General features: G+C 40.6%; 1 protein-coding gene across 3 annotated transcripts; it reads left to right on the plus strand.

Moving 5' to 3' along the window:
- Positions 1–41,547: 41,547 nt before the first annotated feature.
- Positions 41,548–343,828, plus strand: MED13L (mediator complex subunit 13L). Of its 3 annotated transcripts, none has more exons than XM_041728660.1 (31): positions 41,548–41,762; positions 75,434–75,671; positions 191,524–191,608; positions 205,442–205,525; positions 282,654–282,799; positions 285,642–285,836; positions 286,231–286,419; positions 290,051–290,216; positions 292,094–292,198; positions 296,087–296,815; positions 297,809–298,034; positions 299,032–299,137; positions 299,448–299,572; positions 302,605–302,704; positions 307,817–308,037; positions 308,321–308,526; positions 312,019–312,956; positions 317,026–317,205; positions 317,821–318,044; positions 319,948–320,140; positions 320,810–321,236; positions 322,003–322,222; positions 323,421–323,609; positions 327,526–327,749; positions 327,943–328,085; positions 331,448–331,606; positions 332,931–333,107; positions 334,906–335,063; positions 337,490–337,651; positions 339,808–339,920; positions 340,945–343,828. In XM_041728660.1, the coding sequence occupies exons 1-31, from the start codon at positions 41,691–41,693 to the stop codon at positions 341,075–341,077; spliced, it is 6,633 nt and encodes a 2,210-aa protein (XP_041584594.1). In that variant the 5' UTR covers positions 41,548–41,690; the 3' UTR covers positions 341,078–343,828. The 3 variants fall into 3 exon arrangements, with proteins under 3 accessions (XP_041584594.1, XP_041584595.1, XP_041584596.1); XM_041728661.1 differs by having other exon boundaries at positions 307,820–308,037; XM_041728662.1 differs by lacking the exons at positions 41,548–41,762; positions 75,434–75,671; positions 191,524–191,608; positions 205,442–205,525 and adding an exon at positions 261,574–261,692.
- The last annotated feature ends 232,888 nt before the right edge of the window (positions 343,829–576,716 follow it).

Below are 576,716 nucleotides of genomic sequence, written 5' to 3' on the forward strand. Positions count from 1 at the left end.
CCCTACATTGGGCTTCACACTGGATATGGAGCCTACTTAAAAAAAAAATTAATAAATAAGTCCTACTGAGAAAAAAATTTTAATTAAAAAGAAAAAAGGAATTAGACAACTTAAAATGCCAGTAGTGCTGAGGTTGAGAAACCTTGCTATCAGGGAACTATCAAATCCACACTTAGAACTGAGAGATGAGTGGAGTCCTCTAGAATGTTTCTGCTTATCCTGGGGGTTTAATGAGTTGCCATATGTAGGAGCCCTTAGTACAGGTCCTGGCACATAGTAGGTGCTTAATAAATGTTTCTTTCTTTCTTTCTTTTGATTTTATTTATTTATTCATGAGAGACACACAGAGAGAGGCAGAGACATAGGCAGAGGGAGAAAAGGCTCCCTGTGGGGAGCCCGATGTGGGACTTGATCCCAGGACCCTAGGATCATGACCTGAGCCAAAGGCAAGTGCTCAACCACTGAGCCCAACCCAGGTGCCCCTGTTTGCTTGTTTTAAAGTTAGATCTTGCTTGATGGGGCCACCACATACACTCTGTTTCTGAGAAGCAGTGGAGAAGAGCTCTGCCACCTGCTTCCTGTCCTTCCAAGCTGGCACTTCCTGTTTTCTGCCCCATTCATCAGTGATGCATCTCCTGGTGGTATCTTCCATGACCCGGAAGCTCTAAAGCCAACGTCAAATTCAGGTTGTAACTCCACTCTATCAATATTACCAACACTTTATAATTTGAATTCAAAATTAATGACTTCTCAACTCTACATAGAAAGCCTTCCTTTGCAACCATGTGATTTAAAAAAGGAGCTCTCATAAACTCAGGCTCCAAATCCCCCTCCTAAATAAGCTGGATCTGAAATAGGAGTCCATGAGTTCAAAGCAAAGGAGGGGGAAGGTGGTTGGCACTTACATGCTAGGAAACTCTCAAGGACCACAAAGGCAAGAAAATTGCTTTTAAATGAAAGAAATATTTCCATTTCATTTCAACCCCTAATGTATCATATAACTCTAATATCATTCCCTGTCCAACTGAAATATTTGAATCCAAATAATTCTTAAGTCATTTGGACTCTATTCAAATGTGAATTCATCTCCTTAATCATCTCTGCCCTTATTTTTGAAATACAGACTAATATTGAAACTTAAGAGTCTACTCATGGATTTTTTTTTTTTAACTTTAAGAGGAGTGTTTTATTTATTTATTTATTTATTTATTTAGTCACTGTTGCTTTCTTTCCCATCATTACTTATTCATCTTGAAGATCCTAAGTTTGTCTTTTTTCTATTTTTCATTTTCCTTCATTTAAATATTGTGGACAGCAAACAGACTGAATAATGATGAATATGATTAATACTCAGACTTAATAAGTCTTCTGAAAAAGACCTTTTTATTCCAAGGAGGAAGTATTATTTCAGCAGCATATGGTGTCGCAGTGACAGAGTCGAATGGAGGGTAACCAGATGGAAGGACATGGCATTTTCTGGCCAGGCTGACTCTGAGAGGGAGTCACTCATTTGGTATCCTATTCCAATAAGTCCAGTGTAGGAAGAGAAATTTCCCTCCAAAGTGTGTTTCTGTGTCATGTCTGTCTTGAGACCTTTCTTGAATCTAAATGCTATCTTGGAGTATCAGTGTGAAATGGAGTGAGAGGTGTTATGCTCAGATGTGCCCCGCCTTCCTGATGTTCTCCTTTTGCCTAGAACACTTACCATAGAAGACCATACCAGCAAACACACACTCTTCACTCCTGGGCCTGGGGCAGACATTATCAATCGATCATAGCGCTTTTTTTCCCCCCAAAGCCATGTATACAGCCCCTACCAATTGATTGCAGAGTAGACATGCAAGATTAAAAAAAAAAAAAAAAAGATTTTCTGCCTCTACTAGGTAAAAAAAGATATGCTTAGAAGAGCTTTGGAATGTCACCACCATTGTATCCTTTTCCAGAAACCTCTTCAGCTCTCCAAATCCCATTTGCCCAAAGGTTGGAATAGAAGAGGGACAAGTTGGCTTTGCTTTACATAGCAATTTGGTTTGAAAATTTGTCTCTGAGTCTCTGAGTGTGCAGAAACAAACAAATTGAATGAATTCCCCTTCTTTCTTAATAGAACCCAAGGCCGTGGCTTTTAAGCAAGGTATAGCTTTATTTATTTGCAATTTATGTCCTGAAACCATGTAAAATTACATGTCTCCCCTCTTTCTCGCCCCCCCCCCCAAAAAAACCCTTACAGCTACTGTTTTTTCTTCAAGTTCCTGGTGTTATTACTATGGGGACTTTTTTTTCTTTTTTTCAAATAACTCCCTGATGCTACTTTATCCACAAGGCCTCAGCCTGAGATAGAATTTTAGAAACAATCTAGAACCAAAATTAATTCTACCATTTTATAATTTGCCCAGTCAGATGCAAAAAAAAAAAAAAAAGTATATGATTTTCAAGTACTTTCTACACTTAAGACTAAAAACAGCAGTTTTTTTTTTTTTTTCTTTAAGCAAATGCAATTCTCTAGGTACTTACTGTAAGAGGATTTTAGTCATTGGAGACATTTAAAAAAAGATCTCAAGCAAGAATCTTTCTTCACATTTTTTTTCAAAAGGATATTTACTTTGGAAAATGCTACATTTAGAAAAATTGTGCCTTGGATGACAACTGGCCCACTAAGTTTTACTGTTTTTTTGAGGGGGAGAGTGGGGCGGAGGAGGTTGGAGGCTGTGTGAAGGCGGTTCTAGTCACCCACCAGCCAAGCACGGTTTTGGAGTTCATTTTCATTCATTTATTTCAATTCATTCATTCATTCATTCAATCCACAAACATGTTGAGGGTTTGCCATATACAGAACACTGTGCTAGACAATGGGATTCTAGCCAGGAGCAGAACACTTTCTTTGACCTCCCACCCTTCCCAACTGGGTACTGCCAGAGAATGACTCCTGATGTCAAGGCAGGAGTTCTCTTTAGGGGAATGTTGTCTCCCTAGACACTTGGGACAATGTCCAGAGACATTTTTGGTTGTCACAACTAGGGGGAGGGTGGTGCTGGCATTTAGTGGTAGGAGCCAGGGATGCTGCTAACCATCCTACAGTGAATGCACAGGACAGCCCCCACCACAAAGCCTCATCCAAGCCCAAATGTCAAGGGTATGGAGGTCAGGAAACCTTGCCCTAAGGCATCCGAGATATGTAAAGAATTAACTTCTAGTTACTGGTTCTCATTAAGTACCATCCTTAGGGGAACTAAGAAAATAGTAGCTCAACTCATTTATTGTCAGGCTTTCTTCTCTCATGGAACCCTGACTGGGAACAGTTGGTACGATTGCTCTCAGGGTGCCGGCCATGAACCAGCAGCATCAGCATCACCTTGGGGGCTTGTTAGAAATGCAGAGTCTCAGGGTTTATACCAGATGAGTTGAATCAGCATCTGTATGTTATGATCACTGGTGATTTGTGTGCACAGTACAGTTGGAGAATTGCTATTCTAATCAGATGTCAAACAGAAGTTTTAAGTGACGTTTTTTTATAAGTGCTACTGTTAAGGGTGTCCCCCAAAATTCATGTGCAGAAATGCTAACCCATAATGTGAGGATATTTGGAGGGGAGGCTTTGGGGAGGTAATGAGGTCATAGGGTGGAGCCCTCAGGAATGGGATCAGTGCCCTTATAAAAGTGTCCCCAGAAGCTTCCTCACCCATCTACCATGTGAAGACAGAGCATCAAGACAGCTGTCTGAGAATCAGGAAGCAAGCCCTCACCAGACACAGAATCCTTGATCTTGGACTTCCTAGCCTCTACAACTGTGAGAAATAAATGTTTGCTGTCTGAGCCACCCAGTCTATGATATTTCTGTTATGGAAGCTGGAATGGACTAAGATAGCTAGGAAAGGAACCCAGTCCAAGGGGTCAGGGAAAACTTACATGAAAAATTGGCCTGTAAGTTGAGTCCTGGTTGAGAAGCAGCAATTGGCCGGGAAAAGATTGTTCCTGGCAGGGGGAACAGCATGAGGAAAGGCTCAGAAGCAGGAGGGAACTTGGTCAACTGGAGGGTCTGAAGGAAGATGTTTTGTGTCTAGAACCCAGTGAGTGAAGGGTACGTGGCAATGAGAGTGGAGAGAGGAGCATGGCACGTGGGACTCGAGTCTAGGAGCAAGTGGGGAATGGTCAGCTGGGTTTGATTCCCAGACCCTTGGCTGGTGTGACCCTGGTAGGGATGCCATCCATGGCCATGGGACGGGATGTGGCTGATTCCACAGCCCTTCAGCGCCGTTTTCTAGGCAGTGGAGCCAACTGGTCAGACCAGGGTCTGAATCCTGTGAATGATCATTGTCCCCAGTGACCCAAGTCCACCATGAGACAGAGTGAGAACAATGCTGCTGGGGACAGAGTACTCCCTGACCCCTCTGACTTAAAGCTCCAGAGCCATTATGTCGATATATTTTTGTACAGATTTTGTAGTTTATTACACATTCTGGCAACGTTTAGATGCGATTTCAATGAGCCAGAATGTAGTACTGTAAACCTAAAACTGGATATCCCTTCAAGCTGTTAGAATCTGGCAGGAGAACTGCTCCCAATTACAAGCACAGTTTCCAACCTCACTGTTCCCGTCCTGAAAGCATTGAAAACAAAATCCATTTTTAATGAGGGACTACTAAACACTTTGCATTCTATTAATGTCCCCTTTGGGCTTCTAGGCTCCAGTATACCTTACACACAAGAAATGACCGCCACCGATTGCCAGGGCCCCGGGGTGTGCAAACATGGTGACCAAGTGAACACGAATTAAGTCTTTCCTGCTCTCATCCTGTTTGATCCCTGTCAGCATGTGGACAGCCTATCAGGCTGGGTGGGGAATCAGGATGAGAGAAGTCATTTTATCACGTAGACATATACATTTGGCTGCCTGACTCCTCATCTCTAGCATATTACTAATCTTACAAGCCATCCATTATCCACTCGGTAACTGGCAAACGTGAACTTGGCTAACGTCAAAGCCGGATGATGAGATCCAAGTCAGAAGAAGTGGGAGAAAGAGAGAAAGTACAAAGATGAGCCAGACGGTTTTCCAACCTGTAAGAACATGCTGTATTTACCAGGCCGGGTACGCAATCCAAACTCTGTTCCCGTTGTTTGTCTTCTGCTCTGGGCCTGGGTTATGTTTGGTGCAAACAGGTCAGTGCCCCCCCCTTTCCCTTACTTCCATCTGATGATTGGCGTATTGTTTAGAGACGATGAGGGATGATCTTGTGCTCTGGAGGAAGTTGGCAAGAAAGTTTAATTCTATAAAAAGAAACGCGCGGTCAGGATACGGTTTCCTATTCTGAGTCAAGGCAGAGAAGAGAGTCAGAAATTCCAACCCAGAGGGTCAGGACCAGCTCCAGGACCTCTTGAATCACATCTGAAACATGTTCCCCATGCTCCTTTCTCCTCCCTGTTCTTACAACCAGCCAACTAGGATTACACAACTTGCACTAATTTTATTCCACATGTGGCTGTTTCTTATTAGAAGCCTGTACCTTATCTTTTCCTGTGCCATGTCATCTCTCCTGATTCAGGTGAATAATTCCATTTCTTAACAGGGGGATTCTGTTCACACTCTTGGCTGGATTTAAGGGGGAAAAAAAAAAAGAAAGTACACTTAAACTTTTTCTTGCGCGGAGAGCCTTTCTTTATCTGTAACCCTGGGATCTTCCTTTCTCTGTCCGGACGGAGTCTTTCCTTCTCCATTCTGAAGGGCTCTACTCATCAGGACCCAATGGAAAAGCGAATGTTCGAGCCAATCAGTGGAAGGTCTCAGGTCACCCAATACCCAACAACTGTTTCTGGAGGGTTTTGTTTTCTCCCCCACCGGACCGGTACATTTTCTTTTTTAACTCAATTCACCAGATGTTTTGGCAGTGCAGAAACCTGGCTTTGCCGTCTTCCAAGTGGATGAAATAGGATCCAGATCACAGCACGTTGCCTCGGCTTCTCCCAACCAAGTGCTTACTGGTTCTGGAGAATAATGTAAAGATCGAGTTCAGTTTTCTTTAGGCCCTGGGACTCTGGGATCCAGGTGTTGGCATTTTCTGGCCTTCCAGGCCTTAGAAGGTTTCCAGGGAAACCCCAGATTCATGAGTGTGCGTAGAGTTCCCCTCCTTTCTCCGTCACTTTTATTTTTCTGGCCGCGTATCAGAAATGGTAAAACTGCGCCCCCCGAGCCCCCGTGCAGGGGGGAAATGCAGGAGTGGCACGCACGTGATTCAGGCACATCTGGAGAAAACCAGCTAGGCGATCCCCCTTTGGTGTTTGCAACTCCATGAACCCCCCCCCCCAACCTGGCCCCCAACAAAGGGGAAGGAGAGCTCCTTCGTCAGGCTCCCATCTCCCTCTGCCTCGTGCCCTGTTTTGCTTAGAACAAGCCCGAGCATGCCATGCCACCTCGCCAGGCCTTGCCAAAATCCACGAATGGCACAGAACACACATTAAACAGACGGAATGCAACATACATGTAAAGAAATAAGAGCTCTGCCAGGAAAGTTGGCAGCAGCTCTGGAATGCTTTAAACAGTGTGTGTGTGGGTAGAGCGAGCCCAGAGTCGGCTAGGGTGCCTCATTCTCAAGAGCTGTTTCTTTTACAGCCATGACCTGTTTTGCCAGTCAAAATAAATACAGTGTTAAATGCCCCCTTTTACTGGCTCCTGATACCTTGGCAATGCAGTTTGAAATATGACCTGCTCTCATTGGAAAAATGTCCTTTTAACTGAGTAGAAAGGATGTGCCCCTTCGAGGCAGTAAGTAGGGGGTTCATGGATGGTGGAGCCTCTGAACACAGACACACTCAAGAGGTAGGAGCGCAACAGCCGCGGAGTCGGTACTGCTTGTTCGTAAGTCACTGCCTCTAGAAGCTTCGTCGCAGGCACAGAGTGACTTTCAAGGTTCTCGATCACCTTGCCTTCAGCTAGGGACAGTAAAGTGGCAGCCCAGGATGGCTGCCTATTCCATAGGGACCCTCGAGGCAGCCAGGCCATTTCCTTCAGAAGGAAAAGAATAGTGATAACAAGGCACTGTCACAGGTTTACCCCACTTGGGCCATTTAGCTTTGTGGGTTCCCCATGGCCACAGGCCACTCCGTAAGCCCACCAGCATCCTGGCACGCGTGTAAGAAGCTAGATGGATTTGCCCAGGAGAGAAATCACAGCAGCCGCTAATCAAGCATTTTCTGTAGACCAGGCACATCAGACATATCTTCTGAAGCATCCCCTTCTCTCAAGGGCTGAGATACCCCCTGCTTTGTACATGTGAAGAAACTGAAGCTTAGTGAGATCAGAGACCACATGGCTAGTCCAGGACAGCACAGCTGTGAAAGGGGAAGCTGGAATTTGAACCCAGGCTCGTCTGCTCTCAGCAATCAGGCTGTAAGGGCCCCGTGCCAGCTTCTACTGGGTAGCACAATCACCTCCTTCATCCTCAGAACTGGTCAGTGGAGGCAAGGGGCTACATGCCCCACTCAAGATGTCACAGGATGGGTCAGTTTTTTGGGGGTAACTACAAATTCACAAACTGAGTGGCTTCAAACAACAGAAATTTATTCTCACACAATCCTGGGAAGGCCAGAAGTGTGAAAGCAGGGTGTTGGCAGGCCTGTGCAACCTCCAAAAACTCTAGAAGAGGATCCTTCCTTGTCTCTTCCAGCTCCGGTGGTTGCTGGCTTCCCTGGCTTGGGCCATATCCCTCCTGTCTCTGCCTCTGTCTTCACATGGCCTTCTTCCCTCTGTGTCCTCTCCCCTTCTCAGCTCTTCCAAGACACTTGTATTGGACATGGGGGCCCATTATAATTCAGGACAATCTTGTCCCAAGATCCTTAACTTCATTACGTCTTCAAAGATCCTCTTCCCAATAAGGTCACATACACCAGTTCCAGGGATTTGACTCTGAATATTTGCAGGGAGAAGGAGTGCATTTCTCAACCCACCACTTAGGGAGATGATGAAGCAATTTATTCAATAAGGGTCTTTACTATTTTGCAGGCCTGCAAGATTTAGTATATAAAATTTTGAAATATTTTTTCCACCCCATGTCTTCTTTCTTTTTTAATTGAACTTCGATTTGCCAACATATAGTATAACACCCAGTGCTCATCCAATCAAGTGCCCCCCTCAGTGCCCATCACTCCCATGTCTTCTTTTTAAAACAATGAGTATAGGGGCGCTTGGCTGGCTCATTCGGTAGAGCACATGACTCTTAATCACAAGATCTCGAGCTCAAGCCCCACACTGGGCATGAAGCCTCCTTAAAAATAAATAAATAAATAAATAAATAAATAAATAAATAAATAAATAAATAAAACCATGATATGAACAATAACAACCAATGTCTAGTAAACTCTTACCAAAGTTCTGGCACTTAGTGACATTGAGTGCTCACAGATATTCTGTAGTAGAGACACTGCTCTTTCTTTGCTGGACATGGTGGAAAAATAAAACTCTAAGGGGTTAAGGGATCTCACAGATCTCCAAAGTCTCCCAGCCAGGAACCGGTAAGGGTAGGATTGGAACTCCAATCTGCCTGACTCTGGAGTCTGAGCTATTAGGTGGGATGCAAAACTGCTTTTTCTTGGAAATTTCGGACTTGGTTAAGAGGCTGTGGTTTGGAAGGAGGTGGAGGTATGGGGCGGTGGGACAATTTATGCCATGTTTAGCCAAGAGTTATTCTGGGGAAGCACATCCAGAAAGGCTGAAAACAGGCATTCTGATTGGGAAGGCAAACAACGAGATGGCTGATTGAGGACTACTGTCTTTTCTCTCTCATGCCTGAGACTGGAGTCTTCCTGCAGAGACACAGGAAGTTGGAAGCAAATGAGAAAAGGCCTATTTTTATTGTTTTCCAGATTCTGGTTCAGTAACATCTGCCAATAGTTATATTCTTATTGCAGGGAAATGTTCACTTCTGTTGAGCAGCCGTATGACCCAGGAGACTGGGTAGAGCATGGAAGGCAAAATCAGCGCTGCTGGCTTGAGGATGGCTGGCTGTGAGTGGCAGGCGACTTCTGTTCCTGTAGTCTGGTGACCACATCTACTGATCCAGGCTCCCTGCCACACGGGTTCCAGTTGCCTCACCAGTCAGAGCCGCTGGTGGCTAGGTGGTGCAGGCATTGTCTCATCTGAGTTTCTCAACAATCCTGTGAAGCCAGATCAGTAATGACCTGATCAGACATTCAGGGAGGTGGAAGTCACTCCCCTGAATATGGCAAGTGGCAAGTACTGGGGTATCTCCAGGTTGCCTGAGTCCAGAATCTAAGATAGTTGCTGCTGCGCTATTTTCTCTCCAAACCCATATACCAAAAATGCCTTTTCCACCGCCTGATGGAAAGGAAACGTACATAAGGTAAAGAAGATGTTCACTCATTCATTTGTTCACCTATTCATTCATCCATCTGTACATGTGTATCTCTGTCGGCACCACGTGCCAAGAAAGCTAGGAAACTCCCTTCCTGCACATATGTGCATCGGGTCCCTATGGCCAGCAGCTTGCTGGACTATGGGAATATGAAGTCACAGCCTCAGCCTCAAAGAGATGGAAAAGACAGGAAAGTGTAACAACCCATCCAGGAGAGTGTGGTAAACTATTATAGAGATCTGGAAGGAGAGATCAAGAGAGAAGTGGAGGTCAGGAAGGCTTCCTGGAGGAGGAGACCCTTGAGTTGAGATCTGAAGGAGGAGGAGGATGGTGTCAGCGAGAGAAGGAAGGGCTGGCCCAAATTTTAGGCACTGCACAGACTCATGGTTATGCCAGGTACAATATATGATTACCTTCATATGGATTGGTAAATAGCCAGTGGCAGGAGCCCACCCAGCGTCCCTCCTCTTGACCCTCACTTCCCCATAATGCAGAGATGAAAGAGTTAGGGTACAGCAGGAAGTGCCAGGACTCAGCCTCATTCCCACTGTTCAGTCCTTTTCAGTCAGTGCTGGTGCCACACTCGTTGTTACTTCTTGATTTTTCACCACTGGGCCGGGGAGCAGTTGAGTTAGGAAGCCAGTACCACTAGAAAATAGGGAGCCACAGAAGTGCTGGAGGTAAGGATGGGAAACAGAACAGGCCCTCAGGGAAGGACCTTGTGTGACACATGACAAAAATAGACTTTAACTTGAAGGTAATATGAAGCCCTTGGTTTTTTTTTTTTTTTTAGGCTTGTTATTTTTTTTTTATTAATGTGTTTATACATAGTGTAATGCATTCTTCTGAAGTCTACAGTTGAATGAGGGTTTTAAATTTTTATTGATTGATTGATTGATTGATTGATTGATTTGAGAGAGACAGAGATAACAACAGAGATAGAGAGAGAGAGCAGGAGCCGGTAGGAGAGGGAGAAGCAGATTCCCCACTGAGCAGGGACCCTCCCCCACAATGCCAGGCTCTAGCCCAGGACCCTGGGATCATGACCTGAGCCTGGGATCATGACACTTAACTGACTGAGCCACCCAGGTGCCCCTACAGTTTGATGAGTTTTCACAAATGTTTACGCTCACGGGACCACCACTCCTACATTGATATAGAACATATCCGTTCCTCCAGAAAGCTCCTCTGTCCCAGCTATAGGAGGATTTTAGATAGGGGAGTTACATGGTTACACTTTGCATCTTTCAATCTTGGATTAAGAAAAGGAGGGGCACCTGGGTGGCTCAGTTGGTTAAGCGTCTGCCTTTGGCTCAGGTCGTGATCCTGGGGTCCTGGGATGGAGCCCGGAATCATGCTCCCTGCTCAGCAGAGAGCTTTCTTCTCCCTCCCCCTCTCCCTCTGCTGCTCCCCCTGCTTGTGCACCCTCTCTCTCAAATGAATCGATGGATGAATAAATAAATACATAAATAAATATTTTAAAAAGAAAACTCTTTTGCTCATTTCCGGAGCCCTTTTTGTGGTGCACACTGTTCTGGCCGTAGAGAAGAGGGATGGGTACATTTGGGTAAAGAAAGGCAAAAGACAGTGGCATGTAGAGCTGGTTTCGCAGGTGCTCAACCTATGCAGTCACTGGGGCTTGACATTTGGTTGAATGTTCTGCTGTTGCTACCTTGAAATTCTTAATTTTTGAACAAGGGAATCCATATTTTTATTTTGCGCCAGACTCCCCAAATAATGCAGTTGTGCCTGATGGATAAAGGGAATTAACAGGAAGCCCTGAGAGAGGGTATAGTGGGGGGGGGGGAGGGTTGGGGGGGGGAGAGTCTTAACAATCCTACAAAGAAGATCTTGGGAGTGTGGTAAGAAGCCAGGCGGGTAAAGAGTGAATGTCACAAGAAGGATCCGAACCCCCAAAGTTCTCTTTCGAGGGATAAGCACACCATGGTGGAGACATTTCCTATCTGCTGTTGTTCCTATAACTCTACCCACAGCACCAGTAAATGTATATGGGCCCAATTAATTACCATGACTAACACATCTGACAAGCCAAATATTAGCTCGAGAGAACTGAACACACTTACAAGTATTAAGTACAGATACAAATAATTAACAATAAGCTCACTGGCATTATTATCTTCTAATTAACCATAAAAAAAAATCACACCTTAATCCAGAACAAAATGAAAACAAAAGGAAAGTGAGACCCCTGCCAGTTCTAGAAAAGCAGGTGATATAAGGAAGAGAGATATGGCTTGGTGGATTTTAATTTGCACTAATGATGAATTTCATCAGCCTTCCTTGGCTGATAACAGAGCCAAAATAAGTGCCTTGGTCCCTGTTTCTCCCTGCTGAGGCCAGATGTCCGATGGGAAGGGTTTGGCAGAGGGCTTACAGGAGGCATCATTACCAGAGGTGGGAGGAGCGACATTGGCATTCCCCTGGAAAAATCCATCTTCATCAACCTCAGAAACGACCTCTCCTCTCGTCTCTAGGATTTGGAGCAAAGAGAAGGTGAGTTGAAAGGAGTCCATTGTCTCTCTGTGATTGGTTCTTCCTGAGAGAGGTTCTAGGTTGAGGGGTTCAGTCCAAGACCCAAAAATTAATACCTAGGCTGCAATGACAAACCCAGACAAGTATTTCCCAAACCAGGGAATCTAGAAACAAACATCTTTCCGACTGATGATCCTTTCCAGACCCTATGAGGAAGAGGCTCCTGCAATTATATGGAACACTCGGCCCTAAAAATCTCTATTTTGGTCTAAATGATGTGGCTTTGCTGCTGTGGGCTTCCCGGTTCTCTGGAAGATGCAGACATCCTTGTCTCCATTGTATTAAAGGCTCATTGCCTTTGGTGGCCTTAAAACTCATTGCGAATCACACAAGAACCCTAACAGCTTCTCTCTTGTTCACTTTCTTTCTAGCTCCTGATCAGTGCCTGCAGGGGAACATGCTATACTCACTTTATAATAATTGTGGCCATCATTACTCTGTACTAACTACCTGCAGGCTCTGTGATAAGAGCTTTTGCCACATTATCTTATTTAATACTCCCAATAGGAAATTGTGTTGGCTGTACCTTCAGAACACATTCAGAACCCAAGCATTTCTCTCCACCTCTATGCTACCACCCTGGTCCAAGGCCCCAACTCCTCTCACGTGGATTGCTGCAGCCTGCTCCCAACTGGTCTCCCTGCTGTTGCCCTTGTCTGTCTGTGGTCTATTTTCAACACAGCAGATTGAATGATGCTTTTGAAATATAAGTCAGCTCAGGTGAAAAACCGACAAGGGCTCCTTATCTCTCTCAGAATAAAATCTAGAGTCCTCACTGTGGCCCACAAAATCAGCCCCCCTATTTGCCCTCACATGCACTCTGGTCCAGGCACACTAGTCTCTTTGCTTCTATGTGAAGACTCCTGCCCCAGGGCCTTTGCACTACCTCTTCCTCCCAGATAGCCACATGACTTCTCTTTCTTCCTTTAAGTCTTTGTTCAGATGTCACCTTTTAGTGAGGGTTATGTTGACCACGTCATTTAAAATGCAGGCCTGCCTTCAGCCTTCCTCTTCCACATTAAACTCATCATTATCTACTTACCTTATTATTACTTATTAGTATTGTTTATTGTCCATCTCTCCCGGCAAGGGCTAGGATTCTTGTCTGTTTTTGCCAGGGCTAAAGTATTTATGTTAGGTGTATAATGAATATTTGTTGAATGAATAAATGATCCATGAACTATGCCCTATAATCAGTCCCATACTACAGAGGAAGAACGTGAGGGTCTTAGAAAGGTTAAGTGATTTTTCCAAGATAAGTTAGACCATGGCAGAGTTGGGACTTTAGCCCAAATCTTACTGCCCAGACTTAAAAGACATTATGCAGAAACTCAGCGGAGGTTTACCCTACGCATTTCATGTCCTCTATCATCCATCCGGAGACTAGCTTCCTGGGGTGTTAAAAGCAAATCTTGATAAACAAATAATTACCATATAATCCCACAGCTCCACTCCTATGTATATGCCCCAAAGAAGTGAAAACAGTTGTTCAAAGAAAAATGTGTACAGGAACATTCATAGCAGCATTATTCATAAATCTAAAGGATTAAGCATCCAAACTGTCCATCAACTGATGAATGGATAAACAAGTTGTGGCATGTCCTTATGTTAGAATATTCTACAGCCATAAAGAGGACTGCAGTACTGCTTACAAGCTATAGCATGGATGAACCTTGGACATGTGATGATAAGTGAAAGAAGCCAGTCTCAGAGGGCCATGCTATGGTTCCATGTATACAAAATGTCTAGAATAGGCAAATCTACAGAGACAGAAAAATTAGTGGTTTCCAGGGGTTGAGGGGGAAAGAAGGGATAGTAGTGCTAATACACACCAGATTTCCTTTTAGGGTGGATGCACTGATGGTTGCCTAACACTGTAAATACACCCCAATGCCACTGAATAGTATGTTTTTAAAATGATTAAAATGGTACATTTTATGTGAACATATTTTACTGCAATTTTTTAAAAAACTAAATCTTTCTCTCTTTTGTAAAGATTTATTTATTTGAGAGAGGGAGAGAGAGGGAGAGGAAGTGAGCCCAAGTTGGGGGTGGAGGACGGACAGAAAGAGAGGGAGAAGCAGGCTCCTCGCTGGGCAGGGAGCTCTACATGGGGCTCCATCCCAGGACCCTGGGATCATGACCTGAGCTGAAGGCATCCACTCAACTGACTGAGCTGCCCACGCACCCCCAGAAAGTAAGTCTTTCAGTTCCAGCCTTGGTGAAACAATGTTTTGGTTTGGTTCTGGTTTGGTAGGCAGGCAAGTACCTAAGGATGAAACCCCTCTGTGGCAACTCTAGACTAGGAGGAGCTATGACTTATCAGTTTAAACTATGTAACAGGGGCAGCCCTGGTGGTGCAGCGGTTTAGTGCCGCCTGCAGCCTGGGATGTGATCCTGGAGACCCTGGATCGAGTCCTACGTCAGGCTCTCTGCATGGAGCCTGCTTCTCCCTCTGCCTGTGTCTCTGCCTCTCATTCTCTCTCTGTGTCTCTATGAATAAATAAATAAAATCTTAAAAAAAAAGATAAATAAACTACGTAACAGACTTGCATCTGTGGCTTGATTAGATCGTTCAGACCATAGACTTGAACCCTGATCTTCTGCATCCTACAAAATAGTGACAAGCCTAGCATGGTGCTTTTCAGATGAGTCAGGAAGCCAAGTCTTTATGTCCTTTTGCATTATCAAAGCCATATACCCTTGTTGTTAAAAAAAAAAAATCTAAATAATAAGAAGGTAAGTTTTCCCTTTTATTGCTATGGTTTCCACTCTGGGTGTAGCCACCACCATCTACAACCTGGCATGGATCAACTTTCTCTACTCATGTACAAACATCTATATATAAATTAAATATGTGCATCTTTGTTGAAGGTGTTTTTTGCTGTTTTTTTGTTTTTGTTTTTTTACAAAAATGAACTCCTACTATATATATTGGCCGTTTTTCACTCAATACCATATCTTAAGAATCTTTCCATATGAATATATACAGATTTATCTCTTTCTTCATGGCTACAGAGCATGGAGACCATTGACACAATTAGTCTCCTCTTGCCTCCAATTTCTCACCATCACAAACCAGGTTGTGAGGAACATCCTGTTCATATATTCTTGCATACTTGGGGGAGTTTTTCTAGGGGAGAGATTTCTGGAAGTGAAATGGTTGGGTCAAAGCAAAAGCCTTTCTGTTCTGTGACTTTTTAGGAGCACATCAATTTGGAACACAAATGTGTATTGTCTCTGGCCTTAGGACAAAAAAAGCTAGAACTTCGAGCTTGAGGTCAGGCTTTGCTTAGCTCGGCTTCCCACCCTGCATCTTGTACTCGTAGCTATTCTCATTCGTTTTATAGGCTTACTGTCTCCAGATTGACTCCAGCAGAGGGAAAAGAAATCAGGTCCTTCTGTGCCATTCTTCAAACATTTAGAGGAAATTGATTTTCCACATGGGCTGTAGCCAAGCGAGGGATGCGCCGGCACAGAAGTCCCTGCGACAGGCCATTACTATTAGCACTTGCAACAATTAGACTCAACCCAACTTGAGATATTTTATTAGCAAGTGTAATTCCTCATCAGGCTAATATTACAGATTGCCAAAAGCAGCAGCAATTCTAAAATAGGATTTACTTCGTAATCCCTTTTAAAGGGAAGAACTTGCAGAGACTTGAAGTGTCTGGAGAAAGAAAGCTTTTATTCTCCTGAGCAAGGACAAAAGGCAGTTGGTCCAAGAAGCTCATTGCTTGCCTTTCCTTTCTGCTCTTAACCTTTGTTATGTTTTCTCCCATGGCATCAGCTGGGATGCTTTCACCTGCAAAGAAAGAAATGCAGTTCAGACTGGCCTCAATAATACAGCAATGTCATAGACCCTTAAACCAGAAGTCCCGAGGTGAGGCAGGTTTAGGGTTGGTTGACTCCGCGTGTCAACAATGTCATCAGGAATCGGAGTTCTTTCCCAAAGCGGTTAAGAGCTCTGGCTCTGGAACCAGACTGTTTGGTAGTGAATCTCAAGTCCACCTTTTAAGAGCTGCGTGACCTTGGACAGATTACTTAACCTCTGGAAGCCTCAGTTTCCTCATCTGTGAAAAACAGGAGAATAATAGTAAAACCAACTCGCAGGGTTGTTGTGAGTGGGGAAACTTTCTCTATAAAGGACCCAATAGTAAATATTTTAGGCTTCGCTCTTGGCAAAGTAGTTGGCAGTCTCTTCAAATACTCTACTTGGCTGTTGTAGAATGAAAGCAGCCACAGACAATAGGTAAATGAGTAGGCATGGTTGTGTTCCAATAAAATTTTATTTATGGACTCTGAAAGTTGAATTTCATATAATTTTCTGTGTCCGGAAATATTACTGTTCTTTTGATTTTTATTCAACTGTTAGAAATGTAAAAACCATTCTTAGTTCATGGGCCACCCAAATGGGTGGGGTCACCCCACTGAGCTAAAAGCATATAATACATTTAGAATAGGAGTTGGCGAGCTCTAAAGGTTCAATAAATGTTTGCCACTGTTATTGCTGTAGTTATGACCATCATCCTCTCCCCACTCATCCCCTCTCCATGTTGGCTTCACTCCCAGTGTAGTAGCAAGACCGCTGCCTCAGTTCACTCAGCGGGAGGGAGTTCTCCAGAAGGAGAAGAAAGAACATGCCTTCCTATGATGATTTGTTAGGAGCAAGGTCTCTCCCCACCTGTCTCACAGGTCCCCACAGGTAGCAGTGGACAGAATGGGGTCACATGCCCTCTGCCCAACCAATCACCGGCCAGGGGAGGGGTTATTCTTCAACAATCAGGCCCACTTCTGGAACTGGGGGTGGAGTCAGTTTGCCCTGAGTCACACACTGCACAGAGATTGGGTCAATGCCTGACCCAGACAGGGCTTCTGTTAGGAGGTAGGGCTTGGATGCTGAGTAGGCAACCAGCCAAGCTTGCTACACCCACTCTTTCAAATCCCCGTGAATTTATCACAAGCAGAGGACCCGCTAATCCAGTTTATATATATCGTCTTATAACAAGAGCCAGCCTTTTGAAGATTTGGGCTGGAGAACATTGGCTCTGGTGACCTTTAAGTCTTTTTAAATAGCCACTGCGGTCATAACTCATTGGATCGTAAGAATTCCAAACAACTTTATAGCACTTTTGAGTTTACTACACACCCTCCCTGTCTGATGCCTCATTTGACCTTCACAGTTCTCTGAGGCAAGGATCATCGTGTTCATTTCACAGGAAAGAGGAGGAGTGACATGTCCAAGAGCACGTCGGTAAGCCTAGAAACTGGACTTCGAACTTCCCAGATTCCTGGCTCTTTTCCACCCTACCTCTTTGGGGTACTCCAAAAAATGTAGGTGATAAGGCAACCGAAGGGATTTTACTGAGAGTCAATACAGCCCTAAAACCTGTGAAGACTTTTAGGTAAAATTTCATGATTTTCTTTGGAATGTCCACAACTCCTATATACTATGGAATCTCAGGAGATAATAATATCATAGCAATAATTATTCTTTTTTTTAAATTTTTTTTAAATTTTTTTTTATTATTTATTTATGATAGTCATACAGAGAGAGAGAGAGAGGCAGAGACATAGGCAGAGGGAGAAGCAGGCTCCATGCACCGGGAGCCCGACGTGGGATTCGATCCCGGGTCTCCAGGATCGCGCCCTGGGCCAAAGGCAGGCGCCAAACCGCTGCGCCACCCAGGGATCCCCTTTTTTTTTTTTAATTTTTATTTATTTATGATAGTCACATAGAGAGAGAGAGGCAGAGACACAGGCAGAGGGAGAAGCAGGCTCCATGCACCGGGAGCCCGACGTGGGATTCAATCCCGGGTCTCCAGGATCGCGCCCTAGGCCAAAGGCAGGCGCTAAACCGCTGTGCCACCCAGGGTTCCCAGCAATAATTATTCTGATGGAATACAAACATGCCTTTTTTTTTTTTTTTTTTTTCTGATCTCAAAAGGGAAATGTCACAGTTCATGCGTCTCTTTATATTTAGGTCGTAATTGTAGGTGTGCCTTCTTACATTTAAGTCCTCGTTTTGGCTTGCTGACCTGCAAGATGAGAAGAGGGACTCCCCAAACAAAAGAAATTTGGTTGAGTGAACTGGCTTTATCCAAGTGAAGGAACATTATGCTTTAATGCTTACGGAAAAATTTTAATGTCTTGAGAGCCATCTTTGTTTTAAAGATTTTATTTTACTTTTTAAGTAATCTCTACCCCCAATGCGGAGCTCGAACTCATAGCCCTGAGATCAAGACTCACATGCTTCACCAACTGAGCCAGCCAGGCATCCCCTTGAGAACAATCTTAAGATGTTGTTAAGGGATAAAATTAGGACACGAAATGACATACAGAGACAATATCAACTCTGTGTTAAAGATGATAGAAAAGATTGGCAATAAAGAAACCAAAGCATTAACTGAGTTGCCTTTGGGCAACGAAGTCATGAGTAGTTTTTTTTCCTCCCAGCTTCTTTATATATTTTTCTATACTTTCCAGTCTTCCTACAATACTCATTTTTATGACCAAAGAAAAACATAAAGTAAAAGCCAGAGGAAGACTGGGTAGTTTTGCAGGCTAGGGTTTCTCATTATACAGACAGATCCTGGCAATGAGGGACTAAGTGAGGCAAACCAGGGCCATTTGCAGAGTGAAGGGATGAAAACTCTATCATGAAGGATGCTCCTCTTCCTGAGGTGACTGTGCAATCCCAGCAGAGCTGGCCAGCAGGAGAAAATGGACAGAATCCTTCAGATTTGTAGGGAGAAACTAACAGGCTGTGTGGCTTTGAGCAAATTAACCCCTCTGACCTTCAGTTTCTTCATCTGTTATAGGAGAATAATAATGCTTAGTACTTCCATTTCAAATTCTTTCAATCATTTAATACATTTTTTATTGAATACCTACTGTCTTAGGGTGTAGGGATGTAACAGTGACCAAAGAGACAACGTTCATGCCCTCCAGCATGTAGTAAAGGGTTAGGGCTGGGAGTTGAGGTGCTTATTAGGGGAATAGCAAGTGCAAAGGTCCTGGGGTATCCAAAGCTTGGCCCTTTATACCAGAGAGTAGTCTTACGTATCTGGAGTTTGGTGAGTAGATGGAGAATGGGAGCAGATGGGGAGAGGTGGCAGGGCCTAAGCCTTGGAGACCAGGACAAGAAACTTTGATTTCACGCTAAGTGTAATGGGAAGCCACTTAAGGGTTTTAGCCACAGACTAGCATGATCTGATTTAGAGTTTAGATCTTAAAAAGGCCACTTTGCTGCCATATAGAGGATGGATTGTAGGATTGTGTGAGACGATCAATACACAAAAGCACTTAACATTGGGTCTGGAACAAAGTAAGTGTCTTAATAAGTGGTAACTGTTTTTCATTATTATCATCGTTATCCTTATTATTACTACTACTCTTTTGTCTGCCTAGAGCTGGCTCACAATTCTTGGACATTTGACTTCATGTAAAATTGACAAAGCATTCCAATGAGCCCATGAATTTTTCAGATTTGTTTTCCAGGTGTTTTCACATCCTCAGAGGGATGATGGTTGAAAGCCAAACTCAAGCTGATACCTGCAGCAGAAAAAAACAAACCAGTGGACACATTCCTGAATCCATGATTCTTTCATCCTTCAGGGGTAAGCTTTGGTTATCTTGTAGCTTAAAGAAGACCCTGGGTCTTGATTATAGGTTTCAATCTCTGCCAAAGTACTGGCTGTCCACAGGCCCTGTTGTGAAATCCAGTACATTTGGGTGTATTTAAAAATACCTCCCCTCCTGCCAACAGCCCCTTCCTTAAGACTCGGCTCAGAGATGACTTTTTCTGGGAAGTCACTGGTGACCTTGCTTGGTCACACCCCACACCAAGGCTGTGTTCTCCTGTCTGTACTCTTGGAGCTTGGGCGAAGCCATAAATAGCATAACACTTAACCCCTCGACTGATGTGAATTTCTTCATCAAGGCTCTAAATCCCTGAAGCTGTGTGGGTTAATTCAATAGTCACTGGCCACGTGCAGCTCTTTAGATGTAGTTGAATTTAATGCAAATCAGATAAATTTTCAAATCTAGTCTCTCAGTTGCACTGGTCATATTTCAAGTCCTCAGTAGTATCGTATTGGGCAGTGCAGACAGCGAATATTTCTCTCATTGAAGAAGGTTCTAGTGGACAGCACTGCCTCGAGAGGGGGACAGGAATCATGTGTTATTTTTTCATTTAGGACTAGCAGGGTGCTTAAGACACAGTCTTGAGAGGCAAGCAGACGCTAGTTCGAATCCCAGCTCCTAATCATACTAGCTGTGTGATCTCGGCCAAGTCCAATTTCTCAACGCTTACCCCATGGTATGGTGGTGAAGCTTATATAAGTTGGTACCTAGGAAGGGCTTAAAACAGAGCCTAAGCCCATCGTAACCCCCAAGGAAGTGTTAGCTACCCTCATCGCCATCCACAGTAAAACAGCCAGCACGTAGTAGGCCCTATTAAATGTTCACTGATTGTCTGAGTAAATGGATAAAAGAACAGCGGAATGAATGAATGAAGGGACCCTATTTCTCACTTCAATGAAAGCAGAATTGCCCTTGTGAAACCAGTAAGATGGCACTTACTGCGTACCGGGCTCTGTTCTAAGTGCTTCACATAGTCCCCCAACAGCCCCGTGAGCAGGATAGTATTAAAAATGACCTCTTGGTGGGGGAGACTGAGGCTTCGAGGTATGAAGTAAAAGCACACGAGGGGATGAGGATTTGAAGCAGCCCCCCTCTGCCTTGGTGGAGATACTGCTTCTAGATTGCTGGCTGCCATGGTTGCTTCTAGTTCTGCTCTCTGGGAGGGGTGGGGGCCGGGGTAAGGTGAGCCGGGGGTGGCCACGGGCGCAGCATCTTCCTTGCCCCTTGGGGATGGCCGTGGCTCCCCATTAGGAGAACACACCTGCAGGGCGGAGGGCAGCCTGCTCGGGTTTCTCTCCTGTCCACAGAAAGGCCCTTGACCCTGGTTTCTCAGCTTCTTTTCTTCCCCCATCCATCCCCAGGGTACCCGCCCTCCGGCCATGCCCACCCCTCCCCACAACCCCACGCGCACCCCCGAGCCATGGCAAAGCAGCAGACAAGGGCGCCTTTCTTCAAAGCGGTTCCCCTTCATCTCATAAACTCTCAGCCCTGGCCTGATTGGCTGTGCCGAAAAGGAGCCAGGCCCCCGCTCCAGTCCTCAGATACAAAGTGAGTTGTGTGCAGCTTGCCCACGTGAGACCGATCACAGGGGCCTGCCCTTCTTGGAAATCCCAGAGGACAAAATATCAGAGAGCCCCCAACCCAGGGACTGCCTGGTCACAGGATCGAAATTCTCTATGGCAAGACAAAGGAAAGCAGAGAGTTGGGCAAACCAAGACAATGAAGAGGCAGTGTGCACAAGATCACTTCTACCCCCGGAAGACTTGAAACACATTTAACCCTTTCTCCCTGAACCTTTTCCACTTCCAGCCCAACAGAGTCCGTGCACAGATGGGGCATGGAGCCCAGACGTGGAGAGAACGGTCCCCGTTGCAACCATTCCTGATGGTTCCTTTTGCCACTTTCGAGATCCTGCCTTTCCCATGAAGCATGATTCCAATGTTTCCCATTTTTAGGCACTAAAATTAGTCCAACTGTGCCTTCTAATTCTGTAGACACAACCCAGCTTTTGCAAATGTCCCTCTCTTCCATTTCTGGGTGAATTTTTGCATAGTACAGACTGCCAATTTTGTCGAGCAGTCTTGGGGGAAGATAGAAGTTTAAAATCATCTCACTGCTAACCATGAAACAAATGCTGTGAAGCCCAAAGTTCTGATTTAGAGAGAACACTGCACGTAGCAGCACTCTCAGGAAAAGAAAAAACACCAATGTCCTACATGGATCCCGGTGCTGACGGGCTCAGTAAGAATAAGGATGGTAATTTACTGAGCACTCACTAGGGAGTGAAGCAATCCCCCCGGGGCTCTCATTTATTTGCCAGAATGTTACTTTCCTCTGAGGTGGATACAGATTAACCCCATTTTACAGATGAGCCAATTCAGGCCCAATGAGATTAAGTAACCTGCCTGAAGATGCAGCTAGAAATTGACCACGCGGAGATTTGCGTGGGTTCGAACCCAGATCCCTCCGGCTACAGAGGCTGAATTCTCAACCTGAGGGCCCAGTGAGTGGTAGTCAGCAGTAGTTTTGTCGTAAAATACAATGCATGGTTCTGCAGGAACAGAAAGATGCTTACAACCTACGAATGAAAACACAGGCAACAAAGATTACATACTGTTTGTGGTTGTATTAAAAAAGGCTACATAGATGCTAGATGGATAGGAGGTGGAATACTAGAACAATCTTTGCCAAAAGCTTGAGAGATTTCTCTTAGGAAATCTCCCCATTGGTGCTTTGCTTTGCTTTTCACATGTTCTTCGTGAAGCACGTATAACTTTTGCCATTAGGAAAGAAGTCTGTGTGTATGTGTGTGTGAGAGAGAGAGAGAAAAAGAGAGAGAGAGAGAGCTTTAAAAGCAAGAAGGAAAGAAGTTGGCAAAGTAGGCCAAGGAAGCTGGAATCTCAGTTATTTAAATCCTGTCCAAAATTGCAATTCGGAGAGTTCATAGTTACCCCAAAATGATGAATCAAAAGTCTTAAGCCACCTGCCCCCTGGACCAAGTGCAGCCAGGTGACAGTGACATTGAACCATATGCTTTGAGGTAGTGGGCGTTGAATTGAAGAGAAGGTGGAGGAGCTCACCGAAGCAAAGCTGAAGATTTTCTTCGTCACAGGCCCTCCCAAACCCTTGCTTGTGTTCGCAGCTCCTGAGCTCCAACGTTATCAAGAAATACCAGAGTCGTCGGGAGAAGGGGCAGAAAAACCTTCCGCCTGGCCCCGAGGACAAATCCCTCCGAGTCTGGCAGGAGGCAGCCTCGCTGATTCCAGGCCTATATTTTTCATTTCTTGTTTTAACAGTCATAAACGCCTTCCGATGCCAAAGCAGAACACGACTTTAATCCAGATAAAATAAAATTCCTAAACTCTGCAAACTACACAGAGATTTACAAGCCAATTTTAAAAAGCAAGAGCCTCGGTTCCAAGAGTGGCACATTCCACGTGGCCGGTGCCGCTGGGGCGGCCCTGTGGGCCCTGCCTCCTGGGGACCAGGGGCCAGGCCACGCCGCTCGGCCCCGAAATCCACAGTCCCTTGGCAAAGAGAATGCAGGCAAACACTGCGCTTAATGTGGACTCTTCTCAGATCCCTGGGCTCTGGGGTCTCCTGGCTTTCAGGCGTCCTAATATGTTCCAGCTCCCCTCTCTCCGCCTCCCCCTCCACCCCCAGCTGTTGCAGAAAACCACAGTCAACCTCCCCTTCCCCTCAGCAGCCAAGTTTTCTCTAAGTAAACACAGAATGTAGCAGAAGATCAGCTCTGTTCCCTTCCCGACACTGTTAGGTTGGGTCAAGGCTGGCCTGGTACCAACCTGGAGAACTCAGGCTAGGGTGGGCTCCAGGCTAACCACCGGCTGGCTGCTGCTTGCTGAGCAAAGCCTTACTATGCGCTAAATGTTCAATGAATCCTTTAGATTCTATGAGGAGGGACCCTCTTATTCTGGATTTCACCTCCTTGTCTTCCAGCAGGTCCACTTGCCTTCAGGTGGGCTGCATCAGTGGGCTCCCATGTACTCTGGCCTCTGATTAGGTTTGTCCAAGAAGAGAAGAGGCCCTGGCAGGAGATCTGGGGAAAGACAATGGGGTTGAGATATTAATCCCCCAAGCTTCCCCTTGCCTGTGCTGTGGGCTGGCTGTGCATCTTCCAAAAACCACTGCCCCTGATGGGTGATTTGCTCCAACAGCTCCCCTTTCCTGGTTCCAGGATTTTTTTTTTAATTTTTTTTTTTTTTATTTATGATAGTCACAGAGAGAGAGAGAGAGAGAGAGGCAGAGACACAGGCAGAGGGAGAAGCAGGCTCCATGCACCGGGAGCCCGATGTGGGATTCGATCCCGGGTCTCCAGGATCGCGCCCTGGGCCAAAGACAGGCACCAAACCGCTGCGCCACCCAGGGATCCCTGGTTCCAGGATTAACACATTCTTGCTCCTGCAGGCTCAGGGTCCAAGCAGCGCCTCCCTTTGCTAGACTCCGGGACTGCACTTTACCCTGCTGATCTTCCTAAACCCTGTTAATACCAATACATATAATCTCTAAATTAAACTCTGCTCAGATTGCCTAGGCTCAACGTGCCTTGTTTCCTGCCAGGCTCCCGACCCGTGCAATTTGAATCATCTCTGATTTATAGAGGAGGAAACCGAAGCTCAGAAAAAGTAAGTTACTTGTCCAGGAGCAGTTATCTGGGATCTGAATTTGGGTCAGCCTGTCTTCAGAGTCCAAGCCCTTAACCTCTTCATGACTATATAAAAAATAAAATAAAACTAGCTTTTACTCAGTGTCTGCTGTGTGCCACACAGTGTCCTAAACACGTTATGCCTTTATTTCATGAGTCCTCACAAAGACCGCTGTAGGTAATACTTGCTATCCCTCTTTTACAGATGAGAAAACGGAGGCTCAGCTAGAGAATGTCACCTGCCCACAGCCACGAAGTCAGAGAGAGGCAGAGCTGGGGCATGAACCCAGGTCTGTTCCAGTCTTGTAACTGACCTCAGGTAACCTGCCTCCTGCAGAGGCTATGGACATGTTGGAAGCTGCAAGAGGGAATGAACCCACCATGTCCAAAGAGGAGCTTCGATGGTAGGGCTGGAGAAGCAGATTTGTTCATTAGACCCAGGAGACAGGCTTGAGTGGAAGAAAGCAGGTGGAGCCAGGGTCTGGGGGATTGTAGAATGGAGGTGTGGTGCCAGGCCTGAGTGGAAAGGAGGTCCAGGCCTTTGCCAAGAGGAGGATGGGAAGCCTAGGATGCCTATGTGTCAGTGGTGGCTGGATGGAGCTTCAGTGAGGTCTGCTTACTGAGTGCCTACTATGTGCCAGGCACAGTGCTGGGCTCTGGGGCAATCTAGGTGGGGGCAGAAGGGCCATAAATAGGCCCACCCTGAGGATGGAAACTAGTTTGGTTTGGGGCTCAGGTGTGAGACCATTTGCCCAGCCCATTTATCATTCCTAGACACCTTATTATCAGAACTACACCCCTCACCACCGCTCCCCAACAAATCCCACTTCTCTGTGCTCTGGTATCCCACTAGAGTCCTTATGATACTTGACTCTTCACCTTTCTCCCCAGGCTCCAGCCCAGCAACCCATAAACAGGTCTCTGCTTGGTATCTGTTCTCTTGTTCATTTTAAAATACAGCCCTCAACTCTCTATCATCACCTCCTTTATAGCTTTATTAAGTTATAATTGATACACCATAATCTGCACATATTTAAACTGTGCAATTTGATAAGTTTTGACATACGTATAGACCCCTGAAACTGTCGCCACAATCGAGATCATGAATATAGGATCATTCCCAAAGGTTTCCTCATCCTCCCCCTTTATCATCCCCCTTCCTGACCCAGGCAACTGCAGACCTGCTTTCTGTCTCATTTATATATAAATGGAAACTTACAGAAGTCTGTCTTCTTTCACACAGCATAATTAATTTTAGATTCATCCAAGTTGTCCATCAATATTTCATTCCTTTGTATTGTTGAGTAGTAGTCTATTGTACGGATGTACCACAGTTTGTTGTTTCCTTCCTTCCTTCCTTCCTCCCTTCCTTTCTCCCTTCCATTTATCTATCCAACTATGTATGTATCTATCTATATATCTATCATCTACATATTGTTCATATATCTATTCACTTCTTTAGAAGTGAATCAATTTGTAAAGATGTTAGCGTGGCATTTACATTTAATGACAAAAAGCATTTATATCGACCTACATGCCTGACTATAGAGAGGGATTAAATAAAGTGTGGTATACCCACACCATCATGGAAAAGAATGAGATCCTTCTACATAGTATCAGACCATACCTACCATATGGTGGCTGGTCTCAATGTGATGTCACCTTCCAAAGAATCACAAGTCCCCAAACCCCATGGCGTTAGGAAATAACTGACTCTTTAATAATTGAAGTCTTTTGAGAAATCCTTAAGATCCAAAGGTTTCCTCATAAGTCATAGCAGCTACTTTCCCAATACTTCCCCTTGCTTCCTCTAGACCTCAGCCTGGGTTATCTCTTGTCTCCAGGCATTCCTTACTTCTTAATCCCACTTCTCCCATTTAGCCCACTCTGTTCTACCCAGGGCGGCTTCAGGTCCACCCTGATGGAAGGGTGATGATGCTTAGTAATTTGGTGGTGGGGAGGCCAGAGGGAGAGAGAGAGAATCTTAAGTAGGCTCCACACCTAGCACAGAGCCTACTTTAGGGCTCAATCTCACAACCCTGAGAATATGATCTGAGCCAAAATCAAGAGTTGGACGCTCAACCAACTGAGCCACCCAGGTGCCCCTTTAATAATATAATTTATCCCACATATATAAAAAATATATATGTCATGGGAAAATGGCTATGCCATTCATTGCTGAGTGCAAAGAACAAGTTACAAAATCCTCATCACATTTGTAATAAGTCATCTAATTTGTTTCTTCTAAGTAGATTATGAAGTCCCTAAGTTCGGAGACTACAACTGTATTTTGTCCCTTGTATCTCCAATGCATGGTAGGTATCCTTTAAATAGATTGTTTTTACTGCTTAATTAGAGACTTGCCAACATGTTAGCAGTGGATATCACTGAGTGATGGGATCATACATCATTTTCACTTGCTCATTAATATTCATCTATATTGTTTGAATTTTTTATGAAGAGCTGTGTTTCTTTTCCTTTCCCTCTATTATTTTATTTGTTTATTTTTTTGGTATCATTTTTATAATCGGATAAAGCAGTAAAGGTTTAAAATTTTTAATGTAAATGGAATGGTGGGAACTTGAAGCATTTCCTTCTGGTAAGGAGGGGGACTTTTGATACCCAATAAATGACATCTGGATAATGCTATGGTGGAAAAACCAAACTTAAACATCATGCAATCACACCAATCCCTCAAGTTAGCAGGACCTTGATATTTACTTGGCACACACAGCCACAACACCAGGCCTTCCTGTAGCCTGCCTAGCAGACTGGTACCTAGTATGCTTGGGTTCCTCTCATTGGTTCCCACTGGCTTCCTTGGGATCTCATCAAAAGAGCCCCAAAATACAGAATCTAAGCTGGCTTGCTGTGATTGTCAGGAGGGCTGTGTCATTCTTGGTTCATGGCTAATTTTCTTTAAAAAAAAAAAGATTTTATTTATTTATTCATGAGAGACACACACAGAGAGAAATAGAGACACAGGCAGAGGAAGAAGCAGGCTCCATGCAGAGAGCCCGATGTGGGACTTGATCCCAGGACCCTGGGATCACGCCCTGAGCCAGTCAGACACTCAACCACTGAGCCACCCAGGTGTCCCCATGGCTAACTTTCTAATGTGCCCTGACACAGTTCTTGATTGGGTGGAGAGAAAAAGCATTCCTAGCACCTGGCTAGCATGGCCAAAGTGCCACCTCTTCCTGTTTCTTTCTATCTATCCATCCATCCCCCTATCCATCTACTACCTATCTATCCATCCACCTACTCATCCACCTATCTATTTGGCCATCCGTCCATCTACCTGCCCCCTTATATCTATCTAATCTTCCATCACCTATTAATCTATTGCTTTATTTATGATATTTTCCTCCTTTTTCTTTGACCATCCTTTATCTGTCCATTGATACCAGTGAAGCCAGCAGATGTTAATTTCCTTCTAGAACTGGAAGAAGACACAGATGACTTTAATAGTAAGTGTGACCATCTATTAAAAACCTGTTGGTTACCAGACACCGTGTAAAGAAATCAGAAAGTGCTTAGCACATGGCCTGACACATACAAGTGCCATGGAAAAAACATTATTTTGAGTTCTTTCCTTTGTTAGTGGTTGTAATTACCGATCGTTGCTACTGCTTCAATAAAACCTCATTCATTCATGACAACTGGTACGAAGGGCAGGTTAAGAGATCTGTCTGTTAAAGGAACTGTTTAGAATCTTTAAACAAAATGAACTTTTATTTCTTTTGAGTACAGAGGAGAATTTGACAAAGAAAGGGTTCCTAAGCAGTATTACTTCCTGTCTGCTCCAATCAACATTTAAAACTCATCTGGATTCCACAGGAATTTATTTGGCTAAGAGTGAGGTGCTAAAAGCCTTAAAAGAGTTTATTCTTTTAAAGACATGAAATATTTCTTGCACAATCTTCTTTATGGTCACTCTGGTAAACTTGCCTTCACAGGTAGAGCAAAGGTAAACTGCAGCTCAGGCCAGGTTGAATTATAACAAATTCCATTATTAGCACAGTTCAAATTAATGAGATTTTCCTTTGCTTTGGTTTCAAAAGAGGCTCACAGCCACTTAGTAACTTGAGACCTCTTGTGAACTCATTACTAGAATAGTTTTTAAAACACAGTTTGGTCTTTGGTTACCATAGGAAATTGCAAAGGCCCAATGACCGTGTTCCATTTTGGATTCAAGTTTTATGTCGGGCAATTCATTTAAGCTTTGATGATTTTTTAATTTAAAAAATTCCCTACCAATAGTAAAAAAAAAAAAAAAAAATCTATTAGCACACAGCGAACACATAAAAGGAATACTGACCAGTCGGGTTTATTATCTGAATTCTGTGCAAAAAAAAAAAAAAAAAAAAAAAAAAGAATGAAAGTAAACAAAATTTCCCAACTTTACAATATTTATCTTTAAGCTCATAGCAGCCACAGATGCAAAAGTTTGTCCTTGTGTTTTACGTCTGGCAACCTCCTAAATTAAGTTGGATTTGTCCCAAGGACCAAATAAGAAAATTAATTCATGAACTAGAGCCCTCCAGAATGTTCTTTCCTTTCATTTGGTTTAGTCACTTTTATAGTCCTTTCTTTCTTCGAAGTAATTTGGATTTGATTGCTTCTTTGTGAAATTCTAATGTCAAGACTGTGTCTAATTTCTGTTTTATGAAGAAATCTGGAAACTATACAAAGCAATGAATTGAGATGCAGAGTCAAATAAAATCTGTAATGTGATAACTCTATCAACTCTGCCTGGAAAGATGCTGTATTTCAATTAGATCTTGAGACATGTTCTTACATAAACTGACAGCATCGGATTGACAGTGTTCATCTTCCCAGAAAACACAATTTACAAGGACAGAGTGGTGAATTCCACTTCGGTTCGGTATTCCAAAGATACATTGGGTGGCTTGGCCCACCCCAGCCTGAATCCAGATAGCATTTCAGAGACAGGCTCCCTTTTGGTATTAAATAAGAATCACAAACATATTAAAAATTCCCACCAAAAAAAAAAGGCATTTAAAATTTTAAGTCATAATAATAATACTTAGCATTTAAACAGTACTTTACATCTTCAAAGCACTCCATAAACATTGGTTCCAATTCTCCAGGCTTGTAGTAGTCTTTGATGTGGAGAAGAGCTCTGTGCACAGTGGAAGAGATAAAGCTCCATCCAGAAGAGCTGGGCCCAATTAGCTAATTGTAACACTTTCATTTCTTCCCCATTCGGTTTCATTTTTTTCCAACTACCTTCTGTTGTTCTCATTTAGAGTCCTCTCAGGGTCACCTATGCAGGTCTGCTGGTAGTATTCAGGCTTGCATCCAAACCCAGCCATAAGACCCTGCTGTATCCTCTACCCCAACTCACAGTGAAATACAAAAAACGAGACCAAATGTATTACATGTAGATTTACTTTGTTCTCAGAGTTTGCCTTTTCCATTTTTTAATGGAGTGAAATATCCTTTTGCTTATAAGACTGTAGGAAGTACTGTTTTTTAGATAGTAGGTTTTAGTCTTTTTTTTTTTTTTTTGGTTCTTTCTTAGCAAAACAAGAGGTTGGCAGTCCTGTGTCAGTGTCCACCATTCTTTCTGGAGATCGTTTATGAAATCCAAACATCAGGGCAGCCCTGGTTTTGCAGATCCTAAGACCTCAGGCAAGGTGGGTTTAACATTTATCCCAACTAGTAATATTTAGTGCAGGGAATGCTGTGGTGAGACGGGCAATGTCCTGAAGCAGGTTATTTCCTCCATTCCACTCTTGGTGGAAGTATAACTTAGTATCACCTTCTGCAATATTGATGAAAGTTAGGAACTTTTGTCTTCTTTGACCAAGCAATTCTACTTCCAGAATTTTGTTTTAATGGAAAATTCACGCAAGTTTGCAAAATAATATGCAAGCCCTTTGATGTACAGTATAGTGGAAATCTGTAGAGTACCAGAGGCCCACAGTAAGGGAATGGTGGAAAAGTGTGAGAAACACCAGACAACATAATACATGCCACTCTCAGGCTAATGACATGGATCCCCGTGTCCTCCCATGGAGGGAGGTCTGTCAGGCTCATTCATTCAACACCCATTTCTTGAGCACCTACTATGTGCCAGGCACTGTTCTGGGCAGAGAATGCAATAGTGAACAAAGGAGACAGTATCCGTGCCCTCATAGAGCTTACATTCTGATGGGAAAGTTTTCACAAACAAATAAATACATATTATCGGGTAACAACATTGTTGTGAGGTTAGAAAAAAAAAAGCAAGGTGTATGGAAAAATTGCTTTGGCAATTTCTTATGAAGCTAAATATGTGTTTACCATATGGCCCAGCCATCCCACTCCTGGGATGTTACCCAAGAGAAATGAAAACTTACATTCACACCAAAACTTGTATGTGAATGTTTATAGTGCCTGGATTTGTAATCGCCCCAAACTGGAAACGACCTTAACATCCTTCAGCTGATGAATGGATAAACAGACCATAGTATATCCATACGAAGAAATATTATACAATAATCAAAAGGAACGAACCACAGATTCATGCAACAACATGGAGGAAACTCAGATGCGTTATTATGCCTAACGAAGGAAACCAGACACAGAAGGCTATATACCCTATAATACCAGGTGTAGGACCTCCTGGAAAAGAAAAAGCATGTGGACAGGGAATAGATTAATCATTGCCAGGAACTGGCCCTGAAGGAAGGGGCTTTGGAAAGCTGGTGGAACTTGTAGATATTTACAATGGCAAAGCTCACACAGTTGTACGTAGTATAAAATCTATTGTCAGAACTCAAAGAATTCCACTGAAAATGCTCAATTTTATGATACACAAACTGTACCTCAATCAACCTGATTAAAGAAAAAAATCAAGGTGCAAGAGCTATATATGGATCGATCTCATTTTTGTAAGTAATCAATAGGCTTGGGAAAAAAAAATTCTAGATAAATATCCAGGATGCCACATCGTTAACAGTAAGTTGTCTGGGTTGGGGAAAGGGGGGGAGGTTTCATTTTCTAAATTACACATTTCTTTGATGTTTGAATATTTTATAGGGCACGTGTTACTTTCAAAATTAGAGGGAAAACCAAATTATGGTACAAAATATAGTCCTCTGTGCTGTCCAGGCTGCTGGGGAGAGGCGCAGAACTCACCTGAGAGACACTTGGGCTCTATGTTTAGGCCCTAATGCTGGCTCCGGGAGGCGGTTATCCGCTCACGCTGCTGGAGATGTGCTCTGACTTTGCAGAGCCCTTGAGAAGGCTGGGAGAGGGATCCCTGGGTGGCACAGCGGTTTAGCGCCTGCCTTTGGCCCAGGGCATGATCCTGGAGACCCGGGATTGAATCCCACGTCGGGCTCCCGGGGCATGGAGCCTGCTTCTCCCTCTGCCTGTGTCTCTGCCTCTCTCTCTCTCTCTCTGTGTGTGACTATCATTAATAAATAAAATTAAAAAAAAAAAAAGAGAAGGCTGGGAGATTCCTTTCTCTTTGGCATGGGGCTTACTCCTCCTACAGATAAGGAAGTGCTACTGTCCCCTCTAGGCTGCTGCTGGGGGAACCTGCCTTCCAGGTCCCACAGGACAGATTTTTCTGGATGAGGTTGAATGAGGCTCAGAGCTAACATGGCCTTGATCCTCTTGCCCAGGAGAAGAGTGGCCTGTGGCCCACCGTGATTTCACGCCTCTGATCCTAACAATTGATGCTTATGGACACTTGGACGGGGCCAGGCACTGGCCAGGGATTTACTACCTAGAATTATTTTGTAATTCCTTCATTTAACAAATATTTGACACCTGCCAACAATGTTCTAGGTTCCTGGGGATCCTGTAGTAAACAAACGGAAAAAGAAAACTAACCTTGTCCTCATGGGGCTTTTATTCTAAATGGGGAAGGGGAGACGGCAGAAATGAATGAAAACAAATACATGTCAGGAGATTTTCTTCTCTTCTCTTTTCTTCTTTCTTTCTTTCTTTCTTTCTTTCTTTCTTTCTTTCTTTCTTTCTTTCTTTCTTTCTTTCTTTCTTTCAAGTAGGTTCCATGCTGGATACAGAGTCCAACACAAAGCTCAAACTCACAACAGTGAGATCAAGACCTGAGTCGAGATCAAGAGTTGGACACTTAACTGACTGAGCCACCCAGGCACTCCTCTGCCAGGGGGTATTAGTTAAGAGACACTTAAATAGAGTGAGCAATGCATGAGAGATGGAGAGGAGCATATGGTTTAGGTGCAGTGGTCCTGAGAAGGCCTTTTTAATTTGGGGATATCTTTTTTTTTTTTAAGATTTTATTTATTTATTCATGAGAGATACAGAGAGAGAGAGAGAGAGAGAGAGAGGCAGAGACACAGGCAGAGACACAGGCAGAGGGAGAAGCAGGCTCCATGCAGGAAGCCTGATGCGCGACTTGATCCCGGGCCCAGGATCATGCCCTGAGCCAAAGGCAGATGCTCAACCACTGAGCCACCCAGGCTTCCCAATTTGGGGATATCTGACCTAATGAGAGAGCCCCTGCAGCTGAGTGTACATGGAGAATGCTGGCAGGAGAGCAAGAAGCCAGGTCACACAGGCCTGCAGATGGGGGCAAAGTGTTTGGCTTTGAGTTTGAATGAGATTGCAGCTACGGGAAGGCTGAGGGCAGAGGTGTGATGGACTCAGCTCAGGTTTGACTAGGACCCCTCTGACTGCTGTGTAGAAAAAAGGACATAGGGGGTCGGGACAAAGTGATGACAGCAACAAAGGACACAGGCTTAGGCTTGGGTGGTAGCACATTCTGATATTTCTATGTCATTCCTCACTTTCCCCATCTGCAAAATAGGATAATAATAGTATCATATCTCCCTCATAGGGCTGTCAGAAGGATTAAAAATAAGCATGGTATAAGGTCATCTGGGTGTCATATTTGGTTAAGCATCCAGCTGTTAGTTTCAGCTTGGATCATGATCTCAGGGTTAGGAGATGGACCCCCATGTCAGGATGGAGACTGCTTCAGTGTCTTTCTCTCTCTCTCTGCCCCTCCTGCTCGTGCTCTCTCTCTAAATTAAATGTCTTTAAAAAATGTTTTTTAATAAAAATGAGCATAATATAAATTACCTGGTCCAATGCCTGGCACATGGGAAGAGCCCGATAAATATGTCCAGGCTTGTTGTTATTATTACCCGCCTCCCTGTGAGGCCAATTTAATTATACCCATGCCATGGATGAGAAGACTGAGTCTCAGAGGGGTGAGGCCACTTATGCAAGAGCAGATGGCTGGGAAGTGTCAGAGCTGTGTTGTTCCAGGCCCCCCCAGGAACACTGGTGGGGAGGCATAATTGGCCAGTGAAAAAGACAGGAAGCTCAGAATAAGGGACAGAGGATATCTGAAGCATGGAGGAGCTCTGTAGCCTACTCTACAGGAGGAGGTAGTGACTGAGGTTCAAATCCTGCCTTGCCTTTCCAAGCTGTGTGACCTCAGGAAAGTCACTTCATCTCTCCAGGCCTCAATTGTCTCATCTGTGAAATGGGGCTGAGGCAAGATCCACCTCAAAAGAGAGTTGTGATGATTAGATGTCTGGCATAAAAGGAGGTCAATAAACACTCAGAAAACAGCATCCTCCTGAAAAGGTGGTGCGGGAAGGAGATGGGGTAACCAAGGATGTGGTTGGGGCATGTCTTGTCTGGCCTCCTTTGGATTGCACCACACAGCTCTGGTAGGAGATACAAGAAGAAAGCCTTTCTTCTGTTGGGATTTTGAGTGACTGATTAGATTATAATGAGCAGGCTCATCAGGGAGTGCATGCTATGTAAACAGTGACCTCTTCATAAAACCACAAATAGAAAACAATGCAAAATGTGCTTTGAGTTACTGCATGGTTAATGTGAAATAAAGTCTGCTCATTGGAAAATCATTTTAAAGATCTATTATTATTATTATTATTTTGAGCAAGGGGAATATTTACCCAGGTATTTTTGGTAGAATAAAGAAGGGGCTTCTCTGTTCAGTATCCGTTGTGAAATGCCGGTAGCAAATCCCCATAACACAACTCGCTAACATTTACAGAGGCTGTTGTGATTAAGTGGGAACCAAGCTACCGAAAAATCTACAACAAGAAGTCAGCAAAGTAAGATCAAGAGACTATAAAGTAAACAATATATAGAGAATGAAATGTAATTTATTTCCTTGGGGAAGCGATCTGTACTGGCAGCAGCAAGAGAGTGACTGTAGACGCACTCTATTTCCAGCCACGATAGACTATTGCAGTCAGCACATTTGAAAATTGAGAAATTGTGTACGCAATTTAAAAAACCAATTGATTACAACCCACCAGCATCATAAGAAGTGGGCAGCCCATTTGAAAAAGAAAAAAACTGAGACTCAAGCAGGAGAGGTGAGTGGCTTGCTTCATCCTTGTTGAGAATCCACAACCCAGGCAACTGGAGAAACCCAGGGAGCCTGTCACTGGGGCCAAGTGGAGACAAAGGATGACTCAAATTTCACATGTGGCTTTTTTTTTTTTTTTTTTTTGCCTCCAAATTGTCGTTTGAGAAGGACTGTGCTCTTTCCAAGGGTTGTTTCAAATAAAATGACCTGTTGCAGAAAGCAAGATTTGGCCCCAGGACAGAGACCCAGCAACAGGGGGACAGTACACTTGTGCTTGGGACTTCAAAGTGCCACAAAGTTTGGAAGGATGGGGTATGGTCCCTGGAGGACTGTGGCTCTTGTCTCATATGCCAGGACCTGGCTGTCAGTTCTCAAAAAGAGGTGTCACACAGGTGGGGTGGCCAGATTAGTTGCTGTCTCACTTACTTGGACCTCGGCTGGAGTCCCTGATTTAGGCCACAAGTGAAAAGACATTTGTCTTTCTTATAAAACCCCTAGACACTTGGGTCTGGCCCAGAGCTCAGAAAACAGAGAGGGTGAAATGCTGCTGGCAGAGTTGCCAGAGAAGTTGGCACCTCCCCTTCCAGAGCCCAGCCTGGTTCTGGGCCATCTGAGCAGCCTGCTTCTATCGTGAACGTCCGGTCACGTTGGCACATCCCTGGAGAGAAAGGGTTCTAGAATCCACCTCAAGAACACACTCTTCTCTTTACAGTGGTTTTGTTCACTCTCCAACCGGAGTTGGCTGTTATATGGTGAGGCTGTTCGGATTTCAAGAGTATGCTGATATGTGTGTCCAGCCGGAGGAAATAGAATTTAATTTCATGTGATCTATGGCACCACCTGCCATGGCTGTAGCCTACAACATGCAGGAAGCTTAGCGGAAGCCGGAAAGGTCGTGAATATGGTCACCTGTCTTGGGTCAAGTGGCAGGATCATCAAAGAAGAATACCAGAGGACGTTGTTCACATACTTCTTTATCGTTGGCTATTTGAAAGCAACTTATTATGGGCTGCTAAACTGATTCAAAAAATCGGAGTCACCAGAAGCAAGAGTCCTTCCCGTGTGTGCAAAAGGTGTGGGTAAAATGCCACTGAATGCACTTCATTTAAGCTCGTTAATATTTTTAACGACTCACATCATTGCTTAAATGATTCCTTTGGTGGGGCTCCTTGGAGTTGTCTCCTCCCACATTTCACAAAAGGGGCTCTGGACCTGAAGGATCCCCTGGGAGCTTTGGGTCTTAGTTAAGAGTAGCAGAAATTTCCTGACCAAGTCTGTGTCCAGCAGGTACCTCATGCTTTGTGTGTGTGGGCTCTTCAAATGCTACCCATGACTCTGAGAAGCAGATATGAGTGTGACCCTGCTTTAGGGATGAGGAGGCTGAGGCAGAGAGAGGTTAAATCCTAGCCTCGGAGGTCAAGAGGGTCAGGGATAGAGCTAGGATTTGGACCAGGTTTTGTCCAACTATAAGATCCTTGGCCTCACTCACACCTCCAGCTGTGTTCCAAGCCAGCGACAGCTTTCACTTTATCCTCTGCCCTGTCTTAAGGGAGAGGTTGGAACAATTAGGAAATCCTTGGTGGTTATGAGCAAAGCTGTTATTGCCCAAGGCAGCTCAGCTTGATTGGTATAAGACCATTCTCTCAGAGGGAACTTAAAACCCCAAGTTAAAAATTGAATTATCAAAGCAAAGGAATGAAAAGGATAGACCTGCCACACAGAAGTGTCCAGAAAGATCTTTATGGAATGATGCCATGCATTGCCTCGTCCATACCAGGCGACAGTGGCCAAAGGCTGGCATTTGTCATCGAGCCAAGCCCCTTACAGGTTCTCCCTGGGCAGATTCAGTTCTTTTTCCTTTGAAGCTGCTGACTTAGTAGTCAGCACTCAAGAGGAAATGCAAGTGACCAAGACATCAAGCAGAAGAGCTACCTCACCAGAGTTTGGGGAAAGCAAATTCAAACAACAATGGCTCCATTTTTCACCATCAGGTTGGCAAAAATTGAAAAGGGTGGTCAGTGTCCAAATGCTGGCAAGATGGGGAGGAAGTAGACACTCTTCCCGTCTTGCTTGAGGGAGTGTGAATTGCCACAACCTTTTGGGGAAAGTCTTCCGTCTGTATTTATTAACAATAAAAATACGCATTTATTAACAATAAAAAAGCAATCTATTGTGGGGACTTTATTCTACAGAAATAAAAGTGTCAGTGCCTAAGGATATATGGATAAAGATATTTGCTCTGCCCTTATTCAGAGTAGGAAATCACTGGAAACCACCTGAATGTTTAGGAATAGGGGAATAATTGGATAAATTATGGTACAGGTGTTCTATGAAACATTATACAACTAATAAAAGAATGAGTTAGAGCTAGATATATAGGCCTGGAGGTATATTTGTGATACATTGTTAAGTGAAAAAAAGCAGATTGCAAAGTAATATATGTGACAATCCCATTTTCATAAAAAAATAAAAAAAAATCCCTTAAGAAAAGTGTTTAAACTGTATGATTTGTTATGGGCATGGAGGAAGGACAGGAGGGATTCACAAAAATTTGGTAACTTTGGCCACCTCACTGGGGTAGAGAGGAGTATTCCCTTTTTCTCCATAAGCTCAAGTATTGTTTGACTTGCTCTAGCTAGCATTCTGGTACTTTTGTTATTTACAATAAAATAAATCCAACAAAGCTCATGTGCTCTCCTTTGTACAAGGATGGACAAGTGACTATAATTGTTATAATTTATTGATCATTGCCTATGGGGCCATGCACTGTGCTAAGAACTTTCTCTGTGTGATCACCCTGGGAGGTCAATGCAGGAGAAGAAATGGGGGTCACAGGGGGTTAAATGACCTGCTCAAGGCTGCACAGCTTGAGAACAGGGACTGGAACCCAGGTGTGTGTTACTCTGAAGCCACATTCTTAACTCCTACAAAATGCTCCCACCCTGCAGCTGTGGCAGCTTCCTGTGGTCTTTCTAATAGATGGTTCCTCCTCTGGTCATATTTTTGCTTCCATTTTCTCTCTGCCATTACATTTGGTAACCCTGAAAGGGAACTAACCTGTCATTCTCAGAGTAAGACCTGAGACTTGTATAGAGGGGAACATCTGGTTCCTGCCTGGGCCACAGGCATTGTCACCAACGGGGAAACTAAGTCATGAGAATGCCTCCGGTGAGCTCCCCACAGAGGGAACTGGGCTTAGCAGTCCGAGCACCAGGTGCCTTGTTGCTGCCTCCTTGTAGGTTGATAGGTCTTATAGGGCTGCTCAGTGGTGTATCTGAGGCTAGAACCTAGCTCCCCGGGGTTCTCATTCTGTAGTCATGCTACCGGGGCAATCACACACTACAATTCTGGCCTTCTCCCTTCCACTCTGGGACCTGGCTTTGACAGCCAAAGAAACCTCGGATGAAGTAGTTCTCCTTTGTCTCGTGTTATTTGCTTTTTTAATGTACTTTTATGGTGCCATTTGATTATCCTGTTTTCAATTTTATTGATTGATGTTTTTAACTTTTTGCACTGAATACGTAATAATATATGTTGAGTCAAAAAAAAAAAAAAAAAAGAAATTGTAAGCAGTACAACATGAACAGGAATTCCTCTCCTCACCCTAACTCCTCTTCCCTAGAGGCAACTGATGTTACTAATGTCTCATGGAACCTTTCAGGAATATCTCAGTTAATAATCTGTTTTTAAAAATTTTTATTTATTTTTAAGTAATCTCTCGAACTCACAACCCTGAGATCAAGTTGCACACTCTTCTGTGTTCAGACTATGAGTAGTATTGCCATGCCTGAGCCAGCCAGGTGCTCCAATAATCTATTTTTGAGATTATTCTATCACACATAGTGCTAACTCATTATTTTTAATGGCTGCATGGGATTTACATTATATTGGTAACAACTCCCCAAATGATGGACATGTAGATTGCTTCCAGTTTTTGCCCTGCAAACAGTAGTATAGTTCATGTCCTTGCACTACAGGTCTTTAAATATTTGTACAAGTATCTTTGTAGGATGAACTCCTAGACTTTCTAGGTCAAAGTGTATGTACATTATAATTTCGATAGTCTCTAAATTGACCCCAATGTTGTGGTGCTAATTTAGGTCTCCAGTGACATCGTGTAAGAGTTTTGGTTCCCTCCGTGTTCGCCTAAGCTTTTAAATTATTGTCAATATTGTTTTTAATTTCTGCTTTTCTTATGATGAGTGTTGTCATCTGCTTGGGCTGCTATTACAAATTACCATTCTGGCATAAGCAACAGAAATTTCTCACAGCGCTGGAGGCTGGGAAGTCCAAAATCAGGGGGGCCAGCAGATTTGGTTCCTGATAAGAGCCCTCTTCCCCATTATGTCTTCACATGGCAGAGATAGATACAGAAAGACAGACGGAACAGTCTCCTTCATGTCTCTTTTTATAAGGGCACTAACCTCATCGTGAAGGCTTCATCCTCATGACCTAATTACCTGTCAAAGGTTCCATCTTCCAGATACCATCACATGGGGGATTAGATTTTCAACATATGTATTTTAGGGTGATACAAACATTCAGCCCATAGCAACGATGCTCATAGTCTGAACATCTTTTTACATATTTAAAAGCCATATGTCTTTCCTATTCTCTAAACTGCATGTCCTTTGCTCATTTTTCTATTAGGTTGCTCTGGGAGACTTTGTAAGAAGTTAAACCTACATTTGTTGAAGAATGAGAATTTGGTGACCAAGTGTGTAGGATGAAGGCCTCCTGGGACGGAAATACATCTGGATGTGATGGACAATCTCACCATCTGCCTGCTCAGGCCCAAGTAACACCCTGCATGTTGATAAAGTGCTTTGGTTTTCTTTTTTTTCCCCCCTAACCATTTTCATCAAGAGTATCTTAATAGAAATGCACAACATTGGCCTGAGGTCAGTGGGTCAGCAATTAGGATCTCTTTTTGACAGATTAGGAAAAGAGGTTCAGAGAATTAAACTATGTTGGTCAAGGTAACACAACCGAGGATGCCAAGGCCAATGGCAGGCATCTGCTCATGGGACCTTCAGGTTTCAGGCTGGCGCTCTGGAGCCAAATAGACTGGGGTGTAACTGGAGACCTTGGAGATGTCACCGCACTTCTGAGCCTTGGCTTATTAGACTAAGGATAGTAATAGTATCTTCTTTTCTGTGTTTGTTCTAAGGATTATATGAAATAATGTATGCACATTTATTATAACATGGTGTGTCAGTGGGTTTTAAGGTAGTGCCGGGCCACGGTAATACATGTTAGGCTGCTCATGGCTTTTGCTTTTAGCATTTTTTTGTGGTAGTTCCAAAGCTCAATTCACATGTCTAAGACTTGTCTCTCGTATTTCAGGCCATCTTTGCCCTGTTTTCGTCCGTCGGATCCGGCTGAAACAGCTGGCTCTTCCAGGTTTGGGGGCCTGTGAGTGAGGAGTTGCTCTCCTCCCCACCTCTGCAGGGAGCAAACGCCTTGAGGGTTGGGAGCAGGCCTCCTCCTCAGACTGGCACTCCTCAGGGCTCCCAGACCATATGCTCCCAGGAAATGTTCCTTATTGAATGAGTGAGGGAGGGTCTGCTCCCGACACAGCCCTAGTACAGCGCCTGGCAGTCACATTCCAGCACATGGCAAGAGGTCAGGAAACATTTACGCGTTGAATGAATAAACACACACAGCGCCTCGGAGTAAGGGCTCAGAAGGCATTTCTGGATTCGCTGCGCAGCGCCTGGTGCACGGAAAGCGCTAAGTGGCAGCCGTGGAGCTCCCTGGGCGAGGCTTGCAAAGCCCAGTGCGAGAGCTCGGATGCACGGTGCTCGGGTGCGGGGGTTCGAGTTCCGCCGCCGCTTCTTCCCCGCCGGGCGACCTCGGGCAAGTGACTCGATCTCTTCGACTTGATGCCTTTGTGCTTCAGTTTTCTCATCTGCAAAACGCGGACGCCCGAGCGCGACCTCGCCGGGGCACTCCCGCAGCCCGGGGGACCGGCAGGCGAGCCCACCGCAGAGCCCCGCCAGGCCGCCCCGCCTGCGCGGCCCCGGGGCGCCCCCGGCGGGGACCACGGGCGTTCCCGGGGCCCCGCGGTCGCGCCCCGCCGATCCGCGCCTCCAGGGGGGCGGGGCACGGCGCCCACGCGGGGGCAGCCCACGGCAGCGGAGCCGCGCCGCCCGCGCTTCTTTCTCTCCGTCTCGCTGTCCCTCCCTCTCCCGGACGGAGGCTCCGGCCGCGCTCGGCTCAGCAGCGCCGCCCGCGAGCCGCCCTCCAGCCGCCGCCGCCGCCGCCGCCGCCGCGGCTGCAGCTCCAGCTCCGGGCCCCTCCCCCGCCCTCCCCCGCCCCCGCCCCCCCGCGCGGCCGGCGCCCGTCACGTGACGCGGCGCCAGCCAATGGCGGGCCGAGCCGCGGTCGGCGGCCGCCATTGCTGTCAGAGCGAGCGAGCCCGGGGAGGGAGGAGAAGCGAGGCTGACTGGGGAGGAGGGGGGGGTGGGGGAGGAAGAGGAAGGAGGGGACGTCGCTCGGCTGCCGGGGTCGCCCGCTGGCTTCGTCCGCACCCCCCCCTTCGCGAGTTCGCGCTCCGCGGCGGCGGCGGCTCCGAGGCGGCGGCGGCGGCTCCGGGGCTCGCCTCCCCTCACGCGCCGGCGGGGGCCGAGGGGGAGTCGGTGGCTGGAGATAAACAAGGCGGCGGCGGCGGCGGCGGCGGCGGCGGCGGCGGAGGCACAGGGAAGGCGGAGGCGGCGGCCGGCCGGGAGGCAGCGGCGGCCCTGAGAGGCGGGGAGGGCGCCGGGCCGCGCGGACAGCGCCCCCCGCCGCCGCCGGAGCCGCGCGAGCCGCCGCGGGAGCCGCCGCGGGAGCCGCCGCCGCCGCCGCCCGAGCAGGAAGGAGCCGCGCGGCCGCCGCGGACCCCCCCGCCGGCCCGGGCCCGGGCCCGCCGCCCCCGGCGCGGCGTCGCCGCGGCGCCTCCCGCCCGCCCGCCCGCCCGTCCCCGCCGGCCCCCGCGCCCTCCTCCCCCGGCGGCGGCGGCCCGGCCGCCCCGCGCTCCCCGGCGAGGCGCCGCCGCCCGGCCCGGCCCGGCCTCGCCTCGGACGCCTCGCTCCGACATGCCCCGCTCTGGCGGCCGGGCTCGCGGAGGATCATGACTGCGGCAGCGAACTGGGTGGCGAACGGGGCGAGCCTGGAGGATTGTCACTCCAACCTCTTCTCGCTGGTGAGTAGCCGGGCGGCGGGGAGGGGGGCTGCGGCGGGGGGGCCCGACCTGCGCCGCCGACCAACTTTCTCCTCCCGCCGCCGGGACGTCGCCCCTCCCTCGCCGCTCCCCGCCGCCCGCCGCCCGCCGCCCGCCGCCCGCCGCCCGCTTCTCCCCCTCTTGGATCGTCTCTCCCTCGCCTTGGATCCCATCCAGTGTTTATTTGGCTCTTTAAAAATCATTTGTGAGCGCGGCGCTCGGCGTGGAATTTGCATGTGGAAGTCTCAGAGCTGCGGATTCTGGGTCGCACTTCGAACGCCCACCCTCTGTTGCCATCACACCCCCTTCCCCTCCCCTTTCTCCCTTTCTCCCCCCCCCCCTTTTTTTTTCACCCCTAAATGTGGGAGGCTTTGCCTTGTGCTGCCCGCGCCCGCGATAAGCAGCCTTTTCTCCCCCCCCCCCCGCCCGCCCCCCTTGCGGGATCGGCTGCCCGCCCGCCTTTTGAAAAAAATTTTTTTTTTTTTTAAAATTCCGTAATGACACCTGCAATTTCGCCCGAAAACAGTTGATTGAATGCGATGGTGTCAGTAAAGGACTCTTGCACCCGAAGCTGCTGCGATTGTAAACAGCGACGGCCGCCTGCCTCTCGGGGCTCCCCGCGCCGGAGAGCCGGAAAGCCATTGCACCGAGCCGACGGAAGGTGGAGGAGCCTTTTTCTTCCCTCTCTCCTCCTGTGTCTTTTAAAAACTGTTTTCTCTATCCTAACAACGAATCCACACACACACACAAAAGCAACAAGCTGGGCGGTTTGATAACATCGCTTTTATCTGCCTTCGCCTTTCTCGCGCTCTCTCTCTCTGATAATTGACAACTTTTCCCTCGGATTTGAATCGCCTGCCTTAATCTTGAAGCAGTTAGGGTGTCAATTGTTCTCCTGGAAGCCTGGCACCCGACGACGACGTCTAGATGCATCGAAATTAAAAATGTGTAGGGCTCCGGCAACTCTTTCCTGGCGGTGGCACTGACGTTTGGTGGTAAATGCCATCTTTGCTTTTTTATTGGGTCGTATTACCTAGCTCTGAAAACATTCACCTTGTTAAACCTGGCGTTTAGGCTAATAATTGCGGTGCGTGGTCTTTAAATATGTGCTTTGTGCATGAGTTACTGTATGTATAGCTATGTGCCCGGGAGACTACGAATTTGTTTAAATATTGAGCAAAGATTTGTAAACAGATGTAAGGCAATTATGTTTCAAGCGTAGAATATAATTGGAAAATTGGCTGAACGGTTTGTTTAATTTAGCTTTTAAAAAAACCCAACTTAAGTCATGTACCCTTTTTGAGGGGACTGCCTTTGGAGAGCATGCATTTTGGAAACTGTTTTCTGTAACCCCTGCAGTAGATAGAAGCATCATTTCCTTTTAATCCTTGTTTACAATTACACTGGATAAATAATTTAGTGTTCAAATTGTAATTAGTTACATTTAATTATGGGTAGGCATAGATGCTTTTTTTTTTTCTCTTTGAGACTAGTGGAGAAATACACATTCTTGCCAACTTTTCAAATGGAAGTGTTATTTTATTAAATATTTCCTTATACAGATAAAAAAACATCAAGACACGTGATTTTTACCTACAAAAAGACAGTGACATAATATCTGTACTTTGAAGTATAGATCAGGTCAGTCTTTTTTTTTTTTTTTTTTTTTTTGTCTTCCAGCATTTTTATTTAGGTATTCAGTCTTAAAATTCAATTACAAGTTTCAATTCTTCCTCTTCGTACTGTGATAATTTTCCCTTGATCTTTCGACATATAGGAATAGAATTCATTTTGCCACCTCTTTTCTCTCTCCCAGTATATCATTTAGTATCAGTCAGATTCAGAGACTTTAATAGATTAGCAAACATATTGATTAAAGGGTATTTAAAATGGTTTTTGTTTGGTGGCTGGTGACCACATTGACACTTTAACAGGTAATTAAAATAACCAAGTAGACTAATATTAGTGAGGAGAGAGGCCCGAAATTACCATATATCATTCAGACTGGTAATGGCTTGTGTATATGTGGCTAATTTCTATACAGTAGATTTTGCAGACCAATGAAATTATATGTGTAGCCAGACTTTAGGATATATCATTTTTTTTTTTTTAAACTCAAGGATGATAATGTTAAAGAGATAAGATGTTTGAGATTCTTTTGGATAAACAAGCAATTTTATAGGAGAGGATTTTGTGTTTTATGACTGACTAAAGGTTTGTACTTTGGGTATTTCTCTCCTCAGCCTTTTTAAACCAGGAATTGAGGGTTGTTGTGTGTGTGTGTGTGTGTGTGTGTGTGTGTGTGTAGTATTACTTATTAGGTGGCAACTTTGAAATACAGAACTGAGGAAATGCATGGGTTGACCTTTTGTTTTTTTATTTAACAACTGTAGAGTGTCTACATTCTTTTGTATATGAAGGGTGGATAAGTTGCTAATTTTTTTTTAATTGAGAATCTTAAAAAGCTGATGATACTGTGAATTTTTGCTCATTCCAAATGAAGAGTTTTCCTCGAAAAGCAAATACAGCAGGAGCCTAGAATTTTAAAAATATGTTGTCTGAAGTACATTGTATAGAATAGTTAATTCCAAGGGAGATAAAATCATCTTCTGTTTAAAATAAAGCATGTATTACAAGGACTCTTATGTGCTTAATGATAGCATGTATTTTTCTTTTTGGCCTGCAATTTTCTGAGCAAAGTATTGTTTATAGAGAATTTACTTATATACTCATATTAATGTGCATTGAAATATAAACTAGAGGTTAAACTACAGATCATTAGTTGGTACCACACTAATGATCCACCCACTTTCTATTACCTTGAAGGGTTCATTATGGCTTAACAAAAGTTGATTGTGCAATCAACTACCTTAAGATTTTTGTTCTTGTTTTGCTTTCTGATTTTCTACTGCATGGCATCAGATTTCCCAAATTGTTACCCCCCCACCCCCATTTCCTAACGTGAAGAATGCCATTGTGTATGTATGATATGGGTGATTGTATGTTTCTTACTCTTGCTGCTGCTGCATTAAATGCATGCTTTGCTATTACCTTTGTGAATCAAAACTGTTTTTTCATGCAGTCCATCACATTTCTGGGAAGACTCTTGTTACATATTCCATCAGTTATGATTCAGTTAAGTGTGTTAAATCTGTCTTTTTGGAAAGTGTAACAGTGCACCCTATGGTGTGTCAGCTCACCCTTGAGGGAAGACATAGTTTCCAGATAAAAATATATTTTAGTTTTGTTTCTTTAGTCTTGTTTCTCTACTGTGATCATATGGAGGAAAGTGATTTTGTGTTCTTTAGCTAGATTTAAGTATATACTCTTTAAGGTGGGTTGGTCTAATTCTTAGGTATGTGTCTTCCAGGTTTAGGTTGTTTTGTTAGAATCTTCCTGACTATGGGATAATTGGGTGATGGTATCGAATTCTCCTCCCTGAATTGAAACACACATAGACATATAGTGCATACTTCCTATGAAGGACTGGACCATTAATTCTGTATATGAAGCTTTCAGGGAATCTGTTGGTGACCTTTCTTTTTTTCTGAAGAGACTTTTTTTTTTGGCAGAGAGAGAAGATAGCTGTAAATATAGAAACTTTGAAATCTATTCTTTTAAGCTAGAACCAAATGGGGATGGCTATGAGTTGAAAATGAGGCAAAGGGAAGGATTTCTCTCATTTTCTCAAGTGCCAAAATATATGCACAGAGTGTTTTTTCATTCCAATTGACAATTTTAGTATTTAAACTTCAAGCCTCTTTTTTTTCATGGTGGTTTATTTTCTTTAATGAAAATATTCATAATTTGCTAATGTATGTTTTCTGTTTAGCATTTTGTTGTTAGTAGCACATGGTGTTACAGTATTTATATATTTTTAATAGCAATAATTGCCACCCGGTAATAGTTGCCATATTAACCTCCAATTGCTAGTAAATATTTTTAAGTACATAATAGACAGCAATTTAAGGCACAGTGTAGCAGTTTACTGGACCGTTTTAAAGAGCCATTTGTACGTGTGATGAGTTCATAATTTTAAAGAGAAAATAATGTACCTAAGACTTCCATGGTGCAAAATAATGTTGCTGTGTTACTGCTCGAAGTGCTCATTGAGAGGAAGTTAGGTTGGGACTCTTTCTTCTTTGTGAGAATAAAGGCCTGGGGTTGCCTTTAGGACTATAAGTGTTTATTGAGTTTATCCCAGGGGCTTATATAGCTTAGCATTTTCTTTGGAATGTTTTGCTCATGTTTTCATGGTTGTATTAGGTATTTATTTGGGGAAAAAAATCTAAGGCATTCCTTTAAATAACATTAAGTTATAGTAGTGGATTATATTAGTTAGATATGTAAGAATGGATTCATCTTTTTTGTTCACTGGCTAATGTAGCCTTGTTAATTGTGAGTTAATTGTATTTATCAAACACTTTCGGAGATCTCCTCTACTCTTGAGATTAACAAAGAGGATACTCTGTCACCAGTTTGTATTATATGCTATAAATTGAGACAACCTTTTGCAAAAGATAAGTACATTCTATAGTTATGTTTGCCAAGTTATTTAAAATTGAGTTGAAAAAAAAATTGAGTTGAAACTCAATGTAAATAGTAAAAAGATTGCTTATCTGGATTTTTTTTTTTTTTTTTTAAGTATGTGTGCTGCCGAAGTGAGCACTATCTGGATTTTTTTAATGAATAGTTAATACAGCTGTCAAAAGTTTGATTCAGGGATAGACTAGATATTTTTTCTGAAATGATTTGGCTTATTTTTGATAGAAGAGAATAATAATAATGTTCCCTCTTTCAGTAGTAGAAGGTACCGATGTGTTTGTGTGTTTTTTTTCCTGAAAGTGGATATTGTTTATTTTTCATAGAAACTAGCCAGTGAAACTAGCCAGTGAGAGCGATTAAAGTTTAAGAAAATTAATAATATGATTGAGTATTGGGTATTATTATTACTGAAGTGTGCTCTGCAGCTATATATTAAATTGAGAAAAAGAATTTCTGCAACATTGTTATTAGTGCCGTTTGTTTAGAATGTATTGTGTGCTCATCTGCTCCAGAAGCTATTTGTGTTCTGTAGTGTTGGCCACCAGAATTTCTATTTTGTGTGTTTTTTTTTAAAAAAACATTTGTATTTTGAGAAATAATACCTAATGCATTGCAAAGTGAGGTGGTTAGGTAGCCTAAAAATGTGCTGTGGGGTATAGTTAAAAAAAATTCTCTCTCTCACACACACATTTGTTTCGTAGGACTTGCTTAGAATTTTGGAATTAATGAATCAATATTTGTAATGTGTTCTTGGAGTTTAGAACTTTTTTTCCCTCTTGAATCATTTAACTTCTTTCTGATCCTGTTCAGATAATTTCCTTTTATAGTATGTGCTTTTATTGTTTATTTGAAAGATTTGAAGGTGTTAGCTTTGTTCTGTTGTGGGAATTCACTTCATTACATAGGGGAGACGATTTTCCATTAATCTCGGTAAATATTAACATAAACGAGGAATAGTAAATTCAGACTCATTTGCATGAATGAAATATGTATGCTTGCCCAATTTTTGTTTAGTATAAAGTCACTTATGTACATTGACATAGTTTTCTCTCTCTCCTTTAGTTGTTATAAAAGTTTTAAATTCAATTAAAATGTTGCGGTTGATGTTATTTCTGACAGTTCCCCCTACTCTATTGTGATGTTTTATTCTTTAATTTAAAAAATCATTTGTGGTATAGATTAGATTTTATTCCCATAAATTGGCTCTCATAGTCTTCTTTTAAGAGTGCCTGTTTTGCTTGCATTTATGTTAGCATGCTTTTATGTTTGTTGGAATAGAGTTGTTTTCCTTTTTTGAACTAAGAAAATGTCTTTCAGAGTACATTTGGATTGTATTCTGGAAAAAAAGAAGAAAGATGACTTTTTATTTTTCTTTCTTTCTAGATGAGAATTAGGAGAATCAGTTGTGTCCAAGGGAAAATGTTATGTCATTGACCTCTCCATACTCTGGTTTATTATGTATATTTCTGAATGTTTATTTTCTTATTCTTGGTGAATTGTGGTAAAATCCCATTAAAACTGTAGTTTTACTACTGTGAAATAGCGCAGAGCCCTGGTTGACAGCTTTCTACATTTTGTTACTTTTTCCAGTGTGGTGAAATTCCATTACTGTTGAAGGAGCCTCCTGGGTTGATTGTATTAAAATTTCATTTGTGTCTTTATTTTGCATAGTTTAGATTTGTAACTTTAACTTAAAAAAATGGAAAGGGAAAAAAATGGCAAGGGAAGATAAAGAGAATTAGGTAAACTTGCAGGTAAATATTCTTTTCTTATTTAATCATCGGATCTCTTTATTATAATAAAGTCATAATTTGTCCTAAATCACTGCATCAATTGGATATATTTTAAGACATTTGATATTTAAATTTGAGGAAATGTTTTGTTTCAAATAAAATATAGGATTAGTTGTGAATAAAACTTTTATAATATTGAGTGGAAATTTCAAAGATTGATCATCTAAAACGGTATATTGCGTGAAAACTGTTGTGGATTTTTTTTTTTTCTCTCAAAGAGCATTGATAAGTTTCTGAGGAAGTATTTTTGTGTAAGACACATGAAGCTTCCTCACAGAGTTCTACATTATTTCATTAAATAGGAAAGATGATTAAATCCATCTGGGTTTAATTTGAGAGCTAATAAGTAAAGTATTCAAAAGAGTATAATTGGTGTGAAAAAAACATTTTGTGTTGGCAATTCTTAATGATTGAATTTTAATGTCCTAAAGAGAAATAAGGAAAAACATATGGATATGTAACTCGGGAACCAGATCCTAGTTTATTTTTTAAAATTATTTTTTATTTTTTTTGCATGTGTATATTTGTTTGGCACAATCCTACTCATCTTTTAAGTAGGTCAAATATCACCTCCTCCATGAAGCTTTCCCTAACTCTCACTGGCAGAACTAGTCACTCTTGCTCTGTAAATGTACCTTCTTTGTACCTGTGATAAGCACATGAGCTTCTGTAGGGCAGTGACCCTGCTACATCATCTTTGCCTTCTGTTTAATAGTTAGGCCCTCATTAACTATTTGTTAAATGAATGAATTACTGAACAACTATTCTCTATTTCCCAAGGGAGTTCTCATTGCTCTTTTAGGTCCTGACCACAATTATGTTATTTTTCTTTGAATTTATTTAAATTTTTAGCTCTGTATTCTGAATATATATTTTCTAGCCTATATGTACTGTGGCTTGGTAATATTTTAGGTGAGTTCTAACCTTTTTTTTTTTTAAAGAAACTCACAACTGATCAAGAAATGTGTGCTTATCATACATCAAAGGAATAGGAATTCAGTTAGTTATTTCGTTTTCTGTAGTATAATAGGCAACCTATAGATTTTGGAACCTGTTAGAGATTTTATTTGGGGCTTGATCCAGAAGTCCTTCATTTTCATTCTTTAAGCTGTATGGTAGGGCTTTTGTTCAACCTTTAGTTTAGGATTACTTTTCATGAGCCCAGCATAATGGGCAGTAATGGGGAAAATTGAGTGGTATTCATATTTTTTATTAGTAACTAGTCAAATCGGGTTGGTTGCGTTGTGGTTATGTGCCTCAGTTTCTCCTAAAATAAACTTGATGGAAATATGGAGGGCAAGAAATATGAAAGATCATTTTGGATACCTTTTAAGGGGAGACCAGAGAATGTTCTTTAGTGACTTAACAAATTACAGCTCAAGTCAGAGAGTAGCCCTAGGCGGTTCACTAGGAAGTTGCAATGGCAAAATTAGTTGTTTTAAGTATGGCACTTTTGTTGTATTTGTACTTGTTTTAGGGGGAGCAGAAGATTAAGTTCTGTGTCTTTTGTCATAAATAAGCCATCATTGAGAAGAAAAACTCGAATTTTATCTTTGGATGTTCAAATTTTCATTTGTATATGTGATTCACAGTTGTGTGGTTTATCTTTAATATGCTGAGTGATTTTGCTGTACCAACCCTAAGTTATGACTGGCTGAGCCTGGAAATTGAACTGTGGCTCTTCCTTGGGAGTTTAAGCGATTAATTCCTTGGCAGCTCCAGAGTGCTCTTTGAACTTTAAATAGTAGTTCTATTAACATTTTGAGATTTGTCTCAGGGAATGTCAGAAATAGTACTTAATAAATATCTTTTTCTTCTTAAAGACTAAATCATGTTTTAGTCTGACACACATGTCACAACCCTTACTATGTTTTTGAACAAAGTATATATTCTCAACTACTGGCTAATTTCTGTTTTCCATTTAATAATGCAACAGCATCTAAAATTATTTTTAGATATTGTTGAAGGAATGAATTCCCCCACCCCCAACTGTAGGTTTTGCAATAGTCAGTGGAAAACTGAGTGGCCTAAGTTTTTATCCAGAGGTGTAGAATTTTACATATAGGTGTTGTTCAGTATTCTAAAATATTTTTTAAAAAGTTAATTTCTCAGTTTTTTCTCCCATGTAGAAAGTTATCCTTTGTTGCTACAAATGATGGTTAGCTTATTTTTGTTGTGTTGTACTTGATTACTTGTATTATTTATGGTAGCATTTTTATGGGAATGAACTTAAATTTATTGTCCCTGTTTAAAAATGTCAGGAACACCTATCCTCTGACTGTGTAGTGTTGGCAATCAGAGCAGGCCCTCCAAAAACCCTTCTTGGCCCCAGGCAGAAGAAGTGAGGACAGCCTGGCACCTAGGCACTTTTCTAGGCATTGGAGAGAGGATTGGTATCAAAAGAGTGTTGAGAGGTGCAGATGTGTGTCCCATCCCCCGCCCCCCCACCCTGTGTCCCCTTCCCCCATGGGGAGAATTTTCCCTTTTTCCCTTCCTTCCCCCCCCCCCTTTCCCTTCCTGTTGGGATCAACTGCTGCTTCCTCTTTGATACACTTTAATCAAAACTTTGAGAATAGTGGCAGGTCCTGTGATGTCATCAGGAAAAGATTTTTTTATTTCTTTGTCTTTTAGCTCTTCCCTTACCTTTTTTCCTTCACTTAGACCAGAGAGAAGCTTTCTACTTGCTATTCTGTGTGGTAAATGAGGACTTCTGAGCCATAGTGAAATGAAAAAGGGAATTGCGGGTGAGATTGGATGGAGTAGCCAATAAACTGGTATTTTAAAAGTGTTAATTTCTTATATGTTATGTTTGAGAAATTTAGGACTTACAGATTTCATTTTTGAATAATGTATATACATCAGTAGTGATTAAAATCTGGCTTGAACTTATAAAAGGGCTAATGCTTTGATGTGTGGGGAAAAAAGATCTACATGTATTATTTAATTTCTAAGATGCCATGTGCTGAGTGCAGGGGAGGAGCACCACTGACAGGTAGCATAGGACCTTGTAGCCAGAAACACTCAGAAGGGGAGTTTTAAACTGGATCTTGAAAGAGTTACTAGAGAGGAATGGAAAGGACATTCTTTGGAAGCTCAGTTGATAAGTCTGTCCTTGAGAATATTTACTGAGTGGTATCTAGGAGAGCACTTCTGTTTTATGGTCTTGGTTCTTGGTTTCCTTTTAAAAAATTACAAAACATGTTGAAATCTGGGGTGCCTGGGTGGCTCAGTCCGGTAAGCATCTGCCTTTGGCTCGGATCATGATCTCTGGGTCCTGGGATCGAGGCGCCTCTCCTCTCCCCGTTGGGTTCCCTTCTCTTTCTCCCTCTGTCTCCTGCTCCCCCTGCTTATGCTCTCTCTGCTCACTCATGTGTGTGTGCGCGCGCGCGTACGTGTGCTTTCTTTCTCTCAAATAAAATCTTAGAAAAAAGCTTATTGAAATCTAATTTTTGTTAGGTGGAAAATTTGAAGTGTGGGCAGGCCAATTTGGATTAAGAAATGGTGATGTTAAAATAATCAGTTTTCTAAAATAATTCAGTTCTGAACTTTAAAAAAAAAACAGTGCTGTATTACGCAAAATGCTAATGACTAAAGTGACAAATATTTCAGAAACTGGACAGACGTGAATCTTAAATGAGCAGATGGGATATGAAACTAAAAGCAGGAGATAATCCAAGACTATATAGAAACTATTATGAGAACTGAATTGAGGAAAAACAAGTGTGTTAAATGGTATTACATTTAATAATGTGTTTAAAAGCCTTTCTAGGATTGCTCTCTTACATAGACAAACTAGAATTGTTGAACTATGTAACCCATCCTTTAAATTTTGTGCATTTAAAACAAATTAGATTTCAGTCCAGGATTACTTTTCATGAAGACTAGACATTTAAGTCATGAATATATGTTATATGTGCTTTCAGTCGACTATAATTTGCTTTCTCTGCAATAAAGATAAAGAGGATAATCATGATTTTCGGAGGCAGTCATAGTGGACCTTAAAAAGAAGAGGTGTAAGGAGTGAAAGATGAGGAAATTTGCTATTTGGATGGCTGGGTACTTAATTGAAATCGTTATATTTGACTGTTGAGGGTAGACTCTGGATTTTGGTGGGTTGCAAAATGAATGAATGGTACACTTTCAGCTGGAGAAGCTTGATCCAGGAAGCAAGCAGGGATTTGGGAGTGGGGAAGGTAAGAGATTGAAAGGTAGATTGAAGGAAATTTTTTAGAATGCAAGAGCCTCATTTGTGTTTGTGGGCTTTAGGAGCAACAGTAGTGGAGGAGCATAAGGAAAGATGCAAGATAGAAGAAAAGTTGTTAGTTGATGAAAGGAGTCTGGCAAGAGTTGGTAGCAAGAACCCAGGCCATGGCTGGGGCTAGTGCTAGAAAAGAGTAAGACCCCTCAAATCAAAGATATAAGGATATAAGATATGAGTAAGTGTGAAGGAAAGGGGGGGGGGCAGTCTCAGTTGTAGCCTGAGTGTTTTCAAATTCAGAGATTAAATATATTGAGCTTGAGCCTAAATAAATTTAAAAGAAGTAGCTAAAAATTTTGCATTTTACTTGATGTGCTTGTTGTAATTAGTTTTTATTTTTTTATTTTCCGCTAATGGTCATTTTAAGTAGGTCAGATGTCATCTTCCTAAGTGTACACTTCAAAATTATAAAGCTAATTCTGAGCTAGTCATACTAGAATCGACATACATCTGCCCAAATGAGAAGGACTCCTAGTAAGCCTCCTCGAAACATATCAAATACCAGTGCCATTTCCATATATTTCTGGTCCTTTTCCTTTGAAATTGCTTTTAGAGTTTAGTCAGCCACTTTAGAAAATCTTATTTTAAAGGATGCTTCTTTGGTCAGTGTCTCCTCTTCTCTCTTTGTAATTTACTATGTTCTGCTTTTTGTTCCAAGTTGTTGCCAGTTTAGTACCTTATGATGGGGTTCTTACTGATGATGAGCAAAAACCCTAGGAAGAACTCTGCTTTTGGCTATATGGCATTCATATGTTGTAGATGTGTGCTAAGAATTCCTGTCCTGCTTGTATACATCTGCCTTCCAGGTCCTGAGTCTGGTGGTTCAATGTATTTTGTTTTCAGACAGTTTCAATGAAAATGAATTTAGTTGGTACTACATTAATTGGTAAGACTGGATATTGGGACAAATTAAGTAGACGTGAGATTTTTGCTTTTGGGGGATCAAAGCAAATTATCATAAGTGGGGAGTAGACTTGAGTAGAATTGTAAAGTTAAATCTTGTCTGTCTAGCAAACATCAGATACCATCCTGAGGTCCATTTTTAGTGAGACTGAGGTAATCATTAAGAAAAGCCTTAGGATAAATACAAAAATATCCTGTTGAGATAATCTCTTACAATTTTAGCAGAAAGTTGGAGACCAAAGTTTTATACTGTTGGTCTACTCATTTGAGACTGCCTAGTACGCTATCTTGTATCCCATAAATGCACTTTAGCAATTCTTCCACTGGTGAAGATTAGGGTAAATGGCACTTACATATATTTAGAATTTCAGTGTATTGTGGTCTGCCTTAGGATTTAGTGGAGTGGAGCTGTAGAGGATATTTTAACTATAATAGTCATGCCTATATTATTTAAATTACAAGTTGGAGTGGCAAGTATTTTCTGGTTTTGGATTCGGGAATATAATGAATTTTTTCTCAGCTTTGTTTTTATGTTCTTCAGAGTACATGGATGAGTTTATTTATCATTCTCTTTGTAAGTTCTTTTCGCATTAAAAAAAGGAATTGAGGGGTGCCTTGGTGACTGGGTTAAGCATATGACTCTTGATTTCAGCTCAGGTTATAATCTCAGGTTTGTGAGATCAAGCCCCATATTGGGCTCCATGCTGGGTGTGGACCTACTTAAATTTCTTTCCCTCTCCTTTTGTCCCTCCCTCTTCCCTCTAAAAAGAAAAAAAAAAAAAAAAAAAGAGAAAGAAAGGAATTGAAATTCTATCAAAAAATATGGTGTTATAATCCTAGATATTTTAGGAACATTTACTTTCATGATAATTATTCTCAACAACAGGCACATTTTAATTTTACAGATTTATAAAGCACCTGAGCAATATAACATTTAGAAGTTATATCAGCATAAATCTACATCCCAGCTGCTGAAGGCCATAAATATTTATTTTTTGAAATACAAGTTCTTAACTAAACTTCAGTTACTAAAAACATTTTTTTTTTTACTAAAAACATTTTTAAAAGTATGTTGGTTTACATACAAAGTGTAACAATTTGTGTGGATTGAGTCAAGTGTCCTGATTTCAAATAGATTAAACTCATTAGTTGTCTATAACTTACTTGAAAGAGATATGTACAAAATGATATTTTGTTGCTCTTTGGTGATACCATGGTAAAATTGAGTTTTGTAACCCAGACAGATGGTGCTATTCTTGAATCTGTGTGCAAGATCCTATAACATTTAATTCAACAGTGGAATAATTCTCATGAGAACTCATACTTTGATATGTATAAGCTAATAAACTGGCTTCTTTAATAAATTTATAAATTTGTTCTGAAAAAGAAGTATTTACTTAGGCAAGTTTCTACTGGATCTGTTAAGATAAATAGCATGTTTTGGTAGTTTATCTGTTAATCTCAAGGAATATCTAAGATGGAAAATGAATGAAACTCACTAAGGTAGGCAGGCACTTGTCTTCTAAAGGAGCTTTGATTTTGTTGCCAAACTTTCTCATGTGGTAGGTGTGATACACTGTTAAGAACCCAAAGAGCTGACTTGAACATTTCTCAGAAACTGAGAAATTTGGCAATCTGTGTTAGAATTCATTTTAGAAAATTGCTATTGATTTAGGTTCTTTGTGATCCACCTTACCTTTTTAGTATTGGAATTGAAAATAGAGGGCTCCTTGGTGGTTCAGTCAGTTAAGCATCTGTCTTTGGCTCAGGTCATGATCCCAGGGTCCTGGTTTCGAATCCTATATTGGGCTCCCTGCTAAGAGCCTGCTTCTCCCTCTCCCTCTGCCTGCCATCCTGCCTACTTGTGCGTGCTCTCTCTGTCAAATAAGTAAATACTGTAAAAAAAGAAAGTAGCAGTGTTTTAAACTGCTTAACCCAGTGTTAATAAATTATGTGGATAGAACTTTTATTTTGTAAAAGTTTGTTTTCAGTGGTAACTAAAATGAGATGAATAAGTTTGTCAGTTACATAAATAATAATACATAAGTTGTCCCAACATTTCTGGACATCCTTGTCAATTATTCTTTCATTAGGTATACTTTTTATTTAATACTTAGTCTTTTTTTTTTTTAATTTTTATTTATTTATGATAGTCAACACAGAGAGAGAGAGAGGCAGAGACACAGGCAGAGGGAGAAGCAAGCTCCATGCACCGGGAGCCCGATGTGGGATTCGATCCCGGGTCTCCAGGATCGCGCCCTGGGCCAAAGGCAGGCGCCAAACCGCTGCGCCACCCAGGGATCCCTACTTAGTCTTTAATAGATGGGAGACAAGACTGAAAGGTGATGTTTGATGCCAGATTGGATGACATGAAGAATCTGGAAAGTTTATTCCATATGCTCTGGGAGAATGCCTGAATGGTTTTAAGGAGGATAATGACATGATCAGATTTATGTTTCAGAGGGAAAACTCCTGTGGGCTCTGAGGTGTATAGATTGCAATAGGGAGAAACAAACGGCAGAGAGAAGGCTCGTAGAGTAGGCTGGATGTGAGAAACCATTCAGGGATAGTAGGAGTGGAGAGAGAAATGACCAAGTGATACTTAGGAAGTACAACTGATAGGACTTGGTGACCAATATATGAGGAAACACATGGCAACAGATGTGTTCTTTCTTGGTTTTATGACATTTGCATTCTTGTGTATGTAAAGCCAGGAGGAAGAGTGGGCAGCATCCATATGATATAGTTGTTAGCAGGAGACTTAGGCTTCGATCACAGGAGTGCATATGTGAAAGTATTCACTGAGCCTGGGTCCTTGCTGTTAAGTCCTACAGAACTCAAAAACAAATTTTTTTTTTTTATTAAGATTTTATTTATTCCTGAGAGAGACAGAGAGGCAGAGACACAGGCAGAGACTGTGTCTCCCTGCGGGGAACCCAATTCAGGACTTGATCCCAGGACCCCGGGATCACACCCTGAGCCGAAGGCAGACGCTCAACTGCTGAGCCACCCAGGCGACGCTCAAAAGAAGTTTTAAAGTTAATTATGGACAGGATCTTGGGGTAAAATGGCAGGAAATAGTGAAAATAAAATAAAAACAAACATTGACATCTATAATCTGCTTGTTTTCAGAAAAGATTTGAGGGCAACCCGGGTGGCTCCAGTGGTTTGGTGCCTGCCTTTAGCCCGGGGCGTGATTTTGGAGTCCCGGGATCGAGTCCCACGTCAGGCTCCCTGCACGGAGCCTGCTTCTCCCTCTGCCTATGTTTCTGCCTGCCTCTCTCTCTCTCTCTCTCTCTCTCTCTCCCTCTGTCTCTCATGAATAAATAAATATGTAAAAAAAAAGATTTGAGGTGTGGGAAGAAGAAAGGAGAAGGCAAGGCCAGTGGGGTGGATGGAAAAGGGCCTTTGGAGAGGTATGGATGGTGATGATGGTGGTTGGAGGTGGAATTGGTATTTTGGAGGAGAAAAAGCTCATGAAACTTTGATGATCAGAAATGGGCATGAGAAACCCTGATAGGAAGAAAGAAAATGGAGGTGGAGGTACCCTAACAGCAGTGCGCTTATTACATAGCCCTTATTACATTAAGCCTTTGCTTCTAATAGTGGTAAGCTCGGGAAGCAGATTACATATTTTCCCTGCAAATCTGTTTTAGGATGTTTTCATTGAGTTTTTTATTTAAAGGTTTTGATTGCATCTCATACTGGTGATATTTTTGGTAGGAGGAGGAAATAGACTTTTAACCCTGTTTTTCTTGCCTTTGTGGAAATTGCCAATTTGTATAATGGATAGAATAGAGAAGATACTTGTAAAGACTCCAAACAGTGTGTGTCTTTGGTGCCTCTTCCTCATTCTAACTTTGAGTTCCTTTAAATTTTTATTCCAGTCATTCTATTTTTGTTCCCTCAGCACTTGGCTTTCTGATTGTACAATATTTTTATAGGTATTGAGACTGTGATTGTTATGTCATATCTTTACCTCACATTTTGGGAAAAAATTTCCCTTCCTCTGTCCTTCTCTGCCTGTCCCTCCATATCCCTCTCCTTTTTCAGCACATTCCTGGGCTCCCTGAGCTCTGGAGCCATCTGTGCCCATGCTGCACTTTTACTTGGCAGTGCCAGTTCTCAGTGAAAGCGCTAAAATGTACATATGCACTTCAGAACTCTTTGATGTAATCTCCTTGGTGTGGTGGGGATCCTCTCCTGTTGTTTTGAGTGCACTTAACTGGCACAGCGTGTGCTATCCATTGTCAATTGGTTGTAATTCATTCAGCCTTCCCATGTGGGTAGATTTTTCACTTGGCTACCCTGAAGGTGGAGAGTTGGCTTTCTTGCGGTGTCATTTTTCTTTAATTTCTCTCCAAGTGAGGTAGTAACTAATGAAACACGAAATATTTCCAAGAAATGTAACTTCCAAGAAACTAAAACTATAAAAAATGAAAACAGCTAGTCCATTAGATCAGATTTACCCCAGCTCTTCCATTCTTGTTAATGTTCCCTTTTTGTGTACATAGAGGTAATCACGGTATAAATATAGTTCTTCATTCAGCTGAATTCACTAACACATTTTCCATGTGGTTACAGTTTTGTAGTTATAATTTTAAAAGAAAAGTTATTTATTTTGTAAATTTAATAAAAAGTTACGTAATTAGTTTCAAATTCAAACAACATTCAAGCAATAAAACCTATGAAGGTTCTCTGCCCCCATGGGGAGGTAACTACCAGTAATTTAATTTTTGTCATTACAGATTTTGTGTTTTGCATATGTTTGTGTGTGTATATACATAAACAGTTTTGAAATTTTTTATTAAATATGAGTACGTAAAAGTAGAATATATAAATCACCTATAAGGTGGTAGAATTGTGATACAGTGAACACCCATGTGCCTAATACCCAGAGTAAGAAAAAGGACATTTTATCATTTGCATAGTCTTATGGTGCCCTTTCCTTTCCATTCTTTCTTCTCTTAAAGATTATCCTAAATTTTATGTTTATCTTTCTGTATTTTTTTAATTATTAATTAGGCTCCATGCCCAGCATGATGCTGAATGCAGGACTTTAATTCACGACTCTGAGATAGAGACCTGTGCTGAGATCAAGAGTCAGATGTTTACCAGACTGAGCCACCCAGGCACCCCTATCTTTCTGTTCTTCTTTTCTTTTCTTTTCTTTTCTTTTCTTTTCTTTTCTTTTCTTTTCTTTTCTTTTCTTTTCTTTTCTTTTCTTTTCTTTTCTTTCTTTCTTTTCTTTTCTTTTCTTTTTTCTTTTCTTTTCTTTTCTTTCGATTTTACTTATTTATTTGAGAGAGAAAGAGAACATGAGAGCGAGCAGGGAGTGGGGGTAGGGTTGAACCCCTTTTCCCCACTGCAGGAGAGGGAGAGGCAGAGGCAGAGTTTCTACTGAGCAGGGAGCCTGATTGTGGGGCTCAGTCCCAGGACCCTCTTATCATGAGTCAAAGGCAGATGCTTAACTGACTGAGCCACCCAGATGCGCCCTTTGGATTTTTAAAAGGTTTTAATTATATATGTTTAGGATATGTGTCTATATATAGTTTTACATGTTTTTGAGCTTTTTGTAAGTAAAATATACTATTCTTTTGCAACTTTTAAAGTTTAATATTATGTTATAACAATGTAGTAGTACTTATAAGTAGTACTTATAGTTCACTCTTATGCTCATTTATGCATTCTGTTGATGATGGGTATATTTGTAGTTAAAAACTCATGAGGGATAATTCTCCAGCTTCTCCTGTACCATGCTTTTTCTGCTTAACATTGTCTGAAGATATTTTAAAGTAAGCAAATTTAGATATATCTCATTTTTTTCTATGTGTGTTTTTTAAAACAGTTGGTATTCTGCATTATAGGATGGATGCACTATTGTTAGACCATCAGCTGTGAGAAACATTGGTTCACTTTTTTCCTGTAATAGTATAGTTACACTTTAAATTTTGATAGTTATAGCCATAAAATCTTAAAAAACGTCAGTTTGCATTCCTATGGGCAATGTATAAATGTCCATTTCTTCTGACCTTGCCTCTAATGAAACTTAAATTTTTTCTATTTTGTTTAAGAAATATCTCAGTGGGGATCCCTGGGTGGCGCAGCGGTTTGGCGCCTGCCTTTGGCCCGGGGCGCGATCCTGGAGACCCGGGATCGAATCCCACATCGGGCTCCCGGTGCATGGAGCCTGCTTGTCCCTCTGCCTGTGTCTCTGCCTCTCTCTCTCTCTATCATAAATAAAAATTAAAAAAAAAAAAAAAAAAAGAAATATCTCAGTGTTTTAATTTTCAGTTATTTCTAATGAAGTTATGAGCATTTTTTTCATACGTATGGATATGCATATTCTGTGATTTTTTTTCTTATTTTTTGAAGCATTTAATCTCTAAAAGCCCTTTTGTTTTTCTATTTAAATTTCTAGTCATTCACTAATAGGAATCTATATTTCATGTCAGATCTTTACATGTTATACACATTGTTAGAGCTTTTGCTGTTTCTAAAACTTCTTTTTAAATGCCTGAAACTGTCTAGCTGCTTGCCAGCTACATGCATTTTCTCATCAAGGTCCTGATGAGGTAGTACTATTCCTGTTTTTCATTAAAAAAAAAAAAAGTGAGGGAAGAATGTTAAGTAATGTAACCAGTGTCACAGAGCCAGCAGGTGATGGAGTTGTTATTGACTTCAGAGCCTAAACACACTTAACCAGTATGTGTGTATTGTACGCTCTTCTTTCTTTTATCTATATTGCTGTAGGACTTCTATGAAGCTCCTCTTAGCTATTCTAAGCATTATTGGTTCTTTTCTGAGCCTTTTAAAAATTAACAGTTTAGACCATATAATATAGAGCAAGCATGAAGTTAGAAATCACTGGAGCATATAGATTTGCCTGAGATTAATGGAGTGATAATACAGTTTACTTTTTTTTTAAAGTTTCATCGGAGATTAATGGAGTAATAATACAGCTTAAAATTTCTCCCCACAGATAGGGAGATAGCTTTTTTTCCTCTTAGACTGCTTTATTCCAAATTGAGGAATAATTTGGCAAATGAAAAAAGATAGTATATTGTTTTGATTGATGACTGGGGCAAGGTTTTAAAAACCAAGGTAACTGTGTAGTCTCAAAAAACAAACAAACAAACAAACAAACAAAAAACCAGACAACCTTATTGGGTCACTTGTGTGGCTCAGTAGGTTAGACATCCACCTCTTGATTTAGACTCTAGTCATGATCTTAGGGTGGTAAGATGAAACCCACCTTGGCTGCACGCTGAGTGGGGAGTCTGCTGGAGATTCTGACTGCCCTCCCATGTGCGTTTTCTCTCTTTCAAATAAATCTTTTACAAAATGTGTCACCTCACTAAAAGTCTTCTACTTTTTAAGAATAAAAAAGCTAGTTGCTGAAATGCTCATATCAAAAATGGCTTACTTTAGTACCATAATCACATGTTTGTTAAAAAACAGACAAATAGCTTAGACAAGATAGAATTAATTTCTTTTTTATATGCAAGCAGTTTGGAGGCAGGCATTTAAGAACTGGTTTGGTTGCTTCTTAGTCACCGAGTGTCCCAGGCTTTTTCTTGTTAATCCATCATCCTTAGTTTATCATAAGTAATAGCATATTGTCTAAGATGATTGTTCAAACTCTAGTTATCATGGTGGCATTCTAGATTGGAAGGAGTTGGAAAGATTGAAAAGACACACCCCTCCTTTTTAAGGAAATTTCTTCAAAGTTCCTTATAACACTTCTGTCCATACTCAGGGAACTTTGAAGTGAGCACGTTGTTTGCTTTAGTAATACAGACTGTATGTTACTTCAGAGAAAGGAGCCATTTATTTTTGAGTAGCCAACTAAAAATGTCTGCTATATAGAGAAAATGATAGAGATTTCTGTTTATAGTCTGTTATTGCAGTTGGGCAAGAAATCATCCTAATGTCACTAATGAACTTCATTAAATAGTTCAGTTCCGGGGATCCCTGGGTGGCTCCGCGGTTTAGCGCCTGCCTTTGGCCCAGGGTGTGATCCTGGAGGATCGAGTCCCACATCGGGCTCCGGGTATGGAGCCTGCCTCTCCCTCCTCCTGTGTCTCTGCCTCTCTCTCTCTCTCTCTCTCTCTCTCTCTCTATGTCTATCATAAATAAATACATCTTAAAAAAAAATAGTTCAGTTCCCAGAAATTTCCTAAGAGTTCTCTTAGTTAAGGTTAATACATCATTAACCAGTGATCTGATGTACTTAGGCATAAGAGTAATTTTTTCAAAAACATTGCTTACTTTCTAAAAGAGATTCATAGTTTAAGAGATGCACAAGATGGTAAGATGGCATTTTGGCTATATTAAAAATAGATTTTTTGAGTTTTTTTCGTGAATTCTGCCATTAATACATAAATTTTTGGTTATCTTTATAGAGGTATGATTTATATACCACGAAAATCCATTTTAACTAACTAAATACAGTTTCATGAGTTTTGAGAAGTGTATACCTATATGAAACCACTACTTAAATCAGAATAGAAAACATCTGTGATGTACCCCCATCTCCAGATAATCATTGTTCTTTTACTATAGATTCATTTTGCCTTTTTTAGATTTTTTTAATCAATGGAATCATATAGAATACAGTGTTCTGTGCCAGGCTTCCTTTTGTTGCTTAAGTGGGGTATTTTTAATTTTTTAATTTTAATTTTTTAAAAAGATTTATTTATTTATTCATAGAGAGAGACAGAGACACAGGCAGAGGGAGAAGGAAGCTCCATGCGGGGAGCCCGATGTGGGACTCGATCCCGGGTCTCTAGGATCACACCCTGGGCTGCAGGCAGCACTAAACTGCTGTGCCACCCGGGCTTCCCGGTTATTCTTTTTTAATGCTGAGTTGTAATCTCTTATGTTGATAACCACAGTTTGCTTACTCATTCATTTATTGGTGATTATGAACATTTATGTACTGGTTTTTTATGGAGCATATGTTTTTATTTCTGTGAATAGGAGCACAGTTGCTGAATCAATGTGGAAAACATAGAGTTTATAAAGAACTGTTGAATTTTTGAAATATGATTGTATCATTTTATATCTCCACTAGTTATATGAGATTTCTAATTGTGATTCTGAGGTAACATTGATTTTTCTCTCATGACCTCTTCCAGAAATTTTATAGTTTTAATTGTTAGGTTTAGGTCCATGATCCAGTGATCCATTTTGAGTTATTTTTCTTTTGTGCAATATCAGGAAGGGTGGTGTGTAGATACCTGGTTGTTCTAGCATCATTTGTTGAAAAGACTGCTTTTCTCATTGAATTACCTTGGCATCTCTGTCAAAAATCATTTGGATATATTGGATGTAAGTGCCTATGTTTATGCTTTATCTCTGGATTTTCTATTCTGTTCCTTTGATCTTTATGCCTCTTATGCCAATATTACACTATTAAGATTAGTGAAATTTTATAGTATGTCTTGAAGTCTGGGCAAATTCTCCAACTTTGTTCTTTTTCAAAATTATTTTGGCTCTTCTAGGTACTTTCATTTCAATAGAAGTTTTAGAATCAGCCTGTCAATTTTTCAGAAAGGAGCCTGCAGGGACTTTATTGTGATTTCATTCAACCTATAGATCAAATTGGGAAGAATTGACATAGTAACAATTTTAGGTTTTCCAGTTCGTGAACATGGTCTTGCTTCCATTTTTTTTTTTTTTAGATCTTTAATTTCTGACAAGATTATTTTATACCAGAGAAGAGAGAGAGAGGCAGAGAACCACAGGCAGAGAGAGCAGGCTCCATGCACCGGGAGCCTGACGTGGGATTCGATCCCGGGTCTCCAGGATCACGCCCTGGGCCAAAGGCAGGCGCCGAACCGCTGCGCCACCCAGGGATCCCAGTTCATATTTTTCAATGCTGTTTTAAGTGGCATTGTTTTAAAATACCATTTTCTACTTTTTCATGCTAATGTGTAGAAATCCAGTTAAGTGTTGAATACTTATTGACATACTCAACTTTCCTAAACTCAGTTATTAGTTGTGATAGCTTTTTTGTAAAGTCTTTAAAATTTTGTAAATGTGCATGATGATGATGTCTGTGAATAAAGATGGTTTTATATTTTCCTTTCCATTTCTATGCCTTCTACTTATTTTTCTTGCTTTATTGCATTGGCTAGTGCCTATAGTGCAAAGTTGAATAGCACAGTATACTTCCTTGCTTTGTTATTGATCCTAGATGGGAAGTATTCAGTCTTCCATTGTTAGTTGTGATGTTAGCTGTAGTTTTTGAACCTATTTTTAATCTGGTTGATGAAATTCCCTTTAATTCCTGGTTTACTTAGTTTTACCATGACTAGGTGTTGGTTTTGTTAAATTTTTTTTCTCTATTGTGATGGTTATAGGTTTTGTTCTCTTAATATCGAGGATTATATTAATGGATTTTTAAACTGGTTCAAGTTACATTGATGGGCTTTTGAACTCATTCAGCTAAGCTTGAATTTCCAAGATATACCCCGTGTGTGTTAACCATTTTATGCATTGTTGGATTTGATTTGCTAATATTTTGTTAATGTTTTAAAAATCTATGTTCATGAAAAATTAGCATGTGGATTTCTTTTCTTGCAATATCTTTGTCTTGGGTTGTAATGTTAGTCTCATAAATGATTTGAGAATTAGCTCCTCCCTCCTTTGTTTTCTGAAAGAATTTGTGCAGGATTGGTGGTATTTATAGAATTCACTAGTAAAGCCATATTGCCTTGGAGAATACTTTGTAGGATGGTTTTAAATTATGAACTCCATTTCTTTAATAGATTTAGGGCTATTCATATTTTTAACTTTTTTGTTTTAGTTTGGTAATTCTTTCAAAGAATATGTCCATTTAATGAGTAGCTGTATTTATTGGCATAAGGTTGTTTATAATAATTCCATTATCTTTTCATTGTCTTTAAGATATGAAATAATTTTTGTTTTCATTCCTGATATTAGTAATTTGTCTATTTTTCTCTTTTCTTAATCAATAAAATAAATTTCTTAAGGTTAATCAAAACAACAACAGGGGGCATCTGGGTGGCTTAGTTGGTTAAATGTCTGCCTTTGGCTCAGGTCATGATCCTAAGGTCCTGGGATCCTGTTCAGTGAGGAGTCTGTTTCTCCCTCTGCCACTCCCCTCTGCTTGGGCACTGTCTCTCAAATAAAGTCTTAAAAAAAACACAAACAAAAACAAAAAACTCTCCAAACAAAAACAATAGCTTTTTACTTTATTGGTTTTCTCTATTGTTAGTATCTTTTATATTTTGTTCATTTCTTCTCTTTTCATTATTTTTTTTCTCAGTTTACATTTGGTTTAATTTATACTTTAGCTTCTGAAGGAAGAAGTTTGGAGCAATTTTATACCTTTCTAATGTAAATATGTAAAGCTACAGATTTCTCTTTGAGCGCTGTTTTATTTGTACCCTGTATTTTTTCTGTGTATTTTGTTTTCATAATCCATCAGTTTAAAATCTTTTCTACTTTCCCTTGTGATTTCCTTTTTTGTCTTACGTGTTGTTGAAAGGTATTTAATTTCCATATTTTTGTGGAGAAGAGGAAGTGTTCTAGATATTTTGTGACTTTCTAATTTTGTTCAGAAATTTTAATTTTAAAAAATATATTGGGGCAGCTCAGTCAGTTAAGTGCCTGCTTTCAGCTCAGGTCATGATCTCATAGTCCTGAGATCGTGCCCCAAATCGGGGTGGGGTGGGGGCCCTGCTCAGTGGGGAGTCTGCTTCTCCCTCTCCCGCTGCTACTCCCCCTGCTTGTGCTCTCATTTTCTCTCAAATGAATAAAATCTTAAAAAAACGAAAAAACTGTATCAGTATTTATTTTATGGCACAGCATATGTTTTCTCTTGGTGACTGTTTCATGTGCATTTGAAAAACTTGTGTATTCTGTTGAGTGTGTTAGTATAATTTTCTTGGTAAATGTCAGATTGGTTATGTTGGTTGATGGTGCTTATGTTTTCTATGTACCTTATTCATTTTGTTTACTTTTTCTATCAGTTGATGAGAGGAAGCCTGCTGAATTATAATTCTGGATTTGTCTGTTTCTCCTTTTAGATATATCAGTTTTTGCTTCATATATTTTGAAGCCTGGTTGTTAGATGCCTGCACATTTGGGATATATGCCTTCTTGAAGAATTGACACTTCATTACAAAATTTCCCTCTTTATTCCTTTATAGTTCTCTTGGAGTCTACTTTGTTATTAATCTACCTATTTTAGCTCTCTTATTGTTTGTATTAGAATTTGTTTTATAGTTAAAGTGCATTTCTTGTGGACAGTATATAGTTGGGCCTTTTAAAACTTTACTTATTCTGAGAATTGATGTTTTTTACTTATAATAGACTATTTGTGTTTGATATAATTCTATTGATGATTGTGTTTAAGTCTATTATCTTGGTATTTTTCTCTATCCCATCTATTTTTGTTCCCTTTTTTCCCCTCTTATCTTGCCTGTTCTTGGATTATTTGATTTTTTTCTTATGATTCACTTTTATTTTCAATGTTGGCATCTTAAATATAATCTGTTTTACTTTTTAGGGACTGGTCAGGGATTTATAATATGCATCTTTTAAATTTTCACAGTTTTTAAGTATTATTAAATTTCATTTGTAATGTAAAAAACCTTAGAGCAGTATACCTCCATTTTTCTCTTTCTGGGTTTTGTGCTACTGTTGTCATATTTTTTTCTATATTTGTATTCAATCTATGATGCATTATTTTTGTTGTAAAGAGTTAATTTGTCTTAAGGAAATTAAAAAATGAGAAAATAACTATTTTATATTTATATATTATCTACCTCAGGTACTCATTCTTCTGTATGGATCCAGATTTCCATCTGATATTTTCCTTGTATCTGAAGACTTTTCTCAAAAGCATTCTAGTTGTATTTTTTATTTATTTTTTATTTATTTATGATAGTCACACAGAGAGAGGGAGAGAGAGGCAGAGACATAGGCAGAGGGAGAAGCAGGCTCCATGCACCGGGAGCCCGACGTGGGATTCGATCCCGGGTCTCCAAGATCGCGCGCCCTGGGCCAAAGGCAGGCGCCAAACCGCTGTGCCACCCAGGGATCCCTCTAGTTGTATTTCTTATGGTGCAATTCCATTGGTTTCTGTTCATCTAAAAAGAAGTCTGTATTTTACCTTCACTTTTGAAGGATTGTGTTTGATCTAGAATTCTAAATATGGACCTACCCCCCCCCCCCTTCAGCATGTTCTGTTGTTTTCCTGGCTTGCATATTTTCTGTTGAGAAGTCTGTTGTAAATATTGTGTTTGTTTTCCCTTATTAAATGTGTCTTTTTTCCTTCTTGACAGCTTTTAAGATATTTTTTTTATCACTGATGATCAGAAATTTAATTTAGATTTTTTTTTGTTTTGTTTTTTGTTTTGGGTTCACAGAATTCTTTGGATCTAAGATGTAGTATTGTTCTCATGACATTTGGAGACAATTTGGCTATTTTTCAAAAACTTTTTTTTTTTTTTTTATTCTCCCTTCTGCCTTTGGATACTGGGACCCTGATTACCTGCATATTAGAGTGCTTGATAGTATTCTGCTTTTGACTTTATTAATTATTTCAATTTAAAAACCTCTCTGTTCTTCAACTTGTATAATTATATTGTATGTTGTCAAGTTTCCTAACTTTTTTTTTTTTTTTTTTTGGACTGTGCCTAATATTTACTGTCAGACTTATTTAGTGAGTTTTTAATTTTGTGTTTGGAAATTTTTATGCTTTTATATTTTTCATTTTTTAAGTTTGGTTTTTCCTTTAAATTCTTGACCATACTTAAAATAGCTGTTGTAAAATGATTTTTGATATCATCATCACTTTCATGTCTGGGTTTCTTTTCACTGGTTTTTCTCCTATCTATCTACATCTTTGAATGTCTGGTATTTTTTTATTGGCTGTTGGATTTGTGATTATTATGTTGTTGAAAGTCTGGATTTCGGGATCCCTGGGTGGCGCAGCGGTTTAGCGCCTGCCTTTGGCCCAGGGCGCGATCCTGGAGGCCCGGGATTGAATCCCACGTCGGGCTCTGGGTGCATGGAGCCTGCTTCTCCCTCTGCCTGTGTCTCTGCCTCTCTCTCTCTCTCTGTGACTATCATAAATAAAAAAAAAAAAAAAAAAAAAAAAAAGAAAGTCTGGATTTATTTCCTGAAAGAGCTGAATTTTGTTTTGGGTGGCAATTAAGTTACTTCTAGATGAAGTGATGGTGATAGTGATGATCATATTTTTGAGACTTGATTATTTTGGTTGGGTTAGAGCAGTTTTGATGCTAGCATATGCCTAGTTTCTTACTTTTGAGGCATGGCCCTTCTGTGGTCTCTATTGCCAAAGATGTTTTAACAGTGTTTTCACCCTGACTGTTTAGAACTAGACTGTCTCCCAGCTTAATGTGAGCTGTTAGAGTGATAGGTCTCTTACTAGAGATATCTTAACTATGAGATATCTGGAGTTATTTTTCCATAGAGCCTTTTTGATGATCTGTTCTCATAAATTCCAGATGCCTCAGCCATTGCGGGCCTACTTCATTTGTTTTCCTAGCTCTGTGCTACCTTTTTTGTCCAGTGTTTGAAAGTAGTAGTTTCATATTTTTTGTCTAGTTGTTTATGGTAGAACAACATTTATGGTGCTGCTTATATTTTAAATGTCAAATTTGTTTGTGTGTATTATCCTAGTATCCTAGTTCAGGGGTCAGCGGACTTTTTTTTTTTTTTTTTAGGATCAGAGTAGTTATTTCAGGTTTGTGGGTTGTATTGTCTCAGTTGCAGCTACTCAGCTCTAACTAGTTGTAATGTGGAAAGAACAACAGACAACATGTAAATAAATGGACAAAGTTGTTTTACTTTACAATAAAGTTTTGCTTTATTCATAAGAACAGTTGGCCAACCCATGGGGTATAGTTTTTCAGCCCCTTGAACTACTTGACTGAAATACAAATGATATTAGGGGCAAAAAATCTTATAATTGGAAGGAAAGAGTCTGAGATTCATATTTAAGGTTTGAAAGGAATCTTACAAATCCTGTTGTTCAGACAACCCTTTGATGTTTGAAACCACATCCAGTATTAACAGCTTCTCCTTAACACCTCATATCTTCTGCTTCTCAGGGATCTCAGCCAGGGTGCCTTTCTTGAGAAACCTCTCACTGTTGTTTTAATCATCAGTTCTCTGCTATCACTTGGGTCAGTGCTGAACAAATCTAATCCACCTTCCACATAGGAGTCTTTCATATAAATGAAGACTTTACAGATTTATTCAGAGTGTTAACTCCATATTAAATTCATTCAGCTTAATTGTGCCTTTATTTTATTTTTTGCTACCATGTTTATTTGCTTGAAAGGTTTGAACATGAAGCCATATAACCTTCTAGCCATATGACATGTTTCCATTTCCTCACCAACCTTGACCTTCATATGTTAATTTGTTGTAGTTTATCTAGATTCTCTCAAACTGGAGCTGGGAGCTGAAAGCAATATTGATTAGTGACTTGCTATGTAAGATCTGTTGTGTAGGATCTGCATACTCTGTTTATATTAATGTAGCTTAAGACGGCAGTAACTTTAAAGTAGTTATTTCACATTGTTTAATTATATTAAACTTAAATGTCAAAATCTTTGAGCTTTTTTCACTCATACTTTTGCTAAACCAGCTTCCCATTTTTTATCTTTATGTTTTTGAGTTAGTATTGGTAAACAGGGCTATAAGGAAATTACAATTTAGGAAAAAAGTTATTATGAATCATCAAAAATATACACGTTAGAGGACATCTTTGATATACAGCTTTATTGTATGGAGAGTTATGTTGCATTTCTCACAATGTGGAAATAATATGTTAGATGGGAGTGACATGGGAGGCACAGTGTCCTGTTGCCCTCAGCCCTTTTGCAGAGGAAATGAATCCTTGGCAAGCTGCTTAGGTATGGGTAGGAAGAATTGGGCAGACCTAGGTGAGAGGGAGCATGTAACGGGAAGTATGTCTTTGCTTAATTGAAGATTTTTTATTTTTGTTTATGCTTTGTCTTAGAGAAGGAGAGGGGGAGGGATGAGAGGGGAGGGGGAAAAAAAGGAGAATATTAAGCGTGGAGCTCAATGTGGGGGCTCAATCTCATAATTGTAAGATCATGACCTGAGCCAAAATCAAGGGTCAGATGACCCTTTATTGAAGTTTTAGTATTCTAACAATGGAGAAAAGAAACAGCACCACAATATTGTTAAGATGTGGCAAATAACCTTTTGACTTTTGCAACACAATTTATGGGATACTGAATTATTCTTAAGCTTAGAAATTTTGTAGAATCAATCTGTAAAATGGTACAAGTGGATTTTTAAAAAAGATTTTATTTATTTTTCATGAGAAACACAGAGAGAGAGAGAGAGAGAGGGAGAAGCAGGCTCCCTCTGGGGTGCCCAGTGCGGCGCTGGATCCTGATCCCCGGACTCCAGTATCATGCTAGGATCATGCCCAGAGCCGAAGGCAGATGCTTAACTGCTGATCCACACAGGCATCCCCAGAAGTGAATTCTTAATAAATATTAGTGACTTATTGGTGCACTAAATATATTTTATTATTACATTTTGGTAATTGTTTTTTTAAATTAGAAATGTATTCTTACATAGTTAAGAGTGCAAATGGTTCTACAAGGCTTATATGAATAATATTCCTCTGCTCCTGGTCCCTATTTTACCTTTTCTAAAGGCAAACATTTTCATCCCCTTTTGTTGATTATCTGAATTCTTACTTATTAAATGTTTCTAAATACTAAGCTTATAGTTACTTTTAAGGTTTTCAAAATCTGGACCTTTTGCTTTTTTTTTTTTTTAAAGATTTATTTATTTACTCATGAGAGACATGGACTGAGAGGGAGAGGCAGAGACATAGGCAGAGGGAGAACCACACTCCTCCCAGGGAGCCTGATGTGGGACTCGATCCCGGATCCGGGGAAGATCATGACTTGAGCGAAGGCAGGCGCCCAACTATTGAGCCACCCAGGTGTCCTGTAAATTGGGTTTTATCTCTCCTTTCTCCATAGCTAGGATTCAGTTTTTTAGGTTTTATAAATTTCTTTATCTCTTGGGCATCAGCTTCTTAGCCCTCAAAATCTTGGTGCTCTCATCTCCTCTTGTACCTACCATTCTGGTTTTATGATTTAAGGGAAAAACAAAACAATTTCTTTACTGATGTTTTAGAGGGATTTAAGACAGAGCAAAAGCAGATGTGTGTGTTTACCCTGGTGTCTTTACCTGGAGCTGATTAGTTATGTTTTAACAGAAGTTTTCTATTATCCCTGACTTTTTTCCTTTCTGTGACTCAAGTTGAGGGATGATTTAATATGTTTGCTGTATTTCCCTGTTGTACTAGCATAGTAACCCTATCACAGGAGGTTGTGAGGTGAGGCAGATTTGGAATTTCCTAGTGCCCTTAGGTTAGTCCCTGATGATCACAGCCGTCTTTTCTGCACACCTTCCTAGAATCCTTCTCAGGATTGATATTAAGGTAGTTGTTCTCATGTTTGAGAAGTCTTTCGCTTACCTATTTCTTGAAAATCCAAATCTTCTGGCAGCTCTCCTATTCCTGCTGATAATTCTAAGGCATATAATTAAGAGTTCAGTCTCATTTACAAGTTGCCTTTGTGAGTGGGATGTAATTAGCCTGGGCCAGGAGACTTGAACTCATTTATAATATCTAGGTCAGCCATATCACTTTACAGGTCAGGAAGCTATGATTCCTGAGATGGAGTAGATTTCCTAATACCATAAGGTATTAGGATAAGTAGTTGAAAAAGTGGGACTTGAACCTAGATCTTCTGCCCTCCAGCCAGTGTTCTTTCTATGGTACTACACCCTGAGTTCATTCATATCAAGGCCTGTTACTTTTGCTCTGTTTGATAACCACTAAATATAGTTTTAACTCTGAGGAGCCACACTGCAGGTATATACTGTTGGTTGTGTGGGTTCTGATTGTGATGGGTCAGTGCAAATAAATGACTTCCATTGGGAGAATTTATCAGCCCATTTCCTATGTATTGTGCTTAAAGAATAGCACCTTAAGAAACAGTATAAATTTTCTTTAAATACATTCCTGCTGTTAGAAAGTGTATTTATCCTGATTCTGTTGTAATCTTTTAAATTCCAACCGTTCTGAGCTATAGCCGCCTTCTCTTTAGGCCAGGGGAGTCTCTACCAATTAAGTTCAATTTTCTGAGGATCTTGACTACTTATACAATAGATGCTAGCCATTGATGAGAAAATTTCCCTGCAATCCTGCAATCTTTCTTGCTTTTATTAGAATTGTTTTTTTTTCTTGGTTTGTTATACATATCCTCTAAAAATTAGCTTGTGTAGATAGTCTTATAGTTATAGTGGTAATATGTAAAAGAAGGCATATAATTATCTGAGTGAAATTTAAAAAGTCTCTTCTATTCATGGGATGGTGTGTGGGCACTCTTGTACTAGTTTTCTTAATACCTCAGGAAGACTAAAGAAAGATTCATGAACTTTCTTAAATTAGAAAGTATGGCCATGAGCTCTTGCCATTGCTAAATTGAGTTGATGACAGTTTCTTTGTACTATTTTATAATCCTCTAGGGCTAATTTTTACCATTAGCCTTATGAAGCAGCATGGCAGAGTGGGAAGGAATTTATGCTTTAAATGCAGTTATGCTTTTAATCCAGTTATATTTGGGATCTGCCATTTGCTGCCTTTGTAGGTAGGGGAGAATTATTTAACCTTTCTGCGTCCTAATTTCTTTAGCTGTCTATGAAGATTAGAAATTATATGTGAAGATCTTGGTATATTGTTTAATGTTAGAAATTACATACTGTTTGTAAATAGGTGATGGTTGTGGTTGTTACTACATATATCTATCTCTCTATATATGATTGTTACTATGTATATGTGCATGCTGGATTTATTCCTTGTATATTTTAATTTCATCCTTTTGAGTTTATATTTTATTTCTTTTTAGATTTTGTTTATTTGACAGAAAGACCGTGTGTGCGCACAAGTAGGCAGAGCAGGCAGGCAGAGAGGGAGAAGCAGACTCCCTGCTGAGCAGACAGCCCCACATGGGGCTCCATCCCAGGGCCCTGGGATCATGACCTGAGCCAAAGGCAGACACTTAACTGACCAAGCCACTCAGGTGCCCCTGATTTTATATTTTAAAAACTGATTTTATATTTAAGTGTTATTTTAAACTTAAATATAATTATGGATTGTCTTTGGCAGTGAGAAATAACTGCATTTTGGGATAACTTGCATCTAGAAATACTTTAAAGAGTTTCTTCATAATTTTGAAATTAAAGAATTTTAAGTCTTGGAAGATCTATGCTTTTGTCAGAAATTGGTCCATAGAAGTTTGTGTGGAGGGACACCTGGGTGGCTCAGTGGTTGAGTGTCAGTCTTTGGCCCAGGTTGCGATCCTGGGGTCCTGGGATCGAGTCCCACATTGGGCTCCCTGCAGGGAGCCTGCTTCTCCCTCTGCCTATGTCTCTGCCTCTCCCTGTGTCTCTCATGAATAAATAAATAAAATCTTTGGGAAAAAAAGAAGTTTGTGTGGAATTGCTTCTTAACTATGAACATGATCATGGTATATGAGGACATATATTAGTCTAAGTGAATATACGTCCAATATAGGGATTTCTTTTTTTTTTGGACAGTATTTCGGTATCACTACGTTGTCTTTGGTCTTATCAAACAATAATTCGAAGTTTAAAGCGAAGTCTTTGAACATTCACTTTATGCTTAGTTATCTCTGTTAGGCTTAAATGGTGTTTCATTGTTAATTTTCCAGTGAAGACTGGTATAATGATATTTAATTTTAGCTTTAAGGTAAAGGAACTAAATTGCTTTAAAATAATTGGACATTTTCCAGTTTTTCCAACTGAATTAGTTATGAAGTGATTAAGTTTGTAGGCTTGTTATGTCCCTTCTGAATTCTGTCACTTGCTAGAACAACTCCATAAAGAATATAGAGCAGATGGCCATGGCTTCCCTTTATCAAAACTGAGACCAGGGAAGCACTGATAGGAAGTTAGTGCTAGGATTAGGAAACCATTCTTCTGAATCAAAGCCAAATATTTTGTTTGCTGAACCATCCTGGATGTTACAGGTAAAAGTATTCTAGTGAGTAAATTGCTGTGCATAGATTTCTTGGGGACTGGCTCATCTGATGTTTAAATTTCTGATAGATCATAATTTTCTAACCTTTCAAATATAGTTAATGTAAATATTAGTAATTTATATTTATTGGTATCTTTCATATCTTTCAAAGTTATTAGTCTTCTACCTTTCTGATTTCAACTGCCCCCTTTTAGTCTTTTTATTTAGTTTGTTTCTTTGACATTTATTTAAAAATTGAAGGTAGGTTTTCTGTTTAAAACACAGACATACATATACATTACTTTTGTTTAAAGAAATAAAGGAACTTGTGTGGTAGAAAAATGCAAAAGGGGTATGAACAAAGAGAAATGTACTATCATTACTAGTAATGATAGCAGTATCACTTATATTTTTTGCCATGTGCCAGGCGTCATTATAAGTATTTTAAATACGTACTTGTTTAATCAACTCTGTAAATACTGTTATTCTCATTTTCGTGGTGAGGTGACAGAGGGACAAAAGTTAAGGTAACTTACTAAGTACTTGCTACTTATAGTTAGTAAATATGGAGCTGGTGTTCAAACCTGAAGGCTGGCCCCAGGTTATACTTGGGATGAAATAGATGATAATGGTTTCCTTTAAGCTGAGAAAGGGCTGCATATTAGTACAGGGTCATGCCATACTATTAAGTTGGCAGTTATTTAAACAACTATTGACAGAAATTGACTTGGGTGGGATGGGGAGGGGAAGATGAGTAAGGATCCAGTGCCAGGGGACACATGGACTGTTTCATCCAGAATTATGTTATGAATCCATTTTATTGTCACTTTTGAATACATAGTTGTAGTTTATAGCTATTTAAATAAGGAATTCATCTTTTGTGTTGAAACACCTTTGAATTTTAGTTCCTTAGACCTCTTAAGATTTAAGAAAATTTAAAATATAAACGTAGGTAATAGAATGAAGATCCAGGTTCTGCTCTCAGCTGGTTTAGTGTCTTTGTTTTATTTTATTTTTTTTATTTTTAAAGATTATATTTATTTGTTCATGAGAGACACATAGGCAGAGACATAGGCAGAGGGAGAAGCAGGCTCCATGCGGGGAGCCTGATGTGGGACTCAATCCCGGGACTCCAGGATCACGCCCTGGGCCAAAGGCAGTTGCTCAACCGCTGAGCCACCCAGGTGTCTCTAGTATCTATGCCTTAAAATGTGTTTAGAAAACAAGACAAAACTACATTAAGGAATTGTTCTAGAAGCAAAGCTTTTCTGTGTGTAACATGCTAAAGAACATGCAGAAATTGCTGATAACTTGTGTCAGTTTCATTAGTAGCTTGCTTTGGTGTTAATAATGAAACACTATGAAGCTGTGTGCTCACCACTTTCCTGATTAAAGAAGATTCAGATTGTAGCTTCTGCATGGGAAGAAATTGAGATCCTTTGAAAGAAGTTCTTTCACTTTTACAAACTTATTTTTTAAACTCTTAACCTGATTTCTAAATATAATTTATGAATCAAATAAGGATGAACAGCAAATAGTTTTATATGATGGACTTGATAGTAAATTTTTGGTAAAAATAGTTCAACTGGAAATAATCATCTGTAGTAATTTGGTATTTAATATAAAGAGCTATGTAGTAATCTTAATAGAAAGAAATGAGTTTTTTCTCCCTTTAAAAATCAAGGAAGAGGGCAGCCTGGGTGGCTCAGTGGTTTAGGGCTGCCTTCGGCCCAGAGCCTGATCCTGGAGACCTGGGATCGAGTCCCATGTCCGGCTCCCTACATGGAGCCTGCTTTTCCCTCTGCCTGTGTCTCTGCCGCCCCCCCCCCCCCCCCCCCCCCCCCCCCGTCCCCTCTCTGTGTCTCTCATGAATAAATAAATAAAATCTTTTAAAAAAAATCAAGGAAGATTGACAAATATTTTTCACTGAGAGAAATCTTATGTGCAGTAATGTAAATATTGCAAATTTGCTTATCTGTATGGAAGCTTGTTTTTTGTGTTCTGTAAGAAGAAATATCAAAACCATTGTAATTTTCTTGTTTTTTTCCAGGCTGAACTCACGGGAATCAAATGGCGTAGGTACAATTTTGGAGGGCACGGGGACTGTGGACCCATAATTTCAGCCCCAGCCCAAGATGATCCAATCCTGTTAAGTTTCATCCGCTGTCTGCAAGCCAACTTGCTGTGTGTATGGCGTCGAGATGTCAAACCAGATTGCAAAGAATTATGGATATTCTGGTGGGGTGATGAACCCAACCTAGTGGGTGTAATACATCATGAACTGCAGGGTAAGTGTTTTGTTTTTTCTTAAAAACTGTTAGCGTCATATATATATATATATATATATATATATATATATATATATATATATATTTATATTAATTTGTAATATATATATATATAAATAATAGTAAATTTCAAAAAGAATTTATTAAGACTTGCTGAGAAAAATCCAGGTGTTCAATGGCTGTCTCAAAAGGAACATCCTCACTCTTACTCTCTTCTTTCTACTCCCATATTTTCCCCCCCAAATTGTCTTGTTCTTTTTTTTTTTTTTTTTTTTTGTCTTGTTCTTTTCCAGTCATGCTAGGAACCAGAATCTGTGAACCACTGTTACTAAAGGAAATACTGTGCCTCCTGGGTGTTTTGGGGTGGAAATAAGGCAAGATCTACTGTTTTAAAATGATAGTGCATTGTGAGTAATAAGCAAGTCAATGAAATGAGCAGAATTGTTTTTTCTTGAACTGTGGCTGTTCTGGTTCATTACCAGCTGAACTCTGGTGGAAAATTATAAAGTGATAACAAAATTTGTGTAAGCGTTATTGGACAAAATTATGAGATGACATTGGATAGTATTTTGAAGAAAGATTAATATAAAGAATCTGGTCTAATTTTGATATGGCAAGTTTTCCTCTGTTTTGTTCCTGTTTTTTATATAATTAGGTGATTCCAGGAGATACTTGCTCCAGTGTTACCTAATTTTTAACTACAGATTACATCTGATATCTGGAAACTTTGAATTAATGTAAGATTTCATAATTCTAAGCTACTTTTTATATTTACTACAGATTTATAACAAGAGGAAATTTTATGAATATTCTTTGGATGTCTGGTCAGAATTTTTCACTTCTTTCCATCTAGTATGCTAAGAATTTTTCTAAATCAAAATTAATTACAATCTTTAATTAGGGTGGTGCATTAACTCTTTGATATCTGTCTCCTAGAGCCAACTTTTATTATGTCCAAACTACTCTATATTTTGTTAGTTTGTGGCTGAAAAAGTTCAGATAGTGTTTGAAATGTTTTGTTAGTTGATATATTTAATATTTTTTTTAAAGGAAGGAGGAAAACTAACTTTCATATTTGAGGGTCTGTTCTAAGGTGTGTGAAAATGCCTAAAGGATTTCCTTTCAACTTTTGCTTGATACCTTCCTAGCTTTCCTTTGCAGCCATTTTATATCTGTGATATCCCTTGCCACAACAGCCAGAGGGCAGTAAACCACAGTGGACTAATTGAGCTGTTTACCTTATGGTCTATTTGTCTGTTCAAAGCAAACGTTCCCCCCATAGTTTGTAGAGTACTTGGTTTATAAATATAAGAACCCAGTCTGGGTAAGACTGCTTCCTTAGCTGGTTAGTCAGCAGAATCTCAGAACATATATATTTATTAGCAAAGCTTATTTCATGTAGGTTAGTAGTAAATTGAGGTAAAATGAATTTAACCACATCTGGATTCCATTTATCAGGATTTTAAAAATAAGATAACCCCAGAAGATAATTATAACATTTGTATTTGTCCATTTAAGTATCAAAACATATATTTTGTTCTAAAGTTTTTTCCCATGTAGAAGAGGGAATATAGCATATTTGTTTGTTCATTGTTTATTTTTTAAGATTATTTCTGATTCTTTTTTTTTTTTTTTTAAGATTTTATTTATTTATTCATGAGAGAGACAGAAGGAGAGAGGCAGAGACTTAGGCAGAGGGAGAGGCAGGCTCCACACAGGGAGCCCAATGCGGGACTCGATCCCAGAACCCCAGGAGGCAGTCACTCAACTGCTGAGCCACCTAGGTGTCCCAGATTATTTCTGATTCTTAATCTTCCATTTCTCTACCCCATATTGATACCTTATGTCTTAACTTTTTGGTCTGGTCTTTATTTTTTAGCAGCATAAATTACCACTTTATAATAATGATGAAACCAAGCCCAACTATTAATTAGACTTATTTACCTGGTGTGGGGGGTAAAGTTATTTGTCCATACCAACAAAGAAAATGATCAATGTTATTAGAAATAATTTATCTTATTATTTTATTATTTTAAAAATTTTTATTTATTTATGATAGTCACAGAGAGAGAGAGAGAGAGAGAGAGGCAGAGACACAGGCAGAGGGAGAAGCAGGCTCCATGCACTGGGAGCCCGACGTGTGGGATTCGATCCCGGGTCTCCAGGATCGCGCCCTGGGCCAAAGACAGGCGCCAAACAGCTGCGGCACCCAGGGATCCCTAGAAATAATTTATTAAGTTACTGTGTTACTTCTCATGGACTGTGTTATCGAGTCAACAAAAAGATGTAGGCTATAAAATTTTTATAGTTGCTTTAGATTGTACATATATTTCATTGATATATTAAGTATCCTTTTGGTAAAGAATAAGGAAAGAGTGACTTTTTTCTGAACTGTTTTTACAAATCACAGAAACACTACATTTTAATGAGAAAAGTAGAAAAACAGAACTGCCAAATGAAGAGAATAAAAATCCTGAAGTCTGAAACAGAATTTTAATATTTGGTATTTTTATGTGTAAGTGGAGTTGGTATCATACTGTTTTGCAGCAGTCATTTTCACTTAATATATTGTGAATGTTTTCTCATGAGAATGATTATTTTTTATTTTTAATTTCTTTCCTATTGAGTCTGAAAACAGTGTAAGCTGTTTGTTGTTCTCTTGTGTGCTACCAGGAAACTATTCCAGTGATGGAACAGTCATAACTTTGTTAAATATGTCTATTCTTTTTGATATGTCAGATTGGGGAATGTTACTGGATCAAAGCGTGTGAAGTATCCATCACTTAGTAAGAGTGGTTGAAAAGGGTAATTTTATGTGGTTCAACTTAATATTAGAAAGTACTTGAACTTATTTAGAAAAATGAATGGCGTAAGGACAACTTTATTTCAAGTGAGGGAGAATATGTATGACAGGTAGAGTGATCACGAGAAAAAGATACAAAGGAAGTCTTTTAATTGGTAGTTATACAAATTGAGGGTATCTTGGAATCTGTTTTGGTCTTTAAGTAAGAGTCATTTCATTTTAGGTAAAATAAATTTTAACAGAGCCCTGTAAACATTAAGCATGAAGATACCATTATTGTAACATTTTTTTGTGGGAACATCTTGCTATTTCTTAAAATGCTTTTTAATTATGTTATTTGGTAGTTCCCTTTGTCTTTACGATGTACCCAAAATAGCATTCTACTAAGAAACCTCACAGTGCAATACAATACCAGAGCAACCGTCTTTGATTTAATATGTAAAGTATCCTCATAGAGAATAATCCTGCAGGTTAGACCCACAGTTTAGTTTTAAATTACTAGATTTTTTTGTTTAAATACTTAAAGTATCTATAAAATTGAACACTAAAATACATTTATAGGCTATCCACATCACATGGATAAACATATTTGGGCCCGTGTCGGAGAATTGCTATTTATCTTGTCTGGCATAGTAGTTCAGAGCATGGATGGGTTTGAATCCCTGCTTAGTTGCTTGCTGGCTGTGTATCGTTGATCAAGTAACTTATCCTTGCCTCACTTTCCTCACTGTAAACTTGGTATAAGGATAACAAAGGTTAAAGTTCTTAGAACAGCACAGAGAATAGTTTCTTGTCCTTGTCAGGAATTAGCCTGTACAAAGGACCTGTTGGCAGTGAACAAATAGTGTGAAGAACAGGTTTGTCTGGAGCTTAGGCTGTTAGTGAAATAGTCAGGAGAGACTGAAAGACTGGGAAGGTGGGCCATAATGAGTGCGCTGACGTAAGGATGAGGAATTTGCACTGAATTTGATTTTTGAGGAATTGTCATAGGTTTCTGATCAGGAAAGAAACATAATTAGGAAGATAATATACAAGATGAACATGAACAGGAAGGCAGTAATATTAAAATAAATCATTTTATTCTAAATGGAGCTAGGAACTTAGACATTCTATTTAAGGTACAGATATAGTTAAATTAAAAAATAGCGATGATTACGTACTGAGCTTAATAGTCTTGCCAATTTTATTATACATTTGCTCTTTTTGCTTGACTAAATTCTTTTGCACATTTTCAATTTGAATTTTAGAGATTAACATAATACACTAAACTGGCTTTTCCTCATCTACCAAACAAAATTATTTTACAAACAGAATCTTCTGGCCATTTTATCACTTATAGTCAGTGGTGGGAAAGGCATGCTGTCTTAAAGCCCCAAAATGGTCAAGTACAGACTTCTAGGAACTGAAGATGGCTTGATCCAAAACCTTAGAAGCCCCTGGCCCAGAAGGACAAGTATTACATATAGCCTAGTATGTGCTTAGTGATGCTTGTTGAATGAATGAATGAATGAATGAAGCCCATCTTATATAGTTCTAACAGCATAGCATTGTACTCTCAGAAGGTTAACTTCTTTTTTTTTTAGAAGGTTAACTTCTAATGAATACACTTAAAACTTTAACTTGATATTGTGAGGAGATTGAAACCTAATTAAAAGTAAGGCATTAAATATCCATTTTATTTTGTATATGTTTTATAAAGAAACCTAGCTGTAAATATGCGTTGTCTATATTTTTAATTTTAAAATTTATAATTTATCTATAATTTTAAAATTTATCTATAATTTGTCTATAGTTTTAATATTTATCTGTACTATCCCTTCTGCTTTTGGCTATTACAAATAGACATATGTAAATTGTAATAGGGATACATCTGTCTACCTCTAAAAAATGATTGCCCCAATATTGTACTGGAAGCCTTAGGAATTGCCTTTACTGTCATTGTAGTGGCGGATTGGCAGTTAATACCCTTCATTGTTGCATTTGTAGTCATAAGTATTGCTTTTTTATTTTTCAGAGTACTGCCACCTATGCCAGGAGGTATGGGCAATTGCAAAAACAGCATTAGATATTAGAGAGCTAGGAAAAAGGGATCTGGTTTTCTAATAGTGACCAGTGTAAGATAATTAAGATACTCTATTACTGTTATTTAAACAGTCGAACTGATTACAAGCCTCTGGATAAAGAAGTGGGCATTTTGTAAGGATGGAAGAAGGCTGAGGAGAAGAGAGTGGAGAGCCAGTTGCTAGTATTGTAATCTGTATATATAGATTAAAATGTACAATCTGAAATGATGGGATTGATATAAACTTTGTTTAGCTGTTTCCAAGGTAGAACCGAATTTCCCCTTCTTTTTTATTTCAAAAATTTTTTACAGTTATACATACACTTAACTTTTTTTCTGGTTAAACCATTTGAAGGTAATTTCTAGACTTCATGAATCTTTACCCCTAAATACTTTATCATGTAACATCTGTGACAATGTAGGACATTTTTCAATGATACTGATATAATTTGTTGTCCTGTCAAATTTTTCATATTCTGAATTTGTTTCCTCATGATTAGATTCAGGTTAAACATTTTTGGCAAGATAATTGAGTAGGTGATATGTACGTCTGTGGCATCTTATCAGAGGCACATCATGTCAGTTTGCCCCAATATTGATACTACTAAGTTTGATTACTTTGGTTTAAGGTAGTGACCACCAGATTTTCCCTGTGTAAAGATACACTTTTCTTTTTTGTAATTTTTAGGTAAATTTGGGGCAAAACTTTGAGAGGGTGAATATTATTTTTTTAAAAAAGATTTTTAAATTCATTTGAGAGAGAGCATCAGCATGATGGTGGGGGGTGAAAGTGGGGGGAGAAGGAGAAGCCGACTCACTGCTAAGTAGGAAGTCCAAGGTGGGGCTCGATTCCTGGATTCTAGGATCATTACCTGAGCTTGAAGGCAAATGCTTAACTGACTGAGCCACCCAGGTGCCCCAAGACAGTGACTATTCTTTTCCCTAGCCCACTTTTCACTCTGGCTTGAGGAAGAATCTAACTTTTCAGCTATTTAAAAACAATAGAGATCAAATGAAGACAAAATTCTTGAGTAACAGGAAAGGTAGGTAGGGGGTAGAGGAGAGAAGAAGGAAGAAAAGCACAGGCGATCTAATCAAGTCAGATATGACAGTAAAGTCAAACTGAAAATTAATAGCCTTAAGCTGAACACATTAAAAAGAAAAGTGTTGACCCTGAATTTTCTCGAATCATAATTAAGTATATAGGAATATACTACTATATCTTTCAGTCTGTGACTTTTCACTTGGATTTTGATTTATGGTTCTCTTTGACAAAATGAAAGGAAATGATTTCAGTCAACATTGTGAATGGCTTTATCCTCAATTGAAAAAAATTGCTTTTTGTGAAAGTAGTGATACTTTTACATGTAAAATTGACAGGAATGAAATTATTTCTAAGTAAAATGCTGTTCAGTTTCAAAATTTCTTCTAAAGAGATTATCTGATTTCTTGACTTTTCTCCCCTGGTTAATTTTACATATATATATTTTCATTATTGGTGGTCAGTTTATGATTCATTGAAATTAATCTCTGATTAAATTGGAAAGTAATTTTTTTTGGATTTATTGTTTGGGTTTATTTTTCAAGTATAAGATTCTGCTGGTTTTGAAAGCAGGTGAATTTTTCTTCAGCATTCTAGATTTGTAGTATTTTACCTATCAACATTTATATGGCGATTTTATTATATGGCATATGGTAATTCTTGAGATTAATGTCACATTACTGTGTTTCATACTTGTTATTTTATATTTGTTATGGATATATAGTATTTTCATATTTGTTTTTATGTATATAGTAATAGAAGAGTACATTTGTATTTCATGAGAACAAACACTTTTAGGGAAAACTCCTCATACTCAGTGGAAAATGGTAGCTAGTTCTAAATAGTTTATGAACTAAGTACTACTGGTTTTCACTGGATCTAAATTATTTAAGTCTTGATACAAAATTTCTGACTTTTAAAATAGTTACAGCGTGTTCTGTTTCCTCAGGTGTAGTTTTAAAAGAATTGGTTTGCTAAAGCATAAAATAGTAATAGTTTTCATTGATGATTATCCAGATGATTCCAGAGCATATTTAACTGAAGTAATAGATTTAATAGAAAATCATAAGTTATATCCTTAAAAGAGAAAGTGGAATACTTATTAGTAGTTTTGTAAGCAATACATTTGTATTGTAAAGTTATGGTACAATTCGGAATTCTTTTATATGAAAAATAGAAAAAGATCTAATGGATTAGACAGAATTATTAAGCTAGACGTGCTTGCAATTGAGAGAACAAGCTAAAGTCTAACTGTGGAATGTAAATAAAATCGATGTGTTACCACAGGCAACTTGCTGAACCGTGTAATTAGCTTTTTCTATGAAAAATGAGACATTTATACTGAGATTGTGGTAAAATAGCATGTAAAGGGCTTATGTTCTAATGATATGAAAATTAAACAGTTGGTAAAAAATTATGATTTAAAGATTGCTTCTTCAGGGTAAAGTTTAATCAGTTGTTTTTTTTTGGGGGGGGGGTTTATGTTTTGGTAAGTAAAGGCATTGCAGTCCAATATTTTTGTATTGAAAAGAAGTCCCCTACTTGTATAAAGTAAACCTGAGTAAAACCTCTGCTAATGAGGGATTAAAGTCACCACTGGAACAAGTAGGATTGAAAATTAACCTGAAGTTAGAGAAACTATTATTTGGTGTATTAGTTTTTTACTCCCTTTATTTGTAAGTAATTTTAGTGATGAATATATTGTGACCGATACAAAAGTATTTAGTAATTTTAAGGATAGCTTGTTTGATACCCACCTCCTTTGTATACATTTTATTTCAAAATCTTGTTTTTTAATAGAAAACTTAAACATTCAGAAGAGGTTCTTGTACATTAAAGTGGTATAAAGATTTCTTTGCCTTGTAATACAGTTGTTTCTTCTTTTTTTTAAAGATTTTATTTATTTATTCATGAAAGACAGAGAGGCAGAGACATAGAGGGAGAAACTGGCTCCTCGCAGGAAGGCTGATGTGTGGAACTCAATCCCTGAATTGAGATCACAACCTGAGCCAAAGGCAGCTGCTCAACCACTGAGCCACCCAGGGTCCCTACAATTTCTTTGTTTATCTCTTTTTTTAGGGAGGTTGACATAAGAATATAAATGTGGCAAATTGGAGAAAAAGTTTAACTCCTGGTAGAATTTAATAGCCTAATTAATTTCAGAAAAAATTACATATTTGAACATTAAACTTGAATGAAGTAGAGATATAAAATTATATATTCAGAGAACACCACCTTTTGCTGCAGAATTTACAAGCAAATTCATGACTGACATGAATTTACAAGCAATTTCATTGCTGACATTCAGGAAGCATCACGTCAGTTTTAAAGTTTACAGTATTTTATATAGGAGATGAAGTAGAAAGTCCCTCCAGTGAAATCGGGCTTCTAAGGAAGGAAGAAGGTGAGAATGGATCTCCTAGGTCATCACCTAGAGGACTCCGAGAATATCCTTTTCCATTTATGCTGTTGAATTAGCATAGGCAGAGGGAAGCTGAAGCTTAGAAAAAGCCTGTGACTCCATCATATCCTTAGTTATAATGTAACGCAGACTCATATTTTGTATCTTTTAAAATAAAAACTGTTACTTGGTTGCAAAACTGTATTGCAACATGAAACTGTGTTGATTGTGCCATATAAAATGAGTCAATCAAATTTCCCAAACCATTTATTTATCATTTTTTAATAGGATTTTATTTTTTTTAAGGATTTTATTTATTTATTCATGAGAAACAGAGAGAGGCAGAGACATAAGCAGAGGGAGAAGCAGGCTTCCTGTGGTGAGTCTGATGTAGGATTCGATCCCAGGACCACAGGATCATGCCCTGAGCCAAAGGCCGATCTCAACTACTAAGCCACCCAGGGGCCCCTCCCAAACCATTTAAAATAAGATCCACATAACTATTTCAGTTTTGTTTATCTCAAGTCAGATCTATTTCCTGTACTTACAGAAAGAATGCTGGCTTGCATAATACTAGACAGAGGACTTTTTTTATTTTTAAATATTTTCTGTGAAACTTGGCAAATGTTGGGTTCCAGTAATGTCAGCTCATAAACATTTAGTGTAGGTGTTCTTAACTGAGCATACACTACAGATAAAGGGAAAATAAGAATAGTTTGATAGTCATTAAAACTTGATGTGCATATATACCATTTGAATATTTAGACTTTATTATGAGATTAGCATTTGCTGTTATAAAATATCTTATTGAAGTAACTGAAAAGCTACAATTATGTTATCTGTTGCCATTAAGACGTCTTTCCCCTCCTTTTTTTTATAGAACTCTTATAGGTATGTATTTTGAAAAATCAGAAATCTACAGTAAAAGAATAGGTTAGTTATTAGGGGAAGCAAGAGGTGGTTGGTGAGGCTGCCATTTAGTTAAGTTACATGGTTTCTGGTCCTGTTTAAAGTATGGTAGACTAAGCCAACTTATAGGTGTCTGTGCTTACCATTCATGAATAATTGTTTGAAAAAGTATTTATCTACAAATGGTTTCTGTTTTGTTTTATGATGTTTGAGCAAATGGCAGCTGGAACTTGGTATAGATTTACTCAGCCATGAGTACACTGGAGCTAAGATTTTTTTTCTTTTAAAAAAATATTGTAATGGTAGAAATAATCCATAAATATGCTGCTCCCCTATCCCAAAAGTTCCCAACAGCTTGGAAATCTGTTATAAGTATAAAGAATTATGAAATTAGAATCTGTTGCTCTGAGTATTTGTGACTGATGCTGTCCTGATACTACCTGAAGAGACACTCATTGAATATCATTATGGCTAGCAAGTGTTCGATAATTTCCTTTTAAGCTCCATCTGTGTAAATATTTTTGAACAATTTTCTACAAGTACTGGGTCACATACCTATTTCTTATAAACCCGACATTGATAAAATACACTCTTTGTATAATTGGGTCTTGTTTTGATACTGGTTCTTTCATATTGTGATTTGGCAGTGAGTTCAACAGAATAAGCATTATCCTCTTGAGGCCCATCTAGGATTGAACTAAAGGGCTTCTACAACATCCACATGATCATACAATTAGTTCTTCTTCTTCTTCTTTTTTTTTTTTTTCTTGGTGTAACTGAATATCAGCTGGTTGCCAGGGTATTGTGGTAGAATAAATATCCTGCAGTTTGTAGTTAATCATGCAGCAGAACTGCCTTGATTAAAAAATAATAAGATAAAAATTGGATGAAGACAAGGTATCTTTGTTTTGAAAAAGATTACATGTATACAATGGTAAAGTGAAGGTTAGAGCACTCACAAATCTGTTATTAGAAACTTCGTCTTCCTATTTAATATAGTATCAGATGCAAAATATCTTCCATTAAAAAAATACTTTTACTTACGGCTTTGCTACCCTTGGGGGAGGTAAAACTTCTTGCTAATCTTGAAGGCTTACTTTTGATGCCATTAGGAAATCTACAAGTATCTGTGGAATGACTCCCTGAATCAGGAAGTGATAAGAAAGAACCTTGTCAAAATGAAGTTTCTTCATTGAGATTGTTCTATTTTTTTCACAGGTAATCGTGGACTTACTTAAAATAAGCAATTTTAATGTTTGCTCTTTATAAGAGGGCATGTTATTTACATTGAAATATATTTAGACTAAATTAGAAAGATTTAGATACCCTCAGGTCAGTTTCAGGTACTATATTTTTAACTTACTTTAAAAATTGCCTAATAATGGAATGGATGCCTGCCTTGACATCCTTGGAAAACCTATATACAACTCTGATTATTTAGGGGAGAAATAACATTTGTTGACAGTGACTCTATTATGGAAAGATCATGCCATTTACTGGTTTCATGAGGAGTATAACAAAGAGGGGCTCTTGATTTGAATAGCAGACATGGCTGGGACAATTACCCCATTGCTAAAGCAAAGGCTTCATTAACCAGAACTCAGTTATCCAGAGCCCTCAAACACATTTCAGTGTACATCCCCCACCCCCACCCCAACCCATCCTCAGTAAGCACACCATTTTATAAAAAAAAAAAAAGGTTAAATGACTTAACCATAGTATTATCAGTGATTAGTCCAGATATGCATAAGATGGCAGTTTGATTCCCAGTATGGTTGAGGCAGTGAGCTAGAAGATCCTCAGGGGGCAAAAGCATTTTCATGGGATGTCCTGAAGCCACTACTAATTCAGCTCAGTCGCCCACACATTCTAATTTATAGTATTATGTAACAATGATAAAACAATATATGAGAGGATATTTTAAAATCATTCTTTGAGCTTTATAAACATAAAGTGTTATTACTAATCTTTAAATTTACAGTTAGCACCATGTATTTATTCAACAGATTTTTATTGAGCCTGCATTCTGTTAGATGCTGTGCAAAATACAGAAACATGCTCTGTTTTTTAGAAGCTGACAAATAGGGGAAATAACATTTGTACATAGAATATTAGTACAGTTGTCCTAAGAGGGACCACACAATATTTTTTCAGTTATACAGGAAGCAGGGCCTAGAGGAAGAGTTGATTCTTGAGCTGATCCTTAAAGAATGGGGTAGACTTTTGGTGTTTGGACATATGGCTATGTTAGGGCAAACACACTTCATGTATATAGAATTGTAAGAATATTGAGTAGGAAAGTTTGAGATATCTGTTTGAGAAGAGTTAAAGATGAGAAGTTGATTGAAAATGGTGTTTTTATGCTTGATAGTGATGGAGCTTAAATCCTAGGGCAAGGAGTTTGGACTTCATAGGTAGTTGGTTTTTTTTGAGTTTTTGAATAGGGCTAGAGGGAAGGCTCTCTGTAGGCTGCATGGCAGGCAGGACCTGCATCTGACTGTTGCTTACCATTGTAGTTCCAGGACCAGCATAATTCCTGGCCTGTATTTGTGAAGAAATTAATGAGTAAATGAATGAATGCAGTGGAAGTTTGTATAAAGATTATCTGAAGTCCTATTTTGGATCACAGAGGAAAACAAGCTGTTGTTTGGAAGACTGTTTTAAAGAACACATATGATTGCATTTGAAACATTTTTTTTGATGCATTAGTTTCTTTTTAACTGTATATTTCAATGACAGTGATAGTTTTCTTCCTTTTTTGCAGTTGCTTATTTTTTATAGCCTACAGTTTAGTTTTAAAATTTTTATTAAAAATAATTGAGGAGGGGATCCCTGGGTGGCTCAGCGGTTTCGCGCCTGCCTTTGGCCCAGGGCGCGATCCTGGAGTCCCGAGATCGAGTCCTGCGTTGGGCTCCTGGCATGGAGCCTGCTTCTCCCTCTGCCTCTCTCTCGCTCTCTGTGTCTATCATAAATGGATAAAAATGGATCTTTAGAAAGGAAAAAAAAAAAAAAGAGAAAAAAAAATAATTGAGGAGCACCTGAGTGTTCAGTGGTTGAGCGTCTGTCTTTGGCTCAGGTTGTGATCCCAGAGTCCTGGGATCAAGTCCTGCATTGGGCTCACACAGGGAACTTGCTTCTCCCTTTGCCTTTGTCTCTGCCTCTCTCTTTCTGTTTCTCATGAATAACTAAAATCTCAAAAAAAATTGCATAATTTTCCATAAATTATTTCCATTAGTGTCATAGATAGCAAGTAGTTTGGGGAGTTGGCAAAAAGCTTGTGTTCTAATTGTCTTGTAGAACAGAGGCTATGGGAGAATACTATGTATTGGGTAAAAGTGCTTAATGGTATTTATGTGTGAGAAGCCCTGTTAACTTATAAATACATGGCTTGAATGACCTTGGGTGTCCTACATATGTTATAAATTGCTAGCTCAACACTAGAGTTGATATTTGCTACATAGAAAAGATTAGATAACATTGCTTTGCTGAGGCTCTCTCTGGGAACTGCCTGCTTTGCTTATAGAATCCAGTTGACAGAAAACTTTCATTGAGCTTTCTTTCTCTCATCCTAAAATCCTGAATTAATTGCTAACTTTTTACGATATCATGACTATAGACTACATGGTAAAATGAGACATAAAATGATTTGAGCAACCACTTTCAATGAGATCCTTAATACACACTTTTTAGTGTTAGTATATATCTTTTCTACTGTTTAAATATAGCCTTTTGATTTCATCAAATACTCTAAGATAGCAAGTTAGTACTTGACAAGTTCTGTAATTTTAAATGGCATTTTTCTAGGACTATAAACAAAATCGATCTATCTCCTCCAAAGATACTTGCAAATACACACATATACCTGCAGTAGCTTAAATTTCCTGTATTGGTTGAAACTTCCATTTGACAACACATGGAATGTAGCCATGTCTCCCAGAGGATGCTTGAAGAGTCTTTCCATCAGTAGTGAATCACACTTTCTGTCAGGAACCATCTATCATTCTCTTTTTCCATTTGTGACTTTAGTTGGCATTCAGTGGAAGTATAGGTCATGGATTGTGGATAGGAGGGCCTGCCTATTCACCCTCACTCACATATCCAAAATGGAACAGAGGTCAGGAAGAATTTTACTACTCTTTCTTTATAGTCTACCTTTGAGAGGTAGAGACCATAAGAATGATAAATTAGCTAAAAATAAGATTGAATGTTTATACCATGCCTCCTCCTGTAATACATGTCATTATAGATAGTTCATTTAAATTTGCTCATCTTTTATTCTCATCTCTCATATGGGAATTATAGCTTTATTTTATGATACAGCATGAAGTGAATATGAAAAGCTCATATATTTAAATGCTGTGTAGATGCATTTCATAGTCATACTTTTTCTTTAATAAACCTCACTGTCAAACTATTTAAATCTTCATGAATTTATTTTACAATTAAGTTTTGGTCATAATTTCTACCTGTGGAAAAAAATTGAATTCTTTTTCACCTGGCATTGTCAATATTAATTAAATCATATATAGGCATTTGATTTTTAAAAAAGTAGTGTCTTGTAACTGATCATTTTCTGGCTTTGGTTGCACAAGGATGGTTGATAATATGTATGCCTTTGCTCCTAAAGGGATTTTAGAATAAAAAATTACAATTATGTCGCTTGTTATTTTGTAGGATTGTGGTCTAATCCTTGAAAATTATAGTGAGTATATGGTATGTGTTAATTATCAATGGACCAGAGTGTTTTGGACTTTTTATTGATTATTACATATACAGAATTATTAAGAATATTGGATTAACAAGGATTACTACTCCCATTCACGTTGCTTGCCATAATAAGCCCATTTCCTGTTCTACATTTGTTTTTTTTTAATTGCAGAATAGTTTTTATTTATGCTTAAATTGTGCCTAATTTTATAGTACTAATAAACAGGGAATAAATGATAGCTTGAAATAGTTATATGTTGAAAATGGGAACCAGACAATAATCAAATATTTATAGTTCATTTGGTATGTGTTAGGCATCATGCTGGGTGCTTGATGATCAGTCTTGGAGTTGAAAGTAGTTTTGAATTTATTCTTTCTGAATCTCAACTTGAATGATTTACAAGGAAAAATTTCAGATTCTGCTGATTTCATTTTTGCACCTTGTTTTGCGTTTATTAAATTCATTTTCATATAGTATGTAGAACAGATTTAGCAGTTATGAAATATCAGCCTTTGCCATATTGAGACTGTTAATTTAACTAGTTGAACACTAGAGGGACTGCAGACTAATCACTGGCTTTTTAGTTCAATAGTCTATTAGTTGGGATGCTTTATTTAAATAGTGGATCTACAGAGTTTTTCCAGCTTTTCAGTTTTCCCAAGGTTGGGTAATATGTCTCCAGCTTTACCTGGTCGCTTATTTGGTTAATTTTCAAGTGTATGGACTATAAATAACCTCTGCCTATCTACGTATATCAACACAAAAAACCTTTGGTTGGTTATGGGCTCTTTTTAGGCCTACTTATGTATTTAGATGGCCTGCTCAAAGAAGTGGGAAAGCTGGGAGTAAGCTGTATAAATGATGAGTTCCCAGCCTTCTCTTAGAAATCTCTGAGTAGGGGAACAGAGCATTTGAGTGAAGTGAATGTTCATTGGAACCATATTTCAGATTATTTCATGGAGATTTTTTCAATGTTTTTGTGATTTTTGGTAATGAATTTTGTGAAAAGATTTATTAGTTTATAATAGCACTAGAAGGTAAAATAAGCTATACAATATAGTTTTAGTCTAGGTAGGTAGGGTTACAGATAATTTTGCTATTACACACAAAAGCTGTTTGGCAACTCCAGTTAATTGAATAAGAACTTTCTGGAATTAGGTCTTTAGGCATTAAAAAAGGTTGAACATTTCTTGAAAAAGAACATTTTACTCCCAAGAAGTATTTTTGCCTGGAAATGGTGTAAATTTTAAATTACAAAAATTTAAGTTAATATGTATGCAATAGATGAGTGCTTCTGGAAGTTTGGTTTGGTGGTTATCTGGGGATTTTAATTGAGGTTACATTAGGAACATAAAAAAAAAAATATGAGTCAATCTTTATATACCTCTTTGTAAAGAAGTCCCAAAGATCACTTAGAGATACATAGAATGAATGAAATGGATAGGGAAATCTTTATTTTCTTCTGAAATAAATTTATTTCTTCATTTTTATATATTGTAATATTAATCTATCTTAAGTTTGCCCCCTAAGTAGTTTGTCATACTACTAGAACACTGGTAAAAATGACATCTGCCTTTACCTTTGTTTGCTAGATTTTTAAAACTATGGCAGAAATGTTATTACATAAAGGTAATTTAAATTTAATTCTTCATGTTTATGAGTAGGCACCTTCCACTTTATTTCATTCTCTTCGATTATATATTTCTAAAACTCAGTATAAATTAAAATAAGTTCAATTATATATAGGAAAAGAAAAATTTAAATGCTCATCTCTTTATTATTGTTACTCTATCTGCTTCCAGAATATTTTGAACTAAAATCATTTGTGGAATTGGCTTTTATAATTTAAGTATCAGTTCACACTAACTTGTAAGAAATATGATGATAAAGTATATATTTGGTTAGATCACTTAAAAATTGCATACATATCCAGTTCATTTGTGTTCCTGTTAGAGTTAAAAAGTCTTTAAACTCGTCCTTTGTTGGTTTTGGATTTGAAACTAGTGAAGAAAATGTAGGTTACCACCAAGTTATAAATATAGTCAATTCTTTGGAAAAACCATCAGTCAGGTATTTTACTGCTAGTCTTAAATGCTTTGCATTATGCTAATAAGTCCTCTGTTAAGTTACAGATTTTGTGTTGGATTATTTGGAGGCGAAATTTGAAATTCGAGAGTGTTTTACAGCTTCATTCTTTTCTCAAAAGTATGGTCTCGATGTCACAAAAGACAAAATGCTGATGTGTTAAGTATGAAACTGTTTTCTGAAGATTGAATTTCTGGAAAATGCCAAAAAGTACACGGAGTACTGAACTGTGAATTCCAGAGTTAGGATAAAGGCATGTTGGATATAAAAAGCATGTTTTTGTTGTAAATGTTGGCTAGTTGACATGATTATAATTGGCATTGCAGGAGTCATCTTCAGTTGTTTTGAATAGAGTAGAAACTGATCCTCACTTTGTTATATTTAAGGGGGAGTGGGCAGTAATTGCTCAGTGTTTTAGACAATAGACTTAAAGAGTTTTTACTTTATAGAGCTAGATAAAAGGTAAGGTTACTAGTAAGGAAAGTTAGGAAAAATAAAAAGCTTTTATTCTGTGTTAACACTTTTTACAAGTATTCTTTGAAGTCAGTTTGATCACTGAATACCTTTGGGTTAGAATAAAATTCAAAACAACCTGACAAAGGTTTAATCAGAAAAAGGCTACTTAGTAGATAGCTAAGCTATTGCATCTCTGTGTGTTAAGGAATGCCTTCTATAACTTGGAAGAAGGAAGCATGGAATTCAGTTCAGCAGCATTCGCTGAGTGCTGTGCACTGGCTGGGAATGAATGGTCACTGCCTTCTGGGAGCTAGAAGTATGTAATTAGTTGTTCAGTTTCCCAGAAATTTAATTAATGAAAATCTCAATTTAGGGCACCTTATTAGGATGCCTGGGTGGCTCAGTGGTTGAGCGTCTGACTTCAGCTCAGGGCATGATCCCAGAGTTCCAGGATCGAGTCCCATGTCAGGCTCCCTGCATGGAGCCTGCTTCTCTCTGTCTCTGTCTCTGTCTCTCTCTCTCTCTCTCTCATAAATAAATAAAAAAGAATTTAGGGCACCTTATTTTAGTAGAATTCTCAGGGTGCTTGTTCCAGTGGGTTCTTTTTACTCTTGCTGTGTCTTTTTGTCAGTTCAGTCTTCAGGTATTATTTATTGTGCTTTGGACATGGGCCAGATGATGTGCTGGGTATTTGGCGTTCACTGATAAACTGGACAGCTCAGTTCTTAATCTCTCAGTTTGTCCTTTAGTGGGACATGTAGATAAGTAAACAGGTAGGTACAAAACAGGGTGATAAATGCTCTGATAGGGGTAGTACTTTTCCTCTGTTAATGTTGGTTCCTTCTCCAGGTTGTTGTTCCTATTGTGACATCAGGGATTTGTTTCTTTAAAATGTTAAGCTAAGGTTTTCTTGAGTTTTGTCTTTTGTAAGATGCCAGTACTTTGGGATGATAGAAAGATGAGCTAGATAAGTAAGGCATGCTTTAATGCTGATAAGTAAGACATGTTGGATATAAAAAGAGTTTGTTTATTGGGTGGGAGAAGGATGATGGGACTTCATTAACCTTATATTTGAAACTCAAGGGGAACATGTTACTGTTCAAGACAGTTAAATTTGTACAAAGTTTAAAAACAATTGCTTACTAATTTATCTCTTCCTGCATCCCAAGGTAAACTTTTTCTGTGTTGCACCCTTAATATCATAAGACAGTTGCTTATACAAGCTCAACTTTTCTCACTGGGCTCCTGCTTCTAATCCCAGTTTGTCACCTGCATCCAGGTAGGTGGGTGCCTAAGCAGTGTCTTAGTACTGTTCATATGCTTCCCTGTCTTTCCTGGACAGTTATAGCGTTATAGGATAGAGCAGGCACTTCAACACGATTGAATATAGGTCTTCAATTAATATTCTATCAAGCTAAAGGGAAAGACTTCCCAACTTATCAGTTTTGTAAGAAAAAAAAAGTATTAAAATTTTCTTTATTGAGGGGAAGACAGTGGATTTTGCCCAAAGTGTTCTGTCCTTAATATTAACTTTGCTGTCATATATTTTTATGGCATGCTTTTACATATTCCATATAGCAGACCTCCTTGCTAGTTAGATACATCTTGGTTGGGTATTTTCATCGTCAAACAATAAGAGCATGTTGGTCTTTGCTACAATTACCATCTTTAAAAAACTAAATTTTTCTTGACCTGGCTGTAACCCTTATATTGAGTAGGATGTTTGTGAACATGGAACATAAGAGGAGGAATGAGCATGCATGGCTCCACGCTTCTTATATTGGCCAGTAAAGTGACGTTTCATAATTTTGTCCCCAGTATTTACTTCACCAATAAGTACGTGTTTAAACTGGATGTGCTTGAAGCAGTTTTTGCTATAGTTTTTATTTTTTCCAACTGCTTTGAGACCTTCCTTTACATAGCTTCCTTCTGGAAGCATCTATGTCGCCTTCTTCCCTGAGTTAAACATTGATTCTTGAAGATCTTAGATGCCAGTGGAGTGATTACTATTAGTAACAATAATGCACTCTATCATGTCATCAGAACCATAGTGGAGATAGAGATAAAGTACTTTGGGAGCTTTATGAGTAGAGATGACCTGCAGCTGTTGGGATGAGGTAACTCTCATGGAGGAAGTAACATTTACAATGTTGCTTTAGAGAGCTGAACTAGGACATGTGGGCTTCAGGGGCAGGAAGGAGAAAAGGTGGTCTAGTAAAAAAGTAACAGTAGAGAAGTACTGGTCACAGCTAAAATTTCAGCTTGGCTGTGGTGAAGGGTGTGATAAAGAGAAGAGGAAAAAGTCAATTTGGAAAGGTAGTTTTAATCAGATTTTATGGGGGAGCTTGAATACTGAATTTAGGTGTTACCACTATTCAGTAGAGCATTAGTCTGGGCTACAACTGTTAAATAAATTGGAACAAGGGAGTTGGTGAAAAGGAGAATATTAGGAGTCTGTTTCACCATTCTAGATGAGATACAGTGAAGACTATTAAACAGCTGTTTTGTGTATTTTTAATCACATCTATTTTTTTTAAAAAAGATTTTATTTATTTTAGAGAGAAGTGCACTAGAGCATGCACAAGTGTAAGTGGCGGGGAGGGGCAGAAGGAGAGGGAGTGAAACTCAAGCCGACTCCCAGCTAAGCACAGAGCCCCACTGGGGGCTCCATCTCAGGACCCTGAGATGATGACCTGAACTGAAATCAACCCTTGGGCGCATAACGGACTGAGCCAACCAGATGCCCCTCCATTTGGTTTTTCTTTTCAAGATTTTATTTATTTTTTCATGAGAGACCTAGAGAGAGGCAGAGACATAGGCAGAGGGAGAAGCAGGCTCCCCACAGAGAGCCTGATGTGGGACTCGATCCCAGGACCCCAGGATCAGGACCTGAGCCAAAGGCAGATCCTCAACCATGGAGCCACCAAGGCGTCCCTGGTTTTTTGATTCTTAAACTTTTGTGTGGAAGAATTAAATCCATTAAGTGTACTTGGAACAATTACTCTTTTCTACTTTCCTTATATACTAGGTATGGAAGATAAGATAACCTTTGATATTTTAATATAGATTTTGATAATTTGTAAAATTAAGGGTGTCTTGAAAACATTATTATATACTATTTAAAAGTGGTCACATAAGGCCAGATTGGTGAACTTGCTTACATTTTCAAGTCTGAATTTAGTTTATCAGTCCAATAAAAACATACATCTTTGGTGGTCCCTGGGTGGCTCAGTCGATTTAGTGTCTGACTTCTTGGGGTCCTGGGATTGAGCCCCATGTCTATCTCCTGGCTCAGCAGGGAGTGTGCTTCTCTCTCTCCGTTTGACCCTCTCCCTCTCATACTTTCACTCTCTCTTTTTCTTTCTTTCAAACAAATCTTAAAACAACATACCTCTGTGGGGAAAAAAGGTTAATTTTGTATGAGGATTTCTTTTTTATTTTATTTTATTTTATTTTATTTTATTTTATTTTATTTTATTTTATTTTATTTATTTTATTTTATTTTTTTGAGGATTTCTTTTTTAGCAATAAAGTAGTACAGAGGTAACCAAATACAATTTGGTCACTTGGTAGAAATTGCAGTGAGATAGATAAAAGACATTTAGTGATAATATGGACTGAACTTTTTATTTACTTTTAAGCAGGTTGAATGAAATGATTTTAAGCTAACCATTTTAGTCATTCTATCTAAGTTGTTTGAAGGAGACCAAGAGAATGAAGCTGATGTTGAAAATCATATTTTCCTTCGATATTGTTGGTGCTTAAATAGGGAGAAATTTTAGTGTTACTTAAATTTCATCCACATTTAGGATGGATATAAATATGATATTGAAATTCTGATTTTGTGTGAATTAGCTTTTTAGTATTTTGAAAATATTTGATGTAGCCTCACACCTTTGAAATAGAGTTGCAAAACTGTGTTTCCTCTTTCTTTTTTCTTTTCTCCCTTTCCCACTCCCCCCCTCCCCCCTTTTTAAGGCTTTTTACAGTCTAAGGGAAGATAAGGTAGATGCTTTCTTGGTAAGTAATTCCAGTTTCATTAAATGGCTCTTGATTCCCAGTACTGAGTTATTGCTTAACAAGATGAATCAGATGGTCCCAGAAACCATTTTTTTCCCCTGGTTAACCATGATTACAACATATTGGCAGGATTTTTATTATATTTTGTAGTTGTTATTTAACCTGATCTGTTGATTAAAAAAAAGTATCAGAACTTTGTGTCCAGTGGAGTGGTTTATATCACTAAGGAATCCTATACTTTGCTGTGTGACTTAATTGTACTTCTTTATTTTTTTTAAAGATTTATTTATTTATTCATGAGAGACAAGACTAAGAGAGAGAGAGGCAGGCAGAGGGAAAAGCAGGCTCCTCGCAGGGACCCCGATGCAGGACTCGATCCTGGATCCCAGGATCACGACCCCGAGCTGAAGACAGGCAGGCGCCCAACTGCTGAGACACCCAGGCGTCCCTTAATTGTTCTTTTGAAGATACCTCAGGTTTTTTTTTTTTTTTTTCTTGCAAGGGCTTTGTGTGTGAGGGGGTTGTTAGGAAGGGATTCTATACATGTTGGATGTAATTCTGTTTTGTTAGATTTGAACTTTAAATTCTGGGCTTATTAGCAAAGATTTCAGAAAGCATTTCTTGGCTTTTCTAACTTGTAACTAAATTAACTCTCCACCAAAAATATGTTCCTTGAAATAAAAGGATCTCTTATTTGCTAGTGATCATTATGTGTAGGTAAATCAGAAACATCAAACTTAGGAATTTGGAAGAATAAGTTATAAAATGTTAGAAAAGTAACTTTTGTACTCTAGGAAAAACTTGCAAATAATTTTAGTGTTTTTACTTCTTTTAACTTCCAAATATTTGCTCCTCCATACTTGCTTTTGCTTTTGTTTTGGAAGCAGTTCAAAGGTACAAACCCCTGGTTTGTTTTTATATAGCTGGGAGGTCTCCCCTCCCTCCCTTCCTGTTCTGCTTCCTGTCCTCTTTCCCACTCATCTGTTAGCCCATTGGTCCTCCATCCTTGTGAAAAGGAATTGGTGGGAAGACATCCTCCTTGGTTTATTGAAGGAGAGTGGGAACTGAAGTTTATACTATAAAAATTCATCAGGCCATGCAAATGATGGGAGCAGTAGACTTTATGCTTCATTTATAAAGTGGTTTTTCTACTAGCATTGGATTAGTTTTTAGTATTGAGACTATTATTGACAATAATAGTAGCTTCTCTTCTTTTTAGGATAGCCATCTCTGATTGCCATAGCAACATCCCAGAAGACAGTCTGCTTGATCTAATGGCAACATGTCAAGGAGTTACCTTGAGCATAACTCTACTTTCTGAGATTGTACTGGGAGTTTTAGTTTCAGAAGGAAGGTGATAACATATGTGATAATTCTATGTCCTTTCAGCTGTGTTTTGTTGTCTGTAAGGACTATGTATTTTTAGGAATCTCTTGAAATCCCTGATATTATTTAGAGGTCATTGTTTTGTGTAAATAGATTATTAGGGTGGAGCATATTTGATTTTGTTTTTTATTTATGTGTTTTGCTCAGAATGTTAGGTTAAAGGCTTTGTGTGTGTGTGTGTGTGTGTGTGTGTGATATGAGCTGCAGGAGTTTAAGTTTGAAATGCTATATTTTATATTGGAGTAGATTTTATTTAACTTCCTCCATATGTACTATATTTGTGGAAGAATTTTAACTATTTATAGTTGTTTGACCTTAAAAAAACCTTCCAGTAGAAAGGTGAACTTACAAGAAATATTGTCATAGTATACTTGGATGAAAAGAAAAAAGAAAATGATGGGATTGAATTTTCTGAAACTGAAGTTTTGATGATTTTACATGAGAGAGAACCTATTATTCTTGAGTTATGTGTTTTCAAATAAAAATAATGGTATCGGGATCCCTGGGTGGTGCAGCGGTTTGGCGCCTGCCTTTGGCCCAGGGCGCGATCCTGGAGACCTGGGATAGAGTCCCACATCAGGCTCCCGGTGCATGGAGCCTGCTTCTCCCTCTGCCTGTGTCTCTGCCTCTCTCTCTCTCTCTCTGACTATCATAAATAAATAAATTAAAAAAAATAATGGTATCAATTATAATAATTTATACAAAGTACCTTAAACATTTGAGACTATTATTAAACATTTAAACACGGCTTATATTAAACACGGCTAATATTTAGAGATTTAGTTTAAGTTTTTTTTTTTCCCCCTTCTGTAAGTTCACGCCTTCCCTTACCCTGTGTAGCTCTAAACATATTAAACAATCACCAGCTTAATTTCATGGGTTTCTAAGAGGATGTTATTTGGAAACTTTATAATTTAATTATAGAGGTATAATAAGATTATCTGGTAGATTTGATCTCCTCAGAGAAAATGTTATATATACATATAACTTAAACACTTGAAAAATGTTGTTTTTCATCACTGCAACTTATTTCAGTAGTTCAGTCTTACGAATATGGTTGCAAAATTGTTGGAGTTTATAAACTATAATGAAAGATTAAAATATATGTGCAGTAGTATAATTGAGAAGGAAATTTTATGTTAGGGATGTTGGGATTGGCAGTTTGAGACCTTTGAGTGTTTTTATTTTTTTAAATTTTAGTATTATTTAAGATTTTTATTTTTAACAGTCTACACCCAGTGTAGGGCTCAAACTCACAACCCTGAGATCAGGAGTCACATGTTCCACCAGAGCCAGCCAAGCAATCTAGTAATTTTATTTGTTAAAAAAGTTAAATGGAGCCAAATCTTGGAACTTTTTAGATTTCTTTTTGTATTCTATTCTTTTGTCACTTATCTTTCTGGATTATCATACTTTTTTTTTCATAAAAATTATTTCTAATTCCCAAATTTAACTGTCTCAGAGTATGAATCAGTTTTAGGGTATGCCTCTATAAAGATTTATTTATTTTAGAGAGGGCAGGTAGAGAGAGGGCGAATGGGAGGGGCAGAGGGAGAGGGAGAGAATCTCAAGCAGACTCCACATTGAACTTGGAGCCCATTGTGGGGCTTGATCTTAAGATCCATGAGATCATGACCTGAGCCAAAACCAAGAATTGGACATTTACCTGTACCACCCAGGCACTCCTACATGGCTAATATTTAGAGATTTAGTTTAAGTTTTTTTTTTTTTCCCCTTCTGGAAGTTCACGCCTTCCCTTACCCTGTGTAGCTCTTTAAGTTTTACCTGATAAAATGATACGTTGAGATCCTCAGTCACATGACATGTTTCAGGTACTCAGTAGCCATATATGGCTAAGGGCTACCCTGATGGACAGTGCAGATAAAAACATTTCCGTCACCATAGAAAGTTCTATTGAACAGGACTAGCTAGTGTAGAGACAGAACCAGCAATGGCTAGAAATGGAAGGAAGGCCATTTTGGTGACATTGAGGCACTGAAAGTGTTTAACAGAAGACCATTGAGCCAGGAATGTAGTAGGATGTTTTCTTCATCTGGCTGGGGGCTTAAAAAGGGTATCATGACATTTTCTCCTAGTCCTCCATTAGCCCTTTCTCCCTTCTTCCTTCCTTCTCTTCCTTGTCTTTTTTCCTTCTTCCTTTTTTACATGGCAGTGAATTTATTGATTATATTAGGAAAGTAGTTTTATCGATGGTTTCCTTAAGTTTTTCAAGTTGACAGCTTCATGTGGTAAACCTGAGAGTGCTTTTCAACATCTACTTTTCACAAGATTTATCTTGATCTCCTGATGACTTTCACTTATAAATGCCATTCCACTTCCGTTAGCTTTATTTAGAGGTTTCTGTATTCATGATCTTGCCAGTTTACATTTTTTCTAAACTCAGGCAGGACTTGCAGATGCTTATTTGTATAGTTCTGCTTGTATACTAAAATAAATGTGATAGATTAATTGTACCAATTTTCGATTTTACAGTATTGGGTGGTTTTTTTAGTGTATTTGTGCAGTGAATGAATGTTAGCTGTTCTACAGAACACCGGCATTTTCCTTGAAGGACATGTGGTTGGATTTTAGGCCTCTAAGATATAATTATAGAAACATGTGTGTATATGTTAGTTACCTTGTAAGATTGATTTTGGGCTGTTTAGTTTGTTACGGGATGATGTTGAGGAATTTTAGGAGATATGATACATATTCTATGAAATAAGGCAGTCCATTCAATAAACATTTATTAAATTGTCTCAGAGGTTTGGAGGAAGTAAGAATATTATTCATACCATTTGCTTAGTGGTTTTTGTGATTTCTTTTAGGAATGTAAATGTGGTATCATTTCAAAGCTGTCTACTTGAAAGTAGTTGAAGTTCCAAATATGCAATCCAAGTTAAACTCTATTCTGAAATGATTTCACCGAAGATTCTGATCTTTTGAATATACTTTAGAGAATGTGTGCTGTTGCGGTGATTGGAAATCGTTTTGAGGTGCTTTTGCTAACTAACCATGCTACGAGATTTGTTCTTTAGACTCAGCCTACCTGCCTTAATGCTGTATTTCATGGAATGTAGAAGTTGCCACAGGAGGGGAAGATCTGGGAGTCTGACTTCAGTCAAATTGGCTTAGTATAGTTTGTGGCATTCGACTATATATAATGTTAGAAAAATTTAGGAGGGAAATGGTTAACTTTCTTAGAGCTTTTAGAAGAGTATTTCAGGAGCAAGGTTAATTTTAGTTTTAGCCATGGTTAAATGTTGTTATTATTGAGAGCCTAGATTATAGTTGAACCGTTTGGAAATTTTCTGGGTTTACCACAGTTTAAGGACCCTGTATCATTTGAGGAAGTATTGTCTTGGCTTTACTTTGGCCTTGGGACCATGTGAGTGGGTTTGGAACAAATCTCACTGTGGTAGGTTGGCTGTAGTAGTTATCTGACCATTCCTTCAGCAGTGGATAGGAAGCAGTGAGGAGTAGGAAGAAAAATACTTAAGAAGAAGAGCATAGCAGAGAATAGTTGAATTAAAATATGTAAACTGGGTGAAGAACAGTGATTTTTTAATTTTTTATTTATAAGAGCAGTGATTTTTGAGTGTTTTAAAAAAGTGGGGTCATGGTTAGCTGGACAAGGCATCAGAAAAGAACAGAGACGGATAATGTGGCAGAGTTGTAGTAGTAAATCTTTTTTTTTTTTTCTTTTTAAACAAAGCTATGAGTTTCTTTTTTTTTTTATTTTTTAATTTTTTTTTTTAATTTATTTATGATAGTCACAGAGAGAGAGAGAGAGAGAGAGAGGCAGAGACACAGGCGGAGGGAGAAGCAGGCTCCATGCACCGGGAGCCTGATGTGGGATTCGATCCCGGGTCTCCAGGATCGCGCCCTGGGCCAAAGGCAGGCGCCAAACCGCTGCGCCACCCAGGGATCCCAAAGCTATGAGTTTCTAAAGGAAATAACCTGGCCTATATGATTTTTCAGTGGGTGGCTTAAAAATATTTCCTCACCGTGGCCTTAGAGTTCTTATTTAAACCAAAGTAGAAGTTTTTATTTATTTTTATTTTTATTTTTATTTTTAATATTTATTTATTCATGAGAGACACACAGAGAGAGAGAGATAGAGGCAGAGACACACAGGCAGAGGGAGAAGCAGGCCCTGCGCAGGGAGCCTGACATGGGACTCGATTCCCGGCCTCCAGGATCACACCCTGGGCCAAAGGTGGCACCAAACCGTTGAGCCACCAGGGCTGCCCAAAGTAGAAGTGTTTAAAGGATGTTGAATGTTGAGGTATATCTCCTTTGTTTATAATTTTTCCTCAGGAATCAGAAACTTTAAAGCCTGTCCTCTCTGTAGTTATATACTTTCAGTATTTAAAGTCTATTGTGAATGAATACCTAAAATGTTGACGGTTTAAAAAATCATTAGGTTCTGAGCACTTCCTGTAAACATTGATAGTTCCTGCATAGGTACGTTTTATGAACATGTAAATATATACACACACGTATGTATTTATACACGTATTTATAGTTATATTAACTAGAATAGACAAAATACATTATGTGTTTTTTGGTAGGAGATTGACATTTCCATTTTTTGTATCACACTTTTACCAGATAACTATTATTATTATTATTTTCTGATGCTTTATTCTTCATATAGACTGTATGAATTAGTTTTGTTCCTTTTCCCTTATAATTAGAACATTTGAATTGAGGTATTATTGAAATGACAGGTGTGATATGACAAGTATTTGAAGAAAGTTTTCCAAAGACCTTTATATATGTTAACTTTACTGTATAGAGTGATAGTTAACTGTTCTCTAAAGATGACCTGCGAGTTTAAATTTTTGAATATTATTGTGAACTCATGGATTTTATCACATTGTTTCAATGGATTATCGTTGTCCTTCTTAATGTTTAAATTATCTGATCCTTGGGCCAGTGGAAGCCTATTTAAGATGGCTTCTGAGTCCTTTTGACATGACTGAAGCAGTCTTTGAGGTCTTCCTTGTTTTTTGGCACAATGGGGTATTCCAAACTTATCTTGAACATTTTCTGCTCCAGATCTGTCATCAGCCATTTTGCCACACAATTCTGGTTCCTTTAAGTGGTTTGTAGCATTTAGAGACCATAATCTGAGTACTGGGGATTCTCTTTGCTATTTCTTAAACATTGTTTCCAGACATTTTCAGTGAACAGATCTAGATACATGTCCTATCCCCCCCATTTTTAAAGATAATACAGTAATTCATATTAATACTTAGTTCAGGTTCATAATCCCAGGGCTTTTACTTAATGCCATCTTTCTTCTATCTGTATCTTCTTTTTCCTGTGCCGCTGCTGCTGTGCACTCTAGTCTCTCACTGGCTTTATCCCACATTATAAATACAGCAGTCCTAGAATAGCAACACTACTATCAACATCCTGAGTAAAAACAGGTCTTTTTGTGGTTAGGGTCTCTTATTGGAATAGATGTATTTTTACGGATTTTTTTGGGTTGTTCTCTGTATATATCCTATTTATAGTCACTCAGAATAATTCCTCTCTGTGTAGTTTTGTCACCAGCTGGTTACATAGTGAGGTGCATTTGTTTAATTTTACTTTTGATTTTTTAAGGGGTTATATAAAAAGTTTGATCTTGTTTTATAATTATGTAAAATGTGATTCCAAAGTTAAATGTACAAAACAAGGCATATTCAAAGAAGTCCAGCAAGAAATAATTTTCTTTTTTAATTTGGTTAATAGTGAGTTGTATAGAGGATGCTGATTTATTTTTGTTTTATATTTTTTGGAATATTTAAATAGGGACACATACACAGTTGTGCATCAGTACTTTTGAAATAACTTCCTTATTCTCTAGGTCTCCAGGTAATTAATAATAAAGAGAGGAATGTAAGTTAAAAAAAAAGGACAGGCTGTCCTTGATAGCCCTTGACTTACCTAATTTTGCATCTCAGTATAATTTTTTCCCTTTCTGTAAGTTATATTCATCCCTCTTCAGTGATAGACGTTCATTCCTTAGACTGTTAAGTCTTGAATGTTTTGGTATCAGTGATTTCTGTCTCCCTTAAGAAGTATAATTCCTTTTCTGCTCATTACAAGTAGTAGAGCTTGGTTCTGTTAGTTTGAGCTTAAGGTAAGTTTTTAGCTGTTCTGATGCTTTGGGAACTTTGGAAATATAATAATACCCAATGTGGCTAGATCTGCTGAAGGTAATACCCTAAAGGTTGGTGGCTTTCTTAATTTTCTCCAGCTTACCATTGCCCTTTTAAGTTTCATGTTTTCTTTCTGCAACCAAAAAACCCCACAAAAATGAAACAAAAAGCCCTGAGTTTTTAGGTTATGCAGTATATTTTAAAAGCTTCAAGGAAGAAAACATTGTATATGTACTAAATATATTTTTGAGGGGGGTATTTAATGTGTATGGTTGTGATTATCCCAGTGATAAAGCTTATATTTTCTTAATGTTAGTGCTTTTTCAGATTCCAGGATGGCAGAAGATAGATTTGAGTTATGAAAGGACAAGATAGGAAAATAATTGGGGTCAGTCTCAAATGGATTAGATCTGTGGCCATTTATCAAAACATACCTGTTTTTATAATTCTGTCTGTAACCCAGTTGCTTCTTAATGGAATTCCTAGTTCAGAGTTTCCTCCCTCCTTTGGCTAGAGAAAGTAGGGAAGGGGAGGGGGGTGCCAGAGTGGGTATGGCAAGTTAAAGGAGCTCTTCTTAAAAGACCTTTCTTTGTTTTGGCGGATTTGTTGAGAAGGTGGTTATTTTGCGAGGTGGGTGGGGAGTGGCCATTTGTGCTTTTGTGGGTGGCATGAAGGAATCTAGTAATAGCCTATGCTAAATAACTGATGAGAAGAGGCCTAGTCCTATCTGAGTGTCACTAAGTGAAAAGAAACTAGGGAAAAAGAAGAAAAGAATGACTTGGGGAAACATTTTTTACAGCACATTCTTTTGAAGTGCCGTCTCCTTTTCCATGCATTATTGGAATACACATTAATTGACATTTGAAGTGCTTGTGAGGCTGGAACTCTAGAACAAACTGATGAAGGTAAAGCCTGACTTCTTTCTTCCTTTGCTGGTATCTTTGCTATCTTCCATTACTGATTTTTCAGTTTTTTAAAAAAAATATTTATTAATTTATTTGGCAGAGAGAGCACCAGCAGGGGAAGTGGCAGGGAGAGGGAAAAGCCGGCTGAGCAGAGAACCCGATGTGGGGCTCAATGTGGGGCTCCATCCTAGGGTGTGGGGCTAGATCCCAGGGGATCGGCTTGTGACCTGAGCCCCTTAACCCGCAGGGCCACCCAGATGCTCCTGCTTTTTCAGTTCTAATTAAGCTTTGGCAGCAAAGTGAAACTCAACCTGTGTGTCCCAGGAGGCAAATCGCATGTGTAATTGGTACTGTAGGAGGGTGTGTGCAGTTAGAGGAAAGGACTGTCCCTTTCTACTCACTGATAGTGTCCAAGTAAAGGAGTGGTATTTATGAATGAGTACCAGCTATGAGCATCACCAGTAGCACACTGCTGCTTTTTATGGTGATGATAAATTATTCCTGTCCCTTATCTTAGGCATTTCATATATTCTGAAAGGCATCACATCTTGTCCTCTGCCAGTTTGTTTTGGATTCTGGTGGGGTTACCTGTGAAAGTAAGATGGCAGATGGGATCCACATGCAAGATGAGTAAAGTTTAGGAGGAGGAGGAGGAGCAGGAGCCGGGTGTGGGGCAATATAGTATGTTGAAATAAAGTAGGAATTAGGGGTAGAACAAAGGAAGATGCATAATGGAGAACATAAAGAGCAGACATGTAATGACCAGGGGATCTTACAGTGGAGGATGAGGCAAGGTTCTCTGTTAAAAGCCAGGGCAGCATTCAAACACTTAGACACATACTAGAGGCAAGGTAACTGGTTAAAGGTTTATCATTTAGGAGTCAGAACACCTCCACTGAAAAAGAGGACTTTTGGGAGACTTTTTGAGCCATTTGTGGCATGGCTGCTGAGACAGCAGTCTTTCCTAGGTGGGAAAGTTCTTAGAGGTTCTTGCTAAGCAGTAGCTACTCCCACATGATAGGAAATGCAGAATGCAGCGATTCACTTTACATCTGGCAGCTCCTGACTCTTCAGTCACTGGTCTAAATCACAAGGACGTTTTGGGTAACTAAGGTTTTGGTAAGTTCTCTTCTCTCTCAAAGTAGACAGGTTTCTAGATTGTGATCCCTAAAATCTGGATTGGTTTTGTATGCAGAAACTTTGAGTTAAGTTGACTTTTGGAAACAGATTGCTAGGTTATTGTAGTATAGCGTATTATTGACATTTGGAAGAGATGCATCTTGAAGTCTTCCAAAAGTCTTAGTTTTGCAAATACCATTATGACATAAAATTTTCCTTCATAAAATATAATTTTTGCCCTGCTGGTCCACTCACCAGAAATATTTTTGCAGATGGCTTTTTCTTGTTCCGACTAAACATATGGTCACTGGTTCCATTTATAATTCTGAGTGCTCCCCATTGACTGTCTTCCCTTGTCCTTTTGGCTAACACTACTCATTCCTCAAGCCTCTTCACTTTTAGCAGTTGGCTGCTTTTATTTTTTTAAGTCCCATTTCTGATAAAAGTAAAACATTTACAACAATAGCTTCAGGAAAGTTACTGAAGCGTTTCTCTGGCAACAAGTAGAGAAAAATAAACAACAACAAAAAAATTGCAAACCCACCTGTGGGGATCATTTGCAAGTGAAATGACTGCTCCCTTTCACCAGTCTGTGCCAGCAGCTCACATTCTGGCCTCTGCAAAATTGCACTTATTACATTGCAGTGGCCCTTTCTTTAAACATCTCGAGTAGTTGAAACAAACTTCAAATGTGTCACTACTAAAGATCTTCTGTATATTCTTCCTTTCATCTGTCAGTTTTCTTTGAAAAATAACTTAAAGCAACTTATTTGTATATGAATACTAACTTTACCAATAATTGAGTAGTAGGGATGTTAGGATCCTAACCATATTAAATAAACTTCTTAAAAGAGGCATGGAGAAATTAAATAGGCAGTATTTCCATATCTGATTTTCTTGTCAGTTTTTTGGTATGACTTCCTTTTAGAACTTCATGAAGACAACATTTTATTTTATTTTATTTTTAAATATTCATTCATTCATTCATTCATTCATTCATTCATTCATTCATTTATGATAGACATAGAAAGAGAGAGAGGCAGAGACACAGGAGGAGGGAGAAACAGGCTCCATGCCAGGAGCCCGACGCAGGACTCGATCCCGGGACTCCAGGATCGTGCCCTGGGCCAAAGGCAGGCGCTATACCGCTGAGCCACCCAGGGATCCCCGAAGACAACATTTTAGATGTTAACCTTTGTTCAAGGGATAAATGTTCTGGGGATAAATGTAGTGGTATAATTATCTGACATCTTGCTTATGTGGAAACATATTTGATTCCCTTGGGTTTTTATTTCTTTTTCTTATTTGAAAATTTCATCAGTTTGTAAACAGCTACAGCTGTTGTCATGTGTTGGTATAAACCTTCTGTTATCCGTGTTTCCTAGTGACTTTAGCAATGTGAATTTAATCTTCTGCCATAGAAGTAAGAAAGTGAGCATGATTGTTTGGACTTATTATTAATGAAAGGCAAAGGTTTATTAGGTTTTATTACACACTTTTAAAACTATAGTGAATTTCTTATGCTGTTTGTCTTTGAGGATATGTAGATAAATCTTACTACTACATTTGAAAACTAGGGTTGTGTATATTTAATGCTTCAGCGGTATGATTGAAAATTCTTCTTGATATAGAAGAATTTTGAAATTTACAGTGTTTATTTTATAATTAAACTGTGAAGTAGGAATTCTTTGGCGGAATAAAATTATGTTCTTAAGTACCAAGGTTTTATCTTTCTCTTCCCCACCTCCCTTTTACCTTTTGTTGTCAAATACTTTAATATGTCTATAATTTTCAAATTACAAGGTTTCTTTCAAAGTTTGGTGTTAAATGTTATGTACCATAATGCTAAATATCTTTATTTTGTGGTTATAGGGGCTTACCATTTAATCATCCATCCGCCCATCTATCCTTGTTTGTGTGGTTTTTTTTCTTTTTTAAAAGATTTTATTTATTCATGAGAGACACAGAGAGGCGGAGACAAAGGAGCGGGAGAAGCAGGCTCTCTGTAGGGGGAGCCTGATGTGGGACTCATCCCTGGATCCCAGGATCACGACCTGAGCCAAAGGCAGACTTGATTCAAAGGCAGATGCTCAACCACTGAGCCATCCAGTTGCCCCTGTTTGTGTTGGTTTTGGAGATCCCTGTGTTGTAATGATTCACAGTTTAGTGGGGTCCTAATAGTTATAATGTTAAGCTTTTAAGTCTTTGGCATTTTTAACCCATTTTTCTCAGTTCTGATGGAAAGAATTAATGAATTTTAGTAAAAGTCTTAACATTATATAAAGAAATGTATCTATATTTTACCGACTCTTTGAATTATGTTGAAGTTCTTTTTTTTTTTTTAATTTTTATTTACTTATGATAGTCACAGAGAGAGAGAGAGAGAGAGAGAGAGGCAGAGACACAGGCAGAGGGAGAAGCAGGCTCCATGCACCAGGAGCCCGATGTGGGATTCGATCCCAGGTCTCCAGGATCGTGCCCTGGGCCAAAGGCAGGCGCCAAACCGCTGCGCCACCCAGAGATCCCTATGTTGAAGTTCTTAATTAACTTTAACAGGTAGCACGACACCATGATGTATGTCTTGCATGAAGTATCTCTTGCAGTATTGAATAGATGTAGACTGTTAGTTTATCTACAGCAAAGCCAGTTTCTTTCTTTCTTTTTTTTTTTAAGATTTTATTTATTCATAGAGAGAGAGAGAGAGAGAGAGGCAGGCAGAGACACAGGCAGAGAAGCAGGCTCCACACAGGAAGCCCGATATGGGACTCGATCCCAGGACTCCAGGATCATGCCCTGGGCCAAAGGCAGGCGCTAAACCGCTGAGCCACCCAGGGATCCCCAAGCCAGTTTCTATAAAACAGATTTCACTTTACCATTAAATTCCATTTCAAATGATAGTCATAATCTTATAGAATGTTAGAACTTTAAGGACTATTTTGCACCTCATTTGCAAGTAGTTGTAAGCAGGACCTACTTGTAAAACCAAATCTTAATGGAATCCTTATATGTGTTAAAAAACAAACTTAAATTGAGTAAAATTTAAAGATCTCATTGACTAATTCCATAAGTCGTGAATCAAGCAACATGCCATCTAGCAGATAGGAAGAAACTCTGTAGAGCTGTATAAAATGGAAGACTTTATAGACAGGAGGTTAGAGAAGGCAATTATTCTAGCATATAACTGATTATTTCAGGAAGGTCACGTTTCTCTGGTGGATGGCAGGATCCCTAAGCAGAATACCTCATTAGTGCCAACTGGTAGCCTGAGGTCAACTGGTTGGGATTACATTCCTGGGAGAGACTGAACTAGGTATTAAACCTCAGTTTGGTGATATGGGCTCAGCACCAGTGACTCCATTTTGAGCTCTTTTATTAACATGTGATTTTCCCTGACATGGAAAACCAAAGCATACATAAAACAATAAAACTACTACTCTTCTGCTTGAAGATGGTGTGAGGACCTTTGTCCTGACACCTGTCTGTGAGGCACTTTTGCAGAACCTACGAGTTCAGAGGAATGTGGTTTGGAGCCACTGACCTCCCCAGTCCTCCCCAGTCCTCTGTCCCCACCCCCTTTTGGCATGTTAATAAACTCAGACTAAAGGGCCTCTGTAGATTTCAGTGGAAAACAATCATTTTTAAAATTTTTATTTATTTTTTAAAAAGATTATTTATTTGTTTGAAAGAGAGCAAGTGCACAGAGCAGGAGCAGAGGGCAGCCAGAGGCAGAGGGAGTCGCAGACTCCCCCACTGAGCAGGGAGCTTGATGCTGGGCTCCATCCCAGGACCCTGAGATCATGACCTGAGCCAAAGGCACTGCTCAACTGACTGAGCCACCCCAGGCACTCTTGGGGAAAACAGTCATGAAATCTGAAGTTTTAGCGAAGCCCTTTCCTCTTGTTTCCAGGTACTTAGTAGTAGGGCCTGGCAAGGACAGGAATGCTCTTGTAAAACTTTGTAATTTCTCTTTCATTCTTTTGCAAAATGTTCATGTACTTTGAAGAAATCTTCTGGCTTTCCATTTACTCCAAGCCTTTTGTGAGAAGGAACTTGAATTTTCTTAAGTACTAAAATGGCCTTATTGAGGAGGACATGAGTGAGTCTGTGGCAAGATGCTGGCTGTGAAGACCCAGGAGGCTGTGGGTGGTCAGGGCTTGGTGGCTTTTGGGGGGAAATTTAGGGGTTCCTTGTGCATCATGGCCTTGGGCTGTTCAGAAATGAGCAAACCAAGCACAGAGAGGTGAAGTAATTTGTCCAGAGTCATGCAGTTTGTTAGTGGCAGATCTAGAATTGCAACGTGATCTCTAGTAAGGCTGTGCTTTTCCCTTTTCCTGTACTCTTTTACCTCTAGCTATTGTCTAGATACCTACAATATTTGAGCTATTGTTCTATTTCTCAAGTAGAGGGCATATCATCCTTAAATTCAAGACATAGGGCCTGTAATAGCTATTTTTCTTTATCTTTAAAAAAATCTTAAGCTGTGTAAAATGATTTTGCCTTGAACGGAGGGAACTGATATCTGCCAAACTCATTATTGAGCTTCTCCAGTCATTTATTTTCTTGAAATTGAAATGAAACTTTTTGAACACAGACTTACTGAATATGGATTTCAGAGCCATAATAATGCTTCTTGCCTCTGCAGATTTTGAATTGATCTGAGTTTGGCAGTGAATTATGTATGTGTTATTTCAGGAATTTTGCACATGCCCTGCTTTAAACTACTGATTATTTTTGTAAAATGCTGTTGTGTGGATTTGGCTCATTCCATTGACGCTGAACTCATCAGATGGCTATATTGTCTTCTAGGAATGTGACTTGAATTGATTAAATGGCACAGGCAACAACATCTGTTTTGTAAAACTAGTTTAGTTCCCTAAAACTTAAAATATTCAGATTTACACCTACAGATAAACCTTATTTCTCATATGCTGTAAAAAGATTTCCATGGAGTTTTGATGCTATGTTTTAATCTTATTAATATAATTCTTATAACTTATTTTCTTATTGTGTTGTTCATTCAAGGAAAAGTAACATTAGGAATGTTGGAACATATTCTTAAATGAGTGGCTCTTAATTTCTTTAGATCATTTATCCATTTGAGATCTGCAGAAATTTTTGGATGATCTCCTAGGAAAAGTACCTGTGTACGTGCTTCTGAAGCTCTGCACGCTTGCGGGGAGATGGAGCTCTTCAGGGCAGATCCTTGAAGTCCGTTACCCCGGCTGATGTTTTGTGCCTCACACATGTGTTACTAAGTATGTTAATAATGCTGATGACTATGAACCAAAGTTAGCTTCTTTATGTATAGATTTTAGATTTATAGAATATTGGAGTCACTGTTTAAAAAATAAAGTATTTATGCTGTTGATCTGCATATTATCCTTTTTTACTTCTCTGTTGTATTGTCTTTTTTAACTCTTTTTCCTCTTCTTTATGGTTTTTTCAGTGAAGGAAACATATCCATTTCAGGGTTTCTTGATTTATTATCCCAGCTCTTATTTGGATACATTTAATGACCAAAGTTTATAGATAGTTTTATGGCATTAAAATAAAAATATGCCTATCAGATTTTATCATATAGAGGTTCTATCCTTTATGCTTTCTGTGTATGGTATTTCCAAATGATATTTTCAGTTTGGAATAAAGTACTTTAGAGAACATGGAGACCTAGGTAGAGACAGACTCTCTCCTGTGACAAGTCTGGGGAGCTCGTTTATCAAGCCAGTGGGTATGCACTCTTACATTTAGTTAACCTAGTAGTCTTTGCATGGTTGGTTCTCTTGCAGTGTGGAGTCTTGGTGGTTTCAAGGCTAGCATGTGTTTTTACTAGTGAATCTTGAGCATGAGTCTTCTTTTGTAACCTCCTTTCTTCAAATTGGATTTCTATTTTAAACTCAGAGGATGGGTCCATTTGCATGCCAGCCCCCCCTTTGAAATTATAACGACAACAATAGCTGTCATATTAACTATTGTGACAAGAACTTTTATTATGTTTTCTGCCTCCAGCCCTTTATTTAAAAAATTTAACTTGCTGACTAGTGCTCATTTAATCAATTGTCTTTAATCATTAAACCAATTCAAATTCATTGATAAAGAAATGGAGATTCAGTGAGGGTGCTGTCTTTGAAGTATGCTTAATAAGTATCAGTTGCGTTATCATAGGTTTTATCTACCAGAACTGTTTACTTGCTATGTTTCTTTGCCTCTCAGTGGGCTGTTGGCTTTTTGAGGACAGTCTTCGTAAATACTCTTAGACTATTAATACTGTGCCTGCTAAATAATTCAGCAGTAGCTGAACTAATGCTAGTTGAATGAATTCCCACGAATTTTACTATTTGGATGTGATAAGCAAGATTATTTGTCTTTACCTGTTCTCTTCATGCTTTAAATTCTCTGAACTTAAATGGTATTTTACTAATAAGTATGATAATTTATTGTAAGTATAACTGATATCTTGATTTAGCTTCATTTGTGCAATCAATGTTGATGAGAAAGGTAGCTAAAATATATTAAATTGTTAACATTGTCAGAGGTACAAAAGTGCTTTGGAAATGTTGCATGGCTGCCATGTGACTGCCATTACTTTTTTCCTGGTCTCAGAAGGGAATGAGACATTTAAAAAAAGGCAGAGGATTGTGTCACTTTATCAAATCTTATGTTGGTAAGTGAATTTCATCACATATGATTCTTTAAATAGGCTGCTTAGAATGTTTTCTCCTTTATTTGAATCATAATAGAGTATTTTGGCTCTCTGCTGATTTAAGTAATATTACCTGGAAAACACGATCTGGGATAGAAAATGCTCATATCGCCTTGGACTTTCTCAGGAAAATAATTTTCTCTTCTAATCGATGCCTCTTTCTCACATGCTCTTTACTATATAAAGGTACTTGTTTTAGGGTAATTAGCTTCTTAAATGTTGACAGTGTGATATTAGAGCAGATACATTTCCTTATTTGGGGGGATATAGGTGAGGGTAGGATTTGATACTGGACCAAAATATTTTCCTGTTACAGGTTTGAATTAAAAAAATATTGTTTAATAAGTATGAAATTCCAGTCTTAAAATTTGATGACTGTTTAACCAAAAGGGAGCTATTTTCCTCTAAGTGCTGTAGGCCTCTAAGTGCTAATGCTTTTACACGCTTACTGAAAGTAGAAATTTAGGCATTTGATGAAAGTATTTTCTGATAGATGATGTTTGAAAGTCAGGTGATCAGGTTCTGTAAGCCTCTAGGGTGACATGGTTTAAACTTTAGTACATCTGAGTGAGGACTTAGTGTGTTCTGCAGATGAGGATATTGTTAGAGGAAGCTGTTTGACATAAAGTGGGCGAAGCCTGTACTGCTTTTACGCTTTTATGTATCCTTGACTTTCTTAGGTAGAAATGGCTGAGATTGTGTTTGTGCAATGTATTAACAATCAAAATTTGCTTTGTTTAGAGGATAAAACCTGTTCTTGTGGCTAATACTATATAAAATGGGTCAGGTGTCTCATGTAAAAGCTGATACAGGAGAGAAGATGGAAGAGATGAGAGGACAGACGGGATTGGAGAGGGAAGCAAATCCTGGGGATGGCTGGTTTTGGATGCTCAAAGCAGAGGAAGAACAGCAGATAGATAGTAGATGATGATGACTTCTCCGAATGGATCAGACAGTAACCTATCTACTTTACAGGTCCAAGTCAGTGTATCAAACTGTAGATACATAAATTTTGGTGATTCTTAGGGGCAAGAAGGATGGGAATTAGAACCTAAAGAGAGGTAGTGGATATTAACTGTGTAATTGTACTCTTAAAGTCATATGTTCCCTAGAATCTGTGTCTTTATCCAAGGTTGTAGCTGTAATTCATTTTACTAATTTTCTTAAAGCATGTTCATACATTCAGTTTTTATTGTTCATCAGACAGTTTTTGCATGCTTATTATGTAGAGAGCTGTGAGCTGTAAGTGGTAAGAGCTATGATTGTAAGAGGCATTTGTTGAGGCCCTGCCTTTAAGGAGCTCTTAGTTTAGAGGAGATACTGGAGGCAGGATGATTGACACAAGAAAGAGGTTAGCTATCAAATTAAGTTATGGCAACAATAACTAACATTCAGAATGTTTTCCAGTTGAAACACTCTGTGCCCTCAACTCTATGAGTAAGGTTGTCAGACAAGTATCAATGTGCAGAGACAGGCCCAAACTTCTACCTGGTGTCCTAGGAGTGAAAGCTACTTATTCTATTTGGTTATTAATGGAAACTTTGTAAAAGTAGGTGGGACCTACTGCCTTTAAAGAAGACTAGGATTTTACTAGGAGGAAGGAAGGAAAAGCCATGTAAAGCAAACAGTAACGTAAGAGAACGGTTTTTTGAGTATATGACATGCACAGGGCATATTGAATAGTCTTGGGTTACATGCACATAGAATTTTTTGTCAAGAGGGGAGGGAGGAAAGGACAGATTGAGGCCAGGCTGTGATAGAAGGTTGATAGTACATTTCACACCTGAGTAGGAAAAAAAAATGAAGTGCCTGAAAAAGGTGTTGGTTTTGTTTATTTTTTTTACATTCATTAAAATGTTATTGGATTGTTGGTGTATGGAAGAAAAGTAACCCATAACAACTCATGTTTTGGTTATCTGCCATTCTTAAATAAACACTATTGATGGTATTTCTTATTGTTAATGAGTGTGTGATTTCATAGGCATTTTCTAAGTAAGTGTTCTCTTATGTAAAAATTTTCTATCAAAGCAATTACTTTTATGTGAACATGTTAATTTTTTTTCTTTTGGCTTTTCATAAAAGAGGATGGATTGCTGGGTGGTAAATGCCAATTTGAAATGTTATGCTCCTTTGATTAAAAAATCATAAAGTGTTGCTTTCTAATTTTCATGATTTTAGCTAGCAGCTGGTGAACAACTGCTATTGAAGCAGTTGGAGCTCCCATTTTTGTCCCAGAAGAACATCTTACTGATGAAAATAGAGTAGTGGTTGTGCTAAATGACTGAAGAATGGACAAAGAGATAAAGCCAAGAACAGAGATAAGAGTTTCTTGTGGCAGCAAGCCAAAGACCTACTGACGTTTACAGATAACTGAAAAAGCACGTGGTGTGTTTCTCTACTGTCAGGATGCTGCTTGAGCTGTGCTAGTTCATGAGGCCAGCCCTTCTGCGATGTACACAGTTCCATTTTTGCAGTTAGGCTGCATGTTCATGGCCGTCTTGTCATCCACTAGAGCTTACCGTAGGTTAGGGATCACCTGTGTGGAGATTTGGACTAAAGTAAAGTGACTGTGCTGTTTAGTACCAGCAAAGGAATATACTTTTTCTTGCAGGGACGGTGAACTGATGATCTGTCTATAGTGTGTGTTTTAGATTTGTGTGGTTATTATTTAAACTACTTTGTATCTTTGAAAGATTCCTAAAGTTACATATTCCCATCAGAATGATTAATATAGACGTTTGAAGCCAGATCTGCATAAACTTATATTTATGCACTTTTATTAATCTAGTATTTCTGCCACAACACCTAAGTCTTGAACCAGTTGATTATCTATCTTGACTAGTCCAGATAAAACTATGAGGAGTGCCTGGTGGCTCAGTTTGTTGAGACTCTGACTTTTGGTTTAGGCTCAGGTCATGGTCTCAGGGTCCTGATACCAAGCAATGCCTTGGCCTCTGTGCTCAGTGGGGAGGGGAGTGTGCTTGAGGATTCTCTCTCCCTCTGACCATCCACTCCCCTCTAAAATAAATAAATCTTTTTTTTTTAAGACTTTATTTATTTATTTGGTAGAGTGTGAGCACAAGCAGGGGGAGCAGCAGGGACAAGGAGAAACAGTATCCCTCCCCCTATCAGGGAGCCTGATGTTGGGCTGGATCCCAGGGTTCTGGGATCATGACCTGAGTGAGACAAAGGCAGGCGCTCAACTGACTGAGCCACCCAAGCACTCTAAAATAAATCAATCTTAAAAAATGAAAACAAAACACTGTCAGTTCTTCAGCCATATAGATAGTGGAATTGCCAAAATGAGACTTAGAACTTGAGAGTTTAAGTGTAGCCTTCGTTGTCAGCATTCTTACTTTTCTGACTACTTTTTATTTTTTTTGACTACTTATTTTAAATATAGAGAGAAAAGTTAATAGGCATTTTTGATTGAATACTTTATTGTTATAGCACTAGTTTTGCTTTTTGTTTACATATGTGATTTAACAAGAAATGTTTTTCTTTGTTGGGAATCCTGTAACTCAGTTCTATAATCTGCTACTCAGTTACTCTTCTACCCCAATCCCAAGTTTTATTACCACAATTTTGAAAAGAAAAGCACTCTCATCTCATGCCTCATTTCTCTGGGTATAGAAACTGAATTTCAAGGACTGTTGAGTTGCCGCTGAGGACTGGGCCAGACTTTTTTGTTAATTGCACCTTATTTACTGGCCCTCCATTTCAGTTTTACTCTGTGGAACCACCCAGAAGACCTCACTTATATGTGTTCTTGGGTAGCATGTGAACTATACAAGGTTAAGAAAAAAGCCATTCAAATATGTTTAAAATTAGGTTAAAGTTGTTAAGTTAGTGTTTTTTTTCCCTTCCACTTAAAAGTTAGATTATACATTAGTTTAGAGTATTCACTTTGTGTAAATTTCTTATACTATCTGGGTGATAGTTGATTCAGTGTAACTTTCTCTTTTCTGATATAAGGTTAATGTCTTGCCATTGCTTCTTTGCTTATTCTGAAACTGCTGTTAAACACGGCATGGAACCTCATTCTGTGTCCTTTATAGTATCTATTTTAAAAAATTCTTTGTATTTGCCATATCTTAGTTAAAATTCTTCATTATTACCTTCTAGTTCTTTGATTCCTTTTCATTTTTTCCAGTTTAAACTTTATCCCTTCTATTGAATTTTCAATTTTGTTACTTTTTTAAAAAAGATTTTATTTATTTATTTATGAGAGACAGAGAGAGACACAGAGACACAGGCAGAGGGAGAGGGAGTAGCAGGCTCCATGCAGGGAGCCCGACGTGGACCAGATCCCGGTCTCCAGGATCACGCCCTGGGCTGAAGGTGGCGCTAAACTCCTGAGCCATCCGGGCTGCCCTCAATTTTATTACTTATTTTAAATCTCAAAAATTTGTTTTTTTGCTTTCTAAATGGATCTTCTCATTTCTACCTATTTTCACTTTTGCTTGTTTCATGAGTTTTATCCTTTTATAAAAGAAATTTAATAAATTTTCTTTTGTTTATCTTTTAGGAACTAGTAAACATACTATTTTCAGACATTTACCAGACTTTTCTGATTCTGTTTTGTTTGGAGAGATTTCATATTTCAGTTGCTGTATTTGTAGATTGTCTTTTTTACTAGTTTTCTTCATATGTCATGGTATAACCTGCCAAGTCCCCCACCTCCACATTCCCTTCTTATCTTGTGGTTTTGCAGGTGTTCTTAAGTGGCTTTCTCTACTGGGGCCCCCCATCCAAAACCAGATCTTAGATTGGCATTTTGGGGCACCTGTCCCCCCTCTGATATCTTTGTTCTATGGGCCAGGCAACTGGAAGAGGGGGTTCAGGACTTAGTTTGTTATGTTGTGTATTTTCACTTTTCTAGGTACTCAGTTTAGAAGCCACACTTCCCATACACACAGCTTACTTAACCCCTGGGCAGCTGTTAGCAGTTCTTTTTCAGTTGATTTTGACTCTGGTATCTCATCCTGGGTGGGCCATTTTTATTCTTGTTCTCATGGGATCTGAAATCTAGGCTTCCACTGGTATGCTTCTAAAACCAGATCCAAGCAGGCTCACAGCTTCAGCCCCTCTTACTATTGTGTGTTTCTGTTTTATAGAGATGTTTGTCTTTTTTGTTTTTTTAAAGTGTAGCCATGCCTTTTGTTTTTTAATTAAAAAAATTTTTTTTCAGCCATGCCTTTTAAATTTCTCTTTATTTTATCTATGATTGCTATGTATTTGGAACAAGGTAGGTTGTCAAAACAATTTATGATGTTATTGTGACTGGAAATTTTGAGTTTATCTTTAATTATGAGTAAATTAATTTTAAAAAAAGGAATGGTTCTAGCTTATTATATTCCCAGCTTTAACATTCCTTTGATTTTTAAGCTATTTTTTAATATTCTGTAAGACATGTAAATTTTTGTCCTTGTGCAATTCAGCCCCAATTTTTTTTTACTTTATGGTGTGTGTGTGTGTATATATATATATATATATATATATATATATATATATATATAAGGTTCTATTTATTTGTGATAGAGACCAAGCAAGCAGTAGCCAGGAGGGATGGGCAGGAGAGGAAGGCAAGCAGGCTCTCCACCAACTTGGGGCTCCATCCCAGGACCCTGAAATCCTGACCTGAGCCAAAGGTAGATAGATACTCAACCAACTGAGCCTCCCAGGCTCCCCTGTGGGCTTCTTATTTTTGAATACTTTTCAGTGTAGTGAAAGTGAATTTGATCAGATAGGTTGAAGATTTACAGATGAAATAGTCTTAAATTGAATTATTTTTACCATCCCTCCTGATTAGGAATCATCCTGTACTGGGATGCCTGAGTGGCTCAGTGGTTGAGCCTCTGCCTTGGGCTCAGGGCCTGATCCCCTTGTTTTGAGATGTTGTCCTGCATCAGGCTCCCCACAAGGAGCGTGCTTCTCCCTCTGTCTATGTCTCTGCCTCTCTTTCTGTGTGTCTCTCATGAAAAAATACATAAAATCTTTTTTTTTTTTTAAAGGAGTCATCTTAAAAAGAAATAGGGGTCTTGGTACAGATAGGGTTTTTTCCCTTCTCTTTCCCTTCCATTATTTCCTTCATCTTCCCTTTTGTCATTTATATTTCGTTCTGTAAAAAAAATGGAATGTGGAAAAGATTCCACTTTAGTATTCTTTTTTTGGTTCTGGTTATTTGAAGTCTTATAAGCTCTTCTCATTTGAGTTTACTATTACAGGTTTTTTTTTTTTTTTTTTTTTAATGAGATACTTGTCAAGTAATCATTTTCCTTGTGAATTGTATCTCTCCTTTGGATTTAGAGGCACTTTCTGATTGTCACTCCCACTATTTCCATGATGATATCCTTCTCTTGAGTAATAGACATGTGGTTTTCATTTCTTTGTGCCTTTTCCTTTCATTTTGGGGAATCTGGTTATAAGGTATTAGGAATTCTGCAGTTGTGAGGAGGAACTTTTTTTTTTTTGAGATTTCTAATTAATGCTGAATCCTCTTGACTAGATTTGATCATGTATTTAGATATATTACTTGATAATTTTTTTGTAGAAATGTTGAAAATGAAGTATTAGATGGCTCACATTTCAAGTTATTTCTAAAACAATATATTAATACGTAGGCCTATTTTCAATTGATATTTGTGCTTATTTAAGACTAAAGTCTTAAAATCTTAGATCCTAAGACAAGGCACTGACCATAAAACTTTTACTACATTGAAAAAATGCTTACAATTTTTAAAAAATGAAATTAGTTTAAAAACTATTTTAGCATTGAAATATAGAAATAAGAGTCAGTTTTTCTTATTCTCATTACTTGTCACTGTCTTAGAAGTTGAAGAATCTTGAATTGTCCAACTTTCTGGATGGGCTTGTAACACAAGTTTAGTATTTTGGTGTATTTATGTCCCAAATATATATGATGTAAGTAAGGAAGAACAATCCTGCATTCCTGAATAAGTCCTATGAAGTTATAGATGATAAAACCCTTTTTCTTAGTGTTAATTTTTATTTTTCTCTTGTTAATAAATGTGTTTAAGTGATATTAACTTCTAATTTTTGTTTCTGTTCTGGCCAGTTTTATTTTTGCATTTGATTTCTGTTTTCTTCTTTTTTTTCCTTCCTTCCTTCATACTCAACATGGAGCTTGAACTCACAACCTCGAGATTAAGAGTCACATGCTCTACTGACTGAGCCAGCTAGATACCCCTTTTTATATTTTTGAAGCAAAAATAACTAATGTAGACATTAGACAGGTAGGTTTTCTCCAGCTCTGCTAGCAGTTTTCAAATTTTGGTACACTTGTTTTAAAAAGTATTTTATTATGCTCTGACATTTGGGAAGCAGGTGTGCCTGGCTACTAATGTCAGAGGTGGAGCCTCTTGACTGAAAGGAGGATGCAAAGGGGACTGATCTTATAAAAACGATAACCACAATTTTTCCATAGCCCCGTAGGTTCATTATTTTTTTGTGTGTTCTTTCATGAATTGTATTAGTATTGAACCTTTAAAATTTTTTTACTGTAATTATTTTTCTGCTTTTTTAGCATTTGAGTATTTCAGCATACCTATTTTAACCACTTTTTCTATTTCTTGCTGTTACTAACATAAAATGAAATATAATCTTAGGTAGGATAAAAATTATTAATACTTTGGTTATATTCTTCTCTCTTTTATCTTCTCTTTGATAGTCTCTTGTGATTTGAAATAATTGGACTTTTAAATTTTGATGCTATAGTACATTTAAATTAAACTTATGTTTGATTAGTGTTTCACCAGTGGGTCCTTGCTAGTACTACATTACAGTTTTAAACATTAGATAAATAGTGACTAGAGATAGGATTTTGTTTGAGGTAGTTTTTTTTTTTAAGATTTTATTTATTTATTCATAAGAGACACACAGAGAGAGGCAAAGACATAGGCAGAGGGAGAAGCAGGTTCCCCACAAGGAGTCCGAAGTGGGACTTGATCCAGGACCCTAGGATCATGTGCTGAGCCAAAGGCAGGCACTCAACTGCTGAGCCACCCAGGCATCCCTCCCCTTTCTTTTTTCAAGATTTTATTTATTTATTTATGAGAGTCACAGAGTTAGGCAGAGACATAGGCAGAGGGAAAAGCAGACTTCATGCAGGGAACCCGATGTGGGACTTGATCCCGAGACTCCAGAATCATGCCCTGAGCTGAAGACGCTCAACCGCTGAGTCACCCAGGCATCCCCTTGTTTGAGGTGGTTGATGGGAAATGACTGTTTTATAACTGAACTAAACTGTGATTTTCAGAGTAGCAGCAGAAGCATCCCAGGATAGGAAGGTCTCTCATATTTTCATTGACAAGGTCAAATTGCATTGTTTTCACATGTTCAAAACAGTACAGTAGGGCAGCCCCAGTGGCCCAGTGGCCCAGTGGTTTAGCGCCACCTTCAGCCCGGGGTGTGATCCTGGAGACCTGGGATCAGGTCCCACGTCGGGTTCCCTGTTGGAGCCTGCTTCTCCCTCTACCTGTGTCTCTGCCTCTCTCTCTCTCTCTGTGTCTGTCATGAATAAATAAATAAAATCTTAAAAAGTACAGTATATCACAGTTTATTCTGAAATTAAAACGAGTGAACTTTTAAAAGCACGGAATGCAAAGGAGTACTTCTTATATATACACGTATAGTGTGTATGAGTTTTGGTGAATTGATTTAACATGGAGTATCAGACTGTTTGACATATTGCCCAAATGACTATGTTTGGATTGCTTCCTGAAAAAAATAAGACTTGAAGCTGTTTATGTAAGGCATATATTGTATGATAAACAGAAATGTACTTTTATTCAGATTTGATATAGTAATTTTTCTGTATTCATAAACTTCATACTTAAGAGAAACAATTGAAAATTATTTCAAAGTAATACTTATTCATGAATTCTCTGCAAATTTTGACAAACGTAAGCCCCCAAATTAATATCTATTCATCATAAGAACTCTATGAAAAATAGAAAATGGGGGAGTTTCCTTAGAAACTCTACAGAAACCTACACGTCACATCATATCAAATAATGAAAGATTGGATTACTTTCCCACTAAGATCAGGAACAAGGCAAGCGTGTCTACTTTTACCATTCTTATTCAGTGTGATATTGAAGGTCTAGCCAGTGCAGTAAGCAAGAAAAAGAAATAAAACATATACAGATCAGAAAGAAAGAAACAAGTGTCCATATTTGCACATAAAATTCCAGGAAATCTACAAATACTCCACCAACAAAAAACCCCAGCAAGTCTAGAACTGTTAAGTGGGTTTAGCAAGGTTACAGGATTACAAAATAAGCATACAAAAATCATTTGTATTTCTGTATATTAGTGATGAACCTGGGGACAGCAAAATTGAAAATACAATACTATTTATAATTACTCAGAAAATACCTGTAAGATTGTAAACCTTACAAAACGTGGAGGTCTCATATGCTGAAAATTCATACACTTTTTCAGTAATTGGTAGTAGAGTCATTAAACGACCATAGTCAAAAAAATCTTGACTAAGTCTTACACTTTCTATAAAAACAGACTCAAAATGATTTGCTTTGAATATAAGTTTAGATGGGGAGAAGGTGAGTAAAGTTAATATGGCTCTTAAAAGGGGAACATGAGGGATCTTCGTAATGATGGAAATGTTCTTTGCCAAAACAATTTTATATGTATATGAATATATATGACAGTCTCTATGATCTAGGACTGAGTTAAACTTCTTAGACCTGAAACTAAAAAAGGAACAGTTGATAAATTGATGATCAAAGTTGAAAACTTGTGCTCTGCAGAAGTGCCCTTTGAGAGGGTGAAAAGAAAAACAGAAGTGGGAGAAAGTATTTATAAACCCTGTATCTAATGAAGAGCTAGTATCTAAAATATGTAAAGATTTCTCAAAGTTCAGTAAAAAACCTAAATAGTTCAATTAGAAAATGGCCAAAAGATGTGAAGAGATGAGTACATAAGGCAAAAACACACACTTAAAGATATTCAACATTATTAGTCCATAAGGGAAATGCAGAATAAAATTGCAATCAGTTGTTAGTATGTACATGTCAAGGTGGCTGAAATAAAAAACAGCGACAATACCAAATGTTGGAGAAGGTATGGAGAAACTGGACCAATTATGTGTTGCTAGTGGGATGGTAAAATGGTATAGCTGCTATAGAAAACAGGGGCAGTTCTTAAAAAATCTAAACATACAACTGCCATGCAACCCAGCAACTATACTCCTGGGCATTTATCCTAGATGAATGAAAATGTATATTCACACAGAAACTTGTACACCAGTATTTGTAGCATTTTTTATTAATAAAAGCCCCAAATTAGAAACAACCCAGATGTCCTTCAACATGTGAAAGGTTAAAACTATAATAAATCCATACAATGTAATACCTACTAGTAATAAAAAGGACACATAACAGCCTGGATGAATCTCCAGAGAATTATACTGAGTGAAAAAGTGAATCCCAAAAGTTTTATACTGTATGATTCCTTTTATACAACATTCTTGAAATAATTATAGGCATTGAGAACAGATTAGTGGTTACCAGGAATTTAGATAGGGAGGAGGTGAGGAAAGTTAATATGGCTCTTAAAAGGGGAACATGGGGGATCCCTGGGTGGCTCAGCGGTTTAGCGCCTGCCTTCGGCCCAGGTCGTGATCCTGGAGTCCTGGGATCGAGTCCCACATCAGGCTCCCGGCATGGAGCCTGCTTCTCCTTCTGCTTGTGTCTCTGCCTCTCTCTCTGTCTGTGCGTCTGTCATGAATAAATAAATAAAATCTTTAAAATAAAAGGCGGGGCATGAGGGATTTTTGTAATGATAGAAACGTTCTGTATCCTGGGAGACACAAGACATTATCTTGTATCAATACTCTGATTATATCAATACCCTGATTTTGATACTGTGCTGTAGTTTTGCAAGCAGTTAGTATTGGGGGCCATTGGATAAAGGGTGCAGGAGAAGTTTTGGTATTCTTACAACTGCATGTGAATATACAATTATCTCAAAATAAAATGCTTAATTAAAAATATAAGAATTTCCTTTCATTAGGTGAGGAGAAATAATTTATATTCTGTTTTACATAGCTTCTTGGCATCCATATAGTTTGCTGGCTATATAAAATGTAAACTCCAAAGTCTATTTCCATAACTGTTCCCATCCTTTTAGAATTGTTGAAAATTGAGGCTCTTTGAACAATGTACCCCCTAATCTGATTCTAAGTTTTTATTCCCTTTACTTTTTTACTTAAAAAATATTTTTAAGCTACTCATAAAACATGGTTTTAGAAATGTGAAATTGATCTTCTTGTCCATAATATAATTAATTTCTTCGTGTTTAGAATTTCTTTTCAGGACTAATACTAGCAGCTATGATAGATATGACAATGATTTTATAACTTATTAATTATGTTATACAAAATGTAATACTGATGAGGAGTTAGTAATATTGCACAGATTATTATAGTCCTGAAAAAACAGGAAAAAATCCAGTGAATGATAAAAGTGACAATATTGTTGGTATTCTAACATTCTGCAGGGATTTACATTGTAGCTAAAATCAACCTGATCTTCTTGCTGTGTTCAAGAGGCTTTTCATTGATTTCTGTTAAGAGGAAAATCCTTTTTTAACTTAGAAAAAGAAAAAGGGCAATACTCTCCAGGCCCTGTGGATTATTAAGATCTTTTAGCAGGCATTTGCTCTTTCTCTGGGAAATCGGCTATTAAAGTCAGAAGGAACTCTTAATAGTTTACATGGTATTTGATTAAATGGAGCAGTTGGATCAGTACAGATTCCAGATTTAAAGGAGCAGATATTCACCTCTATACGTCCCCTGTGATTAGCATTGTTATGTTTTCTGTATTTTAGAAGTAAATTTTTAGCACATACTGTTTTGCATTATAAAATAAAAGATGTTAGAGGCTACCTGATAAATTGGTCTTTTTTTGGGAAAGACTTAAAAGATATCATTAAAATATAACTTACAAATAAGACAATATGTATCTAGCATTGTAGGATAGTTAATAGTTCTGAGGAGATAAAACCATGATACAGGAAGAAATGACAGTGATGGCTAACATTGGAGCATGATTTACGTGTTATGCATTAGTCAAAGCACTTTTTTGGTATTAATTCATTTTATCAATATTAGTGTGAGGTACAGACTGTGCTGTGATTTCCTCTTCATTGATGGGGAAACCGAGGTCTGGAGAAGTGAAGTAATCTCCCAAAGGACACGTAAGTGGTAGAGAAGGGCATCTGGCTCCAGGGTGTATGGTTTTAACCAACATTTTATATTGACTTCCGAAGAGAAATAAGAGCATCTATAATAAAATGTGAAATGTGATTTCATAGGAAATAGGAGGCTGAAATCTGTGGGCCAGAGTCATTATGTCAGTTTTCCTAGAGAAAACAAAAAATTAAGACAAATGTGGATAGGAAGGTGATAGCAGTCTAAGCATTGGATATTAATAAACATGCTGTATGTGGCCACTCAGTAATGTGATTGGAAGCTGAAAGTTTGGGAGAGCAATAAAAAAAAAAAAGACGGATTAAATTAGCGTAAGAATTTTTTAAAAAATATTTTGTTTATTTATTCATGAGAGAGACACACACACAGAGGCAGAGACATAAGAGAGGGAGAAGCAGGCTCCATGTAGGAAGGCCAATGTGGGACTCGATCCCGGAACCGCGGGATCATGCTCTGAGCTGAAGGCAGATGCTCAACCACTGAGCCACCCAGGCGTCCCTAGTGTAAGAATTTTGAATCGCGAAGTATGGACTTGGGAACACATTTTTTTGGCTGCTGTTGAAAAGCAGCATACATGCACTGAATGTGGGCTCTTTGAACTATAGAGTCTATGATGAAGATTTTCACTGTATCTTTGCTCTTTCATCTGTCCTTCCATATTCTAAATTTTGTGATTAATTTTGCTACTGATAATCCAGAGGCAGGGTGGTTTACATAAGCTAGTATCACAAAGCTCACACTCTAGCACCAGGTTTTCTGCATTCTTCCTGTAATGAATGACCTTGTAATGGGTCATTTAATCATTTGAGGTTTGATTTCTTCAGCTTTATAGTGGGCTTTGTATCACATGCCTAACTCAGGATTTCTGTGACAGTTGAGTGAGACATTGATTTTAAGACTTATTGGGTTCATATATGTTATTCCTGAAAAAAACAATTTACTTTGCAATAAAACCACTAAATAGGAATGAAAACACAGGTATAGAAATCGAAGCTTTCTTTTCCCCCATGGGTTAAGTAGAAAGACTTTGCTTCTTTCTTTCTTTAAACCTGTATCTGATCTCTTCTGGTTTGGGGCTTTATGGATTACTGCTTGTTTTGGCTTAGCAGGTGTAATCTGCGCACAGGACATTCAGTCAAGTAGGGGAAAGAAGACATATTAAGATAATGAGACTAAGAATAATGTTATATACAAAGTGAGGTTTTGTGAAATTGTTATAGCTATGCTATTATAATTCAGAAGAGAGATGATTACTGCTTGGGAAAAATAGGAAGGCTTTATGGAGGAAGTAGTATTTGAAAATGATAACCTTTGAAAGAAGAGTATGATGAGATGCTGAAGTGAAGAGATTTTTATTTCAGAAGGGAATACAATGAATAAAGGCATGGAGAGAAAGGCAAGTGTGTAACCAAAATTTTTGTAATAAGTAGGCAGGACAAGGAGTTGATAGGTAATGGATCAAAGAGAATGGATGGAGCCAGATGACCATGGGCCTTGATTGGTATGCTAAAGAATTTTGGACTCTGCATGTTGTTAAATGTCGTAATCAGCAGTCTTGTTGATTTTTCATTAGGTATTACCTAATAACAATTTTGGTCTTGCAGAGATCTTTGAAACATCCTTGTAAGATTCATGTAGTAAGATTCAGGAATTAATTTGTGTTACAGTGATCATATGAGTCTTGTTATATTCATATTCCAATTTGTTATATAGGTTTCTTATATTTTAAAAAATAAGAGTCATTGCCTTTATCGATTCCTTTTGGTTACCCAATAATACTGCTTTCCACTGACTACTCTGTAGGAGAGTAAACATTTTGTAGTTTTTCATAGTTTGATTAAATTGAATGCTAGTTTTCACCAGTTATGAATTTTTACCATGAGATACTTTAAGAATAAAGATGTTCATATGTTAAAATTTCTTGGTGTACATTTATGATAAAATTTATGTGAGTTGCCACTGGCTGATAATACAAAACAAGTCTTTTGGATGTGCTTGCTGGCTTTTCATGATTCATTAACATTGGAGTCAATTCTGTGATGATATTCCTAAATGTATTCTTTTGAAACTCAAACACTGTATCCTTATGAGAAATCCTGCACAGTATTACTTCTAACTGGCATGGGTCATAAATATTTGGTAGTGATTGTCAGATAAGCCTTAGATAGTATTGAAACTTTAATAGGAATGACTTTTAGTTCTCTTGTAAGACTGAGAATGCCAATTCAAGTGATAAATAGTTAATGGTTTTTAGATATGTGATTTAAATCAAAATAATGGTTTTTATTGATTGTGTGTGTGTGTGTGTGTGTGTGTGTGTGTGTGTGTGTGTGAATATTTGACTTCAGAAAAGTAGTTCAAACCTGCAGCTTAGATAGAGGTCTGGTATAATTGACATCTCCGGATAGTGTTCAGATTTCAAGTTGGATAAATGATTTATTGTTACTTTTACTGACATTTTGAATGTTTGCCACAGAATTTTTTCTTAAGCTGCATTTCTTTGAAGCCTAAAATTTTATTATTCTTATAGCTTACTGGAAAACCTCATTTCATTGATAGATTTGATTCAAAGTGAGACATTGGCTAGTTGCCACTTAGCTGAAAACATCTCTCTTCTTTGTTAACACAAACTCCACATTTCCTGGAACTATAAGTTTTCATTTATGTACTTTTAAAAACTATTTTCCATACCATCCATGTTCTGTAACTAATTTACTTCTGTTAATTTTCATTATTTAATATTGAAATACAGTCTCATCCACTACGTTTACTGCAGATTGATTGTAATTATGTTAGAAGTTTAACTAAAGATGTGGCAACCTTACCAGAGGGCATTTGACTTTCTGAACATTGAATAGCCCTCTTCAGTGTGTTCTCTGTAGCTAATGAAGAGTACATTTGCTGAAGCCCCATGTTTGTTTAATCAGTTCTTTGGACTCAGGACTGAAGCAGTGGCACAGCAAGGTTAGATTGTAGGCAGTAATCCTTCTTAAATGAGGCTTAAGGGGAGTTGGTATGGTGACTTGTAAACTATATTTGGAGTTTTGCTTCTACTCAGGGTAATGTTACAAACCTGGGAATTTTGTTCTGATCCAGTTATCTGAAAGAACATTCTCTCAAATATTTGTTTAAGGAAGCCGTTATTTATTTTTTAGCTTCATCTTCTTTGCATACACATACACGTGCGTGCACACACTCTTTTTTTCCTATACAAGGAGAATTTATAACTCACTTAGGAAAATAACCTGAGGTTTTTTTTCCTTCCCTTTTCCTTACACTAAAAAGGTAGTGCTGTTTAATTTCATTGAATCCTATGAATTTTCAAACAGAAATAAAGTAAACTTTCAGAAATTGTGAATGCACTGGGATATTTGTCTTATAGTTGAAAAGTGACATTTCACCTTAATGGGTGTTTTGGTTCTGTTATAAAATTAACATAAGAGTTTCAGTACCAAAGTACATGTTTATTTATAAACACTAGGAATTGATAGTTCTGGAATTCATGTGGTGGTAAAAAATTTGCAATTTGATATTTTAAATTAAATGTTTTTTGGTGATACTTAGTCATTTTATTTGGTATGCTTTATGATACTGTTTTATACATTAACTTGATTTTATAGGTTAATTTAAAAATTAGCATTTTATTTTTTTATTTTGTTTTTTTAGAGAGAGAGGACACACACATGAATGAGTTGGGGGGGTGGGATGGAGGGAGGAGAGAGAATCTTAAGGAAGATCCATGCCCAGTGTGGAGCCTGTTGTGGAGCTGCATCTCATGAGCCTGAGATCACAACCTGAGCTGAAATCAAGAGTTGGATGCTTAACCAATGGGGCCACACAGGCATCCTCCAAAATTTGCATTTTAAAATGTAGTCTACCAGTCTTGTATTTAAGTAACACTGAACTGAAGTAGTTGCTTATGGATGGTTTCATTTAAAAACTCTATTATATAAAAAAACTCTCTTATGAAAAAAACTATTATAATATTTATTTGCGCATAACATGGTTTGTCTGAATCTCAGAAGTTTTGGCACAGTTATAATCTTTTTTTTTTTCTTGGCACAGTTACAATCTATAGAACTTCTTTAACCACTGTGAATTTATTTCCACATATTTACTACATCCAATCCAAGTAGTAGTAATAAACTATTGTCAGTTATAGTCTCCTATTACTTTCAAATCCTCTGATCTTTTTAAAAGGTGGTTGTAATATATTTCAATCTGCTTTTCTTCCAACAAATTTTTGGTTACAGTTTTTCAAATTTGTAAACTATAGGAAATGCATTCAGTAATTCATTCATTTCTTCATTTGATGAACGTTCACTGCCTGCCTTCTGTGTGCCTTGCAGTGTAGTTACTAAAACAAAATCTTTAACCTCAGGAAGGTTAAAATCTCAAGAGGGGAGATAAACATACATATCTCTCTGTAGAAGTTGTAGTGTGCAGTATGTTAGGGTGATCAAAGTACTCTGAAAGTGCAGGAACTTTAGGGTAGGTTGAGGGTGTGAAACTTTATAAAAGAGGCAATGCTTGAATAATGACCCAGATCTCTAGGTGGGATGAGTAAACATGATGTTAGTTGAGGTCTGTTGGTTTCTATAATATACATTGGTTTTGTGGATCTCTAAGTTTTTGAGAAGGAAACTATATTTTTCTACTTCTCTTGTCTGCTTCTTAAAAAACTTGTTTTATATAAAACAAGTTGGGCATGATACAGTAGAAGATGAGAAATGGACAGTGCCAGAGAGGATGGGTAGAATTTGCTGAAGGTGCATTGTTCTTCAGTAAGCTAGTAAGCTATAGAAGACAGGAAAAAGTACAGAAGTGAGGGTTTGGCTTTAGATAAGAGCAAGGACATGTCATGTAGAGTAATGGGAAAGAAAGCAGATAGGTAGTAGATGTGGAATGTGGAATTTCTCTGCCATTGAAAAAGAAAGTAAGGTCATCACTTGAGAGCTAAGATGAAGTGTCAGAGGTTTCTGGAGAGTATTGAAGAAAAGAGGTATCTAGGAGAGTAGGAAAGTGATGGGCCTAGGGAAATGTGATTTTTCTGCACAGTGCCAAGGGAGTCCACTTAAGTTGTGATTTTGAGTTTAAGATTAGTTTGTGTGGGCTCTTGGGTGTTCTGTAGTCACATACGCGGCACAGATTCAGGCACTGATTATCAGGTGGGGAGCTGGAATGAACAAGGGTTTTGCCAACCTATACAAGAAAATGAGGTGCAAGGGAGGTAAAGGTTTGTGCATAGCAGTGACTGCAGTGAGCAGCCATGGAGATTAAATTGGAGGAAGGCATGGGACTAAAGGATAGTGAAAGGTGGTGGGACTTGTGGGTTATAAACTCTGAGTTTCCCACTTCCCAGAAGTTCACAGGGTTATACGATTTTAGGTTCTAGCATAGGTAGGAGTATGTTTAAACATTCCTGTACCATCCCCCCCCCCCCCACACAAAAAAAGTCTGTTTTGAGATTTTTCTAGTGTTTCTATTAAAACCATTATCTGTAGAAGTGTAATTTTTCCCCCATTTTCTATCTCACAAACCTTATTTTACTTAAAACTATTTTTTAGGGAAGTGATTGCTTTATGGTATAATTTGTGATGATGTGAGTGTATTTTGTATTCCTCTTGTCTAAGTTGCCAGTGTCAGTTTCCAGTTGGATGAGGTACAGAGTAAATTTTGATTTAACGCATATTCTTATACAGAAGACCAAATACTTGAATGAGAAATTGTTTTTAAAGTTAGATTGTAACTTTTTTTTTTAAAAGAAAGAATGTTTATAAATGATGTGTATAAATGATGTGTACAGATAAGATTTCAAGATGAATGTTTCTATTTAAGAAGGAACCAGGGGCTCCTGGTGGGCTCAGTGGGTAGAACATGTGAATCTTGATCTTGGGATTTGTAAATTTGAGCCGCATGATGGGTATAGAGATTACTTAAAAATAAAGTCATTTTTTTTTAAAGAGAAAACTCCAGTTTCTTTAGAAATTTCTTCCACATATAAATAATACATAGTAAGATGGAGCTGTTACAACAGCTGTCTTGATTAGTCCTTTAGATTTGATTAGTAATTTAGATATCTTTGTGTATTACTTTAAATAAAATTCTATTGGATCCACTAAATTAAGATTCTACCTTTTATTATACACAAATTGATGTAATAGTGAGCTGTGAGAGTTGGTGGACCTGAGTCCTATAATAGTTGGTAGGAGGTAGAATCTGGGGACTTTATTTATTTATAAAGATTTTATTTATTTTTTTGAGAGAGGGAGAGAGAGCACAAGCCAGGGCGAGAGGCAAAGGCCCAGGGAGAGGGAGAAACAGACTCCATGCTGAGCAAGGAGCCTGATGCAATGCTTGATCCCAGGACTTTGGGATCATGACCTGAACTGAAGGCAGACTGAGCCAACCAGAAGTCTGTAGGCAATAAAAATTTTTAGACAAGGGAGTGACATGATCAGAGCTGTGTTTTAGCTGGATAACTTGGGAAGTAGTGAGAAGAGGCAACAGTGAGGATCAAATTTAATTTTGATGGGAAGCAAGATGAATAGATTTGAAGTTCACTCTTTTTTGACTTGACTTTGGGCACATCTAACCATTTGTTGTCTCCAGAAAATATTGTCATCCTTGCCATCTATTAAGCCTTACTTTCTTGGCTTTGTGTGTTCTCCTCTTGAGCTCCAGTGCACAGATAGCCAGTAATAGTAATAGTCTTCTGTTGTAAATGGCACCAGATGGAGCAGTGTGGTCACAAAAATTGGAGTGATATCCTTTCAGTTGCTCCTGTTTATTATTAGCTAAGAACAATATGGAATGGAAAAAGCCACAAAGTAAGTTTCTTGGATTATAGAGATGCTCAGATAAAGGGCATTGACAGTTAAGAGATGTGACAAGCATCTTACTTGTGCTTCTGATATGTCATTGGGATCTCAGGCAATTACTTAAACTTCTAATAGATGTGGTCATAGTGTTTATTTTGCTGTTAATAAAGATAGATTCATGTTCTTCTCTTTGTGTTTTGGATACTTTTAAAATGAGATGGAAGGTGGTAATTTTTTCTTTTGAATGACTGCTTAGCCTTTTATAGTTTTGTAGTTGAACTTAGCTCTAAATCTAACTTTAATTTTCAGGATTATCTAGTATATCGCTTTGTAGCTCAGTCTCAAAGAACAATTTGTTCTGCAAATCTTTAGGACTCTATTTCTTCCTAACTATGAAGAAACTGGAATTGTCAGATTGAATAAATTTAGGTTTCTGAAAATATTTTCATACAAAATAATCTGTTATCAGAGGTTTTGATTGAGAACCAAAGTACTATAATAGCCATCATAAACATAGCACAAATCTGTGGAACTAACTCAGGAAATTCTGTGAATTCTGTTTTGGGAATTCCAACAAAGGAATTACTTTTATAAAATTTAAGTTGGTGTTAGTAAATACTTACCTGACATTGACTTTCTTCTAAATATGATAGTGAACTCTTAATATATTAGTTTTTTTCATATGACAGATTCTTCTTTTTGTGTAACATAAAATTCTTTCATATTACAGATTATTCTTTTTGTGTAACATAAAATTCGTTATGTAGGGGGATAATAATGAAAGAGACCTATTAAATATATCAAGAGTGGTATGATTGGGTACCAAGTTAATATCAATATAGAAGGTAATTTTAAAATTACACTAAATATCATTAGTTGAGAAATTTTCATGTGAGATGATGGAGATTTCAGGCAAAGTGGTATTTCTAAGTACTTAATGCACAGAAGGAACAAGAATTACATTGGAAAGACTGAGTGACTATAAAAATGGGTGTAAATTATATAAGAATTTATCTTTACATGAGAATTTATTTTTATAAGTGTTATGTTATAAATTTATCTTTATAAATGTTTAAGGTTTGAAAGATTGTGAATTGCTATGATTATTTTTAGAACTGCTTTCTTTCCAAGTGGTTTTCTGATTTTTTGTGAGTATAGACCTTGGCAAAAGTAATCTGTGGTAACAGAAATTGAGGTGGTAAATACACTTGCTGGGAGGTAATGCCTGGGAGAGGCCCTGGATGGGAGGTGAGGGTTCTGAGTTTTGTGATAGTGGTGGTTTGCATGGGGGAGGAGGTGGCACTTGTTACACAGATGTGTTTACTTTGTGAAAGTTGAGTTTGTACCCTTATCATATGTGTACTTTTCTGTGTGTTTTCTGATACTTAAATAAACATTTACATTATTAAGAAAAACATAGTAGGAGCTAATATAACTGACTTGTTCCAAAACTTAAGGGTTTGAGGAATGCTGAGGCAATGTATGTTAGAAGGGTTTATCTAGCACTCTAGGCATTTAATTAATTAAACTCAAGAACTTTGCCCTCTTTATTCTCAGTTCTCAATCCATTATACATACCACAGGTCAGAACTACTGAGATAATTGATCCCCTACCTCTCCACCCCTTCCTGCCTTAATATTATTCTTTTTTCTTTTCTGGCAGAGGCAGTAGCTAGTATTTTCCTATGTGAAGACATTTCTGTATTTTCATATACATAAGTTTTCACTTGTTTATCTCATGTGGTAGACTTCCACATTTACTTTGAAAACTCTAAGTTAAATTTGTTCAGATAGATGTTGGTAACTAGTAAAAACTGTTCCACACTCATAGAGATAAATATATTAAACAAGACTTGGATTAGAGAAACTAGTGCAGTCCACATGGCACCTGTAACTAACAAAATTGCAGAGTCAAATACAGTTTGGACCTTAGGTTGCTTTGAGTCAAACCTATTCTCTTTCTTTATTCTAGTGAAGAAATAATCGATTTGTAGAAGATGTAGTATCTCTTTAGCTCCAACTCTAGCTTCTCACCTGGAGGAGGAAGCTTTAATTATTTAAGTGAATTCAGTGTTTTTCTACTGATTTCTCTTTCCAGAATTTGTCTTAGAATTATTAATCACTTTTAGTCAATTATGGTTGCATTTCTTGTATTTGTTCACCTTATCTAATCATAGAGAAGCCTTATATCTTAAATTATGTGGTGGCTTTTTCTAATTTGTATGCTTTAGCTGCTACTTTGCCACTGGGAAACCTTTATTTCCTTAGATTATTTATTGTATTTTCTATTTATACTGTGGAGTATACTTCTGTTAGCCTTTGCCTGCAAAAGTGGAGTTGTAGTGTTCCCAAATTTCATATAAATGTTTGCAGTAGGCTGTCCTGGCCTGGCCATTCTTCCATTCTCACATTATAACATATTTATTTAATTGACTGCTTTTCCTTTTGATTTCTGTACTTAAAGCAAGTTAAGTTATATCGAAGTGTTTAATTTTATTAATTTGGTAAGATGGAAATGAAAATAGAATTGGTTATATGGTATTTTGTCTGTCAGTCATTAGGCCAGTATTTAGAAATATTTACCAATTACACATTTCTCTATTTTGATACCTAACAAGAACATACTGTGTAAGGTAATTGAGGAAAGGAAATATAGTATGTTAAACATCCTAGATTTTCTTTCCTTGCAACCATGGTAAGGCAGTAAGCTGTGAAACAGGGATATATGCATATTTTTCACTATAGCATATATATTTATTATACCATATTTTAAAATACCTATGTCAGTATTCTGCCTCCTACCATGTCAGAGTGGGACTGCCTGCCATTTTTCTTTGCCTTTTCCTCTGGATGATAGTGACATAGTTTCTTGAGTTTGTTGGTCTCTTAGTTTGTAGTGGTTTTATTGATAAAAGTGATAATTATATTTGAAGAATAACTACATTCAGTGCTAATACCTAGCCAGGTTGTATTTAGCTGTTGATTTTTTTTTTTTTTTTTTGCCATTGAAGTTTTAATTTTAAGGCCTTAGAGACTAAAAAAAAAAAAAGGATTTATTTATTTCAGGGAGGGACAGAGGGAGAGAGAATCTTAAGCAGACTCTTGCACTCAGAGTGGAGCCCAACATGGGGCTTGATCTCATAGCCCCTAGATCATGACCTGAACCAAAACCAGGAGTTAGATGTTCAGCCAGTTGCACCACCCAGGCATTAAGTCATTTTTGAAATGTGAGAAGTTTTTATTTTTTATTTTTAAAAAAATTTTAAAAAAATATTTATTCATGAGAGACACAGAGAGAGGCAGAGACATAGGCAGAGGGAGAAGCAGGCTCCATGCAGAGAGCCTGATGTGGGACTCGATCCCAGGACTCTGGGATCACGCTCTGAGCCAAAGGCAGACGCTCAACTGCTGAGCCACCCAGGCCCCCCAAGAAGGAAGTTTTTAATTGAATATAATTCACTCTTGAATCTGTACTTTTTTTCCCCGTGGGTAATAGTTTTTTTTTTTTTTTTTTTTTTTTTAAGGTTAAGGATCACTAGTTTGGCAAACTACTATTCCTCCTCCTCCTCCTCCCCCTCCCCCTCTCTCTCCCTCTCCCTCTCCCTCTCCCTCCCTCTCCCTTTCCGTCTTTTTAAAGTGCTTTTAGTGTGTGTGCCTTATACCTACATCCTAAGATGGACAAAACCTACTTACTGATCTCAATTATATCATAGTCTGTAATATCTTCTCTGAAAGCTATTAGCTCCTGGTCTGATAGTGACACCTTTTGTCTGCTGTGGGGACTCAGAATAATACTTGGTTTTTGCCTTAAATGGGTTGAAAGGAAGCATATGCTGTAATGTGGGAATGCTTTCTCCTTGAAAGACACTGGGGCTGGAAAGATGGAACCGAATGTATACTGAAAACTTTATTCTGTGGCAGACAGTTTATGAGGCATGTTTGTATATATGTTATCTCAGACTGTTCTGTACAATGATGCTGTAACACGTTCAGTTTTCTGAATCTGCTGAGGTGCTGATAAATGGATGAACTCACTGTCATAGAGATGCAAGGTAAAGGCTCAGGATCATTCAGTTTTAAGGTGCTGAAGCCAGGTGTCTGGGGACATTTTGACTCCATCCTTTTTAGTATGCTTTTTTGCTTTGAATAGATGCTTAGCATTCCAGATAAAGTGACTAGTGAGGAATAGAAAGAGGCCTAGATTTTATAAAACGTACTTTCATTTTCTGTGGCCACTTACCGAAGACAGGAGGCTTCTCATTTCTAGAGAATGAAAACTGGAAGACGTTGTTTCAACTATATTTAATAGTCTAGGATATATGGTGAAAAGCATCTCTTTGGCAGTGACATCATGAGTGACCTGGAATGTTAATAGCATTTTGCTGTTGCCTTTCTCAGAGTGAGGGAAGGGAATCACATGTGACTGTCATCTGATTGAATTTTTCACATCTAGAAACATTCTTTTATTTTAAAAAGGAAGACTTTGGCCTTTTTCTAGAGTAACTGACTAAAAGCAGTTACATAGAATTTTAACTTTTGCAAAATTTAGGGGTATGTGTTAAGGAGGGTTTATATATCCTAGTGGGTCTTGATTGAGTTTTTTTGTGGCCCAGAAAGAAAGTCCATGGTTTTATGGCACAGGACTCTGCCTGTGGTTTGGTCTTATTTAACACTTGTTGATTTAGAAAGAATAACAGAAGTCTTAGGTAATGAGAAAGAAAGCATGTTTAAAAAGACTGCATAAAGCTGATTCTTTTCTTTTTCATACAGCTGAGAGGGACAGTCAGTATTTATATGGTTGAGCCAAGTATCTAAAAGATTACCTTTGGTCTGTGTATCTGATCAACAGGGTAAAATGTAATGGGGATGAATGTGAAGCCCTGCATTAAGGTTTTTAAAAAGAAGATTGGCAGGTATAGATGGAGGAGTGGAGCTTGACACAACTATGAATGAGAAAGAGCTGGGTATTTGGTATATGACTAATGAAGTTAAGTTGGAAGTATTATGTAGTTTACCAGTTTTACTGCTCTGTCTTCATCAGAGATATCTGGGGTTATAAGCTCATTTTGGGAAGCTTCATTTTAAGAAGGACTTTGAACGCTGGAGCCATGACAGAAATGGTAGCTGGGATGAGGCTCAATCTGGGGACCATGTCATATGGGGAATGGTTATTAACAATTGGATAGATTTCTCCTAGAGATGAAAAAAAGCATTGAGTTTTTGGAGACCCATAAAACAGTCTCCACTGTAGGCAGAAATTTATTTTGCATTGTTCTATAATAAGTGGATAAAACTTCTAGGATAGATTTAATTTGTGAAGAATTATTAGAGGTCTTTATAAATCCATTGTCTCACTAGGTAGGGAGTCTCCTTCTTTGCCAGTAAAAGAAATCTCTGGGAGAGAAGCCGTTTGGCTGTTCCAGGCAGGGCTTTCTAGTGGACATTTTGGATGCTTGCTCAGCAATCCTTAGGCCATCAGTTTTCAAAGAATTGGTCTGCAGCCACAGAGGTAACAAGGGGTCCCTTTAGGCTCTATGAGAGAGTGGAAACAATTTTGTAATATTAAGACATTATTGGGCACCTGGGTGGCTCAGTCAGTAAGCATCTGCCTTTGGCTCAGGTCATGATCCTGGGGTCCTGGGATGGAGCCCCGTGACAGGCTCCCTGACTGGCAGTGGGATCTGCTTCTCTCTCTTCCTTTCTCTCTGCCCCTGCTCATATGCTTTCTCTCTCGATCACTCTCTCTCAAATAAGTAAGTACATAAAATCTTAGAAAAAAAAAAGACATCATTCGCCTTTTTTCACTTTTTTATGCATTTACACTAATAGTGCAGAAGTGGTGGGTAAAAATGCTGGTGCCTCAGCATGAATCAAGGCAGAGGAACTAGTTGTACTAGTAGTCATTGTATTCTTTACTACTACACACAGAAGACTAAACCTTAGATTTCATTTAAGAATGTCCTTGACAAACAAGTGAAAATTATTCATTTTATTAAATCTTCGATCCTTTTGAGTACATGTCTTTTTAAATTTTTTTTAATTAATTAGTTTATTTATGATAGTCATAGAGAGAGAGAGAGAGCGAGAGAGAGGCAGAGACACAGGCAGAGGGAGAAGCAGGCTCCATGCACCAGGAGCCCGATGTGGGATTCGATCCCGGGTCCCCAGGATTGCGCCCCGGGCCAAAGGCAGGTGCTAAACCACTGTGCCACCCAGGGATCCCCACATGTCTTTTTAATATTCTGTGACAGAAAACAAAATAGCAAGTATATACATAAAGCACTTCTGCTGCATGTTGTGGTTATCTCAAGGAAGAACATTGGTACAATTAGGAGTTTTGTGTTGAGCCAGCCACATTTTTGGCAGATCACCATTTCTTCTTAAAAGAATGACTTATAAACTATGGTTCTTCAGACTTAGGTATTTGTATTTGGTAGGTATTTTCTCCAAAATGAATGAAGTGAGCTTGTCAGGGAAAACTGACAATATTTGCTGCTTATGATAAAATTTGTGATTTAATGTGAAAATTACATTTTTAAAAACTTGTATCAGTCACTGTGAGTTGATAGGTTTCCCAAACTTAATTTTCCTGATGAAATCATTGATGATATCAGTAAATGTGAGTTTTTGATATTATATGGTATGATATTATATGGTAAAAATCTTCCATGTTAACATATGGAAGATCTTCTTAGTTCAGTGAACTGGAATTTCCCAGGTGATCAGCGTATGGTATCGCAAAGTTGTGCACAGGTGACAGATTCACTTGGCCTGCAGGATAGATGATGGATTTCAGTGTGACAGAATATGCGAAGTTTACTGTTGTAGTTTTTAGACTCGACAGTTCAACTAACATTTTGGAAACTGCCATTAATCAAGCTTTGGCATAGTAGCTGTGATTAACTGAAAGGGTTATTAAAATGCTCCTCTCTTCTCCAACTGCCTGTTTATTTGGAGCCAGATTTCCTTAGTATACTTTAACCACGAAAGCACTTTGCAGGGTATTAAATGTAGAAACAGATATGGCAATCCATTTGTCTTCTATTAGGGCAGACATAAAAGTGTTTTGTAAAAAATGAAAATCAGTACCCCTCTTCTCACTATTTTTTGCTTTGGAAAATATAGTTATTTTTCCTAAAAATGTTATTTATGATAATGTGTAATGGGCTTATTGTGTTTAAATGAATTAATAATACTAATTTTTAGTTTTAATTTCCATTGCAGTAAATATTGATAAATGCAACTAATATAAACAAAACCCTTTTGTAGTCATCTGGAATATTTAAGAATGTAAAGGGGTTCTGAAACCAAAACATTTGAGACCATTGTTTGAGATTAGCACCTTAGCTTTATAAAAGTTCCATGCATTTGTCCAGGGTTTGGTCCAGGGGACCTGGACCATTGGGGACCTGAGCCACTCACAAAGAAGTTGATGTATAATCCACAATGCTTGTTAATTAATTGACACAAGGGTATACATACCTTTACAGTGATTAGGGAACCTCCTTACTCTCCAGCATCTCTCTTTTATGGTGTCTTAGTACCTGAGAAACTAAGCTATAAGACAGAAGGTTGCTTGGTGAACACAGGATCAAAGGAGTTGGGTATGTTGGTGGCACTTTTTAAAAAAAATATTTATTCATGAGAGAGGCACAGATAAAGGCAGAGACATAGGCAGAGGGAGAAGCAGGCTTCTCACAGGGAGACCGATGTGAGACTCAATCTCCAGACCTGGGATCACACCCTGAGCCGAAGGCAGATACACAACCGCTGAGCCACCCAGGTGTCCCTGTTTTTGGTACATTTTACTCAGGTTATGAGTAAGTCTGATACTGTGGCCCTGATCATAGTAGACAGGTTTCTGTATTGTCCAGTATCTATTGTGTTTGTTGTTTCTGCTTTAGACAATGTCCCTTTTAATTCCTCTTAAAAGGGTTCCCCGGTGGCTTAGCACCTTCCTTCGGCCCGGGGCGTGGTCCTGGAGTCCCAGGATTGAGCTCCACATTGGGCTGGGCTTCCTGCATGGAGCCTGCTTCTACCTCTGCCTCTTTCTTTCTCTGTCTCTCATGAATAAATAAATAAAAATCTTAAAAACAAATTTCTCTTAAAAAATGTCACCCAGAGTACCATTGTCTCATAACTGATTCAATGCTTATAATAGTTGTATATAAATATAATTTAGTAATGTTTCTCTAAGGCCAGACTCTGAATACTTTGATTGAATTCACCAGACATCTTAGTCCCGTCATACTCTGAGGACTGGTTTATTTATTTATTTACTTATTAAGATTCATTTGAGAGAGAACGAGAGAATGCACGTGAGAGGGAGCATGTAGCAGTGGGGAGGGGCAGAGAAAGAAGGAGAGACAGTCTTAAGTAGACTCTGACCTGAGTGTGTAGTTCCACACGGACTGTCTCACGATCCTGAGATCACCAGCTGAGATGAAACCAAGATGCTTAATGGACTGCACCCCCCCCCCCCAACCTCATTTAGGCAAGCTTATTCCTTCTCATTAGCTTTCGTTTCAGAGGGTGTTTGTTTTCTTCTCCTCCTCCTCCCCTCCCTCCCTTCCTTCCCCTTCCTCTCCCCTCCCCTCTCCTCTCCTTTCCTCCCCTCTCTGCTTTGTCTGTAACACCTGGTGGGTTTCCATTTTGGATCATGGTATTTTAGTACTTGAGTATCTGTGTTATATATGCCTGGCATTTGCCTTTTCCTTCCTCATACAACCATTGGTGGACTTGTTTAAACAGAGGATTGTCTTTTTAAGGCTGTTGAAGAAGAGAATTCTTATTTTAGTTTACATCTTGCCCTGAATCACCCCTAAGTTCCAACTAAGATCATAGGAGTTTATAAAACAGGAACACTTCCAAGAAGTATCTTGCAGGATTAAATAGTTGTGCATGTAGAATTGGTTGGATTCTGTAGACTATGGGTTGCCCACATTTAAAACAGGTTCAGTTTTCTCATCCTTCTTTAATTCGAGGACTAGTTTTCTCATCACAAAGATTTGTGCCATTCATTTGTGTATTGAGTCATAAAAATACCAGGTACTATTCAAAGAGTTGAATAAAGAGGTGTGTTACTTCTGTTTAGTACTCTTACTTGTTCTCGTGACTGATAAGTCTTTGTAACATTTAGGATTTTTTTTTAAAGATTTATTTATTTATTCATGATAGACACAGAGATTGAGAGAGAGGCAGAGACACAGGAGGAGGGAGAAGCGGGCTCCATTTCGGGAGCCCGACGTGGGACTCGATCCCGGGACTCCAGAATCGTGCCCTGGGCCAAAGGCAGGCGCCAAACCGCTGAGCCACCCAGGGATCCCCATAGGATTTTATATTTAGGAATAATTCTCCATTTTGAACTCGGACTTCATTCACATATGGTTCTTTGGTTTGTACTTTTGACAGGTAGCGAGCACAAGATTAGGTTGGCTTAAGAGGTTATGGTGATAGACTTGGTACAAGTAGTTTAGAAGGTCTATGAAAAATTACACAATGTGTGTTATTATAAGGTATTAAAATGATTATATAATTTACGCTTTTTAAAAACTAACGTGTATTTCAAATGTGAAAATGTCTAAAAAATATTATTCTTTTGAATAAACATCATTAAATAAACTTGTTTGTCAATTCATAAGGATTTTTGTAAAGTACAGTCCATCAATTCCAGGCATGAAAAGCAGTATTCTAGCTATTAGCATGATCAATACATGTCAAAAGGAAATGCTAGCCGCAAAGCAATAATGAACAAGGAAGTCAAGAAAATAAAAAAATTAGGTGAGGAAAGAACACACTGGAATATCTACATGGCAGTAACACAGTCTTTAATAAGGTAGTCAAGCTTAAATGGTTACCATTTGATATTTTATATTTGGCTCTCTCCACAGTAAATCGTATCCTAATGCAATACATAGACTGTGATGAATTGATCTCTTGACATCTCAAAGTGATCTCTACATAAAATAAGTACTTATAAGTGATGGCCTTTACTTAAAGTACAAGACTTTTAAAAGTATAAATATTTTTGGGGAAAAATTAAACCTCCAAATCTCTAAGTTGGCATAACTCTAACAAGGAAAAATGAATGTTGTAAAATATCTGCTGGGGTGTTGATTGTGACTTTTTTGTTGTTGTTGTTGATTGTGACATTTTTATAGTAAAGTATTATATCCTTAATAGGCTGTCATCTAATCTATAATTTCCTGAATTTTAAAAAATCAGTTTAATTTGCCTGTATTTGAAGGATCATTTTCATGTATTAATCTCTTTCTTTTTGGCCAACAGTTTTATACCCTAGTATCTTTTTTATTCCAACAGTAAATATATTCTTTTCTATAAACCATTTATTCTCTTCAGGGAGTTTCTTTACTATCTGAGTTTTGTTTTCAGTCGATTCCCCTATCCATTTCTTTATCTTCACGAACTCCTCTTTTGTCTCTTTTTAGCAGTCTGGTTTTTAAAGACTTAACTCTAGAATACCCTGTTATTTTTGTAATGTAAATTTATGGGGTCATGTATGAAGAATTTTGTCTTTATTCTTGAAGTCAGCATATGAAAAATTTGATCCCTAAAGAGTACTTTTCACAAATTTCCAATTCAATGAGAATAAATTGTGGGATTGCAACTGAAAACGTAGCAGTAAATTTTCCTGCTGAAAGATGCCTATTGATTTCTTTAAATCCCCTTCTTCACTCATTCATTCAACAGGTATTTATTGAGTGCTCAGTTTGTGCCAGTCACTGTACTACAAGCCCTGGGAAATACAGTGTTGAGTACAGGTTTGGACTTAGGGCCTATGTATTTAGGCTGTGGGGGAGAGGGCAAGATGTTAATAAAATCACCTAAGTAAATGGAAAAAAAAGTAGGTACAGCAATTGCGAACTGTACAGTACTGTATAGATAATATGGGGCTTAATGAAGGAAATCCGAGCTATCCGAGGAGGTGGTGTTTGAACTGAAATGTGACAGTAGAGCACACTTGAAGGAGGCAGAGAGAGGAGTGATGGTATTATACAAGAGAGAAGATAGCAGCTCTTGGTGTCAGGAAGCTTGGTATAGTCCAGGCATGAAGTGCGGCTCTAGTGGAGAGAATGCCTGGGAGTATGGTATCAGACGAAGCAGATCTTCGTGTCATGTAGAGATAGATGAGGCATAGCCAGGCCACCAGTGGCTTTCCAGGCATGATAAGGGCTTGGGTCTTTATCTCAAGAACAAGGAGACCGAAACCATGTTACATATTTTTTTCTTGTTAAGATTTATTTGAGAAAGAGAGTGCTGCACACAAGTGTGCATGAGGGAGAGGGAGAAGTAGACTCTCTGCTGAGCAGGGAGCCCAATATCGGGCTTGATCCTGGACCCTGATAGAGCCACCTAGGTGTCCCTCCATGTGACATATTTTAAGCAGAATAGGGGCTGGGTGGCTGGGGATTGAGATGGGAACATTGTGGCCCTGTCAGGCTTCAGTGGGCAAGGTGGGCAGAAGTAGATGTGGCCAAAAGTGGGCATGGGCATTCTGGTCATGAAGCTCTTGTAGGAGTCCACAGAAATGATGGTGTCCTTGATATTGTTTTAAGCTTTTTCTCAGTCTTGCTCAGACATACCCTCAGAAGGGCCTTCTGTCCTTTCTTGGGGACAACTTCTAGCGTGTTCTCACTTCAGGAGTCTGGATGTCATTTATCCTAGAGTTTTCACACATCACCAGTGCAAAAGACTGCTGTGTTTCTTTGGATGATTAACATAGACCTTATAATCCAAAAGCAGGGTTGTGGAGGCTAGTATTTTAAAACATGTGTTGTAATGTGCTTTTAGAAGAAGACTGATTCAAAAAACTGTAATTATGTGAATATCAGCCGATCTGTAATTGGTTTATGCTTCAGCTATATTTTTTGCTAGTCATTACTTTGGCAGTGAAAACTTCCAACATGAATGGATGACTAGAAAGTAAATGTAACTTGAAATATTTATTAGAGTAGACGTAGTCTTTGAATTGTATATTGGCCATAGCCTACATTTAAGTCCTTTCAAATTGATTGTTTACCTGGACTATAAATTTTGCTTCTTGGTATTTCTTTCTAACTAGCAACACTCTTAAAAATGTAAATTATGGTGGGTAATGTGACATTGATTAGCAGTTATTTATCAGCAATCTGTTGTCGTGTGTTTACTGAAGCTATAGCAGAAAACTAGTGCCCTCTTCTTTGGCAAACATGACTAAGAGTGGGAAGTAATGCCCGAAGCCTTTAGCTGAATAGCCATCTGTTTAGAGCGTCTGTTTTTAAATGTAGTGACTCATGTCACATCAGTCAGAAGAGGTTCCTGCAGCTGCAGCAGCCTCTGTTTTGGTTAAATAAATAAAGAAAAGGCATTTCTCTTTCATATTTTATTGCTGTATTCCTAAATCACCTTTTTGTTGCAGGCTTTTTTTTTTTTTTTTTTGATTGAGGACATGAATTGTTTATAGACAAGTAGGGTCAGCTCATGAATTAATGATTTGAGATTATTTAAACATTTTCATGCAACCTCTGAAGTAATAAAGCTAAAACTTTGGGAGAAAACTATTATTTTTTTGATGCACTGTTTATGTGTCTTGGAACATAGTACCGATGGGAAAAGAATAACATGGATATGATGAAAGATTGTACTTGAGGAACAGCAAATCAGTACCTGGGGGGTAAGCAAGCCCAAAGTGTTTGAACGCAGTCATAGCTCATGAACCTGTAAGTGGACCTGTTTCTTTTCAAATAGTTTTCTGGTAAATACCACATAGATCAACTCTTAACCATTGAACCTTATTTTCCTTTATCTTCCAAGGAAATTTTCAGTTTTAATTCTTTTGATCTGATGCCTTTAGTGAATGAAAAATACCTTATCACATTACTATTTTGATAGTATAGCATTGGAAATATATAGTTATTGTGAATTAGATTTTTCCATTATAGAAAGGCTTGGCAGTTTGAAGATATTACTGGAAGGTCAGTTTTTATTAGGGAATGGCCTGTTTCATTAAAATTTTATTTTTTTATTATTTTTAAAGATTTTATTTATTTATTCATGAGAGACACAGAGAAAGGCAGAGGGAGAAGCAGGCATCCATGCAGGGAGCCAGACAAGCCTGAACTCAATCCCAGGTCTCCAGGATCACACCCTGGGCTGAAGGTGGCGCTAAACCGCTGAGCTTCTTGGGCTGCCCTGTTTCATAAAAATTTTAAAATTAAGTTTCAATTTAATTCATTTCTAAGGAAATACTATGTGTTTGATATGTGTGTAATTTTCTAATTAGAAGAACTTTACTATAAATTTTTATAAAAACCCTTCCCATGTATGTTTTAAAATTCACCTTATGAACAGTGGAGTTATTCCTGAATTTTTATTTTATAAAAAGAGAGATTTATGTCGGGCTAGATTTTTTGTTTAATTAATAAAGATGATATGTAATTAACCCATTGATTGTAAATATCTGTTTTGGGTGATTTCTGTTATGCCTAAACCTTTGTGGGTGTTTTGTTTGTTTGATTTTTTTGCAAATATATTAGGCAGTTTTATATATATTTTGTTACTGTTGGAGAATTCTGAAATGTTATGTTTTGCATTAAAAAGGTGTTGATTTCTTTTTTTTTAAGGTGTTGATTTCTTAACGATCAGTTGAACTTGAATTTTCAACTGAAATGTTAAAGTATAATAAAAGAGAAAAGTAGATAAAAGTCATTTGGCCCAAAACTATAATATTTAAGGAATTACATATAAAAATTGATTGTTATGATAACAAATTGATCAAGTTGTGTTGTTTCCTTAAGAGGTTATTTGGAGGTGTGTGAGATTTTATTGGTTCTGAAGGACATCTCTTAGTGAATATATGTAGTGCTGATTAAAATCTTATCAAAACATTGATTAAATAAATAATTGCTGGGTCAAGTTGAGACATGTGACAACATTGAAAATTCTGAGTTTTGGGCCTGAAGGATTGAACATAAAATGGCCCTTACCTTTGATAGAAAATGCATGGATAGAATTTATATGAATATGCAGCCTTACACATCCTCAACTCTGTTGTGTTAACTCATAACCATGTGGCTATGTCCATTTAGAACACTCTTGGAAGGATATTTCTTCTCATATGGGATCCTCACATTAACATATCCGTCATCAGTTTTACTCAAAACAGTGGATTAAGGATGAGTGGGTTAGAATGTGTGGTGAGTAAGGGGGAGAACTTGAGGGGAGAGTGGTTAGAAAGTAAGTGAATTTTGTGTTAAAATAATATCATTTAATATTCAGGCCATATATATATTTAAACAGATGTAATTTTTTCTGAGAAGCCTTTCTGATACCACCAGTTTGGGTAAGCTGCCCCTCCTCTGTTTCTTGGTAGCTCCCTCCCACTGCTACTCCCACAATAGTTTTTGGTTGTTTGTACCTGTCTCCCCTATAGCTTGTAGGGTCTTTTTTAAGGGAGGCATTGGTGTCTTAGCATTAATCATCAGAATTTAGCACCTGGTAGATATTCATTCAGTAAACATTTACTGAATATAATTGCTTCATCTAGTTTCTAGATAAATATCTAGATTGATTATTTTTTGGAGCAGCAATGTGTATGCTTGTGTTAATGTAATCATGGTACACAGAATTTGGGGGTTAATGAGGGGTCAGAACATGTTTGAGGGATTATAATAGGTGTTTTCATTCTTGTAGATTTTCACATCACACTCTTCTGAGGCTTTAGGTGCTGTCCAGAACTACTCAGGCATTGCTAGTGGAGGGAGTTCAGTGCAGGCCTACTTTTACCCCTTTTCCGCTTGGGGCTTGATGTAGCCAGGTTTCTCCTTTAAAAATTTGCAAACTTAAGTGTTCAGTTTCCTCTGAGAGTTGAGAGCCAAGGCCCAACGAAGCTCAGTCTCTTTTTTTGTGAAGTGGCTGCCCTGGCTGCCCTTCTGGGGAGACTATTGCAGTGCTGGCAGACCATTGGAAGAATGAGGGTTGGTCCCTGTTGTTACACCTCCTGGTTCATATAAATTGTTTCATGTTCACTAAGCTTGTTTCATTCAGGAGCACTGAAAGAAAAAAAAGCATAGTGCTTGAAAAACCCTCTTGCTTAAAAATCAGCTGTTACTATTTTTTTTCCACTTTAAGTTAATGAACAGTTATTTGGGGATTTCTATATGCCTTTGTGGAAAATTCGAAAATTTTCAATTTAATTGTAATGAAATTTGACCTGATGATATGTTGATGATTTGAATTGTAATGGAATTGTTGGAAAACTTAGCTATAAAAATGGTGTAAGTTATTTCTTAGTTTATGTTATTTTTTTTTAACTGCAAGTAGTGAAGTAATGTTTATGGAGAAGAAATCACAGAGTCTGCGTAACTGATTCCATATGGCCAGAAGCATGTATTGGGTCCTTATATGGGACAAAAGGATGAAATTTTAATGAAACATACAATAATTGTCAGGGCCACATTAGCTCTTTATTATTTTACACTAATGCTTTGAAGTAAAGAACAGGATTTGGCACATTCATAATTCTTTCCTCTTGAGAATCAGTCAGGGTAATAATGTTCAAGGTTTAATTTAAAAATCAAGAGAAACTATTATTATGGAATTAAATAGATGCTGCCAATATGATCTGAAAATAACTATATATTTATATGTATTCATAAACACAGTACAACCTTTCTAATTCTTTCCAGTTAAATATACCCCTGTGTATCTTTTTCACAGATGTCACCTTAGAAAACGATATCGACATTAGTTGTTTAGTGTTTTTTCTTTAAATCTCCAAAATTCAATTAAAAATTTAAAGTACATAGGAGTGTGAACTGTAAATTAAGAAATGAATTAAGGGACTTTAGGAGTCTGATTATATATAAAAGTAATAAGAGAGGAAGTTGTGTGTTGTGGTGTTATACAGACCTTACTATATTTAAAGTGGAGTTCAATTCCATCTTGCTTGGTTTTCTGTCCACTTGGTTAAAATGTATTCTGGCATTCTCTGGGCAGACAGCCAATACTAAAATAAACACTTAGTATTGGAATGGTTTTTGTAATGTCTACATAAACTCTGAGATTGGGATCTTCATAATCTCAGAGCCTCTACTTTGACTCTGTTGTATTCAATGAGACAGAAGAGAAATCATTTATTTCTTTTTAAAGAAGCTTCCAAATAAATATTATACTATGGGTCTTTAATTCTTAATGTTGCCCTTCTTTTAAAACTTAGAAAAACTCAGTAAAGAGAACTTTTCCTAGGAAGTGGTGGGGTTTTTGTTGTTGAAGGAAGATGGAATTTAATGTGTGTTTTGGTTTCTCAAGAGAAATGAGATATTAACAACTCTTGGTTGATGATTGACATGAACAATTTCTTCTTAAATTTCTGGGTTTGTTACAGACAGGAAGAATGTTTACATCCAAATGAAGCACTGACTAGTTAAGTGGTCTTGGAAATGTTGCTCTAGCTTTCTGTGCTTCAGTGACCTCTGTGAAAAGAGAGTGTTAGTAGTATTTACCTCATAAAGTTATAGGAATTATTAAATAATACAAGGTATTTAAAGTGACTAACGTAGTAAATGTGTAGTATTTGTTAATCACTATTACCAACATTGTCAGAATGCTAGTCACGTGAGCAGTAATTTTGATTCTTTATCTCTTCCTCTTCTTATTCCATTTCATCTCATTTATGTCAGCCACCTTGTTGATGTTAAATGTTCCTTTGTATTTGCAAATGCTAATCTTTTATGAACATTCTGTTTCAGAGTGCCTCATGTATTCTTTTTCGGTTACTTTCAGATTTTCAGAGTTAAAATCATGCATTTGTTCAAATAATGCCAAATCCAGCTTAAATTTGCCTGTTGGTTTTGCACACATACACATATAATTATTGTTTATACTTTTGATGCTTTGATATTCATGTAATAAGGGGTTGTTGGTACTTGCAAATCTGGCCTGCAGTGTACAGCATTCTTTCCTTAACTTACTACCCTGAGGCTTGATTTTGAATGAATGTCACTTCTCTCCCCTCAGATGCATTGAACTTAATTTTGTACTATTAAAGCTTTTTCTTAGGAATTGGAAATTTCCACATTTATTCAAATTTACTGCAGCCTTTAATTCAGTATTCTTTCATTAGTTAATATGGAGTAAAAAATGGCATCTTAATAAATGTACTCGTGTTATTTTATGTCTAAAATACGTTTCAGCGAAAAGCTATATAACTTATTTTTGTTGGGGAACATTTGTCATAGAGTTGGAGTGAGATTTATTATCACTGCAAAAATAAAATTAAAGTGGATGAATTTGAACCGTAACTTATTGCAAAGAGTAATACAGACTTAAAAACTTGCAATTTTTTTTGAGAAATAAAATCATGACAGTTCATAACAGAATGAAGAAAAATTCTTGTAATAGGTAAAAGTTTAGAAAAACCGTTCTAGAGTGAATTGTCTGTAGAAACAAATAATTGATGTGCAGAAATTTTTCTATTGAGTTGAGTAAAAAATGAAGTGTAAACTTATTTGTATAATAATGAAAATGATATTTTAATTTCTATTTACTAACTTTAATTAATTAATTAATTAATTAAAAGATTTTATTTATTCATGAGAGACACAGAGAGAGAGAGAGAGAGAGAGAGAGGCAGAGACACAAGCAGAGGGAGAAGCAGGCTCCATGCAGGAAGCCCTATGAGAGCCTCGATCATGGAACTCCGGGATCACTCTCTGAGACAAAGGCAGATGCTCAACTGCTGAGCCACCTGGGCGTTCCCTACCTTACTGTTTTAATCATAAAATATATGTTACATAATCATAAATGTTTATATGTATAGTTACATATCTCTGATCATTTTAAAATGAAATAATAAGTACTGAGAATCAGTATATATATTTTTTTGTGTTTTGAAGGACAAAAATTATGTCAATAGAATCAGTAAAAAATATTTCATGTGTCAACATTTTCAGTTTGTTTTTTAAGTAAGTGTGAACCAGACACTTGTTTAAGACCTTATGTGGCCACATGCTATTCTAAAAGTTAAATGCTTCCCAGTTCTGCCCACAGTACTGATAGGCTTGGATCAAAAAGTCCTGTTCAGAATGTGAATGTTTTCATGAGCAAATATGAAATGTACATATTGTGGCTGAACTGTGGTATGTTTGTTCCATCTAGTTTCTTGGCTTTCCTTCATTAAATTTAATTGGTTTAAAGTAGATAGGGATTTGGAAGTGTTCAGACCTGAAAAAGTGTATTGTTTTCCTAAAAACATTACTTTTAATAGTTGAGTGTTAATTTTTCTGTGGTTAGAATTAAGTATATCCTTTAATAGATTTTAAAAGGTAAAAGTCAGGAGTGTGTGTATTTTATGCTGTGTTGGTACTTTACACACTATTTTATTGAATTAGTAGTGTCTCAAGCATTATTGACACAGATTTCCCATTCTTTTTAAAAAGATTTTATTTATTTACTTGCAAGAGAGAGACAGTGACAGCATGAGCCAGGAGGAGAGGGAGAAATAGGCTCCTCACTGAGCAGGGAGTGCAATGTGGGGCTGGATCACAGGACCCTGGGATCATGACCCAGGCTGAAGGCAGAGGCCCAACTGACTGAGCCACCCAGGTGCCCCCAAATTTTCCATTCTTAAGTACACTAACACTTTAATTATCTGAATTCCTCAGAAAATGAGTCATTGTAAACAGGTCTCTGGATAAGGTGAGTTTAAGCCCACGATAGGGGAAAAAGAAACATTTTGTATGAAGCTACTTCTGTTACAAAAGGATTTCTCTTTCTAATTGTATACTGGCCAGAATTAGCTTTAAACAGTTTTTTATTGGATACGGGGAAGATGACTCTGGTTTATCATTGTTTTGTCACGGATTGGTTCTGGCAGTACCAGAGTCTCAGCGTCAGTCTTTCAACAGGTGTAGGGCACCATTTGGGAGAGGTTCTGCAATCCTGTAATGAACAGCAGGGGCTTTGGGGACAGGCTTGGGTTCCAGTCCCATCCCTCCTGTATGTAGGTGTGTGATCTTTGTCAAACAACTAAATTTCATTTTCTTCATTTGCAAAGTGGAGAATTAGAGTCCTAATACTTCATTGAATATGAGGATTACGTGAATTAACACATGGGAATCCCTTAGCACAGCATTTAGCTCTTAGAAAACTCTTAAGTATAAGCTGTTATGTTAATGTTGTCACTCTTCTACAGCAACAAGAACAATGCTCCAGGCAGCTAGGACTCTTGTTGTTCTTGTTGTTATGTCTACTATTTATTTGTTTTCCTCTTCCTGACATTGATAGGTATATATGTATTAGAGCTTTTTCCATTTTCTGTTTCTAACAAAGGGGTTATTTGTTTCTTTTTATCCGAATGTTGTCAGCTTAGAGAATGGAAGAACCTGTGAGCCATGGTGTAAGTAAAACTTCAGTGTGCTTAGGGGCAAATATATTTCAAGCACAACAGGAAGACTTAAGCTAAATGTACTCTTTGCATATTTAAGGTAGAAAAATTTTCCATTTGGTTACAGAATTTCCTGCACTAAGGAGAATGGGTTAAAATAGAAGCAGATGTCTTTGTTCTGTTTATTTCAAGAAGGGAGAAATGCTTCCTTTCCTTGCAGGTGTCATTGAAATATTGACCATCATTTCTTCTAGGAGACTGAATTTAACTTGCTTTACGCCTTCAAAAGTGTATACAATTCTTAACTTTTAATTCTTTATTGTAGGGAATCACAGCAATTTCTGTTGTTAATGACATACATATCCAGTTATTCCTGTTAAAGAAATTGATTGCTTCTGGTGCTCTTCTCTGTTACTTATTTGTGATGGTAGAGGGTGGGGGATGTGGGGAAGGAAGGGGGAATATGGTAGCCCTCAGTCCTGGAGTATATGCTCTGGTCTTCTCTTGCTGATGGAGGTGGCATAGTAGCCACCTTTTCCTTCCTATGTTCCATTTCGTGGCTTTTAGTTGCCATTGCAGTTTCTTGGCAAATATTGGACTGGAGAAAGGTGATTGATCTTTTTTTCATATACCCTGTTTTCTCCCACAGCAGTAAGTTCTGGGTACAGTAAGAAAATACAATTCTTTAACTAGGCTAGTCTACCTTCCAGCAAGAATATGAATAGTAACTAACATATGTAATTACTGTGTAATGTCCTTGTCCTAATTATGTTACATACTAATTTAATCTTGAACAAGTCTTTGAGCTTTGTATTGCAATTTTTTAACAGGAGAAGAGCTAAGATTGACACGGATTTAGTAACTTATCTGTGGCCTGTCCATACAGTATGTAACCTAGCTTGGAGTAGAATTCAGCTCTTACAGAGTCACATTTTTAATTAGATTTAAAAAATTCTTTTTAACTTCTATTACAAAAAATGTGAAAAAAACTAGTAGAATATATTGAACACTCTGCATACATTTCACGTATATTTATGATTATAAGTTAATAATGTGTTACTATGCTTGCTTTATCAGATTTGCTCCTGAAAGTGTTTTTTTTTTTTTTTTTTTAAGATTTATTTATTTGTAGACACACACAGAGAGAGGCAGAGACACAGGCAGAGGGAGAAGCAGGCTCCATGCAAGGAGCCCGATGTGGGACTCGATCCAAGGTCTCCAGGATCACGCCCCAGGCCAAAGACAGGCGCTAAACCGCTGAGCCACCCAGGCTGCCCACTCCTGAAAATTTTAAAACAAGTCCTATAAAGTATGACATTACTTATGTCAGTATGCTTTTTTTTTTTTTTTTGTCAGTATGCATCTTTAAAAAGTAAGGGGGCATTTTCGTATATAACTACACTCCACTGTTCACATATTTCATTTAGTTATTCTCTTAACTTGGCTTTTGAATGTTGAACATTCAACATTCTTCTCCCCTCCTTCTCTTTTTCCATACCATTGGGCTTTTGAAAAGACTGGGTCCTGTGTTTCCCAAATTCTTAGCCATGATACCTTTCTGCTTTCTGAGGGACCAAGCAAGGGAAGGGAAGTGGCGAGCAGAGGGCAAGTGAGTGGGAATCCTCCAAGGTGTATGAAATGCACCAGACTGTGGCTTGCATTCTTTGAATGGGAGACCTAGGCTGGAAGTTGAACAAAAAAACTACCTGCAGACAGAATTTGACACTTGAATCACCTATTTCCAAACAAACCAAACCCCCCCAAATCAGTATTTTCTTCTTACCTTTCTCGTTAGGATATGAACTATTGTTGCTATTAAAGTTTGTTTAGATATGCAAACAATAATATAATTATGCCAGAACATAATTATGCAAAAAAATAATTTCAGACATTGCAAAAATTACTTTTTATTCCCCTTTCATTCAGCTGGCATTTACTGAGTCTTTACTCTTTTCACAATTCTTCTGGGGCTTTGTAAGAATATTTTGTTCACAGCAAGTTTATAACTCAGTAGGGGATAGAGTTTCTGTGAAACAAAATACTTTACCATTTAAGTTGGAGTGTGCAGGTACTTCTGGTCAGGGCAAGTGAAACATGCCTGGGAGATGGTGAAAGGAGAGGGACCATTGCCATTCAAGTGCATATGGCAGTGGGAAGAGGTGATATTTGAGGGATCCAAAGATGCAGAATTTGACACTTGAGGCACTTTGGGTGGGCAGAAGAAAGTAAACAAAAGTGTAGAACTGAGGGCCGCCTGGATGGCTCAGTCGGTTGGGCGTCTCCCTTTGGCTCCTCAGGTCATGATCCCAGGGTCCTGAGATCTAGTCACATATCTGACTCCCCACTGAGACTGCCACTCACCCTGCTTATGCTCACTCTCTCTCTCTGTCAAATAAATAAATAATGTATTTTTTAAAAAAGTGTAGATCTGAGAAAGCACAGGGAATAGAAGTTGTGCCTCAGTGTGTTCCAATGCCCTTAGATTTAGGAATTGTCTTTCTAAAAAGACCTATGTTACATTTTACTTCCCTGTCTCTTATGTTTTTGTAACTATCCACTTTCACCCTTGGGAATATTAACGATAGACATGCATTGGTTTCCCTGGTTCCCACAGCCACTATAGGCAGAAAGCATCATTTTACTTTCTGATATTATGGTTATGATAATTTTGGTTTTCTAAAACTTGTTGTAGCTTTGTTTTTGCAACTAGTTCTTCTGTCACATGGCCTTTTGTTGCTCAGGTTCAGCCATTCCATGGGATGTGTCACACTACATTTTCCTAAAGGCTATAGATAATATAGTTTTCACAATGTTTTACTCCAGAATCAGTGTAACAAAGCAATCCCATTGTATGTGTTTATTGTTAAGTCTCTGTCCTAACCCTTGCTAATGGAGTCTCTTCATGATACTTCTAAAATAATTCTTTTCCTTCAAAGAAGCAATTTAAAAATAGGATGTGAAGAAGCATTTTCACTTAAGGCATTTAACAGTTCTGACACCTCTTAACTTAAGACATTTCTGATCTCTTAATGACTTATATATGAAAATTGGCTTCTTCATGAAGACCTATTATACACCTTTCTTTTGAATAACAATGTTATTACTAAACAGTTTTTTGATTCTGGTTGCAGCAAGCCTAGTTAAGATGAAGTTTAAGTTATGGGCCCAGTTTATTTTCTATGATGTTAATTTTCTTATTTTTTAATAATTTGGTGACGTGATAGACTTGCGGGAAGGAAGGTGTAGACAATGTTGAGTGATAATAGCAACTGACACGTATTGGGTCCCTACTCTGGGTTGGTAGAGTGCCAAACGCTTTATGTATGCTAGTTCAAATTCTTAAAGGAGTAGTGGCAGATGAGACTAAGATGGATGTGTGGGCCTGTTCAGAGGAGGTTTGGAATGCCAGCCTGGTGAATTAAGGTTTTCTTATCTCACTCATTATAGAAATTTGTTTTACTAAATGATGACAATATCTAGATGTTAATAAGAAGGGTAGAAATGGCTTTATTTTTGCTTTCTTGAGTTTCTAAGACTTTGTTGTAATAATCTGAGGATGTTGATAGCTGGCTCTACTGAAAGTAAGGGTAAGATCTGGCCTTAGGCAAACACAAGTGTGAAGTTAATGTCCAGTGACATAGCCTGCATGGTCAGCCAGAACAAGAGGTTTGGCTTAGAGCTATACTGGTATAGCAGTCATCTCAATGTCAGCTCTTACTCCAATTAGGTCTTTGCAAAAATTTTTGCAGTTAGAGCCGTTCTTTGACAGCTAAATCTCTGTGTGTGTGCATTTATTAAATAGATGTGTTTTTTGGTATATGATCCAATTGAAGGAAAATGAATGCATCCATTTATGTCTCTCCTATAGCCAGCAAATTTTAAAAATGTAACCATCAGAGGCCAAAATAAAAGAAATGTCATCTCTCTCTCCCCTTCCTGGCCCTTTCTCCTTTGAATGTTACCTTACCATTCATTTACCAAATATTTTTTATTGCCAACTAGTTCACGCTCTTTGGGGGCCTGTAAAAGGAACCGAACATTTCCATTCACTCATCTTGAGCCACTCCATTCCCAATGCCTATTTTCTCTTAGCCTTTGTGTTAACTTCTGCTTCAGTCATCTCTGTTGTCCCATCCCTCCTTAAGCTCTCTGTTTCCTTATTCTGATTATTACTTGTTCTTCCAGGTCTGATTAAATCATGGTGGGGGATTTGGCATCTTTAAAAACTGTGAGAAACTTCCATTATATATAACGGGTATCCGTCTTTAAGTTGCTTTCTTGTTCAGTCACAAACGAGTTGACTTTTTGGACATAATCTTCTTTAATGAAGCTAGCTCTCTTTGTCAAATGAGAATTAAAAAGTGATTTACAAATAGAACCACAGGTGTGTCAAACATTTATTGACTAAAACATGTGGAATCCTTTGTTAGGATTGTTGAGGGTATGTTTAACAATAGAATGTAATTGCTGAACTCTAGGCATCTCCTTCTGATAAGCCGATAACTTATTGGGGTGTAAGACTTACTGTATAAGCTAACTATTATGTATGACAAGATGTGGGAAATTCTGTAATTTAAATATAATCAAGAATGTCTTGACAAGTCAGGAAAGACAAATTAATTCCACTTGGAAAGATGAGAGAGAGGTTTCATGGAAAGCATGGCATAATAGTAGGCAGAGGCAGGAGCAAGGTAGTCTATTCTGGGTACGTGGTGCAGTATATGAGCAAAGGTGTGAATATAGAGTACATGAGTACATTCAGAGTTCCTAAAATGGCGAGTTTTAGTGGATAGGAACATTTAGATAGAAGGAGGTATGAACTGGGCAAAGAGGTGGGGCCAAAAAAGTACAATTCTAAGATCATTGGGCTTTATTTTAGGCACTGAAAAATTTAAAAGATTTTATTTGATAGTGTGCATGGCTGCCAGCTCACAGGGGGATGTGTACATGGGAGGGGCAAAGGCAGAGGCAGAGAGGGAGAAGCAGGCTCCTCACTGAGCAGGAACCCTGAGATGGGCTTGATCCCAGGACCCCAAGATCATGACCTGAGTTTAAGGCAGACCCTTAACCAACTGAGGCATCTAGGAGCCCTGAGGCAGTGAAAATTTTTAGACAAGGGGGTGACATGAACAGACCTGTGTTTTAGCTGGATAACTTGGGAAGTAGCGAGAAGGATGGATCAGACGTAACAGTGAGGATCAAATTTAATTTAGATGGGAAGCAAGACAAATAGATTTGAAAGCATGGATATGGATTGGTGTCCATGGGTGGATGAACAGATGAAGAAAACATGGGGCATCTTTTTCTGTATTTATTTGTGTATCTGTGCCTATGTATATTCCCTTCTTTTCCTAAAAAGTACCTAAATTCTAGTACTTTTCCTTCCTATAACTTTTCTCCCCACAAGATAACAAAATAAAAAGAAGCTACTTTTATTTATTTATTTATTTATTTATTTATTTATTTTATTTTATTTTTTATATTTATTTATTTATTTATTTATTTATTTATTTTTATATTTATTTATTTTTAATGCAGAGTGGTTTTAGCTAAAAATGTAGAGCAGAGTTACTGAGCAGGCATAAACAAGCAAACAAGTTTTCAGTATACATTGTCAACTAGACACATCACTTTTTTGCCAATTTGATCTTTAGATATGGAAAGCACTTTTTTGCCATTGACAAAAAGTTTTTCAGACTACATTCCTTGTTTCACTGGTACTGAGCCACCTGCAGTAGCTCTCAATATGTAGGAGAGAAATAGTCACATTTATGAAGTTTTACCAGCAGAAATTATGCAAATAATTTTCATGTGAGATATTGCTTAGTTCCATAAACATGTATTGAGTATTTGTTCTTTTTAAAAAATAAAATAGAATCATGAGAGGAAAGTTGAAAGTTACTGGCTAGAGCACCTGGGTGGCTCAGTAGTTGAGCATCTGCCTTTGGCTCACAGGTCGTGATCCCAGGGTCCTGGGATTGAGTCCTGCATAAGGCTCCCTGTAAGGATCCCGCTTCTCCCTCTGCCTATGTCTCTGTCTCTCTCTCTGTCTCTCTCTGTGTCTCTCTCTCTGTGTCTCTCATGAATAAATAAATATCTTAAAAAAAAAGTTACTGGCACACTGAGAAATCCAGGAAATGTTTGAGTTCCTTTAATACTTTTTTCTTTCTCTCCTAAACTTTCATGTAATTAAATACATGAACAAACGTGTATTATATGGATGAATAGAAATGAATGCTCTTCACACTGAATCATCCCTAGGAGCTTAAAAAAATCCATGTTTTAGCAGTTTAATAATCTCATGTTATCTAATACCAGTAATAGTAATAGGGTAGTATCTCAGATTAAGGAATAGGTTTTATTTATTTATTTTTTTTTTTTAATTTTTATTTATTTATGATAGTCACAGAGAGAGAGAGAGAGGCAGAGACATAGGCAGAGGGAGAAGCAGGCTCCATGCACCGGGAGCCTGATGTGGGATTCGATCCCGGGTCTCCAGGATCGCGCCCTGGGCCAAAGGCAGGCGCCAAACCGCTGCGCCACCCAGGGATCCCAAGGAATAGGTTTTAATGATAAATTATTTTTTATGACTACAGAATTAGCACATGCTCACTATATTCTATCTGTAAGGTAACAAAATTGTAGTTTGGTATACTAAGGTGGGTTATTTTAAAGGCTAGAAAGAAAATTTTGGCATTTGTGTTTAGAGTTTTATTCTTCTATCAAGGCTTAGATTTTGCATCTTGTCTCTTGAGTCTTTTATTAGCTAAAAAAAGATATGAAAAAGACTTTCATTATTATTTTTCATCCTTTAAGGTTAACCTACAACCTGTTTTTCCAACTTGCAGGGGAAGATTGAATGCTTATGTGCTTCCCTTAACCTCAACTCCCCTCTACCACTCTTCCCCCTACCCTCCCATTTTTAAATTTTGGTTTTGTTACTGTTACTTTGTGCCTTAGTAACAAGCATGATCCTCATATATGGTAAGGATGAAATTGTGTTATGGTAATTAGGGTATTTGTTAATACCTTGCTATCAAATTTTCTGTAGAAGAGTTTTCAGTGCAGTGCAAGATTGTCTTCAGGTTGTTTAAAGGCCAAAAAGTGCTCTGTTGCCTGGAGGAATGTTTATAGATATTGATATATTCCACCTTACCTTTTAGAATGGTTATATTCAGCAAGGGTAGCAGTAGCAGTAAAGCAATTCCATTCCATATTTTATTGCCATTGATAAAAATTACTCATAATGTGAAGAGTCTGATAGGATACAACTATCTGGTATATCTCTTAAGTTTCAAAGTCAGCATTATACCTATGCCATGAAGAAAACTGAGATGATAGATCTTTTTTTTTTTTTTTTTTTTTTTGAGATGATAGATCTAATATAATGTTACCAAATTAGACAAGTGTAATAAAGTGAGGTACTGTTTTTTGGTGTGTGAATGATAAATGATAATTTGAGCTTCTGAAATAAAGCTGTTCTTTACATTTCTAATAGGAAAAGCAAAAAAGTTGTTTCTGTTGTTTTCTGGCTGACTAACTTCATTTTTGTCAGAACCTAACTATGGTACATACACTGCTTAACCACTCTTTCTTCTATAGTATAAGCTTTCTGAATAAGCACAGATTGCACTGATTTGTTGAGTATTTATTTTATTTTGTTTTTTAAAAATTATTTATTTCATGAGAAATAGAGAGGCAGAGACATAGGCAGAGGGAGAAGTAGGTTTCCCACATGGAGCCCAATATGGGACTCCCATCCTGGACCAGGGATCATATCCTGAGCTGAAGGCAGATGCTGAACTGCTGAGCCACCCAGGTGTCCCAGTACTCAATATTTGTTGAGTATTAGTTAAATGGATATATGTTTTATCATCTCTAGGTATGGCCCAGGGTTATAATTATTCTTATATCTCCAGTAATACCTTCTTGCACATAGTAGGCATACTATAAGTATTTGAGAGGTAGGCATCTTTGTTGTAATAGATCTTTTGATAACTTTTGTCTATACCTAGACTACTGCTGTTTTTCTTGGACTTGGGGCTATTTAGAGAATTTTATCAAAATTTAAAGTAATTTTTTGTTAGCAAAATTTTAAGCCTTTCTTGTCACAAATAGGAAAGAATTCAATTTTTCTTTGTTTTGTTTAGCTATTGTGGAAAACTTGGAATAGGCTGCTAACACACATTACTATTGTGTGGGGGAATTTTGAAACTTTTTTTTTCAACAGGATTAGGCTAATAAAGTATTTGAAGCAGTTACTCAGGAGTTACTATATGCCATTTATTTTGAAAACCATGTAGCAGCAGGAGAGAGCATGGAATCTCTGGACTGGAAGGAACCTTTAAAGGTGAGATAGGCCAAGCATTCAACTGCCCTCCCTGGGGCAGTTGAAATCCACAAAATCCATCCTAGGTTATTTTTCAGTGAGTGACAAGGAAATTGTATGTACACTACCGTGTCCCTTCCTCAAGGATATATAGTGATGTGTTAAATGTTAAATGTCAGGATTCCTTGTTAAGGGGATTTCTGTTTGCTATTTATATTTATCTTTGATCAGCATTGCCTCGTCTAACAATATACCAGTAGATATAGATGAATTAAACTTAACTGCCATGCCTTCCGGAGAGCTTTTGACAGATAATAATTTCTTGATCTGATGAACGTGATGTTGATAGTCAATTTATTTAAATGGCCATATGAAGATAATGGGATCATAATATGAAGTTAGTGTACTGACAACAGAGACATGTGCCCTGCAATGCTATTTTGTTAGATACACAGAACATGGAATTACCTTTGTAAATAGTATGGAGATGAATTAGATGGAGCATCCACAGGGCAGAAATATCACAGTGATGCTGTGAAGTGCAACTTGAAGCAGTGTAGCATAAGTGAGGTGTTAATGATTAGCAAATAATCTGTTAGATTTATTAGTACACTAAGTCAGAGTACTTATGTGCACAGACTACCACAGTCTTTCATGGAAAATTTACTCTCTGCTGGAGATAGTTCTAGGTACCTTTAGATATTATCTCAGTTAATCTTTAAAAGCTTCTCCGTGTAGTAGTTGGAGCCATACAGAATATACATTCATAGTGGCTGTTAATTCATAGTGGAAGGTATAGTAGATGAGCTATTAGTTATATTAGCCAAATTGATTAACCATTAACATGGAGAATTGAGAATTTATATTTTAGTCCTCAGACCAAACTCAGTGTCATAATCACTCAGAATTTCAAAGAAGGAATCTGAAATGATTCTTAGGATTGGACTGTTGGGAGCCAAGTTCTTTGGGACAGTGGAGGGTAGGAGAAGGGGTATTTTCATGGACCAACTTTGTTTTCTCACACTGGATGAGGATGTGGCCTTGTTGATGCTAAATTTGATCTGGGAATCAGGAAAGTTTATTGTCAAAAATTCCTGTAAATGGAATCATGGTGTGAGTACTCCCAAATGATACGTTAAACCATTGGGACAGTGGAATAGCAGGAATCTCTCAGCTCAGTTGGGAGCTTTCCTTGTGTGAGGCACATGGAAGGAAAAGCCAAGAAAGATAAACTGCATATGTGCCTATTCTGTGGCCCCATATAGTCACCCGGCTTTTATTAAGCTCTATAGCATTGGCTAAATAATTGGGAATTTGAACGAAGTGTTTGTGTATGTCTTAACCAATTCTTAACTTGTTTTTATGAAGTTACAAATTGCTGTGATTTTCTTTTTGCTTGGAAATAAGGGTTCATATACTTTATATGGTTTAGGATTTGTAACTTTAATATATCCCATTTATGAACATGAACAAAACTCATCAGGGCCTAGCCCTCTCTAGAGACATGAACAGAAAGTAAATATTATCAGTTACTCTTCTCACCTTGCCCTGCAGTTGTTTGCTTGTTTTCATAGCAGTATATAGCAAGCATGGCAGTTATAAATCTATCTTAGACCAGAAGAAATCAATTAATGCACAATTTAATGGACATATTTTAGAAGAAAGGGGTAGCAGAGAAAAATAAGGGACGTGAGTCAACTCCCAAGAAATGTGGATTATAAAGTAGTATGAGCTGTTATGGACAACCTGGGAACCTAACTTAGGTGTTTCACATTGTGTCTGTAGGAGAACAAAGTTGTAAATTCCAGGTCAGTGATTTACAAATCAAAGTTTGAAACACAAACCCATTTTTTTTTTTTAAGATTTTATTTATTTATTCATGAGAGAGACACACAGAGGAGCAAAGATGCACAGACAGAGGGAGAAGCAGTCTCCGGAGCAGGGAACCTGATGTAGGACTGGATCCTGGGACTCTGGGATCATGCCTGAGGCCAAGACAGAGGCTCAACTGCTGAGCCAGCCACCCAGGCGTCCTAACACAAACCCATTTGTAACTGAGATCTTTCTAAGCCAACTTTCAGGAAATAGAGGCATGCCTCAGTTTCCATGGTTTTGGTGATCGCTATTTCTTCTCAGTTAATTTGTGATCAGGAAATAATTTTGTGTTTTATTTCACTTGTTATGTACATATAATGTGGCATGATAATTTTTTCTGTGTACACTGATGTAGCAAATTAGCAATGTCCTCATTTAGTTTCACCCCAAGGAAGGAAGAAAAAGATTCAGCATTTGTTAAATTCTAAAATTTCTCTTCATGCTCCTTGCCCTGCCCTCCTTCACTGCCCACCAAGAACAACAAAACAGTAGAAAGCAAAGCAAAAACAAGAACCTTTTCAAGCAATTTTGTAGCTTTGAAACCTGTATGAGTATGTGAAAAAATACTACTACATATTATAGTTAAGTTACAGTGGTGGCTTTTTCACGTATGTGTTGTTTGGATGTTTTCTAAGTCACTTTTACTGAGATTAAATATAATACTGATCATCCTGACAAAGGACAGGTGAGAATTTTGGAGGCATAGTATATTCTGACAGTTTCTTGAGGTTCATTATTATTTGTATCTCTTGCTCAAATGTTTATTCTACTCTATGTAAACAGTAAAGAAAATAGATTAAAACTGAGCATTTCATAATCAGTGGTTAGCTACTGGTAGTACAGAATTAAGCAGTCAACACCAATTTTAGAGTCATTCAGTGGAGAGCAAACCTCTAATTCTTTCTATATCTGGAGCCAGTTGTGCCTGAACCCACAAAGCTTGTCAGTAGATAAGATAAAATACAGCAGGCAATTTTGAATTCACCTGTTTGAGTATAAGGAAGAGCTTGGCTGCTTATAATTCTAATACTTTAAAGACACTGTAAAAATGGTGCTTATTTAAAAAAAATAATTCTAGCATATTATGATGGCACTGTAATACATTTGACTTAATAAATTCACATTACTTTGAAATGTATGTTTTATAAAAGTGTCATTTCATTTTTATACACATGAATTGTGTATGAACTTAAAAAGTAATAAATGAATAGTAATCTTGAACTTTTTATTTATTTATTTTATTTTTAAAAAGATTTTTTTTTTTATTTATTAGAGACAGAGAGAGAGGCAGAGAGGCAGAGACACAGGCAGAGGGAGAAGCAGGCTCCATGCAAGGACCCCGATGCGGGACTCGATCCCGCGTCTCCCGGATCAGGCCCTGGGCTGAAGGCGGTGCTAAACTGCTGAGCCACCCGGGCTGCCCAATCTTGAACTTTAAAAAAAAATTTTTTTAAAATTTATTTATGATAGTCACACACAGAGAGAGAGAGAGAGGCAGAGACACAGGTGGAGGGAGAAGCAGGCTCCATGCACCGGGAGCCTGATGTGGGATTTGATCCCGGGTCTCCAGGATGGCGCCCTGGGTCAAAGGCAGGCGCCAAACCGCTGCGCCAATCTTGAACTTTTTATAAAAGAGATTGTATTTATTTGAGAGAGAGCAAGCATGGGAAAGAGAGGAGGAACTGAGGGAGAAGAACAAGCAGACTCCAAGCTGAGCATAGAGCCTGATGCAGGGCCTGATCCCACAATCCTGAGATTCATGACCTGAGCCAAAATCAAGAGGTGGATGTTCAGCCAACTGAGCCACTCAGGTGCCCCTTGAACTTTTAATATAATTTATTGTCTTGAATTATAAAGAGCTATAAAACCATTGTTACATGCTTGTTTGATAGTAGGAGTCATTTACTGACAGACGTTTGCCTGCCACTACTTACTAGGCACTTTTTAAGGCATTGGAAGTACAACAGTGAAGAAAACATAGTAAAATGTTGCTTGTTGTGGATTTTAAGTTCTAGTAGGGGAGATAGTAAAGAAGTAAACATATAAAATATAAAGTATGTTAGATACTGATTAGTGTCAGGGGGAAAAATGAAGCCATGAAGGAATTTGAAGTAGAGCGGTCATAGAAAGTCTCATGGATGAAGTCTCTCCATTTGAGCAGAGACCTGAAGGAGATTTGGGAAAAAAACGATGTGGACAGATATCTGTCAGAAGAGTGTATTAGGAAGAGAAAACAGCAAATGCAAAGGCACTTGAGGTGGATGGTGCCTGTTGGTCTGATGAAGAACTACTAGTATGTCTGGATGGAGTGAGCATGGGGAAGAGTAGTAAAGTGAAGTTGGGGTACAGTGAGTCTGAATATTATTCACAGAAGGTGCTGAAGACAGTGTACAGGCCTTTCTCTGAGTTGGGAAGGCGCTGAAGAGTTCTGAGCAGAGGAATGAGGTGACCTAACTTTTTTTTTTTAAACAGAATCTCTAGCTATGATGTGGAGAGTAGATAGATTGGGGGCAGGATAGGGAAGGCAAACACAGAAACAGGGAAACTGTTGTAATGATCTGGGTGAACACGAGTGGTGGCATGGACCATGGTGGCTGTGGTGAAGATGGTGAGAAGTGGTCATGTGGTAGATAAAATTGTGAAGGAGGAGCTGACAACTTGGGTGTGAAATGTGAGAGTGCAGGGAGAAAGCAAAAATTTGAATACATTTGTAGGAAATTGCCAATTCCATTTTGATATTGCTCAATTATTTTATTATAGAAATAACTTGAAAAATATGGATACAAAGATGATGTTATTTTAATGTTTTATTATTGTATTTTCGGTTCCTTTTGCACATTTTATATGTGAGGCTATTTGTGTAATCCCATTTATGGATCAGGTTTCTATATATGAGAATATAAAAAATCAATTTCAGGATTATAATACAGTGTACTGCTGCTGCCACCTAATGTTTATAGCTCTTCATTTCTATAATTACAATAACTGGTTATGCATAGCTTTAATATTGGTTTGAAACAGCATGTTAACAGATTGAGGTTTATTTAATTGCATTTATATTAGGTTCCTTTTATGGACAGTTAATATGATAATTGAATTGTCTAGAAATGAGGTTATAGATTGAAAATTAATTTTATTGGCACCTTGATCTTTGTATTGAATTCAGTTCAAGTAATATTTATTTGTTGTGCTCAGCCCTGTTGTGTCTCTGCCCTTCCTCATGTTGATTATGGTCTAATGGGGATAATTTTCAAAAAATAAACAAATAATGACATAATTAGCAGTTGAGAGAACCAGACAGGATAACAGATATACAGATTCTGTGGATAAAGAGCTTGTAGTCAAACAAGGCAGATAAACATTTAAAAGTAAGGAGATTAAATGCAAGGGCTATATCATTTTAGCCACTTTTCCTGTTGCTAAGGAATAATGCTAGTTAGAAACTTCTCTGAAACAACATGTTGCAAGAATAGTGTTAGTGATGTGATAGTTTTTCAAGGCAGTGCTGCTTTGGTTCTCTGCTGCTGCATGAGAGGCAGTTAATTTTAGTGATGGCTACTTGTTATTGAAGGTTATGGTATTAGACCACTTTTAGTAATTGTTTGCTTTTCCTGGGTCCTTTTTTGTGATTAGGTGAGGATGTGATGGCTTGCTATCTCAAATATGCCTTTTTCCAGGTGCCTGCTATATTATACTTGTATTTCATGAGAGATGAAATAGTTTTTTTGTTTACATGCATATAGAAGGTTCACTCATTTGTTAGTATAAAACTAGAGAACTACAGATGTTGCTAGGAGGAATAAGAACATTGTTAATGAACCCTGAAGATGGATTTAATAGACACTTATTGAGTATGCAGTGAGTGGGTCCCAAGGAATGTTCTGAGGCACTGGGGATATAGCCTTGAAACAAAGTAAGAGAATCTTTGCCTTCATTAAGCTTACATTCATTCTAGTGGGCCATGGGAGACAGATAATAAGTGTATAAATATATAGTATGTCAGGTGATGGTAAAAATGCTCTAGAGGAAAATAAAGCAGGATAACAAGGATTGAGTATGCTGGAAAAGGAGAAGGGATACACTTTGTGCTCTCTTTATGCAAATTTTCCTTTTTATGATAATTTTGTTCCTAGATAAATTATTAAAAGAAAGTATACTTAAAATTGTTCTAAAGGTCCCTTCTGCGTTAGAAACTAGAACAGTTTGCATCCATGTATTCATCTTGTAAATACTCAGCAAGCGTATTACCTTGTGCCAGGTAATGTATGAAGTAAAAGAGATAAAAGACATGTTTTCTACCCTCAAGGAATTTAAAATCAAATTGGGAAAATATTAAAAAAAAAACCCACTTTATTGTAACTGTAGGAGAGTCATTTATCTTTTTTCTTAAAAGAAAGTGAGTATAACAAAACATTTTAGCTTTGACTTTAGATGACAAACTGTTTCACTTATGAACTGGGACCCCTTGGTGGGATTATAATGCTGACCACTGAAAAGCAGTATTTTCTCTAGAGATTGTGATCTCCTTCTTTGAAAAAAGGAGAATCTACATTGTGATGCATTATTTCCTGCTGAGTATAATTTAGAAAACCTACCAAGTTTTCATGAGTCATCTTTGAATCACCTTTATCTTTTAGTTTATGCAATCAGTAAGCTGTAGGACACTATATAAAGTTTTCTTGTTTCAAACTTTGAAATGTTGGGAAATATGCTCTATAATGTTCTTAATTCATAGGGCCTTAGGTTAGTGGGAAAGTTTGGCATAGCATTGCGTTTCCGTTTTTCTGATGAGATCCTGGGGTCTCATCTACAGCCCTGGCTTTTCTTGACTCTTGTTACCACTAAGGTGGTAATGGTAGATTCAGAGAATACAGGAATATTTCTCAACTATATATGGTTTTGTGATATCCTCCATTAACCAAATGTCCTAATTGCTCTGAATTTCAGCAGTTTTAGTAAATAGGCATTTAAGGGTGGTTTGATTGGAAAACACTGGTTCTTTCCTTTTTTTTCTCAGATAGTAAAGCAAATATCTTATGGCAGAGGTTTTAGTTATCTTAAAATACCTTGAGCTGTAATACCTTAGAATTATTGGTTAAACAAAATAGAACAAGAAAAAAGCTAAAGAATAAAGCTTTCACATCTTTCACTGCCAGCTAATAACCTTCGTTTGGAATTTTCTGGTAGGTTACAATATGGCAGATGTCTTTTGAGGAATTATGACTTAACCCAGGTCAGACACGTGATAATTGAGCTCCCCAGATTTATCCTGATAGCCAAAGACAAATGTCTGGTATGGGAAGACAGCGGTTTAACTCACCACCCACCTCACTGAATCATAAAACTCTTAAGACTAGAAGCAACCAGTAAAAAGACTGTAGGTTTGGGAGAGTTCCAGCTTGGCCTCTGCAGCTCTTACAGAATAGAGCATTGAGAGAGAATTCCAGGGACCACCCAAGAGATCTTTGGTTCTTTCACTTTCTTTACAGTCTTTCCCCTGCCAGCCTTCCAGGTTATTACCCTTGTATTCTCCATCTAGCCTCTAATACCTAACACCATCAACAAACTCTGATGTGTTTAAAAAAAAAGAAAAAAGAAGAAAATCCTTAAAAATCATCGACATTATCATAGTTTTCTAAATCTAGGCTGATTAAATAGCTGTAGAATTGGGACTGTGTTTTATAAAATTCATTTTGTGGAGTAATTAGGTCATTTTAGATTTTAACAACATAACATCTAAATAATGGCTTATTTTTATTTATGTCTGTAGAAAAGTGTGGCAACCAACATGTATTTGGGAGTTACCATAATATATTCTTTAGATAAGGAAGAGCTATATAAGGTGGTTTGTATTCTCAAATATCTAGATGGAGGCAGAATAGCATTGGGTGTAGTGTTTCTTGATCTTCAGCATATATAAGAAGGTACATGGGAAGCTTATTAATAGATTTTCAAGCCTTTTCTTTGTGATTTTAATGCAATTCAGGGTACCTGTGGATTTCCACCTATCTTTCACATCCCCTCTGATTCAGATATGAGGTTTCAAAGTCCTATGCTTTGATTAACACTAGTGTTACAAAATAGACCACACTTTTTGAATTTTAGCTCATTTGTTAGCTTAGTGGCCTTGAGAAAATTACATAATTCCTGTGACCTCATTTTCTTTATCTGTAAAATGTAGATTGTTATGGAGAGTGAATTTTGTTCTTGGAACAGATATGATCACTCAGTAAAGGAAAGCTTCTGCCATTGCCGGCATTCATCACCCCGCTGCCACCACCACAACTGTCAGGTTATCATCAGCTGTCTTAGTGACAGGAATGCACAAAATAGCTAGCAGTGTCAGGCAGCATGCCTAGGAATGGTGTCGACAGTATCTGGGAGTTAGAGGTATGCACAAGAATTTGGGCTGAAATGATCTGGGATATTCATGAAGAGAGATGATACCTGAATTAGACTTTGAAGAATAACAAAGATTTAGCCAAAGTGAAGACAAAGTTGGTAGGAGAAGACTATTCCTCAAAACAGAATTATTTCAAAATAACTTACTTTTGGTTACTCAGGTTTTACTCTTGATGGTTCACCTTGGTTATCTTCTGATTTGCTAACTTAAAATAATAATGACATACATAGGTCATCTGGGATCTTAAGTTTAGTCTGGAAAATAAAATGTTGGTGAAAATGTGCATATAATATGTGTTACATGGTGTGAAAGTGAATTTATTATATTTGCCGTTGTTAATGGAAACACTTTATTATGATTTGAGGGAGTTGGACACCACTAATTTGGAATAAATACCTATGCTTCTAGCATATGTAATTATAAAACTGAAACAGGGCAGCCCGGATGGCTCAATGGTTTAGTGCCACCTTCAGCCCAGGGTGTGATCCTGGAGCCCCGAGATCCAGCCCCGGGATCAAATCCCACATCGGGCTTCCTGCATGGAGCCTGCTTCTCCCTCTGCCTGTGTCTCTGCCTCTCTCTCTCTCTCTCTCTCTCTCTCTCTCTCTCTATCTATCTCTCATGAATAAATAAATAAAATCTTAAAAAAATAAAACTGAAACAATTTTATAGGTTAAATGTAACTGTCAAAACTATATAACCAAAAATGCAGATAAACAGCACAGTATTTTATGCTACCTGATGTTTACTTGAATGTAACTTTCTGCTACTGGCAAGAATTTGGTACTGTCTGCTTTGAAACAGATCTGCTAAATTTCGGCTTGTCTTTTCTACTGGGGAAGGTATGATGACTCAGTTCTTTCACTACTTCCGCGTTTGAACTGCTGTAAAACTTCCCTTTGCACAACTTTCTGCAACTTTGGCCCTCATTTGGCATGAATGCAGCATATATAGGCCAAGTCTGTGTTCTTTTCTCTTTAGTCCTTGATGGGGGAACACACATGTAGATAGATGGTTGTTTGCTGAAATTGTGTGGTGGCATTCAGTTAGGAGGCAGTTATTCTGATGATCCTAAATAAGCATTAATTTAAAAAGATTACTTAACTTTATGAAAATACAAGATAATTTATATTTGTGTTGTGGAGAGCTTAAGTAGAGACTCAATTTGAAAAACACTGAGTCTCTGAATGGGTAGATCTAAAGGAACCATAGCATTTAGTTCAGTTTCCTCATTTAACATCTAGAACCACACTGCTGCCATAGAGATCTTTGAAAAATTGTCCTACTTAAAGCCTTACAGCAGTTTCCTTGTACACTGAAAATAATTTCTAAATAACTCATAAAAGTGCATCAAACTCTGAATCATGTGTCTAGCCTTTGCCATTTGAGTTATCTCCTATACTTCCAGCCTCCTTCCTGCTTTAAGGACTTGTACCTGCTGTTCTCCCTTTTTGGCCAGCTTTTTCCTCATGTCCTAATGAGCCTGGCTGTTTGATAGCATGAGGTCTTAGAACAAATGCTGCCTCCTTCCAGTGGTCTTCCCCTTATCATTTGCTTCACTTATCCATTACTGTGTAATAGACCACACCAAGCTTGGTAGTGTAAATGATAACTATTTTATTATACTCACATATTCTTTAGGTCAATAACTTAGATGGGTATAGTAGCTGGGTTATAGTAGATGGGTTTGTCTTTGCACCATGATGTCTGAGGACTGAGCGGGGTAAATTCCTACAGTTGAATGGGTGAATGCTGGAATCATCTGGAGTCTTCTTTACTCTTCTCTTTGACTCCAGGCTGAGGATAGTCCAAGGGCTGGGTTCAGCTGGGATTGTTGAATTGAGTCCCTGCTAGTCGATTTTCCATGTTGCTTGGGTTTCCTTTCAGTAGTAGACTTAATACCATGAACAAGGTAGAAGCGTTGTATAACTGAACCTTAGAGCATACATGGCTTCACTTTCACCATGCTTATTTGTTTGATAACATTCACAAATCCTCCTAGCTTTGAGGGGAAGACATGATACAGACCCTACCTCTCATTGTGGGAGGACTATCAAAAATTTAGGATCATGTTTTAAAACTGCCATATTATCTTACATGAGGTAGCATCTCAACCCCTATGTCCTTTAGCCTTCATAGCAGTTGTTCATAGCATTTAATATGGATTGGAATAATTTGATAGAAACTGTTGTTTTTATCTGCCTCTTCCAGCTAAAATGAAAGTTTTGTGAAAACAGGGACACATCTGCTTTGTTCACTGATGAATTTTTAGCCCCTGGACCACTGCTTAGCACAATCATAGCCACTCAGTAAACACTTGAAGAATGGATAAATACATGAACTAAAGGCCACATAGCAAGTTTGTGTTAGATCTGAGACCCACATCCTAGTATCCTGTTACAGCATAATATTTCTAATAAAATTTCCTGTATTAATATGTAATTGTAAATTATAAATTTGCATTTTATTTCACTGAGTCTATCTTTGTTTATTTTGTGCTGAGTAATGAAATCATTTACCTTTACAATGCAGTCTTTCCACTGTCAATATACATTTCCATCTTAATTATTTGTTACCCAGTAATAGATCATCCAGATTGTGTTACAGCAAAACTAGTATGAGGTACTTTAGTGGTTTTGTTTTAGTGAAAGAGGCACTGAATCTACTCTACCTGTGACATGGTTGCACTGGATAAGCTACTTAGTGGCAAAAAACAACTATTTTATTGTTGGACTCTGTGGGTCAGAACTTCAGACACAGCAGAGACTGTTTGTGCTCCAGGATGTCTCAGGGCTCCTCTGGAAAGACTCCAAGACTGTGAGTAACTCTGTGGCTAGGAAATTGTATTCTCTAGAATATGTCTTACTCATACAGCTGGTGGTTGATGTTGGCTGTGGGCAGCTGAGATTGTTGATTTGAACAACCACATATGGCCTTTCCATGTGAATTGGGTTCCCTCAGAACCTGATGGTTGGCGTGTTCCAAGAAGCAAGGTGTGGAGACTGTCAGTTTCTGAAACTATGAACCTGGAGATGGCATAGCGTCACACTAACCAAATTTTGTTAAGGCAGTCATAGAGAGCTAACTAGATTCAAGGGAGGGGATATACATCCTGCCACTTGATTGGGAAGTGTGACAAGGTCATAATATAAAGAGAACATGTAGGATGGGATATGTTGTGGCAGCCATCTTCGGAAAATGAACTGTGTCAAAGAGGATGAACTAGGGCCTACAGAGCTTGTCTGTCTATAGAGACATCTAATTAGACCAATCACTGTGATCACAGAAGCTCTTAAGGCCAGTTTTTGAGGCCAGTATTAATTGTAGTACCAATTTGAGCTACAGTCATGTTGCATCTAACTCTTCGCCACACATAGGCAATTTTCAGATTGTTAGAAGTTCCTATTTCTACTCTTGTTTAGATTGAACCTGTGCATTAGGAGTCCTACAGGCAGGAGGAGAGGGGAGGCCAGGATTGGGCTTTTGGCATTTTTGAATGACAGGATGCATATTGCAGGATAAAGTGCTAGGTTTTATGCATGCTCCTTGGAATTTGAAAATAAAGGCTACTCATGTGATAAAGAAGAGAGAAGTATAGGAAGAAGAATAAACATTTTGGGGCCTGCCAGATATTGGTTCTGGTTTTGTTCAGTGGTCCTAATGGCCTCTTCTAGTTGGGGGAAATTTTGCTCTTTCACCTATGTTTTTTCTGTCCAATTACCAAGGATTCTTGTGTTTGTATCTTTATTATTTTCATTAGTAAATGAAATTTACTCATGGTTTTCAAGAACTTCTAGTTTTATTTTTTCCTAATCAAAGAATTGTAACTGCTGTATGTACTAATTGAGTTCATTCTTTCCTCCCCACCATGCTTCCCTGCTCCAGTCTGTTGTTTCTTCCTCTCTTTAAGATCTACCTTTTAACTCAGGATTGGCAAGAGTTGAAAATATAAAAAGAGCAGGCAGAGAAATGAGAAAACCACATTTCCATGAACAAATAGCATACTTAATTTGATTATAGGACATTAATTACAAGTGCGAATATTGTTAGAGTATCCTAAAACAGTTTATTAAAAGAAATCTTGTAATTTAGATTTAGAAAGTAGCATTACATTAGAGTTGCTTCAAAAATGGCCAATAACTTAAGTAAATTTTTAAGGACCCAGAGATGACAAGTAAAATAACATGACCATACTTAAGATGGTACTGAGATTTCTAAAATGTGATTGCATTGGTATTTTGAGTGCATATAGACACACACACTTATATGTAAATGCATAAATATGAAAAAAAAATTTAACTGGAACCTAAAACCTAGAGAGTTTCATCTCTAAGCATCTGTTAAAGTTGACAGTTCTGTAAATCAGTGCCCAGCATAATGCAGTTTATTTGATGGGGATTTGTTAAGGAAGCATCATCAGTCTCATTTGTACTCCATAATATAGAAAAGCTATGAATATTTTTCTGACTTGCAGAGGGAATTAACACACTTCTTATGTTTGTTAACAGAAGTTGCCTCTCCAGTTTACTTTACAATTGGTGAACAATTAATTCACTGAATCTTTAGATGGCCATTCCTCTTTTTAGTAATATGTGCTTAACTGGTCCACACTATATAGATTATATTTGATTATTTTGTATAAAATTTCCTTAAATAAACATTCCTTTTCCTTGTAGTCTTTCCCTGTCCTCCAAAATAAACATTAGAATTGGAAGATTACAATTCCTGACTGTCTCTGTCAGTGATTCTCAACTAAGGTTGTGTGGGGGGATAAGGATGGGGATTTTTTCCCCCAGGGGACATTTGGCAATGTTTGGATATATTTTTTGGTTGTCACCACTGAGGGTAGGCTGCTACTGGCATCTAATTGGGTAGAGGCCAGGGATGCTACTAACCTCCATTTATGCACAAGACAGCTCCCCTGCAACAAAGAATTATTTCACCCAAAATGTCGATATTGACAGGTTGTGCAATTTGAAAACCAAGCCCATAATGGCTGTTGTACATATTTGTTTCTAGTTAACCTGGTCGTGAAACCGTCATAAGACCTTTGAGCAATACGTATTTGTTGTGTGTTTTTAAGTAAAAAATGCCACCTTAAAGATAAACATTTCCTTTGCTGTTTTTCTATTTAGTTCTTAGCTTGCCCAGTTTTAAATTTATTTTTTTTGAGAGTAGTATAGATACTTGCAGAGAGCTTATATTGTACAATAATCCACGTATATTCAACACCTACAGACTGTCAAAGGACTGCATGCAGCTACTTACTGAATGCCAGGATTGCTTGCATTGTCTGTTGTAGGACTTCTGTAGTCACTAAATTATCAGTCCCCATACAGTACATCACAGGAAGTTGGCAGATACAATGATCCATCTGTTATCACACCCATCAAGTGCATTGGCTCACAGGGAAGCGGCTGCAGATTGGAGCTCAGTGTGTGAGAGAAGTAGTGAGATTCCAAGATGCTTATCATTCTTTCCAGAAAGTCCTTTCTGGCCTTTTGACGAGCTTGACTTGCTCATTTCTAAAACTGACTTTCAGTTTATGATATCATTCCTTTTCATTAATATTTCCAGAAAAACTGGACATGTTATCAAAGATTTATTTCTCTGAGAATGAGATTTCAGAATATCATCTCCCTTTTTCCCCAGGGAAATTCTTGGTCAGATTGTCATAGAAAATGAGCAGTGGAAAATTGAAACTGCACAATCTGGAGTTTTATTTTAAAAATAGTTGTTCTTAACCTGAACCAAAGTAGAGCTAGTATAAAACATTTTTTTTTGTGTTATTCCAATGTGGCCAAGAATTTTTTTTTAAAACATACATAAGTATGATCACCTTCAAAGGAAGAGGTTGTGATTTCCATAATTACTAAGAAATGTGTAGGCAGTTTCTTGTGAGTTTAAGAAACCTGTTTGTTTCCTGGAAAATCATGGATATTTATGATAGCAAGATCATTTCTAGTCTCTGAGATCTTTTAGACAAAACCATTGATGCTGTGCTTAATGGTGCTTTCAAGTTTTGGTGACTCCCCTGGAGGTAAATGGGCATGTGCTGATGCTTCCTATCTTGTGAATAGTCTTATTTATGCAGACTTTCTCCCTTGGCAAGGCATAATGTCTGGTTTGGGGCAGCAAAAATCCACTTCCAGATAACTGTCTGTGCATTATATGTCTTTGACTTAATTTAAGTTCACCTTCAAAAGGGCAAAATGGTTAGGGAAAAAAATTAAACAGGACAGCATATGCCTAATTGAAAATTAGAAGAGGCCTTGCCTTTTCCAACTGAAGGATACAAAATGAATATGAATAGTGAATAGTAGTCTAGTCAGTTTAAAAGAACCATTGTGTTTCAGTTTCTTCACTATTCACCTTCAGTTTTAAGCATCTTTGCTGAAAATGGAGGTTTTAATAATCTGGCTCAGAATATAAATATAATATTTGGGTTATTCTGAAATAGATAAAATATGTCATGTAAATATTGTCTCTCAAATTGAGAATTTATTGATTTTCATATGTTTGTTACACTTGATTAAAAACACAAACTCAGTTTTAGAAAATTTTGAGAAATGATCACAGAAATTTGATGTCCGTGAATAAGCCAGAGATAGTTGAGAATCTGGGGGGGGAAAGAATCATACAAAACACTAAAATGAATACAGAAATGATTCTACAGTAGTTTTCTGCAAAAAAAATTTTTTTTTCTTTTTTCTTTTTTCTTTTTTTTTGCATTTTTCTTCCCCTGGCCCCAAGAGAAAAAATTAAAGGTTCTCTTGGGTCTTTGTTGATAATGGCTTTAGATAATTACATAGGGACTTTGGCTCTTCTGCACCTAATAGAATGGACTAAGTACTACATTTATTATACATACAATTATATCAATATATAAAACAAATTTAACAATTTAATGTCACTCTCTGTTACTATGTAACTTTGTTATTCCAAATTTGATGAACATGACAGATAATCATAGAAGTTAGAGGACATTGTGAATTCTTAGTGAAAGAGGCCTCATCAGTAATAATAGTAATAACCTATAAGTTGATAACTAGAATCATTTATGCCTAGAAAAGCCAAAGAGCTCTTTTTCTAAATGTTGCTTATTAGGATAGAAGTTTTATAATTTAGAACTGTCTGACTTTAACACACAAAACTGGTAGATTCACTAGTAACTGCTTTAAATTGTGATAGTTTACTGTCATTATTTTAAAGTGTTTTAATTTAATATAATTTTCTTGATTTTACCCTCAAGAATCCTTCTCTCTTAGTCATCATAATCTTGCTAATTATCATAGGTTGAAATAAGATCTTATTTTCATCACATCTTTTATCTATACATGTTTCTATAGAAATGTTTTTGTGCTTTAATTATGACCCTGTTAAGTTTCTATGGAAACAATAAAATCACAACTGAGAATATGTACAATGTTCCATAAACCATAAGTAGGAAAAAAGGTAAGTCTTCTATAGAAGGGTCTGTTTTGCTATTTTATAGTGTCAAAATTCTTAGACTCATACCTAATACCATGCTGCCTTGTCATGTATAATACTCATGTTTGAAAAGTTGAGTAACATTAAGTTGTCTTTGGATAGTAGTTTGCCTTTTGCTCCACTTTGAATATTTTTCTTGAGGTCACCGTGATTTTCTTTGTGGAACGTCCTGTGCGGTATGGTAAGCACCCAAGTGTTACCATTGCCCTTGCTTGCATGGAGGTGGCATTCTTGTGTGTGAGTGAAGAGATGGCCAGTAAATAAATGAAGAGCTTCTCATGGTCATGTGGTACAAAGAAGCTGATGAGAAAAAGCAAGTGGCTAGGAAAGGGTACTTCAGATACAGGAGTAATTAGGGAAAGCAGCTGCGGGGAGATGATCTTAGAGTTGAGACCTGAGAATACTCCAGCCACACAGACACTGGGGAAAGTCAGGGCAAAGACCTTGAGCTTGAGCTCACCTTGTTGGAGAAAGAGACAGAGGGCCAGTGCTGTTAAAACTGGAAAACCAGTAGGAGGTGGAAGAGATCACAGGAAATGTGATCAGATGGGACCTTGCAGCAGGCCATGGGAAGGACCTTAACTATGTTATTAATGCCACATGAAGCCTTTGGAGTAGGATTTTCAGCATTAGAATGCTATGGCTTGATTTAAGTCTAGAGAAGATCCTGTTGGCTCTCTCATGGAGAGTGAGTGGTCTCAGGGTGCCCCGAGTGAAAGCAGTGAGAGCTGTTAACAAGCTTTTTTGCTTCTTGAAGAAGCTGGAGTGTAAAAGAAACTCATCTCTGATATCTGTACTTTACAAGGTGTTAACATATGGACTTTTGTCCAAACAACATCTGTTTCATGTTTACTACATTTTGTCTTATGACTATTTTCTTTATTATCTGATAAACATTTGAATTGCTAAGTCATTGTTAGGGATAATATTGTCTTTGAAAATATGCAAATTTTAGGGTATTGTCATTGTAAGGCTGACTTAAATTTAATATATAATTAAATTATATTCAGGTATTTATATTTAAAATATAGTATAAAAAGTTCAGATAAAAATTGTTACCAATTATAATTTTTGTTTATTCCATTACAAGATATTTGAACATGTATCTTAAAAGTTGTGATCATGGGAGAAAAATGTTGTGATCATGGTATGTACAATTGAACTTTTAACCTCATATCATTCCATATATAGTTTTTTTTTTTTTTTGAAGATTTTATTTATCTATGAGAGATAGAGAGAGAGAGGCAGAGACACAGGCAGAGAGAGAAGCAGGCTCCAGGTAGGGAGCCTGACATGGGACTCGATCCCGGGTCTCCAAGATGAGGCCCTGGGCTGAAGGCTGCAGTGGTAAACCGCTGAGCCACCCGGGCTGCCCTAGTTTTTGTTTTTGAAGCGTAGTTGAAAACAGGCTTTAAAATTGTGAGCTGTAATAGAGAATTGCATACAAAATAAATGAATTATTTTGCAGCAATCGTCTAATATATAGATCCCAAGAAATATCACAGGCACCACAAAGGTTTTCTGAGATACTCCTTTAGTATCAAATCTCTCTCCATTTCCCTTAAGTGTCAAATGCTAATTAAAGTAGCTTTTATTTTTTATTTTTTTTAAACACACACACACACACACACACACACAGAGGCAGAGAGAGAGAGAGAGAGAGAGAGGCAGAGACACAGGCAGAGGGAGATGCAGACTCCATGCAGGGAGCCTGACGTGGGATTCGATCCTGGGTCTCCAGGATCATACCCTGGGCTTAAGGCAGCTCTAAACCGCTGAGCCACCCGGGCTGCCCCTAAAGTAGCTTTTAATTGTTATACTTTTTAATAGCTGGTTTTTAAAATGTGGAAAGGAGAATCAATATGGGCAAACACCAGTTGATAAAGCAAATATTAATATCGTGTATTCCAAAAGGTAATTTATAAGCTCATTATTTGGAAAATATGTATTTTTTTCACCTACGAAAAACCTTTTCTTAACTGGTGGATAAATTCTAAGGCTAGCTTGTAGAAAGCTGATTTTATCTGTAATACTTAACTCTAGTGTTGATTTGGGTTTGGGTTTTGTGATGAGAAAGAGTAGGTTGGCTAGGAATTGATTCTATGAATATTTGAAATTTTCATAATCTATCTTGGAAGCACATTCTAGTGCACTTTGTTAGCATTCTGCAGTTTGAGAGCTGGAAAGAACAGAGAAAGTAGAGATGTACTATAAAAGAAGCAGCAGAGCCAGGGAATTGTTAGCCGAGTGACCCAGGTGTTCTGGGTTTCTGGTTCTCTTTATTCCTTCTTTTTCCCATGGTTTCCAAGTTCTGTCTTCTTTGCATATCCATCATATTTGTTTATGTTTTCAAATGAAACCTCTGTAGAATTTCATTATTTACAATGAATAGAAACTGCAGCAATACTCATGACACGTAGAGAGTTTCGAAAGGGCCAGAGACTTGCTGGGGCTCTTCCACAGGACATGGTACTCCTAAGACCCCAGGGAAAAAAAACCACTGCTCTGTGTGATATTGAACCCACTCAGCCCTTCCCTGCTCCAGATTGTGCCTTATCCAGAATTACTGGGTCACCTCACCCTCCAGTCAAAATGCCATTCTGGCCAAGTTTAGAAGGAAAATAGGATTGAACTCAATCGCACCACTGTGTAAATAACTGATCTTCATTTCCCAAAGCACTTTCAGATTTCGTAATTGAATCACAGTACTGCAAAGGAATCTTGTAGTGTTGAACCACTTACATAAAGTGAAAATGTTGGCCATGTTGGGATATTTAGGTCATTTATAAATTTTTTGCTTAGGAGTTGGAAACTACTTAGCTTGTTAAAAGTTTTGGATAAAGACAGCTTTTTCCTGGATATCTTTCAGTTTAAAGTTTTAGAAGCTTTTATTGCTTTCCAATAGGTTGTTTTTGAATTAAAAAAATAATTGATTTTGAGGATTTGAGGGGAGAATTATACATTCTCGCTTTTTAAAAAATTTATTTATTTATTTATGATAGTCACACACAGAGAGAGAGAGAGAGAGAGAGAGAGAGAGAGAGGCAGAGACATAGGCAGAGGGAGAAGCAGGCTCCATGCACCGGGAACCTGACATGGGATTAGATCCCCGGTCTCCAGGATTGCGCCCTGGGCCAAAGGCAGGCGCCAAACTGCTGCGCCACCCAGGGAGCCCTACATTCTCGCTTTTAAGATTCTTCTAAGAACCAGGTTGATATAATGGAAATTCATATGTAAACCAAGTTGTTTGTTAATGCAAAGTATTCTCATTATTAAGAATTAAGTTGAATTCTTTAATAAAATTTTTTTTGTAGTGACATGTTTGATATTTGATTAATTTTATATCTCACAAACAAGACAGGGAACAGTCACAGAAGTGATTAGTTTTGGGAGAGTCATGACAATGAAGACTTGGACACTTTACAGTGTAGAAATGGTATAGATGGTATCCTCTGTTATAACTTCTTTTATTCCAGATGATAACAGTTTTAAACTTCTGTGATTCTTGCATAATGTAATGCATGTCAGACTTCTTTTCCAAACACACAGTGTTTAAATGCACATCAGAGCTCAGTGACTCACTATACCCACATAAAAAGATAGGCTGCATTTTTCCTAGTTTCTAACCTGGTGTGGTAGCACAGGTCAGAAAATTGTAAAATCCAGCTAAAAATTGCTGAAGCATTTTGCTGTTTTACAAAAATCATTTGTGCTATGTAACTGTTGTTTTTAAAAGCTATTTTAGTTCTCAAAGTTTTGTGAACCACACTTAACTTTTTCTATTTGCTTATTTTTGTTTCTTTAACTGTTACAAATTTTCACACATACAAATTATTTTGCTAGTTTTATAGCACATTGTTAGAATAAAATAGAGTAGTATTTTAGAAAGCTTAAGAAAGAGACCAACCATTAAAAAAATAATTATACAGAATCTACTAACATTGAGAAAATACTTTCTAGTATTTCCAACAGTAATTTTCTCCAGGGTCAAGCCCTGGGCTGAAGGCGGCACTTAACCGCTGAGCTACCTGGGCTGCTTTTAATTCCTGGATAATATATATTTCTTCTGTTAACCACCTAACTCTTATAAACAATAACCCAGCAATATATATGCATGAACCCACACAAGACTGCAGTTGTATGGGAATGTGGAGAAGTGGTTCACTTTTCAAAATCCTATAATAAGAAAATTAACTTTACATGTTTCAATATAATGTGGCTTTATGACTTTTTTTGACTTTAAATTTGGACTTTTATATCTATAATTCAAACATTGGCCATGTGCAGTGATTGATGAGTTGGGGAAATGATAAAAAGATACAAAATAATTATTTTGCATTCCTGTTTTTAATAAAGAATACATTTTGTGTTTTGTTTTTTTAAACTGGCTTAAAATAGAAAGCAGGCTTTTTATTTTGGCCTAGTGCTTTATGTAAAGGGAAACAAATTACTTTGTAGTAAAGGTAAAATAATGGAAAAAGAGAAGAGGGTTAATACCTTGAATTCTGTAGTCCTATGGTGAAAGAATTGGAAGGAAGGTGGGTTAATAATAATTATAGTTAAAATGACAAAATCTATAATTTTTGCCTCCAAAGAATTGAATACGTAGATTGAGATTGTTTGGTAAGATTCTGTTCTATTTTCCATTGACTGTTTAGCTTAAATACTGGCCGAAGTACCCACCAGGTCTCAGGGATATGGCATGGGGCCTGGTCTAGAGAAACCTTTGTGTAGTAAGTATTCTTAGTAGTCATCTCCCCACCCCACCCCCTTCTTTCTCTCTCTCTTTTTGGGCAGATGTTATTTTTGCTACATTTGCTATTTTAACCTGTCAGTTAAAAAATAATTACTATGTCAGTATGGCTGGCGGCTCATATAGGAAAAATATGCTGTCTCTTAATCAAAGGTGATTACAGTTTTTTCCTGTCTGTAAATGTGCTTGTTGTGTAACGAGAATGCATTAGTCTCAGCCTGATGTACGAAATGAAAGGCAGCAAGAAGCAGCACCATTGTTATCACTCCAGGCGTGTCTAATGAATCGTGTTTCCATGTTCTCTCGGTCACGCCGAAGAGTGCCCTCAGCCAGGGCTAAGCCTCCTGTAAAATGCTCTTTAAGATTATTGTAGCAAGAACAGAAATGCTGGGTGAGTGGGGGTTGGGAGAGAAAGCCAACCAGACAGCTGCATTTCAGTTACAGCTGCAAGGATTACTCACTGTAATAGCAGTGACAGACAACTGTTTGAGCTTTAGTGTAAAAGGCAATTTGGGGACGGCTTGCCCTGTCAGAATTTTAGTAGCAATATGTGTGTGTGTGTGTGTGTGTGTGTGTGTGCGCGCGCGCGCACACACACACATGCATGTGCTCATGTGTGTTTGTGTATATAAGTTCATAAAATGTTTATTTTGTAGTATTAATGATTTAATCTAAATGTTCTAACTGAACTGCATATCTAGATTTTTTTCTCAAAATTCTATCTTGTTGTGGTTCCTGTTCTAAGATTGTTGATTTTTCTTGTAATTTCTGACCATGTAGCTCTTTTTAAAAGCCTGTAGCTGTTTAATAAATAATAGTAGCCTTAATTAAAAAAATCTTTTGCAAGCATAAAGTGGTACAGAAGGAAATAATCCAGCAACCAGAGATAACTTAATTTTGATGGCTGTCCTTCAGGCATTATGTGTATTATATAACAAAATTAAGAGCATATTGATAGCTTTAAAGGATAAAAAGTCATAGTTATTTAAAAAATCTCTGAAAGGAGTAGCAAATGGGGGCAAGTTTGGTTCTTAGAAGTCAGTACCAGCCATTGTGCACGATTTTTTTTTCCCTACTGTGTAGCTATTAAAGAAACATTGCAGCCTGACTGTTTTCTGTGGCAATTGTCTTTTGAAGGTCTTGTTCAATTTATCTAGAAATTTAGTTTTATGGTCTCCTTCAATTTAAAGTTTAGTAGCTTTATATGGAGTCCTGTCATCCATTGAAATGCTAACTTGGGTCATGTCTCAACTGCTACAATGCTGTGTAGAAACCATCATTAAAATTCTGGTTATCCTGCAACTGGCAGAGAAGTCATGCTGTTAGAGGTTCCTTAGTAAAACATTATACTATTAAAATTTTGAATCACAGATGGTAGTAGCTACACTCGTGGTGAACATAGCATAACATAGAGAAATTGAACCACTTTGTTGTACACTTGAAACTAATGTAACATTGTGGGTCAACTACACTCAAATTTTAAAAAATTAGAAAAATTTTGAATCACAACTGTGCTTCTGTCCCATGAATATTAACAATATTTGTAATCATTTAAAGTTACAAATAGGGTCAAAACAAATGGAGTATTTTAATCTATATTTTCTATCCCTAATGCTTATTTAATTGATTGACATTGGGAAAGTTAAAATCCATTTTCAGTATAGATTTGTTAAGTGATACCAAATATTCTACACCCACAAGTAATTCAAGGAAATCAGAGCTCTAAGTAGGTTGAATTGATATAAGTAATAAGTCCATTTAGTTATTAATGACTTTAAATATAGATTTTACATGGCAATCGATGGCAGTATAACTGATCATTCGTGTTTTATGTAATTGGATTTCTTATGGATATAATGCTATTTTCAGAATTAATGTAGCATTATGCTGCTTTGTTACTCAGTCTTTTTGTAAGTCAATTTTAAGAAAGTAGATACTTCAAAATTTATTTATCTTGAAAGCATTTCATTTGATGCAACCCATAAAATTGATAAATATTTCATTATGGTATCTGCTTAGTGCACTTCTTAGGTAGGGGATTTAATAATATAAAGCAGTTAAAAAAAACCTAGTATGCTTTATAAATTGCAGATAAGGGTCAAAAACAAAGGCAGTGGGCAAATTATAAATCCTGCATTCAGGGCTGTGCTATCTTTAGCAGTTTGTCACTGAAATCTACCTGGGAAGTAATCTCCTTGTTTCATGTGCTTTGCTTTAATCTATTTGTATTTCTGGAGTTTGGAGAAAAATTTGATTTTCAGTAATTTTAATGGTTGAAAAAGAAGTGCCATCCCTGAAAGAGTGCCCCTCCCCCCCTTCAATATTTGCAGTGGCCAATGTGGTTACTGAACTCAATGTTCTGGATAATAGGTTTCATTAGTTTTGATGCCTGAGGTAAAAAAGCAGTAGGTGGGAATAAGAAGTGTTTTTGATGTCTAGACGTTCATTTCAGCTGTTGCTGCAATATGATACATTAAAAGGAAATATGTATCATAGCTCAGAGGAAATATGTATTCTTTGAAAGTAATTCTACTTTTAAACTGTGTAAGGCAGGGTGACCTAAATTCTAAACGCATGAGCTTGAATTTCTTCAAGGTTTTACAATTTTTATGCACCTCCCTACCCAATTCCATTCTCCCTCCTACTTTTCCCCCTTCAAGTAAAGTATGTCAGTTTTGCTTGTCGAATTGGAAGGGATATCTTTCCAAGATCTCTGCTGGGAAACACAAAATCATTGAAGTATATACTGCTTTGATATTTTGCCATATTGACTTTTTTCCTGAACCTTTTATATGGTTTTTGTTTCAGAAAAGCTTATTAATTCTGCAAGGAGCCATGTTAAAAGCCAGAGTTAAAAGAAGTTATATTATAGTTTATGAGGATTTTGAAAAATTATTTGGGCACTAAGTAGTAATTACTATTTAAATTTTCCTTTCTAAAACACTGTTTCCTACTCAAAGAAAAACATTTATATAGTACTTTTGCAGTTTAAATATTTGATTATGAGGATTACTATATTAAAAAATGTTGAATAACAGCAATTTAAACACATTATGATTATAGTTTTTATAACTTAAGTAAGATAGCTTTAGTACCAAAATAGTTTTTTGTTGTAAATAGGCAGCTGTGGTACTACTTAGTTTTATTTTTCTGTTTTAGTTTGGCTATAATAGACCACATAACAACAAGAGAATTTTTTTTTTTTTTAAACAAGAGAATGTTTTAATTTAGGAATTCTTTGTTTTAATTGAATCTTGCCAATCATTTATTGTATACACATTTTAGGTCTTTTGGTGCTTTCTTTTTCGAGACTAACAAACTTTTAGTACAATTCTTCCATTACATCTAAGTAGATTTAGATGTAAGTCCTCTTGTAGGGACACCTGGGTGACTCTGCGGTTGAGCCTTGTCCTTCCGCTCAGGGCATGATCCCGGAGTACCAGGATCCAGTCCCACATTGGGCTCCCTGCATGGAACCTGCTTCTCTCTCTGCCTGTGTCTCTGCCTCTCTCTCTGTCTCAAATAAATAAATAAATAAATAAATAAGTAAATAAATAAGTAAATAAAGAAATAAATAAATCTAAAAAAAAAAGTCTCCTGTAGAGATAGTCTTACTGCTATCTTTATATTCTTAAGGAATATAATTGCTACTTTATATTATTGCTACTTTATATTCTTAAGGAATTAATAAGCATTTATATGTAAACTGGAAAAATCAAAAGAATTAGGCTTTTTTTTTTTTTTAATTTTAAAAATGGAGACAGCATACCCTGGGGAGATTGTGGGATTCATAAAAATGGGGTCTAGCATTTGCAAGCTTTCTTACAAATTTGGTGGACGCTTTTCTTCTAGGCCACCTTGGAAAGGAGATCAAGAATTAAGTAGTGAATGGATCTCCTGTCATTTATAGAAACTTAATTTAGACTACCTAATACCTAGTTCATGCCCCCCCCCCCCTTACTTTCTGAAATATTTAAATATCAAGCAAATGGAAAGAAAGTTGGTTTAAATTTCACTTTGGGAGGAAGATATCTTAGAAAAAACTAGCTTAAAAAGCTAAAATGTGCTTTTCTCTGATACTATCATGGAGTTGTATAAATAGATTGCAGAAGCAATTTCAATTTTGCTTAACATTTGAAAAAAATTACTTGCAGCTATTTAGAAAACATTAATTTAAGTTGCAAATTGTGGATCCAGAGGGAAATTTGACTTGAATGTTGAAGTTTGCCTTTGTAGCTAGTATTCAGAGTAAAAGGTGGATGGGAAGGATTAACATAGCTCTAAGTGTGGTATAGTGGAAGGAGCATGGGTGTTAGAGTCAGAAAACTTGGGCTTGAATCTCATCTTTGCCACTAATCCTCTTAACTGGATATAAGGAGATTTTAGATTGAAGCCAAATCCAATGAAGTAAAGGTATGTGCACATAAAATACTAGGTCAATTCAACACATGTTTATGAATATCTGATATGTTCTAGTCACTTCAGCTATGAAAATAAATTGCTTCCTCTTGTGGAATTTTAACTAATGGACTAATTTTTATTTTTTTTTATTTTTTTTTTTATTTTTTTTTTTTAATGGACTAATTTTTATATTTACTGTTTATAAAAAGTAGATGTAAAATACATTTGATCCTGTTAGATTCTGAATATAGTTACATATGACTCTAGTTCTTGGATTTATTAGTTGTGTGACCTTGGGCAAGTTTAAGATTTTTAAGCCTTAGTTTTCTTATTTATAAAGTGGAGATTAGAATAAGCTGTATTGGTTGGAATTCTTAGTTGCAAATAAGAAAAGGAATTGATTAAAAGAATATTGAGTATTCACAGAACTGTTTGTCAATTTTAGGATCAGTGCTGCAGAATTGATTTCATGAGAATAAATAGTGATATCACCACTAAGCACTGGATGCTGCAGTACCTCTGCTACTTAAGCATCAAAAACTTGATCTTACAGCTGCTATTTCTAGTGGTGACAGAAATATCTCTCTGTGTCTACTTTCTTCTGTGTCACTTAGATCCAGAGCCAAAGGTGTAGTGCAGGAGCAGCTAGTGGACTTCAGCATATATATATCCTTGTCCATATTGCAGGACAGGATGGAAGAGAGCGTCTGCTTTCAGCTCATTAGAGGTGACCATATTTGACACTCAGCATGGGATAGGCAATTCCCAGGGATAGGAAGAAGTCAGGTACTGAGTGGGTACATGTCCTTTACTCTGTATTATAGTGTTGTGGTGAAAAAACATTCTCCCCATCGCCAGCCCCTATTGATAGGTAGTGCTTGATTTGAAGCTTGGCACACAGAATAAAGTCTCAGAAATTGAGAAAGATTGTTTCCTAGGTAGAAAACCAACCTTGACTATCAGTTATTTTATCTTACTGTTATTTTAATATATTTTTTTAATGTTTGTTAGCTATGCTGCAAAGTATTCAAAGTTGTTATTGCCTTACAAGTGATTTTCAAAATCTATATTAGCCTTTTTGAGAGCATTCCTTTTTTCTGGCCTGATACTTGAGGCATAACATAGCCAAGAACTGTGGGCCAGTGTGTGTTGGCCAAATATCTATTATATTCCAAAAATGCTATTCTAGATTTAACTTATTTTGGCATTTTAGAGATTCATTGAAACATCTGCTGCTCTTGTATTTCTGGAAATTTTGCACATGAAGTAGATAAGAAAGTTTGGTCTGACTTTTGCTCCTTTCCACAAGTATGCTTGATGTATATAAATGGTAAATTAAAGGGGTAGCAAAATAAAATAATAAAAATCCTTAAATGCATGGCCTCAATTGATATTATTTACTAGAGGGATTATCCTTGATTACAGTTGTTGAGTTCCAATAAATTGACTACTCTTGAATCTTTATATGTAAGATGAAATTTAGATGTTCATATGAAGTCCAAATAGTTACCTCTGCTGACTTATATTTTAAATTTTACTGGCTGACTTATAATTTATAATTTTCTGTTGTTTCTTAAGCTTTGGTATACTTAAATAAGAGCTTGATGTAATCTGATTTATTTTATTTTGTGTTACTACTTTCTTCTGGTGTTATTACATTGGTGCCTAAACTTTATATAAACTTATATAATATAAAGGAAGATATGAGAATTACCATATAAAAAATAATATTGAGGATATTTTTCAAATTTTCAGTATTTAAAAAAATTTTAGAGAAATTTTTGTTCTCATTGTCTTATTTGCAATATTTAATATGAAGTATATAATACAATTTATAGTAGATTGTATTGTAGGGGTGGACCACTTTGGTATGTAGTCTCTTTTTTTAAAGATTTTATTTATTCATTCATGAGAGAGAGAGAGAGAGAGACAGGCAGAGACACAGGCAGAGAGCAGCAGGCTCCATGCAGGGAGCTAGCTGTGGGACTTGATCCCGGTCTCCAGGATCAAGCCCTGGGCCAAAGGCAGGGGCTCAACCGCTGAGCCACCCAGGCATCCCTGGTCTGTAGTCTCTTGTGGGTGAAACTGTTTTTTGTGTTTTGTTTTTCTGCTTTAAATAATTTGTGAATGAAGGTTAACCAAATAAACCATATTGTTTGGATAAAAAAAATCATGTTCAGTGTGCAGAACTTTAGAGTAGGAGTCCTTCTGATTCATATTCTGTTCTCATTTTCAGCACTAAAAATATATAAGAAATCAATGTAAGTATATTTATAATGGCTTAGGTTCAGAAGCTGTGTCTAATAGTGAAAAGAGTTTATGTAAAGCAGTAAAAGAGTTTAAGTTTTTTAGTGTATAGTTCTACAGATTTTGCCAAATGTACACAGTTATGTAACCTCCATGACAAACAAGATGTAGAACAGCTCCATAATCCCTCAAATTTCCCATGTCCCTTTGTTATCAACCACTGCCATTCTAGGGATGGGAATGGGAATAAGAATCCATGAGGCAGTTTACATTACCTTAAATGTGCCTTTGTGAGAATGCTATATGAATGAATCCTAAAGTATGTGGCTTTCTAAGTATGATGGCTTTTTTCGCTTAGTATAATGACATTCATTCATATTTTGAGTATATCAGTAGTTCTTTTCTTTCTTTTCTTTTCTTTTCTTTTCTTTTCTTTTCTTTCTTTTCTTTTCTTTTCTTTTCTTTCTTTTCTTCTTTTCTTTCTTTTTTCTTTTCTTTTCCTTTCTTTTCTTCCCTCCCTCCCTCCCTTCCTCCTTCCCTCTCTTCCAAGACTTATTTATTTGAGTGAGAACCCACATGTGCCTGTGCCCATGAGCATGGGAGCCAGGGCAGGGGCAGAGGGAAAGGGAGAGAGAGAATCCTCAAGCAGATTTCCTACTGAGCTCGGAGCCCTATAAAGGGCTGATCCCAAGACTCTGAGATCATGACCTGAGCCGAAATCAAAAGATGGCCACTTAACCGTCGGAGCTACCCAGGCGCTCCCCCCTCCATTATTTCTGAATAGTATCCCAGTGTGTATGAATTGTCTGCTGTTTGTTCTTTTCCCAGTTGAGGGACTTTTGGATGTTTTCCGGTTCCTGGCATTATTGGGAAAACAATAACAAACCAGCTCTAAATATTTGCTACAATTTTCCATGTGGACACAAGTTTCTTATTTTACTTGAATACGACTGTGCGCAATCGAGCACAGACACCCCTAAGATGGATGATGCTAGACTGCATGGCAAGTGTATGTTTAACTGCAGAAAAAATTGCCAAAGTCAGATTTTCCACAGTGACTGTACTATTTTTGCATTGTTATCAGCAGTATATGCCCATTACAATTACTCTGTATGCTCACTAGCACTTTGTATTTTCAGTTTTTCTTTTAAGCCATACTAAAGGGCTTTTCTGTAGCTGAACATAACTTTTCTGTGTTTTTTTGAAGAGCAGAAGAGTTTTTCATTTCGATGAAGCTCTGTTGAACAGTTTTTCATTCTGGATCATGCTTTTGGTGTCATATCTAAGAAATCTTTGCTAACCTAATCTTATAAAAAGTTTCTCTTGTGTTTTTGAAATTTTATAGTTTTAGTTAGGTTTTACATTTCAGGGTTCATTTTTCTATATGATGTGACCTATAGTTTGAGCCTCATTTTTTTTGCATAGGGATATTCATTTATTTCAGTTCTAGTTGTTGAAAAAACTGTTCTTACTCCACTGAACTGCCTTTGCACCTTTTTTGGAAGCTGATTGATCATATATTTTTGGGTCAGTTTGTAGGCTATACTGTTTTGTTGATCTGTGTATCCTATCTCTAGTACCGCACCATGTTGTCAATTCTAGTTCTATAGTGAATCTGGAAATCAGGTTATGTAAGTCTCCTAGCTATATTTTTCTTTTGCCGCATTATTTAAGGTATTCTAGTTCCTTTGCTTTGTCATATAAATGCATTTTTTCTCATTCTCTAGAAAATCCTTTAGAGATTTTTTAAATTATAATTGAGTTGTCTCTATAGATCTGTTTTAGAAGAATTGATATCTTGACAATAATAACTTTTTCAGTCCATGATCAATATATACCTCTGCATTTATTTATGTCTCATTGATTGCATTCATCAGTGTTGTAGTTTTTAGCATTTAGATCTTGTACATAATTTGTAGGTTTTATATCCAAGGATTTCATGTGTTTTGATGCTATTATAAGTGATAATCTTAAAAAATGCAGTTTCTTATTCATTATAGTATATAGGAATAGGATTTTTTCTTTTTTGTTTCTGTTGACCCTATTATTCTGTGATCTAGTTAAACTCAGTTTTAGATCTACTGTTTTTTTGGTTGTTGTTGATTCTATAGGATTTTCTCATAGTCATGTCATCTGTGAATAGAGATGTTTTATTTCTTCTATTCCAATTAGTATGTCTGGTATTTTTTTTCCTGCCTTATTGTATTGGTTGATGACACCTCCAGTAAAATTGGAACAGGAGTGGTGAAAGCAGACTTCCTTGCCTTGTTCTTGATAGTAGGGGAAAATAATCAGTCCTTTATCATTAAATATGTTAGTTGTAGGTTTTTGTGTTTGTTCTTCTAAGAATTTTTTCAAACAAAAAAACCCAATTCTTCAGTCTATTTTAAAATTGTTGAAATCATGATAAAATTATAATGATAAAAAATTGTAGTTGACATTGCTGAAACTTTTTTAGTATTCCACGTTGCATGATTGGACAACTATAACACTTAAAAAACATTTCAGTTAAAGTATTTCAGGACCATCTGAGGAAGAAATAGAGTTATGGTTGTTGACTGAGAACTTTGACAACTTCCATGAACGGCAGAGTACATACTTTAAATTATATCAAGAAGAACAAAAAGAAAAAAAAAAGCAGAGTGGTTGAAGCAGATGACACAATGTTGATAATTTGGGTTAGGAATTTATTGGGTCTGTTTTTTTAAAGTATGATTGAAGATTTTTAATTAATATATATATATTTTAAAACAATGTGCAGAATAGATGTCACCAACTTGGAAGAAAACCTTAGAAGAGTGGGACTCTTTTCACAAATGCTGCATCACTAACACTTTATGACACAAAAGACTATTACATAGAAAAACACTGACACTAGTAACGAGTCAAAACGTGATTCAGAAGAGTCAACATCTAAATGCTGATGAAGTTTTAGGCATTTTTAACTTTTTTTGGGGTGGTGCTTATAATATGTTTTATGTATGTACAATAATGATATTTGAAAAAAAAAATGTGAATAGGGTACCCGGTGGCTCAATGAGGTAAGCCTCCCACTCCTGGTTTTGGCTCAGGTTATAATCTCAGGATCATGGGATCCAGCCCTGCATTTGGTCTGTGCTCATTGGGAAGTCTGCTTCTTTCTTCCTCTGCCCCTCAGCCTTGCTCACTCTCTTTCTTTAAAGCATATTTCAAGAAAAATAAAAACATGTCAATAAATGTAAAGGAGCTCTTTAAATAATTGCAAATTAAAAATCCTAAGTAATAAAAGCCATATTATAGTTTAATTGGCAGCTTACCTCCACCCCTTCACCTTCAGCAGTATTTAAAAAAATCATGCTTCTTGAACTTGATAGTGTCTTATAGTCACTGAGACACATTAAAAAGGAAAATCAAATTAATATGAGGTGGTCATTTTGTTGAAATGTTAGCTCTCTTTCTCACCCAGGAAAAGCTCTATCTAGAAGATAAATGTGTGAGAATACAGATTCAGGACATCCTCAGGATTGTAAAAACTTTTGCTTATTTTGTCTTGAACAGAAGTAGTCTGTTGCTAGCAGGAATGTTTATTTGCTGTACTTTATTTCCATTTCTTTAGTGATAAATAATAAAATGTTTCTGACAGAGGTTGCTTTGGGAAAATTTGGTAAATCATTGTTAGCCACACAGGCAGGAAAACAAAAGCTTATCTGACATACTAAGAAAAAATATTATCCGGTTTTATCATTTAAAGGAAGTCCTTTAGATAAAATCCATGAATGTAAATACGCTTTTTCTAATTCTATGTGATTGGAGATAGATTTTGAGATGTCTGTTGGTGTGGTAAAGGCATTACAAATGCATTGTGGATTTAACGTGTGTTTTAATTCTCAAAATTTTCTCTGGTGAGTGGTTTTGTCAAGATAAGTAAAAGGAAGTAAAATTTTCTTCTGCAAATGTCGTTTCCATCCTTCCAATTTTTTGTTATCTTGAACTGAACTAATATAATTTAAAAGGAAATTAGCTGTCTTCTCCAAGGCGTTTTATATCCTTTTATATATGAAAAGAATGTTAGGAATGCATGAGGCATTGTTAGTCTATTGGATTCTCTTGATGTTAGAGTTACTTGTGGCTCAGTGTTATATTTCCTTTTTTTTTTTTTTAATAAAGATTTTGTTTATTTATTTGAGAGAGAGAGAGTGTGTGAGAGAGGGGGCTAGGGGGGCGGGGCAGAGACACAAGCTGGCTCCATGCAGGGAGCCCATTCCAGGACACAATCCCTGGACTCTAGGATCACGCCCTGGGCCTAAGGCAGGCACTAAACCGCTGAGCCACCCAGGGATCCCCTCAGTGCTATATTTCCAAGGCAAATATGATATTTCCCAAAATGTCAAACTTAAATGAAATTAGGAGTTTAGGAAATCTGATCTTAAATTAAGATTTTATTTCCTGGTATTTTTCCTAAAATTCTGTCCTTAAAGTCCTATTGAGATACTGCCTTTAGAACATTTAAGGAAATTTGAATAACTGACATTTTTGAATATTTTTTCCTTTCACTTTTTCTCTAAAAATACAGAAGCTAACCTTAGCAATAGTTTGTGACATTTTGTTATCTTTAAATAGAATTTAAAAAAAATTTGTCTTTGTTGCACTGTTAGGTAGAAAGATTAATTTGAGAATTTCAGATGATTTCAAATTTTGAAGAATCGGTTTGTAAAGATTTTTTTCAAAATTTTTATTTATTTATGATAGACACACACACAGAGAGAGGCAGAGACATAGGCAGAGGGAGAAGCAGGCTCCATGCACTGGTAGCCTGACGCGGGATCGAATCCCGGGTCTCCAGGATTGCGCCCTGGGCCAAAGGCAGGCGCTAAACCGCTGCGCCACCCAGGGATCCCCCGGATTGTAAAGATTTTTACTGGAGAAGGGTTGTACCATGGTCATATTCTGAAGACTTTAAAATTGAAACATGTTATTTCCTTCTGTACATAGGTATTCTATGACTTTGGGCAAGTATTTAACTTCTTTTCTCAGTTTCTGTGCAAGATAATTCATTTCAATGAGTTCATTAACTTTGCTTTAGAAAAATGTTTTGAAAGTTAATTTTTATTTGAATGCTCTTCTTACTGGTTCAATTTTTTTAGTTTTGTTTTGCTTTTTTTCAGTTGTGGAAGAAGGACTCTGGGAAAATGGCCTTTCCTATGAATGTCGGACACTGCTCTTCAAAGCAATCCACAATCTGTTAGAAAGGTAAGAGAAGGAATAGCATAACAGTTGTTTTGAGACACCCAAGTGTAATGCTGGATGTTCCCAGGCTTTCCTGTAATTCTCAAAATGCTTTTGCATACAATTTTATGAAGATAAAATTATATACATCTCATTTCTTTTATATTGATATAATTTCAACCTTAGAAGAAGTTTCAGGAAACAGCCTCATATATCCTTTTACTCAGATTCATCAATAGTTTTTCTTTTACCCAGTTTGCTTTGTAGTTTGTGTGATTGCCTACCTTTTTACTTCGAACCTGTGTATTTTAAATTTGTTTCCTGAGCCACTCAAGAGTCATTTGCACACTTGAGAGTGTTCTTTCTTTAACCCCTAAGTGTTTAGGTGTACATTTCCTGAGGACAGTGATATCCTCTCATGTAAACACTGTACAATTATGAAAATTAGGAAATCTAACATTTATAAAATGCCATAATCTTATCTGTAGTTCAGCTCTGATGTTATCACTGTCCCACTTATGTCCCTGATATCTTAAACCCCTTCCCCCCAAGATCTGATCCATGATCATACATTTTAGTTTTCATGTCTCTTTAAATTTAGAAGTGTTCTTTAGCCTTTCCTTTTCTTTCTTGACATTGTATGAGTTCAGGCCATATGTTTTATATAATGTCCCTCAATTTGAGATAGTTTCTTCATGATTAGATTTAGGTTATGCATTTTGTAGTAATACCATAGAAGTGATGTCATGTCCTCCTCAGTATATCAAAGCAGGAGGCCTATGATTTCAATGTCAGTGATATTAACATTGTTGATCACTTGTTTGGGGTGGTGTTCTGTCAGATTTCTACACTGTAAATTAATAAGTACTTGTGAACTGTGACCTTTGTTAATTCTCTTTGTAATTATTAAGTAATTTGTGGCCAGATACAATGAGGTTGTGTAATTATCCTGTTACCACATTTTGACTCATGTGTTTTATCTTCTGTCATTTAAATCAGCACAGTTATGGCTGAAATGATAATTTTCAAATGCTATCATTCTTTCTACTTCCATTGTTGGACTTTTTTTTTTTTTTTTTAACGAAGTGCTTTTCATTTTCTTGTATGTACGTGTGTGTGTGTGTATGTGTGTGTTTAAGATTTTATTTATTCATGAGAGACACAGAGAGAGAGAGGCAGAGACACAGGCAGAGGGAGAAGCGGGCTACATGCAGGGAGCCCAACGTGGGACTCAATCCCGGAACTCCAGGATCAGGCCCTGGGCCAAAGGCAGGTGCCAGACCGCTGAGCCACCCAGGGATTCTTGTATGTGTGTTTTAATCTCCCTTTTAGCTATACAAATTTGGAGAAATGGATTTCTGTTTTGGTCAGTGGATTATAATTTATAATTTATTACCACCATCATTTATTTCAATTCATAAATTCTTCCAGATTTGGCCAGGGGGAGCCCCTTCATGATGGAGTCTATGGCTATTGGACCTGTTCTCATTGTTCAAGTGCCTCCTTACTTTATGGCATAACAGTGTATTTCTGGCTCAGATAGTGTTTTAAGGGGAAAAACAGATGATAAAGAATGGATTAATTAAGAACTTCTATGGAAAAAAAACCTTTTCACTTCTCTTTCTGAGTCTTTATTTGGTACTTTCAGGTAATCAAAGCTGAAAGGACATTCTGGTACTGTTCAGTTCCTTATCCGAGCTGCTAGTTATGGTAATGTCACTACTGTGTCAATGCTTAGAGGACCTAAGCTGCAGTTGTCACCATTTAAGTCACTCAAAGATCTTTCCCACCAAATTTATCTTTTTCATTTTGAACTTCAGTTTCCACTTCTGTGCTTGGAGTAGACCTAGAGGCCATCCATCTGTTACTAAGGCAGTATATTTTGGAAGCATTGATTTTGAAAGTTGAATCTCAAATATTTCAAATATTTGGTAATTCTCTCTCCCACTGCAAACAAAACAAAGTACACACAAAGTCCCTTCAGGAAAATGTGGAAACTTGACTGTTTATATACTCTGATGCCATAACAAAGCTCTTATTATCTGTATAATAATTAATGCATCTTTTATTTTTTTATTTTTATTTTTTTAATTTTTGAAATTTATTTTTTCAATTGTTGATAAATTTGAGTTGTTTCCTGATTCTTTCTTTCTTTTTTTTTAAATTAATTTTTATTGGTGTTCAATTTACCAACATACAGAAAAACACCCAGTGCTCATCCCGTCAAGTGTCCACCTCAGTGCCCGTCACCCATTCCCCTCCAACACCCGCCCTCCTCCCCTTCCACCACCCCTAGTTGGTTTCCCCGAGTTAGGAGTCTTTATGTTCTGTCTCCCTTCCTGATATTTCCCAACATTTCTTTTCCCTTCCTTTATATTCCCTTTCACTATTATTTATATTCCTCAAATGAATGAGAACATACACTGTTTGTCCTTCTCCGATTGACTTATTTCACTCAGCATAATACCCTCCAGTTCCATCCACGTTGAAGCAAATGGTGGGTATTTGTCGTTTCTAATTGCTGAGTAATATTCCATTGTATACATAAACCACATCTTTATCCATTCATCTTTCGATGGACACCGAGGCTCCTTCCACAGTTTGGCTTAATGCATCTTTTAAAGAGTCCTTTTAATGTAAGTTTGTAATGTATGTGGAGCAAAATACATTTTTAAAAAATAAGCTGTGTTTAATTTTTTTTTTTTACAGAATGTTAATTAATTAATTTGTGGTTGAACTGTATTCTTTTCAGTCTTTTGTGTTTTAAATGGGAGAAAATTAGAACAGAAAAACAGAGTGAACAAAAATGCAGATAATTCATTTATTCTTTGGTCATGAATCCTAGATTTGTAATAAAAACTGAATTTCTGGGGGTGCCTGGGTGTCTTAGTTGGTTGAGTGTCTACCCTCGGTTCAGGTTGTGATCCCTGGGTCCTGGAATTGAGCCCCTAGAGTCAGGCTTCCTGCTCAGCAGGGAGTCTGCTTCTTTCCCTGCTCCTGCTCTCTCTCTCCTTCTAAAATAAAATAAAATAAAATAAAATAAAATAAAATAAAATAAAATAGAATAGAATAGAATAGAATAGAATAGAATAAAATAAAATAGAATAAGAATAAATGAAATGAATAAATAAAATAAAATAAAATAAAATAAAATAAAAATAAATAAAATAAAATAAAAAAATAAAATAAAAAAATAAAATAAAATAAAATAAAATAAAAAAATAAAATAAATAAAATAAAAAATAAAATAAAATAAAATAATAAAATAAAATAATAAAATAAAATAATAAAATAAAATAAAATAAATAAAATAAAATAAAATAATCTTGAAACAACAACAACAACTAAAGTTCAGGTTAATCTCAGTTATTATTTGATAGGAAAGTTAATTGTGACATATGCAGTATGTTATACGATAAATTGTCAGATAGTTCTGAAGAACTTTGGGTTAGATCTGGGTTTAATTTCATAGTCTGTTACTTGGACAGTTACCCTAACCTCACTAAGCCTGAGTAAACACCCTTTACATTAAGTACAGGATACTGTGTACCTTGAGTTCTTGTTGGATGATGTCTGTGATGTGTGCCACATAATATTTAACCTATTATTACTGTTGAAGAATTGTTAATTCCTTTCCCCATAAATATATTCTGCATACTTTGACTTGGATCCTCTTATAAGACTTTATTTTGAAATAAAACAGTATTTCATTTAGAAAATAATTAATCATATTATTAACTCCTTTCCTACAATTAGAATGGAGAGGTTGAGATTTTTTTGAAAAATTGTAATAATTCCTTTGTCTTTCAAAATAACGTTTTCTTTTCACCAAACTTTAAGTAGCTGTGTTGTGTAAGTGAAAATTCCCCTGCTTTTGAGGCAAGGAATCATCTTAAGTGGTTGTTTTTAGCTCTCTTTATTCATTGTCACTAGAATCTGGGTTGGCTAACACATGCTTGCCCTTTTGTTTGTCTCTAGCCTAGACCATTTGCTGTAACTTAGTTATCTGTTTACAACCCAGATTTATTGAAATACAGTTTACTGTCTTATTCCTGGCTACTTTCTATTATGCTTTTCCATTTCTATTCAGAAAGATCGACTGGGTTTCCCATTGCAGGTATTTTGTGTTTCTAGCATGAAAGCCAGAATTGAGGTTATTGAAGCAGATCATCAAGGAATGTATCACTTGCAGGGTGTTTGTGTTTCTCAAACTCTTTTTTCCTCCCAATTCACATTTTAACAGCTTATACTACTGATTTATTATTTTTGCTTTTTGTATTTCTAAGCATATGGATTTGTTTAATTAAAAGAGAGTCTCTCACTTAGAGTTAAGTAGGAGTAATATAAATTGATCATTTTTCCAAAAGGCAGTAGTTGCTAATGTATACAGAATGGTGAGCTACTGCAGTCGTTTATTAAAAATAATTTCACTACAAAAAGATAACACTGTATAACTGTATAACACAAAAAGATAACACTGTATAACACAGAATAAGGTAATTTCATTTTTATTGCTATTGATTGGTGCTGAGGTAATACTATATTGATGTGTGTAGAATATTTTAAATTCTAAGGTAATAGGACTTTAAACATTTTACCTTTCATTATTCCTCCTCTAGCTCCTCAGTATTTGCATACACTGCATTGTATATGTCTAGTGTCATCTGTTCATTAAAAAACCAAAAACCTCACTGTTGCTTATTCAAGAGTATTTTCCTTTAAGATGTCAGATAGAAGCTAACACATCTGGCTGTAATATCACATCTTTATAGGGACGCATATTGCTAGCAGTCCGTTTCTTCATTGCCTTCAGAGATGGAAGATCTTCTGCATCTCTGCTCTGCCAGTTTAATATATGTCTTGGGCAAGTGACTTAAGCTTGCAGAGCGCTTGTTCCTTTTTTTTTTTCCCCCATTTTAAAGTTTTATTTATTTGACACAGCACAAGCAGGGGGAGCAGCAGGCAGAGGGAGAAGAAGAAGCAGGCTTCCCGCTGAGGAAGGAGCCTGCTGTGGGGCTTCATCCCAGGACCCTGGGATCACAACAAGCCAAAGGCAGATGTTTAACTGACTGAGCCACCCAGGTACCCCAAAGAGCCCTTTGTTCTTTACCTATAAAGTGGTGAAGGATTGTTTTGCTCAGTACAGTACCTTTCTCTCTCTCTCTCTCTTTTTAAAGATTTTATTTATTTATTGATGAGAGACACACAGAGAGAGGCAGAGACATAAGCAGAGAGAGAAGCAAGCTCCCTCCAGGGAGCCTGATGTAGGACTCTATCCCAGGACCCCTGGGATCACACACTGAGCCAAAGGCAGAGAGACGCTTAACCACTGAGCCACCGATGCATCCCTACCATTCTCGTTATCAGAGCTCAGTAAGTGAATAACTGCTGTTAGTATTAGCTAATAGAAATATCGCTAATAATATTTTCAGAGTTGGACACAACATTAAGTCAGTTAGCCTTCACCTTGATAATTCTGGAATCCCATTTTGTAATACCCTTTTTTATGTGGTCATCCCTCCTTTCCTTGAACACTCCTGGTTATTTGAGCTTGGATTCTGACAGGACAGCTTTCTAGAGGAGTTCTTTTCATCTTCAGAGAGATGTTAGAATGTTTAGTTAGTTAGATGTTAGAAAGTTCATTGTTAGAAAGTCTTATGCTGAGTAGAAATCTGTTTCCCATAATTGTTTTTTAAAAAAATCTTAATCCTGTTCTTTCGGGTTCATATATAATTTATCTAATCCTCATGTTTAATATCTTGGTACCTAAAGTTTTTTGTTTGTTTGGTTTATGGTTCTTATATAATATTGAATAAGCCCTGTGCCTCTGCCTTCTAGATATCCCTCTAGCCAGTCCCATTCTCTTCATTTTGACTGCCACTGGCCTGCTTTAAGACGTGTTAAGTATTTGATAAAGTTTTGCAATGACCTCTTCTATAGTCAGTTTAAGCTCAGTTATGCTGCAGTAAAAGAAGACCAGAAAGATCTTACTATCTTAATAACAATTGAAGTTTATTTCTTGCTCATGCTATTTGCTTACTGTGTCATTTAAGAGTAATACTCCTTATATCCCCCTGCCTCCAGGCAAGAATCTTGTTGATGGGGTAGACCTGTCAGAGATTTGCTGGGCTTCTGATAGAGAGCAAAGAGTAATAATGGCAAAATGCATAATTAGCTCATTGAAGCCTCTGTTTACAAATGGTGTATGCTGTTTCTCTTCACGTTTCATTGGCTGAGAAATTTGCCACCAAACTTAAAATCATATGGATGAGAAAGTATTCTCTCTCCATATGTAGGAAGTACCCAAGTCACATGGCTGCACTTGATGTTAATGGGACAGGGAGGTACAGCGCATGTTTGGGAACAGATACAATCTACCTTACCACTTAATTGAGGTCTTCTCCCTTCTCATAATCTATCCTCCAAGCTGGTATTGGTTATATTACTAAAATACAGATATGTTTCCAAAATGTAATTATGCATCTATTTATACACATTTTTAAAAACTTTGAGCTATATTGGCTTCTTTTGGTATATTCTTCATTTGTGATTTTTTAAATCAGAATTTTAGTATATGAAGTGTTTGGGTCTTTTAAGTTTTATTGGTTTAGATGATGCAATCACACTTATTTTTTCTGAGACAGTAAGTATGCTTGTTATTTTCCTAATGATAGGTTGTCCCTTTTTGGCAAAGTACCTGGCAGGATAAAATACCATTAATTTTGTTTTTACTTATATAGGCTCTGTTGATTTTCCTGTCTTTTTCTGATAATGCCCCAATTTAGATAGTTTTCATCAGTCTCTGCAATTTAGTGGGATTTTGTTATGTATTGACAATAAACTTCTCAAAGGTTACACTTTGTGTTTCAAGTTTAGGCTGCCTCATCTTCACTAATGGAAAAGGACCTAGACTGTGGAGAGATTATGGAAAACTAAAACCTGTGATCTTTTGCGGGAGTTTCTTCATTTGGCATTTTTAATATTGCAGCCTTAGTGGCTATTACACCTGTGGTATTGTAATTGGTATAGTTTTCATAGTATACTGTATCCTTCTTACCTAACTCTACCTCAGCGAAATAAATCATTGGGTTGGAGAGCTGTTAAAAAAGAAAAAAGCCAGGAAATATGTGCAGTTCATATCACCCAGAGTTTTAGTGCTGCCTCAGTGATTTGCATTACATGTGGGATTTAGGAAAATCTTGTTTTCATATAGCTTTGTAGAAATGCTTAAAATGTCTGGCATAATCCTGTCAAATTGGCATTAAATGTGGTATATTTTAATTTTAATTGTCTTAAGTTTTTTAGAATAAAACACATAAGCTGATTTTGATAGAAAGGTATTTCTTTTTCTTCTAAAGTGCAGATCACTGCTTTGCACACAATAGAAGATTACATGGGTTTTTTGAAGCTCTTATGCTCTATCCTGTCCATACTTACTTAGGGAGACTTTAATCTGTGAGTATTGAACGTTTGTAAAACAATGGTCCTTCAGAGTAGTCCACTGGTGCTGCTTTCCTAATAGATTGCCAGCATAGTCACCCCATGGTAGTTTATAACACAGCTGTAAAATTGCCTTTGGCCCAGAGCTTCTTGGTTTGCCAAGAGTTGGTGTTTAGAGGGAAGATATTTATTTGAAAACGTACAGTAAAAGTAACATGGAGAAAGTTGGAATTATAATTATGATGGCAGTAGCATTATGTTTGTGTATTGTTAGCTTTCAGTGTCTCTGGTATTTGATTTAACAGAGGTGAACATCAGAGGGCAAGTGAGCACTGTCCTTGGATGTGCTGGTTCAAGAATTTAAAAATAATAAATATTTTAAAATAAGATTTTAAAAATAAATAAATATTTATAATATTTATTATAAAATAAATTTTTAAATAATAAAAATTTAAAAATAATAAATTTTAGATGGTAAAAAACCATCTTCACTAGAGCAGTATGGTAGGTACAGGCCTAGTTGAAGAAATGGTGATAGAAATTTGCAACATTGAGAGTCCTTGGGTATAATGTAATAGAGCAGGAAATGAGTAATCAATAAATTTCCATTTTATTGAGTTGTGGCAGTGTGCAGTTCTCTAAAAGAAGTAGAGAAGTGAGTTTTTAGAGCTAAGGCGCATATTCTTTTAAAGGAAGAATCACTATAAACATTACGGACACAAATGAATAAAACCATGTATCTACTTGTAAATTTCTAGAGAGAAACATGTTCACTGTAAGACCAGTCAATTTATCTATTTAATATTTTAAGGACAGAGAAAGGGTTAAGACTTTAAAAAATAAAAAATTTTGTGGCTAGATGATGGGATTGATTCAAACTAAAAGTTTGAAATTAGAGGAGAGATTCTTTGGAACAGCAATAGGATGGACGTTTTCAGATAAAGGGAGTCCTACAAAAACACCTAACCTTAAAGAGATTTTGGAAAGGATGGAAATGACAGCGTTTACTTGGCCAGAGGAGACAGCATCCACTAAGGCACAGGAGAAACCCAAAATAATGAAGATAGAAGGGATCAGTTGAAAAAAGGTTTCTTCAGCTTTTAAATTATAGGACTTTTATTTGGTTGGGAATTGGGAATAATTTCTAGGAAGGAGATAATTTTTAGGAAGGAGGGTTTTTTGCATGTCTGTTTGTTATAGATTGGAGTGGTGAGGTAAAGGCTTTGATGCTGGTGAGGAATTTCTGTTAGGAAATTATATAAAATTTAGTTTGAGCAGCTCCATATCCAGATAATAACACTTAAAGTGCATTTTGATTCAGAGTGTGGTAGAGAGACAATGTTCTTGGACTTTTTAATATTTGAAAACTGTCACATCTGCATAATTTGAGGTGCACTGAAGGACCCAGAGCCAGTGGCCAGTGGCCAGTGGTCCCATCTAGGAAAAAGCTTGCTGAGCTAGATTGTGGCTACTGCTGTGGCACTTGTAATCTTATACCAGATCTGCCATAGCTTTGGGATTAGAGATTGGGGCTTGCCAACTTTGAAGTTAAATTGGTCTTGTAGTTAATTAATTAGAGCCATATGGTGTGGCCCAGAAACACATGTGTGTATGTGTTTGTGTGTGTGTGTGTGTGTGTGTGTGTGTGTGTGTGTATAAACACACATGGACACACAACCTGATTTCATTTTCATTTTTCAGCGGCTGTTTTCTTCTTCGAAACATTGATTTTTGGGAGATAGGGGGGCAGGGAATTATTTTCTGAAGAGAAATACTTTCCTCAAATTATTGGTTAAAGAATATTTTATAAATCTGGAATCACATTGTGACATTGTGAACTTGCAACATAATATTATTCTACTTTACTGAATTATGTCATATCATAATAGTAAGGTGATTTTGAAAATTTCAATAACATGACTGGAGTTACCAAATGAACAATTAGAGTTAACTGACATTCTTTGCTCTATACGATGTTGGTTTGAAGCAAAGTTTTTGGTAAATGGAGTGTCTGATAGGTTGTATTTGTCAAGTTAAATATAAATTTTGTTCCTTAAAAATAATAATATAAAGGTTGTTAGAATATGAAAAGGGAAAATTATATTTCTCATGTTCTTTAGTTTTTATACTTTAGAATTATCTATCTTAAAAAGATTTAATTCTGTTCAGGTATAATTAAAGTATATGGACAGTTGTACTAATCTTCCTAAACTTCTTTGGCATTTATGTGATTCCCTACATGTTGAGTATCTATTATGATTTTAGTGTGGAGTGAGAGCTGATGGGCTATAAAAAAGGTGAATTATGTAGATTTTGTTTTCCATCCCAACATTGAGTGTCTCCACTAGCTGTGGACATAAACACACAAGAAAATTCAAATAATCGGATGAGGCTGCCCACGATTAGTGATTGTGAACATGAATAATAACACTGTTGTGAATAGGAAAATACTCCTTGTATAGAGTATTCATTTCTCAGCTGTTTATTGAGCACCTACTAGTATAGAGCATAACATAAAGCATATTACAGAATAGGCATTGAAGTATTTGTTGAACATTGCCAGGAAATAGGATACTGTGTCTGCCCCCCAGATTTCTCATAGTTTCGTGGGAAGAAAGAGCCATAGAAATGAATTATTACAGTTTGGTGATAAAATTGCTGATTTGTAGATGTTAGAATGCTGTGCAGGCTATTCTGGGACAAGAAAAATGAACAGAATTAAATTCGAGGAGGATGGAATAGAGTGAGATGGGAGAGGGATTCCAGGCCGAAGCAGGTTAGTAAAGATCAGTGGTAGTGTTCCGTGTGGAAGTCCTCACTCTAGGATCTGCTTTCAAGGGCTCACCAATCCTGTGGAATTATATGCAGTGTTTTGCTCTTCTATGCATTTTTCAGGAGAAAGAGTCTATAATAACTTTGAGTGGATTTATTTATACAGTAGAATCATGACCCAAAAATGATTGAGAACCAAGGGCTTAGTCCCTCAGTATTAAAAGCTTGCTCTTGAGCCACCATGGTCCCAATTGTCAATCAGGTGGTAGAAGTGTCTTCCTCAGCAAAGACACAGCCCTCCTCTCTCATTTCCTCCTATAACCTAAAGTACAAAACACCATCTGGAAATACTTCCTGTATTAGTCCTGCAGGATCTGTCTCTCTCTCTGTCTCTGTCTCTTTCTTTCTCTTTTTGACTCTGTGAGAGAGAGAGAGTGTGAAAGAGAGAAATTGAGTGAAGTTTGTTTTTTGGGTCAACTGTAGTTAAGACTAGGGAGATTGACAAGTGTAAAAATTGATGGTGATAGTTGTTGAGTTCTTTTTACTCGTTTCTTGAGTGAAAAGAAACTTCGTCCTCATACTTACTTGCCCACCTTTACATCTAACCGAGCAACTAATTCTCTCTTGGCTTGAGGGTCAGTGCTACAGTACTCACTGACTTCACTAATTTGATCCCAACCTTTTCTGGGGTTGTTGGTAACTTTGCTAACTCTCTGCTGTATCACTGCTGAACATGACATTTGAAGACTTTTTTTTTATTGCCTGTCAAAGAAGTAGGATCTGTAGTGGGAACTCCAGGAGATATGTTTTGTTTTTAAATTTTTAAAAAGATTTTTATTTATTTATTCATGAGAGACAGAGAGGCAGAAACATAAGCAGGCTCCAGGCAGGGAACCTGATGCAGGACTCTATCCTGGGACTCCAGGATCACACCCTGGGCCGAAGGCAGGCACTAAACTGCTGAGCCACCCAGGCATCCCCACTCCAGGAGATTTGTTAGCATAGAGAGTTAGACTCTTAGGATTTTCATTAGCTTTTCACTCTTTGCCTTTGTACTTGAGTAGTCTTGGCTGTGTGCTATTCCTTTGCCCCCAACCCCTTGTTTGTACTGAAATGAAATAAGCAAATAGAGATAGAAGCACAAGGGTTTTGAAATAAACTTTACACTTTCTTCTTTACTCAGGGATACTTTATCTGTTTTTGTTTTCATATTATATTATCTAAAGCCTTGTTTTTTTTTTTCTGTCCATAAATTGTAAATTCATGTTGTTTTTCCTGTTATTAAATAAATGATTCTTTTGAATTTTGGCCTTAAGACGTATATGAGAGTATGAATACTTTATTTAAAGTGGTATTTATTAAGTGAGGACGTGTGTCAGTAGAAGACCACATTTAGTGTTGATGTGATTCTGTACTTGTTAGATGCCCCATTGCTTTCATGTTAATAAGCATTATTGATTTTTAAGAACACCTTCAACTTAATAAACAGCCCTTAGAGAATACAGAAACATTAAATAGGCTCATCAATTACAGGATTCAAGTGGACTTTGAAAATGAGGAAGGAATTAGAGAAATGTGACAGCATGAGAGTTAATAATATGTGATAAATGTTGTGGTCTTGTGTTCAGATATATACCTGGACTTACTGACCACTCTACTATCAGTTAGCTATGTGACTTTCTGTAGGTAACATTTTCTGTGCTTTAGCTTCTTCATGTACAAAAATTGACATGTGTAACATCCATCTCATAATAGATATTACAGTAATTAAATGCTATACTGTGCCTGGTAATCAAATGTAGTCTTGGTAGTAGGGATTCTAGTGGTAGATATTGGTAGTATTATTGGGGGAAGGAACCTGTTACCAAACACTAGAGTTTTTCAATGGAAATATCTTTCCATCTATCCATCCGTCCTGCCTGTTTGCCTGCCTGCCTGCCTGAAGAATACAGTTAAGTCTCTGAGCTAGGGTATAAACTGTGGAGATACTTTTACAGTTTTGCTTCTTGAGTACTTCCATGTTATTGAGTATTCCACATTTTCTATTCTAACTTTAATATAGTCACGTAGTCTTTAACCCTAAAAGCAAGTTAATTTATAATCTTAGGAAAACAGATTGAGTAGCTTTGAAAATGATTTTCTACATTGTGAACAAGGAAGATTGTAGAGATTCATTTTCAAAATAAAAGCAGTTGAAGCCAGTGATTTTTTTTGATGCAGCAGTGCTCCAAATTGGCCTCTGCCCACAGGGATTTACATTGTGGCCAGCAGAAACTATTGCTGTTTACTACCCCATCTAACCTGTAATGAGTTGGGTGAAAGCTTGTTTCCATCCTTCTTGATGGCATGGAAATTACAGAGGCAAGAGCCATGTGCAGAATTGCCTGAATATTGAATAAAGAATTGCTATATAGCTCTTTTACAGGTAGATAGAAGAATTATATCCAACTTTCTGACAGGATTTCTTGCAAAATATGTGTCATTTCATTGAATGATTTTGGGGATTACTGTATTTCATCAATTTCAAAATGAACATTTTCTCCCACATTTTTATATTTTAAAAATCAGGGATACTCCTTGCAAATGATGGCATCTTGGAATTGGCCAGATGGCAATTATGATATAGTTTTCATATGCCTGCACATGAGTGAACTTGGTCAGAGCTGTCTATATTGTTGTCACTTCAGTTGAATTGTGTGCATTTTTGGTATTATATGAGTTGAGTTCAATTACCATTAACATGTCTTCGGAAAGATTTACCCTATAATTTGACATTGAAACATAATGTACATAATACAGCTTGGAAACAGAAGTGAGGCACAACTTAGATATGAGGGAAGCTGCTAATTGCCATTGAAGAAATGGCTTCAGTTCATTGTTTCCTGCCAAGCCATAGCCATGTGCTTCACCACACCTACAAAAGAAAATACCTGGAACGCCTGGGTGGCTCAGTGGTTGAGCATCTATCTGCTTTTGGCTCAGGGTGTGATCCCGGGGTCCTAGGATCGAGTCCCATATTGGGCTCCCTGCACGGAGCTTGCTTCTCCCTTTGCCTACATCTCTGCGTCTTTCTCTGCCTCTCTCGTGAATAAATAAGTAAAAAGTCTTAAAAAAAAAAAAAAAAGGAGAAAAATACCTAAGTAGAAGAGGTTCTGCAGTGCTTCTGTTTTCTGTTTCTGAGGTCTCTGCTAAAGCATTGCATGTCACATGTGAAGCCAGAAAGCCAGCATTAAAACTTGTGAAATGAGCATCACTAACTTGGAAGAATACCTTTGAGGTACTCCTAAGGAGTGCTGCCTATATCCCCAACATTCTTGATGACCCAGGAATTGAAATAGGGCAAAAGTGTGTTTGGATTTAAAGTAATTTGGAAGCTTAAGACATTTCAGGAATATATCAACCAGTTAATTGTGCATAATTTTTTACACGTGCAAGAATAATACATAATAGAAATTTATGCCCAAAGTCAGAAAGTCCTTTCAGCACTTTATAACATAAAAATTTAAAGTGAGAAGAAAACCTTTTTGAAAGTATTAGTGATGTTTTTTATTTTTAATAGTATAGCTCATCTGCAATTACTTGATTCAGTGACTTGCTAATTTGTTATTGAAACTATAAATATAATTCTTGGTGTAATTATTGTAGGTGTCTAATGGATAAGAACTTCGTTAGGATTGGGAAGTGGTTTGTCCGACCCTATGAAAAGGATGAAAAACCAGTCAACAAAAGGTGAGTCTTATACTTTTAAAGTTTTCGTTCCTTTTGCTTGACCACAACTATGATGTTGTAGGAAGTGGTGGAGGAAGCAGCTAATTTATTTATTTTCCAATAATCTTAGTAATTTAGATGTGTTAAAATAGATTGCTGGATCACTTTTTATTAAATATTTTCTTAAATTTTTGTAAAATATTGGAAATTGGACTAGGAAGAAGATTATCAATGACCCATGTCTTTCGAGCCCCTTCTTACTACACTATTTGGAATTTAAAATATTCTATTTTGTTATTTTTATTGTCCTTTTTAAAGTCTTTTTACCTGAAAGTGTTATATGTTGTAACTTTAAAAATAGTCAACTGAATTTAAATGCTGATAATTTTTATAGAATTGATTGATGCTCCTTAAAAGTTGGTGAATAGTTTTTTGAGATTTCTCAAACCAGGACTATGAATTACTTTCTGAACAATCCTAAACTTTTAACCATCATTTATTGTATGCATGGCTTTAAAAGCAGTCCTTTATACTGAGCAAGCATGCAATTTTAGATCAGTCAAACCAGGATGAAAAACCAAAGCCTTCAAAACCAAATATTTACTTTCACTTACCTATGAACACAGCATAGACTTATTTGAGTCATAAGTTGATGGGTGATTATTTCATTTCTGAAGAGCAGCACACACAGTCTCAATTCTATTTTGCTGTGTGTGAACTTGCCCCAAGCTAAGGATTCCAGCTTTTGGCTGCAGATAAGAGCTGTTGAAGTGTTACATGGTAGCTCTAAGGTTGGTAGTTTTTAGGTAGTTTGCCACAATTTTGGTTGGCAGCTCTTGCCTATTTTGGAACTTTTACTTTCTTGTTTCTACCAGTGATTTACTTAACATTAGCAGCCTTCTCTCCAACCTGTATGTCTTAAAGCTTTGATGAAGTGATTGTGTTATCTCATTAACCAAGCCTGATTTATAAAAATTGGGATTTCATTTTTCAAATCAGATAAATTAGGGACTGGCATTATTATTATTATTATTATTATTATTATTATTATTATTATTATTGCCAAATCACCATCAACTTATTTAAAATAGTTTCCCTTTTTCTTAGTACATTTCAAATCCTTTAGGATTTATTTTAAAAATTGTATTTAAATAGGAAGTAGGTGTTATGTATAACAAGGTTTGCCTGAAAAGGATAATAAAGCTTTTTAGAAGAGTAGTGGTGTGTATGGGTGTGTAAAAGTGGTTTTGTTTACAGATACCTTGATAGAAAGGAATTTTTTTCCTTTATTTATATTGATTTGGTCTAACTAATACATTTGTTCTGTGGACATGATATTAGTGTTTCCTTATATTTATAGAGGATGTTGATTTTCTGAGTTAAGTTGGGCTTTCATGTTGATAAGCGAATGGTTGTATGTGGAGTTGCTTTGGCACAGTGATACCTTTCATTCCTGTGTGCCTCCCTATGCTCAGTGTATATTCTGACAGCTGGCCAGATGCTGAACTAACAGAGCCAGTCCTAAAACTTTTGAACAGTAGGTATAAGCACTTGTATGATGATTTTACAGTAATTTAGAGGTGAACGGGAAATGTGGAAATAAAATAGGGATTGAAAGAGTAGCAGTTAGTATTTTATTAGTAAAAACTAGTGTTTGAAGTCAAATGTAGTTACCAAATATGTTTTATATAACATTTATATATCTTTGTACTTCATTTACATCCCAGAGGTCTTCCTAACTTCAGCAAATCAGATGTAAATAATACTTACATAGTATATTTAGATATTTGATTTGCAACTGGAAGGCTGTCGATTTCTGAGTAATGTAATTGAATTATCTTATTATCTTTAGATTTTTTTTTTACCCATGGTTGAATGTGGAACTCATTTTATTTTAGTATAGAAATGTTAATGATCTTGAAAAGCCATTTTAGGGGGTATTGCAACAATTGCCAAAATTTTAAACTAAACACTCAATTTTAAAAAGTTGGCATTTGCTGGGGTGCCTGGGTAGCTCAGATAAGGTTAAGTGTCTGCCTTTGGCTCAGGTCATGATCTCCAGGTCCTGGGATGGGATGGAACCCTGCATTAGGCTCTTGATCAGCCAGGACTCTGCTCCCCACTCCCCTTCAAATAAATGAAATAAAACCTGTTTTTAAAAGTTGGCATTTGCTATAATAAAATTTTGTTAGGTATGATGATTTTATCCAACTTTTATTCTCTGAATGGAAAATAGAGCCTCTTGGGATGCCTGGGTGGCTCAGCAGTTAAGCCGTTGCCTTCAGCCCAGGGCGTGATCCTGGAGACCTGGGATTGAGTTCTGCATTGGGCTCCCTGCATGGAGCCTGCTTTTCTCTTTGCCTATGTCTCTGCCTCTCTCTCTCTCTCTCTCTCTCTCTCTCTCTCTCTCTCTCTGTCTCTCCTGAATAAATAAATAAAATCTTAAACAAAAACAAACAAACCAAGGAAAATAGAGCCTCTTGTTGAATGCTGAAAACAGAACCTTATAGTGGTCAAATCATTTTGGATGGACAGAGAGTGATGCTGTGGAGGAGTGCATTTAGATTTAGAAGATTAGGGATCACATCCCATGCCTCTCCTAAGAAGTTACTTGCTTTTGGTCAAGTTGTTTAGTTTTCCTGAGGTGAACTTTGTTTTTGGCTGTAGGTAAGTTGATTATAGTAATTACTACTACTACTAAAGGGTTATTGTGAAGATTAAAGGAAATAATTTATGTGGCTAGTTTATACTTTAGTTGAGAAAAAGCAAAAGTGCTAAACAAATTTTATGTACAAATTTGTATTTTTAGGAATGCTCTTATTTGATGCCATTAGATACAAATAAGAGAAATATAGTTTAAAGAATAGTATTCTAAGTATAAAGTTAAGTAGGTCTAGCATATATATACTTTTGTTCAATAGAATAAAATATGATTTAACACAGCATATTTTATGGTGCTAAAATAATTCTAATAGTGTTGACAAATGAATATATTGATGAATAGATTTCATCTGTTGGATTAACAGCATATGATTTCTTGAACTGTAATTTCTCCCTGTATTGATAACAGCTAAATTTGTGGACTGTTCATAATGTTTGATATGATATGATGGTTAGGATAATTTTAGAAAAATTGTTATATGATATATGTGTGTGTGTATCAATTTGAACAGGCAGATCCAAGAAGACAAATTTATTCATACTATTTTTTTCTTTATAAGTGACACATCTTTTGTTATTCATATCCTTAGGAATATAATAAGTGGGAAAGAAAACTTTGGCTTACTCCTAAAGAGTTGTGACAACTGACATAAAACATGTAAAGTTTCTGGGTTTCTAAAGTATGTTAAGCTTGAAAAAACTTTTCCTACCAGGATATGCTTAAAAACAAACCAGTTGGGGGGGCAGCCCGGGTGGCTCAGCGGTTTAGTGCTGCCTTAGGCCCAGGGCCTGATCCTGGGGACTCAGGATCGAGTCCCACATTGGGCTCCCTCCATGGAGCCTGCTTCTCCCTCTGCCTGTGTCTCTGCCTCTCTCTGTGTCTCATGAATAAATAAATAAAATCTTTAAAAAAAAAAAAAAACCCAACCCAGTGGGGGCACCTTGGTGACTTAGTCAGTTTGGTGTCTCCCTTTAAGTTGGGTCCTGATCTCCGAATCTTGGGATTGAGCCCCACATTGGGCTCCCTGCTCAATGGGGAGCCTGCCACTTCCTCTCTTCTCTGTTGTTTCCCCTACTTGTGCTTGCTTTCACTCTTTGTCAAATAAATAAAATCTTAAAAAAGACCCAAAAACCCCAAACAGTCAGGGGATGCCTGGGTGACTCAGTTGGTTAAGCATCTGCCTTTGGCTCGGGTCCTAATCTCAAGGTCTTGGAATTGAGCCCCATATCGGGCTCCCAGCTCAGTGAGGAGCCTCCTTCTCCCTCTGTCCGTCCCCCACCTCGCTTCTGTTCTCTCTCTCAAATAAATATATATTTTTAAACCAGTGAAAAATTTATTCCTTCAAAATAATTTAGAAATTATTCATGGACATTCTATGTAGAAAGCCCACATTTGATTAATACAGAATTTGAAGTTTATACACTTCTTTAAAAAAAGATTTTATTTATTTATTTATGATATATATATATATATATAGAGAGAGAGAGAGAGAGAGGCAGAGACACAGGCAGAGGAAGAAGCAGGCTCCATGCCGGGAGCCCGACGCGGAACTCGATCCTGGGACTCCAGGATCACGCCCTGGGCCAAAGGCAGGCGCTAAACCGCCGATCCAGCCAGGGATCCCCCACTTTGTTTTTTGAATGCTAATTTTAGCAAAATAATTGATTTCTCCCAGTAACAGTTTGGACCTTTGATTTTTTTTTTCCTGGTATCAGGTGTACAGTAGTTAACATAGATACTTGCTAGAGCAATTTTTAAATTGATCAGTCATTTCTTCTCATGGGTAAACCTACCCGCTCTGGAATGATACTCTAAATAGCCTTATAATACTTTTAAATACTCTAATTACTTTTGTCTGTGTTGTTAACAGATATACATGTGCAGGAGCTCACACACAACTGGTTGATGGCTTTTGTGTTGTTTTGTCTGTGTATCTTTTCTACTTTTAAGTCAGATATTATTTCTTTAATTTCTTTTTTTATGTTCCTACACTACCGCACCTATATATTCAAGAAATACCCTTCCCTTTTGATTTTAGTAGAAAAAAAATAATTTTATATAACAAGACGAAATACTTTGATTTAGGAGAATATTTAAAGTACTTTAAAGCTTCCCTGTCCTCCCTTTCCTCTTCTCAGGGCTCTTCCTGTCCTCTTTCCTGTACTTTTTTTTATAGTGGCCCAGTTATGTTTCCATCTAGATGCACAGATGAAAAGGCAGGGAAAGGAATCTCTCATCTAGAGTATAAGCAGACATGTAAATAGGTACTTACAATGTGAGAGGTAAATGGAGTCTCTTCCTGAAAAATGTCATTGGTGACATACCTTTTTATCAGTTTTTATCATAAATTTACTTTTTATAGGTGTGGCCTTTTGCCACGCATATTATAATGAGGGCTGGCTGATGGGAAATCCATAAAAGAATATTAATGGAACACTTTGGACTTATCTAATCATGCATCATAGTTTTACAGTTTTTTTTTTTTTTTACAGTTTTTTTTTTAATCTATAAAATATGTAGTCATTTTCTGCTGGTTTATCTGATGGAAGGTATAGCAGAAGATACTCTGTATTTTGTCACTTGAATATATTTGAAAATTGCGTGCAAAGTGAGAAGAGGGATGCAGTTGAGTCTTGAGAAGCGGCGGCATTTGCAGGGAGGAATACATGAGGAGACTAAGAAAGGTAAATGAAAAATGAGAGCCAGGAGGGTTGGTGTCGCCAAAACCATAGATTTTTAAAGTTTCATAATTTGCCGTGGCTGCCATACAGGCCATGGAAAACACGTACTAAAAGGATGGATAGCTTTGGCAGTTATGTAGGCAAGATGACTATACCTTGAGCAGTTTCAGTGGAGTGGTAAATTTGAAGTTACAGCAGCTTGAGTTATAAATGGGGGTTGAAATGAAGATACTGTGAGTGTAAGATTTTTGATGTATTTGTCCAACTAACTGCAAAGGAAAAAATTGCTTCATCTAGGAAGGGAGGAGAGAAACATGTAAGAGCCTATGATAAAACTTAGTGATACTGTATGTGGTTTTAGACAGTGTCTTTTATGTACCATACACTCTGTTCACAAACATTATGCATAGAAGGATGTTATTTTTTTTTTAATTTTTATTTATTTATGATAGTCGCACAGGGAGAGAGAGAGAGAGAGAGAGAGAGAGAGAGAGAGGCAGAGACACAGGCAGAGGGAGAAGCAGGCTCCATGCACCGGGAGCCTGACGTGGAATTTGATCCCAGGTCTCCAGGATCGCACCCTGGGCCAAAGGCAGGCGCCAAACCGCTGCGCCACCCAGGGATCCCCATAGAAGGATGTTAAATTGAAAGACTAATTCAACCAGAGGTGACAGTAGTTAACTATATGCAGTTCATGTAGCTCTTTTTCTTTCTTTTTCCTTAATAACCAAAACAGAATTATCACCATTTAAAAATTTTTATTTGTTCTATTAGTGTTCTAAAAAGACTATAATGAAAACTTATATCTTCAACATTAGTAATTGATTTACATAGTTTAAAGTAAAATGTTTTCATATATACTGCCTGCTTTCAAGAAAGGTTTTAAACACCTTACAGTAAAATATATATACTTTGTTTTTTAATGTGCTAGAGAGGTTGTATGAATATCATTACTGTAATTTCCTTTTCAATTCCTGCTAGTGGATTGAAACTAAGCTGGAAACAAAGCTCTCCTTGTTCACTAGACCATCCATCCAGAAATATGGATGGTCTTCCATTTACTATTTGACATTAGCAATGTTATTTCTAAAAGGTCTTTGAGTTTTCAGATTCCCTGATTTTCGGAAAACTGTAGAATTTAGACATGCTCCAAATTAGTCAGTTTGCTTGCCTGCCTGCCTCTCTGTGTATGTATCTATCTTTCCTTTTTATCCCTGTATGTGTGTGTGTAGAGATGTATGTGTTTCCTTCTTCCTTTCTCTACCACCAGGAACATACTATTTTGAATGTATTTGGTTTTGTTGTTAAGCAGAAAGTGACTCCTCTATTTATCAATCCAAGGGATTTAATAATGCTCTTTGAGTGTATCTGAAAGTTTTAAAGGATGTATTTGGACAGGGTTGGGGGTGGGAGTGTTAACTTCAGTAGTACTCTTCATAATCAGATTAGGAAAAGGGGAGAAGAAATTTAGGTACCAAGGGGGAGTTAGTTTGAGGTGTTGTTTTAGGTTTATAACATCCCTGACCCCTTATTTTACCTTTGTTTGAGATGTCCTAGCTAAATGCTACTCCATTGTTAGGAAAAAAAGTCAACAGAAGGGTCAGGACATGAATGAGTGGAGATTTAAATGATTAAACCTTTTGGCAGCATGAAGGAAGTATTTTCAATTTACTCCTACCTCTAGCCTTCTTCAGAATGTTGTTTATAGTAAGTTTCTCTCTTCAAGTAAACTTTAGTGAATCTAAGCACTATAGAAGTATATTGCACTATGTCAAATAACTAATTCTCATAGATTAATGAGTGATTATTCTGGAAATAAGCTGCATTTTAAATTGAATGCTTATGTAATGTATCTCCTCCTTTGTAAAGTAGCTTAATTAAATTTACTTTGCTGAGATATCTTAGAATTTAGAAAAAGTGTAAAGTATATGTGTCTAGAAGGTCATTTCCACTCATAATTTCTCATAACATATCAATAGCATGTGGGAAATTTTTATGGCAAGTTAAAAACAGGTCTAAGGGATATGACTGCTCCTGTTTTTATTATTATACTATTTAAATAAATTTACATATCTATGTGTTTGGGTTTTTATTTATAAAATGACTTTGTTGGCTGCCCATGAAGGAGATGGGGGAACTTTTCTCTCCTCCCCTCCCCTCCCCTCTTTATTTTCTGATTTTATTTATTTATTCATGAGAGACGGCAAAGATATAGCAAGAGGGAGAAGCAGGCTCCCCACAGGGAGCCCGATGCAGGACTTGATCCCAGAACCCTGGGATCACTTCCTGAGCCAAAAGCAGATGCCCAACCCCTGAGCCACCCAGGCGTCCCTTTGGGGGGGGGGAGCATTTCTTAATTTTAAGTTGAAAATTCAGCTGCACTAAGTATAAATTAGTTCTTCAGAATGACTCAAAATATGAGAATCCTGGCAATTATTTATGATTTCTTGTTATATCCTAGCATATATCTCTGGTACCTAAATTATTCTGAAAGATATAATAATCATTGATTTTCTATTATTAAATTATTTCCATTATTAAATTATAATATTTCTATTGTTAGATTATTAAATCATTGATTTTCTGTTATTAAATTATTTTTATTTTTTGTTATTAAATTATTAACTAAATAATTATTGATTGTCTATTGAATTATTTCTATTATTAAATTATTATTAAATTTCTATTATTAGGGATCCCTGGGTGGCGCAGCAGTTTGGCGCCTGCCTTTGGCCCAGGGCGCGATCCTGGAGACCCAGGATCGAATCCCACATCAGGCTCCCGGTGCATGGAGCCTGCTTCTCCCTCTGCCTATGTCTCTGCCTCTCTTTCTCTCTGTGACTATAATAAATAAAATAAAAAAAAATTTTTCTATTATTAAATTATCTTATACTTTTTACCTCCATTTAATTTTTAATATAGTCAAGATTTAGTGAAAATCATTTCAGCATGGGCATAAGACAGATTATGAAGAAAGCACTAAGAGTGAAAATAATTGGTGAATATTTATTGTTTTCGATATAGTAATTTTCAGTTCTGTGATTTCCACTGGATCTTTTCTCTTGCTTCCATTTATCAGCTGAGATTTCCTATTTTGTTAATTCATTATGAGTATGTTTTCCTTTATGTCCCTAAGCATAATTATAATAATTACTGTAAAATTTGGGTACTAAATACAATATCTGTATTATATCCATTGGTTATCTTTTGTCTTCAAGATTTTGCTGTTTCTTCATCTATTGAATGATTTTGAATTATATTTTGTGCATCGTAAATGATATAAAAACTCTGGATTCTGTTTAATTTCAGTGAAGAATGTTGATTTAGTTTAGTTTTTTTGTTTTGATTTGTTTTAAAGCAATAAACTTTATCTGAACTCCAACACAGGCTCACCTGTGGTGGGTAGTAATTGAAATCTTTCTACTTCTTTTAGTGTAGGGTTTCTCAACCTCAGCATAATTGACATTATGAGCCAGATGATGGTTTGTTGTGGATACTGTCCTGTGCACAGTAGAATGCCTAGTAGCATCCCAGGCCTCTACCTACAATGCCTGCAGTGCCTTCCTATTCAGTATTATAGCGACAACCCAGAATGTCTCCTGACATTGCCAGGTGTCCCCTGGGAGGCCATATCGGCCTTGGTTGAGAAACCACTGTTTTCTCTTAGCTGCACATAATTCAGGGGTCTAAGAGAGATTTGGTCAGAATTTTATCTTGACTATATCTTCTTCCCAGACTTTCCTTTCCATTTTCTGGCTACTTGATCTCTTTAAACTCAGTTGTCTGGTTCTTCAAAGCCAGTAACATTGGAGGTGAAGTTTGTATCAGTTTTAGTCCATGTGATTCAGTCTGTGCCCTTGTTGAAAACTTCTTTTAAAGAAAGGGAAAGCTCACGCAAGTGCCATTCCTTCTTTTCAAGTGTAGACTCTTGTCCCCTCTCTAAGTTCTTGACTGCATTTGGTAACTTTATTAATAACATTTATTTATAGCAGATTTTAATATTTTCTTCAACCAATAAGGTTGGTTATTATTTTTTGCAGGGAGAGTTGTTGATTTGGAAGGAGCTACCTTGTTATTACCTGAAGTAGAACCTAATGAATATTTTAGGACCTAGAACTTCACAGTCCTTTATTACCCTGCTGTTACTTGTGCTTCACTTAGATTTGTATTGTTTGTCTATTAAAGATTGATGGCTTAACATCTGGGCCTGAATCACCTTGTAGGAGAATTTGATTTTAATATTTTAGTTAATTGATTATTGATTGAAATGACACCTGTTTTCTGAGTGATTCCAATAATTGAGTGTTGTAAATTGTTCCCAATTTATTAATGGCTTTTGTATTTTATGCTGTTTCAGAAGTATTCATGTTTTTTTTTTTTAGTCTCTTCCTCCAAATTTATAAGCACTAAATATCTTTTCTAAAATGTGGAGGCATAAAAGTTCTTTATTATTTCTTTTCTGAGTTGACATTTATATAAAGCTTTGTCCCAAGTCACTTTTAAAAAATTTGTTTAAAGATTTTATTTTTATTTATTCATGAGAGAGAGAGAGAGAGAGAGAGGCAGAGACACAGGCAGAGGGAGAAGCAGACTCGATGCAAGGAGCGTGACATGGGACTCCATCCCGGGTCTCCAGGATTAGGCCCTGAGCTGAAGGTGGTGCTAAACCACTGAGCCACCCAGCTGCCCCCCAGTCACTTTTAAAACTTTATTGAAATGTCCTTGTTAATTTCCTTTAGGGAAAGAGAGAGCATAACAAATGAGACAGGACTGGAAGAGAAAAGGAAAGAGGAAGGTACCAAATTAAAGAAAGGGCCAAATGGTTCCTTTCTTTGAAAGCTATGAAGAGTGCTCTTAGTAAACTTTTGTGACAATGGCATCCTACATTTGTGTAGGATGATGGCAGCAGGGGCAAAGCATTCCGGATTAGAGTTAGATTTCAGGACATTTCTCTTTCACCTTTAGGCAAGAATGTTCATTTCTGAAAAGAAGGTTAAGAATCCTATTTGAGGGGGGTCTAGGTGGCTCAGTGGTTCGGTGGCCGCCTTTAGCTCTGCTGGCTCAGGTTGTGATCCTGGGATCAAGTGCTGCATCGGGTTCCCTGCAGGGAGCCTGCTTCTCCCTCTCCCTCTCCCTGTCCCTATGTCTCTGCCTCTGTCTCTGTGTCTCATGAATAAATAAATAAAATCTTTTTTTTTTTTAAAGAATCCTATTTGAAATTGTTGCTTTTGGCTGATTTTATGTAATTTTCTAACATTTTCCCTTCACCATTTTAATGAAATGGAATAAAAAATGTTAAGATTGCATAAACAGATTTCACACTCCTTAAAATAACTAAGCCTAGGTTTGGTTTTGTGTGTGTGTGTGTGTGTGTGTGTGGTTTCTTTTCTTTTCTTTTCTTTTCTTTTCTTTTCTTTTCTTTTCTTTTCTTTTCTTTTCTTTTCTTTTCTTTTCTTTTCTTTTCTTTTCTTTTCTTTCTTTTTTCCCTCTTTTTAGAATGGAGATTGTTTTTAAGATTGTTTAGGACTGAGTAAGGTAACATAAATAAAGTTGCTGGTACAGAACCTAAGGTATGGTGCTGGTGGTTTTATTTATTTTTTATTTTTTAAAAGATTTTATTTATTAGAAAAAAAGAGTGTGTGTGGGGGGGAAGGAGCAGAGAGAGAAGGACAAGCTGACTGCACATTGAGCTCAGATCCTGAGATCATGACCTGAGCCAAAATCAAGAGTCCTACACACTTAACCAACAGAGCCACCCAGCACCCTGCTGTTGTTGTTTTAGTAGTGGTGGGCTGCCACTAGTAGTGGGAGAGGTGGTAGTAAGTAATTTGAAAAAAGCAAAGGATGAGTACAATTTTTTATGTTTCTTGTATGAGAGGAAGATTGCTATTCAAATATTTTTTATATATGTGATTCACATTAAATAAAATAAGTATTTCTATTATAAATCTTTTTATATATTGGCCATGTGCTATATAAGAAACGGCATATTGTATATTGACTCTGCCCCTAAAATATTGATACAAGCTATTTTCTGTTTTTAAAGAATTTTTTTTTTAACATCATTTTTAAAGATCTAATTGAAATGCTCTCCATTCTGGTGTGAGTTTTAAAACAAGATACTTATTTGCATTGTAGTTCTCTTGCCAATCTTTTATATAAAATAATCAAAGGGGGAAAAATGGAGAGTAAATGATGTACTTTGTGGTCATTTGGCTTACCTCTGGTATATTTGGAGTGTTCGAGAATATTATAAAAAGCTTTTATTAAGTGTGGTTCTTAGAAAGTATTAAATGTATATCTGAGAACCCATCCATTGAGCATGATCATATGTACTTCATTTAGGGTTTTATTAATAGTTGTTTAAGGTTGAAGCATTATAGCTTAATATTTATGGCTAAAGCGTTTGGGAAGCCCTGGGTGCTAAGATACAATACTATGTATTATGGAGCCTCCTTGTCCTGATATTTGGTTTGTTGTTAGTCTACTGCATATCTGGGTCTTCTGACATCAGGTTTCTCCTGGTTCTGCTCACTCTGCCTTATATCGACTTCTTTTTTTAAAATACATATTTTAAGCTTTTATTTAAATTTTGGTTCTTGTACAGACTATGTACAGACTGCTGAACTGCTGAATACAGAGCCTTCTGTCAGACTGCTTCTGATGTGCTGTCAGCTGTGTTCTGGATGTTATCCACACTTTATCTGGCATCCCTGCTCCCTAGCAGAAACCTTTTTTGTCCAGCCATGGTTGCCCTTCACAATCCCTACCATTGTCTAAACTCCATTTCTCTTTGTTACATGTTCCTTTTCCCCCACCTTTTCTGTCTCTCCTGGCGTCTCAAGTTAACTTTGATCTCCCTTCTTTGAGCTGCTCCCCTGAGGCAACTCCCTTGGCATTTTACTTCTAAATTTATCAAGAATATGTTTTTACTTCTGTTCTTCTCTTGTGTTTTGGTTTTTAAAATTTTTTATTCTTTACTTGAATTTCTACTAAAGAAGATGAGAATTTAGTCTTCATTTTTTTTTTTTTTTTGCCATTCCTGCATGATACCATCATTGACTCTATAGAACAATCACAATTATTTTGGTGTCCAGTATGCCTCGTTTTTTTCTTTTTATTCTACTCAACATCTGTTACAATTTCTAGTACAGAGTATTACGGTTTTGGTTGAACGGAATGGAACATACTTCTTTTTGTTGTAAATCTATTTAGTTTGCCCTAGGATCATAATATTGTTTATCATTTTATTTTTCCCCTTTCAGATCATTTGATATTATTTATAAACATTAAAGTTATTTTATATAAAATATGCATTAAAAGCAGATGACAGAACTTCCATAAAATTCACCCCTTTACACCAAGCATTTTCATAGGTTTGATTTTGGTCTCAGGTGTATGTGTAGTTATAAAGAGGCCTTTGGACTATAAAAGTATACTACAAGCATGGTAGTCTATTTTTGTTATTTTACTTATAAAAGAATTCTAAGTAGTGTCAAACCAACTGTCTCAAGTAGTAAGATGAGATAACTATGGGGAATAAAAGGAGGTATAGCATAGGTGAAAAGCAGCCCAGAGATGGATTCAGCAGTTAACACTGAGTGGATGTGGAAAGAAGGAAGCTCCTTATAAACCACCAGTACTTCCAGAAGTTTCTTGCCATTTGGATCTTCTCCTTTGGCATCATTCAACACACCTAGAAACCTATTAATGCACTTGTTTTTACTATGCTTTTCTTCCCTACCATTCCTCACAAGGGTTCCAAAAATGGGAGGGAAGTTTTTCCTATTTTTCCCCCCCTTAAACACATTTATCAGTTTTGTAGCTTGAAGTGAAAACAGTGATCCAGAAGAGAACATTTGACATGCGGTGAAAAATAATAGAAAACAGTAAGTGGGAGGTTGAGGATAAAATAAATTGTTCTCTGTATTTTTACTTTACTGGCATAGTCTGTCACTAAAAGTTACTAATTATACAAATGTGGCCATTTGTTCTTTTGTCCTTGCCCTTTGTTTAATGAATAATACTGAAGTGTTTCCTTGGAGGGAATTTAATTCCATTTTACTCATTCACTTTTTAATTTCATTAATACTGCTTTTTTGAAGAATGTGTTCCCAGATTATCCCAAACATTAACAAAAAAGCTAGTTAATATACTACTGATTACAAAAGGATTGGGTGTATTTTTTAAAAATTGGAAAATACAGAAAAAAACATAGAATTTTAAGGCAACTTAATTGTATTTGAACACATGGCTATTATGCCCTTTATTTGAATATGAGAGTATTGTAGAGGCTTTTTGGATACTTTATGTATTCTTATATAAACATCCTTCTGTAGTACTTGATTATTTACTGAAATCTTTAAAATTTAGCTTTTAAAAATATAGTTATTTCTAGAGATTCTGAAGGACAACTTCAGCATACCAAAATAAAATTTACAGAATGGTAAAATTGGGACTCTAAAGCATATATAAAGTGAGCAAATGCCAGACATTTTAATCAACTCATTAATTAGGGAAGGGACAGGTAAGATGTTAAAACCAGTTCAAAGAACATTTGACTAGTTAGGTTTTTATAGAAAATTAATAAGTATTTCTGTAACTACAACTTAGTACTTTTTTGACCAAATAATGTACATAAATTGAAAGAATAAACTTTACTCTTAAATAATCATAACTGCTTATTAATAGGATGTGTGTGTTTTTTGGGTACTGTATAACTTTTCAAATCTTGGAATCAGATTGGACACCACTATTGATTTTACTTTATATTGCAGTCACACTGACAACCTGGTTTCACTAAGATTTGACTTTATTTTAGGGAACGCGATGCAGTCTAATGTTGAACCTGAGGACTACCTTCAGCTAGTAGTTTCATAGTGCTCTGACAGGTGTTGCTTGGTTTCCCCCTCTGCTAATTTAAAAATATCTCACTACATCCTTGTGAATTTGCTACAGTTTTCCAGGGTGCTTTGGTACATAGTTGGGACACCAAAGCAGTACGTAATCCTTGGATGGTCATTTTCCCTGTATAATGTTGAAAGGACCACCTGTTTTCCTTTGGCCTCATGTCAAAGTTTTGAATGAAATTTCTTAACAAATACCCTTGAGAGCTTCTAATTAGAATTGTCAAATTTCTCTCCTTAAACTGCCTTCTGGATGGTGGTGGTGTCATTGATTATCCTGGTAGACTCTCTACTTTGTGTTTATCCAAACACTGCCAAGCATGTTTGGCCTACTATTCTGGTAAGCCAGTTAATCATGCCCCTGTGATGCACTAGCTCTATAGTACAGCAGATTCTTGAACTTTTTGGTCTCAAAACACCTGTAAACGTTGAACACCCAAGAGAGCTTTTGTTTATATGGGTTATACTTATCAATATTTATTCTGAAGAATTAAGACTAAGAAAAAAAATTTGACTTAAAAAACAATAATAAATTCATTATATGTTAACATAAATAATGCTTTTTTAGCTAAAATAACAGTTTTCTAAAAGGAAAAAATATTTAGTCGGAAGAGTCACACTGTTGTGATCTTTTCTAATGTCTGGCTTAAGAGGAAACAGCTGTAGTCTTGTGTCTGCTTCTGCATGTAGTCTGTTGTGGCATCACATATCATGTAGCCTCTGGAAAACTCCATATTGTATTTGGAGAAAATCTGAGTGAAAAAGATAAATAATATCTTCATTCTTTTCTGAAAATGGTTTTGACTTGCTGCCTGCTTGGAGTGGAGCTTCATTGTACATGTGGTTTGTTCATATTTTAAATCTCTTAAGCAAAGGCAGGCAAACTTTTTCTGTGAAGTGGTAGGTAGTAAATATCCCCAGTGTTGCAAGGTATATGGTCTTTGTCAAAATTAGTCAATTCTGACATTGTACTGTGAAAGCAGCCAAATACAATATTTAAGGAAATGAACATAGATTGTTCCAGTAAAACTTTATTTGCAAAAACTAGGTGACCAGATAGAATTGCTTTGAGGCCTACCATTGCTGACCTCTGCCCTTAAGAAGAAAATTGCTGTCAAAAAAAGAAATAAATAAATAAAAAAGAAAATTGCTGTCCAGATAGGTTAAATGGTTAGTTCAGAACTACACAGCTAGAGTAGAGGATTCAAATCCAGACATTTCTAGTTTTATAACTTTACTTTTCTCAGTTTTTCATTCTGTCTTCAGTACTAAGGTTAATGGTTACACATTTAATGGTGATTATTGATTAAAAATAAAATTTTAGATAAAAATTCATTTAACTACAAAGTTGTATAGAGACTAGCAATTAGAATCTCCCCAGCTACCCAAGAAATGATTGGGTGAGTATGAGTCTTTAGTATCATAAATCACATGCACAACAGAGCATTTTAAGTCTTGTGTTCATTCACTACAGTGTACATATCTGAATGTGTTTAAGGAATTATTTTATCCTATTTAGCTTATTATTAAGAATGGCAGATACATGTATATAATGTAAAATTTAAACAGCACAAAAAGATGTTGGTAACAAAGTAAGGCTCTTCCCCATTCACACTGCCCCAGTTAGCCAGTTTCCTCTCCCACTGTTAAATCCTATTGGCAGTTTTTTTTAATCTTCCCAAAGATTAATTTATGCAGATATGCACAAGTGTGTATGTATATATTTCCCTTTTCTATATAGATAGTATGTCATATAGTACATACACATATTCTACTCATTGGTCTGTTGTTTTATTTTACTAGATTTATTTGTTTCAGTGGATGGTGATACTATGTTGAAGATCAGCCCAGGTACATGCGTATAGGACTATTAACTGTTTAAAAGCAAAAACATGCTTTATATTCTCTCCTAGTATTTGTTCAGTCAGATTTACTGATTTCAGAATTTATTTTCTTTGTTGGCTATACTTTGTAAGTAGCTTTCTATCAGTAGTGTAAGAGAAAGAGAGAAAAAAAGAAGGAAAGAAAGAAAGAAAGAGAAAGACCGATCGACTGACGGACCTTGCTTTGGCATTTGGTGGACATGAGTAAAATAACTTGACTAAGTCCTGCCAAAGAATGTAATATTATCAGGGAGGTGAGACGCTAACCTTAAAGCAGTGAAAGAGGAGTCTCTGTGTATGGTTGTAAGCTTGGGCTGTAAAGGAGGTATGACAATGAGAGCTGGGAGATTGAGTGCAGATTCTAGGGAAAAGGAAAGCTTCATGAAGCTAGATGGACTTCAACAAATCTAAAGTTGAGGTATCTTGGTAGAATCCCAGAGAGGAAAAGGCAATGACAGACCTAACACAACAATGTTTCAAGGAAAAAGATCTGGCTGAGTAGAGAGAAGGGGAGTGTGCTTAGCAGTGATGGAAGATGAGAAGACAAACTTTATTTTTTTGGGGGAAGAGAAATCTCTAATAGGACCCCTCGAGTGATCACAGAGTTCCACTGACATTCTCTTATGTCCACTTCTCTCTGCCATAGGCCTAAGATGTATAAGAGATGGTGCATTGGTTTGTAGGATCTGTATATGACTGAAGTTGTGTGCTTGTGCTAAGAATAACCTGCAGACTGTCTAGGTGTTCACCTGTGGTGGAGAGGTGCCTGAAGTAAAGGTTGCTCATAGGTAATAGACTGCCTTCTACCACAATGATGGATTGAGGTTTTTGTTCAGATATTTTGTGAACAAATGTGGCAAAGAGTATGCTGTTTGGGAATCCAAGGCATGTAGTGTCAGTACTGCAAGTTTGTAAAGTTCTAAAGTGATGAGGCTTAGAGTAAGTGTGATTGTTCATGAGCCTAGAGATGGAACATTGTTCTGGTAACAATTGAAGAATTAAAATAGTTGCCATTAGAAGAATTGCAAAATTCCAGAGCCACATCTAAGTATTGTCTTGACAAAGATTTTTTTTTTAAGAGCTTAAAAAGAGAAAAATCAGCTCAGATAATCAAACTTTCTGATGAATTACTAAATTCTTCTCCTGAAACGAATATTACATTATATGCTAACTAACTAGAATTTAAGTAAAAACTTAAAAAAAAAAAAGAAAAAAAAAAGAAAAAATCAAGCTTTCTTTTGAGGACCTGTTCAGAATTACCACTATATTATGGTGTTTCATGTATAACTTTTCTCCCTTTTGCTCTTGATTCTTTGCTTCTGCAGATTTTATTAACACAATCTTGGACTGTTTTTAGTTAGTGCCTTTTGTATTGTCTTATTTTGTCTCTTGCCAAGGATTTTAGCATTTGCAGTCTGTGGGCTTATTTCTCATGTTAATTTTTGTTTTTGAAGCTAGTGTGTGTATCACATTATTGCAATTGAGATGCACCTAAACTTGATTATAACATTACCCTGAAAATCTTTGTTTTGCATACTTCCCTCTGTAGTCCCCCCCCCCCTTTTAAGATTTTATTTATTTATTCATGAGAGAGAGAGAGAGAGAGAGAGAGAGAGGCAGAGACACAGGCAGAGGGAGAAGCAGGCTCCATGCAGGGAGCCTGATGTAGGACTTGATCCCCGGTCTCCAGGATCATGGCCTGGACTGAAGGTGGTGCTAAACTGCTGAGCCACCTGGGTTGCCCTGTAAGTCCCTTTAATAGGTTTAATCATTTGGTATTTTCTTCAGATTTGAAGGGGCGCCCAAACTGGTGGTGCAGGTTTGGATCTGTACTGAAAGTCAAATTGAAATGGTAGAATCGAAAGCAAGCAAGTTAGAGACACTCAGTAGCACAACATCAAAGCTGGAAGGAATGGGAGCTTATATGTGGAAGTTGGGAGTAACATTAGTTGAGATACTGCACCAAATGCTTCCCATAAATTCTTTCCAGTCTTAACTATGTACCTGGAGTTTTGTGTTATTTTCTTTGGTTTTGAAGATGAGAAAATGGAGACCTGGAGAATCCTAGTAACAAGGAGTTAGAAGAAAGTGCTATAACTAAGACCACATGTTCTAGCAGCAGGGCAGGACCTGTATGCACACTGCTTCTTAGAGGTCCTTTGTGTCCTCTTCTTCACAGCAGCCCTGTAAGAATAGAGGTAGGGAGATACACAGTCCTAATTTTAGTTAAAGAAATGGAGATAGCTAGAGAGTTAAGGAACTTGTCCAAGGTCACACTGCCACCACAGGCAGAGCTAGATAAATCTTCCTCCAAGGATCTTGCCCTTAATCTTAGCAAACAAATAGGAATTTCCTTCCCAAAATGACAAAGTTAGAGAAAGATAAAATGGTAGAGGATTAATGTTAAGTGTGAAATAAAAATAATATTTTTAAAAAGGGTGATTCAGGGCAGCCCGGGTGGCTCAGCTGTTTAGCGCCGCCTTCAGCCTAGGGCCTGATCCTGGGGACCTGGGATCAAGACCCACGCCCGGCTCCCTGCATGGAGCCTGCTTCTCCCTCTGCCTGTGTCTCTGCCTCTCTCTCTCTCTCTCTCTCTCTCTCTCTCTGTGTCTCTCATGAATAAATAAATAAAATCTTTAAAAAAAAAAAAAGAAAAGGATGATTTACTTTTTTACTCCTGGGCTAGAAAGTCTAACTACAACAATGGGAAACTCTGCGGAGGCCAGATAGAAAGAGTGCAGAGTCGCAGTGTTGGAGGCTTTGAAGGAGGCTCCTAATTATGCTTTTCTTTTATGAAACTTGATTGCACAATAAAGCCCCAAGTAGGGTATTTAAATGCATATTTAGAAGGAAGAAAGAGATTCCCATCCTGCACATTCTCTCAATTAATAGACGGTGGTCAAGGCACTTGCCCTCAGGGGCTGAGCTGGATGCTGCTCTGTCAAGGGCTCCCTTGTGGTAGTCATATGGTCAGCATCTTCCCTTAGAGCTGTCAAACTGGTAAACTTTAATGTAGTTAGATACCTCAAATCAATTTGAATCTGTGAGTCAGAGGAATAGAGACTAGGGGTACAAAGCAGTTTGAATTTTCTGTCTGCTTCTTAAAGGTTTGCATGAGTATTCAGGAACTGTTGGGTACCTAATAGTCAAAAGCCACAGTTTATTTGTGGTATTTAGCCAAACTTAGAATTATGAAGGAAAACAATGTTATCTTCCCCTCTTTTATTCATTAGAGTGAAGTATAAGATAAAGGATTCCTTTAAAGCCCAAAAAGTGGTCATATCGGGATCCCTGGGTGGCGCAGCAGTTTGGCGCCTGCCTTTGGCCCAGGGCGCGATCCTGGAGACCCGGGATCGAATCCCACGTCGGGCTCCCGGTGCATGAAGCCTGCTTCTCCCTCTGCCTGTGTCTCTGCCTCTCTCTCTCTCTCTCTGTGACTATAATAAATGAATGAAAATTTAAAAAAAAAAAAAAAAGCAGAGTATACATGTCAGGTCACTCAAAATTGCCAGCTCTGTGCACATGCATGTCTATAAATGACCATAAAACACCATGAATATGGAGATTACAAATACATTAAAAAAAAAAAGTGGTCATATCTTAAATGCTTAGGAAGACTGCGAGTTTTAATATTTAACAATATATTTTATTCAAGGGATGTGAAATAGGAGAAAACTACAACATAGGGATGGATACATTTTAATCATAAGTTATGAGAAAGCTGCTTTGATAGCCACATGACCGTTATTGGTCACATAAAGCTGGGAAGAAAATATAATAACCTTATTTTTCTCTAAAATAGGATGATTGTTAGGCTACAAAAAATAATTTCATGTGTTCAGATCCATCATGAGGGAGATTAGTAATTGAATTAGCATTTAGAAATGGAAAGTATGACCCATCAATCAGTTAAGAAACAGAAGACAGGGGATCCCTGGGTGGCGCAGCAGTTTGGCGTCTGCCTTTGGCCCAGGGCGCGATCCTGGAGACCCGGGATCGAATCCCACGTCGGGCTCCCGGTGCATGGAGCCTGCTTCTCCCTCTGCCTGTGTCTCTGCCTCTCTCTCTCTCTCTCTCTTCTCTCTCTCTGTGACTATCATAAATGAATAAAAATGAATAAAATGAAGTAAAATAAAATTCATAAAATGAATAAAAATTAAAATAAACTTAAAAAAAAAGAAACAGAAGACAATATCATGACTCCAGCATAGTTGTAATTTATGGGATTGAGGGTAGGCTTTGCTTGTTTGTTTGTTTAATGACATGTATTTGAAAGAATTCTAATAAAAGAGGTCAAGGTCTGAATGTATATATTTATTTACCTTTCTTAGTAATTGATTTTGGGTTTTCATCAAGTTTATTTTTTATACCTGTTCTTTTTTTTTCAAGGGGTCAGGCCTTTCTGGAACTCTGATAAATTTTTTTTTGGCTGTTAATTATTTTCATTATAGGGAAATTTAATTTGTACTCTCTTTACTTTTGTTCAGTTCCTGCCATTCTTTCAGTGTTTGATGGATGCACTTGAGTGGCTGAATGAGAGAAGAGTAACCTAAGAGCAGTTAATGTAAAATTGAATCCAACAGGATGGTGACACAGGGAGCCATCTCATTCTTGTTCTCTTAAAACTGGAAACTCAAATACACTTCCCAAGGTCACAGGGCTACACAGAGCCAGACTAGAAATCTTTCCTCTCCTTTTCTAGTTTATTATATTTTTTGCTACATACATTGTCCTCCATGTTTTAAGTGCTTGTGAGCTTTTAAAAATTGGTGTTTTAAATAAAATTATAAAAGCATGCCCATGAAAAAATTACGCAGTTTAAAAGGCAACTAAAATCCTTTCCTTGCTTCTATTGTTCCCTCTTGTTCCACTCGTAAGAGGTATTCACCATGAATGGTTTCTTATATGTATTCTTTCGGAAATTCTTTTATTCAGGAGATTCTAATATCTCTATGCATTAGTAATTTTTCTTTAATCTACCATAAAATTAAGGAAAATTAAATTCCATTTTAATCCAACTTCTTAGTTTCCAAGTAAGACCTTTCAAACTACTAAGTACTACTTCTTAACAAAGGAATCTAGTTTGTTGTATTACTGGAGTTAGAAGGCCCCGTGAGGTAAGATAGTCTCTTCCTTACTTAGCTTTTTAAGTGAGAGGTTAAGTGATTTGCATAGAGCTCCACAGTCTTTAATTCCACTAAGTGGTTTCAGAGTTTAGGTTTCTCTTCTTCCCACTGATCCATACTGTCTCCTAGTTCATTTTATTGACTTCAAAGTGAAATGAGTATCACAAACAGGCATGTTTCATGTGTGTACTAAAGGAGCCCTTTAACAAAATATAATCCATGAACTAATACCCAGCAAGCAAAGCACATAGCAGATACTTAAATATTTGGATTGAAATAATTTAAACTAATTCTTTACCAGTTTGTCAAGAAAATGAAGGGCTGGGACTAGATCATGTATATGGACTTTCCACAATAAATGTCTATAATGGTTGTTTCATTCTGTCCTTGGAGAATCAAGCTGTTTTCTTTTAGACTCATAAGCAGTTTTTCAGTTCCTGGTCCTGACTACATTTCCCAGCAGGCCTGGGGCCAGTTGGTGTCCCACCAACCCGGTTTGGTGCATCCTACTGCCATCAATTAATCCTGTTCCTCCTGTTGCTTGTTGCAGTGGAAGAAAAATTTTAGAAATGTGGAAAGTTCCAAAATGGAACCAGGATTCGTTAGACAATAGCCAGTGTGAATAAAAATCTAATGCTACATATTTCAGAACAGATCACAATTGTATTCTGCATACTTCAGTGAGCTAATTTATAAGCCAGTGCCTCTCAGGGAGGGAATATGAAGTTCTGGGTAGAAAGCTGGCCGGAATTTAAGTGATGATGCTATGGGATATGAAAGAGACAGAGCATGGCTCACATAAACTAATGTTTACTGGCCAAGACTCTACAGGAATCTATCTGCCCAGCAGCTTGACATACAATTTGATGTAGTGTGTTAGTCAGCCATGGATACATAGACATTTGTGAAATTTATGGGAGCTGTAAGATATTATAAAATTCACCTGAAGAATTCTTGCTTTGTTTGAATGATACTCATGAAATATGAAAATATTCCCTGTGTTTAAATAATGTGGTTAAAAACATGTATAAAGGATCATTAACAAGAGTATCTGTAGAATAACAGGTCTGATTATTCTTCGAACAGCAAATCAGCAACTTGCTTAGAAATCCATTTGAGCATATAATAAAAACCAGTGCTAGCTTGATTAACATTAAATCAAATAAGGTGTAGAAGCCAAAAGTTTTGCAAGTTACAGATTCTGAAGTGTAAGGAGTCATTCCCAGAACTAATGTGAATACTTAGTTACCACAGTATTAGAGTGCTCTTACTAATCTGATTTATTTGAGCTCACTGATTTGATTAAGAGTCAAAATGACAATAAAAGATACTTTCATTTTAAACATTGTTACTAGTTTAGAAAATTAGAAGTGTGGAAAGTATCTTTCTGTCCTATAAATTAGAGTCAAGTATAATCATATCAAATAAGCCTTTAGGTTTTATGGTAGAAAACCCTGAAAGATTCCATGAGACTGTTAGGGTGTGGGAGGAGGGAAGAACAGTTTATATGACTACTTATATTATTATTTTCCTTGCCTTTTATTGGCTGTACAGGGCTAGAATTTTGAGGTTGGATATTGATGTCAATACAGTGAAAGTGTAAATACCATTAAAATGGGTATTTATCTGAATAGTATTGCTTTTGCTTGAAAGTTCATTTTCAGAGGACTATACTTAGAAAAACAAAAGTTACTTTTCTGTTTCAGTTTGTAAGCATATCTGGAACCAAGCTGAAACATGTTATGCTTGAATGATACCGATTGAGTGATTTGGTTGGTATGTGTCCTGTGGAAAAGAATGAATTTTAGTTCTGCATTTGTCATTAATTGGTAATCTGTTTTTAACCTATGATTCTCATTTTATTAAAATTTGTTTATATTGTTTTAAAAATTTTTAGTTGAATTCATTCTGTCATGTCTGTTGACTGAACTTAGTTTACATTAAGCATAAAAAGTAGAGAAAGCACTATTTAAAATAATTATTTAAAACTTTTCTAAGTGTAATTAATATTTCTCACCTATTTAAAGAATATTTCTTTCTTGAAGCACCTTGGCATTAATTACATTGGTTTATGAAATTTCATCTGTTTTCAGCATTGCAATAAAGAAATTGTCCTGATCCAAAAATTAGATGTCTCAAACTATATTGAAAAGTAAAGATGATACTGAGTTACTGGAGATTCTTATGTTCTTCACTATACTCCTGTGTTTTTCAGTTTTCTACAATGAACGTATTACATTGTTAACCAGAAAAAACAGTACTGTCTTTAAAAAAATGTAAACATAAAATAATACTTAATTTTCTCCTGAATCAGTACACTTGAGGGGCACCTCTCTGGCTCATGTTGGTGGAACATGCTGTGCTCTTGATCTCGAGGTCCAGAGTTCAAGTCCCATGCTGGGTTTAGAGATTGCTTCAATAAGTCAACTTTAAAAAAGTACAATTGAGTACTTTCTCTTAAAAATTAGAACCTCTATTTTGTAATTGAAATTGAATACTAAATGTTGATAGGATGAAAACATTTATTGCTACTTACATATATGTAAGATTCATTTAACAATGTTAAGAGAAATCCAGGCTCTTAGTGCTAGGAGAGTGATTTAAAATAGTTCATTAGTGATTTCTTTTTAGACTCCTGAAGCAGCAGTATTAATTTGTATCTTTAGCGATTTCTGCACTATAGTAAGTTTTAACCTAGAAGTACTTAAGTGTTTTGTATGTCATCTTAATTAACATTGCAGCCCCTAGCCATCTTTGGACCTCTAGAGTGCTGCATGCTCCTGTGCTAGGCTAGGCATTATTATCGTTTATCACTGTCCTTTATCCCAGGCAAGTGTTTTAGGGATTTGGAGAGGCACTTCAGTGTGGTACTTGAGAGCATGGGCTTCGTTTGAGGTGGTTAGACTGCCTGGGTTCCAGTGTTTCTTTGCCAGGAACTAGTGGTGTGACCTTGGGCAAGTAAAAGTTATTTAACCTCTTTGTTTCAGTTTGTCTGTAAAAGAGAGGTAATTATTGTCTCTACTTCATAGGATTACCACGGGAATTAAATGAGTAGGTATTTATGAAGTGGTTGAAGGAATACCTGACATATCTTAGATTTGTCACTTGAACTTCTCATTTAGGCCTCATAATAATCTTTAGAGAGAAAGAGAGAGGATAGCATTCACATTTTACAGATGTTAAAAGTATAAAGCTCAGAGAGATGATATATTTTGCTTAAGGTTGCACAGCGAGAAATATGGATCTGGGATTTAAATTCTGGGCTCTCAGACTCCAAAATGTGTGTTGAGATTATAAGTTCCTATGTTATAATAGTCGTTGCACTTGGACATACCCTTGGCTATTTAATCTAGCCTTAAATGCATCATGTCAAGAGTGAGTGATGCTTTATGCTTTACAAAATTTGTTATATAGTCAAGTATCTGTAGAAAAATAATCAGACATGATTATAATGGGTAAAAAAAGATGTTTGTGGGATTGCCTTACCTGTTTCTATCTAAAATTTATGATACTTAAGTGCCTCCCCCCCCCCCCCCCCAAAAAAAAAAAAAAACAGTTAAGATACGTAGTTCAGAGTAGAGTCAGCTGTATGTGAATATAACACATACCTGTTTGGGTGAAAGAACATCACTGGGAAAGGAAACATTCTAATAATTGTTCTTGGAAAAGTGTATATTAATATGGAAAAATCCTGAAACTGATAATTTAAAGTATATGCACTAAAGTTGAATATGGAATGAAACATTCTCATTAAAATCACACACACCAGAATAATTTATCTTGGCTGTGTTTTAGAAAGCTTTAAAAAATTTTTTTTGGGGAAGCCCGGGTGGCTCAGCGCCGTTTAGCGCCTGCCTTCAGCCAGGGTGTGATCCTGGAGTCCCGGGATCAAGTCCCACGTCAGGCTCCCTGCATGAAGCCTGCTTCTCCCTCTGCCTGTGTCTCTGCCTCTCTCTCTCTCTCTGTGACTATAATAAATGAATGAAAATATTAAAAAAAAAAAAAAAAGCAGAGTATACATGTCAGGTCACTCAAAATTGCCAGCTCTGTGCACATGCATGTCTATAAAATGACCATAAAACACCATGAATATGGAGATTACAAATACATTAAAAAAAAAAAGTGGTCATATCTTAAATGCTTAGGAAGACTGCGAGTTTTAATATTTAACAATATATTTTATTCAAGGGATGTGAAATAGGAGAAAACTACAACATAGGGATGGATACATTTTAATCATAAGTTATGAGAAAGCTGCTTTGATAGCCACATGACCGTTATTGGTCACATAAAGCTGGGAAGAAAATATAATAACCTTATTTTTCTCTAAAATAGGATGATTGTTAGGCTACAAAAAATAATTTCATGTGTTCAGATCCATCATGAGGGAGATTAGTAATTGAATTAGCATTTAGAAATGGAAAGTATGACCCATCAATCAGTTAAGAAACAGAAGACAGGGGATCCCTGGGTGGCGCAGCGGTTTGGCGTCTGCCTTTGGCCCAGGGCGCGATCCTGGAGACCCGGGATCGAATCCCACGTCGGGCTCCCGGTGCATGGAGCCTGCTTCTCCCTCTGCCTGTGTCTCTGCCTCTCTCTCTCTCTCTCTCTCTCTGTGACTATCATAAATGAATAAAAATGAATAAAATGAAGTAAAATAAAATTCATAAAATGAATAAAAATTAAAATAAACTTAAAAAAAAAAGAAACAGAAGACAATATCATGACTCCAGCATAGTTGTAATTTATGGGATTGAGGGTAGGCTTTGCTTGTTTGTTTGTTTAATGACATGTATTTGAAAGAATTCTAATAAAAGAGGTCAAGGTCTGAATGTATATATTTATTTACCTTTCTTAGTAATTGATTTTGGGTTTTCATCAAGTTTATTTTTTATACCTGTTCTTTTTTTTTCAAGGGGTCAGGCCTTTCTGGAACTCTGATAAATTTTTTTTTGGCTGTTAATTATTTTCATTATAGGGAAATTTAATTTGTACTCTCTTTACTTTTGTTCAGTTCCTGCCATTCTTTCAGTGTTTGATGGATGCACTTGAGTGGCTGAATGAGAGAAGAGTAACCTAAGAGCAGTTAATGTAAAATTGAATCCAACAGGATGGTGACACAGGGAGCCATCTCATTCTTGTTCTCTTAAAACTGGAAACTCAAATACACTTCCCAAGGTCACAGGGCTACACAGAGCCAGACTAGAAATCTTTCCTCTCCTTTTCTAGTTTATTATATTTTTTGCTACATACATTGTCCTCCATGTTTTAAGTGCTTGTGAGCTTTTAAAAATTGGTGTTTTAAATAAAATTATAAAAGCATGCCCATGAAAAAATTACGCAGTTTAAAAGGCAACTAAAATCCTTTCCTTGCTTCTATTGTTCCCTCTTGTTCCACTCGTAAGAGGTATTCACCATGAATGGTTTCTTATATGTATTCTTTCGGAAATTCTTTTATTCAGGAGATTCTAATATCTCTATGCATTAGTAATTTTTCTTTAATCTACCATAAAATTAAGGAAAATTAAATTCCATTTTAATCCAACTTCTTAGTTTCCAAGTAAGACCTTTCAAACTACTAAGTACTACTTCTTAACAAAGGAATCTAGTTTGTTGTATTACTGGAGTTAGAAGGCCCCGTGAGGTAAGATAGTCTCTTCCTTACTTAGCTTTTTAAGTGAGAGGTTAAGTGATTTGCATAGAGCTCCACAGTCTTTAATTCCACTAAGTGGTTTCAGAGTTTAGGTTTCTCTTCTTCCCACTGATCCATACTGTCTCCTAGTTCATTTTATTGACTTCAAAGTGAAATGAGTATCACAAACAGGCATGTTTCATGTGTGTACTAAAGGAGCCCTTTAACAAAATATAATCCATGAACTAATACCCAGCAAGCAAAGCACATAGCAGATACTTAAATATTTGGATTGAAATAATTTAAACTAATTCTTTACCAGTTTGTCAAGAAAATGAAGGGCTGGGACTAGATCATGTATATGGACTTTCCACAATAAATGTCTATAATGGTTGTTTCATTCTGTCCTTGGAGAATCAAGCTGTTTTCTTTTAGACTCATAAGCAGTTTTTCAGTTCCTGGTCCTGACTACATTTCCCAGCAGGCCTGGGGCCAGTTGGTGTCCCACCAACCCGGTTTGGTGCATCCTACTGCCATCAATTAATCCTGTTCCTCCTGTTGCTTGTTGCAGTGGAAGAAAAATTTTAGAAATGTGGAAAGTTCCAAAATGGAACCAGGATTCGTTAGACAATAGCCAGTGTGAATAAAAATCTAATGCTACATATTTCAGAACAGATCACAATTGTATTCTGCATACTTCAGTGAGCTAATTTATAAGCCAGTGCCTCTCAGGGAGGGAATATGAAGTTCTGGGTAGAAAGCTGGCCGGAATTTAAGTGATGATGCTATGGGATATGAAAGAGACAGAGCATGGCTCACATAAACTAATGTTTACTGGCCAAGACTCTACAGGAATCTATCTGCCCAGCAGCTTGACATACAATTTGATGTAGTGTGTTAGTCAGCCATGGATACATAGACATTTGTGAAATTTATGGGAGCTGTAAGATATTATAAAATTCACCTGAAGAATTCTTGCTTTGTTTGAATGATACTCATGAAATATGAAAATATTCCCTGTGTTTAAATAATGTGGTTAAAAACATGTATAAAGGATCATTAACAAGAGTATCTGTAGAATAACAGGTCTGATTATTCTTCGAACAGCAAATCAGCAACTTGCTTAGAAATCCATTTGAGCATATAATAAAAACCAGTGCTAGCTTGATTAACATTAAATCAAATAAGGTGTAGAAGCCAAAAGTTTTGCAAGTTACAGATTCTGAAGTGTAAGGAGTCATTCCCAGAACTAATGTGAATACTTAGTTACCACAGTATTAGAGTGCTCTTACTAATCTGATTTATTTGAGCTCACTGATTTGATTAAGAGTCAAAATGACAATAAAAGATACTTTCATTTTAAACATTGTTACTAGTTTAGAAAATTAGAAGTGTGGAAAGTATCTTTCTGTCCTATAAATTAGAGTCAAGTATAATCATATCAAATAAGCCTTTAGGTTTTATGGTAGAAAACCCTGAAAGATTCCATGAGACTGTTAGGGTGTGGGAGGAGGGAAGAACAGTTTATATGACTACTTATATTATTATTTTCCTTGCCTTTTATTGGCTGTACAGGGCTAGAATTTTGAGGTTGGATATTGATGTCAATACAGTGAAAGTGTAAATACCATTAAAATGGGTATTTATCTGAATAGTATTGCTTTTGCTTGAAAGTTCATTTTCAGAGGACTATACTTAGAAAAACAAAAGTTACTTTTCTGTTTCAGTTTGTAAGCATATCTGGAACCAAGCTGAAACATGTTATGCTTGAATGATACCGAGTGAGTGATTTGGTTGGTATGTGTCCTGTGGAAAAGAATGAATTTTAGTTCTGCATTTGTCATTAATTGGTAATCTGTTTTTAACCTATGATTCTAATTTTATTAAAATTTGTTTATATTGTTTTAAAAATTTTTAGTTGAATTCATTCTGTCATGTCTGTTGACTGAACTTAGTTTACATTAAGCATAAAAAGTAGAGAAAGCACTATTTAAAATAATTATTTAAAACTTTTCTAAGTGTAATTAATATTTCTCACCTATTTAAAGAATATTTCTTTCTTGAAGCACCTTGGCATTAATTACATTGGTTTATGAAATTTCATCTGTTTTCAGCATTGCAATAAAGAAATTGTCCTGATCCAAAAATTAGATGTCTCAAACTATATTGAAAAGTAAAGATGATACTGAGTTACTGGAGATTCTTATGTTCTTCACTATACTCCTGTGTTTTTCAGTTTTCTACAATGAACGTATTACATTGTTAACCAGAAAAAACAGTACTGTCTTTAAAAAAATGTAAACATAAAATAATACTTAATTTTCTCCTGAATCAGTACACTTGAGGGGCACCTCTCTGGCTCATGTTGGTGGAACATGCTGTGCTCTTGATCTCGAGGTCCAGAGTTCAAGTCCCATGCTGGGTTTAGAGATTGCTTCAATAAGTCAACTTTAAAAAAGTACAATTGAGTACTTTCTCTTAAAAATTAGAACCTCTATTTTGTAATTGAAATTGAATACTAAATGTTGATAGGATGAAAACATTTATTGCTACTTACATATATGTAAGATTCATTTAACAATGTTAAGAGAAATCCAGGCTCTTAGTGCTAGGAGAGTGATTTAAAATAGTTCATTAGTGATTTCTTTTTAGACTCCTGAAGCAGCAGTATTAATTTGTATCTTTAGCGATTTCTGCACTATAGTAAGTTTTAACCTAGAAGTACTTAAGTGTTTTGTATGTCATCTTAATTAACATTGCAGCCCCTAGCCATCTTTGGACCTCTAGAGTGCTGCATGCTCCTGTGCTAGGCTAGGCATTATTATCGTTTATCACTGTCCTTTATCCCAGGCAAGTGTTTTAGGGATTTGGAGAGGCACTTCAGTGTGGTACTTGAGAGCATGGGCTTCGTTTGAGGTGGTTAGACTGCCTGGGTTCCAGTGTTTCTTTGCCAGGAACTAGTGGTGTGACCTTGGGCAAGTAAAAGTTATTTAACCTCTTTGTTTCAGTTTGTCTGTAAAAGAGAGGTAATTATTGTCTCTACTTCATAGGATTACCACGGGAATTAAATGAGTAGGTATTTATGAAGTGGTTGAAGGAATACCTGACATATCTTAGATTTGTCACTTGAACTTCTCATTTAGGCCTCATAATAATCTTTAGAGAGAAAGAGAGAGGATAGCATTCACATTTTACAGATGTTAAAAGTATAAAGCTCAGAGAGATGATATATTTTGCTTAAGGTTGCACAGCGAGAAATATGGATCTGGGATTTAAATTCTGGGCTCTCAGACTCCAAAATGTGTGTTGAGATTATAAGTTCCTATGTTATAATAGTCGTTGCACTTGGACATACCCTTGGCTATTTAATCTAGCCTTAAATGCATCATGTCAAGAGTGAGTGATGCTTTATGCTTTACAAAATTTGTTATATAGTCAAGTATCTGTAGAAAAATAATCAGACATGATTATAATGGGTAAAAAAAGATGTTTGTGGGATTGCCTTACCTGTTTCTATCTAAAATTTATGATACTTAAGTGCCTCCCCCCCCCCCCCCCAAAAAAAAAAAAAACAGTTAAGATACGTAGTTCAGAGTAGAGTCAGCTGTATGTGAATATAACACATACCTGTTTGGGTGAAAGAACATCACTGGGAAAGGAAACATTCTAATAATTGTTCTTGGAAAAGTGTATATTAATATGGAAAAATCCTGAAACTGATAATTTAAAGTATATGCACTAAAGTTGAATATGGAATGAAACATTCTCATTAAAATCACACACACCAGAATAATTTATCTTGGCTGTGTTTTAGAAAGCTTTAAAAAATTTTTTTTGGGGGAAGCCCGGGTGGCTCAGCGCCGGTTTAGCGCCTGCCTTCAGCCCAGGGTGTGATCCTGGAGTCCCGGGATCAAGTCCCACGTCAGGCTCCCTGCATGGAGCCTGCTTCTCCCTCTGCCTGTGTCTCTGCCTCTCTCTTTCTCTGTGTCTCTCATGAATAAGTAAATAAAATAGTAAAAAAAAAAAAAAAAATTACTGAAGCAGTAATTATCTGTATTTCATTACATTACATTGCAAATCATTAATTTTTTCAAAAAGTATTTGAAAACTAGCAATACTACAAAAAGAACAACAGATTGATCATGATCAATATATAAGTGTAATATCCAGAAAATACTAAAACATAGTAATTACACCCTCCTATGGCTGATGAGTAAAACAGCCAGTAATCTGAAGCAAAGACTCTTTCAGTCTATCTTCATAAGAAACTTTACTAAAAGAGTGTTTTGTTCACCCTTTCTATTACTTAAAAAAAAAAAATGCAGAGGAAAATAAATGGGAAGTACAAGTCTATATCTGTTAATGAAGCAAAAATAAGTGAAATGACAGAACCATGGATTGGTGACGCTTAAGGGTAGCCTGTGCATTTATCCAATTGCTGCTGTGTAAGTGTCTGAAAGTCCGATCTGTCTGAACAGTGATATAGTGCCACACGATGAGACCTGCAAAGTCCATGTTCTTTCACCTAGTATCATACCATTTTTGACAAATGGTATTATGGAAGAAACTTATCCTTCAATGGTGTTTCTAGTGATATTATTTATGATTAGCCAATAATGAACCCTTCCTAATTTTTAATAACTAAGCAAAAATGTTTGTTCAAATACAGATTTATGTTTTCATTACTGAAATTCCTTTATTAATATCTAAAATATGCTTCTGAGTGATTAAGAATAGCAAACATGTGATTTTTACATCAATACAAAACAATTTATTAATACTGATAAAGGTTCGACAGATCTGCTTTCTTTAGCTGTACAGTGAAGGTGAGGCAAAATGATTCTTGACACTGATTCTGTGAAGTCTGTGGACCAAAGATTGCGAGAGGTGGTGGATTCTTGCAGTTATTTGTTGTAGCCATGGACTTGCTCCCCACTCCCTGTGCTCCTCTGGTATATAACTGATGGTTGAGCATAGTTCCCAGTCTTTGTGTAGGATCTCAGTAAGTCAGTGGAGGTGGACAGATGGGCAGGTAGGTGAATTACTGCCTGGTCCTATGATAGTTATTATTTATTTCTTAAAAAGACTTTCTAGTTTTATTGAGATATATTTGACATATTACCTAGTTTTTCTTTTGTAAAGCTAGTTAAATAAGGAACAAATGATATTCTTGTAGTTTTCTTTTTAGTAAGCTTCTTGTTCTTATTATGAAACTGTGTAAATCAACCATTAATACGTTAGCATTTATTGATCACTTACCATATACTACTTTTCTAAGTGTTTTTCACAGATTATTTAATACCAGTAATAGTCCCACTAGGTAATAGTTATCCTCGGTTTATGGATGTAAAACCTGAGTGCAGAGAGGTTAATTAAGTAGCTTGTGCAGTGTTAGACCATCAGCAAGTTAGAGGGGGCCTGGCAGTGGCAGCAGGGTCTATCCTCATACCTTCTGCTCTACCATAGCTGCTGCTGCTGCTGCTGCTGCTGCTGCTGCTGCTGCTGCTGCTTCTTCTTCTTCTTCTTCTTCTTCTTCTTCTTCTTCTTCTTCTTCTTCTTTTAAAGATTTTATTTATTCATGAGAGACACAGAGAGATACAGAGAGAGAGGCAGAGACACAGGCAGAGGGAGAAGCAGGCTCCATGCAGGGAGCCCGACGTGGGACTCGATCCCAGGACTCCAGGATCACACCCTGGGCCGAAGGCAGGCGACAAACCTCTGAGCCACCCAGGGATCCCCTCTACCACAGCTTCTCATACCTCCCTGCCCTGGACTTGGTGGGGTGGGGCCAGGGAGTGTTGGGCATGTTTGTTGAGACTGGGTTACCCTACAGGAATGTGGATCAGATAGGGCTTTGCCACTAGCCCAGGCAGTTCACGTAATGGTTGGCGGTGGGGAACTCAACCCAACTGAAAACCCTCACGTGGACTTGAAGGACTTGAAGAATGAAGGCAGCTAAGCTAAGCAGAATCTCTTAAAGGGCAAAGACAGAAGCTAGGGCTATTCTGAATAAGGGATGAGGTAAACAAGTCTTGATTACAAATATCACCTTTAATAGAGCTGTTCAGGATTCTACTACTAAATTCCATGGTTATAAGTATTTAGCCTAGGGACTGTTGTAGGAGGGGATATATCTAAGTCAGATGAGATAGAGCCTCTGTATTCTTTGGACCTTGAGTTTTTCTCAGTCACTTTTGGAAGGCAACACCTTTTTCATTCCTATAGACTAGGTCATGTCATCTGTGCTATATCTCTTGCGTGCCTTGGTTCCTGTGTCCAGGGCATTCCCCAGGTTATGATTAGAGCTCTTGGGTTGTGAACCTCAAATTGAGGCCTTGACTCTTTATCCTCATTAGCTTTTTGTATTTTGCAAACCTATGCTTTTTTAATGTGGGTCATCATGAATACATAAAGGGTGATGGCAGTCCTGGCATATGATTGTGCACAACAGTAATAGGTATTATTTCAGGTTAGACTCTTAACAGTTCCAGGGAGAGACTGAGAGTCCTTAAAATGTAAATGAAGAGTTCAAATCCAAAACAGTGACATTCTGAAAAGCATAGAGGAAAGTCAATCCAAGGTAGTAGATAGAATTCAGATTTCTTATTCTGAGAATAGCTGTTGCCATTCCTAAGACAATAAACAGAGGCAGCAGGGGTCAGGAAACAAATTTATAGGCCAGTGATTCTGCTGTCCTGTTTACCACAAATATTGTCACTATCTTGCCGTCTACATTTGGTTTTATGCTAAGGTGGAATTCTTTAGTTCATTTTGAAAATCCTAAACAGTATATCAGGAGTGTTTGTCTTTGAAAAATGTTAGTGAAAAATTTTAAGCATTTGTAAAGTGGTAATCTGCAAAACAGATTATCAGTATATTCTTATTTAAACTGCTGTCTGTTTTAAAAGCACTAATTAAGAAAACTGTGTCCTCTTAAAATAAGCCTTACTATTTTGGAGATTCTTTTGGCTTTGTGTTGTCGACAGTAGGCTCTGCAGTCCCATTAGTATTGTCAGCTGTCAGAAGCATCTGAGGCCCAGAGAAACTCCCCAGTGTTAGATTAACAAAGCACCCCACCACCCTGAACCTGATATCAAATAAAGAGGGCAGTGTGCAATTTTTGGTGCAATTCCCTTACTTGATCTTCACTCAAATTTATAGGCAAAATGGATTTTGATCTGAGGGTTCATCCCATTTGTCAGTGATTGTGACATCTAACAGCAGCCTTGGTGAATAAGACTGGTTTTTAAGTCATATACTTTCAAGTATCGTCTTTCCATCTAACACCTCCGTTAATCTAAAGTGATTTAACAGATGAAATAAATACCCATGAATGATCCCTTTGTTGCCATTTATTGAGTCTTGCTGTGTTCTAAGCATTTACTAAAAGCTTTATATACATTTACTCAATCCACCATCTTAATCCTGTGATGTAATAAACTGCTATGTTCGTTTTATAGATAAGAATACTGACAGGTCCATGGTGAGTGACAGATAGTAATGCTATAGAACCAGAGTTGGTCTGCTCTAAAATCTGTGCCTTTTATCCCTACAGTTACATTATTCTACTCAAGAACTTTGGGGGAGGTATTTTATGAGAAATATTTGTCTTTTTCCATCTTGTTAGTTCCTCACGGATCATATTGATGTGATGTGTAATAAATGTAATAGAGGAGATGAAGCATTTACCTCATTCGGTCAACATTTATTGAGATCTAATATCCTTAATCTACCAGTTTCCTTCTTTTATCCTCTATTGAGATCAGAAATCTCCAGACCAGTATGCAAAAGACAATCTGTAAAAGTGAAAATAAATGTTACTTTGTATCTTTTTGCCTCTTCTTACTCAGAGTAACTTGGTATATTCTTTAGAACATATAAAAGACATTTGTATTAGTCAATTACTAACTTTATTGGCTCTAAGATGTATTTTTGCCCCCCACATTTTAAATGTGGTTGCAGTTTCTTACATAAGAATTATAATTAGTGGTTTTTTTCCTTTGCTTAGTGGTTGATAAAATGACACTATATCTATAATTGATATTTTTTTAGATTCAATGAAATAAAGAGGTACATTAGAAAATTAGGAAAGTAAACAAGTAGATATGTATTGGGGATGTGTATTCATTTATTTTTTAACTTATAGAAGTGTGTAAATCAAAATGGTTTTTAAAAATTTTATCTCCCTTGCTTAGAATCCTGTGTGTTATCAGGTGTGCTTTTGCAGATACAAGTGCTATCAAGTGCCTTTCCCCACAGCATATAGTTGCGGACCATATTAAACCTGTTGAGGCAGGTATGGTCCCATCTGATGATTAATAAAAAGTGTCACAGAGAGCTGTGTTGCATTAGTACTAGTTTCAGTGTTCTGCAGATTTCATTTGGCCTTGAAACCATCTGTTGAATTCATTCTTATAACATTTTGTCCCTGTTTATCTTCTAAATTCTCCTGAATTAATAATATTAGGCCACCAAGCATTCAAACACTGATTGAGGCTGATCTTCACACTGTAATGTTTTCCCATCTTAGAACATTCCTCATCTCTTGATTATTGTTGATTGTTTCCAGTATTGCAAGGTTTATTTTGTCCTCCACAATTATTCCTACTGACAAACATTCTTTTTCTGATCACTTTCAATTGTTAAAATGATCTCTGCTTTTTTATGTTGATCATACATTTTTTATTTGCACTACTTTTCTGTTTGTTAAACATGATAAGGTCAATCATCTTATTAAAACTCTTCAAAATGAAGCATAAAGCTGGCCAACTTTAGGGGATGGAGGAGCAGGTACTGGAGCAGCTGCATGTGACCACCAATGCCATCTGTTGGTAGCTATCTGGTAGAGTTGATTCTTTTGCTCCAGAGGTTTTTCTTTATGAGGAAAACTGAAAGCTTAAAGTTCAGAAGTAGAAGTTTTCTGAATTCTGTTACAGATGAAACTCTTGCATGATTTTCTAATGAGATTCTGTATGTAATTAAAAATAAAGCTCTTAATATTGTTTATAGCCACAGTGTTAAAGGATTCTCATACATTTCTTTTTACCAGTATAGCAGTGTATATAAAATAAAATCCTCACATAGTACTTAAAAATATCACGCAAAGGGGTTAGAGTAAAGCGGTTGGTCTTTAGAAGAAAATATGACATTTACAACATCCTTCAGGTAAGGTGAATGATTTGAGTCCAGTTTTATTCTCTGAATCTCATGAAAATAAATCACTCATTTCTTGCTATTTACCTGTACTAGATCTAACAGAAATTAGTGTTCTTTGCATAGAGTAAGTAGTTATCTTAGATCATAGACTTTGTTAAAGAAATATCCTTTTTTATTTTTATGTCTTAGCATTATGTGTGCACATTAGGGACATGTGCTTTTCACTATAGCTGCCCAGGAGTCTTACCCAGAAGAGAATGGAAATTATGTGGGTGACTGAATCTGACATGAGGTAGCTTTTGAAAATGCCGTACTGCTCTTCTCTTCTCTCACCTTTCTCCTCCTTGTACCTTTATACCCAGATTCTATAGATTGCTGTATAGAGAGCTCCTTCACACACATGGCCGAGTGCTCTACTTGAGCAGAGAAGCTACAACTGCTGCATGATTTTCTGTACTGCAGTTGTCCGTTGCTGCAGTAGAGCAGCTGGCTTTGTTTTGCACCGTACTATTTTCCCCACCAAACTGCCTGTGGCAATTTGTACTCATTCTTTATTACCCAAGGGTTTTGCAAGCAATAAAATAATGTATCTGACTACTTAATGGCCTAATGTGATTCCCTTTTCAGAGAAGCAGCAAAGTAGAAGACTCCTTTCACTTTTCCTCTTCGCTGACCATGCAATATTACGCCTGTTGGGACAGGGTTTTTTGATGTGCTGCCAGAATGCAGAAGGAGATTCTACTGTATTTTCTTCAGATTCTTATCAGCTGTTTATAAGTCAAGCTCAGATCTGGTCAGAAATGATATTAAATGATTTACATGTAATCTTGCCTTGTAGGGAAATTTAATTAATGTGATATCTTATATTTAACATAACATTGTATCTTCAGATCAGATTGTAAAAGATAGATATGACACTGATGATGGGAACAAAAATGCTTTTTTACTTTCTTGCTGTCCATTTATTATACTCTGCGTGCAGAACATGGGCATGGATTGTTTTTTCTTTTCTTTTTTTTTAAGAGCCTACTATGATGCTAAGCATTGTGCTAGATGCAGTGGAGCTAACAGTGAGCAGGATCGACGTGGTCCCTGTCCTTACCCTCAGTACTTGATAGGACTCACATAGTGCTGAAGGAGTGAGAGGAGGAAGAACTTAAAAACAGGAGTTAGGGCTCTTCTGGCAGCTCAGTCCCACAGAAGGCTAACTTGTTCTCTTGTGTATGTAAGCAGTCTTCCTTGTCTGTCTTTGCCAAAGCAGACCTCTGGTTGACACAGTGAGTATGAGTGAGACTCTGGGAACACCCTTCTCAGTCTAAGATTTAATAACTGAACTCTTGTAGAGCCTCTTGCCTCCCAAGCATGCTTTTTCCCCCAGGCAGTCATACTCCAGACATCTGGGGTACCAGATTCCAAAGTTTTGAAGAGCAGAAAAGTTTCACATTAACCTCTCCTCACAAGAAATAAGTACTAAACGGTGTTTATATTGTTGTTAGTAATATCAGAGCAGTACCAGTTAATGGCACTGAGTGTGTGTGTTAGCACAATTTTAAAGTTTATATTTCAGTTAAAAAAAATTTTTTTTTTCTGGGATGCCTGAGTGGCTCAGCACTTTAGTGCCTATCTTCGGCCCAGGGCATAATCCTGGGGTTCTGGGATCGAGTCCCACGCTGGGTTCCTTTTGTGGAGCCTGCCTCTCCCTTTGACTATATCTCTGCCTCTCTCTCTCTCTGTGTGTGTCCCATGAATAAATAAATAAAATCTTTATTTTTTTTAATAAATAAAATCTTAAAATTTTTTTTTTCATGGTTGTAGTTGAAAAAGGCATTTGCCTGATAAGTCTTATTAGGCTCTGCTGATGTTAATTTATCGAGGTTAGTGAAGTCCATTGTAGAGGTATATGAAACTAGATTATTTATATGTTTGAAGGAAGAAGTGGCTTAGATAATCCAAAACAATGTTTAATTACAATGACTATTTTTTCCTCCCTCACATTATAATTGATGTATAATACTTGTATTACTTGTATTAGCCTAGTGCTAATACAAAAAGTGGTTTACTGAGCCCTCTTCATGGCTACCCAGAACCCTACACGTTTTTTTGCCTTCACTGGTGGGACTAGATGTGGGCAATAGACAGAAATGCCCGAGTTGAATAATGTCAGAAACAAGATGCTGTCCTGAAGGTCTAGCCATGAGTGATAGAGAAAGAATGTTCCATGTCCAGAGAAGGGTCTTCTGGGCTATATCCTTGGAGCCTACATTGGTAATCTTGAACTTCTATTGCTTTTCTCTTCTACTTCTACCTGTGGAAGTGTGTGTTATAACTCCAGCATTTGAAGGGCTTTTTTTTTTTTTTTTTGTCCTTTTTCCCTATAGTTTAAGAAAAGACAAAGATTTGTCTAAGTATTTTATTTAAGATAATAATGTTTAGTATTATGGCAGTGATTTATATTTATTACTTCTGTATTGTAATTTTTTAAATGTTATATGTAAGAATACATAACAGATTTGAAGTGTAATTTCAAGCCTTTTACTTGGTGCCTCATTTAATTTTTTTGCTCCTCAATATTTTTTCTTCTGTTCTGTTACTCTGCTATCTTCCCCCAATATTAGTCAGTTACATTTAATATGTTTCATAGCATAAAAACACTTCCATGGTTTAAATTTTTTATTTTTATTTTTTATTTATTTATGATAGTCACACAGAGAGAGAGAGAGAAAGAGAGAGAGAGGCAGAGACATAGGCAGAGGGAGAAGCAGGCTCCATGCACTGGGAGCCCGACGTGGGATTCGATCCCGGGTCTCCAGGATTGCGCCCTGGGCCAAAGGCAGGCGCCAAACCGCTGCGCCACCCAGGGATCCCACTTCCATGGTTTAAAAATCATTCTGCAGAGTAGAATTTTGGGAGGACATTGCCTGTGAAATCAAGCTTCTTTAAGCAGACTTGACATACAAATTGTAAGTTTTTATTCTATTACATCTATTTAATATAAACTTATAAATGGGAACTGTTTCATGTATCTTTCATATACATAACACCTTATTACTTCTTTAATAAGATTTGCATATACTTGTACCATATTATGATTTTTAGTTAATATATCTTACATTTGTAGTCTTGAGTTAATCTAATCTATTAAAAGGCATGAAAAATTGCTTGTGTTCTAGAATGTTAGTGAAGGGGTGAAGAAATATTTAAGAATACATAAATCGTAAATATGGGAGTCTGTATATCATTGTGTAGTCTATTTTGCTGTCATTGTTTTATAGTTAGTTGGTTAGATTGTAATAAGGAAAGGCTACTTCACCTTTTCTTTCTTTTTTTTTTTTTTTAAAGATTTTATTTTATTTATTGATGAGAGACAGAGAGAGGCAGAGACATAGGCAGAGGGAGAAACAGGCTCCCTGCGGGGAGCCCGATGTAGGACTCGATCCCAGGACCCTGGGATCATGACCTAAGCCAAAGGCAGACGTCAACCACTGAGCCACTCAGGTGCCCCTAATTCACCTTTCCTTATTGGGTGGTATTATTCTAACAGCAACATTGAATTAAGAACAGTTATTAGCAAGTTATCTCTGAAAGAAAGGTTTCCCATTTTATCTTTTGATAGACATTTGGAAGTTAAAAATAGCTATATAAACATTTTAAAAAATAGTAGATCAGCCTGTGGTCTGATTCTTTTCCAAGAGATTACAGAGTGAAAGATTTTATTGCCAGTTTTTACTGTAGCATTAACTTTCTTTTTACTTTTAATAATCTTTCAATTTTACTACATATACAGACTTATGAGTATAATAATTACACAGACTTCTCTCCAGAGCATATACAAGGGAAATACTATTTTTTAGTTTTAGAAGTTTAACATTGCTTAGGTTTAAAATAAACAACTGAACGTATATTTTCTTTGTGTCTTCATCCTACTCTTAAAGTGAGAGATCGGATCAGCTGATAAGGATTTGTGTCTCGGATGGAATGGCGGGTCTTCACCTCCTAACTGCAGTCTGATGCATTGCATTAGAATCTGTTAAATAAAGAAATAATAGTTTTCAGTTTAAGTGTGCTAGCTATTTCTTTTTCTTGATCAAGAAGAAAATATATTTCATGTTTTTTTGATTGGCTGTGATTGAATCTTTTTAGTATTTTAAAGAGTTTAAAACTTTTTCTATTCTATATTTAGCCAGAAATAAGTAAGAAAAATAAATGAATTCTTGGTTGTTTGAGTCCTGGACTGAATGATAAAGCTATTTCAGAGTGTACGAGATCCAAAAACATATGAAATAATACATTTTAATGAACTGAATCCTATTTATAAATGTACTAGATATAGATAGCTCAGTTATTTAAAATGAGCCTGTAAAAAGTTTCCTTTTGTAACCATCAGAGCTTTTTTTTTTTTAAACCAAGCTTCTTCCCTAAATTTAAATATTTTGAATACCAAATATTTGAAAATCTGGGCATACTTTTGACCTCTGAAAGTCAACATTAATCATTGAAGGATGGGGCAGCCCAGGTGGCTCAGCAGTTTAGCGCCACCTTCAGCCCAGGGCCAGATCTTGGAGACCTGGGATTGAGTCCCGCGTTGGACTCCCTGCATAGGGCCTGCTTCTCCCTCTGCCTGTGTCACTGCCTCTCTCTCACACACACACACGAATAAATAAATAAATAAAATCTTAAAAAAAACATTCAAGGAAATGATCATATTTTGCCAGGTGGACATAAAGGTGTTGAAATTGACATTCAGACCTTTTATCTCCATGTGTAAACTGTTGTAGAGACTGTAATAAAGACCATTAGTCTGAGTCTGGGGTAGACCAGGCTTATCCAGCAGGAAAAGAGTAGTTACCGGTATGTCGTAATCAGAATGCTAGATCCTCATTTATTAGATCATTGCACAGAAAACTCTCCCTGGAATTTAAGTGCTGATGACATGGCATTCTGGCATCAGTCAGATGGTATGCAACTCTGGATGGCATGTGGATATTGAACCATTTGCAATGCAACTAATCAGCTCTACCTATGGATAAAATAAGAGATGTATTAGAGCTTTGGAATTTGGATGCTGGAGATTTGGTATCTCTTCTCAGGTTTACTGCTCCTGTGTTGTCATCCTTTAAAAGTATATTGTACCCTTCGTGTGGAATGTGCCTCTTTTTTCAGGAGGATTATTAAATGTAATCTCTTTGGGACTCTTGTCTGCCTCATAGGGCTTTATTTTATAGGCTTGTGTGTTTGAGCAACTTGGAATAATCTACTAAGATAATTCCTTCAGGTGTTAGCTAACTTCATTTTCTGTTAAATGACTCCACTAGTTTTCTCCAGGGATTCTGCTGTTGGTCACTTTTGTTTCTGGTTTAACTTTGTTCCACATAGTTATATATTTAATTCTGGGGAGGGAAAAACCATTTTTATTCCTTCACCAGAATTATTTGACTGTGATGCCATTTATGTCATTTGTGAAGGAAATATGATAACCAAATACATGTAAATAACTGCAGTATATTCCAGATCTTAGATTTTAGTAAATCTGCCAAGTTAGAAAGACAAATTAAAGAGGTCTGTTAAGTTTTAAGGAAAGAAATAAAGATCAGAAACCAAAGCAGAATTTATCATTTATCTCTAGTAATTCATTTCTCTAGGATCATTAAGTGCAATTTGAATTAATACCCAAGATATTAATTTTATCCTGTAATTATGCAATCATTTAAGATTAGATAAAAAGTAATTTCTTAAAGAATGTTAGAGAGTCTTATCTGATGATGATTCTCTTATTCATTTCATTGCTACTTGGAGAATTCAAATAAAACAAACGTAGTTAGGTTGTGAGTTTCTCATCACCAGCAATAGTTGGAACTGATTCTTATTCTTAATGGTATATATATATACACACACATACACACACACACTATGGCTAGAAAATTATCTAAACACTATGGTATTCTATAGCGAGATTGTAGTTCTCTCCTTATGAAAGGCTTCAGAGCTATTCTGGGTATACTTAACTGTTTTCAGTGACCCTAGAAAACCTCTGTGGCCCTAGAAAACCACTTCAAAAAACAGATACTTCTCCCTCAGATCCAGTTCTTTTGGGCTCGTATCTTATGTTGAGAACACTACTACCACTGCGTTATTATTATTATCATCGTTCCACCATCATAGCCACTGTGCATTCTGTATATATGTCTACAAATATATTCTCTCCTTTAAACCTAACAGTAATCCTTGGTTATAATAGATCTCATTGTACTGATTGTAGAAGTGAGGATAAAAATCAAGTAGCTTATTATGTAAGGTTCTACATTTAGTTAGTAATATAGCCAGATATCAAATTTGAGTATGATTCTAACACCCTTGCTTATAATTCCTGTGCTTACCACTCCTCTGTATTACTCAGAGTGTTATGTTAAGGGTCTTATTCTAACAAACATATCTTCTGGCTTCCAGCAGTTTCTAAATTGCCCACCAGATCTTGGTTTTAGTCCTTTGCTGTTGTTCTTTGGTAATTGGAGCTCATGAATATATCTCAAGTATTTGGTGAAACTTATTAAAGTTGGCAAATTAGTATTTTGGGGAGTCATTATGGCATTTTCTAAGGCCTGTTCCCCCTCTAAAATCCATTAGTGCTGTGCTCCAACATTGGAAAGCCAACTGGAAACATTGTTAAAATATAGGTCTTCATAGGAGGGAATGCTGTTTTGTTGTTGTTGTGTTTTGGTTTTTGGGTTTTTGTTTTTAGAGAAAGTAGGGAGGGGGAGCAGAAGGAGAAGGACAAGCAGAGCCTACTGTAGGGGCTCAATCCCGCTCGATCCCACAACCCTGAGGTTATGACTTGAGCCAAATCAAGAGTTGGATGCCTAACTAAATGTGCCACTAGGTGCCTCAGGAGGGATTTTTTTTTTTAAAGAACTAACTTCTTATGTGAATATATTTTGCCTCCTCAGTCTCAATGATAGCTGGGATCATAAATCTATGTTACATATAGATTTACATATTCTTACATATTCTCAGTTGCATGTTTTCTAGTTAACCAGTTTGCAAGTGGATATAAACAGTCATATTCTTTTTGGAATTTTTTTAAGTCTTTTTATTGAAATATACATATGTTTTGCCCATCAAAACTGGTTCCATCCACTTTCTTTTTTTCTTTTTAAGTTTTATTTATTTATTCATGAGAGACACACAGAGAAAGGCAGAGACACAGGCAGAGGGAGAAGCAGGCTTCCTGCAGGAATCCCAATGTGGAACTCTTTCCTGGTACTCCGGGATCATGCCCTGAGCTGAAGGCAGACACTCAACCACTGAGCCACCCAGATGTCCCTCCAGTCCACTTTCATGAAGTGAATACATTCTTAGTCTAGCACTCAGATCAAGAAAGGAAACGTTACCAGTATCCTAGAAGCCTCTTTTGTGTCTCCTCTTAGTCATTGCCTCCAGTCAAAAGAACCAATATCTCAATAGCATTACATGTAAACTAGTTAAGTTTTATGTGTTTTTGAATTTTATTTAGATGGAACAGTATATGCTGTTTTGTGTCTAGCTCCTTTCTCCCAATGTTGTATTTATGAGATTCATCTATGTTATATTCAATTATAATTTGTTCATCCTTACTGCTGTATAATCTGTGGTATGAATATACCACAATTAATTGACTGACATTTGTTGACGGTTTGAAGCTACTGTGAATAATCCTTCTAAGAACATTCTTCTCCTTATTTTCTATTGGGTATATATTTAAGAGTAGAATTACTGCGTCATAGAGTAGTAAATACATGTTCAGCTCTAATAGGTATTGTTCATCAGTTTTCCAAAATGGCAATTTAGACTTTCACCAGCAGTGTATGCAAAAAGTTTTTGTTGTTCTGTATCCTTGTAAGCATTGAGAATTGCCTATTTTAATTGTTTTAACCATTTTGGTACCCATGAACTTTTTACTAATGATTGTGTTACTTTACAAAAGTTTCAACTTGACAGAATCATGGATTTATGTGTCTATTTATTAATGGTAGTGTGAAAAGTATTCTTTTCTGATTACTTTTGAAAGCTAAGCTTTAAAAAAAAAAGTCATGTACAAATGAAAAGTACTCAACATGCCTGGAAGCATGACAGTCTTGGAGGTCTGAATAGCTTATAATTAGAGAGTATACAGATAGAGTGGTGGGTAGTATTGGGAAATTTTCACTGTTATTTGGTTGTTGTCTTAAATTGGATTTTATTATGAATATAGGTTGTTTTTTATTGAGGGTTTCCCACACACGAAACAAGGGAAAGACTGTTTAGATGATGATGGAGATTTGATATTGTTTGAGTAGAATTTGGATACTACAGTTAGAGGACCAGAAAAAATAACAGGAAATGAGGTTAAGGTAACTAGAGCTAAGACTTTTTTTGGTGTATGTGTAATATGGTTGTTAAATTTTAGTTGTAGAACTGTTTTTCAAATGAACTGTGTGGCTGATTGCCATTTGCATTGACATGTGGTGGAGGGTGAGGTTGGAAAACCTTTCTCTGGTACACTGTTGGGGCATTGCTGAGAAACCCTTGCACTTTGTGGAACACAGTTGCTAAATATTCATTCTAATTTAAAAGAAGAGGTGGATGTGATGAAGCACTGGGCTTGTGGACCAAGGATGAAGTTTGCCTTTTTTTTTTTCTTTTAAAGATTTTATTTATTTATTCATGAGACACACACACACACACAGAGGTAGAGAGGTAGAGACACAGGCAGAGGGAGAAGCAGGCTCCATGCAGGGAGCCCGATGTGGAACTCCATCCTAGTACTCTGAGATCATGCCCTGAGCCTATGGAAGACACTCAGCCACTGAGCCATCCAGGCATCCCGAAGTTTGCCTTTGTGCTCTACCTTTGCCTCTGTGACCTTCTTGAGTTTGTATTATCATCAAAATCAAGATACTAACATAATTGTAATGAACATTATAAAGGAAAAAGAGCTTCAGTGAGCTAGTGGAAAACCTTTTGCCTACAGTTATCAAAATACAATGTGTCTTTTTGATGCCAGTTCAGGTAAGGTTATAAAGTTCAGTGCTGCTTTGAGAATGATCTTTCCTCAGCCTGATCTAAATTTGAAACATGGTTCTGCACTTGGCAAACTGTGACCATGGGCAAGTTACTTCAACTCTCTGTATCTTTGTTTTCTCGTCACTTCACAGTAGAGATAACAATATAATACCTACTTCAGAGTTATTGTAAGAATCCTAGGAATTACTGGTATATGTAAAGCACTTAGTGATGGGCAAAGAAAGCACTCAATAAATGTTAGCTGCTAATTAGTATTTTCGTTCCTGCAATGTCTTCCTAACCTTTTAGTTTCCTAAAAATCCTTCAAGGCTCACCTTTAGTCCTATGTCCTCCACAAAGCCTCTTGATTCTCACAGCTAGAATCATCTCTTCTGAAATTTTATAGAAACTTTTACCTTTCTTCTGGTATTTCTCTGTACTCTCTATTTTACTTACCAATAGCCATATTTCATATTTTCTCCTAGAATATAAGCTCCTTAACAATAAAGATTGTTTTATTCATGTTTGTAACTCCCTAATCATGTGACATCTTTCTAAGAATTTAGAAGCCACCCAATAAAAAAGAATTTTTTTCTTTAATAAATTCTAAAATTAGTACTGTAGATTTCTTGATTTCTTACATAGTGTCTGACACATGAAAAAAATGTTTTCTGTAAATCTTTCAGAAAGCTAGATATTTGCATAATAAATGGAATAATGGATTATTTAGCTTATTTTCTAGAAAACATCTTAGCTTCTTCAGCACTTTTGCAAGATAGTAATGGTGAGGCTTACCTTACATTACTTATTACATTGACCATTGTTTTATGGAAATGTATTTGACATTCTCATTTCATCAAAATACATTAAACTCTTCAATTTTCATTTCTAAATTATTCTTGTAAATTCTTCCTTATTAATTTTCATAGCTGCTTAACTTCTATGTATCCAGTACCCTGTTTAACCCCTCCCTTATCCAAGCTTATAATTGTGTCTACGAGACTTGAGCTGTAATGGTAGGTTAAGCACAAGATTGGAATGGTTAACTTGTCAAAACCATGTAGTGCAAACCAGAGTCCAACACATGATTAGTGATTTTTGTTCTTAACTGGCTGACATTTAAGAGTGAATGATGCTTTCCAGCTTTTTTCCCCTACAAAGATCACAATTGATTTAACACCCTTTTAGAATGACATCAAGACATTTTTCTCAGTGGGTGATGAAGAATTAATTTCTGCCGCACAGCTTAGTAAAATCTTTGAGCAATTTCCCCATTAGTTAATGCCTTTAGGTTCTGTCTACTGCATAACCAAGTAGATGCCTCTCTGCATCCAAAATTGGATTTCTGACTCAGTAAGACCCACTTCCTAAGACCTAACAACACTCCCTCTCAACCTTTGCATTTCCTAATTACTTTCATCATCCTTATAATCTGACCTTTTTGTCTCTCTGTCCTGTGTATCAGGCCATGTCTTTGAGGTAACAGAAGAAGTCAGTCACACACAGCTTTGAATTCTAATCAGTACCCTCGAATGAGTCCTTTGTATCATGCAAGATGTTTACCCCAAGAAGCTGTCTTTCTACTTCTTTGCTTTGTGAAGTATATTTTTGGTAGTTAAGCACATAATATATTTTAGACTTCAAAAACTGAAAACTGGCTACGGCTGCTGTTAAATTGAGGGTCAAGCTAGAATTTGAAGTTTTTGGCATGTGATTTCATAGCATACACCTCTCTTGAAATGCTAAAAGCAGGTTATGGTTCACCTTATTCCTTGTCCTATCTTTTGGTCTGTCTTCTTAGTAGCTACCTCTTTTAATATAATTGGTTGCCATTTATCCTTACTCTTTGCTGTTGACTCTGTAGTCAACTTTTACTTCTCAGTGACAGAGTTAATATCTAGGCTAATTAGAATTAATTTTTCATGTATGATTTTATTTTTTTTATTTTTTATTTTTTTAAAGATTTATTTATTTATTCATGATAGACATAGAGAGAGAGAGAGAGAGGCAGAGACACAGGAGGAGGGAGAAGCAGGCTCCATGCCGGGAGCCCGACGTGGGACTCAATCCTGGGACTCCAGGATCGCGCCCTGGGCCAAAGACAGGCGCTAAACCACTGAGCCACCCAGGGATCCCTCATGTATGATTTTAAAAGAGTCCATACAGACTATTTAATTATGGGAGAGTAAAAATATATTTCTAGTTTTAAAAAATTATTTAAATGAAATACTGATTAATTGCATTCTGTTATTGTATCTTAGCAAAATACATCTTCTAATTGAGGTAAAATTGGTGATCAATTTGCAGCTTATAGAAATACTGAATTATAATGTTATACACCTAAAATATGCAAATTGATCACTATCATCAGTCTAGTTGCCCATCTATCACCGTACAGTTGAACCTCTCCGTCTCCTTCCCCTCTAGTAACCACCAGTCTGTTCTGAGTTTTTGTTTTGCTTTTGTTTTTTTTTTTTTTTGGATTCCTTATGTAAGTGAAATCATGCTTATCTTTCTCCATCTGACTTATTTAGTATGAATAAAGGTCCATCCATAACCACAGATGGCAAGATTTTCTTCTTTTTTTATGTCTTAGTAGTAGTACATTGTGTGTGTGTGTATCCATTTGTATATATATCTTCTTTATTCATCCATGGATGGATACCTAAGTTGTTTCCATATCTGGGCTATTGTAAACAATGCTGCAATGAATTTAGGAGTGAATATATCTTTTTGATTTAGTGTTTTCATGTTCTTTGGATAAATTCCCTGAAGTGGAATAGCTGGATCATATGGTAGTTCTATTTTTAATTTTTTGAGGGATGTGTCTTCTGTTTCTTGATGTTAAAGTCTTATGTAATATTCATTTATGTTTTAATTCTGTCAGAACTGTTGATGATGTAGAAGAATCTACAACGCATTTCCTTAGGGTTTGATTTTATAAACACTGGCTTCTAATTTAGGTATTTTTGTGTATGTTTTATTCATATGGTTTTTGTACAATGTACATTTTAAAAGTTTATTGTTAAGTTTTTGAAAAATGAACATTTTTATTAAGTTTGAAGAATATATTAAGTTTGAAGGATGTGTGTGTATTGTTTTAAGAATGGGTATTTCTCTTAAACAGATGAGTCTATAGATTATCTACAAATGGAGCTTGCATAACTATTTAATAAAAAAAAAGAATTACTATCTTCAAAGTAGGATGTGCTCTTCATTCATGGAGAGAAGTCTTTAGTTAATTTTACTGCTTTTGTATTAGCCAGGCTTGGCTTCCTGCCACTGGTTATTAGAATGTCTCAGTAGTGTTTCTTTTTAATTTCCCATCCAGTAGATACATTTAGTTTATAAAGAACTTTAGTATTGATGGTTCCTGTTCCATGTGTACACAGAGAAATTTTCTAGCATGCAGATTTATCTAATAAAATTTTGGCAAAATTGTCGTTTCAATTTTCAGATTTTATGTCTATTCTCAATTATTTTCTAAATGTGTATACTGTCCTGGTCTGCTAAGGTACTAATATTAGGGAAGATTTCCACATCTTGTGTAGGAGTCAAAATTTTAACTTCTATGAGAAGTTTTACCTGGAAGAATTTAGTTGCCAGTTATGGTTTGGAGCTTTAACAGAACATTTTAAAAGGCCAATATAATGAAAAATCTTCATGCTATCAGGATATTAAATTGAGGTTTACTGCAATACTTGATCTTTCAAAGAACTTCCAAATTTTTCTTGATTGCATTCAAAGAAATAGATCTTACATTGCAACCCAGTATACATGTGTTCATGTCTCTTCTTTCTTAAAACAAGCCTGAAAATCTCTTTGTTTTCTATTCTAAACATTTATTTTTAATTAAAAATACTGATTGAAATCCACTAAACTGATTTTATAACCCTTACCATTTGAAAAATCCTGCCCTCAAGTTTTATTCTCTAGGTATTTTTGTAATCAATATTTATTTTAGTTTATAAAATATAGTGGTAAACGAGGCTAAGTTTTCAGTTGGCTGGCCTTCCTTTATCATTTGAATATTTGAGGCAAAGTAAAATGTCCATGTATGGGGATCCCTGGGTGGCTCAGCTGTTTAGCGCCTGCCTTTGGCCCGGAGCGCGATCCTGGAGTCCCGGAATCGAGTCCCACGTCGGGCTCCCGGCATGGAGCCTGCTTCTCCCTCCTCCTGTGTCTCTGCCTCTCTCTCTTTTTCTGTCTATCATAAATAAATAAATAAATCTTTTAAAAAAATGTCCATGTATGTATATTTTTAGATCCAGTACTTTACATATATAGTTACAACTGCCTGCTTTGAATATTTGTAAATCTTTAACGGAAAGCATTTATTTAGAAGTGTTAAATTAGAGGTTTTTGACAGTGATTATGGAAAAGAACTCTCCACACTTTATTTACTTTTTCTTAACTCTGCAAATGATTCATGTATCACTGTTTCTTTTGCTATGCCAACATTTTTAGTGCTTCCTTTAGAAAAAAGACTGATTTAAAAAGGTAGAAGATTTGTTGTTAATATTATAGAAAATTATATAATATATTCAAGAAGATTAGTGCTTTTTTGGTAATATAAAATGTAAATTTTAAATTTTAATTCATTTTAATTTCAGGCTTTTTGATCATGAGAAATATGTTCATCCATGATGGTGTATGAGCAGTTATCTTCACTTACGCTTTAACAGAAATGACTTCAAAGCTGAGCCTCTACCAAAAGAGGCAGTCGCTAAGTGCCTAAAAATAACAATGGTTTTAGTTGTGTCTTTGTTTTAATCTAGAATAGAATGGCACTGAAAATAGTAACATTCTTCCAGGCTAAACCATGTTAAGTAATGTAACCTCTTTTTGTTAGCACCTATCTAGTAAAAGGTACTGGTCTGTATATGGAAATCAGAGACTTTTGTTTAATATTAAGACAAAAAGCAAGTGGGTCATTTTCATTTTGCTAAAGAGCAAATGTCTCATTGTAGTATATATATTTCCTTTGTAGTCAATAATTATGCAGGGGTCTGATACTGAGTCGTTAGCTGTTTCCTTGGGAACAAGATTTAAGTAAAGATAATGCAAGAATACTAGAATATCATTGTGTCTCCTCAGTTTTAAAAAACTATTAAAAGACACAATGATTTAAAAAATAGAAATCAGTAATGATAATGACTAACTTGATTCACTGCCCTTCCTTCCAGTTAAAAAGCCTAAGAAAAGGCTGCAAGATGTGGATAACTTAGCTCATTTTTCTGTGATTTTTCAGACAGAAACATAAGTTTTTCTGATATTTAAAAAGACAAAACTTTATTCTGGTCTATAGATTAGTTTATATCATAACTATTACCAATTAAAGAATGTTCCCAGATAGTATTACCAGGGATACTTCTTGGTTTGTTTACCTGTAAACAAAAATGAATTTCCTTTCCATTTTAACTGTCGTGTTCTGAACTTTTTAATATTTTAACTACTCCTTTCCCTGTGCGTCATCACACACCCTCTTACTCTTGCCCTCAACCTCATACTACCCCTGGTGCCTGACCAGATCAGTTGCAAATCTCAGAGTTACAGGTTCTAATTGATACAGTCTCTGGAGAGATTAAAATTCACTCTTTCTATCCAAGTTTCTAGTACTAGGAAAGGAATTCTGATTGGCAGAGTGGGTTAGGTTACCACCCCTGGTTCAGCCCACTGTGGTGTACAGTTAACTTCTGAGGAGTTGTCATCGTAACTATTCCAGTTCTCAGTTTCCAGAGTGCAGCCTAGTACTGCTTTCATTAACCTTTGTGACTAGTGATAACCATGGATTTACTTGTTCTCTTCAAAATGTTTGTTCTCGTTTGTTTAAATGGTAATAAATGGGGTTTTAAATGGAACGATTAAAAGTAACATGTATCTCTGCAAGTACAACTCTTAACTAGAAGTTTTTCATAAAATCAAGTAAAAACTAACCTGAATAAAAACACATATTAAAAAAAAAAACATATTCAGTAAATGCTGTAGGAAAGCTTCCCTTAACTTCACTTGAAGAGAAAGCAAGAGGGAATACTGGGACTCTAACTTAACTTTTACATGTTTCAGATAGGATGTACAAGTTTACAGAGAGAAGGGAAAGGACAAGTGTTCTGGTAGTATTGAGGACTGGGGTTAGTTCAGGAGGACCTTGCTGGAGGGAGGAAGGAATAGGAAAAGGAATGCTGGTCAGAGACCCTCCATCTGTCTAGGTGGCTTTGGGAGAGTATCATTGGGAACAGCTTTGAGATAGTGTCACATGAGTCCCTATTTCATTATTATCTTAATCCATTTTAATTTTGTTTTTAATCACTAACATTATTTTACCTTAAATTATATTGACTATCTGAAACATGTTGCTTATACCATATAGCTTACCTATGCAGATTTGTTGGATATAGAAAACCCACTTATAAAACAAAATGAAAGCAATAGTATTTTTTTGCTATCCATAACATTTTCATATAAAGCTATAATACAGCTAACTTGATATTTATGTCTTAAATTTTTTATGTTCTTGTCAGGTGCTTAATTTGGATAGATGTCCTTGGGTGTTGAGCAAAGAAAGTCACTATCTTTTTTTTTTCTCCCTTCCCTTCCTTTCCCTTCCCTTCCTTTCCCTTCCCTTCCTTTCCCTTCCCTTCCCTTCCCTTCCCTTCCCTTCCCTTCCCTTCCCTTCCCTTCCCTTCCCTTCCCTTCCCTTCCCTTCCCTTCCCTTCCCTTCCCTTCCCTTCCCTCCCCTCCCTCCCTCCCCTCCCCTCCCCTCCCCTCCCCTCCCCTCCCTTCCCCCTGTCCCTTTCTCTCTTTCTTTCTTGCTTTTCTTGCTTTCTCTCTCTTTTCTTGCTTTCTTTTTTCTCTTTTCTTCCAGATTTATTTATTTATTCATGAGAAAGAGAGAGAGAGAGAGAGAGGCAGAGACACAGGAAGAGGGAGAAGCAGGCTCCTCACAGGAGCCCGATATGGCACTCGATCCCGGATCCTGGGATCATGACCTGAGCTGAAGGCAGCCGCCTGATCGCTGAGCCACCCAGGCGTCCCTTTTTTCTTTCTTTTTAAAAAGAAATTGTGGAAATGAAAAACACTCTATTGATTTCTACCGCTATTAAAATTTCCCTTATCAATTGATCTTTTATTTAATTATATTTCCATATTTTTAAATTATATTTCCATAAATTTAATTTAATTATATTTAATTATATTTAATTAATTATATTTCCATAAATTTTATGTTAATTGCTAAAATGTTCTAATATATATAAAGTACCATTAGAGTTGTGTTTCATTCCATTTAACAAAGAAAATGACAATATAAGTTAAAGGTATTAAATATCCAAAACTTATTTTTAAATGGCCATTGCAGCTATTATTTTGGAAGGTAGTATTATTATATTCATTTGGCTTTGGATTTTGCATCTCAGTTTTAATTTTTGTGTGATTTTTTTTTTTAAACTGGTTAGTAAAGGAGCATTCCAGTACCTTTCATGTTGATACTCAGCATGTTTGTATTTACTTGTTTTTTCACAGTGATTATTTAAAATTAACAGATTCAACTTTTGAAAATAGGAGAATAATCAAGAATTCTTTCCTTTGTGTGAATGACTAAAAACCAGCCTATAATATTTTGACTTGGATATAGTATGTTAAAGAGTATATAGAGAATAATAAAACTAAATTTTAGTATTGGCTATACAAGTAAGATGCTTTATAAGCCTGTTTTTCTTTTTTTTAAGGATGTCTTTTTTCCAGAATACGTTTTATATATTATTAAAAATGTCACCATTTATTCACCTAATTTTTACTAATTACCAACTATGTACCTAAAATATGTCGTTATTGGTGATTTGAAAAGCTAGTTTAAAACTTTGGACTTTTTGTTGCATTACTCATTTTTCTTTTTACTTGTAGCTTGTCTGACTAAAAAATGGCTGCTGTTATAATAGCCACTCTAAATTGGATTCTATTTAGTAATCACAACGCTTACTGGGTTATTTATCTGAAAATCTGGTGATGATCAAATTATAAGAAGTGTGAGATGTCTAGAAGAACATTTCTATATGAGCCTTTTCAAATAAGCTGTGATGCATGTTGTGGTCACACCATAGTTTTTAGTACTTGCTGTCCATAGATAAAAGAGCAATTAGTCACAAACCCACACAGCCTAGTAAAGGAAGACAGAACCTATCAGGTTAGGAGTTCTTAAGAAGAACCTGAGATCCTCATTCAGAAGCTGAGTACAGTGTCTGCTGCAGGATGGTCAGAAGGAATTTTCCAGAGCAGCTCAGATGAGCACTGAGCCTGAGAGTGGAGCCCTTCAGGGATGTGGTGAAGCTTTCATTTGTTTTATCAGCCAGAGGGCATCAGTGCTACCTGAGCCCAGAACTGGGACAACTAGATTAAAAGCAGACAAGAGGAGGAAAGGAAAGATTACACCAGTTTCAAAATGACTGTGTCAGGCTTTTTATGATCTTGTTTTGAACACTATCCTAAACTGAATCCAGAAAGAGCATGTAGCATTTTCCCTCTTGGGATTCACCATCTGAGATGTACAACCCTGAAATATCGGAGTGCATTTTACCCAAACACATACAGGAAACGCCCCCCCCCCCCCCCTGCATTAAATGCTGGGATTTCTGTGTGTTATAGTTTTGTAGTTAATCTGTAGGGTCTCTTACCAGCTCTATGTCTCTGTGTGACACTTTCAATTCTTGCTTAGTAAGGCGAAATGAGATAGGAGAGAGTGAATGAATCCACACAGACTTCTCTTATATAATCACTGTGAAATCAACACAAAGCAAACATACCCTGCTAATGGTAGCTTGTTAGCTGGTGACTTCTTATTCTGTGGACAAGATTTTTGACGAGCTTGGTTCATTTGTTTAATCTTCATAAGTGGTGGTTCTATTCTGAGATTAAAAAAAACAGACCAAAGACTTATACTCTTTCCAAGTGTTTCTCTGGTACGATTGTTCTGGGGAACAGAGAAATAACACTCAATATTTTTATACCTAATGATTTTTTGTAGGTCATGGTTGTCAACCAGATTCTCAAAGGTTGTCATAGTTCACACACTCAGAAATACTCTTTCGGTGTGACAGTGAAAGTAGTCAACCTTTTGAATTTCTGTCTTTAGATGCCGTACATGTTTATGAGTTTGGATTACTGCCTATAAGCATGGCCTCTCTTTTCATTCTTCTTCTCACTAGTATGACAGAGCTGATCCTAACCTTTTACCATTTGATATGTCTGGTTGGAGTCAAGTGAACACAGAGTTAATATTCTCTGTGTGCTTTCTTCCCTTTGGAATCATTTGAATTGGCAGAGCTTCTGGGTCAGCAGTGCATTCAAGTTATGCCAAGACAGACTACTTTTTTCAGTGCTGGATCTACGTACAAAGTTGACCAGTTAAGATTTTTAAAAGCACTTACTTGTAACCATTTGAAAAGTGCTTATGTTTGCTTTGAAATTTCTGAAGCTAAATCATGCATTTGTAATCCATGGTGTGGCCACTAGAATACAGAGTTGACTTACTCTTGGGGTGAATAAGGTCCAGGAAAGAAAAAGAAGACCTTCTTTTGCTGTTGGTCAAAGTAAGGAGTAGTATTTAGTACAGTGTCATCACTCACAGTCATTTGAACTCTCAGTGCTTTCTTGATCTATTCATTTAGAGAAAATATTCTTAAAACGTGGACATCTGCTCTACACGCAGCGGTAAGAATCTTTAGATGACACCTGACTATTGCATCGAATTAACCCCATTTATTAGGCTTCAGAGGCATTCAAGGAAAAGGACACAGTTTTGTGGCAAGGTGCCAAACACATGCCAGTTTGAGTAAAATATTCACTATTCTGTTACTTTTCCCCTTCTCCCACTGTTGGGGCATCATCAAGTCATCCTGCTGTTAGTTGGGATGGGAGAGAGGAATCTGACAGCAATGGAGGGGAAGGGGTTGTATAGAATGGTTGTATTCCTGGATATATATTTTATACATAAAATAAGTATATCCGTGCATACATGCAATGGAGAGCTAGATGAAGGGTGCAGTCTGGGCTCCAGGTTTAACTTGCCTGTTTTAATTAAGAAAAAGATGGCACGTATAATGGTTATGCTAACATATTTTAGAGCATGCTCTACTTTCCATATGAGATTTCTCTGATACTGCATTTCTTTTTCTATTACCAAACATGATTAATGTGCCACATAGTGTTAACTGTGCTCTTTCCCTGAAGACATCAAATGGGAGGCAGCATGTAGAAGCTAAATTATTCGGAGAGGAGTCAGTGATTGATTTAAATATAAAAGGATTAATTGGTCCCTGAACCAGACTATTAAACTGTACTGTGATCTTGACTGGAAGTGAAAGAATTACAAGTGCATTGTAGAGAATAAATTAATACATTTTTCATGGCTTTAATCCTTTTTTTCTGCATTGCTTATTGTGGTTTTTATGTACTGCACGCTATTGTGTGCTTAATTGATGCAGAGGGGATTCAGCCTATCATGATTAAATGGGTAGAGGGATAGACCTATCCATTGAGTTTTAAGATGGTAGTTCTTGCAGAGTAGCTGACAAAGGAGACCAGAGAAAGAATATTTCTAGGAATTCTTACCAATGATGACCTCAGGCACAGAAGTTAAGTATTTGTGAATAAGAAATTTAAAAGTTTATGTTGTGTGAGTATATTGTTCAAGATGAACATCAGCTAACGGTGGATGAATGCAGCCCTTTATCCTCAGCAGAATTGAATTGAAACTTCAGTTCTTGAGGGTAAACAGTGTAATGGCACCATACCCGAGGAGAATTTCTTCTTTTTATAACTATTTCTATTCAAACAGTATTGATTTTCTTTTTCATTCTAACTCACAGGCTGATACTTCAGGCTGACAGGATGCTGCTCTTGAAGGCTATCAGCCTCATGTTTCCTTTCCAGGGAGAATAAATTTCTGTTTATTCACCACTCTTATATTGCTGCTTTTATAAGTAGGTCTTCATATAAGTTCTGCTTTCAAACAGTAATCCTTGTAATAAAGGGAGAGCAGAAGAGTTTGGTTTGGAAGACTGATTTAAGAATGCGTGCATTTGTGGCTTTACCGGCAATATACATTTCAAGTTTCAGAATGGGGTCTTCAAGGTACTTCTCTTTACTCTGTCTCAGTATACCTTCCCCTTATAATTTGATGTGCTTTGCCTTTCAGTATTCTATCTACCTCTGAGTAATCAGTCCATGTGGGATATTTTTAAATAGTTATGGCTTATCTGGAAATTGAGATATGGAATCATTGGAATAATCTCAGGAGTGAAGGTACCATTTAAAGGTCATTCTGTCTCCCTCTTTTGGCATGCTTGGAGTTTCTGCCTCCACACCTTCACAAATACCAAATTTATTACCCTTCTTATCAGCCCATATTTTCTTTAAACAACTCAGTTAGAAAGTCTATACTGAATTGAATTGTATTTTTTTGTAGTGCCAGTTGCAGTGGTGCTTGGTCAATATGCCTGAGTTCTCTGGTATGCCATTGTGTTGTATTGACACATTGTGTCACCACATTTTGTAATATTGACCATTGTGTTACCACATTTTGATCAGTGCATAAAATTGATATTTGCCACAATTGAGGATAGTACATAATATCCTCAACAATGATTATAAAACACCACGCTGAGCAAAATAGATTTCATGGCAGGGTGTACTTGCGTATAGCTTGTATAGGAATGATTATTTATATCTCTTCCCGAAGTTGTCTCATTTCTTGGTTAAATATCTCTACTTCCTTCAATTGTTGTCATGTTGGCTGGTTATAAGTTCTTTGGTTATTCTAAGTGTGGCATCCAGAATTAAACTGAATGCTCCTGGCTTAACACAGAGCTGGAGCGGAGTTGATCATTTGTTTCCTTGATCTTAATTGGTGATTTTTAACATTTTCTGCCCCAGCTTATCTGATGTACAGGGTAAATGCTCCTTAGTAACAGTGGCTCCTCACTAAACGTGTAGTTTTTAGGGGAGATGGGTTTGTCTGATTTGGATAGCAGCCTCCCATGGAGATTCTAGTTACTGTCCCATCTCCAAACACTGATGTTCTAAATACTCATCACCTAGTTCTGTTCTTGCATCTTATGATTGCCTTACCTCCTTTGCCAGTCACATTTAGATGCCTCCTGTTACTGGTTAAATCCCCACTAGTGGTTCTTTGGAAGTCCTGAACTTATATAAGCTGTGGTTGAATTTTAGGCTAACTAGATCCACATTTACCTCTGTTGAAAATGTTTTGAAAAATTTTCTATCAGCTGGATGTTCTTTCATTTAAGTAGCTGATTAATAATAATAAAAAGTCATACTACATCATATTCTTTGTCTCCTTCTTGCTACTTTCCTATGGGTGTAATCTTATAGCTAGCTGCTTAAAGCAGCTTTTGAAAAAGAAAGGTAGAACTATCTTGAAATAACAGTTGCAATAAATATTTATTCAGATATCTTATTAACAGGTATGTGCAGCTGATCATTTACAACAGGCTTCTTTAGAAATTTGATTTTAGAAATTCTAGTCTGTACATTTTTTGCAGAATACATTTGACTCTTCCTTAACTTTGGAATGGCCTGATTTTCTTGAGGCTAACTGATAAGTTAGAAGTCTTATGGCTATTTACAGATGTCCCCAAATTGATTTTTTCCTCATTCTTTTGCTTTTAGGTATTACTGAATTAGGACAGAATGATCTCTTTCTTCCCCTTTAAAAAATTCACTTCCTGATGTTTTGTTAACTAAATTTAGGTGGTAAGGGATAAACTCAAAATGCATTAGACTTTTTTTTTTCAGGGAAATTGAGAAATTGATTTTGTTAAAATAATTGTCTTGGAGTCGCCTTGTTGGCTCAGTTGGTTAAGTGTCTGCCATCGGCTCAGTTCATGATCTCCGGGTCCTGGGATCGAGCCCCATATCATTCCCTGCTCAGTGGGGAGTCTGCTTCTCCCTCTGCCTATCCTCCATTTTGTTCTCTCTCTCTCTCTCTCTCTTTCTCTCAAATAGGTAAAATCTTAAAAAAATTTTTTGTCTTGGTTCAGTGAGTGAATGACTTGAGAACTAACCTGATTGTTGATGGAAATGGAAAATATGTACTGAATAAATGGGTATAAGACAGAATGAACATATGCTTTGATTATTGGAGAATGTAATGATAACCTCCAAGAAAAGGGGGAATCTTTTTTTTTTTTTTTTAAAGGGTACCCCGGGAAGCTCAGCGGTTTAGCGCCACCTTCTGCCCAGGGCATGATCCTGGAGACCTGGGATTGAGTCCCTCCTTGGGCTCCCTGCATGGAGCCTGTTTCTCCCTCTGCCTGTGTCTCTGCCTCTCTCTCTCTGTCTCTCATGAGTAAATAAATAAAATCTTAAAAAAAACCAAAAAGAATAAGGGGGAAGTTGGCCCCTTATATTAGCATTTAGGAACAGGCTACCATAAGTGTTACTATGTGTTTTCTTTAAAATCTATGTGTTGGCTTAAAATGTTTATTTTGTGTAAATTATGTAATAGTCTAAAAAAATAAAGATAATGAATTAGTTTCTTTTGCTGCTGAGACAAATCACCACAAAGGTGATGGTTATTATCTTCTATATATTTATTATCTTTTCAGTTCTGGACATCAGAAGTCTGAAATAGGCCTCACCAGGCTAGAGTCATGATGTTGGCAGGCTCCAACTCCTTTCTAGACACTTTAGGGGAGAATCTCTTTTTTTGCCTTTTCCAGTTTCCCTTGGCTTGTGGTCCTTTTCTATTTTCAAAGCTAGCAGTGGTTATTTGAGTCTTTTCCACACTGTATGGCTCTGATGCTGACCCTTCTGCCTCCCTCTTCCTCATTTAAAGGCTTTGTAAGTATATTGGGGCCTTGCTAATCCAAAATAATCTATTTTAGGGTCAGTTGATTAGTGGTGTTAATCAATTCTCCCTTGCCATGCAGCATAAACTAGAGTTCTGGGGATCAGGACAGGAGCATCTTTGGGAAAACATTATTCTGTTTCTCACAGATTATAAGATAAATACTTGTGCTTTTGCAACTCAGATTTAACCTAAAATTCTGTATAATCCAAAATGTTAACATTCTGCATTATTTTTTTTTGATTGTGTATCTATAACTCTATTGAAGCATAACATATAGTAATTGTTACAGTGTTTATAGCTCAATAAGTATTTCCAAATTGAGCACGTTTATATAACCTGCACTCAGGTCAAGACATAGAACGTTACCAGCACCCTAAGACCTCTCTAATTCCCAAGCATAAGCACTATTCTAACAGCTTAGTTTAGTTTGTTTTTATATTTTATGTAAATAGAATCATACAGTATGTATTCTTTGGCTTGTCTTCTCTCATTCAACATGGATGTGGTAGTCATTGAGGGTGTTGTGTGTAGTTGTAGGCCATTGATTCTGATTGCCGTATTAGATTCTGTTGTGTGAATATTCCTTGATTTATTTATCCATCGTACTACTGATGGGAGTTTGGGTAGTTTCCAGTACTGATATATGTTTAAAATTAGTAAGTAAGATTTGGTCAGTGTCATTTGGAGAAAAAGTAGTATATCTGAAGGAGTCTTTTGTTCTTGAGTAAGTGACCCCAGCCTGATCTTGAGTAAATGACTCCAGCCTGATCTTGAGTAAATGACTCCAGCCTGAGTCATTTCTTTTAAAAGAAATCCAGTGTCTAACATAACAGGTTAGTAACTAACCAGTAACTAACCCACTTTTGTTAGCATTATGAAAAGAAAAAAATCATTTTAGATGGAAATCTCTGAATATAATTCAGAACTCTGTGAACTCTGATAGCAACCATAGATGTATGGTTGCTTCAAATTCAGATATTAATCATAGTTGAAGGTATGATTGTTAATTAGAAAAACTTATATTTATTCAGATGATAATTTGATTCAAATAGTATTTTATAACTTCATTATTTGTTTTCAGTGAATTTTGTTGTTAAGTTTAATGAATTCTACTTTTTAAAAAATAGTTTTAAAAGGAGAAAATATGAATTAGGTTAGTTTGACTCAGTTAAATTTGCTAAACTTCAGATGGGAAGTGAGAATATGTGTGTGTGTAGCTTTTATCACTAAAATAAACAAAAATTAAGAAAAATACATCACTTTTTTTTTGTCTCTTTACCTATTGTTAGGAGAAATATCATTAAAAGATGTGCTTCACATATTGGTCTACTGAAAACATGGTAGCTTGTGAAAGTTGCCTCAGCTATTACTGATTCTTGATAATAAAAGGAGATCCTCAGACAAAATCTTCTTTATATCTAAATCATTTGCAAATTGGTGCTCTTAAGAAAAAAGGTGAACATTCATAATTTTAAACAGTCATATATTTTGGCAGTGACCAGATGCTGATTGTATGTGATTGTCATTTAATGCCTGCATAACTACTGTGCACATTAGAATAGTTTGAAGAGTGGGTGTTTATTGGCTATCTTTGGTTCTGCACCAACTTTTAGGTGCTCCATCTTCAGGTGATATTTCCTGTATTTCTCATTCCTTTAAGGAGATGCTTATGGCATCTTAAATTGAATAAATGCCATATTTCAGGTTTACAGCACCTAATACCTCTGTGAGTTCCAGTATTTCCTCTTTATTTTATATCCTCTCACATGAATTTTACTTCATTAGGAGAAATTGTTTTTAATTAAGAATCAAAGTTAATTCTGTTCAGAATTTAACATATTCCAAAACATGTAGCTATATTTGACTTCATGATTTAAAATAGATTATAAGAGAAGTATGGAATCATCCTAGGTTTATTTTTCTGTTGGTTTCAACTGTCAGATTTATTTTTCTTAGTTAGGGGTAAGGGTGTTGGGATCACAAGCAGTGCTGGTGATTAGAAGCTGCACTATGTTTTGATTAAAGAAAAGAAAGACCTACCTTTTTGGAGTAGGACTGTGGCATGGAAAGAAAGAGTATGGAAGAGAAATACTTGCTGATAACAGCATTCTACCAAATAAGTGTCAGCTCCAATTTTATTTTCTCTTTGCTGGGAAAACTGTGACCTCCTTTGAGTACTGGTGAGTGAGACATTTTGCAACAGGGCTGAATATAAAAGGCCCTGCTCTCTGGTAGGCTAATGCCAAATGTTAGAAAGCTTTAAAGAACTTGCCAAGCCACATGGAGCTGAGTATCAGATGCTAGATCTGAAATAGTGTTATATAAAAAGGTGGACCTGGACCACCCCCCTCCGGCCCTGTCTTGTTTATTGTAGGCATTGTCTTTTAAAAATATAACTGGTACCATTACTGTGAGTAGGGACACAGGATAATTTTATGTTGTTGTGCATTTAATTTATATATCAGCTCTCATTAAATACATACTGTAACATAGCACTGTTGGTTCCTTAAGTAGACTTTGAGTATGAGAGAAAAGGAGAATCTCAGTATGGGTTTTTTTTTCCCTGCCTCATCATGTTTTAGAAGTATTTAAGGTATTTTACATATAATCAATATAATGAGACTGGAAAAACTCTTAAGGGTTGATACTCAGACACAATGGAAAGTAAAGTACATTAGTGGAATATGGAGAAATAATACTCTATGGAAGCAAAGAGACTACATACCTAGCACTGGTATTTGCTAACAGAATTGGGGTGGGGGGCGACCTTTGACCATGTAGGTGAAGCTCTACTAGCTGTTGTTCACCTGATGAATGGCAACATACTAGAATTCTCCTGTGCTTTGAACTTCTTTTTGGCGGGTCATTTCTCTTACTGTAAGCTGGGTGTGGGAATCTGGTTGATGTCAGGGGTCTGTCCCTGCATTTCGTTGGAGCTGGCAGTCACTCTACATGACTACCACTTAGACTCCTCCTCAGGTAGCAGAATCTGTCACAGTGGTAGGTGTTTGCATAGAAATAGAAGTAAGCACTCATGGTTTTAAGACGTTCTATACAAGTGTATTTTGTAGTTTGGGAAGATTTCATTTTAGCAATAAGGAGTAATAGAGAAAGGCTAGGGTATGCCCTCAGGCAGAGAAGCAAAATAATATAGACAGCCTTAGCAGGGCACCTCGTGGGCTCAGTTGGCAGAGCATGCGACTCTTGACCTCAGAGTTGTGAGGTGGAGCCCCATGTTGGGTGTAGAGATTTCTTAAAATAAAATCTTAAAAAAAAAAAGAAAGCCTTAGCTGTGTTCATATCAGTTGATCTTTTATTGTACTTAGCACTATATATAGTGCCTTCACAGTATTTAGTGAAAAAATGGTAGAAAAATTTATGTGGCTCTCCATTACCTCCCTCATTGCTCTACTCCACCCCCCCCCCCACGTAAACTTTGTTACTATCTTTTAAAGCAACCAAAAAATGGATAAAGGCTATATATATATATATATATATATATATATATATATATATATATTTAAAAAAAGAGAATCCATGCATGTTTTAAAATGAGCAATAAAAGTACTTTGGTGGCTGTGAGTACCTAATAGAAATGTCAGTTTAATCTGTATTCTCTGCCAGGCACATTCCCATTGAATTTTCAGAGGGCTGTCCAGAGACTGCAACTGGATAATCTGGCCTAGTTTAGTAACCTCAAGAGAGATTTTTTTTTTTTCTTTTTTTTTTTTATTATTTTTTTTTTTTATTTTTTTTTTTTTCAAGAGAGATTTTTAATAAGATGACTTTCATAATAAGCCTTCTCAAATTTTGTGTTATGTTGGCTTCTGATTTTCAACCACATATCACTGACTAGAGCAGCTCATATGTCTATTTTGGCATCTTGAAAATTATCTTATACAGTTTGTATCATCAGGATGGGAACCCTCAAGCTTTCTAGAAAGCCTTTGGATCAAGGATATATAGGGAATCATAGCCTCTGCACTGTCACTTGCTTCTAGCAAGGGAGGTACTCAGGGAGAAACACTAAGTCCTTTAGGCCGCTAGGGCATTGTTTTACATTGATGTAAGATGTGCTGCTGGTTTGTTACCACTATAGTGCCATAATGGTACCCTTGTGATCAGCAAGAATTAATGCACAGGACCAGTGCCAAATATACTGCCAGTGAACAACTTAGCTTTGAGGATGGAGGGGTAGAAAGGAAAAATCATAGAGCTTGCTAATTTAATTTGTGTGTGTGTGTGTGCGTGTGCGCATATTTATAAGAATATACTTATTAGTATATGTGTGTATATATGTGTATATATATGAAGGAAAATTGTTCACTGAGGCAATTTTGTATTGTAATAATTTACTTGGTAACTCTTTCTTAGAAGGGTAATTTCATAAAATTATGGTAATTTGACAGTTATAATACAAGTACTCTCTCTCATTTAAAAAAAAATTATGTGCCATAAACTTGCCTGGACGTTTTCATTGCCTCTGTATCAAGTTTAACTTATAATTTAAAGGGAAGATATATGAAATAGTGAAAGCATCTCAGAGTATTATGAAATAATTTAATTATCTTGTTATTTGAATATTATAATACCATCCTCTTTTAAAAAGGAGGAAAGTTAAAGCTTGCCTGATATGAGAAAGGTCAGTATGCCACTATGCTAGTGAGCAAAACATCTCAACGTAGTCTTTGTGAAAGCCACCAAAGTAAACAGTATGTTTTTAAGGAAAGGAAATGATAAAGTAACATTAGCAAAACATTCCCAAATGAGGATCTATAGAGTGAAACAAATTACTTCTGGCAAGAGATTCAGTTAATGACAGCTTGGAAAATTTTAAGATAAGTTCATAACACAGAAAGCATTTAGATAAGATTATCTAAATGTGTTCTGCTTTGTGAATCTATTATCAAAACACTTTTATACCATGAAAAGAACAGGAGTTTATTAATATTCATAATGCATTTTGAAATCACGTGTAATACTTGCATTCTAAAAACTCTGTAAGTAAAAAAAGATTTTTTTTTAAGATTTAGAATATTCTCAGAATAAAATGATTTATAATACTAGTCCTTCCCTTTTCACATTTTTGTGGGTCTTTTCCCAACTACAGAGGTGCAACCCCTCTTAATCCCCTGTATTTCCTGACTAAGCAGTTTTAAAAGTTGACTTTTTCCCTATCACTGGAAATTATTATTATTTTTTAAAGATTTCATTTATTTATTCATGAGAGACAGAAAGAGAGAGACAGAAACACAGGCAGAGGGAGAAGCAGACTCCCTCTGGGGAGCCTGATGTGGGACTCGATCCCAGAATTCTGGGATCACAACTTGAGCCGAAGGCAGACGCTAACCTCTGAGCCACCCAGATGCCCTCACTGGAAATTATGTACTATTGCCTTCAGTGAATAATTAAACATCCTCCCACTCTAAAAATATTCACTATATTCATCAGCTGTTCTGGTTCTCTTCAAGATGGAAACTTTCTGAAGAAAAGTAACTTAATCTTTGGTTATGGCCTAAAACTGCATTCATTCAGTGACTGTGTTGTGTATTTTAAACTGTACTAGGTGGATGGAGTACAGAGGGCTTAGGGAGCTTTCATTACAATGGGAGGGGACCATCAAAGTAAGTAACAGCAAATTATGACAGGTCCTCTGAAGGTGATGGAAGACTTGAACATACAAACTAATCTAGCAAGAGATGGTATGGGAAAGATAGACCACAACCACATTGCTTTCTCATTGGAATGTAGTTTCAGTTTTACTTACTGGGTCTCTGAGCATAGAACATTTTATCCAATTCTAACAATAAGATGGGATATTTTATAAATAGTAAGAATACTTTTTTCCCCCTAGACATCCCCTCATTCCTATGGGTTCATGTCATTCTTGTATAAACTGATAATTCTTTAAGATTACACAGGGTACAAACCCATATAAAATATTACAATTGTAGGATGAGTTTTTTCTTTTTTAGATTTAATATTAAAGTATAAAATTTTAACTGTAGTATCCTACTAGAACTTCTCCATCTTTATTTTGCTATACCTTTTAACATCTTTCGGATCTTGCTATGCGGGCCAGTACAGTAGTTTTATGTTAGTATTTTTGTTCTTTCTAAAATTTTTAGGTACTTTGCTCAGGACACTATAATATTTCTGGTCTTGTTTATATCCTAGGGGCTGATTCTGGTCTTGTTTATTTCCATATCCCTAAATCTAGTGGAGTGTCTTACACAAGATGGGTAGACGTGCTTAGTAAATGTTTGCGATTAAATGAGTTTTTCTGATAGCATGGGTGCCAAAGGACGTAAGTACTCTGGGTAGCAGGGAAGAAAGAGGTCTATAGAAAGAGCTAGTATGAGAAAGCTTTATAGAAAAAGTAGAAATGATGTCGGACTTTAAAAGATGGGAGTGGGAGATTATGTGGAGTTACAAGAATGTATGTGGGATATGCACAAAGCATTAGCTGTTCCAGACTTGTTGTCATTGAGAGTTTGTACATGGAAATAGGGTTTTGTTTTTTAAAAGATTTTATTTATTCATGAGAGACAGAGAGAGAGGCAGAGACATAGGCAGATAGTCCTCAATCCCAGGACTCCGGGATCATGATCTGAGCCAAAGGCAGATGCCCCCAACCGCTGGGCCACCCAGGTACCTGGAAATAGGGTTTTAAATACTACTTTAAAAGAAAAAGTGGGTTGTAACAGAATAAGGAAAGCCTGGATACATGGCAGAGGGGTTTAGATTTTTCCTCTGGGCAGTGGGGGGCTATGACACGGGATTGAGTAGTATTGATTTTTATTACAAATGTGATTTAGGAGGATTGATTTGGTCATACTACTTAAGATGGATAATAGAGTAAAAGAACAGATTCTTTAATGGCATTTATAGAAGAGAATATCCTATTGACCTCTATGTCTAGTTCTTATTTATTTTGTGCTAGTCTATCTTCGAATCCAGAGAATATAAACTATCTTGGGTTCCAAAGAGGGTCACACTATATTATACTCTGCAGCTGTTAGTGCTATGCCCAGAGCAGACTCCTTCCACAAGAATGGTTAGAAAGATCATCAGAAATTCTCAAGGCTATGGGTAGATATCACAGCTAGAGTATCACAGCTTTACACTCCTATCTTCTGTATCTCATGATTCCGAATTCCAGGCATATTTCTTGAGTCTCCTAGCAAAATGCCAAAAAGTTTTAGAAGAAAAGTAGAAAGTATCACAAACTCAGTGAAACACTAAGGTGGCATCTGCCCATACCAAATACCATGCTAAGTCCTGGGGTCCAAAATGATAGATAAAATATGATTTCTACCCTCACAAAGTCAGATGGACTAGATGTAAAACTTACGAATATGAAAGTGCTTTGACTGAGAGGCATATGGGGGCATTTAGCCTGTCTGAGACTTTAGGGGTGATTTCTTGGAAAAGATGAGTAGGAGTCAGATGAAGGATAGGGGAAATTTATTGTAGTCAAAAGAAAAGCATGAACAAAAACATCAACCTAAGAAGCAGCATGACATATGCAATAAGAAGTGTCCAGTCTTGAAGTAGACTGGTTGGTTAAGGCTAGAGGGGTGGCTCATGAAGTGAGTGTATACTAGAACTAACACTGAACATTTTCTTCTTAATACACTGATTGCCAAGAGGGAATGTTTGTATGTTATGTTTAGCTATTCAGCACTTAAACAGTAGAAGAGATTTCTCCAACATAGTTTTGATAGATAGATAGATAGATAGATAGATAGATAGATAGATAGATAGATAGAAAGAAGATAAATATATATGCTCTCATGATTCCTAGTTTAGAGAAATAGAAATATGTTCCCTAAAACTATAATGTCTAGGGAACCTCCAAGGTGAGCTGGAGGTAGGAGTCTGCTGCTTTGACTGCTCACAGACTGACATTGCCATCTTTACCCAGGGGTTAACCTTGAAAGAAGACATTCTGATGGTTTCTTTCCTAGTTTAATTCTGAAAGAAATAGGTCCTTAAAGCTTAGAATAAAGAGTTACAGACATCTGGTAAAATATTTGGAGATCTACTTACAACACAGGTAAAATACAGTAAAACAGAGGGAGAACGAGGGGAGGGAGGAAAGACAAAGAGAAAGAATAAAATGAGAAGCATGGGGAGGCATGGAGTGGGGTGAGGCAGGGAAAGAGAGGGAGAAAGAACAAGAGGGAAGAGAAGGGGGAGGGGAAGAGGAAGTTTGAGAGGATTTTTTTTTAAGATTTTATTTATTCGTGAGAGACGGGAGTGGGGCTGGGTGGGGGGCAGAGGGAGAAGCAGGCTCCATGCAGGGAGCCTGATGCAGGATTCGATCCCCGGACTCCAGGGTCACACCTGGGCCAAAGGCAGGTGCTAAACTGATGAGCCACCCAGGGATCCCTTTAAGAGGATTTTAAGCTTGAATTAGCTTCCATAAATCATGTCCTATATTTGAAGTAATAATTAATCTCATATTTTGAAAATAGTTAATAAATTCCTGTGGTGTTCTTTATCTCATCAGTAGTGCTTATTTAGGGCACTTTAAAATGACGTTCTTATGAATAACTTGCACAGATATATAGACCCAGTTATTTGTTAGTCATAAAATAATAACTGTAGCATTTATTTTACTTTTATTCAAAATTCTCACCTGTTGATTTTTAAAAGAAAACAAGTGGCAAATGCTAACACTATAGAGCAAATCCCTATGAAATCCGTAATAAGAGCATTTTTCCAGTAGTGTAATTATAGTCTTGAATGTGATATTTATTTACTTATTTATTTTAAAAATATTTTACTTGTTTATTCATGAGAGACAGAGAGGCAGAGACACACAGGCAGAGGGAGAAGCAGGCTCCCTGTGGGGAGCCCAATGTGGGACTCCATCCCAAGACCCTGGGCATCCCAACCTGAGCCAAAGGCAGATGCTCAACCACTGAGCCGCCCAGGTGCCCCTTGAATGTGACTTTTAAAAAGAAAACTCAGTCACACCTCTGAGATGAAGTTTCATAATAAACACACACACTGCCATGTAGTCTCCAGAAACAACTCCTTCTCCTATCCTATGAAATGTCTCTTCTCTTTCCTCTCCCTCTTCATTCTGCCCCCTTTTCTTCTTCTCTTTTCTCCTGTCTTCCTCCCTCTCATTTCTTCCCATCCTTCTTCTTTTCCTCTTTTCTTCTCTTCCTTCTTCCTCCATCCCTGTCTTCCCCTTCATCTCATTCCCTTGCCAATGTCTATAGGGAGAATATAATGTAGAGGGAGCCTTAGAGTTCATAAGACTGTTTGTAGCTTCATGGTGCCTCTGAGCATGTGTTTGGTGTACCAGAGATAATATTAGTAAGTGGTGAGTGCTGTAGGGGAAGAGGGGAGGAGACTCCTGGTGAGTTGTACCTTTAAATTCTATGGTGAGGATAAGTCTTGCTGGGGAGGTGGCATTCAAACAAAACATGTAGAAAGTGAGGGAGAGAGCCCTATGGATAGCTGGGAGGAAGAGAATTCTAAGCAGGAGAGCAATAAGCTTCAGTGGTCCAGAGGAGGAATTGTGATTGGTTATTTGAGAGATGGCAGAGATCTTACTGGGCTGGAATGGAGAGAGAATAGAAGAGAGCAAATAGGCAATTTGTCCAGAAAGGTAACTGGGTTTGGGGGTTGAAATTTACTGGTTTTTTGGCTTTACACTGGAGCCATTAGAGGATGGTTTTGAGTTTCCTGTTTGATTTCATTAGTCTTTGTTTTTGAGTTGTTATAGTTGTTATTACTGTGGTTTAGTAATAAATCTTGGACTAGTAAGTTAAGTCTTTTGCTTTGTTTTCAGAATTGCATTGACTATTCTTGGCCCTTTATTCTATATAAATTTTAGAATCAGCTTGTCGAAAAACTTATTGGGATATTGGTTGGAATCGCATTGAATTTATAGATCAATTTGGGGAGAATTGTAACCTTTATGATACTGATAATCATATCTCGGAATATGATCCATCTTTTAAAATAATTTATATTATCTATATTCTTCAAACTGAATGTGTTCTGTAAATTTCTCCATAGAAGCCTAACATATCTTTTATTAATTTTATTTTCTGAGTACCTTTTGGTTTTCATTGCTGTTACTAATGGGCAATTTTTTTCTATTGTATTTTGTAAACAGCATGTAGGAACACAGCTATTGCTGATCTTGTGTCTACCAACCTTAAGAAACTCCATTGTTACTTCTATTAGTCATTGAAGAAAATCTGAGTAATATGTCATCTGCAAATAAAGATAGTGTTACCTCTTCCTTTTTGATTTTTTACTTCTCTTATTGCGCTGACTTGGACATCTAGGTCAGTGTTGTATATAAAAGGAGATACCCTTGTCTTGGGCTTTTTAGTAGAGTATCCTCCTAAAGTTTCAGTATTAAACAAGATAATTACCTTATCTAAATTAGATTAGTTCCTTTCAATTCCCAGTTTGCTGAAAGTTTATTTTTTATTTTATTTTATTTTATTTTTTTTAAAGATTTTATTTATTTATTCATGAGAGACACAGAGAGAGAGAGGCAGAGATGCAGGCAGAGGGAGAAGCAGGCTCCCTGCAAAGAGTCTGACGTGGGACTCTATCCTGGATCTCCAGGATTACGTCCTGGGCTGAAGGCAAGCGCTAAACCACTGAGCCACCCAGGCTGCCCGAAAGTTTATTTTTTAAATAATGATTGTCGGATTTTAAAAATTTTAATAGATGCTTTTTCCCTGTGTGTTGAGATGGATTCTTTGATTTTTCTCCATCTGTTAATGTACATCTGTATTACATTAATAAACTTGCTGATGTTGCTAATCCATTGTTTTATTTCAACATAAACCCCACTTGGTTGTATCATAGATCTCTAGATCACTTCTTAATTCGATTTCTTATTATTTAATTTAATAGTTTTGTGTCTGTGTTTGTGAGTGAAATTATTAGGTGTGACTTTCTCTTTTTGTAACTGAGGAGTATCCGGTTTTACTGTCAAAGCTATACAGGCCTGGAGAAAAGATTTGGGAGGCTTTCTCCTATTTATCCTTTGTTGAAATAATTTGAATAGAGAGACTGTTCCTTGAAAGTTTTATAAAACCTTCTAAGCTGATGTTGAATTGGGTAGGCATACTTCTTAGTTATTCTTTTCAAAATATTTTTTAAATCTTCTATTTTTATAGAAAATGATCCATTTCGTGTGTTTCAGATTTACATATAGTTACATATAGTATTTTTATCATTCAAACATTCCTACTTTATCTATGGTTACTTCCCCTTCTGGGTTCCCATGATTGTTCCCTTGTGCCCCACCCCCATTGCACAGGCATGTTCTCTCCTCCTTCCCCAGATCAGTCACGCTAGTGGTTTGTCCTTACTTTAGTTTGTTCAGAAAACAAGTTTGGATTTTGTTAATCCTTTCCATTGCTTTTCTTCTTCTTCTTTCTTCTTTCTTCTTTCCTCTTTCTTCTTCTTCTCCTCCCCCTCCCCCTCCTCCGTGTGTTTTTGTCATTATTTTCATCTTTCTGTTTTCATTGAGTTTTTTGCCCCCCTTGTTAATCCTTTCCATTGCTGCTGCTCTCCTCTCCTCCTCCTCCTCCTCCTCCTTCTTCTTCTCTTCTGTTTTATTAGTGTGTGTTTTTGTCATTATTTTCATCTTTCTGTTTTCATTGAGTTTTTTTGCCCCCCCAACTTCTTGATTTGAATGCTTATCTCATTTTCAGATTTTTTTATAGGCCTATAGAAATATAAATTACTCTGTAAGCACTGTTTCTTGCAGATTTTGACATGTATTATTTTCATTGTTATTCAGTTTTAAATATTTTGTGATTTCCTTTGTAACCCATGATTTAGAGAGTACATGTTAAAGTTTCCAGACAAAAGGATTTTATTTTAACTTTCTTATTTTTTTAAAGTTGATTTCTAACTAAATTGTACTGTGATTAGAGAAGGTATATAGTTTGTGTGGTATTAGATCTTTGAAATTTAGGACTTACCTTGTGTCCTAGTACCTAGTCCATTTTTTGTACATCTTACATGTGTTCTTGGAAAGAGAATAGATTATTTCTGGAAAGCCAGCATATATACTCAATTTTATATATTTTTGTCATTGCTGGGTTTTTTTTGTTAGTTTTTTATTTTCTTAATAATTTGCTTATTTTATTAAGTACTGAGAAGAGTATGTTGAAATCTTAATTAATTGCAGATTTGTCAATTTCTCCTTGTTATTCTATCAATTTTTTTCCTTTTCATATTTTTAAGTTCTATGGCATACCATATGGCTGTGTACATGCACATTCAAGATTGTTTAGATTTCTTGTTGAATTCTTTGTTTGTTATAATGTAATGATGAGCCTGTTTTAAAAATATTTTATTGTTTTATTTATTGTTATTTCTATACCAGCTTTATTTTTATTTGGATTCACCTGGCATATCATTTCCCTTTCATTCTCATTCTGTAGGGTGGTTCAATTTTGTATGCCTTTTGTAAGCAGTATATAGGTGGATTTACTTTAGTTTTCAGCTACTCTGATGTATCTTTGTCTTTTTGATAGGCAAAGAATGAACAAATATACCTATCTTTCCAAATTTATCTTATACCAGTCTTTTTCATTTTCACAATAATACAGCCACATTGCTTCTTTAGAAAGTTTCTTTTAAAATGCCAAGTGCAGGCAGCTCCAGTGGCTCAGCGGTTTAGCTCTGCCTTTGGCCCAGGGCGTGATCCTGGAGGCCCGGGGTCCAGTTCCGCATCAGGCTCCCTGTGTAGAGCCTGCTTCTCCCTCTACCTGTGTGTCTGTCTGTCTGTCTCTCTCTCTGTCTCTGTCTCTGTGTCTCTCATGAATAAATGAATAAAATCTTTTTAAAAAATGCCAAATGCTGTCCAACTTCGTTCCTTTGCACATGTAATTGTCTCTTCTTGGAGTGGTCTTTACCGTGGCTGTTGATTTTATAAAGCAAGCCTCAGTTTATGTGCCCCCCCCCTTTTTTAAGATTTTATCTATCTATCTATCTATCTATCTATCTATCTATCTATCTATCTATCTATTTATGAGAGAGAGAGAGAGAGAGAGAGAGAGAGAGGCAAAGACACAGGCAGAGGGAGAAGCAGGCTCCATGCAGGGAGCCTGACATGGGACTGGATCCCCGGACTCCAAGATCAGGCCCTGGGCTGAAGGTGGCGCTAAACTGCTGAGCCACCCGGGCTGCCCCCCTCCCTTTTCTTTAGAGAAGCTCTTTGACTCATCCTTTTCTAAGATAGCATCCCCATTATTTTTCTTAGTACCTGGTATCTTTTATAACGCAAAAGTTATTTATTCATAAGCAAGTTGTTTACTGGCATGACTATAAATACTATTATACTTTCCATTTTACTTACACATTGATTATTTGATATTAGTGAACAGGGAGGTAAGATACAGCAGTACCCCTAAAAGAGTAACATGGTCAAGAGCAAGTAAAGAGGAAGAAATAAAAACTGTTTATGAATGAATGGGAAAGAATTTGAGTATAGGAGTACCTTTACCAAGAAAAGGAAATAGGTAGTAGTCTTCCACGTCATCCTGGGAGAGGGTGAGATAAATGTGACTGCAGTTGTGTTTAATGTATAAAAGAGGTTAAATAAAGAATTGCTGGGGGATCCCTGGGTGGCTCAGCGGTTTGGCGCCTGCCTTTGGCCCAGGGTGCGATCCTGGAGTCCCGGGATCGAGTCCCACGTCAGGCTCCCGGCATGGAGCCTGCTTCTCCCTCCTCCTTTGTCTCTGCCTCTCTCTCTCTATGTCTATCATAAATAAATAAATAAATAAATCTTTAAAAAATTAAAAAAAATAAAGAATTGCTTAAATCAGACCTGATTTTACTGAATAAAGAGTGGAGAATAAATGGCGTTGACAAAGTGGTAGAATACTTGTCAAGAAGTGTGCCTTAAGAGAGCAGGGTGAGGGTCCAATTTTGATTTGATTGAGTAAAGTTACAGTGTGTCTGGTTCCCTATGTTCATTTGATAGTACCTTGTGGTCCATAGCATTAGGGGGTTAGTATAAATGATGCAGGGATGGATGTAGATTACATAGTGTATGATCACACTGATGAGTGAGTGCATTCTATTGGGATGAGTGTAGCAGTGATTGAAGGTAGAATGTCATGAATGTACTATGAACACCACATTAAAAAGGGGGGAATGAACTCATCCAGCTGTACTCTGAGCTAGTGTGACTTTAAGCACAGTCTTCTCCTTGAATTAGAAAGGCGTTTAGCTTTATCATCTCTAAGGCCCTTTTCAATTTTCACTGATGAGAGTGTATGAAAAAAGATGAAATTGAGTGAGTAATGATTTAGGTAAAAGGTGATAGATGAGAAGAAGCAAGAACAGGTATGGAGTTTGTAATAAGTTTTACCTCCTAACTCTGTAATAGCACTAACATAATGTATCTGTAATTGTTTTGTAAAGTCCCATATTTTCAGTGTTCATTCACATTATCTGATCTTTTACCTATAGAAAGCTTGGTAGGGATATAAATTAATATCCCCATTTACAGGCAACCTAGCTAGAACAAAGAACATTAAATTTCAAGTAAATTCCAGTTGTTCCTCTAAGAATGGCATTGGCAGGCCAGACTTTTTTTTAGCCCTATTTACTTTATCTGTAAAATGAGGAGGTTTGGCTTTTGTATCAGACTACCTGAATTTTTAGACAGGTGTCTAGATCAGAGAAATAAGACAGTTGTTATATATCTGCATTTTATCAAGGATTTGACATAATCTTTCAGATTATCCTTTGTAGACAAGAAATAGTGAATGGGTGGCAGTACACTAGTGAATTTGTAATTTGGGAGTTATCTGATGAGATGACATAGGATTCTTTTCTCAGTCTTTTCCACCATTTTTAGCAATGACATGGTTAAAGATATTGACAGGTTGCTGATCAAATAGCCAGTACATTGGATAACAGAATCAGAATTAAAGATGATCTCAGCAGGCTTCAACTAAGAGCCAAATATGACAAGATGAAACACCATGGATTCCTCTAGTGCACGCTTCTAGTTGGGCCAGCAAGCGCACTGCACAAGGATTGGAGGCAGGGGCTTCCTTTAGATCTTGCCTCCATTACTCTCTGTGTGACATATGGACCCACATTCAAAAGCATAAAAGAACATGAATTGTGAATTATCTTTCTCCCCCAGTCATGCCGTGTCATTCCCCAAAGGCAAATAGGATTATTAGGTTTTTAAAGTGTATCCTTCCATAGAAATTTTATGCCAGTGTAAGCAAATTGTGTGTGCATGTATTTCCCCCCTCCAATTTTTTTTTTTTTTATGATAGTCACAGAGAGAGAGAGAGAGAGAGAGGCAGAGACACAGGCAGAGGGAGAAGCAGGCTCCATGCACCAGGAGCCCGACGTGGGATTCGATCCCGGGTCTCCAGGATCGCACCCTGGGCCAAAGGCAGGCGCTAAACTGCTGCGCCACCCAGGGATCCCTCCCCCTCTGATTTTTGTACATATGGGAGTGTATTATTCACACTGTTTTTGTACCTTGTTTTTCCCCCTCATATTTATGACTTTTTGTTGGAGGATTTCACCTGTCAGTGTGATCATTTTCTTTTAGGTAGTTGCACAGTATTACTTTGTAGGAATGAATCATAGATCATTGTTTAGTTAACCAGTTCTTTACTGATGGACATTTTGGCTGTTTTCAGTATTTAACCGTTACAAGCAATGCTGTAGTCAATAACTATACAATAGTTATATCTATGGGATAAAGTCTTAGAAGTGGTATTGCTAGGTCAAAGGGGAATTCTACTTTCTAATGTCACTGTAGTCATCCCTGCCTTCCTGTGTCATATAAACATAGAAAAAACAAAACTGAATAGCTGGAAAGGGATATAGGAACCATCAAGCTTAGTGGTCCCCAAAGTTGTGGTCCTTGGGCTGGGAGTAGCTGCAGCAGCACATGGGAACTTTGTACAAATGCATATTCTTGGGGCGCATGCTGGACCTCCTGAATCAGAACCTGTGAGAGCCCAGCAATTTGTGCTCACAGCTCATTTTACATATGAGGAAATTGTGATTAGAAGGGTGAAGTAATGTAGCAGTTGTCTCAAGGTGTGACCTCTGACTTCTTTTTGAAACTCTTTTCTCATCATATCACCTCTTTCCCTCTTTGGAATTTCCAAACTGCCTGCTGTTCTTAACAACATCTAATCCTTGTGTCATGCCTCTCTCTTACTTTTTCTTTTCTCTCTGCCACTGAAATCCCATTTTCATTTGTTCTTGCTTTCTTGAAGCACTTGGATCTTCCAAATTGGAAAAATCCGTACATCTTAGCCTTCCTATGCTATTTTACTTCTATTTCTGTATTAGTGTCTGGCTTTATTTGATGTACATTCATATCTGTCTTCTGTTAGCTTATACATATGCCCCTTCAGGGCAAGGATGATGTTTTATTTGTTGTCATTTTAGGCTTCTTGCACCTTCTTTACATTTACTAATTGGTAGGTAAATGTTGGTTGCATTTCTTTTCATGCACAGTTGGAAATCAGTGGAATAGAGAACATACTCTGTGTTACCCTCAATACCTGTAACTCTAACCAGTTTTCTTATAAATATGCTATTGACCACACAGGACAGTAGGTGTGAAAGGGATAAGTCAGCTCAAACACCTCCACTGAAGTTTATAGATGGAAAATTAACCAATCTGTAGTCAGTAAACCTATATTTTGATTCTCTTATGATGTGTGTTGAAGATATGTTTCTAATATCATTTTCATAAGTTAAAAAGGATTATGCATTTTTACAGTTAATGGTATCTTATACCAGTATACATTTAAATTGCTATATGTCATTTCCTCCTTGTAAACTTAGAAGTATGGTGTCAAGGGGGTGTTTAAATTTTTCAAAATTCTTTTTTTTAAATTTTTTATTTATTTATGATAGTCACAGAGAGAGAGAGAGAGAGAGGCAGAGACACAGGCAGAGGGAGAAGCAGGCTCCATGCACCGGGAGCCCAACGTGGGATTCGATCCCGGGTCTCCAGGATCGCGCCCTGGGCCAAAGGCAGGCGGCAAACTGCTGCGCCACCCAGGGATCCCAAATTTTTCAAAATTCTTATAAAATTTTAGTTACTATCTTAAGTTTACTCTGTTGTGCTAAATATCAAGACTAGGTATTTCCTATTGTTGAAACTTAACATTCCAGTAAAACACACCATTTTCTCAAGTTATCTTAACATACTTGTCAAGGAAGAATATAGATGCTTCCCTGTGTGATAAAGTGAAAGTTTTAACTTTTAATTCACTTTTTCCTTAAAGCATTATAATTTTATACCTAAGCAAACTTTAATATTTTTAGTAGTATTCAAAATGTAGTTTATAATATTTTAGAGAAATTTTAAGAAGAATCACATCTTGGAGATGATTTTTTAAATGATAGTTGCCTGACCTACAGTGATTTTGGTTCATCAGGCAAGTATTCTTATGAGCTGTCTTGAGAAATGGAGATATTATCACTGGCTTAGGGCCAAAGTTAACAACTTTGAAAGAATGTGCTTCTGTAGTAATTTTGAAATTATTTTTCTCCAAGACACTTCATCTTTTATCAATTTTTAGCTAATTGTGTGGAAAATGGAGAAGTGGAATGCTTTAATAAAATTTTGTGATCAGAATTAAATTGTAAAAATTAAATATAACATCACCAGCCCATTTAGAGACTTGTATTACCTTAGCAGTTGTACATTGGCGACTTGTATACAACTGTATCTTTAATCGCTATTTTTAGATGAACAATTTTAACCATGTCAATGTTGTAAGCTTGTAAATTTGATTTTATTGTTATGTCAAGCCAAACACAAGCAAAACTATTTAATCTTTGTCCTCAGAATCCATTAAAAGCCATTTCAGATACTAGTGCATGAGAAGATAGAAAAATGTTATGATTCTTTTTCTGTCCTTAGGAATTTATAGTCAGCATAGGAGACTTTATGCAAATGAAACAGGCAGTCTGCACAATAGCTTTCCAGATTTCACAGTGCAGCATAACTATCTAGTATCTTTAATTTAGTTGGTCAGCAAGTTATTGTTACATTATTTGTTCAAATCAGCTGGAAGTTTATGCTATTAATTCATCAGAGACAAGCTTTGCTGGGTGATTGATAAAGTAAAAGTGTATCCCATTTGTAATTCCTGTACCTAGCACTCATTTCCTATCAAAATGTAGAGTTGAGTTTCTCATTGTTTCTTTTTTAGTGAGCATTTGTCCTGTGCATTCACATTCTTTCTTCATGGGGAAAGTAATGTATGTACAAGTGTGGAGATTGCCCAACACCAGCCAATTTATTTGATCAATGAGGAGCATATACACATGGCTCAGTCTTCACCTGCACCATTTCAAGGTAAGTAAACGGTGATGTCCCTGCCATCTACCTCTCTCCCACCAAGAGGATAGCCACCTTGCCCAGTAAGGTTTGCAGAATGAGATATTATCTTAAACTGGCATTTTAAAGCTAAGCCTATGCTTAACTTTAAGCTAATTAATAAGATAATTTAAGATAATGCTAAGCATAAGGGTCAACTTCTGAGGAAGCAAGGGAAGACTAGCATTTCACAAAGAAAGCTTGCCAGTATTTTGCTGAAAGCTTAGAGCTTATCACATGTACAACATGGTCTTAGGTGAAATTATACTAAGGAATAAACCGTAGACAATTGCCTTCAGAACAAAAGAGCTACAAGTATTTGAAAAATATAATCAAATGAGTAATTGACAAATCTTAAAAATTAGAAGTTTTCATTGTTTTGTTTGTTCCATGGTTTCAGGCATACAGTGACTTAACAGAAAATTACTGTTTTTGAAATTTCAACCAGAATCCTATTTCTAGAATTATATAGTTTCTTTAGTATTGTTAATATCGTTATTATTTCTTTTGAGACTATACTGATTGTAGGTATTTGGTTGTAATTTAACTTAATGTGTAAATTTTCATTAATTTTCAGCTAATCGCCTAGATATTGCCAAAATAACACCATATCCCTTTTTTAAACCATGAATTCTAAATCTTTGGTTTTGTTTTTGGAATTCAGAGTTTTCTATAAATAGCTTTTTAAATTTTATAATATTTAACTGTAATAATATTAGATTGAATCATCTGGAAAAAATCATTTTTGGTTCAATTTAATTTATTACTAGAGATGTCTGGTTGAAATGGTCCTAGTATATCACACAACATAATTTTTTAAAAACATTGATACTTTAACAGATTTAACTAAGTATTTTTATTGACATAACAGTTTGTCATTGAGTGGTTAGCTTCCATATTATTTATGATTGCTTTTTGGTTTCCTACAAATGATTCTGATTTAATTTAATGAAAACATCTGTTCCTTGCCCTAAAGATACTTAAGCCATTTTTTTTTAAAGGTAAAAAAGAACACTGAATCCTCATTTAACTGTGTCCTAATTACTACCTTTTTTTAAACCACCTCTCTTTGTAATACATTTTAAACTATGCACATTATCATTCTGTAATTTTGAGTGTTTGCTGTGTGAACTACTGTAAAATTCAAAACCCAATTGCCAAGCTGTGCACTTAGGAGTTGTATAGTATGTGGATATTGTGAATTACCAGAATTATTTAAATACTGTGTTTTGTTGACTATGAAGATGCTGAGGATCATCTAACTTCATTCTAGACTTTATTACTGAAAATAAAAGGAAGCATTTATGATAAGAACAGAAGGAATTCCTAGTCACGAGGGAAGGCAACTTACCTAAGTTGGGAAAGATAATATTAGCAATATCAGGTCTCCATAGACCAATTAATTTTAAGTCTTACTGCTTTGTTGCTAATGTCTCGAATCATAGAAGACTTTTATGAGGTGTTATCCTGCTTATTTCCTAGGATTGGTCTGGAGAAGGGATATTCTTAGGGCAGGTGTTGGCCTATAGATAATTATAGTGAACATAATTAACCATATTGGTGTAGAAATTTTCTAGAAGTATTAATACTTCTAGAACACAGTATTAATGTGCTCCATTCCAACCAACACTGGTTGTGTTGGTTGGAATCAGTATTTTATTCTGTTTGGATCATTGAGAAACAGCAGAAAGGCACTAAGAAATATGTGATGTCTATAGTTATCACTGTCTGGAATGAAGTAATATGTCATCCAGCCATTAAAAAAAACAGAGCCATCTGAAAAAAGAATGTCTCATTTAATGACTATGCTGAGATTTTTTTTAGAAATTAGGATTCAGAAGGGATGCCTGGGTGTCTCAGTGGTTGAGCATTTGCCTTTGGCTCAGGGTGTGATCCTGGAGTCTTGGGATCAAGTCCTACATCAGGCTCCCTGCATGGAGCCTGCTTCTCCCCCTGCCTGTGTCTCTGCCTCTCTCTCTCTCTCTCTCTCTCTCTCTCTCTGTGTGTGTCTCTCATGAATAAATAAATAAAATCTTTAAAAAAAATAGGATTAAGAAGTTTATCTCTGGAAAAGTATTGTTTGGAAGGTTAGCCTTACCCCACGGATATGAACTGGCTGGGTTATATGCAGCATCATCATGTTAACTACATTTTTGTGGCTAGCCCAAGTGAAAATAACATCGAGTCAAACACTGAAAGAGAAAGATAGACTTTGAGTCCTTTACTTTGAATATAATAAGTTTTATTTAAAGTTGTTTCATCAGTGGACTTCAAGCAATTCATAACTGAAATTATAACTAAGTAACCATTATGTTTCACACTTGGTACATCAAGGCCTTTTTGTTATTACAAGTTTTATTTTATAAATTGTTTTAAAAATTACAACAGTTATTTAGGAAGTCTCAAATCCTGGAGTGTTCAAGTACTAGACAGGTTTTGGGGTATATGTATTGAATGGTTTTCTTTTGTTATAAAAGATTCAGTGTTTGCATTGTATAAGCTCATATCAAACAGGTTTTGTAGATGCTTTCATATATAGATAGTTTATATATTGTGTGTTGATACAGCTGTCTGATAATTTTTTTTTACCTCATCCGTTTGATTTCCTTGAAAAATTGATGTGTGTTGAGAGGCATATAGATAAGAGGTACTAAAATGAGGAACTATAAAAAAAATTAGACTTTATAAGGGGTCAGGAAATAAAAAGCGATATCCAGGAAGTGAGGCTGGGCTTGAGCCCAAATGACCATGTATGTAGCATTATGCTTAAGCAGGAGCGATTATTCTGATCTGTAACATACGTTTCTCCTCCCTGCCTTAGTACTGGTAAGTCCTTATGGCTTAAATGGCACGCTCACAGGCCAAGCATACAAGATGTCAGACCCAGCCACCCGTAAGTTGATTGAGGAATGGCAGTATTTCTACCCAATGGTGCTGAAAAAGAAAGAAGAATTGAAAGAAGAAGAGGAGTTGGGATATGATGATGATTTCCCTGTGGCAGTTGAAGTAATTGTTGGTAAGAGAAAATATTTTGCCTGAAGAACTTTATTCTATCTTTTTCATCTTTCTTAATTTAAAAAGATAATCATTGCGATTCATCAAAAATAATCTCCATAATTTTCCCATCTTTTTTTTATTCTCTTGACACAGTGGTATATGCTGAGTAGTTATCTTGCCTGAAGCACCAGTGGTCCCTGTATTCCAAACGCTATTATCATAATGTTGGAGCACATGTTTAAACAGCTATTAACTTAGGAAAGAATGGAGCTAGTCACTTTTGGCAGTACCTAATGAGCACCTCATTTTCATCATATGATAGCTTTGACTCTGACCACTAGAATAATAAAGTTGGCACCCTGGTGTGAACTCTTTCTCAGGCCTGCTTCTCTCCTTGCTCTCTTTCCTTACAGGTGGTGTTCGGTTGGTTTATCCTTCAGCATTTGTTTTGATCTCTCAGAATGACATCCCCGTTCCTCAGAGTGTTGCTGGTGCTGGAGGCCATATTACAGTGGGGCAGCAGGGACTTGGTAGTGGGAAGGACCCAAGTAACTGTGGGATGCCTCTTACCCCTCCCACCTCTCCAGAACAGGCTGTGATAGGTGAGTACGGTCCAGGAATATCTTGGTTGGGGAGATCACAGAAAACCACGCAGCTCCCTTGCCATGGAACAGATGAGCAAACTCACAGTGAAAAATGCCTATGGAAGAGGTGGAGGTAAAGTGACATTTTGCAGAATAGAGAAGGAAAATTTTCAACAAACAATTGATATGCTTCGGAATTTTAATTGTGCCGTATTAGACTGTACTCCAGTTAGACAGTATAGTTGTTTCTCTTAAGTTCTATACAGCTCTTCCTTTACACATAGGTGCGCATGTGCACACACAATCAGGACAAGGTATAGGCTGCTTTTTCTTTACTTAAACAAATGGAAACCACTAAATCAGAGAATGGCTTAAGTATTTGCCTAATTGACCATTGCCAGCCAGGGATAACTTTGAGATAATTCTTTTCTTGTTATATTATAAAGGCAGACTGGCATCCAGAAGCTCTCATTAAATTGCTGTTCTGTCAGTAATCTGCCTACATTAATGCTATAAAGTATTAATTATACATGAAACTTTAAAAAATTTCCTTCATGAAAACACTCAGAAATTGTTTAAATTGGGAGCATTTTGACTTCTTTGGAGTAGTATATTTTCTGTATTAACTTGTTGTAGTTGACTTCATTTTAATTGGAAATCTAGTCACTAAGGAAAGGATATTCATCAGATGAGCTGAAGTGAGATTATTTATAGGCTTTTTAATGTAGGCCATTTTGGCAAAACCATCAGAGTAAATCAAGTCTTGGCTGCTGAACTGAAAACAGACTATCCAGCATGATACACAATCACGTGGCTATTTTCATGAGATTAGAGAAGACAGTGTTTTAGAGCTTGTAGCATGGTGCTTGGCATATGGAGGGTATTCAATAAATGTTCATGGTTAAGCAGTATATTGGGGACAAGAAATAGATATTGTGATTGAGAACACCTAATTTAGAAATCTGGCTATATAGCTTTTACTAGGTGAGTTGGCCTTATTAAATTCTCATACTTGGCCTGAGCCTCCATTTCCTTCTCTTAAATACTATGTACCTGACAGAGCTATTACACATACTAGGTGAAGTACTTAATGCACTCTGTAGGCAGGAAGCAGTATACAAATGGTGGCGTAAGCATTTAAATCAGTACTCAAAACTCCAGCTTCAGCACACGATCGTGTTATCTAGAAGGACTTACTCAGAGACTGAGTGGAAAGCATAGAAATGGGCAGCAGGCAGCCTCCGTCTTTAGGACCATGCAGTTGCTAAGATGTGTGAAAGAAAGAGACATCCAGCTCTAATATGGTGGAGCAGAGAATTTGGATGATCCCCTGTCAAAGGATTTGATCAGTTTTTAATAAAACGAAAACTAAAAAAAAAAAAAAAAGGAAAAAGAAAAAACACAGTCTTTTAAATAATCATCATAAAGATATACTGGTACAGAGACTATAGCAATATTTTGAGAAGTTTTGATCACATTTCATATTACAGTTTGATTTTAAACAATTGCACTACATAAGTTATCAGTTTTTGTTTATCTGTTTAGCCTGGTACTTAGAGATATTTGTATTCAACTTAAAATTGAAAGCCTGCTGTATGCATGATGTCCTGGTGTCTAATCAATTTTGAATTTTAAATTTCACAATTCAAAAACACCAGGTTTTGTTTACAGTGGTTTTCAGCGTGGACTTCCCAACTATAGAGTTTCAGATTACTTCCCCTGTGACTACTCTGTGTATGTCATTGTGCTAAGCCCTAGGTAAATAAATCCCCTGATGCCTCTTCAGTCTCTAAAAACTAAATAAAATCAAATGGAATCTTTGTTGTAAAATGATTTTGTCTAAATTTTCATATCATGATAACAATGAGTTCTATGTTAGGACTCTTAATGCTCAGAGAGAATCCTGGTCAGCCTTGTCTTTCTGCAGTTGACTAACATTGAGCCATCGCCATGTTTTCCTAGATATAGGACATAATGGGTTCCCCTTTCCCCTAAAGTGGCCAAGAATCTCCTAGTTTAGCAGGGGATCTAGGAGGCCTAACTGGATTTGGTGAAATCATTTATCCCTCATGTGGTTAGGTACCTCAGCTTGCGTCTTCAGTTTATGGAGATAATTTTGAGTAACAATATTCAATACGTATTTGATAGCAATGGAGTATAGGTCTTGTCTGATTCCCCATGAGGTATCACCCACATTTTAGTTAAGTCATTAAAAGCTACTGAAAGGCATTAACCCAACTTTATTCAGAAAAGACTATGCCTTATTTTCCCCATCCCTCTCATTTTTTGGTCATAAATTGATCCCATATGATACCATGGACTTAGGATCTCTTTAGCTAAATTGTAAGATGTTTGGGAGCAGAGGGCTATGTGTTCTGCTTCTGTTTGTTTCTCCACTTTTCCTAGATTTATAATAAGCATTTGAAAATCCATTATAAAATTGAAATGAATTATTTTGTACCACAAACCAAGTCAGGGAATTTCTAAGATGAAAGATAGCAATGAAAGACCAAATTTTTTGTCTTCTTTATCTAATTTGTAATAAAATAATACTTTTTATAGGAAACAAGCACACTTCAGTTCCTTAGAATGTAAGCATTTTGGTAATAGTTTTTTGTTTTTTTTTTTTTAAATAGAGCTAAGCCTAACCATTCAGCTCATACAGTGGTTGTATTCCAGTGATATCAGGACTATTAAATTGTGGGATAAGGTGGTTTGTTTATTTTTCAGATAAGGGTGGAGATTTCCAGAGGCCTTAAAATTGATTATTTCAGTCAAGATGTTTTGTATGAGTTTTGTTGAGAATAAAACCCATGATATATTGATGAAGTCACACAGATGAAAGTAATTGCATCAGAATTTAATACTGGAAATTGACTTCAATATTTGTCTTGTATGAGATAGAAGTAGTAAAATACTCATAACCAAAAAACAGTATTACCAGTAACTATAGTGATCCTAAAAGAAAGAAATGGATTATTTACCAACTAGTTGGAAAAGCTAAGTGGAGTTATTAGAGAGAAACCAATGAATGATCCTTTGATACAGAATGTCGAGACAACCTCTTTCAGTGTTTTAACACTGAGCTTTCATAAATAGTGTCAGGTATAAGGACAAACAGTTCCACATACAAATTTGAAATTTGACCTTGTTAAAAGCTTTGTGCTATTAAATCCTTTTTCCTACCTGGGCACTATGTGCAGTTGTTGCACAGCTTTTTAGCTAAATGAGCATAAAGCTCCCTCTGCTGTTTTGTTCGGCCTTGAAACCTTACTGCACCGTGGATTTAAAAATTTAAATCAATCTATTCATGTTTATATCTTTAATACTATGATGTATGAGCCTTTACAAGTAAGTTGTCTCCAGTAGAGTCGGAATGCCTTTGGGTATGCCCTTGGGTGGTGTGAGTGTGTGAGTGTTGATGTGATTAACTATTTTAGGGAGAACACAAAGAACCATACAAAGTGCCAGTACACACAATTTATGCTCATAGCTTCAGATAGTGTTGTTGCCAGCGGGTAGGGGCAGAGCTACATGAATAATATGAGTTTCAACAATCAAAACATTTCTGTTAAATAAGCTTTCAGTCTGTGTACTAGGAGATCTTTTCAGATAATTTTCACATTCCCAAATTGCCTCTCTTTTTCAGGGGAGAGTGGAGGTACGCAGAGTGCGGTCAGTCACCTAGGCTCCCAAGACGGGGGGATGATAACTATGCACAGTCCAAAGAGATCGGGGAAGATTCCTCCAAAACTCCACAATCATATGGTCCATCGAGTCTGGAAGGAATGCATCCTCAACAGAGCCCAGTCCAAGTATGACTTTTGCATTATGTCTGGTTTAGATCGTGGTTTAGTAACATCATGTCTTTGATCACTACATGAGGAGTGTTGATTACATTGTACCATTGTGTGACCAAACCTGAGGGGTCATTGGATTGATAGTTCATCTTTTTTTTAATATAATAATGCAAAATTCAACCCAAGGATGTTAAAGATGTTTACTTTACTTGACTCAATTATCTAGGAAATTTTGAAATACCTGATTATCTCAAGATTGGCACAGTATTCATCTGACATTTTTTAGCACAGATGGCTTAGGACAGTAGTCAGTGGGTTTGGTTTTTCCTTCATATACCAATTTATGAATTTATGAATGTTTTCCATTTACAAAGGGAAATGACCCTCTTTGTCAAATATTCTGTGACATGGGCCTTCTGTTTTAAATGACAATACAGTTCTGAACTGAACTGATGCAGAGGGGTATTTACCAGCTGCTGTGCTTCTGTTGTTTGATTTGGGGAAGCCATGTTCTTTTCTTCCCTTACTTGGCTTTGCTTCCTTCCTTTCCCCTCTACCTCTCCTCTTGCTCTCCCTCCCTGCCTTCCTTAACATATTTTTGGAAAAGAGGAAGAATTGATTCTAAGAAGAGACTGGTGGTGCTGATGATTTTAATTACATGAATGATAACAGATATTAGTCAATAAATACTATTCTGCTCACCAAGATTTATGTAAACTTATTTATCATCATATTTTCACATCTTTTTTGATATGACTGAGATGTCCCCTTTCTGGACTGAGGAAAGTAAACAAAGGAGTTTTAATCTCTAGAACAGAATAAGTATGGACACCCTTGCCAATAATTGCTAAGAAGTCCACTTCAGTGACTACGACTTCGAGTTTTACAGATAGATAAAAAACCTGTCATGTGGATCTAACTTTTAGGAAATTCATTTGTTTCTCAGTGAATTGGTTCTAAAGTAGGCTGCTGAAGAAGATATAGTACATAAAATCTAAAATAATTGCAGTGGGGGATTGTATGTCATGTGCTAGAATTAAAAAGGTATCTCTAGTCACTTAAAAATTATCCTTTGCTCTAGAATAATTGGTACAAATGTTTTCACCTCTATCTACAATGCCTAGATAATTTCCAAGTTAACATTTTATTTTTCTTTTCCTTTCATTTACTGTCTTTGATATTTGTCACCAATAACCTCCACCAGCTCTAACAGCCACTTGTGTATCAGCACAGAACAGGGTAGTGGGACACCCAGAAAGGCAAGGGAGGGTGGAGAGCAAGAGAAGTCCCTCTAGAGCCATCATTGGAGCACGTTGCAGTATCAGCTGTAGCAAAATTAGCAATACAGAAATACTGCCCAGTGTTTTTGTCAGTATGTAATAATGGACATCTGCTTTTTGCTACCAATTACTAGTGACAAGTAGGAGATAATTTTTTTCTTGTCTTTAGTTCACATTACAAGCGTAGAGTGCTGTTCTATGCTTAGACAGTAGTAAATATAGGAGTTTTAAGAGTGGCACAGTGTCTCAGGGCATATAATTCACAGATGCTGTGAAAAGAAAATTTTAAAGGTTTAGGTTATTTCTGCAAAGTTTAGGTGACTTTTAAAAGCAACAATCAATAGTACCAGATAGTGTTTTAGTTGCTCTATCACCCATGTTAAAATGTACATTAAACTTAAATAGAAATATTTTGAATCTTGCTTCTTCTAGTGCATAGAACAAGTTTGGTTCTTTTTCCTGTCCTTGGGTTGCTCTGAGTTATCTGTCAGCTAGATAACATTACTATGTAAAATGTATTCAGGTCTTTTAACCCGCCCCCCCTCCCCATCTACCATGGAGGTATGAATATTATCTCATGTTTACACAAGTCACATTTTTAACCTTTTTTAGGAGGAGCCAAATGTCAACTCCAACTCTTGAAGAAGAGCCTGCTAATAATCCTGCTACTTGGGATTTTGTGGATCCAACCCAAAGAGTCAGCTGTTCTTGCTCTAGGTAGGTAGTAGAAAAAGCACAACAGGAGTCGGATAGAATGATAGCAACTTTTGTGGGCTATCTCCTGGACTTCAGACCACTTCTTCCTCATCATTTTATTTTGTTTTGTTTTGTTTTGTTTTGTTTGGGTTCAGTCTTCTTCCTCCTCTAGTATAGAAGGAAGAGATAGATCTTTTCTTAAATATAGATAGTAGTTTTATTGTTAGGACTCAGGAAGAGCTTTATCAGACAACTGGCCCTGTTATCTAATTGCTCCCACAAATTTCTTCACAGTACCTATGCTCCCCTTTAAATGAGTTTATTTAAATATTCTTAATTTTAAAGTAGAGATAAATATTAAACAAGTAGGCCAGAGTTAATAGAATTTGAATTAAATAGACCTTCCATAGAGAATTTTTGTTGTTGATGCTGGTGTGTTTTGATGCTTGAGGTAGGTATTTGGTAACATCTGGCAAAAGCTAAAATGGTTGTTCATCCATTTAGATACTTGAACCCTAAATTGATTTTTGTAGAAAATTTTTGCTTTCCTGGATATTACCTTGACTTATCACTCCTTGTAGTGAAGAGTCATCTTGCCATGAGCTTTCATTAGGATTCTTAGATTTCTTTCTTTTTCTATTTTTTAAAAGATTTTATTATTTTTTTTTCATGTGTGTGAGAGAGTGTGGAGTGGGCACAGCCAGGGGTAGGAGCAGAGGGAGAGGGAGACAGAGAATCTTAAGCAAATTCCACGCTGAGCACGGAGGCTTACATGGGTGGGGTTCCATCTCACGACCCTCATATCATGACCTGAGCTGAAATCAGTTGGATGCTTAACCTAACTGAGCCAACTAGTTGCCTCCAGGATTCTTAGATTTCGTAAGTATCCATGGGCCTTACTCCTAACTCAGTTGACTATTGAACATGTAATGGTGAGTATTTACTTAAGGAGCAACTTAGAGTAGCTTCACTTCCAAAGTATGTATTTTCACATTTGATACTGCTCAACACTTAGAAAAAGTTCTGTTAATATAAAGTATATTCAGAAAATGCCCATTCATTTCCCTAGTTTAGATAGGGGTTCTTAATGTGGCATAAATAAGTTGGTTGTAGGGTAGGGAGGCAATCAAATGACACCTGAGAATATATGCAAACTGTGTGTGTACCTGCATGCATGCGTGCATACACACAACACATACATACACACACACACACTCTTCAGTAGTTTTGACACCATCTTCCCATCCTCCCCTGCCCCTAATGTTGATTATTTTTTATCAAGCTCTGCCTTTCTAGTCAGCTTTTTTTTTTTTTTTTGAGAGATGTTGTACCAGCCTAATGAAATGCACTATTGATTTTTTAAGGAGGATGTTTTTGAAGAAGTTATTTATTCATTAATTATCCTCTCTGAGCATGTGAGAATCTGTCTCTAGTCTCAGGATGGGTGTGGTAAACCAGCTGAGTACCTGTTTTACTTCTGTTTCTAGGCCATTGTAAATTTTATGACAAAAAGCCTTTTCTTATTAACATTGATTTCTAAACAGCTCACAGCCAAGTTATGGGCCACCTTTACAAAATACCTAGGAGGAAAATGTCAATGTATTTATCTCTGCTTGTGCACTCATCTTATTTTTGCTCCTCTTTTACTTAATCTAAATTTTTTTCACCTGTTAATTATTCTTTTTGCTGATTTCTATGACTTTTTTATTTGCTGCCTTGAATTATTTTTACATGACATATAAGTAATACTTTTTCTTTTGTCCTCTGGACTCATTCCTCTGTTGCCTCACCAGGTTCTTATACCTCAGGTTTTTTTTGTAGTTATGCATTTCATTCCATCAACTTCCAAATATTTATCTCTAGACCTGACTTCTCATATATACTCTGGTCTTAAATTTTGGGGGGTGATTTTTAGAAAAACCCTTAATATTGATGTGTGTTTTCTCACAAGTCAAGTATCCTGTTGTCATTTTTATCAGTTTTCCCTTTTCAGCATAGAAACTACCATATATATATTTTTTCTTCATTTTATGTAGATAATTTTTTATTTTTGCATTTCACATTTTCTTTGAAATATCTATGATAATCTATTTGCCTCATTCTTTTAGCCACTGTGTGTTTGTTTCTTTTCTTTTCTTTCTTTCTTTTTTTCTTTTTTTTAAGATTTTATTTATGTATTCATGAGAGAGGCAGAGACATAGGCAGAGGGAGAAGCAGGATCCTTGAAGAAGCCCAATGCAGGAATCGATTCTTGGACTCTCCAGGATCATGTCCTGAGCCGAAGGCAGATGCTTAGCCAGTGAGCCACCCTGATGTCCCCAGTGTGTGTTTCTACACTAGTTGACCCTGCTTCTGGTTCCTTCCCATCACAGGGCTACCCATATAGTTAGCCTTTGAGCCTGATCTCCTGCTACCTGCTTCACTGAAGCCTCTTACATGTACAGAGATGTGCGGTGATAATCTGTTACTCACTGGTGTATCCCTAATTATAACCATTTGCAATATAGCTGAGTCATTAAATACAATTGAAAAAAATGACTTTATAAGATTGTCTGGTTTGCAAAAAGTCCTTACTTTGAAGAGGCTACCATAAAATATCTATTGAAGGATTGGTGTGGGTAAATGCTTTGAGAAAATCCAAATGAAAAAGTTTTATGTAAAGACAAGATATGAGTAGATATTTTCCAGTAAGACATTCAACTCTTACTGTGGTACTGTGCCTTGGAGGTTTAAAGCACAATTTTTACCTTATTGACAATAGCCTTGTGCTGCTTAAACAACCTTCTTCAAAGTCAGATTTTTTTAAGAGTAGCAAAGATTTTAGCAGAAGTCTTCTCAGATTATCTACTGCAGGATTACCAAGCCCATTATGGAATGGTCCACTCTGCACACTATTTCATGGCCTTATGGGGCAGAGTGGCCATCCTGCTGTCCCACTAAACCATCCCATTATGCCACACAAATCCGTTTTACTGCCCACCAGGGCACCATTGAGTGCGTTACAGCAGTAATTTAATGCCACCCTAGTGGCCTCAGAGAGTTACTGCGGCAGGAGAGCTCACATTTTCCCTTGGTGGATTTATATATTGGGAGGAACTGGCTGACCTGCTGTATAACTTTGTTGCACAGATTAAACATAGGCATCATCTGGTAGGCCCTTCCTGAGCAATATCTCACACCTGTGCTTGCCAAGAAGTGTGTTAAGATATGAGCAGACTTGCTACCCTGCTTAGTACAGATGCATTTGTCTACGTGTGTTGTTTTAGTATTCACTCACCATCTTTTTACTTCTAATTTTGTAAGTCTAGAAGATACAAAGTTGTCTTTTATCCATAAGAATGTCATATAAGGTTTCTAGTCTGTTTATTCTGTTAAATATTTGTAGGATTGACACTCATTTTCTTGATTTCACTCTTTGGGGGAGAATTGCATAATTATTTTATTCCTAATATGCAACACTACAAGCTGTTATAAACCCTTCTGTATTGAGTTAGTAGAGTGTTGTAAGATAAAAATGGAAGCTTTTTTTACCTTCTCTTTCTTCGCAAATGATCTCATTATTCTTGGTTTTAAGATGCAGAGTGAATACATTAGCTGAGGCCCTTACCAAAATTGAAAGATTTGAGGATTTTTCAAATCAGTCTTTTGGTAGGGGTTAGCAATGTTAAATCCATCTCTTACCTGCTTAACTTCTATGTGATCGATTCACCATTCTCCATCAGTGTTGCAGTCTTTAGTCCTTTTAAAAATAATGAACACCTAGAGTCCATTTCAGTGTATTAGTGCATCTGGTGTGTCAGAGGCATCTCCTTCGTAATGTTATAATGATGCAGTAATGTTGTACTGTCATAATGGTCCAGTTAGATTTCAAGTGTGTGTTTCTTGACCTTGTTTTAATTCTCATTTCAGGCATAAACTTTTAAAACGTTGTGCAGTAGGACCCAATCGACCTCCTGCAATATCTCAACCAGGGTTCAGTGCAGGACCGTCATCATCTTCATCTTTACCACCTCCTGCGTCTAAGCACAAAACAACAGAAAGACCGGAAAAGGGAGACAAATTGCAAAAGAGACCCTTGATACCATTTCACCATAGGCCCTCTGTGGCTGATGAGTTCTGTATGGAGCAGGATACACCAGGACAGAAGCTAGGGTTGGCAGGGATAGACTCCTCCTTAGAGGTGTCTAGCAGTAGGAAGTATGATAAACAAATGGCCGTGCCTTCCAGAAATACAAGCAAGCAAATGAATCTGAATCCTATGGATTCACCTCATTCCCCTATTTCCCCTCTGCCGCCAACACTCAGCCCTCAGCCGCGAGGTCAGGAAACGGAGAGTTTGGACCCGCCCTCTGTCCCTGTGAACCCAGCCCTCTATGGAAATGGGCTAGAACTTCAGCAGTTGTCGACTCTGGATGACAGAACTGTCCTCGTAGGCCAAAGACTGCCTTTGATGGCAGAGGTCAGCGAGACAGCCTTATATTGTGGGGTTAGGCCCTCGAACCCCGAGTCGTCAGACAAGTGGTGGCACAGTTATCGCCTCCCCCCCATTGATGATGCTGAGTTCCGGCCCCCAGAACTCCAGGGTGACAGATGTGATGCCAAAATGGAGGTAAACTCAGAGAGCACTGCATTGCAAAGGTAAGGCAACTATGGGTACCACCCATGTGATTGCCCACCGACCCCTTGGAGTCAAGGCTTTCCTCCTCATCTCCCCATGCTGACCCTTCAGAGCCATTCTTTACCATTCCTAGACTCTGCATTTGGAAAATACTAAAAAGTCAAATGCTTTTTTGTCCTTCGTGAGGTTTCACACATGTTGTTATTTAAATATGTTGGCATATAAAGGTTTCATTGTGGCATTTAGGACATTGGTATTAATTTATTTTTGGCCTCCTGTTTGTTAGTTAAAGAATGGAGCTTTATGATACTTTCCATGTTGTGGTCAGTGTTTTCTTTTCTTTGTATGTCGACACTTTTAAGGAGGACTTTGCATGCATTCAGGTATATATCCTGCATCTAATAATAATACTATTTATAGTGCTGTTGAACTATGCATTATTCTTCACAATGTATTCAGACCATCTCAGTTAATCTTCACCGTGACCATATTACTACCTTATTTTCATAGCTGAGAAAGAAGCGAGGGTCAAGCAATTAGGAAATGACACAGATTAAACGTGGTTGGACCCAGGTAGTCTGTCCTTAGGGTCTGTCTGTGCTCTTAACTGGAATCTGTGGGCTCAGAAACAAAAGCATATTCTTAACAAAGACCTACTAAGTTTTATTTGTTAATATAATCTCGATAAGAACTTTTTTTTTTTTTTAAGATTTTGTTTATTCATGAGAGACACATTGAGAGAGAGAGAGAGAGGCAGAGACATAGGCAGAGGGAGAAGCAGGCTCCATGCAGGGAGCCCAGTGTGGTACTTGATCCTGGATCACGCCTTGAGCCTAAGGCAGACACACTTAACCACTGAGCCACCCAGGCATCCCAAGAACTTCTTTATAGAGATAAATTTTCTAAGTTTAAGTTTTCCAAATCTTTATAAATGCTTTTTAAAAAAACAAAAACAAAAACATGAGTCTTTTTTACTTTATCTTGCTTAAATTGCCATTTATTTTCCCTTTTAGACTTTTAGCACAACCTAACAAACGGTTTAAAATCTGGCAAGAAAAGCAGCCCCAGATGCAGCCACTCCACTTCCTTGACCCATTGCCTCTATCTCAACAACCTGGAGACAGTTTGGGAGAAATCAATGATCCATACACCTTTGAGGATGGTGACATAAAATACATCTTTACAGCAAACAAGAAATGCAAACAAGGGACAGAGAAAGATTCCCTGAAAAAGAATAAGGTACCATTTAGCTTAGAGAGCATCCAGCATGGTGTGGGTTTTTGATCTATGTCAGTACAACATGTATGGGAAAACTTCTGAGGCAGAATGTTTGAGATAGTCTTGCCTGATTGCTCTGTCCCCATATTCATGCTCTTGGTACTATTGTATTGAACAATGTATTGTTCCTTTTTATGTCATGGCTCACCTTTGTTTAAAAGTCAGCTGAACATAAATGAAGCCTCATATTTTCCAGGCTATAGCTTGTACAGTGCATGTTTCCTCTCATATGCTAATTCTTATTGGCCTATGCTCCCTGCTTATTTCTTTTTAATTATTCCAAAATATCCAAAATGTAAGGAAAAAAAATTGATAATATCTATTTATTGAGCGCTTAGTATGTTTACTGTACCAAGCGCTTTACCTATGTATCTATCTGAATTAATATCAACACTACTCCTAGATGTGTCAGTATTAATTTTACTGGTTTCATTGTCATAAAAATGAGTACTGGGGGTGTCTGCTGTCTTTAGCCTTAAATTTTCAAACATTCTAAAATATTGGGCCATTTAAAGAGGTATTCTTGAGAATAGGGGAAATAAAACAATTGCAAGAGGCTTGTACAGTTCAGAAGAATGCTTCAGAGATTCCTTTATAGAGGTCTATCTAGATCCAGAAAGCTTGAACCATAGTTCAGCCTCTAAAATGTTATATTAAAGGCAGCTTTTAACACCATGGCAGGTCTGTAATCAAATGCCACCAGTACTGGTTAGGTATAAAAGCCAGACTGACTCAGAATACTCAATAGGATTGGAGGGAAAATATGGGAGTTTTGGGTTCTGTTTAAATTCAGGGAAAAAGACATATATTTTATTTCCCTTGGTTGCATAGACCATGGTTTATCATACTTGTGCTCATAACAAGTTCCATTCTACCCTCTAATTCTTTGTGTTCTCCCTCATATTCCACACTTTGGGTTGGTGTTCATGTGTTTTGTTTGGCTGAATTTATTATACAGTCAGAGGATGGATTTGGTACCAAGGATGTCACTACACCAGGTCATTCCACGCCGGTGCCTGATGGGAAAAATGCCATGTCTATTTTCAGTTCTGCTACTAAAACAGGTGTGTACAATGATTATTTGCCTCACTTGGATTGTTGCTAAAGTAAAATGCAAGGGAGATGCTTCTCAATTTAGATTATATTTTTACTGTAATAGCAATAATTTGATCCCATCTTTAAGTTTTCATAGTTTGTTTTTCAGTTACTTTCAAAACTGATAAACATATTTGGAAATAATTGTCTCTAAATTTAACTGAAAACGTAGGGAAAGAATTCACACGCAGGTCTTGCTCATTGAGATCCATGCCCTCTCCTCACTCTTTCTCTCTAGATGAAGTTGCTCATTCTGCATCTTTGCCTTCTTTCCCACAGATGTCCGGCAGGATAATGCTGCTGGCAGAGCTGGCTCCAGTAGCCTTACACAGGTGACAGATCTGGCACCTTCCCTGCATGACTTAGACAACATCTTTGACAATTCCGATGATGACGAACTTGGGGTGAGTCTGCCACAGCTACCAAAACAGAAGACATGGAGGACTTAGGACTTAGGTCACTGTTGGAGTATTTCCTTATTGTTTGGTTTACGGAATTTGGGGGCCTCTAATTTTAGGTTCAGAATGTTCTACAGAAATGTTTGTATACTTTGAAAGGATTCTTAAAGTTGTCCGTGTAGTCTCTAACACTCCTTGGGTTCTGTTTGTTGATGGCTTTTTTTTTTTTTTCTATTAGTTTATTCCTGTTGGAAACACTAAAATCTTTCACTTTCAGTTCTTCAATCCTAAATATCATGAGACTAGTAGAAGTGTAGTATCTAGTCCTTTTAGCTCACATTTTAAAATTAATGCCCCTACAAGTTTTTATTCATCTCAGTCAGAACATAATCTACATTTTGAGAGATAAACAAGTATGGTCTATACTTTTTAGGATGGGCACTATTGTATTGTAGGGAAAAAGGACTTACGTACATAGAAGTTAAATAACACAAGGTATGATGTGGTTAAAGTGACAGATAAGAATTATAATTCTTGGTAAAACAGCTGAGCGGAGTCAGAAAATTTATGTCCTCATCCTCCTAACCACCTCTGTATTTTTGGGCAAGTAGAAGTTTCTGTTTATTTCTGGGGGACCTATCTTATAGGCCCTCTCTCTGTCTCTCTCTCTTTAAGATTTTGTTTATTCATTCATGAGAGAGAGACAGAGAGAGAGAGAGGCAGAGACACAGGCAGAGCCCACAGGGAGCCCAATGTGGGACTTGATCCCAGGACTCCAGGATCACGCTCTGGGTTGAAGGCAGGTGCTAAACTGAGCCACCCAGGGATCCCTGATAGGCCCTCTTTTAAAGGAAATAGGTTTATTAGTTTATTTTTCATTCACTTCTTTATTTCCCTTCCTTCCCTCCCTTTCATCAATTTCCCAGATATTTGTTAATCATTTGATGGTCATTTCTTTTGTGATGTGTACTTGAGGTTACAAGTATTATTATATTACTGCCCTTACACTTGAGGCACTCACAGACCTCCGGGAGAAATAGCATATACATAACGTTTAAAATGTACTTAAAAATGTATATAAATAAATACACACATGCATGCTTATTACTGTGAGTGCAGTAATTGACCTGCGTCTAAAGATGCTGGATGTTCAAGTACAAAGTGACAGGTGAGCAGTGTTTAAGGCTTAAAGGTTAAGAGGAATCAGAATTCTAAAGCTTGTTCTCAGTTTAAAATAAAATGGATCTGATTAACAGATATTATACACCATTAGTAATGTTAAGTACTTAGAAGATGATGAGATCATAATGGTCCCCAAGAATGGATTTGACTTAAAACGTGGAGAGACAGGGTTAATGAGAGGCAGGGGAGAGACTTTAGTTTGAGCCTGGAATGAGCCTTGGTTAAGCAACAAGAATGAACCAGCTGGGGAAGTTGGGGAGATAGTGACCAGACCATTGGTCTGCTCTCTGAGTAATGAGTAAAGATAGACAAGGTTAGGAAGGTTTTGGCCACACTTATGGCTTTGGACTTCGAACTCTGCCTATATAACGTGTCCCTCCTATGAAGGCTGCTGAGTGTGAAACTGACGGAAAAGAAGTGATTCCTGGTTTTCATCAGTCTCATACACAGAAAGCATGAATACTGTGTGGTAACTTTTATTGAATTAAAACACAAGGACCTCTTCAATTCAGGCAGTTAGCTATGTGAAGAAAAAGGACATGACAATGAGAAAAACTGTAATATAAGAAATTGTTGATACAGGCATTGGAGAGTCTCTTTAAACTTAACTATCTCCCTAAAGTCAGGTATTACTAGGATTTAAGAAGAATGTTCTTTGGTGGTGAAGGTGAGGATGAAATATGAAAAAACAAGGAATCAAAAAGAAGTAGAAAGGGAGGAATGAGAAAGGGTAAAAAACAAGCATTGCAGAGTAGCCTGGGGACTGTTCACAACTACCATCTCCAGTGATTGTTGTTTGCACTCAGAGTCATTGTACTTATCTCTGTATAAATTATGTATTACTGTTGAACTAAATGAAGATATGTTTACTTTGTTTTTAGAATGTATTCTTAGTAACGTTAATATGTAAAGGAGGGTTGGATATTTTTAATCTAATTTCATTTCTCTGAAATGATTGTTTTTGCTTTACTCTGATTTCTAGCCTGGCATTTAATCAAGAGAATCGCTTACCTTAGAATCCTTTTGCTAATTCATCTTACTGATAACTGGTGTTGTGAGGTTCTTTGTCCAAGTTTTCATCTTAAATATCTTTGAATTTAATTTTGCATTTCAACCTTGTGACATGGAATAAGTATACATAAGTAAAAGGCCTTCTATTTGTGAGAATCTTTTTTTTTTTCTTTTTTGCTGTTTTACCTTGCCACCAATTCATTGCGTTCTTAAAGATAATCTTGCCTATTAAAGGACTTAATTTATTTTGAATAACAAAGAAAAGCTCTCTCTACATATCTCCGTGGTTTTGTGTGATAAGGTTATTTTTTATGAAGATGAACAGTAACTGTGGAGGAGATAGGAGCTGAAGATACATGTTTGTTTGTTTGTTTGTTTGTTTTTTTGTGGTGAAAAATAAAAGAATAATACTTTGAGAGGGCTTGAGGTCACCTTTTTAAACTGCCTGCTTCCAAACAGAAGGAAAACCAGACTGATAACCAATTACTCCTTGGAGTCACCACCCTAATTTAATTATTGTGTCCCTGAAACCACTTCCCTAATGACCTGGGAGGAAGATTTGCTTAAGGAATGTAAGTTGTTCTTTGATGGTGCAGTCTGCCCTTACCAGATCCATGCAAAGAAGACTCCATCACTCTGGTTTTTATTCTTAATAAGCTTGTAGCCTTCTCCTTGGCTTCACTGTCGGCTGGTATTTTTAGAAGTTTACTTGTAAACACCATGTAAGGAAGCATCTTTCTTTTATTCCAAAATATCATTAGGCATATGTTAAGAAATAGTTTACTGCTGCTCTACTTATATTCAGATGTGTTGCCCTGTTTTAATAATAATAATCTTTTCTTAAGGCTGTATCACCTGCACTGCGTTCATCAAAAATGCCTGCAGTTGGGGCAGAAGATCGACCTCTTGGGAAGGATGGAAGAGCTGCTGTTCCTTACCCACCAAGTAAGAAAAGGAAATTGAGCTTTGGCTTACTATTTATAACTTCTACAGAATGTTTTCATATTCAGTGATGTTTTATCTGAGATGCCTCTCTGTCCCTCCCTTTTTTTTTTTTTTTTTTTTTACGGCTTAGGAGGTCTGTTTTTACTATTAACAGAATATTAACTGTGAATTAAAACCTGTTTAAGTTGGAATTTCTAAGATGGGGCAGGCAGCCAAGAGACCATTTTAGTTTGAATTCCTTTTGCTTTTGTTTTCAAATTAAGAATGAACTCTTCTGGTTAAAAATGTAGATAAATGTGTTTTATGTTTGTTTCTCTAACAGCCTTTTCCTAGTAGGATAAATGCTGTACAGTGACTTTCATTTTTTTTTTTTTATACAGTGACTTTTAAAGTGATATTCCACTATAAGAGTTTGTGTAAGATGTTTCAAAAAATTTAATTTGCACAAGGATGATGATCATTTGTTTTTTTGTGGTTCTTTTTCTAATTCATATTGAAGTTTGTGTTTCCTTTTGAGATCAAACAGTTTATTGTGTATGACAGCAAGAAGAGAAATTTTTTTTAAGGTTACTCTTCAAAAAAATAAAATAAAATAAAGTTACTCTTCATTGTAGGAAACTACATTATTCTACAAGAGAAAAGACAGTAGAAGCAGAAACATAATTCCATTGCAAATCATTCTTTAATACCATCTCATTAACTTCAGCTGGTAATGAGAACAAATTGAGGGGAAAAACCACTATGTCATAGGGATGAGTCAAAAAGTTTTATGAACCTATAAATGTGTGCTGATTTACTCAAATGTAGAAGTGTGAAGTATACAGAGATTGGATTTTGACAGCTTTAGTAGATCCATAGCTTTTTAAAATATGCAAAGCTTTCTCAAGCATGACATGTATGAAAATGAATAATGGTAGCCAGCCAGTTGCTGTAGTTTTTTTAATTAAACATTTTTCTTTTTTTATTACTCTGCACTACAGATTTTGCAAACATAGAATTCACAGATTAAAAGTAACAATATTAAAATAGATACATATGGAATAGGTTAGATGAATGAATTTTTCCCCTTGTATTGAACCAGTTAATCCTCTGCCCTTTTTGACATTAAGTTATATGTTGTGATGTTAAATGTTAAAACATGACTTGTCCAAGGTTATTGGACTCAAAATATTGAATTCAGAAATCATTCTGTTAGTGTCCTTGCCCAGGAAAGTATATGGTATACTCTCTTCTTTATCTCATTTTTATTCAGAAGATAATTGTTTCAAAAAGAAGCAACTCAAAATGTTATGATAAAGTACAAGTTATAAAAATTGATTAATTGAAATTAATTAATTTGATTAATTGAAAAATTAATTTGATAAATTTGATTAATTTATACTTACATATATAAGCTTTGGAAAGTATAGATACATAAGAGTAAATGGGATCTTTCGATGTGCACAAAGTATGCATGTGTAAAATATGTGTATGTGTGTGTATATGGACATGTATACAATATTTCCTCCCAAGACATGACAATGAAATAACATGGTAAGAAGTTCTCATCTCTGCAAGAGCTTTTTTGTACATTGAGGTAGAAAGACTGACATAAAATTTAGTGTCTATAACAGCACCATCCAGTCTAATAGAAATACAGTGTGAGCTAAATGAGAGCCATATAGCAGTCTTAAATTTTCTAGTAGTTACATTAAAGGAAGTAAAAAAGAACCATGTAAGATTAATTTAATTAGTATATTTACCTAATATAACCAATAGTGTCATTTTTTTACATGTGATCAGTGTAAAAAATATTGGGATATTTGATAATTCTTTTTTTTTTTTTTTGTACTAACTCTTTAGAATCTGTTGTATATTTTATACACACAGCACATCTCAGTTTGGACGACCCTTGGCTTGAGTGCTCCATAGCCATATGTGGCTAATGGATACTGTATTTGACAGATTATGTCCATAATTATTCATTTGTGTATGTAGTAATGTAATAGAAAAGCAACACACAGTAATAACTAGATTTAATTTTGGCATCAAGTCTGTGTTAAGGTAGTATTGTGTTATAATATATACAATAATACACCTCAATTCCAGCCCATTCTGGTAGCTGTTCCCACCCTCACTTTAGCATTTTTAAGGATAAAAATCGAACAAACAAGCCATGGTTTTCTGTTTTGGGAGAACTAGAATGTTTCTCTGGGTTTCTGTCATCTTTCTGACTTACCCTCTTTGACTGCAGTTCCTTTTCTCATCTCAGAACCTGTTTAGGGTCACATCCTGTCAGAAATTCCTTGTAACTTAACAGTAAAATCATCTTTTTCCCAGCCAAACAAAAATGGGGAGGGCAGACCAATTATTATAGGCTTTATCACTTACTGAATGTTTAGATGTTACATGGTGAAGTATTCACGTGTGTGTACATTATGTTATTTAATGTGTACAAAAAAAAAATGAGGTAGATAGTATTGCCATTTTGCAGATGAGGAACTTGAAGCTAGAGAGGTTAAGAGTTTCCTTAAGAATATCTGATAATGGGGTGCCTGGCTGGCTGAGTTGGTGGAACATGTAACTCTTGATCTTGGCATTGTGAGTTCGAACTCCATGTTGGGTGTAGAGATTACTTAAAAATAAAATCTTAAAAAAAAAGTATCTGATAGTAAGAATAGTGAAGGCTACTTTCTGAAGTGAGTCTCTGGCTGGTGGAATCATATTTTCCGTACTTTTTTTGTGTTCTCTTTTACCTTTGATAAAAAATATCAAGGTGGCGAAGGTGTTGAAAATTGAGATATACCAAAAAAAAAAAAAAAAAAAAATTGAGATCTACAACTGTGTTAGGTAGCTTCAAAGAATTTGAGTATCCCCAGGTGAGAAATGTCTTTATTACGTTTCTCAGACAAAATTTAGTAGCTAATTTAATAAAATAATTTTTGGTAGAATTTTATACCATAGCCAGAATACTTACGTGTAAAATAAAGGCTCTGTTTAAGTTCGTTTGTCATTTTAACACAAAGAGAATTTGTACAGTTTATTTTCCAAGTATTTGCTTGATGATTAAAATCTATAGTGCAATAGGAGTTTGAAGATTTTATGAAGCGGACTTAGAATTTAAAATGTTATACTTAAACATTAATTTTGTATTAAAAATGACCCATAGCTGCTCTTTCTGTGACGTGGAAGGAGTAGGGACTAAAAGATAAAGATGATGGATGTATTTCAGGTATAACCTAACTCAATATTAAAGTCTTCAGTCTTGTTTTATTTTTTCTCTTATTTTTTTTTTTCTTCTTCAGTCTTGTTTTAAAGAAACTTACTGATCTGGTTGCTGCTACATTTGAAGACCTGTTTTTCCTCCTCAGTGGTTCTCTGGGAGTTTCTGGCTTGGCTTGTAGCCCTAGTTCTATGAATTGTTATGTTTCTTAATGGTAAAATACTGTCCTGGCAAGAGGGGCCTTGAAGATCTACTTGAGTATTTTCCCCCACAACCCCACCCCCACTCCCCGTTTTCCTTTTCTTTCTCTTTTTCTTGGCGGCAGCAGGCACCATTTTGTTTAATGAAATCTTACACAGAATCCTACTGTAGGAAATAAATGGAAATGGAGCTTCTCTAATGAGAGGGAAAGTTGGGATCTGAGATCCTGTCTGTTGGCCTCTTCCTTCCCTTGTCTTACAGATAAGCACCCGAGGTCAAGAGAGGGTAAAGTATTCCAGATTATCTTATTGTTTAACTGGGAAACATGGTAAAGATCATCTCATGCAGAGGTTCTCACCTTTTTTCTGCCTCCCATCTGGTGGAAGCCTCCCCCTGCCCCCGTAAACAAAGGAAAGAAAGCAAGCTTGGTGAGAATCACACATCTATTCCAGCCATTTAGATGAAGGATCCAAGGCCCCCAGGGAGGAGTGACCTGCCCTGACTGTAGCAGCACTGAGCTGTGGAACTGTTCAGGGTCCTGCTGCTGATTCATACAGCACTGTCTCAAACTCCAGCCCAGGGCAGAGTGTGATGCAGTGGTTCTTTATTAATTTCTGATTCAGAGCTAGAGGTCGTATCCTAGACTATTCAGTGGTTACTGTTTGCCTCTTTCAATGCTGAAGTTTCTAGAAAGAGCAATGTGTTTGGAAACTGGGACATCCGATGCCATTCCAGAACACTGACTTACATTCATGGCTCCAAATGTATACATAAATTTGCTGTATAGGACACCCCCTAGTGGTCAAGCTTCCAACTTGCATTACATTACATCTGCTCTTGCTTTCAGAACCCCAGTTGCTTTCATGGGCCCCAGTTGATGATGATGATGGCTAACTTCTGGTATATTAAAATGCTCTTTTAAAAAAGGATTGAGAGTCACTGCTTTAAGTCTTTCTTAAAATATACTTTTTTTTTAACTAGTTGATTTTCAGTAAATTCTCTTTTGGTTCTAGGTAGGAATATTAAACCTATGAAGTTTCATTTTAATGTCCATATGGGCAGCATGTAATGTCAATGTGGAACCATTTCCCCAAAGAGCAGTGAATGTGGTGGATTTTTCAGACTAGCCAAGTAATCGTACTACATCTAAACTACCATTGTAGCTGCAAACAATTTTTTTTTTTTTTTAGTATAAATGCCTGATAGATTTTCTGTGAAAAATTTGCTATAGGACATTTTCATGTAATTCTGAAATATTTCATACATATTTGTAAGCAGAGATAGAACTTTCAGCAAAGTTATTCCATTTAATTTCTTCCAGCTTCTACTTATTTCATCTCCTTATACTCTTCAGGCAGTCATTTATTAGAAGAAATATGTAGGTTATATAAACTTTGTTCTCTTAATTAACGTGAAGTCAAATCATAAAGCATCAAGGGGATAGTGGTAAAGTTCTAGAAAAGGATAATTTTCTGCTGATGGCCACCTTCTTAGAGACTTCCATGATTAATACTGTTTGTAACTGATACAACCATTCAGTTAGCATTATTTCTGATGGCAGGTAAACAAAGGAAAGGCAGGTGGGGTGCCTGCCTACAAACTGGGATTTTTTAGAAGTCTTACCTGTTAAATATTGTCTCTCCTCTCCTCTCCTCTCCTCTCCTCTCCTCTCCTCTCCTCTCCTCTCCTCTCCTCTCTTCTCCTCTCAGCAGTTGCAGACTTGCAAAGGATGTTCCCCACTCCTCCTTCTTTAGAACAGCACCCTGCATTTTCTCCTGTGATGAATTATAAAGATGGAATCAGTTCAGAGACAGTGACAGCATTAGGCATGATGGAGAGCCCTATGGTCAGTATGGTATCAACACAGCTCACTGAATTCAAAATGGAAGTAGAAGATGGATTAGGAAGTCCCAAGCCAGAGGAAGTAAAGGTAATTGCCAACATATTAATTTTACCAAGGCAGGGTGATTTTCAAGCAGATTCATATACATCTTCTTCAAAATAGTATATCTATATGCTGTATATACATAAATTTTTAAGAGGTACATTGCTTGGTATATTAATTATAATGTCTAGATTAATTTAAAATTTTGTCATTAACATTTTCTGATTAGATGAGAGAAATACTCAATTCCACTCATTTTTGTTACTGTTGTTATATGTCTTTAGTTGTTCACCAGCATTATCACTGGACTCTCCTTGTTTTCTCACAGGACTTTTCTTATGTGCACAAAGTTCCAACCTTTCAACCTTTGGTGGGATCCTCCATGTTTGCTCCACTGAAGATGTTGCCGAGCCAATGCCTGCTACCTCTGAAGATACCTGATGCCTGTCTGTTTCGGCCTTCATGGGCAATCCCTCCTAAAATTGAACAACTGCCCATGCCACCTGCAGCCATTTTCAATAGAGATGGCTACAAGTAGGTGCAGGGACCATGTCACGTTTCTTGCCCTATTGAGTGTGGTTTTGATCTTAGCTAAGTATTTAAAATGATAACCTCAGCATGTCATTTGAAACTTTCCTTTCTTGGACATTCGTGTTTTTGTGCACATTATTTTGTGTTGAAAATGTGCATATTTTCTAACTAAATTTCATGTATATGGATAAATTAAGGCTATTTGTATAGAGAACCATGGTGTTCATGCTAGTTTAGTATCATAGCAGTGTCTACTACAGAATCAAGCAGTAGATTGGAGTTGATAATGTTATTTGGATAGTGGTGGTATTTGATTTATATAGATTGTGGTTCCAAATACGCTTACTTAAGACACTTTAAAATGAAGTGTTAACATAGAGACTTTCTCTCATGCTGACCCCACATCATATAAGAAAGCAGTAACAAGGGTGGTATGATACAGAAGAAGGAAGAAGAGGTGTTTATTGTAACGTGGGCACATTTAACTCTGTCAAAGAAGGGTAGTCTGTCAACAGTGTAGACTCGGTTTTCCCTATGATGAATAATTTCTTAATTAAATAATTTAAATGCTTTAAAATATAAGGCCATAAGCTCAAATTTCTGTCAGGACCAGGTAAACAATATGTGGATGACATGGATTGGATAAAGCAAAAGACTTGGCACCACTGCTGGTCAGTGTCATCGTGAGGGACAGTAGGAAAGAGCAGGGTCTCTGATGGAACTGTTAAGATTATGCTTCACTTAAAGGGACTGTTTGCTATGCAGTTATAGTGCATTGTTCAGGCAAGAATGTGGGCGACTAGAGGTCTGCGTTTTTATGTAAATCTCCTTTTTTAAAAAATGTTGGTAGTTAATTCAGAGTCACATTTTAGGAGCCAATAAGACAAATTCCTGATCCAGTCTGTGGGCTATAGTTGTGACATCACATAAAACCATCTTGATGAAACCAACTTTAATGTCATAAACAGGCTTTATGCTTACTTATGTAAAGTCAATGTCAGAAGGAAAAAGTGTGACAGCATGTAGGATAAAAGAACCCAGACTTGGGAAGGTACAGCTGTAATGTCACAGGACTCCAATCCTGCCTTTTTTGTTTACACCTGTGTATGGCCTTAAATGACTAGCTTACCTGAGTCTCTCCCTTCTTTAAAATGGTATGATCTGGCTCTGCTTCCCATACAAGATTTTTGAAAGGTTCTAATGGTTGTGGAAGTATTGTGGCAATAACAACTCGCCAGCAGGATGAAAGAATGTGCTCAAAAGTACCCTGGTGATGATCCCCTGGCTCCTTTTTTGCTGCCGTGCTCCAGTATTTAAGTAGGGACTAATATAGCACAGCAGAGCTGATAAGCCCAGAAGAGTTGCCACACCATTCTCAAACAATGCAGCAACTCCAGGAACCCATTTGACAGTTTAATTTCTTACGCAAGCTCCTCAAAAAAGTGATGTGAGACTCTTTGCTGGATGATAATATAAATAATAAATAACTTAGATCATTGTTTAGATCTATTAAATCTATCACTTGCTATCCCAAAGATCTTTGGTATTCTAAACTGGTTCTGTTAAGAACTTTCTTTGATGAAAGAAATATTTTGTATTTGCATCTTCCAGTATGGCATCCCCTGCCCTGATGTTGTAGCTGTGCACCTCTTGAGATGGGGCTAGTCGAGACCAAGACTGAATTTTTAGTTTTATTTAAGTTAATTTAAATTTAGCACATAGGGCTGGTGATAACCTTATTGGACAGCACAGTTCTAGACTATGTGAATTCCTTCTGCTGGGGTCTCTATCATCCTGGCCACCCTTTGTCACACTCAGCACCCCAGCACTCACTTGCTCGACACCTGACATACTTGCTGTGAGCTAACTTTTCTTCCTCTTTTTTACTGTTGAATGCCTAGCATCTAGCACGAGGTTGGTATTCAGTTCGTTTTTATTGAATGGGAAAAATCAGGTTGGTATACAAACTAAACCATTCTTACTACCTAGGGAGCAATTTAATTATTTAGGTTTTCAGTTTAGTAGTTGTAGTTTCCTATTCTGGTCTTTTAGGGTTTTGTCAAATAGGAAAATCTGAAAGGAGTCCAATTAGAGTAAAGATCATTATTACACACTTATTATTTTGGTCTCTGAGATAGCAGTGATTGCTAATCAAGTTTTCTGGGTCATTTTTTATCTGTACTCAAAGATACCACTGTGCCTCAGTTTTTCTTTTTAGTGCTTGATTTGGATTTTTAAGCTGGTAGTTTAGGCATAGCTAATTAAACATCACAAGAAAATTATTTGAAGAGCCATTACTTTATGACATTCTTCTTTCAAATTATAAGTGAATAAATATGCAGTTTATTGGAAGAACATTAGTTTAAGCACAGTATTAAGATATTTCAAGAAAATATTAAGTATTAGATGAAATCAGTATTCTTTTGATACCTTCTAATTGGAAAGAATGGTCCATTGCTGTTTTACATGTACATTTAAGAATGTATATCAAAAAAATTTTTTTACAATAATAGAATAGCAGAACATTATAGACCCTGTTTTGTTTTTTTTTGTGTGTGTGTGGCTAGTCCAAAAAGAAGTCATTACTTTTGAAAAATAGATAACACAATGTGATCAGTCTCTGGGGAACTAAAAATAATTGTGCTATAGGTAATGCATAGCATATTGAAAATTAAAAATGAATTGAAATTGTCTGCTGCCCCACAGAAATCTGTTAGAGAAGTTTGGAAGCTATGATACAATATGTGTACTGTGCATTTTATATAATTAATATTGAGGTCTCCTAGCTACATATGTGATATTGGCATTAATTACAGTGTAGTAGTAGCTAGTGGGTTTCCTATAATTGAATTCCTTCATGGCCACTCAGTCTATAAAAATGCAAGCCTAGACAGGACTGTGTTTTGAAAATTAGAAAAATTGCAAATGTTCCTATGTGTTTGATTGTAACTGCTTTAGAGTCATAAATGGATTATAGCCTCAGAGGACAAGTACAGTGGTAGACTTTTAATTTTAAAAAATGACAAAAATGTAATTGCAAATTAGATGGAAATTTTACCCTATGGTCTTCTAGCTAACTTAGCATCTGAACTCATGTGTTAATGTTCCACTTAAGTTTTCAAAACTCATTGACCAAACCCAGCACCATGTTTTCTTTTTGTTTGTTTGTTTGGGGTTTTTTTTGGTTTTTTTTTTTTAGCACCATGTTTTCTTATAAAAACAGTAAAGTTCCCTTGAAAGATTAACGTGAAGATTGCTTAGATGTGGAATAAGTAGAAGGAAAATGCTGTAGTGTGTTATTCTTCATGCCATGTTTCTTGCTTTCCCATGTACTTTACTGACTCCTTTGAATCCTTTTTTTTTTTTTAAGAAAAAATTGAATATACCTAGTGATAGCATGCATAAATGGTAAATGTGCAGGCCAGGTGGGGTAATAGTGTGTGTATTCCAGCATCTGTGACACGCACCTGTTCTCATTTGGTATTTCTATTGCAGTAATGTGCCTAGTGTCGGGAGCCTAGCAGATCCAGACTATCTGAATACACCACAGATGAACACACCAGTGACGTTGAACAGCGCTGCCCCAGCCAGCAACAGTGGAGCAGGAGTTTTGCCATCTCCAGCAACCCCTCGCTTCTCCGTCCCCACACCACGAACCCCCAGGACCCCAAGAACTCCCAGAGGTGGGGGCACTGCCAGTGGTCAAGGGTCAGTTAAATATGATAGCACCGATCAGGGGTCACCAGCCTCTACCCCCTCTACCACACGGCCCCTTAACTCTGTGGAGCCTGCCACCATGCAGCCAATTCCTGAAGCCCACAGTCTCTATGTCACCCTGATTCTCTCAGATTCTGTGATGAATATCTTTAAAGACAGAAATTTTGACAGCTGTTGCATCTGTGCCTGCAACATGAACATCAAAGGGGCGGATGTTGGGCTTTACATCCCTGACTCTTCCAATGAGGACCAATATCGCTGTACCTGTGGGTTTAGTGCGATTATGAATCGTAAACTTGGCTATAATTCGGGACTCTTCCTGGAAGATGAGTTGGATATTTTTGGGAAGAATTCTGATATTGGTCAGGCTGCGGAGAGGCGCTTAATGATGTGTCAGACTACCTTCCTTCCTCAGATGGAAGGAGCCAGAAAATCCCAGGAGCCACCTATAAGCCTTCTCCTCCTCCTCCAGAATCAACATACACAACCTTTTGCTTCACTGAGTTTCCTGGACTATATTTCCTCTAACAGTCGTCAGACTCTTCCCTGTGTAAGCTGGAGTTATGACCGGGTACAAGCAGATAATAATGATTACTGGACGGAATGCTTTAATGCCTTGGAGCAGGGCCGACAGTATGTAGATAATCCCACGGGTGGAAAAGTAGATGAAGCTCTGGTGAGAAGTGCCACTGTACACTCTTGGCCTCATAGTAACGGTAGGTTTCCCAGAATACATATTTACTTTAAAAATTATCTTGGCATGATGGCAAATGATAAACTTTCTTTAGTTTGTTATATGACAGAAGTTTAAGTTTTATTTCTTAAAAAAAAAAAAAAAGAAAGTAAGATCTCTGTTGAGAATCTTCCTGAATTTAAGGATTGGAGCAAATGTTTTATATTGAAACATCTTTGAGGCAAGTAATTATTTTGTGAAGACTTCTATTAATTCCTATAGACAGTTAGTGCCGGGAAACCTACAACTGCTAAGTGTCAGCATCGTCGGGAGTACACAGACGAATAGTTTGCACACGTTGCGTGTTTAAATTCACCCATTCTTCTAGATGAGTTGTCCGTGATACTTCCTCCATGAAACCTTCTACCGATTTACCGAGCATTTTCTCCTTCCTATTTTTCCAGTATTTTGCATCTCTTATAACAATGATCACAGTTTACTTTGTGTTATGGTTCCTGAGGCACGTCACTGACTCTTCTATTATTAAAAGTTCCAGTTGACAAATATCTGTGATGTTGAGCTCTAAGCATGCCATGCAAGTTGCTTTTCCCTTCCCTTCTTCATTCACCAACTATACTGCGATGCATCCTGGGTGATAAAATGACTGAAAGAGGCAAGGTACCTCTCTGAGGGACTTCCTAATCTGTCCTGGAAAATGGACATCAGATTAAGCAAATAATAACACAGATTAGCATATTAGAAACCCATCATAAGCAATTAGAAAAAAAAAAAAACATGGAGTGGGAGGGCCTTCCTAGACCCGGGGTCAGGGAAGACCTCCTTGAAGGAGTAGTAACATTAGAGATCTCAGTGCCAGTACAGATTAACTGGCTAAAGAGGCTAGAGAGCAAGGAATTGTATCCCAGGCAGAAGGAACAGCAAGAGTGGTATAGAGTTGTATAGAGCTTGGGGCTTTCAAAGAACAGAATAACTCTGTCTCTCAAATAAATCTCTCTCTCTCTCTCTCTCTCTCTCTCTCTCTCATATTTTAAAGGGGGTTGGAACCTGGGTGGCTCAGTCGATTAAGCATCTGACTCTTGATTTCGGCTCAGGTCATGATCACAGGGTTGTGAGACTGAGCCCCAAATCAGGCTCTGTGCTTGGTTTGGAATTTGCTCCAGATTCTCTGTCTTTCCCCCTCTCTGTTGGCCCCTCCCCCCCCAAACAAATACATGTTCAAAGAACTAAAGGAAACTTGGAGCTGGCTAGATCCCCAAGAGCAATTTGAGACCTGCTAGGGCGGGGTCTTTATCCCAAGAACCCTAATAAGTCATTGGTGGGTTTATGAAGAGGCATTGACATCTGATTTGTGTAAAGAAACCAGCTCTGACTGCAGTACGGACTGTGGATTTGGGAATAGCAGAATGGTGGAAAGACAAGGTTAGTGCAACTGCTCAAATGAGAAATAATAGCTGGTTTCTTATCTTAGCAAAGGGGATGGAAAAGAAGGAGAAACATAAGGTATGTTGAGGAAGTGGTAGGACTGCAGGGCTGGGTAGTGGGTTGGATTTCAGGGGTCAGAGCGAGATGTTAAGGAAGACACCCAGGTTTGTGATGTGTATACCTGGAGAGGTACTGATCGTTCGAAGATAGGTGTACTGGAGGAAGGCTAGGTCTGGGGAGAAACGCTCCTAAGTTGAGTTTTGGAAATTTTAAAGATCTCTTCTTGAGATATCCAGGTAGAGATGTCAAGTAAACACTTGGGAGTTTATGGGCCTGCAGCTCAGGGGAAAGGGAGTAGTTGCCTTGTAGATAGTAAAGTCAGACACAGAGGAGGAGGAAAGCTAGGATGACAAGATGGCTTGGGACAGAGCTTTGCTGAATTCTGCTGTGTAACCAAGTTTTAAGAAAAAGAGTGGTCAGGAAGCATTAAAGCACAGCTGAGCTTTTAAGAAGAGGATTAAGTATGTCTTTTGACCACAGTGAGGAGCTACTTCTGTAGACTACTTCACTAGAGGGATGGGAATAGGTTGGGCTGGAATGGTTGGTTACATGAATGAAACATGGAGCTTGCTCTGAACAGCTCTCAGCCTTGTAGGGGAAAAGGCTATATAAGCTTCTTAAATAACAGTTGGAAATCTAGAATGGGAAAGTATGCTTAGAGGACAGAGATCATTGGAGTGAGGAATGATAGGCATTTTTTTGAGTAGCCAGGCCCAGAGACTTCTCAGAGGTGGAGACTTGTAAGAAAGTATTCAAGGGGGGATTCCTGGGTGGTGCAGCGGTTTAGCACCTGCCTTTGGCCCAGGGCGCGATCCTGGAGACCCGGGATCGAATCCCACGTCGGGCTCCCAGTGCATGGAGCCTGCTTCTCCCTCTGCCTATGTCTCTGCCTCTCTCTCTCTCTCTCTGTGACTATCATAAATAAATTTAAAAAAAGTATTCAAGGATTACACTCATTTCTGTAACTGCTGAGTTTTGAGCACTGTGCCTTGTACTTAGCAGGCCTCTAATTAATGTCTGCTGGATGCATTTATGAATTACAGAAAGTACAGTCTTTCCCCTCTAAAGAAATGTGGGTGATTATCTTGGGCGGTTCCTTTTACTAGATAGTAGCCTTCAGACAGAAAAGCAGTGAGTGGGTGGATCAGTACTGTCATCTTTGGATATGAAAAATAGCAGATTTTATCGCAGGGGAGGTGTGGGTTCCAAAGTCAGAAGCTTAACAGTATCAGACAGATAATGTAAATGAGTGAATGATGCTGGAGCAGATTTGCAAACAGCAGTGCCCTCACTACATCTTTCCGTGCACACGTTCCATTCTGTGTGCACAGGAATAGCCACAAGGGATGATGTCTGCTTTTATTTTTCTCTAACCTGTGATTCTCTTTGCCTGTCATTTTCCAACTGTTGATAGAGAGCCATGGGTACAAGAAGTACTTTTTTCTTTACTATAGGAAAAAAAAGAAGCCCAGGTTTGAAGGTACAGGTGATCATCCCTGCTTCCTTCTCAGGTAGGCAGCAGAGCTGAGTGAGGAGGGCCTCTGAAAGGGGCAGTTGCTCCTTGGCTTCAGCGCTGCTGCTTATGCAAGAATGGGGCCTGCTGCTTGCCAGGTCTCCCAGTTTGTCAAGAGATGCTGGAAATTTACATTAGCAACTGGTATTTGATTTAGGGATCACCTAGAGGTGTCTTAAGCACCCTGTGTTTCTTTAGTTGGTAGATAAATCTTAGATTTCCATCCATGCCCCTTTCCTAATCAGCTAGAGAAGGAAAGGTCTTTAGGTACACAGCTGTGCAGGTTCACAGCTGATCACCTCAAACTTAATTAGCTCTTTCTTCAGATCTCTTTGAGAATTCAGTGAGCATTACAGACCTATCTCCCTGGGAAAGAATATGCACATGTTCGTGTGTGCACAATTTTGCAGAGTTTGAGAGGTTTTTTCAAAGGTTCTATGTTAAGAGCCCCTCCTCTTAATAGGAAGGATGTTTCTTCTGAATCCTTGAATCCCACCTTCCTGTGTGGACAGCTGGCTTTCAGTCCTGCTGTTGCTTTTGCCATGTTTTCTTGTGCCTCTGTTTGCCTGGAAGGTTATATTTCTCTCTGTGCACTTTGTATTTTGTGAAGATATTTTATATTACGAGCTTTTTTAACAGTTTTGAAGAGCTTCTATTTAAGTTTTTCCTCCTACTCATTATTCATTCAAAACAGTGATGTTTGTAAATAAAATAATAAATAATTAAGAAACTTTTACAGCTCTCTTTTCCTATGAACAACCTTGGAAACAGGTTTGTATGATTTTAAAAGAGTCAGGCTTATCTATCTTTTTACTTCTAATCTCCTATAGTTAACCTCTTATATATAGAGGAACCCATTTCTCCTTTTATTATTTCCACTAATAAATTATAAATTACTTTATAATAATAAGATAAGAAAATATCTTTTCTCTCCCCTGCTAGGTCAAGCATTTTAGAATCTACTAAAAATAAAATCTACCACCAGTAATGTCTTTGTCACGGACTATAACTGAGGTCCAGAATGATGGCAGAGAGAAGAAGAGCGTGCCGGTCCCCCTTTATGATCTCCATTCCTTTCATTTTCTTTCTTTTCCAGTGCTAGACATCAGCATGCTCTCCTCCCAAGATGTGGTCCGCATGCTGCTGTCCCTGCAGCCCTTTCTCCAAGACGCCATCCAAAAGAAGCGCACGGGCAGGACCTGGGAGAATATCCAGCATGTGCAGGGGCCGCTAACATGGCAGCAGTTCCACAAAATGGCGGGACGGGGCACCTATGGTAGAATCTCTTCCCTGTTTTAAATTTCTTCGTGATTTTTCTTGTTCCATAAAACCCAGCTTTAGTTACTGTCAAGTCCTTGCTTCACTGATAAAATAGAATCTTTTTCTTCATGGCTATTAAGGTTTATAATCTCTTTTCTTTCCTAAAGTCAGTTTGGAATTAAGTTTTCTAAGCATCCTTGGCAGAATCAAGGTCAATGAGGAAAATAATCCTTAAAGAGATTATTTGTTAGATTTTCCTCATTTTCCCGATCCTCATTGCATTTCATCTGGATGAACATCTGAACCAGTTCTGTCAGCTTCTTCATAGTCAGGATTATAGTGCTTATTTTAAAGGAAATGGTGTAGTACTGCCTGGAAAACTAACTTTAACTTGTTCTAGTCTGCCTTCTGATCTTATTGGACCTTTTTTAGAGCATTCTGTCTGACTCATTGAAATAAAGTTCTTCATCATGGGCCACATAATTTGAGGGTTTGAAGAATACTTTTGAGAGTGATTCTGTTAACCTACTAGGAAATTTCTGATGCCAGAATTAAAACTAAAAGAACTTCAAAGTCTCCAGCTTGTGCACAACAGACTCACAAGCCCTTCCTAATGGCCTTGTTGTTACAGGTTCAGAAGAATCTCCTGAGCCGTTGCCCATTCCCACTCTGCTGGTAGGCTATGACAAGGACTTCCTCACCATCTCTCCATTCTCTTTGCCATTTTGGGAGAGGCTGTTGTTGGACCCATACGGGGGCCATCGTGATGTTGCCTATATTGTGGTGTGTCCAGAAAATGAGGCCTTGCTCGAAGGAGCCAAAACTTTCTTCAGGGACTTGAGTGCTGTATATGAGGTGAGAACGACATGAAAACCACTTTCGTGATGAGTCCTCAGGTGGTTTCTAGCTATGACCAAATATTAAACAACAAGTATCTTCAAGGTAGATCTCAAAAGAAAATTTGCAAATAGCTGGAGGATGAAGGAGAGGATTAAATTGGCAAGTTTTCCTGGAAGTAAATTGCTTTATCATCTTGACTTAACATTTTGTTAGATCTAGAAGACTTTGCTCTACCTGTCTTACCACACATCTTACAATTGAGCTATTTTTTCCCTCATTTTTGTGCTCAAGTTTAAAAGTATTGCTTACCAGGGAGTCTCCTGGCTGCTCAGAAGATGACCTTTACAAAAAGGAGGCACGTCTCTCTGGGGTGGGGCTGGGTTTGTGGAGGAGAGGAGGGTGGGGGAAGGGTCCTGAAAACAGTGTAAAAGCGTTTAGCTTGAAGATTTCTGAATCAGAAGATAAGTTTAATGAATCATGTCTCTGTTGTATATTTAACACTACATCCTAGTACTAAAATTTTGAGACACATTAATAATGTAATAACCATAATTTAAAGGCCAGTAGATAATTTTATATGTTTAGTACATAAATTACTGTTACTTTTGAAAAATTAGAATCATGAGTATCAAAAAAAAAAAAAAAAAAGAATCATGAGTATCTTTGAAGGGTGCCATATTTTTTCTGCCAAAGTATATGTACATTAAATATTTGTATCTTATACTTCTAATATCTTTATTTTTGGCAAGATTAAATGAAATTAGTATTTATGAAGAACTGTAACAGGCATATTATAAACATTACAAGAGTGTTAAATAAGATGCCAAGTTGAATTTCAAAAATATTTTGTAACAGAACATTTGCTATCTAGAAATGGATGGGCCTCCACGAAATAATAAACTTACATGTTGCTACAAAGAAATTAGGAGATGGTAATGTATGAGGTAATGGCATCAGTTAAGCCCCTAAAGGAACCCTTAGATACAGTAATTCTGTACAATGCCTGGCCCATGGATGTGTAATGCTGTTAAATCATAAGGACCATAACACAGAAAACTTGTCTAAGCAATTCTTTTTAAGGCTTGGTTCTTCTCTTGGATGAAACTTTCAACATGAGTTACGAAACATAAAAGGATTGCTGGATCTTTTTAGATCCTAATGACTTTACTAGGATTGCTCATTTGGTGGTAGTGCATACCTGGTTAAGAAGAGTGTATGCTAGAGAACTTTGTAGGGGGTTGGTAAGCCTTCAGTTGTCAACTCTAATAAGGGGTAACGTGGGCTCTTCTATTGGTAAATAGATAGTTAAGTAGCTTAACTTTTTACAGGTTTATTACATTAATTCTTTGCCATAAGTACCCATTTAATGTTCTGGAGATTAATAACAATCTCATTGTGCTTAAAACAACTATTTACTTTTATAAAAAGTGATCAGCATATCTACTGCTTTAGTGGCCTCTGCTATTGGTGATCTCCAAATGTCTCTAACAGTGTAACAGATGGCTCATAAAATGTTAATGTTATCTTATGGGAAAACATTATGAGTAGGGATTACTTAAGAGGTTTTAGTGGACATATGTCACAGTCAGCCTTAGTAGGCAGGAATCTGGTTAATTCTTTATTTGACCATTAGCAATCAGGTAATGTTCAACAATCTTCCCTTGTGTGGGAGGAATTGGCTGGGGTGAAGAAACATTTGTTTTTCTTTAGATGGTCTGGTCCAGGTTTTGGAGAGACACATAGCAGTTTCAGCATACATTATAATTATCAGAAAGGACCAGTGTATAATGTTGGTTTGGTTGCTTGTGTTAACACTAAAAGAAAAAGCAAAGCACTTCCAAGTGTATGATAAAGAATTTCCCCCACTAACAACAGGAGTGGTTCCTGTTGTAAATAACAATCTTGTTTGTGGTATCAGATGTGTAGGCTTGGGCAGCACAAGCCCATCTGCAAAGTGCTACGAGATGGGATCATGCGTGTGGGAAAGACCGTGGCACAGAAGCTGACTGATGAGCTTGTGAGTGAGTGGTTTAACCAGCCGTGGAGCAGTGAGGAGAATGACAATCATTCCAGACTCAAACTTTATGCGCAAGTTTGCCGCCATCACCTAGGTAAGTGGGAATTTATTTGGCAAAGTAGAATCTGAGAAGTAAAATAGCAAATTGCCCCCCTTTGGGAAACAGCATTATGCTGCTTTTTTTTTTTTTTTCAGGTAATGTTAGTGTTCCATTACTGTATTTATTTAGGTCTGATTTCTGGGTTCTAGGTCATTAAATGCTAATTTTTATGTGCACACATATTTTTTAAAAGCAACTTAAAGTTGCCTAAAGAAGTCATATCTAATTTACTCCACATTTTGAAAACCTAGCAGCAGGACTTGGTATTAACTGCTTAAGTTTAACCAGCATTCCCAAGAGAATCTTAGAAGCTTTTAAAGCTCAGTACACATAGGAGCAGGTATACTGTGATGGCTGTAGAATATATGGCCTCTCAGTTTTCAGTGAAGGCATATAGAATCAGTCTGAAAGGAAAATGTTACAAAGGATTAATTTTCTCTCTTTTTTCCAAATAAGCCTCTTCACCAGAATTTGTAATAAGTAGCTCCACTTTTATCTCCATGTTTGCAGAATATATAAGCATATATTCAAGTGCAGAGATAGCATTTTGGGTGTCATAATCAGAGTACTGCAGCCTAAAAGCATAATCTTTAAAAAAGTGACCGTCATGAACTTATGATTCAGTCTGACACTGATGTCATCTCTCTGCATGTACTCTTTCAGCACCTTATCTAGCCACTCTGCAGCTCGATAGCAGCCTGTTGATACCACCTAAGTACCAGTCCCCACCAGCAGCAGCACCGGGACAAGCTACACCTGGGAATGCTGGGCCTCTAGCTTCAAATTCAGGATCGACAGTGTCCTCAGCTGGCAGTGCATTCAACCCCACCTCCAGCAGCAGTTCTGGGAACCCTGCAGCAAGTAGCTCCGCATCTGGTTCCTCTGTGCCACCCGTTTCATCGTCTGCTCCCGCTCCCGTTATTAACCAGATCAGCACTACCTCTTCCTCAGGATTCAGTGCTAGTGTTGTGGGGCAGAACCCCGGCACTGGGGCCGGTTCTGCAGATAGAACGCAAGGGAACCTAGGCTGTGTTGGAGACCCTGAGCCTGGGCAGAGCTCCTCCCAATCCTCGCAGGATGGACAAGAAAGGTACTGTGTGTGCCCATGGAGGCGGGTGGCTTCAGCTTGGACTCCTTGCCCACCTTCTGCACCCTTACCCCTCCATAGCCTCCCGAATCTCTTAATCTAGTGAAGGGCTCCATTTCTTTTCGTCCAAAAGGAAATAACAACTTAGTCACTAGCTTTAGTGTTACGAAATGTGAAGACTTCTTATGAACTTACTATTACTAAACTTATTAACTTCATAGTAAGCTATTACTGTTAATCCTGCTATTATGGGAACATAATATATGGATAATAGCAATAGTAAGCTGTTATCACTAACATTAATAATAGTATTATAAAACATCTTTTTGGACTATAGCCCCAGGAAAAGAGGGAGTGGAAAAAGATCTCCCATTTAAAGGAGTGTGTTGCCATTTCTTTTTTTTTTTTTTTTTTTAAGATTTTATTTATTTATGAGAGACACACACAGAGAGAGAGGGGGGGGGGTAGAGACACAGGCAGAGAGAGAAGCAGGCTCCATGTAGGGAACCTGACGTGGGACTCGATCCTGGGTCTCCAGGATCAGACCCTGGGCTGAGGAGGCGCTAAACCGCTGAGCCACCCGGGCTGCCCTGTATTACCATTTCCCACCTGTCCTGGTACTAAATGGCCTGGTTTGCCTTCATTTTGGTAATACACATATTAATGTTACATTTAATCTGTAATTATTGTCCAGGGGTGTGTTCTGGAACTGGTTATTTTGCATGACTTAAGTTTGTGTTGTGCATCTCATAAGTGGCTCTTTCTGCAGTGTCACGGAACGAGAGAGAATAGGAATTCCCACTGAGCCTGACTCCGCGGACAGCCAGGCCTATCCCCCAGCTGTTGTCATTTACATGGTGGACCCCTTCACTTACACTGCAGATGAAGATTCCACTTCTGGAAACTTTTGGCTGTTGAGTTTGATGCGCTGCTACACAGAAATGCTGGATAATTTACCTGAGCATATGAGAAATTCTTTCATTCTCCAGGTAACTATTTGCAAATTTATCTTTAGCTTTTGTTGTTTTTTTGGTGAAATAACAAGTCATGATTTTTTTTAATTGGAATTACATGAAAACTATAAAGGGAAGGATACTCATAATTATTCCTTTAACTTAAGTCACCATTGCATAGCATTTCGGTGTATTTCTAGCCTTTTTTGTATTATGTTTACAGAGTTGAGATGCTACTTTTAGTATAATTTTTAGTCCTTTATACTTAACATTTTTCATGAATACTTTTGCAGGTTGTTAAAAATTCTCACAAGCATCATTTGTAATGACCACATGTTCTCCACATTTAATTATTGTGCCCTTAGATATTTAATTTGTTTCTAAATTTTTTCACATTTTGGGTCATTTCTTAAAGTGGATTCTTAGATACACTGATAAATAATGCCAGATTCTTTTCCAGAAAAGTTAGCCTATTTACATTCCCTTCAGTCAATGAGCATGCCTCTTTCACTATTGCCTTGCCAGCTTTTATAGTGTAATAATTTTACAAGATTTTGATAACAGGTGAAAAATGATACCTTTGGTGTTTGGATTTTGATTTACTGTCACTTTCGCTAATGCCATCTTAACAGAATTAAAATACTGAAATTAAAGTTACCGGAATAGGTTGTTGATTGCTTTTCATTGTGAAGTTTGTGTCTCACATCCTTAGACAGTAATTCCAAAGTTACCATGCACACTATGTGTATATATGATAAAAAGGAGAACAATATTAAAAAGCAAGTTTTAAAATTTTGGAGCCTGGCAACAATAAATTGCCAAATTACCCCTGAAAAGGGAGCAGGGTAATTTCTAAGTGACTGTAACTTGAACTAACAAGATGACACCCTGTTCTTCAGGTGTTGGTGTATCTTTGTAATAGAGGATTTTATGTCATCTAAGGAATTAAGATTGAGTCAAATTATATTTGGCATCTTACATATTTTACTTTATTTTATTTTATCTTATTTTAATTTTTAAATAATCTCTACACCCCATGTGGGGCCAGAACTCACAACCCCGAGTTCAAGACTTGCGTGCTCCACCAACTGAGCCAGTTAGGCACCCCTTATATATTTTAAAACTAAAGCTCCTTGCCCTCATTCAGCAAAGACTTCATGCCATTTCGTTTTCTAGCTTTCTTGTTAGCACATTAGATCTCAGTTTCTAGTTTTGTTTGTGTTTGTATGTGTAGATTGTGCCTTGCCAGTACATGCTGCAGACAATGAAGGACGAACAAGTTTTCTACATTCAATACTTGAAGTCCATGGCATTTTCGGTGTACTGCCAATGCCGGCGACCTCTGCCCACACAGATCCACATTAAGTCCCTCACGGGATTTGGGCCTGCCGCCAGCATCGAGATGACCCTCAAGAACCCAGAGGTAGGTAGTAGCACAGCAGAAATTTCTAACAGTGCTTGTATACTGGGGATACAAGCCAGGAGAGTTGGGCTGCTGGGTTGGTCTTTCGCCTTTATTAAGAGTAGTAGATTTCTCTGATCCTTAATTTAAAATAAAGGAGATAGTTATCTAAACTTGTAAAATTTTTTGAGAAAAGAAGCAAGCAAACTCTTGGCGGTTTTTTTGATGTAAGACCTAAGGCAACAGTACACTCATCACTTACTTACTGATGTTCGACTTTCCTATGTTTATTTTGTTCTTTATTTTTGGAAGCTAACCCATGTATTAAATTCACTAACTTTCTTCCTTCTCCAGATCTTTTCTCTCTGGTACAGCAATTGCATATATGTGTTTTCTGATGCACATTTTTACAGGGGCTTGCTCTCTCTTCCCTTGTCTCAGTGCTTCTGATCTATAAATGAATGCTTTTTCTCTCCCATCTTCTTTTTTTTTTTTTCTCTCCCATCTTCTTAAACCTACTTCCCACAGATATGTACCTCTAGGGGAATTTTAAAACACCAAACAAAAGTTGTACACTTTTTTGTTTTACTGATCACTTTATCCTGAAGATAGATGAACAGGGCACTTTTTAGAATTTTCAAAGCCTTCAGCAATCAGTTCCCACAACTTTTATTGCATAAAAGATCACCCATTAATAAAAGCCAGCAAATTACCTCTTCACCATAAAAGAACTTAAAAATGTCAAAAACTGCTCATTTAATTGGTAATGTAAGTTTTTCTGGAAAACTCCATGAAATGCTTCTCTTTTGAATAAATAACTTAGAAGTGGGAAAAAATGAGGCATGTAGTTAATACTGCATTTGTTGTCTGTCACTTGATCCAGAAGAAGCTGCTTAGCCCACAACCCACATTTGTTCTGTGATTATGTACAATTTCTGTCTTTGGCAGTTTAGGTTGGTTTATTCTTTGGAGTTTTAATTTTTTTTTCACTTTTGTAAACAGTTCATATATTTTTTTGTTAGCTTTTTCTAGAATTAAAATAAATTTATTTCTTGTTTATTGTTTCTTCTTTTATCTCCAGAAATTGAGTTATTACCTTTCTTTATAAACTTAGAATCTTTTAGTTCTTTACCTTTTGTGGTTATTCTGCAGTTTGGATGCAAGCAATTCTTATGCTTTGGTAAGAAATTATCACAATTTCAAATGATAACTGATAGTGTTCTGCATTTTCATGGAGGGGAGTGAAGGCTGACTACCTAAGTAGTAAGACGTCCTAAGCCATTACCTAAAAGTTTTAAAGGTTATAACATACTGGCCGAACACTGTCAGTAGTTCATGAGATAAATGGATGAATTCTACATGAAAATAAGGGGCAAAAATAGGCCTTTTTTTCCCGTTTTGCTTTGAAACAGGAAGAAATAAATCATTTAACTTTATTAAAAACAAAATCGAATATTACAAGTAATTCCCTAAGGTTTATAAAATTTTACATGTATTATGGTAATAGTTAATTGCTAAATGTTGCTGCTCCCTCAGTCTGCAGCTAGAACATGGATGGCACTTTCATTCAGTAAATGCAGCCCGAGTGGTCTGCTGTGCACTAGGCACTATGTTAGATGCTGAGGATGCAGTGGTGGTGAGCATGATAAGCCAGGCCTCTGCATCCAGGAATTCCAGATCTCTGCTGTGGCAGTCTCATGCAAGCACATTTTACATGAGAAGGAATATATTTTAGTATTTGCCATGCAAGTATTAGGAGAAATCCTATTGTTGGTGCCCCTTTTGTTTTTCATAGAATATCTGGTACCTCAAAAACAGTTTTTTACCTCATGATTTATCACAGGCTATGTGTTACATCCAAGATGTTTGACATTTACCCTTTTACTTTTTGCTAAACTTTTCAGGCAGTCTCACTGGACTGTTTTGTTTTGTTTAAAAAGCTTTGCTGAGACAGAATTCGCATGTTATAATATCTACCCTCTTAAAAATTGCAGAATTTGATGGTTTTTAGTTTGTTCACAGAGTTGTGCAACTATCACTGCTGTCTCATTTTAGAACATTCTGTCAACGTGGAAAGAAACACCATACCTATTAGCAACCACTCGTGCCCCTCCCCTCTCCCACCCTTGACAGCCACTAGGCTACCTTCTGTCTCTTAGTGGGGTGCGGTTACCTATTTTGGACACTTCATATAAGTGGATCATGTAATATGCAATCTCTTATGTTTGGCTTCTTTCATTTAGCATGTTTTCAAGGTCCATTCATATCAGAGCGTGTATAGGATTTTATTTATTTTTATGGTTAAATGATATTCCATTGTATGGATATATACCACATTTTGTTGACTCATTCTTTAGTGGATGGACATTTGAGTTTTTCCACTTTTTAGCTATGAATAATACTGCTGTGAACATTTGTACACAAATGTTTGTATTTAAAATGTTTTCTAAAAAAATAAAATAAAATAAAATGTTTTCTGTTCTCTTGGTAAATATATACGAGTAGACTTTCCAGGTGTAGGGAGAATGAATGGATCGATGATAAGGTTAGCCTTGAATCTTTGAGCACGTTATTGAGTATTTTTAAGCCTGTGTTTTGTGTCCCTAAAATGAAGGAATTGGATTAGACTCTTTCTCAAGTCTTTATTTTAGCTCTAAAATTCTGTAATTCCATTATTACTATTTTTTATGCCATATATCAGTATGTATGCATGTATAAATGTATGTGTGTTCATTGAGGGGTTGGGAGCTTTGGCTGTGGGTTCAATCCACCTACAGCCTATGTTAGTATGACCTGGGTAGGAATAATTGCTACATTTTACTTGTAAGAAGAGAGACCCATAAAGCCTAAAATATTTACTCTCTCTCCTTTATGGAAGTTTGCTGACCCCTGCTGTAGGTATTAAATACTGAAATGTGTATAATAGCTGTAAACAATGATGACAACCAAAGTTTGTCACAGTTTAAAATATTTGTCTTATCAGAACAGCTAATGCTTTGATTTCTAAAATCACACACACACTAATGTATAATAAACATACTGAAAAGTAGCCAATCATAATTATACTGCTTGGTGAATTTTCACTGAACACATTATGTAAGAAACACAAGAAAGAAAAACTAAGAAGCATCGAGAAACTTCTTTCATGTTCCTTCTAGTCATTCTAACAGTAATCAGTGTTCTGATTTAACAGCAACATACCTTGCCTGTTTTTGACTTTCATGTAAATTGAGTCATATAATTGGTATTTTCTATGTCTGGCTTCTTTCATCCACTGTCATGATTCATCTGTTCTGTTGCATGTAGTGGTAGTTTTCCATGTCTTTGCTGTTTAATATTCTGATTGTATAATAAGAACACAGTTTATCTTCCATTTTACTGTTGGTGGGCATTTAGATTATTTTTTATTTGGAGCTGTTATAGTTAAAACTCTTGGGAACATTCTTACACCTGTCCTTCAGTAAACATATGTTCTTTGAATTGGATTAGAGGGTATGTGTGTGTTTGGCTTTAGCAGAGATTGTCACTTTTCCAAAGGGATTACATCACCAGCAGCGTATGAAAGTTCTCATTGCTCCACATTTTTACTGATACTTAATGTTTTCTTTTTTATTTGACATTGTGGTAATATGTAGTGGTATTTCATTGTGGTATTAATTTCTGCTTTCTTGATGACTAATGAAGTGGTGCCAGTTTACTTTCTAAAATAGTAATTTCTTTTAATAAGGAAACACTAGCTTGATTGGGGTTCCCTAGCTGATGTCATTAAACAATCTTTTTGTTTTCTGTTTTATCATTAGTATTTATGTATGTAATACCTCTGGGGGGCAGACTGTTGTCATTACTCCCTATTGGTTTCAAGTGCTATTCTGGGTTTTGTTGTAAACATTGAGTTGGGTGGCTTTGTGTTGATAACGGACTTTTATTGTGATTTCAGCGACCCAGCCCAATCCAGCTTTATTCCCCTCCTTTTATATTGGCCCCAATCAAAGATAAGCAGACGGAGCTGGGAGAGACATTTGGGGAGGCGAGCCAGAAATACAACGTCCTCTTTGTGGGCTACTGTCTGTCTCATGACCAGCGCTGGCTTTTGGCTTCCTGCACTGACCTCCATGGGGAATTATTAGAAACTTGTATTGTAAATATCGCTTTACCAAACAGGTGAGGAGCCTCAGTGTTTATGCTGCATATAAATTGATACTATGCCTTTCCTCAGATAGGAGTCATTCTGATTTTCCTTCTAAATGCAGTAGGTGCCCCGGTGGTGGGTTCTTTGGAATTTTCTGGGTTTTATCTTACTAAGTGATAACTTTGACTCATTTGGGGCCCTTTTTCCTACTTCTTTCCTTTTTAGATCACGGAGGAGTAAAGTATCTGCACGTAAAATTGGACTACAGAAGTTATGGGAGTGGTGCATAGGAATTGTCCAGATGACATCTCTACCGTGGAGAGTTGTAATCGGCCGACTTGGGCGCCTAGGCCACGGGGAGCTTAAAGGTGAGGGATTCCTGAAGCGGTCAGTACGGGAAACAAAGGAAAAGTGTTGAGCTAATGTCCCTACCTGAGCCAATGGAGGAAATTGCAAAGTTGGTAGTAAGAATAAAGCAGATTTATATCTTCTGATTCTTTTATTTTTTTAATTATTTTTTTAAGATTTGATTTATTCATGAGAGACACAGACAGAGGGAGAAGCAGGCTCCATGCAGGGAGCCCGATGTGGGACTCGATTCCGGAACTCCAGGATCATGCCCTGGGCTAAAGGCAGGCACCAAGCTGCTGAGCCACCCAGGCGTCCCTCTTCTGATTCTTTTAAATGTAGTTTTATATGCTGTTTTTAAACATTTCATCATCAACAAAGCCATTTACCAAAGAAAATCTTAAATACTGAACCCCAGTTATAAGACAGAAAAAAGAATGTTCTATTAATCTAAAATTGATACTAAATTAGAACTTCTAAGGCTTATTTATGTACTGAGTCAGTGAGATCAAGTCAGCTTTAACATGAAAATTCCAGTGAGAGATTATGGACAATAGAAGAAGTCATATATAAGAATAGACTTCAGTTTCTTTTATTTATTTTTGGTGATTGATGGTGATAGAGTTTGTATTTATTTTATGTTGGCACAAGAGCAAGGTAATCCTGATTTGCAAGGACAAGTAGTTGCAAGTTGGAATGGTCTTTATTCACATTGCAACTCTCTGATGGTCTTCAGTCTGAAGGCTTAAGAGAGCAGACTTTTTAAGTTGAATTCCCAAATATACCTACCAACTGCTAATATTTCCCATCATAAATATAACAGCTACAAAGCACTAAAGTAGCTAACAACATAACTGACCACTGGCTTTGAGCCAAGCTCATTTGCTGTCTTAGTGTAGCTACTTTACATGAGCAGTATGAATATTTCTAGGTCATTTTTTAAGGCTTATTAATTAATGACACCTTTATAAAAAGTTTAATATTGTACATTTGGATGGGGGAGAAGTTTCTTTTTTTTTCCCCTCCCTAAGGTCTACACAAAAACAAAGCATATGCCACAAATAAGCATGGTGTTTTTTGTTGTTGTTGTTGTTTTAAGATTTTATTTATTTTTTCATGAGAGACACAGAGAGAGACAGAGAAACAGGTAGAGGGAGAAGCAGGCTGCCCGCAGGAAGCCCGATGTAGGACTGGATCCCGGGTGTGGGGATCATGCCCTGAGCCACCCAGACGTCCCAGCATGGTGGTGTTGTGCGTGCAAATATGTTAGAGCAGGTCAACAGACTTTCTGTGTAAAGGGCCAGGTAATATTTTCAGCTCTGCAGACCAGTGTGTCCCTATTGCAGCCTCTCAATTCTGCCATTGTAAAGTCAAAGCAGCCACAGACAACACCTAAGTTGTGTGTTTGGCTGTGTTCCAATAAAACTTTATTTACCAAAGCAAGTGGTGGGCAGGATTTGGCCTGCAGACCATAGTTTGCAGAACCCTTGCATTAGAGTGCATATATTGTTTCTTTGCATGAAATTTATATCAGGTATTTGTGGAATCTCTGAAATAAAACCCGATATGGATATAACTTGCATTGTAGCAAGTGCTCAAGTAAGTTAACTATTAGGGTTTAATAGTTGTTTATACATACATTACATTACATAAGTATTAAGTGTTTTCTTAGGGATCTATTTTGTGCAAATTTTTTTGACTAATTATACTGTAGGCTAATAGAAAATATTACCCTTTTCATTTTTTAAAGAATATCATACTTATAATGAATCTTATATCAGTAGCCTGGAGGTCTGATGCATTGGGGAATTCATCATTTCATTTCTGTCAGAATTCCTGTCCTCTCTGTTGGTATGCCTTGTAGTCAGTCTTCCTCTTAAAGGGTTTAAGCTACTCTTAACCCCTGGGAAAAGTTGGAATATAATAGAAAAGAAGAAGAGGGGATAAAAATGTAGCCTACTAGTCTAGTCACTTGGTGTTTTGGACAATTATTAAGGCCACTGCCTTCCCTTGAATGATTTTTTTTTTTTTTAAGCAGGAGCACCCCCTTCTTATCTCTTAAGGGAAAGCAATGCGAGTGGGACTGACCCATCAAAAGGTTGAGAGAAAACGTACTTTCAAGGGATAAGACACCCAGAGGAGCCTAGTGTGCAGGAAATCAGTTTGGCAATCTACATTTCATTCCTGTGGGAATCTGAGGTCTGTGCTGCATTGCATTGCTGTGGGACAGTATCATACATGAGCCTACAGATTTCAGAGTCAGCGTTGTAAAGTTTTGTTTTTTATCACCAGAATATTTGTGGTAAAATACAGATACCACCTTTCCTTTCTTAATTTGGTTTTATTTATTTATTTTATTTATTTTTTTTTCTTCTTTGGTTTTAAATCCAGAACTCATGCCTGTTTGATTTTTCTATGGCTTTACAAAATACATTCTTCATGTCTTGGCCACTTTTACTTCAGCCACTTCAGTTTGAGTATTTTTAGGAATATGAAATATGAAAAAAATTGTTCCTTTTACAAATTAGTTAAGAGGAGAACAGTGTGTTTGAAAAACTTAGTGAAAGTAGAAACCTGTAGTGGGGGAATGGTCTTTCATCAGTGGGACAGGACATGGATAGCAGTGTGCTACTGCAGGAGTATGGTATGCTTCGTGTCTGTTGGGTTGGGAGTCAAAAGAGAAGACAAAGTACTTTTCCATTCCCAGAGTAACATAACCCTCTACAGTTCTCTGAGTAGACATAGTGCCTTTGTGTGGAGGCAGTAAACAAATAATAGAAAATTTGTGCCAGCATTTTAATCTGGACAATTAGTGCTACATCATTTGGAGCACTTCACTCACACTCATTGTTTATCAGCTCTCTTGGGCCTTCTAAGAAGAATTCCCCTTGTTTCTGCACGGCTTGCCTTTCATGGAAACAGCCAGCCTACAGCAGTAAACAAAACTGAGGTTTGCCTCCAACTGTGCATTCTTCTAAAGAAAAGTGCTGATGTGGGGGCAGGGTGGGGGCAGGGTGGGGGCAGGGTGGGGGGAGTGAAAGAACCATACCTGGAGAAAAAGGAGAAGAAAGAACAGACTGGCCTCATCATCAAAAAGCATATGAAGTGCCTAAATCTATGTGGATCTGTGCTGGACTCTCCCAGCTCATTTCAGACATTATTTTAGTCTACAGAATAGTAGGCTTTTGTTTCTTTGTTAATGAAGTGTAAGAGAGGTCAAGTAACATTTTCTTTGTAGCAAGGAGTAGAACCTGTGTAAAGCCTTATTCCCTTTAGGTCCAATCCTGGAAATTCAATTACTGGGCAAATCTGGCAAAACGCTTAAACCTCCTATCAATATGAATTTCTAAAGACTGTGTATGACTCTGATACCTGATTTCAGATTGGAGTATCCTCCTTGGAGAATGTTCACTACAGACAATCAGCAAACGGCTCAAGGACGTGTGCCGGATGTGTGGAATCTCTGCCGCAGACTCTCCTTCAATCCTTAGTGCCTGCCTGGTTGCCATGGAGCCCCAGGGGTCCTTTGTAGTGATGCCAGGTAAGTCTCTTTTTGTCAGTTTCATTAATTAGGTATCACATCAGTTCAGCTCATTCAAACTTAAAGTCTATAGACAAATGTTGACTAGACCTTCATTATCTTTGTGAGAGAAGATTGTACTTGGGGACAAAAATGGAAAACCATTGGTCTCTTCCAAGGGGAGAGGTTTGTGATTTTATTGTCTTGATGACCGTAACTTGGAAGAGAGCCTAAGTTCTGGGTATGACTGGCCAGTTCCCGTGGCCTGACCTTGATTGTTGTTAGTGTATAAGAATCACCCTCCAGAAACCACGAAAGTGGACACCACCATTGTGATACATATTTGAATATCCTTTTGAAGATAGATATTTGACACAAGCTCTAAGCAGCCTTGAGAGAATATTTTAAATCTTTCTGATGTGGTTGAGGATGAATGGTGAGACAAATAGAAGTAAAGTAGTTAGCATAGTATCTGGCCCAGAGGAAGCACTCGGTAAATGGGAGTGCCGGATAGATAGCCAAATGATTGTGGCCACAGAATTTTAAAAAAATTAACAACTAAGCCATTTTATAATTTATAACTAACGAATTTTCTACCTTTTTTAGTCTGCTTTTATCCTCCAGATATGTCTCTGATCAAATGGGAGGTTCTATCCACTTCCTCCCTATAAAAATCAGTAGTGTTGTGTGAGAATGAGCTTATTCATCATCAGTCCTATGAGAGGCATATGTCCTATGTTTGTTGGCCTTATTAGACCCTAGGTTAATTGTTGCCTGTACCACTTTGGCAAATTTCATAAGTTCCCTGTTCTCGGTCTCATGATATGGGCATAATAGTTGTACCTCAAGGTAGGTATGATGACTGAATGAGATGATGTCAGTGAATACAGAGTTTAGCACAGAATCTGACATGTAGTAAGCATTCAATAAATGTTAGTTATAATAATTATTAGGTGAATGGTACCATTTCTACATAATTGTATCATTTAGGAGAACAGTCCTTTATAAATTGTAAGCAACTACAGGTAGAAAGTGGGAGACTTCTTTTTAGAACTGCTTCTTATAAAAATAATTAAAGCATATTGGTGGGCTCAGCCCAATTTTATCTTAACCTTTCCTGTGTGACATGAGACTTGGGTTATCACAGCTATGTGCTCTGAGTCTGTTTCTTTGAAGATATGTCAACACTTAGATGGAACTTTAAATGTGTATCCATCTTAGCAGTTGTATCAGACTCCTGTCTCTCCAGCTCAGGTCCTCCTGAAACTTCATTTCTGGAGTTGTTTACTGATGCACAGAAGGAACTGATACAGTTCTTTCTTTCTCTTTCTTCCTTCATTTAAAGATGCTGTCACAATGGGCTCTGTTTTTGGCCGAAGTACCGCACTGAACATGCAGTCATCTCAACTGAATACCCCACAAGACGCTTCCTGTACGCACATCTTGGTGTTCCCAACATCATCAACCATCCAGGTGGCTCCAGCCAACTATCCCAATGAAGATGGGTTTAGCCCCAACAATGGTGAGTGTGGAGGGTTGTGTAGGGATAGAGCTCAGATTCTCCAGCAAGATGCAGAGCTAAAGTATGGACTCATGGGCTGCTGCATGTGTTTTAATAATCAACATATAAAAATACAAAGAGGTGGGTACCTGGGTGGCTCAGTGGTTGAGCATCTGCCTTTGGCTCAAACCATGATCCTGGGGTCCTGGGATCAAGTCCTGAGTCAGACTCCCTCTGCCTACGTCTCTGCCTCTCTCTGTGTCTCTCATGGATAAATAAATAAAATCTTTAAAAAAATAAAATAAAATACGAGTAGGGGGTTGAAAATTGGTTAGAGAATCTGTTTGTTTTTGAAGATTCACATACCCGGTTACCAAGATCAAATAAATATTTTCCTCTCTTGAATAATTAATTTTCTACTGTTTTTCCCTAAAGGCAAAAAACCAAAACAAAACAAACAAACAAAAAAAAACCACCTGCTTGGTAGTGTCCTCCACATGGGTGCCACTCTTCAAATAAATAGTTGCTGATCTGATTTGAGACATATGAAGACTCCTAGGCAATATGAAGGAGCTTCTGTCTTTAGCTAATCATTGGGAATTTAATTTGCTCTAAAACAACTCCTTATTTGATTATTCTTTTTTTTTAATTTTAATTTTTTTTATTCATGAGAGACAAAGAGAGAGGCACACAGGCAGAGGGAGAAGCAGGCTCCATGCAGGGAGCCCGACATGGGACTCGATCCAGGGTCCCCAGGATCACACCCTGGGCCAAAAGGCGGCACTAAACCACTGAGCCACCCGGGCTGCCCTCATTTGATTATTCTTAATAGATGTTTTGGTTTGATTATCTGTTAAGGCATTTGTTGAGTAATGGTTATCTATAAACTGTTAAAACTTAGTATTATGTAGCCATTCACATTGCTTTTTGAAGATTTTTTTAATAGTTACCCGCATTTACCCCTGTTAAAGGGGGAGGGTAAAAGGATACCAGATTTTATATATAGTATGATCATAATGGAGTAATGATCTAAGAAAAAAAATTGTAGCAAAACATTCATAGTGATAGTTTTCTCTTTTTATACTTTTCTTTCCAAATTTTCTGCTGTGTGTGTACCTTTTATAATGTGGGAGAGGATTTCTTAATGAAAGCACAATGCTTTGATCTGCTTTTGGAGTAGGCCTCCAGTTTCAGGGCAAGTTCACACCTATTAACATGTCTTAATTCAGCCTCCAGTATTTTAGATGCTAATTGGATGCATAGATGGTGTCTGCTCTTTTCTTGGATGGTGTCAGTTGTAACTTTGTGTGATAATTAAATTGCTGCTTTAGCTCTTTTGCCATCTTTTTTTTTTTTTTTTTAAGATTTTATCTATTTATTCATGAGCGGGGGGAGGGGCAGAGACACAGGCAGAGGGAGTAGCAGGCTCCATGCAGGGAGCCTGACACGGGACTCAGTCCCAGGTCTCCAGGATCATGCCCTGGGCTGAAGGCGGTGCTAAACTGCTGAGCCACCAGGGCTGCCCTCTTTTGCCATCTTTTTATGTGCTTTTGGAAGCTATACAGAGTGTGGAGTTTTGTTTTATGTTCTTTATTTCTCCAATCTGTTAATACTTCACATTAGATCATTGAGAATACAAAATGAAAAAATAATTTTCAGCACCTTGCACCCAGTAGACACACATGAATAATAAATCTTACTAAGTTATTAACAGTGTGTGTTTTTGTAACATCATGGACTAACAAAATAGTATATATTGTTTAAGTTGTGGATGTGAGATATTTTTTAAATGTTTGTGTTCTTTCTCCCTCCTTTCTAGATGACATGTTTGTTGACCTTCCATTCCCAGATGATATGGACAATGATATTGGCATATTAATGACTGGGAACCTCCATTCCTCTCCCAACTCCTCCCCGGTTCCTTCCCCAGGCTCTCCTTCTGGAATTGGAGTGGGCTCTCACTTCCAGCACAGTCGGGTAAGGATGATTTGAAGTAGGTTGTTTAAAACAACCTCAGCCTTCAGGGAAAATAATCCTCTAGAAGTGTAATCATCTCTTTCTGTCATGTACCTTTCTTCTAATGGTCTTGGTCCCTGGTACAAGAGAAATCAGTGTGGAAAAGTGACTCTGTAGTTGTTCTATTTTGAATGCAGGCAGGAATTAGAAATGGATTCTTATTTCTGAAAATGTTCCTGATACATATGTTTTATCAGAAGAATAGTCCTATTACAGCAAGAAGGCTTTTTTGCAATGACTGTTTCCTAGCAAAAATTAGTTTTGGTTGCTTTCTGCTTCCTGGTTACTTATTTTTCATTTTTTGCCAAAATAGTTGCTTTTCAGGGGCTAGTTCAATAGGCTTGCTTATTTAACATGTAAAATAACTGTCTTAATTGAAGAACATATTATTGATGGTTGATTATTCTGAAGTAAGCCTTACTATTCTTGTTTCATGTCATGGTGCCTTGATTTATATATATTTTCAGGCTTTTGTGTAGCCAGGTTTCGAAATGGCAAGGGCCCACAGAATGTTCATTTTGGGCAAGTGTCTAGGTTAATGCCCCAGTATTAAGGAAGAACACCAGAGCTGACAACCAGTTTCCTCTTTAAATATCCCAGGAATATTGGAGGTGAATTAACGGGATCGAAGAGTTAAAGGTTCTGCTGTAGCTTGTGTTAACTTTGTTTTAAAGTAGATGATTCATACCTTATCACTCTTTTGTACCTTTTGTTTAAAATATTGTGAGATTGAGGGTTTAAGATATAGAAAAATGGCCATGTCTACTCTGTTAAACTGGGCAAGCACACACAACTCTGCTCACACTCATTTAGACAGAGCTGTAGTAAGAAGACTTAGTTTTCTGTCCATGGGGCTTTCATTGCCAGCCTGGAGTTCATGGAGGGACAGTCAAAGAGAAAGAAGATTAAAAATGTTAGTTAGCAGATAAAACCAGGGATGAGTGACTCAGTAGACTACATTCATGTAATTGCCTGTTCCCCAGTCCTCCTTTCTGGAAGGAAGAGCTTTTTAAATGTCTTTATTTTCTCCATAGTCATTTGTCAGTTCATGACAGTTTATTGGTTCTTTGGAGATTGTTGTGATGGAAACCAAGAGCACAGATTTTACATCAGGTAGTTTCAATTTAGAATTAATGTGAATTCTAGAGGCAAAGAACATAGCAAGCAAGAATGCATGCCCTGGAGTTTGATAGATGTAGCTCAGAGTTACAGCTGTATGACTTCTAGGTTGGTAATCTTGACCAAGTTACTTGACCTTTCTCAGCCTCAGTTACCTTATCTGTGAAATGGAAATAACAGTAATCACCTTTCAGTGCCCATGGTTGCACTAGCTTATCCAGAAACAAAGAATTGGTCTTTGAAGCGTCATGTGAGTTCTGTAGAAACAGAGCTTTGCTGTACTTTCTGCCTTTGTCGGAGCCTCAAGCCCTGATGTCTGTGATTGCATGTCAGAGTTTAAACAGCACTGCTCTGCAGCTGGGCAGGTGGCCCTTTTCAATGTTGAACACCTGCAGCCTGGTGACCCCTGCAAGGCTTTCAGTAGTTCCTCTTTCAGAACCATTAAACATTCTTTGATACCCAATTAAGGCATTACAACAGGGGAAAGCATTTACTCAGGGTTGTAGTAAGTTTTTATTTTTTAACCAACTCAGATAATACAACTTGGTGTGATAGTTGACGATTATTTTTGTCCTCCCAACAGAAGGCCTTTGAAAACAAATGATTACTTTTTATTCCTTGCATAAAAGGTTATTTTCAGCTCTTGAAGCCAGCTAAAAGAATCAAAGATAAAGAAAATGTCAATTGCAGAAACCCGTCGTAAGGCTCTCACAAGGGTTTTATACTAAGGAGTTTGCTAAAAATTAAAACAAGGCCTCTTCACCAGCAGGTCTTACACTGCTGGGAGGTCAGTGACACTGTATCACATGGAGTGGTGCAGTGTTAGGTTTTCCTAACATCCATGTTGTTGACACTAGACTGTCGGGTATGCTCATGTATTTTGGTTGATTGCTGGTGAAAGAGCACCTGGGTGTGGGGGGGTGGGTGCCTTTAGCTGCCAGAGGCCATTCTTTCCACCTTTAGTTTGATGTCTGATGCCATGGAACACATCTTACATTTAACAGAAAAGAAACCAGAGCAAATATATCTGTATTTGCTTGACTGATTGAAATTAGTTTAGCTGGTACCATATTTCTCATCAGATGTCTGTGCATGCAGCGAACACCATGTTTCTCCTGTTGACCTTTCTCAGTCACTGGTGTTTTTGTGCAAAAAGCTGCCAGAAGGGGGTCCACAGTGTGCAGAGTGACTTGGTAAAAAGTTGATTTTCAAAGCTTTATTTGAAGTTATATAAATGCTCATCATGCTCTTGGGACTTTGTTTTTCAGAGTCAGGGTGAGCGTCTTCTCTCTAGAGAGGCACCCGAGGAGCTGAAGCAGCAGCCTCTGGCCCTTGGGTATTTTGTATCAACTGCCAAAGCAGAGAATCTCCCACAGTGGTTTTGGTCGTCGTGTCCCCAGGCTCAGAACCAGTGCCCCCTCTTCCTAAAGGTTGGTTTGGTATCATATTTGAAGTTTGGGGGAGGAGTAACTTAGACTTAAATTGGGGTTTGGTTAGAAACTTGTGTCTCAGTCCCCACAGTCATACTGTGGTCCCTTTTTCTTTCACATCTGCTTCTACTCTGAGGGTATTTTAATTACAGTTATGGTTGTGGGGTGGGGGTGGGCGGTGGTTAGAACTCAGGAGAGGAACCCAAAGCCATGGCACAAAGGAAGCAGTCACATTAACCTAAGATGGAGACTTTGTGGGACCCACAGGGCATGCTGCCTTGTCACCCGGAAGGTAAGCTTAGGTGGAGGTGATCTGGATTGGCTGATCTCTTCCTCCCTTGCCACAGGCTTCATCTTTCTTCATTAGAGTAGGGCAAGAGGCAGCTAAATTTACGTTTACACATGCTCCTTCCTGTATCAGTCTTGGAACCCTTTAATACAAATTAAGGGTTAAAACAAAAGATTTCCTACTTCCAGTTTGCTTGAAAGAGCCTGGAATGAAATCCATGTTTCACCCACAGATTGGCAAGAAGCCAGAAGTTTGACAACAAGCTCTTTTGGCAGGGCTGTTGGGAGATGGCCCTGGTGCCAGTAGGAAAGCCAAGTGACACAACCCCCCTCACTTCCCTTTTGATGCTGCAGTTCCACCTCTGGAAATCTATTCAGAAGAAACAGGCAAAAATCAAAAAAATGATAAATGTAAAAGATGGGAAACACTTGAACTGTCCATCAGTAAGGAACTGGTTGAATAAACCAGTACATCTGTTCAGTGGAGTGTTAGTTATCCACAACAAAGTGAGGATTATTGTTATATAATCATTCTGTGGAGTGTAGATTACCTTGTAGTGACTGTGATAAGATGGGCACGCATGTGTGTGCGCGCGCGCACACACACACATACACACACAGGCCTGCTATGTTTTCAAAAAGAAACAGTGGAAGGGTTGGACCAGAAACAGTTGAAGCAATTTTCTTTAACTACTAATGGCTATGACATATTGTGAAATCAAGGAAGTTATATAAAATCCACGTCATCTTTATTTCAAATTAGACTTGTCAGGATGAACCTAGATTTATTTTTCCCTCTTAAGAAAGGTGTACACTTTTTTTTTAGCTTGGTCTACTGCAAAACTTAAGAGCAGTGACAGCATAGTATCCATAAACAACTCTCTTGTTACAGTTCTGGTTCTGAAATACCATTTATCATTTAAAAGAACCAGAGTCCCTTGGAAGAAATGACTGATTATAGGTCTAAAGTAAGAAATATTCAGGATGAACCTTTGATATGTTGTCCCACTGAAAAGCAAGGAAATTACTTAAGATAATTAGAGTTACTTCAAAGGACCCAGGAGCCAGCTGGAGGGTTCTCATTGCCCAAGGATGGGACAGTTTGAACATAAAGAACAGTGGTAGCAGGAGAATGAAACAAATACATGGGTTCATAATTATGCTGAAAACCAGAACATTTTCTCAGTCACCTTTTGAAACTACTAGAACAGCAGCTTACTAATTTGAAAACTAAAAAATAAAGAAGCATTTATATTAACTCCCACATACTATATTTCTCAGTTATTTAATAAAGTAAAATATGCTAAAGCCATTAGGTGAAAAAGTTATGGGGAACTTAATAAATGGAGCATGCTGGTAACCTGCTGAACACGGTGATCAATCCTACTTCAAGTGGGACAATAGACATTAGTTGCCTTTTGATGTGATGCAATAAGAAGGACATAGCACCAGTTAAGCAGTATTCTTGCACCCTTATCCCCTCCCTCTAGAAAGAATCTGAACCAGTTAGAGCCTCTAAATCTGTGGATTTACAGGAGAAGTCAGGAGAGAATGTATTAACCTCACCACAAGGGGACAGTTAGCCATATCCAGACCCTGAGGCCTTCTAGAGATTAGGACTTCAAGAGGCAGGTCTTTGAATCATTTGAAATGCATTTATATTTGCAAAGCTAGCTTTTTTCCAACTCTAGGATATGGAATTATTTGGGATCACATTGGAGTTACTGAGAGCCTAAAATTAAGGCTTCTGGAGGCTGTGGCTTCTAAAGACTCCAGAGGGCGTCTGCAGCTAGCATACATTGGTCTTCCTTTTTTCTGCCCCGTGGTTGAGGATGTCAGAAAGGTAACTGTCTCTGTTCTTTTACCAGGCTTCACTGCATCACCACATTTCTGTAGCACAGACGGATGAACTTCTCCCTGCCAGGAATTCTCAGCGGGTTCCACATCCTCTTGACTCCAAAACCACATCTGATGTTTTAAGGTAGATACAGACATAGGCAACATAGCAGTACAGTGTGAAATAACCCTCCTTCACTTTTGTTTTTCCGAGGTGTATTTAATTAAAATGCGGAAAAGGTGCTACCTTTTGTGCTGTGGAGCACTGTCTGATTAGCCGCTGAGAGTTGCAGTGCCCCCCATATGAGCACTGGACAGAGAGTATAGTATACTTTGTTAAATGGGATAGGTATGTGCAAGTACAGTTGCCCTTGCTTCCTATTTAAAGGAGGCATTTTATGGTGATGAAAATAGATCAGAATTAGGGGGTGGATGGTTAGAAGAGCCTGAAAGTTCAAGCGCTTGGTTTTGAAAGCATCTTTTTTACCTCTTCTGACATAAGTTATATAAATAAAATTAACTAAAACATAAATTCCATAGTTGGGAAGTATCTTCCAGAAGGATGCAGTAATTCTCTTGCACTGTAGCAGGCCACAAACATTCTTCAGGTACCTTGAGGAAATATGCCAGCTTTTTCTAGTGTTTGCTAACTCTAAAATGATTTGGAAATTATAGTTAAGCAAGAACCTGATCAACATGATTTTGGCTTTCAGGGACTCTAGTGCAGCACTGTCCAAGAGAAATACAATGTAAGCTACATTTCTAATGAAAATTTTTTTAGTAGCAACATTAAAATAGTAAATTGGTGAAGTTAAAATGTATCAATTATACCAAAAGTATATCAGAATAATATCAAGTATATGAAAAACAGTATCATTTCAGTAGTTAACATAAAAATATTCATGAACTATTATACATGTTTTGTTTTTTAATATGAATTCCTTGAAATCCAGTGCCTGTTTTTATATGATAGCATATGTGATTCCGTTTGTGGCCAGTAATGCAGGGCTAAGGCAAAGTGGATGTGTGAGAAAAGTGCCACAGGGAAACCTGAGACGAGTGAAAGAATGACACAGGCCCTCCCTGCCAATGCCTGGAATGTTGACGTATAGAACCAGCCTTGCCTCTGCTGTGCGTCGTGCCCCTGACCTGTCTCTTCTCTCCGGCAGGTTTGTTTTGGAGCAGTACAACGCTCTATCCTGGCTCACGTGCAATCCAGCTACCCAGGACCGTACCTCCTGCCTTCCCGTCCACTTTGTGGTGCTCACTCAGTTGTACAATGCCATCATGAATATACTTTAATTGGAAAAGCACTTGTTCTCTCTGGCTCGGTTCCTCCTCCCTGCAGCCTCAGCCCAAGGAGCCTGCTACACTCTGCAAATGCCCCACATCCTCTTCTTGAGACCACTCTCCACAGTCCTGCACTGTGATTACTCCTCAGCAGGCACAGGTCATTTCTGCAGTGTTCATTCCCAGAGGGATTCATTGATACTTCTCTCATGGACCCGGAAACTTCCATAAGCAGTGACTTTTAGCCAGTGTTATGGTGTGTGCAGCCCCAAACCACTGGTTCGCAGGAAGTTTGTTGGTGGTGGTGGTGGTGGTTTTTAAGAGGGAAACAGAAGAGACAGTATCCTTTTGCACAAGAGTCTGTGTTTCCAGTCTCTGTTTAAAAACAAGGGCAGTTTAGCCCTTTTGGATATAATCCTCTAGTTATTGGTGTATGGCCTGTGGGTTACCCGAACTCCATAATCTGGGACTTCTTAAAAATAAGAACCAGCTCAAGTATATGATATCATAATGGGGTTTCTGTCTCCCTAGTGCCCCCATCTAGATTGGCATGGATGCTTTGGTTGACTTCATACCTGTGTGTAGATACAAAAGGTCTGGAGACATCTTCATTTTGTTTATTTATTTTAAGTTGTTTGTCATGTTTTTTTGTGACTTTCTTTTGATTTTTTTTTTAATTCATGAGGACCAGGTACAGTAGCTGAAACCCAACTCAGATCCACCATAGGATTCTTTGACTACATACCTCTGTCCTAGAAGCCGGAAAAGGAGTGAAAACAGATTGGGGAGATAAGCCTGAAAAGTAATATATTCAAAACCACCCAGCAGTAGGCTTTATTAAGAACAAACTGGGTAAACATTCTGCCATGTTTCTTATTAAAAGTGGCCAGCGTTTCATGAAGGATAACATTTTTATACAGAAGGCAGTCAAGCTCAACCCAGAGCCATGGAGGCAAGTACCTTCATTAGTTTTATATAGTCACAACGGAAATATATTTTCTAGTGAATTCTTATTGAAAGCCAGGTCTCTCCTCTCATTAGATCAAAAGGGACTCATGTACATATCATAATTGAAAGTGTTTGCTCATAAAATCAGTTATAAATATGGTGACTTTTTTCTGGACCATAGGAATATTATTTCAAAGAAATATTACAACTTAACCATTAAATTAGTACTTGAAGTTGAGCCTTTGTGGTGGGACTTTTTTAAAAAAATATAATGCCTTTTTAAAGCATTAATGGCTAATTGAAGTATTTTATGACTCCTCATTCCAGGCCCCAGAGGGTTGTCTTTAAGACCCCGTTTCTGACCTTGACGTCGCAGCGCGTTTCTGTCTGAGGGCAGTGGGCGTGGGCTTGCCTCCCGCAAGCCGCTCTGGTCAGGCTGTTGAGCTCTAGTCATCTGTGGAGAGAATCATGCAAATTTTAAAGTTCTTCCAAGAGACTTCCATATCCTGGTTATTAACAAAAAAACAAAAAAAAAAAAAAAAAAACCAAACGAAAAAAGAAAAAAATGTAATAACTGATATGATTTTGTAAAAGTATTTTTCTTGAAATAATCTAACGTTTAAAACATTATATTAAAAAAAGTTGTGTGGTGGGAATATGTAAGCAGAGAAATAACTTGTAAATGGATAATTTTATTCTCTGTACCACCAATTGGGGGGGGGTGACTTTCACAATGTATAGGTTAAAAAAAATCTGATATATCAAACCATTTGTATCTAATGTGTACAGTGTAAAATTGACTTTAAAAATATTGCAGTGCTATTTTTTCTTAATCAGAAAGGAAAAATTCTCAAGGCCTTTTGAAGAGCATAAGATGATGAAGATTGTAAACTTGTATAAAATTATCTTGGTGAGAAGACAAATTGTAAAGTAGATATTTGTAATCTTTTACCACTTTGGGGTTGCTTTTTTTCCCAGAATTCATCAGAACTTTGAATTTTTTTTTAATATGGGCTGTTTTTAATGCAGGGGCTTTTCTTCCCTAGAAACCCAATTCTAAGCAAAAAAAAAAAGAAAAAACCCACAAAAAACAAAAAACCCCTACAAAAATTTAAAAAAAAAGGCAGCAAAGGGTAGTTTTCATCTGGTGTCTTTTATTTAAGTTTTTTAAGTTAAGAAAAGCTGGTGACATATTTATACGTTTTTGTGCAAAAATAAATGAATGGCAATAGATTTTAAAAAATCTTATTATGTACTTCTGTGTGAAAAAGTCTGTATAATATTTCCCTTAAATATGCATTATTTTACTTGTGAGTTTTTTACTGAATTAATCTGAAATGTACAAGCCCTGGATTTGCTACAGAGTGAGAAGTTATTTTATTTTTTTTTTTATTTTTAATTTTGGAAATCCTGCAGAAATCAGAACTCTTACCATGGTTTGAACTAAAAAGGGGAAATGGGGAGGGGAGAGGGGTGGGATTGTCCAGCATGCTTGTATGTATATTTCAGAACCTTTTTTAAATGTAAAAGCTGTACATTTCTGGGAAGTTCTGAATTTCTTTTGTTTCCTTTTTTCCTTCAAGCATTTTGCAGTGAGCTTCTTTTATATATAGCAAACAATTTGAAAGAATACAAAAATATGTGAAGTTCATTTAAAACTACAGTATAGCGCTGGTACAGTACACTAAAGACTTTGATAAAAAGAAACAATACTAAAAGGCCTCCATTTTAAATGTCATTCATATATACCTTGTGAATGAGAGCTATATACTTTTACACACTTTTTTAGAGGAATAAATTATTGAATTACTGAAACTTTGAGTGGCTTTTTTCCCTCCCATCCTGCTTTATAACAAAATTATTTACACCTATTCAAAAGGTGTTTGTGTAATGGATTGAACATTCCTTGACTAGGAGTCAGGCTCTACCTTCCAGAGCAACACAGACATAGAATTTTATTGCCGTGACCACACTAACCACCAATTGTTCTCAGATGGTGTCCTCATGCTCCAGGGCACTAGTGCATTCCTAGATTAGTGTGTAGAGTCTGCGCGGGCACGCGCGCGCACACACACACCCCATTGGATTAGGAGTCCTGGTGTCCAGTTCTTTAACTGTCCTGAGTAGATCAGATCTGTGTTTCCCACAGATTGTGGTCAGTCTTAGAACAAATTACGAGTCTGTTTTCTACTTCCTTTCTCTTCACGGTCTGGGCCAGTTTCTTTTTGATGTTCCTTAGAAATAACAGAGCCCTCTTTGCTCTGTGCCCTATTCACAGGCTGTGATAATAGAATGCCACCTAAGACATGTATGAGCAGGGCGCTGGTTGACTGCACGGCAGCCACTATGCTGTTCCCCTCGGGTCCATCCAGTAGGAAAAACCACCTGCCCCTTAGGGGCAGAATCTCTTGCAAAAAATGGTAAAAACCTCAGGACTTGGCAGAGCTTACAGTAAAAGTTTGACTAAATCTCGAAAGACTTTGCTATTAACCTTCCTCCATCTATTTAGAAATACACATTGTTCTGAATTTAACATGGTCTGAACCTAGAGGTAAAGCTGTTGAGACTGCTCAGCCTTGGTTATTGTATCTGCAAATGAGGGAGGAGCAGGAGTCTATGAGAAATGCTCTGCAAATAGGCACGCTGTGACCATGTTATCATAGTTGTACCATTGAAGAAGGCAAACAGGCCACATTGGGGTTAGAAGACCCTTCAGGTCTCTGCCTCGTCCATCACCATGGCCCTGTTTGTAATGCTGCTGGATGAAGGCAATATTAAAGAATCCCACATTCCCTGGCTCCATTGTAATCAGTCCTATGTCCCTTCAATCATCAGAATTAGATGGTGTTTTTACAAGTGTTCATTAGCTTAGATACTTGGCTCCTACACTGGGTGGGACTTGATCCAACAGTTTGTGAACATTGTTTTCATAACCACTGGCTGCACCAACCTGGTGACCATAGCTAAATCTGTTCAAGGCAGGAAAAGTTATTTTTGCAAATCGGGTGGAGATAAGTCTGACCAGGCCTTCAGGAGCCATCAGTCTCTAGCCATTCACTTTGCTCCAATTCCCAGTAACACCGGTTAACCCCCACCCCAATGATGCCATAGCACCGTTTCATGTTCCTGCTATTCAGGAAGTTGGGGAGCAAGGAAATTTGTTCCCAACAGTTATCAAAGAGCCAACATATCTTTGGGTAAAAAAAAGTGCAGTTTGTCAATAGAAAGTTTTAAAAGCAGACTCCTCATAAGACTTAATGCTGAAGCCGGAGCCACATACTGGAAATTGCCTTTGCTGCTTGTCGTTTACACAAGCCATTACGTAAAGAACATTTGTTTTTTTGCTTTTGAATCTGCCACATGCTAAAATCCTATCAAAATTACAATTTTAGTTTATCACTATGTTATCTTGGTGTTGCATGATTTGCTTGTTTACATCCCCTTGACAAAAAGGTCACTTAGTAATTATTTCATGCCATTAATACCTAATGAGATGCCATTAATTCCTAATGAGATGCCATTAATTCCTAATGAGATGCCATTAGGAAATTTTGTTGTGCCAGGTAATTGTGTGGTTGTAACAATTGCCCTGGGCATCTTACCCCACGGGGAACCAGATTTACCCATCTTCTGCTACTTCCCTTGAAAATTTCAGGTCAAGTTTAAAAGATTTTTTTTGACACTTCCTGCTTCTGGCTAGAACTCCAAAGTAATGAAGCAGGTAAGAAATAGAAGTTGATGAGGAAGAAAGTTTAATCTCCAGGACAGAGCATTGGTAAGACTGAAGTATTTTTTTTTTTCCTCTGTAAAAGGTTATTTCCTCAATAAGCATTAGTTACCAGGTGATAGGAAGGCACAGAAAACACAGGGGTCAGTCTCTTTTTTTTTTTTAAACAAGCAGGGAAGTGAGAAAAGCACGTTTTGTTTCAATAATCTGCTAAAAATTGCATCTGTCTGGGCTGTTACTCCGTGCTGTTCATTTGTAGGTGTCAAAGCAAGTCTGTCTGAAGAGTGCTTAACGTCATCCCGCTACTCCAAACAGGCAAACGTGTACAAATGAGCAGCACTTCTCATTGTGTCCTGGCTGTTGCTGCCTATTTTATGGCTTCATTGTCTTGTTAGCAGATTAGGCATGTTGCAATCTACCTGTTTTAGAAAGCCAGACAATATTCAGGAAAATCACCCATGCCAGAGCTAAGAGGAGAAGGCTAACGCAAGGAAAAATGTGTGCTCTGGGGGAAAATCAATTTAATTAAACATGTAAGATAGTACTTGTCTTACTTAATTTGAGCTTGAACATCTTTCAAGAAACATTTCATAAATTAGCTTCTCTTATTGAAATCTTTGTTCACTTAGAGGTCTTGATGTTCTTACTAATTTACATGCATTGTTTACATAAGTAACTTCCTGTCTCCTTCACAAGCGTGTGAGTTCTCATTCCAGAAGAGAGAATGTTCCGATAGTCATATATACACACATAGACCAATTTTTGTTCCTATTGATAGATCTCTTCACAAAGCTTATGGAGGTTATCTCCCTTGTCAGGTCTAGGGGGGTCAAGTCTGCCTCACAGGATGAATTGATGACACCCCCCCCCCCCAGTCATTTTATGTGACACAGGAGCATTGACCTTACATGACAACTCTGTTTGGCCGAGAGTAGGGAAATGTTAGCTGAACGTTGATTGTTGAAAGAGTGGAATCCACCTCAAAAATTGAAAATAATTTGCAAGCTAATTCATCATATGTCGATGCCTTTGGGAAAGCAGAAAATATATATTAGAAAATACAGGAACTTCTTTTTTTTGTGGTTGATTTAGGTTTCCTATTTCATTTGAAAATTTTGGTAATTTGGAATTTCATAGGGAAAAAAATGAGTTTTCCCAATGCATTAGTATGCAACTGTGCAGAGCACTCCCTTAATTCTGAATGCATTGTTTTTGGTAACATACGCTCCTTCTCATTTCTAACAATATTGATGCAGGGGTTTTTTTCCTTGATTTATTTTCTAGCAGTTTGCTGTTTTCTTAGTTTCGTTTGATTTTTTCCAAAGAAACAGCTCACGGATTGAACAATTCTGTTTTTATCCTGGCTTTTATCTTGCTGTTCCTTCTCCCAGTAGCCTTGAGAGTTTGTTTCATTTTCCTTGAATCTTAATTGCCTGCTTAGTTAATTTATTTTCACTTTTGATGACACAAGCATTGATAGCCTGGGGGCTTCTGGATGCATGTGGCCCTCCTCGGATGATACGCAGAAGTCTTCACATGTATACATTTTTCTGGGGAAAGGGTCTGTTGCATCCCATGTCTGACCCAGTAAGATGACTGATCTGGGACTGTGTTAGAGTTGATTGCATCCTGCGGGTTTTGATGTTTAACGTTTTCAATTTTATTTTTAGAATTTAATTCTTCGTTTCCCATTTTTTTTTAATAAAGGAAAATTCTCTTTGGACTTCAAGTCTCTTGGACTCTAATTTTCTCTTACTACAATGTAATCTAGTAATGATTAGTCCTTGCAAACATTCTCTGGAACCTTCAAAACAAAGTGTGCCCTATTAAGCAGTGCTGTCTCATAAAAATACAGTGTGAGTCATAAATGGAATTTTATGTTTTAGTAGCCACATAAAAAAGTAAAAAGGTGGAATTAATTTTAATAATATATCTTCTTTAACCTAATATATCCAAATTCTTATCTTTCAACATGAAATAATATAAAAATTGCCAATAAGATATTTAGCATTTTATTTTATTTTATTTTTTTTTTTGATATTTAGCATTTTAATCTTTGCACCGAGTCTCCCAAGATCCAGTAATCATTGTACATTTACCACACATCTAAATCTGGAAGCTAAATTTCTATGGTTAGACTAAAAGGCGGTTCTATCAAATAACGTTGCATTTAACAGAAAAAAAAAAATTACACGGCGTCCCTTTGTTGTAAATTTTAATTGAATTTACAAATTAGTTTACAATTTACGAATTAGTTCCTCGGCTCTGCTCACTGCATCTCTGAGTGTTAGACACACAGGCATCTATTGGAAGTGGTGGCGCTAGGCATAAAGATTGGAAACCAATTCTATACTGAGTGTATTGTTTCTTCTATGCCCCCGTCAAGACCTCGGACTGTCCTAGGCGGGGAGCAGGAATTAAAATTTCCCACTGCAATTTTGGGCTGTCCTTTTTTCTTTTGTACTACATTACTGGTGCATAAAGGTTTATGATGTATTTTGTTATGTAATTTATCTCTGTATCATGACCCTTCGTAATACTTTTGCTTTAACTTCTCTTTTGATATTAATATTGCCACTCCCTGTTTTCCTTTTATTAGAATCCTGGTGTTATATCTTTGACCAGCCATTTATTTTGAACCTTTGTCATTTTGTGTTAGGTGTTCTTCATACACATTGTTGCGTTTTATTTCTTAACAGAATAATAATTTCATTTCAATAGGGTGCTTTTTTTTTTACCATTTGCATTTCCTGTTCTATGTTTTGACTTGTCAGCCAATTCTTTAATGAAAATACACATATATATTTATTTGCTTTTACTTTTTTAGTTTTGCCTTTTCGTGTATGGACTCTGCCATTGACTTTTATCTCTTAAAACATTTTGGAAAGAAACCTTTGTTTTTGAATTCTATTAGCGATTACTGTATAACAGTGCACAAATATTCACGATGCTCTTACTACATACATCTCCGTTAAAAAAAAATCCTTACCCACCAGCCCACCAGCCCACCTCCGGTCTCCCCCGCGTGCAGCCAGCAGGCCCGATCCTTTCTCCGGCGGGGCGGGGAAGGGGTGGTCTCCGTCAGCTTGCCTCGCCCCAGGGCACCTGTGGGCTCTGCTGCCCATCACATGAGCCCCTCACCTGCCGATCCTTCTCTGGGCAAGCCTGGGCAGGCGGTCGGTGGTTTCCAGGAGCCAGTGAGCATTCGGATTCCCGGGCGACTGGCCCAGGGTCAATGGACCGCGCGCGCTTTGAGAAACTCTTGGCCACTTCAGCTTCCCCTGGGCTGACGGCCGGGCAGGCGGTCGGTGAGTGGTACTTAGTGCCGTCCCGCCGTGACTGTCAAGACTCGGGATGTCTTCTCTCCCAGTACTTTCCTTAGGTCGGCGCCTCCTTCCCCGTGGCTGGCCGGCCGCCTTCCCGCTCTGTCCCCGGCCCGTCGTCCCCACGTCCGGCCCCGTGCCCCCTCGCTCGCTCTGCGTCCTCAGAGTCCTTGGGCCTCCTTGGGGCTGGCCGATGGGACACTGCAGGCAACAGGACAGGCGTGGGGCACAGCCCCAAGATGCGGGGGGCAGGGACAGACCGTGCATGACCACACGGAGCGAGGGCCCGGCCCGAGGAGGTGGAGCCGCAGGTGAGGGGCCAGGGGTGGGCGTGAGGGTTGCAGCAGCAGGTGTAGACGCGCCAAACGCCGAGCTCCGTGTGCAGGCCGCACTCAAGAATTCGGGTCCTTCTGAAGAACGCAGGGACTGAGTTGTAAGCAAGTTAAGTGTCTACAGGAGCAGACTGACCTGCTGGAACTGCTCCTGAGCTGTGGAGGGGGTGAGTTGCGGGGAGCGTGGTGCAGGCCCAGGGCCCAGTAGGGGCACGAGGAGGGAGAGCGGGAGGCGTGTGGGGGTGTTGAGAAGGAGGAGGAGCAGACCCGGCTGAGGGATGAGGCGGGATGTGGGGGGCCTCAGGGACCAGCGGCCCAGGGTGGGGACTGGCGGCAGGGACAGAGGCGGCCCCGCGCCTGGGGAGGACCGCCGGGGAGGCGGGGGGCACAGCACAGCCTGGCCCCAGCTCAGCGGCCACAGGGGCGGGCAGTGGGGACCCCACTTGGTGGCTTTGTTTCCAGGTGGTGAGGCTGGCGGGGGCGGGGGAGGGCCGCCTGGAGGCCGAATGCACGGGGAGGCTTCAGGAGGGCCGCGGCCTAGGGCACAGCCAGGCCAAGAGTGGGGTGACAGGCCGCGACCACCGCATGAGCCCGGCCTCTGCCCCCTGCCCCGGCTGGGGAGCACCCAATGGGCCACCACCCGTGGGGCCCCGAGTCCAGAGCCGGAAACACGGATGTTGCCCTGTCCCTGCCTCTTAGAATCACCTGTCACGGTGGCCTCGGTGGCTCCTGGGAGGGCAGATGGAGGGTGTCCCCCGGAAGGGGACCCGGGGGGGATAGTGGGCCTGTGGGAAAGGGCAGAGCCAACCCCGTCCGCTTCCAGCCCCTGCCCGGCCCGTCTTCACCGACTGGCTCACCTGCCCTCGCTCTTCTTCGCATGCCATTCAGAGACCACGATGGAGGTCAGGGAACCCAGTGGAAGTGGCTTCCACCTCCAAGCACTTGGATCCTCTGTGTCACCTCAGAGGTGGGCACCAACTGGGGATCTGCCCGGGACCGAACAATGCTCACATGACTCCAGTTGCCCCTCAGCGGGAGCCTTCAGGTCTTCCTGTCATACTAGGCCCTACCTGGATCTTGCAAGGGCCCCCTTGCTCATCGGCCATCTCCAGGCCTGCCCTCTCGGCCCCGGTGGGCCTCCCCGCGCCCCCGGCCATCCACCATCACGGCTCCGGCCACACCGCGCCACTAGCTGTTTCCTGCGTGGACCCTGCCAATCTGCACACAGCTGACATGTGCTGCACAAGCTGAGTCAAGAGCAGCCCCTTTCTGCTCTTACGTGGCCATTTTTCTAGAACTTTCTAAACCTAAAAGAGAAGGTCTGTTTGAGCCAAGTTCCCTCTCTGACATTTCCAGAATATTAATTTTGAGCCCAGATCTGCCCTCAGCAGAGTTCCACTGCTGCTCGTGCTGTGCCCGTTTCCCCGTCAGGGAAATGGGGATGTTACTCCCCTTCACCTGGTGTGGAGATTCAACGACCCGACACACGCACAGTGTGTTACGCTGCACGGCCGGTGCCTCCGTAGTGTCAGTTCTTGCCTTTTTGTCCTGAAGGGTCCCGACAGGGCTTGCTTTACCTCCCACGTGTTTGGCAAATAGGCATTTCAAACACGGATGAGGTGGAGCCGCTGATGGCTCGCCTGCCCCGGCTCTCCCTTCCCAGACCCCTCTCCTTCCAGATGTCCAGTTCAAGCCAAAGCTCTGGGGTTGCTCAGGACCGATGGCTTTATCTCTCGCCCTCCACGACCGGCCCATTTCTTTCAATCTCATGATCCCACCTTCAAAATGAATCCAGAAGCCGAGTCCTTCCTGCCACCACCCCACCCCGCCCCACTCCCACTGCCACGGGAGCCAAGTTCTCACTCTTGGGAACCCCTGGAGGTGCTGTCTCCTCTGGGTGGCCCGTTCTGCACGCAGCTGCGGCGGCCTCTTGGTCACCCCCGAGCCGCCTCTGCTCCCCACCAACACGGGATAAAACCCAAACTACGGCCCACGCAGCCCGCCCCGCCCTGGCCCTTGTGCGCCTCTCCCTCGCCGCCTTCCAGCTCCGCTGTCCTTCCTCACCAAGGCCCCCCAGCCACCGGCCAGCCGTCCCCAGCCCCTTGTCCCTCCTTACTGTGCTTCTTTCCTTTGTATGTCATCCCTCCTGCTAGTCGGTAAGTTCCATCAAGGCAGGGATTGCGTCGCCAACGATAGAACCAGTGCCTCCCATTTATGGAAGAAAGCCCACAAATATTTTGTCAATTCTGAAATAGTTTGAGACATAGAGGAGAGTTGCAAAAGCAGTACGGAGCCTCCAGCACGCCCTCGCCCAGCTCCCCCTTTGTTATCAGCGGGCACAAGCACGGAATGAGTGCCCAGGGCTAAGAAATTCGCACCAGTACGTTACTCCGGACTGAACTCCAGACCTCACTCAGAGTACGCACGACTTGCACCCATGCCCTCCTCCTGGCCCACCATCCGGGGCAGGATCCCATGCTGCTTGACTCATAACATCCCCCCGCCGGCTCTGATCTGTGATAGTTTCTTGGTCTCTCCTTGTTTTGTGACCTTGATGCTTTGGCACTCCTCGTACCAGCATACTCTTTTTTTTTTTTTTTTTTTTAGTAGGATGTCCCTCCCTCTGGATTAGTCTGAGGCTTCCTCATGGTTTGATTGAGGTTATGCATTTTGAGGCAAGAACACCACAGAAGTGCCCTTCCCAGCTCATCGTGTCAGTGGTAAAGGACGTCTCTCTTTCCTACTAAAAGGGACATTAACCTTAATTAAGGCTGTGCCTTCTGGGTTTCTCCACTGTCGAATTGCTACTATTTCCCCACTCAGATATTTTGGGTCAAGGAAGTTCTGCAAAAGATCACAGAAACCCATAGCTGCTGTACGTCCAAGATTGCCCACCAGGGGGCGACCTTCACCGAAGAATCTTTATGGGCCTCAAAGCAGAGGTTTCTAAAGCAAGAGGTCAAGGCTGTGTGGGGCAGGTGGAGGGCTGGTCTCTCAGTCCAACTCTCCAGGGGAGCCCTTGCTGGGTGCACAGTCCCCGGGGATAGACTCCTAGATGGAAACTGGGGCCGGGTGAGGGGGTGAGGATGTATTTGGGGAGAGAGTGGTTAATATTGTTGCTTCAACTGGTTAGAAATTAAGAAGCCAGAGTAAAGGTCCTTCCTCTCGTCGCTCCTACCCCTTCCACAGACACCTCCGAAAAAGCCCAGGTAGGAAGGGCCCCTGAGCGTGAAACTAAGACTTAGGCTTGTCCCAGACCCCAGGGCAGTGGGGACATCATTCTTCTTTAAGTAAACTTGATTTAGCTGTTGAAAACCAGTATAGACTTCTGTGGGGAACAAGAGAAACTTTCTGGGGTGAGGGATAGGTTTCTATTTGATTGAGATAATGTGATATTTGGCAAAACCCAAGGACTTCACACTTGAAACAGGTGGCACTTTAAAATTCTAATGATTTCGATAATTAAGGGACTCAATAATATGGGCCAAGGAAATCATTAAAAAAAAATTACCTAATAATGCTTGATAAAAGGTAATCATTTAAATTTTTAATCGTGGTAAAACACGTACAATGTAAAATCTTACCATCTTAAGCATTTTTAAGTAGCATTAACGACATTCACATTTTGGGGCATCTGCTTCCAGAACTTTTTCATCCTGCTAACCCGAACTCACCTTTCTCCTTCCCTGCCCAGCCCCTGGTGACCACCATTCTGATTTCTGTCTCTGTGGATTTGATCCCTCCAGGAACCTCATAGAAGTGGAATACCGAGCTGTCTTTGTCTTTTTGTGACTCGCCTCCTTTCGCTTAGCATAATGTCCTTACGTTTAATCCATGTTCTAGCAGGTGGACGGGGTCCCCGTCCTTTATAAGGCTGAATAATATTCCATTGTTTGGATATACCACATTCTGTTTTCCCACGTTTTGTTTCATGGACACTTGGGTTGTTTCCCCCCTTTAGCCATTGTGAATAGAGCTGCTATGAACGTGGATGTATAAATATCTCTCCGAGACCCTGCTTTCAATTCTTTGGGGTACAGATCCAGAGATGGAATTGCTGGATCATTTGGTAACTCTATTTGTCATTTTTCGAGCACCCCCGTACCGTTTTGCACAGTGGCTGCACCATAACATGTGTGTGTTTTTTGAAAAATTGTACCTCAATAAGCCCGATTTTAAAAGAAAGGTTAAAAACCAGGACACGGTTGGTAATTCGTGTGGGGTAGTGGAGGGAGGCGTCCTTTCTTCCTCAGCAGTTCACACGGCCAGAGCTTTGACGTATCCTCCCCATGTCCTTTGAGCTCCAGACTCATTTCTGGCTCTAATTTTACCCTCTGAGACCAACAGGAAGATTAATAGGCATTTTTTAATGGCTCCCAGGCCTATAGGCAACCCCCCCCCCCAAATAAAAATAAACATCCCTGTCCTGGGCTAGCCCCACACATCTGCTTACTCTGCCTCCTGCCTCTTGTAGGCCTTTCTAGAATCGTACATCTTGGTTGGATGTTGACTCAGAGACAGTTGGCAATGAAACCTAACAGGCTGGCCACCCAGGCCCCTTCCATCCCAGCCAGGAAGACAGTGATTTCCAGAGCCGGACAGGCCTTCCTGAGACGCAGCCTCAGAGGGGTGAGCCTCCTCTGAGGATATAGGTCAGATGGCGAGAGAACATTCTTGCTCTCTTCCTCTCAAGTAGAGAAGCCTCTGCATCCCCCCTCAGCCCCAGGCAAAGAAGCCCCGACAGGTCACTTTTTCCAGGCTTGCAGCAAAGCTGCCCCCACCCCAGGGGATTCTTTTTTCAAGGCCTCCACAGCTTATGGAGGCTTAGGAGCTGAGGCCAGGATTCTCCTTATCAGTGATCTTGACCTTCCCATCTGACTTCCAAGTGTGGAAGAAAAAAACCAGTCCACTGAGGTGAGCCCCCAAATAATCTCTGTGCTTCTGCAAATTACTAACATGGTTTCTGCAGTTGAGGGGGGGTGGGGAGAAAACTCTGAATGTAGGGCAGGGTTTGCAAATGGGTGGCCCTTGGGCCTAATTTGACCTGTGGCCACATGTGCTGGGATTGGGGCCACGTGGTATTTTTTTTTTTTTATAAGTTTGAGTTCATAGCTAACATTTTCAAATTTATTTCACCTTAAAAAAAAAAAGGCAGATTTCCAGCTTCTCTTCACCAATCATTCATATCTGGGAGCAAGTTGGTTTCCCCCTGGCGTGGCCGGCACCCCACCCTTTGAGCAAGGCCTGAGCTCTACAGCAGTAGCCCTTACTCTGTGTTCCTTTACGTTATCTGCCTGGCGCCGTAGTTGCATGTGTTTGTGAACCCTAATCTCTGACTCACACATTTTTCAGAGTTCAAAGAGCCTTTCGTGACTGTCTGGTCCAATGGTGTCAGCAAACTACAGCCTCAAGGTCAGATCTGGCCCACTGCCTACTTTTGTAAATAAAGTTTTATTGGAACACGGCCATGCCCACTTGACTGGATTACGTCTCTGGCGGCTTTCACACTACAAGGACAGGATCTGGGAATTGCAAAAGAGCATGTGCACTTTCGCAAAGCTCAAGTTATTTACTATTCGGCCCTTTTTGCGGAAAATTTTGCTGACCTCTGGTCTGGTCACAACTTCTTTTGTTATGGATGAGCCACCTGAGGCCCTAGGCAGGGAGAGAGGGAGTGAGGTCATCCTCAGGCTGACACTGGACTCTGAGCCCAGAGCCCTGCCTGCTGGGTAGTAACCCCACCCCCACCCCGCACACCTCCAGGGCCACCCTGAGATCCTTGAGGAAGCCGCACCCCCTGCCTTCCCCTGACAGGTATTCTGGATTCTGGATTCTATTGGCTGCTCCAGTGTCAGAAGCCACCAGGCCCTTCTCTTCATCCTGCATCTCCTCGGCGAGCTGATGGTGCCGGGGTGTCTGGTTCCCATCACGGCTGACAATCGGCCCTCCGTACCCCGCCCGGGGCCCAGAGTTTGTCTGTAAACCCTGACATCATTAACACCCCATCAATCGCCTTGCCCTAGCAGGCTGGCGAGGCCTCCATCTGGAATTCGGCCCTGGCAGAGATCAAAGTCCGGCCGTCTGGAGCCCTGCCTTGGGGAAGAAGAGGAGGAGGGCCAGCTGGGGGCTCAGCTTTGTGCCCTCGTGGGCTGGGCCTGGGGTCTCATGGAGTCCTAGGACAGCTTGGTGCTGGCCCCCCTGGGCACCTCCGTCCCTTTGGGCAAGAGCTTTGCTGGCCTGGGCCTCAGTTACCAGATGTGGAAAATGGGGTTACAGGTCTTTCAGGGAGAAGCCAGGGGGTATGCATCTCTTACAAGTTGTGCAGTTGAATACAATGATATGATGTCTGAGATTTGCCTTAAAAAATACCTCTAGGGGAAATCATCGTGTGGGGAGGGGGTTTGGGAGGGAGGGCAGAGGTCCCACGGGGTTGGCAAAGTGTCGAAGATTGTTAAATCCAGGTGTCCGGCAATACGCGGGGGTTGGTTAAGTTCTCTCTACTCTTGGGTTGGAAATTTTCATAATAAGGAGTGAGATTTAAAAGTCTGTCAAATTCTCTGGACATGTGTGGGACTGTTTTTCTTTCTCGCGCTTGTATTTCAATTTTGGGAGAAAGTGGTGTTTCCTGATTATAAGAAGATGTGTCACGCCCCTGCTTATCTCTCAAGTTCATGTTTATCTCGGGGAAGACCTACTGGAACTGGCCTCGGGGCGTGTGTTTGTGTGTGTAGGTGTGTGTGTGTGTGTGCTTTCAGCTGCACACACCTTTCTTGAGGACCTGCTATATGCCAGCCCCCAAGAGTGCAGGGCTGTGAAATGAGGGCTTTCTCCTTATCCATTATCCAGAGTGATCGCCTGACATTTCCCCTCCCTTCCCAGCAGCTATCCTCCCGAAGTGTGCCTTGAGATCCCTTTATGAGGTCAGAGGCAGAGGGCTGACCCCAGGCCCTTGCCACCTTCTCTGGGTCAAGGACATGCTTTAGACATCACTATTCTTGCTACTGCATTGCCTGTTGTGCCCATGTCCCCAGCAAGCCCTGGCCCACATTTAAGTTTGACCTCTGTCACCCCTTCCTGTCCTGTGTTGCAGGTACCTTTGCTATCAGGTTGCCAGATTTAGCACATAAAAAACACAGGATATCCAGTTAAATTTGAACTTCAGATAATCAACAACTCATCGTCAGCATAAGTATATCCCATGCCATACTTGGGACATACTTATACCAAAAAGATACTCATTATTTAATGAAATTCGAATTAAATTAGGTATTTTATATTATACCTGATAACCCCCACCCTGCTGTCATTTATAATGAATTCACTCACCTTTCAGATGCCTGGGACTTGCTGGAGATTGACTAGTTTAGTGCCTCTCTCTAAGAATCCTCCCTACTGTCCGGGAAATCCATAACTGCCAATAGGTGTTAGAAATAGACAACCAAGCAGAGTGTGTTGGGAGCATAATCTAACTGTAGTGCAGGCTGAGGACACACTGGTGGAGGCAGGGCTGGGCATGGTGGTGTGGACCATAAAGGCGGCTGTGGCTGATGAGGTCAGAGGCATCCCTGAAGCTATTTTCTCTAGTTTACAGTGAGCAGCTGGCCAATGGCTCAAAGTTAATCAATCGAAGATTCCTTGAAAGTAAGCCTCTTTCAGTTTCTCAGCTGCTCACAGACTCAAAACATAGCTATCAGGTGCCACCGTGGCCAGGGCACCCAGTTAGTAAACCAGACGAGGTCCCTGCCCTCACAGCACACATGATCTGTGAGGACCCATAAATAAGCAAGCTCACAGGTAAATGAATATATGGTGTCAGACAGGGATGAGTACAATGACAAAATGAAATGGCACAGTGGCAGGGTGAACGTGAGGTGGGGGTGACATTAGTCACCAACCCTCATGTTGCACCTGCTACTTCTATTACCTGTTATACCATTGTAAATGCTTGGTGTGCGTCAACTCCATTCATCCCCACAGCAGCCTGAGGAGGTGGGTGCCAGTACTGTCTCCACTGGCCATGGGAAGGCTCTGAGGCACAGAAAAGTCACATGATGTGCCCTTGAAGCCTCAGTATCACTGTCTGTAAACGGGGGATTCATGGACTCCTGTGAGGATAAAAGTAATTTGTAAACCATGAAGAGTTTGGCACATGTGCCCTCTTGCACCTACCACGTGGGTGCATGCTACCTTTGCTAACAACTGGGCAGCATTTGAGAGCCTCAGTTTCTCCATTGAATGAAAGTGGGCCTGTCCCTTGTTGGACTGTGAAGTACCCCCAAGGTGGGCTCCCCACCTTATATTTCCTGGTTCTTTTGAGCACTTGGACAAGCCCCTGCCATGTAGCATCCCTGCTCCTTCCCCACTTGGCTCCCAGTCACAGAAAGGTCCCCTCTGAAGGAAACATCTTTGAGGACCTTTCACATTATCTTCATCGTCTGTGCTAATTATCTCCAGCCTGATGTCCTGCTCAATGAGGGGTAAACTGTTACTAGGCTCATTTGGCAGCTAAGGCCTGGGGTTTTCCTGACTCTGTTCCTCATCCTGTCAGATCCTCCATGGACTCAAGGCCAGGCAGGGCTGGGGAGACACTCGAGCATCCCCAAGAGTAACTTTGCCTTTTTTTGTGTGTGGCAATATCATGAACTACCTAACCAAAGACTCTATGCTTACAAAATACCTAAAACCTCTGGATCATAAACAAAAACCATGCTTTCTGATCAGGGTCTAGCTTTCCTTGTACCATGACCTTTTGGGCAGTCCACAGAAACCTAGACTTGCTTTCTCAGAGTAATTTTCTTAAATGCTTTAAATAAAATACATAAGATTAATAAAGGAAACAATTATTTCAACATAATGTGCAAGTATTTTTAAAAAGTCCCAATATTGTAATATGTGAGTGCTTTAAATTAATGCATAAAACATTGGCAGCAGACTTAATTAACAACAACCATACCTTTGGAGTAAATAGAACAGGTGAAGAGTACCTTAGTGAACTAGAAGAGGGGTGTGGCCAGAATGCTACCCAAAGAGATCAATAGACAGAAAATATTAGGAAAAAGAGTTTAGAATGAGTGTTTACACTAAAATTTTTAATTTGCCCCCTTGGCTTTGAGCTAATCGTGGATAATTGAGTTAATCAACGTCTATCCTCTCCTTTCCAGCAATGCAAAGACTTAATACATTTAGAATGAGAAAGTCTCACAGGCATGCAATAGAAAAGGTTTTAGTAGGAGAGAGCAGAGAAAATTGGATGGAGACAGTATTCAAAGAGTATTTTTTAAAACCTGATGAATGTCACGAATCCTCAGATCCACGATGGTTGACTATCCCCAAGCAGGATAAATAAGAATAAATCCATGTCATAACACAACTGTAGAACACAGAACCAAAGAAAATATTGTCATCAATTGAAAAGAAAAAAATGCAAACAAAGGCTTGACTTCATGCTTCTCAAGAGCAACAACAGAAGATAAAAGTCACTATCTTCAAAGTGCAGAGAACACACTGACAACCCAGAATTCTATACCCAGTGAAACTATCAGTCAAGAAAGAGGGCTGAAATCGACATTTTCATATGAACAAAATAAAGGCTTTTTATCATCAACTGACATGCTAAAATAACCACCAATGTCTATACTTTAGGAAGAAGAAAACCAAGCACAAGAGGAGGAAGCATGGAATATGGGAAGAAGTGGTGAAAGGAAATTTATAAATATGTGGGTAAATTGAAATGCACTGATTTTATAAAACATCGAGTGTTTTTAAGGACATAAAACCCTGTGGAAATAAATACTTTCAGAGGATAATTTGAATTTTTAAAAAATGTACTGTCTTTGTATTGCTGAAAAGGAAGGGATAAATGTTGATTAACTCAATTATCCACAATTAGCTCAAAGCCAAGGAGATAAATTAAAAATTTTAGTATAGACACTAAAATAACTGGAACAGAGGGTACAGCTTCCCACTCATGAAGAATGAAAGGAGAAAATATAGGTCAATCCAGTAGAAGGCAGAAAGGGGAGAAAAAAAAGATGCATAGAAGAAGCATGATAAGTGCAAAATAGGATGGTAGATACAGATACATCTAAATAGGTCGGTAAAACCAACAAGAAGCATTGTCTTATTGGATTAAGAACAAAAATGAAAATAATAACCAACTACACACTGTTTATAAAAGACACAGCTAAACTAGTAAGTGAGAGAGTTAAGTAAGCACACAAAGACATAAGCCAGGTGAACACGAAGGGCAAGTTTGTACGACTATATTAATATCTTACCAAAAAAAGACTTTATGGCAAAGAACACTGTTAGGAATAAAGAGGCTTACAATATAATGTTAAAAGACTTAATTTCCAGGAAGCTCTAATAATTTTAAACTTGCATGCACTTAACATATCCCCCAAATCCACAATTACCATGGAAGATTTTAACATGCCTTTCTCAGTAATTGAGAGCCATACATGAAGGAAGAACATAGAAGATTGGAACAACACAATTAACAACCCAGATCTAATGGACATGCATAGAACCCCACAATTAGAGACTACACATTGTTTTCAAGCACACGGACATTTACCACAATTAATGATAGGAGTCCTTTCTCCGGGAGACGCAGAGGCGGAGGCGAAGGCAGGTGAAAACAGACCAAGTTTCAGGAGGGTGGGAGGGTCTGGTTAGAATCCTGCCTCTGGGGGCTTCACTCAGGCAGGGAGAGACTGATTCTTCCAGGGATATGATTATTTATAGGGTGGACATTGGAGCTTTTTTGCAGGGAGGAAAGGTGGCTTCTGGGGGAAGCCTGGACATATTTTCCTTCAGGAGCTTTTTCCTTGGGGTCAGGTCAGGATGCTTTTTCTAGATGGAACAGGTGGGGACGTTCCTTCTCTAAAAGGCATGGTGGTGAGGGGTTCTTCTCAGCCTCGGACCCACAGTTGACGGCCAGCAGGCTTCCTCCCCAGCCCGGCCTGGCCTCAGGCTCTGTCCCCTGCCCTCAGTTGCTTTCCTCTCAAATTCACTTGCCTCACAGAGGCAGATCTTGCTGTCTCTTGCCCAGCGCATACCCAAGTGCCATCCTGAGCTGCCCCGAGAGGCAAGGGTGCTGTCCTACATGGTCGTCCTGCCTGAGCTCTTAGGACTGAGATGTGCCCAGCCTTAGTCCCTTCTGTTCTTTCAGGTCCACTCTGCCTAGCCAGGTGTTCTTCAGCCTTTACTGAGTGCCTACTGTATGCCAGGCACTGGGCTAGGAGTCCCCTTGGAGGTTCCCATCTAGTGGAAGACTCAGGATGGGGCTGTAGGAAACAGAACAAAAACTAACCTGCTATAATCCATCAGTCATTTCCCGAGGGCCTACTGCGTGCCAAATGCTATTCACCTCTCGGTCTCTGCCTGTTTCCATCCCTCCACCCCTTGGCCCTACTATGTGCTAACTCCTGGTCTAGAGACTGGCCGTGCAAAAAAGCTAACGAGCATAAGGCTGTAATCCAATATCCACGATTCATTCATTCACACATTTATTAATTCAGCAACTGGGTCCCAAGTGCTTTTATGGGCCGGGGGTTTGTGGGGAGCACACACTTTTAGGGAGAGTCTGAGAAGAGTTCACCACTTCCACCAAATATTACTGACACCTCTTCTAGGGAAACCACTCTCTGTGCATTCTCACTGGCTCTTTCCAGCATTGTGTAGCAGCTAGGAAGCCACACTATGGAGCCTGACCGCTGGAGGTTTTTGAATCCAGGCTCTGCCACTTATTAGCTGAGTGAGCTCAGGCAAGTCACTCAACCTCTCTGTGCCTCAGTTCTCTCATCTATAAAGTGGGGAGTGACAAAAGTCTCTCCTTCAAAGCTTCTTAAAGATTGAGTTAATATTTATAAAGTGCTTAGGATTGTTGCTAGCATAGAGAAGGTGTTAATATAAATCTTTGTTAAATACATAAAACAGGGTGAGGAAGAGGTCATCCCCATTTTACAAATGGGAAAACTGAGGCCTGCAGGGGAGACTTGACCAGCGTAAGTCTGTTTGTGCACTTCATACGTTGATTTTTTTCATACAGGAAATATCTGTTTTATGATCCTACACACATTATAAAATAGTAGAATATTGCCGAAGTCTTTGAACTTGAAAGTGATGCATTTATTAACTCCTTCCCCCATGAGATTATGATTTCTGAGAAGTTGGTGCTCAACCCTTCCAGATTTAATTTAAAAATACTCATGTTCACATATACATTTACTAGCTGCTGCTTTTGTTTCCTTATGAACACATCACAGACATGATCCCATGCTGACACGGAGATCTGCCCTCTTCTTTAAGTGGCTCCCTTGCATTCCCATGTGTGGGACCACTGTAATCCTTCCAGGAGTGCCCAGTGGGGACAGGCACGACATCACATAATCTACTATCAAAATCCACCTAGTGGGATGCCTGGGGGGCTTAGTGGTTGAGCATCTGCCTTAGGCTCAGGGTGTGATCCTGGGGTCCCGGGATTGAGTCCCACGTTGGGCTCCCCACAGGGAGCCTGCTTCTCCCTCTGCCTGTGTCTCTGCCTCTCTCTGCATTTCTTACGAATAAATAAAATAATAGAAATCTTTTTAAAAAGCCACCTAGTGACATATTATGTATGTTATCATATAATGCATTTATGTATAACATGCATGTAACATCCCTATTTCTGGACTATACAACTGACCAGTAGGGGTGTGCTGATCATCCCACACTGTGTCCATCTCCTCACTTCTGAGGAGGCAGACGGATGAGTGAAATGAAATTTTCAGGCACTCCACACCGTGCAGCTTTTCTGTGGATCTCAATTTTTTCTTTAGACTTTTCTGTATAGATTTTTCAATGTGCATTTACTGAAGGAGCATATTTTGGAGAGGGGGCTGGCAGGAAGCGCCTGAAGGGAGGCCAGTGCTGTACTGGGGCTGGGGAGGGGACCATGAAGACCCTCTGTGCTTGCCCAGTACCCTCTGCCCACCCCTTTCCAGGGCGGCATCACAGCCAAAGCAGGAAACCCTCTGCCAAGCACTAATGGATTTGAGGCATCTTCATCTCAAGTGCACAAAAATTGGAGCTGTTTATTTTTCAAAAGGGTTGGGCGGGAGTGATAAGGCGAGGAGGAGGAAGGAGAGCAGGACAGAGGAGAGGAGGGGAAGGGGGAAGGGGAGGGGGAGGGCACATCTGAGATGGTTTGTAGTTAGTCCTCCTCACCAAGGGCAGTTCGCATTTGCCTTAAGTTGTTGGTGAAAAGTCAATGAGAAATATGGAGAATTCTAAGGAATATAGGAAAAGCAGCTGTAAAAAGCAGCTACTGCCCCGGGGTAGAGACCCCAAGGAGAGCCCAAGATCTGCACCTTGTTAAGAAGGCATGGTCATGGGTCATCAGGTGGTGGAGAATCTCTGTGGGGCCCTGTGGGCAGAACTTGCTGGAAATCTGCACACACACACACACACACACACACACACACACACACACACCCCAGAGTGCCAGGAAAAGCTCTATTGGGAGGTGTGTCCTTGGAGACACTCTGCTACAAAACCTCCTGGAGGGGGAGGCAGCACCTAACTGCCATTACCTGCAGGTGCCAGGCACTGGGGGGCGCTCTGGAGAGGCTGGGGAGCAACCCACCCTGCACCAGGAAAGAGCCCTTTCTTCCCTTTTATGAAGTCTCTCCAGCTCTTTCTACTGGTAAAGCTCAATATCGTGCCTTCAGGCAAAGAGAAATATTTTAAGAGGCCCAGATTCCTCTTCACAGAGCAGGCAAAAAGGTTAATTTGGACCTAGAAGCAATGCATCGCCTGCCCCTTTGACAGCACCACCTCCTCTTTGACGGCTCCGCATCCGTAGGTACCCTGCTACACACATTTTTATTTTATATACGATAACAGAACAGCATTGTATTCCTCTCTTACAGGACACAGCCATGCTTCTCACCAATAAATTCTCACTCTTTTCTGCAAAACGAGGAGATGCACACTCCTGAGGGTCATGGCAGCTATAACTGGAGGTATAAATCATTCTGGAAGCCCAGTCACAGCCCCGCTGGACAGTCTGTTCCCTAAAGGCTATATTGCAATGGTGACTCCAAACAACTGGTCTATAAAATAAAAATGGAAAGCAGAAGAAAGAAGACAACGGTTAGCATTTAAAATCACACAAGAGTAAATGTGGAAATCTTTATATATTAATAATAATGAATTTACAGCATATGAATATTTCTGGTGTATGGAATATTGCAACCGGCAAATAGAAACTATGCAAAATCGTCACATCCTCGTTTCTGTAATCACAGTCCTGAGGTCATAATTGGTACTAGCACTTCCCTCTTACACCACTCATTCTGTATCCCTCTTTTTTTCTCTTGTTCTAAAGATTTGGCTTTTTATCTTAGAGTGAGCGTGCAGGGGACAGAGAGAAAGGGAGAGAGAGAATCTCAAGCAGATTCTCTGCTGAATGGGGTTCGATCTCATGACCCTGAGATCATGACCTGAGCTGAAATCAAGAGTCTGACACGTAACCGACTGAGCCACCCAGGTGCCCCTGTAAGTCCCTATTCTTGGTCAGAAGTTCAGCTGGTGGGGGTTCTTTAGCTGGGACAGTGACCCAAATCGGCCTTTCTAAGGGATCTGGGTCCTCAACGATCCCAACATGATTTGCTTGCTGTGGTTTTGCACTAACTTCTACTAGTCGGTAGGGGAGTGCCAGAGGCACCCGGAGAAACCCTGGTTCCAGACGTTGCCCTTCTTGCCTCTGTTGTGTGCAAGCAACCCCATTCCCACTTGGTAATAGGGATCAATCCCTCCAGCCAGTAAATTCCTCTTTTTTTTTGTCCCTGCTGGCTCAGTGGCATAAGGGATCCCCTGTACCCAGATGGTGGGGTCATCTTCCGCTTCAGTAGAACCATTGTGGTATTGTCCCAGGCCCCAGCTGTGGGCAGCTGGTGCGGCGGCCTGACCCTCCTGCAGAGCCGCTCTTGTCCCGGTCCCCTCTTGAACCTGGCAGCCCCATGGGTAACTCTGTACATAGGTTGAAGTGGCTCACTTGGACGTGGTATATGCTGGCCCCAGAGTCCCACACGGCCCACCGAGCATCGTGTCTGTGTTTCGGTAGTAGGTGGCACGAACCACTGGAGCACCGGACCGTACCCAGCCCTGGAGAATCTGCGACGCTCCGTGCTTCCCTTTCTGTGTCACTAGCTGGTTTGAGCTAAACCATTTATGTCACTCCTCAGCCTATTTCTTCATCTATGAGATGAAGAGTTTTGGTCAATATTTTACTCATTAATAAACATTTATTGAGCACCCCCAAGGTGTCAGGCTCTTTGCGAGGCAAGGGGAATTCACGGATGAACAGACTCTTTCCTTAAGAAAACATACAAACCCGGCATAGCACAAGAAAGTCCTCTTTGGTTTACGCAGCCCAGACATTTTCACGTTTTATCTAGCCACAGAGCCTTTCTTCTTCTTCTTTTTTTAAAGATTTTATTCATTTATTCATGAAAGCTACACAGAGAGAGGCAGAGACACAGGCAGAGGGAGAAGCAGGCTCCCTGCTGGGAGCCCGATGCGGGACTCGATCCCAGGACCCCGGGATAATGCCCTGAGTCAAAGGCAGATGCTCAACCACTGAGCCATCCAGGTGCCCCAACACAGAGACTTTCTGTATAACACAGAGCATGGATCCCTGCACAAACCATAAAGTATTGCAAAAACAGTCATGAAGTATTTTAGATGTGCCAAAGAGTACGGAGAATAATATAAGGATTTTTCATGTCTCTCAGCTAGAGAGATAAAACACGCTGTTAAAAAATACAGTGAAGACCTCCGTGCAGGGCTCATTCCCTCCTCTCCTCTCTCCTGCTTCTGGAGAGAACCAGTGTCCTGTGTATCATTCTCATATCTATTTTAAATAATTTTATGACTTATGGATCCATAAACATTTATGCAGATGCATTTGCAGTTTTTATGAATAGTCTATTAGATGTTTTACTCACCACAGTACGTGGTGATATCCACGCTGATACATGTAGCTTTGATCCATTCATATTTCAGTGCATGTAGTGGCCCATGATTTGAAAACACAGCCATATGGTTATCCGTGGTCCTATTGGTTATTTATTTTAAATAGTTTGCAAGTTTCTTTTGTAAAGATTTTATTTATTTATCATGAGAGACACACAGAGAGACGCAGAGACATAAGCAGAGGGAGAAGTGGGCTCCCTGTGGGGAACCCCATGTGGGACTCGATCCCAGGACCCCAGGGTCATGCCCCGAGCTTAACATCACTTATGATGTTTCTGTATTTCCACACTATTACAACCAATGTAGCAATGAACTTTCTTTGAACTTCTCTAGAAGTTTCTCCTAAGAGTGGAACTGGTGCATCAGAGAATGTTCATTTTTGACTTTCTACAGTCATGATTTAAGTCCAATGGTCATAAAAGTAAAATGTGTAACATGGTGCTTATGAGCTTTGTTAATTAAAGTGGATCGGAAATACTAAGTCATAAAGATGACCACAAGGAGGGTCACAAAATGTGGGCTGGGATTAGGACTGGCATAACAAGGTTGTAGAAGAGGCCTCCGGGGGGCTCAGCAGTTCAGCTGCCTTCAGCCTTCGGCTCAGGTCGTGATCCCGGGGTCCTGGGATCGAGTCCCACATTGGGCTCCCCACAGAGAGCCTGCTTGTCCCTCTGCCTGTGTCTCTGTCTCTGCCTCTCCTCTGGGTCTCTCATGAGTAAATAAATAAAATCTTTTTAAAAAAAAAAAAAAAAGGTTGTAGAAACCATCATTTGAAACTCTCAGCAGATCATGTGTGTCTGTTCTATCTGGTTCGCCCAAGACTAAAGGTTTTCAGGACGTGGGATTTCTGGTGATAAACCAGGGGATCGATCCCCAGGAACGTGGACAGCTGCCTGCTACATCCCTAGTGATCACACTGTTTGCTTTTGGGTGTGCCCCTGACTGCCCGAGAACAAACAGGAATAATTCTGAGACAGAAGAAGAAAAAGGGAATGCAAAAATTGGGAGAAAAGCAAAAGCAATGATTTCAACCGAGGTGCTGCTCCGGATGCTCGCGTTCTGGACAATCACCGAGGCGCTCATCAAACGCACAGATTAACAGCCTCCTCAGGCCTGGCCTCCTCAGCAGGAGGCCCCCCATCTCCAGGGAGCATCAGAACACTGGAGGGATGTCACAGATGCCGGGCCCACCCCAGAGGTTCAGATTCAGAATTTGCATTTCTAACGAGTCCCCAGGTGATAAAAATGCTGCTGCTCCAAGGCCACACTTTGAGAACCCCAGGACCAGGAATTCCCATGCGTAGTCTCATGGCTCACGCGTCCCTCCTCTGGAAAGGCCTCTCCGGGCAGGATGAAGCCCCTGGCCTCCCGTCCTCACGTGCAAATGGAAATTACCTCCGGTGCAGCTTTTCATCTCTCTAGATTGAAAGCATTCGTTTCAACACCAACCCGCCCCTTCCGCGACCTGTGCGAGGGCAGCTCGATCTTCGTGTGTCCCGGCCCAAACCGCAATGCTGGGCCACGGCTGGCGGCCGTGGCATCTTTTTTGGTTTATAAATCAAGGACTTGGGCAGCTGAGGAAGAGCCAATTCTGGACGATGCTGATGAGTGTGAGTTCCAGATGACGATGACGAAGAGGCGGATAGTGGTGGTGGGTCGCAGACCGCGTGTTCTCCACTCTCCTGTCTCAGGGCCAGGGGTGGACAATCATTACTAAGACGCATCCTCTGAGCTTAACCTGCCACCAAGATTCTCACCTCTCCGTAGAGGTCCAGCTCAGTATCCCAGCTCAATCCCTCTGTGGCCTAATTTTTCACAGCGACAGAAAAATGGTGGGGATTGATTAAAATAATTTGTTATATTATTTTAATATAATATTATTTTAAATATTATATAAAATTATAATATTATTTAATATTTAATAATATAACAAAATAATTTGTTATATTATTTTAATATAATATTATTTTAAATATTATATAAAATATTAAATTATTTTAATATAATATAATATTTTATATAATATTTAATATAATATAATATATCCTATGTTATATTTTGATATAGCCCATCTACTGGCTTCCGCTTGTCCCAGATTTCCATCATTAGAGATTCACTTGTTTGGGTTTGTCTCTGGTGGAGGAGGAGGAGCTTTCTCTAATTCTTCCCAGTCCGTGTAGATGCTCTTGCTAGATTAGGGCCATCTCAAGGAATATGTCTTTAACCTCATGTCCTTAATGCTTAGCACACTCCTTGGCTCATAATAGCTGCTCAAGAAGTGACTGTGGAATGAATGACTGGATTTTCAGACACCAATAGCAAACACGGCTGACCTGGAGTAGTGGAGAAAGCCCTGGACTGGGAGTTCACTACACTTGGCTGTCACTACCTTGCTCTGTAGGTAGGGCAAGTCCTCTCTCCCCCCCCCCACAGGTCTCAGTTCTCCCGTGGGAACTGGGGGAGTTTAATTAGAGGGTCTCATCCGGTCTCTGCCTACCTCATGCCACACCCACTATGTTCCAGCTACTGGCTTTTTCACTGTCTTTAGACAGCCAGGTGTCTTCCTACCGCAGGGCCTTTGCACGTGCTATTCCCATGCTTGGATGACTTCCACCCTCTTTCCATGGAGGGGTTCCTGGCTTCTTTTAAGTCTCTCCCCACCCCCTGGTGTCCTTAGGCAGGCAGGGACCCCCCCAGCTAGGTGTCGTGTATCTGGGGAAGGAATGATACGACTCGCGTGGTTGTCCTTACGTCTGAGTTTTCTGGCAGGGCGCACCCTGCAGGGCGCAGGGCCCGAGCATCCCGAGCATCCCGAGCATCCGAGCATCCGGAGCATCCCGGACACCGGCCACCGGCCGCGCAGTGGGCGCTCAAGGGTTCGCTGGTTGCCCGCCGCAGGGCCTGGGAGCAGGGTTGTGCGCGCCGCGGCCGGCCGGCAGGTGTCGCCGCAGACCGGGGGAGGCGCGGCGGGCGGACCTCACCTGGCGGCGGCCCCACCTGGCGGCGCTCCCGGCCCCCGCAGCCCGCGGCAGCGCGAGCCCGCCCGGCGTCACCTGCCAGCCCAGAGCGGCCCCAGCCGCGGGGGCGAGAGGCGGGAGGCGGCGGGGCCGCTGCAGCGCCAGGTGAGGCCCGCGAGCCCCGCCCCGCGCCGGGGCCAGGTGAGCCAGCGCCCGGGCGGCGGGGGGGGGGGGGCGGCGCTCCTGGAAGCCCCGCGAGGGCGCCCACCGCCGGCCGATGTCCCCTCCGTGCTCCAGGGAGCGGACCAGAGAGGTGAGGTCACGCCCTCCGGGTCCCGCAAGCCGCAGGACTGAGCGCTCACCCTCTGTGTCCCCTTGCTTGTCCACAAAGTCGGGGGCTTCCCAGAGACCCCCTATTAAAAAAAATAAATAATTGTCATTTTATTGATTGATTGTGGCAAAATATACGAAACATAAGATTTGCCATTTTAAAGCGAACAATTCCGTGGCATTCATACCTTCAGCGTTGTGCAACCAACACCTCTCTCTAGTTCCGGAACATTGTCATCACCCGAAAGCAAAACTCAGACCCATTAAGCAGCAATTTCCAACTCTTTCCTCACCCCTCGAGCCCCTGGCAACCGCTAATCTACTTTCCGTCTCTATGGATTTGCCTGTTCTGGATATTTAATTTAATTTTATTTTTGGCTCAATACCTTCTTTCTATACCAGGTCATCTCAGGAATATCCTAGGAGGCCAGGAAATTGGAATCCGTAGACCAGCGGTTCCCAAACGTGGTGGCTGCATGTTGGGATCCCCCGGACACTTTAACAAAAAACACCCCCCTCCCCCCATCGCTGGCTCCCCCATTGACATTCTGATCTGATGGGCCTGCCATCTGGCCAGGGTATCAGGAGTTTCAGAAGGTCCGCAGGTGTGTTTCTAATGTGCACCGAGGTTTGCGGTCCCCTGACCCCCGTCTTCGGAGCTTGGAGCTCACCGATCTCTGAGCATCCCTCTTCCAGATGGGGAAGCCCACGCCCAGAGAGGGGACATCCGGGCACTTGCTCTGGGTCACATAGAATGTGTGTTGAGTATGCTTGTGCTCCACTGACATCCCCTCCCCTCCTACCGCTTCTTTAGGGATTTGGTTTTGTCATTTGTAAAATGTGTGCCTTCGTGGTACCTGCAGGATGCTTGCACCAACCAAAGGAGACTGCGCCTGTAAAGTGCCAGGCGTGCCTGGCTTACGGCTGCCTCACGTCAAGCGATATCCGTGTTGTTCGGTCCCGGGGAGTGGCAGGGCATGCGGTGCCCGAAGACCCTGAGCTCACTGGAGACGGGGACTGGGATTCCTCCCTGCACCCAGCGTTCAGTGCAGACCCTGACACGTCACTGCACGTGCTTCCAGTGTGGCAAAGAGACTATTTTCTGGAATCGCCAACTCCTCACTGCCTTTGCTCCCCTTGCCAGGAGCGCCTCTTCTGCCTCCCCTGGCCCTGCCCGCTCCTCAGGCCTGGGACATGGAGAGCCACAACATCTGGCCGGCGAGGAACAATTGACGGGTCCACCCTTTAGACAGTCGTGCATGGTATGTGTCTTGTATCTAGTACTTGGACCACATTGTTCTTTTATTTATTTATTTTCAACAATTTTTTAAAAGATTTATTTATTTATTTTAGAGAGAGAGAGTGCGCACAAGTGGGAGAGGGTGAGAGAATCTGAAGCAGACTCTGCACTGAGCATAGTCTACCTTGGGGTGCAGTCCCATAACCCAGAGATGATGACTTGAGCCCAAACCAAGAGTCAGACACCTGACCAACTGTGCCACCCAGGCGCCCCTACATTGTTTTTTTTAGGGGCAGGATCCATGTCTGCTGTACCTCTCATGGTGGCAGGCAGGAGGCCAGACACAGTAGGTGATTATTAAGTCCCACCTGAGGCCTCAATTGACCTTCCGCTCATGGGAGACTAGGGCACAGGGTCCTCACAGCTCCTTCTGTTCCCTCTTCTCCACATGTGCATCCCAGGGCAGATCATGACAGGTCCCTCCTCCTTTCCCCTCTTTATTCTTGCTAATAAAATCTCATTGTTTCAGGAGAATAAGGCGGCAGTGTCTATTCTCCAGGGAAGGTGGGCCCAGCCCAGGGGATGAATTATGGTCAGTCTCTAAGTAGTCGTAGTAAACCAGATCTCTTTGCCAGATCCTTGGCTGATGGGAAGCCACGTGACCCAGGCCAGGCCAGTGGGACCCAATGGCAACTCTGGGAAGGGGGGGAGCATTCTGGGAAATATCCCTTCCCTCCTCTCCCCATGACTTTTGGAGGCTGACAGGCAAGGGTTATGGCAGAGCTGAGCCCCTTGAATTGAGGTCAAGAGAATTGAGTAACATCAGCCTAGAACCTTGGCATCCCTGAGCTCCCAAACAGCCGTGGAAAGCTTGCCCTGGATGTGTTAGGTGGGACAATCAAGCCCTGTTGTTTAAGGTGATCCTGGTGATCTATTACTTGCAGCTGAGCACATTCCCAACTCACACAACTCTCACCAGCATGGGGCCTTTCCTGCACAAAGACAGAAGGAAAGCCAGAGACCCAGGCTTGATTCCATGATTTCCTTTTCCTTAGCCCTTTATTTCAAGGTACCCTGGGGTTTATTAGCACTTGTAATAATCACACTGATAATGGCTAACGTTCTTAACGCCTCCTTGGCTCTTGTACTTTATGTAGATTGTCTTGTTGAATGCTCATACAACCTTGCAACATTTTTACAGAGGAAGAAAGCAGGACTCAGGGAAGCTTAGAGGCCCTATTCTTGACAGCTCGGTCCTGTTTGTAGCAGACAAATCCTTGTTCCCCTGGCAGGTTGGCCTCCCTTGCATCTGGAACACTCGAGCTGATTCTTATCATATTTTTTTTCCCAGGGTGCAATTCTTGCACACAGTAGGTGCTTGACAGAGACAAACATCCACTGTTTTTTATCACCAGCCCTTTCCCAGCAAATATATGCTGAACATCCCATGTGTTTAAGGTGTGTGTGTGTGTGTGTGTGTGTGTGTGTGTATGGGGGGGAGGTGGAGAAAATGGGACTTGTCTTCAGTAAAAGTGACAGCTACTGTTTATCAAGGGTTGGCTAAGTACTAGGCACCATATTTTACATACCTTTTTGTTTTCTTATTTTTGGTTTATTTAATACCCGTAATAGCTCTGGGGAGGTTTTCAAGAAATCAAGCCTCTGTATAGTCAAATGACTTGCCTGAAGTCACCCAGAGTGGATTCGGCTCTGGGTCTGTCTGTCTGGAGCCTGTGTCTTGCTTAGCCTAGGGAAGGGAATGTGGACATGCCAACAGTCAATGCGTCTCTAACCAGGGGATGTTCCTTCCTCTTTCAGGGAAGCTTCACCGGGGTGGAGGTGCCAGAGCTGAGCCTGGAGGATGGGCAGGACTCCCAGAGTGGGGAAGGAACCACATTCCCTGGGGGGTGGAGGGCTCGGGCACATGTACAGAGACGGGACAGTGTGTTTCTTTGGGGGAGTGGAGTTTGTAACTAGAAAACCAGACCAGCCCGTTGGTTATGAGTTATCAGCTAGAACGGTGGCTTCAGTCCTGGATGCCGCTGGCTCCTGAAGAATGTGGCCCAGGTGAGCGTGATTCTGCTGGCTCCTCCCAAGGAGACCTCTGTCCTGCTGCTGGCCTCCTGGGAGAGTGGAGGTGGCAGAGGCAGCTGTTCATCTGGGAGATTGGTTTCCTTCCAGTAGAATTCACTGAGCAACTACTATGTGCCGGGCGTGGCCCTGGCCTTTGCACGCTCCCAGTCTGGTGGGGAGACAGGCGTGAAGATGGTCCCCCAGGTCAGCATCATTACATATCATGTGTGCCAGGGAGTGAGCGCTTGCTCTGTGCTTTACAAACATTTAGCTCACTGACCTGCCAAACTCCTGGGGAGGAGTCTGGGCTCTCCTGCCTACACTCCGCGGGTGCTGGCAGTTGCCCGAAGCCACCTGACTTGCCTGAGCTCCGGGGGCTGGTAGGTGGCTTGGGTAAAAAGAAATTGCCAGGAGGCAAAAATCATTGAACATATTATCACTATTTATTTATTTTTTTTTATTATTTTTTTTAGGAGACTCTACACTCAACATGGGGTTTGAGCTCAAGATTCTGAGATGGAGTTGCAGGCTTCAGCGACTGAGCTAGTCAGGTGCCCCTTAAATATTTTATTTTATTTATTTATCTTTTTAAAGATGTATTTATTTGTTTGAGGGTGACAGGAGCAGAGGGAGAGGGAGAGAGTCTCCATCAGACTCCATGCTGAGCGCAGTCCCACACCCCACTCACGAGCCAGCAGGGCGCCCCTGGCGCTGGTGCCAGCTAGGCCTGCAGTAAGCAATTCATAGACCCCATGTAATCCTCACGTACTCCATGACATAGTGTCTAGCTCCATTTTACAGATGAGGAAACTGAGGTCCACGGGGATGAATAACCTGCCGAGGCCCCAAGCTCACAGCAGGAAAGCCAGGCTGTGCGCCCCCCGATCTTTCTGGCTTCAGGCCGGAGCGTCTCTACCACCACACACAGCGTTGCGTTGGTAAACCAGTTCTTTGGAAAACAGAACAGAACAGAATGAAAGAGCTCCTGGGTTTTGTGTTTTTTGGTTTCTGTGATGTCTGCACTCCCATCAGGGCTGATTTCAAGCTACGACAGTTAAGCAACTGACTCACAGAACTACTCTTGAACTACGGGCTTCCAGCGCGAGGCCCTTTCAGAGGGGCGGGAGGCCAGCGTGCTGGTTATTTCGATGGCAGGAGGACCCTGCGTGGCTTCCTTCGGGTCCTTCTCCCTGCTTTGCCCACCGAGCAGCTGCTGATTCTGCTCCACCCCCACAGCCCTCCCCACCCCACCCCTCCATCCCATGTGGGGCCAGCGCTCCCCAGGGACTGGGCGCTCCTGGGCAGCGCACTCTGCCTCCCACCGGCTGGTCTCCACTGTGCTGTATCAGTTTGGGCTGGCTGCGGGCACTCTGGAATTGGAATATGAAGCCATGAAATCTCCAAGTCAGAGGACCACGGAAGCAGAGTGAGAACATTACAGTCATGGGATCACAGTTGTCCTCACACCAGAGATTAAAGCTCTGGACTAATGGGTGACGGGCACTGAGGGGGACACTTGATGGGATGAGCACTGGGTGTTATTCTGTATGTTGGTAAATTGAACACCAATAAAAATTAATTTATTAAAAAAAAATAAAGCTCAGGACTCCAGAAAGCAAAAAAAAAAAAAAAAAAAAAAAAAAAAGCCTGCTTTGCAGCCACCCTGCTTTGAGAAGTACGAAGTCACATGTTGCCCGGCCGAGACTTGCTGAGCCCCGTCTGTGAAATGGGTCTGACTACCCCTCGCCTCTCTTGTCTGTAGTTCTGGGCTTTCAAGCTCCCAGGAGGCTGGGCTCCACCGTGCTGGCAGGTAGACGTGTTCCCTTATGTGGGTCACTGTGGGGGAATTAGGCTGGGCTGGTGGGGGGGGGCTGTCTGTTCTCCCTCCTCCTCCCCCTGAAAAGCTTTCAAGGTGATTAGTTTACATCATGAAGGGATCTTGTTACGGCTCCAGCAGGAGGGCCTCCAAATCTCCTACCTGAGATAAGAAGGCTGCCTCCTGTTTAATCTCTCAGCTTAGAGGCCATGTTTTAATATTTAAGAAATGGTTTCCAGGCTCAGGGGTGGGGTGGGCAGAGACTAGATGGCCTGGCCTAGTTGGGTTTTGACCGAGAGCATGTATCATTAAAAGGCCCCTTCTGCTCATCAGGCCTGTGGGGCCTGGAGTCCCAAGTCATTTCTGTAGGTTGGGTTTCACTCCTATCTGGAGCAGGGGGCACCTGACGAGGGCTCTGTATTTATGGGGAAACCCAAGCCTTGCGGGCTGTCTGCTGGCATGGCCCCAAGTCCAAGGGTGGACCAGTGCCAGTCCCTGCTCCTGACCCCAGACACAACAACCACTTTAGGCTCTGTCTCTTGGCTCCCTCCTCTTTCTCTCAGTTGCCTTATAACCCACAGGGCAGGACCTGTTGGGAATAAAAATGCTGGAAGGGAACACACACCGAGGGAGGCTCTAGCAGGTGCGTGCATTCTGAGTGAGCGACGCTGGCCATCTGGCTGAGATGGGTTTGGATTTTGTCTTTCTTCTGTGCTGTGTGTTCCAAGTCAGTCACTTAACCGCTCTGAGCTCCAATTTCTTCTGTGCAGTGGGAGATGTGGTGTCTGCTTCACATGGCAATTTTGAGACTTTAACAGGCCCTTAAAAGTGCCTGGGTAAAAAAAAAAAAAAAAAGTGCCTCACAGTAGTGGTTAGTTTTGTTTCATTTTAAAAATACATCCGTTCAAGATAGAAGTATTCATCCTCACACTTGCTGGCTGGACCTCAGACCTGTAGCCAGGCCCTGCAGGGAGAAAGCAGGAAAAGTAGCCAGAGACCCACAGCCCTGCCTCCTGAATTCTTCTAGCTTTGCCCAGAAGAGTCAAGACTTGGAAGGATCAGTGCAGGTGCTGATCCCAGCGTTCCCCACGTTCACAGGGGAAAGCAGGTTCTCGGACAGTGATATGATGGAAATGATTGGCCGGAGTAAATTGGATGAGGTTTTGCTTTAAGCTCGACCACCTACGAGTTCCCCAGATTACAGCCTTTTATCAGGATGATGACTGCATGCAGTGTCATGTGGCAAAATAAAAGGGCTTTTTGTGTGTGTGCATTTTTTTTGTGTGTGTGCATTTTTTTAAAAAACCCCACAAAAACATGGCTGTGTGTTTTTTTCCTATCCGTGTAAAGTGGCCACCTCTTCTCTCTGGGGAGAGACGGTCTTTTGTTCTGTGACCATGTCCTTTTTATTTTTCCTTTGCTGATCGGCAGGTGTCCTTTCTCTTATGAAATGATAGTGATGATGGGTTTAAGGTTTTGGAAGTTAGTTTTGAACAGGTGGTGCATGTACAGGGTGCCCTGCCCGCCTCCCCGTCATTGGTACCTCTGCGTGTCAATCATGCCTGACCCCATCTGACTCGTCTGTGCTCATGGGTAAAAGGTGATACCATCCGCCCCACATTGCTCCTTTGGTGGGAGGTTGGAGGAAGAGGTGAGAAAGATCTTAGATTGGGGGATCCCTGGGTGGCTCAACGATGTAGCACCGTCTTCAGCCCAGGACCTGATCCTGGAGACCCAGGATCGAGTCCCACATCGGGCTCCCTACGTGGAGCCTGCTTCTCCCTCTGCCTGTGTCTCTGCCTCTCTCTCTCTCATGAATAAATGAATAAAATCTTTTTAAAAAAACCTTAGATGCCATTGAAATGTTATAATCGTATGCACGGTGCCCCCCGTGTGTTTTAATAGATTTGGTTGAGGCCCAGTGATGGGCCAAGGGCACTCATTGTAACATCGTTGCTATGGCGAAGCAGGGTCTTCTTTATGATGATGCTGTTGCTCCTGCGGTTGACATCATCTTTGCGGTCCTTACGACAAGCTGGTTCCCGCCGTGGGTGTTTGCACCAGCCACTGGAATGACCTCTTTTGTTACCTGAGGGCATGGTTGTGAGCAGGCTGGTTGCAGGCTGTGTGCTCTGTGGCCACAGAACCACCTGGATCTCAAGACCAGACCCAGAAATGTGTGTTTGCTGATAATAATGCTCATCGCAGAAGGCAGACGCGCGGTGGTGAGGCTTCCTGCCTCCATGCAGGCATCACTAGTGCATCGCTGCACCCTCCCGTGAGGTCAGACAGGACCTCAGAATCCCACTCAGCACGGCGCCCTAGGGAGGGACGGGGGGGGGGAGGACTGCGTTGGCAGCACCGTTATCATACCTCCATACACCGGTTCTCAGACTTCGGTATTTTCTAGATCAGTGTAATTTCTGAAAAACTAGAGGGACTAACATCAGGTCGTCAACTTCTTATTTTGAGAGAGACTAAAAAAACAAAAAATCTCTGCCATTTGAAAATCACCATTTATTCTTTTTTTTTTTCCTTAAGAAAGTACATTTTTTAACACCAAAAAAGTTGGAAAGACAATTTCCAAATAAAGGACAATGAGCATGTTCAGTTTTATTTGAAAACAAAACTTTTTTTTCCTCATTGTTCTCATTTTGCTCCAGATGCATAAAATCTTCATTATGGGTTGACACCGGCTGGTCGGCCCAAAGTGGGCAGAAAGAGATGCCTGCCTCCACGGTATACAGCGTATTCATTTCCTCTCTGTAGAAATTACTTTCCATCTTAGAGTTTTGTGAGGACTCATTTCTAGGACCCATAGATACTTCTTTAAAAATCATGATCATTACCTGCATGGATTGAAAACATATATATCTCCTTTCCTACTGGAAAGTTCACTAAAAAAGACAGCAAAGTAATCTTTAAGAGCACAAGCCTACAAGTTCAGAGAATGGGAGAGAAGAGATTAAATTATAAGAGGTCACGTCCTCTATTTTAGCTACTTCCTTGCTTACTTTGGACCCAAAGGCACGTCATCAAGAAATTTCAAAGTCTAGGGACGCCTGGGTGGCTCAGCGGTTGAGCGTCTGCCCTTGGCTCAGGGTGTGATCCTGGAGACCCGGGATCGAGTCCCGCGTCAGGCTCCCTGCATGGAGCCTGCTTCTCCCTCTGCCTGTGTCTCTGCCTCTCTCTCTCTCTGTATGTCTCTCATGAATAAATAAATAAAATCTTTTCTTTTTTTTTTTAAATTTCAAAGTCTAGTGATCACATAGGACAGAGGTCAGCAAACTTTACCTAAAGGGCCAAATAGTGAATATTTTAGGCTTTGCAGGCCATATGGTTTCTGCTGCAACTATTCACCTCTGCCATTAGGGCAGGAAAGCAGCCTTAGGCAGTATGTGAACATATGAGTGTGGCTGTGTGCCAATAAAACTTTATTAGCAAAACCCAGCGTGGCCTTGTTGACGTTGAACCGCTGAAACCACCGTGACACTGACTCTGTCCTGATCTCTTGTCTACACCAGTGGGCCTCCAAATGTCTCTGCCCTCAGGATTACCATATCTTATCTTATTCCTAGCACTAGCCTGAAGGTATCTCATTTAACTATCAATTTTCACGTCTGTTGTTTTAGGTCTATTTCCCCCTCAACAGAGCCTATGATGGGAATGTGATTCAAGTGATTTATTAAGAGGGTTCTCTCAGATGAGGAGTAAAGGAAACATGGTGAGACAGAGGGAAAAAAAGCTAAGCAGGAATATGATCTTCAGGATAGACAAACAGATCAATGAACGGAATCCAGAATCCAGAAATAGAATCACACACATATAATTTTCAGCAAATGCCCCAGTTCCATTAAGAAAGGAAAGTCTTTTCAAGCAACAACACTGGAAGAACTGGATAAATGTTTGAAAATATTAACCTCAATGCTTACTTTGCTTGATGGACAAAAACGAATTCAAAACGGCTTGTAGACCTAACTGTGAGAGCAGACCACAAACCTTTTAGGAGAAAAAAATTGGAGAGTATTTTAGTAATCTTGGGGGTACACTAAAGATTTATTAGAGAAGGCACAAAATGCACTAACCATAAAAGAAAAAAAAAGATAAAGATACTTCATCAAAATTAAAACTCCTGCTTACCAAAAGACCCCATTCAAGATGAAAAGGCCAGCCACGATGCAGAAAAAAAAAAAATGCTTGTAACAAATATACCTGGTGGACTTGTAGCCAGAATATATTGAAAACACCTGTAAATTGGGCACCTGGGTGGCTCAGTTAAGCATCTGCCTTTGGCTCAGGTCATGATCCTGGGGTCCTGGGATCCAGTCCCTTATTGGGATCCCTGCTCAGCAAGGAAGGTGCTACTCCCTCTGCCCCTTCCCCTGCTCATGCACGCATGCTTTCTCTCTCTTGCAAAAATAAATAAAATCTTTATTTAAAAAAACCCCACACCCATAAATTAATAATAAAAAGACAGTAAAATGAGGAAAAGACTTGAACAGACATTTGAGAAGAAAAGATCCAAGAATGACTTATAAGCCCAGGGAAGGGTGCTCAGCATCCAGTAAGTCATCAGGCAAATCCCAATTAAAACTACAGTGAGATATTTCGCACCCCCTAGAATGGTTAAAATAAAAAAGTCTGGCAACACTACGTGTGGCCAAGGATGTAGAGCTGCTGGAAGGCTCACACTGCTGGTGTAGAATGGTACAACCGCTTCGGAAACTGAAAGTTTCTTATAAGGTTATTATATGTCCAACCTTACGACCTGGTCATTCTTAAAATTTTTTTTTTAATTTTTATTTATTTATGATAGTCACAGAGAGAGAGAGAGAGAGAGAGGCAGAGACATAGGCAGAGGGAGAAGCAGGCTCCATGCACCGGGAGCCTGATGTGGGATTCGATCCCGGGTCTCCAGGATCGCGCCCTGAGCCAAAGGCAAGGGCCAAACCACTGTGCCACCCAGGGATCCCCCAACCTGGTCATTCTATTGTTGGGTATTTACCCAGATGGGAACGTGTGTTCACAAAAAGTCACATGCAAGAAATTTTATAGCAGCTTTATCTACAGTAGCTAAAAGTTGGAAACAACTCCGATTTCCATCTACCCAAGGGTGGTTAAACAAATTGTTGCCAGCGTGGTGAGTGCTTTGCCATCTGGCCAACTGGCGAGTTACCCCAAGGGACCAGGGGCAGCCATAGATTTGAATTTAAAGAGGGGATTAGTACTGAGTCCCGTGAGGGTCTGGGGACTCAAGTCTCTGGACCCACAGAGCTCCCAGTGGCAGGGTTGGGATGGGAGGTGCAGCTCCTCAGGCTGCCAGAGACCGATGGACGGAGCCACTGCCACCCTGTCTTCCTGCCATGAAAGTGTCAGCTCTCGGAGGTTGGTTGTCCTCTATCTTGTTTATCCGCGTGTCTTCAGTACCAACGTGCAGCCCGGCGCACATGTCCCGCTTGGTCAATACTGCTGGACCCATGGCCAGAAACTGGCTTGATGCTTTGTGACGTTTGTCGAAGGAATATCAAACAATTCTACTTTTCTTTAAGACATTTGATTTATTTAATGATTTGATTTATACTCATCATAGAGAATTTAAAATATACAGAGAGCAGAGAAGAAAAGTCAAGATCACTTGGATATAAGCGTATGTTAGCTGGAACTATACCATGAACTCGGTCTACACGAGTGGCTTTCGAGCAGCTTTCCGGAGCACTGGTGTTTCTGAGAAGGTGCCCCAGGAATTCTCTTGCAAGTAAGGGGGAGAATGTTATTTGCCCCAGAATAGGAATAATTTTCAAAGTTTTATTTGAATTTTATTTAGGGGACAAAATGGGTTTGCGACAAAAACATTAAAAGAGGTTGAAACCCACCAGTCTACACTGCGGAGCTGGCGGTTCTCATTCAGCTGACATCCAATTTCATATCACCATCAATAAATGGAGCAGATGTTCCGGACTCTACTACCACGCTTGGCAGTTACTGGCACTTGACCAGCCCTCAGTGTAGACGCCCCTTCTCCTAAGAGCACCGCAGAGTTATGTGATAGGACAAAGGGAACCTTTTACTGCAAAAAACCAGATGTTGCCGACTGGAAAAGACCAGTGGTGGTTGAAAACAGAACCATGAATGAGTCATGTTCAATCATCTCAGACAAGCATAAAAGTATATAAAAGATTAGTGCAGAAGAGAATTTATACCAGGCTCTGTGCTGTCTGGGAACATGATTTAGATTAAAAGAGGAAAAAAAAAAATATCTCTGAGCCACCTGGAGCACCGTAGTCAGAAGGCTTTTAGGATTTGGATTTCAATATCCATCACCGTAAACTCTCAGATTATTTTTATTTTTTGAAAGCCATTTGGATGCCTATCAAAACAACGGGCCTGAACTAGACTTTGTGTGATTCGGATTCAGGCAGCATGTCACAGATGTGACCGTCCGCGTAACCACCAGCTCCCCAGCCTTGGGGTTCAAGCCTGCAGCTGTGTCTGCCACCGTCCTACATCCATCCTCTGCCCCTTTGATTTGTGCGGAGGCCAAAATACAGGCGCCCCGTTCAACTGTGCTTGGGTGCATCGCCTTCTTAGGGCAAACAATGCTGGGTGAGGGGCTCGGGACAGAGGATGCAGAAATGGTGAATTTGCCTGATGTCTGCATTTATATTTGAAGAGCTACTTCGGTGACTTGAATCCTCCAACTAACAGCACTGCCTTCGGCTTCCTTTGGTTCTGGAGAGTGCCCTTGACTTCTCCTCCAGGAACCTGGTCACCACACAGCTTGACCTGGTGAAGGAGAAAAGCTTTTCACCAGCACTTGGTAATCTCTAACTTTTTAATAAGAGCCATTCTGGTCAGAATGGAGTAGTATCCCATTTTGGTTTTAATTGGCATTTCCCTGGTGACTAATGAGCATATTTTTGTGTATTTATTGGCCATTTGGAGACATTCTTTTGTGACCTGCCAGTTGCCCCAAATGTCCACACAAGTAGAATGGAACGTATCCGTGGAAAACTCTATGGCAATAAAATGGGAGGCCCAGGCCTTTATGCTCTCGCTTGATCAGTCATTAGATGTGGGTCGCCCTGTAGTTACGCATGTCTTTTTTTCTGATGTTTTGACATCTGGAAGCTTGCGGACCCTGGGGAACTGCCCTTCTTCCCAGGAGTAGCCAATTCCCAGAGAGAGGAAACCAGCCACCTGTGACCTGGCCTTTCACATGCAAACCAAGTAGTCCAGAGCCCACATCCCAACCACCTCCTCCTCACCAGGCTCTCATGCTCTGGGGCACTGTCCACCCATCCTAATCACCCCAGGGCCCGGCACCCACCAGCCCCAGCCCCAGCCCCAGCCCCTAGGCCCCAGAGCCTGCCAGAGTAGTCAAACGAGCTCATCCTAAGCCTGCTTCACCCATTCCTTCCTGTGGAAACCACAGCAGAGGCTCTCACTCATTCTCCTGTTCCCGCTTCCTTCTCACCTGCCTGGGTGCTTCCCCGAGTGGCCCTGTGTGGTGGCCCCGCCACTCCTCCTGGGATCTGTAACAAACCATCTTTTATTTTTTTAAAGATTTTATTTATTTGTTCCTGAGAGACACAGAGAAAGGCAGAGACACAGGCAGAGGGAGAAGCAGGCTCCCTGCGGGGAGCCCAATGTGGGACTCGATCCCGGGACTCCAGGATTACGCCCTGGGCCAAAGGCAGACGCTCAGCCACTGAGCCACCCAGGCAGCCCACAAACCATCTTTTCAGTGGCCCTCATTTCCTAATCTGTTGGCTCTACTATACCCTAACCCATATTAAAACCTACATTTTAAAACCCTCCCTGGGAAGGGGTGGGGCCCTGGTGGAGGCCACTCTGCTTTGAGGGGCCATCTACCAACAGCACTGCCAGCGGCCGGCACAAGTCCTTCCTTGAATGGGGTGGTCGGTGTCCACTGCAGATTCCCCTCTCACATCAAGGTCTAAATAAGCCTTCATTCTAGGGCTGGAGGTGGGTGGGGTGAGTGAGGCATCCAGCACCCCTGAGACTGAGTACGGCCTACATGTCGTCTACATGTGGCCCCCTCGAGGCCTCTCTTGCTTCACCCCTGTCCCCATCATGCTTCTCTCTCCTCTCCTCCCAGCACCTACACAGATCCTGGGTCCCTCCTTTGTCCCAATCCCTGCACCCCCAGGGTTCTCTTCTCACTCAGGGTGAAAGCCCAAGACCTTCCTGTGCCCTGTGAGGCCCTACGAGATCTGGCCTCCATTGCCTGCCTGCCCTCCTCTCTTGGTGGCTTCCTCACTATTCCTCCACAGGCACATCCCACCCCAGGACATTTGCACTTCCATTGCCCTCTGCCTGGAATGCTCTTCCCCTAGGTCTGCCATCATCTCACTCCTTTACTTTCCTCTGATCTTTGCTTGTCTACCACCCTTTCCTTGGCCACCTGCTCCCACATCCCAACGCTTCCCCTCCCTGACACTTCCTATTCCTCTCCCCTTCTCTGTTTTTCTCCATCTAATGCACCATGCATCTTACTTATTATTTCATTTAATGTCTCTTTTCTCCACTTGAGTGTAAGTTCCAGGGGGAAAGGGAGGGATTTGGGTTTATTTTGTTCATTGCTGGAATCCACCTGCCAAAAACAATGCCAAGCACATGGTATCAGAAACTGATTTGCTGAATGAATACAGAGGCGCAGGTTCTGGGGGAGGTGTTCGGGTCTGCTCCTGCCGCTCCCGTGGGTAGACACTGGTTCAACACCCAGAGCACACGATTTAATTAAAGATGCATCTTAACATCACCATCCTGCTCACTCCCGTCCCTCTGTCATGTGTCTCTCCCCTCCCTCTCTTCTTTTATATCCATTTTCTTTCCCCTTCCCGCTTTTTGGTACTTGATGGAATCACATTAAACTAATAAAGCTTTCATTACTTGATTGTACCCGTAATTACACACACTGAGAGCTGGGTTTGTTTTGATTTCCTGTGGACTTTTGGTCACTGATGCTTTTGAACACTTGCTTTTATTCTTTGGTGGCCACTTGACCCCCCCTCCCTCCCCATTTTAAAAAGGATGAAAAGCTTAGAAAAACATCAGAAATATCCTTTTATTTTTCCCTGCAAATTGATTTGGAGAGTGTTGTTTTGCTTTCCCTCCTGGAAATGGTGGGTGTTAAAAAAAACCCAAAACACAACCCAGAATCACACGTTTCTAAACTGGCCAGCAGGTCATGGATTCTGTAGTGGGAAGGAGAAGTTACCATTGACTGGGAAGCTCTGAGGGCATCTGTACTAAAATGGGGGTTTGATACAGTCCCTTGGCCTCCACGGAGGCTGGGGAGGTTGGGTTAGAGCAGGGTGTCCCTACCTCGGCACTAGTGACACGGGGGCTGGACTCTTCTTGTGGGGGGCTGTCTGGGCATTGTAGGGTGGGAGCAGCATCCTGGCCACTAGTAACTGGACACTAATAGCACCTCCTCTCATTTGTGACTATCAAAAAAGTCTCCACACCTGGCTGAATGTCCCCAGGAGGGCACAAGGACCTCCGGTTGAGTGCCATTGGATTAGATCAAAACCTGTGTGACGCATGTTCATGGCAGCACTATTCACAGCAGCTACGAAATGGTTGCCCATCACTGATGAATGGGTACACAAAACGTGGTCTGACCTATGACACAGAGTATTAGCCACACAAAGGAATGAAGGATTGATACCCGCTATGCCCATGGACGAACCTTAAACACAACACGCTGAGAGAAGCCAGACATGAAAGATTACATCTCAAATGATTCTGCTTAATGTGAAATGTCCCAAATAGGTAAAGCCATAGGGCTGGAAAGTAGATTAGTGATTACCTGGGGCTGGAAGTGGGGAATGACTGTTTAATGTAAACAGGATTTCTATTCTATTCTATTCTATTCTATTCTATTCTATTCTATTCTATTCATTCTTCTATTCTTCTATTCTTCTATTTTCCTATTCTCCTATTCTCCTATTCTTCCATTCCATTCCATTCCATTCCATTCCATTCCATTCCATTCCATTCCATTCCATTTAAATTCCCACTAGTTAACATACAGGGTTATATTAGATTCAGGCGTACAACACAGTGATTCTACGCTTCATACATCACCCAGTGCTCATCACAGCAAGTGCCCTCCTTCATCCCCATCAGCCCCCCCCACCGTCCCCCTCTGCTCTGGTGACCATTAGTGTGTTCTCTATAGTTAAGACTGCTTCTTGCTTTGCCTCTCTCCCCCTCTTTTTTCCCTCTATGCTTTTTTTTTATTTCTTCAATTTCACATTAGTGAGATCATATGGTATTTGTCTTTCTCTGACTTATTTCACTTAGCATTATGCTCCCTAGAAGCAGCCACATGGTTGCAAATAACAATATTTCACTCTTTTTTATAGCTGAGTGATATTCCATTGTATACATACACCACAGCTTCTTTATCCATTCATCCATTGATGGACCCTTGAGCTGCTTCCATATCTTGGCTGTTGTAAATAATGCTGCTGCAAACATTGGGGTGCACATACCCCTTTGAATTCCTGTTGTCGTAGTCTTTGGTTAAATCCCCAGGAGTGTGACTGCTAGGTTGTAGAGTAGTTTTAGTTTTAATTTTTTGAGGAACTTCCATACTGTCTTCTGCAGTGGCTGCACCAGTTTGCATTAATGGGTATAGGGTTTCTTTTTGGGGGTGAAAAAGTTCTGGAACTAAATAGTGGTGATGGTCACTCAACATTGCCAACATGTTTAATGCCCCTGCAATCGTGCACTTCAAAATGGTTAAAATGGTCAATTTTTTGTTGTGTGTATTTTATTGCAATAAAATAACAGCAACAGCTCACGTGAGCTGCTTTTACTGGTGTGTATGACAGCTATTCATACAATCAGGACGCTGAAGCGTTAGAGGAGGTTTGTTGTTTCGCCTGTCTGCCCCTCCTCCCCGCTAGGACACGAAGGGTGCTCCCACCCCCATCACCCTGTTCACCCCAATGGTAGGAGTTGCCAATTTGCATGAATCAGATTCGATACACTGATTGCAGAAATCTTTCCTGGGGATGGATATTTAAAAGGCATTATTTTGGCTATCTCTTGCTGTAAACCAAAGGCAGTGGTTGAATAATAACTGTTTAGTGGCCCATAACTCTGTGATTTGCTCAGCCTCTGTGGGGTGTTGGCTGGGGCTGTTCATTGGACTGCACTCCACTGGGAGCTTGGCTGGTTCTGGAACGTCCAGAGTGGCTTCATGCACATACCTGGCCGCTGGTTGTGGCTCTTGACTGGGGGCGTCTCCCTTCCCCTGAGGCTCTGGAGCAGCATCTCCAACAGCATGGTGTCTGAATTCCAGGGGGATGAATGTGGAAGCCAATGTGACATCAGACCTGGGCTCTGCAGTCCCCGAAAGCCACCCCTACCATTTTTCACTAGTCAAAGCAAGTCACAAGGCAAGCCTGGATTCAAGTGGCAGGGCTATGAACTGTGCGTGTTGATGGGAAGAGCAGCAGAGTATTGCTGCCATGATTTTCAGCCCTCCACAGGGATTAAGATGTCAGCAGGTGTTCGAAGCCTGTTGCCATCATCTGGATGGGACATGATGCAGGCTTGGACAGGGCAGCCACAGTGGAGGGGGACAGTGGACGAATCTTTGACCAAACATGGCAATGCTGATGTGTAGGCTTGGGTCTAGAGGATGGAATAAATAGAAAAGCTTTGAGTCTGCTCTCAGTCTAGGGCTGTTGCAACCCAAGGTTCTTCCTGGGTGGCCCAGCCATGATAACTAGGGCCCATATCCATCACACTTTCTATAAATGCGTAAGAGACACTCTGATGAGCAAAATGACTTCAGTAGTGAAATGTCCCGGCTGCACCAGCAGCAGATGGTACACTGGATAAAGAAGGTGCACTGTTATTTCTATTTGCACGGGACTAGAAGATACCCGAAGAGGCTCCACATTGTCCTAAAAGGTTTTTCCTGCTAACTATTCTGTAACTGTGGTTAACCTTGCTTCTCAAGGAAAGAGGGGGATGACGGTCAAAGTCGAGGATAGGAGGAAACTGGGAAAAGCTGCTCTCAGAGGTAAAGATGGAAGTCCCTCGGCAATGATCCTGTGGTCTAATAGCTTCACTTATGAGGGAGAAGCGGGTCAAGTCAGGCAACCTCAAGTTCTGGAAGAGGGTCTTTGGGACTGTCATCTTCCATCTTGCTCGGGTAAGCAGACGAGGGAACTGGTGTCCCAAGGCCACACAGGGAATTAGCTTCAGGACCAGGGCTAGAGCCCATGGCACTTGCTCCAGGCCTGATGATCCCAGAAGACCTAGCCTGCAAATAGGGATTGCAAACTCATGGCCCTCAAAGTTTTCTGGCCCCAGTCATGGTTTTGTTTTGCTTTATTTTGGTGAGGCCCATTGGGTTAGCTGCCTTCATTTAAGAAGGGGAATATTCCATGGGAGAATCTAGATTTCTAGGTCCTTTTAAAAAACTGGAGGAAGGAGCGAGGTACTCAAAGCTTCAAGGCTTTGACTGTCCCCCCTCCTCTGTTGGGTGGAGCTGAGAAGTGGGTGTCCCTTTTAGAGGAGACAAGGTGCCAAGTGGTGGCTCTTCCACCAGGTCCTGGGGCCAGACAGTTGACCTGCCCTGTTTGGAGGAGTTTTTGACGGGTATCACAGACACTGAAGAAAGACTAGAGCTTCTCACTTTTTCATCTGTTTTGTTTGTTAACTCTTGAAGAGTTGTAATAAAAATAAGCTGTCAGGAAACAAAATAATAAAGAAATAAAGAAATAACTTGCTGAGAATCCCAAGGGATCTTTAGCATGTATGGGGACACATAGTAAATGTGGTGAAAACTTCACAGTGGTTTCTTAATTGATTGGGTGCAGGCAATTTGATAGAGGGACTAGAATGTTTTGGGTCACTGTGGGTTTGGTCCCACGGGAGGCAGGAGAGGCACCTGTTGACCTCCCCAAGAGTCTGTTTTGTTGACTCTATTGTGATCGCTAAGTGTTGTGTCTGCCTGAGGTGATTCCATTTGACCTTGAAGACCCCCATCCATGTGTTCTTGGGCCAGTGTTGGTTGGGGTGAGGTTCTTAGACCACGTGTGGCAGAGGTACCTGTTACTACTTGTTTTCTGACACCCACTCCCTGACCCACCAAATGGAAACTTTGGAAATGGGGCCTGGGAGTCTGCATTTGGATAAACTCCCCGTTGACTTTCATCCAGGCTGAAGTTGGGAGCCACTGACCCAGGCCCTCATGTTTGCTAGATACCTCAGTATTTCAGATCTAGGAGTATTGGGACCCATCCTAGATATAGGTCTAGCTATACTTTCAAATTCTTGCTCCATCGCTGGTTGCCAGGGTGACCTCTTTCCTCTCTTGGGGACTCAGTATCTCTATCTGTAAAATGGGCACACTGATGTGCTGGCTGTTATCTGTTTGCCCCTTCCTGACCCCCCATAGCTCTCTGCTCTTTTCATCCTGCTCTGTGCTCTGGGAGGCTGACCTGTATGGACTATGTCACCAGGTTCCTTTGCCTTCCTCTTCCTGTTGGAATTGGGCAGTGGAGATCTCTTCTGGGAGAGTGGAGGGCAGAAGGAGAGACCAACTGGGATATTCTATTTCCCCAGCTCCTGTTGGGCAGCTCTTTTGCCATGGCCTAGTGCTCCCTTGCCTGGGGACACTAACTCCCCTTCACTTGGCTGAAGGTGGTGATAGCTCCCCATGATTGCAGGCTGAGGAAATTTCAATATCCCTTACTGCTTCCTGCAATTCTGTTCAGATCTGTGTAGAGAGGCCCTTTATTAGATCCCCAGAACTTATCAATATTGCATTGTATACTTGAAAGTGGCTAAGAGATCTTAAATGTTCTTACCAGAAAAAAAGAAAGGGGAACAACGTGACATGATAGAAGTGTTAGCTAACACTGCAGGGGTGATAAATCGGTCCATCCAACCCACACTTTTTATGCCTTACACTTGGATAACCTTACCTGCCAATTATATCTCAATAAAGCTGGAAATGGAAAAAAAATAAAAACATGGTTATATGTCTAGAAAAAAAGAGGCAGACCTTTTATTAACTGTGCCTCAATCAAACCTTTTGAATGTGCCACCTGCTTCTACCAGGACCCTGACTGCTACAGTAATACCCCAGAGGCTTACGGAAGATCATGACATGTGGCCTGGCACTTAGCAAATGCTCATTCTACTCCTTGCTGTTATGATTACTTTGATGACAACTACTATTTTCGTTACTGTTATTTCCGTGTAACTAGAGTTACAGACTCTGCTAGTCGGGAATCGCCATGGCGATAAGACACAGAAGAGTACCTGGTCTGTATTTGTTGAGTGAATAAATGAATTTCTCCCGTCGAGGGCACCTTCACGCCTCCTGTCACGGGGAGCTCATAAATGGCAAAGGTGGCTTCTTGTCTCACTGGAAGACTTCATAAATTTTACCAGGAAGATGAGCAAACCCGGGGCTGGTCGTGGAGTAGGATTTTTTACTGCCTATGGCTGGGTTGGGGAGGGGGACCGAGACAGGGTCAAAAGGACACGGGGACCCTGCACCGAGACAAATTCTCCTCTTACCTTGCACAGCATATGAGGAAAAAAAAATCAGTCTCTGGTTCAGTCTCATTTAAAATCTCCAGAGTTTGGGCACCTGGGTGGCTCAGTGGTTTAGCACCTGCCTTCAGCCCAGGGTGTGATCCTAGAGTCCCAGGATGGAGTCCCGCATCAGGCTCCCTGCAGGGAGCCTGTTTCTCCCTCTGCCTGTGTCTCTGCCTCTCTCTCTCTCTCTCTCTCTCTCTCTGTGTCTCTCATGACTAAATAAATAAAATCTTAAAAATAAAATAAAATAAAATCTCCAGAGTCCCCAGGACAGAAAGGTGTCTAGAGTTTTCTCTGTGGCCCGATTATTGCTTTATCCCAACATGACCCTGAGACCCCGATTTCCAACTAAAGCTCACAGGAGACACTCTGATGAGCAAAATGACTTCTGTCCCAAAGTGATCGGCCCAAACCAGCAGCTGAGCTGGTAGGAGCTGGATAAGGAAGGATGCTGCGGGGCTGTGCTCACTCTCTCGGGGCCACGAGCCACTGGAAGAGGCTCTGTACTGGCCCGCAAGACTTTTACTGATCCCTTCGCTGCTCCTGTCTCGAGATCTATGCTGCAGATGCCGGGCCCAGTGGGGAAAATAAATAAATAAACACATCCATAAAATCAGACAACGCCGCCGGCTCGGCTGCCAGCTCCTGTGACCCCAGGTGCAAGGGTACAGCGCATCATCTTGCCTTTGGACCGCAATCAATGGAACAGGCAGGAAATGAGAGGAAATTAATTTTTCCCCCCCTCTCCTCCTTCCCTCCCCTGCCGTCCCTCCTGTTTTTACACAAGGGCCTTTTAAAATGTTGGTTACTCTCTGATTACAGCGCAATAGAGGTTCGAAACAGCCTCTTCTTGACTAAACTCCCTGTGCCCTTAACCAGAACGATTGGCCGGTTGCCTTGGTAATTGTCCTCATTCGCTGTGTAGAAGCCACAATTATGAAGGTTTTTCTGGGTACTGATCCTCTCAGTGCCTTTTTCTTAGAAGTTCACGAGAAGATGGGACAAAGGAGACCTAATAGATTTTATTGCTCTGGCTCCTTGGAGTACTCAGAGCCCATGACATGCGGGCATGAGCTGTGAGTGCCATTTAAATTGGCTGGCTTGGCCCGGAGAGAAAGCTTTCTGCTCAGGAGAGTGGCGAGGTTCTATTAGCTGGAGGGCCAGGGCGGGAGGATGAACTCACAGACCCGGCTCCTCTAGCTTGGCTCATAATGGAAACCCTAGATGGGCATCTGGGGCCGACGGCCGGGCCACTTAACCTTTCAGTGATAATCGAAGAGAATGGACATGTAACTGCTCTCTTGAAACTCCAGGATGATTCAGGTTCAAGGCAGGAGGGCTCCGTGGGCTGTTGAAAAACCCAAACTGGAAATGTTTGGGGCAGAGGCAGCATTCCCCACTCTAAAGAGCAACAGGACTCCATTAGCTGGGGTAATTGCAGAGAAGAAATGGAGGGAAGATGATGATTATGGAGACGATGATAATCACGGTCACTGTAATCATATCATTTAGTTGGAAAGGGTTCAAGATGCTCACATTCACTGCCTTAGCTGCTCCTTGCAATAGCCTGGGGGTTGTGGGCTCCTTCTCGTAAATGGGGAAACTGAGACATGGGGTAGCAAAGCAGCTTGTCCAGGATGGAAGGTGCTGGAGGTGGTATTCAAATACCAAGATCCCTGACTCCAGAATCTTCCTACTGCACACAACCTCCTCTCACTAAAGGAAAATCAATTCTAAGCTTTGGGAGGGATAAGGTATAGACACCTTTGAGCTGCAGTATGTAGATCAGGTGTTCCAGGGGCTGATGTGCCTTCATTAGAAAGGCTTTGACTCTTGATGTGTCCCCACCTGGAACAAAAAAGATGTCTGAAAGGGGTCAAGTCCATGGCTATTTCATGGAGAGAGCCAACTCTGTGGGACTAGCAGTAGCTAGCTGTGTTAAGAAGGATTCTGAGTCTGCGTCTGGATTTATTGAGAAAGAGTGTCATCTCGATTAGCAGCGCCTGCTATGAAGGAGGGATGGGGAAATCACGTGTGTGTCTTTTCTGAAGGCTTTTCAACTAACTCTGCTTGAAATTAATTCACCAGATTACATTTAAGACCTAACTATCATTCAAAAACCCAGAATGCTAATACAAGCTGGCTCCAGATTCATCCCACAATTTCCGGAAACCCTTCTATTTGGAAAAAAATGTCAAATTTACAGAAGAGTTTCAAGAAGAGCAATAGCACAAAGAACATCCATGTGTCCTTTACCCATGGTTCCCTATTGCTAACATTTTGCTCTGTGTTTTCCTTTTCTCTCTCATATATATTTTTCCCCCTGAAACATCTGAGAATAAGTGGCACATATCATGGCCTTTTACCCCTAAGCATTTCAGTGTGTATTTCTAAAGAATAGAGATAGCCTCCTGCTACCACATTACAGTGGCAACTTCAGAAAATCTAACGTTAATACAAGACTTGCCCTTACCATCTCGGAGCCAGCTTTGTCAATGGACCCAACAATGTCCTTCTTAGCATTCTTCCAGGATCCAGTCCAGTAGGAGGTATTGCATTTAGCTGTCATGTTCCTTTAGCTTCTATTTATAACACTGACATATTTGACATTCCCGTAATATAGAGAGATTTAAAATACCTGTCTGTGTATTTGATATTTTTGAGAACCAAATACATGTGCTATGCTTGGTGCTGGGCTTTCCGGATAAATGTGACAATTCTTTCCCTAAGTAAGATAATATCAGAACAACAAAAGCTAAGAATTAGGAGCCTCTGGGTGGCTCAGTTGGTGAAGCATCTGCCTTCGGCTCAGGTCATGATCTCAGGGTCCTGGGATAGAGCCCTGCATCGGGCTCCTTGCTCAGCAGGGAGTCTGCTTCTCCCTCTCCCTCTGCCACTCCCCCTGCTTGTGCTCTCTCTCTCTCTCTCTCACATGCTCTCTCTCACTCTCTCAAATAAATTTAAAACGACTTTTTAAAAAAAGATTTTACTGAATACATGTGATGTGCCAAGCACTTTACATGCATTATCTCATCTAAAGCTACAACAGTCTTGTGAGGTGTGGGCAGGATGATTGTTCTCATCCATGGAGAAGCCGAGGCTCAGAAATGTAAAATGGTTTGCCTGACATCCAGAAGTGGTAAATCGAGTCAAGATTTGATCTCTGGCAGATTGGCTTTGGAAAACTCACTTTCAGCCATTGCATTATTCTGTCTTTGAGAAATAAGTTCAACAGCATGGCAAAGATTGGGTAAATAGCATATAAATGATTAATTCATTGATTCATTGGCTTATTGATTAATTCATTGATTATTCATTCATTTGCTGTTTTATTCACTGATTCACAGATTAATTCATTAGCTGATTCATTCAACCATTTATTGATTGATCGATTGATTGATCTATCCATCCATCCCTCTATTTTTTGAAGATTTTATTTATTCATAAGAGACAGAGAAAGGCACACACAGAGAGAAGCAGAGACATAGGCAGAGGGAGAAGCAGGCTCCTGCTGGGAGCCTGATGTGGGACTTGATCTCAAGACCCTGGGATCACTCCCTGAGCCCAAGGCACTCAACCGCTGAGCCACTCAGGCATCCCCAACCATCTATTTATTCATGCCTCCTGTGATCAAGGCACTGTGCTGGGTTCTAGGGATATAACAGAGAAACGGAATAGATACAGTCTTCATTCTCATGAAACTTACTGTTCAAAGGAGAAAGACGGATAATAAAGTATAATCGTTGTTGAGAGTAAGTCAGGAAATCTAATCTCATGCAGAGGGTCAGGGAAGGTTCCCCTGACAAAGCAACATTTAAATAAAGTCCCAAGGCCTATGTGGGAGTTAGCTCAAAAGAGGGAGGGATTGCTTCATTATTGGAAAAAGCAAAGAGAGCTTCCTGGAGGAGGTTGCATGCGAGCTGGGATTTAAATTATGGATAGGATGTGAAGCTTCAGAGATGGGGGAAGCATTTCCTAGGTAGAGATAACAGCATAAGCAAAGGTGGGGCACTTGTAGGAGTGCATTAAGGAAAGTCTTGGGGGGTTGTCGGCACTAGATCTTTTGTTTCATTGACTTGGTCCCCAGAATGGGTACCATTTTTGGTACAGCGCCTATCCAGCTCTACTATGCATCTCTCAAGTCCAGAGGTGATTTCTCCTGAAAGCTGATTCCGCAAAAATGTATTGAGTGTCTACTTTGTGCCCGCTGCTCTTCTAGATACTGGGGTTCTAAGAGTGAACCGAACGGAGCACAAGCCATGGCTTCATGGAGCTTGTATTCTGCAAACGTAACTTGTAATTTTAATTACAAACTTATTTGTAATTTAAAAATAAAGCACATTTTGAGGTTAGAAGCTCCCTCCATTGGGAGTACAGTTGTCCAGAAAGTGGTAAACTCTTCACATCCCCATATAGGTGACCTGTGATCGAATCCGGAGCAACTCAGCCCCTCCCTGAGCCTCAGTTTCCTTATCTGTCAAATGCATGGGCTCAGTTAAACCTGTAAGACCATGCCGGCCCTGAAATTTTTGGATTCTACAAATCAGAAGAACAGACCCACCCTGGGAACCATAGATGGCTGTGTCTGGGCGAACCTGGACATTTACTGCTTTTGTTCCTGTTCTCACAAGGGGCTCAGGGCCCTCCTGACAGTTCACCCCTAGAAGGTAATCAGAATTCTCTCTCTGTCCGCCTTGGTTTTCTGCTCTTTGACTTGCATCATAAATTATTCTTTCTCTAAATGGCAGGCGTAGGTAAGTTACCAAAAGGTCACTCAGAACCCCAATCAATCCCAGCTGCTTTAATTACTTTAGTGCTGTTCAGACTTTCGTGTGTATGCGTGTGTGTGTGGTGTGGTGTGTGTGTGTGTGTGTTGTAGCGACCCAGAGGAGAGGTTCAAGAACCCCTCTCTGCAAAAGGCGCTGGAATTTTCTTTAAGGAACAAAGTTAATTATGTTGGCTTTGTGGCCTTAAGAGAATCCGCATCAAAATAGACCCCAGTACGTATATAAATAAAAGATAGCCCATTTGCTGAGGTGGCCTTGCCTTTGACAGGCTGACTGGCAAATCCTGGAGATGAACGACAGGATGAACCCCAGTGTAAAACTAAGATTAAAACCAGATAAAAAGAATCTATTTATTAAAACACATCCCCCCCCCCTTTTTTTCCTATCCCAGAGCTTTGTCTCAAAGTTCCCACAGGGTTTCTGGATGTTGTGTTTCATCTTTAGCTAAGAATTTGGAGTCAATGTTTTGTGTGATGAATATAATTCTGCTCCCATCCTGTTGGTCTCAGTGTGGCTGTCTCCGAGCTGGTGTGTGGGTGCCCAGAAATACATTTTTTTTCAGTCAGTGTTTTGGGGGAAAGTCAAATCTTAAAGGCTTTTGGAATGGGCAAGGCTTTGGGTGCTGTTTTCTTGCTTGTGAGGATCTAGAAGAATATATATGTAATAAATGATATAATAATAAATAGTAATAATAAAACAGTCATTTACAACCATGCTATAACAAAATCAATAATGCAAGCTAATTTTTGAGTGTGCTCACATGCATTGTACTTTGCACTTCTTGCCTCATTCAGTTCTCACAACTCTTCTTACTCCAACTTGACATACTAGAAACTCAGACACGGAGAGGTTGTATCTCGTGCCCAAGGTCACCCAGCTGGGAAGGGGTAGGGCCATGGTCAGAACCTTGGCAGTCTAAACCGGCCAGTAGTAACCGCTGGCTTTTCTCGTGGCACACTGAGTCCCAGAATGATGGCAAATACCTTGTATTTGAAACCTAAGGGGGCAGCCCAGGCGGTTCAGTGGTTTGGCGCCGCCTTCAGCCCAGGGTGTGACCCTGGAGACCCGGGATCGAGTCCCACGTCGGGCTCCCTGCATGGAGCCTGCTTCTCCCTCTGCCTGTGTCTCTGCCTCTCTCTCTGTGTCTCTCATGAATAGATGAATGAACTCTTTAAAAACAAAAAAACAAAACAAAACAAAACAAAAAAAAAAAAACCCGTGAGGGGTCTTGTGGCAACACCAGGAAGCTGGTACGATTATTTTTCTGAATTTGCACCTCATGTGCAAATGAGGAGACAGGCTCAGAGGAGCTAGGTGACGTAGGTAAGGGCAAACAGCACAGTGGAGCGAGGGCTTCGCAGCCATTCCATCTGGATCTAGATCCAGGGTTGGTAAATTCATGGCCCAGGGCCAAATGTGGCCCATCGCCTGTTTTTGTAAATAAAGTTTTATTGGGACACAGCCGCACCCATCTGTGTATTGCCGATGGCTGTTTTGGTGCCGCAGTGTCCGGGCAGAACAATTGCTGCAGAGACTGTCTAGCCCACAGAGCTGCAAATATTTACCATTTGTTCTTTCCAGAAGTGTGTCATTTCCTGCTGCGGGCTCGGGGTTCTTAGCCACAGTGTCTCCCGCTGTTCCGCGAGGCCGCTTCCCGAGGCTGCTGGTCCCCACGGCCTGGTCCCCACGGCCGGTCTGCTGCTGAGACGCAGCCTGGTCTTGGCCCCAGTAGAGAAAAGCACCTGTGACTTCCCGCCCTCCTGGGGGTGGGGGGGTGGGGGTGCTGGGGAGATGCAGAACCCGGGGCTTCTAACTGCTCACAGAGCATGTATGTTTTAAAGGGTGACATGAATACGACTTAGAACATACGAAGGCCCGGGATCCTTAGAATTCCCCGCAAAACAATGCTTGTAAACTCTAATTTTAGCAGCAGACTCTTGTAAAAAATTCAGGCTCTGGCCATATCCTGGAACCTACTGATTCAGACTGTCTGTGGGTGAGTCCTGGGAATCTGCATTTTGACCAGCTCCCTGGGTGGTGCTGGTGGCCACCAAGGTTGGCGATGCTCTTGGCCCAGGGGGACGGCGCATTGTCATTCTCCCCTGAACAATGGTAGCGCTGAGCCCCAATTAACTCACAGCCCCGTTTCACCTTTGTTCTCTCTTTGATTCTTCCGCTCTCTGCCCTGGATTCTTTTTTTTTTTTTTTTTTTGTATATTTTTTTATTGGAGTTCGATTTGCCAACATATAGCATAGCACCCAGTGCTCATCCCGTCAAGTGCCCCCCTCAGTGCCCGTCACCAGTCACCCCAACCCCCCTCCCGCCTCCCCTTCCACTACGCCCTGTTCGTTTCCCAGAGTTAGGAGTCTCTCATGTCCTGTCTCCCTTTCTGATATCTCCCACTCATTTTCTGTCTTTTCCCCTTTAATCCCTTTCACTATTTTGTATATTCCCCGAATGAATGAGACCATATAATGTTTGTCCTTCTCTGATTGACTGACTTCACTCAGCATCATACCCTCCAGTTCCATCCACGTCGAAGCAAATGGTGGGTATTTGTCATCTCTAATGGCTGAGGAATATTCCATCGTAGACACAGACCACATCCTCTTTATCCATTCATCTTTCGATGGACCCCGAGGCTCCTTCCACAGTTTGGCTATTGTGGACATTGCTGCTAGAAACATTGGGGTGCGGGTGTCTCGGTCTTTCACTGCATCTGTATCTTTGGGGTAAATTCTCAGTAGTTCTGCCCTGGATTCTAATCAAACCTGAAGTTCCAGAAGCATTCCCTGTTCTCCTAAACGCATTGCCTCCCAGACTTGGCTGGCCACAAATACCCCAAAAGGATTTTTTTTTAAACAAAGAAAAGCTGGGGGCTTCCTTGTTTTCACCAAAATGTGATTGCTAGTTTATTTTGGGAGGTGTATTGCCTGTCAGGACCACTGCTGCCCGGTTTATAGGCCATTATCTGATCTATTTCTTTGTGAAGTATGTTCTACTGTCAGCTCCATAATACAGATGAAGACTCTGAGGTTCTGAGTGGTGAGTGCTTGCCCATGTCACACAGCTGTGTGGAGGCAGAGCTGGATGTAATTTAGTTATTCTTGGGGCTTTGCTTTCAACCACTGCTCTCTGTTACCTTCAGAGGTGGAGGGAGAGCCACTTGGTAGGCCTGCCCTGGACATCTGTGAGCTGCACAGGAGGGACGCCTGGGTGGCCCAGTGGTGGAGCATGATCCTGGGGTCCTGGGACTGAGTCCTGCATCAGACTCCCCACAGGGAGCCTGCTTCTCCCTCTGCCTGTGTCTTTGCCTCTCTCTGTGTCACTCATGAATAAATAAAATCTTAAAAAAAAAAAAAGAGGACACCAGGAGACCCACACACTGGATGCCCGAAATTTAAATGTTACAATGCAAACTAACAAACTATTACATAAAAATGCGTCCTGGATTCTAATCTTGACATATACCACACATGACAACAAAATAGAGAAATTTGTAATAGGGTGCTCTTTAATGATTCAAAATCAGCAAACTATCAAAGATGACTGATTTTATTTTATTTATTTATTTTTTATTAATTAATTTATTTTTTATTGGAGTTCGATTTGCCAACATATAGCATATCACCCAGTGCTCATCCTGTCAGATGCCCCCCTCAGTGCCCGTCACCCAGCCACCCCCACCCCCCGGCCACCTCCCCTTCCACTACCCCTTGTTCATTTCCCAGAGTTAGGTGTCTCATGTTTTGTCACCCTCACGGATATTTTCACTCATTTTCTCGCCTTTCCCTTTCACTAATTTTTATATTCCCCAAATGAATGAGACCATATAATGTTTGTCCTTTTCCGATTGACTTATTTCACTCCAGGTCAAGACATGGTCTTCTGTTATGGGCTGCTGCTGTTTGGATGAGCAATCACATAAAGGCATATAGAATTCACAAGTTGCTGTATATTCATAATGTAAAAGTGTATTTTCTTCCTTTCATTTTAGCAAGATGACTGTGTGGTCATAATCAATATTTTCAGATAATTTGTAATCTATTGGTGATACTACCAAATTAGGAATTTTTTTTTTTCACCAGGCATGGTACTCCTTAGTTTTTCTCTGAAATGAATTTTTGTTTTTCATTGGGGTATAATTTACATATAATAAAACCCAAATTCTAAGTCAAACATTTCAATGAATTGTAAACAAATGTATAAAGTCATGTATTACCTTTATCAAGATTTTCATAGTTATTTAAAAATTAATTTCATATTGAAGAAACTTTGTTCTGTTGAGGTAATCATTACTGGAATTATTAATAAATGTTTTAAAGCAATCTTCATATTTGGAAATAAACCATGGATTTTAAATTTCATGTTTAAACTTTATAATTGAGTCACATATGATAAATTACTGATATTGCAGAGAGTGCTGTGCACTTATTTGACTCTCTGTTTCTTCTCACCCCTCCTCCTGGTTCTGCCAATAGAATTTTCTTCTTATTATTATTAACCAACAGTATCCCCAGCGCTGAGAACAGTACTGGCAGAAAGTAGATGTTCAATAAATATTTGCTAGGTAAATAAATGTAATTTGGGCTCAAAGGTATTCTGAGTTCTATGTGATTCTGCTTTGTTCTCAAACAGGACGCAGGATTTTTAAAAAATATATTTTATTATTTATTCATAAAAGAGAGAGAGAGAGACAGAGAGAGAGAGGCAGAGACACAGGCAGAGGGAGAAACAGGCTCCCTGTGAGGAGCCCGATACAGGACTCCCAGGACCCCGGGATCATGCCCTGAGCCAAAGGCAGACGCTCAACCACTGAGCCACCCAGGTGCCCCAGGATGCTGGATTTTATAAATGTATATGTAAGCAAGGTTCAATCTGCCTTTAGGAGAGACAACACCTCAAATTAGATTATGAGGCACTTGCTTACCTGTCATGCGAAACCATGCCTCCTTTCAGTGCTCTTCACCGATAGGACATCGGATTTTCTGGTGCTTTCCAGCTGGTGGCCAACCTGGTCTGCTATATAGGAGGGGTCTTAAGGCAACACGTCCTTTTGGGCTGAAGAGGCTGCATCCTCTTTGATGTGCCAGTAGTAAAGGCCACTGCAGAAGGTGAGGACCATGCCAGCTAGTGTGGCACAAAGAGACTAAGGCAGTCCCCAGTGACCCCACCTTCTGGTAGTCACACTGGTGTGCAATCCCTTCCCCTTGAGTGTGGCCAGGATCTATGACTTGCTCCTAACAGAATATGGAATACAGGATGGGATGTTACTTCCATGGTTACTTTGTATAAGGCTATGGTTGCCTTGTATCAGGCTGTAACCAGCCTCCCTCCCTAGCGGACTCTCCCTTGCTGGCTTTGATAAAGCCAGTTGCCATACTGGGGAGGCCCATTTGACAAGGAACTGAGGTTGAGGATGTCTCATTGGCTAACGGCTGGCCAGCTGGGAACTGAGGCTCTTAGAGCCCAACAGCCCAAAAGGAACTGGATCCTGCCAACAACAGGAGTCCCTTAAATTATAAGCTTGGAAACAGGACGTTCCTCAACGTTCAGATGAGACCCCAACCCTGGCCAAACCTAGATTGTGGGCTGGTGGGAGACTCTGAAAGAGAGGAGCCCGCTAAACTCTGCCTGAATCCCCGATGCACAGAAATTGTGAGAGAGTAAGTACAACACGTTTTAAGGTGCTAAGTTCGGGGCGATTTGTTATGTAGCAATAGATAAATACAGCCAAGGAGGAGGAAGCCTCCGTTGATATTGATTTAGACGCTCCACTTTATTGATGTTACTTTATGATCTTAACAGCTCCAATAACTGGTTTCTCCTATTCACAGATTAAAAAAAAAAAAAAAACAACCACCCAAGACTCATAATTTATGGGACTTGTACAAGATCACACAGTTTTCATATATAATTATATGTATCACAATTATAATATAATGTAATATAACGTAATGCAATGGAATAGATGTGATGCTTGGCACAGAGCTTGACACATATGAAGTACTCAGTAAAATGTTGGCGGCTTTTGTTATTATTATGGTTGTTACTGGAAAAAGAAGTGTTCTAGGGACCAGGAGACCAATAATCCCAGTCCATATTTGGGCAGGACGCTTTCCATCTGGGTCTCAGTTTCCACATTATAAAATGAGGGGAGTTTCTTCCTCGAAGATACTGGCCGACAAGCTTCTCTCCCATGGTGTTTCCTGCCAGCCAACAACCATTCGAGGGGTGAGTCATCCTCTCCCTTCTAGTTGGGCCACAGTGTGTTACCCCCGTCTGACCAGTTCAGCCTGTTAGAGCTCCTTCTCCCCCAAACTGCGAACTGCGCTGGGAAAAACAAACAAGGAACAAATACATCCTTTCCCTCCAGTCCGAGCTCCGTTGAGCTCTCAGCCCCAGCCCCTCGATCACCCCCAGCTGCTGGGCTGGGGCTCTTTCCTCTCAGCATAGGGATGGGGCCAGCCTAGATTTAGAGACCCGGGTTCAAATCCTAACTCCACCACTTAACTAGCTGGATAACTTCTCTTTGAGCCTCACCTATATCACGGGGAAGAGAGAGCGTACCCCTTTGGGTTGTTGTGTTAAAGGGGAGTATTGTGGACCGTGTTCCGCAGAAATACCCAGGGCACGGAAGGGATTTTAAAAGGCTCTGCTTGTTACCATTAAGTCCTCACGATTCCTCCCGGTTGGAATGAGCCTTTGCTCTGGAGGACCACCCGGGCTCCAGCACCAGGGCAGATTTTCACTTGATTTTACTGCCTCAGTTTCTCCAAGGCAGCAGCTTTTCCCAGAACATTTCCCCAAGGTCAAAGTGATTCAGCCAGTGCTTCCGACGGAGGGCGGGCACTCAAGGATCACTGGCCATCTCAGGTGGCAGAGAAAGATTGCTTCCTGGAGAAGATCACCTCTGACCAGTGGTTTTCTTCTCTTCTGGGACAGAGCACGTTGCTGGTGCATTTAGAAAACCATGTTCATCTTTGGAAACTTTGTTGATCCGAATCCCAGCTGACTGCCTTCCTGGGCCCTTGATTCTTGACCTTTTAAATGCCCTGGAGCCAGCCTGTCTGCTGCTAGTGTCCAAAGAGCCACTAATGGGTAAACAAGGCGTTCTGATAGAGGAGGGATTGGGCTGGCTGGATCTCATCAGAGAAGATTCTATCAGCCTCCGTACACACTTCTGCCCAAAATGATGCCCATAACCCTGAAGTTACAAGCGGGGGGTGGGAGGGGGGGATTTGTTCTCACCCCAAGGATATGGAGCTGGAGCTGGAAGAGGACACAGAGAGTGTGTTGCGAGGGTGTGGGAAAGCCGTGGATGCATGTGCTGGGAGGCAAGGACACCCCTTTCTCGGCTCACCTGCTGTGCTCGGAGCCACAGAGCAGCAGTCTGCAGCCACTGGAAGTGCAGGCAGTGATGAGCATCTCTGCCCTATGTGGGGAGACTGTTTCCTGCCTCAGTGAGGGATTAGACCCTCCCAGGGAGTCATCAGCTCTTGGACCCTTCCTGCGTTCTGTAGAGTGACGATAGCAACCTGTGCCCAGCAGGTGCTCAGTAAATGCTTCGTGGGTCTGAGTACTTCCATGTGGGGCCTGTTACAAACGTCGGGCAAAAGTGTTCAGGAATACATCCCTCAACATTAGGGTCCAGCTCTGTTCATTCCATGGTCTTTATCAGGTCAAGTGCCTTCCAAGATTGGGGGCCAGTTTTCCTTTCTACCCTCCTCCTACGTACCACCACGTGTGCAAGGCTCCCTCCGACCTGAACACAGAGGTCGAGTAATTTGCAACTAGAATCCTGTGAATCCAGTTCTCAGAATCCTAGCTTGGAGTTTGGGGTTTATGAGCTGGAACCATGACAGGCCGTTTCAGCAGCCACCCTCGGTCAGTAGGCCCTAAGGTAGCAGTTAAGAATCTGTGCTTGGAAGTCGAGAAAAACCTGAGTGCAGTTTCTGCTTTTCTCACCTCCTGCTCTCTGAGCCTCACCATCATCACTAGAAAGTGAGGATAATACGACCTTCCCTGGGAGATCACTGAGCGGGTTAAATGAGGTCATGGACGGTCTGTACCTGCCGCAAAGTACACACCCCAAAGATGGTCACCTTCGGGGCCCCTGGGTGGCTCAGTCAGTGGAGGGTCTGACTCTTAATTTCGGCTCAGTCATGATCTCAGGGTCCTGAGATTGAGCCCCACGTTGTGTTGGGCTCCGCACCCAGTGGGGGGTCTGTCTGGGATTCTCTCCCTCTCCCTCTCCCCCTCCCTCCTCTTTCTCTCCCTCTCTAAATAAATAAATAAATAAATAAGTTTAATAAAAGATGGTCACCCTGATTGCATTATTTTCATCTCTACTATCATCATCAATCATTATCACGAACTATTTCTTAGGATGATTCATTCTTCCATGGTAGATGGCCCAGGGCATCCAGGAGTGCTTCCTGGAAGAAGGGATCCCAACCTGGGATGGGGCATCTGAGGGGCAAACCTCAAGCCCTTCTCCGCCGCGAGGCTCTAGGTCAGGCCTAGGGTAAGGCAGTGGCGCTCAGGCTCCCGAAACAGATGCCAGGACGAGGGTGCTGATATGCACGGGGCATCGAGCCTGTTGCTGGGACTTAGGCTAATTATATCTGGCAGCTCATTGCCCCCGGAGCCGTGCCTGCCCACGGGAGGACGGATCCCGTTTCTGTCTCCTGAGTAAGCCGACTCGGGCCATCCTCAGAGTTCTCTCTGTCCCACCCCCTGCACTTTGGCAGCTGCGCGTGGACCGGGTGGGGGTGGGCAGCAGAGGGGAGGCTGTGGCTGTGGGGGCCTTTCGTGTGGGAAGGCGTCCCTGAGCTCCTGGAAACACCCCCTGGATTTGGAAATAGAATGATCAGGAATGTTCAGCTGTTTGTGGGTCATCCTGACCTCCTCCCAGGTCAGGTCACACATGTGCTCCTCGCGGCCACACACGCCAGCAGAAATTAGATACCAGACGTGCGCGCTCCCACTCCTCGCCCTGGTTCTCGGCTCTGCTCCATCTCCGCTCACCAGGTCGCTCCCTACACAAGCGCCGGTCCCTGTCTCTCCCTCCCTTTCTGCTGGGGACGGAAGGCGACGGTCACTCACCTGCAGACACACCTTCCACGTGTCCCTGTGGCCCCGGGCTCTTGCTCAGGCGGAGTTCCTCAGCCTCCGAGGCTCTGCGTGACCTGGCCCAGCCCACCTTTCCAGCCCCCTGTCCCTCTCTTTCCACAGCCACAGTGTCCCCCCCGCGGGCCATCGACCCTGCTCTTCTGCCCTCTTCACAGGACTCGCTCCTCTGTTCCTTCCCATCCCAGGTTGGGATCCCTTCTTCCAGGAAGCACTCCCGGATGCCCCAAGGCTGCGAGCACTGCCCTCGTGTGTGCTCCCCCAGGGATGTCGCTGCCAAGGTGACTTTGCCACTGCCTGTCTGCTCACCTGTGTCCTCCCAGACACTCAGAGCCGCGACCCTGTGTGGCTATAGAGCTTGCTTATGGGCTCCTGCGTCGGGTCCTCCCCTTCACACACTTACCTTCGGCCGTGATCAGAACTATCATTCTTGGTCACAAACCTGAGATAAAGTGGGGGCATCGGAGTCCCAGATTTTGAGGTGCCTGAGCAGCCAGGTATCTTCCGTGTGTCCCTTCAAATCCTCTCCACCACTGCACAGACCTGTGCCCTCTGGCCTCCTGGGGGCTTGGCCAAGGGGATCAAGAGGAGGATCAAGGGGATCAAGGGGAGCCGTGCCTTCATGAAATTACCCCCTTCGGGTGTGTTACCTGTTCCGGGGGTGTGGGGGAATGATGCAGGTAACAAAAATGATACACCTGACAAACTGACACGCTCTGATGTGGCCTGACTGATGGATCATGCGACAGGGCGCTGGGCATAATTATTAGGGTTACTATTTATAGAACTGATGTAAGGATCCCAGCTGCCAGCACCAGTTTCCGAGTGAATTGGTCTGTATCCACTATCTCCCTTCGTTCACAAGTCCACAAACTGGGTGTTTCCTCGTTTCCTCGATGTGAGAAACAGGGCGCCCTGATTGAGTGAGCACAGTGCGGTACAACCCAGGCTAGCCTCTTTCTCTCTCCTTTACTTGTCCACAACCACCCCCCAGGAGGTGGCATATCTTTGAACCCATTTTACAGATGAATAGACTGAGGCAAAGCAATTTGATGATCCCAGGACCACCCAGGGAGTCGGAGATGGAGGTGAGGATTCCAATCCACATCGATCTGACCCAAAGCCTGGGCCTTCACTACTCGTGCCCTGGACCTCCCTTCAGGGTGAGCCTCAGGGAGACACAGGCTGTTCCTACAATGCCTGCTGCTCCTGTGAAGGATGAGAGGAGCACTCTGTTGACAGGGAGGACGATGTGTCCAGGTTGCCTCGGACCTAGGGCCCAGGGAGACGTCTCTCTTCTCCTTCTCCTCCTCTGCCCGACTGCAGGACCAGTGTGCATGTCACCCCCAGACGGAGGCTCTCACCCCTACAGCTGGGTGGATCCAGGGGAGACTTTGCCAGTGCCCAAAGGCAGGTGGACTTTGGAGCCTGGCTTGGGGTAGTCCTGGGGACACTGTTTGGTTTGAGTTTCTATAAACGTTCTAGAAGCTTGTGGTAGCCACAAGAACGAGCTTGCAGCCCTTTACCAACAGGGAGCATGACTCCCGCAGGGCTCCGGCTGCTGCTCCGACATCCAGGGATGTTTGGGGAGGTCTGACTTCCCCTCGGGCTGCCCCAGGCAATGACTGAGTGAGGAGGGATACTGAGGCAGGTCTGTTCCCGGGAGACACGGGGTCCTCTGCCAGTGACTTTGCTCTAAGGCTCCCCAGGGGTTTCGCTGACCTTTCCTGAGGCCACACGGTGGTCCAGCTTTGACCCAGGCTTTCCCCACTCAGACGTGATTCTCAAGCCCCCTAGCCATGGTGGCTCACACAGACAGCCCCCCGGGGAGATCCTTTACCAACGGTGCTGCTTGGTGTCTGCCTGTCAGAGGACGTGGACTAACAGACACAGGCACACCGCCCCGGAATCGGGGTGGGGGGGTGGGGTTCACAGTCCCAGGGGAGCCACAGCAGCTGTACTGGGGGCCAGAGGAACAGGAGTGGGGACTCTGGTGGGATGCTGGGGTCTTCCCAAGTTCCTCTATGCCATTTTCTTTCTTTTCTTTTTTCTCTTTTTTTTTAGATTTTATTTATTTATTTATGAGACACAGAGAGAGAGAGAGAGAGGGAGGCAGAGACACAGGCAGAGGGAGGAGCAGACTCCCCGCAGGGAGCCCGAGTGGGACCTGATCCCAGAACCCTGGGATCACACCCTGAACCAAAGGCAGTCGCTCAACTGCTGAGCCACCCAGGGGCCCCCCCTGTGCCATTTTCATAGAGAGAAAAGCTCCCTCCAGACTCCCGTGGGTAAGAGGAGTGCTGTGTAGAGGGCTCAGAGCTCCCCAAGGTCTCTGTGGGGCAGGACGGCAGCGCGATCTTGCCTGCAGTGTGCCACGCGTGGGTTCCCTGACCTGTCCAGTGCTCATGTCCCTGACCTGTGAACTGGGTAAGAATCCTTCCATCCTCAAGGGTTGTTCGGAGCAGGAAACAGAGCAGGTGTGTAATGTACTTTGCGTATCGTCTGGCAAACAAGAAGTTCCCTGATACATGGTGACAATATGGGGTCCCAACTTCTGAAAACTTGTTCACATCCCTCAAAAGTCTATAGATTCACAACTTTCCTTCCCTGAAGCTAGGAATGGATTGAGCTTGACCGCAAGGGCTTTTTGAATGGTCATAACCCTCCTGAATCCTAGAAATGTTGTCACAGGTGGGGCCGAGAAAGCTTGGTTTCAGATTCTGGTGCCACAGCTGCTTCCGCGAGGAATGTTGAGCAGGTGACGCGGCACCTCTGCACCTCAGTTTGTTCATCTGTAAAATGGGCCTAAGGATAGGATCTACTTTGTAAGGTTGGTGGGGGGGGGGGGTGTGAATACAGAGTTTAGCCCAGTGCCTGGAACACAGTGAGGGTTCAGTAATGAACAGCCGCATCTATAACCCTAACTATTATTGTCATTGCTATTAATAATCTTCTGAGCTTAATGCAGCTCTGATCCCTGCACCTGAGTCTTTGGACTTTGGGGGTAGAATTTGAGTGGACGTCCAGGCTGATCTGGGGCCAGGTTACCTGTCTTTGGCTCCGCCCTCCAGCGGTGCCCTGTCTCATCTCCTCAGCCAGTGAAGGGGAGGAACCACGCCTTGTTCAGCCTCCTGAACATCTGAAGGATGTTCTCCCTGCCACCCCCTCATTTTTCTGTGAAATGGGAACATCTGCTCATTCCAAGCACCCAGGGATGCCTGGCCATCAGTGAGAGGCTCTGAAAAAAAAAAAACTAATTAACAACGTGGGGTCAGGAACAGGTAGGGTTAGGGAACGGGTCAGCCCTCAGCAAATATAAAATGCTAAATAATAAATAGCTTTTATCCATTTGCTTAAATCACTCCTCATATTGATTTGGCTTAATGAGGCCACAGAGCCTCAAATGAACTAAGACATATGTTCTCAATTTCATCACTTGAGAAATTTCATCATGGTTCAAAACAGGCAGAAAGTCTTTGAGTCTAATTTTGAGACCTTCCCTGACCATTATTGGTTTTAAGAGATCTGGGAGTTGCTTTGTCTTTATTTTGAATCACACTTCTCATCACTCTTTGATTTATTTTTTCTTGTACAAGTTGTTAGACACAAATCTAGGTACTCCCTGATTTGTGTGGAAGGGAGAAACAAGAAGGAATGATCGCTCTGGCACACCGTGATCTCGGAATACTTGCTGTGTGCCAGGCACGGCGCCAACAGTTCCCGATGGATCATTTCATTTAATTCTCTCTAGCAGCCTGTGAGGTGGGTACAATGACTCCCAATGGGCCTAGACCCTAGTTATGAACCATAATTGGCTTAATTTCCCAGATTTCTTTGCAGCTGGGAGGGTATGGGACTCAAGTCTGTCCAAAAGGTCGATGGCATGAGATTCTGGGCAAACTATTTATTCTTCCAGAAGAAGAGGGGACAGATAAGAGCACTTTCTTCGTCCACTTTTTTCCTGCCTTGGATTTGGATGTGATGGCTGGAGCTGTGGCAGCTGCTTTCAGCAGCTACTGGACCAGAACATGTAGTTGACCATTTCCAGAATCCTTGTTATGTAAGACAAATGAATTCCTATTAAATTAAGTCACCGCAGTGAGATACTCTATTACCCGAAGCAGTGAGATACTCTATTACCCATTACTAATGGATGAGAGGATGATTCCAAACCTTTCACTCAAACGCAAAATAAAGTCCTGATACTTATAGGCTAAAACTGACCCAGTCCCTCTTCCCTCACAGACTTTAAGACCTTTTATTCATGCCAGAATGAAACATGAATGTACCCATTTTGAAAGATGGTAGTGCAGAGGAATGAGGAGCAAGGATTCACCATTCAAAATTTCAAAGTGGATCCAAGAGCCTTGAAGTACACACTGTGGCTTCCCTTTAGAGACCGCGCGCTGTCTCTCACTGGCTTACCACACCATCCATAGTCCTCAGAAGGATGAAAGATGCTGCCAGAACCCTAGCCAGTGGTTCCAGAGAGTCTAGAGGGTTGAAACCCAGCACTTAAGGCTTCCATGCTCTTCTTCTGGCTTGGAAATTTATGCCACAGCTCAGAAATCCTGGAATTTATTGAACGGTGATTTATGACTATCAGAGGTGCTTATGCAGTAAAGTTGCTTACATCTTCATGACGATGGCAGATCCCGCTCAGAGCCTCCAAATGGCCAACATTCCGAATATTGTCTGTGTACGCACATCCATCAATGCTCAAGCAGGGACTTTATGCTGACAGAGAGCGTCGTTGAGAGCGAGGGGGTAGGAAGGAAGACTTACCAGGAAATGTCAAGATATTTTCTTCCCCAAAGGAAACCACCAAGTCATTAATTCCAAATGTTGAATATAGTGGAGCTTTCTCTAACAAAGGGGCTGACTTATAGTTAGCCTTTCAAGCTTGACTCCTTTACGCATTTTCAGCATCTCTCACTTGTTCAAAATCCATTTTAACTCAATTTTGTTAGCTATAAATATCTTGATCCAAGATATAATTCCATCATCATAAGACACTTTATTTTCAGATTTGAGATTTCCTTTTGTGTTTTTCCCCCTAAGGCTTTATTTGCCTTTCATTTCAATGAAGATGGTTCTTACATTGCTTTTTTTCCCAGGCTCCTTTAGCCATTCCATTTCTTTTTTGTGCTATTGTCAGAAGTTTCCTGTTCTTTCTAGTCATTTAAAAAAAAAAAAAAAACAAACCTAATTCTTATTAGTCTTTACCTATGCTAGACACTGTTGTAATATCTTTACATGTATTGATTCAGTTAATCCTCTAAACACCCTTTGGAGTAAGTACAGTTATTTATCTCCATTTTACAGAAGAGAAAACTGAAGCACAGAGAGGTTAGCTAACTTACCCAAGGACACACAACAAGTATACAACCAGGCTAAGAATCAAACTGGGCAGTTTTGTTACACTTTCAATGAAGTTTCTCCTTCTGCCCCTTTCTCTTTGCCTGGCTCATTCCTGCTCATTGGTTTCTTTGAGGACCTTTCTATGGCACCCCCACAGTGTGATCTGGATGCGCCAGCTCTGTGTGTTTATTACCGTACACTGCAATAGCTGATTTCCTTGTCCGTCTCCCCCATCAGACTGTGAGCCCTTTATATAATATATACCCGTAGTAAAACAAGTATTAGAAACACCAAAAAGTATGAAGTATAAAAAAGAAAACAAAGAACACTCCAAGTCTTTGGTAACATCGAGGCATCTCTCCTATTTAGAAATTTTTATATATGGAATATAATAGAAATAATATGTATATAATATGTAAGTAATCTATGAAATTTCTCTTACATATTATATATAATTATAAACTTCTATATTATATAAAGCTTATATAAAACTTGTACGAACAGGGCAGCCCCAGTGGCCCAGCAGTTTAGCTCCGCCTTCAGCCCAGGGCGTGATCCTGGAGACCCGGAATCGAGTCCCACATCGGGCTCCCTGCATGGAGCCTGCTTCTCCCTCTGCCTGTGTCTCTGCCTCTCTCTCTCTCTCTCTCTCTCTCTCTGTCTGTCATGAATAAATAAATAAAATCTAAAAAAAAAAACTTGTACGAACATATCTAATAAATTATAATGTATTATAATTTTACTGTAATATTTATGTATAACAGAAAAATATTATTTTTATATTTTATATATTTATAATATAAAATATATTAGCTATTATATATAAGAAGCATCTTTAACATATAGGATATATTATACATGATAGATAACATAAAATTTACCATTTTGACTATTTTTAAGTTGCAGTTCAGTGACAGTAAGAACATTCACAGTGTTGTGCAGCCGCTACCCCCATTCAACTCCAGAACTTTCCATCATCCCAAACTGAAACTCTTTCTCCATTAAACACATCAAGACCCCACTTTCTTTTCCCCAGCTTCTGGTGACCTCCGTTCATTCAATTTTCTGTCTCCATAAACGTACCTATTTTAGATCTCTCATTTAAGGGGATTTATACAGTATTCATCCTTTTGTGATGGGCTTCTTTCACTTAACATCATGTCTTCCAGGTTCATCCCTATTGTAGCAGGACTTGCCTTTTACAGATGAAAAATATTCCATTGTATGGACAGACCACAGTTTGTGTATCCATTCATCTGTCAAAGGACACATTTCACCTTTTGGCTACTGTGGATGCTGCTGCTCAGGACGTTGGTGTATGATGGTCCGTTTGGGTCTCTGTCTTCACTTTTGTTGGGCAATACCTGGCAGTGGACTCGTGGCATGGGATGGTGATCACACGTTTCACTCTTTGGGGAACCAGCCAACTATTTTCCCCAGTGGGTGCACCATTTTACACTCCCACTGGCAATGCACGAGACTTCCCATTTCTCTACATTCTCATCAATGCTTGTTTTATTTTGTTTTGTTTCTGATGGTAGCCATCCTAGTGGGTGTGATGAGGTAGCTGACTTGTGGTTTGGGTTGACCTTTCCCTCTTGACTGATGACGATGAACATGTTTTCATGCATTGATTGGCTATTTGTGTATCTTCTTTGGAGAATTGTCTACCCAAATCTGTTTTGTAAACACTTTAAAAATCAAAGCACAATTTAAATACAGTAGGATTTTCCAATTTTAGTGAATAGTTTTATGATCTTTCCTTGCATCCTCCACCTCCAAATGTCCCTTGGCTTGTGGCTATATCTCTGCCTCTGCCTTCACACGGCCTCTTCCTTGATCATATCTCCTCTTCTTCCTCTTAGGAGGACACTGTCATTGGATTTAGGACCCACCCTAATGCAGGATGACCTCACCTGGATCCTCGCCTTAATCACATCTGCAAAGACCCCATTTCCAAGTAAGGTCATAGTCACAGGCGTTGTCAGTTAAGACTTGGACATATATTTTGGGGGACACAACTCAACCCACTACACAGCTCCATAATCAATGTATAAAACCATCCTGGGACACCTGGATGGCTCAGTGGTTGAGCATCTGCCTTTGGCTAAGGGCGTGATCCTGGGCTCCTGGGATTGAGTCCCGCATCGGGGGACTCCCCTCTGCTTCTTCCTCTGCCTATGTCTCTGTCTTTCTCTCTGTGTCTCTCATGAATAAATAAATAAAACCTTAAAAAAAAAGATATAGAACCATCCTATTAATCCTCCCCAAGTTATTTTTGTTTTTCAATTAAAAAAATAAAAATGGGGCCATAGTGTCCTCACTGTGTTATAACCTGTTTCATCCTTTTGATGATAGATTAAACACCCACCTTCTGCATATCAATGAATTCAGATCAAAGTGATCTCTCATCATTTAAAAGAAATGCATGTGATAGGAGTTTATGGATGGACTAGCTCATGTTATCCTGGACTTGAACCCTCAGAGCCCAGCCGAATGCCTAGTGCCTAGTTGTGCTGGGTCCGTGTCTGTCAAGTGGCTACATGAAGGGGTGAGCTTCCAGGGAGCCTCGAGGATGCTGCTGGTGGCTCTGACAGGCCTGGGCTCGCAGCACTTTTACACCGCCTGCCCTTTCTAGGTGCCACTTACCTCTCTGGTCCCACATCGGACCAAAAGGATTTGCTCCGCTGGCCTTACTCTAGAAACCTCCAGGCATTTTGTGGCCGACTGCTTGGGAGATCAGAGGTGTGTTTTTCCCCACTTTGGCCTCTCCCCCTTTGAGGGTTTTCATTCCAGAGAGGGCTAAGTCAACTCTCTCCAGGTTTTATAAGCTGATAGAACAGGGCTGTCAAATGCTTTTTATGGGAGAAGAAACAGGAAGATGGTTTGTTTTGCAGACAGAGGATTATTGAGTAATTACATTTTTATAGAGCTGTTGTGGGGCAAATCATGGCCCCGCTGTCTCCTTTGATGCCAAAAGGCAGACGGCCCCATAAAGATCAGAACAAGCGAAGGTGAAAGGGGTCAGGGACAGAGCTGCCCTTTCGGGGAATACCCTCCTCTTGCCATGTGTCTTGGTTCATCATATTCATATCAACCTCTCCTGACTCTTTTCCCAGTGCATAGAGAAAAGGAGAGACAGAGAAAAGGTATTCCCTGGGAGGGCCGCCCTGGAGGGCGACATTGCTGTTTATTCTCCTTCTTTTATTGACTGACTCAGTCATTCACCGACCCATTCATTAATTCACTCCTTTATCCATTCATTCATTGAGACATACATTCAAGGGCTTGGGTACTGGCTCAGAGGCCTGAGGTATACTCCCATATTTCCACCCCACCCCCCACCCCAAGGCTCCATTTACCTGTTCACTGATCACACATAATTGGGAGCCCGCAATGTGTCATAGGCTACGGCTATGATGGTGAGCATGACCAGACCCATGAGAGACATTTGCAACAGATAGTCGCCCCTATATAAAATGTGAGATGGCACAGTGATAAGCACTGGCATGTGCAATTTGGGTAGGGGAGAGGCACAGGAGAGCCCCCAACCAGGCACGTGAGCTTCTCAGAGAAGCCTTCCCTGGTGACTGGGATCTAAAGGGTGAGAAGGAGTTGTCTAGCCAAGGGGTGGTGATGATGAGGATGGTGGGGAGAGAACATTTCAAGCCAAGCGACAAAGCCCTGCCCAGGCTCCATGGAAGGAGAGCTTGCGAAGCTTCCAAAAAAGCATTGGTGCCCAAGCCAGCCTGGCTCTTGGACAAGCCCCATCCCGGATGTGCTGCCCGGGGCCGTGGCCAGGAAATCCCTGTTCAGACCCTGTTTTGGCTCCATTTCAAAGCCAGCCTCCCTCTGCAGAAACAAAATGTGCCACCGGGCTACCATCTCAGACCCGGCCGTCCATTCAGGAAAGCCCTGTAGGCGCAGGCCTGGGGAAGCTCAGGCAGGCCGCCAGCACGGTGGCCCGGAGGGGGCCTTTCTTTCTGCCCTGGCAGGTTCCAGAAAGCTGTTCATTGCTACTCCTTTTCCTGCGAGGTTAGGAACCAGGCTGAGGGTCTGGTTTTTTACTGGTCCCATCTGGAGACAAGTGTTTCAAATCAAGTCTTCCCCTTCTCTCCTTTAAAGATGGCGGCCTCTTCTGGAGGCTCCCTGCGCCCCAGGCTGGTTTCCGGCTGCGAGACAAGTACCTTCATAAATGACTATTTATTTATTTGGCCGCCCAGCCCTTCTGTGTGTGTTTGGTTTCCTGCTGCAACCTCCAGCCAGAGTCCCGAGGTGTCTTTCTTAAAGGGGTGGAGGAGACGCAGGCCCTTTCTGGTTTTTCTTCTGTTTATTTGCTGTGAGCTGTCAATGCTCCACAAGGCGGCTTCCCTCTGGGGAGGAAAAACCTTTCCAAGGTCCTTCCCTCTTTCTGTCAGCTACAGGCCCTCCCGGGGCCCCCCAGAGCCACGGGCTGGGACTGAGGGGGATGTCCCAGCCCCGGCTGCCTGGACCCCTAGAGTTTGGGGGCTGGAGACTGAGGCAGCGGTGGCTCCGCGATCTTATCTATGTTTTTTATTATTATTATTATTTTATTATTATTATTATTATTATTATTATTTAATCTATGCTTTTGAAAGGATCCGTGGGTTGCAGAAATTATGAAATCTTGCCTTCCTGAGTCACGAAGCAGCACTTTTATTGCTCTCCCTCCCTAGGTGCAAAACTGAGGCATAGAAAGCTTAAGTAATTTGCTCGGGCCCCAGCGAGGGAGGGGCAGAACCAGGACTGGATCCCAGTCGTCTAGTGCCAGAGCCTGCGGTCAGGCACCACCACCTCCAGGAAGCCTCCCCTGTGCTCTCCCAAGCTGGAGGGGACGCCCTTATGGGTCTAACCTTTCTGCGCTTCCATTTTCTCTGAAATGGGAAAGATAGAACTATTCTTGCCCTATTTAATGCACAGAGCTGCTGGCAAAACCAAATGAGATAAGCTGCAAAATAAATCATCGTATTAATGAATATTGTTATAAAAGCTAGTTCCTATTTATTGTGAGAGCACTCCATGGAAACAAAGTCCTGCTGTGGGCTCTCCCTCAGTCACCAAACAACTCCACAGCATAGGTGATGTTATTATCCTATAGGGCAGAGAAGATGATCAAGAACCTTGGAGTGAATTTGTAGAGATGATTTGGTATGATTCTTTTCTTTTTGCCCCCTGAGGCGTTAGGAGTGCTCCTTTATCAGTTGCCTCATCTCCAATGGATGTTTAGTACCATAAGAATTTGTGAGCCACCCCGTCCGCCCCCCTCCCTCCAGGAAGCAATAAGTTACCTGTCTTCTCTGCTTCCTTCCAGAGGTAGTCTATGCAAATAATGCATGCAAAGAATTCACATAGCCCCAAATATTTGTAATGCAAATAATATCCTTCTATACCCTCTTGCTTATTTCATTTAACGTATGTCTCAGAGATGATCTCATTACGATACGTAAGGACTACTTTGTTCTTTTCAAGAGTTGCTTGGTATTCTTTCCTATGGCTGGTTCATGATTTTTATCTTTTGCTGTGAGCCAGCGCTGTGCTGTTATTGCGTGGAGGATATTGGTTGGGTAAACATCCAGAAGAGGACCTGCTGTAGTCCCTCATCCACAGTTTCCCTTTCCATGGGTTCAGTTACTCGTGGTCAACCACCGTCTGGAAGCAGGTGATCTTGACAATGCATCAGAAGGTCATTAGCGGCTTAGCGCTATGTCACAATGCCTATGACGTTCATGTATCTCATCTTATCATGTAGGGATTTTATCATCTCACATCATCACGAGAAGAAGGGTGAGTACGCTACATTAAGATATTTTGAGAGGGGGGTGTCTGGGTGGCTCATTCGGTTAAGCATCCTACTTAGGCTCAGGTCATGATCTCAAGGTCCTGGGACTGAGCCCCCACATTGGCTCCCTGCTCAGTGGGGAGTCTGCTTGTCCCTTTGCCCCTCCTCCCACTCATGTTATCTCCTAAAAAATATAAATAAAAAAAAATATATATTTAAATATTTTCTTTATTTATTCATGAGATAAACAGAGAGAGGCAGAGAGAGACACAGGCGGAGGGAGAAGCAGGCTCCATTCAGAGAGCCCAATGTGGGACTTGATCCCCGGTCTCCAGGATCACAACCTGAGCCAAAGGCAGAAGCTCAACCACTGAGCCCCTCAGGCGCCCAATAAAATATTTTTTAAAAAAGATATTTTGAGAGGGAGAGAGCAAGCACATTCAAACAACTTTTATTATATTGCTAATAATTGTTCTATTATTAGTTATTGTTGCTAATCTCTTACTGTGCCTAATTTATAAATTAAACTTTTTCACAGGTATGTATCTATAGGAAAAAAATATATGGAGTTCAGTACTACCTGTGGTCTCAGGCACCCACCGGAGGTCTTGGAATGTCTGCCCCACAGATAAAGGGGGAAGGGACTACTATACACATACATTTCAATTTTGGATAAACATTGCCAAATTGCATTTCCTGTATTGTATCAATTTATACCATCCATCAGTAACAAATGAGAGAGCTTGTTTGTCTATAAGCTTAAAATATAGTGCTTTATCAAACTTAAAAAATATCATACCATGAGATCTTGTTATACCTACTGCTTTTGCGATATGCTTATTTTTGACTTAACATTAATTTACAGACATTTTTCTGTTTCAAGAAATATTTTCCAACAAAATAATTTTTAGTTGCTCTACAATATTCCATTGCACGGACATACCATAGTTTATTCTATTAGGTCTCTATCATCAGATCTTTAGTTTTTTAAGAACTGAAAAAGACTAATCAATTTGACTATTAAAATTAAGAATTTTGCTCATCAACAGACACTTAAAAAGGATAAAATCACATTATAAACTGGGAGAAAATACAATGTCCATAAATAAGAAAGGAGAGTATTATCGAGTGTATGGAAAGAGTTTCTAGAAATCAAGAAGCATAGCTCAACAGCCCAATAGAAAAATGGGCAAAGAAAAAAAAAAAGAAAAATGGGCAAAGTACATGAACAGAGCTTTGAAGTGAGGAAACATTCGTGGCTGATAAAATTATGAAGAGATATTGAGCATCATAAATGATGAGGCAAATCAAGACCGGCCTAGGATACTACTTTCCACTCATTTGTTTGGCAAAAATTAAAAAAGAAAAAAAATCTGATAAGCCAAAGCTTAGAAAGGATGTCAAGTGCAAAGGGAATTCAAATTGGTACATCCACTTTGGAAAAAGAGTTTTGTGTTATACCTGCGTGATGGAAAGTCACACATCCTCTGTCTAGCCATTTTTCTCTTGAATATATATCCAAGAAAAATAAGAACGTACCCAGTGCTGCTGTTTGTAATGACAGCAGGAAACGTACTCAGTGCCCATTGGCGATAGAGTAAATGAATAAAGTGAAGGTATTTTCAAACAAGGAAACACAACACAGAAGCCAAAAACTGTGGTGAACTTTGACACAGTGACACAGTTGGCACCTGCCCTACCTCTGTCCGTTCGTCGTGCCCCCACTGGATCCCCTTTGTCACCTCTATTGTTGCCTGGGAGACCCCTCGAAGTAGCACCCCTTAGGAGGAGAGCCCAGCCTCGGACTGAGGGGAGTTGGTATATGAACTCCCCAGCTCCCTTGCTGCCTGGGCGAGGTGACTCCGAAGTGTGTGTTGGACACACCCTGCGCTTCCCTGGAGTGAGCAAGCTTCAGCTGCCCACAGGGGTGGTTGGTTGAATAATGCACTTTAAAAAAAAAAAATTGAGGCAATATTCACACAACAAACGAGCCATTTTAAAGTGAGTGGTATTTGGGGCATTCGCAATGTTGTCCAACACTACCTCTTTCTAGTTCCAAAACATTTTCATTATTCCCAAGGGATATCCATATGCATTAAGCTGTGGCACCCCAGGTGATCAGCTTTAATTAGCTGTCTCCCCTTCTGCTGCGGTCTGAATGCTTGTGTACCTTCCCAAGTTCATATGTTGAAAACAAACCACTCCCCCCTACCCTTTCACATCCCCACCCCTGGCTGCTCCAAGGTGATGGTATTAGAAGGTGGGAACTTTGGGAGGTGATGAGGTCTTGGGGTGGGGTTAGTGTCCTTCCTCACCAGGAAGAAGCCAGACCACTTTGATCTTGGACTTCCCAGTCTGTAGAACTGTGAGACACGGGACACCAGGGTGGCTCAGCAGTTGAGTGTTTACCTTCGGCTCAGGACGTGATCCCAAGATCCTAGGATCGAGTCCCACATCGGGCTCCCCACAGGGAGCCTGCTTCTCCCTCTGCCTATGTCTCTGCCTCTGTCTCTGTGTCTCTCATGAATAAATAAATAAAATCTTAAAAAAAAAAAAGAACTGTGAGAGACACATTTCTGTTGTGTATGAAATATGTAATTCATTATATGTGTGGGTAACTATTTTTTACATATACATGATGATACGTGATTATATATTTTTCTGCCTACAAAAACATTTGTAAAGAACTTACCCAATGTTGTTAATGGCGTTTTGTCTATGTGATGGATTATGAAGTGCCCCTTTTCTCATTTATGTATATCTATATGGATTAAATATTTTTAGCTAGTAAAACCAATACAGAGCCAAAAATTCTGTATTACTTAAATCTCTGCAGTGGTGGCAATTTCTCTTACTTGTGTCACTGTGCTAGATTCTGCAAGCGTATCCCTGACCATTCTCTCCTCGGTCCAGAGGAGTGAGTGAATCCACATCATCCTTTAAATCATGTTGCTTTCATTCCACAAAACCCTCCTTTGATCACCAATGACTCTTCCTCCCCATCTTAAAAGCCCTTTGAAAAAGCAGGTTTGCTTTCTGCTGGCTTCTTTTTCTACTCTCTTGGCCAAGTCTAGGTCCTTTGGTCTATAGTGGCTGTCTCTTTCTTTCTTTTTTAAAAGACCAATTGCTGTGAAGTATGATGTTCATCGTGATATAGATGAATGCCAAAGGCATGGTCGACCAGTGTGTAATTGGATGACAGGGTCATGGGAGATGGTGCACGGTGAGAAATTTTCTGTCTCTGACATTAGAAAACCTGGAGATGTAGCGATTGTAGAAAATTGGAAGCATGAGTGGCAACCAGAGAACAAAAGGAAAATAAATCTTGGCTTGGGCCATGTGGCTGTTCTTCCTCACCTGGAACGTCCTGCCTGGAGTGATTTCTTTACATGTCTCTTGGCGCATGGTTACTCTTCTGGCTTGACTTTGAAACAGGTTTAATGGTAAGGAAATGAGACACAATTGTGTGTCTTTTTCTCCCCTATTATTCTGGTAAAATATGTATAACATAAAACTTAACATTTTAATGGTCTTGAGTATATAGTTTGGTAGCATTGAGTATATTCACAATGTGCAACCACCAACACCATCCACCTCCAGAACTTTCCCATCATCCCAAACTGAAATTCTATTCCCCTTAAACACCGACTTCTCGGTTCTCCCTCCCCCAGCCCCTGGCAACCACCACTACCCGCTGTCTCCATAAATTTGACTATTCTGGGTCATGTAAGTGCCATCATGCGGTATTTGTCCTTTTGTATTTGGCTTAGTTCACTTAGTATAACGTCTTCAAGGTATATCCACACTGTAGCATATATTAAAATTTCTGTACTTTTTAGAAAGGTTAGTGAATATTCCATTGTATGTAGATACCACATTTGGTTTATCCGGTCATCTGCTGATGAGCATTTGGGTTCTTTCCACCTTGGGGCTGTCACGAATAATGTTGCTAGAAACACGGATGTGCATACATCTGTTTGAGTCCCTGCTTTCCATTCCTTTGGGCATCTATCCACAAGTGGAATGGCTGGATCAGATGATAGTTCTATGTTCAATTCCATGAGGAACCATCACACCGTTTCCCACAGTGGCTGCACCATCATCCAGTCTCACCAGTGACAAAGCAGGAGGGCTCCAGTCTCTCCACGTCTTTACCAACACTTGTTATTTTTTCTTTTCCTTTATTTTTTTAATTTAAAAAACTTTTGATAGTAGCCATCCTAATGGGCGTGATGTGGTATCTCCTTGTGGTTTGGGTTTTATCACTTTTGTGTTGAATGCAGTCTGGGAATCTTCCTTCCTGAGGGTGTGGTTCTAGGTATCTTTTTCAGAACTCGGGAACGTAAAAATTGAGTTACAGATAAAATGTACTTTTTTAGGACTTTCCATCACAGACTGATGGGTATGCAAATTTCTTGCCTCGTTTAGGAAATTCTTTTCTCTCTACTTTAAAGCGTACAAAATTTTTTTGAAAGCTTCTTCTTTTTCTTGATTTTTTTTTTTTTGGTGTAAAAGTTGGAATAGAAAGTACTTTTTCTGTGTGTGCAAAGAATAAAAGAAATATATGTATCTGATTTCCTGATGTTGTCTTTCTTTGAAAAATTTTCCCAGTCCAGATTCTGACACCTGTTTAATTGTACTAGGAGGACTGATTAGAAGCAGTTGTAAATTCTCAGTCCGTTTAGCACAGTTGACCTTTGAACATCATAGGAGTTAGGGGCGCCAACATCCTACACTATCAAAAATCTGCATTTCACTTTTGACTCCCCCCCCATCAAGTATAACTACTAATAGCCTACTAGTGATTAAAAGCCTCACCAATAATAAAAAGAGTCAATAAAAACAGTCAATTAACACATATTTTGTATCTTATGGGTAGTATATGCTATATTCTTACAGTAAAGTAAGCCAGAGAAAAGAAAATGTTATTTAGAAAATCATAAGGAAGAGAAAACACATTTATAGTCTTGTGCTGTATTTACTGGAAAAAGAATCTGTGTACATGTGAATCCATGTAGTTTAAACCTATGTTGTTCCAGGGCCAACTATAATTCTTTAAAACCTGCCCACTCACCACACCACTGTAACATGGTCTTGCCAAAAATAAACCATCCTCGAATTAGTTAAGTCTCTAAATTCAACTGTAATTTGCAGGAAATATGGAGGACAGAGGAACATGTTAAAATGGCACCATGAGGGAATACCTGCAAAAATGCAAAATTGATTTTGCATATTCCCCAGAACAAACAACCTGTGCCGGGCAGAACAACGGCTCCAGAATATTTCTACATCCAAATCTCTGGAACTCGTGAATATAGTAAGTAACCTGGCAAGAGAGAATAAGAGAGCAGGTGAGATTAAGGTTGCTAAGCAGCTGACCTTGAGATGGGGGAGATTCTCCTGGGTTACCTGGGTGGGTTCAGTGTCATAAGTGAAAGAGGGAGGAAGAGTCCATTTCAGGGATGTGATGTACGAAAGAGTTGACAGGCCATCGCTGGCTTTGAAGATGAGGAAGAAGGTTGTGAGCCAAGTGACCGCCATGAGCTTGGAAAAGGCAAGCAAACAGATTCTCCCCTAGACCCTCCAGAAGGAGCACAGCCCTGGGAACAATCTTGATCTTTACCCATTGAGACCCGAGCCAGATATCTGGTCTCCGAACTGTGAGCTACTGCATTTGTGTTGCTTTAAGGCAATATTTGTGGTCATTTGTTTACAGCAGATGACTTGTGTACTTCAACAACAAAAAAACCATGTTAGGAATGGAGACTGTAGGGGGGCCTGGGTGGCTCAGTCAGGATCCCAGGGTCCTGGGATTGAGCCCCACATTGGGCTCCCTGCTCAGTGGGAGTCTGCTTCTCCCTGTGTTTCTGTTCCTCTCCCTGGTTCATGTGCACGCTCTCTCTCTCTCTCGCTCTTGCTCTCGCTCCCAAATAAATAAATAAATAAATAAATTAATTAATAAAATCTTTTTTAAAAAATGGAGACTGTAGCTAGCACAGTGCCTCCCCATGACGGTGGCCCTGGAGATCAGCCATAGGCATACTAATGGCTTCCTGTGTCCTGCCTCTGCTTGAGGGTCCCCTCTGGCTGCTGAAATGTGCTGGTCCTGCCTAGAAGGTAGGTGGGAAGCGCTGGGGTGTTAATGGCCAGGAGCAACCTTCGATGTAGAGGGGACATGGGAGGCGGTGGGCGGAAGCTCCCATTGTTACCATCGGGTGGGCAGTTCTGAAGTGTGTACTACAGTGTCTTGGAGGTCCCCGAGGGTACCAAGTCCAGCTGCCCAAATGGCTACGGTTTATTAATGTGCACTTTACTGGCTCCTGTACCTTCTTTGGGTTATTTTTGTGCTACCTCACCATGCTTCCTGGGGTCACCTCCAAAATCAATTGTTTGTACCCAAATCTTTGTCTCTGGGTCTGCTTTTCCAGGAACTCATACAAGCACAGAGGGTAACCCAGAGATTGAGAGAGATTTAAGAGACACATCAGCCTATCACAGTCTATGCCTTGAATTACCTGGACCTTATCTGGATCCTGATTCAAACACGTTTAAAAGTCCTGAAAACAAAACAAAAGAAAAAACAAAACCCCAACAATGCCATGAATGACATATATGAGATAAGCAGAAATCTGAACACCAGGTTGGACATTTGAAAATACTAAGAAATTATTGTTAAGTTGTTAAATTTGAGGATGTGATAATGGTGCTTTGGTTATATTAAAGTAAGAAGTTCTTACCATTTAGAGATACGTTTTGGAATAATTATGAGTGAATTGATAGTGGGTCTGACATTTGGGATTTGCTTCAAGATAATGCAAGAGATGAAGAAAAGAGAAGGTGTGTGTATGTGGAGCAGGAATAGCTCTGAGCCGATAACCATCGAAGCTAGGAGATGCTCAGAGGGGGCTCCTTTCACTACTTCCCTGACTTTGCCTACTTTGATAGATGCTAGAAATTTCCAGAATTACAAAATGCCCACTCCAATTAGGTTACAGTTAATTGTTGAGCAATTGTGACTAAAGGCATGGGCTTTGGGGTCACATCAGCCTGGGTGAGTCTGACCCTCACTGATTCAGATGGTCGATTCTATGTGGGGCTAAGGCACGGGAGGTGGGGTGAAGAGAGAAATTGGGAGGGAGGTAATATAGGCAAAGAAATTGCTTCATGAGTAAAGACACAGAAGTGACAACAGATGGGAAGAACAAGGCCTGAGGCAGGGAGACTGGATTTGAGTCCGAGTCAAGGTCATGCATAATTAATAAATATAGATAATTTAAATATATGTGATATATATAATTTATATACAAATCTATAACTTAAAACTATAAATTCTAATTATATTTGTAAATATGTATATAATAGATTATTTAAATGTAAATGTATATTACGTGTTATTTATATATTTATCATTAAATACAATAAAATAAATATAGAGAAACAGAGAGAGAGAAAAGGAACAGTGAAAGAGATTTTAAGGAATTGGCTCATGTGGTCTTGGGCACTGATGATTCAGTTTTTAGGGCCGGCCAGCAGGTTGGTTGGAGATGCAAGGAAGAGATGCTCTTGCAGCTCGAGTCTGAAGGTAGCCTGGAGCCTAATATCTCCTCCCTGGAGAGGGACCTCAATCTTTTATTTATTTTTTTAAAGGACTTCACCTGATTGGGTGAGGCCCACCCACATTATGGCGATTAATCTACTTTAATCAGTCTACTGATTTAAATGTCAATCTCATCACAATGACATCCAGACTGATGTTTGACCGAATGTCTGTGTACCACGTCCTCACCAAGTTGATACGTAAAATTAACCTCCACGGGGCCACTGTTGTGCTCCAGACAAGATGCGCTAAGAGTTGTAACGAAGAATGGGCAGTGAAAATGTAGAGGTGGGGGCAGATGCGAGCACTGCTGAGGTAGTAGAACTGACAGCACTGGGTGGGGGATGGATGAGTAGACTCCGTTTCTAGTATGGATTTTGGGGGAGGTTGTGGTGATATTTAGCAAGATGGGAAGAAAGATGAGTCTAGGTTACTCCCAGGCTATTTCAGAGCAGCTGCTATGTTCCTGGCACTGTGCTGGGTTCTTGGGATACGCAGCTCTGGAGGTCAGAAACGGGTCTCACTGCACTGAAATCAAGGTGCCAGCAGGACCGTGTTCCTTCTGGGGATTCCAGGGGACAATCCGTTTCCTTGCCTATTCCAGCTTCTTGAGGCTGCATGACCCCCTTTTGCTTTCAAAGCAGCAATGGCTGGTGGGGTCTTTTTCACATCATATGACTCTGACACTGCCTCTCCTCCCTCCTTCCCTCTCCTCCCCCCACTGATTACATTGGGCCCACCCAGATAAACCAGGATAATCTCCCTACCTTACGCTCAGCTGAGCAGCAAGCTGAATTCCATCGGCTACCAGGAGTCCTCCTTGCATGTAACATAACATATTCATAGGTTCTGGGCCTTAGGATGTGGACATCTGTAGGGGTGCCTACCATACTCTCCAGTTTTCTTGTTGTTCCAATAAAATCTGCAGTTATGATGTGTGCGGTAGGAAGAGAAAAGGAGGGAAGAAGGAAGGACCCACAGTGTGTAGGAAGAAACTTCCTCCATAGATCATACCAGAATGGTGGGAGTCGTTGCCTAAAGCATCCACCTTGACCTGAAGGTTCCATTTCACTCTGGCTTCCCAAACCTGAGAATGGATGGTCCTTGGAATGTACTGGATATTTATGAATCAGTGTCTGGGGGTTATTTTCCCACTTGGTCCATCAGCTGCTGATGGATGAGCTTGGCTCCTCTTCCAGGGGAGACGCTGGGATGATGCTCATGTGATGGTGGTGCAGGGGGGTGAGGGCTCCCTTCCCCCCACTACCCTCCTTAGTGAAACGGAGCCCAACCTGTGCCTGATTTGCAGCTCCCTTCCTTGACTCTCTCTTGCTCGTCTTCTCTTTCAAAACTCAGAAAAGAGAAAGGAGAGCCTATCAGGGTGTGTGGTGGTAGGTGGTTAATTAAGGACACAGGTTTCAGATAAAGTAACAGCCGAGCTCCCAGCCCCACTGCACCACTCAAGAGCTGTGTGACCTTAGCGGGTCACCTACCTCCAGCCCCACCTCCTCGTCTGTAGTTTGGGTGCGGCACCCACCAGTTGCTTGGATTAGAAGAGGTAGCCGTTTGCAAAGCCCTATGCGCATATAGTAGGTGCTCAACAAATTCTCATTCTTCTTACTGTTGTGTTATTGAAATTACCTACTTCACAGCCCAGCTTAAAATTTACCTCCTCAATGGGGAATTCTTTCCTGGGACCCTATTTCTGACCACAACTGGACTCTGCATTGTCCTAGAACAGTCAATCTGTGCTCCATCGTTGCAGCCTGGAGGACATTTCTGACTTGGCATGTTCCTGGGCAGCAGGGACCGAGCTTGCTGATGTAGGTCTAGGACTTGCACCTGGCAGGTGTTGGGCAAAGTCCTGGAGAGAATTCGTGGCCAGCTGCATGGCTCGTGAGCCCGGCTCACCAGAAGTCTCTTTCTCACGTTTTCCACATTATAAGAGTGAGAGATGATGGAAACAGGGCTTTGGGCCCCTCAGCCCTTTAATCGGGAGACTCCCACTTTGTCTGAAGCACCCCAGGTATATTTAGCATCACCCCAATTAATACCCAGCTACCAGAATAACCTCTAAACATAACCCTGGCCATCTCACTCCCTTGCCCCGAGGCTCCCCTACACCCATAGGATAACCTCAAGCTCATTAACTCTGACACGCAGGGTCCTCCCTGACCAGTCACCCAGCCAGTGTCACCTCTCCCTCTTCCCACCTCTCTTCTTCTCCCAGAAGTCTTAGTTTCCTCGAATGCACCATTTCCTCACTCACCTCTGGAAGCTCTCTGGCTGAAGCTCCCTGCCTTTTGCACTGTTCCCTCCTAGTCTTTGGCCAACTCCGATCACTTTTAAGCTTCAACCTAAACCTCACCTCCTCCTGGACGCCTTCCATGATACCTCCATGCTAGGTGCTCCTGCTCTGCCCTCCAGATGGCCCTGAGCTCTCTCTTTGCCAGAGCTCACTGCATCTCATGACAACAGCCTCATCCTTGTCTGTCTCCCAGGGACCCAGGTGGCTCCTGCAGGTGGAGACTGGGTCTCTTTCATTTGCTGCTGTGGCCTGCGTTAGTTTCTTGGGACTGTTATAACAAAACACCACAAAAACCAGGTGGCCTAGAGCAACAGAAATGCATTCTCTCACGGTTCAAGAGGCCAGACGTCTAAAACCAGGGTGTCAGCAGGGCTGGTTCTTCTCGCCAGCTCCAGGGAGACTCTGTTCCGGGCCCTCCCCCAGCTCCTGGCGTTGCCTCGATCCTTGGCATTTCTCGGCTTATGGCTGCATCACCCCGATCCTGGCCTCTGTCATCACATGGCCCCTTTACCTGCCTGTCCCCTCCTCTTCTTATAAAGACGCCCGGGGCCTCCCAAACCCAGTAGATTCCAACTTAACTCGGTTAGGTTACATCTGCAAAGACCCTACTTCCAAGCAAGGTCACGTTCACTGGCGCCAGCGCTGAGGATTTGGGCTTATCCTTCTGGGTGACAAAATGCAACCCAGGACAGTGCCTCCCACATCTACTCATCGTGCGTCTTTGATGAACCAATGACGGCAGAGAGAAAGGTGCGTGACCAGGACTCCCAGTTTCTGCAGGAAAAGCCCACCGTCGGTGTTGGTAGGTGAAAGGCTCAGGCTCGCAGCCTCCCCCTCTGCACCGGGTGCTGCTCTGGGAGCAGGGGGGCCTTGGTGGCCGGCGGGGGACCCTGGGCAGCAGCCCCTGCCCCCCCCCTCCCGGCCGGCCGCGCTGCGGTGGGGCCCAGGGCACCGCTTTATGAGTTGTGATCCACTGTGGTTAATTCCCTTAATCTAGACTTGCTCGTCCACAAAGCCCAGGCCTCAAGTATTGGATTTCCCTGATCAAAGGGCAGCGTGCGGGGGGCGGCGCGGGGGGCTGGCGAGGCTCGTAAACGGCGGCCGGGCCGCCCCACGCGGCCTGCGGGGATGGGCCGGTCGATGGCCCGGCGGCCTGTGAAATACGACTGGCTGCTTCTGGCTGCTTCTGGGATTTACGGCTGGGCCTTCGTCCGCGCTGCTTAATGCATTGACCTTTGCCATCTAGCAATTCGGGAACTGGCGCTGGTGGGGCCAGGAGCTAATTCCGTGGATTAAAGCAGAAGGAGCCCCCAGTGCCTGGAAGTGTCAGGGACACTTGAAGCTCCGGCCTAACGTCCCTGGCCATCCCCCTCGCCCAGGCTGGGCGGGCTTGGGCTCTTCTCCTGGGGCCCCCCCGCCTCCTGAAGAGATGGAAGAAGTGCCTTTGGCCCGACACAGTTTCCCTGCCTCCTTCTGGCCTCTAGTTACTTAACTACTCCCTCATCTGAGCTCCACGGTGCGGCCCATCTGTTTCTTCCCCCTGGGATGCTCTTCCTTCTGCATCCTTGCCTTGGATGTCTCACCTCCTCCGGGGAGCCTTCCTGACCCCCAAATCTTGCTAACGTCCTTGCCGCGACCCTGAGGTGGCCTCGAAATTGTCATTGTGATTTTTCTAGGCTTGCCCACCCAGCAGACTGTAAGTTGCTTAAAGGCAGGAGGTGGATTGTTGCCCAAATCACCCAGACACAGAGCCAGGGCCGTGGCCCACACTCGATGGATATTTATCGCGTGAACGAATCAAGAGAAGCCCAATGACAACGGAGGGTGCAGCTGACAGTTTCTGGTGATGCTATAATTGCATTTGGTATGTTGAGTCTTTTGACCAACCTTCCTCTGTCCGTGACTTGGTTTCTTCTTGAGTAAGTTGGGAATAAGGAGAGTGCTAAGCACACACTGCTGTCATCAGTGCATTCATTCAACAAACGTTTGTTGAGGGCTTAGTGTGCAGGCGCTGATCTAGGCGCTGGGGGCATAGCAGTGAGCAAAACAAAGATCACTGCCCTGGTGGGTTGGTGACATGCTTGGAGGGGGGAGGGATCATAGAGGAGCTGGTCAAGGAGAAAAAATACCAGAAGTGGGATATGAAGTGTTAGGATAAGGGTGGGTTGGAATTTTGGAAGTACTAGGAAGAGAGACAAGCAGCTTTCTGGGGGAGAGCACTGGAGACAGGGGAGCAGCCAGTGCAAAGGCCCTGGGGCAGGAGCCTGCCTCCTGTGCTTGTGGAAGAGCAAGGAGGCTGGTAGAATGTAAAGGAGTGAATGAGCTGGGAGGAGGGAAGGAATGAAGGCAGAGGGGTAACTGAGGCTAAAATGAGTTAATGCATATGAATCAGCACAGTGATGAACATTACCTCAGTCCATTCACACTAGAGAGTTCTCTGCAACTGTTAAAAGCAACAAGGTGGATTTGCATGGGCTGAAATAGGTAGGTCTCCAAGGCATGTCCTTCTTTTTTTTTTTCTTTTTTTTTTTCAAGGCATGTCTTTAAATGGGAAAATACATTTTAGAAATACATACATATATATTAAAAATATTGTATTTCATGGTATTTAAAAAAATTTTTTTTATTTATTATTTATTATAGTCACAGAGAGAGAGAGAGAGAGAGGCAGAGACACAGGCAGAGGGAGAAGCAGGCTCCATGCACCGGGAGCCCGACGTGGGATTCGATCCGGAGTCTCCGGGATCACGCCCTGGGCCAAAGGCAGGCGCCAAACCGCTGCGCCACCCAGGGATCCCGGTATTTAAAAAATTAAATGAGGGGCACCTGGGTGGCTCAGTTGGTAAGCATCTGCCTTCAGCTCAGGTCATGATCCTGGAATTCTGGGATCAAGCCCCACATCGGGCTCCCTGCTCAGCGAGGAGTCTGCTTCTCCCTCTCCCTCTGCCCCTTCCCCTGCTCATGCTCTCTCTCTGTCTCAAATGAAAAAATAAAATCTTTAAAAAATTAAATTAGTGCATCTATGCATGCAGGATAAATGCACAAGAGAACATCTGGAAAGATACGTACTAAAATATTAATGGTTTCCACATCCGGAGAGGAGACAGGACTGGGGATGGAAAGGGTATCCTGAACTATTTCACTTTTTATGCATCTTTGCATTGGGTAAGGTTTTTACAACCACCGCATTCTTGGATGTTGCTTGAGTGATACATTTATTTTTGAAGGTTTCAATACTCCTTTGTGGGAGAGCACAAGGTGGTCCAAAGGCCCCAGTGACCCACCTACCTACCCTGGAATTCCAACGACGTGTGCATTTCATGGGGAGCTACCAGAGTCATGGGATCATGAATCAGGGCCCTTGGAACTCTTCAGAAGTACCAGAGTGCTTGGTAAGCGCTGGTGTTGTGCTATTTGGGTTTATAAATCCTGACTTCTGGTAACTCTTAATAAGCCATGCAGCAGCTCCTGGACAGAGTTCTTAGTTGAAAAGTACAGACCAAAAGCCTATGGCATTTCACATCTTTTGCCCATGAGAACCAAACAGAGACTGGAATTTTGTGATTAATTCAAGGTCCACCAGAAACCTAGGGGGACTGGTTCTCTGGGAGCCAGCAATGTTTATTTCAGGGAAAGCTGTGCTTACAGATTTGGGCAAGGTTATCCTAGGGAATCAGGCCAGAAAAGAGCACGTCAGCATGGTAGGATGTAGAGAGCTCAATACCCTATAGAGCTTGAGGCTCGTGTTTCATCTTTGGGGAGGGCTTGGGGTGTTCTCTTTGATAGTTTCCTAGTGTTGGCCCCATCTTTCTCTTGTTAGAAGCCTCCAGAGTGGAAAGACAGGGCCTACCCTCAGCCCCAAGGTTGGACCCTGACTGGCTCAAGTCACATTAACTAGCCCCATTCCTCTTAGGAGTGATTGTATCAGGTTGAGTGTGTATCTAAAAGTGTCAGATCTGAGCTAGAATCTCTTGTGACTGCAAGAACGCCCAGCCTTCAGATGAAGGGGACACTAGGTAAGGCAGAGTCAGAGAAGGAAAGAGACTGGATCCTGATGACAACACTGAACACCTAGATCAAGCTGCTCCTGAATCCTTACTTTCTGCTATGTGTGTGATTTTTTAAAATAGAGGCTGACAGTGAGGTAGGAAACCATGAAAAGATATGCAGAAAACATCAATGGATATTGCTAAGCGATTAAGCAAATGTGAAAAAGCTGGATACTGTATGAGTCCAACTATCTGTCATTTTAGAAAAGGCAAAGCTATGAAGACAGTAAAAGGACCAGTCGTTGACAGGAGGCAGGGGGAAGCAGTAGCAGAGCACAGAGGATTTTCAGGGCCCTGAAACTATCTGCATGACACTGTAGTGGTGGATACACCTCATTATATATTTGTTAAAGCCTGTAGGATATACGTTCCCAAGTATGAGCCCTAATACAAACTACCGGCTTTTATTAATATCAGTTCATCACTTACAACAAACGTACCGCACTAATGCAAGAGGTTAATAACAGAGTAAACCGAGGTGCGGTGTATGGGGGGGGGGGCATGGAGAACTCTGTACTTCCTGCACAACTTCTCTGGAAATCTCAAATAAAATAAAGACTATTACCAAAAAATAATAATTAAAAAGGCAGGAGCTGTGTTTGCTGTGGTTTTTTTTTGAAAATGTTGTTGATTACAGGTAGGACCTTTTTGGGAGTTGGTGACAGCCACACCCTCCAGAATGGGATGGAGCCCACTGCCTGCGTAGCTAGGCACTAGAGTCATGATCTGCAAGGTCTATAGGTTTTGATCCTACACTGCTCTTGGTAAGATTGCCAGTGCCTGTATACCTACGTAGGTGTGACTGGGTACATGAACAACAGCGTTCATTTATTAGGTTCTGTCCTCATATCCCTCTAATAGCAAAGCCTGTGAAGGGTTTGTGTGCAGGTAGTTTACCTGGATGGGATCCCAGGTAGCAAGAGTGAAGGAGTAGGCGAATGGGGAGCCGGGACAGAGGCAAAGTCAACATAATGATGTGTTTGTGAGTGGATTGTCCGTGAGGACAACTGGGCTTGATTTTGTCACTGGGCATCATCTGTCCAGAGGCTGAGAAGCTGGGATATTTCTCCATCTGTGCCTGCAACCCATCAGGAGTTACCTCCTAGACCATCAACATCCCTGCCCTTCCAGCTATGCTTTGCAGGGGTGCAGCAAGCTCTCCAGAAGTCGGCCAAGGCCCTGGGGCACAAAGCAGAAAGCTTCCGGGACTGATTGGAAGGTAGGGTGCCGGCAATGAAGACTCACATTGCACACAACCACTTGTCACAGTTGCAGCTGCAACTGAGCACGTCACAGGCATGGAACTTAGGGAACCAGAATATCTGCCACATTGCAAATGCACGGCAGGTGGAGCACAGCATGTGCGCAAGATGGGAACTTCCATTAGCATGGCATGCAAAAGCAAGTGTAGCTCCAAGTCTTGCTGGTTTTCTGGCTCCCTGGGGGATCATCTTGTGTGCCTTCGGGCTTGTGCACCCCACTTCGGAGATCTGCTCCATAGAACACTGTCCACTTCTGCTATTCTACAACAGCTATGTTGGCTAAGCAGAAGCCATTTTTTTTTCTTTTGGGGATTCACTGGCTATTTTAAATAGGAACAACGAGATACCACTGCATACCTATTAGGATGGTGCAAATCCAGAATATTGACACCGCCAAATGCTGGTGAGGACGTAGAGCAACAGGAATCCGTTCCCTGCTGGTGGAGATGAACGATGTCATAGCCACTTCGGAAGGCAGTTTATCAGTTCCTTATAAAACTGAACACACTCTTACCGTACGATCCAGCAATCCTACTCCTTGGTATTTATCCAAAGGAGTTGAACACTTCGGTCCATACTAAAACCTACACACAGAGGTTTATAGCAGCTTTATTTATAATTGCCCATGCTTGGAAGTGACCAAGATGTCTTTCAGGAAAGGGAAAGGATAAATAAACTGTGGTCTGTGCACACAATGGAAGAGTATTCAGCGCTAAAAGGAGATGAGCTATCAAGCCATGAAAAGGCATGGATAAAGCTTCACTGCATAGGAATAAGTGAAAGAAGCCAACCTGAAAAGGCTGCATAGTGTATGATTCTAATCATAGAACACTCTGGAAAAGGCAACCCTATGGAGACAGTAAATAGATGAGTGGTGGCCAGGCATTGAGGCTTTGGCGGGGAGGGAGGGATGCAGAGGCGGAGCACAGACCATTTTCAGCACAGCGAAGTCCCTCTGTACGATACTACGATGGTGAACGCATGTCATTATGCATTTGTCCAAACTCTTAGAACATACACCACCAAGAGCGAGCACACGGCAGGGGAATGTAAAGTATGGCCCCTGGGTGATGATGACGTGTCCATGCAGGCTGGTGGATTGTAACACACGTACCCTCCTGTGGGAGGTGTTGGTAACGGAGGAGGCCGTGCCTGCCTAGGGGCAACGGGTACATAGGAAATGTCTGCACTTTCTGGTCAATTTTCTGTGACCTTAGTATCGCTCTAAAGAACAAATCTATCAAGCCAACACTAAATATCAGAATCTTTCCTATAAGCATCTCAATTTCTCAGTCACCTTAAAGAGTTAGGAGATGAGGCTCCTGGGTGGCTCAGCGGTTGAGCATCTCCCTTTGGCTCAGGGCGTGATCCTGAGATCGAGTCCTGCATCAGGCTCCCCACAGGGAGCCTGCTTCTCCCTTTGCCTGTGTCTCTGCCTCTCATTCTGGCTCTCTCATGAATAAATAAATAAAAATCTTAATAATAATAAAAAAAGACTAGGAGATGTAGCCGCACTGGGCTCATGTCCTGATTGACAGCAAATGGCAGAAAGGGAGGCGAGGTGACCCTTTCCGATGGGGCATGTGGCTTCTCGTTTGCCACAGTCCCCACTGCTCCAGTTTGTCTGTTTATTAAGGATTCACACTCATATATTTGTGTTCATTGGTTTGTGTTGCTCACACAGCACTGTCAGAGGAGGACACACAGGAAAGGGCCCAGGGTGCAGGGCAGGGCAGGGTCGCCATGGGCAGGAGGACTGGGCGGAAACTCCCAGGCTCCACGCTCTCCTTCCTCAGTGGACCAGTGTGCTTGGGCTGGGTTCAGCGGGACCTGCTGCACGTAGGCCTCCAGGAGGGGGGCTCTGTGCCCTGGGGTTCTACAAATTTACAGAGAAGAGCTGGCTGGCTATGGACAGATGGGGTCTTCCAGGTGTAGGGACAGAGCTGCTGGAGAGAGAAGCGTCCTGATCTCAGATGATCTCACTTAGGGGAGCTTGCATCCAGGACGACCTGTGCTGCCCAGTACAGCACGGCCCGCCACAGGTGGCTATGGAGCCACCTGAAGTGTGGGTAGTCCAAGCTGAGATGCACCCTGGGTGTCGCACACACACTCGCTTTCAAAGACTTACAAGTGGGTCTGACATTTGGGATTTGCTTCAAGATAATGCAAGAGATGAAGAAAAGAGAAGGTGTGTGTATGTGGAGCAGGAATAACTCTGAGCCGATAACCATCGAAGCTAGGAGATGCATGTTGAGGCGATACCCTTCCTCCTCTACGTATAAGATGCTTTGGTGCTGAAAGCTGTTCATGGAGCCAGGCTGTATGGGCGGCTGCTAGAACGGAGTGAGATAAAATTGGTAGAAGACTTGCAGACTGTAGGTGCACGAAAAGTGGTTGTTGGTTTGAAATAAAGGATTGTACACACCCATGGGTTTGAAAAAAAAAATGAAACCTTCCTATTTATAGAGTAGTGAGTATGCGCCAAGCACTTTACACAGACCATCTCATTCAATTCTTCCACTGTTCCTAGGAGACTAGAAACATCCCTGTTTTATAAATGAGATACAGAGAAGTTAAGTAAGTTGCCTAAGGTCACACAGCTGGTAAGCAGCAGAGATAGGATTTGAACCCAGGTATGCACAGCCTTCCCATACATCCTTCCGGTTTATCTTGGGATGATGAGTCCAGGGGTATTGGGGGGCAATGTACTGTTTTCTCGATTTGGTCTTTATCTGGTATTCAAGTGGCAGGTGGTATAATCCAGATTAGTTTAGATACACCTTTATACGAATAAGTTAGGAAGCGTTCATCCCCACTCCGGGTCTGTGATGGTGGTCGGTGACATTCTCAGAGGAAAGTTCTCTAAGGTTACAAAAGCTGGGCCAGCAACTTCCTTACTCTCTTCTCTGGGCTGTGGCCTGGAGGACTCTACATGGCAACAGAGCTGCGCTCCATGTACAGAGCCGGTTTGGGTATCTGCTATCCTGCTTCTAGGGCTCAAGTGTAGGCAAAGCTCCTAAAGAGAGAGCCCAGACCCCACGGACTCCAAACCCTCTGGGTTTCTTGGAGATAGTTTGATGCACTAGCTCAGACTCAGCTTCCCCTCTGACCTCACACGAGGCCCTGGATGGAGTAATGGGGAGGCCTTGGACTTTTAAGCCACAAAGACAGGGTTGAAATGCCAGCCCTGCCACCCTGCCACTTACCAGGGGTCCCACCAATGACCTGATCCTTCTGGCCTTCAGTTCTCTTGCCTGTAAATGGGTTAACAGTAATTTTTACTTGACTAAGGACTTTTAAGGGTGTTGTATTTCTCATATTTTCTGAAGTCTTAGACACCATCGATGTCTATTATTCCTTCAAAAAATATTGGAGTGCCAACTATGGCCTGAGCACCACTCAGATGCAGAGGACATAGCAGGGAATAAGGCAGACCTCTCAGGGGATGCACCTTCTGGTTTGGAGAGCAGGACAGGAAAGAAGCAGTAAGTACCATAAAGTCAATTAAAGCAGGATTAGGGGACTCTTTTACAAATAGTCATGAAAGGCCTCTCTGATAAGGTGACATTTGGGCAGAGACAGGTAGGAAGTGAGGAGTGAGGCATGTAAATATGGGAGCAAGGGTGTTCCAGACACAGAAGTGCAAAGGCCCTGTGGTGAGCTATGCTGTGCCTATTCAGAGAACATCAGGGAGGCTGACATGGCTCAAGCAGATTGGGTGAAGGAAAGGGGGTAGAAAATGAAGTCGGAAAGGTCAAGGGCACCTGATCCTGCAGTAGACCATGGTTGGGTCTTTGGTTTCCACTCTGAGCAAGACGGGGGCTGTGGGAGGGTTTTGCATAGCGGAGGGACCTGATCTGACTTAGAGTTTATGAGGCCACCTCTAGTGGCTGTGCTGAGGCTGGACTGAAGGGAGCAAAGGTGGAGGAAGAGGACATAGAGGATAATTGCACTAATAATATACCTCAGATTATTAACGATGCTTTAGGGAAACAAAAAACCCCCCACTGTATCGATTGTATGCATCTGTTTTCATGCATATTTGGATTTCAGACCTTTTTCTGAGAATCGAAGAAATATGACAGTTACAGTTTTAATTGAAAGGGTCTGTACTGGGAACTCAGTGTTTTTTCCCTTTGCTTCCAAGTTTGATCTGCACTGGCGCTTATCATAGGTCGACAGTAGACAGCAGGTTTCCGTAGCATCACTGGAATGCATTACGGAGCACGTCTTTATTCACATGCATTAACTTATTTGGTCTGTTGAGAGAGATTTCAGAAACTAGATTATTACAGTTTTGTGACTGGCAATAGGAGGCATGCTCAGTGATGTATTCCTGAATACGGGATTCTGGTTAATCCAACATCTTGTGGACTGAGCTTCATGCTTTAAGACATTCAGGGAGGACACTTTAAGTCTAATGAAGGCAGGATGGGAACTGAACCTTAAAGAACCCGTTTGGCCCTGCAGAATTTTCTAGGTCCTCACTACTCCCTGCAAATGTCTGAGGACCAGCGGCATTGGCATCACTTGGGACTTTGTAAGAATGCATAGTCTCAGGTGCTGACCAGAATCTCCATTTTAACAAGATCCTCAGGAGATGTCTATGGTTTTTGACAACACGAGAAGTACAGGTTCAGTTTGAGGGATTTGCCCTAGATTAATGGTTCTCAACCCTGGCTGTGCATTAGTAACCCTGTGGAAGACAGATGCTGAGATGCTCTGCATAAGCCCTGCCTCCTGGTATTTACACCCAGGGTGTAATTCCCTCCCTGTGAGCATGGGGGAGGACGTGTGACTTGCACATGGCAAGGAGATGGGACGTCATGTCTATGCTAGGTTACATAAGATCTAACTTCTGTCTCACTAGCAGGCTCTCTCCCTTGCTGGCTTCTGTGATGCAAGGGGCCAGGCTGGGGAGGCCCACGTGGGCAAAAAACCAAAGGTGGCCTTCTGCCAACAGCCAGCAAGAAATTGGAACGACATCAGAGTTTCAGGCGAGTGGATCTTTCCCCAGCTGAGCCTTCAGATGTGACCCCCGCTCCAGCCAAAGCCTTGATTGTTGCCTTGTGAAAGATGCTGGAGCAGAAAGAAGCTCCAGCTGAGTCATGTCCAGATTCCTGACCCCCCTAAAACAGGAGATAATAAACGTGTGTTGTTTTGAGCTCCTTCCATTGTGGCAATTTGTTATACTGCAACAGAGAATCTTAAAAGGAGAACAAACACAAGAACAGCTACAGTTCAGCATCCAAGGTCATCTTCTGGCAATTAAATTGGTGTCTCCAGGGGTTGGTCCCAGCAATGGTATTTAAGAGACGCTCCCCATATGATGTTGATACACAGCTGAGGCTGAGGAGCCCTGCCCCAGACGCTGCTGTTGGAAATCTGTCTCCAATGATTAGAGGTTCACTCTGTGCCCTCCCCCTGCCTCCCTACCCCAATCCGTGGTCACTTGAGCTTTCCGATTGCTCACACCTGGGCTAGCGAGAATAGAATTTTTTCTCCAGTTTTCTTCCACTTGTCTCACTCTGGCATGAGGGGGTTCTGGTAGCCTTTCTGTCAGGAAGACAAAACCTTTGGGAAGATGGCATTGCTGCCATGATGTGTGATGCTGTCATCCAACCATCCAACCATCCAACCATTCATCCATCCATCCATCCATCCATCCTTGGGAAAGGACCCTAATGCAGAGCCTGGGGCCGAAGAGGCTGGAGCCTCCATCCACTGGGCCTTTGAAATCAGAGCTTTCATATCATATTCACACATCTGAAACAAATCAGAGGAGGAAGGACAGACACAAGGTAATGGCTCAGATGGACTCTGGCAGAATGGATGTCTTGAGGACAGATGAGAGAAGGCCTACAGTGACTTTCCTGTGTCCTCTTAATGGGTCAGGCTGTTTTCCAGAGTGGGCCGGTCTGCCACCATCACCCAGTCGAGATGTCGGGAACACATCTGTGGGACACCCTGTGTCCCCCAGCCAGCTGCTTTACGACTTGGCCTGCCACTCCCCTGGCTTATCCCGGGTCATGTTTTCCAAAGATAAGCAGTTAAGGGGCATGTCGGAGACAGGGGATTTATGGCCTAGAAACTCGACTTCCCTGCCCTAGGTGGCTGTCCCCTGACCTCGCCTGGGGCTTCCAAGACTGACCTGTGGAAGAATAATGTTTATAAGAGGATTTCCAGGAAGCCAGGTCAAGGGGAGGGGGGTGGTCCACACCTGAGAACCATGCAATCTTGAGAACTTGAAAATCTTGAAAAGAGCTTGAGCATTAACCAGTGGTGCTCTTGCACAAAATGCTGTAAGAATGTAGGATCCAACAGCCTAGGTTTCAAAAGCTGGCTCTGTCACTTGGGCAAGTGGCTTAATGAGCCACAGCGTTCTCATCTGTAAAATGGGGATACTGAGAATACTTCAGCGAGCTGCAATGTATGTCAGCGCCGCTCACAGCAGCATGGTATCTGAAAAGAATAAGTTGTCAACAAAATCTATTGCCCCAGTTTTTCCTGTCACAGCTGGGGGCACGGGAGTTGAGGTGTCCAATGGGGGCACAATATCCTGGGGATGCTCCTGCAGAGTGGAGGGGGGCACACAAAATATCCCAGCAGAAGTCTGCCTGTCTGCTGGCTGATAATCTGTGTGAACAGACTCTTCCACACATTCAAGGATCTATACATTCTTTTCCCCAGGAACCAACGGCTCAATCACGGAAAGTTTCTTTCCTGTTGTCCCAAAGCTTGTTTATTAAGGGTCTTTTCAAAATGGCCAGGTGCCTTGTCTTGCCACTGCACAGGACTTTTGTTTTCATGAGGCAAGTTCTTGCACACAAAGCCTCATCATTCAGCATCGTGGGGACCCTGCCCAGCAAGGTGTGAAGAGTAAGACTCAGGACGAGGACTATCATCACGACAGCACAGCACAGGCTGACCTGGGGCTGCACCGGAGGCCTCACTGGGGTTTTTCCTGCACTTCCCATGGCAGTCTGGGCGAGCCTTTCACAAAACAGTGGTTTTAATGTTTTTTTTTTTTTTTTTTTTTTTTTTTTTTTACAAAATGAGGAAAGGAGGCTCAGAGAATAAAGGCCAACACGGCCAGGACTCTAGACCCAGAGACAAGAATGCAGTATGGCTCCTGATCCATAACCGGTGACTTCCTACAAATGGAATTCCTGATAACCATGAATTATTATTCCTCCTTTGCCACTTGAGAGTGCAGACCCCAGGTGCCAGGTCCTGGAAGCTCCTCCTGGAAAGGTCCTCTTCCAGTTGCACCCGTCAGTTTGGGAGCGTGGACTTAGTGGGATGGTGTCACGATGAGACCGAGGATGGCCCCAGAGTGGCAGGTGGAGGCAGCAGAAATTAGCACCGGTTTGGGAGCCAAGAAGGGGAATTCCAGTCCTGGCTTTCGCACTTGTGAGCCCTCTGTTTCGGAAAACCCTTTGGGTTTTCATGGTCTCAGTTACCCTTTGTAAAATGGGGATGACAATACTTAACCTTGAAAGCTGGAAGGGAACCATACCTGGAAAAGCCAAATGCTATTTAGATGCAAATGATGATATTATTCTGGCCTAACCAGTTGTCCTGGGAGCTGTGCTCAGGTCATGCACACTGACCCATCCTCACCTTATTCCAACTCCCTTTCCAAACACTCCTTGTTGTCTTTTGGTTTGTGGAAGAAAGCAAACAAAGCAAAAGCCCCAAACTTCAAGTTAAAGCACTTTAAGGACTTCCTTTGCTTCTTGAACAGATGACTTAATCTCCTTGACCTGGGTTTCCTACCTGGGAATGGGATAAGCCAGTCTCACGGGTGTGTGGAGGGTGCTGAGCGAGTCAATCCATGCAGAGCACTTGTACAGTGCCTGACACCAAGGATGTGCTCAAGAAATGTTAGTTCTGTTATTAAAGATTAATGTTTCCCAAGTCTTAGAGGACTCACCCCTGCCCTCTTCCATTTCTCCACTGCCCTTCTCCCTCTGTCCTCTAGCAAAACTCCCTGTAACCACAGGGCCTTTGCACAGCTGCCTGGAAACCTCTCCATTCCCCTGCTGGCCTGATTAACTCCTCCTCCTTTTCTTTAGCCTCCTACAATCTATCCCCTCTCCTGAACTCCATGGGCAGATGCCTCTGTATACACTCTTATGCTGTTAACTTCCCTTAGGTCTACTCATTTATGATTTGAAATAATGTATTTATCTGTATGGTAAATAGATCTGTTAGTTCTGTGATGGAGAATTGTATATTCTCCCCTTTTATGTTTCCAGAGCCTAGAACCACTCCTGACACATAAAGATGCTCAATAACTATTGAAAGAATGAATAAAGGAACATATAAAGTGATCTTTCTGCTTGGGTCTGAGGGTACAATGGAGCTTGTGAAGTCCCTGCATCCTGTTTCTCAACAGAACAGCACGATTAGCTTGAGGTCACTGGTGAGATTTATGAGTGCCCCACAACTCCTGGTGCAATTCTGGGAAGCAAGGGCCGTGTCCTCAGGCCACTTTCCCACGGCTCTGGGGTAGGAGGAAGTTGCCCACAGTGTTCTCCTCCTTTGTGGTCCAGAAAAATCTTTGGATAATGGGTGGATGCCCTAGGAGGGATGCCAAAGAGAATGTCTGGGGGCTGACTGGGATGGAGGGAGAGGAGAAAGGATGGGTCCCTTTATATCTTTCTTCCACAGTCAGAGAAGCCCGTGGTTAGTACTAATGTTTCCAGCTGACCCAATAAAAATAAGAAAAACAAAAACAAAAACAAAAACAAAACCCCCTGGAGACCATATAAATGCTTCTTGTATGCCTAGAACGGTGCCTGGCCCACAGAAGGGTGTGGCAATGAATGAAATGAATGAATGAGTACCAGGCATTGTATTAAGCACGATCCACACAGAATTTCATTTTATCCTCAGGACAGTCTTGCAAGGGAGGCTCTATTATTGTTACTCCCATTTTATAGAAAAGCAAACAGGTTAGAGAGATGCACTGTTGTGTTTCAGGTACTCTTAGTATTAGAAGGAATGTGATCTCTCTCTCTCTCTCTCTCTCTCTCTCTCTCTCTCTCTCTCTCTACCTCTCTGCATTTCTCCTGCCTGTGTCTGGGATCCCTGACTTCCCCATGTCATCTGGAATCTTCTCTACTTTTTTCCTGCTTCTCCCAGCCCCCACCTGATGCCTGCGGCACGTTGGTGAGGATGGCATGTTGTACCTGGGACATTTGTTTCAGGGTGTGGGGATAATCTGTTTGGGGATCAAGTTGACAGGCTTGTTGGACTGTTAGTGACAACAGCTACTGTTTACTGAGCCCTACCCTGAGTACATCCTCTTCCCAAATCTCCCTGTCCTCCCTGGGAGGGAGGTGTTGTCTTTGGACCCATTTTAAAAATGAGAAACAGAGGCTTACAGAGGGGAAATGAGGCGGCTTGCCTGGCGTCACATCTGTGCTAGTTTCGAGGACAGCGAACATCAGTGGCTTAAGACAAAAGAAATTCATTCTTTTAGTTCAGGAGGCAGGAAGTCTGGAATCAAGCTGTCGGCAGGATGGGCCACGCGCCCTCCGGAGATCCTTTCTCATGTCTTCAGCTTCTGGTGGCTCCTGGTGTTCAGTCTCTGCCTCCGTCTTCCTCTGGTTTCTCTATCTCCTCTCTTTTCTGTCTCCCAGATGCCCATCAAAGGATGTGGAGCCCTCCCAATCCAGGTTGACCTCATCTCGAGATGCTTACATGAATAACCTCTGCAAAGACCCTTATTCCAAACAGGGCCACATTCTGAGGTCCCAGGTAGACATATCTCTTGAGGGCTGGGGCGCTATTTAACCCACTACGAGGCCTGCCAAGTGCCGGAGCAGAGAATTAACGCCAGACTGGACACACTCCAAAGCCCATGCATTAAACTGACACATGATACTTAGAACATTCACAAAGTAGTGAGCTTTCTTTAACTTATTAGGGACCCATTGTTCTTGACTTTGGCCGTCTCAGGATATCGAGTCTCATCAAAAGAGATTCATAATTTTCAAACAAAGAGAAGAAACTTGACTTTGTGTCTAGAGATCTCTTCCCCGCCCCCTCCTTGCCACCACCCACCCCTGGACTGGCCACCAGGTGTGTCTGGGCTGTCTCTGCCTCCCTACCATAACATCTTTCACACCTCCAGGTGCGTCCTCGTGCCCTACCCTATGACCCAGATGGAAGCCGTTATGGTGGCATTTTAGGCGGGAGCACAGGGGAATATTGTGATTACCTCTCACGGGGAATGTTTAGTCTACAAGCCATTGTCATTTGCAGGATGCGCAGAAGGAAATTAGAAGAGCCTCCACACTGTTTTCCACAATGGTTGCACCAATTTGCATTCCCACCATCCGTGCCCTTGAGTCTCCTTCCTTCCACATCCTGACCAACACCTGTTAGCTCTTGTCTTTTTGATAATGGCCATTCTGCCAAGGTGTGAAGTGACATCACCTGTGGTTTCAATTTGCATCCCCCCATTATTAGTGATATGAGCATCTTTTCAGATATCTACTGGCTTTTTGTATGCTTTTTTGGAGAAATGTCTATACTGGTCTTTTGCCCAGATTTTAATTGGGCTATTTTGTTTGTTTGTTTGTTTGTTTGTTTTTTAACTGTCAAGTTGTTTGACTTTCTTACATATTTTAGATACTGATCTCTTATCAGGTATATGGTTTACACATTATTTTCTACCATTCTAAATTTTCAATTATGCAAGATGAGTAAGCTCTGGAGATCTCATAGTTAACATTGTATAATTGAAATTTGTGAAGAGTAGATCTCAACACACACGCATTCAAGCAATTGGGAGGTGATGGGTATGCTAATTAGCTTGATTATGGTGATTGTTTTACAATGTATATGTCTATCAAGATGTCAAATTATATGCCTTAAATATATACAATTTCTATTTGTGTATACAGAAAAGGAAATTAGTGTAAGAATGAGAGATTTGTGCCAACCCTGGGGCCTGGCCATACAAAAATTTGACTTAAGAGTTGGTGGGATGTTGGGGACTTTGGGAAAGAGGCAGGTGAGATCTTCCACTTTGGCATTCTGCTTATGTGATGGATTTACATTGTGGATTTTTTACCTTTATGATCTTAGAACCTTTTCTTGTATCTACCTTTCTAATAGCCCTGAAAGAAGACAGAAACAAATACCAGCCAGGAAAAAAAGAGCAGGAGCGTGGGAGCGGTCAAACAGGATATTCAGAGTCCAGAATAAATTGAAGGTTGGCTGATTCTCAAGTTCTTACGCACAATTGACCCAAACGCAGTCCCTCTTGGAAGAAGAGGGTCAAAACCTGTCTTGTGTTCTTTTCTGTTGTAAGGCGCTATGATTAAAAATCAGGCTCAGGATTCAGAGCTGAATCAGAAACCCAGGCTGCTTCTCATTTACTGGCTGTGCAACCTTTGGCAAGTGTCTTAAGGCTGCTGAGCCTCAGTTTTGGAATCTGTACAAAGTGAATATTAACATCAGGTTTATTGTGGGTATTCGATGGATTGCCAGGGATAGACTGCTCAGCCCAGTGCCTGGTGCACAGATAACACTAAAAAAATGTCCGTTCTGCTGCTTGTCCCTGCCTTGTCCACCAGTCAGCCAAGCCATCGTTCCCTGATTTCTTCTCAGATCCCAGTGAGGTGGTGATTCATGCTCCTTCTCCCACCCAAATAGGGCAGCTGGCTCAACTTCCCGGTACTCTGTGTCCCTGGGCTCTGATCCCATCGTGAGATTGCCACCCTGTTCCCACCTCACCGTGCAGCAAGCAGCCCTTTCTCTGCTTGTTTGTTCTTTCCTGTTTGCTGAGAGTTGATGTCATTAGTTTAATACCAGCTCCCAGACATTAGGCTCTGCGTCTCTGTAACTTGCTCTGTGTTTATACTATAAGGATGCTTAATAGTGTTTGGTGACGACGGTGTACTACAAATGACAGCTGAGTCAAGAATGCTTTCCCACTGGCCTGAATCAGCCAAGGGAGGGCTTTAACCATCATTCTTACCGCAAACAGATGTTTAGCACATAATAGATGCTAGGTGGGAGGGATGTAAAGATGATGAGGATAGGTTTCTATCTTGTTTGTTTATCTGTAGAATCTGAGCTTTTGGAGGTCAGGGACCATGTTTTGAGCCCTGTCACAAAGTCCAGTGCTTAACAGAGTGTCTGTCACATAATGAGTGGCAAATACGTATTTGTTTTTTTCACTGTTCATTTGAGAATTATTTTTGAACTACCTACAGTATATGAGCCTTTGTGCTAGGTTTTGGGAATACAACAGTAAACAGTAAAAACATAAACAGTAAAAAAAAAAATAGGCAGTCTTTTGGGGGGGGGAGGCATGACAGATGTGTAAATGAGTAATTAAATTCACAGTGGCAAGTCCTAAAGTAGAAGGGCAATGGCACACATAGAACACTTAGTCAGCGCTCCTCTCAAATATAAACATTTGAGCTAGGGTTTTTTTTTTTTTTAAAGATTTTATTTATTCATGAGAGACACATAGAGAGGCAGAGACACAGGCAGAGGAAGAAGACATCTCCCCTGAGGGAGCCTGATGTGGGACTTGATCCTAGGATCTCAGGACCAGAACCTGAGCTCAAGGCAGATGCTCAACTGCTGAGCCACCCAGGCATCCCTTGAGCTAAGTTTTGATGGAGAAGTGGGAGTCTACCAGATGGAGAAGGTGGTTCCATGCAGAGGACCAACATGTAGAACCTGGTGTTTTATGGAATAGCAAATGGCCTGTTATGACTAGAGCTCACAAGATGAGTGAGGGAATGAATCTGGAAAGATAATTTTAAGGCAAAAGGTAGCAATGAAAGGATTTACATGGAATGCCTTAGTCAGATTTGTGTTTTCTAAAGACTGCTGTAGAGGTAGAATGGAGGATGGGTTGGGGATTTTTAACAGAAGCTTCTTTTGGTGGACATGGTGGAAAAACTCAGATCCAGAAGACCTTCCGTATCCAATGGTGTTCTGCAACCTGACTTTCTGACTTGTAGCTTTTGTCAATAGTGTAAATAATCCCACTACAGCTGATTTCAAGCTATCAGTATGGTGTCACCAAATGCAAAGTTGGCAAGAGATGTGTATCATTTTTTTGTGAAACTTTTTGTGAACACGGTAGAAAATATCAGAGCCAAAATATTTTCCCATGTCCCTTATAGAGCAGGCTCTATAGGGATAATATTGGGGAAAGCTATGGAAGTTGTACACAGGTAGCCCAAATGTGAGGTGGTATGTAGAGGGTACACCAACATTCAATCCACTCTTTTTCCATAAGCATTACCCGTGCAAGGGTTTGTCCTTCTAGACATACAGTTTGGATGGGATTACCTGACACCCTGCTCCAAGCACCAGTAAGTGCAAGCAATGAGTGAATCCCCTCCCCAGACTCCAGTCATTGGCTCAGGGATACGTATTTAGCTAATCAGAACCTGTGATATGAAGAAGATGCTTATTTGGGTTTCTGATAGGACAGATTTTTTTTTTAATCCTTTCCAAGGGAGCCACCAGAGGAGATCCTCCTTCTTCCTCAGAATGAGCAACCATGTCACTAACAGAAAGGAAGCTCCTGGAGCATGAGAAGGCATTGTATGAAAGTTCAAATCTAACACTTTCCAAGACAGAGTGGAGAGATGGAGAGAAGCTGGGTGCTTGTTTTAACTCCTGGGTATTTCTTTTAATTTACCTCGTCTGATATGGATATTTTGGTTGTGTGGACCAGTCTCCCCTTTTGGTTAAGCCAATGTGAGTTGAGTTTCTATTCTTTCCAGTTGATGGTATGATCCTCACTTTCACCGACAACCACTACCACCTTTATGACCCACTTAACTTATGAAATGACCAACTCAATACACAGCCTGTCGAAAAGGCAGATCAAGCAACTACAACCTTGAGAAGGTTTGAATAGTGCACCTTGTTATTGGGTAGACAAGGCTGTGAATCCACCCTAGTGGCATTCTAGAAGACATGGATTGGGTTTCAATGGCATTATTATTTACACATAGATGTGTTAGCATTTGCTATGTGTTACACCCTGTTCTAGGGGTTCAAGATGTAGCAGAGAACAAAAATCTGGTTTCCTAAAGTGGACACACCTTCCTATCTATTTGCTGGTTGAACTCCAGGCAACTATCTCAAGTGAGCAGGGGATATCTGATGGCCTTCTTTTGCAGAAGAGGAAAAGCAAGGCTTAGAGAAGTAATTTACTGAGTAATTACTGAGTAATTTACTGAGGTCTCCAGCTTGTATGTGGTAGAACAGTGTCAAGAATCCAGGTCTCTAGACTTCTTTTGTGGTGTCCCTTAATTACAGCTGGCAACTGTTACCTTTTACCTATAAGCACACCCAGAATCCTCTTGTCCTTTCTTTTCTGAGCACATTGTTTATGTTGGATCTTTTCTGCTTGCGTCTCCATCTCCACTCCCCATCTTTCTTTGTGTCCTCTGCCTAAGTAGCTGACCTACGTGGATGGAATCAGTAGGCTCCTTTGCCCTCTGTCTTCTGGCTGGGTTTGACCAGTGGTGTCCCTGGAAGGAGATGGGAGGGAGGAAGGAGGAGATTGCTATACTTATTCCATTGCCTCCCTCCCTTCTGGGTTGCCTTGGTCTGTCTGTGTCCTTGGACTCAAGGTTGCTACTTCCATCCAGGAAGCCCTTGTTACCCGACTCCCTTTCCTTGGGTCTGGTAACCACCTATGTGTTTTCCTCTCAGCCCCAGGAATGTACGTACCAATTAGGCATTTCAGCACTTAAGTCATGAGTTGCAGAGAACAAGAAGGGGTAGAGTACAGTGACAATGTCTGTACCTGAGAAGGAATTACAGACCGGGGCTCCAGGGGGTGACGTGAGGAACAGGCCATGTGACCTGGGTGACCACTGGGGCAAGGAGGATGGAAACACCGTTGAAACAGATCTGAACCCAATTTACAGCCTGGAGCCCAGAATCACAATCTAGAGCCTGAAGTCCATCCTAGCTCAGCAGGGCACAATCAGTTTACAGATCTGTGAACATGAGAAGAGCCAGTTGTTCTTATAATCCAGAGAATTTGGGGACAGTTTGTTATGCAGCATTGTTGTGTCCTTGCTGACTAATACAAATGGCTGGGGTCACTTGGGTGATGGCTCTCATATGCGACACTGTTGGATCATCACCCCTTGGTGTTTGCTAAAACAGTCAACTTTCCCATTACAATGTTTCCAGCATAGTCATGGGACTGCCCACGAGCCTCATGCAGAATTTTAACCCTGTTCTTTCTTTTCCTGATAACTTCTGTACACCAAGGTGGATGGGCCTTATGAGCATGTCATTGGAAACAAGACCTATGGGGCAATGAATTAAAGAGCAGGAAGTCCTTCCCCTCCCACTTTTCACTCCCCCTTTCTGCTCCCCATTAAGCCATGAAAGTTAGCATACCTCAGAGCTTTGAGTGACTCAGAATTCATTTGGGAGAAGGATACATGGATGGTGACATGTGGAAGAAGTTACTTATCCAACCTGGATGATGTCATTGAAATGGAGGAAGGCAGAAGCCCGCCAAACCAGTAAGGGACATTTCCTCTAGGAAACAGCGTGCCCTGATGTATGGAGTGTTTGACTGTGTTCGGCACGAACACAACTTAGCTTTTCTTTTTATGAAAGCAATAAGCATTTATAAAATTCCACCTCTTCCACCCTTCACCTAACTTATGAGCCCTTTAGCTATAACCTTCTTGTGACCCGCAGCTTATATAGACCCAAGTCATTTAAAACTCAATCCAAAGTGAAACACGTTTCAGCCATGGTAAAATTAATTCCCTCACTCACCATTGGTCTGGACCTCATGGGGGAATCTGTGGCTTGAGGGGGGCTGGGGAACAGCAAAGAAGGAGAGTTTTGTGAATAGAAAGAGGCTTCTAACAGGAAAGATATTTATAAAGCTGCATTTGGGTACTGTTCAGTTTGGAAGGAATTTGTTATAATGGCAATATATAAATCTTTGAATGGCCTCATAAATCATAGCGTCAGGCCCAGCCAATCAGAAGCCATGAAAACCTGGCGCTTTGGAGCACTCAATCGTTACTAGAAAGATCCTGTGTGGCTCCTTGGAAGTGGAATCGGAAAATCTGGCTACATTTGGGGGTGTGTGGAATGTCTTGAATTACTTCTCAAACATTTTAGATTTGATAAAACCCAAGACACGGCTTTTCCAGCCCCACTTCCCTTCTTCTCCACCTCCAATAATTATTAAACCCATGTGTACATCAAGAGAGGCTTAATCCATGTGTTTCTGATTCATTTACACTTAACTCATCAAAATATTGTTTTTAAAGGGCTGTTTGTTGTCCAAAAAGCCTTTTCCCCTAAAGCTTGAAAGCTTAACTTCGCAGAAGCAGGAAGCTGCTTTTTGCCAAGAGTAAATGGGTGAGAAGTCCAAAGGGCTCGGGGTTTTGAAGTATGTGTAACTAATGTTCAAACAGGTTCTGAGCGGAGCCAAGTCTACTTTTCTATCTCTGAGAAATCTCAAGAGAGCCGTGGGGTGGAAGTTTCAAGGAACATCATCTCTTCTCAAACCCCATGAAATTGCATTCCAATGAGAATCAGGGCCAAACCAACCAGAAATACAAGATGCAGGGGTGGGGGAGACTGAGGACAGTGACCCTGTGAAATGAGAACAGATATGCCTTGAATGTTAGGAAAAAAGCCACATGTCTTATGTCACAGCAAAGTCACTAATGGTGCTTTTTTGTAGTGTTGTCTGACTGAAGGGCTGACATCATTGTGTTCTTACCCTGCTTCAGGCAGGGGTGTCCACACTTGCCATGTGTATGGACTCACCTGACACCCTGATGAAGGTGGTACTATGAGTATCTCTATTTTACAGAGGAGGAAACTGAGTCATGGAAAAGTTGACTTCCTCTTTGGATAGGAAAAAATGAGGTGGGGTTTCAAACCCAGTTCATCAGCCTCTAAGACCCGAGCCTGTAAACCACATACTACACCATGTGTGGCTTGTCTGTGACTGGTTCATTCATTGAACAGATGTGGATGGAGATCCTGCTACATGTTGGTCACTGGAGATTCTATATAGAGGAAGCGGTATAGTCCCTACCCCCGTGGAATGTAATTTGATGGTGGCAGACACACACATCAAGCAAAATGATCAATTTGAGCTCTGAGAAGTGCACAAGTGTAATAAGGATGACTTGACTTGGGGTGGGGGGTGGGAGCACGGTATACTTGATCTGGGGAATCAGGGAAGACAGTCTTGTGTATGTGACATTTTCATTCCAGGTTAGAGGATGGTATTATGAGTTGAATTGTGTCTGCCCTCACTCCCCCAATTTATGTTGAAGTCCTAACCCCCAGAACCTCAGGAAGTGACTTTACTTGGAAATTGGATGATTGTGGATGTAATTTGTTAAGATGAAGTCATCCTGAAGACCCCTAGTCCAATATGACTGGTGTCCTTAGAAGAAGGAGAAATTTGAAGACAGACAGGCACACAGGGAGAACACCATGTGAGCATGAAGGCAGAGATTGGGGTGCTGCATCTACAGGCCAAGGAATGCCAGAGATTGGCAGCAAACCACCAGATGCTGGGAGGGAGGCATAGACCTAGTACCTTCAGAAGGAACATGGCTCTGTCCACATCTTGATCGTGGATGTCTAGCAGCTAGAATGGTGAGACAGCCCAAGAAGTGGGTTTTATTTGCTCAGTTTGTAATGCTTTGTGATGGACACTCTAGCGAACTCATGCAGGTGGGAAGGTATTAGGTGAAGAGGGATGGGAGGGAAGATTGAGTGAAAAGGAAGAGAAATCCAGAAAGAAGAGTGGGCATGTTCCAAAGCCCTGAGTGGAGAAGGAGCTTGATGCATGTTGGGATGTGGAACCAGGGGGGTGGAGAGGGAACAGGTGAAGATGGGGCAGATGGAAACCAGACTCTGGCATCTCTAATACACAATGTGGCATCCATACTGGGGAATTGTGAAGGCTTTAACCAGCAAAGGGCCTTACGTAGGGAGGGACATGACTGGGTGTGAGCATTAGAAACAGTGATCTGGCTACTGTGTGGAGGTTGAACTTGGGTGACAGTATGCAAGGATGGATGCAGAACGATTTGAACCTACTGTGGTTGCTCCCAGGAGTTTCAGCTAAAGTGTTCAGCTTGGTTGTCCCTAAAAGGCCATTTTCACCAAACCATTTCTCTACCCAGAGACATTTATTCACTCATGAAGTTGTCTTTTCCTTTTAATATGCTAGGTTCGGAAACCTCACTGTCCAATATGGTAGCTGCTTGTGGCTTTTGAGATGAAAATGAAATAAAATTAAATATTTACTCCCTCAGTCTCAGCGAGATCAAATGTGCCTGAGACACATCACTGTGGAAAGTTTTATTGGACAGCCCTAACCCAGGGAAGCAGAGGAATAGGAGACCATCTCTACTTTGCTTTTAGATCAGTAACAAAATCTCAGATGTTGGATTTTATGGACCAGTAAGAATTTCTATTAATAGGTTAAGAGACTGGAAAGTCAACTCAGAGACCTGGAGAAGGTATTTGCAGTGCTCGTGGCAGAGAAGGGGCTCTGTGCAGAACAAATAAAGAACTCTCCTCAGGTCAGAACACAACTTGAACAGGCACTTTCCAAAGGAGGGCGTCCAGATAGTCAATATGCTTGTGAAGAGGTGCTCAATCTTATTAGTAGTCAGAATGCCAATTAAAGCCACAATAAGATACTACTCACATCCACCAGAGTGGCTCAGATTAAAAAGACTCTCAATACTAAGTGTTGGTGAGGATGTAGAGTGACTGTTGCTTTCATAACGGCTGGAGAGGTTGTCATGGGCACAGCCTCTTTGGAAGGGAGTTTAGTATTATCCACTAAAGATGGGGTGGCCATATCATTTATTATTCAAACTGGTTTACTTTGGGAAGCAAAGGGAGTTGGTTAAATGGCTCAACAGGCATTGATGAGGACTTATCCTAAGGGTATATAGCTGACCTAACCCAAGTTGAATGTGTTTATACCTATGATTCAGGATTGCCACACCTCAGTGTGTGTGTGTGTGTGTGTGTGTGTGTGTGTGTGTGTGTATCAGCAGGAATGTATGCCTGAGTGACAAAATGCATGTACAATGTGTTCCTAGCAGCACTATTGGTAATAGCTCCAAACCAGCAACAACTAGAATTGCCCATCATGCAGTGGAATACTGTATCAACAAAAATCAATGAGCTTGTGTTGGATACAACAATGTGGGTGAATATCAGAAACATGTTGGACAAAACCAAACTCAAGGTACAAAAGAACATAATTCCATTCAGAAAACAGAAAACAGGAGTATTATATCAGAAATCAGGCTGGGAGTTTCCTTTGGAGAGGAGGGACCTGGCAATGAAAAACAAGGGACATGAGGGAAACTCCTGGGATGCCGGTGATACTTGATTTTTTGACCTGAATGGTGGTTACGTAGATGTTCATTTTATGACAATTCTGTTGTACAGCCTCCTTTTGGGCTCTTTTCTCTGTGTGTGCCATATGGTATAATTAGAAATTAAAGCAAAAATATTATCTGGGGCTTGTCATAGAGATGTTAGGTTTTTATTTTGCCTAACAAATGAATTTAAAAGAATGATGGTTACTTTCCTTCCTATAAAACCAGCACTTTATAAAGGAAAAATAATTAGACACCAAAGTAGAAGGGACATAATTTCCAAATTAAGGGAAGTTCTGTGAATTGGATGGGTTTTTGTGGTTTGAAGAACTTACTAGATTGATGTTACTTTAATTGTTTCACAGAGGGCTGATACAAACTTCAACACAGTCTGGCATTTGGAAATCTTATTAGTAGTCAGAATGCCAATTAGTGGCTATTGGCTTAGTGGGGCCTATTCACTGGCTCCTCATCACTTTCACAGGGTTTCCAAAGTCTCTTCTTTGGAACTGAAAATGTCTTATGAAATAAGACATTTTCAGGGAAGTGCTGGAGGTTAAACAAAGACCAACAGGTTTTCTTGCTGCCGGACTTATCAGAGCCTTTACTGTTGCTCACTTTGACTCTAGGAGATGCATAGAAAATGCAGCGCTTCCCAATCTTGTTTGCTGATAGAACCATGATTCTGTTGAACAGGGACAGGTGATCCAGGCAACATACTTTGGAGACTCTAAGCCTAGCAAGGGCAGCAAGCCAAGGTCTGTGGGCTGGACTCCTATTTTTATAAATAAAGTTTTATTGAAACACAGCCATACCTATTCATGTACATATGGTCTATGGCTGCTTTGGTCTATGACAAGGGCAGAGTCAAGTAATTGTGACAGAGAACATATGTAGCCCACAAAGCTTAAAATATTTATTATCTGGACCTTTACAGAAAAAGTTTGTTGACTCCTAGCCTAAGAGGATGTGGTCTTAACTCTTAAAGTTCAAAACTTTCCAGAATTGGCCCTCTCCAATCTGCTTTTCAGTGTTATCTTTCTTTATCAGTCTCCCGTGTGTGATACATCTGCTTCAGTCACGTGCGTTCAGCGAAACTCTTCTGCTCTTTGCCTTTCCTTAAGCTATTCTCCTTGGCTGGACAGAGGGACCCCCTTTTCACCCCTGTCCCTTTCTCATTTCACAACCCTGGCTCAAGAGCCTTCTACTCCGGGAAGCCTTTCCTGATGTTTCATCTCCATTCGGCTCAGGACATCGACTTCCTGAATCTCTCATTGCTCTTGCACTGAGTTCTTTAACGGTGGTTCCTGCATATGCTGCTTAGGGATAAATTGATTAGAACAGAAAGCCCAGATTTTGTGTGCGTAAACAAGTTAGGTATTGATTTCTCTCTTTTAGAAATCCAGAGGTGAGCAGACAAGATTGAGCCTGCTGCTTTACCATGGAAGCTTCCACTTCCAAAGTGACCTCATGGCCCAGTATGGATGATTTGGGCCAAGCCATCATATCCTCATTCCAGCCAGCTAAAAAGTGAAGGTGTTTTGCCTTATATCCTTTTGACCAGAACTCAGAAATTAGTTACATGATTATACCTTGGTATGAGGAAGTTGAGAACTGTAGCCTGTCCACACCGACCCCAGGCATCACGTGTCTAAGGCTAGGGAGGACAACTGACCATGCGTCCCATGCACGGTGAGCTCTTCTGACTGTGTCCGCTTCAGCTCTGAGCCCTAGCATATCACCTGCAGTAACAACACTAGTTTTGCTTTGAGGAAGCCACCCTTCTCCCAGGGGTAGAATGCCAACTGAAGTGCTGTCTTCCCCTAGTTGTGGGCTGAGGGTGAGACTCAGGAAGATCAGCCGGGTTCTCCAGAAAACTGAAGTCTTGCATGGATGCAAAACTAAATAGGGTTGGAGCTGATTTGTCCAGACTGCAGTGCCTTGAAGAATGCCACCACCAGCTCCCGGCCCTGGCCACGGTGCCCTGCTTCTTGTCTTTTTGGAGGCATTTCTTCAGGGTGTGTGAGCCACCCAGTAACTTTCCAAGAATGTCCTGTTTTGCTTACATTGCCCAGAGTTGGCGTTTGTTGCTCATAGCTGAGAAAATCCTAAAGGAATACTCTTGTGTCATCAGGGCTGAAGAGTGGATGAATGGAATCAATCAGTCTGAATCATAAAGCGCTCCCCACGCCGGCCTCAGATGACTGTCGTGTTTGACCTGGATCAGGACATGGATGATTTACGTGACATGAGGCGCCATTCAAAGAGGAGGGAACCACTGAGCTCACAGGGTTTTAGATGTCACAACCCCAAGTCCCCTGGCCTAGGAGGGTCTCATGTTTTACTTTCTTGTCAGATTCATAAATCTGAGATGAAGAAGGTAAAAAAAAAAAAAACCCAAAACAAAACTAAATAAACTCCCTGGAGGCTCCTACCAGATATTTCCCTGGGATGGATTATTTATCTTTGGATGCTCATCGGTCGGGATCTTTGCAGACGTTGCCTCTGCTATTAAACATGCTTATTTCTGGACCATCAGAGTCACCTTAGAGTGTGAGACCATCAGGCAAACCTGTTAAAACCTGGAACTCTCAAATATTAGACAGCCACCCTCACCTTTCCTAATGTGGGGTAAGGTCAGCAGTGTCTCTGCAGACCTTCCTGCCTTGCCCGGCCAACACCAATGTCACTCCATCCTAGTCCCTGCAGGCTTTCGAGAAATCGGGCAAATGCCAACTCATGAGCATTTAACTTATGGTAAGGGGGAGTGAACCAACCAACTTATGGTTGGTGGGAGTGAATATGCATTTTACCATAGAAGCGATACCTGTGGGTATCCCTGGGTGGCGCAGCGGTTTGGCGCCTGCTTTTGGCCCAGGGCGCGATCCTGGAGACCCGGGATCGAATCCCACATCGGGCTCCCGGTGCATGGAGCCTGCTTCTCCCTCTGCCTGTGTCTCTCTGCCTCTCTCTCTGTGACTATCATAAATAAATAAAAAATTAAAAAAAAAAAAAAAAAAGAAGCGATACCTGTGCAGAGTGAGAGGCATAGAAGGATCTCGTCACACACACAACAATCCCCATGTTATGGGGACATAAATATATATGGTAGTGTGTATGTGTGAGTGTAATTATATATAAATATATAATATATAATGAAATATAATAATATATGATTTATTATATATATATATATATATAATTAGAAGAACATACACCAAATTGTTAATTTTTGTATGATGGAATAGTGAGTGATTTCTCTTTCCACCATTTTTATTTACATTAAAAATGTTTTCCCTTCAATGAGCATGATTAGTTGTATAATTAATCAACTAATAATTACATACCTATGAACAGATAAATATATTTTCTAAAGGCATTGCATGTCGCAGATCAGCACTCTTTTTAATAATTTAACTGCAGTGGTTTTAGAATTAATATTTACAAACCAACCCAAACAATGATTTTGTGAGTAAGCTTATTTAAAGGACGGCTTCTGAGTATAGCATTAGATGGGAACTACGTGAACTCAAGGGTGTTTTTGACTGGGTATGATATTGTGGGTATTTAGCATATAATAAAGAAGGCAGGCAGGCAGGAGGGGAAGAAGGGACCATGTGGCACGGTGGAGAGAGATATGAAGATGGAGTGAGCATGTTAGGCTTTTAACCTGACCTCCGTCTTGACCAAGGTGTGTAGCCTTGGGCAAGTCATCTCCCCCTTGGGCCTTGGCTTTCCCATCTATAAAATGAGAAGAGAGAACCAAACTGTTCTAGATCAGGGGTTGGCACACTCTGATCTGCAGGCCCATTCTGGCCCTCTACTTGTTTTTATCAATAAAGATTTATCAGAACAACCCATGTTCATATCTTTACATATTGTCTATGGCTGCTTTCAGGCTACACTGGCAGAGTTGTGTATTTGGAAAGTCTACACTATTTACTGTCTGGCCCCTGACAGGTGTTTGCTGATTCCTGGTTTCGAGGACTCTCAACTGAATCTGCATGAGAATCCGTATTGCCTACTGTTTGGTTCTCTCTGTGGAATAGGGTTTGTATTTTGTCATGGGGAGGGAAGGTGGTACCGGACTGACTTTGAACTTCTGTGAGCCACGCTGGTGTATGGGCTTATGTCCTCACTCTCCTGACTGCTGCTGGAGGATGAGCAGAGTTGACTCATCAGGGAGGAGGAATCTGAGGGGTGGAGACAAAAGAATCTGCCTTTCAGGTGATGCTCCTCCTGTTAGAAGATTGCCTGAGTAATTCATTGTCCTGTCAGCATCTTTAAACAATCTGTAAAATAGATACTCAGAGCCTTCCTGTCCTGTCTCTTACGCCAGCTTACGGAAGGTTCTGAACAGTGTCCTTCATCGATTCTTGGAAACATTTTTCCTTCCTGTGTAAAATCATCACCATCATTTTCCTGAAGACGATCAGGCCATGCCTATTCTGCATGTGTGTGTTTTTCCCTCTGTTGGAGTCTCCTTGCTCTTGGGGTGCGGGGGCTCCTGAATTATAAATTATATTCTTTTCCTTGCCTTTTAATTTGATCCATGGAGGCTGAAACCTTTTCGACCGACCCCTGCACTTTCCCCACTCTGGGCTTTGCAGGCAAGACAGTTCTAATTTTCTGGGCAGATGACCCCTTGCTACACCAGCTGTGTGCCTCATCACATTCCAGGGCCTTCTCCCCACCAAACATAGCACCAATTCAGAAATATCCACAATTTGATTCCTTGGGAAAGACCGACCTCTGGTTCTGAAGGCCTGGAGACCCTGAGGCAGGGGGTTACCAGTGCTGGTAAGTGACCCCCTTCCTGGGACATCGCAAGAGCTTATTACCAAGGACCCACTCAGCTCCCACTGAAGCACACCAGCCACGCCTCAGTGTACTGCTTGGTCTTGCATCCCCAGGGGAAGCTGTCCCCACTTGACTTCGATTTCTGGGATGAGCTGAACACAAAACAAAGACCAAGCATTTTTGAGTTTCCTCCCTTTCTGACTGATAAGCCTTTTCCAGATCCAAATCTTTTTCCTGAACCTTGCCTCTGCTGCCCGACGGCCGCTGCCTTTCTCTGCAGCTGTTAGGGGAAGTTGGTTTGCGTGCAAGACAAGGGAGGGGGTGATGTGGTTGTGTTTTGCATATGACTCCACGTCTTTTAATGTCTTTCTTCTGAGGATGAAATAAAATGATGGGTACCAAGTGTTTTGTAGAGCAGTGAGTCTTGCTGTACAACGTTCACATGGATCTGTTAAGATGCAAGTCCTGATGCTCTAGGTCTGGGTGGGGCCGGGGCTTCTGCATTTCTGAGAAGCTCCCAGGTGATGCTGCTGCTGCTGGTCTGAGAATCCCACTTTGAATAACAAGGTGGGGTAACGTAACAAGGCTTGAATAAATGGCATCTGACCAGATAAATGTTGGCCCCACCTACAAGTACACCAGACCCTCAGTAGCCCCTGATAGTGACAAGATGTGGGGCAGGGATCTAAAGCCACATCTGCTGAAGCAGCCTGTGACAGTGCATGTGGGACTTCTGGTATACTTACATTATTTTTTTTTAAGATTTATTTATTTGATTTTGTTATTTATTTGATTCTCTCTAGAAGTGGTGGCAGGGGGGGATTCAGTGGGAGAGACAGAGACAGTATCTCAAGCCGACTCCACACTGAGCACAGAACCTGATGCTGGGCTCCATCCCACCACTGTGAGATCATGACTGAGCCAAAACCAAGAGTTGGATGCTAGACCAACGGTGCCACACAGCGCCCCTGGGTATTCTTAGATTATTGAGGATGGCCTATGGCTAGAAGGTGAGTGGTTCTTCTGTTCAAGCAACAGATAGTTACTGAGTGCTACTCCTCCTTCAAACACAGTGATAATTCTAAGTTTTGGCTGAAGAGGTTTTAATATGACCTCATCTCTGTCTCGGGGTGTTTGTGTCTGTGTCTCCTATCTGAAAGGCTCTTGTTGTATGGCCCATGCTGGCCTTTTAGGTCTCAGATCAAATGTCACCTCTTCTTAGAGACCAGTCCTGACCATCTAATCAAAAGTACCCCTGCCATAGCTCTCCACCATGTCACCCTATTTACTTCCGAACCTTTATTGATCTTCAAAATGGTCTTGTCCATTTCTTTTTTTTTAATCTTTATTTATTTATGATAGACAGAGAGAGAGAGAGAGAGAAAGAGCGAGGCAGAGACACAGGAAGAGAGAGAAGCAGGCTCCATGCCGGGAGCCTGACGCGGGACTCGATCCCGGGACTCTGGGATCGCTCCCTGGGCCAAAGGCAGGCGCTAAACCGCTGAGCCACCCAGGGATCCCCCAGTTTTGTCCATTTCTTGACTGTCTGTCTCTCCCCACTAGAACATCAGCCCCTTGAGAATAGGACTTGCTAGCCCTTGTTTACTGAGCACAATACCAGGTGTATGGTGGGCCCTCAATAGATGCTTGTTGAATGAATGAATGACCCAGAAGAAAGATATACTAAACAAGGTTAACAGGGATAATGTTTAAATGACTTCAGTAATTCATTAGGATCACGCATACCCAGCAGGGTTTACAAAGCATCTACGGATGCAGTTATGAAGAATTACTCTTACTTGGCCAGTAAAAGCTGCTCCCATGAAGGCCTCTGTGGTACATCGGTATTAGCCGAGTATTAGCTAATATGTTTAATTGAAAGCCACAAAACCAGATACATTTGGTGCCATATCAAAATACCACAGACTGGGTGGATTAAACATTAGAAAATTTATTTCTCACAGTTCTGGAGGCTAGAAGTCCAACATCAAAGTGCCCGCAGGGTTGGTTTCCTGTGAGACCTCCCTCTTTGGCTTCCAGATAGCCACCTGCTCATTGTGTCCTCACATGGCCTTTTCCCTATGAGTGTGGAGAGAGAGGCAGAGAGACCCACTTCCTTTTCTTATAAGGTCACCAGCCCACGCTTACAACCTCATTTAGCCTTACTTTCTTAAGGGGGCTTATCTCCAAATACAGTCACATTGAGGGTTGGGGCTTCATCATAGGAATCGGGGAGCGGGGCACAGTCCATAACACCTGTTTTTAAGAGATTTTGACTTAGGCAAACTCAAGATAAATGGGCTCATGATAAAAATATAAGGGGAATCCAGGACAGCTTCTTGGTGGAAGGGGCCCTGGGTCCTCAGAAGCTAGTGTGTGATTTATAGTCCACTGTTCCACAAAGCTGTGCATGTGTATTGTACAACTTGATGAGTTTAGACTTGAGTATCCTCCTAACCTCTTTATTTTTATTTTATTATTTTATTTTTTATGATAAGAACACCAATTCAAGATCTTCTCTTGCAACAAAATTTTAAGCATGCAATACACTGTTCGGTCTAGTCGCTGTGGTGTATGGAAGATCTCTAGGACATAATCACCTTGTAGATCTGAAAATGTGTACTCTGAGGACCGTTTCCCTGTTTCCCCCTCCCCAAGCTCCCGGTGACCACCATTGTACGTCCACTTCTAGGAGTCTATTTTAGATTCCTGATGTAAGTGAGATCGTGTACCACCTGTTCTTTTGAGTCCAGCTTATTTCGCTTTGCATAATGGCCTCCAGGTTCATTCATATTGTCACTAATGGCAGACTTTCCTTCGTTTTTAAGGCTGAATAATGTGCATCACATATATGGATATGCTGCATTCTCTTTATCCATTCATCTGTGGATGGACGTTAAGGTTCCTCTGTCTTGGTTATGGCGAATAATGCTGCAACGAATGTGGGAGTGAAGACATCTCTTTGAGATCCCAACTTCAATTCATTTGGATAAATATCCTGGAGTGGGATTGCTGGACTGTATGGTGTTTGCATTTTTAATTTCTGAGGAACTGCCATGCGGTTTTCCATCGTAGCTGCACCAATTTACATCCCCGCCAATAGTGCACGAGGATTCTCTTCTCTCCATATCCTGGCCAACGCTTAACTCTTGTCTTTTTGATGATAGCCATCCTAACAGGTGTGAAGTGACACATCACTGTGGTTTTGATTCACATTTCCCTGATGATGAGTGAGGTTGAGCACCTTCTCATATATGTGCTGACCACCTGTATGTCTTCTCTAGAGAAATGTCTATTCAGATCCTCTGCTTATTGGTTTTTTTTTTTTTTTTTTTTTTTTTGCTATGGAGTGGTAGGAGTTCCTTACACAATTTGGATACCAACCCTTTACCAGATCCACAGTTTGCAAATATTTTCTCTCATTCTATGGGTTGCCTTTTCACATGGTTGATTTTTTCCTTTGCTGTGCAGGAGCTTTTTAGTTTGACGTGGATCCTTTTTTTTTTTTTTTTCCTTCTGTTGACTGTGTTTTGTCTTGCTTCTAATTGCATTCTTCTTCACCTCCAGTAGTCCATTATTTTTCCCCTTTCACAAGTCTTATCACCTGTTACCTTAATGGCTTTCTTTAAAAAAAAAATCTCTAAGCTCCCAGGGGCAGGGAGTTTGCACAGGACATTTTCCATGTTGCTCACTGCTGCAATTCCAGAGTCTCAAGGCACTTGGTGATTTTTTTTTTCCTGGCTTAAAAGTACCGTGTAATCCGGTGTTATAATAGAGGGGCGCATTTAGAAACTCCAGAGCTTAGGGAACTATCTTGATTCCTTTCATTTGGGAAACCAACGAAAATTCATCGAGTGTTTATCATGTGCTGGGCACTTGTCAGGCTTTGGGGACACAGCAGTAACAAGAGAGACAAGGTCCCTGCCCTCATGAGGTTGCCTTCTACTGAGGAGAGACGGATAATACGCTCAACGAAGCAAATTAATTACAAAGAGAATTTTAGATAGTGCCAAGTTCCCTCAAGAAAGTTCAACAGAATCACGTAGAAGAGAGTCGGCACACAGGATTTATTAGAGGAGTGAATGAATGCGTGAATGAATGAATAGAAACTAAACACAAGGCTTTCCTGATTGGGGATTCCACTTAAGCAATCTACCCACATGCTGCAGGACAATCAGCCACGCTCCCTACGTTCCCACAAACTCGTGCTGCTTTTTTAAGTGTTCACCTTGTGTTGAATATTACTACCAGCCAAGTGAGTATCCTAAGTATAAAGCTGGATTAAATCTCACAAACGGAACGCATCCAGATCAAGAAGCAGAACGTTATCAGCACTTTCACAACCCCCCTCGTGCTCCTTTATCACCATTATTAACCCCATCCTGACCTGCAGCATTTGCTGGGTTTTAAACCCGTAGGCTTATCGATATTGGAGTGGAAGGCTAAGCAGCATGACTTCCCATTTGTAGTACACGCTTTTGCAAATAGAGGCCCGCAACCTGGGACATCTCCCCGAGTAACAGGCATCGGCTCTGTCCCGGCAAATGTGCTAGTGGGCACCTGTCTCCTCTCCTAACAGCAGCGTCAGCAGCTATACTCTCTCCTTTTAGTTCTGGCCGACAGCTTTTTGGCAGATTAGGAATTCCAAGGATACTTCTGGACACCAACTGCCTCAGCACTCATGGTAAACCTTTCCACATGCAGGCTGCATGAGCATCAGGGAGCCAATGGAAATATTTTGCTCTCGGTTGATATCATTAAACATCTTCCCCTCTCTGCTGCTTTTGTTTTATTTTAAAATCCTGACTCAAATCTGTTTTGCCAGGTTTGAGTAGAGATGCAGGAGGATGTTCGAATCAAATCCCCCACCTCTCTGGGAAAAATTCGGGAGTGTTATGTCAAAGGCCACATGACTAGTTTGTTTCTGGGGAGGGTTGGAAATGAGTTTCTTAGAATCTACCTTCCTGCCCAGAAGGGCTCAGGCCCTGCCCTCAAGTCTTAGCCAGAAGCCCTGGGGTTAATCTTCCTAAATGACAATTAACAGGTGGGACATCTTGAAATCCCTGCGGCAAGACCTCTAGGCCTATAAATCTGCAATGGGACCAATGCTCTGAATTCTTAATCAAGCCTGTTTCCTTTATTAATCTCCAAGAGCGGCAGTGATTTATAAGACGGGCTTCCATTTGGTCCAGAAAATGAAATTCATTTCACAAACTCCAAATCAATTGGCCACGATACTTTCCTATTTCATGCTCTGCGTCACACTGATCTCTTAACTTGATTGTTCTATTACTAAGAATTCACTTAAAAGCCTCTGCTGTGTCTCTTTGCCTCACAAAAACAATATTAGCCCCGGCACACTGATCACTATGGATGCTGAGATGGGGGCTTTCAGACACTTCAATTAAAAAGGGACAGGGGATGAGCTGCAAAAGAGGGAGAGGTTCACAGAAATTTGAATCACCCTGTGCTGAGGTTCCTGAACTGATGGAGACCTGAGGGGTGGTGGGGAGCCCATTCAAAATGCGGGTTTCTGGGTGCCACCCAAGCCCTGCTGAATCAGTCCCTCTGGGAATGGGAAAATGCTTGTCTTGAGAACCCTACACAGGAAGTCCAAGATTCTAGGGATAGAGGGATCTTGTCAGGTAAGTAAAGCCGGCTTGTGTGGTCATTCAACAAATGTTTGCTGAGCACCTCCTATGTGCCAGGCACTGTGGTAGGTGCCTGGAATACATCAGTGAACAACTAGACAAGAATCTCTAGGTTCATGGACATGGTGACCACTTAATCATGGAAAAAAACCTGTAGAATATAATAATAATAATAATTATTGACACTCATCTGAATAATTAGCACTCATATGAATATGCACAAGGATATCTTCTCTGGTCCTCAGCGTGGCTCTAAGTAGTGGGGAGTGCTGCCCCTCTCTTAGAGACAGGAACATAGGGACTAGAAAAGTCAAGTTACCCAAGGTCGATACAGAGAAGAAGTGGAGCAGAGAGCTGAACCAGCCTGCTGCATGCCTGGACCGGCTTCCGGGCGTAAAGCGGGGATGGTATAGGACTAAGCACACGGCCAGTTCTTCTGTCCAAGCAACTAACAGTTAACTAAGCATCTGCTATGAATAGGCCCCTTCCTCAGAGGTGGGGACCCAAGGGTGGGCGAGATACCACGTCCTGCAGATGAGAGAGGCACATGAAGGCATAAAGGAAGTGCTAAGGGCTGCAGTGCGGTTCACACGGGTTGCTCAGGGGTGCACCTGGCTGGGGCTCCTGGCCAGGGCTTGTGGGTGGGGGTCTACAAAGGATTCGCGGAGGAGGTGCGCACATGGGAGCTGGCTGGGCCGTGGGAATGGCGTGGGCAGCGGGGAACCGCGTGTGCAGTGGTTCTCACGTTTTCGGCCTGGCTGGAGGGGCCGCTGGTTGATGAAGCAGGAGAGGAAGCAGAGGCCAAGTCCTGGAGAGCCCCGCCAGTTGCTAAGGAGTCTGGACCTTCTTGAGGGCATTTGGAAGACATTGAGTAGTTTGAGAGTTTCAGACTTCATCTCAGAAAGAGCCTTCGTGTCCTAATGGATTCTGTAGAAAACGAGTTTAGGTGGAGTGAGAAGACCACTTGGGCAGGCAGGTCAGAGGCGATGGGAAGAAACGCGCCCCAGGGCTGTCTCAGCAACCCCACACCTGAGTCTGTCCAGAGGTGGAGACGGTCGGGAAACTGCTCTTCAGGGAAATGGTGCGAGGCTACCCCTCAGCGGGGATGCTGGCCATCTGATACGAATTAGTCACACTTGAGAGTGGCTTCCAGGAGGCAAGAGCCAGGACGAGGCAGGCGCTGCTGGTTCCATGATGTGGATCCTGGTAGCCGGGAGCCTTGTCCGTGCTAATAATCTCCAGATCATCTGGGCCGTATACACGCATTACCCAGCCAATGGCCCACTCGGCTGGGGCAAGAGGCCATGGGCCAGGAGCACGCCACATCCCTTGTGGGGTTTGTCGGATTCAGGGTATTTTTGCTGGTAGCAGGGGAAGTGAAGAGCAGGGATGTGTAGGCAGAACGAGTGTTGGCCCCGCTAATGGGTGCCGCCTGGTGACCTTTGGGTGATAATGGTGTCAGGCACACGATAAAGATGTGATGGCAGGAAACACCCTATGTTTACAGAGCAATTTTCTCAGCATGGGTTCAAAGTGCAAAGTGCCTGTGTTAATTTGGAAATCCTCAGAGCAGCTCAGAAATGTGAGAGCATGTCTATAATAGCCGGGGTGCTATTGCTGGAGGTCTGAGTGCCGCAGTGTGTCACGTCGTGGTCGTCATCGCTATCAACCCCAGCGCCACCATCATCACCATCATCTTCGTCGCCTTCCCTCCACTCCTTGGAATCTCCTGTGGGCCAAACTGTGCTGATATCATTTCCTATGCCTGTATCCTCACAGTGGCCACAAGGCTCTGCAGGATCTGACCCTTTGAATCTTCTCTGTGTCCCACCCTATTCACTCTCCAGCCTCAGTGACCTACCTTCTTGCTGCATTTGACTGTATTGGACATGCTGCCACCTCAGGACCTTTGCACGGGCTATTCTCTCTGACTTGCCCCCCCCCCACTCGCCTTCTTCAAGTCCCTGCTCAAATATCTCCTTCTCGAGGAGACTCACCCTGACCACCTTATTTAATACTGGACCATTTTTCTCTCTCCCATACTCCTAATCCTGCTACTTTGTTCTACTTTCCCGCCATAGAGCTTATCTTCTAACACTCAAAATAATGTATGTCTTTCTTAATGTTTATTATCTGTTTCCCCTTATGGGCATATGAACTTATGGAGAATATAAACTCCATAATGATGGAGAATTTTATTGGTTTTGTTTCTTTTTATATTCCCCAGTGCTGAGCACCATATTGAGAAGGTATAGGTATGTGCAGTTGATTATATGACTAATCTAACCCATAGAGTAATTCTATAAGGTAGAGGTTAGTTAGTCTCCTTTTATAGAGGTTCAGAGAGGTTCATCCATTATCTCCAGGTGACATAGGAGAGTGGCTGATTTGAACATAGTTCTGATTCCAAAGAAGCCCCTGCCTACCGCTCTTTGTTGGGTTGAATCAAGGGAGGGGCATTGGGAAGTCATTCAGCTAAGCCTAAAGTTACTTCTTGATATGAAGAAAGAGATTCATCTTTCTGGAACCCTACCCACATGTTTCCTATAGAGTCAAGCCTCTTCTCATTAGCAGCTGGTTTTTGATGTACCATGTGAGACATGGTGAAGCCACTTGTGTTGGAAAAATCTCGAAGGATCAGTATATTTCAGCATATCAGGAAGTGGGGTAAAACTCCAGGAGGAGATAAACCTGTCTAGATGACATCTCATGGGAATCATTGAAATCCTTCCTGCCTCTGCTCACCATCACTGAGATCTAGAATTTTCCATGTGGGAACCTAGAACACTTTGCTGTACTGACCTTATTGATGAGGTTTATAGGGACCCTTTATTTCCCCTGACTTCTCTTTGAAGGACCTCCTCTGCTCACAAGTCACACGGCTTGGGTAGGGCTCAAGTCACACCTGCTCCCATCAGATCCAAAGCTGAGCATGAGATTAGGTCTGTCCTATGGGGGTGATCCATCCCTGGGCCCTGGTGACTGGTGGTGAGACACAAATGGGTCTAATGAGAATCTGCTCTGGGACTTTTTGCTGGAGCCCTCAAGAAAGAGTTATTCTGCTTTCCAGCAGGGAAATCCCATCCATTACCACCTGTCTGTGAGTTTAGCCCTCCTGGGTGGGAGAAGGGTGAAGCATTTTCCAAGCCTGTGCACAGTAAAAAGTTAGGGGAGTAAAGGAGCAATGGCAGCCCCGTCTGGGCCTTTGCATTTCTTCCTGTTCTTCCATCCTATGGGGCTGGGCGTTGATATGCTGCTGACCAGCAGCCGAGAATAGCCTGGCGCTGATCCCAGAGGCTGTCCTCCCCCATCAAGGACTCGGAGGACAGAACAATCTATGCCCTGTAGCAGTAGGTTTTCCACCTCGCACCTGATAAGCTGGAGCTGAATTTAACGAAAGCCCATCAGATGGGACACATTTTCAGGAATAAGACGCTCCTCTCGGTCCCACTGGAGGGTGATGGAGACACTGGTGGACTTAATGCATTGCTGGCCCAGACCCAGGCTCTGGCAGTCCATTCCTCTCAAATTCCTCTGTAATCAGCTAAATTAGCCCATTGATAGAGCAGCTCATCAAGGGGCAGCTCGGAGGAGGGAGTGATGGACGGTCACCTTTTCAAGGAGCTCTGGGCTGGGGGATAAATGGCCTATTTACTCATGAGGTTGCAATTGAGTGCTCTCCCTAGGTCAATAATTTTTCCTTTCTTGCCCTCACTCTTCCTGGTCCTGGGCAGAAAAGAGGCCCATGCCACTTCAGGTCTGACTCCTTCCTGAGCCGGAGCGCAAAGCTGGCGCTTAACCCCCTCATTGCTGCCTGAGCACAGATGTTCTCTTAGGAGGGAGATCTCACCTTTATAAAATTTTATTTATTTATTTATTTATGATAGTCACAGAGAGAGAGAGAGAGAGGCAGAGACACAGGCAGAGGGAGAAGCAGGCTCCATGCACTGGAAGCCCGATGTGGGATTCAATCCCGGGTCTCCAGGATCGCGCCCTGGGACAAAGGCAGGCGCCGAACCGCTGCGCCACCCAGGGATCCCAAGATCTCACCTTTATAAATACCTCCCATGCCCGATGGTAACGGGAGAGACCTCCCCACAATTATCCCACAGGATAGACAGAGCTGCAAATACATAGGTCCCTATAAAATCTCTCCTATTACGGGGTACTCCCATAAATATTTTATTTAGAGTAGAAAAGTCCTATTTGGGAATGATTTGAAATTCAAGGCTAGTTCTCTGTGGGGTTCCCACATTCACGCGTCAGAACCAGACAGATGTGAGGGCGATTCCAGGAGCTATGACTCGAACTGCCAGTGTTTGATGTCATGCAAACAAGCCTCCTTACGCTCACTTTACAAACAGCTCTGTAAGCAGTGATGTCGTAGAGATCGCAAATAGACAATTACAGGATAAAGGGGGGAAAACATAACTGTCTCAACTGTCCCCATATTACAAGCACCAGTACCTGTGGCCCAAGACCACATTTCCAGGGATGGGCACAGGACGTGCGTTTCTAAGCAACGTATGTAGGAGTGAACGTGACATGAACTGGAACCTCATGCAAGACCGTACCGAAAAGTGGTTTTCTTAAGACAAGGATGTAGGCAAAGAATTTGAAGTAAAGTGTTCCCTGATCTGTATGAGTGAGAGAAAGTAGAGTCCCTACCTCAGCGTTCTTTTACGATCTATGTCATTTTAAAATGTGTCAAGTTTAATAAATTTCATATGATAAGTAAATATGTGACTCCTTCATCTAGTTTCTTAAAGTCTGGAGGCTCAATTAATGTATATAGGACTTTTAAAGATTGCTTTTAGATCTTCTCAACGGGAAAAGCGTGGATCACCTTAGACGTTGGAGCTATCTTCTATTTGGACGTGTCTTACATTCAGATGCATGTCAGAGGATCTTGGGTATTTCTGAGGGCCCAGGGGTAGTTTCTGGAGAGATCTGGATAATTTTTCTTGTGGTCTTAGCTTTAAACGTGTTTAACCTTTCCTACTGTTTTAAATGCACTTGGAAAAGCAAGCGAGAAAAAAAACGCATGTTTGTTTTAGGATAGCATTTCCCAAAGTGAACTCCGTTCTGGGATATGCTTCATAAGAAAATAGTTCCATGATCAAATAAGTTTGGGCCATGCTGCACTCAATTGCACTCTCTTTGACATGTCAAAAGCTCTGGTAAGTCCTGCAATAAGGGAACCTACGAATCAAAAAGAATTTAACCTAGGACTCCCTAAATTTGTCATACTTTGAAAGAGTCTTTTCTTACAAAACACTTATTACCATCACACCAAACAAAACAGAGTGGTATCCAAGAAACAATTCGGGAAACCACGAACTAGGGGTACCAAAATTTCAAGGGGGGGGGGAACTCACAAAATATGAAAGGAATTGCATGATTCATTGGTGATATTTAGATAGTTGAGGGCGTCTAGGTATTTAACTGACCACAGTCAAAGTCTATCTCTTTCCCTCTGACAGAGTCTGCAGACTGTTACCGTGTGCTCCGTGGTAGACTTGGACTCAAATTCTGGCCTTGCTGCCATGTCCTGTGTGCTCTTGGGCTCTTGGGCAGGTGTCTTCCCCTCTCTGAGCCTCAGTTACCTCCTTTGTAAAAAACGGAACCAATAAGCACTCTCCTTAAAGGATTTCTATGGAAGTTGAAATGAGATGGTGCAGAAGTATTAGCATCGTGCCCGACACTCATAAGTGCCCAGGCAATGATCTCCACTATTTGCTGCAATATTTCCTCTCAAAGCCCTTGAACTTTGTTGGCTTGTTCACGTGGCTCAGCTTCATTTGTTCAGGTTTCTGGAATTGAGCTGAGAAAAGAGAATGTGGGATTTAGTAAATTTGGGCAGATTTTACTGTCAAGGTATATATCTGGGAGAATGCAAATGACCTCCTGATTCCTACCTGAGAGAATCAGGGAGACTCACTTCCTGTTCTCCACTCCACACGGGGAGACCCGCCCCAGGAGTGTGGCCGCATCATAACTAGCTCACCAGAAATGAGACTGTTGGAAAGTTCAGAATTCATGGGATCCCTTTCAGGAGAGAAGTCAGCTTTGTTCATTAAAACACACACACACACACACAGCACTTCACTGTAGTTTAATGACAAGAGTCAAATGCACACATTGTAGAAATTCAAATATGTATGTGTTTGATGTGAACGGTGAGAACCTTCCTTTCATCAGTGTTATTCTCTGGAGGTGAACTTTGCCAGGTTTGTTTCCTTGTGGGTCTTTCCTATATAAAGGCAAACAACAATGACAACAATAATAACAAGAAGCATTTCTTTTTCAGTGCTTAATATGTGTCAAGCAAATTAAAATGTTTTCCATGTACTCTCACTTCACTTCTACATCACTGTGGATGTAGGAACTACAGTTTCACCTTATTTTAAGGTGAGGCAATTGGCATTCAGAGAGGTTAAGAAAACCCAAGATCACAGTTAGCCACTAGTGGGGCTGGAATGTGAACTCCAGTTTGTTCAGTGAGGGTCTGCATCCTTAATCATTAACACACACACACATACAGGCACACACCCTCATCTCCAACCCACAATTTCTTTTTTTTTTTTTAAGATTTTATTTATTTATTTATGAGAGACCCAGAGAGAGAGAGAAAGAGAGAGAGGTAGAGAGAGAAGCAGGCTCCATGCAGGAAGCCCGATGTGGGACTTGATCCTGGGACTCTGGGATCATGCCCTGGGCCAAAGGTAGATGCACAACCACTGAGCCACCCAGGTGTCCCCACAATTTCTATCACCGTATAGGATCACATTATCCCCAGTGGTCTGCAACTCTTCTTTTTTTCCTTAATAGTACATCATGAACACCCTTCCTTGACAGGACCTATAGCTCTCACTGCTTCAACATCTAGGCAAGATTCCATTATGGGGATGAACATAATTTATTTAACCAGTTCCCTGCTGACGGGCATTTGTCCATTTGCAACTCTGTACTGTCCCTCCTCGGCCCCAGAAGGGCTGGGCTTCCTCCAGCTCTCGGGCTTTAAGAGGAGACTCAGCAGAGTGTCTCCATCAATCTAAGCGAGTGGTCTTTAAAAATACATAACCCAAAAAATAAGGCTCCATTAAACAAACCTATAAAATATGAATGGGTTGCTTACCCTGCCCCTTGTCCAAGAACATAAGGGTCATCCCCTTGCACCTTAGGAAGGTGAGGCTTCTAGGGTCTCTCTGTGTATTTACAAGAGGGGTGTCACCCTGCCAAAGTGCTGAGGCTTGAGTCCAGTGAGACTGTGAACCTCAAATGGGAAAGGAGGTAATTTGCTGAGCCATGAAGCACAGCTAAAACGTGCCTAAATGTGTGTAGGTGGATATGTGTGTTCATGTGCGCATGTGTCAAATCACACACTAACCCAAAATGTGTTCAGATTAGCTCTTAGTGAAGCGGTGGATTGACCAGGCACCTGTGCAGAGGCAGGGTCCTATATGGTTAAGGCTGTGGACATGAAGCCAGCCTGCTTGGTTTGGAGGCCGTGTGCCAGCTTTGTAATCTTGGGCAAGTCACTCAATCTCTCTGTGTCTCAGCTTTCTCATCTAGAAAATGAGAGCAGTGAGACTCCCTACCCTGCAGGATGATTGTGAGGATCGAATGAGTTCAACAGGTACAGCAGTAAGCACCTGCACGCAGGTAGTATTACACCTGGGGTGGTTGGTATTGGTCTTAGATTTGCGTACACCATTTAAAATCTTTCAGAATTACGCAGCTAACACACGGTCAGCGCAAAAGCAGGATTGATTAGGAAAGTAAGACACCACACCTTTGCTCCCTCAATCACCTGGAGCTCCACCATCTAGGAAGAGCCACGGTGAACATATGGGTTTGTAACATTCTAAACATTTTCCTTTGTGGGTATATGGTTTCTCTTTTGCACACCCACACGTGCACTCATACCCACACACTTACATTAGATATATGATGTCATTATATAAAACTTCTAGCTCATGTACTCCTTTATAACTCATTTTTTTTCACCTCAAACATTATCAACACGCCCACTGTGTTCCTTTGTTAGGGCTGCCATCACAAAGCAGCACAGACTGGGTGGCTTAAACAAGGGAAATTATTTTCACAATTCTGGAGACTGGCAGTCTGAGATCAGGGTGTGGGCAGGGTGTGAGCTTCTGAAGCCTTTTGCCCTGGCTTGTGGATGGCCTTCTTCCCCGTGTCCTCACATGGTCTTCTCTCTGTGTGCATCTGTGTCCTACTCCTCTTCTTGTAGGGACATTAGTCTTATTAGATTAGGACCTAATGAACTCATTTTAACTTAATCACCTTTGCAGAGATTGCCTCTAAGCGCTGTCATATTCTCAGGTACAGGGGCTTAGGACCTCAACATATGAATTTTGAGATGATACCACCCAGCTCATAATACCCATTATTGGGCCATTGATCACAAATACACAGGGATCCCAAGTACATACTATCTGTGTGAAGACTGGTCAGCTGGTATTGGTTGGGTGGAAAGGTCAGTGTTCAGAAGGGTTCTGAGGTCCTCTCTGAGCACACTGGAAAAGATGAAGCTAATGCCTGCCGTAAGTGAAAGCCTAGGGAGTGCTGCTACACTTGCAGTGGGTTGTCCTTTTGGCTGAACCCAACGTGAGCTGACCTGCTTTATGGTTTGGTTTTACCCCATCACATCACAGAGAGCCATGCAGTGTGGTAGCCACACCCAAAATGTGACTTTGCCCACAGTGGTTCCTCTCATTCTCACCACTAGAGTGATAATGATGGTTGAGGATAGATGGACGTGGTCGGGTCCATGGCGCTGACAGTACTGGCCAGGTATCTCTCAGCTCTGAAGAATCACCTGCAACTGGCCAGACTGGTCACCCCACTCCCCCTGCTGAAATGACCCCATTGCTTTGAGATCATTTGGCAATGGGGGCCAATGCTTATTCTGCTGTAGCATTGGTAAATGAGGTCTGCTTTGGGGCAAGGAAATAAGACTGGCTCACAATTTCTTTTTTGAGAGACCTTAATTCGTCAATAGTTCTTATTACATTCTTCCAGTGATTTGGGGAGGTGCAAGAAAAAACTTGTGGAAATAAAGCCTTCTGTATCATTAATTCCTTCCTTCCTTTCGTATCTTTTAATTCAACAGATATTTATTGAGAGCTTAACGTACAAAGCATTATAGCCCATTTAAGAAATGCAGGAAATGAAACAGAGGAAAGGTTAGGACCTCTCTCGTACTTGATGGTTAGTCCATTTTTCTTGACTCCCATCCCATTAATCTTTTTCTTCCTCTCTTGTGCAGAAACGTTGCTATCTCAGAGACATGAGGAAGATCCTGGCTCTGTGAAGAGTGAAACAACATGTCAGCAATCAGGGGAAGGTCCTAGTGATCAAATTTAGTTCCCTCATTACTCAGATGGTGAGATGGAACTTGCAAGAAATTAAATAATTTGTCGAGGTCATACAAGTAGCTGTTGGCAGAGGGTGAGCAGGGAGCTAGGCATCCTCATTCTCACCTTTATCTCACTCTTGTGTACCCCAATTATGACTCTCTTGATCTCTGGAAAGTCCCAAATGCATAGAAAATCAGATCCCATTTCATTAGCATTTGTAAAGAGGAGTTACATTTGGAATCTCTTCACCTAAAGGAAATTGCCAGACATTCACCTGAAATGCTTGCACGTGGTTTTTCAGAAGGGCTGAAGGACTTTGCTAGCTTAACCTATGAAGGAGCATCTGGTTCACCTTGTCTCCATTCTTATTGGATGTAGCCATTCACACTAAGAACAAACCACAGACACTAAGCTTTTCCTAATTCCATAGAGGGAAAATGGCATTGGAGTTGTTTCCATTCTTACTCTTTTTATTTATTTATTTATTTATTTATTTATTTATTTATTTATTATTTATTTATTTTTTTATTTATGATAGTCACAGAGAGAGAGAGAGAGAGGCAGAGACATAGGCAGACGGAGAAGCAGGCTCCATGCACCGGGAGCCTGACGTGGGATTCGATCCCGGGTCTCCAGGATCATGCCCTGGGCCAAAGGCAGGCTCTAAACCACTGCGCCACCCAGGGATCCCTCCATTCTTACTCTTGATTTACAGCGTGGTTAGGTATTTTCTGATATGTTAATTGCCTATAGATATTTATTCTGTTTTGGGTTGCATATGCATATTTTTTTGCTCATTTTCCTATCATGGGATTTTAATTTTTCTTATGTATTTGCAAGTATGCTTTGTGTAAGAATATTAATAGCTATTTTTAAAATTAAAATGTTAACCTTCTAGATGCTGCAAAATATTCAGCATAGATTTTTGCACACGATCAAGAGGATTTTTAAAAATTTAATCTTTTCTATCCAAATGGTTATTCCACCAACTCTCTTTCTCCTAATTTTGCATATTTTGCCCATTTTTTCTTGAATAGACCCTTTGGAGTTTTGGACTTCTAAATCTAAATTTCTTTTTTTTTCCTCCTCTTTTCTTCTTTATTAATAGTTCTTTGTATCTTCCTGTGGCTTTGTTGTTGTTGTTGTTCTTTTCTAACTTCCCGGATTGATGCTCAGCTCACTTACTTGTATCCTTTTAAACATAACGATGGTAACATTTAATACTATGACTTGTGCTTCTAATTACAGCTTTGGGCACATCCCTTTCGGTGTTAAAAATACTCAGTATCCTCATCACTGTTATTTTTCTTGTTGTAATTGTCGGTTTTGTTTCAAGTTATTTGGGAGCATGGCTTTAAATTTCTAAGTGGTCAAGGTTTTAAAAAACACTTAGAGTAATTTCTAGTTCTATTACCTCGTGGTCAGACAATCCAATTCTGAGTCATTGTTCATTGCTTGATGTCCTGAGCTCAGATGCTCACCTATCTGACACAGGTCTGAGAATGCCTCTGCTCTTTGGGAGCTTAAAGTCAGAAAAGCCCTCTGACCCAGGATGGATTTGAAACTGCTGAAATCCCCAGAGGGTTCCTGTTTGTAGTATGGATTATAGGGATGCTTGTTGAGAAGAGCAGGGTTAGAAGGGTTAGAAGCTTCAGAATCTGCTTTTTAAATCTCTCTTCTCCATATATATTTTAAATCTGGAAGGTACCTGGTGATATCAGAGGCTAGAATTTTCTCTCTTTAGGTAGACTGAAGTCTAAAAGATATGGAACATAATGTTCCCTCTCTGCAGGGATCCAGGGTTGAAAGCTACTCATGCTCCTTCATTCAGAAAGAGTTCCAGAACTGAATATATTTCTTGGAGATCTTAATATACCTTGTATGGGTTCCCACTATATTCTAAAAGAACTGTTGGTACAGTTGATTACTGGCTACCCATAAAATTGAGTTTTAAGAAGGAGCCTAGCTAGTTGGCTGAACCTACTTTCTAAATTCACTGGAAATGCATGTTGTTGAACCATGGATTTTCATTTGAAGAAAAAAGTGTTGCCCATTATAGACTCCACTTAAAAAAAATACAGCAAGGGAGAGATTTTTATTTCCATATGGATTATGTTAAGGGATGTGTGTGTGTATGTGTACACATACATAAGAAAGAGAAATGGCCCTATTATGGGAAGCCTCATTAAAGAGGCCTGGAAAAGGTTAGTCCATTTGCAGACTATACATCTTAATCTCCCCACACAGCATAGGAACCTGGAAGGCGAGAGAGAATCTACGGCCAGAGAGACCTTGGCTTTAGTCCAAGTGCTGGATCAAGTAGACCTTGCCTTTTCCCGCCGGCTACCCCTCATTAGCACTCTATATTAACCTAGAGAAACGGTTCTCCCAAGGGGCTCCAGGAAATGGGAGGACATGCAAGCCAGTTCAGAGTGGGGGGGGACCCAAGTCTCCCCTCTGGTTGCTGCTCATTTGCTGGCAGGTGCATCTGGGGATTGGGCCCTTAAATGTTGGGGAGAGGAAGCCAGGAGCGTGCTATAGCTTAAAGCAGTGCTGATAGGTTGAGCGGCCTTTCACCTGTTGCTGGCTGGTTCTCATCTGTGTTAACAGCTTCCAACTGGCCTCATTATTTGAGAAACTGGAAGCCTTTGGACAAGGGCCCTAAGCTGGTTCTGCACATGCCCCTAGATCCTCTCAAGGCCCTTTTAAGGTTCCATGTTGCAATGCAGAGGCGTGGGAAGGAGGCATGAGCTGGTTTCTGGCTGGAGGCTTTACCCAAAGTGCAACCTGTGACTGGTTACTCACGCTTCCCACCCTCAGTTTCCCTATGTGAAATGTGTGTGTGTGTCTGTATGTGTGTGTGTTGGGGGGTATGTGGGAGGTGGAAACAGAAATTCCACCTACTTCTACAGTCATAAGGATTAAGGAGAGAAGGAAGACAGCAAATTTTTATTTTCATTTATTTTGTATATGGTGTGTCAGGCTTTGGACTGGTGCTTTCATGGAGATGCTCAGAACATTACTCCTTCCTTATCCTCTGCAGTGCAGCTTCCCCTCTCCCTTGTCCCCTTCTCCATCTTCCCACCTAGTCTGTACCGGGCATTCCTGCCACTGTTACTCAGCCCCTGGCTCTCCAAAGCATGACCCATTGACCAGCACCATTGGTGTCACCCAGAAGCTTGTTAGAAATGCAGAGTCTCTGGCCCTGCCCCAGATCTACTGAATTAGACACTGCATTTTAACCAGATCCCCAGGTGACTCCTGTGCAAGGTGAGGTTATTGGTGCTGCCCAACAGACTCTTCTTCACTGGGTGTGTGTATTTGTAACATCTGGGAAGCTCTCATTGAGTAACTTCTGGGCATTCTCATCAACAAAAGGAGACACTGAATGTGCCATTCATAAAGGTTGAGGCACAAAGGGGACCCAGTTCTGGATACACATGTTCTCTCTTTGTCACTACTCTTTCAAGTTTTTCATGGATATCTGAATACATCAAGAGGAAAGACTCTACTTGGAGCCTCTATGTCCTTAACACCTTGTAAAAAGTACCTGAATATGCAGGCAATAGCAGAGTAGCTGCCCAAGGCAAGGTTAAAAATGTTTCTGGCAACTGAAGACAATTAAATCCAGGGGAAGTGAGAGGGAGTCACTAGGAGTGTTTGAGCCTGAGAGTCCTACATCCAGATGTTTTCCTAAATATCTGGTCTTCCTAGTTAAAAGTAAGCTCCTTGACAGAGCAAAGCTATATTCAAAGCTTCAACCTCCAGCCCCTAGGGATGCACAATATGTGGCCCAATGTTTATTGCCTCAACCTGGATTTTAGAACCTGAGAGCAGGAAGGTATCATTGAGATACTCAATGATAAGAAACACATTGCAAACATGCTCCTCTTTACCTGTGCCCAGGGCAGACATCACTAATCAATTACCACACTCTCCTACAAGGAGCCCAGACTTGGATCCAGCACTGTAGACTGTTGCCAGCTGATCAGAACTACTTTGGCCTGCATCAGCGTAGTTGGCCTGAGTCCAGATCTGTGTGCCAGATTTGCTGTCTATTGGGTCAGTTCCTGAACAATCCAGTTGAATGTTCCCACAAGCTAAGAATTGGTAATGGTTATGGATTTAATGAGGATGATAAAATGTGATTTTGGTAAGAGAGCAAACTTACTCCTTGAGTATGAAATCGGAGGCAAGAACTCTCTCAAATAATTGATTCTGCCAGGAGAGATGCAACACTGGACCTGTCCTTCTTGTTATTCCAACACCCAGCATCTTAATTTTCTTCAGGAAAAATCCAACTTAAGAGTTCAACTTAAGCAGTTCAGGTGGGATAGATAGATACCACCTCTCTGGTCCAGAGGCTAGCACATGACCGACCAGTCAGACTGTTCCATCCCTCTGACCTCAGTGATTGGTTCACAGGGGGCATGTGACCCAAGCCCCATGTGTGTTAGACTATCTGACAAGGTTTAGTCCCAACTTGAAGAGGGTCAAGAGTAAGTCTTTGACTTGGTGGCAGATTGCTGGCCCTGGGATGAGTGACCTGCCCCCTGGGCTAGGTCATGCTTCAGTGTTTACCATTAAAGAAATAGGAACTTTTTGGGTAGGTGGACATGCTTGTACTTACTTGGGTAGTGGAAACTACCGGCCAACCTATGCATCTCACCAGCTACTGCTTATTTAACACGTGTCCACATGTTTTATTAGTCTAGTTTTTTAAAGACGCTGCATCCTACAAGATCCACAGATGGATGCTAAGACAAGCAGGTCAAAGTTTGAGAAGTCAGATATTTGTGTAATCTCAACTCTTGTATCTCAAGATATTTATTAATTACAAACAGGTGAATAGTAACTTTATAGTGGAGAACCATGGCAGACAACTTATTAACCATGTGACCAAAGTTAATGTCATTAGTACTTAGACAGCTCATCTTACACCTCTTGTCATGATGGGCTGAGAAGGATACCATGTTATTTCTGGGGCATTTTTTGCCTCAGATGCAAAACCTCCATCCAATCATGAGAAAAATCAGTAAGTCCAAAGGGAGGAATTTTCTACCATAAAAATCCAGCTGGTTCTCTCTAAAAGTGTCACAAAAAGGTACCTCACTAGCGCAGTAGGTAATGTGTCAGTCTCATAGAAGTGTCACAAAAGATCAAGACAGACAATGGGATTGTCACATATTGAGGAAGATTAAAGAGGTATGTTAACTAAACATCCTGTGGAATCCTGGGTTGGATCCTGGGATGGAAAAAAAGACAATGAAAAACTGGAGAAATCCAGATAAAGTCAATAGATTCATTGATAGTGTTGTATGAATGTTAACTTTCTGGTTTTGACCATTATACTTTGGTCATGTAACACGTTAGCATTTGAAGCTGGGTGAAGGGTATATGGGAACTCTCTGTACTATTTTTTTTTTACCACTTTTCTGTGAGTCTGAAGTTATTTAAAAATAAAAAGTTAAAGGAAAAAAACCCTGATGCTGCATTTTTATTTATTTGTAAGCCAAGAAGGTGGAACACTGGCATTTTCACACACTGCTGGTGAGGTGACAAATCGAGAAATATATAGAGAGGGTTAGTATTATATATCAAAAGCCTTAAACATGAGAATTCCTTTGACCTAGCAGTCACACCTTTAGAAATTGACTAAAAAAATAATAAAACTCAACAGAACAAAACAAAACCACAAACAGGACAAGGATGCAACATACAAAGATGTTCACTGCTGTGTTGTTTATAACACCGAACAGTTGGAAACAGACTTAAAATAATGGGTAGCTATTCAGAAAAATGAGGTAAATGTGTTTATATTGCTAGGGAGAGATGCCTATCTATTTAAGTGAAAAATGTAGGCAACAAAGTATGCATAGTGTAATCTTATTTATCTAAAAAAAGAAAAAGCCATAAAAAGGCTGGAAGCACACATCAAACTGGCAACCACAGATTTCTATGGGAGGTGAGATTAAGGGGACATTTAAATTTTCTCTATATTTGAATCATAACAGTCATCATATATATAATATTATAATAATCATAATATATTATGTATGTATTATATGTATACTATATGTCATGGGAAAAATGAAGATATGCATTTTTGAACAATAGACACGTGGACGTGTACGAGGAATATATGAAGCCAGCCTCTCCCTTTGCTCCCCCTGTCAGTGGGGCTTTCCATGTGTGGTTCCAGACTTATCAAGCCCTTATCTGCCTGCAGCAGCTGGAGTGGCGAACCCTGCCAATGGCAGGTCATAAGCCTATTAGCAAAGCTGCAGAATTGCAGGTGTTTTTTGCTGACTGTGAACTCAGAGTAAAGGTGAAGGTGTGGGTCCATCCGGGTAATCTCCAGGCAGGAAGTGATCTGGCCCCCTTGAGGTGGGCTTCTGAAAGTTTGAGACCTCCAGTGGGGACTCAAGACTCAGAGTGGGGAAGGAGGAGGGAATTCAGATGGTAAGAAAGGAAGCAGAAGAGAGTCCCTTGTGAACCTGGGAAGAACCACCACCTGACTCTTACTGTCTATGGAGATATGGTGAATAGGGACTTTAGGGGAAAGATGAACTGATGGGGTGGGGGTGGAATTCAGTAGTAGGGCCAACAGCCACCTATAGCCAGAGACATGGAGAATGTACAGAGAAAGAGCTGTCAATCTGATGTTTGGGCAAGTCATGTAATCTCTTTAAGCCTCAGTTTCTCCATCTGTAAAGTGGTCATACCATCTATGCGTGGTTGTCATGATGTAAAATGTAATAATGTAGAGGCAGCACTTAGCTCAATGCCTGGCATCTAGAAAGTGCTCCCAAATGGCACCTATAATGAGCATTTCTGTTACTGGGCATCTTCCCTTGGGTCTTTTCTCACGGCCCCAATCAACTTGGGCCCCTGCCTTGCCTTATCTATGGTTTGTACTAAATACTTTGACCCACAATTATATATCACCTTCAATGGTTTCGTAAGTGTTCTGTACGTGGTTTCCTCGTATCTATGCCCTTCTCTCTGATTTGAGACTTCTCTCTGATTCAAAACCCAATATTCCACGTTAACTGCCAGATACAGCAGTGAGCATAGTGAAATAGCTTGGCCAGTAATAATGTGATAAATCGGTTAGAATTTGTCAGTTTCTGGGCCTTTCTAGGTGGGGTGCTGTTGGTCTGACTTCCAAGCTGGAATCAAATGCCTTCTTAAAATCAGAAAATTTCTTAAATTTCTCTCCAGAACAATCCCGTAAAGGCAAAAGTGGGGAAGACCCAGATTTTCTGGGTAGTAACAGTGTATATAGAGGCCCTTGTTGATAACTTGAACACAAAATTATGAATGAGAAATTCCTAGGGCCTGGCAAGGAGCGTGTGTGTGTGTGTGTGTGTGTGTGTCCATATACAACAGTGCCAGCCAGGATATGTCCAAGAATTAGAGTCATAGAGAGAAGTACCTCTGTGTGTAGTCTGGATGTTTGTCTATTCACTCACAAAAGGGTTAAAAACAGCTAAAGAGTGCAGCTTCGGTCCTTGTCTCTGCCTTCCTCATTTCTCTGGAATCACTTGTCTACTTCAAAGGGCCTGTGGAAAGTCCTCTCTTCCTGGCCCCAGGCTGGGAGCGGAGCACACAGGACAGAAGGAGGTGTTAATGCTGCTGCTGGCCTCACAGAGCCCACGGCCTGGTAGGGAGATGTGGGGAGACGGGTGCCCCAAGGGACAATGACAGTGCAGGGTGATCCTTGCCCGGAGGATCGGGGTTGGGGGGGGGCATCTAACCTGATGGTGGGAGTGAGTGCTTTCCAGGCTGAGATATGATGACAAGTTGCTGCCTGGAGAAGGTGAGGGTGGGGTGGGCAGGAGAGGTGCCCCAGGTGGGTGGGGACTGGAGACCTGAGCAAGGGGAACCTGCTGGGGGCTCCACAGTGGGGCAGGGAGGGGGAATCGACGATCCCTCCTGGGATTGGCCTGCTTGCCCCCACCTCTGCCCTTTCTGTTCTCTTTCCTCTGCCCTGACACCTCTTCCCACCCCGTCCACCCCAAATCTCAGAGGGAGAGCTGGAACACTCACTGGGGCAGTCAACAGTGACGCTCAGTGAAAGGGACACAGTGCCTTAAGCACAGAGCACAGCTTGATGCTCATTCTCCACGTGAGCCAAGGAAGAAGCGAGACAGGAAAGACTCCACACCTTAGCTCAGGCTGTGCCCCCCGCCCCCACCTGAAGGCCATGAGCTGCTTTGGATTCAGAGTTGTCCCCACCTTTAGGGTAAATGTCACTGCCTATGTGAAGCCTTCAATTCTTTGATTTCCAAGATGGAACTCACTTGCTGTTCCCCCAGCCACCCTTAGCCCCTCCAAGCCCTTGTACCTGCGTTTTAGCACTTAAAAATCATTCAGCTGTGCACGACAATAGTAGAGTGTGGCTGTCAGGAGCTTGGGCCTGGGAGTCAAACTCGGGAGGGGTCCAATGCCAGCTCTATCTCTTATTTGCTGTGTGACCTTGGCCTGGTTACCTGACTCCTCTGAGCCACACTTTCCCCAGATGTTAAACAGACCAAATTTTGTAGAGATGTGGCACACATAAGGCATTGGGTGCAATGCCTGGCATACAGCCACCGCCAGAGCATTAGGAACAGCCACCAACCAGGGGTTTCCCTACCTCCTCCCTCACTGTGGGCCTCCTGAGGACAGGTCCCATCCCTTCTTCGCTGCTGCATTATAATAAGTGCCGGTTAATACTTAAACTGAAGCAAGCCCGGAGACTGCCTTCTCTACCCAGAACGGATTCCTCAGCAGCCTCCCTGGGGTCCTGCCATGGATTCCTTATTTCTTCTTTCAGTGAACTATTTATTGAATATGAGGCTCCAAGGGATTTGGGAGTATACAAGCCCAGCCACATAGAGATTATAGCTTATGGGGGAAAGGCTGGTATTAAAACAAGGACCCAAGCAATTATTTAAATATTATTGTGATAAGTTCCAGGAGGTATAGGCAAAGAGACCATCAAAGTATATGAAAGGGGCCCTTGATCCACTCTGGGAAGGGGGTGGCCAGTAAAGGGTTCCCCGAGGAAGGGAAGTTAGAGGAATCCGGAAGATGCGTAGGAGTTACATGAGGGAAGGACTTTCAAGGCAGAGGGAATGGCTTGTGCAAAGATCCCCGGGTAGACCTGAGCAGAGAATGTTAGTGAAAATGAAGGAAGGCCAATAATGTGGCCAGAGTTCAAGGCCAAAGGCAACATGGGAGGGGTAGGACCAGAGAGGTAGACAGGAGCAAGACCCTTTTGGCCATGGTGAGAAATCTGGACTTTATTTTGGGGATGATGGTCCCGAAAGAGCACTGGGGCCCGAAAGGGCACTCGGGTGCCTTCAGAACCCCCGAGAATGCTGGAATGCCCCTGGCCCCTCTCCCACCTGGGGCTTATCAGAGAAATGTCTCAAGCACGGGAATTCCCACGTAAGGCCCAGGATGTGGCCAGCTCATCACCCGGTCCCCTGCAATGGCACGAACCATGGAGGCATGGAGAGGGGGAGCAGAGGTGGGAAAATGACCGAGAATGGTGGGGATTTCCACAACTTCCTTCACACACCACGGGTAGGCCGAACCAGCAACGAGGACATTGTAGAGCAGCAGGGGCAGTGAGATTCACTTAAATCCCTGCCATGTGCTGGACAAGTTACTGAACTTGTCTAAGCCTCAGTTTTCACCTCTGTAAAATGGGTATAAGAGGAGGGAGCATCTCATGGGACTTTTAGGAAATTACCTGAGATAATAAAAATGTTTAGCACAATGTGGTGCTCAGCCTGTGCCCAGTTACTCCCCCAGCTGGGAGATGCAATCCCCCCTCCGAGAAAAACCCAAAAACATCAGGCCGTGGTTGGCTACTGCGTCACCTCCCTGTTGTTGCTGTTGATATTTTATCTGTAAGCATCTTTTCCATTTCTATTAGTTAAATGTTTGGGAGAGTATCTTTTAAGCTTGGAACATGGAAGAAGAGTCTCCATAGTGGTTGTGTGTGGCTTCAGATCTCACTGGTGTGGGATCCTTTCCTTCCTAGCAAAGCTCCTCTTGCACCCTCAGTAACGTTCTCTACTCAATCCCGTCCATGGCTTAGGCCCATGCTGCCTCCACCTGAAATACCTTTTCTGTCTCCTCTGGTCCAAATTCCATGAGTCTTTAGGACTCACTTCAATCACACCACCTTCCTGAACCCTCTAAATGTTCTACTCATCTATGCTTTCTTCAAAGCCTTATACATCTGTGATTTTATTCTTTCAATTTTGTCTGTCTTACTTTCTTTACTTGATCGTTGAGGTCAGAAAGAGGAGTCCTTCCTCATAGCTGCAAAATGGCTACAAGGGACCCAGACCTCACATCCTCTCAGCTTCATTATCCAGAGGAAAAGAGTTTTGAGCTTCACTGGCCGGATTTGGGTCAAATTTAATCTATGAACCAATCATGGTACCCACAGGATGCACAGGGTGATTAGGTTAGATTGGTGATTGGCAAAATTGTTCTTAGAGGGCCAGTTAGTAAATATTTTAGGCTGTTGATCATATGATCTCCACTGCAACTATAAACTCTGCTGTTATGTTAGAGCATGAAAAAAGTCACAGGCCATAGGAAAATGAATGGCCATGGCTGTATCTCAATCAAATTTTATTTACAGGGAACCCTGGGTGGCACAGCGGCTTAGCGCCTGCCTTTGGCCCAGGGCGCGATCCTGGAGACCCGGGATCGAATCCCATGTCGGGCTCCCGGTGCATGGAGCCTGCTTCTCCCTCTGCCTATATCTCTGCCTCTCTCTCTCTCTTTCTGTGTGACTATCATAAATAAATAAAAATTAAAAAAATTTATTTACAAAAGCAAGTGACTGACTCATGGGCTGTAGTTTGCTGACTCCTGGCTAAGACCAATTAAAGCCCCATGCTTGCAGCGAGATGAACCCAAACCAGATAGTCTGAGTGTGTGAAGAGTGAAATTCAGGGTGCTATTTTACCACAGGAAAAGGCAGGAAAAAAGCAACATATTGGCTACAAGGATCATTGTCAAGTAAGGGTCTCCAAGCCATCAATCGATCTCAGTCAGTGTGTTTAAGTAGTAAGAAGGGAACCAAGTTTGTGGGCTTAGAGAACTGCCTTATTCCCAAGGGCTCCTCCATACTTCATGGGGAGGGGGCAGTTGGCTGGAAAACGCTCTCATTTATGTATACCCCCTAGCTTTCCAACACACTTTCAAATTTATGATTTCAAGGTCATAAAGGCCAAGTGCAGAAGAAGGTCAAGCACAGGATTATCCTCATTTTTTACAGATGTGGAGACTTAACTTCTAGGTGTGAAATGGAAGTCTTGAAGCAAGAAACAGTACATTTTAAATACTGGTCATAGAAGATGAGTAGCCATGCTACAAATACACACACGTACCTCTGTACCACTGCTTCCCGCCCATCCTCATGGCAGACATCAGCAACCCATCACTGCACTCTTTCCCACTGAGCTTGGAGGGTGTCTCAGAATCCCTACCATAACAGGGCTGGAGGCAGCCACCCACATTTGCTCTGGGTTGGCACATAAGAGAAAACACAATTGTTGATTTGAGTTGATCATGTAGTGCTCGTGGAATTACCAAGTTACTCAACGCTCTCACTTGCGGCTGTTATTTCAGTGCTTACTATCTACTTGGAGTCATGCTCATCTCATTTCTTCTTTAGAAGAATTCTGGGTGGGTGTCACAGATTCCCTAGTGCCCTTTTCACATCTACTCCAGTCCATTCTGATTTCAGCCTCATTGTGGTGGACAGTTCCCTGTGAACTCAGACACACCTCACGGTGACAATCGCAAGGAGTGACTCTATTTTGGCATTTGTCCCAGGGCCTTCTCTGATGTCCTGAGAGCCTGCTAGGTGGTACTCAGGCTCTGTGGAGAAGTGCAGGGACTTAACCAATGGATGATGAGAGTCACTGAAGAAAAACCACAGCCTCCTATACCCCGGGGTATAGTTCTGAGATGCATTCTGTATGCTTCTCAGGAGGTCCCTGCAAAATCAAGACGCTATTGCCCATGGCAGAAACCATGATAACACACTCAAAAAAATGGCTTTTCTCCCTTTCTTCATTTGCTCACTCCTGCTTCTTGGGATTGCTTTTCCAATAAATTTGTGCACGCAAGTTTGTGACTTAGGCTCTGTTTTTCAAGAGAATGCCCAGAACGACTAGGACAATTAGGACACCAGCTAGGTCAACCATGAGTCTCCATTTTATCTATCAGAAAACCAACTCCAGCCATTCAGGGGACCTCTCCAAGGTCACACAGCTGGTTTTTCTGATCCTAGACTTCATGTTCTTATCTGCCAGGCAGTACTGCTCTACCAACAGGACTTCAGATCACAGATGGGCACCAAGCAATGGTGTTCTCGTACATTCAGTGCTACATTTTGGTCGGTGAGAGAAGCTAATTGGATTTGACAGAGAGGAAGAGAGACAGTTTTCTCTCCTAAAAATAGCCTTGTTTTTAGTCATCCCATTCAGGAACAACCATGCTCACCCAGGGAAACACTACCAATGTTTCAGAATTTCTAGGTAATTAAAGCACTCCACTAAATCAAATCCCATGAGAAGAGTATGGCAAAGATAAGCACTTGAAAGCCCACAAAATGGAAATTCCAGGGTCCTGGAATTGAGCCCTGCATTGAGCTCCCTGCTCAGCGGGGAGTCTGCTTCTGTCTCTCTCTGCCCCTTCCCTCTGCTCATGCTCACTTTGTCTCAAATAAATAAATAAAACAAAATATTTTTAAAAACCATACAAATCCTAGCCATCATGAACATGGTCTCATGATCTTCTTTTGATCCTCAAAACGACCCTAGGAGGCAGGCTCAGCAGATATTATTCCCACTTGATGCATGACAAAGCTGGGGCTGGGGACAGGGAGTGACTTGCCCAAGGATTGCTGGTAAATGACAGAGCTAGGAATGCTGTCAAAATGTCCCCTTTCCTGGTTCAGCCACTAACCAAGATATTATGTCCTCACTTTATTTTTATTTAAAGTTTTATTTATTTATTCATGAGAGACACACAGAGAGAGGCAGGGACATAAGCAGAGGAAGAAGCAGGGTCCCTGTGGGGAGCCTGATGTGGGACTCGATCCCAGGACCCCAGGATTACGACCTGAGCCAAAGACAGACACTTAACTACTGAGCCACCCAGGTGCCCCTACGTCTTCACTTTAAATACCATCACAGAAGTGTTAACGTTTACTGATTCTCACTGAGTGCCAGCCCCGACTCTAGGCATTTCACATATGTAGTCTCATCTATCCCCCACCGTAACCCAGTGAGGCATGTTTATTTGTAATCCTATTTTACAAATGAGGAATCTGAATCTCAGAGAGGATAAGCCACTATCCAAGGCCACTGAGTTCTTAGGTGGCAAATTTAGGATTTAAAGAGCCTTCCCTGAACTCCATGGAATGGATCCTCCAGCAGGAAGGATTTTCTGTTATCAGAAAAGAGAAAAAGAAATATAAGACTGGCAAGACAATAATATCGTGTGTAGATGCTTAACTCTGGTGGGGAAGGGGAATCAAGGAAGCTTCCGGAAGAGGTAACATCTGTTCTGAGGGCTAAATGAGAGTGAGGCAGCCAATGAATGAGCAGAGGGCGCTGGGCTGAGGCTGCTCCAAGCAAAGGGGCAGCAGACTCAGATGCTCCGGGGGCTAGGCGTGCTGCAATCATTTTGATACACCCATGGGATGGGTTAGAAAGAAGCAGGTAAAAGAAATGGACCCAAAGACGCCAGACGATGAAATGCTTTGTATACCACGATGAGGCCTTTGGACTTGAGCTTGTAGGCAGTGGGGAGCCACTGAAGGGTGTAGGCAGGGAGACATGATCAAATCTCTGGTTTAGGAAGATAGTTTTGGGAAAACTGTCTTGGTCACTCACAGCTGCATCCTGAGTGCCTAGAACAGCAGTTGGCACATAGTAGGTATTCGGTACATAGCCCCTGGACAGCTAGCCTGAGTACAGATTGCTATGAGGAAAATAGAAGGACCGACTGACTCCTGATATGTTTTAGTCTCATTCTTGACTCTGTAACAAACCCGGAGCCAACCTGGAGTCAACCTGGAAGCCAACCTGGAAGCCAAGGTTATTAGAATCTCTGTCTCTCTCCTCCAGGATAAAAAGTAACACTGAGCCTAGGTTTAGAAATGCTTTCAGATTGGGGTTCAAAGCAGTGTGACAGGAATACCACTTGTTATCTTTCTCATCCTCTCTGCTTTCAAAAGCCTCTGGCCTGCTTTATTCGTATCCATCAGACACCCTCATGTTCTTAGCTTCACCTTTGCGTTAACAGGTGGCCTGTCCTACTTGCCCTCTGCACACAGGGGTGTTGATTCTTGGAGGTGAAGGGACCCAACTGGATGCCTGGCCTCTGCCCTGGGAATAGCCCCCACTCTCTCGAGATCAAACTACCTATAAGCCTTGGAGTTGCAGAAAGGAGACATTCCTTGTGTAGCAGGATGTGCCTGGGGTTAGTTCCGGAACTTTTTTTAAGGTTTTATTTATTTATTCATGAGAGACACAAAGAGAGAGAGAGAGGCAGAGACACAGGCAGAGGGAGAAGCAGGCTTCATGCAGGGAGTCGGATATGGGACTCGATCCCAGGACCCCAGGATCATGACCTGAGCCAAAGGCAGATGCTCAACCCCTGTGCCACCCACGCGTCCTTAACTCCAGAACTTATAGGGTCAGGCAACCCCCTTGACAAATAAGAGCAGGAAGAGGGGAGAGAAAAAGCTATAGAAAGTGCTGACATCCAAGCCTATGTGTCATTGAGGTGGGGCACAGTCTACTCTAACAGATAAACCTTAAAGTTACACAAAATGAGTTCAAATCTCCAGGCTCTGGCAATTATTGTGTGGCAAATTAATTGCTCTATGCCTTTACCTTCTAGCACAGTTGTGTGTATGAAGGCCAAAGGGCTTCAATAAGTGGTAATTACTGCCATAATAATTATTATTAATGTTTTTTTTGGGTTGAGATGGGTGGTCAAGAAGGGATGCCAAGAAGAGAGCTTAAGACAGACTCCTGGTGTTAGGGTTGGATTAGAGGTGATCTGACCCAATTATTTCATTTTACAGATGGGGAAACTGAGGCCCAACAGATGGCCGAGCCTGGGGTTAGTTACGTGAGGCACTGAGGAACTGCAAAGAGGAGACCTTTGCAGGAGACTGCGTCTGGAGCCAGTTAGCCCCGCCAAAAGCTTTCAGAAATTACAAGGCCACAAAAATGCTTTTTGGCTTGAAGCATCCAAATGGGCCCCACCCATCTTGCTTAGAGTCGGGCCTCCTTCTTCTCACTACTGGACCCTGTGTTGCCAGCCTGGTGAGTATGAATCTCTCTCTCTCTCTCTTTTTAAAAATAATTTGTTCTTGAAATTATTTAGAATGACTGGGTCTTTTTGTATGGGAATTAGAGCTTTGAAAGCTCTAATTTATAGAGCTCAGGTTTATAGCATGACCTTTCCCTACTATTCATAAGATGTCTTCCTTCCTTCCTTCCTTCCTTCCTTCCTTCCTTCCTTCCTTCCTTCCTTCCTTCCTTCTTCCTCCCTCCCTCCTTCCTTCCTTCCTTCCTTCCTTCCTTCCTTCCTTCCTTCCCTCTTTCCTTCCTTCCCACTTTCCTTCCCTTCTTCCCTCCCCGACTTCCTCCCTCCTTCCCTCCCTCCCCTCTTCCAACACTGCAACATTCAGGGCATTGTGCTAGGCACTGTGCCAAGGGCGGGGTCAAAGAATCACTGGTTTGCACGTTTACAGCATTTCTCAAGTTCATCTTATGTGCCTGGCCTTGTGCCAAGGACCCTGGGCACTCAGGATGCAGCAGGAAACAAAATAGCCTTCGTTTCTGTGCGCATGGCACGTGCCTTCTAGTATTTCCCATTTTAGAAATTGTACATTTCGTCTGAGTTGGTTGTTCTCAGTGAGAAAGGCTGGTGTGGGGCAAGGTGGGCAGGGCCCAAACACGGTGAGGGGCTTGGAGTTCATTGTGAGGGCAGGGGGCAACCACTGAGGGGTTTCTAGCAGGCGAGGGTCACACTCAGACTCATGTTTGGGAGCGGTGGTGATTCCTTCCCCCACCAGACTAACCTGTGTCTCTTGAAGCATCAGGTATTTCTCCCTTGTTGCAGTGATCACAATAGAAAATAAATAATTAATGGTGTAATTGTTAAATTTAGCTTTTTGTGGGAGGTTATAATCTCCAGGTGGACAGGGCTGGGTTGGTCTTGTTCGTTTTCATGCCTCTGGCATGCAGGACAGTGCCTGGCACATAGTACGCACAATAAATAAATATTGGTTGAATTACAAAATGAGGGATAGAGAGAATAAAGGGGCTGATGGAGGAGGGGTGGTGAAGGACAAGGGAGGGAATGAATGAATGAACCAACAGGTGAATGAATGAAATTGCTGGCTGCAGTGTTTGGACCGTAATCAGACAAGGAGGCCTAAATCCAGCTGATACCATCTGGGTTTTGCAGGGTAAACCCTTAATGGCCTTTTCAGCAGGCATAGGCCTTATGAATCATTTATTGGTCTTGCTCCATGTCAAGTGGAAAATCATTTTCATCACTGTGTCTACTCTGATCAATTGCTCCTGGCTGTGTCGCTAGAGCTCCGTGTTTGAGGCGCTGCGGGAGGACGCTGGGGCCCTGTGAACTCTGGAATCTGTTTGCAATGTCTGCCAGGAGACCTTAGGGGAAAGAGCATCACCTGTGCTTCCTCTTGGTTAGCTTTGGGCCCTGGTGGCAGATGTCCCCTGGCAGTAAAGCTCCTTTGAATCCTAAAACCAATTTCTCTCTCATTATTAGGAGAACTCACTGCTCTTTGGGGACGTGGCTGACCTAAAATATCAATTCTGCTCTCCCTACTTGGAGTGAACTATGTGAATTTTTCCCCTCTCTCATCCTCCTCCTTCCCTCCAACCCTGGTTTCTCCGGGGCTTCATCACGAGCCCCTTGAGGCACTACTTAGTCCCAACTGGGAAACTAAATGGACAGATTCGGTAGGTTATTTTGCCTCTTGGGCTGAAACCAGAGAGTAAATCAACTCCCCTAGGGAGAATTTCTCAAAGTGCACTGTGGGGCCAGTGGCAATAGGATCAGTGGGAGCTACTGGTTAAAAAGCAGCTTTGTGGAACTTACCTTCCTCCCTTACCTCTCAGTTAAACACCAGGCAGGTGGCATCATCCCTAAAAGGCAGTGAATGGGGTCTGGTGAGGACAGTGATTTCCTCAGCGTTGTAAAATGAGCCAGGGGTGGAGAGGAGGCCGACATGACCTACAGTTCCCAGTTCCCTTCAGCCAAATCCTGCTCCACTTATTTTTAGCATGGAGCGGTAGAAGAGGCGATGGGTCAGCACTGGGGCCATGGATTTCTGATTTCAGCTACGCCCGTTATTAGTATATAACTCGGGGGCCTCAGTTTCCCCAGCTGTAGACTGAGTCAGTTAACACCATCACCACCATGCCCTTCCCTGCTAGAATCATCACGGCCACCATCATGACAATCGCCATTGGCATCATCTTCACCACCGTCTTCACCATGACCACCACCGTCTTCACCGTTGTGGCCACCGCCTGCCATCATTCCCACCGTCCCCATTCGCCCCACCTCCTCCACCCTCATCCCTATCCTGGTAGCACTCACTGAGCGTGCTGTGTGTTCAGACCCTCTGCCTAAAGCCCACCACGACCCTGTGAGGCAGGTGGGTACGTCTCTATCCGGGATACAGACGCGCCTCGTGTTATTGCGCTTCGCCTATTGCACTTGGCAGATACAGTATTTTCTACAAGTTGAAGGTTTGTGGTCACCCTGCCTCGAGTGAGTCTATTGGCCCCATTTTCCCAGCAGCCTCTGCTCACTTTGTGTCTCTGTGTCACATTTTGGTAATTCTCGCAATATTTCAGACTTCTTCGTTATCGTTACCCTTGTTGTGGTGCTCTGTGATCGGAGATTATGACTCGCTGGAAGCTCAGACGATGGTTAGCTTTTTTTTTTTTTTTTTTGCAATAAAGTGGTTTAAAAAAACTAAGTGATGCACATTTTTTTAGGATGTAAAGCTATCGCACATTTAATATACTACAGTACAGCGTAAAAGTAACTTTTACATGCACTGGAAAACCAAAACATTCATTTGGCTCTTTATGGCGATGTTTGCTTTGTGGCAGCCATCTGGAACCAGGCCCGTGACATCTCTGCTGTCTGCTGTGCTGTTGTCCTGGTTTTCCAGGCGAGGACACAGGGGCTCAGGGAGCTCGAAGCCCCACTTTCCCAGGGAGTGGTAGAGCCTGAGTCACACCCAGGCTGCTTTTGCTCTTCACAAGCAAACTCATGAAACTTCTCCAAATGATCTCTTAAGAGATCCAGATTCTATTTATTTATTTATTTATTTATTTATTTATTTATTTATTTTTAAAGATTTTATTTATTTATTCATGAGACACACACACACACACACACACACACAGAGGCAGAGACACAGGCAGAGGGAGAAGCAGGCTCCATGCAGGGAGCCCATTGTGGGACTTGAACCCCGGGACCCTAGGATCGCGCCCTGGGCTGAAAGCAGGTGCCAGACCGCTGAGCCACCCAGGGATCCCCAAGAGATCCAGATTTTAAATCCATCCCAGATTTTAGAATTCTTAGTGTCTTTTTCAGCTTGGGTATCTCTCTGGGTACAGACAGAACACTGGATGGTTTCTTAAGAATGTGTTTCTTGCTTGAGTGAGGAGTGTTGGATGATAAGGTTATTTTATGGGACCCATTGTTGGAGAACTTCCTTGACTTTGAGGTAAACTGAAGCCCAGAGAGACACACCTTGTCCACCAACGCACAGCAAACTAGGGTCAGTCTTAGAAGCAATTCAGGTTTCCCCAGGCAGGAAGAAAATTGGCAACCAGTCCCCTCACTAGTTTTCCCTATGCTCACAGGGGCAAGGAATTGGAAGGCAGGGTTTGACATCAAGAGTCTGGGTTCAAAATCTTGCTATTTTCTTTGCTATTGCATGGTCTTGGTTGGCAAGTGGTTGTACTCTCTGGGCCTGTTTTGTGATCTATAAAATGGGGAGCATAGTGCCTTCCTCATTATGGGACTATAAGCATAAAATAAGGTATACAAGGTACTTACTTAACATGGGACCTAGGACGTAGGAAATACTTGCTATACCACGATTACATTATTACAATGCACTGTAGTTTATAAAATACGTGTCATATAGAACATAGTGTGACTATATCTCATATTAAATTAATTACTGCTCACAGCTTTCCCCCCTCTGCCCACCATTTTTTTTCCCTCCAAGATACCATTCCATTGGGAAGAAAAAGGCAAATACAAAATGCAATGAATCCAAAATTCTTGCTTTAACACGGCCTGCAGATTTTCAGTGCAACAAGGTAAACTGCTGAAATTGTGTCATGAGCCGCCTCAAGATGTTCCCTGCCTTACATCTGTGTGCGGCTGAGAAATTGACTTTTTCCCTCCTAGCCAAATTATTAATTAGTTGCCTTATTGACTAATTTCTAAGCACTCAGTCAAATTGGGTAACCCATCCAATTTGAACGGGAGAACAGCGAAAAGCTTTAATTCATCCATTTTTCAATTGGGTGCATGTCATTGTCTGGAAACAAGGCCTCAAAACTCCACTGGAGCGTGGAAAACCCAGGGACGGTGAATTGTGAGAAGTCTTATCTTCATTTCTTCGTGTACTTGATTTCCTACAATCCCAGTTTTAAGATGGGTAAGAGTGAGCTTGAAAAGCCATGACCTCTTCCAGGATTAAATACTCACTGTTGCGTGCCTCCTGTGACTTGGGTACTTTTGCTGATTAGGAATCATTATTAGGCACTTTTTATGCCGTTCTCCTGTACATTCTTTGTTATCCAGACCCACGAGATGTCAGGAGTGGAAGGGGCTGTCCTCGTGTTGTGTTTTAATCACAGTGTTTTTCATATAGCTGCTTGCTTTTAAGATCCTCATCTTCTCTGATGTTTTCTAGGATGGGAGGCAGTGAATATTGCTGTTGTTTTTACAAAGGTAGGGATATTAAGGCGCAGAAAGTCTTAGCTGTTTTCTGAAGAGTGACAAACACTTCCCCAACCCCTCGTATTGGCAGAGATCCTAAAACAAGCCTTTGAGAGTGAAACAAAGACCAAACGTCTACTGGCTTGTCGACCTGGCTCAGAGGCAGGTACTTTTCTCTTTCCCTTCTGGGTAGTACCGAACTACCAGTCTACGCATCGGAAGGAGCCCATGAGTCCCCTCTTTTGCCCATTGGAGTAGGGTGGCCCAAGAAGGGAGGCCCAAACCCCAGCACCTTCTTTGAAAATCCTCCTGGGGGAATCAAAACAAACACATCATGGCAAGCGGGCTTTCCATCTGGGGAGGACTGCCTGGCACCACCCTTCCATTTCAAACATGCTTTTGATTTGCCTTTATTGGCTAGTGAAAAGAATCATTTACTAGTCAAGAGCCAGGCAGTGACAAAGGAATTCAGGTAAATTAGTTTCAGTTCTTACGTAGACAGTCCTCCTCCTTTGGAATTTGAGCTTTAGAAAATAAAGCCTTCTTACCACTGATTTCCTTCACCCCCCCCCCTCCCTTAAGCCTTTTAAAAAGGATTTTTCTTCCCTTTTAAATCTCTTCAAGAAAGAGTTTCTTTTCTTTCCTACAGAGGGGTTGAGGGAATTAAATTCACCAAAATATCCTAACATCGGTGCATGCAGAAAATTCAATGAAATCCAAATTAGGTGCATTAAAAAAAAAAAAAAGTTATTTTGCCGGGATCCTTAAAATATGCAGACATACACCAAGAGAGAGCTTCAAAGCCCATTTTAATAACTAACTACTTAGCAGCTCAAAGCATCCACTCCCAGCCCCTTTCGCCCCAGCCCCAGATACTTAAAATGCAGTTAAAGTTTAAGTTTTTAGTCCCTGAAAATATCAACAGTCACTTGTACAGAAGCAGCGTGCAGCGTCCATAAAATCTACAAGCCTGGTTTTCCATTACGCCGCTGTAATTAACAATCCAGTAGTAAATTAATGATCTGGAATCTACAAATGGTGCGGAACTGGGGAGCCGAAATATTTAGAAAGGGCTCCTGACGGTGTGCTGGGCTCTAGAATCTGAGTTTGTAACTGGAACTTTCATAAAGGTGCAATTCCCTGAATGTTAATGTTTTTCCGGGTGTATTGACAAATAAGGGGGATCCCTCACCTCCGGTTCTCCACTTTTGCATTCTATCTATCATTTCCTTTTCATTTGCTCTGTATTCTTGGTGGTTTCCCTCCGCTCAGAAACCCCACGATTCTATGATTTTTTTTTTTTCCTCTCTTGGTAAGTTCTTTTTTTTGCTGAAAAAGGAATTGTTTCCCCAGAAAACATTCAGTCACCGGGGCTAAAATGCAATATATACATTTCAGGTGAGACGAAACATGTACCAGCAAAGATAAAAAATTATATATATTTATATATACGTGGAGAAACAAAAGGAAAAAAAAAGGCAAAAAAAAAAAAAAAAAAAAAAAGGCAACCCTCGCAAGGCTGCCTAATGTTTAAATAACAATTTGGTGTTTAGACATGAGAGGTTGGCAGTCAGGAAATTTGAGGTTCCCGCAGACATTCTGGGCTCTTAAATCTGTTGTCAGTAAAGAGGCACAATGGTGTGAATTTTTAGCAGAGCATCAGTTGGACTTCGAATTTCCTGGGTTTTTGTTGGATCGTATCACAGTGAAACATTATATTCTTTCCCCCCCAAATATATATCTAATTTCCTTTACAGAGGGCAAAAAAAAAAAAAAAAATTTTTTCCCACCAGGGTACAAGAAAACACACATTATCTTTCCCAATGGGGCATTATCTATTATTGGGTATTTTGAGAGCTAAAAACATGTACAAAAATAATGTTCCAGACCCGTTTATTGTGTTTTGTCAGATAAAAAAAGCTGATTTTGATTTATTATTTCATGTAGATATTATGTAGACGTCCGTGTTTGACATTTCCTGAGAAATATTTCCGTTTCTGAGGTCTCTAAAAAAAAAAAAAAAAAAAAAAAAAAAAACCCGCATATTTTAAAAGACTTTAGGTTCCTTTTCTGTGTGTGTATATTTGGTGGCAGATGAGGGGGAGGTGCTTTCTAAAGCCCTTCATGTTGAAAATGTTTATTAACTTAAAAGAATTTACTGGGAAATTATGAACTTTATAAAAGACAGACATTTCTTGAGAGTCAATTGCTTCCAATAATCCCTTTTTTTTAAAGCCATTTTTTCCAGTCTTTCTTCCTATAATTACCGAATGTTTTAAATGTAATTATACCTTGACGTATCTCGTGATTTAAAATGGACCTTTGAGAATGATAGTAAAGTGGTTTTGCATTTCGTAGGTCAATAAAATCAAAAGCAGTTAAAAAAAATAAGTATACAACTGGATTTGTTATTCTTTCAAAATCAGTCATACATATAGACCTTTTCTGAGGGTGGGGGGGGAGCGAGAGGTGGGTGAAATTTCAGATTGGAACGAAGTTATAACCCACATCAGGAAAATCGGCCCTTTAATGAAAGAAATGAAAAAGACTTAATCACCCAAGCCCCTCCAAAGTGACACTTCAAATTACATCAGAACTCTACCCAGTAAGGCAAAATGAGAGCCTTTCATCTGAAAAATGAAATACCTAATGATTTCAATGAGTTCTTACCTCCCTAAATTTGAGATCTGCATAGAGCTTGGATTTCTTTTAGATCTAGAAAAATATTTTGGGAAATGACTCTCTTCTCTTGTTTTCTGCTCCCTTCACCAAACCACCTTACCCTTTTATTTTTTGACATGAAGATAATTTGCTTTCTCTGGAAGAGTGGGGTGACGGTGGGAGAAGAGCAATGTAGTTACAGAAAAACACCAAATGGCATTTCCTAGCTATCTGAGAATATTAACGTTTGAGTGGGTCAGACCTGCCCAGAGGCAGAAGGCATAACTTAAGATCATTTTTCTCAGCTGAGTTTTAATGATTGAATGGATTTGTCTGAAGAAAAAAAAAAAAAAAGAAAAGAAAAGAAAAGAAAATGATTTAAATGTAGGAAGAGAGCCTAATGAACTAGTTAACATTCTTAGTATCAGGAAAGTCTAACCCATTCATAAATAAACAATTTTAAACCGCCTTTTTACCCACATGCATACACTCTCTCTTTCAGCTCCCTTTAGCAATTTGGAGTATAGGAGATTAAAGTCTTTTGGAAATTTCCAAGGTCAGACCTCAACTAAAATAGGATTAAGGGGGTAAGGGGGAAGGAAAAAAAAAAAAAACACACCAAGAGAAGGGTTTTATTCCCTCCTGCCCCCTCCTCCTTAACTATCTGAAATAAATCGGAAGTTATTTCTCGAAATCCTCCTTTCCCCTGGCCAGAGGCAGCTCTTCAAAAGGTTCTGAGATTGTTTAAAATTTTTCCAATCCCCTTCTGCCCCCCTCCCTTCCCTCCCCATTGTAAGAAAAACAAGTGAAGAGTGGGGACGTTGGTCGGAGCTGGAAGTTAGGGTCCCTTGCAGGCAGTACTCCAGGGGGCACTGTGACATCAGGAACTTGGCCTGGGAGGGACTGCTAGTTTGAGGGTTGCCGAAAAGAAGACAAAGTCTCCCAACTTTGCAGCCCCTTTCTCTTCAGAGTACCAAGCCAGTATTCCAACAAAGGAAATGAAAAGGGAAACTGTGTTTCCCTTCTTTCTGTGTTTTATACGTGATGTTTAATTGCTGCATCAAGGACAGACACAGCTTTGAATAGGAGAACATACAGGGATTAAACAGCTCGGTAAATGTTTGTCCCTATTTCTTTCCCTCCCCTTCCTTCCTTCCTTCCTTCCTTCCTTCCTTCCTTCCTTCCTTCCATCCTTTTTCCCTCCCTCCTCTCTTTTTCACCCTCTTACATTTACTTCTTTCTTTCTTTCTTTCTTTCTTTCTTTCTTTCTTTCTTTCTTTCTTTCTTTCTTTCTTTCTTTCTTTCTTTCTCATTTTCCCTTCTGTCACCTTCCTGCCTTTCTCTGCCTTTTTGGGATGCCTCTCTACACAGAAACAACAAAAACCACAACATCTTTCGATCTACCTTGGTTGCATTTCTTCGTGTTCTTAATTTGATCCATTCCTCTTAAAAGTCTTCCTAGGCGCTGCTTGCCTGTTCATTCATCAGATTTGAGCAAGGAGCAAGCCCTCTCAGTACATTTTGATAGATCTTAACAGTAATTATGCAGCAACTTCAAAGCAAAACTGTTTGTGTGCTTTTCCCCTGTCTTTTTCTCTATCTTCTGCGCAGGCTCTCTCTTTCTCAATCCTAACCCCACTAAATCCAAACAAAAAATCCTTTTCAAACAGGGCAGAAAATTGGGTTGAAGTTAGCAGCTGGTATTTCAAATGTACGATGATTGCAGAAACCTCCCCAAATTTCTGGCTTTGGGGGGTGATGCGGGGGGTGGGGAGAGGGGAAAAAATGAAAGAACCCTGTAAAGAAATAGAACTTCTTTTTTAAAAGAGAAAAGAAATAGAACTTCTTACTTGACGAGTTTCAATTAAAAATGCTATTTGATCATGCCTCAAAATTTCAACATGTTAGACCAGGGACCATGAATAATATGCAATAGCAAAGAGAGAGAGACTCAGGCATACATTTAATTCGGATCTGCCAGTATGGAATCGGGTGCTGACATAGCCTGGTTCCTAAAGTGAATGATTTGGTCCCAGCAAACTCGTGCCTTTGGAAGGGCTATTTTACCGCAAAGAGCAAACATTTTAAATAAAATCTTTACATCCTAAAACAATAAAAAAAAACCCAAAACACAAAACCAAAAACAAACCCACCCAATTCTGCCTTTGTGTCTGCCTTTAAATAATCAGGACCCGGTTTCCAGGTTTCAAGGGAAAGAAAAAAAAAAAAAAAAACACAACCCATTCATTCAATAACATAATGAACAGCAAAGTTGGATGTTTCATTGACGAAATGTTTTCCAGGGATTTTGACTTTATTATAAATGAGGGTTTATCTCAGGAACTAAAAATACTTGAAAGGAAGGAAATGAACGAAGGAGCTGAAAATACTAGGAACTATTAACAAATCCTCCTCTTGCAGAGAGGACTGAAGCTTGTGGGTGCCTCTGAAAGCCTGAGCAAAGCACAAAGAAAAGAAACCATTAGAATCCCAAGGACTTGTTCTGTGTAGAAAGCTTGTGCACGTCCAGCCAGAGCACAGGCCTTCTCCGGGGCAGGCCCTTCTAAGCACGGGGACTGCGACACGGCCCTGTGTGCGCACTTGGGACTGTCTCCCATAGATCTGTCTAAACGTATGTAGGTGATCATTGAGGAAAACTTCCATAGGGTGCAGTTAGAGCAAGAATATCTGACTTTTGTGTGTCATCTCGACATGCTTCCTGGAGAACGTTACAAATAAAAATGCATCATGGGTTCTTTTGAAGAAACGTGTCCCCTACCCTCTGTCAATTCTGCGAGCCTACAGTTTGAACCCCAAAGGGATATAGGACAAGTGAGCTCGAAAGCAGCACAGTTTGTTTTCCGTCTCAGGATAGGCAACATTCTTTAAAAAGGAGAAGCTCCAGTATTTTCTCTGGCTTTTACTAGGCTCCAAAAATGTAATAATCTGGAGAAAAGAAATAAGCCCATAAGATCTTAAGTAAAGAATTCCTATTTTTCACGTGAAACATATCAACCTAATCCCCCAAATATACGTTCGTCGGTTGCATTCTTGCTCCTTTGGAAACAGGCTCATTCATTTCAGTTTTATTTTATTCCTATATATATATTTTATTATTATTATTATTATTATTATTATTATTATTATTATTATTATTTTGCCTTTGTTGTGTTAAGCTCTCATAAACTTGCTAGGGGGCCATAAATCCCTTTGCAAATTATGATACACTGATTTAGGGGTCCTGATTACGAGTGTGTAAAACCAAAGTTCCCAAGACTTTATTATTATCATTCACCAGTATAACACTGTAACAACAACAACCACGACGATAATAAAAGCAATTATAAGCAGAACCAATCTCTCCCAGATTCCTGATTATGTCTTTAAATGCTTCAAAAAAAAAAAAAGGTTAAAGAGAAGGAGGCTTTACTTCTAAATGCCTATTACAAATAATAGGATATTAATAGTCATAACCGTTTGTTCTCATGCCTGAAGCTACTATCAAATTCTTCTGGCAGTTTTGAAATGGGGGGACATTTAGTGGTTTGGGCAATGCACGAGGCTCTCTTATAAAAATGGCCAGCAGATGGCACTCCACCCCTGGTTACTGTGGTTGGGACTTTTTTTTTTTTTTTTTTTTTTTTTGGGTGCTGTTCTTGGTCTTCTGGAGGAGGGTGTGGACAGGCACTTTGGGGCTGATTCTGGGTAGTCAACAATACCATCAAGAGACTTTGAGAAGGAGGAAATGAGTCCAGCTGAGGAGCTGTCTTTGGAGGTTGTGGGGCTGGCTTACTTTTTTTCCGTGTGGGTGTCTTTTGGCCTGCCACCACGGAGCAGAAAACAAGACTGTGACTTTGTAGGATTATCCAAATCCTTGCAGGCATTCGGGGGGAAAAATGGATTCTTTGATTAGTGGTGTCATTACAACACCTTCCCATACCCTGTGGTAATGAAAGGCATTTTGGTTTTTCTCAAACCTTTTTAACCGACATTTTTGGCTAAAAAAAAAAAAAAAAAAAAAAAAAAAAAGCAAAGACAAAGCAAGATAGACCATGAACACAGAGTGAAATGATCTGAATCAAAACGAGATGCATGAATTATCAAAGGATTTTTCTTGACCACTTCTCAGTGAGCAGCAAGGCAGGGAAGTGCGATCTAGATCCCCCAATACTGTGATTTGTGGGTCAGCTGATGCCTAAGGAGTCATTGTTACAGAGCATTTTAAATTGGACAGTCATCCAGATCTGAGGGGTATTTGGCCACCATACTCTGGGGAGAAAGGGGAAGAAAAGGAAGTTTTCATTTTCGTGGAGGCTCCAAGGTTTTCATAACATAGCTTCCAAATGCAGTTAAAAAAAAAAAAAAAAAAAAACCTCAAGAAATTGGAACTTGGCCAATCAGAGCCAAAGAGGCAAATAACCAGGAAACAATGGCTATCAGGAATGTATTAGCAACAGAAATAACACAGCTTCTTCACGATACATCCTGGAGTCACTGTAAACCAGGTCTTTGTCTTGTCTGCATTTGCTGAGGCCCCACATTTCTGTAAGACAGAAACCTCTATTTTTGTTTATCTGACCTACTATTTTAGGATTCCAAAATCCGAGTGAGAAAAGACGGTGGTCTCACACAAACCATCATTCAAGAAGGGAACTGACTCCTCTGCAGGAGTAATAATTGCCGGTGGTTGGTACTTTGTGACACCGGGAGCCATGCTCGGTGCCTGGTGTACATCATCTCATTTAATCTTCACGAAACTTCCCAAGAGGGGTCTGTGGCTATCCCACGTTACAGACAAACCTCAGAGGGGTTAGTGCACTTGCCCAAGATCACACAGCCTGCAAGGTTCGAAGACAGAATTCAAACACCAGGCAGAGCGAGCTTCAAACTAAAATAGCTAAACATGGTTTTCAAGCATACATTTTGAGGCAAGAAAGCATTCTTCCTATTAATGAAGAAAACCTACTGAGCCAGAAGTCCCTCACACTTTTCTTAGAATTATGGCCTGGAGAAGAGAGGTTTGAGATACAGTGAGAGCAGAAGTGGAAACTTCCTGCCCTTGAGGCTCCATGCAGGTGGGGACTTGGCAACTCCCAGAGAGAAGAAAGATTCCGAAGTCCATTTACCTGGTAAGCACCACAGGTCAGAGCAAGCGAAGGGTAACAAGGACCTTTCCTGGGACTCTGAAATTTAGAGGGAAAGGACACTCCTGGTTTTTAAGTCTTTGCCACCTGGTTCCCACTGCCTGTTTTTTACTCAAGCTCTGGCTCTTTAGCAGTTGCTGGGCAGAAAGACAGAACCCAAAGCCAAGGAAAGCGAGCACTTCTTCCAAGAATCTCTACTTTCCCACCTTCTGTGCCTTTTTTTCTCACACCCACCTTCTCCATGACCTGGAAGGCTCATTCCCAGTGGATTAATTGGGAGGCTACATCTGCTGGTTCAGGCTGTGGGGCAAAGGCAGTGCTTAGCGAGCTGTGAGCAGTCCAGTTGGGCTGGCATTGCCTTGTAGGGACAAGTTGATCCCTTGGTTCCCTGTTGGGACCATGATGGGGGACATTTGGTCTTCCATGCATCCTGGGGCACCTGCAGGATCATGGTCAGTACTCTGCAGTTCAGCCATTTTTTTAAAAGATTTTATTTATTTAATCATGAGAGAGACACACACGCATAGAGGCAGAGGGAGAAGCAGGCTCCCTGTGGTGAGCCCGATGTGGACCCGATCCCTAGGACCCCGGGATTATGCTCTGAGCCAAAGGCAGATGCTCATCCAGTGAACCACCCAGGCGTCTCATGCAGTTTAACCATTTGAATGAGGAAAAATCATTCTCCCTGTACTTTCTTCTGTGTACTTTCTCCTTGGATGCTCTGCTACCTCCGCCACCCTACCCCATTCATTGATACTTATCCTGTTCCCTCAACAACTGCTCACCGAGGGCTTATTCTATGCCAGGGGGCCTCTGAGATTCACAGCATTCAGGATGGTGAGGGGGATGGAGAAATAAAGGGGCATTTATAATAGGGCTCCAGTACTGGAGGGCATACACTGTGATAGTGCTGGAGAGGGCACTTAATTCAGTTCTTGCAGTGGGGCTGGAGGGGTGGAGCAAGGTAGGCTTCCTGGGGGAGGTGACGTGCAAGACCTGACACTGAGTAGAATTAATGGAGTGAAGATGACAAAGGGACACAGAGGATGTTTCAGGGATGGGGAAGAGAACATTGAAAGGAGCTCATGGGGAAGGGAGGAAGCAGGATGCTGGAAGCGGCAGATAAGTTACTTGGCTGGGGCCCACGAGGGGCAGAGTTGAGGTCAGAGAGTATGCAGAATTGAGGTCTGTGAGCCACGCATTTTCCAGATGGCAATGGGGAGCTATGGAAGAGTTTAGGGCGAAGGGTCGACCCAACCAACTCCAGCTCTGTGTCCGTGGATTGGAAAAATCGTGTTTTCCGAAGGAACATCATCCTTCCAAAATATAGATGCCATCTCCGCTTCACAGTGACTGTCGCCCCAGGCTCTAGGATGCAGGGACTCGAAGAGAAGAAGGCACAGAATCTCTGTGCCAACTGAGTTGTAAACCGTCAAACCAAAGCAGAACACCAGGGCCGGTCTGCCCATCCCAGGAGCTGCAAACATCAGGAAGAAATACAACAAACCCAGCGACATAGTATCTTACAGATCGTTCTTGGTACTGTTTTGGGGAGGGGAAGCTAGATCTCAATGAGAAATGACTTTTGGCAGTTCACAGCGAACAGCCCACGCAGACAAAAGAAACAGATTTTTAAAGACACAGATTAAAAAAAAAAAAAAAAGACATGGAGGCAGTTTTTTTTTTTTTTTTTTTTTATCTTTTTTCCTCCCCAAAAAGGACCTTCTACCACAAGCATCTTTTTTACAAAGGGAAAACATCTTGCATGTTGTGACCGATTTCCCGTCTGCCCGGCTGTCCTTCTTCCATGGAAGTAATTGGGGGAGAAAGGTCTGCGGAGCATACGCTTTGATGTTTGGGGGAGGGGGGCACCTTTTCAACAAATGTCCGCCGCAGACACAGTGATTGAGAAAGGCACATCCGTTTTGGAAAATGCCTGCTAATTAAATGAATGTTTTCAACTGGAAAGCATGTCTGAGCTGTTAAGATACATCCCTGATGAAGTTGGAAGGAATGCTTTAGATGTTGGCCTGAGATGGGTGTTTCACATACCTTGGCCTCTTCGGGTCTCTGATACTACATCTTATTCATTCACTCATTCACCCACTCATTGGGCAAATGTTTGTGGAGCCCCTCCGTGCCAGGCACCGTGGTAGGCGTATTCAGCTGAGAGCGGAGCTTGTTTTCTAGTGCACAAGACAGAGCTTCGTTAAGAAGCTTTTTGTGTCAAATGTTCTTACCACTACACCTGAATCCAGAAGGGCCTCAACTGGGTCTTTGGAGGCCAACAGACATGGGTCCCAGTCCAGTCTCCCTTGTTTATGACCCATGGGGTCTTGGGCAATGGCTTAGCACCTTCCGGGCTCAGTCTTTCCATCTTGGAAATGGTCCTAATGATGGGGCCTGTTTTCTAGGGAGAGAGTGAATAGCACATGAGATAGGGCATGGAAAATGCTTAGTTAAGCATTTGATCCATAGCAAGATCTTGACACACGCCAGTGTGTCAAGCCACATGCAAGTGTGCCATGATAAGCCATAATGCTTATTATGAGGATCAAGGACCTCAAAGTACTTTTATTTTTTTAAAGATTTTATTTACTTATTTATTCATGAGACACAGAGAGAGAGACAGGCAGAAACATAGGCAGAAGGAGAAGCCATTGCCCTGCGGGGAGCCTGATGTGGGACTCAATGCCAGGACCCTGGGATCACGATCTGAGTCGAAGGTAGATACCCAACCACTGAGCCACCCAGGTGTCCCTCAAAGTACTTTTAAAGCATAAACGTATACTCATTGTGGAGAAAAATCTAACAGCTAGAGAAGTCCCTCAAAAAAAAAAAAAGTGGAGGTTGTTCCCATCCCCTACAGCCAGTGCCACCTATATATTAATGAAGGCTGCAAGTCATTGCCAGCCCCATGTGGCCTCAGCATGAGAGGGGAATCTACTGACTTACTACTCTACAAAGTCCAGGGTAGATAGATCTTCACACGCAGCTGCGTCCAGAGATCAAAGCACAGTCAGCTTCTGTTTCTCTTACGGTCCCCATGGCGTCTTCAGAATTGGGTTCTTCTTAGGCAGGTTCATCCTCCTGGCCTTAAAGATGACCCCAAGGGACCTCCAAACTCACCTCCTACCAAAGGAAAGAAGACTCCTCGCTTCTTGATCAACGCAAGGCCCTGGCTTGACTCTGATTGGCTGGCTTGGGTCCTGAGCAGCCTGGTCCACTGGGCAGGGAGGGGTGGGGAAGCTGCGCTCTTATTGTCCAGGTCTGGGTCACATGCCCATCAGGCCAGCTGGGGAGGGCCGGTGGAATCGACCCATCCAAATCACCTGGACTGAAAGAGGGAGCATAGAAATTAGCTGGGGTTACCTGGAAATGGAGTCGCATGTTGCCAAGACCTGTAGATGCTGATCACGGACATCCCAGAGGCTGTAACTTTTGGTTACACTCTGGTGTGTGCACTTGTGAACTTTTTCTTTATGTGGATATCTTTTTTAATTCCTATCTAATGTGTGTGCCTATCTACATATGATAATAGTCTATGCATGTGTACATTTACACATATATTCCCCAAACGGGAAACTGGTCTTATTCATTGAACAAATGTATAGTTATATCATGGCCATCTTGGTACGTTTGGGCAAATTGTGTTAATTTAAATAAGATTTTTAAAACTCAAAGAATCTTTGAGCTCATTTGGCCAAAGTGCCTCCATTTAACAGATGGAGAAACTAAGGTCCCTAGGAGAAAGAATCTTGTTCAAGGGCATACAGTAAATGACTCTATTCTGCCCCTGAAGCTGCGTGACTGTCTTCCTCTTTAAGCTACTTTCTAGTGACCTCCATAAGCTCTGGGCAGTTGGGGTCCATAAGGGAGCCTCACACAAGAAGTATCGAGTGCAGGAGCGGAGGAAAGCTGAGTTTTTCTTTAAAGAGAGTTTTTTGAGTGTCTGTGCCTTGCCTTAGTGGACTTTTATTGCATACTGAGAGTTGGATCTAGCTGGTATTCTGGGGATGGTAAATATTGGGCAAGAGAGTCTTTGATGAGCCTGGAAGTAAATGATAATTACTGCTAAGCTCACGGTAAGAAAAAAATCTGTGTGTGTGTGTGTGTGTGTGTGTGTGTGTGTGTGTGTGTATCTCCAAACTGATTTAACTGTGGGGGATGAGTAATCAGGCACACAAGTCTATAAAGAGCTTCTTTAAAGAGTCTATAAAGAACTTCCCTAACTAGGAGTTCACTGCCCTGAATTTTATTAATGGAAGAAGGGCTCATTATACCATTAGTTGTATGTGGCCATTTAAATTAAAATTAATTAGAATTAAAAATTCACTTTCTCAGTTCCACTAGCCTCATTTCCAGTGATCAGCAGCCACATGTGGGAGGTGGAGACCATGGTAAACAGCACAGATATGGAGCTTTTTTCTCTGATCACAGAAAGGGCTGTGGGGCAGTGTTGCCGTAGGTCAGTATTTCGTAAAATAGCATCTGCCTCTCCACTTGCATCTGAACCATCTAGTAAGAGGGCGCTTGGTGAAAGGAAGATTCCTGGGCTCCACGCCAGGCAGATTGCACTAGAAGTTATTTGGAGGTGGGCTGGGAATCTGTATTTTGAAAAAATACATCTCCCTGATGTTTTGAATGTACATTTAAGCCTGAGAAGCACAAGAAAGACAGAAAAGGATAAAGACACTGGGTGTAACAAGAAGTAGGCTAAAAGTGCTTGACGGGACCCATTGCCTGTTACAGAATAATCAGGGATGACAGTCAATTGGTCTACAAGGCAATGGATGATTCATATCTGAGGTCATCACTCCATTGTCAGGGAAGCTTTCAAGGACACACTCATTATGAAAAGTTCCTTTGTAGGATCTGCTAGGTGGGCTCAGGGGAGATAGCATCATGAAATTGCAAAGGAGGACCCAATCAATGGTGTATGCCCTTTCCCTCCAAAGTTTCCATGCAACCTGTCACTGTTGTGCATGCTTTTCTTTCCTCGTGTCTAACAGTGAAAACTGTCTCACACTGAATCCCCAGGGTTGTATATAAATTTTGTATGTGCAGTTCCTTGGTGTCACTTTTATTTCCTTTTCAAGTTATAGCACGAAACACTACTTTATAAAATACTCTGTAGCAATGATCCCTTAGATGTTCTCCATGGGATTTGATCCGAAGGAGAAACCGTCTTTCTAGCGGTGTTGGGTTTATCCACCCATCAGCTCATTGCCCCTGCTCTACCCATTCTTCCTCCTCTCACACCATTCCTCTCCGGGGTGGTTGTTTGCTCCTCTCAGTTGCTGGAACTCATCCCATTCTTTGCACATTCTGTTCCCTCAGCCTGGAACAGTCTTCTCCCATCCATGGGAGAGGAGGCTTCTCATGGCCACTCTCATCATCTCGCAGGCGTCTCTGCAGATAACTTGTCTTCAGAGAAGTTTTCCCCACCAGCTCATCTAGGTAGGGTTTCCCCTACCTCCTTGTTTCCTGTCCCTGAGCCTGGCTCTCACTTTTGTTGCTTTGGGAATAAGAAAAAGGTGAATTTTAAGAGACACAGAGATCGATTTACAACAATGAAGGCAGAGAGGGAGGTAGAACAGCAAGTGGACAGAAGCAGAAAAGAGAGGAAGACAAAGCCAGGGAGAGAGCACAGAAACAGAATGAGCAACAGGGGGTACGAAGAGATGGAAAGTTAGAGAACCCCCCAACACCTACTAGAGAGGGCCAAAGGTGAATGTGGCACCCTGCTTGGTTTTCTGAAAGGTACTGCTCCTCTGAAAGTTCGACTTTTTATGATTTACAGGAAAATGAAATGTAAGTCCTCGCGACTGATGGACGAACTGGCTTCGCCTGGAGCTGGGCTTTCCGAGAGGGAAGCTGCTCAGCCCGGGAGGCTGCTCAGATCAAAGGGACGTGTGTCTTAAATGCAAATAAAACACCAAGCTGGATTTTGAAGATTTAGGGGTGGGGGGGAAGAAGCTGTAACATAGCTCATTGATAACTTTTACATTGATCACATGTTGAAAGTGATAGCATTGAGGGCATATTGAATTAAGTAAAATCAAAATTCACCTTCCTTCTTTCCTTCCTTCCTTCTCTCTCTCTTTCTTTCTCTCTCTTGCTTTCTTTTTTTTAATGTGGCTACTAGAAAATTTAAAATAATGGATGTGGTCTGTGTTGCTTTTCTGTTGGCTAGTGCTATCCTAGATCCTCGCCCTGTTCAGGTCCCATGACTGTGGCTGGACATTTATGCACAAGACAGTGAAAAAGACAGAGCAAGTGTCCCTCCCTTCTCTCTGGAGTGAAGCCTCTATTCGTCCCCCTGTCCCTTCCCTACGTCTCCTGTGGTCGTAGGAGCCCCATCTGTGGCTCGTCTCAGTTTGCACATTAAGTGGCAGTGTGTACAAAGCCCCTTTGAGGCCACCCTTCCTGTCACCCAGCCCGGGGCCTTGGGCGTGGACTATTGAGGGCTGGGCAGCCTTTTCTTGGAAGCGCTGAGCTGCCTCTTGGAACAGCCACTCACCAGGTGATTTTTTGCGGCTCCCAGTTCCTAAGAACTTCTTTCGAAAGCAGAAATGTTTCAAGTGAGTTTGGACAGACGAGTGTATTTACTGGAACAAATATTTTGCTCTTTGTCATCCCTCGATTATATCTGGCTACACTTTTCTCTCTGAACTGAGTCGAGAGAGAAAGAGTTCATTTAAAGCTTGAAAATATTCATCTTCTCTTTCATTCTGGCCCTGTCTTCCTCTCAACAGCAATGTTCGTGCTTGGCTCAGAGCCTGCTTCTTCCACTTGTGCACACTTTCTCTCCTTGGTTTGTTTTCCAGAACAATTTCGCTTCCCTTTGGCCTGTGTTCGACTCTGGTTTCTATAAATCAGTCTATCTTATAATGATGATGATGATGATGATGATGATGATGATGATGATATGGCATGGGGAAGTACTTTCACATAACTTGATCATTTGATGGGTATATGGGATCTTTGAGGTGGGGTTGGGAAAAAGCTTTGTGTGCAGTCACCATAGAATGAATGCTACTCTGGAGTATATTCAGCGTGAAGAGCTTTTCCAACTTCATGTCACTTAATATGTCCCACAGCTTCATCAAGCAGATGCCATCCCCTCAGAACAAACTGAGGCTCAGAGCAATGAAATATCCCCCCCCCCCCAACTGTCTTGCAGCTAGCCAGTGATGGAGCACAGATTTGGGTCTAGGTCTCTGGACTCTAAAGTCTGTGCTTTTTGAACTTGGCCACAGCAACTTCTTGCAAGATACATCCATGAAGGCAAGAGATACAAAAGCAAAAATGAATTATTGGGACTTCATCAAGATAAGAAGCTTCTACACAGCAAAAGAAACAGTCAACAAAACTAAAATGCAAATGACCTCTCAGATAAAGGGCCAGTATCCAAGATCTATAAAGAACTTATTAAACTCAACAACAAAGAAACAAACAATCCAATCATGAAATGGGCAAAAGACATGAACAGAAATCTCACAGAGGAAGACATGGACATGGCCAACAAGCACATGAGAACATGCTCCGTATCACTGGCCATCAGGGAAATACAAATCCAAACCACAATGAGATACCACCTCACACCAGGGAGAATGGGGAAAATTAACAAGGCAGGAAACAACAAATGTTGGAGAGGATGTGGAGAAAGGGGACCCTCTTGCATTGTTGGTGGGAGTGTGAACTGGTGCAGCCACTCTGGAAAACTGTGTGGAGGTTACTCAAAGAGTTAAAAATAGATCTGCCCTACGACCCAGCAATTGCACTGCTGGGGATTTACCCCAAAGATAAAGATACAGATGCAGTGAAACACCAGGACACCTGCACCCCAATGTTTCTAGCAGCAATGTCCACAATAGCCAAACTGTGGAAGGAGCCTCGGTGCCCATCAAAAGATGAATGGATAAAGAAGATGTGGTCTATGTATACAATGGAATATTCCTCAGCCATTAGAAACGACAAATACCCCCTATTTGCTTCGATGTGGATGGACCTGGAGGGAATTTTGCTGAGTGAAATAAGTCAATCGGAAAAGGACAAACATTATATAGTATCATTCATTTGGGGAATATAAAAATTAGTGAAAGGGAATAAAGGGAAATGAGAGAAAATGAGTGAAAATATCAGTGAGGGTGACAAAACATGAGAGATATCTAACTCTGGGAAATGAACAAGGGGTAGTGGAAGGGGAGGTGGGCGGGGGTTTGGGGTGACTGGGTGATGGGCATGAGGGGGGCACTTGGTGGGATGAGCACTGGGTGTTATGCTATATGTTGGCAAATTGAACTCCAATAAAAATTTTTTAAAAAAATAAAGTAAATAATTTAAATATGAAAAATAAATAAATAAAGTCTGTGCTTTTAACAATTCATACCAGGACCACAAGTAAGGACACGGTAGCACAAAGAGATTAAGACTTGTAATTGTTCAGGTTCAGGTGTTAGCAAACCCAACTGAAATTGGATTTCACACAAAAGGAAATGCAATGTAACTGAAAGCTTGACAATGTGGGGGAGGGGGTTCAGGCAAGTGTTGATCTAGGAGCTCAGTGTTTTTAAAGAATGTGATCTTACCATTTTAAGTTTCTCAGTCACTCAGCAAACACTCATTAGTACTGACTGCTAACCCAACACTGTGCTAGATTCTGGATATGGATAAGATCTGGTCCCAGCCAGGGAGGCCTCGGCTCCTAAAGAGTCTGATAGTTAGAACAAAATCCCAATAGAGCTTGGTATCTGTTCTCTCTCTCTCTCTCCCTCCCTGTTTTAGATACTTTAACACTACATTACAGATACAGTTGAGTGTTCTGGTGAACCCCTCCATCCTTCCCTAATATGTAGAAGAGATATAAATGGACCTACTCTGGATGCACTGTGTTTAGAAGCTTGTAATCTTATTCATTAGGCCCCTACCAAGTGTTCAGGGTCCCTTCTGCGCTAATGTGGTGGTTTTTGAGGAATTCCATGTGGTTTCCTGTGGTCTATAGCAAAATTTTAAAACTAGTTTTTTAATTATTAACTTTTTTATTAGACTATAACGTACATGCAGAAGAAATGCACATATCATAAAGCAGGATTCAGTGAATTTTCACAAAACAATCCTTGGAAACAATACCCAGATCAAGAAATAGAACATTCCAGTCCCTTCCCTGGTCTTGACCATGCCAACAAGAATGGTGTGTCCTGCTTTCAACACCATAGATTACTTTCGCTTGTTTTCTACTGTATCCAAATAGAATCATATAGTGTGTACTCTACTGGGCATAGCATCTTGAATTCGATATTATGTTTGCAAGACTTCTGCTTTAGTTTTCATGGCAGTTTAATAGTTCATTTTATGACTATCCCATAATTCATTTAATTGATCTTGTATTGTTAGAAGTAATTAGGCTGTTTGTAAGTTTTGTTTCAATGTTTTCTTTTTCTTTTTGTTTTATTTATTGGGAATCAATGCATTTGCCCAAAGCAATGATAGAGTATTGATTAGACTATATAGCTTGGAAGCTTGGAAGCAACAGAACCAACCCTGGCTTGCTCCAGGCAGTGGTGGGTTCATCAGAGATGCTCAGAGAACTGAAAAGAAAGCTGAGGAGTCAGGCCAGAAGACGTGGTGGGCAGTCATGCAATCCTACCAGGTAGTATCTGGCAATACACAGCGACAATCCACCGAAGGGAAATTGGAGTGGGAAGAGGCTGGATGGTCAAAAACCAATGTCCCTTCTAGGTGCACCTTTTAACTCTGCAGGAACCTAGGGTTGAAAGAGATGTTTTGGGGGAAGAAAGTTCCTCCCAGTAGCCTGGAAACACCATATGGACTGGCTTACCAATTTCTAAGACTGCCCCTGGGTTGTCTCACTGTGGCATATTCCAGGATGGAGATATTGGGTAGGCAGGATTTCTCAAATTTTCTTCTCCAGGAACTCCATGTGTATCACAGGAGTGTGACAGGAATCTCAGATGGGCCTGAGGGTACTGTTTTCTATTTGTCTTCAAAACCTTGGGCTTTATTTTTAAAATATGTGTGAGCTTTGCATTCCACTCCATGTGTATCCATGTTTGTACAGCATAAGAATAACTATGTCCTCTAAATTCTCAAACAAGTGGATACTATAGGACCCTGTTACTCAAAGTGTGGTATGTGCACCAGCAGCCTGAGCATCACTTAGGGCCTGTGAGAAGCTCAGAGTCTCAGCATTTTAACACAATCCCTAGTTGATTCACGCGCTTATGAAAGTTTGAGTTGCACTGCTTTATGATTCATTCATTCATTCTTTCACTCAGCAAACATAGATAAGATGCCCATCAGATTTATAGCTCAGCTTAATGCTTGGAGGAAAGGATGACGGTGACAGAAATGATGATGATAAGTGAACACTTAAATAGCCAAGTGTTGGCATGCCTGGGTGGCACAGTCGGTTAAGCGTCCAACTCTTGGTTTCAGCTCAAATTGTGATCTCAGTGCAGAGTCTGCTTGAGATTCTTTCTCCCTCTCGCCCTTACCCTGCTTACACAGACTCTCTTTAAAATAAATAAATAAGTCTTAAAAAGTAGTAAGACGTTATTTTAAGCTCCTTATATGTGTTCGCTCATCTAACCATCATCATGAACAGTCCTAGGAGACAAATTCCACCATATTCTCCATTTTACAGATAAGGAAACTGAGGCAGGGAAAATTGGTTAACTTACCCAAGATGATGCATCAGAGCTTAGATTCAAACCCATGAAGCCCAGCTCTGGAGTTCTTGTCTTTCATCATTATGTTCTAGATAAGACAGGGATCTACCCTAGAAGACCATGGCCACTGCCATTGCAGGGTTACTTTTCCCTACAAAATTTCTAGGATCTTCTATCTAAAATACATATCCTATTCTAAGCTTCGCACATCTAATTGTTTTTCTTCAGTGATTTGTTGGGGACCCAGCTAGGCATTGCTCAGTGGATTCATTCTCTGAGGATGATGATAGCCCACCCTCAACCACTCACACCTCTGCTTTTCTACACAAGTTCCTTCTGCCTGAAGATCCCAGGTCTCCCTCTATCTCTGATCCCTTGATGGGACCTCTTGTGACTTTATGCTCATCCTCATTGCACTGTGTTTTTCTCTTTGGGTCCTCTCATTCTTCTCCTCTTGCCTGGCACTTACTACATCTTTTCAAATACCACCCAAGTCTGTAAACCTCTTGTTAACTTACATGCACATGCACACATCCATGTTCACTCATATGTACATGCAGATGCATGTGCACCTCTAATTCATTCATAGCATCCTACTTACTCACATACTTACACTATTGACACACACACATAACACACATCCATCTATCCAATACACATTCGCTGACATACCACTCATTCACATACACACTCAAACACGTATAGAAACACACAACCCTATACACTTTCCTTGATAAATTCACTCAAACACAGATTTGTACACTCACAAACACCAGCAGATTCTCTATCATAGACACATATCGGGGCCTTGTTGGCTGCCATTCATAAAGAACTTTGCAATGATGTCAGAGAGGAAAAGTTCAAATGAAAATCAGATCCGGTAATTACAGGATTTTCTACACGCACATTTTTTTTTCCAGGGCTGGACTTGAAAATGAAAGAGGCCCAGGAGATGAGAGCCTTTCCTGGGGGTTGGGAAGTAAGTAAAAAAACCACATTTAAGGGAGTGAGAAAAACTCCCTAAACTGTTCTTAAGAAATGCTTGATGAAGAAGAGAACTGGAGACATAACTTTGTTGTCAACCATTAGGTTTGATGTTTGCGTCGTCGAGTGGTGACATTTTGTGGGTTTTTCAAGGACAAAGCCAAAGTCTTTCCCTTTTAAGGCCCTGTTTCATCTAGGGCAAAACTCTGAATATCATCCAGATCAATTCCTTTTTGCAAACATCCCAAGTATCTAATATGTACTGAACATTGGATAAGCGACTTGGGGTACACAGATAACTAAGGGATGTCTACAATGGTAGGGGAAATAGGTAAGTATAAGCCAGATGAACTAGTTGCAAGGGGTTGAAAACTAGCTGAAGCTAGTAAGGGTGTCTGGCTTCGAACACTGCTGGATCCAGGAACTCAGAGAGATAGTTATCACATAATCACACTAAAGGGGTGACACTCTCAGATGTGATCACTTGGGCTGCAGGATGGGGAATAGACTGGGACAAGAGTAGAAGCTAGAAGGCCAGTTTCAAAGGGAGGCCACTACAGTGGTCCAGGGAGAAACACATGGTGGCTTGAGCTAGGTGTGAAGCTAGAAATAAGTGAATGGATGTGGGAAACAGAGATGAGAAAAAGTGCAAACACTTGGTAGTGAAGGATGGCAGGTGCAGGGGTAAGGAATAGGGAGGTACCAAGAGTAATTTGTAAGTTCCTGACTACCCATCTGGCTAGCTGGCTGAGATAGATTATTTCTCTTACCTTAGCCAAGAGAGATGGGTATAAAAATTCTGAATTAGAAATCACAGTCTTTTCTTTTTCTTCACTGTTGTAATATAACTGACAAATAAAAATGTAATATATTTAAAGCATACAATGTGATGATTTGATACATGGACACATTGTGAAAGGATCCCCACTACTGAGTTAATAAGCACATTCATCACCTCATGTATTTGTCCCCCCCCTTTTTTTGTGGTGAGAACTCTTAAGTTCTACTCTCTTAGTAAATTTCAATTATACAACATAGCATTATCAAATATAGTCACTGTGTCATATGTTAAATCCTCAGACCTGATTCATCTCATAACTGAAAGTTTGTAACTTTTTAGCCAGTGTCTCTATTTTCCCCACCCCAACCCCTGGCAACCACCATTTTATCCAATATTGGTTCAACTGTTTTTAATTAAAAAGATTTTTTTTTAGATTCTGCATATTAAGTGAGATCATGCAGTACTTGTCTTTGTCTGGATTCTTTCACTTAGCAGAATGCTTTCCAGGTTCATCCATGTGATTGTAAATGGCAGGATTTTCTTCTTTTCTAAGGCTGAATGATATTTTATTTTAGGTATACACCACATTTTATTTATCCATTCACCCATTGATGTGCATTTAGGTTGTTTTCATGTCTCGGCCATTGTGAATAATGTTGCAATGAACACAGGACATTGGATATCTCTTTGGGAGAGTGACTTCATTTTCTTCCTATATATATGCAGAAGCAGGATTGCTGGATTGTAGGGTGGTTCTATTTTTAATTTTTTGAAGAAACTCCATATTATTTTCCACAGTGGCTGCACCAGTTTGGTCTCCCACCAACAGCACCCCAAGGTCCTCTTTTTTCCACATCCTTACCAACTCGTGTTATTTTCTGTTTCTTGATAACAGCCATCCTAACAGGTGTGATGTGATATCTCATTGTGGTTTTGATTTTCATTTCCCTAATGATGAGTGATATGGAGTACCTTTTCATATATCTAATGGTCATTTGTATGTCTTCTTTGGGAAAAAAATTGTCTATTCCAGTCCATTTTGTAATTGGGTTTTTTATTGATTAACTAATTAGTTCTTATTTTTGCTACCAAGTTGTAGGAGTTCCTTGTATATTTTGGATATTATCCAATAAGTGGTTGGCAAATATTTTCTCCCATTATGTAAGTTGTTTTTTCATTTTGTTGGTTATTTCTAAGTGTCCATCCAACCAGGAAGTGTATAATCTCTACATCAGGGGGGCAGTTTTGTTTCATTTTTTCAGGAAATCCCCACAGGAGTCATGAGAGTCAAGGATGAGGGAAATTATGCTAACAGAGTGGTATTAGTCATAGTAGCAACGGTAACAGTGGGAGGCATCATATAGCTGCTACGAGCACAGGATCTACATACAGCCAGCCTACTTACTTGCATTCAAGTCTCAGTACAGTCTCTTACTAGGTAGTTGACCTTGGGCAAATGACTCTCCTCTCCTGTTGCTTTGCTTCCTCATCTTTAAAATGGGGTGGAGTTGCCAATCTCAGAGAATTGTCCCAAAGATTAAATGAGACAATACATGCAAAATGTCTAAACTCACATGTACATATAGTAAGCACTCAATAAAGATGAGTTATAGTCATTATTATCATGTACACCTTTCTCACAGATGATGTGGTGTGGTGATAGTGGAGGTCACCCTAGCTGCTCATTTTTCTTGACCTTGATATGAAAGACTTTTGCATTTCCCTGCCGCTTGGAATTAGGAATAACCATGGCCAAATGATTTACTTTGGCCACAACATGTAAGTAGAAATGATGTGTCACTTCTCAGTGGAAGTTTTATTTTATATATTATTATTTCTAAGTATGTATGTATGTATGTATGTATGTATGTATGTATATATGTATGTATGTATGTATGTATGTATGTATTTATTTATTTATTTGAGAGAAAGAGTAAGTAGAAGAAGGGAGAGGGACAAGCAGACTCCGAACTGAGCAAGGAGCCCTATATGGGGCTTGATCCCACGACACTGAGATCATGACCTGAGCCAGAATCAAGAGTTGGATGCTTAATCAACTGGGTCACCCAGGAACTCCTAGGTGGAAGTTTAAAGCCAGTATGCAATTTATCACATCTATCATCCTCTCTGACATGGTGACCTGCAAGATTCTGGATGCTGGCTACTTTGTCAGTCCGGTACCAGAGTGAGAACATAAGGAACAGAGTCCTCAGCTGACCTGTGATAAAAATATCCTGTGAATGGAAAATAAAGCTTGGCTGTTTTAAGGTCCTGAAACTGGGGCCTGTTTGTTACTGCAGCAAAATCCATCCTATCTTGACTGACACAATGATGGGCACTAGAAACTAAACCATAGGAACCTTTGTTCTTCAAATAAATATTTCAGAGGTTCATACCTCCATCACATTTTACAATGATCCTATTATATAGGTCCAAATAAAGATGAGGGGGTAAACTTCCCTAGCTTTTGGAAAGAAATTCTACTTAGCTTTGAAATACTCTGAAGTGGATTCTTACTGAAAAAAAAAAAACTGGGCTTGATGGAAAGTGCACAGCTTTCATATATAATGAAAATGGAAGTGGGTATCACAGCATATGTGAAAAGGAAATCTATGAAAACCACAGAATGTTTTAAGAGGTTAAAGGTAAAAGCAAATGGGCTTATTATGTATCAGTTAAATAAACGTGGGCTTCTTGAACCAGAATGGGAGAAGATCTGGTCATCATCCAACTTTTCAGAGATATATTTAAAATATGACATTAGGTGCATGTGGAAGTTTTGCTTCTGTCACCATCCTAAACATAATGTCTAAGAGCAGAGACTTACTTAGAGACCAGACTGAGAAACAGAGTTTTAAATGTCTCAGAAAATTGAAATCAAACCCAGGATTCCAGGAGGGTTTGTGGATCTTAAACAACTAGGGATTTAATCCTAATCACGATCTATGAGGTCTTTCTTCCCTCTCAATTTCAGAAATGTACTTAATGCTGCACATATTTACTACAGGCCTTGGAGATGATGTCTTTTGGGCATGAGACACTCCCAATCCTCTTTCTTGACAGAAAGTATTTTGGGGTGTGTGATTAACATAGGAATTAATTTCTAGGCTTTTGTGGCTTGGTTGCTGATGTCATCTGGTAACAGTGGAACAGATTCACAGTCTGCCGGGCATTCATGTAGGCTTGGCTGTGTTTTGCATGCCATGTCAGTGGGAATATGATTTCCTGGAGTACATGTATGCAGAGCCATGGTATTAAGTGACCATAATAGTAAAGAGCTCTGCTTTGGCAAGGGACACTTTGATTAATAAAGGCTTACATATCCTGTCTCTGTAACTAGATTCTTAGGGTAGAAGCCACGCAATTTTTGTGAGAAGGCAGATCTGAGTTTAAATCCTGTTTTTACCACTTCCTAGCGAGGTGAACTTTAACCTCATGAGTGTCAGCTTCCTCATATGCAAAGTGAAGAAGATGATGAAACCAATCTCCTGAGGTTTCTTGTCGGGATTCAAATCCCTTAGCTCAGTTTCTGATAAATAATAAGAGGACAATATAACATATATTTACATTCTGTATCCACCGTAGGGAGATGCAAAGAGCCTTGCAACACAAGTCCCAGCTTCAAACCCAAGTTTGGTCGCTGATTAGCTTGGAGGGGTCACTCCACTCTTACCTTGGTGGTCTGTAAAAATGTGCTTTGTGACACCAGTCTTTGGTCTGTCCCTGCTTGGGTTTGTGGTATAATGTGATCATCTAGGTGATATCCTAAATATTTATCAATCCGTGTAGCATGGGGATGGAACAACTGGAACAGATGTTGGACAGATGCTGGCTCGAGCAAGTAGGATGGCCACTCTGAATATCCGCCCTGGGTGAAGGCATTCTGTAAAACATGAGACATGGCCCAGATGCAAAGGATCCATCCCCATTGTAGTTAATCCATGGGTAAAGTGAAGATGGACATGGTTTCTACAAATAATAGCTATCTCGTAATATGGGTGCCTCAGAAAGGGCTGAGTCAATCAAGACTCTCAGTCGAAAGCAACAGAATTCTGACTCAGTAGGATAAAGTGAAAAGGAACTTGTAAGCTTAACTTACTGGAGAAAAAAAATCAGTTGGTAGATTTGAATTTAGGTGTGGCTGCATCCAAAGGCTCAAATGATAGATTAGAAGCTTAGTTTTATACTATTTACTCTTCATTCCTTCTTCCCTTTGCATGGGCTCCAACCTTGGGTAGGTTTTCCCTTCATATTACCCTGACAAGATGGCACCAACACTGCCAGGTTCATATACTATTCTCCTAGCTTGAAGTACACCAGAAATGGAGCTCCTCTTTTCCCAATAGACCCAAGACCTAGAATTACTTCCTTTACTGCCTATCAATTGTCACTTGCCCATCTCTGAACCAATCACTATCTATTGGGATGCATGGCTTTGCTTGGCAGTGTCTGCTTCACATGTGTACTGCAGAGGTGAGGGTCTTTAACCACATGGACTGGGGGGAGAGGTACATTCCCACTGAAGGGAGAAGTGGATACCAATCAAGCTAAGCAACAGCTGTCCATTACCATGGTGTAATGCAAAGGAGTTAGGGAACTACAAGATTGTATTGTCCTTTTCAGTCTTGGCCATTCCCCGTTCATCATGCATCCATGGCCCTCAGATTAAAACAAAGACTGTTGTGTCTGAATTCCTTCCTCTAAGAATTCAGCTAGTCTACAAGGCTCTGCTTCCATTCATTAATACATGAGAACATGGATTTGTCATCCCACTTCCTTCTTGACCACAGAGGACAGCCTGGAGAAGACGCTTCAGGGTCGGGCATTGGTGGGATGTGGTGGCTGATGTCATATGGGTTTGACATGCTCTTTAAGACTGTATTTGCAAAGCTTTGGAATCATAAAGGAAAGGAAAAACCACAACGTGATCATCCAGGCATTTCTTTCTTGCCTCTTATTTTTCCTCAAAGCTGTGGTACTTCGAGGGAAATTTAATCCTTATGTTTCTGTTTAATTTGTAGTATACTTAGGTCATCAAAATGGAGCCTATAAAGAGCCATTTGATGTCCAGGAAGAATTATGAGCTTGTATATAAGCATCTTAAAATGTGTGTGTGCTCATGCATGTGTGTGTGAGTGAATGTGTGTATGTACGTTAGCGCTTGAGATTTACCCCTTCAAAGCTCTGTGTTCCATTAGGTACGAACTCATCAGAAAATCAAGTTCAAGCCTCAAAGGTAGATAGAAAGATGTATAGAGAGACTTTACTTCTTTTCTTTTTCAGAACTACATAAAGAATAATAGAAGCATTATGCATGCTTCCTTAGGCCAGACAATCAAAGGTTGGGTGTCACTTCCAATGACTATTTTGGGTAGAGTTTCTAGATTCATTGTCTGTATTTTCTCATATCCCACTCTTAACTCTCTCCAGTCCAGCTTATATTCCCACTTTTCCACCCATGCCCATCTCCATACTGTCCTTGAACAACTCCATGACATTGCTGAGTAAAATGGGTATGCCCATCATACTTGACCATCCAATGGATAGTTTTCTTTCTCAGGTGATGTGACCTCTCAGCAGCATATGACATGAACAAATGCACTTCTCTCTTGATACAGTTCCTCATTTGGTTTGAATAATTTCATGATTTCCCACTAAACTCCTGATTTACCTGACCTCTCTGCCCACTGCTCCTCCATCACCCTTGCCTTATCCTTCTCCTCAACACTGCCTTTAGATATTGGAGGTCCTCTGGCCTCAGTCCCTATATTCTCTCCTGAGGTGACTTCATCCACTCCTGTGGATTCAAAGCCATCTCTGTATTAGTGGTTCCTAAATTTATATTTGTCTCCCAGGCAGCCGCTTTGAGATCCAGGGAATATAACCAGATGGCTCTACACATGTCCACATGGGTATCTCAAAGGCACAAGAGCCATAGCACATTTAGGATTGAAATCATCACCTTCGATCCTGATCCTCTCAGTCAGTTTGTTCCTTGGTGTTCTTGCCTTCATGGAAGACACATTTTAGAATCTTATTCTTTTGTCTGTCTTTCATCGCCACCTTAGTCCTAATTACCACCATTTACCACCAGCACCATTACCACCATTTCATGTCCAGGGTGTCCCATTCTCATGCTTTCTCTTTAGGTATGGTGGTCTTTTAAAGCACTAATGATGGTCTTTTAAAGCACTAATGAGCACATGGGTGGCTCAGTGGTTGGTTGAGCCTTCAGCTCAGGGCATGGTCCTGGAGTGCCAGGACTGAGTCCCACATCAGGCTCCTCTCAAGGGCCCTACTTCTCCCTCTGCCTATGTCTCGGTCTCTCTCTCTCTCTGTGTCTCTCATGAACAAATGAATAAAATCTTAAAAAAAAAAGTAAAGCACTAATGACATCTTGACATGCCATCTCTCATGGAAGATCTGTCAATGGTTTCCCATTGTGCTTAGGACAAAAATGAAGATCCTTCACAGTGTTTACCCTGTCCCCTTTTTTTCCTGGGCTGCAGCCATTCTGGGTTCTTTTTCTTAAAATTGCCATCCTCTTCCTACAATGGGCATTTTGCACGTGCTGTTCCACCTGTCTAGAATCCTCCTCCCCTCCCCCCGCCATGTACTTAGGTAACTCCTAGTCATCATTCTGACCTTATTGTAAGGGTCACCACTCTGGGGAAATGTCCCTTTACCTTATGTCCTAGGGCAGATGACTCTGTTTTCTGTATCCATAAAATTGTGCTCCTTTCCCTTTGAACATTTATCTTGGCTTACAATTATATTTTAATATATATGTATGAAATATGTTATCTCATATAGTACACTTGTATTTGAGGTATTAGATCATATCTTGATTTAATATTACATATAGAGAACATATTTTCATATATAACATATATATGTTAATATTTCTCATTAGACCTCGAGAACAGAAATCATGCTTGTCTTAATAGTCATTATATTTTCAGTATAGCACATTTTGGGACACATAATAGGTATTTTAAATTAGTTGAGGTTCATCAGTCTGGTGGCTTTGAAAATGCACCACTCAGATCTCCTGCTATGGGACATATTGGCTGATGGCCCCAGTTACCTTCCCTCTGAATCCATCACCACATTTGCATAGAGATCATGCTTCCTCTGGACTGTCTCAGCCAGTAACAGCCCTTTCAAGGGAAAGTGATGAAAGTCTATTCCTGTGGAATGTGTGACTCCTCTAATAGGAGGTTTGAGGACTTGTAATTGGCCTGGCCAAAATATATTGGAAATGAGCTGCAGTCCAAGACTCTTCTTATCTCATTCTGCTCCCTTTGTTCTCTCTTTGTTTCCATGGGTGCGAGACCTGCATCATGGTCTGAAGAATCACTGATTTTTCCTGCTCCCTCTCCTTCCTTTTTCAGACATTTCCCTAGTAAATCTCTTGCAGGTCTACTCTTATTATAGTGTCTACATTTTTGGAGGACCCAAATGAACACAGCTCGTACCAAGGGTGATCCAAGAAAGCAGACGGTAAGACAAGGATTTGGATTGGTCCTCTCACAGCCTAGAAGACAAAGAGGACTCCCTCTCAAGAGGGATGTGAGTCACCGATAGTCCTTGATGCAAGGTGGCAGTCCAATTGCTGAAGATTTCACCTGTGGTGACCAATATACCAGTGGAGGAGACATCATTGGAGATTTGAAAGATACGGAGGGGCAATGCTTTCTACAACAGTGGAGTTGGGTGGTTACTGAGTTACACTGATGCTCTGAAAAGGAATAATGAGAATCTGACTGTCAGTAACAAACAGTTGAAGGCTAAGTGTGAGAGTCAAGGAGTCCTTTTGGTACCTTACAAGGAGGACTGTATTTCCTGCAGTGTTTGAGAAAACCTAACCAGATATCAGACTAAGATTCTGGTAGAGTAGCAGAGCCCCATAAAGGTTTCAGTGCTCAGCTGTGGCAAATCTTTTCCAATACTACCAGGGTCACCACTGGGAAGATCTAGGTTTCTGACATATGGGAGAGAGACATCGAGATGGATGTCCCTGAATATTTAGGCTCTCTAGACTTTGAATCCCCAGAGCTTGAAGAGTTGGCTGGCCCCTTTTTAGGAAGTGCCTGAAATTCCTCCAGGCTGGAAGATGCAGACATCTCGCCCTTGCATGATGTCTGCCACTGTCTCCTTCCCTAAACTTCTTCAAAATGGAGATGAAGCTGGGACCCTTATTTCACCTGCTCAGCTACTATGGGCAGGTCTCGGGGCTCAGAGGCCTGCGGGAATAGATGCCCCATCCCCACCCGAGCAGTGTTACTCACCTACCTCCTCTCCTGAATGACAGGTCAATAGTGAGGGTTCAGACCCAGCATAGCCTGGGGAGAATAATAGAGGAAGAACTCAAGCTTGGTTATGGGTAAGTAGGTGAGAAAACAAAGAACTGGAAAGATTAGGTGATGTGTCAAAATCATCAAAAGGTGTGTTAGAGTTGACTTTTACTTAAATATAATATAAATCACAAAGACAGCTCTTCCTTTTACCTGGTTAGTTGCAGTGCTAAAGAGTAACTCAGAGTATATAATACCAGCTGTCCTGGTCATCACTGTCATCATTACCAAGTCTTGTTTGGCACTAGAATGCTAACTTACCTATTGAAAGAGCAGTCTGTATCAAGCCCTGTGATAAGCATTGGAACTGGCTTCATGCTTACAACAGCCCTGTGGGTTGTATGTGAATACTCTCTCCAGCTTCAGAAATGGAAATTGGGGATTAGAGACAAAGCATTTGCCCAACCCCACCGTGTTGACAGGCAGCAGAACGAAGATGAAACTGAAAGTCTGCCACTGGGGGTTGGAATTCTTGCCCGTGATGCTACTTCTATGAACAGACTGGAATTCTAATAAGCCCACAATATTTCAGATACTCTGTTTTTAAATTAAACCTAGCAGGAGAAAAATGACCGAATACTTTTCCCACTCCACAAATACAAACATAGCCAAGTACCTGTCAAACATTGGAAGTGTAGCCCGAACAGCCTCCCCAGCCCTCTGGTTTGAAGGGATGGGCCTGCCAATACTCCCATTGGTTTAGTTGGAGAAACTGAGTCTCAGGCCCCTTGAGGAGCCTGTGGGTGTTGTTGGGGCCATCACTCAGGCCTGAGGCGTCTCTGTCAGGGTTTTTATTGAGCAGAGCTGCCTGCCGCCATATGCATTTAAATAATGAACAAGGATCAATACCTGTCTCTGTTCTTGTCCACATTCCCTTGATGATGGCTCAAGAACAGGAGGCCAGATTCACCACGAAACTTCAGCCTGCAGTGGAAGCTCATTATAGCCTTGCTGGAGCTACATTTTCCTCATTGAGAACCACGAGAGGCATTAAAAGGGATGATAGGAGAGGTCAGAGGGAATTCACCGGGATCTAAATCTTGAATGCCACTGAGCTAATGCGGCTAGTTTCCATAAACAGACATCCATCCATCAACAAATGTTTATTCAATAGTCAACATCAACCCAGCTATGAGGCAGGATAGCCCAGTAGTTAAAGCGTGCTCTGGATCCAGGCAGATCTGAGGTCAAATTCCATTTCTGCCATTTACTAGCTGTGGGAATTTGGGCAGGTCCTTTTGCTTCCATCTTTTCTCCTCTCTCTTCGTTCTTCACAAATTTATGTAGGTATAGCCCAGAAAAAGTAGTGTTTATAGTGCATTAATGTTCAGTGATTACATTATATATATGTAATATATATATATTACACACATTTGTGTGTGTGCGTGTGTGTGTGTAACCACTATTCAGATCAGGAGATAGCACCCCACAATATTCCCTCATGCTGCTTCCAGATCTATTCTCCCACCAAGAGGCAATCATTACCCTGACTTCCACCTTCCATTGGTTAGTCCTTGAAATTCTCGTACACGGCACTACACAGAATAGACTCTTCTAGATGTGGTTCATTTCACTCAGTACAATATCTGTGAGCTTCATCTGTGTTGCTGTGCGTGTGTAGCAATAGTTTATCTCCTATTTCGACAGGCTATTCCATTGTATGAATATAGCACCACGTACTCATTCATTCTTCTGTTGATACGTGTTTGTAAATAAACATGTTAGGAACATTTCTGTGCTTTTCTCGTGACATGTGCTGTCACTTCTCCTGGGGACATAGTGAGGAGTGGAGTGGATAGGCCACTTTGCTTCTGTGTTTGGAGCTTCAGTTTCCTTATTTAATCTGCTTAGATTAAATGAGGTACGTGGCCTAACGTATATTAATCACTCCGTAATTGTAAGAGTTATTCTCATTACGAGTTTTCATGCGACAAGCTTGGAGAATCCTCTTTTGACCTAACTGCTTCTCAGAAACAGTGAGAATTCTTTGATCCAGGACCCAGAGTGACTGTGACGTTGGCTTGAGCAGCCAGGTGTTTGTGTGGGTTCTGCATGGAAAGTTGAGGTATGGCCTTCACTTCCCACCTGCCCAAGGCCACAGTGGCCTCCTCCCACCCATACTCACTAAGGGAGCACTTCTTCACCATTGACTTTATTTCATCAGACCACAGAGAGAGCCAATGCTTTGCTACCTCCCTTCAGCCAGCTCGGGCAACAGACCGTGGTCTCCAAAGATGAGTTCTTTTTGTAGCTTTGTTTTCTTTTTTGAAATCGCTGTCCTAAAACAATACCTAGATTAGCCAAGTGAGATTCTAAAAGAATCAAGACACTGATGCCAAAGGAATTTGGAGTGTCCTCTTGGCCTCAACAGCTAAGAACAGGGCACGTGAGAGTCCCCGGGACCTTCCCTCCCCGCCGGGCCATGGCCATGCCCTTGAGTCTACATGAGCAGAAACTCGGGCAGACCTAAACGGATTGTGGTTGGAGCCAGAAGACAGCCTCGGAGATGTAATAAATCAAGGACGATTGTAAAGGTGCTTTGTGTTCTAGGATGTTGAAACATCTCTCTCTGCCTAATGGAACCTTCCCCGAGGCGCTATTAACTGTAGGCATAGGTTAACATGAAGAACCACTCTCTGCCCCATCCCCTTTTTCTTCTGCAAATAATGGGATAATATTTCATCTCCAAAAATAGCCTGTTGGGCTTGGAACATGTTCCCTTTCCCTCCTAGGGCTCCACGGGATTATTGGATTATGAAGCAAAGGGTTTTTTCAGGCTTGTTGGCATGGCTACCTGGTGTCAGAGGACAGAATGCCAACGTTAGCTGAAGTGCATGGACTCTCTCAGCTTTAATAGTATCAGACACCAAAGTCCCAGGCACTGTGCTGGGTGCGTTTGTGGTCTCAACTTAACCTTACAATGACCTTACTATAAAACAAAGTCTCCCTTTCCCCTTTTCACTTTGACATAAAGAAACAAGTGGGTCATCACCCTAGACCATGCAGTAGGAAGAAGGTAGGTGAGAATTCCACAGGCCATGCCTTCAATCGGGGAAAATACATCTTTGGCAAATGGTGGTTACCATGGCTGAAGTTTAAATTTGGGATTCCTGAGATTTCCCACTGACATCTACTTACTTTCCTAAAAAGAACTATATGGTGCCCCTTCCATCTAAGCCAATGTCTGACAAGATCGAAACTTGGTAGCTGTGGCCAAACTAACCTTCACCCAGCACTCCGCAAAATAAAATGGTGCTCCCCCAGCCTGCTTTGTGTGTTCCTTCCCAGATGAAGAGTTGACCTCTTCTCCTGAATTCCCACTTGATGGTAGAGATCTATTGCTTTGACCATCCTGCCTTCTGGACAGCCCTTCTCTGCTCCGTGCAGGAGCAGGAAATACGACAGCTTTTAGTACCAAAAAGGTATTTACACACTGTTGTAGTAATATTGTATCTATTTATAAAATGGACTTCTCCAAAAGCAAATTAAAGTAGGTTCCTCAGGTGACCCAAAATGAAAACCACTATTTCCATGTTTCGTTAAATCAAACTACAGAATGCAATTAAAAATATTTTACATTAAAATCTTGGCTTTGTATATCTTTTAGAAGGTTAATACCTGGGGATGGAAATTACTAGTGATTTCTGGTTTTGTTTTTATTTCTCAAACCATTAGACCGTGCAATACATATAAAAATAGAATTATAAACACATTTATGTCCAGAAGTCACTCTATTCCACAGTATATTAGAACACATTGACATTTTCCATATCATATTCTTTTATCTTAAAATTTTACAGTATGTTAAGCTCATAAAAGACTTCAAAGACTCCTTCCCTATTCGGCCTGGCTATTTAGGGCATCTCTATCCCCTTGGATGTGGTGGATTGACTCAGGGCAAACATGTGAGTCCTTTGCTGAGATTGGGGGAATGCTGGGATGCAGTGGGTTTCCCTTCTTTAGAAATTATGAGCTTCTCTAGGAATAATCTAAGCCTGGTGTTGTTAAGAGCCATCTTTTGTTTTATGTCAATTAGACCCAGAAGAAATGGGAAAGCAATGGAGGAGGAAAGAAGATACGAGAGATGGAGACAGAGAGACAGAGATAGAAAAAGACAGAGAGGAATCTAAGGAAATATTCTAATAGAACTTTGGGTTCAGCTAGGCCTAAAGCTTCTCTCTTGGTTATCTGGGGCACCCACAGGGATGTGCCGCTCAAGTCTCTCCTCTGTGAGTATCAAGTTGGAAGCCTCAAACGTGTGCAACTTAGGATCCTTTGTCCTTCAGAAGTATCTACTCCTTCAGAGTAGATCTCCTGACTGCCTGACCCTGTCTTGGCTTCTGTTTTCTGTAGGAACAGGGCAAAACACACCACCCAGTACATTCCATTTTTGCTTAAGCTCATTTGAATTGGCTCTCTGTCATTTGCAACCCAAAGAATCCTATTACAGAAGTGGGATTGAGTATGTAAAGCTGCTTGGGAAGCCATAGGTCTTGCAGAGCTATTGGTTACACTTACTATTATTCTCGAGATGATTGTCTACGAGAGTTATATGACAAGAAGTTAAGAGTAACTCCTCTACAGGGGGGCTTGTGCCTCCCTAGGAAAGTCTAGAGGGTGGAAAAGCCATGGAGGGTAGTGAGATGGTGGATGGGGCTCAACACACAGTTCAGTATTTCCTGGGACCATCTAGACGGTTGATGTTTAAATCCAAGTCTCTCATCCTGTGTCCATCCTGGAGTTGAAATCCTAGTTTTTTTTGTAATTGGTGCTTGGATAGCTCTCAGGCACTGGTGGTGCTTGGAGAGCTCTCAGCCACTGGGAATTCTACTGGTCTAAAGGGGCAGCGTATCATTCTTCCCCAGCCCTGTATTTTTCCCCTATGTAATGTTCCTTAGCTTAAGGAATGCCCTACAGTGAATCCAGTAGTTTAGGACAAAAATCTGGGAATCATTCTTGGTTCCTTCCTCTCCTCCCTCCCTCCCCATTCCATCAATCGCAATTTCCCCTTTATGAAAAGACTCATTACCTTCTTTCCTGCCCCCTAAGTAAGGCACAGAGCGCATTAGCCTCTGCCTGCCCCGTGGAAGTTACTCCCAAACATTAACTGTTCATTTCCATTCCCATTACCCCCAAATCTGGCATCATCTAGACTTTCATAAGTCAATAATCAGCTTTTAAAAAATTACTAAGAGATTGTTTGTTTTAATGAAATTCAGAAGGTGGCTTATCCCCCCATGTTCTCTCAGGAAGAGACCCCCCTTCCTCTCTTACCCAGAACAAAAGGAACAACGCTTGGAGAGAAATCAACTTCACATGCCCGAGCACTGCTTCGTCAACCTTGGAAGGTCACAAACAATGTAATTCTAAAACTCACCAGGAGACTGGCATTGGGTCACCAACTGAGTCTTTTGCCAAATTAAGTAGGATTTTATTTTGTCTTATTTTATTTATTAAAAAGATTTAATTTGTTTATTCATGAGAGACAGAGAGAGGCAGAGACACAGGCAGAGGGAGAAGCAGGCTCCCTGCAGGGAGCCCGATGTGGGACTTGATCCCAGGACCCGGAGTTCACACCCTGAGCCAAAGGCAGATGGTCAACCACTGAGCCACCCAGGTGCCCCTTAAGTAGGATTTTCAACACCGCTGTCTGCAAGAGTTAGCTGCCTGCAAGCTGTAAATGTGCACCTTGGTCAAAATGGTGACTGTAAAGTTTCAGTCCTGAGGTCGAGTTGCTTTGGTAGAAAGATCCGTCCAGACTTTCAGCCCTCTTCTACCCCCATCACAGTCCAGCTTGGTGCCGCACGGGTCGCTTAACCTCTTGTGCCCTCTGTCTTTTCCCTTTTGCATCCTCTTTCCTGGCGGCTGGCTGTGTTTCCCTCCCTTTCTCTGCTTTTGGCATCAGAAAGGTTTCCTCCCACCCTCTCCTCTGATTGTCCAGGAAATAGAAGCCTGTCGTCCAGAGGCCAAGGATCAGTGGACCCGGGGCACCTTACACCCTTTTGCTGGCAGAAGAAGGAGAGGAAAGGCTGGCAAGCACTGGCCACCCAGGGCCCGTGCAAAAGAGGCAATCTTTTCAAAACAGTAGGTATAGAAAAAACAGGATCTTTAGAATAAAGGACAATCCTGGGTATTGACTCCATTCTCCTGAACAACTAGTGACATTTCCTTTCCTTTTCAGTTTGTCATCGGCTGGTGCAAGCCTAGGGGTCCTCTAGTTAGCTTCCTCCAGGTGATTTTTGCCTCTCTTTCCAGGCACCCCGAACCCCCAGCGAACAAAACCCTTCCAAAGCCACTGAATGACCTTCCTCTTTGTGGGAGGCAGGGAGGCAAGTGGCTCAGACTCGGTCTGTCTCCCCTTCTTGTTCCATCACTCATCTGTACTGGAGCTCCGGGGGAGCCCTTGGTCATAGGAGGATCCCCACCATGTGTATAGGAACCGTGTAGGGAAACGAGAAGTCCACTTCTCTGAGGGATTTCCTGACCCAAAGACAGAACACAGATTTCAAAGATATGACAAGAAACGGGACTGAGTCACTTGAATCTGTTTGGACTTGTCAGCTCACCGGAGTTACACTGTGACTTCAGTCCTCCACTGCCCCCCCAAACCTCTTCTGCCACCTTCTTCCTGGGACAGCCGATCATGCCCTAATGCACAGCATCTTTTTACATTTTTTAATTTATTTTTTTACAATAAAAATGGCATCTTCATTTTAAGCTCCCTGGACTTCTTCTTTTCTCTGGAAGGAACTACTACCCTGCTGACTCTGAGATGGTGAGCTGCCACCTTGCATCTAGTAAAAGTGTTCGGTGTGTGTGTGGAGAGAATAAGGCTCTGCGGTGACCTGGGGTTTCATAACGTGATAATATACTTCTTGAGATCCTAATGGTGGTGGCCACTGTACATGGATGATTGTAGTTCACCCCTATGACAAACATGAAGGCAGGCAGCATTAGCCATATGTTACAGGTAAGGACACTGAGGATCACAGAGGTTCAGGTTCGTTCCCAGGGGCACTCAGCTGATAAGTGGTAGAGCCAGGTCCAAACCCGTGGTCCAAGACCCATGTGCTTCCTGCAGACATCACGATGTGATTGCTCTTCCGAGCAATGTCTGTTACCTCTTCTTGTCTAACTTACATGTGGTTGGACTAAGACTCGGGCCCAGATGACGTAAAGGAAGGTGTGCAGTGGAGGGGCGGGGAAACTTCCTACTTCGGTGGGGGGTTACATATGGGGTCACACTTTGAGTTTCATCCCCATGACATTTGCTTATGGATCCAACCATCCTTCTTCTCAACTAAACTCTTCCTCGTCTCCAGAATTTAGAGTTTGTTCAGATAAGGCCTTCAGGGCTGCTGGTTGGTGATGGTGGTGGTAGTATCAATTGTACCCACATTGTCCCCATTTCACAGATGAGAAAACTGAGGCACATGGGGTTTGCCCAGGTGGTGAGGGCAAGATGCAGGATTTGTATTTGAGATGCAGGGAAGATGCTGAATCTGTGTGCGTCAGCAAGGCTAGGAGTGATGAGAAGGCTGTAGAGAGAGCATTGGCGGTATCGGGGGTGCCGCTGGTGGGGGATTTTCCCTGCTTCCAAAGGTTGCCCTTGACCACATGTCTGGGGGCGGTGGCGATTCTGGGGCCAATGCCATCACCCCAGCAGGGATGTTTATAGAGGGGGATGTCTCCTCCCCTCCCAAGAGGGTGTGCTCCTTACACCCTTTGGGCTCCAAGAACCCAGTTCCAAATGTATCAGCAACTTCAGAAAGAAAAACAAAAACAGCTCAAGCTCAGTCTCTTAGGAAACAACAACAAGAAAAAAAGGCAACAAGAAACCTCTCCCATCCATCTGTAACCAAATATATTTTGTGCTTGGTTTCCTTGGGCGGCCTTCTCTTAACAGCTTCTAATTCACAGAGACACAAAACATAAAACAATTTAAGGCATTGGCACACTCAGCTCGGCAAGGCGGTTTATTCCCAGGGGAGCGTTTTTGGCAGGGGCCTTCCGACGTCGGCTTAGCTAGAGGCTGGGAGGCTCACGGGACGAAGGAAGGAAGGTGTTTTGCTTGTGCTGTTCCCCGCGTGCCAAGCTGAGAGGTATTTGAGCTAAGTGGCTGACCTGATCATTATCCAGTGGGTAATTACAGCCAGTTGTGGAGGAAGGGCCGTGCAGAGCCCCAAACGGCCTCCACGCCGGCTGGGAAGAGCCTCACCCGGGGACGGATTTATGGCTGGTGGTGCAGAGTGGGACGTGGGCTTCGGCTTGGGCGTCGGGGAGGGCGGCAGCTTCTCCCTCCTTCTCTGCCTCTCTCTCTCTCTCCCTTTAATCTCGACTTCAGAAGGGAAGGAGTTGGTCATTAATTCATTTGGATTTGGAATCTGGGCTTTTTCATGTGAGAGAGGCAGGAACCACGAGGATTCTGTGTCAAGTATACGGTGTTCAGTTAATATTTACTGAGTGAAACGAGTGCATCCATAAACGAGTGTTAATATACTAGAAGCCAATATTTACTGAACGCTTCCGGTGTGCCAAAGCCCCATTAGAAATCCTTTGCTTGTATTGTGCAATGGATTCCCATTATTACCCAGTTTACAGATAAGGAAACCGAGGCAGAGAGGTGGGTGATTTACCTAAGGTCACACAGCTGGAGGGTCGGAGTGGGTTTTCAGGCCTACGAAGCCAACCACACACTGTATTCTGGAGGGATGGATGGATGGATGGATGGAAGCCCTACATTGGAATAATAGGTGACTTTGGGAGAAATTCAAGTCCATTCCACCTGTTTTCAGTGGACAAGGGAAGCTTCTAAAGGAGCCTAGGTTTAAGCAGCGAGTTTGTGGCAAAACCAGGTTTTCTGACATATCTGCCAAAGCGCCTGCAACCTCTCCCTTGTGCCTTCAAAAAGCCTCTAAGCCTTAGACGACTGAATTTTCACCAGGTTTGGGTACCCAGAGGGAAGCAGAGACACAGACCTGACCCCAAGGAGGTGGCCAAGCATCCCCGTTGGCCCAGGACTGAGAAGTTTCCCAGAGCATGCTTAAACTGGGAGGAGGGCACGTGGGCACCTGGGCCGAGTTGGCCCCTGCCGCATTTGTGTTACGAAAATTCTGACAAATATGTAATGCCTATCTGAGCCCGTGTAATGTAAAGCCTTTCAGGAATGCCACCCAATGCAGGGGCGGGGGCTGGGCTCTGGCGTCAGACAGCCGTGGTGTGGGATCTTACCTGCGCCACTGCCTTAGCAGCAAGTTGCCTTGGGCACGTTACTGGCCTCTCTGAACCTCAGTGTCGTCTTCTATAAAGTAGGGATGACACTTAAATCTACTTCAGGGGGTTGTGGTGAGGTTGGAATGGGACAGTGAGATATAAGGTAAGCCACTCTGCAAGTGTGCTCTATACTGTCGAAGGTACCCTAAGGACACACGGAATTGGGCCCGTAACGGGCTCTCACCACGTAATTCTAGCTACAGGTCATGGCAGGCTCTAAAGCAACGCTCAGCTGGCTGCCAGCTCATCTTCCCTACCAGGCATGCTTTTCTGTGTCCCTCCCCAGGCTTGCAGACTCAAAGGCACACAGGGCCAGGCATGAACTGAACCCGCTACGCCCGGATTCTCCCCCTGTGGTGTCAGCACAACAACCCCATGGAGGAGTGATTGATGATTCTTATCCCCAGTTTTCAGATAAATAAACTGAGACCCAGGAAGGTAGAGAGAGACCTGCCCAAGGTCACTCACGTAATAAGTGGGAGAGGCAAGATCTGAACCCGGGCAGCAGTCTGGCTCTGGGCCCTTGAGCACGAGACTGCTCGCCGTTTCCTGACTGCCTTGAATCCCATTAAACTCATTCCCTCTTATTTTGCATTTCAGTTTTTCCCCGCTGTTTTCCAGTTTTTACAATTTTATTTTACAGCTCCTGAATGTCCTTTGGGCTAAACCAGGGTTTCTCAACCTTGGCACCCTGGACATTTTGGGGTGGGTGAGGCTTTGTTGTGGTGGCTTGTATGGAGGCCCAGTGCTGTGCACTGAGGATGGTGAGCAGCATCCCTGGCTCCCACCCACTAGGTGCCAATAGCACCCTCTCCCCATGAGCTGTGACTACCCAATTTATCTCCAGACCTCACCAAAGGTCCCTTGGGTGGGAGGCGCAAAATTGCTCCCAACTGAGAACCATTGATCCACACCTTCGTATTTTGATGTGATCATCTCCTGGGTCCCAGTGTGTGTGCTATTTTTTTTTTCTTTAAGATTCTTGATACATAAGGCCAAACTGTCTTCCCCAAAGATGTGCCAGTTTATAAGACTGCCTGCCGTGCTCAAGAATGCTGTTCCTGACGTGTGTACCAATGACCAGTACTACCCAGTGCATTCTTAGGGAATCCCTGAGAAGTACTTACAGGTTTCTGGGTCTGCAAGAATGGAGAAGTGCTAGTAGATGACCCAGAGCCACCACTCCAAGTAGGGGAATCTGAGGCCAGAAGGGGCAGTGCCTTGCCGCAGGTCACACAGGGGATGAGCCGTCCAGCTGGGGTCCTTGAGCGTTGGTGAAGAGCTGGCATCCTGGGCAATGGCCTCAATCATTCCAAATTAGATCGCTTCCTTGAGGCAAATGTTATTTCCAGGATTTTCCTCCCAGGTGGTGTGCGATTCCATAAAAAAATTTTTTTTATTGTGCTGGCTGTGGATAAAGGCAGTGCTTTGGTGGTGAGGCAGGGAGTGATGTATTCTGGGGAGTTGAGGAGCCGGTAAAAGTTTATGGGCTTGCAGCCTGCCACGGACCGGGTTTATTGTCCTTTGTAAATTCTCTGCCATTTTTCCCCCTTTGAAGTCAGGAGCAATGGAGTCCGTGGCCTAATTGATACAGGATGGGAAGAGGCTGGGGATGCTCACAAGAGATAGGGCCGGCATGTTCCCGCAACTGCCCGCTGTTCGGTTCATGAGCTCCTCAGAGGGGATGATCTGTGGACCCAGCTCCACTTAGAATAAGCCCAAGTGCCTCCCGAGGACCTTCATGCCCCGGCCTGCACTAGCTCTTGGGCTTCGTCTCCCGCCTCTCCTCTTGGGCTCAACATGCCACAGCCATGAAGGCCATCTCTCCTTGCCTTGCCTGTATCTGTTGCCACAGGGCCTTTGCATCTGCTGTTTCCCTCTGCCTGGGACTCCCTTTCTCAAGTTCTTTTAACAGCTAACTCCTTTGATTTTGTAAGGCTTCTGCTCATCTACCACCACCTCCTTGCTTTAAGGAGAGTCTCCCCTGCTCCAGTCACAATTTATTGTATGGAGTTAATCTGTCTCCTTTTTTACACTCATTATGTGAAATGTCCTTATGTGTTTACTTGTGCATGACCTGGTCTCTCTACTGAGGACGGGGACCTTGCCTGTCTGGTTTGCAGACTTACTTCTGGTAGCTGGAACAATGAGCATAGAAAAACTACTCATTCAGGAGGGAGCACCTCCTGTAAGACTGGGAGAGACATGATCAAAGCAAGGAAATAACATACGGGCACATACAATACCCGCAAAGAAGCAAATACAGGTGGTGTTGGATGCGAGAGATGCTATGACCATTCTGCGGGGGGCCGTGGGGGCCCTGGGAGATTTTCCTGTAGGAGGTGGTGTTTGAACTGGACCTTCAAGAATGCAGAGAGTTTACATGAATGGGAAGGAGTGGGTGAAGCATTTCACTCAGTGGGAAAGGCTGAGGTTTGCTCTGGAGATGGACACACAACCGTCTGGTCAAGGAGACAGTAGCGGTAGATGACATGCAACATTACGTGTATGTGTGTGTGTGTTGGATGGATTTTGGGACTTGAGTCTCACGTGAGGATTTGCATGGTGCATGACATGGGGCTTAAGCCATGAGATATCTGGACTTAGATGCAGCTGAGGTTTAAATCTGGGTCCTTGGCCAAGTTACTTAGCCTTGCTGGGGCTCAACTTTCCTCATCTTGAAAATGGGGCTCCATTATATATAATACCGCATAGAGGTTCTATAAGGATTCAATGAGTAGTACACGTAAAATGCTTAGGAATGGGATGAATAGGGCCAAAAAATGTTAGTGATCATAATTAACGTCAATAATATCACCTAAATTTTTTTTTAATTTTTATTTATTTATGATAGTCACAGAGAGAGACAGAGAGGCAGAGACACAGGCAGAGGGAGAAGCAGGCTCCATGCACTGGGAGCCCGATGTGGGATTCGATCCCGGGTCTCCAGGATCGCGCCCTGGGCCAAAGGCAGGCGCCAAACCGCTGCGCCACCCAGGGATCCCAATATCACCTAAATTAATAAGGCATTTTAACTACCACTACTGTAAATACAGGTCTATTGGATTCTCATTTCACAGATGGGAAAACTGAGGGCAAAAGTCACCAGTGGATTGCTCAATGTCCCAAATTTGTTCAACAGCAGGGATCTGAACCTCTCTGCCCCTCCCCTTCTCCCTGTCTCCTTCTGGACTCTTGTGCCCACAGCTCCAGATCTTGCCTCTCATGGAGTTCTGTCCTTAGTCATGGGATGGCCATCCCCAGGCAACATTTGACCACTTCACCTTGCTCAGACACTCCTCAGGTTGGAAGGTGACCTGTGACTTTTTTTTTTATCACTCTCGGCAATGCCCCAACCTCCTCCCCATTCTTTTAGGAGATTTTGGTAGTGACTTTGCATTCTTTTGCATTTACTTTGTGGCCCAGCACTGGGCCCTTCCCGTCCCTTGTAGGATGCAGATGCTGCTTGTCACTCCCCATGACCTGGATCCATTCGACCTTCCCAGCTCATCTCTTGCCACGCCCAAGATGCGACCCTCCACGCACCTCGCCCCCTCTCACCTCTGCGCCTTTGCTCATGCCCTGCTCAGGGACTAGGTAACCCCTCCCTGCTCTTTGCCTGGCCACTACCACTCTTGAAGACTCAGCCCCACGCAGGGCAGGGCTTACTTCTCTCCTCAGGCTTCCTCAGCACAGGGCTCATGCACTCCACTCATATCATGGACCCAAGAGTCTTTCTCTGAGCCCCGGGTGGGGACCAGACCTTATTTGTCTATTTTGGAATCCTCTATGCTTAGCCTTGTATCTGTTCCAGAGTAGGAACTCAGGTAGTTTGTAAACAAGTGAATGAATGAACGAACACGTGAATAAATTGAGGATAATATCCCCAAACCCATTCAAAGACCATGAGCTTGGAAAAAAAATCAAGATCTGTGCCTAGCTCTGGGTTTGCTGAGCCTCAGCAGCACGTGGCACATTCACTCAAGGTGGACCTGGCTTCCAGGAGAGGCTAATAACAAAAGGACTCCCAAGATAACCCAGAACAAGGAGGTCCTCCAAAGGCTCCTTTGTTCTCTCTTGTGTGCATAGGAGGTGCCCCATCAATGTCTGTTGAGTGAGTTACTAAATGTAGGCATGGATGAGGGCAGCCATACGTTAGAACTGTGGGGTCCCCGAGTCAAGAGACTGGTTTGTGGTCCATCTAGTGTGCCCAGCTTCAGGAAAGGGCTCGGTATGCAGGGGGCCCTTGGATTCTGGGAGTCAGGGAAAGTTCCATCGGCCCCTGCACCCGTCAACCCACACCCGTAGCCCGAGCATCATAGAGAACACAACTGCCCTTCATACTCCACAGTCGGGGTTTTCTCTGCCTTTGCAAAGTTCTTTTCACTCCTGTGGTCTGAAGCCAGTTCCTTAACATTGTGTAAACATGGTTTGGTGCGGTTTGAAAATGTATTTTAAAAATGTCACTAATTACCCCATGGCCTGTAACCACTCTTTCAGGGCCGTAATTGGCCTGTCATGTAAATACCTAATTAGGGGTCTTGGAAAATGGGGCGGATGGGAGGACCTGGCCTCTCGAGGCCCCCTGGCTGCTTCTCCCTCTCTGGGCCCCGGGGGAGACACCGGGGTCCCCTGCGTCAGTGGCCGGAGGAGGAGGGAGGCACTCGGGCTGCAGCAGGGGCCGGTGCGCTGTGGCCCCCTGGCCGGGGCTGGGGCCGGCTCGCATCCGCACGCAGGGAATTCTCAAGCTACCAAGCTTAATGGGAACCAACTGCCCCAACCCCTCCTCCACCCTCCATGCCCAGGGAATGTGCTCATTTCAACTCAAATGACTCACAGATGTGTCTCTGGCTCCCCACTTTCCTTTTCTCCCCAAATAGCCCGGCTTGCAGTGGATCTGCCCTTACCGTAAGAACATCTACGTCTGAGTCGGGCAGACCAGGGGAGGCTGGCAAACTCGCAGGTGAACCCATTTCAAGGATTCAACACAACGTGCCCCACACACCACACGTTCTTCCTTCTTGACGCCTCAAAGGACAAGGGATGATGTTTTGTTTGCTCTGGATAAAAACAGCTTTTCATCCCAGACAAGATTTTGGGCACCAACTTTTATCTGCCTCCTTGGAGATTTCTTTTTTATGACTTCCCATCTGTGTGCAAAGGGCAGAAGTATATCGATTGCATCTGGTCAGACAGTAGCCATTATTTCAGAGATGTGGCAGGAAAATGAGCAATGTCCACGTCCCTTGAGCTTGTTCGGCTTCAAAGCTTTTCCCCGTAACCAGACCTCTGGCTGGATGGTGGGGTGATCTTCAGGAGCTTGGGGGTTGCCTAGGCCTGTGAAGGGCCGGGCGCCGCGGATCCCAGCCGTGCTGATGCGAGCAACAGATGCTCTGCGTCGTCTCTTCGAGGTCATTCTCTGTGCACTTGAGATGATTTGCTGTTCCTTGTCCTTGTCTGTTCTTTGGGAGGCCAGAGCAGGGGCCTGGGTGACAGCAAGAAGTGGTCAGGTCCCAGATTAGAAGATGCTCCTTGGTTGTAAGGTGAGGGGGTGGGTACCAGTTACCAAGTGTCCACCAAGTGCCTACCAAGTGCCCATATAATGTAGAGGTTTATGGGGCGGGAAGGCGAGCAAGCATTAAATGACAGACCTGCCTCTATTGAGCTTCGCGAGCTTGGTCCAGCCTTTTGTCCTTCCCAGCCACAGTGTTCTTATCTAGAAAATGGGTATGGTAATGGACTAGCAAGGGAGTTGGTAGAGGGATGGAATGAGACCAGGGTCTAGCTCCAAGCAGAGCCCTCCACGAGTGGTCCTGATGACTGACTGGTCTGTCTTCTCATCTGTAAAATGGGGAAACAGCATCAACTTCATTGGATTGAGGGAAGCTTAAATAATTTATGTGTGTAAAGCACTTAGCCCAGTGCCTGACAAACTCTTAGGGGTCAATATATTTCATCATTACTTTGGTAACTCATGGTTTACTATTACCTTCTTCTCACTTAAATATTTTCTCCATTAGCAGGCTTGGAAATTGTTGCACAGGGGAATTAAGTGACTTGCTCAAGGTGATGCAGCCAGGAAACAGCAGAGCCGGAACTGGACTCCAGGTACACGTGATTCTGAGTCAGCAGCCCCTGCTTGGCCCTGTCCTCCCGCCTGTGTTCACTCAGGAGGGGCTGAGGCTGTGGGCAAGCCATGGTCACAAGGAACCTTCCTGGGCCTCAGTCGCAAGAAAAGAGGCAAATGCCTAAGGAAAGAGCACAATTCCTGGAAATATTAAGCATGTGAAGATTTTGTGTGGCCAGGAGGGTGATGTATATACAAGGGCAGGGAGGAAGGAGACATGTGGGAAAAGGACACGTATTTTTGTTTATTGCACTGAAAAGAAGCCAAAATGATGAATTCATGCTTTTGATATTTTCATTTCTTTTAGTGGGCATTTCTTTTGCTTCCATGACGATAAAACAATTTATGAAGGTAAGTGACGTGTCAACGCTTTTCATCATAGTGCCAATAAAGAACACCTAGTGGATTATCTTTCCTTGGATGTCTTTAAAAGAGGCTTTTCTCATGGTGGGGCAATACTAGTTGTTCAGTAAATGATGACTCGATCGAGTGTGCTATTTTATAATCATCAAATTAGCACATAATTTTAACAAAAATTTGGAAATTGAGAAAAATAGAAGAGTTCTTTAGAAATGACTCACTCACAGTTCTCATTCCCAAACATAACTCTTAACATTTTAGTGTGTTTTCATTTGAGTGTTTTTCTTTAATAGTTTTTTAAAAAAAGCCCACATGACTTTAATGATACTATAAAGGTAATATTGCCTCCTGCCTTTTCCTGTAGTATGTTTAACATGGCCCTTTCTGTATCATTGTGTAGGTTTTTCTGAACCAATGTGTAGGAACTCATCGAAGGTGGGATGCACCGAAGCTGATAATTTCTCCAGGCCTGATACTTTCCCCAACAACGTGGCAATGAATGTCTTTTTTTTTTTTTTTTTTTGCATGTTTTTTCCTTTCTTCCCTTCCCCTCTTTTTTTTTTTTTTTCTTAATGCTTGGAATTCTCTTTGGATGAATTCTTAGAAGAAAAACACCAAGCTCAAGCTGTGAACATTTAAAGCCTGAATAGGTATTGCCAATTTCCCCCCCGGGGAGATTCCATGTGCCATCCTGAAGTCTGTCGCATTTTTCAGTTTCATAACCATGGGGACAGCATAGAGACAGCATATAGTCATCTGTCACTCGTTGAGCAACATCCATTGACTGCTCACTTCGTGCAAGGTCTTGCTGGTGTTTCTCAAGGCTTCACCCTTGGGTCTTCCCAGCTCTGAGTCAGAAGTCACAATGAATCAAAGATGTGACCACCCTCACATGGTCAACTTTCCTCTGGGAACTGGCCCTCCAACTGTTTGTGGGAGTGCCCAGGGGTGGTCCAGCATTTTCAGGAAGGCCATCCTGATGTGTTAGAGCGCCCAGCTTTTGTGGGACAAAAGCAGCAAATGCTCATTGTCTGAGCTCCTTGGAGCAAATACTTAAGTGTCCCAGTAAGCATTAAAGCACTCCACCTCCTCCCTACCACTTCTCTCGGACAAAGCTTTTATATGGAGCATGAGCACCCATAAATAACAGACCAACCTATAAATAAATACAGCTGGGAGCCTACAAAAGCCCTTGACAAATGCTGTTTATTTAATTTCTCAAGTGTGGTCCATTTGAGATCCAATTGGAAAGGCCCGCTAAGCTTTTAAAAGGCCAGCTTATGTGCTTAATCTAGATTCCCCTTTGAGGGGCCATCCTGCCATCTCCCCCACACCTGCTTAGCTCAATAAAGCAGCACGGCTATCTACAGGGGCAGGGATCTGGGACAAAGATGTGTTTTCCGGGTCCTCCCCAAAGAGGGGACTCAACTCTGGACAGGTCAAAGTCACTCTATCATTATTACTCTTGCTGTAATCTAGCCAGTCCGATCCTTCCTCATTATTCATTTACTAGGTGGGAAGGTCCTCCTTAACTGCCTCCAGAGGAGTGAAAAAAACCAGTGGTAAGAGCAATGTTGAGCCAGTGTGGGCCTCTTGCTACGAAGTGTCTAAATCATTATTTTACAGGCAAGTAAACAGGGCGGCACATCTCAGAAGAACATGATGGGCATCCAGATGGCCACACTTGCCCATCTCCTTCCTGCCCCAGGACTTTTGTTCATGTTCTTCCTTCTGTGTGAGATGCCTTTCTCCTCATCCTCATCTGACTCACTTGATTCATCCTTCAATAAGCAGCCAGTATGCCACTTCTTCTGAGAAGCCTTCCCTGCCTTATATAGGTCTTCCCACCCAATGAAATGGATGGCCAGTTTCCTTGTCATACATTTTTACAGCATTCTGTGCCTCTCTTATAATTCAGCCCACCATTTCAATTAAATTATTCATTGTACAGTGTTTGCTGATCACCTGTCTTGCTCACTCAACTATCACCTCCCACCTGCTACTCCCAAATCTGAGCCATCATCATGTTGCACCTGAGCAAATGCAGAAGGTTCCTTAGGGCTCTTGGCACTCCTTGGCCTCTGCCCCTCAAGTCTCTGCTTACCGCAGCAGCCAGAGGATCCTTTGAAAACATAAGCCACACTGTGTCCCTCTTCTGCTCACATCCTCCCAGAGGCTTTTGTCTCACCCTTGCCATGGCCTGCCAGGCTCTACAAGATCTGGCTCCCATGACCTCTTTGACATCATTTCTGGTCACTCTCCTCTTGCTCACTTTGTTTCAGCCACACTGGTCTCTCTGAGGTTCTAGAAGAGTTCAAGCACAGTCTGGCTCCTCTCAAAAAGTAGCTGTGGGGCTTTCTTCCTCATTGTCAAATTCCTACTCAAATAGCATCTTATCTTCCTGGTCACTGGTCACTACACCCATCCTGGGGAACTGTTTGCTCCCATGTACCACACCTCACATGTCCTACATTTTGGTCTTTGGCAAAGCAGAGGGCCAAGCTCATTGCTCTATCCTTACTGCTAGACCAGTCCCTGACACATAGTAGGCGGTCCATTAAAAGATTTGGCATAAATGAATGTCATATAACAATGAAGCTCCTCACACATGCTTGGACAACTGAATTCTTGAGACGGGCCTTTTTGATCTTGTACAGGATTTATTAGTAGATGTCTGTGCATCTTGTCTTTTTATTTTTCTGGGCAAAGCTTCTACAGTGAAGGTCTTAGAGATTTCTGGTGGAGTATGGCTAGGAGGCAGGGAGGTGCTCCCCAGAAAACACCTAAGATGGGGAGAAGAATGGAATCATCTGGGAAAAATGGAGCCAATATGAGCAGTGCTCACATCTGTCTGGGCAAATAGCTGGGGATGCTGCTGCAGATCAACTTGTCATGAGGCTCTGTGGTACATGGGCTTGTCTGTCAGCTGCTGGAGGAAAAGTGTAGAGCAGAGCCAGCCAATGGTGAGCTCAGCTCAGATTGCACTAAAGTATTGAGTCTTAACCATCATCAGATTTCATAAGGGATTCTTTTATTACATTCTTTGAGGGGAGAGGCTTTGTTTGCCTACATGAAAAAGTCCCAGCTTGGTATTTATCCTAGGAGGCAGGACAGGGTAATAGAGAGAGTGTGACTCTGAATTCAGATGGCCCTTGCTACTTGACGGGATGAGCACTGGGTGTTATTCTGTATGTTGGCAAATTGAACACCAATAAAAAATAAATTTATTATTAAATTAATAAAAAACAGATGGCCCTTGGTTCGAATCCTGACTTTATCACTCAGTAGCTATTTCCATGACCTTTGTTGGGCAAGTCACTTTATCCCTTTGAGTTTTATTTTCCCCAAAAGACATTGTACTTCTGTCCAAGGATCCGCTTACCTCCTGGACTTCATCTGGAACTTCTCTCAGTTACTGTGCTCCAGCCACATCGGCTTCCTTTTTATTCCTTGAGGTTGTCCTGCCTCAGGACCTTTGCAGTTGTCCTTCTTCATGCTAGAATGTTCTGCTTCCAGTCCTGCACAGCTGATTCTTTATCATTATTGAGATCTCAGGTGAAGTGTCACCTCCTCAGAGAGGTCCTCCCTAGCCACTTCATCAAAAGTTGCCTCTGGACAACTAATAATAAGCTGTTATGTTTTCATTGTAGCTTTTAACAGCATCTAAAAAGATTTTATATGTATTTACTCACTTATTTACTGTTTGTCTCTTACCGTGCACAAAAATTAAGTTCCACATGAATAGATACTTGCTTTTGTTTCACTGCTGTGTCTTTAGCACCTTGAACAGTGCCTGGCACACAGTAGGTACTCAACAAATATTTGCTGGAAGACTGCATGACTCGTTTATTATAAGGAAGAACTGGGTTGTGGAAGCATAATTGTAGAAACTACCGCAATTCTCTACCCTTCTTTATCCTTTGCAGTGATTTCACAGCTCCTTCTATCTAAAGGTGGAGTTACTTGCCTTACCCTTGAATCTAACTGGGCTTGGGACTTAAGACCCATAAATGCTGTAGATACAGCAGCATGCCTGCTGCAGGTCTAGGCTTCAAGAGGTCTTGTAGGCTTCCAGTCTAACTCTTGGAACACTGACCTCGCTATGAGTCATGCGGTCCAGTCACCCCTGTTACCCTAACAGCCAATCAATAGCCAGGCTTGTAAGTGAGGTCAGTGATGGTAGCAGCCCGTAGCCAACCTACCAGCTGTGCACAGACACAGGGGGAGAACCAGCAGAGATCAGGCAAACTTGGCCCAGATCAGCAACTCCAACCAGCTAAGATGTAGAGTCACAAAAAGCCACTGAGTTTCGGAGATGTTTGTTATGCAGCAATAGCTAGCTGATGCCTGGCACGCTGTAGATGCTCTATAAATGGTAGTTATTCATCGATGTGGGAGATATGCACTCCTTGGTACACAAGGGGGCCTTTTCTACTTGGGGAGTCATAAGTTTACAGTAATATGTGTAACCTTATGTTGACCAGGAGGTGTGCATCCCCCTAGGCCCTGAGCAGCCTGTTCCTGCTATTAGCAAGTATCCCTCCAGTCTTGCACTTGGTCCCTTGACCTTAAGGTCAGAAGAGCGATTGAGGAGCCTTATACAGATCTGGCTCTTTGTTTGACCTGAATAATACATGCATTTTCCTGTTTCTATGATGTTTTTAGGCCTCTGATTTATGGCGATGAACATGCCCCTGTGTTTGCCCTGGCTTTTGTTAATGACCTATCATGAATTATCCACAGAAGAAATGTTAAAGGAGCTAATTAGGCATTAACCTTACATTATAGATCAACCACACAATTGGATCCTTCACAGCTATGATTTTGACAGCACAAAGCATTAAGTATTGATGGTCCCAGGAAGGGCCAAGAGGGTGAAGGGTGGTGGGGGGAGCAAAATCCAGGGCGAGAGGGCCACAGTGAATATGCCTCCATGCAAGCCTGCCGCTGGGAGGGGAAATCAGTGGCATGCAGTGAACTGCCTGGGGTTTGAACCCTAATGTATCTGCTTATTAACTGTGTGATCTCATAAAACAAGGAATGATAACAATTCTCCACAGAGTTTTGAGGAGTAAGTGAGACACCATGTCATAAGGCCTGCCATGTACTTAGCCCTCAAAAAATATTCTTTCCCATCCCTCTCCTTTTGGAAAATTTGTCTTTTAGAGCTCAGAACCAAAGATTAGTCACTCTACTTCCTGCGCCCCTTTGTGAAGACAAGCCATGTTTAATGCCTGGTAGAATCAAGTTAGCACCTGATCACAAGTGATGCACAGATTAGCAGAGTCAAGTTGGATAAAATCCTTTTAGTAAGTAGCTCGGTGACCCTGGACAATAATGACATTATGTATAGATAATATACATATTTATTATATAAAAATAATATATACAATATATATGTATTATAGGAAATAATATTATATATTTATTATATATAATATATTTATTATAGAAAAAATACATTTATTATATAAAATAATATATGTCTTTGTTATATACATATTTATTACATATGAACAATATATCATATGTTTATTACATATATCAACATAGATTTATATTATATATTATTACATATAAATATATATATTTATTACATACAAACAATACATAGCATATTTTATGCATAAATAAAATAAAATATATATATTTATTACATATACATAATATAAAATATAAAATTATTATAGATAACTAATATATATTTGTCATATATATTTAGTATTATATAAATAATATATATTTATTATATATGATATAGATATTATTTTATAGCTTATAGAATATATTCTTATCCAAGTCACTTACTTTTTCTGGGACACCGTTCCCAGTTATAAGATGCATATATATGGGTTGTGGCTGGTCTGCCTACACGCCCTTCTAAGGAAAACTATCCTGGCCTGAGTCTTCACACTGTAGGTGGCCACGTTGTGCATCACACGACCACGCTCCCTTCACTCGCCCTACCATTACTGATTGGATGAAAACTGGGCACCAAGGACAGTCAGTCAGTAAGCTTGCCCATGAGCAGGCTTGGGCCTGAATCAGCCAAGTTATGCCTTAGGAATTTGAACTGGTGGCACCAAGTGTGGGGAAGGGAGAGGGTGAGAGGGACCCTGGGGCACACGGAAGCCAGTTGGTGCAACCTAGTGAAGGACAGAAAAGTTACAAGGCTGAGGGCGATGAAGCAGATTGGGAGTGGGCATGGTGGGGGGCAGAATGGGGAGGGAGAGAGGGAGAAGGAGACAGGAGGAGGAGGAAGAGGAAGGAAGAGAGGGATAAAAGAGGAAGGGGATGGATGGGAGAGGTGACAGGAATTGAGAAACTGCTTTGGGTCCTAAGAGATTCTGCTTCCATTTCTTTTTTTTTTTTTTTTTAATAATAAATTTATTTTTTATTGGTGTTCAATTTGCCAACATACAGAATAACACCCTGTGCTCATCCCATCAAGTGCCTCCCTCAGTGCCCATCACCCATTCACCCCCACTCCCCCGCCCTCCTCCCCTTCCACCACCCCTAGTCATTTCCCAGAGTTAGGAGTCTTCATGTTCTGTCTCCCTTTCTGATATTTCCTACCCATTTCTTCTCCCTTCCCTTCTATTCCCTTTCACTATTATTTATATTCCCCAAATGAATTAGAACATGTAATGTTTGTCCTTCTCCGATTGACTTATTTCACTCAGCTTAATACCTTCCAGTTCCATCCACGTCGAAGCAAATGGTGGGTCTTTGTCATTTCTAATGGCTGAGGAATATTCCATTGTAGCCATAAACCACATCTTCTTTATCCATTCATCTTTCGATGGACACCGAGGCTCCTTCCACAGTTTGGCTACTGTGGACATTGCTGCTATAAACATCGGGGTGCAGGTGTCCTGGCGTTTCATTGCATCTGTATGTTTGGGGTAAATCCCCAGCAGTGCAATTGCTGGGTCATAGGGCAGATCTATTTTTAACTCTTTGAGGATCCTCCACAGTTTTCCAGAGTGGCTGCCCCAGTTCACATTCCCACCAACAGTGCAAGAGGGTTCCCTTTTCTCCACATCCTCTCCAACATTTGTGGTTTCCTGCCTTGTTAATTTTCCCCATTCTCACTGGTGTGAGGTGGGATCTCATTGTGGTTTTGATTTGTATTTCCCTGATGGCAAGTGATGCAGAGCATTTTCTCATGTGCATGTTGGCCATGTCTATGTCTTCCTCTGTGAGATTTCTCTTCATGTCTTTTGCCCACTTCATGATTGGATTGTTTGTTTCTTTGCTGTTGAGTTTAAGAAGTTCTTTATAGATCTTGGAAACTAGCCCTTTATCTGATACGTCATTTGCAAATATCTTCTCCCATTCTGTAGGTTGTCTTTGAGTTTTGTTGACTGTATCCTTTGCTGTGCAAAAGCTTCTTATCTTGATGAAGTCCCAATAGTTCATTTTTGCTTTTGTTTCTTCTGCCTTCATGTATGTATCTTGCAAGAAGTTACTGTGGCCGAGTTCCAAAAGGGTGTTGCCTGTGTTCTCCTCTAGGATTTTGATGGATTCTTGTCTCACATTTAGATCTTTCATCCATTTTGAGTTTATCTTTGTGTGTGGTGTCAGAGAATGGTCTAGTTTCCTACTTCTGCATGTGGCTGTCCAATCTTCCCAGCACCATTTATTGAAGAGACTGTCTTTCTTCCAGTGGAGAGTCTTTCCTCCTTTATCGAATATTAGTTGACCATAAAGTTGAGGATCCACTTCTGGATTCTCTATTCTGTTCTATTGATCTATGTGTCTGTTTTTGTGCCAATACCACACTATTTTGATGACCACAGCTCTGCTTCCATTTCTAGCCTCTGCATATCCTCACCTTCTTTTCTGTTTTAAGCTGCTATGACAGGACTCGGTACAGCAATTTTCTAAGTCAGAGTATTGCACTTTCTGTGCTCTGCACTGTGTCTCTTTGGCATGCCCTGAAGACCAAGAGGGCACGTACAATTTCATTGAAAATAAGTGGATTAATCCACTTATTTTCCAACAGGACTGGGTCTTCTGACCCCCCAGTCCTGATGGAAGTTAACCATGAACTCATGCCTTTTGCTTGCTAGCCTCATGGAGGAGCAATCCAGTATTGGACGGGAGCTGGGTGGATTGCCCCATGGTGAATGGTGGACTCCACAGATGTACGAAGCTCCCCACCCCCTTGAGAGTGGATGCCAGACCACATCACACGGGGCCAGGTGTGCTTGTAAGATAAGCATCTACAAAGGCCCCTGGCCATTGCACCAGTGCAGATGATGCATGTTAACCATTTTTAAGGCTACCATTCAGTGGTATTATGTATGTTCACTTTTGTACAGCCCTCACCAGCACCTATCTCTAGAAAGTTTTCATGGTCCAAACTGGAACTCCGTGCCCATACCCCCTTCCCTGTCTATGATTTACTATAAGGAATTGGCTCACATAATCTTGGGAGCTGAGAGGTCTTGCAAACTGCTGTTGGCCAGTTGGAGGACAGGAGAACTGGCTGTGTGGTTCCACATAGGGGCCAAAGGCCTGAGGACCAGGAGGGCTGTGAGTTCTAGTCCGAGCAGGAGAAAGCTACCCCCACATAATGGTCAGATACAGAACCAACCTCCCTTTCCTCTGTCGTTTTGTTCTATGCAGGTCATGATGTTTTCAAGGTCCATCATACAAAATAACATGTCAGCAGGCTGAATCACATTCCATGGTATGGAGAGACCACATTTTGTTTATTCACTCATCTGTCGATGAACATTTGGGTTGTTTGCATTGTTCACTGCCCAGGCAGAAGAAATACTAAAGTCTGAAATCAGGGCCTGTTTTGGGGGAGGTCAGAGCAGGCAGTGGCTTCAAGCTACCCGTTGCCTCCAGGAACGCCTCACTCTGTGGCTTCCTGCAGTGGAGAGCATGTTAGGGTCCAAAAAGCTGCGGCTGGAACTTCACCTTCTCCACTATCTTGACATTCAGATCCCAGTGTCTTCCAACTGGAAGGGCTGTCCTTGAAGCCATCTGAGCAGATCTGATCTTCCACTCTTGCTTCAGTCTTCCTCTAGCATCCCCTTTCATTAGAGAGATTTCTCAGAGAAAATTGCTTCTTTTTTTTCTTTTTTTGGAGGGTGGGGGGACTTGCTTCTGAAGGGGAGTCCCTCCCAGTAGATCAGAGGAGGACAAAATCCTGGGCTTTCATGCCTTCAACAAAGGTTGAGACTTTTCCGGATGGGAAGGCCTCTGCTTTCTGCATCCCAGGTGGGGGAATCTGAGCCCATTTAAATTTTCAAGGAGGAGAGTGTGGTCCCATCCGTGTGACTCACCTGACAAACACTTCCTGAGCACCTACCAGGTGTGTCTTAGCGTTCTTGTGTCTGTGGGTGTAGCGATGTCCATTTGTTGCCCTCGTAGCACTCAGAGAGTTGAAGGAATGAGAGAGACAAGTCAAATGACTGACTCTTCAGCAGGGCTTGTGTTGTGATGGTGAGAGGCATGGGGTGTTATGCGAGCAGATAAAAGACACATGAAATGCAGGGAGGGCTTCCTGGAGGAAAGGGTGTGACCTACAAGAAATGTTCAAGGACACAAAAAATGTAGCCCAAGAAATAGAGAAGGCACGCCAGGTGGAAGAAACAGAAAGTGCAAAGGATCTGAAACAAAAACAGGGCTTTTTGGGAACTGCAGGCAATTCAGCATTGCTGGGGAGGGGAGTCGGTGAGGGACAGGGGATGTGGGAGACAGAGCTGAGAAGGTGAGCGGGGGTCAGGTAGGAAGGCTCCTCTAGGCTGTGTTAAGGAGTTTGGGTTTGATCTCAAGACCATGGGAGCTACGGAGAGACATTTGGCTGAAGAGGGAGTGACACAGTCAGATTTGCTTTTGGAAGGTTCCCCTCAGCTGCCACAGAGCACAGCCTCTACCTGGCTGGACTGGAGAACGGCGGAGGCTGGGACACCATCAGAAGCTAAAACCAGTCCCATATTCAGCAGCCTGTCATCAGCAACAGAGGTGGGCTCCATCAGCACATTGAACCTCTGCTAAACACCAACGGTGACCCAGCGTGGTGCTGAGCCACCCACTTGGATGACAGGAATCAGCCCCAAGATGGCTGGGCCTGAGGAAGGGCCTCCCCCATGGAGACATGATGACCAAGGAGGAGAGAAAATAGATTTGAAGATGTAGGCTCGGGGAGGGGGTGGTTCCCTGGAGAGGACGGGAGAGAAAGGTAGAAAGGTCAGCCGGGGCTTCAGCTTGGCATGAAGATTTATAACCTCCCGGCTCTGGCTCTGGCCCCCTCCCCATGCCCGCCCCCTTTCTCTTTCTGGCGGCATGTTCTAGAGACACACATTATCTCTATTAATACCAGCCATAAGGTCATTACTCAGGCACCAACTTTTCCTCCAGCATAAATATTTATACAGGACTGACCTGTGACTGCTGCGTTTTTGTTTTATTTGATTCCTGCCGCCTTTTGTGTCTTGCTAGTCTGTCGGCTAACGTGTTTAGCTCCTCTGTCTGGAAGCTTCGGAGCCAGCCAAGTCTCTGGGAATGGAAAAGGGGGGTGGTGGGTGGGGGGAGGCGAGAAGGAGGAGGAGGAGGAGGAGGAGGAGGAGGAGGAGGAGGAGGCAGGCGGGTACCACTTGCCTGACACCAGCGAAAACCCAGCTGGGTGGATGTGAGGACGTCTTGGTGGGCTGTTTAGCCACAGGCTGGCAAAGCCCTAAAAGAAAGGGCTCTTTCCTCCCTCATTCCTGTGATAACCTCTGCATCCCCCCAAAACCCCAGGTCAGAAGCAGACTTCCCATGAAACCATCAAAGTGAATGCATCAAAACCCCTGCATCTGTAAGACCCCTTTATCTGATTCCCAGGGATCCCGGTGGGGATCTAGCAAAATGTCCCGAGGGTCATGGATTCTTATAATATTTGCAACAGCCAGGCCTTTCCGTGGGCTTCCTCTTACAGGTCCGCCCAACTGAATGAGCTACAGGTTCCCCCAACCTAGACCTGCTTTCTGTTTGTGGTGATGACACGTGGTTCTTCTGCTGGGAGTAAATTCCTATGTAAATATTGCTTAAAAGAATCATAGTAATAGTAATATCAGCAACAACCATAATAGCAACTATTACTCTCAGAGTGGGTATTGCACGCCAGGCTCTCACTGAATTCTCACGATGACCTTGACACAGGCATTATTATCCCTAAGACATGGATGAAGAGTTGGGGGGCTTAGGGAGGTGAAATGTTTAGCCCAGTGTCCCACAGTTAGTAAGTGGGGGACCTACGAACTTGACCCCACTTTACTCTAACCCTCTTAAAGTGGGACTCATTGGAATAATATAGAGCATGCCTCCTAGGCACCAGGCATTGAATATTTATTTATTTCACACTGGATATCTAACTATCTTGCAAGGTGGGAGGGGACACTGGCTCCATCCTGCAAAGGAGAAAGCAGAGGCACAGGGAGGGAAGTGATGTTGCTAAATCTACAGCAGATACACTGCAAGACAAACTCCCACACCCGCTGTGGCTGACTCTTCCCCAGCTCCATCGTCACGACTCTGCTGCAAACAGTGGCTGGCCAGGAATGTCCCCTAACACAGAGTTCTGTTTGGTAGTTCAGTGAAGGGTGATGCTTTCTCCTCTTTCTTGTGTGCTGTTTTGACAATCTTATAAAGGAAATTTCATGCATTTCGTAGAGAAAAAATGGAGATTCCAGAGAATTCTTTCTTTCTCTCTGCAAGTGGACTGGCCATGAGGCCAACAGGACAGCCACGTGTCAGAGTGCGATGGGCACTGGTGAAATTGCAGTGTGAGATGTCTGGGCAAGAACAGAGGATGGGTCTCTCTGCTCCCAGATTTCCATCCACTTCAGCAGCCTGCCCTGTGGCCAAGACCTCACCCTTCAATGACTGCCAAGACCTGTTAAACCATGGCAACTTCTTTTAAGGCCAGAGATGTGTGGGTTCCACTCTTGATGAGCCCTCAGCACCTAGCATAGTTCATGGTACTGAGTAGGTGCTTAATAAATATTCATTGTGTAAATGAATGAGGGAATAAATGACCTTTCACCAAGGACCACCTCTCAGAAGCATGTGAATGTTGATGAAAGTCCCAAAAATCAGAAATGTCCTTAAAGACCTAAGGGGCCAGGGTACACTTCAAAGGATACTAATGCAGTGCACAGTGGGAGAGATCTGGGAATTTGGGTTTGGACAAATGGCTATCCCCCTCAATAACCAGCTGTGAGACTTTGGGAAGTCGTTCCTTCCCTCTGAGCCTGTGTCTTCCCATCTGGAGAAATTAGGGGCTATCTGTAAGGGTTCTCAGTGGGGAGGCTGGGTGATGCCATGAACGGCGAAACACTATCATTGGAACAATAGCCAGACTTCCTGGGCTCAGGTCACTGCTTCCTCAGGACCAGTTGTGTGATCAGACTGCAAGTGACTTTCTCCATCAGGGGAATGGAAAAAGTCATGGTACCTAACTCACCGAGTTTCTGCAAGGATTAAATTAGGTGACACATATCAAATGTAAAGATCTTAGAGCAATGCGGCAGGAAGTATATGAGCTAAATGCATGTTGTATATGATGATTATTTGCATCTATGAGTAGGGAGATATTGCATTCATATTGTGTCCATAAGAGTAATCATACTAGTGAGGTGTTTATAATATGTAAGGCATTATTTCCTTTGCTCCTTGCAAAATTCTGTAAGAAATTTATCTTTACTTTCATCGGTTGCATTTTGCAGACGCCGTAAAAGAACCTAAGCCACTTGACTAAAGTGGCATAGCATCTTCATAAGGGGGCAGATATCAACCTAAGTTTGACATCAAAGTCTGGTTACATATTCAGAATTCATCAAGGCAAGGCAAGTAATTCAGTGGGTGAAGGAAACCTGGCCTAAGATAAGAGATAAGCAACTGCAGGTGTGTTGGTCAAGCATGATTTTAGCTGGGTTACATCGTCTTTTAAATTTATACAGGTTCTCAAACTTGGCCGCCATTTCAATCATGTAAGGATTTTTTTTTTTAAATAGTAACGTGGAGCATCATCCCCAGAGAATGTAACATAATTGATGTAGGGATTGGCACCTGAGGGCAGGAATTTAATAAATTCCCCAGTTGATCCTAATGTGTAGCCAAGATTGAAAGACAATATTCAAGAGCATTGAGTGAGCCAAAAAATACCCCACAAAAAACAAAAAAACATGCTAGGTGCCATATTCTGCTAAGGAATCACCAATCTGCAATTTTACATAAAGACACAATCTCTTTGCCTGAGATGAATCAACCCACCTAGCCATTCATCCACCCATCATCTACCCACCTACACACCTACCTACCCATTTACCCTCCTAGATAGCCATGCTCTCATTAATCTATCCTTCCATCTGTCAATCCATCCATCCACCAATCTCTCCATCCCCCTTCCATCCATCCATCCACCCATCTACCCCTCCATCCACCCATTCTCCAACTCCCCTTCCACCATCATCCATCCATCCATCCATCCATCCATCCATCCATCCATCCTTACAGTCATCCATTCATTCATCTGCCTATCTACCAACCCACCCATTCATCTACTTAGCCACCAACTCACCTATATGTTTGCCCATCTACCTGCTCACTCATCCATCTTTCCTCTATTTATCCTCCCTCCCTCCGTTTCTCCTTCCTTCCTTCCTCCCCTCCATTCCTTCCCTCTTTAATTCGGCCTCTTCTCGCCCCAGACCACAGCCTGGGCTGACCCTCAGAGCAGTTTCTCTTGCAGCGTAAATAGCCTCTTCCTCTCCTCTTCTAAATGTTTCTCTTCCACGACTAAGGTGCTAGTGAACTTCTTGGAGGTGCCTGGGCGGAAGTGAGCCAGAGAAAGAAAAGAAATCTGTTTCTGGTTTTCCCTAGATGACCTTTCTTTCCCGAGGAAGTCTCTTATAAACACTTTCAGCACGGCGGATGCCAAGACTTTTGAATGGCTCCTCCAAGTCGAAAGGCAATCTCAAGTGCATACCTGGTGTGCGATGATCTGGATCCAGAGGGAGATTTAAGTGAGGCACTGACCGTGCAACCCAGGGCCAGCCCCAGGGGCTTCCTCCTCTCCCATAGCTGACAGTGCAAGGGCAGGATCCCAAAGGCTGTTCCTGAGCTTCTGACATGACTTTCTCCTTCAAGAGTCTGTCCCCACCTGAACTTCTACAGCAGAGTTTGTTACCCTTGGCACTACTGCTACTTTGGCCCAGATAATTCTTTGTTGGGGGGACTGTCTTGAGCATTGTAGGATGTTTAGCAGCACCCCTGATCTGTCCCCTGTATACATCAGCAGCACCCTACCCTCCTTCTCAAGTTGTGACACCCAAAAATATCTTCAGACATGATCAGCTTTCTTTTGGAGGGAAAATTGCCCCTGGCTGAGATCCACTGTTTTAAACCAAGCTCATGGTCATTGGCAGGATGTCACCCCCTGGGACGTTCTCTTTCTTTGTGAATGATAATTAATTATAATAATAGTTTCCAAAATCATTAGACATGTTGTCCTTTCTGGTAATAACAGTAACAATGTAGTAATAATAGCAGCAATGATGCTGTTGATGATACTAATGGCACTCACTGTGTGCTGGGCCTTGCATTTATATCAAACAGTGGTTCTCATCCATGTTGTAGATCATAATCACCCAGAGTTTTAAAATTCACCAATGTCCATGGGCCACCTGGATAGCTCAGTCAGTTGAGTATCTGATTCTTGGTTTCTGCTCAGGTCATGATTTCATGGGTTGTGGGATCAAGCCCCTCATTGGGCTCGGTGCTCAGAGTCTGCTTGGGATTCTTTCTGTCTTCTTCTCTCTACTCCTCTGCCCCCTCCTCACTTTCTCTCTCTCTCTTAAATGAATAAATCTTAAAAAAAAATAATAAAATAAAATGTACAGTGCCCTGGAACACCTTCAATTATATGAGGATCTCTGGGAGTGGGGGTGGTGGCATCAGTATTTTTAGGGCTCCTGAGGGGATTCCAAAGTATAGCCATGCTATAGAACCTCTAGTCCAGGTTTGCCTGAGACATTTACTGTTTACACCTGCTGTCCTAGAACAAGTGTAACATTTACTTCTCAGTGTGCCCTGGTTTGGACAATAGATTATGCAGTCACCCATCCTGTATCTTAGAAATCTTACCAATTCTTACAGCTAGGTAGAGTCATTATCCCCAGATACACCTGTGGAGAGCTGAGACCCGTGAAGATGAAATTGTTGGCTCAAGGTTGCACAACTTGTAAATGGTGGAGTTAGGATTTGAACCCAAATCCAGTCCTACCTCAGAACTGGGCCTACTGAACCCTGTGCTCTACTGTCTCTTACACCAGCCTCCCTGGAGGGGTTCCTATGTATATTAAGCAGATGAGTCTTTATGAAGAGTTGGTCTGTGAGGAGGGCTATTTTTCCTGTATAATGACAACATTCTCATTTTTCAAGATCCTAAAGGGTCTTTGAGATAAGCATGTGCATATTTTTTCCTTCCTGGAATGTTCGTTTTTGTTGTTGGTTTTTGGCGTGTGAAAGCCACACACTTTTTTTCAATTGGTGGGAGCTTGGCTGCGCTGTGGTAACAATTCCCAAACCTTGGTGGGTTTAAAAACAAACCAAGAAAAAATAGTTTTATTTCTCTTTTATGCAACCTGTCCATCTTGGATCAGCAGGTGGGGCTCTGCTTGTCATGGTCATTCTGTGTGGGACCCTGGCTGACAGAGCAGATGATCCCAGACACAACTGGTCTCACACTGGACATTTCAATGCTGCCGCTCAGGAGTGACACCTGCCACTGTGCTCACAACACGTTGGCCAGAACTGGTCATATGGCCTTACCAAAGCATAAGAGGCCAGAAAATAAAATCTTGCTATATGCACCTTGCAGTTAGAGAGCTAGGAACACAAGGTAGACAGCAGAGACGACAACCACCTACATGTTTATCGAAGAAAATTTGGAAAATGCAGAAAACCTCAAACAAGATTAAATGCCTGCTATAGATGGAATGTTTGTGTGCCCCCTAAAATTCCTATGTTGACACCTAACCCTCAAGGTGATGGCATTTGGAAGTGGAGCCTCTGGAAGGTGATTAAGTCACGAGGCTGGAGGCTTTGTGATGAGACTGGTGTCCTCATAAAAGACCCTTCAACAAGCTCCCTTGCCTGCTTCTGCCATGTGAGGGCACAGCAAGCAGATAGTCATCTATGAACCAGGAAGTGGGCTCTCGCCAGACACAGAATCTTCTGGCACCTTGATCTTGGAATTCCAGCTTCCAGAACTTTGAGAAATAAATATCTGTTGCATAAGCCGCCCAGTCCATGATATTTTGTTACAGCCACCTTAGATAACACCCAATTCCACCTCCCACAGGATAGTCACTATTACATTGTTAACATTTTGCTTTGGATCCTTTCTTTTTGTCTCTCTTTGGAGACATATACACATACACAGAGCGGAATTAAGATTATTCTGTACACGCTGCTTTTCTCATTTAGCGACATAATTCTCCTATAGTTTCTCTGATCCTGAAATAGTTTTCAATACATGATCTTCGGAATTGAAAAATATTCCATTGCAAGACTATCCCTAACTTGATTTAATTGGTTTTCCATTGTTGGATTTTAAGCCATTCCTGGTTTTCCTGTAATTGTGTAATGATCACTTTACACATAAATCTCTGTGTGTCTCTGATTATTTCCTCAGGTTAAAGTTTCAGGAGAGGAATTCATTACCTGATTAATAGAAATATTTTGGATAAATGTGATAAATTACTTCCATGAGGTTATACCAGCTTATGCTTCCACAAGTAGGCCATGAGAATGCCCTTCTCCCTGCCTCTCCCCAGTGTTAGCCAATACCATGTCTTTATACATTTTGCTAACCTTGAGAAGGAAATAAGTTCTGTCTCTATTTTCTTTGCATTTCTTTATTTGCTAGAGAGGCCAAACATTTTTTTTTAAATATGCTTACTAGCTTTTTGTAGTTTTGCTTTTATAAATTGGTTATTGATGTACTTTTCTGATTTTTCCATTAGAGCGTCTACCTTTTTGATTAATTTACAAGACTTCATTATACATTAACCATTAAAAGTTAAGCCTTTGCTCTCATAACTGAGAAATATTTTCTTTCTATTTTGTCAGTTGTCACCCCCCTCCAGATGTTTTTATTTTTGTGGGTGATTCAATGGGTTTTGATTTCTTCATGAAGTCACATCCATTAATTTTCTGCATTATTGTTCCTGCCACTACCTTTATGCTTGTGAAGGTCTTCTCCATTCATTGATTGGAGACTTGTTCATATTTAGATTCTTCACATGACCTGTTTAATCTCTTTAGCTGCAGGTTAAGTGACCCTGCACAAGTCACTTAACCTCTCTGTGCCTCAGTTTCCTCCTCTCTAATTTGGGAATATAATAGTACCTGTTTGTAAGGTGAGTGACACAGTTGAGTCAATTCATATAATGCTTAGTGCTTGGTGCAAAGAAAGCCTATACATGTGCTGGCTTTCTCTTAAGGGTATTATTATTTTTTCCCAGTAGTGTAACCAAATAAGTAATCGAGTATCCTAACAACATTTGTCGAACCATCTGGCTTTCTGATTTGTTTATTGATTTGTCTATTTTCTTTATATTAGTACTACAGTTTATATTTTTGTAGCTTTAAACTGCTCTTTAACATGTGATGGTATAAGCACTCACATGCCCAGCTGCTAGCTTGGCTTCAAATCCCTTGGCTATTTTTATCCTATTATTTATGTATTTTTGTGGGTAAGTATGGTTTTTACTACACTGACAAAAAATCCAAAGAATTGGTGAGGTTGAGAGCTGTTGATGAGTCCTTGCTCCACGGTGGCAGAAACAAAAGCTGGGAGAAACATCGATATATTTGTTTTGTTTTGTTTTTTTCATAAATTTATTTTTCATTGGTGTTCAATTTGCCAACATATAGAATAACACCCAGTGCTCATCCATCAAGTGCCCCCCTCAGTGCCCGTCACCCAGTCACCCCCACCCCCTGCCCACCTCCCTTTCTACCACCCCTAGTTCGTTTCCCAGAGTTAGGAGTCTCTCATGTTCTGTCTCCCTTTCTGATATTTCCCACTCATTTTTTCTCCTTTCCTCTTTATTCCCTTTCACTATTTTTTATATTCCCCAATGAATGAGACCATATAATGTTTGTCTTTTTCCGATTGACTTATTTCACTCAGCATAATACCCTCCAGTTCCATCCACGTTGAAGCAAATGGTGGGTCTTTGTCATTTCTAATGGCTGAGGAATATTCCATTGTATACATAGACCACAGCTTCTTTATCCATTCATCTTTCGATGGACACTGAGGCTCCTTCCACAGTTTGGCTCTTGTGGACATTGCTGCTAGAAACATCGGGGTGCAGGTGTCCCAGCGTTTCATCGCATCTGAATCTTTGGGGTAAATCCCCAGCAGTGCAATTGCTGGGTCGTAGGGCAGGTCTATTTTTAACTCTTTGAGGAACCTCCACACAGTTTTCCAGAGTGGCTGCACCAGTTCCCATTCCCACCAACAGTGCAAGAGGGTTCCCCTTTCTCCGCATCCTCTCCAGCATTTGTTGTTTCCTGTCTTGTTAATTTTCCCCATTCTCACTGGTGTGAGGTGGTATCTCATTGTGTGTTTTTTTTTATTTTGATGAATTCCTAATACTTTAATTTTGCTTTTGTTTCCTTTGCCTCGGGAGACGTAAGTAGAAAGAATTTGCTACGGCTGCCATCAAAGAGGTTGTGTTCTCCTCTAGGATTTTTATGGCTTGGGTCTCACATTTAGAGCTTTGATACATTATTTATTTTTTTACGTATTTTTTTTTATAGTGCTGCTGCTTAAAAAAATTTTTTTTTGTAAATTTATTTTTTATTGGTGTTCAATTTGCCAACATATAGAAATGAGTGGGAAATATCAGAAAGGGAGACAGAACATGAGAGACTCCTAACTCTGGGAAACAAACTAGGGGTGGGGGAAGGAGAGGTGGGCGGGGGAGGGGGACGACTTGGGTGACGGGCACTGAGGGGGGCACTTGATGGGATGAACATCGATATTTTGGAAGAAGTCCTGCAAACTTTGGAGTTGTTCAGAACCCAGAGTGTAAAGATTGCCAGCAAATTTAAGAATGGCTTCTGGCCTCTCCTTGAGAATGAAAGATGCCAGGCAGTGAAGAAATTTATAAATGTCACCTGATCTAGATTCTTGAAGGACCAGCACATGCTCATATGATTTCCTTGCCACCAGTGGAGTTCAAACCCTCCCATTGTATGTGAGTCCCTGCCTCTGGAAGGATATGAAATGTAGCAGCTTGATCATACCTCCTCCTTGGCAGGAACTATTTTTGAATGAGAGGAGTCTGATGTGGGAAAAATTTGGTTTGAAGGCCAGCAGAGTGGGTTCTAGGCTTCGGTCTAGCCTTCACCTCTGGGCTAGCTTGGATAAACTGTCTCCATCTGTGATATGGCGAGTTGGTTGATTCATGTGCAGTGAGCTCTTCTGAGCCAGATAGTTCATGCCAGTGTGTGAAGTGGGCCCGGGTGGTAACATCCTGAGGAGAAATGATAACTGGGAGGACCAGTTAGAGGCCCTTGCCCCTCTAAAGGGTGCAGCCTTCACTCAGCTTCCACAAATTGTTGCCAGGCAGGAATGCTGGCCTGACGTTACCAGAGCTCCTTATTTTTCAAGAGAAGAGAGAAATAAAGAGTTTTATGTAAAAACCTGATTTTTGAATGTCTGCAATTAATTCAAATTTCTTACAAGCATGACATAGGCCAAACAAAGCAGTCCTGCGAGCCAACAGTGATCTCTAATCTAGTTCATCTGCAGGCTCTCTCTCTCTAGCCCCCAGTGCTGTGATTCTCTGCTTACAGGAATACCCATGGGTTCCAGAGCCCTGTCCTGGCAAGCCCAGGAGGGTAGACTGGGGAGGAGGGAGAGCCTCAGTATAGGACAAACCGGGGCTCACTACTTTGGAGTTAGACAAGATCCACTGGCAGAAGAAAACCCAAGGGGGTTGGTCCACAAGTATCTGATGGTTCATTTTTTCCTTTCTGGCTGAGCTGCTGGGTTTCAGGTAGCAGGCTTGATTTTTATGTGCAAAGCTTAAGCTCACTAGTCAGCCTTGGCTACATGGTGCCCCATAAATCATAGGCTGTTCTTATTATAAATAAAATCCAGCCGATGCTAGAGGTGCTAAGGAAACATGGCATGGGAGAAAGCGAGACTTGAAAGTCACTGGAGACTTGTCTTGCACCCGTGAGCAAATGGTTTGAGAGTCCAGCATTTTCCATGGGAATGCAGGTTTATGTTTGTTTCCACCCATGATGTACTTAGGAGTGCTCACTATGTGCCAAGCACTGTGTGGACGCTGAGGATACAAGAGGGCATAGGACAGACACCTTCCTGCCATCCTGGAATTGAGTCTATGGGAAAGGAAGGTGGCTGGGAGATAAACAATCCCTCAAAGCATGAGAAAGACAGGAACAGAGCAGAGCTTGTGGGGGAAATCTGTGGGAGCAGTCAAAGAATTATCCCCATGAGGACTGATACTTAAGTTCTCACAAGAAGGACGTGCAGAAAGCCAGCCATGCAAGGAGCCGGCACGCAAGAGCCAGAGCCCAGCCAAGGACAATGTATCCAGGATGGGAGTTCCAGTGTTGAAGAACCAGTGACGTGGCTAACCAACTTGTGTGTTCATATTCCCATCTGGAAAGTGAGAGGTTCTGTCTGGACAGTCTCTTAGGCCCTTGGAGCTCTGCAAACACACAACTCTTTGGTGACACGCTGAGATTGAGTTGGAAGAGGACATTTCCACAACACCTGTTTGACCTTTGTCAGTCTGAATAATAATTTAAAGAGCAATTGTGGAAGCTGTGGAGGGTGGAACAATACTTTCCGCCTGCCGGTGTCATCTCAGGTGGTGCAGACACTGTCTGCTAAATGCGCCTCAAGAGTTGGCACCAGGTGAGAAGACTTCCTCTTCCTACTGGTGAGTTGAGAAGGGGCTGTACATGCCAAACACATGTACCCTTCAATTACACAGCAAATGTTTATTAAGTCCCAAGCACTGGCTTAGGCACTGGGGAGGTAGTTAAAGGTGGGGGGGGGGAGATTCTAGGCTGATAGCTCACACGAATTACAAAATGATGGAGAAAATGAGGGTGGCAAGGAGTGAGATGATAGAATGAAATAGTGTGTATATGCTTGAGAGAGACAGAGCAGGAGGGAGAGAGGGGGACAGGCAGAGACGGAGAGAGAAATGAGGAGAGAGAGAGAGAAGAGAGAGAAAGCAAACCAAGGATGATACCTGAGGTTGTGTTGCCACAAATGACCACCTTGAGAGGCTGATTTCTGTGGAGAGACCTGACATCAGTCATGTGAGCCCAAGGGAAGAGCATTCTAGGCATGGGGGAAGTAGCAGGTGCAAAGGCCCTGAGGTGGAAATGAGCTTGGCATGGTCAGGGAGGAAAGGCAGTGGAGTGTTGAAGCTTAGTGAGCAAGGGAGAAGTTGGCAAGGGGTCAGGGCCAGAGTAGGGAGGGTCTTTTCTTTCTAAGCACAGAGACAACTTCCTGAGAGGTGTTAAGGAGGGGAGCGACATGCCCTGATTGATGTCTTACGAGACAATGTTGACTGCTGTGGGGAGTGAAGGGGCAGGAGCAGAAGCAGAGGGAGCCTGTTGAAGTCATCAGGGCAGGAGATGATGGTGGCTCGCTGGCAGTGGAGACGGGGTAAGGGGTCATGTCCAGGACATCCTTTGGGAATAAAGCTGACACAATCTGCTGATGGATTGGCTACGGGTAAGCGGGGAAGCTGGTGAATCAAATATTACCCCTATATGTCTGGCTATGTATTTGTATTTATTTATATACACATTACTTCTATTTAGTTCCCACAAATATAAATATATGTTTATCTATATACATATATAAACACATACATATGCATATACATAGGCAAATGTATATTTACATATATATTTACATTCATTCCCCATAAATATATACATTATTTCTATTGAATCCCCACAACCCAGCCCTGGAGGTGGATATTATCATCCCTATGGCTAGGGAAACTGAGGCATCTCTAAAGGTCAGAACTGGAGCTCAGTTCCAGGTCTGCTTGCCCTTAGAGGCAATTTGGAATCCTCTCTACTTGATTTCCTCTCTCCTCTTCCTGTTGCTCTGTTCCTTCCCCAGGGAACCGGCTTGCCACCCAGGATCCAGCCCTTTCCCCTTGCTTTGGGTGAGAGAGCTAGTTGATGCAGCTCAGTCGGGTAACCCCTGAAATGTCGGATCCTGTCAGCTCTCCTGAGGCAGAGATCAGCGGGGCAGAAAGTGCCTCTGGAACCCGCTCTGGGAAGTGTGTCTCACCAACCCTTTGAATGCTACCCGGGATCTCTGCGCCCCCTGCCCCTCCGATGGCTTCTAGCTTTCCACTGGTGACAGCTTCGATGATCTCCTGTGACAGGGGGAATATGCAGCCACAGGGATGCAGCTCCATGCCCGGGAAATGTCACCTCCAATCCATGTCACACAGGAGAGCGAAGCAATTAAAGAGCCAGCCAATTCTTGCAGCTCTGGCTCCAGGCAAACTGTGGGGGTCAGAGAGGGAGATGGGGAAGAAGGCGAAGGAAGGGTCGGCAGCAGGGAGGGGGTGCAAGCAGGGCAAGTTAGGGGAAGGTGTCCACGATCTGGCACAGAGTGGGTACACAGTAAGTGTTTGTTGAGTGAATAAATGCAGGTTGGAGTGGATGCTGCGGTGTGCCACCCAGGTCCAGCCCTTCAGAACTACTGGGATCCTGGCTCTGGCTCTGGAGATAGTCCATGTGTCTGGCTCACAGCTGAGCCCCTCAGTAGGACCTGCCTTTGGCTGAAAAGAGCTTCTTGCCCACTCTCAGGGGGGCATCTCTACCCCCTGACCGAGCCACGTGGGTAGAGGAAAGGCCCAGTCCCATTGTATTGATTTGAAACAGCTCTGCAGAGCCATCCTGGCTCCCCAGCTCCCTGGAGGGCTATGAGACCTTTGTTGTAATGCATGGCAGCCCGCACTCCCCCTCTGTGCAATACTTGCCCCCACCCTGCCCTGGCAGGTGTTGTTCCTATGAGCAGGCCCCAGGGACCCCTCTGCGTGCCCATCTCTACCTCGGAGAACCCCAATCTAAGTCAAATACCAATAAGAGACAACAATCATCAGTGCATGGCTGTTCAAGGTTCACTTCTCCCTTCCCAGGTTAAACCCTGGGCTTGCCTTTGTTATGGAGAATCTGGGTAATGGACAAAATGGGCTGGGGGAAAAGTTGGGAAAGAGTCACAGAGGCTTCTATGTCTCCAGAACAAAAATCTCGAGTTTAGGGAGTGGAAGAAGCCAGAAAACCTGTAAAGGTGGAGTTTCAGGGATTAATGTTTAAGAAGGGGAAAGAGAGAGAGGATATTTCCAAGGTATAGATAACCTCTGAATGGAGGGTCCTGAGACAGGTGGGGATGAGAATAGAATTTTGAAGATGTTTACTGAACATTTATAATGCACAATCGTCTCCTCTGTTGGAGTTTGATGAAGGAGTGAATAGAGATGCACAACACGTTTACCTGGTTTTCGGACTCCAGAGACTGGGCTCCATGGGAGACAGGCCTTCTCTGGGTTACCAGGACAGAATGGAAAGGGTGTTCATGGCAGTCAGAGAAAGAGCATAGTTATGAATTAGCAGGAGGGATAGGAAAACAGAAGAGGAAACCCCCCCATGGCTTGGGAAAGAGTTGAACAGGAGCAAAGAAAAATAGGATGAAATCAGAGCAAGAAAGATAGGTTCATCCAGGATCAGGTAAGTCAACTGGATTCATAGCACTCAATATCCATCCTATCCTTGAAGTTGCTCTTCCTGCAGCCCTCTGTGAGCATAGGCTGCTCATGAGGGGGTCATTCTTCATAGGTAGGCTCCTCATCAGTTGGAGGTGGTGTTTTAATTAGATATGGTATAGTGGCTACAACACAGAGCAATCTCCTAGCGACCCAAGAGAACCAAAAAGTTTTTGCTCTTAAGATGAGAACTAACGGGCATCCCGGGTGGCTCAGTGATTTATTGCCACCTTCGGCTCGGGGCCTGATCCTGGAGACCCAAGATCGAGTCCCACGTCAGGCTCCCTGTGTGGAGCCTGCTTCTCCCTTTGCCTATGTCTCTGCCTCTCTCAATCTCTCTCTCTCTCTCTCTCTCTCTCTCTGTGTCTCATGAATAAATAAATAAAATCTAAAAAAAAAAAAAAAAAGATGAGAACTAAGCATAAGTAGTTCATTTGGTACGATTATCTCACAGTGATGGAGTCTCCGTCCCAAATTCCTTCTAGCATATTTCTCTGTATTAACCTTTGGGAACCAATGTGACTATTCCAGTTCCTGCCATAAAATTTGCATTTTGTTCAATGGGGTGGGAGAAAGGGGACATGGAAGACGGAGTCATCCATTTAAGGATAAGATCCATTGCTTCTGTTGACTTCCTATTGGACAGAACTTAGTCACATGGTCATAGATTAGAGTCAAGGGAAATCGAAAAATAGTCTTAGGTGCCATGTGGCCAGTTAGACTTTATGGATTCTTTTACTCAAGGAAGAGTGGAGGGATGGTAATTGGGGGGTAACTGGCAGTCTCTGACACAGATGGGCATCCGATGGTGACCCAAGCATAGGCCAGCCAGGGCTGATGAAGTGGCTCATTACAGACTAAGTTTGGAGGGAAACACCAGGAAAGAGTGGGCCCTTGAGGAAGAGGAATGGAGTAGGCAGATTCTGAGTGGGGAAGAGGCAGAGAATGGTCAGCTCTTGAGCTGTGAAATCCATCTCAGTTCTCAGTTCTGAATTTAAATGTTGTTACGCATCAGTTAGGATGCTTTTGGCTGGAAAAAAACAGAAAATTCAGATTGAAACAGACAATAATTAAAGTATATAGTATGTTGTGGGGGTCCAGAGGTAGGGTGGATTCAGGCATGGATTAGTTCAATGAACTAACTGTCCATGGACAGTTCAATGATGTCTCTAATGTCTCTACTGATGCAAAAACTTGGGGTCATTCTTCACTCTTTCATCTTCATCTGTGGCTTCATCCTTAGGCTGAGTGGCTCTACTTGTTATCACAACACGGTAAACAACAGCTTTGAGTCAACAGGCTTCCTTGATCCTACCTGGTGGTAGTAGACATTGAGAGAGGAGAAACTGCTCTATACTCAAGCACAAAATGCTCCTTCCAGTCAGTTAGATTGGACCAGTTTAGATAACATTCTCTCCCTGGATAATAGAAGATGCTTATTAACTTAGACTCAGCAGCTTCCGTATCTGGAGATGCAGATGGAGTGGCTACTTGGCTAAAATCAGAGTTCTGTTAGGTTTCTGTTGGGAACTGTAAAGTTTCCATTCATCTTACAATAAACTCCCATCTCCTTAAGATGGCCTGAGAGTGCTTTTCCATAAAACTCAGAATGCTTAATTAATGCACCAGTAAAAGAGTCAAAGTCAAGATGCTCCAAAAGAGTTGAAGGCAGAAAGGGGAAAGAAAAGGATAGAAGGAAAGACATGGCCATACCTGCCAGTGAGCTTCCAAAATATTGAGGGAAGAAGCTGTTGCCAGTGACCTCCAAGGTCACTCAAGACAATTTGTGTGATGGAGAGAAGACACATGGGAAGCCACTTAAGAATACCTTAGGCAACTTACAGATTAGACATGAAGAGGGGCAGTTAGAGAACTACTACTCTGTGTGGCCAGAGAGACCATGAGTAGGGCAATAACTCACCATATAGGGTAAGAGCATCCAGTTGATGCCCCAGTTGATGGCTACATTCAGGATGACATACAAGTGTCATCCTAAGAGCCAGTGTGATTTGCAGTGGCCCTTGGAGCAAACTTTGTGAAGGATCCAGAATTCTGATGAGTGACATCTTTGAACTACTTAGTCATATTCCAGAATTTTTTTTCTTAGCTTTACTCTCTGTCTTTGAAGAACTATTCCTTGGGAGTTTGGATGTCACTTCCCTTTTGTATGACTCTTTCCGGAGATGACCTGAGTATTTTCCTGGTCCTATTCTCTAAGAAGCACTGTGTCAAAAGGACAGAGGATGGTCTGTCTGAGTTAGGGTAATCCCAGGGTTTTAGGTAAGCTCAGGGTAAACATCAGGTTTCTCACTCAGTTTTGCTATGTGTGAAATAAAGAGAATAATGTCTACTTGAGATGTGTGATCCAAGGATCAGATTTAATAGATACAATGGATCCAGGATAGCACTTACTCTGCATTTTGGGGGAAATCTTGAAAAGTGTCTTGCCCTGGTTGCTCCAGTCCTCAAGATCACAGACTACCTTTTGTTCTTATGATTTCATTCATTCATCTCCTCATCCACAATGTCAACTTACAGTACAGCTTTGCTGGGGAATAAATTTGTCCTCATCTTGGACATTCAGATGCAAGTCCAAAGGCACTCTTCCTGCATGCTTGAGTTTAATTTTGCTCTTTGTTTGAGTTCCTTTCAGCCAGGTTCTGGGGACTTTATATGATTTTCTTTTATTTTTTTAAAGATATTTATTTATTTATTTATTTATGAAAGTGAGAGAGAGAGCACAAGCAGAGGGGAGGAGTAGAAGGAGAGGGAGAAGGAGAAGCAGATGCCTCACTAAGCAGAGAGCCCGATGTGGGGTTCCATCCCAGGACCCCGCAAATCATGACCTGATCTGAAGGCGGACACTTAACCGACTGAGCCACCCAGGTGCACTATGATTTTCTTTTAAAGTGGTGCACATTTGGACATGATAAATGGAATCATGGTATTTCAAGGGCAGATCTAGGTGTTGACACTAAAAGTAACCCAAAGTGAAAGTGAAATTAAACTCAGGAGTGTCAAGAAGGGTGTCTTAGCATCTCCATCTGAATATTAGAATGAGGAGAATTAAAAAAAATTATTTTTATATCAAGCAATAGCTGTCAAAGAGTATATAGAAAGCAGAGAGAGAGAGGAAGGGGGTCATTTGAAATTCTCAGATTTTATGTCCTCATCTGGATTCTCCTGCTGAGAAGCAGGCTGGACACTCAGACCTGGAAACCCATGCCAGACATCTAAGTCCTAGAAGTCCACTTCTGATGGTATTTGGCAACATTGGGCCTCTTTGGGCCAAGGGTTTAGTGCCAAGAGTAATTGTGATTTACGCCCCTAACCCCTTTGGGTGCAAAATGGTTTTGATTAGATGCATACCATGTTTATTAAGCCTTGCACAAAGCAGGCTGGGGGCTTGACTGGTCTGCCATAAAAGGGAGGGAGATTTACACGGCTCCCTGCAGGATTCATTTAATCTCTTGGGGATTTACTGACCTTCAATTAGAACTGTTAAGTACTGTTTACACGGTCCCTAATTCATACAAGACCGATGTAAGTTTGAATTTTGCTTTCATTAAGGACCTATGAATCAAGGAAATAAAAATAAAAAGTCTTTGCCAAGCAAGATGTGATTTGGTTAAAAACAAAAACAAAAAAACTGAAAGCAAAAAGCCACTGGGAGTTGAAAGCCTTACTTTGCCATAATTTAGGAGTAACCTGATACTAAAAAGTTGATCTATTATTAGGATGGATTTAAAAAGAAAAAACAAACAAACAAACACCTGATCTGAGATTATTTGCATGAGGATTAGCTTTGCAGTTTTAAGATTCTTTCTTACAGAGAGTTGGGACAAGACAGATCCCTTGATTGTTTTTGGTTGTTCAAAAATCAGGATTCCCTTCTATTTACTAGAAGGAAGAGTGCAATTCATCCCATGTAGGAATCCATTGTACACACAGAAATTGCCTTTTAGCTATGTCTTTGAACTACAGAACACGGACTCCCATTGGGTTTATAGAGGATACCAGGGCTACACAAAACTATGAAACATCATCCCTGTATTATTTAAGGATTTGAGGGGAAAATATAGTATAAAAGATATTGGAAAAGAAGAAAAAAATATATTGGAAAAAAAAAACATTACAGTGTTGGATGAGAAGTTCCAAATCCAAATGCCCACAGGGAATAAGCAGGTGGGAAAATGAGTGAATTAGCCTCGGTGGGCACTAGTTGAGGAGCCTATTTCCATCTAAAGACACCCATAGCTTGGCAACAGGCTCAGTAAATACTGTTGCATGAATTGCTAGATGTTCACTGTTTCTCCTGGTGTTGGGACTTCTTTCCAAGGAGAACCCTATACAGAACATTCAGAGCCACAGCCTCACCCCAGGAGAAGTGATTTTATTTTATTATTCTTAAAGATTTTTATTTATTTAAGTAATCTCTACAGTCCACTGTGGAGCTCGAACTCTTAACCCTGACATCAAGAGTCACATGCTCTTCTGACTGAGCCAACCAGGAGCTCCCAGGAGAAGTGATTTTAAATCCTTTGACACATTATAGGCATTGCTTCCAATTTCTGCTGGGGAAACAGAACCCTTAGGCTGTGATGGCCTACAGTTGTACAAAACAAATTCGACACCAGGGTAGCACGATAATCGCCGTGATCACAGTCAACAATGATCTTGTCCACGTCACGTCCCTGAATGCTTCTGACTATCCTGTGTGCTGTTTGACCGATGGGGAAACTGAGTCTCAGCAAGGTGAAGTCACCTGCTCAAGAAGTAGCAAATGAAGTCTTCCACTCAATCTCAGAGCGCAGAGCCTATGTACTTGGCCCTCACATGATGTCACACAGAACCTAGGGTGGAATTCTGGTGCTTCTCTTTATTATGTAATTTGGTCTTCATCTAGAGTAGAAACTGGGCATAGATCTCTACACCGCCATGTTGACTTCAATCCATTGGTGTCTTTTCCTGTGGAATATTCCCTGAAAGATGAGGAGCTTGGGGCCAGTAGTGGAGGAGAGGTCTGATGAATCACAATGACTTTTTCTTCCTCCCAAGACCTACTGGTGAAGCTGAGAAGTGAGATGCCTTTTCCCACCGTCCAGAGAATAGAAGAATTTCAATGTCAGATGAAAGAATGAGTTGGATCATCACCCACTTTGGTGACCTGGTGATGAATTCAGCTCTTGCCTAGATAAATTGCAGAGGGTATTTGATGGAGGAACTCTCACACCTTTACCCTTAGTGGCTTAAAGTCTCTGTCTTAGGTTGGGTTTTTCCAGAAGTAACTACGATTTGAGGACAGATTGTTTAATTGGGAAGCGATTCCCAGGAAGCCCTGGTAGGGAAATAAGGAAATGAAAAGAGTGTGTTAATAAGAAAGTTACAGCCCTGAGGTAGGGTTGCCAGATAAAAGACATCTAGTTACATAAGAATGTCAGAAAAACAACTCATTTTTTAGTGTATGTATGTCCCATAGTACATGGAACATCCCTATACTATTATTCATTGCCTATCTAAAATTGAAAGCTAACTGGGCTCACTATATTTTTATTTCTTGTGTCCAGCAGCTTTACACTAGGAGCTTTTGGGAGATGATGTGGAGCACACTTCAGAGCTGTCCCACGTGAAAAGCAGGGAAGCACAGTTGTTTACCCTTTATCTTACATTTGTCATTGGTTGAGGTCTACTCCGGGTTCATCAGCTCCTTAGCACTTCTGGTCTGTTCTGTACAAAGCTGGACTCATTCCTTCAGGTAGAGAAAGTCCTAGACAGGAAGACACACCTAGGACTAGGGTGAGGGGAGCAAGGTGCCTAGGCTATAAAATTTCAGGAGCCGCTCGTTCTGAGGGACGTGCAAAGACATAGTCAGCCTCATTTCCTGCCTGCTGGCCTGGCCCTGGCTTGCAGGAAGAGGTCTCTGGCAAGTGTGGAAACCCCAAGCAGTGAGGGGACGGGGGCAAAGCACCAAGAAATCTGCTCTAGTCTGTAAGGATGACAAGATAGAGGATGCTAGGTAGGAAATCTTGTTGTCTTCCCTGAGTTTTAAAGATTTTCCTTTAGCGTGAGGTCCTCCAAACTTACAAAGACCTGCCTGTTTTAGACATGAGAAAGAATTTACTCTGGCCACTGGGTACCTTGGTCCCTCTATGACTTGCTTATGTGTCCTTCTTTCATGTTCCCTTTTAATGGCCCAGTTATTGAGCACATCACATCTTTTGTGTAATAATCGTGTAATAATCATCTAATCCAGGAAGCTGGACTAGTAGCTTTCTGTGGCTGCCATTTTTTTTCTTGGAAGAGATGATACAGGTGATATCAGTCTGAACAGTCAGGAGAAGGAGATGAGGAAGGGGGGCTGACCCAACTTCAGTGAGCACAGACTCTCCCCATCTGCCCTGTATGGTTGCAGTGTGGTGCGGGGAGGCGAGAAATACGACCTTTGCTCCACTTACATCTTTCTCCTACCCTTATGTTCACAGACTGATGTGTACTATCTTCTTGGTTCTGGATGCTATGCCTGGTGATTTTATCCACAGAGGTATATGTGGGGACAGTCTGTTTTAGGCGACTGAAGGTTTTAATTCTCAGGAGAAGGTATGGTTTTCCTTGGGTAGGCTTTCTAACTTGCTATGCTGTCAATAGATTTTTCAACAGATAAGGGTTCTCTTATCTCTTAGACATCTTTGCTTACTTACATTTCTTTATATATATGGTATAGTGGTTTTGAGCATGAACTTGAGACTTAGAACTGGGTGTGAATTTGACTCCCAACAACTGTCAGGTCTGAGACCTGGAAATCAGGCAGATTACATAACCTTTCTGTACTCAAGTTCCCTGCCTTTGGAGTGGGGATGAGAATGATATTTATGGTATAGAGCTCTATAAGAGTCAAGATAGGCAATATCATACTCTAATAATTACCAGTCTCCAAATCTCAATGGACTTAGATATCAAACGACAAAGCTTATTTTTTTTATTCATGCTACATGTTCTTTGCACATCGTCTGCTATCATCCTCATCCTTGGACCAAGAGTAATAACCCAAGAACATTTACAAAAACATAAGATATTTCAAGATAAGTTGGAATAATGAGTTGGGTCAACACCTACTTTGCTGATCGGATCGGATAGTTTAGCTCATCTTTAAATAATTCTAAATGGGATTTGCAAGATCAAATGGATTACTATTGCTGTTTCAGAGTAGGTAATCCCCCAAACAACTGGAATTTGATTACCAGAAGATGGGGAGGGGGGCAGCAGGGAAGTGATGTCAGGAAGCACTGATAGGAAAGTGACAAAATGAGAAGGACGGGAAGGCAGCCAGTATAGGGTATAGGATATGTTAGTGGACAAGTGTGGGTAACTGGGGCTCAATCCCAATGGTGACCAAGGTCTTACCAACTGGAGTGGCACTTCTCCTGGTGGCACGGGGAAGATTGTTTGCATTTGGGTCATGCACTGGCAATTAAATGCTCCAGCCAGGCAGGAATAGGTATAATTTTCTCCCATACTCAATTGGCCAGAATTAGTGACATGGCTCAACCCAAGTGCAAGATACATGGGAAGTGCAATTGCCCTAATAGGAGAAGAACCAGGCATATTATTGAACAGCACTTATCTATCACAGGTCATATGGGATTCAATGAAATAATATTTGTAAAGCATATGTATAGAAACTAACTGGCAGACAGTAAATGCAAGATAAATGTTGGTTGTTCTTTTGATTATGATGCCCTGCTAGATTATGAGCAATTTAAGGGAAAGGACCTTGTCTTACTTTTGACTCTAGTGACATTTATTGTTGACTAGTGTTCCACGTGCTAGGCACTTTGCCAAATAGCATCCCCGCAGCAACCCCATGAAGTAGGTAACTACTGTTTTCAATCCTATTTTACAGATGGGGAAACCAATTCTGAATGGAATTAAGTCAACCTGCTCAGGCTCCTCTAGCAAGTAAGTGGCAGTGAGAGAATTTAAGCCCAGGCCAATGCCCGTGCATTTGGCATCATACATTTGTACTTCCTGTCTTTGTACTCCAGCCTTAACACCAAACTCTAGACAGAGTGGGGCTCCATGAGTATTTGCTGAATTGACTGGAGTAACTTTTTCTGACCTTGCAAGTGCATCAAAGACCTTCTACCTCCTCCTTCCTCTTGCATGCATTCTCCTCCAAAATGGCCACGTGTCCCATTGTTTTACACTGTTGACCAACACAACCTCCTCTTGCCATCTAATTACTGTATGTAATTCTGAGATTTGTCATCTCTCATCACCTTCCCTTTCTCTCCTCTTCTCTTCCTGGCCAAATCCAGAGATTTCTCTGATGCCCTAGAGTTTCAAGGCAGGATATATCTGTGGGTACCATGACTACTCTTCATGTAAAAGGTGGGTGGAAGATTGCAGAAATTTCCAAGGGTATTAGAATAATCTCCTTAAAAGTTTTAAGCACTTGCTGTCATCTAAAATTGATACTCTTTTAGGGTTTTAATCTTTTTCCTATTCTGGTCATTTTAAAAAAAGAAATGGAATTTCATTTAGGGGTCCCTCTGGGAATCTGACAACTTCTCCTTCCTTTTATTCAGTTAAAGGCTGAAAATATCAGCCGGCTCTTATCTGATTCCTTGTCTACTAACATTATGTTCTGAGGAAAGCCCCCTCCTGCTCTGCAATTTTTTTTTAACTTTTTTTTTTTTTTTTTTAGTGGTGGTGGGTCATGGTAGACAAATAAAAATCATTCTGAGGTTATCTGGGACCTGCCATTCCACACAATAGCAATAAGAAGGTTTTCCAAATTTAAAACTCTGATGGAGGAAGTGGGTTACAATAGGAGCAACCTTTGACCCTGATCACTCATAATGGTTTCCTGGATTCAGGGATATTATGGGCTGGGGCCAAGGGTTTCAGCAGAGAGAACACAAGATGTGTTAAACTTAGAACACAATGTGCGAGTTCCGGGTGGGGCTGTCAGAGGGACATCTTTCTTTCTTTCCGGTGAAAATGATTCCTTTTCCAAACAAGGACCTGGCTGTTTCTTGTGGTCTGGCCAGTGTCTGTGTATTTTTGTTCTGCTGCTGGTTTGAAGAGGAATTTTGAGATATCAATGAATCTGAAAGTCTTCACCCTAGGGACCATTTCTAGGCATTCTTTATCCTCTAAATATCTATTAAATGACTGCTATGTGCCAGATACTGTTCTAGAGGTCAAGATCTAGCAATAAAGGAAAAAAAAAAAAAAACGCCCCAAAGCCCTGTCTTTGTGAAGCTTCATTCTGTGGCACAGTTCTTCAACCTCAGGGCTACTGACATTTCGAGCTGGAGAATTTGCTGTGGTAGGGGCTGTTCTGTGCATTGTAGGGTGTTCAGCAGCATCTCTGACCTCAACCCACTAGAAGGCAGGAGCACCCCTCCCCAATCACGACAACCTAAAAAATATCTCCAGATGTTGCTAAATGTCTAGCGGGTTATCTAACCAACCAAGTCACTCATGGTTGATAACCACTGTTTTATAGGAGGGAGACAAACCGTATACCGTGAAGTAATAAATAGGTAACAAAGAAATATAATATGTCAGAGGTCAATAAAGACAGGAGGGTTGAGTCTCAGCAATGGGGTGGGGATTCAAGATTGTTATAATTTAAATGTTGTAGTTGGGGAAGTCCTTCTGAAGAATGTGACATTTGACAGAGACTTGAGGGAAGCAATGAAGTGAGCCACATGGCCACGGAGGGAACAGCCAGTGGGAATGCCCTGAGCCTGCACAGTAGCCTCAGAATCACCAAAGGCATCTGTGGAGGAGCGACAGGAGAGTGCTCAGAGTGGAGGCAGAGAGATCAAAGGAGGGCATGTCCAGGCTATGCAGTACGGGGCCTCTGTAGCCACTGTCAAGGCTTTGCCTTTCTCTAAGAGGAAGGGAAAAAGCATAGTTCAATTTTAAACAGAGGCATGAAATGATCTTTTTTTTCTTTTTTCTTCTTTCTTTCTTTCTTTCTTTCTTTCTTTCTTTCTTTCTTTCTTTCTAAAAGAACTACTCTAGCTGCTGCTGGGTTGCAAACAGACTATGAGGGATAAGGAAAGAAGTAGGATCATAGAAAGTCAAACTTTGACTCTGGGCAACTTAAAGAAGAGTGTCTCAGTCCAGGCCTAGCTAGACACCTGTAAGCTTCTACAGACACCATCTTCCCTTCCATTAAAGACACGTACACAGTGGTGGTTGTAGCTGCCTGACCTGGTAGACCATGTTGGAAAGACTGGAGACTGAATTTGCCTTATTTTCTCTGTCACCTTTTCTTGTTAGACTCTGTCCAGGGTAATGTCTTGATTTTTATTTTATTTTATTTTATTTTTATTTTTTTTTAATTTTTTTTATTTATTTATGATAGTCACAGAGAGAGAGAGAGGCAGAGACACAGGCGGAGGGAGAAGCAGGCTCCATGCACCGGGAGCCCGATGTGGGATTCGATCCCGGGTCTCCAGGATCGCGCCCTGGGCCAAAGGCAGGCGCCAAACCGCTGCGCCACCCAGGGATCCCATTTTATTTTATTTTATTTTATTTTATTTTATTTTATTTTATTTTATTTTTTTATTTTATTTTTTATTAGTGTTCAATTTGCCAACATATAGAATAACACCCAGTGCTCATCCCAACAAGTGCCCCCCTCAGTGCCTGTCACCCAGTCACCCCCACCCCCCGCCCACCTCCCTTTCTACCACCCCTTGTTCGTTTCCCAGAGTTAGGAGTCTCTCATGTTCTGTCTCTCTTTCTGATATTTCCCACTCATTGATTTTCATTTTAGAAACAGTATATGGTAGGTGGAAGATCAAAGGCCCAGTTAATTATAATAATTACTAATGTGTGATAGAAATAATAAGCTAACAGCTACCAGGCTCTCGTTATTTGCCAGAGGCTGCACTATCCTCCTCTTGTGCATTATGTCCTTGAATTCTGGCTTCTGCGGAGGGTACCCAGCTTCTGCGGAGGGTACCCATCTTATTTCTCTCACAATCCAGGTGAGGACACTGAGGCTCAGAGTTTTGGAGTGACTTCTTCAAATTGCAGAGCCTCAAACCTCATTAACTGAGAGGTGTCTGAGAGGACTATACAGCCAACTGATAGGGAAGGTGGAAACTTCATGATTGCCTGGGGTCCCATCTCCGTGTTCAAAACTGCCCCTTCCATGTTCTGGGACTCATCATGGGATGTTTGAGAGGAGTAAGCTGTGGGTAGAGGGCAGCTTAGAGCTAACCCTCACCTTTAGTGGATGGGAGCATGGAGTTAATAGCTCAGACTCTGTCATCTACAGACCCAGGTTCAAATCCCAACTCTACCCACTTAGGATTCTGTGATCTGGGTCAGTTACTTCACCTCCCTAAACTTCAATTTCCTCATCTCCAACACTGGAATAATAATGGCATCGTTGATGCTGTTGGTGTCCTGTCCATGTCTCCTCACCCCCTACTACCCTATCCAAGCCACTTATGGCTCAGTTCCAAATATACTGATGTTCATCCCTCTGTCCAAGGGCTTTCTCTGACTGCTGACCTGTGGTCAGCTCAGGAGGGGGCAGATCAGATGTGCCAGGTAGTAATATCCTCAGGAGTAGCCTCAACCAATAAATAATGTATGTGATGGATAAAGATTCTACTCCCTCATGTGTTCTCACAGCCCCTCAGGAGTCCGCAGCTTGACTGTGTCCCAGTTACCCTCAGCATTGACCACTCACCTTTATTTCTCCTTTCTTTCCTGTCTCTTCCTCCCTCCCCATGCTTCCTTGGATCACCTCCCAAATAAACTATTTGTATCCAAATCTCAGGATCTATTTGCAGGGCGGGGGCGAAGGGGGTGCAAACCAGACATCCTTAAGATTGTTGTGATGGTTATGAGAAAGTGAATGTAAAGTATTTAGCATACTGTCAGATATACAGTAAACATTGAAAAATGGCAGCTATGACAATGTTGATGAGGGTCATGATGACGATGATGAACGTAATGATGATGATGATAATGATGGAGACAATGAAGATGATGATGATGAGGAGAAGGAAGGAGAAGAAAAGGAAGAGGAAGAGAAGAGAGATAAAGAGAGGTGGAGAAGAAGGGGGGTATGTGGAGGGAGAGGAGGAGGAGAAAGAGAAAGAGGAGGGGATGATGATCATGAAAAAATTAAGGCCTAAAAGGAAGAGGCAAGTGGAGAATAGTGGATTGAATGGACATGGGAACCTAGAGCAGCTGCCCAGCCAGATCCACAATGGAGTCACTCCCTGTCCACATTTTCTCTTACCACCTGAGTTCATGGAGATTCCTACCCACGGTCAATGTTCTCTGGGAAAGAACCTGTCCCCTGTTCGTCCTAAACAGTTGACACTCAGTGAGTCAGTGAGCTGTAGCCAAGCACCAATCCTGTATAAGATGTGGTAGGAGGGACAGAAATGGTAAAATGTGGTCTGAGCTACTTCTTCTTCATGGGGAAAGCCAAGTCTTCTGTTCACAAAGGTTCTTCTTGCCATCTCACTCTTGGACGTCATCTCGGATCCTGCCACTGGACAAGTGGACACACAGCCTTGGGACCTGTGTGAGTGTATTGTTTTGAGACAGTTGTTCAGCTTCCTGTGTGTGGTAGCTTATTTCCCATCACACTCATTTGCTTCAGAAATCCCTGTTCTTGCGTGAAAAATCATGGAAGTTTCCAAGTCAACAAATGCTTTTATGTGTTTCACCTGTAGAAGAGTTGTTGAATTCATCTACAAAGTTATGTTGGCCCGGTGGTAAGGGGATTGAAGTTAAATCTTTAGAAGGGTGAATGGAGAAATGTTCGCATTTGGTGGATGAGCTCTAGAAGGGTCAGAGCTGGGAGGCACGTAGGCAGCCATCTCTTCCAACTCTCCTTCATTTTACAGTAGGAAAATCAAGACACAGAGAGGTTACATTAGCACATGATGCCACACAGCTAAAAGATAATGCAGCCCAGAATAAAACTCATTGCTCTGCATTCCCACTCCATTGTTTTTCTTGCTCTATTATTATCCACCTCTTATAAATCAAGTTGCCAGAAATGCACTAGGAGCATCATCTGGTCAAGGACAAATCTTTTTGTGAAGTGAGCAATAGCTTCCTCGTTCAGCATTTTCATCGGTCTTGATTTTCATCTGTCAAGTTAAAAAAAATCAGAACAACTCTATGCTTTAAAATAATGAAGCTATAAAGAATTTCTATTCAACCTCAATGTCACAGAAGCATGAAAAGCTACATGTTGAAATGAATGGTGGATTTTTCACTCTAAATAAAATGTAATTCACCTAATTGATTTGGTTGAATCTATGCCTTCTGAAGCTTTGTGTTTTCCAATAAAATGGCCAAGCCTGCTGAGCTATGTCTAGAGGAAGGAAAGCCAGAAAGAAGAGAGAGGCCCTAGGGAAAAGAGAGAAAAAAAATCAGGGCATAAATATATCAACACTCTCTTCTTTAAGACAGTAGAGAGAGCTCACAGAGAATTAGAGAAAACCACCTTTTTGGCACCCACTTGCACCTCAAAATTATTCATTTAGGTTTGTTTATTTATATCTTATTTTATTCCTCCAGAAAGAAGGAAGAAAAACAATGCCCTTCAGATAGGATTATTAATACACAGCATTTATTGATCATTATCATGTGCCAAGAACTGCATAAACATGATCCTATTCAACTTATCACAGTTGCCCCAGGAGGCAAGTATTCTTATTCTCATTTGTAGTGAGTTAAGGCATGGCCCCCTAAGAGGTAGTCTACCTGGAACCTGTACATGTGAGCTTATTTGGAAAAAGAGTCTTGCAGATATAATTAAGGTAGGAGATCTTGACATAAGATCATCTTGAATTATCTGGGTAGGCCCTATATCTAATGACAAAGGGCCCTTCATAAGAAGAGAACAGACATGGGGGTGAAGGTCATGAGGAGGAGGCAGAGATTCAAGTGATGTGTCTACAGCCAAAGGACTCCAAGGATTGGTGGCAGTCACCAGAAGCTAGGAGGAAGGCATGAGCACCTTCTCCTTCAGAGCCTCCAGAAGGAACACTCCCACTGATACCTTGATTTAGGGCTCAATCCTCTGGGATGCAGAGAGAATAGATTTCTCTTCCTTTAGGCTACTCAGTTTGTGAAATCTGTTCCAGCAGCCCTAGAGAATGAATATACCATTTTATAGGTTAAGGTTCCAAGGCCTAGAAAGTTCAAGTCATTTATGTATCCATACAGTCCAAAGTGCTATAGTCGGATTAAAATGTGCAGATCATAGCTGATCCCAATAGCAGGCCGGATTTTAAAAACAGCTTAAAATGGATAAAGAGATGCATGAAAAGCATTACCCTAATGTTAATGGTAACTATCTTAGGATGCTGGGTGGGGCAGTGTCATGTAACTCTTGCTTTCTTTATCGTTCTTTTATATACTGCCTAAGTTTTCTATAATAAACAATATTGAATAATTGGAAGAAAAAAATTAAAGGGATTTTCCCTGAGGACAATGTACAACAACGTAGAGTGTTAACTGAAGGTTGCCTACAAACTTGTTGATAGGTGGTAAATAATTACTACAATTACATCAGTCTGTCCTTACCTTGGCCTCCTGAAGTAGGTACTGCTGTTTCCCCATTTTACAGATGAAAATCTTGAGTCTCAGAGTTAGAAAGTACTGGGCCATTGTATTTAAGTCTCCACTAAAGAGGATATACCCTTATCCTCACCATCCCTTTGGTCCTTCCTTAAGTCTAAATTACAAGGCATTTAGAAGCACACATTTTTGTTTTTCCTTAGACTAGTCAACGTCCAAGTCTTCAAAGTCCAAGCCCACATCATGGAGGGACAGAAGAAGCTTTCTTTTTTCCTTTTTTTCTCCAATCCATTCACTCTGAGTGGAAAATCTGATAGTTCTCTGGTGTTAAAGACTCTAATCTGAGTGTAAAGAGAGAAGAGCAAACATGAGATCCTAATTCTACTCTTTTGAGGAAACCTAGAGGAAGCCTTGTTCTCTTAAGCTCACAAAAGAATGTGGATATTTTTCACAGGCAGGTTTAAAGCTGTGGTAAGCAATTTAAACCTGTAATTTGAGTCTTGGGGGCTTGGGACTGGCTTTCCTACATTCTACGTTTTAGCGGAGACTATAGAAGACTGACTCTCTTATTTTTTTTTTTTTAAATTCAAGTTGTCCTTTTTCAGTCCCATTGAGAACTCTGAGAACTCTAGAGCACAAAGTATAGAAAATTGGATTGGATCACACCTTAGCCTTGACCACTCACTGTCTGAAATGGCACTCCATGCCCAGCACTTGACCATGTGCTATCTAGGCATTGGCTCAGGACAAACCTGAGCAGTGAGCATTATCATCTTCATTTTCCAGGTGAGGGAACTGAATCTTAATTGGTCAGGGAGCTTGAATGTGGCAGTATCTGGGACTGAGCCAGAAATATCTGTCCTCAGGCTGCTGTCCCCTCTGTGGAGCTGTCTCTTCATCCCTGTACATTCAGAACCATGTGAAGATGACTTAGAACCTCACAGATTAAATGTTCCTCCTCGACATCCAGGAGATCTGGATGTCAGAATCTGCATTATGCCCAAAGGCATCGCAAATGTTCTGGGAAAAACATAATTTAAGGAAAGTAACAAACTAACAGTCAAAGCCCAGACCAGGTACTTACTGGACCACAGTCTACTCCTCACAACAGTGTGATCCCAAAGAGTATTTTCCCCTCCTTGGGCCTATTTTTGCACTAATACATAAAGGCATTGTTGTAGGATTGCCTGGGATATCTCTGAAAGGTTATAAATTCTAAGATTTAGCTTTGACTTCTAAATCCGAATCTCCTGGGGAGAGCTTCTTAATCATTTAATTAATTAATCATTTATGAATTAATTAATTTAGCAGATACTTATTGCTATTTATTGGACATATGGCTGCCGGGGATGAAATGATGTATTTGTCAGGGTTCCTTCAGGAAACAGAAGAATCAACTCTGGTTAGGGTACTTTAAGGAGTTTCATAAAGGTGTTCAGACTAGGATGTAGGCAGGATATTAGAGAAGCATAAAGGGACAGTGTGGGACCTGCAAGCTAGCAACACGGGTTTTTCCAACCTGTAGACCTGAAGGAATGGGCGAATGTTACGCATATCATCTGAATTTGAGGGAGATAGCTTTGAGGAAGGACCTCCTTAGGAGAGCTGGGACCTTTATTGAGAAAAGATTTCCCAAATGAGTGGGAAAAATCAGAGAGGGTGACAGGACATGAGAGACTCTTTGCTCTGGGAGATGAACAAGGGGGTAGTGGAAGGGGAGGTGAGCGGGGGGGATGGGGTGACTGGGTGACGGGCACTGAGGGGGGCACTTGATGGGATGAGCACTGGGTGTTATACTATATGTTGGCAAATCTAATTCCAATAAAAATATACAAAAATAAGTCAATAAATAAACTTTCACTTCACTTCAAAAAAAAAAAAAGAGAAAAGATTTCCCTAACTTCATCACTGTTGATCGTTGATATTCAGAGTTAGATCCTTCTGTGTTGGAAGGAGGTTTCTATGCACTGTAGGATTCTTTGCATTAGCAGGATCCCTGGCCTCTATACCTGGAAGGCCTACAGCACCCTCCAGACTTTGCCAAATGTCCTTTGGGGCTAATATCGCCCCCAGTTCAGAACCACTAGTCTAGAGAGACAGCCAGCTTGTAGTGACCTCCTGGAGTAGAGATGACACTCTAATGTCTCACTTCCCTTTCCTTTCAGTCTCCTACTAGGGTTTCCCACTGGCCAAAACTCAACCAGAAGCCAGAAAGTGAGGAGGGATGCTGATGTATTCCAACAAGGTGGTTCTGAGCAGACAGTAGGACATAGAATGGTGGGTAGCAGGTGGAAAGGGGTAAACAGAAACACAGCACAAGTAGTCAATATGACGGGTAAGACCTTCTCTAGGAGCTCACAGTCTCATGGTGATGGGGCTAGAAGAGGAAGCAGACAATAAACAAGTACATATACAAGGTAATTTCTGAGCATGATGAGGAATATGTAGACAAATGAAAAAAAAAAAAAACCCAGCAATGTAACAGTGAATGGCTGAGTTCTTTGAACATGTGAACATTTAGTGAAGACCTGAATGATATTATGGGGCCAGTCCAATAAATATTGGAGGGGGAATACTCCTGGCAAAGGGAATAGCATGTGCAAAGGCCCTCAGGTCTGTGTTCATTCATTTGTGTGCTTGTTTTTCCAGTACTTTATTGGGGTGTAATTTACATATAGTAAAATATTCAAATAGTAGATGTACTGATTAATGACTTTTTGTAAATGTATTCAGTCCCATAACCATCATCCAGATTAAAATGTAGAATATTTCCATTTCCCCAGAAAATTCCTCAAATTGGGGTCCCCCTATCCTACCACTGTTCTATTGACTTCCATTGCCATAGATTGGTGTTGTCTGTCCTTGAGTTTCATATAAATGGAGTCCTCCAGTGTCTGCTTTCCTGTGCCTGGCTTCTTTCACTCACCATTTGGTCTATGTGAGCCACTCATGTCGCATGTATTGGGAGTTCATTTCTTTCGTTACTGAATAGTACTCCACTGTATGGACATACCACGGTGTGTTTATCCATTCTTCTGCTGAGGGATACTTGGGTTGGTCCCAGTTTGGCGCTGTTATGAATAAAGTTGCTATGAACATTTGCTTGTAAACCTTTTTGGGGACAAATGTATTCATTTCTCTTGAACGCAATTTGAGGCCTCTAGGAGAGATGTGTCTTTCCTAGAAATTACCCATTTTCTGTTAGATTCTGACATGAAGCCAGGCTGGTAAACCACAGGAATGAAGGACTTCCAATGCTCCCATCTAGCCTGGAAATCCTAGCATTCGCCTCAATTTCCCCCGATCACTGCCAGCCTCAGCAAACACGTTAGGTCCTTTTCTTGGTTTATCATTATCTCCCGAATACCGTGCTCTCCCAAGACAGCTGTACTTGTGCTGGGTACCTGGGCAACCTTTCCCTGCCCGGCCCAGCCTCCCGCCTCCTCCGGGGGCGTGTGTGTTAAATCATGGCACAGCGGCTAATTCTTTGCAGCTTGCAGGTTGCTGCCTCCTTTTGAGCAGACAGGAGGGCGCCCTGACACAGTTAAAGATCACAAGCTTTGATAACCTGGCTTTCTGATTTATGATAGTCCAGGTCTCCGTGTTCCCCTAATGAGGGGAACTCAGAGTGTCAACCTGTTTATTAAATGCTCAGAACCATGTGTGAGCCGGGCCGAGGTAAGAAGTCAATCATATTTTCATTTATTCTGTCTGTCTCCCTCCTGTTCATTCAGCCCTCTCTCCTTGAGACTGTCAGCCTGCCAAATTCCTTCTTTTCATCTCTAGAGGGGAGGACTTGAGGACAGATCATTTGCGGAGACGGTCGGGGTCCGCAGTGTTTGCACTTTCCTACTGATTTCCTAGGTGTTTGGAAGTTAATGATACTCAACACCTCATGATTCTTTCCTATATGTCAAACAAAAGCATGAAAGGGAAAGTGGCCAGAGGCGAGAGGCAGGGGCACAGGGTGGGGGACGTGGGGGGGGGGGACAGAAGCACATCTGTAGCTTTCTCTTCGCGTTACCCCAACCCTACAGAGACTGGTGTCAATGCCAATGCAAGATGGATTAATATTCCTGAAGTTGTCGGGGGCTAATTCATCTCCTTTAATTCTCTTTGAAAAATTTTTTTAAGGAAAGGACAAATCAAAATAACGGATGGTCCAGCTGCTTTAGTATGTACTTCTTCTCACCCTGTTCCCCTTTGCAACTTGGTCAGTGTCATTTCCTTAATCTCCGGAGATCCTACTCTGATTCCTTTCAAGTGGCATCAGCTTCGTCTCTTAGATTTGGTCTTCTGGATATGGCATAAATATCTCTGCCTTTCAGAGGCCCCCCGGCTGGATTCTGTCCTTGGACGTGTGGGGGAGGAGGCTGAGCAGGCCATGTAGAGTTTCCCCGGGGGGAAGAGCTCTAGACAGCCCAGTCTGGAGACCCCTGAAGACTTTAGAACATCACAGTTGACAGGGGAACTTGGTGCTTTAAGCGCTCCTCAGTCGAGGTGCTGGTTTTTATTGTTATTCTGTATGTGCACTTTCATGATAAATGGCCTTGTCCATTAAAATACCCCTTGTCCCATTTAAGAAAAATCTTAGGAAGAAAATAATAATAATAATAATAATAATAATAATAATAATAAATAGCCTTAGGAAGAAGTTCAGGAATCTGTTCTTCTCATTTCTATTTAATTCTTGCATCCTGTATCTTGCCCAGTGCCCGGATTAGAATAGAAGCTACATAGATGTTTGTTAAATGAATGAACAAGTGGATGGATGATTGAACAGAATAACCCGATTGTTCATTGCACAATTTTTAACTTAAGTTTGGTCTTGATTTGTTTTCATATAAAGAACATAAATATCGTCTGGCCAGTGGCAATGTGAAATAGCTGAATACCTGTGGCAGAGACTAGTGGTCTTCCAGCATGTCCATTCGCTCTGCCTTCTTTAGTAACAGAAGCTCCATGTTTAGCTGGGGACTGGATCTCTGAAATAAAGGTTCCATTTCCCAGCCTCCCTTACATCAAAGTGTGGTAATGAGGGCTCTGGCCATTGAGATTTTAGAGGTAATATTGTATGAATAATGTCCTTAAAAGACAGCTGGGACAAACCCTCTGCCTCTTCTTCCCTTCCTCCTTCAGTGTGGGTGGGATGTGGACATAGGGATGGAGCTCAAGCAGCCATCTCGGACTATGAGGTGGGAAGCCAAGAAAAGTAAAGCAGTGAGAGAAAAGTAGCTTGGGTCCCTGTGGATTGTAAAACTGCCATATCAGTCTGGACTGTTTGCCTCTGGACTAAATTATGTGACAAAGCAAATTTCTAGCTTGCTTAAGCCATATTTTGTGTTTTTCATCACATGTAACTAGACCTAGGTCTAAAGGATTTAACATGTTTTGAGGATCTGGAGCTTCACTCATTGAAGATAGTCAGCTGCTACGGGTTAAAATATCTTAAAGATAAGACACCTAAAATGCAATGGCGACAGGAAAAAAAATGGCCCACAGTCTGCTTATTGAGAAACAAAGATAGTTATCAATTAAAGTCTTGGATAGAACAGAAATGGTTGACATTATTTTCTGAAAAATATATCGAAGAGCAACAATAAATGTTATAAGAGCCAATTCTAGGGTGAACAGATAAGCAAGTAATTTTTAGGGGATGTACCAGGACCAGGCTAAGCACGAAGCACCCAGCACAGAGCTTGGCATGACGCAGTGATTGTCAAATATCAGTTTCCTCCATTCCAATCTCCCAAACCTTCAGCACCTGCAGCTTTGCAAAGCAAGCGGAAACCAGGTCTGGCAGGGCTTATTGTGTAAGGCTGACGTGTTGGGATGCTTTTCTGAAGCCAATAGAA

This window comes from Vulpes lagopus, chromosome 14, assembly GCF_018345385.1.
Source record: "Vulpes lagopus strain Blue_001 chromosome 14, ASM1834538v1, whole genome shotgun sequence".
NCBI lineage: Eukaryota > Metazoa > Chordata > Mammalia > Carnivora > Canidae > Vulpes > Vulpes lagopus.

Bases quoted from the DNA above. Each gene is read 5' to 3' on its own strand.
- MED13L (XM_041728660.1), top strand. From the start codon at position 41,691: ATGACTGCGGCAGCGAACTGGGTGGCGAACGGGGCGAGCCTGGAGGAT. The intron at 41,763-75,433 runs GTGAGTAGCCGG...GTTTTTTTCCAG, and splicing joins ACTCCAACCTCTTCTCGCTG to GCTGAACTCACGGGAATCAA. The intron at 321,237-322,002 runs GTACTGTGTGTG...CTCTTTCTGCAG, and splicing joins TCGCAGGATGGACAAGAAAG to TGTCACGGAACGAGAGAGAA.